This window comes from Microcaecilia unicolor, chromosome 4 (assembly GCF_901765095.1).
Source record: "Microcaecilia unicolor chromosome 4, aMicUni1.1, whole genome shotgun sequence".
Classification (NCBI taxonomy): domain Eukaryota; kingdom Metazoa; phylum Chordata; class Amphibia; order Gymnophiona; family Siphonopidae; genus Microcaecilia; species Microcaecilia unicolor.
In genome coordinates this window covers 51,752,687-52,206,906 of record NC_044034.1, presented here as the reverse complement: position 1 = coordinate 52,206,906, position 454,220 = coordinate 51,752,687, and the positions used below count along the sequence as shown (strand labels likewise).

Here is a 454,220-nt window from a genome sequence, read left to right as displayed (position 1 = left end):
TGCCCTTTCCACCTCTGCATATTCCCTTTGGCTGGGGATCCTGGTTCAGAGGCACTTGAAAACTTTTTTGTTTGGTGCTGCCCAAGCTCTGCCCCAACCATGTCCCTAATCTCAGCATCTCTACCCTATAGTCTCCCCATCCATGGCAATCAGCATCTCTATCCTTCCCTGTCAAATATCCATCTCGCCCCACAGTGTTCATAATTTCTCTCCTTCCCTACCTCTGAAATCCCCCTCCTCTCTCATGGTATGCAATACTTCAAAAAGGCAGTAAATAAATCCTAATAAATAAACAGATTTCTCTCCTTCCAGATCTCTCAATCTCTCCTCACCCTGTGTCCAGCATTTCTTTCCTTCTATACCTCTCAGCCCTCTTCTATGGTATCCAACATTTTTGTCCTTCCTTCTCCCCCCCCCCCCCCCCACCTCTTCAGTATCTCACTTCTCCCCTCCCCTACCTTGGTTCCAGCATTTTGCTCCTTCCATTCCTCCCCATTTTTTCAGCATTTCTTTCCTTCTTTCCCTCGCCTCACCTACTGCTTCTTCATCATTTTTCTCCCCCCCCCCCTCTATGCTATCCAGCACTTCTTGCCATCCTTCCCTTCCCCCTCCCCATAGGCGGTCTGTGGCTCAACTGTTTGGGGACAGTGTTGCCAGGTGGGAAATTTTTTTCCCACCCAATCCAGCGTAAAAACAGCCCAAAACCCGCCCAAACTCAAACCCCGCCCCTGACACCCCCACCCCCGCGTCATCACCCCGCCCCCGCCGTCATCAACCCCGCCCCCGTTGTCATCGGCCCCGCCTCCCCCATCACCGGCCCCGCCTCCCCCGTCATCGGCCCCGCCTCCCCCGTCATCGGCCCCGCCCAGAACGTCAGTAACCTTGCCCAAAACATCAGTAACCCCGCCCAAAACGTCACTAACCCCACCCCCCGCGGCCGAAAAAACCGCCGGAAAACCGCCCAAAATTTAAAAAAAAAAGCCCAAAAAACCGCAACCCGCCGCGGGCAAAAATTTCCCGCGGCGGGTCGCGGAAAACCGCCCAATTGGGCGGTAAAACCGCCCACCTGGCAACACTGTTTGGGGAGGCTAAAGGGGGCGGGGTTAGGGGTGGTGCCAGGGGTGGGGCTTACATCCATAACTGTCTGACAACACACAGAAAAAAAATAAGAAAAAATTAAAATAGTCACAATTAATACCTTATATTAAATATAGATATTAGATATGTATAATATGTCAAAGAAAAAAAGTGGTTGCTCAAAGCATATATTAACCAATGTATACTACTCAAAAATGTTATCAATTATTAAACACTGCTATTTCCAACCATGGAAAATCCCAAAATGAAATGGTCACATTAGTGAGTAACATCCAGCGACTAGACCACATCATAGGTGTCAATGATCTGCTCAGGGTTAATATCAACCACAAGATCACTTTCAATGTTCAGTAAACGTAAAACTGTCAGTCTTTCTTGACCCATTGTGGATCTCAGCCAGTTTCATACACATTTCATATGAAGGCAAAATACCGAACTGGAAAGTTACCTGAAGAAGTCAGACTCAGCATGTAGCAGTACTAGAAAAATTAAAACTTAAAATGCAAAATATCACAGATGCACATTTCCAAAAGCTGGCATATTCTGAATAAAATACTTTTTTCTACCTTTGTTGTCTGAGCATTTAGTTTTTCTATTCGCCTTGGTCCCAGTGTCTTCTTTCTATTTGATATTTTTTCTCTCACCATGTCCACCATCCTCCTGTGTCCTTATGCGTCCTGTCTACCATCTGTAGCCCTGTCCCTATCCTTCGGTGTTCCGATACAGCTCTTAAATTCAGCAGTTTACCCTCCATCCATATCCAGCATTTCTCCTCACTTCCCTCCATCCACGTCCAGCATTTCTCCTCTCTCCCTTCCCCTCTATCCATGTGCATCTCCTTCCTTTGTCTTTCCTTCCCTCCATCCCTGTCCGACATTTCTCCTCTCCTCCCTGCCCTCCACTCCATCCATGTCCAGATTTCTCCTCTCTTCCATCCCCTCCATCCATGTGCATCTCCTTCCTGTCTTCCCTCCCCTCCATCCATCCATGTCTAGCACCTTCCCGCTTTCTCTCCTACCCTTCCATCCAGTGTCATCCCTCTTTCTTTCTTTCTTTCTTTCTTTCTTTCTTTCTTTCTTTCTTTCTTTCTTTCTTTCTTTCTTTCTTTCTTTCTTTCTTTCTCTATCCTTCCACCCATTACCCTCTCCCAATCCTTCCGTCCATTGTCTCCCTCTCCTTCTGTCCATTGTCTCCCTCTATCTCCCCTTCCTTCTAGACAGTTCTCTCTCTCTCGACCCTTTTCCATCCAGCATGTCCTCTCTCTCCCCATCCTTCCAGTGGCTTTCCTCTTTCCCTCTCTACCTTTCCATCCAGCGTCTTCCCTCTTTCTGCCCCCTCCTTCCAGCTTTTTCCATCTTTCTCCCTCCTTTCATTCAGCATTTCTCCATCTGACAGTTAGGGTCTCCCCCAGTTTCTCCCCAGCAGCTTCTCTCTCTCTCTTCTTTTTGTTCTTATGCTAGCTGTGGAGAGAAGCGGCGGCAGTGGTTCAGTGCGGTGCTTGTTCCTGCCGCCGCTCAACAGAAGTGGCGGCAGCAGCAGAATTCAGCAGGACTCGAGTTGGGGCTACATTTGGATGAGGAGGCAGGCAGGGAAGGTCACAGCTGGGCTGAGGAGGCTTACGGCCTTATTTTCGAAAGTGATGGGCGCCCATATTTTGACCCAAATCGGGAGATGGGCGCCTTTCTCCGGTGGGCGCCCAAATCGGTATAATCGAAAGCTATTTTGGGCGCCTCCAACTGCAATCTGTCGTGGGAACGAACAAAGTTGACGGGAGCATGTCGGGGGCGTGGTGAAGGTGGGACTGGGGCGTGTTTATCGGCCGAGCAGAGATGGCCGCCCTCTGCCGATAATGGAAAAAAGAAAGGCGTTTTTTAGCGAGAAGTTGGGTCACTTTTTCTGGACCCTTTTTTCTCACGAACAAGTCCCCAAAAAGTGTCCCAACTGCCCAGATGACCACCGGAGGGAATCGGGGATGACCTCCCTTGACTCCCCCAGTGGTCACTAACCCCCTCCCACCAAAAAAAAAAGAACTTTAAAACTTTTTTTTGCCAGCCTGTATGCCAGCCTCAAATGTCATACCCAGCTCCAACACAGCAGTATGAAGGTCCCTGGAGCAGTTGTTAGTGCAGTGCACTTCACCCAGGTGGACCCAGGCCCATCCCCCCCTACCTGTTACACTTGTGGTGGTAAATGGGAGCCCTCCAAACCGCCCCCAAAACCCACTGTACCCACATCTAGGTGCCCCCCCTTCAGCAATAAGGGCTATGGTAATGGTGTAGAGTTGTGGGCAGTGGGTTTTGGGGGGGATTTGAGGGGCTCAGCACCCAAAGGAAGGAAGTTATGGACTTGGGAGGTATTTTACTTTTTATTTTAAATTGTTACAAGTGCCCTCTAGGGTGCCCGGTTGGTGTCCTGGCATGTGAGGGGGACCAGTGCACTACGAATCCTGGCCCCTCCCATGACCAAATGCCTTGGATTTGTTCATTTTTGAGCTGGGTGCATTCAGTTTCCATTATCGCTGAGAAACGAAACCGCCCAGCTCAAATCCGCACATATCCGATGCATTTACCCGGCACAAACCGTATTATCGAAAAAAAAGATGGGCGCCCATTTTTTTTTAAAATACGGTCTGTCCCGCCCCTTCACGTACCCGTTCTCGGACATAGACGCCCATGGAGATGGGCGTTCGCATTCTATTAAGCCCCTCTTAGTCTCCCCAAGCCTCTTATATGGAGCGCCTATGGGCATGCCTGCACATGAGATCTGCTCAGTGGACCCTGACTTCTCAGTAGTATCAAGCCACGGGGAATCTAGAGGATGTCATCCAAGTGTCCCCATAGATTGTACACTCTCTCCAATGGTGGACAATTCGGTCCAGTTTGACCTTGGGACTTCCATTCCAAATTCCCCGGCCTCAGAAAGTGCTAATGATGGCTGCATCTCTCCTGGAATGGAGAGCTCATGTAGATGGGCTTCACACTGAAGCAGCTTGGTCCCTCCATGAAACAAATCTTCAGATCAATCTCCTGGAGCTCCCAGCGATCTGAAACACTTTAAAGGCTTTCAGAGATCAGCTATGCCATCAAATTATTCTAATTCAAACAATCAGGTTGTGATGTATTACACCAACAAGCAGGGGGGCACCGGATCTCACCCTCTGTGTCAGGAAGCTGTTCAGATGTGGCATTGGGCTCACCAACACGGCATGTTTCTCCACGCCACTTATCTAGCGGGCGTAAACAACGACCTGGTCGACAGGCTGAGGATAATGCAACCACACAGGTGGTCTCTAAATATGGGCCTAGCCCACAATATGTTCCGAGTGTGGGGCACCCCCTAGGTGGATCTTTTTGCCACTCAGATCAACCACAAGATCCCTCAGTTCTGTTCCAGGCTTCGGGCCCAGGGCAGGCTAGCGTCAGATGGCTTCCTTCTCAATTGGAGGACAGGCCTTCTGTATGCATATCCTTCAATACCTCTAGTGGGAAAAACTGCGGAACCATGATTCTGATTGTGCCATACTGGCCGTGGCTGATATGGTTCCCTCTTCTTCTGGAACTGTCCTCCAAAGAACAGTGTAAATTGGAGTGTTTTCCGACCAGTGCCGTAGTGAGGGCTAATGGCACCCGGGGCGGGTCGCCGCTGCGCACACCCCCCCGGGTGCAGCACGGCGCGACCCCCCTCTCTGAGGCGCACCCCCCCGGACCGCATTCTTACCTGTGGGAGGACCGATCCGCCCCGAGTGCACGTCACTCGGAGCTGCGGCGGCCCCGCTGATTCTCTGCTCTCTCTGCCCCGGAACAGGAAGCAACCTGTTGCAGGGCAGAGAGAGAGCAGGAAACCAGCGGGCCGGCACCCCCCGAGCGCGTGCACCCGGGGCGGACCGCCCCTCCCGCCCCCCCTTCCTACGCCACTGTTTCCGACCAGAATGAGTGGTCACTTCTACATCCCAAACCTCCAATCTCTGGCTCTCTCAGCTTGGATGTTGAGAGCTTAGAATTTGCAACCTTGGGTCTTTCAGAGGGTGTCTCCTGAGTGTTGCTGGCTTCCAGGAAAGATTCCACTAAGAGGTGTTATTCTTTTAAATGGAAGAGGTTTGCCGTCTGGTCAGTGCCGTAGCGAGGGCTAATGGCACCCGGGGCGGGTCTTCGCTGCGCACCCCCCCCCCCCCCCGTGGGCAGCACGGCGCGACCCTCCCCCCTCTGCGGCTTACTCCCCCTCCGGAGCACTACACCCCCCCCCGGACCGCATTCTTACCTGCGGGAGGGCCGATCCACCCCGAGTGCACGTCACTCGGAGCTGCGTCGGCCCCACTGGTTCCCTGCTCTCTCTGCCCCGGAACAGAAAGTAACCTGTTCCGGGGCAGAGAGAGCAGGGAACCAGTGGGGCCGGCATCCCCCGAGCGCGTGCACCCGGGGCGGACCGCCCCTCCCACCCCCCCTTCCTACGCCACTGCGCCTGGTGTGACAGCAAGGCCATAGATCCCTTTCTTGTCCTACACAGACCCTGCTTGAATACTTTCTACATTTATCAGAGTCTGGTCTCAAGTCCAACTCCGTAAGGGTTCACCTTAGTGCAATTAGTGCTTATCATTAGTGTGTAGAAGGTAAGCCTATCTCTGGACAGCCTTTAGTTGTTCGATTCATGAGAGGTTTGCTTTTGTCAAAGCCCCCTGTCAAACCTCCACCAGTGTCATGGGATCTCAACGTCTCACTTAGCTGATGAAAGCTCCTTTTGAAGCCACTGAATTCCTGCCATCTGAAGTACTTGACCTGGAAGGTCGTTTTCTTGGTGGCTGTTACTTCAGCTCGTAGGATCAGTGAGCTTCAAGCCTTATTAGCAGATGCACCTTATACTAAGTTTCATCACAATAGAGTAGTCCTCCGCACGCACTTTAAGTTCCTGCTGAAGGTGGTCTCGGAGTTCCATCTGAACCAGTTGTCTTGCCAATGTTCTTTTCCCGACCTCATGCCCATTCTGGTGAAAGCAGCTTGCACACCTTGGACTGCAAGAGAGCGATGGCCTTTTACATGGAGCAGACAAAGCCCTTCAGACAGTCCATCCAGTTTTTTGTTTCTTTTGATCCCAACAGGATGGGGGTCGCCATCAGAAAATGCACCATATTCTATTGGTTGGTAGATTGCATTTCCTTTGCTTATGCCCAGGCTGGGCTGACATTGGAGGTTTTATATCACAGCTCATAATGTCAGAGACATGGTTGCGTCGGTAGCCCACTTGAAGTCAGCCTTCATTGAAGAGATTTGGAAGGCTGTGACGTGGTCTTCAGTCCACATATTCACATCTCACTACTGCGTTGAGCAGGACACCCGACAAGACAGTCAGTTTGGGCAGTCAGTGCTGCAGAATTTCTTTGGGATCTAGAATCCAACTCCACCCTCCTAGGCCTGTTTGATTCTGTTCCAGGCTGCACCCTCATCTAGTTTGTATATAGTTTCAGGTTAATCTGTGTTCAGTCCTCACCGTTACGAGGCCCAATTGACCACTGTTTGTTGTTTTGAATGAGCCTGGATGCTAGGGATTCTCCACTTGTGAGAATAAGCAAGCTTCTTGTCCTTGGAGAAAGTGAAGATACTTACCTGTAGCAGGTATTCTCCGAGGACAGCAGGCTTCTCATTCTCACAATCCTGCCCATCTCCTCTTGGAGCTGTCTGTTTGCATGGTTTTTTTTTTTGCTTTTGTATTAAACTAAAGCAGGCGAGTTTGAACGGCGGGCTGGAAGGCACTCGCGCATGCATGCTGGAATGCGGCTCACGCTCCTTAAAGCTCTATTTTTTTTCTATGGCAAATTTGCTGGACTGGGCAATGTGGGACGGCGTCTAACCACTTGTGAGAATAAGAAGCCTTCTGTCCTCGGAGAATACCTACTACAGGTAAGTATCTTCGCTGTTTTTGAAATTTACATCTGGTCTCCTTGTATTTTGCACAGTACAGAGGGAAATGTATCAAGATTTCTATTTCCATGATATTGTGCTGCTTGCAGAGTCCAACTTCATGGGGTTTCGGTTAAAATTTTGTCTACATATTTCTATTTTTCATTTGTGGTTATGTATTCTATACTCGGTGAGCGTCTGTCTGTATTCAGGTATCTGTTAGTATTGAATATCTGTATAGGGTTGATCCATACTAATCCAGTTTGTTTAGTTTTCTCAACAGGTGTTTTGATGTTCTATTGCCCACTCCAATTTTTATGGTACTAGCTTTTCATAGATAGGCCCTTGTTGTGTGACTCCTGAATGTTAATGCTATTATGGTATGGTAGATTTGCTTTATAGGTCCTGAGTGGCTTTTCTAAGGATTTGTATTACTTCACAATAATCCTAATACAGGATTTTGGATTTGGCTCATGTCATTCTTAATTGTAGCTCAGTGTGAGTCATATTCAGGTACAGTAGGCATTTTTCTGTCCCTGGAGGTCTTACAATCAAAGGGGGGATTTTACTAAGGTGTGCTCATGTTTTTAGCGAGCGCACGTTAAACATTAAAGATGCCCATAGGACTGCATTGGTATCTCTAATGTTTTGCGTGTGCCCAATTTTAGCGCGCACTAAAAACGTGAGCACGCCTTAGTAAAAGGGGGTCAAAGTTTGTACCTAAGGCAGTGAAGGGTTAAGTGACTTGTCCAAGATCTGAAGGAACAACAGATGGATTTGAACCCTGGCTTCTCTGGTTCTCAGACTGCTGCTTTAACTATTAGGTACAGCTAATATAATACATATTCCATACATGCTTGATAGCTCAACAATAAACTAAAGGGCAGTACATCTGAAACTTGGTGGTCATTTGGCAATTTATGATAAACAATGATAGGCAAATCATTTTATGGCTGCCATTAAAAACAGAATTTCTGTTACACTGCTTTTTTTGGCAAATAATTCCATGGAACATGTCCAGTGTGCATATTACCATCAGTAACAGAGGTACAGAAGGGGGAGAGGGCGAGACAGCTGATGCAGAGCGACATAGTAAATGAATCCTCCTCTGCTGTGTTCAAAAATGGGACACTTTTCTTTACTGCTGACACAGGTGTCACCAGGGGCGTAGCCAGACCTCGGCGGGAGGGGTGGTCCAGAGCCCAAGGTAGGGGGGCAAATTTTAGCCCACCTCCCCCAGCCGCCGACCCCCCTGCCACCACTGACCCTCCCCCACCATGTTCAACCCCCCCCCCGCTGCCGCAAGGTACCTTTGCTGGCAGGGGTCACCAACCCCCACCAGCCTTAGTCTTCTTCAGTGCCGGTCTCTGGCGCGTTCGCTCACTTCACTGATCTGTGCTGTGAGTCCTGCACGTTCCCACTTAAAGGAACATGCAGGATGTGCTGGACATCAGGACTCACAGCACAGATCAGCGAAGTGAGTGAACGTGCCGGAGACCGGCGCTGAAGAAGACTAAGGCTGGTGGGGGTTGGTGACCCCTGCCAGCAAAGGTACCTTGCGGCGGCGGGCAAAAGTGGCGGGGAAGGGTCGGCGGGAGGGGGTCAAAAGTGGAGGGGGCCTGGACTAAATCTGTGGGGGCCCATGCCCCCGTGGCTCCACCTAGCTACGCCCCTGGGTGTCACCACCCTAAGGATTTAAATTTAACCTGCCACACCACATCCCACCTGCCTTAGCTGCACCCCAGCTCCGCACCACTTTAGCCTCCTCAGAATCTGAGTCACTGACTACCTATGTCTGAGCAGATTTTAACAATCCCCTCTCTCCCCACCCTTCAACCTCACGCCAGTGCCTATTTTACAAAAGTCTGCTCCCCCTGATGTCAAAACCTGGCTATACCTCTGACTGGTAAGTTCCAGAATGGAATCAATGGGTTATGATTTATAGTTTATCTAATGTAGTCTAATCTATTTTGAACACTTTTATAACCTGCTTTATCTCTGAAAAGGTTCAAAGTGGCTTACAGAAGAATACGTTAACAATAGCAATAAAGATGTAAAGAAACAATAAAGAGTAGAAACAATCAACCTAAATATTTTTTAAACAAGCAGGTTTTCAAAAATCTTTAAAAGAAAGTTATGAAGGTTGTTGTTTCACTAACAATGGAAGGCTATTCCAAACCTGGACCGCTTGAAATAGGAAAGACCCCTCTAATATTTTCTTCACATGTACATTTTTAAAAGAAGGAAAGTTCAGTAAAAATATAAAAATGACCTTCATGAAAATAAGGCCGAATTGCTCTAAGCTGTTTGAGGGGACATGTCATAGGCAGAGAATGGTGTGGTTAGCATGCTGCAAATAACATACACTTAGGGGCCCTTTTACTAAGCCGCGTAAGCGTCTATGAGTGTCCAATGCAAGCCAAAATGGAGTTACCACATGGCTACCGCGTGGCTCTTGCAGTCATTTCATTTTTGGAGCACGTCTGATGCGCTCGTCCAAAAAATAATTTTTATTTTCGGATGCGCACCAAGTGGCATTTGACGTGTGTAGGTCATTACCACCCGTTTACCAAGTGAGACTTTACCGCTAGGTTCATTTTGCCGCACGCCTATTTTTGGCAAAAATAAAAAAGGCATTTTTTACAGGTGCACTGAAAAATGAATCTGTGTGCACCTAAAACATGTGTCTACACTACTGCAGGCCATTTTCAGCACGCCTTTGTAAAAGGGCCCCTAGCTGACTAATAAGCAATTAATGCTGGACCACATACTGCTTCCTACAGCAGCCAGTGGTTCAATATATGAGCCCTATAAAAATAGATTAGTATATAAAAGAAAGAAGCCAAGAAACAAGCAAATTTATATTTAAAAATTCTATGTAGAATTTAGATTGTGAGCTCAGTGGCTGTGAAACAGCTTGTATATCACTATACAGCTCAGATTTGCAAAAGGTGCATAATAAAATAAAAATCATAATAACTACTCATATTTTTTAACATTTTATCCACATAATCCATATGTTTATAAGGAAGACAATATTAAAAATATCTGACAATGTTATATTTTAGGCACTGTTGTTTAGCTTTTTAGTAATCTGATCATTTCTCCTAACATCTCATTTAAAACTGAAATATAAATTCTTAATCATTTTTTGGAAAAAATGAAGGTGTAAGAGTTTAACCCATGAATAATTTTAATTTGTGTAGCAAAATATTTTTTCTTTAGTCTTAAGATACAATAAGGTATAGTAAACTTAATATATATAAGAAAATACAAGATGAGGTATTTCAGTTCTTAGAAAACAACAATATATTACAGTAAAGTGCTTTATATAGAATTAATCTCCTGAATACAAACTAATTTCAAAACCTATAATATTCCTAATATTTATTTTGTCATTGATTACATACCCTGTAAAATGTGTGTGCACAAATACATGCACACACATGCAGACATACTCCCACACACACACCCACCACACACATGTACATATATTTTACATTTGTGTACAGAAATGACTTGGAATGGAAATCCAGTTTAGCATGGTTTTTAATAGTATTAGTATCTTCTTTGTAGTCGTGTTCGGCTGTCAGCTGACATGCTGCGATTCCAGTGCCCTCCTAATGTGTCTGCGGGCTGGGCTGATGTACTTTGGTGAATACTCTTCTAGACAATGATAAACAATAGTTTATTACAATTGTATCATTATATACTTTGTATGATAATCAAAATAAATCTTGAGCTTTCATATTAATTATAATTGCTTAGGAACGAAATATAAAACAGTGATCACTAGCACATGAAATGCTTATATATAAATATGTTAATGGTGGTTTACAGTAGTTCTTCTCTGGTTCTCAGCCAGCTGCTCTAACCATTAGACTAATTCTCCACATGGATATCAATGTGGCTATTTTATAACACGCACACTCCGGACCTCCATGAACCTTGTTTTACCCTGTTCATAGTTTGGACATTTCAGTGTGTAAAATAGATGTTGATGCTAGATATGGCCAGCACTTGGACATCCATTTCTCATGTATTTTAGAACAGGCAGTATGTTGGTAGATCCTTTTCTAAAATACACGAGAAATGGACGTCCATATGTGGTAAACTGACTGGACGTCCTTATTCTGTGTTAATTTAGGAGCTTAAAATTTATGCTTATATATCTAGACCTGCCATTTGCCTAGGTTGGTGAGCCTAATTTATGAGTCTACTGCTGAAAATCAGTGCTAAGCTCATAATTTATTTTCCTCACTATAAATTCATTCCTGTTGCCAGCCACTTTTTATGCTCCTAAATTTAATAGTGTAATTAATTTTTTAGTATAAATTTAGGCACTCAGCCCTAGTAAATTTTCAAAGACGATGCCAATTTAGGAGCATAATTTTCAAAGTTTGGAGCATAAATCTTTTAAATATCAGGCTCTAGCTCTCTAACCTCCTCTTACTTTGTTTTATATAAAAGAGATTTTTCCAGTTATGCTATGTATAAGAAAACATATTGCATACTTTTATATGACACCAGGCACTTGCCGGGGATCTTTAGAAAAAAAAGACATCCCCATAGCCAATACCTGTGTTTTAAGGACAAATAAAGACATAAAATTACTCACACAACATCTGGAAAACCTTGCAACTTCATATCACAAACTCTTTATACTGAAAATAAGTTTTCAAAACCAAATTTTTATCACTGCACCTCTCCTTTCCCTTCTCGACCCAGCAAAGCTCTCGCAATTCGCTAACTTCCCCCATGCCTTAAAATCACCTCCAGTCTTTGCCTGGGCAGGGCCAGGACTTTTTCTCTGAATTGTACTGCTCCTTCTGGTGTAACTTCCTGCTTTCTGAAGGGCAGAATGGTTCAGAGAGAAAGCCCAGGTGCAGGATGCAGGCAGCCAATGATGCCACTGGCTCTGACCGGGCAAACACTGGAGGTGATTTTAAGGTATGGAGAAGGGGGAGGGAGAGAGGCGGCAAGAATGAGATGGGAGGTGCACCCCCTGTTCAAAATTCCTGGCTTTGCCACTGGAGCCAAGATATCCAACTCTCCATCCACTTCCTTTGCCATCTCATTTTATAGAAATAGAATAACATTTCTCCTAGGACAAACAGGCTGAATCATTCTCACAAGTGGGTCGATGATCCGCGTTGGCCTGGGAATTGGCATAATGACCAGCAAAACTTTTTCTAGAGCCTTCTGGCGCACGTGCCGTGCCCCACTGCGCATGCGCGGAGTGCCTTCCTGCCCGCCGCACGGCCACACTCCTCAGTTGTTGTTTTTCCGTGTGAGTTTTTCTTTTCCATGGCCTTATTTTGTGCCTTTTCTGTGATTTTTCCATTGTTTTTCTTCTTTTATTTATTTATTTTACAAAATACCCCCTTTATTCTTTTAGTTTTTGGGCCCACGTTTAAGTTTTCTTTTCTTTTTGTCGCGGGCCACTTTTAGGCCTGCTCGGTCAGGTATCTCCATTTTTGCGCCTTTCTTTTTATTTTAGTCACAATCGAGTCTTTTAATTTAGCTGAAGCCTTCTTTCGTGTCATCGAAGACTCCCAGTGGCTTCAAACGTTGTACTCAGTGCAACCAAACCATCTCGGGTACAGATACACTGTCTTGGTGTATTCAGTGCCTTGGGCCCGCCCACAGCCTGGCAAATTGTGCCCTTTGTCTTTGTATGAAGAAAAGGACACACATTTCCCGAGAAGCTCAAAGAGAGAAACTTTTCGGAGCTCGGTCTGGTCCTTCGATGTCGGCATCAACATCGAGGTCAGCGGTGTCGACTTCGAGGGAGGCATCGACATTGGGAGGTAGGAATGGCTGCTGCGAGGCCCAGAGACACTGGAAGCAGTGAGGCATTGAGTGGGTCTCCACTTGTCTTGAGGCCTCCTGCTGTGTAGGTCCCCCGGAACCTACCTTTGTCAGACCCGACCCCGAGGTGACGGGAGGATTCGACATTGTCCTCGTCGGCACCGAGTTTAGGGGAATTGCATCTGGAGAAGGCCAAGAAGCACCAACACTCATCTCCTTCAATGCATGGTGCCAGGAGCTCCAGGGCGCCGAGGGATCTGGCCCCCGAGAAGCGTCGATGCCGGAAGGATTGCTCCCCCTCCATTCAATAAAAGCATACAACTGAAAAAACCATACATAGGAATTTTGTGAAGCAGTATATTTTCCTAGAGCTGTTAAATTGCAGCCAAACTCCTATGCTGTGTATTATCTATGTGGACATAAAAAATATATATTTATCTGTTCATAGACCCCTGATGCAGGCTGGTAGGGCTGAAACACGACTCGTGTCGGGTCGCCTTTTTTAACATTTTGAATAAGGAATTTGCTGAGAACACCATCTGAGAGAGGGTTTTTTCTCTAATTAGAAGAGGATCCCAGGTACTTTTCCTCCGATGAGTCCTATGGGATTCCTTCTGAGCCTTCCCCTCCGCTTGAGAGGAGATTGTCTCTGGAGAGCCTCTCCTTTACATCTTTTGTACAGGAAGTGGTGGAAGCCATTCCATTCCCTGAAGAAGTGGTGGATGAGCCCAGGGCTAAGATGCTCGAGGTCCTGGACTATATCTCTCCACCTAAGGAGGCAGTGATGGCTCCTCTACATGAGGTACGGCAGTCCTCATGCAGAACTGGTCGTCTCCTCTGTCCCTGTGGTCCCCAAGAAGATTGATACCCAATACTGGATCCATGGGGAACCTGGGTTGGTGAGGTCTCAGTTACCTCACAACTCCATGGTGGTGGATGCCGCTCTCAAGAGAGCCAAGAGTACTAGGGACTATGCTTTGGCTCCCCCAGGCACAGAAGCTAGAACCTCGGACTCTTTTGGGAGAAACATATGGCCGCTATGCTCATCACCCACATTCAATCTTACCAGCTCTTCATGAGCGTCTACTTGTGGAACTTGGTGAGGAAACTGTCTGACTTGGTCAATGCGCTCCCTCCAGAGCAGGTCAAGCCTTTTCGCCAGTTGGTCAAGCAGCAGGTGTGTTGCATGTTCTTGGCCAGGGGCACTTACGATGTGCAGACTCTCATGGCTGTGTGCTTCTGACCTGGACCATTCGGTCCAGCAGAGAATGGTGGATGTCTCTTGCTGGGGGAATAATCTTTTCAGATGGAAGGTTGATGAGCTCATTAACCAGATCAAGAAGCACACTGATTCTATGTCTTCTCTTTCCCACCAGGCATCTTCTGCAAACATCTCCTCATCCAGGAGGTATTTTGGTGGGTTATGGAGTGCTTCCTATTCCTATTCTAGGCATAGGTATGCTCCTGCGACTCGCCAGCCTGCTCAGGCTCAAACCCAGTGCACTCGTTCTCATCAACAGCGTGCGCCCAAGGCCCCTGCTGCTCCCCAGCAAAAGCAAGGGACGAGCTTTTTACTGGCTCCAGCAGAGTATAGCCGCAGTCAAAGTGCCCATGCCGGACTTACCGGTTGGGTGGAGGTTAAAATTTTTTCACCAAAGGCGACCTTTTATAATCTCCGACTGGTGGGTTCTTCAAATAGTCCAGTTAGGATACACCTTCAATTTGATATCCAAACCTCCAAATTGCCCACCAAGAGCTCATTCATTCAGCTCTCAGCACAAGCAGGTACTTGCAGAGGAACTCTCTGCCTTTCTAAAGGTCCATGTGGTCAAACCCGTTCAACCAGGGGAAGAACAGCAGGAATTCTATTCCAGGTACTTCCTTGTGCAGAAAAAAACAGGGGGGAAGTGTCCCATCCTAGACCTAAGGGTCCTGAACAAATTTCTAGTCCAAGAAAAGTTCGTGATGGTTTCCCTAGGCACCCTTCTTCCCATGATTCAGGAGAACGACTGGCTATGCTCTCTGGAATTGAAGGATGCATATACATACATCCCGATACTTCCAGTTAACAGGAAGTATCTTCGATTTTGGCTGGGAGCACACCACTTTCAGTACCGTGTGTTGCCTTTTAGCCTCGCGTCAGCTCCCAGGGTGTTTACTAAATGTCTAGCGGTAGTTACAGTATTGCTACACAGTCTGGGAGTTCATGATTTCCCTTATCTCGATGATTGGCTGGTGAAGAGCACCTCGGAGGACGGTGCTCGGGAGTCCATGCGTAAGACTATTCAGGTGCTGGAGCTACTAGGGTTCATAATAAACTACCTCAAGTCCCATCTCCATCCTATTCAACAATTGGAGTTCATAGGAGCCCTGCTCAATACACAGACTGTTTGAGCCTATCTTCTGGAGAAGCATGCAGACAAACTTCTGTCCCTCGCATCCAAGGTTTGGATGTTGCAGCAGGTCACAGCTCAGCAGATGTTGAGATTGCTGGACCACATGGCCTCCACAGTGTATGTTACACCCATGGTGCATCTTCACATGAGATCTGCTTAATGGACCCTGGTTTCTCAGTGGTATCAAGCCACGGGAAGTCTTGAGGATGTCATCTGAGTGTCCCCCGAGCTTGTACACTCTCTTCAGTGGTGGACAACTCGGTCCAATCTGACCTTGGGACTAACATTCCAAATTCCCCAGCCACAAAAAGTGCTGATGACGGATGCATCACTCCTGGGGTGGGAGGGCTCATGCAGATGGGCTTCTTATTCAAGAAGCCTGGTCCCTCCGGGAAATGGATCTTCAGATCAATCTCCTGGAGCTCTGAGCAATCTGGAATGCTCTAAAGGCTTTCAGAGATCAGCTGTCCAACCAAATTATTCTAATTCAAATAGAAAATCAGATTGTGATGTATTACACCAACAAGCAGGGGGACACCATATCTTGCCCTCTGTGTCAGGAAGCCGTCCAGATGTGGCTCTGGGCACATTGTCATGCCATGTTTCTACAAGTCACTTATCTGGCATGTGTAAACAACGGCCTGGCTGACAGACTGAGCAGAATAATGCAACCTCACAAGTAGTCTCTGAATGTGGTCATAGCCCGCAAGATCTTCCGAGAATGGGGTACCCCCTTGGTGGAACTGAACCACAAGGTCCCTCAGTTCTGTTCCAGGCTTCAGGCAGACAGGCTAGTATCGAATGCCTTCCTTCTAAATTGAGGAACAGGTCTTCTGTATGTGTATCCTCCTATACCACTAGTGGGAAAATCTTTGTTGAAACTCAAGCAAGATCAAGGAACCATGATTCTGATCATATCCTACTGGCCGCAACAGATTTGGTTCCCTCTTCTTCTGGAATTGTCCTCTGATGAACTGTGGAGATTAGAGTGTTTTCTGACCCTCATCACCCAGAACAAGGGGTTGCTTCCACATCCCATCCAATGTCTGGCTCTCATGGCCCGGATGTTGAGAGCCTAGAATTTGCCTCCTTGGGTCTTTCAGAGGGTGTCTCCCGGGTCTTGCTGGCTTCCAGGAAAGATTCCACTAAGAGGTGTTACTCTTTTAAATGGAAGAGGTTTGCCGTCTGGTGTGACAGCAAGGCCATAGATCCCCTTTCTTGACCTACACAGTGTGATAAAGTCACAACCAGGATAGTTGGATTAAGGCAGTTTCAGTCTGAACTACAAGTCCCAGAAGGCATTGCAGGCAAGGAGCCAGGGGGTGAGATGGAAAACCCGGACTGGACTCCTAGCTGCAATAAGGGAGGACATGGGTGTAAGCTAACAGAAGGTGTAGATTGGCTGCCACTAGGGGGGAAGAGAGATAGGAAACCCTGTGTGCAGGAGCTTCTCATTAGTCTAATGCTCAACTCAGCTGTTATGGGTGTGTAGAGAAGCTAATGAGTGGAGAATGATTGGTTGTGAAGGCAGAAGCCAGGGATTGATTAGGCAGGTGGAAAGGAGTCTCATTAGTTCAGTTCAGGAGAGAGAAGGAGAGAAGTATTTGCAGGCTGAAAATCCTTGGGCAGGGAGGTCCCTAAAGTACTGAAGCAGGCTGAGGTTCCTTGGGTGAGAGGAAGTCCCAAAAGTATTGAATTCACTGTGAAGCTGATGCAGGGGAAAACTCTTGGGTAGAAGGAGTCCCTAAAATATTGAACTCTCCTGAAGGTAAAGAGGATAGAAGGTAGAAAATGCTGCTTGGTGACTGAACTGTGATGATGAACTGAAAGAACTGTTTGTCTTAGGGGAATTGAATTACTGTTTATTGTGCACTGGATAAAGAGCCCAGACTGAAGCCTGTATTGAATCCTGGTATGTGCTATGCTGCTGTTGGAACTGTGTACTAAAAACCTGCATGGAATAAAAGTCCTTAAGATTGAAGTTACTGGTGGACATCTATTTATTCATTGTACCAGGAGCCTGTGGCTGGAGGAGATTGCTCTATCCTTGGCTGCACAAGAAAGGTACCTGGTTACAAATGGCACTTTCCCAGATGGGACCGAACATGGATCCATGCAAGCCAGAGAGTCTGGTCGTAGTGGCCTGAATGCTTAAATCCTGGATGCCTCAGGTAAGAGGTACCTAGGGGGGGGCCAAGGCTGGATAAAGAGAAGTGGGGAAGACCAGGAGTGGACCGGGCTGGCTTGAAAAGGGGGACCAGTGTAAAGATATCGTGCTTGGGTCTCTTTCCTTTTTTTTTTTTGGCTTTACAGGGTGAAGGTGGTGGTGTCCAGGAGGTTCCTGAAGCCCGTCAAGGGGGCCAACGCTGATGAAGGCGCATTACTTGCCTGCCCAGGTAAAGGGTACCTAGGGGGAGGCGAGGGAGGATCCTAACTGAGAAGGGCAGTTCCAGTAAACTGTAGAAAGGCTTGGTTGATGTGAACTCGGGTACGAGGTTAAGAAGTAGCGCAAATGTAGGACTGGGGAAACAGGCAGTCCGCACTTGGATTCTTCTCTTCTGTTGCAGGCTGCATCCCATCAGACGGTCAAGGAGGACACTGGAGCCATGGGAAGGCTGAGATGGGTCAGACCGGAAAGAAAAGTCCAGAGGCCCGAGGGGCCGGAGCCCAAGTCACCCGCAGAAGGAATGGACATGGCAGGGATGGACACCATGATCCAGGTTCTGGGACTTGGAGGAGGACTTTGTCTAAAGACTGGTGGGACTATGCTTAAGCCTGAAGGGGTGTCTAGGGAAGACGGAACCCCAAGGAGGAGAAAGAAGGTTGAGCCAGTGTGTTACCAATGTGGGGAAATAGGCCATGTTGGAGAGTGGTGTCTGGAAGTATTCAGTTCAGAGGATGAACTGGGAGACTGGGAGGATATAGGTAATCCTACAGTCAGTTGGGGGGGGGGGGGGGTTAAGTGACATGGTAGGCAAGAGGAAGCCCAAAGGCCATGGAAGTCCGGAGGTGACCCATTCCTTGGGGGCAAACTTCATGGTGAAGCCGGGAACCCAAGGGGAAAGAGGTGTCTGCAGGGAAGAGGGTCAGGAGGAACCTGCTGCAGGGAGAGCACCCAATGTCCCAGGGAGAGGGGAGGCCATAAACCTGGAAAGTGCCCAGAGGGAGGAGGGGTGCCTGGACAAGGAAGGAAAACCCCGGTTGCAGGATAGTGGTAGTCCTGACGAAAAGGGTAAACCCACTAGGAAAGTGAAAGGGGGGGGGGGGTGGTAGGCCCAGGTGAGGACTTCCCAGGTGACAGGATAAAAAGTAGTCCTGATGGTGTAGGGGAAGTCCAGGTACACTGTGAGCAGGGGGGTGAGACAGCTGAAGAAAGAGTAGGCTGCCCATGCTACGGTGAAAAACTGGCAGTACTTCTATGTGGTGGGGAGCCAGGGAGAGTTGCCCCAAGGGAGAAATACTGGGAAACCCAGGGAGTAGAAGGTAGTAAACCTATCGCCCTGGAAAGGGGCTTAAGGGAATTTCCCAAAGATAGCCGGGAGTTGGATAGGAAACTCCAAGAGGAAGCCCAAAAGGAGTATGAGAACCCGCTGTTGAAGTCCCTAAAAGAGAGCATCTGGCAGGCAGAATGGGAGTTACAGGCCCTAGGTAAACTGGAGAAACTCTATAGGCACCCTGAGCAACGTCTGAGGGAGGTCCTGGAACTTAATGAGGGATTGGTGGTAACTTTAGTGGGCAATATACAACAGCAAGAGGAGTCCCATAAGGTAATGGAGAATAGTCTAAGGGAGAATGAGCAGAGATGGGTCCTATTGGAGTCAGCTTGTAAGAAAGAAATGGCTGCTTCAGTGCATGCCTTGGAGGCCAAACTGGCCGAGTCCCTTAAGCAGAAGGAAGGCTGTGAGGCACTGCTAGCCATGGTTAGGGCTGAGCTGCGCACAGAAGGTAGGCTAAGGGAAGAAAAGGAAGCAGAAGTAGTCCATCTTACAGCTACCCTGGAAGGGACCCAAGCCAAAAATGAGACCCAATTAGCAAAGCTGCAGTCCACACATGAGCAGGAGATGAGGGTCCTCACAGTCCAGTTGCAACGAGATCAGGAGCAGAGGGTATCCCTAGTTAAAGTTGAGTTCCAGAATGCTCGCCAGGAGTGGCATAAAGAGCAAGAGGCCCTAAGGGAAAGTATAAGGGAACAGTAAGCCTTGATTCTACTCCAGGAGCAAAGGGAGAATAAGCTTGTCACCTCTGTAAGGGCAGAATTAGAAGAAGCCAAGCAGGAGGTGAAGCACAAGGAGATGGAGTTGGCCAGAAGGCAGGAAAGTGTTAAGGAGATGGGTAAACTACAGCAAACAGCTATAGGAGAGCTGAGGGGGATTTTAACCCAGGTAAAGGCTGGGCTGGGAGAATGTAAGTGCCAACAGGAAAGCCCGCTGAGGGAAGTGCAGCAGGGACATACTGAAGCGGTGGTTCAGTTAACTATGGCATTGCAGCAGACCCAAGCTGAGGCCAGGGGCCTGAGTGAGCTTAATAGGGAGAAGGTAATCCAGATAGAAGACCTGCACAAGGGATACACCCAAAGGGTAGAGGGGTTATTGGTGGAGATACAGGCAGCCCAGGAAAGGGTAGGATACCTGACTCAGAGGAACCTCGAGTTGGAAACTCAGATAAAGGAGTTGCAACAGGTTCAAGCTCAGGGGGCAGCTGAGTGGGCTGTTGAGAGGCTGCGGGCTGAGGAAACCACAGAGAGGGCAGAAAGAGGTAAGGAAGCCCTGGAGGAGAAGTGCAAGGTGTTGACCCTAGCGGTAGATGTCCTCTTCCAGGATGGGCAGAGAAGACTAAAAGAGCTTCAGGAAGCCCAGGCCTGCATTGTAGACCTCCAGAAAAAGCTGGAGGGAAAGAAGGACCCAGGAGGGGTTAAATTGAGTAAACTCCTATCCCTGAGTAATGATCAAGATAGGGAGAGTCAGAAGGGCACTGTTAAAACCCCAGGAAGAGGTAGTGTAAAGGTTAAGGAATTTGAGAAACCCCGGAAGGGCAAGCAGAAAAGGAAAGAGGCTGCCCAAGGAAGGGAAAGGCTCAGGCCCCAGAAGAAAGGGTTGATCCTTGGGCCCAGATACCACGCCTTAGAGTCAGGGGAGGAAAGAACCTCTAGGCAGGTGACCCCGGCTCAGAGAGGGGGCCAGGGGGATGCTAGAGCACCCGGAGGCTGGGGGAGTCCAGTACTAAGGGTGGTTATCCTATACCAAAAGGGAGGGATAGGATACACTTAAAAGTCCCAGGGAAAAGAAGACTTAGGACCCTATACACAACCCACAAATACCAATCAGTGCCAAGTAGGCGAAGTACATCCCAGGGTTGTAGCCATGAGAGGGGTAGGACTAGGAGTTCCCCTGAGGTGATAAGGGGATTAGGCCTGAGGAAAGTACGCCAGAAGCCCATAGTGGTAAAGGGGGTGTACCCATGGGTCAGGAAAGCGGGCGAAGATGTTAGACGCCGAGGCCTAAGGAGGCGTAAAAAGGACGAAGGGTTCTCTCTAGAATTGCGAAGGTCCCAACGGGACTCGCAATTTCTTAAGTGGGGGGGGGGGGGGGGTATGTGATAAAGTCACATCCAGGATAGTTGGATTAAGGCAGTTTCAGTCTGAACTACAAGTCCCAGAAGGCATTGCAGGCAAGGAGCCAGGGAGTGAGATGGAAAACCCGGACTGGACTCCTAGCTGCAATAAGGGAGGACATGGGTGTAAGCTAACAGGAGGTGTAGATTGGCTGCCACTAGGGGGAAAGAGAGATAGGAAACCCTGTGTGCAGGAGCTCCTCATTAGTCTAATGCTCAGCTGTTATGGGTGTGTAGAGAAGCTAATGAGTGGAGAATGATTGGTCGTGAAGGCAGAAGCCAGGGATTAATTAGGCAGGTGGGAAGTGTCTCATTAGTTCAGTTCAGGAGAGAGAAGGAGAAAAGTATTTGCAGTCTGAAAATCCTTGGGCAGGAAGTTCCCTCAAGTACTGAAGCAGGCTGAGGTTCCTTGGGTGAGAGGAAGTCCCAAAAGTATTGAATTCACTGTGAAGCTGATGCAGGGGAAAACCCTTGGGTAGAAGGAGTCCCTAAAATATTGAACTCTCCTGAAGGTAAAGAGGATAGAAGGTAGAAAATGTTGCTTGGTGACTGAACTGTGATGATGAACTGAAAGAACTGTTTGTCTTGGGGAATTGAATTACTGTTTATTGTGCACTGGATAAAGAGCCCAGACTGAAGCCTGTATTGAATCCTGGTATGTGCTATGCTGCTGTTGGAACTGTGTACTAAAAACCTGCATGGAATAAAAGTCCTTAAGATTGAAGTTACTGGTGGACATCTATTTATTCATTGTACCGGGAGCCTGTGGCTGGAGGAGATAGTTCTATCCTTGGCTGCACAAGAAAGGTACCTGGTTACAACAGACCCTACTTGAATACCTTCTACACTTGCCAGAGTCTGGTCTCAAGACCAACTCCATAAAGGTTCACTATACTGCAATTAGTGCTTATCATTAGCATGTAGAAGGTAAGCTATCTCTGGACAGCCTTTAGTTGTTCGCTTCACGAGAGGTTTGCTTTTGTGAAAGGCCCCTATCAAACCTCCACCAGTGCCATGGGATCTCAGCGTCATTCTCACCCAGCTGATGAAAGCTCCTTTTGAGCCACTGAATTCCTGCCATCTGAAGTACTTGACCTGGAAGGTCATTTTCTTGGTGGCTGTTACTTCAGCCCATACAGTCAGTGAGCGTCAAGCCTTAGTAGTGGATGCACCTTATACTAAGTTTCATCTCCACAGAGTAGTCCTCCACACGCACCCTAAGTTCCTGCCAAAGGTGGTGTCAGAGTTCCATCTGAACCAGTCGATTGTCTTGCCAACATTTTTTCCCCAACCTCATACCCACCCTGGCAAAAGCATCTTGCACACCTTGGACAGCAAGAGAGCAAGATGCACTTATTGACCTATAAGTGCATTCACTCTGCAGCTCCTCAGTACCTCTCCGCTCTCATCTCTCCCTACATTCCTCCCCGGGAACTCCATTCACTGGGTAAATCTCTCTTATCTGCACCCTTCTCCTCCACTACTAACTCCAGACTCTGTTCTTTTTATCTTGCTGCACCATATGCCTGGAATAGACTTCCTGAGCCAGTATGTTAAGTTCCATCTCTGGCCGTCTTCAAATCTAAGCTAAAAGCCCACCTTTTTGATGCTGCTTTTAACTCCTAACCCTTATCCACTTGTTCAGAACCCTTATTTTATCACCCTCACTTTAATATTCTCTTATCTCTTGTTTGTCTGTCCTAATAAGATTGTAAGCTCTGTCGAGCAGGGACTGTCTCTTCATGTTCAAATGTACAGTGCTGCGTATGTCTAGTAGCGCTATAGTAGTAGTAGTAGCATTGGCCTTTTACATGGAGCGGACAAATCCCTTTATACAGTCTGCTCAGTTGTTTGTTTCTTTTGACCCCAATAGGAGGGGAGCCACCATCGGTAAACGCATCATTTCCAACTGGCTAGCAGATTATGCCCAAGCTGGGCTGACTTTGGTGGTCATGGCTCATAATGTCAGAGCTCACTTAAAGTCTGCCTCCATCGAAAAGATTTGCAAGGCTGCGACGTGGTCTTCAGTCCACACATTCACACCTCACTACTGCCTTGAGCAGGATACCCGATGCAACAGTTGGTTTGGGCAGTCAGTGTTGCAGAATCTGTTTGGGGTTAAAATCCAACTCCATCCTCCTAAGCCCATTTTTATTCTGTTCCAGGCTGCACCTTCACCTAGTTGTGTTTTGTTTCAGGTTAATCTGCGTGTAGTCCTCACCGTTGCGAGGCCCAATTGACCACTGTTTGAGCCTGGATGCTAGGGATTCCCCAGTTGTGAGAATTGGAAGCATGCTTGTCCTCGGAGAAAGCGAAGATACTTACCTGCAACAGGTATTTTCTGAAGACAGCAGGCTTCACATTCTCACAATCCTATGAAGAGTTGTCTTCTTCATATTTTTTGTTTCATATTTATGCTGTTTTATTTAACTGAAGAGATGCGGTCGCGCGCAGGCTGGAAGGCACTCTGCACATGCGCACTGGGGTGCCCCTTGTGCCCCAGAACACTCTTGCAAACTTTTTTGTTGGCTATATTGCCGACCCGGGCGACACGGATTGTCTACCCAGTTGTGAGAATGTGAAACCTGCCGTCCTCGGAGAATACTTGCTACAGGTAAGTATCTTCGCTGTATCTGGGGAAGAAGATACAACAGCCTCAAGAAATATAAATCTTTGTCCAAAACAAACAAGTTGCAGTGATATTTCTGAATTACTTGTGCGTTTTGAACAAAGATTTATATTTCAGTGGGGTACTGTGGATCCGGGAGAATTAAATAAAGAGGTTGAATGTCATGAACTGCAATAAATGAAAGGGAAAGCTTGTCATTTTTTAGATACACACTCAAAGGGGTTGATTAAGTGATGTCATTCAGCATTGTAGAGGTAGTGCGGTTAATGGTTTAAATACACATGCACTGGCGTCGAATGGCAGTTAAGCTGGAGAGTGGTAATGTGACTTGGCACACCGACAAACAATGCTTTCCACTTCATTTTTGTTTTAACTATGAAGATTGATTGTTGAGATATAGTTGATAGGAATGTTCATACACATACAGTAATGGTGGTGAATATAATGTTTTCTGATGTAAGAATATGATGATATTTTGTAGAAGCTCCTGATGACTCTTCTAGCGAAACATGAGTCCATGTAGAGATTCTATACCAAAAACTTGGAATTTCAACCTGTGACTTTATTTGATACGAGTGTCAAGGAATAGTTGGTAGAGAACACCTTCAGCGATCATTAACTGGTGATTTGTTAAACTGGAAATTGGAAATTAAGATCTACTCCTGGAACATCCTAATGAGCATAAACAGTTTGATGAAGACTACAATTGGAAACATTTTATCCCAATTTGAAGTCTATTTTCAAAACTTCAAGAAAATATCAGTGACATATGTAAAGCATTTGGATTGATGCAATCATCAGTATAAAGCTAAGTATCTGCATTGTTTACTCTGTATTAAGGAGATAGGATAGTGTAAATGGACACTGATGTTTAAAAATAATGGACAATTATGCTTTCTATGCCACTTGAGAGGTTTTGTGAATAAGAAAAATATTTTGAATAAACTTTTTTGTAAACAGTGGAGGAAGAATTTCTTAATTAGACTGTATAATAAAACATTGTTGCACAAAACATGAAACAAATATATGAACTAATGAAAAGCGTACTGAACACACAAGTTTCGCTAATGTCAAATGAAAAACCACCAACAGCAGACAAGCTCACACAATATTTTGAAGAAAAATAATAAAATTAAGATCAAACCTAGCTGCAACACAAACAACACTCATAGATTTCCTATAAGAATGTGAAATCAGTGAGGACCACATCAAGGCAGACAGAATCTGGTCCTCCTTTAAGATATCAACAACCAGCTCAGTTAAAGCACTACTGACAAAATATGCACATGCCAACTGCCTACTAGATAGCTACCCAAACTACATGATGGAAATCCCACCAGATTGGTTCATCAAATGCTTAACTGAACATATAGAATACATGCTCTCAAAAGGCCATTTCCCTTCTGACAAGGGCAACATCATACTCACTCCAATCCCTTCAGATGCCACCAGAAGGATCAGTGAACTCACTAATTAAAGACCAGTGGCATCAATACTTCTGCTGACAAAAACAATGGAGGAACTAATAGCACAATTAATGGAATACCTAATGCACTACTCAGTCCTTCACAGCTCTCAATCAGGCTTCAGACCATGCTATAGCACTGAAACAGTCATAACCACCCTGATCACAAAATCCAAAAGAATAATAAGCCAAGGCCAGTCAATATTACTCCTACTACTACAATTCGATATGTCAAGTGCCTTTGACCTAGTAGATCACACAATACTAATGATCCTGCTCGACAACATAGAAATAACTGGAGCAGTAGCAGCCTGGTTCAGTGGTTCTCTAAGAACTAAATCCTACCTTGGCAAGATGTCCAATGAATTTTCAGACTCCTGGATCCCTGAATACAAGGTTCCCCGATATCACCAATATTATTCAATGTCCTGATGGCTCTATTTGGCAAGAAACTGGAAAAAATGGGTTTAAGCCCATTCATATACGCAGACAAATGTCACCATTTACATACCTTGCAACAACAGCATCACAGAGATACTGGATAAGGTCAAAAAAGGACTCGATCTCATGGAAAACTGAGTCACAACTGTCAAACTGAACTGAGACAAAACCAAACTCCTGGTTTTATCCAGCCAGTACAATCCCACTACTTACCAAAACCTCATAATAGATCAACAATCTTACACAATCAAAACACAAATAAAAATGCTAGGAATCATTCTTGACAAACATCTGACCCTTGAAGACCAAGTTGCTGCAATCACTTCAAAAAGCTTCAAAATACTATGGAAACTGAGAAGAATCAGAGACTATTTCCCCAGACAGTTATTCAACCTTATAGTGCAGATGCTGATTTTGTCCCAACTAGACTACTGTAACGCAGTATACGTAGGCTGCAAAGAAAACTTACTACGATCATTGTAGACCGTCCAAAACACAGCAGTGAGATTGATATTCAAAAAGTCAAAATATGATAGAACAACCCCACTACTCATAATGCTACATTGGCTCCCAATCAAGGCCAGACTATTTTTCAAAACCAGCACAATCATCTTCAAAATATTGTTTGGCATGTCACCGGACTACATGCTAGACATGCCCAAACTATCACCAAGAAATGCAAATCTAGGAACCAGAGGTTACCTACAACTTCATCTGCCCAGCTGCAAAAACCTACTATACAATTCCACCTACTACTACTACTACTATTTAGCATTTCTATAGCGCTACAAGGCGTTCGCAGCGCTGCACAAACATAGAAGAAAGACAGTCCCTTCTCAAAGAGCTTACAATCTAATAGACAAAAAATAAAGTAAGCAAATCAAATCAATTAATGTGTACAGGAAGGAGGAGAGGAGGGTAGGTGGAGGTGAGTGGTTACAAGTGGTTACGAGTCAAAAGCAATGTTAAAGAGGTGGGCTTTCAGTCTAGATTTAAAGGTGGCCAAGGATGGGGCAAGACGTAGGGGCTCAGGAAGTTTATTCCAGGCGCACCTACATGGCGGGATTTAGCTACCTAGGCTCAAAATGGTGGAACTCAATTCCCATAGTCATTAGAAGCATCATGTACTACCTCCAGTTCAGAAAAGTCTTAAAGATCTACCTTTTCTGAAAATTCTATGAGTAAAATATTCTGGAACAATACACAACACAACCTTTAACTGTAATGCATCTTTTCATTTAAGAAATGAACTAAGACATATCTTCTCAAGAGACCCAATGACTATTCCACATGCACTAATAGTTGTGTTGCCAACCACTGTAAAACACAGTATCATACAACCTTGTAAATGTAATTGAATCAATGTAATCTCTAACAACTGTTAAATGTAAGTCACACTGAACCAAAACTTGTTTTTGGATAATTGTAGGATACAAGCACAAATAAATAAAAAAATAAAATAAATATCTAGAGACAGAAACTTTTTTAAAAATTAAGTTTTTAGGGATTTGGGAAAGGATAAGTAACGATCATTGTATCTTATTACTTTAGGGGCCCTTTTACTAAGGTGCACTGAAAAATGGCCTGCGGTAGTGTAGATGTGTGTTGTGGGTGCACGCAGAATCATTTTTAGTGCACCTGTAAAAAAATGCCTTTTTAAAATTTTTGCCGAAAATGGACGTGTGGCAAAATGAAAATTGCTGCACATCCATTTTGGGTCTGAGACCTTACCGCCAGCCATTGACCTAGTGGTAAGGTCTCACATGGTAACCGGGCAGTAATGGTCTACATGCATAAAATGCCGATTACCACTCGCGCGCCAGAAAATACAAATATTTTCCGGTGCATGTATCGGATGCACGTCAGAAATGAAATTATCATAAGGGTCACACGGTAGCTGAGCAGTAACTCAAAATTGACGCACATTGGGTGTGTGTAGGCGCCTAAGTGGCTTAGTAAAAGGGCCCCTTAGGGAATGAAGTCCACCATTTTGTGCCCACATATGAAAACATACAGATTTTTATCTGATATTCGTCCTGTTAAGGAAGTGAAGGATGAGATAGTTTCTACTACCTAGGGATGCATTACAATCCGGGAAGTCTATCAAGTTTAGCATGTAGTCAGGCGCCATTCCATAAAGTATTTTGTATATGAAGGTACAGATTTTAAAAACAGACCTCGCTTTTATTGGAAGTCAATGTAGCCTGATCAATAATGGAGATGCTCTTTCAAATCTGGAAATTCTGAATATCAGTCGGGCCACTGTATTTTGTATTTTTGGGTCTGAAGCTCAATGACTCTGCAAGCTGAAGCAACTACAAACAAAAACACAATTTCCAGATCAAATAATTCAGATGACAGGAAACAAGCTGCTAAAAAGGGGCTTTCAACAGCTGGGCTCAATGAGGGCAATATAGAGATCCAATGACACAGGTGGAGGTTTGGCAGGGGGCTTTATTAATAACAAATCTCAAATGAAGCAAATGACTAGAGATTGTTCAGAGATGGGCTTACCTCACCTCCACTTAAATGAGTTAGCACCTCTTAGTGATGAGTTGTCTCTCAGCAAGGTGCAGGAGACTTCCTCCAGCAAATCTAAGGACCAAAAGTTTATTCTCTCAACATCCAAGCCATGAGAGCCAAGGGTTAGAGGTTGAGATGCAGAAGAGATCCCTCATTCTGCGTGATGAGGGTCGGAAAATATTCCAATCTTCACAGATCTTCTGAAGACAACTCCAGAAGAAGGGGAAACCAGATCTGCCTCAGCCACTAAGATCTGATTAGGTTCACAGTTCCCTGGTCTTGCTTGAGTTGTAAAGTCTTTTCTTTGAAAAGTATTGGAGGATTATGCATACCGAAGTCCGTTCCCCCATGGAGGAGAAAGACATCTGACACTAGTGTGCCATGTGATCAAAGCCTGGAACAGAAGTGGGGGACTTTTCTGTTGAGATGAGTTGCAAAAAGATCCACCAAGGGGGTGCCTCTCCCTTGGAAGATACTGTAGATGTGCCCATGTTGACAGACTACTTGTGCGGTTGCAAAACCCTGCTCAATCTGTCCGACAGGCAGTTGTCCTTTCCTGGTAGGTATGTGGCTCAACGGACCATTCCATGAAGGAGGGCCCACTGCCACATTCCCATTGCTTCCTGATACAAGGGGTAGGATCCCGTATCCCCAATGTCTAATACTCACCTCTCAACACAATACGAACAAATTCACCACCATTACCACACCAAACCTGTCCCTTCCAATATCGGACACCCTAAGAATCCTTGGAGTTACCATCGACCGACATTTAACACTTGAGAGCCACGCGAAAAACACAACCAAGAAGATGTTCCACTCAATGTGGAAATTAAAAAGAGTAAGACCTTTCTTCCTAAGGACCGTCTTCCGAAACCTGGTGCAATCAATGGTGCTCAGTCACCTAGACTATTGCAACGCACTCTATGCTGGCTGTAAAGAGCAAATAATCAAGAAACTTCAGACAGCCCAGAACACCGCAGCCAGACTCATATTCTGCAAAACAAAATATGAAAGCGCTAAGCCCCTACAAGAAAAACTACACTGGCTTCCACTTCAAGAACGCATCACGTTCAAGATATGCTCCCTAGTCCACAAAATCATCCACGGAGAAGCCCCAGCCTACACGTCAAACCTGATAGACCTACCACCCAGGAATGCTAAAAGACCATCCCGCACATTCCTTAATCTTCACTTCCCCAACTGCAAAGGTCTAAAATACAAACTAACGCATGCGTCAAACTTTTCCTACCTGAGCACACAGTTATGGAACGCACTACCGCGCAACTTAAAAACGATTTACGAACCAACTAACTTCCGTAAATTCTTGAAGACCCATCTCTTTAATAAGGCATACAACAAAGATCAACCAATGTAAATGTATGCATCCCCTCCACAGATATTCAGAACTATTTTATAATATTTGCTTGTTTAAAATTCTACTATGTTACCCAAGATCTTTTCTGTAACACTAAACGTCTATTTTCTAATCTATTTCCACTACTCATGATATATTGTAAGCCACATTGAGCCTGCAAAGAGGTGGGAAAATGTGGGATACAAATGCAATAAATAAATAAATATAGAACACTATTAAAAACTCTTATGGCATGTATCTTGCTGTTAAGAATACTCAACACAAAGAATAGCAAGCTCGTCTGATTTTACTTCAATATTATTTGTTTAATTTTTTAGAGTCAATTGTTTAGAGGAAGGAAAAGACCTCAGATGCTCGGCTTGTTGTCACTATTTTAACAACAAAGATGCCATGCGAGCGTCCTTACCGGTCTAAAAAACCTCCTCACTTTTTTCAAATTTTTTGATATAAATTAATCCTTTTCTTTTCATTCACTCAATTGCTTTGCTTCAAATTTAAATCTTTATTCTCTGATTAAAACTTTGAGAGTTGAAGGACACATCTGTTTCAAAGGAAATTCTTCTCTTGTTTTTTTTGGTTTGCGCCTCCATTTCACTATATGCTTCTTTGGGAGACAAACCATCAGCATTACATTCTAAGGGCCCTGTTTACTAAGGTGCATTAGCATTTTTAACGTACTTACAATTAACGTGCACGTCACCCATGTAGGTGCCTATAGTGATATTGTAGGTGTGTATACAGTTAATGTGCGTACATAGTTAACGCGCTTTAAAAACGCTAACGTATCTATAATGCGGCTTAGTAAACAGGGCCCTCAGTGTCCTGATTGAGTGCCTGCAAGTCCAATCCCATGGTATTAACTCTCAAGATTTCAATCAGAGAATAAAGATTTAAATTTGAAGCAAAGCAATTAAGTGAATGAAAAGAAAAAGATTAATTTTGTATCAAAGAATATGAAAAAAGTGAGGAGGTTTTTTTGACCGGTAAGGATGGTTGAATGGTACCTTTGTTGTTAAAATAGTGACAACAAGCCGAGCATATGAGGTCTTTTCCTTCCTCTAAACAATTGACTCTAAAAAATTAAACCAAAAAAATATTGAAGTAAAATCAGACAAACTTGCTATTCTTTAGATAGCACACTGCAGTCTGGTTGTCTGTTTGTATGAGAATAATTTGGTTCGGTAGTTGATCTCTGAAAGCCTTTAGATTATTCCAAATGGCCCTTAGCTTGAGGATGTTAATATTGAGATCTGTTTACTGAGCAGACCAAGTATCCTGGGTGCGAAGCCCATCCACATGAACTCCCCAGATTAGATTGGATTGCATCCATTGTTAGCACTTTCTGAGGAGATGGAATTTGGAATGGTAGTCCCACAGTCCAACTCATTCAAACTGTCTACCAGAGAAGGGCATGAGTCAACTCTGGAGAAATATGGATGACATCCGCTAGATTCCCAGCCGCCTGAGACCACTGGGAAGCTAGGGTCCACTGGGCTACTCTTAAATGGAGACATCCAAAAGGAATGACATGCACTGTTGAGGCCATGTGGCCCATTAATCTCAACATCTGCTGAGCTATGCTGCTTTGGACTTTGAGGGCAGAGACCTTATCAACACTTGCCTCACCTTTTGGAAGAAAAGCCAGAACTTCATTGTATCAAGCAGGGCTCTATGTACTCCAATCGCTGGACCAGGAGAAGGCAGCACTTGGGGTAGTTTATGATGAACCCTTGGAGCTCCAACATCCGAATAGTTAGGCACATTGACTGTCACCTCCTCCTATGATGTGCTTTTGACCAGCCAATTGTCTAGATCATGAAACACATATTTCCAGCCTGCGCAAATATGCTGCAACTGCTGCTAGACACATGGTGAATACCCTGGGAGCTAACATGAGGCCAAATGGCAGAACATGGTACTGGTAGTGCTGTTTCACTATCCAGAATCTGAGATACTTCCTGTGACTGGGAAGTATCAAAATGTGGATATAGGCATCCTTAAGTCCAGAGAGCATGTTCCTGAATCATGGGGAGAACGGTGCATAGGGAAATCATCCTGAAATTATCTTTGATAAGGAATTTGTTCAGGACCCCAAGGTCTAGAATGGGATGGATCCCCCCTGTTTTCTTTGGGACAAGGAATTACCTGTAATAGAATCCCTTTTCTTCTTCCCCTGGTGGAAAAGGCTCGACTGCATGGGCCTTTAGAAGGGTGGAGAGTTCCTCTGCAAGTAACTTTCCTGTGCTGAGAGCTGAATGAACATGGTCTCAGAGGACAATTTGGAGGTCTTTGATGCCAATGAAGAGCGTAATCAAGACGGACAATGTGAAGGGCCCACCAGTCAGAGGTTACGAGGGGCTACCTCTCTTGGGAAAAACTCAGCCTCCCTCACCCCCCCTCCCCCCCCCCCCCACCGGTAGGTTATCCAGAATGGCCACTGTTATGGCAGTTATGCTCTGCCGGAGCCAGTCAAAAACTCATCCTCTGTTTTGGCTGGGGAGCTTAGGCTGGGCCTTAGGCGCAGGTTGTTGACGAGAACAAATGCACTGGGTCTGAACCTGCTGAGGCTGGCGAGAAGAAGGAGCATACCTATTCCTCTGAGAGTAGTAGGGAGCTCTATTCATCTTGTTTGAAAACATTCTGGATGAGGAGGGTGCAGAAGGCGCTTGGTTGGAGACAGTATCAATGGTATCAGTATATTTCTTTATGAGGTCAGCAAGCTCCTCACCTTCTCTCCAAAAAGGTTATCCCCCCTCCCCAGAACATGGCACCCACCAATTTCTGCTGGACCACAGGGCCCAAGTCAGAGACTCACACCCATGAGAGTCTGTGCATCACTGTACTCTGGGCAGAGATCCTGGATGCCACTTCAAAAGTATCATAAGAGCCCCGACCAAAAACTTACATCATGCCTTTTGATGTTTGGCCAACTGGTGAAGAGATTCATGTTGCTTCTGTGGGAAAGCGTCTGCCAAATGCGATATTCTGCACACCACGGTCCGCAAGTAAAAGGCTTGTGTAGAGCTGGCAAGATTATATGCGGGAGATGAGCATAGAGGCCTGATACGTCTTCCACCCAAAAGAGTCCAGGGTTTGATCTTCTGTGCCTGGGGGTGCCGAAGTAAAGTCCCTAGAACCTCTGGCTCTTTTGAGTGCAGATTCCACCACCAGGGAATGGTGAAGCAACTGTGGCCTATCAAACAGAGGGGTACTCTGGATCTGATACATAGTCTCAATCTTTTTGGGAAGGACAAGTACTGACAGACAGGACTCTCAGTTCTTCACCTGAAATTGTTGCAGGATCTTGTGAAGCAGGACTGTCACAGCTTCTTTAGAAGGAGAGTCAAAATCTAGGACTTCAAACATCTCATCCCTGGGCTTGTCCTCCATCTCCAACCGAATTGGAATGGCCGCCACTATTTCCCTGACAAAAGAGGGGAAGGAAAGGCTCTCAGGTGGAGACTTCTTCATTTCCTCTGGAGGGGAGGGGTCAGATGGGATACCATAGGACTCCTCCTCTGAGGAGTACCTAGGGTCCTCATCAGACGTCCATAAGCGCTCCTCATTGTTGTCAGCAAAGAACTCCTCATGGGCAGGCTAAGACCGAGCCTTCCTTGAGATAGAGGAACCATGTCCGTGCCTGGAAAGGCATCAAGGTGTAGGCTCCACCCATGACTCTGGTGAAGCTTTCTCCAACGTGTAGGGGATGACAGCATGGGCAGCTGTGGATACTGGTACCTCATATGGCACCAGTATTGGAGAACTCACCATAGGCTGAAAGCCATGTGGAGTAGCAGAAAGAGGCATAGCTGGTGCAAGCACCCCAGATACTGATGCACTCTGTTGCAGTAGCCCCGCCAAGTACTCAAAAAGCATGGCCTGGATGCGCTCATTGAGTGACGACATTGGGAAAGGCTGGGGTGTCGGTTCAGAGGCAGCCTGCTGAACTGTCGGGGTTGATTCAGGCACCTGGTCCTGGCTGCATGGAGACTCTTGCATTGACATCTCTACAAAGGAGGGGGAGCAGTTCTCCCAGTGCAGACGCTTCTCAGGGACTGGATCCCTCGGTGCCCCATGCATTGAGGGGGATTGATGTTTGTGCTTCATGGCCTTTGCCTGATGCTGAGTATCGACACTCCTTGATGCCGAGGATGATGTTGAATCCCCACATGCCCTCAGTGTCGGGTCTGATACTGACTGGTCCTGGGGGCCCTGCACAGTGGCCACAGTTGAGGTATGTAGAGACCTACTTGATGCACGTCCACTCCCAGTCTTGTAGCCATGTGGACTGATGCACCCGATGCAAGCGCCAACGTCAACGTCAATGCTGATGTCGATGATGCGGACCTGGCTCCAAAAATGTTGTCTCTTTGAGCCTCTCTGGACAGCTGGGTTGTTTTCTGCATATTCAAACAGCACAGTTGGCAGGGGAATGTCCTGGCCCCAGACAATGAAGACACCAATAATGAGTATCTTTGCCAGAGACTGTCCTATTCCACTGGGCACAGTGGTTAAAGCCACTGGAAACCTTCGATTACATGGAAGGTAAAACAGCTGTGGCTAAATCAAATAACTCAATGGTGACTGAAAAAAGGGGCAAGCACCAGAAAAAAGAGAGAGACAAATGCCTTTCCGGAGCTGAGGCCTATGAGGACCTACCGAGCAAGCCAAAAATAAAAGAAAACTTAAAAGTGGGGAAAAACCTAACTAAAACAATAAAGGACAGAGAGGAAATTTTCTGAAGACAAATAAAAATTAGGGAAAAAACCCAGAAGGAAGACACAAAAAGTTCGAATAAAGCAACTCATGTATCATATGCGGATGAAGACAAGCTGCTGCTCCTGCACGCTCTCGGCAGGGGGGAAGGCATGTGCAGTGGGGACACTAACTCATGTTCTTAAAGACATATACACTTTAAAAGTTCTCCACACTGGAAGATGTAGATGACATCACCCACATGTGAGAATATGGCTTACTTGTCCTTGTTGTCACGGTTGTGGCCGTGCCCTTATGTTCAGATCTAATGTTTCTCGGTATCTAGCTCTGTGACCTCTCCAGTCTGCCTTTATCCCTATTGTTGTTCTTCCTGTAAGCCAAGCCTCGCTTTGGTCTCCCTGCTTCTGCTTCATTTCCTGTTGTTGTTCTTTCTGTTAGCCAAGCCTCGCTTTGGTCTCCCTGCTTCTGCTTCATTTCCTGCTTGTGACATCAGCAGCCTACTCCTTTATAAGGACCCAGGGAGCTTTCCTACGTTGCCCTTTGCAAGAGGTCTCTTAATCTTGTGTTACAGGTTTAGATCATATCCATACCTGGCTTTGTTCCTCCGTGTTTTGCTCCTGAAGGTCTGTGCTGTGTTTCAATGCTTTCGTTTCTGTGAGTTTGCTTTTGAACCTTGTTTTCTGAAAGCCTGGCTGTAGAGCCACACCCTGCCCTTGGTGTCTGTATCTGTGTGACTTCCCTTGGCTCCTGCTTTTAGTCTAGCCCTGCTTTTGACTCTTGCTATAGTTAAGCTCCGTGTTTAAGCCAATCTCTGTGTTTAGCCAAGCTCTGTTTCTGTTTTCCATGTTCTGTTTCCTGTGTGTGTAGTTCTTTTCTGTTAATTCTGAGAGTCTGTAGAAGCCAGCATTGTCCCTTATTATCTCACTGCTATGCAGGTGTGTCTGCTGCCTCTCAATCTGCCTTGCCTTTCCCTTCCAGCTGTGGATGTTGGTAAGCTCATTGCTTCTTTGTTTGTTTGCCTTTCCTTAGTCTGCTTAATCCTTTGCCTGCTAAGTTCTGTTCCTGTTGTGTGTTTGAACCAGGTTCTGCCCCTGCTATGTGTTTGAGCTAGTTTCTGTCCCTGCTCTCTGTCAAGCCATGTCCCTTTCAGTATCCTGTTCCTGTCAAGCCAAGTCCCTTTCAGACTTCTGTTCCAGTCAAGGCAAGCCAAGTCCATTCCAGAATCCTGTTCCAGTCAAGCCAAGCCAAGTCCATTCCAGAATCCTGTTCCAACCAAGTCCGTTCCTGAATCCTGTTTGAGAATCCTGAATCCTGTTCCAGCCAAGCCTATTTGAGAATCCAGAATCCTGTTCCAGCCAAGCCTGTTTGAGAATCCTGAATCCTGTTCGAGAATCCTGAATCCTGTTCCTGCCTTGTGTATTGTCTTGCTTCTGTTATTCTGTTGCCTAGCTCCTGCCCCATCTTGCCTGTCTAGTTGTGCTTTGTTTTGTCTCTTTCAGTCTAGTCCTGTCCGGATCCAGTTCTTGCCTTGTCCTTGTCTTGCCCTTTTCTGGACCCAGTTTTAATCTACTTCCGTGTTTTGCCTTGTCTTGCATTTCTGGGTCCCAGTCCCAGTTTAATCCAGTTCTGAGTCTTGCCTTGTCCTGTCTGGGTTCCAGTTCTGGCCCTTGCCTTCTTTTCCTTGCTTCGTCTGGATCTGGTTCTTATGTTGTCCATTGTGTTTAGTTACCTCTGTCCTGCCTTGTTGAGTCTGTTAGTTAATCCTAGTCCAGTCTGTTCTGATTCCTGCCTGTGCCAGCCCAGGTGATTTGTCTGCCAAAGCTCCAGCTTTGGTCCAAGGGCTCACTATTCCTGACAGTTGTGACACTTGTAGAAGTGAACTCTAGTTTTAAAAAACTTTTATTCAAAGATGGAGACTGAGAACAGACTGACTAGAGGGACTGCTCAGCCCACTTACAGGTTACTTAGAAGTCAGTGGTTTTGAGTCTCCATCTGCTGGTAGAGGTGCATAACCTATTCATCTGTGTCAGTCTGGAAGGATGCTATAGAATTAAGCTTAACCACAAAACAGAGTGCTGAAGTGCCTCTACATAACATGAAAAATCTTCTTAAGATATCCTGTTGTATGTAAAAGGAATGCAGAAAATTCACTGCATTAATCCAAGTTTATTTGTTATTTACTACCCCACTCTATGTAAGCCGTCAGAGCGGTTTACAGTCTAAGATAAGAGGAAAGAAGGACATAGGGGAGAGAGCAAAATAAAAAGTGCAATGGACAAGGACTAGACAAAATAAGGGTAGGATGATAGAAACGAGGATGAGATAGAACAAAAGGAATGCTCTGCTACGGCAGTCTATTCTGTCCAGGTATTTAAAAAGGAATCATTGGTAAGCATCATTGGTAAGTATCTGCAAATAAGTGAATTTTTAGTTCAGCCTTGAAAGCTGATAAAGTGGATTGAAGTCTTAACAATCAAGAAAGGGCATTCCAGAGCCTTGGTCACTGTATAGAAAAGATGGAATCTCAGATGCGTTAGTGAATTAGTATACAATAACTTGGGATAAAAAGCTGGTTTTGCTGGGTGGATCTCAATGTCCTCTTTGGGCAATATGGGATAAGAAGTCTGGAAAGGTACCGCAATTCATTATGAGAAAGAGTTTTGAATACAAGTAATATAATTTTGAAGATAATACAGTGAATTATAGGCAGCCAGTGAGCATCTTTAAGACGAGGTGTAATGTGATCAAATTTCCTGGTCTTGGTTATCAACCTGATTGCAGTATTTTGTATGATTTCAAGGCGGCGTAATCCAACTCTTTGTGAACCAGTGAGTTTTACTTTAATGGAAAATATGCAGAAGATAAAAATTCTTCATGTAATGGTTAATCATCTATTGAAGTAATTTTGTGCATTAAAAAGGGCTGTGAGAATATATGTACACTGGCCTTAAAGTGACAGTCTCAGTGACAGTCAGCTGTTACAGATGCCTGAATTGCTCCAGAAATCATCTCCAATATAGATAGGTGAAGTATTCATTTACATTTGCACCTGGTATTTTCAGCAGGCAGCAAAATGAGACAATGCATGTTTTTTCACCCTCCCACTTGCACATGCCTCTGGGAATGTCTTCTTACAACCTGACTAAAAGCATGTATGTTGAAAAAAGCTACACTAACCCAGACCAAGGAGGGCAGTTTTCAGAAAGGACAATTTGCCCAGTATGATTTACATGCAGAAGAAAAGGAGGCAATCGGAGAATTTTCAGGGAAGCCAGTTTATTCATGTACATGCCCATTTACCTGGGTAAACAGTTGTGAAAACTATATGCATAGGCAAAGGAAGTAATATAAGAATTCCAAAGAGATTTAATGAATGTTATGTGCCAATTAAAAAAAAAAAACCCCAAAAAACAAACAAACAAACCAAGATTGTTGTAGATCAGGTGCAAATGGTAATAATATAATTTGAAATCTGTGGCAGTTGGTGATTCAGAGCTGGAGACTAAGGGGTCCTTTTAGTTAGGTGCACTGATGGATTAGAATGTGTTAAGTGCCATACATTATCGTGCACTATATCTGTTAGCGCACATTGGTAAAATGGTGAATTTATCCATAAAACAAACAAGCAAACAGACAAAATACCTACTCAGTTTATGTGCAAGTGCATCCAGGGAATTCCCTGGAAAATGTAGCAAAAATATGGCGTAGCAACATCATTTGCAACTATAAATCAACATCTCTATGCTTTAAATGTGACAAATTTAGTTTTATTCATGATCACAGCTTTGAGAATTTAGAGGAGGGGCTTAAGAAATGCACACATTTGTCATGTGATGCTTTCTTAGTGAACAGACATGTATTTCTCAACTCTCATCTGTTCTGGGGCCAACATCTTAAATAATCCCAGTTTACAATGAATTGGTGAACCTAGCATTAAAAATACTTGCAGCCAAAATCTTGATGGTTTTCCATATGGAGCAGGAATGTGCTACAAAAGCCTCTATTCAGACTAGCAAGCTACTAGCAGTCTATGACAAATTTTGTTGTACAACAAAATGACACTAGCTTCATTCTCTTATTTGCCTTACTGTGTTCTGCTCATAATGAATCTCCGTTGCCAGAGTCAATAAAAAAAAAACTGATCTGCTAACTATATTTTGCTAAAATTAAATCTGCAAGTGCCACACTGAGCAGTCAATTATATAAGGAGACTACAAATTGTGCAAAACATGTGGCTGTAAAGCTTTTGATAGGCTCCAGAAAATTTATTATTTCCATATGATTCCTATGGGCTTCCTCTCATTTGCCACACCGGGAATCACTAACATGGTTTAGTAAAAGAGGCCCTTAATTTATATCATGTAGATTTCTGACTCAAGCTTTTAAAGTTGTCCAGGTCAATAATTAAAGCAAGTTATTCATTCACCGGCCACTGGTGAATATATAACTTGCTTATCCATGTAGTTACAAAAAATCAATGTGGATCATTTAAATCACTACACAGCTTGATAATAACCGTATCAGAAGTGGCAGAGCGAAGATAGGCTACAATTATGCATTTAGTGGTGATATTCAGCTACTAACTCCCAGATTCTGTATAGTGCGACATGAGTTGCACACGCAAATCGTCATATTCTGGATTTATGTGCACAACGTAATTAGCTTAATAAGTCAGACAGCACCAATAACTGAACTTAACAAGTAATTATTGACACTGATTGGCATTATTTAGAATTTATGCACACAAATGTCTAGGCGTATTCTATAAACTGATGTACGTAAACTCTAAGACGTGGTTCTGAAAAGGGGGCGTGGCCATGGGTGGGTTGTGGGTGTTCCTAGAATTTATGTGCTAATCTCCATAGTCTTTTCCACTTAGTTTTAAAAACTTTGTACCACAGCATTAACAGACAGAATCTAGCAGGCACTGCAGGATCTAGTTTAGTGTTCCCACCCATCCCTAGGACAACTCTTCATTTATAGTCAGTTATTGTAATTAGGGTAACAAGCAAGGAGTGCTCTTGTAGAGTTTTAAATACATTTCATTACCATCTAAGAAGGAAACACTAAATAAATCATACAATATACTATATAAACTAAAAGACACTTTTATATTAGGCTAATATCCTTAATACTGTAGCAAGTTTTACATTATTGAAAAACTCAAAAACACTAAGCTGGAGTCAGCAGTCCAGCAGCAAGAGGGGTGCTATCCTGTCTTTTGCATTGAGTGTCACATGTATGGTTATCTCCCAGTTGGTGAGATGTCATATGTGTGTGCCCAATGCAAAGAGCTCCTAGCTCTCAGAGAATGTGTCCGTTCTCTTGAGGCTACAGTAGCAGACTTGGTGGAGCTGAGGGAGACAGACAGGTACATAGAGGAGACCTACAGGGATGTTGCAGAGAAGTCCCACCTCCAGTCTGGTAGCCCCTGTGCTACCTTGGAGGAGGGAGTCTCCTAGAAAGAGAGCATCACCCTGGTGAAGTAAGAAGTACTCCTGTAGCCAGGATCTGCCCACCAGGGGGTGTACTATCCTCTCGCACTGAGGATATGTCTCCAAGTGCTGACCAGGAGGGAAAGGTTAGGACAGCTGTTGTAGTTGGTGATTTGATCATTAGGCATATAGATAGCTGGGTGGCTGGTGGATGTGAGGATCGCCTGGTGACTTGCCTGGCTGATGCGAAGGTGGGGGACCTCACACGTCACCTAGATAGGATTTTCGATAGTGCTGGGGAGGAGCCAGCTGTCTTTGTACATGTGGGTACCAATGACATAGGAAAATGTGGGAGAGAGGTTCTGGAAGCCAAATTTAAGCTCTTAGGTAGAAAGCTCAAATCCAGATGCTCTAGGGTAGCATTTTCTGAAATGTTACCCGTTCCATGCACAGGGCCCAAGAGACAGGCTCCATGGATGAGATGATGGTACAGGGAGGAGGATTTTAGGTTTATTAGGAACTGGGCAACATTCTTGGCAAGGGGGAGCCTATTCCGAAAGGATGGGCTCCACCTTAACCAGGGTGGGACCAGGCTGCTGGTGTCGGCATTTAAAAAGGAGATAGAGCAGCTTTAAAACTAGAAATGGGGGGGGGGGGGGAGGCCGACAATCGCTCAAAAGCGCATGGTTCGTGATAAGGTATCTTTCAAAGATATCACCAAAACAGGGAAGATAGGGTATCCTGATAGTGAGGTTGCAAAAGAGACCATAGCAGATCAGGTGTCCTTAAATAAACATAAAAATCAGACAAAAGGAAATAGATTTATCTTCAATCCCAAGAACAATTTGTCCTTGTTCTTGAAGAACAATTTAAAAAGCCACTGCTTATCCGGGAAAAGAGCCACGGTAGCTACCAAGGTTGCCGCCATGGCTAGTTCTGTCTCTGAGGTCTCCAGTAAGGCAGTAACACTTAAATCAGGTTGTTCTTCTTTTTGAGGTATAATATGCTTGAGCAAATGGCAGAATAGTGGATTCAGGAACTTCCAAAATTTCAATTAGGTATCTTTTTCCAATAGGGTTTCTAAACAATTTGCTCATCTGCATTCCGTTTTCGTTAGCTGCTGTCGTCTTCGGAAAAAGGCCTTTAATGCATGTCACAGTTTAAAACTTTTTTTTTTTGTTACATTTGTACCCCACGCTTTCCCACTCATGGCAGGCTCAATGCACCTTACATATTGTATACAAGTACTTATTTGTACTGGGGCAATGGAGGGTTAAGTGACTTGCCCAGAGTCACAAGGAGCTGCCTGTGCCTGAAGTGGGAATTGAACTCAGTTCCTTAGTTCCCCAGGACCAAAGTCCTCCACTCTAACCACTAGGCTACTCCTCTAGGGTAGCATTGTTTGTTAAAGGGTTGTAAAAGGGTCGTTAAAGTTTAGTGCATCTGGCCCTCATTGTCTTACAATTACCTGGTCAGAGGAAGGTGGGGAGGAGGTGGGGGTACTTGCTCCACACCTGGCCTGCTCAATACCATTGTAATTTACAGAAAAAAAAGACATTTCCACTTCTCATCATCTGTATATTAATTCTTAGATATTAGATATTTAGCAGTAGCACACCTCCACCAGCAAAATCAAGGACAGCTTTATGGAGCAGCTGGTACAGGAGTCAACAAGAGAAGGAAAAATTCTACACCTAGTCCTTATTGGAGCTCATGATCTGGTGCGGGAGGTAATGGTGTTGGGGCTGCTTGATAACAGTGATCATAATATGATCAGATTTGATATTAGCTTTGAAGTAAGTATACATAGGAAATGAAATACATTAGCGTTTAACTTTAAAAAAGGAGACTATGATAAAATGAGAAGAATGGTGAAAAAAAAACTTAGAAGAGCGACTGCGAGGGTCAAAAATTTACATCAGGTGTGGATACTGTTCAAAAACACCGTCCTGGAAGCCCTGGCCAAATATATTCTGCGTATTAAAAAAGGAGGACGGAAGACCAAATGACAGCCGGTGTGGTTAAAAAGTGAGGTGAAGGAAGTTATTAGAGCTAAAAGAAAATCCTTCAGAAAATGGAAGAAAGAACCGACTGAAAATAATAAGAAACGGCATAAGGAATGTCAAGTCAAATGCAAAGTGCTGATAAGGAAGGCTAAGAGGGACTTCGATAAAAAGAATGTGTTGGAGGCAAAAACACATAGTAAATTTTTTAGGTATATTAAAAGCAGGAAGCCGGCAAAAGAATCGGTTGGACCGCTAGATGACCGAGTAAAAGGGGCGATCAGGGAAGACAAAGCTGTAGCGGAGAGATTAAATGAATTCTTTGCTTCAGTCTTCACCGAGGAAGCTTTAGGTGGGATACTGGTGCCGGAAATGGTATTCGAAGCTGAAGAGTTGGAGAAACTTAATGAATTCTCTGTAAACCTGGAGGATGTAATGGGGTAGTTCTACAAACTGAAGAGTAGCAAATCTCCTGGACCGGATGGTATTCATCACAGAGTACTGATAAAACTGAAAAATGAGCTTGCGTAGCTATTGTTAGTAATATGTAATTTATCCTTAAAATCGAGTGTGGTACCGGAAGATTGGAGGGTGTCCAATGTAACGCTGAGTTTTAAAAAAGGTTCCAGAGAAGATCCGGGAAATTATAGACTGGTGAGTCTGACGTCGGTGCCGGGCAAAATGGTAGAGACTATTATTAAGAACAAAATTACTAAGCATATTCAAAAGCATGGATTAATGAGACAAAGTCAACATGGATTTAGTGAAGGGAAATCTTGCCTCACTAATCTACTACATTTCTTTGAAGGGGTGACCAAACATGTGGATAAAGGTGAGTCGGTTGATATTGTTTATCTGGATTTTCAGAAGGTGTTTGACAAAGTACCTCATGAAAGACTCCAGAGGAAATTGGAGAGTCATGGGATAAAGGTAGTGTTCTATTGTGGATTAAAACAAGTTAAAAGATAGAAATCAGAGAATAGGGTTAAATGGTCAGTATTCTCAATGGAGAAGGGTAGTTAGTGGGGTTCCCCAGGGGTTTGTGCTGGGACCGCTGCTCTCTGGAATTTGTTGCCACAGAATGGAGTGGAGGAGTAGCCTAGTGGTTAGTGCAGTGGACTTTGATCCTGGGGAACTGAGTTCAATTCCCACTGCAGCTCTTTGTGACTCTGGGCAAGTTACTTAACCCTCCATTGCCCCTGGTACAAAATAAGTACCTGAATATATGTAAACCGCTTTGAATGTAGTTGCAAAAACCTCTGAAAGGCAGTATATCAAGTTCCATTTCCTTTAACATATTTATAAATGACCTAGAGATGGGAGTAACTAGTGAGGTAATTAAATTTGCTGATGACACAAAGTTATTCAAAGTCATTAAATCGCAGGAGGATTGTGAAAAATTACAAGAGGACCTTATGAGACTGGGCGGCTAAATGGCAGATGGCGTTTAATGTGAGCATGTGCAAAGTGATGCATGTGGGAAAGAGGAACCCGAATTATAGCTATGTCATGCAAAGTTCCACGTTAGGAGTCACGGACCAAGAAAGATCTAGGTGTCGTCGTTGATGATACGTTGAAACCTTCTGCTCAGTGTGCTGCTGTGGCTAAGAAAGCAAATAGAATGTTAGGTATTATTAGGAAAGGAATGGAAAACAAAAATGAGGATGTTATAATGCCTTTGTATCGCTCCATGGTGCGACCACACCTCGAATATTGTGTTCAATTCTGGTCCCCGCATCTCAAAAAAGATATAGTGGAATTAGAAAAGGTGCAGAGAAGGGCAACGAAAATGATAAAGGGGATGGGATGACTTCCCTATGAGGAAAGGCTAAAGCGGCTAGGGCTCTTCAGCTTGGAGAAAAGGTGGCTGAGGGGAGATATGATAGAGGTCTATAAAATAATGAGTGGAGTTGAACGGGTAGATGTGAAGCATCTGTTTACACTTTCCAACAATACTAGGACTAGGGGGCATGCGATGAAGCTACAATGTAGTAAATTTAAAACAAAACGGAGAAACTTTGTCTTCACTCAACATGTAATTAAACTCTGGAATTCGTTGCCAGAGAATGTGGTAAAGGTGGCTAGCTTAGCGGAGTTTAAAAAAGGTTTGGACGGCTTCCTAAAGGAAAAGTCCATAGACCATTATTAAACGGACTTGGGGAAAATCCACTATTTCTGGGATAAGCAGTATAAAATGTTTTGTACTTTTTTGGGATCTTGCCAGGTATTTGTGACCTTGATTGGCCACTGTTGGAAACAGAATGCTGGGCTTGTTGGACCTTTGGTCGTTCCCAGTATGGCAATACTTATGTACTTATGTTATAGAATATGCCCGTTCTATGCATTATGTAGGCATCAGCATTTACACCAGGTTTTCATTTGCATAAATGGCCATAATTAAATATAGTCACAGAAAATGGGTGTGGGGCGTACTCTATAAACTATGCTTAGATTTAGGCATATTCTATAAACTGCGCCAGGTCATTTGACCCCAGGTGGATTACAATATCAGTATTAGAATCCTTACTCTCTTCTTGGATCACATTCAGTATTTGGATGGTACTTCTGATAGCAGAGGATCCTGGAAGGCATTTCACCAGGTTAGGACCCTTGAATTGTGTTCCCAAGTTAACGTGTCTTATAATGGAGTCTCCTAGCAGTAAGAATTTTCTGCTTTGAGCTGATCTGTCATTGTTTTAGGGATTTTGGTTGTGTTACATTCCTTGCCTCTGGGTTCACCTCAGTACTTCTTTTCTGAGCATCATGATGCTCCAATGCAGCAAAGGAATTATATAGGAGCAAAGGTTGGGAGGGTGAATGCCTCTGTGACACAAGTCGTAAAGTAGCTGAGCCTACTGTGACCCATCTCTGTTGCTTTCTTCTCTGCAGCAGTGCTGATGGTAAAATGGCTGGAAATTGGGTAATCCTAGATGTTTCCTTAATTGTCTATATTGAAATATAATTTCAGAAGTGCAGAAATACTAGAAAATATGGATTTAATGTTAATGAATATATGCACATACCTAGATTTTTTTTTTATTTATACAAAAGTTGGATTTCATTATGAGCTCAAGATACAGGAAAGAAAACATCTAATTTAGGGGCCCTTTTACTAAGCTGTGGTGAGCACTAGCATGTGCTTATTGCAGCTTAAAATGGCTCACCATGGGGTGGACTTAGGCATTCTGTGGTTAGTTCCAAATTGGCATGTACTAACTGCACGTTAAAAAATATTTTAAAATTTTTGTTGGAGGGGGTGTGTCTGGGGCGGAGAGGAGGTATTTCTGCGCTGATCAGTTAGTGCATCCACATTACTAACTGGTTAGCACAAGATTACAGCCCGGGCCCTATACTGCCTACAAAATTGGTGTCAGAAAGTGCTCACGTGGTAATTCTTTTTAATGGCTGCATGCTAATGGCAACATTAATGCATGGCTATTAATAGGAGAAATAGAGAACTGGCCATTTTCTGGCTGTAGTAAAAATGGCCTTAGCAATGGGAAGATCTGCAAAAGAGTGTGCTAGGGCCACTTTTTACTGCAGCTTAGTAAAAGTACCCCTTACTTTCTTAATAGTTCAGTATTTACCTGTAAAATGCCTGGCACAGATGGATTTTTGATAAAGCCTTCTTTGACATCTACAAATCAGTAGATAAATAAGCAAATATCAGCGTTAAACAGATCATGATTTATAAAACAACCAGTAAGCAAAATCTTATATAAAATTAGAAGATCTTTCTTTTACATTTTCTTTACACGTTCTGAAACACTGTGAGTTAGATTTACAGATTAGGAAAAAGCTGGAGTAAAACTTTATGTTTGTATATAAAAAATGTATGATTAATTCATAAAAGTTTTTGAAGAGGAAAAATCCCACAGAAAATCTTGTGCAAGTAAAAACTTGTGCATAAAACTTGATGTAATAATTTCCTAATTTTTAAGTGTAACTATTACAGCAGTTCTTTAAACTGCTAGTCAAATTAGATGTACTTCTATGAAAAACAACAAAGCCAGGTAGAAAACAATTAAAAACATGGTTTATGGGAAGTCACAATAAGGCCAGCAAGGACATATGAAATGATCAAACAAAACATTTCATAAAAGATAAAAATAAATGAATGTTTACAGAAAAATGTCTAGCTATTCAAAAAAAAAAAAATGCAAAACCCAGAAAATGAAAGAGACAGATAAAGAGACAAAGTGGTTAATCTCAATAGTCCCTTACTATTAGTCATTTACTAATGGTAAAAGAATGTTCTCAGTCACTAAATGACCATCGTTTGGTTCTTCCTGGACCCAGAGCTGCCCAGTTTGAAAGCACCAGGTACTGTGGAGGTCTTATACTAAGCCGCGGTAGCGTTTTTAGCGTGCGTTAATGATTAGCACATGCTAAACGCTAGAGATGCCGATATATTCAGTAAAGACAGTGACAACACCGGGACGGAGACGTAACCTTGAAACAGCCAAATGGCGAAACATGATGTCATGTCGGACAAGAGAGCCCCTTGACAAGAGAGTCATTTAAGTTAAGTGCTTTTGAAATACTAACCCACAGTAAATGTGTTTGCTTGAAAATGCAAAGCAATTGAATACCTAAGGGTTAAATTATTTTTTAAAAAAGTTATAAAACTAGAAACAGCAACAAAAAAGTAAATGAAAAAGATTTTCTTTAGAAGACCGGTGACGAGTGGAGAGTGATACGCAAAAATGTTAAATATACCATAGCTCTGTAAAACTGAGGTCTTCAGAAAATTAGAGCTGAGATCTATAACTGCCAATATCACAAACCTGCTAATAAAAACTACTCAAGCGTTGTGAGAAGGGATTTGTGTTAAATATATGAGCATTAGTGTGTTTATTGATATATTCGTATGGGTATCTCTAGCGCAGAGCCGTAGCGAGGGGAGCTGACACCCGGGGCGGGTCGCCACTGCACACACCCTCCTCCCGCTGGAGCGCACCCCCCCCCCCCCCCCCGGAGAACATACCTCCCCCCCGGAGCGCATACCTGCGGAGAGGGATGGGCGGGAGGGCCGATCCGCCCCGACTGCACGTTGCTGGGGTGTGTCGGCTCCACACTGGTTCACTGCTCTCTCTGTCCCGGAACAGGAAGTAACCTGTTCCGGGGGCAGAGAGGGCAGTGCACCAGCGCGGAGCTGACACCCCCCAGTGGCGTGCACCCGGGGCGGACCGCTCCCCCCGCCCCCCTTTCCTACGCCACTGCTCTAGCGTTTAGTGCATGCTAATCATTAGCGTGCGCTAAAAACTCTACTGTAGCTTAGTAATAGACTCACTGTGCCTTTTAGTTTACTGCCACATTCACTTGGAATAATCTTCTTATTGAGATCTATAATGATTTAAGGTTTAAAAGTTTCACAAAGGCAATAAAGACCTGGTTCTTTCACCAGGCTTTTGACGCTCACTGAGGGTTTTTGCTTAGTCTGAAGGCATTTTTCTCTATTTCACTGGCATTCCTCCCTACTTCCTATTTCTCTATATCCTTTTTCTTCCTCAATTATCCTATCCTTGTGTCTTTTTCTCTCTTCTTCTCCAGATGCGGATGTGTTGTGTGTATGGTGTAATTCTTTTTTTGAAACATTGTAGTTCCTTTGTCTTTTTTTAGCCTGTACACCGCCTTGCCCTGTGAGTCAGTTAAGGCAGTAAAGCAAGTTCAAAATAAACATAAACAGTGTTTTGCTATTTTTAAGTAGTAACTGTGATTGTAACCCCATAACACAGTGAATATGTATAAAAATTTATCTCATGAGTGCTCATTATAGAGATCCTGAAAACATGAATGGCAGGGTGACACCAGGACAGGATTGAGAACCACTGCTTTAGAGAATCAACATATTTAAAGATATGAACAAAATGAACACAGATTAAGCTTTAAAAAGACAATTTTCAAAGCCTATACCTAGGTAAATTGGCTTGACTGAAAGTTGCTGTCCTCATAGTGCTAAAGGTATGCAGGGGCTTTCACAGCAAGGGTGTGTTTAGATTGGTTATTTCAAAATATACACAAAAAAGGCAACTCTATAAAATAGGTGACTGCATTTATGCACCCTTTATGCGCATAAATGTACACAATGCTAGCACTTACATGTGTAATTGTATACTTACCTGCAAAAGGCCTAGTAGGGCACCTGAGCACTATTCTGTAACAGCACGTGTAAGAGCCACAGCGCATAAATGCAAGGAGGGCATATACATGGGCAAGGCTTCCACTTATGTGCATAATTTACAGAATGCTGTCAGTTATGAACTTCACTGCTGCATTTATGTGCCCGTAGGTATTTATTTATTTATTTTTTATTATGCTTTTAAGTTTTACAAAGATACAACAATCTTTGAAGGAAATACACCAAGTTTGTAAAGAACAAATCAGAATTTTTTTTTTAACAAAGAAATAGTTCTACTTGGTTATTTAGTCCACAATTAGAAGGTTCCTTGATTATACATTCCAAAGGAAGTTGGATTATAGATGTAATAGTTATAGGTAAACTATAGGTAGTCATCCCCTAAACATTTGGAACTTCACCGATAATTCTCTGAGAATTCAAAAAAACTGCGCAATTGGAGAGGTTCAAAATACATATTTCTTATCTTTGAGGAAAAGAATACATTTACATGGGAATCATAGTTGGAAACGGACATTCAATGCTAAAGCCTCTTGTCTCATTTCAAGGAATTTTTTTCTCCTTTCCTGAGTCCATTTGGAAATATCAGGAAAAATCAAAACTTTCCCTCCTAAAAAAATAGGCTGGGCTTTTTGGAAATATAATCTCAATAATGCTTCCTTGTCCTGTAGAAATACAAAAGAGACCAAAAGTGTAGCTCTAGTTTTTACTTCTTCCTCAGATTGCTCTAATAAAGTAGAGATATCTAAATTGTCCAATGAAACTTCCTGTTGAGGCTGATCTTCATGTTTCTCTTGATTTTTTTTTGCTGATTCAGGACAGTTGTCATATAATATATTTTTTGAACAGGTGGAAAAGAGTACATAAGTACAAAAGTAATGTCACACTGGGAAAAGACCAAGGGTCCATCGAGTCCAGCATCCTGTCCACGACAGCGACCCATCCAGGCCAAGGGCACCTGGCAAGCTTCCCAAACGTACAAACATTCTATACATGTTAGTCCCGGAATTGTGGATTTTTCCCAAGTCCATTTAGTAGCAGTTTATGGACTTGTCCTTTAGGAAATCGTCTAACCCCTTTTTAAACTCTGCCAAGCTAACCGCCTTCACCACGTTCTCCGGCAACAAATTCCAGAGTTTAATTACGCGTTGGGTGAAGAAAAAGTTTCTCCGATTTGTTTTAAATTTACTACACTGTAGTTTCATCGCATGCCCCCTAGTCCTAGTATTTTTGGAAAGCGTGAACAGACGCTTCACATCCACCTGTTCCACTCCACTCATTATTTTATATACCTCTATCATGTCTCCCCTCAGCCGTCTCTTCTCCAAGCTGAAAAGCCCTAGCCTCCTTAGTCTTTCTTCATAGGGAAGTCGTCTCATCCCCGCTATCATTTTAGTCGCCCTTCGCTGCACCTTTTCCAATTCCACTATATCTTTCTTGAGATGCGGCGACCAGAATTGAACACAATACTCAAGGTGTGGTCGCACCATGGAGCGATATAATGGCATTATAACATCCTCACACCTGTTTTCCATACCTTTCCTAATAATGCCCAACATTCTATTTGCTTTCCGAGCCGCAGCAGCACACTGAGCAGAAGGTTTCAGCGTATTATCGACGACGACACCCAGATCCCTTTCTTGGTCCGTAACTCCTAACGTGGAACCTTGCATGACGTAGCTATAATTTGGGTTCTTTTTTCCCACATGCATCACCTTGCATGTGCTCACATTAAACGTCATCTGCCATTTAGCCGCCCTGTCTCCCAGTCTCGTAAGGTCCTTCTATAATTGTTCACAATCCTGTCGCGAGTTAACGACTTTGAATAACTTTGTGTGTTCTGAATATTTAAAATTCTCTTTTAGGAATCTTTGGAACATGTCCCTTGTTGAAGTAAATCTTGAATAAGGAAAATTTAATATTTGTAGAATTAAGTTTCTCATTGCATTCTCTATATTTTCTATCTTACGATGTAATAACAGTCTATCTCCAGCAACCTGGGCTTGATTCTCTTGAAGTTTAAGCACTTCAGTTTCCAACGTATTTTGTTTAGTGGAAATAGTTTCAATTATATTCTTAGTCTCTCTTGTTTGCACAGAATTATTCAAGGAAACTGAGACAAAAGAAGAACAAACTTTGTGCAGGGTTTCGATGGCAGTCCAAATAGTTTCCAGCAATATTTCTTGTGATCTTATCAATGGTTGAATCGCTGATGCACATAAATCAATTTCATGTTGAGTATAAGTTGTGGAAACAGGCTCCCCCATTGCCTCCTTTGACGCCATAAGCGAAATATGCTGTATCCCCTCCACCGGCCGTTGGTGCATGCCTTCAGATGGTAAATCACTCAACAATGCCAGAGAAGAAGCTCGCCTCCCCTTCAAGATTTCGTCTGAATATACTCTCAATACTGCTGCTTGGACTGGTTGTGGAAGTGGAGGGGTAGCTGGTCCCACCGGACTAAGCGAAGATTCGATTCCTAATCCCCGGAAGCAGAGACACCTGCATTCGGGGTAGAGACCGTAAAGGCTGTAATGGAGGTTTGACGAACGAGTGGGGATTCAAGCTTCGGGAGGGGGAAGGGTCCATTCAGCTTCCCCTTCCTCTTCAGTATGCTAAATATTAAGTAGGTAATATTTGGGGGGGGTGTCAAGATGGCGCCGTGAGCGGAGGTGTTGGAAGCGAGCTCCTGCCTACTACTTGCTGAACTTTGAATTATTTACCTGCTTTTTTCAAATGCCGCACACCAAACGTAAGGGGACGACCCGTGGGACTTCCCTTCACCCCACGACGTCCACACCGGCAAGCGGAGGTTTGGAACGCTTCTTCCCCGCATTGTCCCGAAGAAGCGGAGCGGAGTCCTTAGCGGGAGGGACCGGTGAAGCGATCCCCCCGCAGGAAATAGAAGTTTCTCTCTCCCCGCCTTTCTCTACGACGTCTCCTTGCCCTGCAACTGCCTTGAGCGGGACGGGGTTTCTATCGGAACCCGGAAAGGGTTATTCCAAGGAGCCCAGAGGGGAGTCTAGCTCTGTAGGGATATCTGCAGCTGCAGGAGAGACGGAGGTGAGTCTGGGCAAGATCTGGCTGAAGTTATTGGAAATAGAAAAAACCCTGAGACAATCTTCGGATGAGGTAAAGACTCTGAATTTGAATGTACAGGAAGTGAAAAACTCCCTAGATGTGGCAAAACAAGATTTTTCTTCTAAGATTGAGGCCTTAGAGAGAGAGACAAAGCAAACTGATGATTTTAAAATGGCTATGGTAAAAGATAATATGGAAATCAGAAGAAAGCTGGAACAAGTAGAGAACTTTAATAGGAGATTAAATCTCCGAATATTGAATTTTCCTAGAATATTGGGAGAATCTCCAAAAGATATGTTCCAGAGATATCTAAAAGAAAATCTCAATTTTCCCCAAGAAGTATTTCCTCCTTTGAATAAGATCTATTACATACCAAGTACGATGAAAAAAGTTGGGACAGAGAACTCTATAGACTTACAAAACGTCACAGCCATTTTGGAGCAAACAATTGAAGAATCTCCTGAAAGGGGGACGTTGATAATTTCCTTTGTAATTTAACAGGATTTAAACGCAGTAATGCGTCTTTACTTCAAATCAACTAACCGTGTTTTTGCTGGCCAAAAGATCTGGCTTTATCCGGATGTGACTAAGTCTACACAAGAAAAACGTAAAAAGTTTCTCTCTATGAGGTCCAAAGTATTGGAATTGGGAGGTTCTTTCCTCCTGGCATATCCCTGTAAATGTGTCATCAGGTTAAATCAAATCAAATATATATATTATATGCCTGATCAGCTTCAGACTTTCCTAGACAATAAACAACGATAGAGTTGAGATATACATGGGACTAACGGAACCAAAATTTTTCATTTATATGTTATGATTGTATTATCTTCACTAATTCCTACCCCCCTCTATTGGGGTCTAAGGAAGCCGATATTTTGTCTTTATTAGGACAATTTGTTTAATTATTATTATTCCTGTATTAATTACTTTAAAGGCTGTATTACACTTTTGCAGTATGATAATTTCTGTAATAAGTATATAAAAATTAATAAAAATTATGAAATATAAGTAGGTAATATTTTTAAAGAATTATTAAATCCGTGGAAAAGCACTCCTTGCAGCCGACCTATATCGGTCGCCATCTTGGAACCTTCCAGTTTGCACCTTATTTATGTTTCTTGTATCCCACTGTTATCCAAAAACAAGTTTTGGTTCAAAGTGGCTTACAATTTACATTTCAGGTTAACTTACAAATAGCTTTTCATCATTATGACATGGATAGGACAGAGGTCATTAAGTATATATCTATAGAATGTTCGAAGGTAGTCCTGAAAGGTAAGAGTACATGTAGTTATCTGAAGAGGTTTGTTGAGGTAGACTTATAGAGGTAGGGTGTTGATGGAGGCAGTGCGATAGTTTATTTGATTATCTGACAAGTTTCAATGAGGTAGATTGGTAGAGGTGAGATGTCATTCGCTTATGTTGTTAGCTGTAGAATTTTTTGAAGAGGTAGGTTTTCATTTCTTTTCTGAACTGAAGATAGTGATGCTTCATATGGCTTTTGGTATTGAGTTCCACAATTTGGAACCCGGGTAGCTAAAACCTGCTGTGTAGATGGTTTTGTAGGCTATGTTTTTGTAGTTGGGTAGGAGAAGAAGTAGGTACCCTCTGGTTGCTGGGTTTGCATTTCTTGGTGATAGTTTAATCATGTCGATCATATATTCAGGAGCCATTCCAAACAGTATTTTGAAAATGATGCTACTCATTTTGAAGAGTACTCTTGCCTTGACTGGTAGCCAGTGTAATGTTTTAAGCAGTGGAGTTGCTCTTTCATATTTTGACTTCTTGAATATCAGTCTTGCTGCCGTATTTTGGATGATTTGTAGCGATTTTAGCACGCATTCCTTGTACCCTATGTATGCTGCATTGCTATAGTCTAGTTGTGATAGTATTGTCGATTGTACTATTATCCAGAATGATTGTCTTGGAAAGTAGTCTCTTATCCTTCTCAGTTTCCATAGTGTTTTGGAACATTTTGAAGTTACTGCTGGTATTTGATTATCCAGTGATAGATGTTTATTGAGGATAATTCCTAAGATTTTTAGTTGTGTTTCAATTTGGTATGTTTGTTGGTTTATTGGGAAATTTTGGTAAGATGTGGGGTTGTGCGGGCTGGATAGAACCAGGAATTTGTTTTTTTTTTTCCTCTGTTTAGTTTCAGTTTGAAAATTGTTGCCCAGTTTTCTATGAGATCCATGCCTTTTAAAAATTCTTTCCATTATTTCTGTGATACTTTTGTGGAATAGTAAGCAGATGGTGATGTCGTCTGCATATATAAATGGACTATGGCTGGTGTAACCGCTTGTGCATACAGTTAGGCATAGTGATACTGGGTTACACTATTTTTCTATAATCACACCTGGGTAGCCAGGTGCTTTAAAGAATAGGTTTCTACTGCACTCCCTGGGGGCGCATAAATGAAGACACCCAGATGTAGAATTGTCCACCCAATTTTGTCCCTAATCAGCTGTACACATAAACAGCAGTTCCAAAAAATGTGTGTGTTTATGTTCATAGTATGTGGCAGCTAATTTTCTAAATGTATGCATGTACAAAATTGTAAACAAACCCTGCATCTGGGCACACTATTGAAATTGTCTGCAAAGCATTGGCATAGCCAGAAGGCGATTTCTGGTTGGGCCCAGGAGTGAAATGGATGAACACATGCAATTCTTCCCTACCTTCCATTCCCTGCCTCAGCCTGCCCCACCTACTACCAAACATAATACCGTGGGGATCCTCACCAGCTAAATATTTTCTCTGCAGAATCTTGGGTATCTGAACCCTGGCTGCACATGCTTAGTTGTTGTGCATAAACTGAGAGTGTGCAAGAAATAACCTTGTGCGGGGGTTGGAGTTTGGCATTGGTGGCTGGAGGCATGGCTGCTAATTACCACAGTGTTCAGAAGAAGAATGTCTTCAGTTGGCAGAGCTTGGGTATCTCTGCCAGCTACAAAGCAGGGGTGTAGCTAGGTGAGGCCACGGGGGCATGGGCCCCCACAGATTAAGCCCTGGCCCCCTCTACTTTTGACCTCCCGCCGCTGACCCTCCCCTGCCACTTTCAATCTCTCCTCCCACCCCCGCCGCCTCCAGGTACCTTTGCTGGCGGGTGTCCCCAACCCCACCAGCCGGTCTTCTTCAGTGATGTTTCTGACTCCTGACGTCCTGCATGGGGCTACATACAGAACGTCAGGAGTGAGAAACAAATCATCAGAGAAGGCGCCGGAGTCAACCGGCGCTGAAAAAGACTTCGGCTGGCGGGGGTTGGGGACCCCCGCCAGCAAAGGTAGTGGTGGCGGCGGGGATCGGCGGTGGGAGGGTCAGCGGCTGGGGGAGGCAGGCTAAACTGTGCCCCTCCACCTCGGGCTCTGGACCCCCTCCCGCCGAGGTTTGGCTATGCCCTTGCTACAAAGATGATGTGCACTGCTGCTGGGTGGGCCTGAGTCCGAAGTAGGTGCTCCAATGTGTGCTTTCTCAAAAGAAAAGGGGAAGACTGTAGTTAAGTTTGTTTTACAATAATCTTTAGGTAGAAATAATTGCATGAGTTATGAAGTGAATTTCTATACAAGACATCAAGGGAGGAAATTATCAATGTGGGATACATTAAGATGTGTTATTTTATTGTTAACCCCACTCATTAGTAACTTGGTCTTATTGCTTAAATAGGACTTGTGCTAAAATAGCACCAGTTAGTGGTAAAATTTTCTTTTTCTTTGAACAGATATGGGGGGGGGGGGTACAGGGAGAAAGGATTATGTCTAATGAAGGCACAGTTGAACAAACAGTCTGTTCATTCAGTTTGAACTAAGAGAGTAAAAGAGAGTAAGAGACATCAAGGGAGGAAATTATCAATGTGGGATACATTAAGATGTGTTATTTTATTGTTAACCCCACTCATTAGTAACTTGGTCTTATTGCTTAAATAGGACTTGTGCTAAAATAGCACCAGTTAGTGGTAAAATTTTCTTTTTCTTTGAACAGATATGGGGGGGGGGAGGGTACAGGGAGAAAGGATTATGTCTAATGAAGGCACAGTTGAACAAACAGTCGGTTCATTCAGTTTGAACTAAGAGAGTAAAAAGTAACTAGACAAATATAAAGTTCACAGACAGGCACACATTGGTATCCCTACAGACCACATTTTATTTGTTTATAATTCAGAGAACTTGAACAGCTGTTGGTTTAAATTGTTATATGGCCAAAATTAGCTATCCAAAAAGCGGAGGGGGGAAGAATTTGGGGTATTTTGCGTGCAGTGCCACTTAGACATATAGGACTAGATTCAGTAAATGGTGGCCAAATTTGGGCAGTGAAAAAATGAGCACTATTCTATAAACAGTGCTCCGAGTTTGGTGCCATTTATAGCATAGCATAGCATGTAGTGCTGGGATCTGCACCCAACTTTTACACCTACTGAAACCTGGTGTAAATCCTCACACATAAATTAGGCATGGGTCCCCCAAATTCTATAATAGTGCACAGACCTTTAGTGAATGCCCCTGATCCCCCATGCCCCTCCCATGGTCACACAACCCTTTTCATTTATGCAATTTATAGAATAGTGCCTATCAAGATGCATGAGCAAATCCAAATTGTTGACAATGCCAATAATTGATTGTTAGCACCCAATAATTGGTGGTTTTTGACATATTACTTATTTAAATTGTGTGCGCAACTTGGGAGCATGCTCAGATTTGCATGTGCAATTTTAGGCGCCATTTATAGAAGCCTAGGGATAATTTAGTCATCTAAGTGGCAACATCTAGCCTCTAAACATCTAAATTAAACATTTAGGTGGTCCTAACAAATCACAGGTATAATTTGAAATGTTTTAATTTGGATATTCCAAGTTATATGTGTATATTCAAATTATATGTTGACTGTGCTGATGAATACTGATCTCTACATTTATAAAGCACCATAGGTTTATATAGTACTAGACTAGATGAGATAATTCAGCTCATGATTTACAAAGCCTCTAACTCAAGAAACCTTCCAATCAAGTTTTAAGCATAGAGAAATCATCGTGCCTTGCATAATTATTCAAATTTGTACATTTTTCACAGTCTGCTACGCAACATATCCTACACATGAAAGAACAATTTTCACACTCTAGATAAGACTAATCATACAGTCTTGATCACTTAAATCTTCAGAGCCCTTGCCTTCATACTTGATGGAAGCCCCCTCTACAGCAATAACAGACATGAGTCTTCTAGGATAAGTCTGTAACAATTTTGCACAGCAGTATTATTTTGCAGTTTTTGCCCATTAGCAGAATAGCTGAATCTCTTTCAAGCAGGCTGAGGATCATTTGTGAACTTGCCACAGATTTTCTATTATCTTCAAATTAACAGAGTACTTTGATTTTGTTGAATTGTTTCCTTTGTTTCTTTGTATTTTAATTTATCTCTTTCAATATATTACTGAAGAAGGATTCAGACCTTACTGAAAAAAGTGGAAGAAAAATCCAGAAAGTCAACATTTACTCCGATTTTTGCTGTTCTTGACTGGGGATCATTTGTGGTCTGCAGTCTTTGTCTTGCCACAGATTTTCTATTGGATTTGAGTCTGGGCTTTGAATGGACCACTCAGGGGTATTCACATTTCTTCCTGCTGAACCACTCAATTTGCTTTGTCTTTAGGATCATTATCCTGTTGAAAGATAAATCTTTGTAGTCCCAGGGCTGTGGCAGACTGGATCAAGTTTTCTTTTAGAATCTGCCAGTACTCTATCTGTATTGGGTACCAGTCGAAAAAAAGATTACACAATTTGTTCAGATATGGACCCCATTTTTGGACTCTCTGACTCCTTGATTGCTTAGTGGTCTATTAAATGTTAACAAACTGGCTGACAGTGCTAATTTCCATGTGGACTTTGTACTATGTTGTCTTAGGCTATTTTACTTATAACTGAATACTTTGGCTGTTAGTAGGGGGAGGGTTAGAGAATGGATGGGATGGGGTAATGTTTCTGGGGGACTTATTTGTTATATATCTTCATTGATGTATGCTTTTGCATTATGAACCTGAATAAAGATGATTTAAAAAAAAAATCTGCCAGTACTTTGCACAATTCCTCTTTCCTTTGATCCTACTACTACTACTACTTATCATTTCTATAGCACTACTAGATGTATGCAGCGCTGTACCCTTGAACATGAAGAGACAATCCCTGCTCGACAGAGCTTACAATCTAATTAGGACAGACAAACAGGACAAACAAGAGATAAGGGAATATTAAAGTGAGGATGATAAAATAAGGGTTCTGAACAAGTGAATAAGGGTTAGGAATTAAAAGCAGCATCAAAAAGGTGGGCTTTTAGCTTAGATTTGAAGACGGCCAGAGATGGAGCTTGACATACCGGCTCAGGAATTCTATTCCAGGCATATGGTGCAGCAAGATAAAAGGAACGGAGTCTGGAGTTAGCAGTGGAGGAGAAGGGTGCAGATAAGAGAGATTTACCCAGTGAATGGAGTTCCCGGGGAGGGATGTAGGGTGAGATGAGAGTGGAGAGGTACTGAGGAGCTGCAGAGTGAATGCACTTATAGGTCAATAAGAGGAGTTTGAACTGTATGCTGTCCATGCTGCCCTAAAGCATTCCCACAACATAATGCTTCTACCACCATACTTTACTGTAGAACAAGTGTTAATGGGTGATATGCCATATTTGTTTCATGCTACAAATATTTCTTAGTAAAGAAAATAAAAAAATTACACTTTGGTCTCATCAGACTATAAAACCTTCTCCCACATGCATATGGTGTCTCATGTGTTTTTATGTAAATGCTGTATGGCATATCATATTCAATAGTGGCTTCCTTGTTTACACTCTCTTATATAGGCTATCTTTGTGGAGTAATCCTGAAATTCTTAGTCAAAAATTTTCCCAATCTCAATTAGAGACCTCAGTAGTTCTTTTTAAGTAATCTTAGGCTTCACAATGATCTTCCCCAGTGGTTTCCTAAATATAAGGATAACCTGATAGACAGTGTTTTGGTTGCCAAACTGTTTCCATTTTGCAATGATGGACCCAACAATGCTTAAAAGGATATTCAAACACACTAAACATTTCTTATAGTCTTTCTCCAATTTGCACCTTCGAATAATTTTATTCCAGATTTCATACAGAAGACCATGTTTGCAATATTTTGACCTTTGCTTCAAATTAATTCGAAACAGCAGAAACAACCTGATTATTCACTAGGAGTGGTTCAGTTATTCTGATTGGACACAGATCTAACTTATTGTGGGCTTTGTTGAGGCATTTTTTAGAAAAAAAGCTAATTTGGGTTTGTTATGATAATTGGTGCGAAGACTTATATAATCAAGACTTTTTGGTACCTTGTTCGTAATTACTTTTTGAGTACTTCTATCTTAATTATGCCCATGAATAGGGAGCAACCATACCATGCTATAATTTTTTTAGGAAGGACAGATCTGGCAGAAAATGTGGAGAAGTAGCACTACATGTGAAAAACAACATAAAAGCAGCTGAAATTCAGAGCAATTGGGGAAAGGAGAAAGCAATATGGATCGTCTTGGAGACAAAAAATGAAACCTCTGCTCACACAGTTGTCATCTACAGACCTCGACACAAATGGAAAATCTGGACTAAGATCTAGTTATAGATATCCAAAGGATGGGAATGAAAGGTCAGATGCTGTTGTTGGGAGATTTCAACCTGCCACCTGGAGTGTTCCATCAGCAGAATCAGAAAGAAGTAGAGAGATAGTGGATGCCTTTCAAAGTGCTCTCCTCAAGCAAATGGTAATAGAATCCACCAGAGAAGGGGCATTCTCATACTCACAAATGGGAAAAATTGTGTCTAATGTCCATGTGAGTAGTAATCATTACACTGTATGGTTTGATATAGGAGCTAAGGGGAGTATAAATGCACAAAACTCAAAGTTCTGTATTTCAAACATGCTGACTTTAGTAAAATAAGGGAGTGCCTAAATAAAGAGCTAGTAGGATGTCAGGATATAAGATATGAAAAGTCAGTTGTCTAAACTGAAAGAAGCTATAAAAATGTCAATAGATTAGGGATGTTCATTTAACGCGTTTTAACACGATTAAAGAGTTAAATTTTATTTAACTCGCGCTAATAATTTTACCGCGATTAATTGCATCATGCTGCTCTCCTACCACTGCTCCCCTCCCTCAACAGTGCTCCTGCAGCTTTTTCTCTCCTACCCGCCACTGTACACCAGCAGCCTTTTGTCTCCTGCTATCCCACTCCATCCGCCGCCACCCTCCGAACCTTCCTTGTACACACAGCGGCATTAAGCACACACTGCTCCACTCTTCTTTGTAACCGGAGCCCTCCCTCTCTAGCATCCCACCTTCTCTGATGAAACTTCCTGTTTCCTGCTGTAGGAGTTGGGCACTAGAGAGGGAGGGTTCCGGTTACAGAGAGGAGCGGAGCAGCATGTGGTTAATACCGCCAAGTGTACAAGGCAAGTTTGTAGGGCTACATGTGGTGGGGGTAGGGGGTGGGGTGAGATGCCAGAGAGCACGCTGGCAGCAGAGAAAAGGCTGTCGATGGGTGGAGACAGGAGAGAACAAGCTTCAGGAGAGGGTGGGAGGGGGATAGTGGTAGGAGAGAAAAATATATGCAGGAGGGAGGGTCTGAGAGAGTCATGGGGTGGTAGGAAAGAAAAGAAGCTGTCGGTGTGAGGGGGGTTAGGAGAGAATGTGGGGCAGCTGGAGAGAAAACGGTGCAGGAGCTCCCGGCAGTGGGGAGGGGAAATGAGATTGTGCCAGTGGAGAGGAGAGGAAGGGAAGGAATGAGATGAGATGCTGCCTACAGAGAGGAAGGGAGGGGAAGAGAAGAGAGATGGTGCCCATAGAGAGCAAGGGAAAGAGAGGAGATAGTGTCCACAGGGTGGGAGGAGAGATCGGAGGAGAGGGGAGGACAGACAGAAGGAGAAAGGAGATGGTGCCCATGATGAAGCAGAAGGGGAAAGAAGCAAGACAGATATAAGAAGTAAGAAAAATGGTAGAAAGTTGAATGTGAAAGATGTTATAGGGGAAGAAGTGGAGGAGAGACAAGCAATAGAGAGGAGAGATGAGGCCCTGAAAATAGAGTTCAGAGCACAGATAAAGGAACAGAACCAGAGATAGGGAATAAGATGATTAGTAAAATAAAATCACCAGACAATAAAGGTAAGAGGAATGATTTTATTTTCAGTTTAGTAATTGAAGTACAATATGTCAGCTTTGAGAATTAACATCTGCAGTCTATATTTTGCATTATACAGTTGAAAATGTGAGGGGGGACACAATTAGAAATTTTAATCGTGATTAATCATGTGATTAAAAATTTTAAACAGTGAAGAGCCCTACAACAGATCTTTATGTAAGGAAAGCAAACAAAAGCAAGAGGAAAAGGAAACCTACATGGTTCACCAAACAAGTTTCTGAAGGAATAAAGGCAAAACAGGTGGGATTTATGAAGTATAGAAAAATGCAGAAAGAACACAGAAAAGAATACCACACAAAACTCAAAGTAATGAAGAGAGAAATACAGCTGGCAAAAGTGCAGGTGGAATAAAAATGGATAGAGACATAAAAAGAGGTGACAAGACTTTTTTCAGGTATATTGGGGAAAGAAGAAAGGATAGAAATAGAATTGTGAGACTGCTGATATGTGGAGAATAATGAGGAAAAGGCAGACATACTAAACAAATACTTCTGTTTTGTGTTCACCTATGTTGGCTGACAAGGCGTATATGAGAGTGGAGTAGATAATCACTCCATTCATGGAAGAAAGTGTTTATGAACAACTGGAAAAACTGAAAGTATACAAATCCATGGAGCCTGATAAGATACACCTAAATATATTGAAGAAGCACAAAGAGGTTATAGTGGGCCCTCTTGTATAGATCTTTGGAGACAGGGGAGGTTTCATAGGATTGGAGAAGAGCGATTGTGGTCTCTCTCCACAAAAACAGTGCCAGAGAAAAAGTGGGAAACTACAGGCCACTTCAGTGGTAGGAAAAACAATGGAGACACTACTGAAGGGAAGGAAAGTAAAATTCCTAGAATCCATTGACTTCCAAGGAAAATTGTGTCAAATGAATCTGATTGATTTCTTTGACCAGGTGACCAGACAACTGGATCAAAGACACACACTAGATGTGGTTTATTTGGACTTCAGCAAAGCCTTTACACGGTTCTGCGTTAGAGACTTGTGAACAAATTGAACAAGCTGAAGTTAGGACCCAAAGTGGTGAATGGATTAGTAGTGAATGAAATTCATTCGGAGGAAAGAAAGGTGAGTAGTGGAGTGTTCCAAAGATCGGTATTGGAGCTGATTCTATTCAGTATATTTGTGAGTGACATTGTTGAAGGGGACAGACAAAGATCTCAATGTGTATACTCTGGAAGAAAGGCGGGAGAGGGGAGACACAGACATTTAAATACCTACATGGTATAAATACACAGGAGGCAAGTCTCAGTTGAAAGAAAGCTCTGGAACGAGGGGAAATAGGATGAAGGTGAAAGGGGATAGACTCAGAAGTAACCTGAGGAAATACTTCTTCAAGGAAAGGGCAATGAATTCATGGAATAGCCTCCTGGTGGAAGTAGTGAAGATGAAAACAGTATCTGAATTCAAGAGAGTTGAGACAAGTACATAGGATCTCTAAGGGAGTGATAGGGAGAGTAAATGGTATGGATGGGCAGACTGGATAGTCGATATGGTCTTTATCTGCCCACATTTTTCTATGTTAGACAAGAAACTTTGTCTTTTTGTGGATGACACAAAGATTTGCAACAGAGTTGACACCCTGGAGGAAGTGGAACCATGAGATTTGATCTAAAATCATTAAAACATTGTTTCCCAGACCTGGTCCTGGAGGCACCCCAGCCAGTCAGGTTTTCAGGATATCCATAATGAAAGACATAAAACAATTGTTGTAAAACATATAATAAAGTACAATGAACATAATAATTCAATTAAAATGACATACAATGGCGTTTTTTAAAAAATGGGGACAGTGTATCAGACTGTAGAAAAAATGGCATCTTGCACTCGGAGATAAGTATGAACATGAGGAAACGTGATGGAAGATTTAAAAAAATGGAAATAACATATGGATACAGTAATGAGGGTGTGTGTATTTTGTAATGTAGCAATAAAAATGTACTGTGCGTACAAAGGACTAGATGCATCAACAGAGGAGGAATGGACTAGTGGTTAGGGTGGTGGACTCTGATCCTGAGGAACTAAGTTCAATTCCCACTTCAGGCACAGCTCCTTGTGACTCTGGGCAAGTCACTTAACCCTCCATTGCCCCAGGTAAAAATAAGTACCTGTATATGTAAGCCACATTGAGCCTGCCATGAGTGGGAAAGCACGGGGTACAAAAATAATAAAAAATAAAACGTAAAACAACCGAAAAAGTAAAAGTCATTACCATTTTAGAAAAAACGAATGATGCACTAAAAAAAAAAGATGCACATGTTCGGCACGGTATTCAAACGTCGGATGCATTAAAGTATCGTTAATCTGGTGTAATCTCCGCCAGCGGTATAGGAAACACATGCGCATAATCACCAAACCTATGACTTGCCCGAAGACGCTGCGCCGCTCACCCCCATTTCTCATCAATCAGCTGATATTGGAGAGTGCAGTTGAAAGCGTGCATCACAAAAATAGCCTTCCATTTTGGCCATTATTCACACCCAAATAATAAAAACGTCTTTTTTGGCCGTGCTTCACGGTCAGCTAAGAGATCTGGAAGTCTCTGAGCCAATCAAAGGAAGTTTTTATTATTTGGCCGAAATGGAAGGCTATTTTTGTGATGCAAGCTTTCAACTGCACTCTCCGATATCAGCTGATTGAAAACCCTGGCCAAAATGGAAGGCTATTTTTCTGATGGACAATTTCAACTGCACTCTCCGATATCAGCTGATTGAAAACCCGGCCAAAATGGAAGGCTATTTTTGTGATGCACGCTTTCAACTGCACTCTCCGATATCAGCTGATTGAAAACCCCAAATGGAAGGCTATTTTTCTGATGGACGCTTTCAACTGCACTCTCCAATATCAGCTGGTTGAAAAACGGGGAGGTGAGTGGCACGGCATCTTTGGGCAGTGTATATGACATACGTTTTTGACAATTTTTTGATCTAGCGCAGCCCCAACGAGAGGTACAACCTCTCGTTAAATTTTCCGGCGATTTCCACCGTTAAGGCAATCGGAAAAGGTTAGTGCATCTTATTACAATAGGGTTTCTGCACAATTTGCTCATCTGCATTCTGTTTTCGTTAGCTGCTACCGCCGCTGGAAAATGGCCTTTAGTGCATGCCACAGTTTAAAACTTGTTCGTTAAAGGGTCGTTAAAGACTCGTTTAGTTTAGTGCATCTGGCCCAAAGTTGGAAAAAAAATCCAACAAGCTAATAAGCGTCCATATGGAGATTCATTAATTAAAGAAGGAAAATAACTTTCAACAATACCGTACATGTCCAAAAGGTAAGTATAAGACAAAATGCAACCTTATCAATTAATCTCAGTTTATAATGAAGTGGTATATGTGGCGATATCGGACCTAACTTTATCAACTGTATGTATGAAGAATGTGTGAATGCTCAAACCTATTATCAACTGTGTGTGTGGGGAATGCGTGGATAAATCAGAACTAACTCTATGAACAGTGTGTGTCAGAGACAAATAGAGAAAAGACTGATCTCTGTAATATGTTGTCAAACAAAATGCCACTGAGAAATAAAGAGGTGTGGAACACTTTGCTAGAGGATGTGGTAAAAGCAGTTTCATATCTAGAAGGACTACATTTCAATTAAAATCTTTAATTGTGATTAATCGCACAAAGTTATTTTATTTATTCACCACTTCAGCTGCTTGTGACTCTGGGTAAGTCACTTAATCCTCCATTGGCCCAGGTACAAAATAAGTACCTGTACATAATATGTAAACCACTTTGATTGTAATCACAGAAAGGCGGTATATCAAATCCTATCCTCTTTCTATTCCCTTTCATTCCCTAAAGAACTGATAATCTCCCTCCCACCCCTATATGCAGCATACCTTTTTCTTCCTTCCCTGGGGTCCATTATCTCTTTCTCTCTTCCCTCCCTCCCCTCCCTCCCCATGAGCAGCAACACAAAATTGGTGGTGAGCAGCACCAAGCTCTTCTTGTGATCGCTGGAGCTCACTGCCTCAGCCATAACTTCCTTCAGAGACCCCTCCAGGTCTGCTCGTGGGTCTGCAGCTCACGCCCCTCCCTCATCCAGGGTTCAGCATTGCCCCTCCCCCCCCCCCCGCAGTCCTCTCCACTGGTCTACTTTAAATGTGGTCTTCTGTTGGTCCCCGGAAGTGGTAGCATTGCATGTATGATGTCTGTGGCCTGCTCTGAAGCTTTCCCTCTATTCCATTCTGCCTCCTGTTTCTGCCTGAGTAGGATGGGTCAGAGGGAAAGCTTTGGAGCAGGCCACAGACAATATACATGAGGAGGAGATAGGAGACACTGCAATGTGCTTAATTTTTTAAAATCGCGATTCAAGATTAATGCATTAATCGCAGAGTTAAATGAGATTAAAATGCAGCCCTAATATCTAGGTTTAAAAATTTTTTGGGATACGCTCCTGCAGTTAAAGTCCATACACATTTTATTGAGGTAGACCTTGAAAATGCCACTGCTTATCCCTGGGGTTCAGTAACATTGAAATATTGGTATTGTGGCAGGTCACTGTGACCTGGCTTGGCCACTGTTGGAAGCAGGATGCTGGTGAAGATGGACCTTGGTCTGATCAGTATGGCAATACTAATGTTATGGACACTGCTCTTTCTGTTGTTACTTCAGCTAGAAGATGTGAATGCCAAGCCTTGGTCACCTCTGAATTTTATCACAAGAAAGTATAGTCAACCTAGTTTATTATCAAAGGTAATGAGAAAACAGTGCTTCCTATGTTTTCCCATAAATCTCATAAGAATACATGAGAGAAGTCCCTTCATAATCTCAAAAGTGTTGATATTCCAGTAGCCAACAAACTAACAAACTGACTAGCATCTTGTATTCTATTATTCCTCTAACCCAGCATTTTTCAACTGGTATGCTGTGGCTGTTCTCTAGGTGTGCCGCGGGGATCCTGAGGTAGTCCCCTCCACCAAATCAACATGTATTCGGCTTCCCTCACATGCTGAGTATCTCTCTCCACACACATTTGGGGGCCAGTTTGAGAATGAGGGAGAGGTGCTGGACTGGGGCTGGGTGAATGAGAATATGAGGGAGACAGTGGCGTAGGAAGGGGGGACGGTGGGGCGGTCCGCCCCAGGTGCACGCCGCTGGGGGGTGTCGTCTCCATTGGTTCCTTGCTCCCTCTGCCCCGGAACAGGTTACTTCCTGTTCCGGGGCAGAGAGAGCAAGGAACCAATGAAGCCGACACAGCTCCCAGCAACGTGGACTCGGGGGCAGATCGGCCCTCCCGCCCGCCCCTCGCTTCCAAAGTAAGTAACAATGTGCTCCGGGGGGGGGGGGGGGGGGGGAAGGGTGCGTGCCAAGGGGGGTGCGCGCCGAGGGGGGGCGCCGTGCTGCACCTGGGGTAGGGGTGTGCAGCGGCAACCCGCCCCGGGTGTCATCCGCCCTCGCTACGGCACTGGAGGGAGAGGTGATGGACTGGGGCTGGGGGTTTGAGAATAAGGGAGAGGTAATGAACTGAGGCTAAGGGAGTGTGAGAATGAGGGAGAGCAGTGCTGCATCAGGGGGCAAGGAGGGAGAGCAGTGCTGCATTAGGGGTGTGAGAGAGAGGCGCTGTATCAGGGAGGCAAGGAGGGAGAGAGGTGCTACGTCGGGGAAGCAATGAGGGAGGTGCTGCATTGGGGGGCAAGGAGGGAGAGGTGTGCTGCATCGGGGGGGGGGGGGGCAAGAAGTGCTGCATCAAGATGTCAAGGAGGGAGAGAGGTGCTGGACAAGGAGGGCAGTTAGAGAACAGAGAGATCCAATGAAGTAGGTGAGGAAGAGAGGGGGCATAGAGAGGGAAAGAGGTGCTGAACTTGGTGGGGGGGGGGGGGGGGGGGGGAAGAGGTGTTAGGACCTGTGAGGAAAGAAGGAGGAGGGACAATATCACTGAGAAAAATGAGTGAAATGTTGCACATATAGGGAAGGGAAGAGGGGAGCCATGCTACACACAAAGGGAAGGGAAGAGGAGATTCATACTATACATAAAGGGAAGGGAAGAGGGGAGACATGGAAGGGACAAAGGGAGACATGCCATATATGAAGTGAAGAGAAGAGGGGAGACATGCCACACATGAAGGGAAGAGGGGACACAGACTGCACATGAAGGGAAGAGAGAGAGAGAAAACAAGATAGATTTGAGAGGGAGGCAGAGAAATTGAAGAAAGCTGCACATGAAAGGTCAGTACCAAACAGACATAGGGTAGGAGGTGTGAAAACAAATAGCAAATGGAAAGGAGACCCTGGAAACAGTTAAGAGTACACCAAGAGGGAAGCAGAACAAAAGAATGGAACAAGATGATTGAAATAATAAAATCACCAGACTACAAAGGTAGGAAAAATGATTTTATTTTCAGTTTAGTGATTGAATTATGTCAGCACTGAGAATTTACATCTGTTGGCTTTATTTTGCACTGTACAGGAGAACATGCATTTCTTTCTATTTCTCTGGTGTTGCCCATGCAGATTCCAATATCTCTGCTTTCAGTTTTTGTCTGCATGTTTTTTATGGTTCCCTATTTTGTATCAGGTGAGAGTGATGTTCTACATTTGCAACTGAGGTGAAGGATTCTGCTGGCATGTGGTGTCTGTTTAGGAATCTGTAACAGTCCATCTCTTTCCAGTTTCCCAGTACCAGGTATACTGGTGCTCTAATGTATTTCAGTAGCATAATTAAATGAAATAACTACTTCTGAAGGTTACACATATTGGTGTGGATGGAGGAGATTACTTGCGAGGATGGAATGGATCATAGCTGGGATGAGTGGATATGAGTAAGATTCCAGTGGTGTGCCTAGACAATTTTTTGTGCCTTGTGTGCTGGGAGATGAAAGAGGATGAAAATCACTTCTCTAACCAACGAAGTGAGTCCTCATCAAATCAGAATCACTGCAGCTATTGCCATGGCTCTCTTGCAATCTGATTTGCTGGTTATTATATGCAAAGCAGTGACTTGCTCCTTGACACTCTACAGCCACTGACAATGCATTCAGTACAGTTATACCAACCAATATGTCTTTGTAACATTAGCAACTCTTGAATCTTAATGACTGGACTGCTCCTAGAAAATAGACAAATTTATAAATAAATTAAGAAGCTCTGAGCTTCGGAGTTACCCACTTGTGCACCTGACTTGGTCCTCTTTCTCAACAGAAAAAAACAAGTATTTTCCATTAATTACAGACTTAATCAGGCATATGCTCCCTCCCACCTCCCCAAGTGTTGCTTTCGTTCTTAAGTTATGAAGCTGAGAGACTGAGAAGATTGCTGTGTATTGGAAGGAATGTGCATGCTCAGAATGTTACACTTAGTTCTGAGCTCCGAGGGAGCTGTTCCATTCTGATGGCATCAGATGATAGTATTTACTTGTGTGCATGACTTGCTTTTCAAACGAAAAATCAGAATATCCATGTATTTCACTGGTTCCATGTATATGTGATGCATTTATACTGTTATTTACACATGTATATTTTGATGTGTGTTTTCTATCTACACATTGTTTTGGGGCAGAGAAAGGTACATTTCATACCCTTTTATAAAATATCTGCCTGTATTTACATAGACAGACTTGGATGTCCATGTTGACACATTCAACTTATAAAAATGTATCCTCTAAATAATTTAGGAAACACTGACATTACAAGAGGACTCACAGAATGAAAGTTAAAATATCAAGAACAAATCAATAATTGGATTGCAAACCAAGAGAAGGATTCTAAATCTTAAACTTAACTAACTTATTAAGGAAGCTTATTTCAAAGAATCATGTTTCTTATCCCTTTAATGCAAGCAAAAGATGAGAGTTTCTTGAGAAGAGGGCTCATTTCCTTCTCTGGCTTCTTTAAACATATTGCTAGGGATCAGGTGCCACCCTTTTGTAAGTGAGGATTTTGCAAGTGAAGATTGTTCCTGCTCTCTAAAGATCTGCCTACTTGAATGATGAGTTGGAATACAGGGACGGGCTCTTGGGGACAGTACTTTGATTTTTTTTAAAATGAGAACATGACTTACAGGGGGATCCTCTTTTGCACGGTTCAGGGTTGCAAGGGTTTTTGCTGTTTGGGCCATTATTCCACCAGGGATTTCAGGGCTGCCCACAGAAAGGGCACTTGGATATGTGGCAAGGAGCCATTCACCCACTAGGAATTAAAAGGGTCTGTATACAAAGGGGTTTAACCAGGTAGGAAAGGGGCCAATATTCAGTGGCACTTAACCAGGTAGTTCTGCTGAATGTTGGCTTTAACCGGCCATTTCCTAACTGGGGTGGAGCGTAGGTGGAGCCATTACTTAGCTGATTAGCAGCAATATTCAGTCTGCTAACCAGTTAAGTATATGGATAAAGTTAGGACAGCAAAAAGGCTGTCCTAACTTTATTTGCTGTTAGCTGGGCACTGGTCTGAATATTGGTCTGTGCCCAGTTAACTTTCAGGTTGCTGCACTAACCTGGATATTCAATGTTGGAGGCCAGATATGCCCCAGCATTGAATATCTGGAGTTAATTCAGCCCATAGTTGTCAGCAGCTTACAAACTGCCTGGAGTAACTGCTTACCCTCATGGGCTGAATATCGGGCCCTTAGACTTTATTATCTGCTGTAGATGCTGCTGCGGAGGAGTTTTTCATGTCACACATGCCAGCCTCTTTAACAAGGTCTTGGAAATACTAGCTCCCATTTTATGGAACTGATGTTCCTGAGAAATAGGTTATCTACACCTTCAGAAGTATAGTTAATTTTCTGGGCCCAACATATTTATTTATTTTGGTACATTTATACAGTGCTTTTTTTGTAGAAAAAAAGGTGCCGGTACTCATTATGGGCGGGGTCACCACATATGGCTCCACCCCTATGATAGCCACACCCACATTAACCACTATACCAGCCATGGCGCATATAAACAGACATCATTGAAAATATTATAGTACTATAGGAGAAAAAAATAACGTGATTTTTTTCATTATAAATAATCTCTGTAAGCTCTTACAGCTCCAGTATACCCAGTGCAAAATAAGACAGCCAATGTAAATTCTCAAATTGGACATAATTACAAACACTAAAATGAAAATAAAATGATTTTTTTCTACCTTTGTTGTCTGGTGACTGTTTTTCTTTCCATATTGGTCCCATTCTGTGATTCTGCTTTCTTTTCTTTTCGCTTAACTCTTCTGTGCCATTTGTCATTTTTGTCTCCTTTTTCTTTGCTTTCTTCAATATTTTTCAGGCTCTCTCTCTGTCCAGATTTAATTCATTCTTACTATCCATTCTTTAATGTCCTTCATCTACCTGTGGCTTTTCATCTTTTCCTCACCCTTGTTCTCCCCATGCCCCTTCCTCTTATTCTTCAGCAGCTCTGCTTTCTCTCCCCATCCTTCCAGTGTCTCCTCTATTTCTTTCTGCATTCTTCCATCCAGCATCTTCCCTCTCTCTCTCCCCATCCTTCCATCTGTTTTCCCCCTCTCTCTCCCCATCCTTCCATCTGTTTTTCCCTCTCTCCCCAATCCTTCCATCTGTTTTTCCCTCTCTCTCCCCAATCCTTCCATCTGTTTTTCCCTCTCTCTCCCCAATCCTTCCATCTGTTTTCCCTCTCTCTCCCCATCCTTCCATCTGTTTTCCCCTCTCTCCCCAATCCTTCCCTCTGTTGTTTTCCCTTTCTCTCTCTCCCCAATCCTTCCCTGTTTTCCCTCTCTCTCTATCCCCATCCTTCCATCTGTTTTTTCCCTCTCTCTCCCCATCCTTCCATCTGTTTTTCCCTCTCTCTCCCCAATCCTTCCCTGTTGTTTTCCCTCTTTCTCTCTCTCCCCAATCCTTCCCTCTGTTGTTTTCCCTTTCTCTCTCTCCCCAATCCTTCACTCTGTTGTTTTCCCTCTCTCTCCCCAATCCTTCCCTCTGTTGTTTTCCCTCTTTCTCTCTTTCCCCAATCCTTCCCTCTGTTGGTTTCCCTCTCTCCCCAATCCTTCCCTCTGTTGGTTTCCCTCTTTCTCTCTCTCCCCCAATCCTTCCCTCTGTTGGTTTCCCTCTTTCTCTCTCTCCCCAATCCTTCCCTCTGTTGTTTTCCCTCTCGCTCTCTCTCCCCAATCCTTCCCTCTGTTGTTTTCCCTCTCTCTCTCCCCAATCCTTCCCTCTGTTGTTTTCTCTCTCCCAAATCCTTCCCTCTGTTGTTTTCCCTCTTTCCCCAATCCTTCCCTCTGTTGGTTTCCCTCTTTCTCTCTCTCCCCAATCCTTCCCTCTGTTGGTTTCCCTCTTTCCCCAATCCTTCCCTCTGTTGGATTCCCTCTCCCTGCCAAGTTTGGCGCGAAGACGCGATGCACGCGGCACCAGCCCCTATTTCTGGCCGCTGCTGCTTCTCCTGTTGTTGAGCAGCAGCGGCCGCTACACAAAGAAAAAGAAGAAGATTAAAAAAAAATTGAAACCTGGCTGAAACGCGGCACCCCGGCACTGTAGACAGCCATTAGGCATTGGCTGTTGCCCCGCAACCGCTCCTCCTCTTGCCTCTACGTCACTGCCCCTGGAGGAAGACCCCGGAGGAGCGCAGTGACATAGAGGCAAGAGGAGGAGCGGCTGCGGGGCAACAGCCAATGCCTAATGGCTGTCTACAGTGCCGGGGTGCCGCGTTTCAGCCAGGTTTCAATTTTTTTAAAAATCTTTTTCTTTGTGTAGCGGCCGCTGCTGCTCAACAGGAGAAGCAGCAGCGGCCGGAAATGGGGGCTGGCACTGCGTGCGGGACATGGACTCACGGGGCGGGGGGAGCAAAAAAAAAAGGTGCCGGTACGCCGTACCGTTGCGTACCGGCACAAAAAAAGCACTGCATTTATATCCCCCATTATCCCACAAGAGCAGGCTCAATGTGGCTTACAAAATTACAAAAGGATACAATTCTGGGAGGGTACAGATTCAAGGAATCAAAGGGAGGGGTAAGAACATGAGGATAAGACTAGGGTGCATCACGAGGCTGGTACAAGGGTACAAGACAAGAAAGGTACAGTCGGTGGTCAGGCGGATATGGTAAAAGGGCTAATGAAAGCTATGTTAACCCATTTATACACTACTGAATTACTTTGCATACCTTTGAATGCAACGTGGCTGATTAGATTATTATACATTGCACTTGATTTATTTGGAATTAAAAGCCATACTAATGCATTTTAATATGTATTGGTTGCAGTTAGGGTGCATGAATTGCCACAAACACGTACTGATACCACTTAGTAATCAGACCTTTAAACTGTCCAAATATTGGATGGTTAGATTAAGCTGATTTTCAGCTAAATCTGGTTGAATAGAATTTAAGTTAAAAATCTACAGCGCTAGAACTTGAATATTCTTCCTAATCTTAGCCAGCTAGAACTGAAAATCTGCATTAATGGCCAAGTCCTTTCAATCAGTGGCCTTTTCTCTCTCCACAAAATTCTGATGACACTGGGGCTGTCTTGCAGTCTCCTCTCCCATTCACTCAATTATTTCAGCCTCTAGGATTGCCTAATTTACCACAGCCCTCTCCACCACTTGGGTCCTCTTCCCATCCAAGATTTGCCTTAAACTACTACTACTACTTAACATTTCTAGAGCGCTACTAGGGTTACGCAGCGCTGTACAAATTAACAAAGAAGGACGGTCCCTGTTCAAAGGAGCTTACAATCTAAAGAATGAAATGTCAAGTTGGGGCAGTCTAGATTTCCTGAGTAGAGGTGTAGTGGTTAGGTGCCGAAGGCGACATTGAAGAGGACATTAAAGCACCCCATTGCCAAACTGGCAGAAGGACTCTCCTTAACTCCTGTTGGCTCAGTGTCCTGTGTTGTTCTGTTTCTAGTTGCCAGAGCTATGCAGGGTGCTGAGCCAGTAGGAGTTAAGAGCCTTTTTCCATCTCAGCAAGTAGGAGCTTTTATATGGGAGCTATGGGAGTGGATGAGAGTTGGGGTGGAGGACAGGTCTGGGGTACATTTTGAAGATCAAGTGAGGTTTCAGGCCCCCTGTCATTTGAGTTATCAAGTAGGCAGAAGGGATAGAGTACTATCCCTGCTGTCATTTATTTCATTGGTCAGGAGGGAGATGGAGGGGAGCTGTTGGCTTCACTGCCCTGTACTTCATCAGGTGAGATGGGGTGGAACTTTTGGTGCTGCTGTCATTTATTTTATTGGGTGGGAGAAATTATGAGCAGCTCTTGGCCCTCTTATTTTTTTCACTGAGCATGAGGAGAAAGGGAATGTCAGCCTTGCTGTCATTTATATCATCAGACCACATGGAGAGTGCTGTGGTCCCACTATCATTAATTTTATCTAGTGGTGGCTGGGATCAACCATGTGCTACTGATCAGTACTAATCCACTATTTCCCTGAAGAAGCCAGATGGGTAAAATGGGGGTCTTTGTTGGGAATATAAAGAATTGTTAATGATAAGATTCCCAGCCCTTTTAGAACCACTTGGATATCTTGAAGCTAAGTATTCTCCAAGGACAAGCAGGCATGATATTCTCACATGTGGGTGACTTCATCCACGGAGCCTGGTGTGGACACAGCCACAGTGCACTGCCACTTTGAGGCAGTGCACCCACCATGCATGCACAGGTGTCTTCCTGCCCAATGTTTGAGCGTGGGACCATCAGTCTAGCGTTTTCTGTAGAGCAGAGTACTTCGGTTTCTAATCTCTTAGCACGTCAAATTTTTCCTTTTGGTGCCTTCCCTTTTTCAGTATATTTTTTCTCATATTTCCTTTTTTCTTTATTAATTTTGTTCAATTTATTTATTTTTCAAATTATTTTTCATTTTTTGTCCTTTGAGGCCTCTGAGCCCTTCTTTTGGGTGGAAAGCATCGATCATTTTCAGGTACGGAACTACATGAACTCCCCGGGCCATTAAGCTTCTTGCTTTTTCATCAGCCGTTTTTCCCTCCATGTCAATGAGGATGCTGAGTGGCTTTAAGAAGTGTAGTCGATGCAATAGGACCATTTAAGGCACAGACCCCCCATAACTGGTGTGTTCAGTGCTTGAGTCCACAGTACCAGGGCATATAGTGTGGCTTCTGTATGCACATGCAAGTGATAACATAGCCGACAGAGTCCAAAGTGAAAAAACCTTTTGGTTCTGCATTGGCATCAGCATCTAGCATGGCAGGGGATTCGTCTCTCAATGCAGAACCTGCATTGGCATCAACATCGGGTGCACAGACACAACATCAAGAATGTCTGCGATCAGACTTGGTACCACAACCATGTAAGGATTCTATGTCCTCTTCATCGGTGCTATGTGCATCAAGAGACCTGCAGCATAAACAATCTAAGAAGCGTTGCTATTGTTTTCCCTCCAGGCACTCTGCCAACATCTCCCCTGCATCGACGTCCTTGATACACAGGAAATGCCCATGCTTCAGTGACTATTCTCCTTCTCTACAACTTATTTCTGAGACTTCGAGGTCCTCCATAGACCTTGCTAGACTTCACACACATCTAAAATAAGACTCTCTCCAGGCTTCAGCAACAACTCTGCAACAAAAAGACTTCTTTTCCAGCAAGGATCTCCTTCATCACTCCAACCAGCAGCCTTCATCAAAGAGAGTTACCATTATCCAACCTAATTTATAATTCAGACTTTTTAATCTTGAAAAGCACATTTCCCTTGTGAAAGATTCCTAAAAACTGCCTCTCTCTTGTAACATTATTACATTACCTGTATTGTAAATAAACTTTTTAAAGTTAAATATATGGTCTTTATGTTCTGAGCACATGTCCTTAAATCTTACAGTGTAGGTTAATGTAATTCAACAAATATAGTATTTAATTCCCCCTTTTCTTACATATTCTTATACTTATCATATTACCTTACATTTAATTGGTGGAGAATAGAATATAGAAGAATAGAATAATATATAATATTATATTAATATTATTACATTTTATGACCTCCAGTTCCACTCAGTCAGTTTCTAACATAGTCAATCTAGGGTATATATCAATGCCACTCAATTTATTTATAAGTCGTCTATGTGACAATATATCAAAGGCTTTCTTAAAATCTATGTATACAGCACTCAGTGGTCAAAATTTAAATGAAATGCCAATTATTTATAGATTTCAGTCATCTGACCATAACATCTCTTTGTATTTATTTATTTTGTATTTGTTTCTCTACCGGAAATGACGAACGCCTTACGGTACTATGTAAGCCATATTGAGCCTGCAAATAGGTGGGAAAATGTGGGATACAAATGTAACAAGTAAATAAAAAAAATTAATATTCAGTAATCTAGATTTCAATAGAATTTTAGTGATACTACATTGATCTTTAAAAGTATGTAAAGCTTGCAGCTCAGTTTCAACAAAGATTTTTCCAAAGCGCCTTTTTACTAAGCTGCGTTAAACGCTAACATGCACCTAATGCAAGATAAAATGTTTTCAGTGGAATGCATTCAAGTGTCCTGCGGTAAGTGCCAAATATGCATGCACTAACTGTGCACTAAAATATTTAAAATTTTGTTATAATGTATGTCTGGGGGCAGAGAGTGAGCATTCCTGCGCTAATCAGTTAGTGCAGCTACATTACTGCATGCTAACAAATTAGCACAGGTCCACAGGAATAGTGCATAAGCCCTTACTGCCTACAAAATGGGTGGTGCTAAGTGCACACATGCTAATTTTTTGTAATGGGCATGTGCTAATGGTAACATTAGTGAATGGCCATTAATTAAAAAAATTGAAAAGGCTATTTTTATGGCTGCAGTAAAAATGTAATTTAAAACTAAAGAACTGAGGTGTATAATTTTTCCAATATATATCATAAATTGTAAAAGCATCCTTCTAACAATACATATAATTTTTTAAACATAAATGAAATATTTTATGTGTGCTCAGAAATCAATTTGTGCAATAAATGTCATTCAAAGATGGGCAGCACAGTCAATGTGAGTATATCCATGGTATAATTTGTAATTGCAAAGTTTTAGTAAACTGGCAATATCAAAAAGCAAAAAAGCTTTTCCAAATTATCTTTTAATTGATGAATCCAAAAACTTCCACAGTCCAAGTTATACCATCAGAGGCAAAAAGGAATAATACAGTGCTTACACCACTGTCTTCTAACAATAAAAAAACTTGTATTGATCCAAACAGGGTCTAAGTTTCACCATGTGCGGCTTCATCAAGAATTTTTCATCAAGATCTGTAAAAGTTTAGGGTTATTTAAGAAGTGTTATAAATAAAGTTGATAATTTTAAAATATCTTTTTGTGCAGCATTATAAAGATCTTGACGAAGAATCCCTGATGAAGCCGGATGTGGTGAAACTGGGACCCCAGTTGGAGCGATACATGTTTGTTCATTTTTAGAAGATGGTGGTGTGAGCACTCTGTTATTCCTTTCTGGCTCTGATGGTATAACTTGAATTGTGGAAGAATTTGGATTCATCAATTAAAAGATAAGTGGGAAAAGCTTTTTTTCCTTTTTGATACTGCCAGTTTATTAAGATTTTGCAATTACAAATTATAATATGGATATACTCACAGTGACTGTGCTATGACAGAAATTGAGTGCTACCTGTCTTTGAATGACGTTTATGGCACAAATTGATTTCTGAGCACACATCAAAAATTTCATTTATGTTTAAAAAATAAAAAATTATCCCTCCTGTTTACTAAGCCGCATGGCAGTGCCGACATAGCTCATTCAAAGTGAATGGGCTGTATTGGCATTAGTGCATGGCAGCTGTTAGCACAGTTTAGTAAACAGGGGGTTATATGTATTGTTAGAATGGTACTTTTACAATTTATGATATATATTGGGAAAAATTACACACCTCAGTTCTTTAGTTTTAAATTAGTTTATTCAGTGTTCTGGAAATTTCTTTAAATTTTTTGAAGATTGCTCTAAGGCCCCCTTTGGTGTAGCTTAGCAAAAGGGCCCTCAAGTGTTTTATAACCACTTTCAAATATGGCCCACATTGAGGGGCATAATCGAACGTCGCCGGCCAACTAGATCGCTGGCGATCTATGTTGGCAGCGGCGCTACAACTGGCCAGAACCATATTATCGAAAAAAATGGCTGGCCATCTTTTTGTTCGATAATACGGTTTAGCCCAGCTAAATGCCTTGGATATCGCTGGGTTTGAGATGGCCGGTTTTGTTTTTCAGCGATAATGGAAAAAAATGCCGGCCATCTCCAACCCGATGACATCCAAGGCATTTGGTCGTGGGAGAAGCCAGCATTTATAGTGTACTGGTCCCCCTCACATGCCAGGACACCAACTGGGCACCCTAGGGGTCAGTGCGGTGGACTTCAGAAAAACCTCCCACATGCATAGCTCCCTTACTTTGGGTGCTGAGCCCCCCAACCCCCCCCCCTCCAAAACCCACTACCCACAAATGTACAACACTACCGTAGCTCTTAGGGGTGAAGGGGGCAACTACATGTGGGTACAGTGGGTTTTGGAGGGCTCCCATTACCAGCACAAGTGCTACAGGTGGGGGGGGGGGGATGGGCCTGGGCTCGCCTGCCTTAAGTGCACTGCGGTACCCACTAAAAGTGCTCCAGGGACCTCCATACACGAAGGCCTATAGGACTTGTTGCTGCTGTATAACCTTGGCACAGCAGTTCACACCTGAAGACTAATCTCTTTGAAAAAGTCCTTTATTTGAATAAGCACGTTTACTCACAGTTAACTGCAGATCAAATGTTGTGCCCCTCTGGCAAAGAGTCACCCTGGTACTGAGATTAGCAGTAGGTCAGAGCTCGTAGAATGGTGTACAATGCCCTCTTTCAGCCACATTCAAGGTAAGAACTAAGTTCTCTAACATGGGTAACATATGAAAGGGATCTAAACTACCTTACAAAAATGGCCACTACCTCATGGACTACCGGAAACACAACAGGGCACACTCTGACCCAGTTAGCAGGGGGAAAAGCACCATGGAAGTAGAGCCCACTACCTTACACCCACCACAATGCATTGCTGATGTGACTCTGCAGTGCACCTAACAGAAAAGGTGTCACACTCACCCGAGAGCCAAATCATAACCAGGGAAAGGCTGTCAGAGGATAGAATACATTCTGCTGTCATGGAGGTGGGTACTGCATTTGAGGCTGGCATACAGGCTGGCAAAAAAGGTTTTTATTTTTATTTTTTTAGTATGGGAGGGGGTTGGTGACCACTGGGGGAGTATGGGGAGGTCATCCCCCATTCCCTCCAGTGGTCATCTGGTGAGTTGGGGCACCTTTTTGAGGCTTGGTTGTGAAAATAAAAGGACCAAGTAAACCCGGTGAAATACTGCTTAACGCCGTTTTTTTTCCATTATCAGCGAAAGTCGGCTATCTGGTAGCCACGCCCATACCCGCCCATGTCCCGCCTTCGCTTTGCCGCCGGCACGCCCCTTTGAAGCGACGGTAAAGCGGCGATGCTGTAAAAAAAAGCAGCTTTCTATTATACCGATTTCGCTGCTTTTCTGAGATCGCTGGCCATCTCCCGATTTGTGTCGGGAAATGGCCGGCGATCACTTTTGATTATGAGCTGGATTGTTATCAGAAAAGCTAAACTCTGCTCTGATGCATTTGTAGCACTTGTGATTACATAGGTAAAACTGTGACTGATCTTAATCCCATCTTCTTTTGGTTATTCGGAAATTTTAAAATACTGATTTAAACTAGGGCTATAAATCAATAAAAATGTTTAATTGCATGATTAATCACAATCAAAAATTTTAATTGCACAATTAATCACACAGAGTGCCCCCTATCATTGCCTCCTGTACAACACGATATATAGAGAGCAGATGTAAATTCTCAAAATTGACAGATTTCTATTACTGAGACTAAACAAACTAACAAGCTTGAAACATAAATGTTGAAAATCATAGAAAATTGTTTCTAATATCTAGTCAAGCATTTTGCTGGAGGTGGGCCTGGCCTACTTGGCAAATACAGCGTATAACATGCTGTGGCATTTGGCCAAATGCATGTCTTTGGCAGTCACCTCCCAGCATCAGTTTTGGCTGAGGGTTTGAGCGGCAGATGCCGCCTCTAAGGCTCGTCTGGTCAAGTTGCCCTTTTGGGAGAAATTGCTGTTTGGTGAGGACCTTAGCATTTTGCATAGCCATTACAATTGGGTTTTTTTCCCTGAATATGTGTCATTGCAGTCTTTTTTCCTCTTGGTATAAGTTGTGAGTTTTTTTTCTCACCGATGATGGCCGATGATATGCTCTAACTGTGGGCTAAGGAGAAGTGATATGATAGCTGAGATCTTTTTTTCTACTCTCCATGGTCACCATCTCCTCCCATCTCCCTTCCCCTCCTCTCCATGGGAACCAACTCCTCCCATCTCCTTTCCCCTCCTCTACATGGTCACCTTCTCCTCCATCTCTCTTCCTTTCCTTTCCCCTCCTCTCTTCTCTATGGGCACCATTTCATCCCTTCCCATTCCCTCTCCTCCATGGGCACCATCTCACATATAAACCCTACTGGAGACAGGATGCTTGGTCCACGTCTCTTTCCCCCTCTCCACCCTGACTGATATATCGACCTATTTTTCTGTCTGCCATGCCCCCCCTCCACCGTGCTCCGGCATCTTTTTCTCTCCTATCCCCTCCTCCAGTACGCTCCAGCAGCATTTTTCCTTCTGCAGTAGAACTAGAGGACATGAATTGAAGTTGAAGGGGGGCAGACTCAGGAATAATGTCAGGAAGTATTTGTTTACAGAGAGGGTGGTGGATACATGGAATGCCCTCCTGCGGGATGTGGTGGACATGAAAACAATAATGGAATTAAAACATGTGTGGGATAAACACAAAGAAATTCTGTTTAGAAGGAATGGATCCACGGAATCTTAGCAGAGATTGGATGACAACACCAGTAATTGGGAAGCAAAACCAGTGCTGGGCAGACTTCTACGGTCTGTGCACTGATCGTGACTGAATAGATATGGATGGGCTGGAGTGTAAATTTTAAGGGGCTTTAACATTAGCTTCAGAACTTTTAGCACAAGAACAGTGCTGGGCAGACTTTTACGATCTGTGCCCTGAAAATGGCAAGAACAAATCAAACTCAGGTATGAATATAAAGTATCGTATACCATGTAAAATGAGTTTATATTGTTGGGCAGACTGAATGGACCATACTGGTCTTTATCTGCCGTCATTTACTATGTTACTATATGCCGCTCCTGCGTTCACTGGCATCTCATTTTCCCTTCCCATCTCACTTCAAAATTGCCTGTATAGAGGACAGCGCTAAGCATACTTTGTTTCTCTGTTGCTGAAGACCTCCCACTGTAGCATCCTGGCCACAGGAAACATGCAGCTTTGTCAGAGGAGGCAGGACGTCAGAGAGGGAGGGCTCCAGTTAGACAGAAGGGGCGCCAGGAGGAGCAGGAGGTGGAATGTGTTAAACTTTTAACACATTATTCATGTTAAAAAACATGCTAAGGACTAGATTCTATATATGGCACCTAACACAGCGCTCAAATTTAGGAGCAGCTTATAGAATAGCACTGGGAACCGTAACTACTTTTAGGCGCAGCCATTTACACCAAAGAAACTCTGGTGTAAATCCCCGTGCCTAAATTAAGTGCAGATCCCCTGAATTCTATAACAACATGCATAAGTAAAAGGAATGCCCCTGATTCGCCCATGACCCTCCTATAGGTGTGCCCCGGCTCCACATAAAAAATTTATGCATGGATCCTGTGCTAATTTTACATGCATAAATTTCAATTAAAGCCAATTAGCACCAATAACTGCTTGTTAAAATTCCAATTATTGGCACTAATTGGCTCGTTATTCAGTTCAATTGTGTGTGCAAATTGGGTGCATGCCAAAATTTGTGCGCTCAATTTAAAGCACCATTGTGCAGCCCTAATAAAGGTATGTGTGTGTGTGTATTCATCAACTCATCTATCTATATTTATTAAGTCTGCATTTTGATTAAATCTTTTAATTGCGATTAATCACACAATTAAAGGTATTCAATTTATTTATTTCCCACTGTAGCTCCTTCTGACTCTGGGCAAGTCACTTAGGGGTCCTTTTACTAAGCAATGGTTAGCACTAACACATGCATACCGTGCACTGAAAAGTAACTACCACAGGATGCGCTCAGGTGTCCCATGGTAGTTCTTGGATCACCACGCGCTAATCTCGCGCTGAAAAATACCAAATATTTTTAGTGAGGGGTTGAGTATGGAGGCAAAGAGTAGGCGTGCCCTATGCTAATTGGGTAGCGCAGGCCAGTTGTTACGCACTGCCTGATTAGCATAGGGTTAGCACGAGAGCACTTAGGGCCTACAAAATAGGTAGCAGTAAGGGCTCACGAGGTAATGGACACAAATTAATTGGGAAATTAGTGCATAACCATTAATGGCACAAACAAAATTGTGGCCATTTTACAGCCACACTAAAAGTGGGGCTACAGTGCATGGGAAACCCACATACTAACAACAACGTTGACCACTTTTTAGCACAGCTTAGTAAAAGGACCCTTTAACCCACTATTGCCCTGGGTACAAAATAAGTACCTGTACATAACGTCAACCACTTCGATTGTAACCACAGAAAGGCAGTATATCAAATCCCATCCCTCTTCCCTCCCCTAAAGGACTGAGAATCTCCCTCCTTCCCACCACCAGATCCAATATCTCTTCCTTTCTCAACTTTCACTCCCTCTACTGTTCCCCAGGTCCATTATCTCTCTTTCTTCCTGGGGTCCATTATCTCTCTCTCCCTCCTTCTCATTGTCCAGCACCTCTCCCACCCTCTCCTCCACCCCATGAGCAGTGACACAAACTTGGTAGTGAGCAGCACCAAGCTTTCCTTCTGGCTTCTGGCGCCCATTGCCTCAGTCATAGCATCCATCGGTGACTCCTTCAGTTCTGCTTGTGGGTCTGCAGCTCACATGTCTTCCCCCACCCAGGGTTCAGCATCTCCCTCCCTCTCAGTACCCCTGCTGTTCTAGCTTAAAGGTGGTCTTCTGCTGGTTTTGGGAGTGGCAGTGTTGCACATATGCTGCCTGTGGCCTACTCTAAAGATTTCTCTCTGGCTCATCCCACCTCCTCTGACATCATTTCATATTTCTGCCTGGGTGGGACAGGTCAAAGGGAAAGCTTCGAACTAGGCAGCAGGCAGCATATGTGCAATGCTGCATATAGCAAGGATCAACACAAGTAGACTGGCGCGGCGAGGTGGGTGATGTCGAATCGTGGATGGGGGGAAGATGTTGGATTGCACCAAGGACAAGGGTTGGGGATGGAAGGGAGCAGAAGAGATGTATAGAGGAGACAGTAAACACTGTAATGTGATTAAAAACACTAATCCCAATTAATGATTTAGGGAACCTTTTACAAAGCGGTGGTAAGCCCAATGCAGTATTACCGTACGCTAATCTGGAATTACCGCTGGCCCATCATGGGTGCTGGCAGTAGTTCTACCCCCAGTGTGTGCCGTTTCCTGTGCTAGGGAAAATAGGGAGGTAATTTCTAGCACGGCGCTAACTGGGCATCACCGCGCGCTACCCGGTTACCACCAGGTTAGCAAAGGAGCCCTTACTGCCACCTCAATGGGTGGCAGTAAGTACTCCCTCTCGTGTGGCCACACAGTAAGAGCAATCTTACCGCATGGCTGTGTCTATTTTCAGGCTTTTCTATCCGCTGTGGTAAAAAGGGCCAAAACGGGCCCCGCCGCTAGTACAGGACCCTTTTTACCGCAGCTTAATCGCAGAGTTAATTGCAATTAAAGTTCAGCCCTTTGAACAACAAATATTTTTCAGATAATTCCCTTATAATCATGGGTTATCTCATTTAGGAGCACTTGTACAAAGCTGTGCTAGTAAATGGGCTTACTGCACCCTCACGCAGATCTTTCCCACTCGCTAAGCCCATTTCTATCACGACTGTTAAAGAGGCAGTTTTCTATTATATCTTTTTCTGGCTGTGTGCATTATCACATGGCCATTTAAAAAAGTTACCACAAGAGTGCTTACTCCCTCATATTAAGAAGTGCTAAGGGATCTCGCATCATGGATGTGCAAATCAGTTAGCACAGTGTAATGTCAGTGTGCAAGCTGATTAGCACATTTATGCCCTTTTCTGCTCCTGACATGCCCCCTCCAAACAGAACACAAAGAAATAAATACCGACTACTTACTGCACGCAGATGGCAATACTAACGCAGAACGCTTTAGCGCATCCTGCATTAGGCATGCACTAGCACAAAATGCAGCTTAGTAAAAGGGCCATTATTTTTTCCTTATGGAGAAATAAATGTTCAAAGCTTATGAATGCAATCCCTGCTAATTACTCTTACTAGAGTAAATCTAAATAAATTAAGGTTCTGCTCTGCTGAGCATTGTCAAAAACCTATGCTAGTCCCATTCTTTGGTATTCAAAAAGAAATTGCAGATGAAGTGGGGCCTCACTGGAAAATATTTTAAAATTCTAGGAATATTGTTACAATAAAATGCATATTCCATCTTCAAAAAAAGACATATACAAGAAATAAAATACCTATGAAAATATAAAATAAGCCCTATGAATAAGATAAAGGGAAGTACAAAACCAAGATACAGTCACGTGACGACTGTAATAATAAAAGCAATAATTTTGCTTTATAAAACACCTTTCATCCAAATCACATCACAGTCCTATTTACAATTCAATACTTTAAAAATATACAAATAACTACCACTGGGTAGAAATTATAGCTACTAATTTTTAATGCTTAATTTATATGACAGCTTCCTCTAGAGAGAAAAAAAGAACAGAGTTATTATTATTACTACTACTCTTACCCAACCAGAATTGGGTAAGCAAACATAGGTTTAAGGTTCTTTACAGAAGTGCAGGACTCATTAATTAAGAAAAGTCTGTTGGTAGTTATTTGTACTTGGCACAGCACAGTACTGTACTATACTTACACTGCAACCTTTGATTGAGACGATCTAAGGACCGAAGAAGCTTCTGTTCTTCAAGCGACAGTGCACTGATGCCTAGGTGCTGGGCTTTGTTTAGCAGCATAGTTTGTCTATTTGGTTGCATGGATTCCATAGCAGCCAGGATTTCTCCTTCTGCAGCTGATGTTTCCACCATGTTTTCCGCTAGTAAAAACTGTGCAGTACTTTCTGAAACTTATATAGTCACTTATAGTATTAATTTCCTCAGATAAAAAACCAAGCACAAAAGCATTTCTCGCTAGTTTATGAATAGGTAATTATTGATTTAAGATATGAAGTCATATGTCTTATACCACACAATCACAATGGCTACTGGTACAAAATTATTTTGCTATTCAAATTACTGATCCAGCAGAAAACAATAGGCTGTACTGAATTTAAACAGGAATAAACTGACAGTAATTTCCTGCAACATGAAATTTTCTAGGATCCTTATTTAAAAATGAATATCTGATTGTGGCTGTAAATGCCCCACAGTATAACATATAACAGAAAAAAACCCAAATGTTTATTTTAAGGGTATGAATTGTATTTTACTGAGAAAACCTTTTCATCAGAATGGGAAACCTCACAAATCTATAATACAAGCTATACTTTGCTAGTTTATAGCAACCATTGTATTTGTAAAGAATGGTTAATTTGAAATATACCTTCTTCAGGATCAGTGGCACCATTCATAGTCTGTCCTGGTTCAACTGCACTTAGAAATGGATTTATCTGGACATTATATATTGAATTCTGTAAAAATATAAGTTTTGCATAAAGATCCTCACATGAACAAAATGTTTACTTAGAGAATATAAAACACATAGGAGCTTATTTACTAAACTGTGCTAAGAATTAACATGCGCTAACAGTGAAATTCCCATAATGCGGACTGGCACAGGGAGTGTGCCTTACATTTAACATGGAGGTAGTTACAATGTATTAATCCTTAATACAGTAGATAACATGGAGCAGTCAACACCACTTCAATGGGTGTAGCTAACTGTATCTCATTATCTGCAATGCAGTTAATTCATGGTTAAGTGTATTGTCTGTGTATTAACTGTATGGGAAAATGCTAGGAATGCATCCAAAGGTTAACACATAGGCTTTGCAGTTAGCATACAGTAATTGTCAAACCTTTATTGCCAGAAGGTAGATACAGTAGACTCAACATGGTCCCATGTTTCAGCAACAATATTCCTGCCTCAGGAGTCAAAATATCTGTGATTTTCACCAAACGGCTTTCCACAAAAAACATATAGCAGAAAAACTGCTACAGTAATAAGTCCGTATCACTGCACAAACAGCCAAATTTTCTACTTATGGAAAACAATGTTGCTTTCATGTAACATGAACACAGTCTCTCCTATCTGCCTGAGAGCTGCCTGAATGTTTAAGCTTTGGAACTAACTACGGACCTGAGATTGCTATGCACAGAAAGGCTGTGCATGTTCAGAACTTTAAACTAACCGTTCATTCCTTAGAATCTATGAATCCAGAAACTTGTGTGTTGTGATCATCTACCAGCAGGTGGAGATAGAGAGTGCTGTTGAAGTGTCTTATAGGATGGAATGCTCCTTGGTCAGTTAGTATTCTCTATCTCCAGCAGGTGGATGGATGGTCTCTCACAAGCTCTTGGTCTCATCTATTGGCAGCTCCTGTTCTGAGTATCTCAGTTCAGTAGAGTTTTGAGGTATGCGGCTGAGTGGTGCCGGCTTTAGGGGGTACACCTGGTTACACCAGGTCCCAACTCCACCCATCTCCCCTCTCCAGTCCTTCCTCCATTCTCCTTCCTCACTGAAAAAAAAAATTGGGGAAAAATTCTTTAAAGACCACAGCCTTGGCTGCAGGACAGACATTGGAGCCGACTCTGTGGGTGCTATGGGTGCTTGAGCACCCCCAATATTGAGAAAATTCCTTGTATGTGTCCAGGGAGGGGTTATTTCCATTGGGCTTAGCACCCACAATAATTTTGAAAAGTTGGCTCCTATGAGGACAGATACTGGTTTCCACCAGTATAAGGGCTTATGGGCCGATGATTAGAAGCAAACACAGGCGCTAGAGGCTATTAGCGCCATACTAGCGCCTGCATTTGCTATTACCCCATGATTGTAGCCCCTGAGCACGTGAAATAACATGTTTGCGGGCTCTGACCGCAACTAGCATGCAAATGCATGCTAAACTGGACTCTGACCCACAGAAGCAGGATGTGAGGGGGGTTAGGAGGGATGGAGATCCACTGGACCTCCAGCCCCCATGTTGCTGGCTTGGTGTGGGGGTTTGGTGGGGGCATTAGGCCACTAGGGACTTGTTGTTTGGGGTCTGGTGGTCCCACAGACCTCCAGCCCCTGTGTTTAACAAGTCTGGGCTTTTGACAGGCCGGACCTGTCAAACAAGTACGGGATGATTTAGGCACAATTCTCCCGCTCGTTACCCTACGATCAGAGGTAATAACGTGCAGATGCAGTAAAAAGTAGCCCGGCGCATGCCTAATACACATGCCTACATTGCCCCAGGCCACATTTTATAGCAGCTTAGTAAAAGGACCCCAATAATTCTTACTAAACATTGGTATCAAAAACATTCATATGGAGCACTCTACTTACCATATAAACTATTGCGCAAGATCATAACTGTAATCACATTATACACACACACACACACATGAAAAGTATAGCCCCCCCCCCCAGCACTCCAGACTACCTCACAATTCCTGGTGGTCTAGTAAGGGCAGCAGTGATTCCCAGTCCCTCTTGCCCATGTCAGCTCTATTCTCAAAATGGCTGTCGTGACCTCTTGCGGCAGTCTTGCGAGATTGCCACTGGAAGTCATGGAAGCCATTTTGAGGCAGGAACAACTGGGAATCACTTATGCCCTGACTACACCCCTAGACTACCAGGGATTGTAAGACAGACTCGAGGGGAGCATTACAAGTGGGCAGAGGGGAGAGGCATCTCCTGTTTAGGGAGGAGGGAAGGAGGATGAGAAACAAGACAAAGCATGAATTTTCCTCTTCCACTAAAAACACATGGTCAGTTTCGGCCAAAACCGAAACCAGGGCCGTAGTTTTTTTTGGGTTTTTTTTTGTCTGAAACCGAAACCAGGCAGAAAAAAGATTTGGAGCACGTTTTGACACTAACAGAAACAAAAAATCGGTCAGCCACTATTTAAACAACCTGTTAATTCTAAATCCCAACAAAATTAATATCTTTTGAGTCTCTATTTTCTGTTTCTTTTAAAAGCTTTGAAGCTCACAGTTTCCTGGCCAACCTTTATTTATAGTCTTGTTCACCTACCAGCAAAGGCAGCTTCTGCTATTGGCAGTGCTTCAGTGAAGGGAATGAAAGTAGGGAAAGAGAGAGGGCAAACAAGAGGAGGCAACAAGTAGGGAAAGAGGGGGGAAAGCAAGGAAAGAGGAGGGATTGAACAGTAAGAGTAGAGAGCAAAAGTTGAGAAGTGAAAGCAAGAATGTGAACAAGAGTAGGAGAAAGAAGAGAAAGGAAGATAAGGGGTGGGGAGAAGATTGCGGGTAGTCAATGTAGGTAAAGTTTCAAAGTAAAAGCACATGTGTGCTTTCTCTTTATTCAGGTAAAAAGCTCCTGCAGATTTTGTTCCAGTGGGGACTGGTTGGAAAATACCCTCAAAATGTTAAAAGGAAATTAACAAATTAGTTGAGTGAAGATAACACTGCACTGGGACAAAATCTCAAGGCACTTTCACCCATGGATTTTGAACCATTTTTCAAAGCAAAAGTTCAGGTGTACTTTTTCTTTGAAACTACACCTGCTTTTTCATAGAAAAAGTGCATAGTTGAAAAATATAAACTACAACCTTATTTACCTCATCTGATCTAAGCACTCTTCTGGGAGCACCTCCTTTCTTTGAGGGCAATTTTAAAAACCATTTCTTTGGAGCAAACAGTGGCTTTTAGAAAATTGCCCACTCCATAGGCAAGTAAAAGTATATGAATAGATTCAGGTTTACCCACAGTAAGGGGAGGCATTCTTAGCAGTGAGGTTTGGAAATGTATGTAGTTTCGAATTTTCAAAAATTGTGTATTTTTGTCAGAACAACTGCTCATGTAAATTAGCAGGTGCAACTGTGGGTACTGTCCGTTCTCTTGAGGCTAGAGTAGCAGACTTGGTGGAGCTTAGGGAGACAGAGAGGTACATAGAGGAGACCTACAGGGATGTTGTAGAGAAGTCCCACCTCCAGTCTAGTAGCCCTTGTGCTACCTTGGAGGAGGGAGGTCTCCTAGAAGGAGAGCATCACCCTGGTGAAGTAGGAAGTTCTCCTGTAGCCAGGACCTGCCCACCAGGGGATGTACTATCCTCTCGAACCGAGGATATGTCTCCAAGTGCTGCCCGGGAGGGAAAGGTTAGGACAGCTGTTGTAGTTGGTGATTCGATCATTAGGCATATAGATAGCTGGGTGGCTGGTGGACGTGAGGATCGCCTGGTGACTTGCCTGCCTGGTGCGAAGGTGGCGGACCTCATGCGTCACCTAGATAGGATTTTAGATAGTGCTGGGGAGGAGTCCGCTGTCTTGGTACATGTGGGTACCAATGACATAGGAAAATGTGGGAGAGAGGTTCTGGAAGCCAAATTTAGGCTCTTAGGTAGAAAGCTCAAATCCAGATCCTCTAGGGTAGCATTTTCTGAAATGCTACCTGTTCCACGTGCAGGGCCCAAAAGACAGGCAGAGCTCCAGAGTCTCAATGCGTGGATGAGATGATGGTGCAGGGAGGAGGGTTTTAGATTTGTTAGGAACTGGGCAACATTCTGGGGAAGGGGGGGCCTATTCCGAAAGGATGGGCTCCACCTTAACCAGGGTGGGACCAGGCTGCTGGCGTCGGCATTTAAAAAGGAGATAGAGCAGCTTTTAAACTAGAAATGGGGGGAAGGCAGACAGTCACTGAAAAGCGCATGGTTCGGGAAAAGGTATCTTGCAAAGATACCTCACAAACAGGGAAGATAGGGTTTCTGGATAGTGAGGTTGCACAACAGACCGTGGTAGACCAGGTGCCCTTAAATACAACTAAAGATCAGACAAAAGATGTCAAATCAATAGTGTCAGGTACTAAGCATCATGCAAATAAGAACAACAAACATACTCTGAAATGTCTATATGCAAATGCTAGGAGTCTAAGAAATAAGATGGGAGAGTTGGAATATATTGCACTAAACAAAAAATTGGATATAATAGGCATTACTGAGACCTGGTGGAAGGAGGATAACCAGTGGGACACTGTCATACCGGGGTACAAAGTATATCGTAGTGATAGGGTGGACCGGACTGGTGGAGGGGTTGCATTGTATATTAACGAGAGCCTTGACTCAGATAGATTACAAATTCAGCAGGACACAAATCACACCTTTGAATCATTGTGGGTTGAAATTCCATGTATAAAAGGGAAAAAAATGGTGATAGGAGTGTACTACCGTCCGCCTCGCCAGGATGAGCAGGTAGACACAGAAATGATAAAAGAAATCAGAGACGCAAACAAAATGGGCAATGTGATAATAATGGGTGACTTCAATTATCCAAATATAGACTGGGTAAATGTAACATCGGGACACGCTACAGAGATACAATTCCTTGATGAAATCAAGGACAGCTTTATGGAGCAACTGGTGCAGGAGCCGACGAGAGAAGGAAAAATTCTAGACTTGGTCCTTAGTGGAGCGCATGATCTGGTGAGGGATGTTATGGTACTGGGGCCGCTTGATAACAGTGACCATAATATGATCAGTTTTGATATCGACCTTGAAGTAACTGTACACAGAAAGTCAAAAGGAGACTATGATAAAATGAGAAGAACGGTAAAAAAAAAACTTAGGGGGGCAACTGAGAGAGTAAAAACTGTACAACAGGCGTGGACGCTGTTCAAAAATACCATCCTGGAGGCCCGGGCCATACATATTCCGCGAATTAGAAAAGAAAGGCGGAACTCCAAAAGACAGCCGGCCTGGTTGAAAAGTGAGGTGAAGGAAGCTATTAGGGCTAAAAGGAACACCTTCAGAAAGTGGAAGAAGGAACCGTCTGAAAATAACAAGAAGCAGCATAAGGAGTGTCAAAGCAAATGCAAGGCGCAGATAAAGAAGGCCAAGAGGGATTACGAAAAAAAGATAGCATTAGAGGCAAAAAAACATAGTAAAAATTTTTTTCGGTATATTAAAAGCAGGAAGCCGGCAAAAGAATCGGTTGGGGCCGCTGGATGACCGAGGGGTAAAAGGGGCGATCAAGGAAGACAAAGACGTAGCGGAGAGACTGAATGAATTCTTTGCTTCAGTCTTCACCGAGGAAGATTTGGGTGGGATACCGGTGTCGGAAATGGTATTTCAAGCGGACGAGTCGGAGAAACTTACTGACTTCACGGTAAACCTGGAGGACGTAATGGGGCAGTTCGGCAAACTGAAGAGTAGCAAATCTCCTGGACCGGATGGTATTCATCCTAGAGTACTGATAGAACTGAAAAATGAGCTTGCGGAGCTACTGCTAGTGATATGCAACTTATCCTTAAAATCGAGCGTGGTAGCGGAAGATTGGAGGGTGGCCAATGTAACGCCCATTTTTAAAAAAGGCTCCAGGGGAGATCCGGGAAATTATAGACCGGTGAGTCTGACGTCGGTGCCGGGGAAAATGGTAGAGGCTATTATTAAAAACAAAATTACAGAGCACATCCGAGGACATGGATTACTGAGACCGAGTCAGCACGGCTTTTGTGTGGGGAAATCTTGCCTGACCAATTTACTTCAATTCTTTGAAGGAGTAAACAAACATGTGGACAAAGGGGAGCCGGTTGATATTGTGTATCTGGATTTTCAAAAGGCGTTTGACAAGGTACCTCATGAAAGGCTACAGAGGAAATTGGAGGGTCTTGGGATAGGAGGAAATGTCCTATTGTGGATTAAAAACTGGTTGAAGGATAGGAAACAGAGAGTGGGGTTAAATGGGCAGTATTCACAATGGAGAAGGGTAGTTAGTGGGGTTCCTCAGGGGTCTGTGCTAGGACCGCTGCTTTTTAATATATTTATAAATGATTTAGAGATGGGAATAACTAGCGAGGTAATTAAATTTGCTGATGACACAAAGTTATTCAAAGTCGTTAACTCGCGACAGGATTGTGAAAAATTACAAGAGGACCTTATGAGACTGGGAGACTGGGCGGCTAAATGGCAGATGACGTTTAATGTGAGCAAGTGCAAGGTGATGCATGTGGGATAAAAGAACCCGAATTATAGCTACGTCATGCAAGGTTCCATGTTAGGAGTTACGGACCAAGAAAGGGATCTGGGTGTCGTCGTCGATAACACTCTGAAACCTTCTGCTCAGTGTGCTGCTGCGGCTAGGAAAGCGAATAGAATGTTGGGTATTATTAGGAAAGGTACGGAAAACAGGTGTGAGGATGTTATAATGCCGTTGTATCGCTCCATGGTGCACCTTGAGTATTGTGTTCAATTCTGGTCGCCGCATCTCAAGAAAGATATAGTAGAATTGGAAAAGGTGCAGCGAAGGGCGACTAAAATGATTGCGGGGATGGGACGACTTCCCTATGAAGAAAGACTAAGGAGGCTAGGGCTTTTCAGCTTGGAGAAGAGACGGCTGAGGGGAGACATGATAGAGGTATATAAAATAATGAGTGGAGTGGAACAGGTGGATGTGAAGCATCTGTTCACGCGTTCCAAAAATACTAGGACTAGGGGGCATGCGATTAAACTACAGTGTAGTAAATTTAAAACAAATCGGAGAAATGTTTTCTTCACCCAACGTGTAATTAAAATCTGGAATTCATTGCCGGAAAATGTGGTGAAGGCGGTTAGCTTAGCAGAGTTTAAAAAGGGGTTGGACGGTTTCCTAAAGGACAAGTCCATAAACCGCTACTAAACGGACTCGGAAAAATCCAAAATCCCAGGAATAACATGTATAGAATGTTTGTACGTTTGGGAAGCTTGCCAGGTGCCCTTGGCCTGGATTGGCCGCTGTCGTGGACAAGATGCTGGGCTCGATGGGCCCTTGGTCTTTTCCCAGTATGGCATTACTTATGTACTTATGTACTTTTCTGCAGGCAACTTTCAAAGTAAAGTAAATTTTCTGGGCACTCTAATATTACCCACTATACAGCTAATAATATGCACATAAATAACTCTGAAAATGTATTTCTGGATTCACTACATACCTTAATTCATTGTGAAGTCAAGTTCTTACATCCACAAAGTTCTAGATGTAATTTCAAATTTTAAGAATCTAATAATGATTTCTGTCATAAGTGCATACTGTAAAACAAAATTCTGAAAATAGGTTGCTTAGTTTTCATGATAGCTACCTGTGGATGTTGAGGAAGCCTTCGTGTTACAGAGCCTATTTGTCTTCTCTGCTCTAAAAGAGCTCTGTGTTTATTTTCACTGCTGTCCACAACTGGTTTTCTTCTTGTTATGGCAACAGTACCTTAAATAAGTACCAAAAAATCCTCCATTACATAAAGATAGAATAAGTAAGGCATCATCATTTGATTAAACAAAATAATTGAGCGACCTTTTGAATTACTACAATGTTCGTACCTTTTAGTTTCAAGGATGGGATTCTTAAAATATATGTAAGCTATCTCTGTATTTCTGTATATAATTTGTGCCACGGGCAAACTGGCCATTGGAACAATAGGGCAGTGCCTGAGGGTCCACACTCTCCCCTAGGTTTCATCTAATTTAATCACATTTGATAGGTGGTTAGGGGCCCATGGCCCTTAGTGTCCGGGGGCCGAGATCACTGTCGGTCTGCCCCTGATTTGTGCAATTTATGTTTTGTATGTTTTTGAGTGTAATGAAGAGAGGAACCATTAATGCTGTCTTTTTAGGTTATTCGATGCTTGATTCCAGTTCCTTAGATAAGGACTGTATCGGAATTCAAGAAAGCATGGGATAAACATAGATGATTTCTAAGTGAGAGGAAGGGACTGTAGATGCCAGTAGTTGATATTGATGGACAGATTAGACTGTATGGTCTTTATTTTCCATCATTTTCTGACTACTCAACATTCAACCTGTGGTGGTCAGCATTTATTACGTACAGCCACCATGGGCTTTTCATATTCAGATATTATTTACTGGGCCATATCCAATCATAGATGCTGAACATCAACATATAATGTGGCTGCCAATAATTATCCAGGTACCACTAATATTCAGATTGGTGCCTGGATAACTACCCAGATACTGTAAGGACAGCCTTTTTTCTGTTCCAACTTTATATACATAAAGCTGGTTAGTGGATTGAATATTGCTGTTAATGGTAACTGCCAGTTTCACCCAGACTCTACATCTGGACCACTCCTGCACTGCCTGGACAGTGCTGAGGTGGTCTGACTGATTTTCAATGGCAGTATCTGTGTAAGGGCTGCTGAAAATCCAGATATGACCCTGTGTGCTGGACTTATCTGGGTAGGAGCCACTCCAATCCAGATAAATCCCATTTAATATTGGGCCCTAAGTTTATATTTCATAAACATGTTAACATTTCCTGAAAATTGCAGTCTTATTTTTACCTTATTTGTAAATTATTGATGGGTGAGAACCTTGGGAAATACCTGCATAATTATGTTTCTGTCTTGAAGAATATATGTGTGTATTTATTTAAAAACATCTATAAACCATCCATCCTATGCATCTTCGTGATGTACAACGCAAACATATGTCTTAATCTCACAAAATGATAATATGCACATCTCAAGTGCAATGTAAGTTTGCATGGATTCATCATGTTTTTCACTCTGCATCTGTTCCGTGGTATTTTAAACAGGTAATTACTGTGTATCACCCGCTGAGGACTTTGTGTTCAGAAACTTCTATGTTACTGGTAAATGACAAAGTGAATATTGTGAAATATGCTGCAACATGAACTGTTGCATTTTCGATTGCAGGTCCCCAGATATGGAATAATTTGCCTGGATATTTAAGACTATGGAACCATTTAGAAAAAAATCTGAAAATACATTTGTTTGTTAAAGCATGGGGGTTGAAACCACTATGATGGACTACGCTCGAGCAGTTTTTTTCCCCTTGTTTTGTGGATTTTACCTGTGGATTTTATTATGCATGTTTTATGTAATCCTCCTAGTTGTAAGTGGAATAAAAATTTTAAATAAATAAATAAAATAATAAATTTGCAATCTCTAATAACATAGCCTGCAATCTTATCTTAACAACAATATATACTTTATTGTTTTTCATCCTGCTCCATAAGCCTGTGCAAAGAAGTATTTTTAACTGTTCCCTAAATCCCTGTATAGTAACAATTAACCCTAATAGAGGCAAATTCCATAGAACACACCAGCCAAAGAGATCTCTGTACTCTGTATTGCATTCAAGCTGCATTCTTTGAAAGTAGATCTCTCTAGAGCAGCAGCTATAGAAGACCTCTATGGGCAAGTAGAAATATAGGATCTAAACACTAAGTTCAAATATTGTGGTACTTCTCCCTTGTAAAGCCCTATAGAGTCAGACCAACACTTTGAATTTCACTTGCCAAGAAACAGGCAACCAGTGGCCATTTTGAAGAGCGATCCGGCAACGGAGGAGGGTCAGTGCCAGCAGGGGAGAGAAGAGAGTCACTGGACATGGGTGGCTGGAGGGGGGGCAGGGGGAGGGTCACTGGACATGGGTGGCTGGAGGGGGGGCAGGGGGAGAGGAGGGTCGCTGGACATGGGTGGCTAGAGGGGATTTCAATGCAGGGGGCCCAGCCGGGTGGCGGACGGAGGGGGGGAGCACCGGCAACCTCAGGAGGGTGGGTGGAGGGGGGAGCAGTGGTGGCGGCGACCTCGGGGGGGTGGAGGTGGGAATGGTGGTGACCCTGGGGAGGTGGAGGGGGGGAGCGGTGGCGACCTCAGGGGGGGTGGAGGAGTGATCGGCGGTGACCTTGGGGGGAGCGTGGCGGCGAGGGCGGCAGGGATGGGGCCTCGTGCTGCTATCGTGTGGTTGGTCAGTGCTGCGTGTGACGTCAGCCTGATCTACGAAGCCTAGCAGACCAACTCTGAAGAAAGCCACGGACACAGGCAGCAAGACGCATAGAACATTGGAGGTAATAATTATTATATAGGATATGTGAGAATCACCTTCAAAATATGTACCTTTATCTTTCAAATCCTAAATGGCACAGCTCCAAACTATATGGTACTATTAATAAACTTACCTCAAAGAAACTCTAAATATGAGGCAAGAAACTATCTCAGACTACACCTCCCAATTTGCAAAAAGTAATCTACAAAACTGTCCACTCGGAAGACTTCAATTATCTAGGAACCAAATGGTGGAACTCCTTACCACCCAAAATAAGAAATATACAGGAATATACTAGATTCCACAAAATCCTTAAATCATTCCTAAACAAACCCTCACAAAGAACAACCATATCTCAAACAACTAATTTTGCTGACCCCTTTACTGCATGGCTATATCAATAACACATCTGTGTGTGATTATGAATAGAAATAATTATCAATAATTACTATGGCACACTGATGAGCTATGCTCAACTATGTTGGTCATTATATTTGTAAATTTAATTTTTAATTTTATTTGGTATGATTGTTCATCTTATTGTATAAATGTTATTTTATGTATATCATCTAAGGCCATTGATTTTTTGATTGAGTCTCCTTTAATTCATCATTTTTTATATCTGTTTGTTATGTATATTTTTTATGGTGGTCATTTTATACAGTTATTTACACTTTGTTTTTTCAAATTGTATTGTATGTGTTTTATTAATAGACCCCTGAGGCAGGCGTTGTTAACGCCGAAACACGGCCCATGTCGGGTCTAATCTCAATAAAGGACTCCTCTTGTCTTAGTCTTGAAGGCCCAGTTGTGCTTTTGTTCTTTGTATGCTTGTTGCGTATACTGTATTACTCTCTCTAGTTGCTCCTTGCTAAATGTTAAACATCCATAGATATCCCACTATGTTTATGATACTGTATTGTAAAATTGGATTCTTACAACAAATTACTTTCTTATGCATTATTCTTTGTTATGTATCCTATATTGTTTATCGTAAGCCATATTGAACTCAAACTTGTTTGGGATAATGCGGGATATAAATGTCAGAAATAAATAAATGTATGTATGTAAGTATATATGTATTTATTTATTTATTTTTCTTGAATAATATTCTTTATGTAGAAATGCTTATATTTACTTTGCTGTATAAGTGATTGTTGCTTGGTTAATGATGTAAAATCTAATAAATATAAATTAAAATAAAAACCTGAATATTCAATGCCAGTCATCAAAAATGGCCCGGCATTGAATATCCAGGTTTAACTATGGTGGCGCATAGCAAAAGTGCTACCTGCCGCCGAATGAATATCGGGCCCACAGTCTCTATTTGCGTGTGTATATGCCCAATATGCAGAGATTTCAAGGAAGTGTAGTTTGGGAACTGACCAAAAATAGAATTGTACATCCTATTTTACAGTGGGAATACACGTCTATGTACCATAATTTCCCTATTAACTTTTGCGCTTGCCCCAAGGTTCATTTAAGTGTCAGCTACCAGTTTAGATTTGGGGTTTAAACAAAGAGACAGGGGCAAAAGTAATTCAAATCCCCCTCTCCCTGGCTCTTACTGGGGGCTTCCCTGGTGCCTACTGGGGAATGTGTTCAAAATAGCACCTCTGATCCCTCAGCAGTAGTCTCATGCTACTAAAACAAGGAGTTAAACTTTTTTTTTTGTTAGGAACATCTGTACAGGACCTTTCTGCAATTATAAATTTATCAAATGTGCAAGAAAAGGTGCAATCAACTTCCACAGAGGCTTAACACTGGAACCCCATCAAGTGAAAAAATGAAGATTATATAATCATCAAAGTAAATTCTATTTCTACATTGCAAAATAAAAAATAAAAATAAAGTCCCACTTAAGTATGGTTGAATTCACAGTTCCTGGGTCTGGCAGATCAACAGTAAATAACTTAAGATTCCTATCCCTGATATTCTCAGTCTTTGAATTTATATGTTTATCCTCACTTGCCTTCCTTGGTAATCCATCTACTGCAAACTCCACAGCCAATGAACCGATATGCTTGGGCATACCATCATTAGGAAACAAGGAGAAAATCTTCTGTTCAAAACTAGTCCTCCCAAACTGTTCTTTATTAAACAGCTGATTATCAGAATGTACTGCAGAAGGATTACCATTAAACACTCACACCAGATAAAACAGATGATTTGAATTATTTTCAGTATGCATCAAGTTCAAATTAAAGTATGTTCTCTTTCTCAAGATCACTTTCTGGTGCTAGAAAGTGTGATGCTTTTCACACTGCAACTTAGCCTCATCAGTCCTTGTTTTCTGCCATTTGTGCTATTAATAGTGCACTGCCATCAAATTAATCAAAGTACCTCATGAAATCACCTTTTCCCTTTTCCTCTCCGAACTGTGACCAACCCATTCCTCAAGCATCTTTATTTATTTATTGTATTTGTATCCCACTATTTCCCACCTCTTCGAAGGCTCAATGTGGCTTACAATACATCATGAGTGGTGGAAATATATTAGAAGATATACAATTAGTGTACCAAAGAATTTTGTACAACATGAAAATGATAAAAAACATGATAGTAGTATAGCAAGCAGAAATTGTACGACAGTTCAGTCTATGTGTGGAGGAGTTATGTATATTCACATTGGTTGATCTTTGTGGTAAGCCTTGTTAAAGAGATGGGTCTTCAGTAGTTTGCGGAATGGAATTTAGTAAACCCTGCCACTGAGTTAATCCCATTTCTAAATTAGACACTTCAAAATCAGAAATAAGAGGGATAATTGAATCTATTAATTCTTCTTCTACAGAACTTCTTTATGTTCTTGTTCTGAACAGAAGCCAAATCTTTTTGTAATTACAGTGAAAATAAAATTATGGTGAAACCAAGAGACTGGTAAACCTCTTAGATGTACTGCAATGGGCAGTATATCAAATTTAAATAAACTATAAAATATTAGGGCTTCTTTTACAAAGCCGTGCTACTGATTCCTGCGTGGTAAATCAGAGGAAGCCCGTTCAATTCCTATGGGCTTCCTCTCATTTGCTGTGCGGGAATCGCTAGCGTGGCTTTGTAAAAGAAGCCCTTAGTTATGAGATCACATTGAAAGTTTAGTGTCAAAAATCACTCCATGACTGCATACTTCGCTTGCAATTTTAAACTATTTTTCCTAAAACAACAGTAGAGGTGGTATCAGTCACACTATCTCAACTACACAAAATTATTTCAGTTTTGATAAAACTCAATGGCTAAGCATTTTCTGCCATTCAACTGGTGACAGTTTTAATGTACTATTTCACTATCTCCAAAGCATGATTAAAACCACATTCCACATGGAAATATAATTGTATATCATCTGCATAAATGCAGTAGTGGACCCCCAAATCCCTCAGGACTTCCCCCACAGGATGAATATAAATATTAAACAGCACTGAGAACAAGGCTAACACTTGCAGTGTAAAAGTACCCAAGGGAAAATATACAGGGAGCTTTAAAATGAAAATACTACTACTTATTATTTCTTTTATTTATTTATTTATTTATACATTTACATATTTGTTTTTGTTACATTTGTACCCCGCGCTTTCCCACTCATGGCAGGCTCAATGCGGCTTACATGGGGCAATGGAGGGTTAAGTGACTTGCCCAGAGTCACAAGGAGCTGCCTGTGCCTGAAGTGGGAATCGAACTCAGTTCCTCAGTTCCCCAGGACCATAAAATCAAACAAGAATAATACTTGTCAAGAAAATAACTATACTGTTCAAGAAACCAAATTACAAGAAATCAATTTATTAGGCAATTCCACACAGCAAGTTAACCAAAGTCCAATTTGATGGGATTCAAAATTTACATTTTGGAAATATTAAAGATAAATATCATAAGTAGAAAACCTCTCTAGATCGGGTGCTCATTTAAAGATACCCTTTCCTATACCTAGAGCTTAGTTCTAATCAGTGGCGTTCCTAGGGGCGCTGACACCCGGGGCGGATCGCCGATGCGCCCTGCCCCCTGGGTGCAGCGCCCCCTCCCGGAACAGCGCGACCCCCCCGGTGAAAGAACCCCCCCCCGGGTGCACACCGCTGGGGGGGGGGGGGGGGGGGGGTGCCGCGCGCCTGTCGGCTCTTCGTTTCCATGCTCCCTCTGCCCCGGAACAGGAAGTAACATGTTCCAGGGCAGAGGGAGCATGAAAACGAAGAGCCGACAGGCGCGCAGCACCCCCCCCCCAGTGGCGTGCACCTGGGGCGGACCGCCCCCACCGCCCCCCCTTGGTACACCACTGGTTCTAATTACTCCCTTGTCCTTTTGCAGCCAGGAAAGAGGAGAGCTGAGAGGGATCATAGAACATATACTTATTAGATTGATATTTAATCAGGCATTTACAGGGGTACTTTAAGAAGAAAGAAGCTCCTAACTGAATTAGCCCCGGACGCATAAGTAAAAATCTTTGCCTACGTCTTTGTGTTTCTTTGGTTACATCCGGAAAGAGATGTACCTTCAATCCAAGAAAACTTTTATGTTTGTTCTGAAAGAAAAGCCTCATCAGCCAGTTTTTATCTGGCGATAAGGCTACTGTGGCAATTAAAGTGGAGGAATTTACTAGTTCTGTGTCTGAGGCTTCTAATATCCTCGAGATATCTAATACAGGATTTTCCTGAGATACTTGACTTTTTGAGGCAAATAGTATATTTGTGTAAATGGTGGAACCATTTCTTCTGAAACACCTAGTATCTCTGTAACATACTTTCTAAGCATATCTCTCGGTAAAACCCCTATCTTCTTTGGAAAATTCAAAAAGCGGATATTATTATTTCTAGTTACATTTTCCAAAAATTCAGTCCATCTCCTTAGAGTAGTTAGGTCTTTTATCATAGTCTCTTGCTGTAACTTTACTGCTTTCAGTTCTTTCTCCATTTCTGTTTGTCGATTTACTATTGTCTCAGCCCTAGTTTCAGTATCTTGAACCTTTTGGTTCAGAATAGCAATGTCATGTGATATTTGTTTTATTTGTGGGCTTAGGGATTTCCCCAAGTCCACAATCAAAGTCCATAAAGCATCCAGTGTAATTTCTGTAGGTTTCTGAATTAAGGAAAATTGTACCTCTAATACTGCAGCGGGTAGTTGTGTTCTAAGTTCACTTCCAGTCTCCTTCTGAACCTGGCTGAAGGTCGATGTTTCGGTCCCTCGGGAGGCGCCTTGTTCTCCTAGGCCCACGTTCTCCACCTGTTGTCTCTCCTCCTTGGTCCGTTGGTCTGCTGCACTCTTTGGTGGCGTCCAACTGGAAACCGGTGTCGACGTGCTCGCTCCTGAGGGTTGCAGGGGAGGCGCTCTCACATCGGGACTGAGCGACAGCTCCAACCCAGAGATCTCCGTGGTGTTTCCAACTTCACCTGTTTGATCCAGCGGGTCCGGTCCCGGTGGCCTCGGCATCTCAATTCTGTGTAGGTAAGCAGTCATTGTGGATTGCGCTGGGGGGTTCTGCCGTGGAGGGGCAGCAGAGGAGGACACGCGGCCCCTTCTTTTCGGCATTATCTCCGAGAGCCTTACAGAGCGTCCGATCTAGACAGCGGCCATTTTGAATCCCACTACTTATCATTTCTATAGCGCTACTAGACATACACAGCGCTGTACATGAACATGAAGAGACAGTCCCTGCTCAAAAGAGCTTACAGTCTAATCAAGACAGACAGGACAAAAAAGGGATAAGGAAATTAAAAAGGTGGAAAAGATAAAACATACAAGGGTACTGTACAAGTGAATAGGGGTTAGGAGTTAAAAGCAGCATCAAAAAGGGGTTTTTAGCCTAGATTTGAAGATGGCCAGAGATGGAGCTTGATGTATTGGCTCAGGAAGTCTATTCCAGGCATATGGTGCAGCAAGATAAAAGGAATGGAGTCTGGAGTTGGCAGTGGAAGAGAAGGGAGGAGTGTAGGAACAGGTAAGAATGGAGAGATACTGAGGAGCTGTAGAGTGAATGCACTTGTAAGTCAATAAGAGGAGTTTGAACTATATGTGGAAACTTATAGGGAGCCAATGAAGTGACTTAAGGAGAGTGCTAATATGAGCGTAGTGACACTGGTGGAATATAAGTCATGCAGCAGAATTTTGAACAGATTGAAGGGGAGAAAGATGGCTTAGTGGGAGAACTACTGCTTTTGTGGGAAAGTGTGGGGTATAAATGTAATAAATAAATAAATAAACTGTGAGAAGCAAGTTGCAATAGTCTAAGCGTGAGGTGATAAGAGTGTGGCTAAAGGTTTTGGTAGTGTGTTCAGAAAGGAAAGGTCGAATTTTGGTGATATTATATAGAGAGAAACGACTGTTGGATATGTGCAGAGAAAGAGAGACAGGAGTCAAAGGTAACCCCAATGTTACGAGCTGATGAGACAGGAAGGAAGAGAGTATTAGCCACACAGATAGAGAATGGGGGAAGAGAAGAAGTGGGTTTAGGGGGAAAGACAAGAAGCTCGGTCTTGGTCATGTTTAGTTTCAGATGGCAGTGAAACATCCAGGCAGCAATGTCAGACAGGCAGGTTGATACTTGGACCTGGATTCCTGCTGAGATTTCTGAGATTTCTGGTGTGGAGAGGTAGATCTGGGAATCACCAGCATAAAGGTGATACTGAAAACCATGGGATGAGATCAGAGACCAAAGGAAGATGTACAGATGAAAAAGAGAAGTCCCAAGACAGAGCCCTGAGGTTCACCAACTGATAGTGGGATAAAAGTGGAGGAGGATCTGCCAGAGTATATACTAAAAGTGCAATGGGAGAGATAAGAAGAAAACCAGGAAAGAACAGAGCCCTGAAATCCAAGTGAGGGCAGCGTACAAGGAGTAGGCGGTAATCAACAATGTCAAAAGCAGCAGGTAGATCGAGAAGGATGAGGATAGAATACAGATCTTTGGATCTGGCCAAGAGGTCATTTGAGACTTTAGCAAGGGCTGTTTCAGTTGCATGAAGAGGGCGAAAGCCAGATTGAAGTGGATCAAGAATGACTTGAGGTGAAAGAAAGTCAACACAATGGCAGTGAACAGCACGTTCCAGTATCTTGGATAGGAAAAGAAAGAGGGATATAGGGCGATAGTTAGAAGGACAGGTTGGGGCCAATGAAGGTTTTTTGAGGAGTTGCAGTGGAAAGTGAAAGACTGAGGATATGACAGATAGAAGGGATGATAGTAGGAGAGATAGTGCTAAGTAGATGGGTAGGAATAGGATCAGCGGAACAGGTAGTCAGTTTGAAGGAGGAAAGAAAATGTGCAGTTTCCTCTTTAGTAATTTCAGAAAAGGAAGAAAAGGAGGCAAGGAGGCAAGGGATGAAAGGAGGTTGAGAGAACGGACTGAGCGAAGGAGAGGTGGAGATGACTTGGTTGAGAATTCAAGGTTAATCTTGAGAACCTTATCATGAAAGCACTCAGCCAGAGTCTGGGGAAAAGTGAAGGGGGAGTTGGAGGTGAAGGCACTTTGAGGAGAGAGTTCAGTGTGGCAAAGAGACGCCGAGGGTTTGAGCCAAGAGAGTTTATCAACTGGATACAGTAGTCCTGTTTGGCAAGTGAAAGAGCAGAATGGAAGGAGGTTAGCAAGAATTTGGAATGTATGAAGTCAGCATGGGCTGGAGTTTGGTACGCCTTATAGAACACAGAATTGGAGGAGTGAGAATATCCAGAGCAGAGGAGAGAATAGTATTATAGGAAGAGACAGCCTCATTGACAGACTTGGATAACATAGAGGTTGACAAGAGGTTTGAAACACTGGAGGTTAGAGTAGAAGAGTCAATAGCCTGAAGATTCCTAAATGTATTGGTGGAGATTGGATGAGACTGAAGGGAAGGGTGTTTAAGTGTGAAAGTTATCAGATGATGGTCAGAGAGGGGAAGAGCTGAGGTGCAGAAACTGGAGAGTGAGTAGTTGGACAAGAAGATAAGATCGAGACAGTAGCCATTCTGGTGAGTAGGGGTAATGGAGCACAGTTGAAGATTGAAAGAAGTTGTTAAAGTAAGAAATTGAGAGGAATAAGAGTCTGAGGGATCATTAGCATGAATGTTAAAATCTCCACGAATGAGGGAAGGAGATGAAGAGTCAAGAAAGAAGGAAAGCCAGGAGTCAAAGGAAGAAAGGGAGTGCCATCCAACTGGTGAAAGGAAGGGGGACAGGAGTGGGATGATCATCAGGCTTATTTTCGAAAGAGAAGGGTGCCCATCTTCTGACACAAATCGGGATATGGGCATCCTTCTCTCAGGGTCGCCCAAATCGGCATAATCGAAAACCGATTTTGGGCGCCCTCAACTGCTTTCCGTTGCGGGGACGACCAAAGTTCACGGGGGCGTGTCGGCAGCGTAGTGAAGGCGGGACTGGGACGTGCTTAAGAAATGGGCGTCCTCGGCCGATAATGGAAAAAAGAAGGGCATCTCTGACGAGCACTTGGGCGACTTTACTTGGTCCATTTTTTCTTGCGACCAAGCCCCAAAAGGTGCCCGTACTGACCAGATGGCCACCAGAGGGAATCGGGGATGACCTCCCCTTACTTCCCCAGTGGTCACCAACCCCCTCCCACCCTAAAAAAACAACTTACATTTTTTTTTTTTGCCAGCCTCTATGCCAGCCTCAAATGTCATACCCAGCTCCATGACAGCAGTATGCAGGTCCCTGGAGCAGTTCTAGTGGGTGCAGTGCACTTCAGGCAGGCAGACCCAGGCCCATCCCCCTACCTGTTACACTTGTGGTGGTAAATGTGAGCCCTTCAAAACCCACCAGAAACCCACTGTACCCACATGTAGGTGACCCCCTTCACCCCTTTGGGCTATGGTAGTGATGTACAGTTGTGGGGAGTGGGTTTTTTGGGGGGTTTGGGGGGCTCAGCACACAAGGTAAGGGAGCTATGCACCTGGGAGCAAATTCTGAAGTCCACTGCAGTGCCCCCTAGGGTGTCCAGTTGGTGTCCTGGCAAGTGAGGGGGACCAGTGCACTATGAATGCTGGCTCCTCCTACGACCAAATGGCTTGGATTTGGTCGTTTCTGAGATGGGCGTCCTCGGTTTCCATTATCGCCGAAAACTGGGGACGACCATCTCTAAGGACGACCATCTCTAAGGTCGACCTAAATGTTGAGATTTGGGTGTCCCCAACCATATTATCGAAACAAAAGATGGACTCCCATTTTGTTTCGATAATATGGGTTTCCCCGCCCCTTCACGGAGCCGTCCTGTGAGGACGGCCCCAGGAAATCTTGGGCGCCCCATTCGATTATGCTCCTCCATGGCTCAACTATGGAGGAGGGAGGGGGGAATTGACTTTTGGAGCAGTGAGATCAGGATACACAGCCATTGTGGCTACCTGCAGCATGACTTCTTCTCCTGGTTCCCTATGCTATATCCACTTGCCAGCAGGAAATACAACATGTGCAGTCCCTTCCAGGCCCAACCCTGGCCCTTTTAAAATATCAAGGCTAGCCTACGCACTAGACAAACTAGGCAACTACCTAGAATGCTAGAATTTTGAGGGAAGGCGGATTGGACTTGAAGAAGAACCCTAATGTGGGAGGAGAAGAAGACAGAGCTGATATCTTGAGAAATGAGATCTTGTTTCACTGTTGCAGGAAGGGGGACAGGAGTGGGATGATTATCGCTCAACTATGGGGGGGGGAGGGGGGAACTGACTTTTGGAGTAATGAGATCAGGAGACACAGCCATTGTGGCTACCTGCAGCATGACCTTTTCTCCTGGTTCCCTATGCTATTCCCACTTGCCAGCAGGAACAGATCTTATCTGCTGCTGTCTTTGGCTGTAGCTCTTCTGTTGGCTATGGCTTCCCTCTGAAGTTGGAAGATACAGGGTTGGTAGGTCTCATGAGACTATAGGGCCCTGCCTAGTTCTAACTTTACAGGGAGGTGGTAGCTGGCAGAGGAGGAGGAGGCATCAGTAGATTAAAATGTTATTCCCAGCAATTATTCTTACCAACCAGAGGTAATCTGGAAAAGGAAGAGGAGAAAGTGATCATGCTGGGAAAGCTGATGGGAGGGGGTGGGGGTACAAGGTTCACTTAGAGTACCAAATACTGCAGTAGGATGTGTGTGTGGGTGTTAAAACTGCCATTTAATGTAGGTAAACTGATATTGAATCTGTGTAAATGGCTTTGAAAATTGTTTCTATCATGGTTTTGAAGTTAACTACATAAATAAAGCTAGTGATTCTTACCACTAGGAGGAGAAGAGAGAAATCCATTCATTCTAGACACTGATCTAAGGCCGTTCAGCAAGCTTCCTCCATCAATAGTAACATGGGAAAGATTAGGTCGAGAAGATTGCAGGTTGATAGAACAGGGACTATTGCAATGCCCATCAAAATAATGGAAATCACCTGAAACATTGAGAACGAAGTTAAATTCTTTACAAAGTGTGAAACAAACAATTTTAAAATAAGATGATCTATTATGGTGTTTCCCTAAAGGCCTAATTCATCACAGTCTTTTTATGTAGGCACAAAATGAGAAAGCAATTTTAATGAATTGGCATGGACAGTTGTTCTGGGCATGATTCTCAGTATGACAATTTGTCATTATATATACTGCAGCATGGCCATGGTAGAATAGGCCAAAAATATTTTCTTGCAAAAAGAACTTCAATATAAATTACAATCTAAATGAAAAGAGAAAGCAGAAGTTATTGATATCACACAGGCAGGAACCTACAATTCAGTGTATTTGGACTAAGGGGCCCTTTTACATTGAGCCTGCAAAGAGGTGGGAAAATGTGGGATACAAATGCAATAAATAAATAAATAAATAAAATAAATAAATAAACTGCGATAAAACATAGCCTTAGCATGTCTTTACATGTACTAAGGCTATTAACAAAAATTAGCATGTGAGCCCTTACCACCACCCATTTTCAAGGCGGTAAGGGCTCACACGCTAATCCTGCACTAATCAGCATGTGATAATGTGGCTGTACTGATTTGTGCTGTCACACCTACTCTCTGCCCTCAGGATTTTGTTTTACCACAGGACAACTCAGGGCATCCCGTGATAAGTGCTTTTAAGCTACAGTAAGCTTTTTGTAAAGAACTTTACTGTTAATGAAACCTATGATTATTTCCCATATAAGGCTACTATCTTGGAAAATGCATTTTCAGATGGATTTAATTGGTTTGATCTCCCAAGGTCAAACTTTAACCATGCAGAATCACTGCATCAGGGCTTTCTAAATTTGCCCCACTGATCCCATAGGAGTTGGGTTTTACCAAATGTCTGCAATGAATAGGCATGAGATAATCTTACATATGCTGGGTCTCCAGTGTACGTAAATGGATATCTTGAAAGCCTGACTTGGTAGTGGCTCATGAGGATAGATTTGGGGAAGCCCTGATCTAAATATAGCTACTTGAATACTGAGAAGTCCTGGTGGCACTGTCAGAACAGAGAAATAGTTGACTGGCTAGAATTAATATTTAGTGGAAACTAATTTAGCTGGCTATCTCTAGGCACAGTTATAGCTATCTTAAATCTAGTCAGCTGGATAGTAAAGTTGCTTATTTATGATGGGGATTCCCTATAGACAGCAGGATAAAAAAGACACACAAATGTTGATATGGAACAGGACTGTCCTATTTTGATTTATTTTGATTCCCAAAGGCAACCGAGACAGTTATATAGTGTGGGAACTGAAAAGTCCTTGTAGAACTGCTTTTCTGAATGCATCATCTTGCCGAGAAATAATCTATACAGCAATGAGATGTAGAGGTGTGAAGGGATAATCATATTGTAGTTATTTATACATTTTTTAATACAAATTGATCAGAGAAAGGCAACCAAAGTTGCTATGGTTCTCTTTAGTTGTAATCCGGCTATAATATATTAATGGGATATACCATCTAATAACCAGTTTGATAAAATTCTTTGGTTCCTGCAGTTCCTAATCTGTTAGCATCAAAGATATGAATAATTGTATGGAATAATAGTGCAACTGTTTTCTTTTGATATGATAGCCAATACTCCTTTACAGTTTAGTAGTTCACCTTTATGTGCATAAACCCTTGGGAAGAAAGTAGGAGGCACTATGGACTGATCAACGTGAAATGTTACACCACTTTTGATAAAACGTATAGTAGGTTTGCAGGTATGAATAATAAGAGATAAATGCTTGAACCCTGTTTAATCTTTGGGTTTAAGTTAGTTCTACTATACAGAAAACTTTCCAAGGTAGTTGCTCTGCTGATGCAATAGGTTCAAAGAAAGGTTTCAATAGCTGAACTAGAACCAATTCCTATCTCATTTAGGTTTTCTGTGTTCTGTAACCCTCTTATGAACTTGGATATTAATAAATGCAGCAACACAGGGTTTACATCAATATAAGAATGGTACTTACTGCACTTATATGCATCTTTACTAAAGAGGTTTCTCTGAGGACAAGCAGGTTACATAATTTTCATATATGAGTGATGGCATCCACGAAGCCTGGAGTGGAAACACTGCCCAGCGTACTATTTCCTTAAGAATTTGAGGCGGCACTCCCACCACACATACTGAAGTGCCTTCCTGCACCTCTCACAAGTGTGGGACCAGCAGTCTTGTCTCATCCATGGTGAGGAAAGGACGTATTTCTTTGCAGTCTCTTCAGCGCGTTTGGTGCCTTCCCTTGAGGGTTATTTTCTGTTTTCTTCAGTATTTTCTCTTTTTTTCAAGTATCCTTCCTAGTATTTCTCCCTAGTGTGTTTTGGCCCACTTTAAAGTTTTCTTCATTTTTTCAGCTTCCAAGTCCTTCTTAGGCCTTAGCATTGGCCAGGTAGCATTGTCTTTTTCAGGTGAGCTGTGCCCCTTGTTTTCCTCACCATTGAGTCAATTGATTTTGCTTCGCCATATTCCCTTCCATGCCATCTAAAGTTCCCAGTGGCTTAAATGCTGGTCCCAGTGCAATTGGTCTATCACTGGGGCTGACACTCATTCCTTTGTACAGAAGCCAGAATGGTCCAATTACCACTCCACTCCTTGGTGGTTGGGTTTGCCCTTGAGAGGTCACAGAGTTCGATGTCTCATACCTCTGTTTTTTTGGACAAGGTGGTTCAAACCCTGAACTTCTTTGGAAGGCAGCTTTATCAGGACTTGATGCTTGTCAACCACATTCGGACCTAACAGCTCTACTATCTACTTGAGGATCAGACTGCGTTCTTGTCCTCAGACTGTCTCACCACAGATAAGACTGCTGAGTTTGCAAGCTGAACAAAGTTTGTAGATAATATCTGACCAGAAGCATCTTTGACGTTTTGAAATTACATCCAGAATCTCCACTCTGGTGTAAAAATGCTCACATTTTCCTGGCTGCGCATCTTGGATCTTGATGTTCCTTGCTGAGAAGACAATCTTTTGGGGAACAAGGAGGAAGAGATCAATGACCACATTAAGAATCACACAGACACCATAAAGTGTCTCTTTTGGCTGCCTCCATTTGCATCCTCCTCTTCTGGGAGGTCTTTGGGTGGGCCTAGAAGCAGTAGCAGTAGCTATTTCTCTCGTGAGTGTGGATTCACCCCTTCTTCCCATACTCCTCAGCAGGCCCAGTTCCAATGCTCCTGTCTGCATCAGCAGCATACCCATGTGGTCCAGTCTATTACCCAGTTATATCAGGAAGCAAACCTTTGACTGCTTCCTGGAAAGCATAACTGCCATAGAAGTTTCAGTCCTGGAAGATCTTCCAGAAGAGGGGAAGCTGAATTTGTTCTAGGAAAGGTGGGCCTTTGTAATCTGATTGGTGGGTTCTTCAGATAGTCCAGTTTGGTTACACTCTGAATTGGCAAAGCAGACCATCAGCTTGATCACCAAGACCTTCATACCTCAGCTCTCTACACAAAGAGGTATTTGCAGAGCAGCTCTCTGCCCTTCTCCAGGCTAATGTGGTAGAACACATTCCACCACAAGAAGGGACAGGATTCTATTCCAGGTACCACCTTGTGACAAGAAACATAGGGGAGGTTTTCTCCCATCCTGGGCCTCAGGGCCATGAACAAATATCTAGTCAAAGAGAACTCCAGTATGATTTCTCTGGGCACCCTTCTTCGTTTGATTCAGGTGACCGATTGGTTATGCTCTCAATGCACTCACAATCAGATTCTTCCGAGCTACAGGAAGTATCTCAGCAAGTGTCTCAGCTTTTGGGTGGGACAACATCACTACCAGTACCATGTTCCGATCATACCTAAACCTCCACTACCTAAGCAGCAAAGGTCTCAAATACAAATCCACCTATGCATCCAGCTTTTCCTACCTAAGCGCACAACTATGGAACGCATTGCTAAAAGCAGTAAAAACTACGCTCGATCACCTAAATTTTCGAAAAGCACTAAAGACAGACCTGTTCAGAAGAGCATATCCCACCGACCCAACATAAAAATACCTGGACACTTGCGACACAATGTAACCAAAGACTTTGATGCACATTACCTGCCTCTTCTTCACCCTCTCCCTCTCTAAATTCCCCCCAATTGTACCTACCATACATGTACCTCATTCTACCACAATATCACTTTGTATTCATTCATACCATGTATTTATTCAGACCATAATCGGCTAACGCCGTTAACGGTTATATGTAAGCCACATTGAGCCTGCAAAAAGGTGGGAAAATGTGGGATACAAATGTAACAAATAATAATAAATAATAATAATAAATAATAATTTAGCCTCGTGTCAGATCCCAGGGTGTTCATGAACTGTCTAGCAGTAGTTGTGGCTTTGTTACGCAGACTAGGAATCCATATGCTGCCCTACCTGGTTAAGAGTCAAGAGCACATCGAGGAAAGATGTTCAGGTGTTCATGCAGAGAATTATTTGAGCGCTGGAGCTCCTGGAGTTTCTCATCAACTACCCTGACTCCCATCTGTACATTGAAGCCCTGCTGGACACTGTGTATTCTCGGGCCTTTCTACTACTACTACTACTACTACTTAACATTTCTAGAGCACTACTAGGGTTACGCAGCGCTGTACAGTTTAACAAAGAAGGACAGTCCCTGCTCAAAGGAGCTTACAATCTAAAGGACGAAATGTCAAGTTGAGGCAGTCTAGATTTCCTGAATAGAGGTATAGTGGTTAGGTGCCGAAGGCGACATTGAAGAGGTGGGCTTTGAGTAAGGATTTGAAGATGGGCAGGGAGGGGGCCTGGCATATGGGCTCAGGGAGTTTATTCCAAGCATGGGGTGAGGCGAGACAGAAAGGGCGGAGCCTGGAGTTGGCGGTGGTGGAGAAGGGTACTGAAAGGAGGGATTTGTCATGAGAGCGGAGGTTACGGGTGGGAACGTAAGGGGAGATGAGGGTAGAGAGGTAAGGAGGGGCTGCAGATCGAGTGCATTTGTAGGTTAGTAGGAGAAGCTTGAACTGTATGTGGTACCTGATCGGAAGCCAGTGAAGTGACTTGAGGATAGGGGTGATATGAGTATATCGGTCCAGGCGAAAGATAAGATGTGCAGCAGAGTTCTGAACGGACTGAAGTGGGGATAGATGGCTAAGTGAGAGGCCAGTGAGGAGAAGGTTGCAGTAGTCAAGGCGAGAGGTAATGAGAGAGTGGATGAGAGTTCGGGTGGTGTGCTCAGAGAGGAAAGGGCGAATTTTGCTAATGTTATATAGGAAGAAGCGGCAGGTCTTTGCTATCTGCTGGATATGCGCAGAGAAGGAGAGGGAGGAGTCGAAGATGACTCCGAGGTTGCAGGCCGATGAGACGGGGACGACGAGGGTGTTATCAACAGAGATAGAGAGTGGAGGGAGAGAAGTGGGTTTGGGTGGGAAGACAAAAAGCTCTGTCTTGGCCATGTTCAGTTTCAGGTGGCGGTTGGACATCTAGGCAGCAATGTCGGATAAGCAGGCTGATACTTTAGCCTGGGTTTCCGCAGTGATGTCTGGTGTGGAGAGATAAAGCTGGGTGTCGTCAGCATAAAGATGATATTGGAAACCATGAGATGAGATCAGGGAGCCCAGGGAAGAGGTGTAGATTGAAAACAGAAGGGGTTCAAGGACAGATCCCTGAGGAACTCCAACAGAGAGCGGGATGGGGGTGGAGGAAGAACCATGAGAATGTACTCTGAAGGTGCGGTGAGAGAGAAAAGAGGAGAACCAGGAGAGGACAGAGCCCTGGAACCCAAATGAGGACAGTGTGGCAAGAAGTAAATTGTGATTGACAATGTCAAAAGCGGCGGATAGGTCGAGGAGGATGAGGATGGAGTAGTGACCTTTGGATTTGGCAAGGAACAGGTCATTGCAGACATTAGATAATGCCGTTTCTGTCGAGTGTAGGGGCGAAAGCCGGATTGAAGCGGATCGAGGATGGCATGAGAGGAGAGAAAATCGAGGCAACGGCTGTGAACGGCGCGTTCAAGTAACTTGGAGAGGAAGGGTAGGAGGGAAATGGGGCGGTAGTTGAAGGGACAAGTAGGGTCAAGTGATGGTATTTTGAGGAGTGGTATGACAACAGCATGCTTGAAGGTGTCAGGGACAGTTGAAGTGGAGACAGAGAGGTTGAGGATATGACAGATGGGGGTGGTGGTGACAGTAGGAGATATGGTGTTAAGTAAGTTGGTGGGGATGGGGTCTGAGGAACAGGTGGTGCATTTCGAGGAGGAAAGAAGATGGGAGGTTTCCTCTTCGGTGATGTCAGGAAAAGAGGAGAAGGAGACCTGGGTTGGTTGGTTGAGGGAGTGGGTTATAGGGTGAAGAGGAGGAGAAGGTTTGGTGGTGAATTCGAGGTTGATCTTCTGCACCTTGTCGCGGAAGTAGTCAGCCAGTGATTGAGGAGAGAGTGAAGGGGGGTGGGAGCAGAGGGCACTTTGAGGAGGGAGTTGAGGGTGGCGAAGAGACGACGAGGGTTAGAGCTGAGGTAATTAGTCAATTGGGTGTAATAGTCCTGTTTGGCAGATGCCCTCATCACCACTGTCACTTAAGTGCACAGCAGCTAGCAAGTCACAGCTCGGCAGATGTTGAAGTTGCTTGGCCACATGGCCTCTACAGTACATGTTATGTGCTTACTCTTGAGAGATGCCCAATGGACCCTAGCTTCCCATTCATAGCAAGTTGAGGAGAACCTAGTGGATGTCATCCAGATCTCCCCAGAGCTGACTCAATTGTTGCTCTAGAGCACAATCTGGATCACTTTGATCCTGGGATTACCATTCTAAATTACTCTGCACCATGCTAACCATGAATGCATCTACTTTGGCCTGGGGACCTAGGTAGATGGGCTTCACATCAAGGGGATGGTCTGCCCAAGAGACAGAGTACTAATTCAACCTCCTGGAGCTTTGGGCAATTTGAAAAGCTCTTATGGTTTTTAGAGATCAACTGTCCAACCAAATTATGCTTACTCTGACAATCAGGTAGCCATGCACCATGTGAACAAGCAGGGGAGTATGGGATCCTGCCCCCTATGTCAGGAAGCAGTCGGAATGTGAACCGGAGCCACCAGCCATGAAATGGAACTTCTGGCCATATACCTGACAGGGAAGGAGAACAGGGTGATACAACCCCACAAGTGGTCTCTCAATATGGGTGTTGCCAGTCAGATCTTCTGAGAGTGGGACTCTTTCTCAATGGATCTTTTTGACTACTCATCTCACTAACAAAGTACCTCAGTTTTGCTTCAGGCTCAGGTCATATAATAGGCTTGCATCAGCTACCTTTCTCCTGCATTGGGGAATGAGATTTCCGTATGCATTTCCTCCGATCCCTCTCATAGGGAAGGCCTTGTTGACAAAATAGTGACAGAATTAAAAATGTGTGGGACAGGGAGGATCCTTAACCAGAAAGAAGTTGGAAACAAAACAAATCTTAAATGTCTTCATGGCTGTTAGCGAATGATACATACCTGTAGCAGGTGTTCTCCGAGGACAGCAGGCTGATTGTTCTCACGACTGGGTTGACGTCCACGGCAGCCCCCACCAACCGGAACAAAAACTTTGCGGGTGGTCCCGCACGCAGGGCATGCCCACCGCGCATGTGCGGCCGTCTTCCCGCCCGTGCGTGACCGTTCCCGCTCAGTTGAATGACAAGCAAATTAATGAGTAAACGCAACTCCAAGGGGAGGAGGGAGGGTAGGTGAGAACAATCAGCCTGCTGTCCTCGGAGAACACCTGTTACAGGTATGTATCATTCGCTTTCTCCGAGGACAAGCAGGCTGCCTGTTCTCACGACTGGGGTATCCCTAGCTCTCAGGCTCACTCAAAACAAGAACCCAGGTCAATTGAACCTCGCAACGGCAAGGGTATAACAGAAATTGACCTACGAAGAACAACTAACTGAGAGTGCAGCCTGACCAGAATAAATTCGGGTCCTGGAGGGTGAAGTTGGATTTAAACCCCAAACAGATTCTGCAGCACCGACTGCCCGAACCGACTGTCGTGCCGGGTATCCTGCTGCAGGCAGTAATGAGATGTGAATGTGTGGACAGATGACCACGTCGCAGCTTTGCAAATCTCTTCAATAGTGGCTGACTTCAAGTGGGCCACCGACGCTGCCATGGCTCTGACACTATGAGCCGTGACATGACCCTCAAGAGTCAGCCCAGCCTGGGCGTAAGTGAAGGAAATGCAATCTGCTAGCCAATTGGAGATGGTGCATTTCCCGACAGCGACCCCTTTCCTATTGGGGTCGAAGGAAATAAACAATTGGGCGGACTGTCTGTGGGGCTGTGTCCGCTCCAGATAGAAGGCCAAAGCTCGCTTGCAGTCCAATGTGTGCAACTGACGTTCAGCAGGGCGGGTATGCGGTCTGGGAAAGAATGTTAGCAAGACAATTGACTGGTTAAGATGGAACTCCGACACCACCTTTGGCAGAAACTTAGGGTGAGTGCGGAGTACTAGCCTATTATGATGAAATTTTGTATATGGAGCATGAGCTACCAGGGCTTGAAGCTCACTGACTCTACGAGCTGAAGTAACTGCCACCAAGAAAATGACCTTCCAGGTCAAGTACTTCAGATGGCAGGAATTCAGTGGCTCAAAAGGAGGCTTCATCAGCTGGGTGAGGACTACGTTGAGATCCCATGACACTGCAGGAGGCTTGACAGGGGGCCTTGACAAGAGCAAGCCTCTCATAAATTGGACGACCAAAGGCTCTCCAGAGATGGCTTTACCTTCTACACGATGATGGTAAGCACTAATCACACTAAGGTGATTCCTTACTGAGTTGGTCTTGAGGCCAGACTCTGATAAGTGCAGAAGGTATTCAAGCAGGTTCTGTGTAGGACAAGAACGAGGTTCTAGGGCCTTGCTCTCACACCAAACGATAAACCTCCTCCACTTGAAAAAGTAACTCTTTTTAGTGGAATCCTTCCTAGTGGCAAGCAAGATGCGGGAAACACCCTCCGACAGACCCAACAAAGCAAAGTCTACGCCCTCAACATCCAGGCCGTGAGAGCCAGAGACTGAAGATTGGGGTGCAGAAGCACTTCGTCGTTCTGCGAAATGAGAGTCGGAAAACAATCCAATCTCCACGGTTCTTCGGAGGACAACTCCAGAAGTAGAGGGAACCAGATCTGACGGGGCCAAAAAGGCGCTATCAGAATCATGGTGCCGTGGTCTTGCATGAGCTTCAGTAAGGTATTCCCCACCAAAGGTATGGGAGGATAAGCATACAGGAGGCTGGTCCCCCAATGGAGGAGAAAGGCATCCGACGCTAGTCTGCCGTGTGCCTGTAGTCTGGAACAGAACAAAGGCAGCTTGTGGTTGGTCTGAGAGGCGAAAAGGTCCACCGAGGGAGTGCCCCACTCTCGGAAGATCTTGCGTACCACTCTGGAATGGAGCGACCACTCGTGCGGTTGCATGACTCTGCTCAGTCTGTCGGCCAGACAGTTGTTTACGCCTGCCAGGTATGTGGCTTGGAGAAGCATGCCGAACTGGCAGGTCCAGCGCCACATCCTGATGGCTTCCTGACACAGGGGGCGAGATCCGGTGCCCCCCTGCTTGTTGATGTAATACATTGCAACCTGATTGTCTGTCCGAATTTGGATAATTTGACAGGACATCCGATCTCTGAAGGCCTTTAGTGCGTTCCAGACCGCTTGGAGCTCTAGGAGGTTGATCTGAAGATCCTGTTCCTGGAGGGACCACAGTCCCTGGGTGTGAAGCCCATCGACATGAGCGCCCCACCCCAGGCAAGATGCGTCCGTCGTCAGCACTTTCGTGGGCTGCGGAATTTGGAATGGACGTCCCAGGGTCAAATTGGTTCGAATGGTCCACCAGTGCAGTGAATTGCGGCAACTGATGGAGAGGCGGACGACATCTTCTAAATTCCCGGTGGCTTGACACCACTGGGAAGCTAGGGTCCATTGAGCAAGTCTCATGTGAAGGCGAGCCATGGGAGTCACATGAACTGTGGAGGCCATGTGACCCAGGAGTCTCAACATGTGCCGAGCCGTGACCTGCTGAGACGCTCTGGTCTGGGAAGCAAGGGACAGAAGGTTCTGCGCCCTTGCTTCGGGAAGAAAGGCCTGAGCCGTCTGTGAATTCAGCAGAGCTCCTATGAATTCCAGAGATTGGACTGGCTGGAGATGGGACTTTGGGTAATTTATCACAAACCCCAGCAGCTCCAGAAGGTGGATAGTGCACTGCATGGACCGAAGGGCTCCTGCCTCTGAGGTGTTCTTGACCAGCCAATCGTCGAGGTACGGGAACTCGTGCACTCCCAGCTTGCGCAAGTACGCCGCCACCACCACGAGGCACTTTGTGAACACTCGAGGCGCAGAGGCGAGCCCAAAGGGCAGCACACAGTACTGAAAGTGCCGTGTTCCCAAACGGAATCTGAGATACTGTCTGTGAGCTGGCAGTATCGGGATGTGAGTGTATGCGTCCTTTAAATCCAGGGAACATAGCCAATCGTCTTTCTGAATCATTGGTAGAAGGGTGCCCAAGGAAAGCATCCTGAACTTCTTTTTGACCAGGTACAGTGGGGGAAATAAGTATTTGATCCCTTGCTGATTTTGTAAGTTTGCCCACTGACAAAGACATGAGCAGCCCATAATTGAAGGGTAGGTTATTGGTAACAGTGAGAGATAGCACATCACAAATTAAATCCGGAAAATCACATTGTGGAAAGTATATGAATTTATTTGCATTCTGCAGAGGGAAATAAGTATTTGATCCCCCACCAACCAGTAAGAGATCTGGCCCCTACAGACCAGGTAGATGCTCCAAATCAACTCGTTACCTGCATGACAGACAGCTGTCAGCAATGGTCACCTGTATGAAAGACACCTGTCCACAGACTCAGTGAATCAGTCAGACTCTAACCTCTACAAAATGGCCAAGAGCAAGGAGCTGTCTAAGGATGTCAGGGACAAGATCATACACCTGCACAAGGCTGGAATGGGCTACAAAACCATCAGTAAGACGCTGGGCGAGAAGGAGACAACTGTTGGTGCCATAGTAAGAAAATGGAAGAAGTACAAAATGACTGTCAATCGACAAAGATCTGGGGCTCCACGCAAAATCTCACCTCGTGGGGTATCCTTGATCATGAGGAAGGTTAGAAATCAGCCTACAACTACAAGGGGGGAACTTGTCAATGATCTCAAGGCAGCTGGGACCACTGTCACCACGAAAACCATTGGTAACACATTACGACATAACGGATTGCAATCCTGCAGTGCCCGCAAGGTCCCCCTGCTCCGGAAGGCACATGTGACGGCCCGTCTGAAGTTTGCCAGTGAACACCTGGATGATGCCGAGAGTGATTGGGAGAAGGTGCTGTGGTCAGATGAGACAAAAATTCAGCTCTTTGGCATGAACTCAACTCGCCGTGTTTGGAGGAAGAGAAATGCTGCCTATGACCCAAAGAACACCGTCCCCACTGTCAAGCATGGAGGTGGAAATGTTATGTTTTGGGGGTGTTTCTCTGCTAAGGGCACAGGACTACTTCACCGCATCAATGGGAGAATGGATGGGGCCATGTACCGTACAATTCTGAGTGACAACCTCCTTCCCTCCGCCAGGGCCTTAAAAATGGGTCGTGGCTGGGTCTTCCAGCACGACAATGACCCAAAACATACAGCCAAGGCAACAAAGGAGTGGCTCAGGAAGAAGCACATTAGGGTCATGGAGTGGCCTAGCCAGTCACCAGACCTTAATCCCATTGAAAACTTATGGAGGGAGCTGAAGCTGCGAGTTGCCAAGCGACAGCCCAGAACTCTTAATGATTTAGAGATGATCTGCAAAGAGGAGTGGACCAAAATTCCTCCTGACATGTGTGCAAACCTCATCATCAACTACAGAAGACGTCTGACCGCTGTGCTTGCCAACAAGGGTTTTGCCACCAAGTATTAGGTCTTGTTTGCCAGAGGGATTAAATACTTATTTCCCTCTGCAGAATGCAAATAAATTCATATACTTTCCACAATGTGATTTTCCAGATTTAATTTGTGATGTGCTATCTCTCACTGTTACCAATAACCTACCCTTCAATTATGGGCTGCTCATGTCTTTGTCAGTGGGCAAACTTACAAAATCAGCAAGGGATCAAATACTTATTTCCCCCACTGTATTTGTTCAGGCCTCTCAGGTCTAGGATGGGGCGCATCCCCCCTGTTTTCTTTTCCACAAGGAAGTACCTGGAATAGAATCCCTGCCCTTCCTGCCCGGGTGGCACGGGCTCGACCGCATTGGCGCTGAGAAGGGCGGAGAGTTCCTCTGCAAGTACCTGCTTGTGATGGGAGCTGAAGGATTGGGCTCCTGGAGGACAATTTGGTGGAGTGGAGGCCAAATTCAGGGCGTATCCGCACCGCACTATTTGGAGAACCCACTGGTTGGAGGTTATTAGAGGCCACCTTTGGTGAAAAACTTTCAACCTCCCCCCGACTGGCAGATCGTCCGGTACGGACATTTTGATGGCGGCTATGTTCCCATGGATACAGTCAAAAACCCGTCCCCGGTTTTTGCAGAGGAGGCGCAGGGGGCTGCTTAGGCGCACACTGTTGACGGGAACGAGCGTGCTGGGACTGTCCCTGTGCCTGATGAGGCCTTCGGGCTGGCTGGGTGTACCTATGCTTGTTGTAGGCGTAGGGCGCAGCCTGCCGGGCCTGGGAAAAACGTCCACCTGCAGAGGTGGATGCTGAAGGCGCCCGGTGGGAGAGCTTGTCGAGGGCGGTTTCCCGCTGATGTAGTTGGTCCACCAACTGCTCGACCTTCTAGCCGAAAATATTATCCCCCCGGCAAGGGACATCAGCCAGCCGCTGCTGGGTGCGGTTGTCCAGGTCAGAGGCACGCAGCCATAAGAGTCTGCGCATCACTATACCTTGGGCCGCAGCTTGAGATGTCACATCACAGGTGTCATAAATACCCCTGGACAGGAACTTTCTGCACGCCTTCAGCTGCCTGACCACCTCCTGAAAAGGCCTGGACTGCTCCGGGGGGAGCTTGTCGACCAGGTCCGCCAGTTGCTTCACATTATTCCGCATGTGTATGCTCATGTAGAGCTGGTAAGATTGGATGCGGGTCACGAGCATTGAAGATTGGTAGGCCTTCCTCCCAAACGAGTCCAGAGTGCGAGACTCCCGCCCCGGGGGCGCCGAAGCGGTATCCCTCGAACTCCATGCCCTCTTGAGAGCAGAGTCCACGACCACCGAGTTATGAGGCAATTGAGGCCGCATTAACTCTGGGTCTGAGTGGATCCTGTATTGGGACTCCGCTTTCTTGGGGATGGTGGGATTAGATAAAGGTCTCAACCAGTTCCGGAGCAGTGTCTCTTTGAGGACATTGTGCAACGGTACCGTGGAGGACTCTCTAGGTGGTGATGGATAGTCAAGGACCTCGAGCATCTCGGCCCTCGTCTCATCCACAGAGACCATGGGAAAGGGAATGCAGATAGACATATCCCTGACGAAGGAGGCAAAGGAGAGGCTCTCAGGTGGCGAGAGCTTCCTCTCCGGTGAAGGAGTGGGGTCGGAGGGAAGGCCCACAGACTCCTCTGAGGAGAAATATCTGGGGGGGGTCCTCCTCCTCCCCCCACGAGGCCTCTTCCTCGGTGTCGGACATGAGCTCCTGTAGCTCAGACCTCAACCGGGCCCGGCTTGACTTCGAGGCACCGAGTCCTCGGTGGCGTCGTCGAGCGATGGACTCCCGCGCCGGCGGGGATGAAGCTCCCTCCATCGATGTCGACGGGGACTCCACCTGCGTGGCAGTCGAGACCGGCGCCGCAAGCGGCGTCGGTGTCGAAGTCCTCGGCACCGGGCTACAGCACGTCAGTGCCTCCATCAATGGCGCTGGGGGCGCAAGCAACCCCGGCGCCGGCACAGTCTGGCGCATCAGCCCTTCCAGGATCCCCGGAAGGATGGCTCGGAGGCACTCGTCAAGGCTCGCTGTCAGGAAAGGCGAGGGGGCCGGTGGAGGTGCCGGTGCCGGAATCTGCTCGGGTCCAGGAGACGGCACCGAAGTGCTCGTGCCCTGACGTAGCGATACCTCTACCACCGAGGGGGAACGCTCCTCCCGGCGCTGCCGCTTCCTCGGCGTCGAGTCATCTCTGGAGCCGGAACTGGTAGCCACATGTGCTGTGGGCGACCGATGACGGTGCTTTTTAGCCTTCTTCCGGTGCCCGTCATCGGCGCTCGGCAGCACCGAAGAGGAGGAGGTAGATCCCCCTCGGCCTCGAGGGATCGGGTCCGACAGGGTTCGGTCCCAATGGCCCTGGGTAGAGGGAGTGACCGGGGCCGATTGCCCGCGCGGCCGCTCACCCCTGCCATCTCCGGAAGACCGGCGGGCCAACGGAACCTGTGCTCCTGGGGTGGGTGCCGTCGGTTCCGATTTCGTGGACATCGGTACCAGTACCGAAGATCCGGCCGTTGACATCGATGCCATCGAAGTCGACGTCGAGGGGCCGGCGCAAGTTCCAAATAGTCGGTCCCGAAGAACTTGCCTTGCCACCTGTGTCCGTTTCCATAAACCGAGACACAAGGTACACGTCTTGGTATCATGCTCCGGCCCGAGGCACTGGAGGCACCAAGCGTGTCGGTCTGCGAGATATGTCGGCCGCACCGACCACACTTCTTAAATCCACTCAGGACCTTCGAGGACATCGATGGAAAAATCGCGTCGGCGAAGTCAAAGTCGTCGATGGTGGCGGTAAAAAGCACACCCCAAAAATAAATCGACCGCCGCCCCCCGCTAAAAGTACAAGGGGAGTAAAAGAAAAGTTTTTCTTTCTTTTTTGAAAAGAAAACAGAACAAAAGAAAAACGAAGAAAACAAATGAAGAAAACTCGCGTCTAAGGCGCGTCCGGTTTCCGGGGCTGACAGAGAGACGAACACGGCTCTCTCCAGCGTGGAAAAGAAAAGACTGAGCGGGAACGGTCGCGCACGGGCGGGAAGACGGCCGCACATGCGCGGTGGGCGTGCCCTGCGTGTGGGACCGCCCGCGAAGTTTTTGTTCCGGTTGGTGGGGGCTGCTATGGACGTCAACCCAGTCGTGAGAACAAGCAGCCTGCTTGTCCTCGGAGAAGATGTGTTATGATGGGCAGGAGTGGTGCTTAGATGGGAACTCCATTAGTTGGGAAGTAAGGTCAGTGCCGGCCAGAATTCTATGTTCTGAAAATGGCAAAAGGAAACTGCCTTTTATTAACCTATTTCCTGATTTACATGCATCAGATGATGTTATATATAAAGTTTTGATTCCTTTTATGACACTTAACAGAAACAAAGGAACTACAAAATGGAACAAAATAGTATTCCACTCCATACTTTCATTTAAACCCTGTGGACCCACTGCTGCCAGCTGAAAATGGCAAAGACAGATCAGGATGGGCTGAAATGGGCTTTGATGGCAACTCCAGTAATTCAGAAGCAAAGGCCAGAGCCGGGCAGACTTCTACGATCTGTGTCCTGAAAATGGCAAAGACAGAATAGGATAAAATATGCTTATTTTATATCACATTTGTATCATATACTATGAGTGTGGTGCTGTGTATTTTAAGGGGGGAGCGGAAAACATCTTAAGATTAAAATTAGCAAGTAAAATGTTGTTGGTTAACAATGTGGTTGGATTCTTGGTTTAATCATGTATTGATAATGAATATAACTTTGCTGCAGGCATTATAATAAAACCATTCTTCAACTATTAGCATTGTATTGTGTACCAAGATTGTATCATATACTGTATAACTGCCTATATGAGGCAATCTTGAAGGAGTGTAACCTACTACATGGACTGGCGGGTTTGGCTTTGGTAGCCATGTTGGGAAGATTGGATGCACTGTGCAGGTCTTTATCTGCTGTCATTTACTATGTTCTTATTTGGCAATATAATGAATCATATATTTATTGATTTGAAATGCTTTCTTCTGGACCACATACAACCCATCTGAGAGAAGGTGATTGCCAACTGCAGCTTCAGCAGAGGGAAGACTATTGGATTTACACACAACCAGCAGGTCTGAATTTAGCCACAGGTTGGTTTTACTTTTTATGACTGACATCCATCCTATCCAGTCAAAATGGGTTTTTATCACTGACTGGTTAACAGGACTTAAAAACAAGCTGCCATTTTGTAGTGCTCACATGCTGAAAATTGAAGCCATATGCAGTAAGTTTTTAAAGCAATTTTTGTCAAGAAAGTTTGGAGCTGGTATAATAGTTGATCTTGTGTTATTTTGGTTTTAGATGGTCCCTGATGACCCTTGTGGTTGAACAAACATTAGCCATCATTGAGTGGACCTGTGGAATATAATAGTAGCTGTCTTTTGCATTAAAATTGTCAAAACTATAAAAAATTATATTAATAATAGTTCAATGGGAGATTTTTAATCCCAATAATTATGAAAGAGCACAGTTGAAAAAAAGTGCCATAGTAAATTCTGAGGCTTTTTTTTTTTTAATCTCAGAGCCATTGTTTCCTATGAGACGCTACCAAGCACTTTTTTTGGAGATTGAATGTATTAGTTTTTGATGGAAGTCCTGCATTCCTCTTTTTTATTGATAATATAATGAATAGGTCAAGTGGTGCCTCTGGAGTTTTAGCATCTACTGAAATTAAGACATATGGAAGTATGCATGTGGAGTCATATGAACTTTGGGTGTCTTAAAAGAGCATGCTGAGGAACTTGTTCTGCTTATGGGACTACTAACGATCTTTATAAGAATGTCTGGCCTCTAATTCAGGAAGTGGGTGATGGTATCAATATGGGTGACTTTCAAAACTCAGGAAAACCTGAACAGCTTTTTTGAGTTTGTGCTAGATTTCCTATGAAGCTGCTACCTCATGAAAAGGGGCTCCAATATACTGGAGTTGTTGCAGTGACTGCAAGTTTGATTTTGGATTATTTACAATGAAACTTAGAAGCTGTACCACTGTTTGAAAAAACTAATTGACCTCTTTGGGAGAAGAACCTTTCATCAAATAATCATCTAGATAATGATAGACGTGGAGGTGCATTTTCGAAAGGGATGCCCATGTTTTCATATGGACGTCCTCGCAAAACGTCCCAATCCAGGGGCGAGGAAACCCGTATTTTCAAAACAAGATGGACGTCCATCTTTCGTTTCGAAAATACTGCCAGGATCGTCCAAATCCTTAAATTTGGTCGTCCCTAGACTTGGTTGTTTCTGATTTTCAGTGATAATTGATACCAAGGACGTCCATCTCAGAAACGACCACATGCAAGCCATTTGGTCATAGGAGGACCCAGCATTTGTAGTGCATTGGTCACCCTGACCTTCCAGGACACCAACCGGGCATCCTAGGGGGCACTGCAGTGGACTTCATAAATTGTTCCCAGGTACATAGCTCGCTTACCTTGTGTGCTGAGCCCCCCAAAACCCACTACCCACAACTGTACACCACTACCATAGCCCTTACGGGTGAAGGGGGGCACCTAGATGTGGGTACAGTGGTTTTCTGGTGGGTTTTGGAGGGCTTCCTGTTTCCCCCACAAACGTAACAGGTGGGGGGGTATGAGCCTGGGTCCGCATGCCTGAAGTGTACTGCACCCATTAAAACTGCTCCAGGGACCTGCATACTGCTGTCATGGACCTGAGTATGACACCTGAAGCTGGCATAGAGGCTGGCAATCAATATTTTGAAAGATATTTTTTGAGGGTGGGAGGGGTATTATTGATCACTGGGGGAGTAAGGGGAGGTCATCCCCGATTCTCTCCGGTGGTCATCTGGTCATTTCGGGCACCTTTTTGTTCCTTGATCGTAAGAAAAACATGACCAGGTAAAGTTGTCCAAGTGTTCGTCACGGACGTCCTGGTTTCTTTCGATTATGGGTCAAGGACATACATAGTAACATACATAGTAGATGATGGCAGAAAAAGACCTGCACGGTCCATCCAGTCTGCCCAAAAAGATAACTCATATGTGCTACTTTTTGTGTATACCTTACCTTGATTTGTATCTGCCATTTTCAGGGCACAGACTGTAGAAGTCTTGCCCAGCACTAGCCCTGCCTCCCAACCACCAGCCCCGCCACCCAATCCAAGGACGTCCAAGTGTTAGGCACGCCTAAGTCCCGCCTTCGCTACTCCTCCGATATGCCCCCTTGAACTTTGGCCATCCCCGCAATGGAAAGCAGTTGGGGATGTCCAAAATCGGCTTTCGATTATACTGATTTGGACGACCCTGGGAGAAGGACGTCCATCTTCCAATTTATGTCGAAAGATGGGCGTCCTTCTCTTTCAAAAATGAGCCTGAAAGATTCCCTTTTTGTAAAGGTAAGCAGTGTTACTGCTGGGCATTTGGTGAAAAATCTTGAGGCTGCTATGTTTCCAAAAGGAAGGGTCAAGTATTAAGCATGAACTTCTTACACCATGAAGCGTAAAATTTCCTGTGTAGAGAGTAAATTGGTATGTGAGTACATGCATCTTTCATATTTAGGGAGCATAACTAGTCTTTCATATCTAGGAGAAGGTTGATTATCTAAAGATTTTCTTTAAACTATCCTCCCGAAAAAGGAATCTGTTGAGTTTTTCCAGGTCTGCTATTGGTCTCAAGTCTCCCAGTTTCTTCAGTATTAAATATATGAGAAGTCTTTGCTGGTTTTCAAATTTGGATCACATTCCATTGTCGTTTTTCATAAGAGAGATTGTAGTTCCCATTGTAGGACAGCACCATGCAGATTGCTAAATATGTAGGAATGGGGCACTCTAATGCAAATCTGAGAAAAATTTTAGGATTAATCGCCAGAACATGCTGAAAAACTTTAACTTTCCTCTCACTGGTAGGTATGGCAGAATGCCCACGAGACTGGTTATCCAGAATGACCCATATGTGGGTACAGTGGGTTTCTGGTGGGTTTTGGAGGGCTCACATTTACCACCACAAGTGTAACAGGTGGGTGGGGGGGTGGGGGGGTGGGCCTGGGTCCGCCTGCCTCAAGTGCACTGCACCCACTAAAACTGTTCCAGGAACCTGCATACTGGGTATGATATTTGAGGCTGGCATAGAGGCTGCCCAAAAATATTTAAAAACATTTTTTGAGGGTGGGAGGGGGTTAGTGACCACTGGGGGAGTAAGGGGAGGTCATCCCCAATTCCCTCCGATGGTTATCTGGCCATTTAGGGCACATTTTTGTGGCTTGGTCGTAAGAAAAAAAGGACCAGGTAAAGTCGTCCAAGTGTTCGTCAGGGATGCCCTTTTTCTTTCCATTATCGGTCGAGGACGCTCATGTGTTAGGCATGCCCCAGTCCCACCTTCGCTATGCCTCCGACACGCCCCCGTGAACTTTGGTCATCCCCGCGACGGAAAGCAGTTGAGGATGCCCAAAATCGGCTTTTGATTATGCTGATTTGGGCAACCCTGGGAGAAGGATGCCCATCTTCCGATTTGTGTCGAAAGATGGGCGTCCTTCTCTTTCGAAAATAAGCCTATGTATCTCATACAAGTATGTTCAGGCTGGGCTGACCTTCATGGCTGTGTCACTGCTTACATTGTAACAGCCAGTAGCCCATTTCTGCTCTGCCTATATTGAGGAAATTTGCAAGGCAGCAACATGGTCTTCTATCCTCACCTTCACTGCTCATTACTGTCTACAGCAGTATTCTAGGTGGGATAGCCGGTTTGGACAAGTAGTCTTGCAAAATCTTCTTACTACTTTAAAGTCAGCTCTGCCCTCCAACCCTTTTTTTCAGACAGGCTTGCATACTACATAGTTGCCAGGATCATTATTGTATTGTGAGCCTAGCAGCTAGTGAGTCCCACATGTGATAATATCATGCCTACTTGTACTCGGAGAAAGCTAAGTTGCTTACAAGTAGCAGGTATTCTCCAAGGACAGCAGACAAATATTCTCCCATCCCTCCTGCCTCCCCTTGGAGTTGTCTTCTTAGCTTTAATATTGTACTGTGGGCCCGCGCACAAGCGTTGGGCAGGAAGACACCAGCACAAGTGTGGTGGGGGCACCACCTCTAAAATTTAAAGTGACATTACAGTATGGCAGTGTCCGCACCGGGCTCCATGGATGACATCACCCACATGTGAGAATATATGCCTATTGTTCTTGGAGAACATCTGCTACAGGTAAGTAACTTAGCTATATTCTAGTTACACGCTAATCTAAAAACTGGCAATTAAATGCAATGGCGTGTACTTTGAAGTTAAGCACACACACGGGTGGAGTATGGATGGAGAGTGGGTGGGGCACACAATTAAGTGCATTTTTGGCAATATAGTTGCAAGTATTTGCACTAGCCTTATGGTTGGTTTTAAGTATTCTCATCTAAAATATGAACACACGTATTTGTCCTGCTAGGTAGTATTCTGTAAAGAAAAGTAGGTTCCTATTCCCCTGATATTCAGCTGGCTTTGGGCTGTGTGGTGACTGGCCAGTGCCGGTGCTCAGACTGTATACTCAATGTTTGCCTATATCCGGTGACTGGCATTCCAGTTTCACTTTTGACCATGGCAACTTAACTGGTTAAACCTATTAAGCGCTATCCGGTTAAGTGCTTAGCGGTTAAAGATAGGTCTGTTATTTATGTGGCCTATTTTAACTGCTAAACATAGCCAGTTTGGTGCTAAATTTCCATGCCTATCCAGCTATGACATGCGATATAGCCGGTTATCTCCCACTGAATGTCTGTGGTTAGGTGCTAAAATGCTATTTAACCGGCCAAGAGCTGTTCCTGGCTAGTTACGTAGTTTTGAATATAGATCAGCTACTTTCCTTTATAGAATAGACTCCAAATAGGCACCTTCTTGGTGCCTAAAAATAGGTGCACTGTTATAGAATTACTCCCCCAGTGTCCAAAATTCCTGCTGTAGTCTCAAAAGCTGTAAGAATACCATGGGAGTTTGCATAGTGTGGCTCAGAATTACTGAGACATATGGTGCTGGAAAAAATCTGAATAACTGTTCCAAATGAAGTGCCAGCAGCAGACCTGTACATAAAGTAAGGGAGATACATGAAGGGGAGAGATTCAGTTTGGAGGGAATGGGGTTGGGAACAGGATGGTAGAGATTGACCTATGGGAAAGATTGATTGGGGAGAGGAGCTCTGTAAAGAGCATGTACAGAAGGGGGAGAGGGAGTTGGGTTGAGAAGGCTAAAATGACAATCACTGACCTGGGTAGTTTTCTTTTGAAAATTATTCACAAGGTACACACATTGTGACAAGGCAAGCCCCAGAGATTCCCCAGTGAAGCAGTTGAGCCCAGAACTACGGGTCCCAGAAGTCCTTGCAAGAATGAGAGAAGAGAGTAATCCTAAAAATATGGAATGGATTCCCAGCCCCAGCAGGAAGAGCAATGGCTTGAGGCAGGGTGAGCCTGTTACTCCCTTCCCCACTAGAGGGAAAGGGAAGAATGAAGCTCAGTTTCCCTGGCTTCGCCATCAGTATATAATTCCCCCCAGCTGTGAGAAGGGGAGAGCAGATTTCCTGGAGGCTCTCAGTCACCAGGGGGGAGGAGAGACGCAGGGAGAGAGAGATTCCATGGAGTATGTGGAGGAAGGAAGTAGTCTGCCACTAGAGTTGCCCATGGGAGAGGAGCCAACTACCATGGAGTGGGAGAATTCAAAGGTTGCCCTGCCCAGCACTTGAAGGCAGTGGAGGAGGCCACACTGGGCGTGGTGCTGAGAGGTGGGGAGAAACTGCCAACCCTGCTCCTTACAGGGTTCCCTCTGTGCTGTGAAAAGGCAGGTGATTTGTGGTACTGGTTTGACATGCAAAGACTGTCCATGAAGATTTGTTCTGAACTGTTGTGCTATATTGGAAATCTGCTGAGCTCCAGGGCCGGTCCTAGGGTTTCTGGCGCCCTCCTGCAGCCTATTAGTCGATACCGCTACCCATCCAGTGGTGGGATCACTATAGCTCCGCCCCTACAGTAGTCACATCCCCTTTACCAGCCATGGCATCATTGAAAATATTACACCAGTATAGAAGAAAAATAAAGTGTTTTTTTTGTTTTCATTATAAATAATTTCTGTAAGCTGTTACAGCTACATTATACTCAAAATGACACAAACCAAATTAGCATACAGACCAGGAATTATGAGAACAGACAGTTTTACTAACTCTGAAAAACAATGTGTTAGCAAAATCTCAGAATCTAACAAACAGATCCCTATTCAGACACTTGCAACCTTGCAGTCACACATGCAAAACAGAGACAGCACCTCTTCAAATTCTTCAAAAATTAACCGGAAATCCAAAGAAGTTAGATTCTGCATGCAGCCCAATACAGAAAAACAGAAAGAAACACATTGCTATACACATTGCAAAATAAGATAGCAGATGTAAATTCTCAAAGTGGACATATTCCAAACACTAAAATGAAAATAAAATGATTTTTTTCTACCTTTGTTGTCTGGTGACTTTGTTTTTCTGATCATGCTGGCCCAGTATCTGATTCTGCTGCTATCTGTCCTCTTAACTCCATTTCCAGGGCTTCCTTTCCCTTTATTTCTTTACTTTCCTCTTTTCTTCTTCATTTCTTGCTCTATATCCATAAGTAAAAGCTGGGTCCTCTGCAGAATTGACTGTCCAGTGGATCCAGCTTCTGCCTATTTTCTCCATCCTTGTGCAGTTTTTCTCCTCTCATCCTTTCCCCTCATCTCATCTCTTTCCTCTCTCTTCCCTCCCCTCCATCCATGCCCAGCATTTCTTTTCTCTCCCTTCCCCTCCATCTCCTTCCTCTGTCTTCCATCCATGTCCAGAATTTCTTCTCTCCCCTCCATCCATGTGCATCTGTTTCCTGTCTTCCCTTCCTTTCCCTCCATCCATGTCCAACAATTCTCTCCCTGCCCTCCCCTCCATCCACCCATGTCCAGCAACCCTCCTCTCTCCACTGCCCTCCCCTCCATACATGTCCAGCAACTCTCTTCTCCCCTCCATCCACCTATGTCCAGCAACTCTCCTCTCCCCTGCCCTCCCCTCCATCCACTCATGTCCAGCAACTCCCCTGCCCTACATCCATCCATCATATCCAGCAATTCTCCCCTCTCCCCTGCTGCCCCCCTCCAGCAATCCATATCCAGCAATTCTCCTCTCTCCCCTGCCCTCCCCTCCATGTCCAGCAATTTCTCCTCTCTCCCTGGGTCCTGCCCTCCCATCCATGTCCATCGATGCTCCTCTCTCCCCTGCCCTCCCCTCCTTGTCTAGCAATTTCTCCTCTCTCCCTGGGCCCTGACCTCCCATCCATGTCTATCCATGTCCATCAATGCTCCTCTCTCCCCTGCCCCCCCTCCATCCATCCATATCCAGCAATTCTTCTCTCTCCACTGCCCTTCCCTCCATGTCCAGCAATTTCTCCTCTCTCCCTAGGCCTTGCCCTCCCATCCATGTCCATCGATCAATGCTCCTCTCTCCCCTGCCCTCCCACTCCCATGTCCACCTGCCCACCCTCTTCTCTGGTTTAAATCTTGTATTTAAATTTACCTCCATCGCAGCAGTTGCGCAGCGTCAGTGAAAGCAGTGCCCGACGTCTCTAGACTTCCCTTTGCTCATTCGTTCCCTCTCAGTGTCCCGCCCTTGCAAGGAAATGATGGCAGAAGAAGGTGGGACACTGAGAGGGAACAAACGAGCGAAGGGAAGGCTAGAGACGTCAGGCAGTGCTTTCACTGATGCTGCGCAGCTGCTGCGACGTCGGAGGTAAATATAAGTACAAGATTTAAATCCCCCAGGGTGGCGCGGGTACCGGTGAAGGAAACTGAGGACTGGGCTGCTGTCAGGGTCCAGGAGCTGAGGTAAGCGGCGGCAGTAAGCATGGCGCGGCAGCGCCCTCCAGAGGTCGGTGCCCCCCCTGTCATGCTTACCTTGCTTACCGGGTTGAGTCGGCCCTGCTGAACTCTTACTAAACCCTTCTGAAGGAGGGAGAAGGGAAAGCTAATGCCCAAATAGAAGATCTGAGGTCTTGAGGAGCTGAGCGTTTGCTGAGGGATTTTGGGGACCTGGACTGTACCTTTTTTCTTTTGAAGATTATCTTATGAGGACTGTACCTTTTTCTTTTGAAGACTATATTAAGAGGGCTGCACCTTTTGTTATGAAGAATTATGATTTTTGGTATGAAATTGCCTTGACAATAAAATACTTTGGCCCTGAGTCCCAGTATCAGCAGTATTCTGTCCTGGAACCCTGGGAGCCCCACAGGCTTGCCGGCTCCACCCAAGAGGAGGAAGCGGACCCCCTTTTACAACATTCAAATGTATGCATAGCTTGCAAATTGACAGGTTACTGAAAACTGCATCCTTAAAATAATTCATATATTTAATAGATGCCATGAGAGAACTGTGTGAAATATTTGTTACATTCCAGTAAGTAGAGGCCATTGAAAATAACCACTCATATAATAAAACTCCACTGGATATAGTGTTTCTGAAAGAAATTATTATAAACTAGTAAAAAAGGCCCGTTTCTGTTTTAAAGAAAACGGGTGCTAGCAAGGTTTTCCTCTGAGTGTGTATGTTTGAGAGAGAGTGTGTAAGAGTGACTGTGTGAGAGAGAGTGAATGTGCGAGTGTATGTGTGTGTGACAGAGAAAGAGTGAGACTGGGTGCGAGTGTGTGTGTGAGAATGAGAGTATGTGCCAGGGTCCCCCCTCCCTGTATCCACCCAGCGATGCTGTTCTCTCCCCTGCCCCCTCTCCCACCACCCAGCAAGTCTCCTCTGTCCCCTGCTCCCCCTCCAGCCACCCAGCGATTCCCCTCTCTCCCTTGCCCCCCCCTCCAGGCACCGAGCGATTCCCCTCTTTCTACGGCCCCCCCTTTTTTGGTACTGTCTATCTAGTTAAAACAGCTTTTGCAGCAGCTCCTAGGTTTGCTTGCATTGTTTTGAGTGTATGGCAATGATGGCTGCATGGGGGATTGGAAACAGAGATTAACCAACGGGCTTCCTTGCTCACAGTGGACTTGATTGGTTCACTTCCACTCCTGTCTCTTAAACGTCTGCCTGCACGGCTGGGGGCGGTGACCTGGGGGGGGGCGTGGCATTGCGGCGAGGGCTCCTCCACCTCTTAAGGCACTGTCTATGCGGCGGTTCGAAAATGAACACCTTCCCCGCTGAGGTAAAAAAAAAAAGGCTTAAGTGCACTGGCGGAGACCGCCCGACCGCCTGCTCTCCCTCCCTACTGCTAGCGCCGGTTTGACGATCCCATCAGGAGAGGAGAGGAGAGAGAGGGAAAGAGGGAGGGGGGGGGGGGTTGAGGGCGGTTATTATGCGCGGGTGTTTCGGGAGGTGGGCGTGCAGTCTGGAGCAATTCCTAGGCAGGGGGAGGAGTATGGAAACACGCGTGTTTCCCTACTCCTCCCCCTGCCTAGATCGCTGTTTGTTGCTGTGCGTCGGGCTGGGGGGTTTTGAGGGCGGTTAGTGTGTGCGGGTGTTTCGGGAGGTTTGCAGCCAGTCTGTAGCGATTCCTAGGCAGGGGGAGGAGTAGGGAAACACGCGTATTTCCCTACTCCTCCCCCTGCCTAGGTTGCTGTTTGTTGCTGTGCGTTGGGCTGGTGACCTCACCCAAGGTGCAGCCAAACAGTGGGATGATCTACAGCAGGAATCAGGCCACCTCTGACTCAGAAAGCCACGGTTCCAGGCAACTGTAGAACGTTGGAGGTGAGAATTATTATATAGGATCTCTCTTCACAAATATTTATCCAGAAGGAAAAGCCTCAGAGTGCTTTGCTCCTATGAAGTGCTCATCCAGAATTCTATCATTGACAAAAACCCTTCTGGTTATAATGAAAGTGCAAATATGACTTAAAAATTTCACTTTTTAATACTGTAATATGAAACAACTTTAAGAGCTCAAAACATAGTACAGTACAGTCTCGATTATCCAACGTAAATGGGACTGATCTGTTGTCAGACAAGTGAAAAGTCGGATAATACGGAAAGCAATCGTAACCCCCTTAAAAATGCACGAAAACATATTATATGCATAAAGATCAGGCATAGGGTATCTTTAATTTAAAACTATTGTTTATTGACACTAATCAGAAATGAAAAAATGAAAACCATTGTACCTTAGGCAATTTGAGCACAAATACATTACAGAGCAGTATACAGTATAGCAACTGTACAGAAAGCAATGTGAACAGAAATACAGAACTGAGCAAAGAAAACCATATTTATCTACTGCATATTCAGCCTCAGTAGAGTTGTCTTCTACACCAGACAATGCGAACCAAGCAAAGCTCACAGCTTTGTCTTCTCCAGAAATCAATACAGCAGAAATGAAACTGGAACCCCTACAGATCTAAGAATGAGAAAATAAAGAAAGTGCTGTAAATTTAAATGAACAAACAAGGTGTACATACAGTACTATACTGCATAAAACTCATTGTGCACAAGAGTCTTACCAAGGTTCACTTGCTCCAAAAGCACAGTCTCAGATCAAAAGCAGTTCCCTGGCAGGAATAGCAGGCTCTTGGCTCACAAAAATTGCTGCCATGCTATAAAAGCAAGGTGTCAGCTTAAATCTTCTTCAACGGTTTCCTCGCAGCAAAAGCAGGGTTCCAGGTCCAAAAATTGCTGCCATGCTGTACTGATGTAAAAGCAAGGTCTCTGCATAAAACTTCTGAAACAGCTCCCTTGCTGCAAAAGTGGGGTCCCAGTTCCAGAAATTGCTGTCATCCTATAAAAGCAAGGTTTCAGCTTAAAATATCTTGAACAGAAGAGAAGCTGTGCGCTTCTTAACAGCGATGAGGGGCACATGAAGGAGTATCAGCTGCAAAGCATAGTTCCCTTGAAGAAGCACGGTCTCAGATAAAACATGGCTTCCTTGCAGTGTGTGAAGCTAGAAAACAGGAAGAGAAGCCATGCACTTCTTAATGGCAATGTGATGATGTCACTGGGGGGCTTTGTCGGATATGCCAGTTGGTTGGATTAGCGAAGAACGGATAATCGAGACCGTACTGTACTTTGGTCCTCCTGACAATGACTAGCGTTTTGCAGTGCAATTACTGCTGCATCAGGGAACTACTCATACCATATCACAATTCTGCAAAATAAAAAAAATTATTTCTCAGCACAATCATCTCACACCTTCTCAGCACAATCATCTCACATCTTTGAAGGAGTAAACAAACATGTGGACAAAGGGGAGCCGGTTGATATTGTGTATCTGGATTTTCAAAAGGCGTTTGACAAGGTACCTCATGAAAGTCTACAGAGGAAATTGGAGGGTCATGGGATAGGAAGAAAAGTCCTATTGTGGATTAAAAACTGGTTGAAGGATAGGAAACAGAGAGTGGGGTTAAATGGGCAGTATTCACAATGGAGAAGGGTAGTTAGTGGGGTTCCTCAGGGGTCTGTGCTAGGACCGCTGCTTTTTAATATATTTATAAATGATTTAGAGATGGGAGTAACTAGCGAGGGAATTACATTTGCTGATGACACAAAGTTATTCAAAGTCGTTAAATCTCAACAGGATTGTGAAAAATGACAGAAGGACCTTACGAGACTGGAAGACTGGGCGGCTAAATGGCAGATAACGTTTAATGTGAGCAAGTGCAAGGTGATGCATGTGGGAAAAAAAAACCCGAATTATACCTACGTCATGCAAGGTTCCACGTTAGGAGTTACGGACCAAGAAAGGGATCTGGGTGTCGTCATCGATAATACACTGAAACCTTCTGCTCAGTGTGCTGCTGCGGCTCGGAAAGCGAATAAAATGTTGGGTATTATTAGGAAAGGTATGGAAAACAGGTGTGAGGATGTTATAATGCCGTTATAGCGCTCCATGGTGTGACCGCACCTTGAGTATTGTGTTCAATTCTGGTCGCCGCATCTCAAGAAAGATATAGTGGAACTGGAAAAGGTGCAGCGAAGGGCAACTAAAATGATAGCGGGGATGGGACGACTTCCCTATGAAGAAAGACTAAGGAGGCTAGGGCTTTTCAGCTTGGAGAAGAGATGGCTGAGGGGAGACATGATAGAGGTATATAAAATAATGAGTGGAGTGGAACAGGTGGATGTGAAGCGTCTGTTCACGCTTTCCAAAAATACTAGGACTAGGGGGCATGCGATGAAACTACAGTGTAGTAAATTTAAAACAAATCGGAGAAAAAGTTTCTTCACCCAATGCATAATTAAACTCTGGAATTCGTTGCCGGAGAACGTGGTGAAAGTGGTTAGCTTGGCAGAGTTTAAAAGGGGGTTAGACGGTTTGCTAAAGGACAAGTCCATAAACCGCTACTAAATGGACTTGGGAAAAATCCACAATTCCGGGAATAACATGTATAGAATGTTTGTACATTTGGGAAGCTTGCCAGGTGCCCTTGGCCTGGATTGGCCGCTGTCGTGGACAGGATGCTGGGCTCGATGGACCCTTGGTCTTTTCCCAGTGTGGCATTACTTATGTACTTATTTAAAAAATTCAGTCTTCAAACTTGTTCACTCCGTCAATTTCTTCAAACTGAATGCTCCGGTGAACACCCCAAAATGGTAGCCTTACAGGAACATTCAGTGTGAAGAAATCGACAGAGTATGTGTGAAGACTGAATGTTTTTTAAATGTAAAATAATTGTTGTGCTGAGAATATATTTTTTGTTTTGCAGAATTGTGCTATGGTCCGAGTAGTTCCCTGATGCAGTGCATTCTTTTTAAAAAAAAATTTTAATTGCTTATCCATAATTATAATACAAGGCAAGGAAACAATAGCAATATGTCTACAAAAGAAAAATGTTTCTAAGAACATAATCATGCTTATTTTCAAAAGAGAAGGACGCCCATCTTTCGACACAAACTAGAAGATGGGTATTCTCACAGGGTCGCCCAAATCGACATAATCAAAAGCCGATTTTGGGCATCCCCAACTGCTTTCCGTAGCGGGGACGACCAAAGTTCACGGGGGGCGTGTCAGAGGCGTAGCGAAGGTGGGACTTGGGTGTGCCTAACATATGGGCGTCCTCGACCCAGAATGGAAAAAAAGGGCGTCCCTGACGAGCATTGTGATGACTTTACATGGTTCAGTTTTTCTTACGATCAAGGCACAAAAAGGTGCCCAAACTGACCAGATGACCACCGGAGAGAATCGGTGATGACCTCCCCTTACTCCCCCAGTGGTCACTAACCCCCTCCCACCCTCAAATGTCAATACTCAGGTCCATCGCAGCAGTATGCAGGTCCCTGGAGCAGTTCTAGTGGGTGCAGTGCACTTGAGGCAGGCAGACCCAGGCCCATCCCCCTCTATCTGTTACACTTGTGGTGGTAAATGTGAGCCCTCCAAAACCCACCAGAAACCCACTGTACTCACATCTAGGTGCCCCCTTTCACCCGTAAGGGCTATGGTAGTGGTATAATGTGTGGGTTTGGGGGGGCTCAGCACACAAGGTAAGGGAGATATGTACCTGGGAGTTTTTTCTGAAGTTCACTGCAGTGCCTCCTAGGGTGCCCGGTTGGTGTCCTGGCATGTCAGGGGGACCAGTGCACTACGAATGCTGGCTCCTCCCATGACCAAAGGGCTTGCATTTGGTCGTTTCTGAGATAGGCGTCCTTAGTTTCCATTATCGCCGAAAATCAGAAACGACCAAGTCTAAGGACGACCATCTCTAGGGACGACCTAAATGTCAAGATTTGGGCATCCCCGACCGTATTATCAAAGATGGATGTCCATCTTGTTTTGTTAATACGGGTTTCCCCGCCCCTTTGCCGGGACATCCTGTGAGGACGTCCTCAGGAAAACTTGGGCGCCCCTTTCGATTATGCCCCTCAATATAGTCCACATCTAGAGAGCTAAAAGAAGATGACATTCAAGATAGAAATAATAATAAATGAATACAATCAACCAAAGCAAGACAGGCAATATAATAATCTCGGGCTTCTCCATCAAACTTAATCACATAATAATAATTCAGGAAATTTGCCCAGAAAGCACCAGTTAATCCACAAAAAATATTCTAAATGAGAAGATCTAAAAAACTGTATCTATTGTTCCATAGTTAATCAGGCATTTACAGGGGAATTTTAGGAAAAAAAAAGTCAACCCTACAGCCAATGCCTTAGGCTTCAGCTGCAGGAATTGCTTTCTGTAAACCTGAATCTGACTGGTCACATCTGGGAACATAAAGATTTGTAGACCACAGAAAGACACATTCTTCTTCGAGAAATAAAGTGGTTTTCTCAGTTTCAGAAGAGAATTTAACTAATAAAGTAGCTCTCTTTAGAAACCACCTCATCCATTCCATCCTCCTCACTTATCTGGCTTTTCTGAACATAATATATACAGTGTAGTCCACTTAAGTGCAAGGGTCTGGGACCAAAGAAATGCATGCAGTTAACCGGAGCGTGCACTTAACCGTTGTGACCCAAAGAAGCTTGACATCTGATAAACATATGTACAGTACTGTTTATTATTATACGTATAGTATACAGTTTCCGTTAACTTACTTTAGGCTTACTTGAAGTAACCAGTTATAGTCCTCTGTACACTATTGGGTCTGTGAGTTTCATAGAGTCACGTCTGCCAGATGGTAAAAACTGTCATAGCACTGACATCCAGTGGCCTCCAGATAGGCCCGCACAGTGTTGAGACTCTCCAGCACTCTTGCAAAAGTGACAGGAGGAGGTTGTTGAATTTCGACAGCATGTACCTTGCTGCTCATTTCATCATCTGTTTCATCATCAGCCGTTGTTGCCTGCGTGTAGGCACATATCTCGACATCAGTGCTGTCGTCAGATCGTAATCAACAGCTACATAGCGATGAAACTCCTCATCAGTAACACTGGCTGGGATGTCAATAACCTGTTCATCTGACGCATTTGCAACAGCTGAATCTGTTTCGTCCCTCTCCACATCCTTAACAAAGCTTGCCTGCTTGTAGCAGTTCACAATAGTTGCCTGTGTAACATGATTCCAGGCTTCTTTCTGCATATGTAGGGAATCCAACAGTGATAGATTACGAGCCAGTTCAACAGCACATTTATCCTTGCCAGTCTGGTCATCCATAACACTCACCAGACGACGTAGCATAAGAGCCCAATAATGTCTGAAATTGGCTATTATGCCCTGATCCATAGGTTGGATCAGAGAGGTATCATCCCTGTGTGCAGCACAATTATCACAAAGCAACAAAATCTGACGCTTTTGTACCCGCATTCTAGTGTCTAACTTCTTTAGCCACTGCTTCCAAATTTCCCCAGACATCCATGAATTTGCGTTAGCCTTGTATGACACAGGAAGTCACTTAACTTTCTTGAAGCAACGGGGCTGTTTGCTCTTTCCAATGACGAGGGGTTCCAACTTCTCACTCCCATCCATATTGCAGCAAAGGAGGATCGTCAGTCAGTCCTTCCACGTTTTACCTCCAGTAGTTTTGGCATGTTTGAATGCAAGTGTTCCATCAAGAATCGCTCGCCAGTAGAGACTGTTTTTGTCAGCATTGAAAATGTCACAAGGTGCAAACTCGTTCAAGATGGCAGGAAGAACTGAAACAACCCAATTTTCAGCACCAAAGTCATCAGTGTATTGTTTCTCACCATGCTGTTTCTTGAATTTTATGTTGTTCCTCTCCTTCCATCTTTCCAACCATCCAACAGTAGCTTTGAATTCAGTTAGTCCAAGACTTTCAGCTAGCTAGTTAGCTTTCTCCATAAGCAGTGGGCCATTGACAGGAAACTGTCTGCTCCTGACTCGAGAAAACCAACGAAGAAGAGCATCTTCTACCTCTTCAGCTTTTCCCGCCCGTTTACGTTTCCGGTGTGGATTTGTATTGTTTTGCCAGTCTTCCAGAAGCTGATCTTTCTGCTTCAGGACACATGAAATTTGACTGGGATTGACACCATATTCTTTAGCAATAGATGATTGACTTTGTTTGTTTTCTAATTTTTTAAGAACTTCTATTCGTTCAGCCAGTGTTAAAGTCTTACAGTTCCGCCGTGACGACCACAACGACTCCAGTGTACACTCTAACAACATTCTTTCGCTTATTCTGCCTGTGTCAGTTAAAGGGGTGGTAAATTTGAAATCTTGTTGGTTGTCATGCGCCAATCGGCTTCCATATTCCATGCGTGTGCTTATGCGGAGTCTTCCCTGCAGAGGAGCTGTCTTAAACCATGCATATAAGTGAATCTTGCACTTATCAGTAGTGCACTAAACCGAAGTTTGTCCTTATAGAAATTGATTGCGCCAAAAACGGGACCGAAGTATGGCATGCAGTTAAACAGAGCATGCGCTTGTCCGACGTGCACTTTTTTTTTTTAATACAACTCGACAGCGCCCTTGAAGGCAGGCGCCCCCCTGTGGCACTTACCCCACTTACCGTGTTGGCACGGCCCTGATCCTTTCCTTAATGTTTTTAGTCTCATGTGTTAATCCAGTGGTCTCTAATGTTTCTCATACCTTACACTAATACTATTTGCTTTTGTCTCACCTAGAATGTAAACCGCACTGCCCTGGAAAGGGGATATTAGCGGTATACAAGAATTGATTTGAATTGAATTGAATTATAATGGAGCCAGATAATGAGTCACTGGAACATTAAATATCCTCAGATTCTTAATTCACAACTTATTTTCCAAAGCTTCCAAATGTGAGTGGATTGAACAGCCATCCTTAACTGCTGAAACAGCTGAAGATTGAAAGTCACAACAGACTGTTCAGAATTATGTAATGCTGTTTCCAACTTCAAAAGACTCTGATCATACTCAAGCATCTTGGCTGAACTGTCTTGAGAAAATTTACATTCTGAGGAACAGTCCCCTGAACTGAATGTTCAATCCATTTTACAACTTGCCAGATATCTTGCAGTGAAACCACTTTATCAGATAATATACTACCTTCCTGAGATGATTCTAATGGAATTTGAACCACCATTAGCAAAGGAGCTAAAACTCCCTGCACTGCTGAGGGTCCAAGAGATTCTTCATTAGATACTGTAAATGATCCTCCCCTCCGCCTGAGGGTCCTCGGGATCTCCCCTTCACCCTTGCTGCCCAACCTCCTAGTTCACTGCAGTCCACAGGGCAGGGCTCAAAAAAATCAACTTCAAAGCAAACTTAACAAGTTCTTTATTTTACTTGGGATCCAACAGTCCAGCAGTGCAAAATGACACAATACTTGAATCAACAAAAAACCTCACAATTCCCCGTTGCTCCTCTCAGGGGTACAAACACAGCAAGAAAAAAAAAACAACTTTCAACTCCCAGGCTTCCAGCACCTAGCTGGGCTCCTTTCAGACAGTTTTATAGCCCTCGGTCTTCTTTCTCCCCCCCCCCCCTCTCCCTTGGGAGGGGCCAACAACACAGTTCTTGAGGCTTCAGCACACAGCTCAAACCCCTTCAGCTTCTTTTAGGCTTTTTAGCCACAGTTCACACTCCACCTTCTTCCTGCTGGGCTCAGCCCACTCCGAGAAAATCTCTCATCCCTCTTCAACCAGAACTCTTTAAACTCAAAGTTCATTCACAGCCTGAGCTCTGGAAAATGAAAAGGCCCCACCCATCTGGGTCACTCTCTCTAAGCACTGACCCATTCTCCCACATGACCTTTCCTCTTTCCTCTCTTAGCCCAGTTACCATACCATGAAGTTACCTGGTCCCTTATTTTGTTACCTAAGGAGTGAGCCCAGGCTGAGAGGTCCATAGGCTCTTCCTCGCTCTCCTCTCTTTCTCTCTGCCCAGCTTCTTGATACTCCTTGGGCTCCCCGTCCCACCCACTTTGCAGCTGTTCCTCTTTCCTTTGATTACCCTGCAGGGGCACCACCCTTTCCTTGTTAGAGTTCTCCCCCTGTTCCTGCTGGGGAAGGTAATCTCTGTACCAGGCTTTGTCCCGAGGTTGCTGGGAAATGTAGTCTCTTCCTCTCCTCCATTTTACAGGGGTCACGACCCTTTCTCTGCTCTCTCTCGGGGGATGCTGGGTAATGTAGTCCTTTTCCCTCCACCCTTTTCTAGGGGGCATTACTACTTCTCTCGCTCTCTGGGGATGGAATGGAGGCAAGGCTCTGTTCTGCCTATGTCTGCTCGTGAGCCGCCTCCCTTCTTCCTCTTCCACTTCCATCTTATCTACCCCCAGGTCCTCTCCTTCACAATACTAATAAAGCATGAGGTAAAGAGGAGGTGCCCATTACTCCTGGCATTACCAGAACAGAAATAGATTTCACATGTTGGTCCATCGTACCTCAAGCCACCGAAGATCCAGTACTCCCACCTTTACAGCTTTATGCTTCCTTCCCATAACAGGGAAGTTTGTCTCCTGATTCTCCAGGCTCTGAAGGGGCTCCAAAGGGGCGTGGGCTGTCCCTTTGGGCACGTGACAGCGGGCTGTGTACCACATCTCAGTCCTGATGATAAAGGACTTTAGGACCCAGCACTGACGTCACAAGAATGGGTCCAAAAGGGTGTCTGTACTGATATTTACTCAGGTCCTTCGAACAACAGCTCCTCGCTGCTCCAAGGAACCACGGTTTAGTCCCTATGCTAAAGGACTACAGGACCCAGCACTGACATCAGGAGAAAGGGGTCCATAAGGGTGACTGCACTGCTATTTCCTCAGGTCACTCAAACAACAGCTCCTCGCAGCTGCGTGCATTCTTCACACTGAAATTTCCTGTGAACACTCCAAAATGGCAGCCTCACAGGAGTACTCAGTGTGAAGAAATGCATGCAATATATGAATAATGCAGCTTATGATCAACCTTGTAAGCTGTGATATACCCGATGCTCCCAGGATGCTTCTTAAAGGGGCTGGTGTGCAAATTCCAGGGCTGCCTCCACTATCCCCAAACTTCCCAAGGTGGCCATACTGCCTCCCAAGTCCTCCTATGTGGCAATATTCACCCCCCCCCCCCACTCCATAGGCCTATCAAGCCTACCTTTAGAAAATCCCTGGAGTCTTGTTGAGTTAAGGCAGGAGTAAAAGATAACAGGAATCCAGGGTGAAGCACTAGATGGAAAACCTTTTCCACTGGAAATCATATATATACTAGGAAAAAATGCCCGTTTCTGAGCAGAATGAAATGGGCGCTAGCAAGGGGCCCCCTCCCTCCGTCCCTCGAAGCTACTTGCCTTGTTCGCTGTGGGCCGTTTCGGCCCTCAAGTGTCAATAGCTCCGCCCTCGACGTCATGACGTTTTGACGCATCATGACGTTTTGACGCGAGGGCGGTGCAGACACTCCAGGGCACACCGGATATCTCGGGCGCCTCAACTTCCGTGGAGGCTTCAGAACGTTGGGGTTGCCTTTTATATATATAGATGCCTAGTGGATGGTTTTCTTGCAGCTTTCAGAATGCTCTGGATTGGTGTTGGCAAACCCAGAGCAGAAAAGTTTGCTTCTGGTAATCAAAATACAGTCCACTGGAGACCCTTTGTTCCTCATGTGTTTACTATCTCATTATGTCCCGGCTTGATCCCTACGTTCATCCGCTCAATGCTTGTTGATTGTTCCTACCTATCAAGACATTGTTCATGCTAGAATCCAAACTGCCGTTTTTTTTCTCTTCAAGGACCAGAGCTCTAGAATTAGCTCCCACAGCACCTGAGGTCTCAAACTTCACTGAAACGGTTTAAGGCCGAACTAAAGACTCACCTCTTTTTAGAGGCTTTTCAATGTCCCTAATACCCTGTGGGTAGGCCCTGACACCATAAGGTTTTTGAGAGTGCTCCCCATCCCTAGTGTGTTTCCCTTCCCCCTCTTTACTATCATGGCAATGTAGATCTCCCTCCTTCCCTCTGCTTGACATTCAGTCCTTCTCTCTTTCCTCTTTTTTATTTTGTAAGCCGCTTAGTTGGCATTGCCAATAGACGGGATAGCAAGTGCTCAATAAACTTGAAATTTGGAAATCTTTGAAGACAACACATTATCTGGTACTCGGTATACCATGAGCATCCAGATTGGTTCTCCTCTTCAAGTTGGATTAAAAGATCCAACAACAATCAAACTGTGCAGTATATTCATCCCCCAGCTACATGAATCAGAATCAGCTGGGGGATGAATATACTGCACAGTTTGATTGTATCCCAAATCAAGATTGCTACCCCTCCACCCTGTCTTCCTGGTCTTGGTTGATGTTGGATGATGAAACCTGTTGGGCATAGTTCAGCCAGTGGTAAACCCCCACTTTCATCTAGCCAGGTTTCACTTATTCCTAGGATGTCAAGATTCTGTTCATGTATGTACAGCTTTGGAGCTGAACTGTGATGGGGGACATAAGCCCATTCACAAGTATCCATCAGCATAGTTTCTAATCGAGAAAAGTCAAGTCTATTACATGTCAATTTAACATATGCTAATTTATTGCATTGTATTGGGATACTGGATGTATGTATGATGTCACATCCGTCGCTCCCTCCGGCTGCTCCTCTGTGGGAAGCAAGAACCGGTGTCCATTGCGGCGAGGGCCGGCCTTCTTGAGGCTGCGGCGGAGAGCCGGGGCTCGCCGCAGCGATGGCCGCCCAGTCCGGGGCCGGCGATCGCGGCTTCCGGGCTCTTGATCGCCAGCTATGGGGTCCGTGCTTGCACCAGCGGGGAGGATGGCGCTGAGACGCGATGGCCGGCGTCTCCTCCACTTTCGGGCGCGGGAACCCGAAGCTCCGCCTCAGAGGAGTCAGATTGGGAGGCCGGTGCTGTAGTCCCGCCTGGGAGGCCGGACGGAACCAACCAGAGGGATTTCTTCAGTAGCCGGGTTCCGATTGGCCGGCCATGTCGGCTGGGGCTGGGCGGTTGAATGCTGACAGTATTTAAGGAGCGGGCCTGAAACAGGACATTGCTTCAGGTTCTGTTTCCCTAGGCCAGTCTTCGTGTGTTCTAGTTTTCAGTTCGTTTCCTTGCTCTCCTGGTTTTGACCTTTGGACTGTTTCTGGACAACTCTGCTAGCCGCCTGCCTTGACCTGTTGCCTGTTTCGGACGACGCTGTGAGCTGCCTGCCCTGACCTGTTGCCTGTTTTTGGATGACTCTGATTGCCGCCTGTCCGGACCTGTGGCCTGTTATTGGACTACTCTGTTTCCATCTGCCCTCTTTGCTCCTGGTTCCAGTACTGGGTCAGTTCGTCAACCCCGCGGTTCCGGAAGTCCCGTTGGCCGCCTGCAGCTGGGGGCTCAACCCTCGGTGAATGGCGGTCGCCGCGGGTGAAGACTTGGGGTTGCACGGCTGTCCTCTGAGGTCCTTCGGGGCCTTGCGGGACCTAAGGGCTCACCTTCTTTTCAGACAAGACATATGAATAGAGATTTCTCTTGTTAGTTTGGTGCATTAATGAGATTATAAAGGCATAGATGCGGGTAATTAATAGTATCATTTAGAAGACATAGGGCATTGGGTATGCCAGTGCAGTTATTCTGCACCATGCATAGTCATGGAGAATGTGATTAGTGCAATGATGGTTCTCCTTCAGTCAGTCTCATTTTAATGGTGATTGAACATGTGAACTGGGCACTTGTCAAAATCACTCTGAGTATTTGTGTCTAAGTAATGTCAGTGTTTTGTGTGAATGGTTTATTTGAGGCAATGTAATATTCTGTAGTTATAATTTATGATTCAGGAGTGGTACAGGTGTATGTTGAAGGTTTTCTATGTATAGCGATTGAAGATTAAATTTAATGCCAAGAAGTGCAGAGTGATGCACATGGATGCAGAAATCCAAAGGAGATACACCAGATAGGAGGAGACTGATTGATAAGCACAGCTCAGGAGAGGGACCTTGGGAGTAATTGTGTCTGAGGATCTCAAGGTGCAAAAACAATGTGATAAGGTGGTGACCTTGGCCAGAAGGATGCTAGTCGTTGGTAATGCCCCACTTGGAGTATTATGTTCAGTTTTGGAGGCTGTATCATGCTAAGGACATAAAAAGACTTGAAACTGTTAAAAGCGATGAAAATGTTATGAGGAGAGACTTGAGGACCTGAACATGTATATCCTGGAGGAAAAGAGAGACAGAGGTGATAAGATACAGACATTCAATCCTGCATAGAAGATGTGGAACCAAACAAGCTTAGTGGTGATTAGATGGTAACACAGTAATTGGTATGCAAAGCCAGTGTTGGGCAGACTTCTATGGTCTGTGCCCTGAAAATGGCAAGGACAAATCAAGATCATGTATACATATGTAGTACCACATCATACTGAGTTTATCTTGTTGGGCAGACCAGATGGACTGTACAGGTCTTTATCTGCTATCATCTACTATGTTACTCTGTTATGTCAACTTCTTGCAGCAATTTCAATACTAAAAAATGCAGAGTTAGGTATTTTGATGCAGAAGTCTAAGGAGGTGGTATAGAATAGGATGAGTTACTGATGTCCACATAACAGCTGTTCAGTGATTATATTGTAAGATTACGAAGCATTGAAACTGTGTGACAAAGTAGTGAACAAGGCCAGATAGATGTTAGAATACATACAGTAGGAAGAAACATAACTAACAGAAAAAAAGGTGATTCTTTGAGGATAACCAGGCATAATATTCTCACATGTGGATGACGTCACCCATGGAGTCTGGTGTGGACACTGCCAAGTGCACTGTCACTTTAAATCTTTGTGGCAGTGCCCCCACCATGTATGTGCAGGTGCATTCCCATCCAATGCTCAAGTGTGGGACCAGCAGTCTAGCATTTTCCATAGAGAAGAAAGGTTGAATTTTTGAACTCTTCTCATGTCAAACTTTTGAGTTTTTGGTGCCTTCCTTTTTTCAGGATATTTTTTCTTTATATTCTTCTATTTTCAGTATTATTTTGTTCAATCATTTTTCAATTATTTTCATTTTTTCAATTTTTGGCCATGTGGAGCCTCTCAGCCCTTCTCTTACCCAAGATGCATCGACGATTTTCCGGTACACGACTATTCGAGCTCCCTAGGCCACAGAGCCCACCCAAAATTGTGGCACTCTTGCTATGGCTGGCAGAGATCTTCAAACACAGACAGCTGAAGATTTCTTCCTCCTCAGCAGTGGCGTACCTAGGGTAGTTGACACCCGGGGCCGGTCATTTTTTAACACCCCCCCCCCCCCCCCAAATCCAGTACTAGGCATGCCGAGAATACAAAACACTCAGGACCTATAGAGGAATTCTACCATACCATAAGCAGTCATTTCTACGAGTCACACAAGGAAAAAGAAAGCATCTTAATCACTACAGTGAGCACTAGAACATCAATTCACCTATTGTAAAACGAAACCAGACAGAATAGTACAGATCGTAGATCCTGCACAGTCAATGCCAACTGAAAGCCATGTCTTTTTCACAAACACAGATACACCCTAATCCACTATAGGATAAGTAATCATAAACTTTCTATTTAGACAAAAATTAAACTGAACCCCCAATGCCAGACTCTGCATACAATGCAACACCACAGAAACTGTCCCCTAGTACTGTGCAAAATATAAAGACAGCAGATGTAAATTTGAAAAAAAACTAACAAGTACCAATCACCACTTTACAAATTAACAAATAGAAATAAAACAAATATAGAAAGTAAAATAATACCATTTTATTGGACTAATACATTTAGCTTTCAGAGGCCAAAACCTCCATCCTCGGGTCAGTACAGTATAGTGCTGTTACAGTATCCTATCCTGACCTGAGGAAGGGGGTTTTGTTCTCCGAAAGTTAGTCAAAATGTATTAAAATTAGTCCAATAAAAAGATTACCTTATTTACATGTTCTATTATAAACATTTAACACATCTACAATACTTTATCCTAAAGCAAAAAAAATAAAAAAATATATTTTATTTACAGTTTGTTGTCTCTGGTTTCTGCTTTCCTCATCTTCTTTTCACCGTCTTCCTTCCATCCAGCATCTGTCTTCACACTCTCTCTCTCTGCAATCCAGTGTCTGCCCTCTCTGCCGCCCCTTCCATCCACTGCCTGCCCTTTCTCTCTGCCCCTTCAATCCACCATTTGCCCTCCCTCTCCCATCCATCCAGGGTCTGCCCTCCCTCTCGCTCCCCCCTTCCATCTAGGATCTGTCCCCTCCTCTCTCTCCTGCCCCTTTTTTTCAGCCCCCAGTTCCAGCCCCCTTCTCCCCTCTGAACACCCCCACCCCAGTCCCCTTCTCCTGTCTGAGACCCCCCACCACAGTCCCCTTCTCCCCTCCCCTGTCTGAGACCCCCACCCCAGTCCCCTTCTCTCCTCTGAACACCCCCATCCCAGTCCCCTTCTTCCCTCCCCTTCCCTTCTCCCCTCTGAGATCCCCACCCAGTCCCCTTCTCCCCTCCCCCTCCCCTGTCTGAGATCCCCACCCCAGTCCCCTTCTCCCCTCCCCTTTTCCCCAGAGACCCCCACCCCAGTCCCCTTCTCCCCTCTGAACACCCCCACCCCAGTCCCCTTCTCCCCTCCCCTTCCCTCCCCTCTGAGATCCCCACCCCAGTCCCCTTCTCCCCTCCCCCTCCCCTGTCTGAGATCCCCACCCCATTCCCCTTCTCCCCTCCCCTTTTCCCCTCTGAGACCCCCACCCCAGTCCCCTTCTCCCCTCTGAACACCCCCACCCCAGTCCCCTTCTCCCCTCCCCTGTCTGAGATCCCCACCCCAGTCCCCTTCTCCCCTCCCCTTTTCCCCTCTGAGACCCCCACCCCAGTCCCCTTCTCCCCTCTGAGATCCCCACCCCAGTCCCCTTCTCCCCTCCCCTGTCTGAGATCCCCACCCCAGTCCCCTTCTCCCCTCCCCTTTTCCCCTCTGAGACCCCCACCCCAGTCCCCTTCTCCCCTCTGAACACCCCCACCCCAGTCCCCTTCTCCCCTCCCCTTCTCCCCTCTGAGATCCCCACCCCAGTCCCCTCCCCTCCCCCTCCCCTGTCTGAGATCCCCACCCCAGTCCCCTTCTCCCCTCCCCTTCTCCCCTCTGAACACCCCCACCCCAGTCCCCTTCTCCCCTCCCCTTCTCCCCTCTGAGATCCCCACCCCAGTCCCCTTCTCCCCTCTGAGATCCCCTGTCTGAGACCCCCACCCCAGTCCCCTTCTCCCCTCTGAACACCCCCACACGAGTCCCTTTCGCCCCTCTCCTTCCCCACCTCAGTCCCGTTAAAACCAGCGAAGCAGCGTCGCAGGCAAATTGATTGGAAGGCCCGAGTCGACGTCAAGACGAGGAGGAGAAGGAAGGAGATTTGATTTTTTTTTTACAAGCAGGGCACGAGGCACTGCCTGCGACGCTGCTTCGCCGGTTTTTTAAATGTGCAGCGCCGCGAGAACGGCCACGGGAGGCGGCGGGAGCGGAGCACCCCCCACCCACTGGCACCCGGGGCGGACCGCCCCCACCTTGGTACGCCACTGCTCCTCATGCAGCCGGTGCTCTTCCAAAAGGCAGCGGGCAGCAATTACCTCGAGCTGACACCAAGACCAGCCCCTCTGCACATGCTTAATTTTCATGCATGCACAGCCAACTGGCCGTGGCATCAGCTTGAGGAAAGTGCTGCTGGCTGCTGTTTGGAAGAGCGCTGACTGCCTGAGCAGGAGGAAATCCTCAGCTGGTGGGATTTGTAGATCCCTTCTGCTCACTTATTTAATATTTTGGGCTTGCAGGTGGAGGGAGGGATGAAGAGCAGAGCAAAGCAGAGCGGGGGGGGGGGGGGGCAGGGACAGGGGAAGCATGAATTCTGTGCCCACCCACCTTGGACTCAGGCCCACCCAAAATTGGCTGTTTGGCTACGCCCCTGATCTGCTCACATTCTAATCACTCCACAGCTATGTCACTCTCTATAGTGGTGAATGGTGTCTCAAAATCTTACCTGGGGTCTTCAATTCTAGCTCCTTCCACATCACAAGATCCTCACCACAGATGCCTCCATGACAGTTTGGGGAGCATACCTAGACAGCCAACTAAAGAGCGAAAAAACAAAAAATGATGGTCTGAAACTGAGTAGAATTGTCATCAGATAAAGGCAACAAACAGAAAAGGTCCATAAAAATATGTGATGCAGTTTTAATGTGAGTATGTATACTTTAGGGACCCCATTTTAGGTTTGTGCCACAATTTTGCTTTGACTATTTTAATGCAATTTTGTCCTGCTTTCTTTTAGTACTCCTAGTTTTAACAGGACCACATATTTTTATAGACCCTATCTGTTTGTTGTCCCATCCTGGTGTCAATTCTACTCAGTTTCAGATCATCATTTTTGTTTTTTTTTTTTTGCTCCTTAGTTGGCTGTTTTGTGCTATATCCTTTGGTGTAGCACCATTACAATTTGGACTGTAGCTTTCTCCACAGTTTGTCTTTTATTGTTCGTGTCTTGTGGCATACAAGTTGGTTTACAGTCACTATGGTTTTAGTTATATACACTTTCTTTATTTGTGCTTTATATGGTTTCCAAATACACATATACATTTTAACACACATTTTCTTATTTGGAAAAGATTACGCTCAAGACCAGCACCGCATTTCTTCCTATTGAATTCAATTTCTCTTTCTGCATTTCCCCACCTCTGCTATTACTCTCTAGCCTCTTTCACGACAATGTCGTTGACTGTTTGTTAGTATGCCTAAAGTTATGCGTAGTTTATAGAATACTTTCATGCACTGTTCTTGAGATTAAACTGAGTTGTGTGCGTAATTTGGCCATGCGGCCAAATTAATATGCACAACTTAAGGCGCCATATATAGAATTTCGGGAAATGTCTTTAGTGGTTTTTACATTTTTGACCAATAACAATGATAATGTGTTCATATACTTGTTGCTGCTTCACATGTTTTCTTTGTTTTGATTTCATCAAAATGTAATCTCATAGAATATATCTTTATATATATTTTTATATTTATATTTACAATCATTCCTTTTAAATTTTCCTGTGTATGTTTGATATTCACTCATAGATGATTTGTTATTTTATATTAGTTGCTTTGTTTGCTTCTATTTATCATGTTTTGAGTACTATGTACACTCCATTCTTTTTTTACAGAGGTTTACAACATTAAAAAAAAAAAAAATATATATATATATATTTCACTTATTTATGCACTTAAACAGATTTTATCTCTCTGTTTGCTTATAGGGCATGCAACCCCTGAGGCAGGCAGTTTCTTCCACTGAAGCACGGTACCGAGACAGACCCTTTGTATATGGTGCTTTTCTAATAAAGACTTGTTTTCTATTTTATTTGGTGGCTGGAGGTTATTTGGTCTACCCCTACTCTTGGTATGTTCTAAAGTTAATTACAATGCATGCTGTAGCGGTTGACTGTGAGTTTGCTATTTAAAACCTGTGCTGTAGTTTGGACCAAGGCAGGTTTAGGAAATGCTACTGTTTGTGGAATGCATTTTCAATTAAGAAATGTCATTATGTGCTGTGGCTTCTGTCAGGATTGCTGGACATACTTAGATTAATATGAAACCAGCTTCTGATAACTCCCCCCTCCCGCAGGAAGCCCTGAGGATGGCAAATGGTGCCCAGCTGCCTGCTAACCCTTTGTTTTTGCAAGTACCCCTAATTAACATACCTTTGTCCTCTCTGGGCATCTGGGAGCAGGGTTCTCTGAGAATAATGAAAGCCAGACAGAAAGGCTCCAAAACTAGGGACTTCAAAGATTAGAACCTGTTTAACTACCCTCCCCTCCCCCCAGCGAGCGACAGGGGGGCTGGAGGTCCAGCGGACCTCCAGCCCACCCCAACTCCCCCCTCCCAGCATTCTCTGAAGAATTGCATGGTGGTCGAGTGAAAAAAGAACCCCCTCCCGGCCCCCTACCTTTTATTTGGAGGAGGGAGGTAGCCTGCCTCCCTCCTCTTCCTTGGTTGATGACACACAAAATGGCGGCGCCCAGCCCCGCCCAGTGCATCCTGGGATCCGATGGGCGGGCTACAGACCATATAAGCGCCCATCGCATCCCAGGATGCACTGGGCAGGGCTGGGCACCGCCATTTTGTGCATCATCAACCAAGGAAGAGGAGGGAGGCAGGCTACCTCCCTCCTCCAACTAAAAGGTAGAGGGGCCGGGAGGGGGTTCTTTTTTCGCTCGACCACCATGGAATTCTTCAGAGAATGCTGGGAGGGGGGAGTTGGGGTGGGCTGGAGGTCCGCCGGACCTCCAGCCCCCCCCCCCGTCGCTCGCTGGGGGGGGAGGGGGTTGACAGTCGGCCACTGGACCACCATGGCTTTTTTCAGAGAACGCTGGGAGGGGGGAGTTGGGGTGGGCTGGAGGTCCGCCGGACTTCCAGCCTCCCCCCCTGTCGCTCGCTGGGGGGAGGGGAGGGGGTTAACTGGCGGCCACTGGACCACCAGGAAGTCATTTTTCTGGGGGTTTGGGGGGGATGGGATCGTCGGGGGGACCGGAGGTCCGCTGGACCTCCAGCCCCCGTTGCTCGGGGCAGGGGTAGTCAGGGCTTGGTGGTCCCATGGACCTCCAGCCCATGTGTTTGACAGGTTTGGGCTTTTGACAGCCCAGACCTGTCAAGTGCGGGAGGATTGTGCTGAGCGCATGCTCGACACAATTCGCCCGCATTTCTACCCCATGATCAGAGATAATTGCACTGCTTAAATTTGCATGCATTATCTCTGATCATCGGTGTGGTAAAGCCCAGTGCTGTTTCAGCGCTATTTTAGAGTGCTGTTTGGAATCGCGCGGGGCTTTTGATCATCTGCCCCTGAGAGAGAAAGAGAGAGAAAGCAGCCCCACACAGAGCCATGTGCTCTGACATATATATCTAACAGGAACAGAGAGGGATCAAATAACTTCTTTCTTTCCCAGTCTTTGTTATCAGCTCTTTCCTTTGCTCCCTTATATGGTCTGTAGCCCCGCCCAGCGCATCCCAGGATGCACTGGGTGGGGCTGGGCGCCGCCATTTTGTGCGTCATCAACCAAGGAAGAGGAGGGAGGCAAGCTACCTCCCTCCTCCAACTAAAAGGTAGGGGGGCCGGGAAGGCAGTGGTGTGCTGGAGCAGGCTCTCACAGGCTCTCGAGAGCCGTTTGTTAAGTTTTTAAGAATTTTGGGAGTCGGTTCTCCATGGCTACTTTAACAAATGGATCCCAAAATGTGGGCTTGGGCCCTTCCTGAATTCTCTTTTACTTTGCTGGTGAGAGAGAGCCCCCTGTTAACAATTTACCAGCATACCCCTGCGGGAAGGGGTTCTTTTTTCGTTCGACCACCATGGATTTCTTCAGAGAACGCTGGGAGAGGGGAGTTGAGGTGGGCTGGTTTTATGCGCTCGAGGGCTCTGATCATGCGGAGTTAGCAAACACCAGCGCTAGTACGGCGCTAACAGCCTCTAGCCCCAGCGTTTGCTTTTGATCATGAGGGTCTCAGAGCACACAGCTCTGCTTTCTTAGCTCTCTCTCGTTCTCTCTCAGAGCACATGGCTCTGCTTTCTTAGCTCTTTCTCTCTCAAAACACATGGCTCTGCTTTCTTCTCTTCTTCTTCTCTCTTTCTCTGCACACCCACCTCTTTAGCAGCTCTCCCTCTCTCTTTTCCCCTGAACACCCCTATCCTTACCTTTCTCTCCTTGATTCCCATCTACACACACCCACAGATACAGCATTGTAATATTTACCTCTACTAAGTGCTGTGAGCCTATATATGCAAATACAACATACTTTCTATCCCGTGTGGATTGTGCATTATTGAGAACCCACTGCCTCTACGGACTGGACCCAGGACCATACCTAGACAACGAATGCTGACAGCTTCCATAGTGGAAGAGACTGCACTTTAATTATGAAAGATGATAAAAAAGAAGCTCTTTTGAAGGATTTCCTTAATCTTGTAAATAAAGCTTGCAAATAGTATACTTATGTCCTGTCTCATCTTTAGAAAAGGGAATTAGTGCTGAGATTCTGACCAGAGAAACAAACCTAGAGGAGCCTTCTTACTACAGCTGTTCAGCATTTTGTTGCTGTATCATCCAAAGCAGTCATGTCTGAAGGTAAGTGTAGCTTCCCAGTTAGTGTTCTCAGTCTCCCTCTGCTGGTAGGAGTGCATAACCCAAGCGTCTTGACTGGTCTGGAGGGTTGCTGAGGAACACAGTTTTTAGTTCAAGTTTGTTTATTCTTCTCTTCTCTTTCCCTATCACAGCTCCATTCACTTAGGCAATATCCTAGGCAGTCTCAAAAAGAAAAAGAAACCACAGCAAAAGCAACCCCCCCCCCTATAAATCCCAGTCCAGAGTTCAGTCCTCCTGGTTTCGGTTTTTTAAAGTCTTTTCTTTTGAGTGGTTGCAGGATGGCAGTACACCTCCCTCTACACAGCTACATGACTCCTGTGACCACCCACCGCCCTCAAACCTCTGCAACCCTCCACCACAGTACAATCACAGACCATATCCAACTGCTCCTCCAAACCTGGCAATCCTGTACTCTCTCCCTCTCCTTCCTCCAAAAACTTCCTTAACTCTGGCTCCCTCACAGCCTGCCGATTAGTTCGCCCCACCCCCTCGCAGGTGGAAGGTATCTTGTATTGATTTCTGAACCACGGAAATTGAGTCCTCTCATCACTGCTCCCCCTTCTGGACATTGATCGCCATAGTGACTGCTCCCTCCACTCTTCCCTTCCACGTTCCCCATGTGCAGTCCCTGGCAGGTTTTTGAGTGCACCTTCCTGCTTCCCCTTCCTAATACCTTCTGGGATGTGTAGTTTGGCCCCACACCTTATCTTACCGGGCCTGGATTCTCCCACCTCATCACAACCTTTTTTGAGATGTGGTGACCAGAATTGCACACAGTACTTGAGATGCAATCACACCATGGAGCGATACAAAGGCATTATAACATCCTCATTTTTGTTTTCCAATCCTTTCCTAATAATCCTAATATTCTATTTGCTTTCTTCACCATCGCCGCCACACATTGAGCAGAGGGTTTCATCAACGATGACAACTAGATCCCTTTCCTGGTCAGTGACTCCTAATATGGATCCTTGTATCACATAACTATAGTTTGGGTTCCTCTTTCCCACATGCATCACTTTGCGCTTGATCACATTAAATATGCTCTGTAATTCTGTTCTTTATAATAGTCTCTACATTTTGCCCAGTTCCGTTGTCAGGCTCACCGGTCTCTAATTTCATGGATTAGTTCTGGAACTATTTTAAAAATCGGTGTTATATTGGCCACCTTTCAATCTTCTAGTACCATGCTTGATTTTAAAGATAAATTACATATTACTAACAATAGATCTGCAAGTTCATTTTTCAATTCTATCAGTAAGTACACTGGGACGAATACCATCCAGTCTAGGCGATTTGCTACTCTTCAGTTTGTCAAATTGCACCATTACATCTTTCAGGTTTATAGAGATTTGATTCAGTTTTTTTGACTCATCAGCTCTGAATACCATTTCTTGCACCGGTATCTCTTCCAAATCTTCCTCGGTGAAGACAGAAGCAAAGAATTCATTTAATCTCTGTGCTATGGCTTTGTCTTCCCTGAGTGCCCCCTTTACCCCTCAGTCATTTAGCAGTCCGATTCTCTTGTTGGCTTCTTGTTTTCAATATACCAAAAAAAGGTTTTTACGATATGTTTTTAGCTCCAATGCAATCTTTTTTCAAAGTCTCTCTTTGCCTTCTTTATCAGCGCTTTGCATTTGACCTGCCATTCCTTATGCTTGTTTCTTATTATTTTCAGTCAGATCCTTCTTCCATTTTCTGAAAGATTTTCTTTTAGCTCTAATAACTTCCTTCACCTCACTTTTTAAACCTGCTGGCTGTCGTTTGGCCTTCCTTCCTCCTTTTTTAATACATGGAATATATCTGGCCTGGGCTTCCAGGATGATATTTTGGAACAGCATTTACACCTGATGTAAATTTCTGACTTTCACAGCTGCTCCTTTAAGTCTTTTTTCAACATTCTGCTCATTTTCTCATAGTCTACTTTTTGAAAGGTAAATGCTAACATATTGGATTTCCTGTGTGTACTTACTCCAGAGCTTATATCAAATTTGATCATATTATGATCACTGTTATCAAGCAACTCCAGCACTATTATCTCCTGCACCAGATCATGCGCTCCACTAAGAACTAGGTTTAAAACTTTTCCTCCTCTTGTTGGCTCCTGTACCAGCTGCTCCATAAAGCAGCTCTTGATTTCATCAAGAAATTTTACCTCCCCAGCATGTCCTGATGTTACATTTACCCAATCAATATTGCGTTAATTGAAATCACCCATTATTATTGTGTTGCCCAGTTTGTTAGCCTCCTTAATTTCTGATAACATTTCTACATCTGTCTGTTCATCTTGGCCAGGTGAATGGTAATACACACCTATCACTATCCTTTTCCCCTTTACACCTGAATTTCAGTCCATAGGGACTCCAAGATGTGTTTTGTGTTCTGCAGAATTTTCAGTCTATTTGATTCAATGCCCTCTTTAACATACAGTGTTACTCCTCCACTAATTTGATCCAGCCTATCACTATGATATAATTTGCACCCTAGTATGATAGTATCCCATTGGATATCCTCCTTTCACCAGGTCTCAGAGATGCCTAATATATCTAATTTTTCATTTAGTGCAATATATTCTAACTCTCCCATCTTATTTCTTAGGCTTCTGGCATTTGCACATAGACATTTCAAACTATGTTTGCTGTTCCTATTTACATCTTGCTCAGCAGTTGACAGTGATAATCTGCAATTTTTTCTCTGCTTTTTATTTAAAAACACCTCACCTGGTCTACTATGATCTCTATTGCAACCTTGCTATCGTGATACATTTGGGGGCATAATCAAACAGGGACGACCATCTCTAAGGGTGCCCATCTCTAAGGACGTCCCGGCAAAGGGGCGGGGAAACCTGTATTATCAAAACAAGATGGGTGTCCATCTTTTGTTTCAATAATACGGTCGGGGATGCCCAAATCTCAACATTTAGGTCGACCTTAGAGATGGTCGACCTAAATGTTGAGATGGTCAACCTTAGAGATGGTCGTCCCCAGTTTTCGGCCATAATGGAAACCAAGGACGCCCATCTCAAAAATGACCAAATCCAAGCCCTTTGGTTGTGGGAGAAGCCAGAATTCATAGTGCACTGGTCCCCCTGACATGCCAGGGCACCAACCGGGCACCCTAGGGGGCACTGCAGTGGACTTCACAAATTGATCCCAGGTGCATAGCTCCCTTACCTTGGGTGCTCAGCCCCCCAAAACCCACTCCCTACAACTGTACACCACTACCATAGCCCTAAGGGGTGAAGGGGGGCACTTACATGTGGGTACAGTGGGTTTCGGGTGGGTTTTGGAGGGCTCACATTTACCACCACAACTGTAATAGGTAGGGGGGATGGGCCTGGGTCCGCCTGCCTGAAGTGTACTGGAACCAATAAAACTGCTCCAGGGACCTGCATACTGCTGTCATGGAGCTGGGTATGACATTTGAGGTTGGCATACAGGCTGGCAAAAAAAATTTTTGAAGTGGTTTTTTTAGGGTGGGAGGGGGTTGGTGACCACTGGGGGAGTAAGGGGAGGTTATCCCCGATTCCCTCCGGTGGTCATCTGGTCAGTTCGGGCAACTTTTCACGGCTTGGTCGCAAGAAAAAACGGACCAAGTAAAGTCGGTCAAGTGCTCATCAGGGACGCCCTTCTTTTTTTCATTATTGGCCGAGGACACCCATCTCCTAATCATGCCCCAGTCCCACCTTCTCCACGGTGCCGACACACCCCCGTGAACTTTGGTCGTCTCCACGACGGGAAGCAGTTGAGGATGCCCAAAATCGGCTTTCGATTATGCCGATTTGGGCAACCCTGAGAGAAGGACGCCCATCTCCCGATTTGTGTCGGAAGATGGGCGCCCTTCTCTTTCGAAAATAAGCCTGATTATCTTCCCTGTTTTGGTGATATCTTTGAAAGATACCTTATTCCAAATAATGCACTTTTGAACAAATTTCAGCCTTCCCAGTTTCTAGTTTAAAAGCTGCTCTATCTTCTTTTTAAATGCCGATGCCAGCAGCCTGGTCCCACCCTTGTTAAGGTGGGAGCCCATCATTCCGGAATAGACTCCCCTTTCCCCAGAATGTTGTGCAGTTCCTTACAAATCTAAAACTCTCCTCCATGCACCATCATCCTCATCCATGCATTGAGACTCTGGAGCTCTGCCTGTCTCTTGGGTCCTGCACATGGAATGGGGAGCACTTCAGAAAATGCTACCTTAGAGGTTCTGGATTTGAGCTTTCTACTGCAAAGCCTAAACGTGGCTTCCAGAACCTCCCTCCCATATTTTCCTATGTCATTGGTACCTACATGTACAAAGACTGCCAGCTCCTTCCTAGCACTATCTAAAATCCTATCTAGGTGAAACGTGAGGTCCACCACCTTTGCACCAGGCAAGTGACCAGGCGATCTTCACATCCACCAGCCACCCAGCTATCTACATGCCTAATAATCAAATCATCAACTACAGCAGCCATCCTAACCCTTCCCTTTGGGGCAGAATCCCCTGGAGACACATCCTCATTACTGTAGACATCCTCTATGTACCTCTCTGTCTCTCTCAGCTCCTCCAAGTCTACTACTTTAGCCTCAAGAGAATGGACAAATTCTCTGAGAGCTAGGAGCTATTTGCATCAAGTATACACATATAACCTCTCATCAACTGGGAGATAAATGTAAAATACTAGGGATATCAGATAAATAGTAAGAGCCTTAAGATTATATGGTAAGTTATGTAATGTATTTAGTGTGTTTGCTTCTCAGAAACTAATTAAATGTAATTAAAACTCTAATGAAAACTCTCCTCTTATTGTGCTAATTAGAATAAGTGACCATAAATGAAGAGTTGAGCTAGGTTGGGTGGGAGCTGGGGAGGGGAGGGTGGGAATGAGGACTGAACTAGGCCCTGCTATGCTGTGGCAGAAAATTCAACTTTTTAAAACTATGGAGAAAAGGGTATGGAGACTAGTTAATAAAATTTTAACTCTGCTTATCAATAACCTAGAATTCCTCTTTTAAACCCAATCTTTAAGTTACTAAGCACAGAGCAAAATAATGTCACTTATCCAGAGAAATTTCCTTTTCTCTCAGAACTTCACAGAAAGAAATTTAAGTGGGACCTTTCCTCTCTCTATAGCTTGCATTCTAAGGAGACTGCTTCAGACAAACCTGTTGAAACTAATCCAGTAATCTGATTGCCCTTAGTAACCTTTGCAAACATTCTACTTCCTCACACCTTAATTAACAACTAATTCATGTCAGTAGCAAATAAGAGGTTCTACAAACACACTATGCACTAGATTGTGATATTCACATCTGGGGCAGGGTTGCCAAGAGGGGAGGCGGGGGGGGGGGGGGAAGATTCCCTGGGCCTGGCCTCCAAGGGGGGGCCTAGTGCCGGGGTCTTCTTCTCCTGTATGTTGGGACCTGGGTGATTGCATTAATGTGACAGACACGCAGGAAGGTAAATGGTTGGGGGGCAGCAGCTGCTGCAGCCCTGCCCTGGGCCCAGTTCTCTCTCTTGGTGGCCCTGATCTGGGGGCAATTTTATAAAACATTTTTTATTTATTTATTTTATTGCATTTGTATCCCACGTTTTCCCACCTCTTTGCAGGCTCAATGTGGCTTATATTACATTATGTATACTGGAAATAGAAGAGAATCTACATTTTCACATGTGTATACCTTTATATGTATGTAGAAGTCCTCTTATAAAATTACCCCATGTGCAAAAGTATGCGCTATGACAAGAAAGTGTACTTGTACATGACCTGGGTGTAGGTGTGTTTGGACAGAATGTGTGTGAAGTCACAAAGTATGCACATATTTTATAAAATATATACCTACGTGTATATTTTATCTGCAAACATTTCAACCAGCTTCCAAGCAGGTTTAAATGTACATGGCTGAATTTTAGATGTGATTTCAGTGGGTTTTGTAGAGCAATTTTATAAAAATACATAGGTATCTATGTCATTTTTGGCCTCCCAACCTGGGTGACCTGCTATAAAATTATACTCCACATGGCAAGGATATCTAGAAAAAACCAACCCCAACAGAAGGTAACCACTCCACTAAAGAGCAAATGCCAAGCAAAGAAGAGTAGAGAAAAAAACCTCTCTCAGATGGTGTCCACTCAGACAGAGTGACTGCGTCCTTGCATTTTCTTGTTTTGAGAGATCCGTGTGCAGAGGTTTGGCTGTAATACGACTGTTCTAGGAATATATATTCTCACAAACTCATAGACTTCTGATGCAGGCCGGTAGGGCCGAAACATGACTTGTGTCGGGTCTCCCATTTTACTTATCTGAATAAAGACTTCAATGTGGGCACCATCTGAGAGAGGTTTTTTGCTCTACTATCCTTTGCTTGGCAAGGATATCTAGAACCCATTTCTTGGTACTCCCTCACCTGTCTTTTTGAGACTCGATCCTTTTGGGAAGAAACATTAACAGAATACTACTCTCTAATCTTGCATAACTTCTTAATAGATCTACATGACACAATACTTGCATTTACACTGCCCAGTTTCTCCACCAAGAGAAACAAATGGAGTTTAGTCACCTGATGGAGATCAGTGAAGAATGTGAGCACACAATCTGGTATACATAATTTCTAAAGCCTTTGAAGTGGAATTAAGAGGTTCTACCCTGGTCATTGATGCCTATAAATAAGGATGCACCTCTGTGCTCTCAGAGTTGTGTGTTGAAGAGCCATATCAATGCTTTGCTACTTTCATTTGATGCTGTCTCTTCAGCTCCACACTTGTGTGCTAAACTCTTTTGGCTCAAGGAAAAAGAATGAGTTTTCTCTTAATTCTTGGACCTGTTTTCTGTCTGAACAGTTAAAGAGGTTCAGGACCTAGCTCAAAATTAATGGTCAATGTGGATCTGTGGTCCTTATGTCAAGCCTCTGCAGATTCAGTAAGCTTGATATTTGTCCTCTGGCAGGGAGGCAAGAAGCCTGATCATCTAGGCCCACATTTTTCTGATATCTTTTGACAAATATCATAGCCAGTAATTCTATGACCCTGTCTCAAACATTAATTGTAGATGACAGTTAGGGATGGATATCTTTGTACTTGGGTCAGTATTTTGGAGCTGAGAGTCTACTTCTCCACTACTGTGAGGAGAACTCACAAAACAAAATCAATGAAAATTTTCTCTTCTCAAAGATGGACCAAAGATGCAAACGTTTAGTGGTCCTTTTTCTAAGGCGCACTAACAGCTTTAGTGCACGCTAAATGATAAGATGCCCATGGGAATATAATGGGTGTCATATCATTTAGCGCATGCTAATCGTTAGCGTGCGCTAAATCCGTTAGCGTGCCTTAGTAAAAGGACCCCTTAATTGGCCTGGCAGATGAAAAGCTGGGTTAATGGACTGACAAAATTTTTTTTACACACACAAAAAAATGGAAGCAACAAATAGGTTTTCAGTCTCTGCAGGGCCAATGAAACAAAAATGCATTCAATGGTCTTGCTGGAGAAAACCAAACTAAAGGATGCAATGGGACTGTAGCAGCAAAGGAACTATAATGTAAACATCATAAAAGGGTTTTGCCTTCTAGAGAGCTCTGGACAATTTGGTCCATTTGGCACCAAGATTGGTCACAGAACTCACTTGTCTGATTTGGTGAACCAGCTTGTCTTCAGACAATATTATATCAAATTTGACTGATTAATAGTGGGCTCTACTTCTCAGTGCCTTTACACATGGTGATCACATTCTATTTTTTCCTTAATAATTGGAGAATATAGAACCATACCAGCAGCATGATCCTTATGAGCCAAAGCATTACGCACTCCATTCCACAAAAGAGAAATTTCTTCGTCAGTTGGTGTTCTATCCAAACGTAATCCATTTTCTCCATATATAGGGCTCCTTTTGGTATAAGGTGTTGAGCTATCTTGTGGGGCAATTATTGGGGTACTGTTAATAGAAAAGACTGTCTTTTTCACAGCTTCATGTGAAGGTGCATTGTAAAAAGGTGGGGATAGCATTCCAGTGACCGAGACTGTACTATGTGCTCCATTCTGCAATGAAGGATTCTTTTCTACAGTATCTTTGTTTAAAATCTGATCTGTTAAAGTATCTTGTGTATCAACATGGCTGTTTGTACTATTGCTTTCAGGTTTTGGAGGAATCAATTGCTGATGAATGGTGTCTGTTACATTTGGAACAGTCTTGATGTCTAAAATAGGTTTTGGTGGAGGATGAGGTAAAATAAATTTACCCTGAGTTTTGACAGGATTGCCAGCTTCAGTTGCAGACTGTGGTCGGATCACTGTACCCTTTCTGTTCTTGTAAGCTAAAGTTGAATGGAGTTTGGCAGATCTTGGTCTCCTGATAAACTTTGTCTTACTTTTTGCTGGGCAATTTTTCTGTAGGGCAGAATCACCAATATATCCAGAAGAATTTGTTTCCTCCCCTTTAGATGTCATCCAAGCTTGTTTAGTAAAATGGTAACCTGTAGAAATAAAAGAATTTAAAGGGATGCCAGCAGTTTCAGATCCTCCTATGGTCACTGCTTTTGTAGCTAATAGGGCATATCCCTGATTTTCATTATAGGCAGAATTTGTGACTCGTGAGTTCATATTTCTGAGGTTAATGCAAGAAGCATTGCTTTTGGTTTGAAAATGAGGTGACTGTGACTCTATTACATTATTTGTGCTCTTTTTTGAACTTCTTTCTTCTATTACAATTTTTTCAACTTCATCTAGCCACCTTAGTTTCTTATTGGCCTTTGGCGTTTCTGGACGTTTTTCCTTTCCTTTTGCCAGTTCCACACTGTCTCTAATAGAAACTGCATTCCGAGTCCCAATTTTCATACCTCTGCTTATAATAAATGATCCAGAGTAGCCATTTGTATATTTAGAGTCTTTCTTCAAAATACCTTTCAGCAACTTTGTCCCCCCTCTCTCTGTATTTCTAATTTGCAATTGTACGTGCTGTGCAGACAAGTTAGGATTAGATTCTACATGAAAAGAAGATGGTAGCCCAACCACATTTTCCACTTTGTCTTTCCTGTCCATGTTATTGGTGTTGGAATGTTTCTGTATGACATGAAATAAAGTCGATCCCTGATTTATAACATCATTAAATTGATCAATTTTGAGAGAGTGACAATCATCATTTATCTCTGTCAAATTACTTAGATGATCAGAAGCTGGTACAACAGTTACCTCTCTTAGCTGTTTACTTTTTTGTACAGGACTATTTGATATTACGCTGTAGTGAGTACCAGTGGAATTACTGAACTGATTGGGCAAACATATGATAGAAGTTGCCATGGATTGGTTTGAAGTGGTTCTGAAGTTCTGCATGGCATCTGTGTTATCTTCTTTTAAGTAGATCTGAGCTGTTTCTCTTGGGGTAGGGTCAGGTGTGCTCCAGGCCCTGCTAGGCTTAAATGTAGGACTATAAGAGGCAAAAACACCTTCACTGTTAACTACTTCACAAGTAGATGTTGGAGATTTACATTCATGGTTTTTTGCTAAGTTTTTTTCTTCCCATTTGTCTTGAGATATACACTGTGTATTTACCCAAGGATACATATCAGAAACCTTAATATCTCTCCTTGATTGCTCAGCCAGGACAGGATACTGGTTGTTTAAAAGATCGTCAGTAGTTGGAGTTGGAATTTTGATTGTGAGTTGTGTTTTTTGAGAACCACCCACAGCATGTGCATTTTGATGGTCTAAATTTTCAAGCCAGTTATTTACATGTTGTGTTTTAGGAAACGTCAAATCAGCTAGGCTGGCCATATAAGAGAAAGCATTATTTGTTGGTTTTGGTTTGTCTGAATTGCAAGCTGTAGAGTTCTCTGATGTTCCCTGGGATACATTTTCACTGTGTGTTGTATCAGTTTGTATTTTCCCTTCATCTTCTAGACTGTCCAAACTTGACACACTTTCAGAAAGTGTTACCTGGTTGACTTCTTGGTGAAAATTCTGTAACAAAAGAGAAAGGTTTTTTTTTTATTTTTTTACTCCAAATCAGTATTTTACACTCATAACAAGAATGGCTACTAAGTTTTACCGTAACTGCTCCAAAGAAAGTTTTCTCTAAAGAAAAAAGAAAAGAACCCTAGTAGAAATGATACCCCAAATAACTTATGCAGTATAGAATATCTAAAAAGGAAAACAGGAACAGCAAAGGAGGCAATTATATAAAAACACACTGTTCATTTAATAGAAAAATACAAAAAGGCCCATTTTAAGTAGAACATCAGGATCAGAACTGAGACATCCCGGTTGGAACATATTCAATCCCTGCGGAATTTTACAATGGCTCTTGTGAAAGTAGATCATTTTGCAAAATATGTATAAGGATGTGCAGGAATGCATGTACAATTTGCAGGCAGGTGCAGCTATTTTACAAATATATATGTTGAAAAACATCTGTGGCATGAACTTGGCATTTCCACAAGAAGGCAGCAATTTTGCAGCTTCCAGATGTAGCTATCCCATATTACAAATTTAGGGCCCAGTTTACTAAGGCACATTAGTGGTTTTAGTGTGCGGTAAATGCTAGAGACACCCATAGGAATATATGGGTGGCATTTAGCATGTGCTAAAAACACTAGTGAGCCCTTAGTGCAGCTTAGCAAACAGGGCCCTTAGGGGTATTTTTGCTAAGGTGCACCAATGGATTTAAGTTATGTCCAATAAAAAAGGTATCATCTTATTTTCTTTTCCATGTTTTATTTTGTTTGATTTCTATTGATAACCTTAAGAGTGGACTAACACGGCTACCACACTCCTCTACTTAAGTGGGTGCCAAGAAATCCATTTTATGCCTATGAGCTTCTTAGCATTTAGCACGAGCTAAATCCATTACTGCACCTTAGTAAAAAGTCCCCTTAGATGTGTAAGTGCTACCAACTAAGTAGTGAGGCCACAATTTTTATATTTCTTTATTTTGGAAGTGGAAATAAACAATGGGGGATTAAAGAGAATAACTCCCTTAGGGGCCTTTTTACTAAGCGGCGGTAAGCACCAACGCATGCTTACTGCACGCTAAGGTGTTCCACAACAGTGAAAAATACCTGAAAAATAGGATGATCCTCCACACACTGCCAAGGACACTAAGGTCCTCCCAAGGACTTTCACTAACTACACCCTCTCCAAAAGACATTACACGATGTGATACCCGCAAGTGAGCCTTCTCCAGAGTAGCCCCCACACTCTGGAATGCACTCCCTGAAAGGCTGCACTTAACCCAAGACTATCTCTACTTCAGGAAGCAGATGAAAGCTTGGCTCTTCAACCAGGCCTTTAATGGAAGAAGTAACTAAAACTAGTTAGTCTCACTTACACACACAAGGAGTGACTTAGGCTGCTTATATTGCAGCAGGACATGTTTATCCACTCCTACCCTAGCTGAGATAATATTTAACCATTTCTCTGACCTCATGTGCAACTTTCTTTAAATCAATCACCTTACTTCCTAGCTCTTCCTACTTTCTTACCTATCTATATGTTACATCTTTGTTTTACCCTTCACTATCAATTACAATGTTCTATTACGTATTGTATTGACATTGTAAACAGTATACCATGCCATACTTTGTAGTTTCTGAATATTTTTACTGTTGTAATTGTCTATTGGATATAACAAAAGAGATAGAACGAAGTACAAACTAAAGTCCAAACAAAAAAAACAGCACCACGGGCCTTTAAAAATGGAACACAGTTCTTTAATGAATGAACCTTGACAAAAAGACCCGACACGGGCCGTGTTTCAGTGACTAGCACCTGCGTCAGGGGTCACAGTGATGACATGGAAAACTCGGGGAATAACTGGAGAATATTCCTCTACAATATATTATTCCTTACCCCACGTCTCATATAGTAAAAGCTACAAAGCAACAAGGCACTTTCACTTTCTGTATCCAAACAGAATACAGAAAGTGAAAGTGCCTTGTTGCTTTGTAGCTTTCACTATATGAGACGTGGGGTAAGGAATAATATATTGTAGAGGAATATTCTCCAGTTATTCCCCAAGTTTTCTACATCATCACTGTGACCCCTGACACAGGTGCTAGTCACCGAAACACGGCCCGTGTCGGGTCTTTTTGTCAAGGCTCATTCATTAAAGAACTGTGTTCCATGTTTAAAGGCCTGTGGTGCTGCTTTTTTGTTTGTAATTGTCTATTGCTCATGTTTGATCTATTCTTACTGTATTGTAGTGAATTCCTTCAAAAAAGTGATAAATAAATCCTAATAAATAAAATAGTAAATAAAAAAATAAATCCTACTATATAAATGAAGAGTGACCGACATGCCGCGCATGTGCGGCACGTCACAGATCTATCCCGAGTCCCGACGTTGTTAGAGGCAGCAACAGCTTCACGTAGAGGCAGGACCAGCGGATCAACGGCGGTCTGTAACAAATGCCCAACCCGCCTGCCCAGTCCGTCATTGCCACCCAGCGATTCTCCTCTCTCCCATGCCCCCCCCTCCAGGCACCTACCGAGTCGTCGCTCATTTGAAAGCCCTGCCCATCTGTAGCCTTCCCTTCCAGGTCGTTCCCTCAGAGTCCTGCCCTCGCGGAAAGAGGAAATGACGTCAGAAGGCGGGACTCAGAGGGAACGAACTCGAAGGGAAGGCTATAGACAGGCAGGGCTTTCAAAGGAGCGACAGAGAATCAGTGGGTGCCTGGAGGGGGGGCAGCGGACAGAGGAGAATCGCTGGGTGCCTGGAGGGGAGGCAGGGGAGCGAGGAGAATCGCTGGGTGGCTGGAGAGGGGGGGCAGGGGAGAGAGGAGACTCACGGGGTGGCTGGAGATGGGGGCAGGGGAGAGAGGAGAATCGCTGGGTGGCTACGGGGGGGCACACACTCTCTGTCTCTCTTTGAACTCACTCTCACACTCTCTCTTTCACACAGATGCACACACACACACTTTCTCTGTCTCTCTCACACAGTCACACATATACACACTCTGTCTCTCTCTCAACTCACTCACACTCTCTCTTGCACACAGACGCACACACACACACTTTCTATGTCTCTCTCTCATACACATATACACACTCTCACTCTGTCTCTCTCTCTCTCAACTCACTCTCACACACTCTCTCTTTCACACAGACGCACACACACACTTTCTCTGTCTCTCTCTCTTTCACACACGCACACACACACACACACACACACACACACACACATATACACACTCTTAATCTCTCTCTCTCTTAACTCACTCTCACACTCTCTCCCTTTCACAGATGCACACACACACACTTTCTCTGTCTCTCTCACACACTCACTCACACATGCACACACACACACACGTTCTCTGTCTCTCTCTCTCTCTCACACACTCACTCTCACACACAGGTTCTCTGTCTCTCTCTCACACACTCACTCACTCACTCGCACTCGCACACACACACACATACACACTCTCACTCTCTCTACATTTCAGAAATAAAATATACAGTGGTGGAAATAAGTATTTGATCCCTTGCTGATTTTGTAAGTTTGCCCACTGACAAAGACACGAGCAGCCCATAATTGAAGGGTAGGTTATTGGTAACAGTGAGAGATAGCACATCACAAATTAAATCCGGAAAATCACATTGTGGAAAGTATATGAATTTATTTGCATTCTGCAGAGGGAAATAAGTATTTAATCCCTCTGGCAAACAAGACCTAATACTTGGTGGCAAAACCCTTGTTGGCAAGCACAGCGGTCAGATGTCTTCTGTAGTTGATGATGAGGTTTGCACACATGTCAGGAGGAATTTTGGTCCACTCCTCTTTGCAGATCATCTCTAAATCATTAAGAGTTCTGGGCTGTCGCTTGGCAACTCGCAGCTTCAGCTCCCTCCATAAGTTTTCAATGGGATTAAGGTCTGGTGACTGGCTAGGCCACTCCATGACCCTAATGTGCTTCTTCCTGAGCCACTCCTTTGTTGCCTTGGCTGTATGTTTTGGGTCATTGTCGTGCTGGAAGACCCAGCCACGACCCATTTTTAAGGCCCTGGCGGAGGGAAGGAGGTTGTCACTCAGAACTGTACGGTACATGGCCCCATCCATTCTCCCATTGATGCGGTGAAGTAGTCCTGTGCCCTTAGCAGAGAAACACCCCCAAAACATAACATTTCCACCTCCATGCTTGACAGTGGGGACGGTGTTCTTTGGGTCATAGGCAGCATTTCTCTTCCTCCAAACACGGCGAGTTGAGTTCATGCCAAAGAGCTCAATTTTTGTCTCATCTGACCACAGCACCTTCTCCCAATCACTCTCGGCATCATCCAGGTGTTCACTGGCAAACTTCAGACGGGCCGTCACATGTGCCTTCCGGAGCAGGGGGACCTTGCGGGCACTGCAGGATTGCAATCCGTTATGTCGTAATGTGTTACCAATGGTTTTCGTGGTGACAGTGGTCCCAGCTGCCTTGAGATCATTGACAAGTTCCCCCCTTGTAGTTGTAGGCTGATTTCTAACCTTCCTCATGATCAAGGATACCCCACGAGGTGAGATTTTGCGTGGAGCCCCAGATCTTTGTCGATTGACAGTCATTTTGTACTTCTTCCATTTTCTTACTATGGCACCAACAGTTGTCTCCTTCTCGCCCAGCGTCTTACTGATGGTTTTGTAGCCCATTCCAGCCTTGTGCAGGTGTATGATCTTGTCCCTGACATCCTTAGACAGCTCCTTGCTCTTGGCCATTTTGTAGAGGTTAGAGTCTGACTGATTCACTGAGTCTGTGGACAGGTGTCTTTCATACAGGTGACCATTGCCGACAGCTGTCTGTCATGCAGGTAACGAGTTGATTTGGAGCATCTACCTGGTCTGTAGGGGCCAGATCTCTTACTGGTTGGTGGGGGATCAAATACTTATTTCCCTCTGCAGAATGCAAATAAATTCATATACTTTCCACAATGTGATTTTCCGGATTTAATTTGTGATGTGCTATCTCTCACTGTTACCAATAACCTACCCTTCAATTATGGGCTGCTCATGTCTTTGTCAGTGGGCAAACTTACAAAATCAGCAAGGGATCAAATACTTATTTCCACCACTGTATTGCCCATTTGGCTATTTCATTACATTACGCACAACAGAAATGTTGCCTGTTGTAACGGGCTTTACGGCTTGTAAATAAATAAATGACCATGCCATGCTAAAAAATATAAAATGTTTATAACATAGAAGGTATGTTTGGGGGCACAAAGTAGGTGTGCTCTGTGCTAATTGGTTAGTGCAGGCAAATCACTGCATGCTGCTGATTAGTGTGGGGCTAACGAGTGAGCCGTTACCACCTACAAAAGAGTTGGCAATAACAGTTCACATGGCAATGGCCATATGCTATTTGGGAAATTAGCACATGGCCATTAATGGAAGAAAAGAAATTGTGGTCATCCTACAGCCATGCTAAAGGTGGTCTCAGCACATGTGAAACCCACACGCTAAAAATAGTGCAGACCACTTTTTAACGCAGTTTTGTAAAAGGGCCCTTTAATCGCTTGTTTAAAGTCCTGGCTGAAATAAGCACATTTTAAAAATTTGTGCTTGCCTTTCAAATGATGTAAAACTCAACGGGGACATTTTTTTCCCATAAACATATATTTCCTTTGAAAATGAGGAATAAAAATGTAGACTTCTGTCTCACCCAATAAATACCATGCTCCATTGGTATGGATTTATATATGTAAATAATGGCTTTCTGAAATTGCTAATTACATGTGTATGCAATTTACATATGAAGATGCCTCAAAATAGCCCCCAAAGTGTGTAAGAAGTCATGATATCAGTAAGAAATCACAAGGCTATTTAATAGTAAAATTATTCTCCCATTGCCTTCAACACAAACACCAAATTTACCAAATGGTCAACAAATAATCCATAAATTCAGGCATCAATAGTTTTTGTGTAAAGAAAAAAAAATATTGGGATAGACATACTAAAGTGTAAAAATTATGAAAAGGTAATGCAGACAACTAACCAAAATTATCGAAAAAAAGGACAATATTAATACTGCAAGTAAATTTCAGAATGGTAAGGTACAATAGCTATTTATGACTTTTTTTAATCAGACCAGTTAGATTTTGATGCTATTTTCTGCAGCTGGGTTCTAGAATGTACTGGTGGTTGATTCCTCAATGATTGAGCTGGAGGAGACAGTGGAGTTCCTGTGTGACCACTGTGCTGTCTCTAGAGTTACATGACACAAATCTACCTACCATTCATCCACTGAAATGTATGTGCCTGCAATGAAAGAGAATGAAAGTTGGTGGTGCTGCTGCTGCTGCTTAAATCTCAGAATCAATGCAACTGCAGACACAATGTAAAACAGCTTATAAAGTGAAGCTATATGAAAACAGGGAGCCAGGTCACAGAAGCAGCAACACCATTTCTGCTCTTTCAAACCTGAAGAAGACAGAATAGAAGCAGCAGGACCCAGACTGCCAAAATACTTGGAGAGAACATCTTTTGGATTCAAAGAAATGCCATGGAACCAACCTGCTCCAATGACAGTGCCATCCCCTGACAATGGCAGATACAAATCAAGGTAAGGTATACACAAAAAGTTGCACACGTGAAATTATCTTGTTGGGCAGACTGGATGGACCGTGCAGGTCTTTTTCTGCTATCATCTACTATGTTACTATGTTATCCCGTTCTCTGATCAATCTTGAAACCTTTGCTCTATTCCCCTGGTTGGCAGGAGATGAGGAGAGGCACACAGAACACAAAGGGTTAAGCTTGTAGAGCCAGCAGAGAGAGAGAGAGTGCCATAAATCAACAAACAATCAGAGAGAACGCTTCCCCTCCCGAGAGGGAGCGGGCCCATCCAACAAACACACTGGCAGAGGCAGGAATACAATACACACAGTACACAAAGGGTTAAACTCACTGAGCCAGCAGGCCGGGACACTGGGAAGAGAAATCCTTAAAACAAACAAACAAAGGAGAACGCTCTCACTCAGCCCAGAGCCCTGGAGGCTGAGCAATGCCCAGCCCCCACTAAACAAACGAGCAGCTGACCCTGATTACAGAGCTACGCACACACACACAGCAGCAGCTAACCCAGAGGGAAGGAAAAGAATACAACACAGATCCCTGTCAGAACCTAGAGCATGTTCTGAGAGAAAACTATCAGGCTTTCCTGTTACCACCAAGTAAGTAACGCAAAAGCAGAGAAACTCTTCAGCTGCAGGCTAAAGTACTATCCCCTGACGTCAGCACAACCCCTGGCAGCCAATCAGAAGAGACGTCCCCCCTCCCCCTCAGCCAGACCGGCAGAATCATAACAGCTTCTCTGGGTCCCTAACACAAATGGATACATACCTGACATCAAAATCCCTATTGGAAAGTACAAACTTCCCCTCAAATCACAAGTCAGGAACCTTGGAATACAGTTAGAGTCAACATTTACTCTGATTCCCCAAATCCAAGCAATCTTCAAGAGCTGCTTCTACTATTTGTGACAGCTATGCTGCCTCTCTCCTTACATCGAGAAGGTAAATCTTATCCCAGTTGTGCATGCCATGATAACATAAAGACTGGATTACTGCAATGCACTATACAATGGTCTGACTACAAAGTGCTTGCACCAGCTTCAGTTGATTCAGAATGCAGCAGCAAGACTCATAGAAGGTTGCAAGCAATGTCTGATCTTCAAGGCCCTGAAAGGAAATGGCTCTAAGTACCTGAAGAATAGGATGAGATCCTCTGCACACCTTCAAGGACACTAAGATCCTCTCAAGGACTATCACTAACCACACCCTCTCCAAAAGACATTACATGATGTGATACCCGCAAGCGAGCCTCCTCCGGAGTAGCCCCCACACTCTGGAATGCACTCCCTGTGAGGCTCCGCTTAACACAAGACTATCTCTACTTCAGGAAGCAGGTGAAAGCTTGGCTCTTCAACCAGGCCTTTAATGGAAAAAGTAACTAACTTGTTAGTCTTACTTACACACACAAGGAGTGACACGGGCTGCACATACTGCAGCAGGACATGTTTATCCACTCCTACCCTAGCTGCGACAATATTAAACCATCTCTAACCTCATGTGCAACTTTCTTTAAATTAATCCTTCTTATTCTCTTACCTATCTATATGTTTCATCTTTGTTTTACCGTTCGCTATTAATTATAATGTTCTATTACGTATTGTGTTGACATTGTAAGTAGCATACTATCCAGTTTATTTTCGAAAGAGAAAGATGCCCATATTTCGACCCAAATTAGGAGATGGGCGTCTTTCTCCCGTGGGCGTCCAAATCGGTATAATCGAAAGCCGATTTTGGGCGTCTTCAACTGCAATCTGTTGCGGAAACGGCCAAAGTTGACGGGAGCGAGTCGGAGGCGTGGTGAAGGTGGGACTGGGGCGTGTTTATCGGCCGAGGAGAGATGGGCGTCCTCGGCCGATAATCGAAAAAAGAAAGGCGTTTTTAGCGCAAATTTGGGTCACTTTTTTTGGACCCTTTTTTTCACGAACAAGTCCCAAAAAAGTGCCCTAAATGACCAGATGGAATTGGGGATGACCACCCCCGACTCCCCCAGTGGTCACTAACCCCCTCCCACAAAAAAAAAACAACTTTAACAACTTTTTCTTTCCAACCTGTATGCCAGCCTCAAATGTCATACCCAGCTCCATCACAGCAGTATGCAGGTCCCTGGAGCAGTTGTTAGTGGGTGCAGTGGACTTCACCCAGGTGGACCCAGGCCCATCCCCCCCTACCTGTTACACTTGTGGTGGTAAATGGGAGCGCTCCAAACCGCCCCCAAAACCCACTGTACCCACATCTAGGTGCCCCCCTTTAGCCATAAGGGCTATGGTAATGGTGTAGAGTTGTGGGAAGTGGGTTTTGGGAGGGATTTGGGGGGGCTCAGCACCCAAAGGAAGGGAGCTATGGACTTCAGAGGTACTTAACTTTTTATTTTAAATTATTACAAGTGCCCTCTAGGGTGCCTGGTTGGTGTCTTGGCATGTGAGGGGGACCAGTGCACTACGAATCCTGGCCCCTCCCACGCACCAATGCCTTGGATTTGGTCGTCTTTGAGCTGGGCGCTTTCGGTTTCCATTATCGCTGAAAAACGAAACTGCCCAGCTCAAATCCGATGCATTTGGCTGGCAAAAAATGTATTATCAGAAAAAAGATGGACGCCCATTTTTTTCAAAAATACGGTTTGTCCCACCCCTTCACTTACCCGTTCTCGAAGATAGACGCCCATGGAGATGGGCGTTCGCGTTCGATTATGCCCCTCTAAGTCATACTTTTTATTCTTATTTGAATATTTTTACTGCTGTAATTGCCTATTGCTCATGTTTGATCTATTCTTACTGTACACTGCCTTGAGTAAATTCCTTCAAAAAGGTGGTAAATAAATCCTAATAAATAAATAAACTGTCTATAGGCCTCTTTGAAATATAGGTTCTGATTTTATACAATGATCGCCTCTCTTTTATAAGCTCCAGATATATGTACATCTGGCAGGGATTGGAGTTGTTTCAAAAAGCCATATGTTCTTGATAGACATATTAAAGGAACACCTTTTCTTATTCAAATTCTCTTCTTCCAATCTAGTGAGGTCATGCATAATCAATTTCAAAAAGGTAAGAATCACTGGGTGCATAGATCCGTGAGGACACCATTGTGATCTTGGAGACACAATCAAGACTTCCAAGCTCACATCTTGGAAAGAGAAATATTCCTTCAATTGTATCTTCCTTACAAATTTGTATACTGCTATCCATGCCTCAAAAGGATCATATCTGGAAGTTGAAACAAATCCTAAGCCAGGATTCAAAACTCATTCTTAAAATGATATTTACATATAAACATCAAGAATCTATATTAAAACAAAGACTGTGGAGGAGTGGCCTAGTGGTTAGGGTGGTGGACTTTGGTCCTGAGGAACTGAGTTCAATTACCACTTGAGGCACAGGCAGCTCCTTGTGACTCTGGGCAAGTCACTTAACCCTCCATTGCCCCATGTAAGCTACATTGAGCCTGCCATGAGTGGGAAAGCGCGGGGTACAAATGTAACAAAAATAAAAGAGGATATCCGAATACCAGTATTAAAAAGGCATACCTTTGGGCAACATTCGCTCAGAGAGACCTTCTATTGCAATATCAAAGGAGAGCTCAAGAAGATGCACTTACTTGTGCACTCCTTTACTCTATCTTTTCTTCATCTATTTCAAATATCATTTATCATCATTGGCTTGTGTTGAATTTATTATCTACACTTTTGAAGAAGACTTAGTTGCCCTAAGGAGAAGTGCTTCTATTGGGGAGCTCATGCCCAGTAAAAGAGCTGGTAAAAATCTTACTAGAGAAGTGGGTAAACATTGTAAGCGTGGTGCTTGCCAGTGGTGTAAATTCACTATTGAAAGATCATACTGGGAATATCCCTCTTCAGGAAGGCGTCTTTATACAAGAGCTGATACTGATTGTAATTCATCGTATTTAATATATGCCATTTTATGTCCAAGCCAAAAAGTAACTATTGGAAGAATGACTAGAACGATTAAGTTACGACTCACTGAGCATAAATCCCATATCAGAAATGAAAGTACAACAGCTCCACTAGTTGCCCATTGGCTTACACATCATCTTCTATTACAGATATTAAATGGCAGGATTATTGATGCCTTGGAACGGGGTGGGAAGGTGGAGATTTTGAAAGCCGCTTGAATTACAAAGAACAACATTGGATCTTTGAGCTTAAAAGAGTAACCTTGAATGGATTTAATGAGGAGCTGATGTGTGCTATGTACTATTTATTCATTGGTCACTGAAGTGCTTTTAAGTGACATCAGACACCACTGCCATGTTTGAATGCATAGAGTTGAGATTGAGATGCGCCACAAATACTGTGAGTTGCAGAGTTAGTGGATCGTGAGTTTAATATGGAAATTGTTTTATCTAACATCATCCTTTTATTTTAGTGATAAAGATTTCCTTGATGCAGTTATCACGATATATAGTGCTATGTTGGAGCTATAAGTGCCCAAACAGTTTTAAGTAAAGTTCTTACATAAATAATAGCATTATATATTTAGTACAAATTTATTCATTTCAAAAATCATTTTTGTAGTAGTAAAGCACAGCAATCTTAATAAAAACATATGACAGACTCACTGGTCTATAATTTCCCGGATCTCCTTTGGAACCTTTTTAAAAAATCGGCGTTACATTGGCCACCCTCCAATCTTCCGGTACCACGCTCGATTTTAAGGATAAATTACATATTACTAACAATAGCTCCGCAAGCTCATTTTTCAGTTCTATCAGTACTCTGGGATGAATACCATCCGGTCCAGATTTGTTACTCTTCAGTTTGTAGAACTGCCCCATTATATCCTCCAGGTTTACAGAGAATTCATTAAGTTTCTCTGACTCGTCAGCTTCGAATACCATTTCCAGCACCGGTATCCCACCCAAATCTTCCTTGGTGAAGACCGAAGCAAAGAATTAATTTAATCTCTCCGCTACGGCTTTGTCTTCCCTGATCGTCCCTTTTACTCCTCGGTCATCTAGCGGTCCAACCAATTCTTTTGCCAGCTTCCTGCTTTTAATATATCAAAAAAAATTTAACTATGTGTTTTTGCCTCCAACGCAATCTTTTTTTTCGAAATCCCTCTTAGCCTTCCATATAAGCGCTTTGCATTTGACTTGACATTCCTTATGCCATTTCTTATTATTTTTAGTTGGTTCCTTCTTCCATTTTCTGAATGATTTTCTTTTAGCTCTAATGGCTTACTTCACCTCACTTTTTAACCACGCCGGTTGTCGTTTGGTCTTCCGTCCTCCTTTTTTAATACGCGGAATATATTTGGCCTGGGCTTCCAGGATGGTGTTTTTGAACAGCATCCACGCCTGATGTAAATTTTTGACCCTCGCAGTCACTCCTCTAAGTGTTTTTTCACCATTCTTCTCATTTTATCATAGTCTCCTTTTTTTAAAAGTGTGACTACAAAAGCCTTGTGCTGACTTTGGCTATCTACTACCTAATATCTGATGGTCCACAAACATATTGTGTGTGAGAATTATATAGTGGATTGCTTGCCATTTTCAGAACACAGCCAGATCTGTCTCGCCATAATTGGGGCTCAGAATGTAGAAGTCTGGCCTTATTTCCCAATTACTGGAGTTGCTGTCTATGCACCACTAAGTTTGTTTCACTTCCATTATATTTCCATAAAGAATCTTTTGTGCTTATTCCTTGCATGTTTGAATTCTGTTACTGGTTTTGTCTCCACCATCTCCCGTGGTGGGCATTCCAGGCATCTATCATCCTCTCTTGAAAAAGTAATTCCTGACATTAGTCCTGAGTCAACCCCCCATGAAACCTCAATTCATGTCCTTTAGTTTTACTGCTTTTCTGTCTCTGGAAAAGGTTTGTTTGTATATGAATACTTTTCAAATATTTAAATGTCTGTATCATATCACCCGTATCCTTCCTTTCCTCTAGGATATACATATTCAATTTGTCAAGTCTCTTCTCATACATCTTGTGAGGCAAATCATATACCATTTTCATCACATTTCTCTGAACCGATTCAACTCTTTTTAAGCCCTTAGTGAGATAAGACCTCCAAAATTGAATACAATATTCCAAGTGGGGCAGTGAAAGCAGCAAGGCTCGGCTCGCCTCCAACCATCCTTTCCTCTTAATGTCCCGCTCTCGTGGAAACAGGACATTACGTCAGAGGAGGGCGGGACACAGAGGAAGCGAAGGCTGGAGGCGAGCCGAGCCTGGCTGCTTTCACTGCCGCCACTGCGACTTGAGGTAAAATAAACATTTTAAAGGCAGGACAGCAGGAAGGAAAGGACGGCTGTTGTGGGAAGCTGAGGACGGGCAGGTGAGGATCGTGAGGATCGAGAGCTAATTGAGACTCCCAGCAGTGGTAAGCATGGCTTGTGGCGCCCCCCTGCCATGCTTACCACGCTTACCGAGTTGCGCCAATCCTGAACAGAGGTACTAGTCTTCGTGTTCAAAATCATCTGCAGCAATGACAAGACGTTCCCTCCATGTGCAAAACGTGCATATATACCGTTGAATGTGGAGGAACATTCTTCAGAGTGCACAGCTATGCCAGAGAAGGGAATCAAATTTCTCTATGGAGGAGACAGAGCTACAAAGGTGAGTGTGTAGAATTGCCCCCCAGGATCACAGCACCACTCATATGAAAGCACCATACATAGGCAGGGTCACATGCACTGACGTCCTTTTGCTGCTCCAATACATGTTATTGATTTGTCATAAGAAAGGAAAAAAAATCATTGCTGAAATCACAATGTACAGACTATCTAATGACAACTAATTATGAGGCATAAAAAATAAACAGGTGACCAAAAATAAAAAAGGAGACTATCCACACCAAGGGTGCTGCCAAATTTATTTAATCTTCAAAAAGACAACACGAATCGTGTGTCGGCCACAAGGGCCTGCATCAGGAGTCTACAAACAATCAGAAAGCAATAAATACATAATTAAAAACTAAAACAAATACAACATACAATTAAGACAAATATAATATAAAAGTATAAAATGAAATGAAAAGAGACGTCTGGTGAACATTACGATAACCAATAAACCCAACATAATAGAATGAAACATAATATGCTTAATGGTATTATTACGCCAATAATGGAAAATGTCTAACAAAGGGTCTAATCAACTTAAGAATAAATAAGCATGTATACTTTTTGAACATAAGGAAGTGAACCTTGTGAGAAGATGACAGAATAAATAAATAAAACAAATACAAGAATTATAATACTGGAACTACCTTCAAAAAAGTGAACTAAGATGCTAATCTTTTACAAAAGAGTGAACTAAAACTTATATTTACCTGAAGAAAGGTCAGTGATCTGTGTGTCAGACACACTGTTTAATATCAAAAAGCCTATTAGAAAACACATATAAGAATGAGTGATGAGCGATGAAAATAAGTGAAATAAAGATAAAACAGTACTATGCTCAGATACTAAATGACATAAAGCAGTCCAATTGTGTACTCTTGAAGAAGCTACTGAAAAAGCTCACAGACATTGAAAAATCAGAGGGACCCTTTTACTAAGCCACGTAGGCGCCTATGCGTGCCCAACGCGCGTCAACTTTGAGTTATCGCTAGGCTACCGCATGGCCCTTGCGGTAATTTCATTTTTGATGTGCGTCCACTACGCGTGCCGGAAAATATTTTTATTTTCTGGTATGTGGGCAGTAATTGACATTTTACGCATGTAGACAATTACCGTCCGGTTACCGTGTGAGACCTTATCGCTAGGTCAATGGCTGGCGGTAAGGTCTCAGACCCAAAATGGATGTGTGGCAATTTTCATTTTGCTGCACGTCCAATTTTGGAAAAAATTTTAAAAAGGCATTTTTTATAGGTGCGCTGAAAATGATTCTGGCCGCGCCCAAAACATGTGTCTACACTACCGCAGGCCATTTTTCAGCACACCTTTGTGAAAAGGCCCCAGAGTGCTACTTTGACCCACATGTAGCACACGATATAATCATAACATCACACAAACCGTGCATAACATAACATAAAAAATGTCTTAATGTACATATGCCAAAAACTAACATCTGTCTCCCAAAGTGAAAGAGCTAAAGTCTTATTTAACAAGCAGTAGGCATATATCAATCCTGACAAAAAAAAATTCTGCTCATGTTATACAGCTTTCCTTGATAGTTTAAACCTATGAATTCTTTTATATATAGACCTCAGCATGGGACCTAAGCAATCTGTGAGTTCAAATGTCGCTTAGAACTGTGCCCAATGTCGTCACAGGCCCATACTAATTTAATGCTACATGGTTTTTGCATTTATTATCTACTTAACTTTAAAGCGAATGCTACATACCTGTAGAAGGTATTCTCCGAGGACAGCAGGCTGATTGTTCTCACTGATGGATGACGTCCACGGCAGCCCCTCCAATCGGAATCTTCACTAGCAAAAGCCTTTGCTAGCCCTCGCGCGCCGATGCGCACCGCGCATGCGCGGCCGTCTTCCCGCCCGAAACCGGCTCGTGCCGGCCAGTCTCATATGTAGCAAGACAAAGAGAAGGGAAGACACAACTCCAAAGGGGAGGCGGGCGGGTTTGTGAGAACAATCAGCCTGCTGTCCTCGGAGAATACCTTCTACAGGTATGTAGCATTCGCTTTCTCCGAGGACAAGCAGGCTGCTTGTTCTCACTGATGGGGTATCCCTAGCCCCCAGGCTCACTCAAAACAACAACCATGGTCAATTGGGCCTCGCAACGGCGAGGACATAACTGAGATTGACCTAAAAAATTTACCAACTAACTGAGAGTGCAGCCTGGAACAGAACAAACATGGGCCTAGGGGGGTGGAGTTGGATTCTAAACCCCGAACAGATTCTGAAGCACTGACTGCCCGAACCGACTGTCGCGTCGGGTATCCTGCTGCAGGCAGTAATGAGATGTGAATGTGTGGACAGATGACCACGTCGCAGCTTTGCAAATCTCTTCAATAGTGGCTGACTTCAAGTGGGCTACCGACGCTGCCATGGCTCTAACATTATGAGCCGTGACATGACCCTCAAGAGCCAGCCCAGCCTGGGCGTAAGTGAAGGAAATACAATCTGCTAGCCAATTGGATATGGTGCGTTTTCCCACAGCCACTCCCCTCCTGTTGGGATCAAAAGAAACAAACAATTGGGCGGACTGTCTGTTGGGCTGTGTCCGCTCCAGATAGAAGGCCAATGCTCTCTTGCAGTCCAATGTGTGCAGCTGACGTTCAGCAGGGCAGGAATGAGGATGGGGAAAGAATGTTGGCAAGACAATTGACTGGTTCAGATGGAACTCCGACACAACCTTTGGCAAGAACTTAGGGTGAGTGCGGAGGACTACTCTGTTATGATGAAATTTGGTGTAAGGGGCCTGGGCTACCAGGGCCTGAAGCTCACTGACTCTACGAGCTGAAGTAACTGCCACCAAGAAAATGACCTTCCAGGTCAAGTACTTCAGATGGCAGGAATTCAGTGGCTCAAAAGGAGGTTTCATCAGCTGGGTGAGAACGACATTGAGATCCCATGACACTGTAGGAGGCTTGACAGGGGGCTTTGACAAAAGCAAACCTCTCATGAAGCGAACAACTAAAGGCTGTCCTGAGATCGGCTTACCTTCCACACGGTAATGGTATGCACTGATTGCACTAAGGTGAACCCTTACAGAGTTGGTCTTGAGACCAGACTCAGACAAGTGCAGAAGGTATTCAAGCAGGGTCTGTGTAGGACAAGAGCGAGGATCTAGGGCCTTGCTGTCACACCAGACGGCAAACCTCCTCCACAGAAAGAAGTAACTCCTCTTAGTGGAATCTTTCCTGGAAGCAAGCAAGATGCGGAAGACACCCTCTGACAGACCCAAAGAGGGAAAGTCTACGCTCTCAACATCCAGGCCGTGAGAGCCAGGGACCGGAGGTTGGGATGCAGAAGCGCCCCTTCGTCCTGCGTGATGAGGGTCGGAAAACACTCCAATCTCCACGGTTCTTCGGAGGACAACTCCAGAAGAAGAGGGAACCAGATCTGACGCGGCCAAAAAGGAGCAATCAGAATCATGGTGCCTCGGTCTTGCTTGAGTTTCAACAAAGTCTTCCCCACCAGAGGTATGGGAGGATAAGCATACAGTAGACCCTCCCCCCAATCCAGGAGGAAGGCATCCGATGCCAGTCTGCCATGGGCCTGAAGCCTGGAACAGAACTGAGGGACTTTGTGGTTGGCTCGACATGCGAAGAGGTCTACCAAGGGGGTGCCCCACACCTGGAAGATCTGTCGCACTACACGGGAATTGAGCGACCACTCGTGAGGTTGCATAATCCTGCTCAACCTGTCGGCCAGACTGTTGTTTACGCCTGCCAGATATGTGGCTTGGAGCACCATGCCGTGACGGCGAGCCCAGAGCCACATGCTGACGGCTTCCTGACACAGGGGGCGAGATCCGGTGCCCCCCTGCTTGTTGACGTAGTACATGGCAACCTGGTTGTCTGTCTGAATTTGGATAATTTGGTGGGACAGCCGATCTCTCAAAGCCTTCAGAGCGTTCCAGATCGCTCGCAACTCCAGAAGATTGATCTGCAGATCGCGTTCCTGGAGGGACCAGCTTCCTTGGGTGTGAAGCCCATCGACATGAGCTCCCCATCCCAGGAGAGACGCATCCGTGGTCAGCACTTTTTGTGGCTGAGGAATTTGGAAAGGACGTCCCAGAGTCAAATTGGACCAAATCGTCCATCAATACAGGGATTTGAGAAAACTCGTGGACAGGTGGATCATGTCTTCTAGATCCCCAGCAGCCTGAAACCACTGGGAAGCTAGGGTCCATTGAGCAGATCTCATGTGAAGGCGGGCCATGGGAGTCACATGGACTGTGGAGGCCATGTGGCCCAGCAATCTCAACATCTGCCGAGCTGTGATCTGCTGTGATGCTCACACCCGTGAGACGAGGGACAACAAGTTGTTGGCTCTCGCCTCTGGGAGATAGGCGCGAGCCGTCCGAGAATCCAGCAGAGCTCCTATGAATTCAAGTTTCTACACTGGGAGAAGATGGGACTTTGGATAATTTATCACAAACCCCAGTAGCTCCAGGAGGCGAATAGTCATCTGCATGGACTGCAGGGCTCCTGCCTCGGATGTGTTCTTCACCAGCCAATCGTCGAGATATGGGAACACGTGCACCCCCAGCCTGCGAAGTGCCGCTGCTACTACAGCCAAGCACTTCGTGAACACCCTGGGCGCAGAGGCGAGCCCAAAGGGTAGCACACAGTACTGGAAGTGACGTGTGCCCAGCTGAAATCGCAGATACTGTCTGTGAGCTGGCAGTATCGGGATGTGAGTGTAGGCGTCCTTCAAGTCCAGAGAGCATAGCCAATCGTTTTCCTGAATCATGGGAAGAAGGGTGCCCAGGGAAAGCATCCTGAACTTTTCTTTGACCAGATGTTTGTTCAGGGCCCTTAGGTCTAGGATGGGACGCATCCCCCCTGTTTTCTTTTCCACAAGGAAGTACCTGGAATAGAATCCCAGCCCTTCTTGCCCGGATGGCACGGGCTCAACCGCATTGGCGCTGAGAAGGGCGGAGAGTTCCTCTGCAAGTACCTGCTTGTGCTGGAAGCTGTAAGACTGAGCTCCCGGTGGACAATTTGGAGGTTTTGAGGCCAAATTGAGGGTGTATCCTTGCCGGACTATTTGGAGAACCCACTGATCGGAGGTTATGAGAGGCCACCTTTGGTGAAAAGCTTTCAACCTCCCTCCGACTGGCAGGTCACCCGGCGCTGACACTTGGATGTCGGCTATGCTCTGCTGGAGCCAGTCAAAAGCTCGTCCCTTGCTTTTGCTGGGGAGCCGAGGGGCCTTGCTGAGGCGCAAGCTGCTGACGAGAGCGAGCGCGCTGGGGCTTAGCCTGGGCCGCAGGCTGTCGAGAAGGAGGATTGTACCTACGCTTGCCAGAAGAGTAGGGAACAGTCTTCCTTCCCCCAAAAAATCTTCTACCTGTAGAGGTAGAGGCTGAAGGCTGCCGGCGGGAGAACTTGTCGAATGCGGTGTCCCGCTGGTGGAGCTGCTCTACCACCTGCTCGACTTTTTCTCCAAAAATGTTATCCGCACAGCAAGGCGAGTCCGCAATCCGCTGCTGGATTCTATTCTCCAGGTCGGAGGCATGCAGCCATGAGAGTCTGCGCATCACCACACCTTGAGCAGCGGCCCTGGACGCAACATCAAAGGTGTCATACACCCCTCTGGCCAGGAATTTTCTGCATGCCTTCAGCTGCCTGACCACCTCCTGAAATGGCTTGGCTTGCTCAGGGGGGAGCGCATCCACCAAGCCCGCCAACTGCCGCACATTGTTCCGCATGTGTATGCTCATGTAGAGCTGGTAAGACTGAATTTTGGCTACGAGCATAGAAGAATGGTAGGCCTTCCTCCCAAAGGAGTCCAAGGTTCTAGAGTCCTTGCCCGGGGGTGCCGAAGCATGCTCCCTAGAACTCTTGGCCTTCTTTAGGGCCAAATCCACAACTCCAGAGTCGTGAGGCAACTGAGTGCGCATCAGCTCTGGGTCCCCATGGATCTGGTACTGGGACTCGATCTTCTTGGGAATGTGGGGGTTAGTTAAAGGTTTGGTCCAGTTCGCCAGCAATGTCTTTTTTAGGACATGATGCATGGGTACTGTGGACGCTTCCTTAGGTGGAGAAGGATAGTCCAGGAGCTCAAACATTTCAGCCCTGGGCTCGTCCTCCACAACCACCGGGAAGGGGATGGCCGTAGACATCTCCCGGACAAAGGAAGCGAAAGACAGACTCTCGGGAGGAGAAAGCTGTCTTTCAGGAGAGGGAGTGGGATCAGAAGGAAGACCCTCAGACTCCTCGTCAGAGAAATATCTGATGTCTCCTTCGTCTTCCCACGAGGCCTCACCCTCGGTGTCAGACACAAGTTCACGAACCTGTGTCTGCAACCGTGCCCGGCTCGACTCCGTGGAACCACGGGCACGGTGGGGGCGTCGAGAGGTAGACTCCCTCGCCCGCACCAGCGAAGCTCCCTCCGCCGACGTAGTCAGGGAGCCTTCCTGGGAGGCAACCGCAGTCGGTACCGCACGCAGCACAGACGCCGGAGACCTCACCCCGGGCGATGGACCAGCCGGCGCCACACTCGACGGTACCAGTGGCGCAAGCACCGCCGGTACCGGAGGGGTAGGGCGCAACAGCTCTCCCAGGATCTCTGGGAGAACGGCCCGGAGGCTCTCGTTCAGAGCGGCTGCAGAAAAAGGCATGGAGGTCGATGCAGGCTTCGATGTCAGATTCTGTTCCGGGCGTGGAGGCTGTTCCTGGCTGTCCAGAGTGGAGCGCATCGACACCTCTTGGACAGAGGGTGAGCGGTCCTCTCGGTGCCGATGCCTGCTGGGTGCCGAGTCCCTCGGCGACCCAGAGCTCTCGGTGCCGACACGGGAAGGGGACCGGTGACGATGCTTCTTCGATTTTTTGGAACGAAGCACGTCACCGGAGCTTCCTGGCACCGACGAGGAGGACGTAGAATCCAGCCGTCTCTTCCTCGGGGCCGAGGCCGAAGAAGGTCGGTCTCGGGGGGGCTGTACCGCAGGAGCCCTCAGGGTAGGGGGAGACCCACCCGAAGGCTCACCGCCACCAGCAGGGGAATGGACAGCCCTCACCTGCACTCCAGACAAAGCACCACCGTCCGACGACATCAGCAGACGAGGTCCCGGTACCACCGACGTCGATACAGTCATCCGATGTCTCAGCGCCGATGCAGAGGGTCGATGCCTCGATACACTCGATGCACTGGCAGCCGAGGATGAAGGTCTGGACGCTGAAGACGTCGATGCACTCGATACCCCCGGTGCCGATGCCGACGAAGAGCCCGAGAACAAAATGTTCCACTGGGCTAACCTCGCTACCTGAGTCCGCTTTTGCAAAAGGGAACACAGACTACAGGCCTGAGGGCGGTGCCCAGCCCCCAGACACTGAAGACACGACGCGTGCCTGTCAGTGAGCGAGATTACCCGGGCGCACTGGGTGCACTTCTTGAAGCCGCTGGAAGGCTTCGATGTCATGGGCGGAAAAATCACGCCGGCGAGATCAAAACTCGAAATGGCGAAAATTGGCACCACAAAAATAGGGAGAAGAAAATTTTGACCGAGGCCTAACGCCTACCCCGACGACGAAAGAAAACTTACCGGGGCGAAAATCTCGAAATACGGGAAAGGAAAAACGGAAAAAGGCCTTCCCGAAACACTTTCTCACTTTCTCAGAAGAAACGAGTCGAAAACGACGCGCGAGGTCAACTTTCCGGGGCACGAACGGCGAAACACGACCGTACCGAGCGCGGACAAAAGAAGACTGGCCGGCACGAGCCGGTTTCGGGCGGGAAGACGGCCGCGCATGCGCGGTGCGCATCGGCGCGCGAGGGCTAGCAAAGGCTTTTGCTAGTGAAGATTCCGATTGGAGGGGCTGCCGTGGACGTCACCCATCAGTGAGAACAAGCGGCCTGCTTGTCCTCGGAGAATCAATATTTAAACTTAAGATTTAGTAAAGCAATACTTAGCTTATGAGCAATAGTGTCAGCTATAGAGGGCTTTTAAGTCTGAAATGGAACATGTTTTGCCATCAAGCGGCTTTTTCAAGGATAACCCCCTAGAATAAAAGAAGATGTACCAACCAAATTTCAATATCTATTTCAAAAAGAAATTAATAATTAGCATTCGCTAAACCTCAAACATAGAGGAGCAAGCTCTGCTGCATCTAATCTCTTATGTGAATCTATCTTATGCTGACTGTTTAGTTCTAAAGCCAAGAAACATGTGCCATGTCGGATTGAAAAGCTCTTTATAGCCGACACTATTGCTCATAAGTTAAGTACTGCTCTACTAAACCTTAAGTTTAAATATTGATTAAAGTTAAAGTTAAATAGATAATAAATGCAAAAACCGTGCAGCATTAAATTAGTATGGACCTTTGACGATATTGGGCTTAGTTCTAAGCTACATTTGAACTCACGGATCACTTAGGTCCCATGCTGAAGTCTATATATAAAAGAATTCATAGGTTTAAACTATCAGGGAAAGCTGTATAACGTGAGCAGAACATTTTTTTTGTCAGGAAAAACTAACATCTGTGCATACTGAAAAAACACTGGTAGTGTGATATACCATAAAGAAACCTACCGGTAAAAACATATGGCAAAAAAGCAGCTACAAAAAACATTTGCAGGAAATCATAAGGTCTAGGAAATTGAAAGGATAATATTTACTAAGATAAATGACCCACAAAAATCAGAGGTATATATGGATGTCATCGGTAACTGCTTACCTCTTAAAAGCTGCAGGACAGCATGGACCTCTACAAAACAGAGGACGCCACACTCACAGAGTCAAACTGTTATAGATGAACCGATGTTACAATGATATCATTTAGGCATGAAAAAGTCAAACTCCCCTAATAATCATTAAAATCACAAAAGTCTTATAATAAACGCTAGAACTTAAAGGCCATACTAGTAAACATGAAAGAATAACAAACAAAGGGGTCCTTTTACAAAGGCGCGCTGAAAATGGCTTGCGGTAGTGTAGGCACGGGTTCTGGATGTGCGCCGATCCATTTCTTAGCGCGCCTGTAAAAAAGACCTCTTTTTTTGCCAAAAATTGCCGCGCGTCCATTTTGGGTCTGAGACCTTACTACCAGCCATAGACCTAGCAGTAAAGAATCTGGGTGGTAATGACCTACGTGTGTCAAATGCCACTTGGTGCGCATCTGTCACGCGCGCCAGAAAATAAAAAATATTTTTCAGACATGTGTAGCGGATGCACGCCAAAATTGAAATTACCACACGGGCCACACAGTAACAGGGCGGTAACTTCAATTCAGCACGCATTGGTGCCTATGCAGTTAGTAAATGGGGCCCAAAATTTATAACTGTAAGAGCAAAGAAGACATCATCTGAATATATTATCCATATTGTGATGCAAATAGTCATACAGAAAATGATGTGCTTAATGAGAAAACATCATCTAAATATGAAAATGCTCACAAAGAAATCCAAAAATAACTAGTGCCTCATCCATATTTAATCTCTGTAAAAAAAGAAAAATGTAACTGTGGTACTACCGAAATCACCACTACTAAAATATCAGTCAGCCCAAGGTACTATAAAGACTACTGTGTAAGATGTGCACATAGAAAAAAGAAGACTGCGTAGCATAGAGGGGGTCTTTTATAAAGTAGCAGTAAGCCCAATGCGGGCTTACTGCACGCTAAATCAGAAGTACTGCTGGCCCAACATGGCCACCGGCAACAATTCTGGCTAGACAGCGCGCCATTTCCGGCAATCTGGAAAATGCTTTTTCTCTAAGGTTACTGTGGGAGCCCTTACCGCCACCTTAATGAGTGGTGGTAAGTGCTCCCTGCTGCATGGCCACACAGTAAGGGTTATCTTACCGCATGGCTTTTTTTTTTAGCTTTTTATCCACCAAGGTATAAAGGGCCCTGTCGTGTAGGAATAATGGCTCCTGACGCTACCGCAGGGCCCTTTTTCCCGCAGCTTAGTAAAAGGAACCCATAGAGAAAAACAGAAACAAAAATAAGCTGCATGTGAGCTACCTGCTGAGAGCAACATCGAAGATTGGCAGAGAAACAAAGTAAAGAAGATGGAATCCATGTGAAGTCTACAAAGAAGTGATAAAGGATAAATATATTTGATTCACATTACCTTCCTCTTAGATATTCATATTCAATTCTTTTCAAAGGAAACATTTTGTTTACACATTTTTATAGCTTTTGTGAATAAACAATATTTTCTCAGGATCATTTATTTTACACTCTATGCACATCTTTCATTATTTTACACTGTAACATAATTTTTATGAATGCATGCTAGTGAATTGTCTATTCCATTTTCTTTATTCTTTATCACTTTTTTGTAGACTTCACATGGATTTCAACCTCTTTACTGTGTTTCTCTGCCACTTTGTGAAGTTGCTGTAGACTATTCTTCAGATAAGGATGCATGCTGTTGTACTGCAACAAGGTGTTTCTATCCGTTGGTTTAGTGTACACATTTGTATGAAATCTACTTTCCTCAAATTTGACCTCAACATTCAGAAACATAATACAGTTTCAATGGTATTGGTAATCAAATTTAATAGTCGCATGACATCTATTTAACTCTTCCACAAAACTCCGCAGTTCACTCTCAGTTCCAGTCCATATAACAAACATATCAATATATCTCAGACAATAAATGGCTGTTTGAAAAGTCTTCAGAGTATAAATACAATACAACTCCAATTATCCAATCATAAATCCAGATAATTGGACATTCCTTTTTGAAAAGATAGTATTCTTTGAGAGTTACAAGTTGAGCGTTATTTTTTATTTTTATTTATAAATGGGAAAAAATATCAAGATATTTGTGATGTTATAAAATGTTTTACTATATTACCAGGCATAATGTGATAACTATGATACAGAAATTATGACAAAAAATGGAAAAGATAAGAGGAACAGAAGCAATCTGGATAATTGGACACCTGGATAATCAGAGTTTGGACAATGGGCGTCCTACTGTACATCATTTTCCAAACTGGCAATAAATAAATTTGCAATAGGTTATGCAAATGAGGCACACATCAATAATCCTCACAACTGTAAATAGATCTTATTATCAAACAGGAAATGGCTAATTAACAAGGCAAAATCTAATAGTTGAACATGAAAAACTGTAGGAACTATATGTGGTCTAAGGCGTTCATTCAACACCTGTTCCACTATTATCAGACTCATTTTCGAAAGAAATGAACGTCCATCTTCCGACATAAATTGGCACTTGGACGTCCATCTCTCAGAGACATCCAAATCGATATAATCAAAACCCAATTTTGGACGTCTCTAACTGAAGTCCGTTGCAAGGACGTCCAAATTTCAAGGGGGCATATCGGAGGCGTGGTGAAGGCGGGACTTGGGCGTTCCTAAGACTTGGATGTCTTTGACTCATAATCGAAAAAAGCAGAGACGTCCATGACTACAACTTGGACGTTTTCACCCGGACCTGTTTTTATTACGAATAAGGCACAAAAAGGTTCCTGAAAATGACCAGATGACCTCCCCTTACTCCCCCAGTGGTCACTAACCCCCTCCCACCCTCAAAAAACATCTTTAAAAATACTGATTGCCAGCCTCAGATGTCATACTCAGGTCCATCACAGCAGTATGCAGGTCCCTGGAGCAGTTTTAGTGGGTGCAGTGAACTTCAGGCAGGCGGACCCAGGCCCCCCCTCCCCCTCCTGTTACGTTTGTGGAGAAAACAGCAAGCTCTCCAAAACCCACCAGAAACCCACTGTACCCACATCTAGGTGCCCCCTTCACCTGTATGGGCTATGGTAGTGGTGTACAGTTGTGGGTAGTGGGTTTTAGGGGGGATTTGGGGGGCTCAGCACACAAGGTAAGGGAGCTATGTTCCTGGGAGCAATTTATGTCCACTGCAGTGCCCCCTAGAGTGCCCGGTTGGTGTTCTGGCATGTCGGGGGGACCAGTGAACTAAAAATGCTGGCTCCTCCCTTGACCAAAGGGCTTGCATTTGGTCGTTTCTGAGATGGATGTCTTTGGTTTCGATTATCGCCGAAAATCAGAAACGACCAAGTCTAGGGACGACCAAATTTCAGGATTTGGGCATCACTGACATTATTATTGAAATGAAAGATGGACATCCATCTTGTTTCAAAAAACTGGGTTTCCCCGCCCTTGGATGGGGATGTTTTGCGAGGACGTCCACATCGAAACGAGGACGTCCCTTTCGATTATGCCCCTCCATGTGTGCTAATGGATTTAGCACATACTAACGATTAGTACACACTAAATGCTAAGCCCATTTTATTCCTATGAACTTCTTAGCATTTAGCGCATGCTAAATCTATTAGCGCACCTTATTGAAAGGACATCTTTGTGGTAAGCCTTTTCTTGTATACTAACTGCACATTAAGGTTTAGCACCCTTTAATGAATGGGATCCTTAGATATCTAAGCAGTGATATTTAACTGCAAAATACATTAAAATAAACAGCCAAGCAGGCTGCACAAATAGCAGGTATAACATGGAAAAATCTAATGTGGATGTTTCAATTTATGTCCATATTCAGTGATGCTCTTAAGATGTTTCAGGAGTGGCCTAGTGGTTAGGGTGGTGGACTTTGGTCCTGGGGAACTGAGGAACTGAGTTCAATTCCCACTTCAGGCACAGGCAGCTCCTTGTGACTCTGGGCAAGTCACTTAACCCTCCATTGCCCCATGTACACCGCATTGAGCCTGCCATGAGTGGGAAAGCGCAGGGTACAAATGTAACAAAAATAAATAAAAATTTGTGCAGCCTGCTTGGCTGTTTAGTTTATGTGTTTTGTAAAAGGAGCCCAAAATGCGTTAAAGCTTTTGTGCTAATTTCCCCATTTTAGGGGTCCTTTTACAAAGGTACGCTAGCGTTTTTAGCGCACACTAAAAATAAGCACGTACTAAATGTTAGAGTTGTCTATATATTTCTGTGGGCATTGCTAGCCTTTAGCACACGCTAATGATTAGCAAGCCCTAAAACCGCTAGTACACCTTTGTAAAAGTAATCCTCAATGTTCTAAGTATGTGTTAATTAATTTTATAAAATATTTTTTCTGAGGGGGTGTGGCATGGGTGGAGAGTGAGAGTCCCTGCATTAACCAGCTGGTGCATTATGATTAACATGCACTAACCGGTTAACTCAGAGTTAACACAGTAGCACTCAGTGCCTCCTAAATAGAGATGGTAAGTGCAGACGCATTAAGGGACTCTTTTACAAAGGTGGTAATTCTGTGTTTGTCACTTAGCATTTCCTGCACCAGAAAATGTTTTTCTATTTTCTAGCTTGGGGGGTGGGGAGTAGTTGTGCCAGGCGGTAATTGGCTATCGGCGTGCGTTGTCCGATTATCACCAGATTAGTGCATGAGCCCTTACCGCCTACTAAATAGGAGGTGGTAAGGGCTCAGGCAGGAAATCACCGTACACCAATATTTTTATTAGCACATGGTCATTTATGATTTCCATTTAAAATACAAATACCTACTGTGGCAAAAGTAGCCTTGGTGTGTGACAATTTTCATGTGCCCACACTACCGCAGGACACTTTTTACCACAGCTTTGTAAAAGGATCCCTAATTTTTACAGGTCTCACACACTAATGGGAGCATTAATGCAGGATCTGAAAAAAAAATTATAAAAATCCCTATAAACTGCCTTGATAAATCTGGGCTTAGCACACAGGAAATTCCAGCATTAGATGCTAAGCCCAGATTTTACCATAGCTATGTAGGAGGGCCCGTGAGGTAAATATCTAAGTGGCACTACCCTTGAAATGCCCATGCTTTTGGATGGATAATTTTGGCCATATAACAGTTTATGCATCCAAAATTGTCCCTTCAACATCTGTGAATTTTTATTTTTTAGTCAAACACTTGTGCACCCAGCACCATCACTGACCACATAAACGCTTTTGAATATTAAAAAAACCCAAACAAACCTCAAGCCATTCAAAATACTGCCATTAAACTAATATATCTTGCAAAGATTTTTGATCATGTCTCCTCACTGTTTCAAAAGTTTCACTGGCTTCCTGTTGATCAACGGTTAATAGTCGAACTACTTTCACTTACAGCTAAGCAGTGGCGTACCTAGGGTAGTTGACACCCGGGGCCGGTCATTTTTTAACACCCCCGCCCCCCCCCCCAAATCAAGTACTAGGCATACCGAGAATACAAAACACTCAGTACCTATAGAGCAATTCTACCATACCATAAGCAGTCATTTCTACGAGTCACACAAGGAAAAGGAAAGCATCTTAAACACTACAGTGAGCACTAGAACATCAATTCACCTATTGTAAAATGAAAACAGACAGATTAGTACAGATCGTCGATCCTGCACAGTCAATGCCAACCGAAAGCCATGTCTTTTTCACAAACACAGATACACCCTAATCCACTATAGAATAAGTAATCATAAACTTTCTATTTAGACAAAAATTAAACTGAACCCCCGATGCCAGACTCTGCATACAATGCAACACCACAGAAACAGAAAATGTCCTCTAGTACTGTGCAAAATATAAAGACAGCAGATGTAAATTTGAAAAAACTAACAAATACCAATCACCATTTTACAAATTAACAAATAGAAATAAAACAAATACAGAAAATAAAATAATACCATTTTACTGGACTAATACATTTAACTTCCAGAGGCCAAAATCTCCTTCCTCAGGTCAGTACAGTATAGTGCTGTTACAGTATCTTATCCTGACCTGAGGAAGGGGGTTTTGTTCTCTGAAAGTTAAGTCAAAATGTATTAAAATTAGTCCAATAAAAAGATTACCTTATTTACATGTTCTATTTATAAACAACACAGCTACAATACTATATCCTAAAGCAAAATAATAAAAATATATATTTACGGTTTGTTGTCTCTGGTTTCTGCTTTCCTCATCTTCTTTTCACTGTCTTCCTTCCATCCAGGATCTGTCTTTGCTCTCTCTCTGCCATCCAGTGTCTGCCCTCTCTAATGTCCCTTCAATCCACTGTCTGCCCCTTCCATCCACTGTCTGCCCTCTCTCTCCCTTCCATCCACCATTTGCCACAGTCTGCCCTCTTTCTCTCTCCCCCTTCCACCCACCATCTGACCTTTCTCTCTGCCCCTTCAATCCGTCTGCCCTCCCTCTCCCATCCATCCAGGGTCTGCCCTCCCTCATGCTCCCCACTTCCTTCCAGGGTCTGTTGTCCCCTCTCTCTCTGCCCCCCCTTTTCAGCCCCCAGTTCCACCTGCCCCTAGTTCCAGCCCCAGCCCACATCTCCCACCGGCCCCCCTTTTCAGCCCCACTATCCCACCAGTCCCCAGCCCTTTTCTCCCATCAGTCCTGAGCTTCAGCCCCCAGCCACTTCTCCCTGCCCCCTTTTCAGCCCCTAGTTTCAACCCCAGCCCTTTTCTCTCACCAGTCCTGAGCTTCAGCCCCAGTCAGTTCTCCCTGTCCCCTTTAAAGCCCACAGTTTCAGCCCCTGCCCCGTTTCAGCCCACAGTTCTAGCACTAGCCCCCTTATCTCAAATACCCTCCTTTTCAGCCCCCAGTTCCAGCCCCCTTTATCCACCACATGTTTTGCAACCCCCCTTTTCAGCCCCAGACCCATTCTCCCACCTGCCCCAGGCATGGACCCATTCTCCCTCCTGCCCCCTTGTCGGACCCCAGTTCCAGCTTCAGACCCCTTCTCCCCTCTGAGCACCCCTCTCAGCTCCCCCACCCCTCCCCAGTTCCCTTCTCCCCTCTGCGAACCCCTCTAAGCTCCCCCACCCCTCCCCAGTTCCCTTGTCCCCTCTGCGAACCCCTCTGAGCTCCCCCACCCCTCCCCAGTTCCCTTGTCCCCTCTGCGAACCCCTCTGAGCTCCCCCACCCCTCCCCAGTTCCCTTCTCCCTTCTGCGAACCCCTCTGAGTTCCCCCACCCCTCCCCAGTTCCCTTCTCCCTTCTGCGAACCCCTCTGAGCTCCCCCACCCCTCCCCAGTTCCCTTCTCCCTTCTGCGAACCCCTCTGAGTTCCCCCCACCCCTCCCCAATTCCCTTCTGCGAACCCCTCTGAGCTCCCCCACCCCTCCCCAGTTCCCTTCAACCCTCTGCGAACCCCTCTGACCTCCCCCACCCCTCCCCAGTTCCCTTCTGCGAACCCCTCTGAGTTCCCCCCACCCCTCCCCAATTCCCTTCTCCCTTCTGCGAACCCCTCTGAGCTCCCCCACCCCTCCCCAGTTCCCTTCAACCCTCTGCGAACCCCTCTGAGCTCCCCTCCCCCCTCCCCAATTCCCTTCTCCCCTCTGAGCTCCCCCACCTCCTTCTCCCATCTGAGCCCCCCCCCTCCGTGAAGAGCGACAGAGCCCTCTTCTCCTGCCACCATCCTGCGTTTTTTTTTTTTAATCCATGCAGTGACGCAGGCAGCGCCTTGTGTCTGCCCTGCTGTGTGCTGTCAAAAAAGAAAATCGCTTCGCCGGCGTCGGGCCTTCTCTCGCTATGTCCCGCCCTCGAGGAAATAGGAAGTTACCTCAAAAGTGGGCGGGACATAGCGTGAGAAGGCCCGACGCCGGCGAAGCGATTTTCTTTTTTGACAGCACACAGCAGGGCAGACACGAGGCGCTGCCTGCGTCGCTCGCTGAATGGATTTTAAAAAAAAAACGCAGGGTGGTAGCAGGAGACGACGGAGCACCCCCCACCCGCCGACACCCGGGGCGGACCGCCCCCCCCCTTGGTATGCCACTGCAGCTAAGGCCTTCAGTCTTGGCCTTCCCAACTACTTGGAGACTGACCATTCCCTACCCTCCCACTCATCTTCTCAATTCTATTGTCTGGTCCTCCCTAGTCCTAAATCTGCCCACCTTGAATTCACTGTACATCATGCTTTCTTTTTTACCATCCATTTCTTTTGGAATTCACTTCCTCTCTCTATCTGGGCTGAACTATCCTTCACAGCGGTGTACCGAGGGCGGGGCAGTCCGCCCCGGTTGCACGCTGCAGGGGGAGTGCAGCCGCGCAGCTGTTGGCTCCGCCAGTTCCCTGCTCCCTCTGATGTTACTTCTTTGTTCTGGGGCAGAGGGAGCAGGGAATAGGCGGAGCCGACAGCTACGTGGCAGCTCCTAGCACCCCAAGAGGTAAGACACAATGCACCCGGGGAGGGGGGGTGTGAGTCTTGAGATGATGCACCGGGGGGGGGGGGGGGGTGGAAGGAGACGATGCTGCATCGGGAGGTTCACAGTGGCGATCCACCCCGGGTGCCAGCTGACCAAGGAACACCACTAATCCTTCAAAAAAATGTTCAATCTGCTATAAAAATCTGGCTCTACCACCAAGCATTTAATATCCCGTGATTTACTGTAGGATATACTGCATCGTGCTCACTGTTTTCCTTTTTCTTTTCTTTTCTTCTTCTTTTTCCTTGTCCTCTTATTCTATTTCCCAAACAGTCACAAAGCTTTTTTTTCCTTGTTTTCCTCCATGCTCTGCCCTTGGTCCTCATCTGTAAAAGACGTGGGCCAACTATTCCATCAACAACAAAGAACAGCAAATAGGGACTTGCAATTACAAGGCCAATGTGAGCTAATAACAATAACATAAACATTCAGGCTGTTCAGGCAAATTCATACAACTTTGTTGAATGTGGATTAGCCTCTAGATAAATGGCGATGTGCACTAATTGCGGCCAGAGTTGTATCTGCTGCTCCATGCTGTTTATATCTTTCTGTGCCCTGTTTATAGTGTGAAGGCCATTTAATTTTGCTTTTGATTCCATGCTGCTGCTGCTGCTGTATAGGGATCTTTTCTCAATTCAGTCACTGTTTTCATATTATATCAACTCTCAGCTGTCTTTTCTGCCTGCTAAAGAGCCTTATCCTTTTTAACCTTTCTTTATAGGGGAGCCATTCCATTCCTTTTCTTATTTTGATCACCCTTCTTTCGATTATGGGTCGAGGACGTCCTAGTGTTAGGCACGCCCATGTCCTGCCTTCGCTACGCCTCCAATACGCCCCCTTGAATTTTGGCCGTCCCTGCGACGGAAAGCAGTTGGGGACGTCCAAAATTGGCTTTCGATTATACCGACTTGGACGACCCTGTGAGAAGGACGTTCATCTTCCGATTTAAGTCGAAAGATGGGCGTCCTTCTCTTTCGAAAATGAGCCCACAAGTAAAAGGAGCCCAAAATGCGTTAAAGCATTTGTGCTAATTTTCCCGTTTCAGGGGTCCTTTTACACTAGAGAGTGCTAAGCCCCAATGTGCAGTTAGAATACAAGTAAAGGACATAGCTTAATGCAGATTTTGCTACATGTTACCTGCAAACGTAGTGTGTTTGTTTTTTAGGTATTTTCTTTTTTGTCTTTTTGCCATGAGAATACAAGACCGGAAAAAAACAATGCAAGAGAACTTAGCACCTACTTTTCAGGAGACTACCAATAGAGGTCATTGGTCGCTTCCTACTTGCTTTGGGGAAAGAGGGAGGGGTGGGGTTCGGAGGTGGGCAGTCAACCTATGCTCACGTACGTGGGTCCCAACCGATATTCAGCTGTGCCCACGTAAGTGTCTTATGCAAGTCCCAGCTGAATATCAACCAGGATCGATATAAGCCCTAGCAGCTTCCTTATCTTGAATTAGCCCTGGATATTCAATGCTGGTGACTGCAGGTGGCCCAGCATTAGAACATAAGAACATAAGAGTAGCCATACTGGGTCAGACCAATGGTCCATCTAGCCCAGTATCCTGTTTTCCAAACAGTGGCCAATCCAGGTCACAAGTACTTGACAGAAACCCAAATCGTGGAAACACTCACATACTACAAATCCCAGGCCAAGCAGTTGCTTCCCATGTCTGTCTCAATAGCAGACTATGGACTTTTCCTCTAGGAACTGTCCAAACCTTTTTGAAATCCAGATACACACACTGTTACTACATCCTCCGGCAAAGAGTTCCTGAGCTTAACTATTCGTTGAGTGAAAAAATATTTCCTCCTATTTGTTTTAAAAGTATTTTCATGTAACTTTCTCAAGTGTCCCCTAGTCTTTGTACTTTTGAAATGAGTAAAAAAATCGATTTACTTCTACACCGCTCAGAATTTTGTAGACCTCAATCATATCTCCCCTCATCCAAGCTGAAGAGCCCTAACCTCTTTAGACTTTCCTCATTGAATGTCTAAGGTTAATTCTGCCCACGGTAGGCTGAATATTGTCAGAATATTTTCAGGTACATAAAAATGGTGAATCTTATTTTATCGGCCAATAGTAACACAAATGAAAATATACGCTTCACTATTTCTATAGTTTTAGAACTTTAAAACATCATACCTGCAGGTTGCTAAGGTGCTGTGTCTCTAGAAGACGTTGTGTTTCCTCCAATTTTTGCTGGAATGGAAGTTGATTATTATCTAAGTTTGCTCCATTTCTTTCCTGGATCACTTTGTCATAACTTCCTCGTGTGGGCAGCTGCTTTTGGAGAAAGGCATGATTTCCTATTGCTGTTGAGTATAAGGGGGAGTCTGCAGTTCTTAAAAAGATGAAAGGTTATCAGTATATTTATTTTCATGAACATTTCCCTGTTTATTATAGAGAAGACATTAAGAGTTAGATTTATTAATGTGCATTAGTCTGTTACAGTATGATAATTCCATTAATGTACACTATTAGTACATAGCTCTCATTCATAAAATGAGACCTATAATAAATAATGCACATATGTTAGCGTGCAGGAACACAGTAGCACCTTTTAGTAAATCTATTTGTTATGGGGCCCTTTTAATAAGCTGTGTAGGCACCTACGCATGTCCAACGTGTGTCAATTTGGAGTTTCTGCCTGGCTGCTGCGTGGCCCAGGTGGTAAGTTCATTTTTTACACGTGTCCACTACGCGTGCTGGAAAATAATTTTTATTTTCCTGCGCGTGGCAGAAATCAGGCAGTAATTGTCATTCTATGCACGTAGACGATTACTGCACAGTTACTGTGTGAGATCTTACCCCTAAGTCAATGGGTGGCGGTAAGGCTCAGACCCAAAATGGATACACGACAATTTTTGTTTTGCAGCACGTCCATTTTCGGCAAAAATAAAAAAGGGCCTTTTTTACAGGTAAACCGAAAAATGGATCTGCGCATGCCCAAAACACTCGCCTACACTAGCATAGCCCATTTTCAGTGCACCTTAGTTCAAGAACGCCTTATTTATTGGGAATTATTAACTACCTTTGGGGTCCTTTTGCTAAGCTGAGGTACCATTTTTAGCTCATGGTAAAAATCAGCTGGTGGTAAACACCGAGACACCCATAGGAATATAATGGGTGTCTTGGTGTTTACCGCTAGCTGATTTCTACCACAAGCTAAAAATGCTACTGTGGCTTAGTAAAAGAACCCCTTATGAAGACATTTGGCCCAAAGCAGTGTACAACAGATACAACTTGACATAAACAACTTACAATTGTGTTAAAAGTATTACAATAGTAAAGTGACCAAAAACAATTAATTAGAAACAACTGAAATAGGCAAACTAAATTCTAGAAGTAACAATGACGTGGAGGGGCATAATCGAACGCAAACGCCTATCTCCATGGGCGTTTATCTCCGAGAACGGGTCCGTGAAGGGGCGGGCCGAACCATATTTTCGAAAAAATGGACGTTTTTGAGCTGGGCGTATGTTTTTTTTTAGCGATAATGGAAACTAAAAACGCCCAGCTCAAAAACGTCCTAATCCGAGCCATTTGGTCGTGGGAGGGGCCAGGATTGGTAGTACACTGGCCCCCCTGATATGCCAGAACACCAACTGGGCACCCTAGAGGTCAGTGCAGTGACTTCAGACAACGCTCCCACATGCATAGCTCCCTTACCACGGGTGCTGAGCTCCCAACCCCCCTCTCCCAAAACCCACTACCCACAAATGTACAACACTACCATAGCTCTCAAAATATATGAATGACTTGAGCCAAATATCTTACCGAACAGCCTAATACTATCTATAGCCTGATATATAAGAAGGGACTGGGTTCTGGGCAGAGCAATGGTGAGATAAAAAAATTATTCACTTAGGGGAAAGTTATCAATGTGGGCTACTGTTAAAGTCACGTTATTTTACAAGCTGCGTTATTTTAGCTCAGGGTCTCATTGCATATAATCAGGTTATTTTACCACAAGTTGGGTTAACAGTAGCTTATATTGATAACCTCCCTCCTTAGTGGAAATATTCAGCTGCTAAATGGATAAAATATAAACTTATGAGTTAATATTAAACCTATGTGGTGAGCAGTTTAAAAAAAAATGCTGGTTACAGCATTTAATAAAAAATGTTTACTTAGAACCATCATCCATATAATGAGCAGCATGGAATATATATTGAGACCACCAACTGGCACTAACTATAAACACAGTAGAGATATTCAGCCACTATCCGCATAGCTATGCAGTTTACCTTAGGGCAGATTTTATGTTAAAATAAACTGCATAGTGGGCCTAAACTAAATGGATAGTGCTAACACTGTGGCCAAAATACCCACATGGTTAGCAGCACTGAATATACAGATTAAGCTTAACACTGCGGCTGGCCACTGTGATGGTTCAATATGTTTTCTGAGTGCCTACTTTTATTCATGTATAAGTGCAGACTTGAGTGCTTAAAACACTGTTCTACATAATTAATTTGCTTATTAAATTACAGTCACAAAAAAGAGGGAAAACAGCATACAAAAGCAACCAACCAACCAAACAAAGTAAACACTGGGCCTTCAGGATTGAGAAAAATGTAGTCCTTTATTTATGATGAAAACCAGACACCGGCCATGTTTCGGCGTACAAATGCCTGCATCAGGGGTCAAGGAACTCTTATAGGTCAGCTAATTAACTAGTTGACAAGGATGTAGAATAAACAATCAGGATATATTTCCGATCAGTGAGTGCACAGTTGTATACTGATTGACAGTGGAGCATATGAATTGATCTCTCTAAATGCAAATGAAGAATACTGTCTTACACCAACAAATTCAAATTGTCAACTAGTTAATTAGCTGACCTATAAGAGTTCCTTGACCCCTGATGCAGGAGTTTGTACGCCGAAACACGGCCCGTGTCGGGTTTTCATCATAAATAAAGGACTACATTTTTCTCAATCCTGAAGGCCCAGTGTTTACCTTATTAAATTACAACCAGAGGGTAATTTTTATAAGATACTTGAAAAATACCTATCTTACGTAAGGATACAACAAAGCTCATACTTTTACCAACATTTAGCAGAGAGGCATCCTGGGGTGGAGTTAGATCAGGGGTTGCTACGAGTGTAGTGTTGTATTTTCAAAACTACACGTACATTTCCATGGAAAAAGTACTTATACTTTTAAGGTACTTTTTTCTTAAGTGAATGTACTTTCACTTTGAAAACTGGTGCAAAGACCATGGGTAAAAAGTACTGTGCATCAATGTGGTGAGTTTGAAAATGTACTCTAACTGAATTACTGTCTTTTTAAAAGGGCAAGAATGATAACATCCACCGAGCTCACAGACCTATAGGTACAAAATATCTGTGGAACTGCATGCTCATTTTTAAAGAGAGACTCCTTGTGGAGCTTTCCTTTGAAAATGTGGCTGCCACACATTTACTTTGCACCTGTATGGAAGCAGCTGGAAAAGTATGAGCTAAAAATAATGTACAGCCACGTCAGTATATAATCTTCATCAATGATTTCCTTTCCCCAAATGATTATCCTCTTTCGTCCAGGGAAAAGTATGCACTTTGTGAATATAGCCATACTTTACTCCCACAGAGTGACGGTGGACAATTAACCTGTGATATTTATGCATTGAAATTACAATGTTTTGACTACTGCCCCTTTAATATAGTAATTAAGAAGCAGTGCTAAGCTTTCATAGAAGAGTCCCTATAATGTTTTACCTGGTGGATGAAGGCCTGCTGGTAGAATAGTAGAATGATGACAAAATTGATCCCTGGATTTGTTCAAGAGCATCTTCCAGTCGAGGAGTTGGTTTTCTGTAAACTACACAGGCTAAAGCAGATATTTATTTATGATTACAATTTGTCAGATGAATTTTGTGGTTAAAGCAAATATTTAATTATAAATCTGTAAGATGAATTCTGTGTAAAATACCCTTATTTGACGTCAGTAGTTCTCATTTCTGGCCCTTCTAGAGCCACCAACTCCTCTGATTTTCAGGGTAACCAAAACATGCAAATTAAGAATATAAGAAAGAAAAAGCCAAGCTATGTCATACCAAGGTCCATCAAACCCAGCGCTGTGTTTCTGTCAGTGGCCAGTCTGAGCCACAGGTACCCAAAAGTTCCCAAAAAACTAACTTTAAGGGATAATGGTTTTCTTAAGTATACCTGGTTAATAATTTTTATGGACTTTTCCTCCAGGAACTTGACCAAAATTACTTTGAACCCTGCTATGTCAGTTGCCTTAACCATATCCTTTGGTAAACAGATTACACAGTTTACTGTAATTGGGTACTATGTGAAAAAAACACATTATCCATTATCTTCCTGACATGTCCCAAAATTTCCCAGTACATTTAAACAGTGCACCCAGTGTAGCAAGACCATATCAAGAACTGATCCTCATAATTTGTGCTTGTCATGCTTGGGGCCCAATCATGATGTCATCTCTGTCACCAGATGTCTAAAAGAACCTAAAGAGCTGAGAACAGTGCAAAAGTATTTTTGGGTCCATGAAGCCCAGTCTATCAATGTCACATTGGGAGCTGCATTGGACACTGGGATATGTCAACATTGAGAAGGTCTCCATCTGCCTCTGCATTGAGCACTGACAGCGCCCATCAGATCCAGGCACCCTCGGATCTGACATCAAGGATTGCAGTGTGATGCATTGGGCAGAGGACAAGAAGCACTAATGACAAGGCATGGTGCCAGAAGTACCAGGGTGTTGGCATTGTTGACACCCAAGAAGCTCCAGTAACTTGAGGGCCACTCTCCCTCCAGGGCTTCGATGCTGGGGCATCAGCCTACTCTGAGTTAAGACCAGTCTTCTGATTTGGCCCTGATTCCTTCTGTGGACTTGACCACACTGACTGAGTCCTTACCCTTGCTAGTGCCTGTCACCAAGGAGTGGATACAAGAGGAGTTGGCAACTTCTCATCTGACACAAGGTCATGACGTCGAGAGCATCAGTGTTGGACCCAATGTTGGTGCTAGACTAATGCCTGAAAAGGGGAAAGGGAAAGAGGAAGCATTTCTGTGGTATAAAGTGGTTTACATATCATATACAGCTTCTTTTTTGGTTCCTACTGGGCACATAATCTAAGGGGTTTTTTTTTTAATACCTGGGGTACTGGAGGGTTAAATGACTTCTGCAGGGTCACAAGGAGCTGCTGTGCAAATTGAATCCAATTCTCCTAGTTCTCAGGCTACTGGACTAGTTGTTCAAGGCAAGTGAGAACTCAAATTGAGGATTATTTTTCTGAGTCTAAGCTGGACCACTCCTAAGCATCTGTGGAGCCAAAAGATCCCTCAGAGGTGGGATCTCTGGAACTTCTATCAGATCCCTATCCACCACATGCAAGGAGGAAGTCTCCCCCTGAGAAACTCTCCTTTGCCAGTTTTGCTGGGAAGATGACAGAGGTTATCCCACTTAAGTTGCAGGTTGAGGATGAACCCAGGGCAGAAATGTTGGATATCCTTAATTTTGTACTTCTGAATAACTATACACTTCTTTCTTATTTTGTGCCATTTTTCCACACAGTCCCGCAATATGCTTACAGTGTTGAGGGCCGGTATGGACTCAACCTCAGACATTTTGGGATATTAATCTAAGTGTCTGACATCATGATGTGATATAACTTTAGCAATGTATCGTATTCAATGCTCCTGTAACTTATGCTATATAGACAGAAAATCTTGCTCTGTAAAAATGTGACTGAAGAGCATAATTATCATATTAAAACAGGTAATGAAACATTGTTACATTGGCATCAAAAGCAACATACTTTAACAGGTATTCATTGGGGAGTATTAGGATGATTCCAGTAGGGTTGGAGGGAGGTGACTTAGAGCATTGTTTGAATTTTAAAGAACAACATTGGATATTTCTATTAAATATGGTATCACCTAAAGGATTGAATGAGGAACTGGAGTGGATGATATTGGTATAATGGAACTGGCTACCACTGGTTAGCTGATCTTTATATACACAGGAAGGAAAACACCATCGCCATATTGAAAGACTTTGAAACTACATTGCAAGTCACTAATCTTGGGGATCTAAGTGAGGTAAAGTACTTTATATAATTGTGCCTGAGACTTTTAAAATCTTCAAGAGTTGGATTGTCACTGATGTTTTTTTGCAGGAACCTAATCCCTGATAAATTGTGGCAAAAAATGATGTCATGTCAGGAAGCTGTCTGGCTTTATTAAGATAAGTGACCTGTTCTGATACACCTAATAAGATATGTTTTAAAATTTGACACTTTGAAATCATTGCACTTTAAGGATGGAGTTATAAAAGAAAAATGAAAATGGATCTATGAGGAATCTGGCAGCGACTAGGCAACACAAGAAATGTGGAATGCCTAGCACACCTTCTGATGATCCAAAGAAATATATAAAAATTGAGTGGTGGGAAGATACTTGATTGCCAACAACATCATGAATATTTATACATGCACAGGCAATCCCATGTGTGTAGTTTCGGAAAAAAAGTGGAGTTGCTATGTATCATATATTTTATAAAATAAACCATCAGAGCAGTTGTAAATTTATGTGAGAGAATCCATGCACTGCTAGGGCTAATTTTGAATGCTTATTTTACAAAGCCACATAAGTACCTATGTTGCCTTTATAAAATTGATGCATGCTTGAAAATTTTACATAGGCACCCTGTTATGAAATTACCCCCCACCCCATATGCTTGCAGGAATAAATGTCAACAATATATTTCTGATTCACTGATATGATTTAACCCTTCTTTGGGCTAACGAAAAATGAGATAAGGATAACGCTGTATAAATAGGGCACTATAATAGCATCAGTGAGGATTGGGCACAGAGAGGAGCATAATCGAAAGGGGTGCCCAAGTTTTCCTGAGGGCGTCCTCGCAGGATGTCCCGGCGAAGGGGCGGGGAAACCCATATTATCGAAACAAGATGGACATCCATCTTTTGTTTCGATAATACGGTCGGGGACGCCCAAATCTTGACATTTAGGTCGTGCCTAGAGATGGTCATCCTTAGACTTGGTCGTTTCTGATTTTCGGTGATAATGGAAATTAAGGACGCCCATCTCAGAAACGACCAAATGCAAGCCCTTTGGTCATGGGAGGAGCCAGCATTCGTAGTGCACTGGTCCCCCTGACATGCCAGGACACCAACCGGGCAACCTAGGGGTCACTGCAGTGGACTTCAGAAAAAGCTCCCAGGTACATAGCTCCCTTACTTTGCTTACTTATAAAACAATTTTTTAAATTGATGAATGCACATGTTAAACATTTCCATTTCAGTCAGTGTACATTTGATAATGAACAACTCAAACTTGTACTAGTACATCTTAATGTCTATCATCAAAGTTTTTTTTTTAAAGATAACTCCCTTACTTTGTGTGCTGAGCCCCCCCCCCCAAAACCCACTAACCACAACTGTACACCACTACCATAGCCCTTACGGGTGAAGGGGGCACCTAGATGTGGGTACAGTGGGTTTCTGGTGGGTTTTGGAGGGCTCATATTTACCACCACAAGTGTAACAGGTAGGGGGGGATGGGCCTGGGTCCGCCTGCTTGAAGTGCACTGCACCCACTAAAACTGCTCCAAGGACCTGCACACTGCTGCGATGGACCTGAGTATGACATTTGAGGCTGGCACAAAAGATTTTTAAACTTTTTTTGTGGGTGGGAGGGGGTTAGTGACCATTGGGGGAGTAAGGGGAGGTCATCCCCAATTCCCTCCGGTGGTCATCTGGTCATTTAGGGCACATTTTTGTGGCTTAGTTGTAAAATAAAAGGACCAAGTAAAGTCGGCCAAGTGTTCGTCAGGGATGCCCTTCTTTTTTCCATTATCGGCTGAGGATGCCCATGCGTTAACCACGCCCCAGTCCTGCCTTCTCTATGCTTCCGACACACCTCCATGAACTTTGGTCGTCCCCGCGACGGAAAGCAGTTGAGGACACCCAAAATCGGCTTTCGATTATGCCAATTTGGGCGACCCTGTGAGAAGGACGCCCATCTTCCGATTTGTGTAGCAAGATGGGCGCCGTTCTGTTTTGAAAATAAGCCTGAGAGCGTCCATAGATGCAGCCACACAAAGGATTAAAAGTAAAGCAAAAACTCTTTATTAAGGTATGCTGAAGACTGCATGGTAAATTGAAAATAAAGACTCTGAAAAGTCAATTACAATCTTTACAAGGGCCTGCCAAGCCCCAAAGTCACAGTGTGCACTTGACTTCAGTATTAAACAAACCCAGGCCTGGCTCTGGCCAGGACATAAAGGAACAAGATTTTCACAAGGTTCCAAGATAAAGCTTTCCTACTTCAGGTAGTCTTTTCTTGACTTACATATAGGCTGTAATAGTATTTGCTGGAGTTCTGATACTGTCTTCCCTGTGCCTCTCTGGCTTGTCTGTGTTCTGGAATTTTATCTTGCCTGCCTAAACCATACCTATCTTGCTCTGGCCTAGCTGAACCATGACATCCCAGCTGAGCTCTCAAGAACTCGGCTTCTTATGTGACCTTATGAGGGAGTATTGTTATAGGGAACTGGTAACTTCTACAGAGTCTATCACATACCTTCCACCTCATCTCAACCTTGCCCTGTTGAGCACTTGCATCTGATTCTCCCAGCCAGCCTAGTACCACACATCAATCTGGAAGAGCTAGAGACTCAGAAACCAGTGCATAATTCGACTATTGGATTCTTTATGACAGGTTAGCCACTTCAGGGGTTCAGGTCCATTATCAGGGTAAAGGGACAACCCAGCAAATAATACCGGAATATTTTCATTGCCCACTTCAAAAAAACCCAGATTATAAATCTGTCAAATATACAAAAAGTTTTCTAAAATATTCCCACTATTATGTGAGGCCAGAGAGTAAATACCACAATATAAACAGTGCGGAATTTACTCTTCATGCCCACTTGGCAGCCAGAGCCTCCTTAACAATTACAGTATAGTTCTTTTCATGAAGAAGCAATTTCTAACTGATGAAAACCATGGGGTGCTCTTCCCCATCAACTTCGTGAGCCAGGACTGAATAGAGGCCCACGTCAGACACATCTGTCTGCACAATGAATGGTCGATTGAAGTTGGGCTAATCAGGACTGTCTCAGAATAGAGGGAATATTTTAAGACTTGGAAAGCAATATCCAGATTAGAAGACCAGAGAACCTTATCTGAAGCTTTCTTCTGTAAAAGGTGGGTCAACGGCTCTGCCTTCTCAGCAAAACCTGCAATGAACCAGCAATAATAACCGACCAATCCAAGGAATATATAAGACTCCTGAGAAAATTAAAAAGCCACAGGATAGGAGGCAATGTTCTGTTGTGGATAGGGAACTATATAATAGATAGAAAGCAGAGGGTAGGATTAAATGGCCATTTCACTCAATGGAAGATGAAGAATAGTGCAGTGCTCGAGGGATCTACTACTACTACTACTTATCATTTCTATAGCGTTACTAGATGTACACAGCGCTGTACACTTGAACATGAAGAGACAGTCCATGCTCGATAGAGCTTACAATCTAATTAGGACAGACAAACAGGACAAACATGAGATAAGGGAATATTAAAGTGAGGATGATAAAATAAGGGTTCTGAACAAGTGAATAAGGGTTAGGAGTTAAAAGCAGCATCAAAAAGGTGGGCTTTTAGCTTAGATTTGAAGACGGCCAGAGATGGAGCTTGACGTACCGGCTCAGGAAGTCTATTCCAGGTATATAGTGCAGCAAGATAAAAGGAACGGAGTCTGGAGTTAGCAGTGGAGAAGAAGGGTGGAGATAAGAGAGATTTACCCAGTGAACGGAGTTCCCGGGGAGGAATGTAGGGAGAGATGAGAGTGGAGAAGTACTGAGGAGCTGCAGAGTGAATGCACTTATAGGTCAATAGGAGGAGTTTGAACTGTATGCGGAAACGGATAGGAAGCCAGTGAAGTGACTTGAGGAGAGGGCTAATATGAGCATAACGACCCCGGTGGAATATTAGTCATGCAGCAGAATTTTGAACAGATTGAAGAGGAGAAAGATGGCTAAGTGTGAGACCTGTGAGAAGCAAGTTACAATAATCTAAGCAAGAGGTGATAAGAGCGTGGATGAGGGTTCTGGTAGTGTGCTCAGAAAGGAAAGGGCGAATTTTGCTGATATTATAGAGAAAGAAATGACAGGTTTTAGCAGTCTGTTGAATATGTGCAGAGAAGGAGAGGGAGGAATCGAAGATGACCCCAAGGTTACGAGCTGATGAGACAGGAAGGATGAGAGTGTTATGCACACACATAGAGACTGGGGGAGGAGGAGAGGTTGGTTTAGGGGGAAAGATAACAAGCTCAGTCTTGGCCATGTTTAGTTTCAGATGGCGCTGAGACATCCAGGCAGCAATGTCAGACAGGCAGTCTGATACTTTGGCCTGGGTTTCAGCTGAGATTTCTGGTGTGGAGAGGTAGATCTGGGAGTCATCAGCGTAAAGGTGATACTGAAAACCATGGGATGAGATCAGAGTACCAAGGGAAGAAGTATAGATGGAGAAGAGAAGAGGTCCCAGGACAGATCCCTGAGGAACACCAACTGACAGTGGGATAGAAGTAGAAGAGGATCCACTAGAGTATACACTAAAGGTACGCTGGGAGAGATAAGAAGAAAACCAGGAAAGAACAGAGCCCTGAAATCCAAGTGAGGACAGCGTATCAAGGAGCAGGCTGTGATCAACAGTGTCAAAAGCAGCAGATAGACCGAGAAGGATGAGGATAGAATAGAGACCTTTGGATTTGGCTAGGAACAGATCATTGGAGACTTTAGCAAGCGTTGTTTCAGTTGAATGAAGGGGGCAAAAGCCAGATTGAAGTGGATCAAGAATAGCTTGAGATGAAAGAAAGTCACGGCAACGGCGGTGAAGAGCACGTTCAAGTATCTTGGATAGGAAAGGGAGGAGGGAGATGGGGCGATAGTTGGAAGGACAGGTAGGGTCCAATGACGGTTTTTTAAGGAGTGGTGTGACTACGGCATGTTTGAAGGCATCAGGAACAGTCGCAGTGGACAGTGAAAGATTGAGGATATGACAGATAAACGGGATGACAGTAGGAGAGATAGTGTTAAGTAGATGGGTGGGAAAAGGATCAGAGGAACAGGTAGTTAGTTTTGAGGAGGAAAGAAGATGTGTAGGTTCCTCTTCAGTGATCTGTACTAGGACTGGTGCTATAACATATTTATAAATGATTTTGGAATGATGAATGGGGTGATTATATCTGCAGATGACACAAAATTATTCAAAGTTGATAAAATGCTTGTAGACCTTAGAAAATTTTCAGGAAGACCTTAGGAAACTGGAAGACTGGGCATTCAAATGGCAAATGAAATTTAATGTGGATAAATGCATATTGCAAAGAATAATTCAAATCATAGTTATTTGCTGCTAGGTTCTACTTTAGTAGTCACCACCCAAGAAAAAGATCTAGGTTTCGTTGAAAATATGTTGAAATCTTCTGCTCAGTATGCAGCAGCACCCAAAAAAGCAAGCAGAATACTAGGAATTATTAGGAAAGGGAACAAGACAAGGAAAATTATGTCTCTGTATCACTCTATGGTGCGACCTCCTCTTAAGTTTTGTATGCAATTCTGGTCACCATGGGGCTCATTTTCAAAGCACTTAGACTTACAAAGTTCCATAGTTTGCTATGCAACTTTGTAAGTCTTAGTGCTTTGAAAATACACCGCCATATCTCAAAAAAGATATAGCAGAATTAGAAAAGTTTCGAAGAAATCCAAGCTTCTCCAATTCGAGGAATGCAAATTGGGGAACAAAATATTAGAATCATGTTATTTGCCGATGATGTTTTTCTTACGTTAGTCGACCCGCAAGCCACATTATCGGCTACCATAGCTATCTTAACAGTTTCCCATTGGTGTTTCCTCAGACTTGATGACTTCCCTGCAGGCAGAATTTCCATTCCAATGGGTCCAGCGCTCTATCAGATACTTGGAGGGGGGGAGCTCAATTTGACTCCTAATATAGCTGAGATATATCAAGTGAACTTTAAACCTAAGCTAAAAGAGCAGTTTTTATAACTGGACAGATGGGATGGCTTACAGCTATCTTGGGTGGGGAGGACAGCAGCAGTCACGATTACTCTATTGCCTAAACTGCTTTATTTATTTATGGCTTTGCCTATTAATATCCCAAAATTGTTTTTTAGATCCCTCACAAAAAAGGTTTTTGCTTTTACTTGGTATTGAGACCTCCTCAATTTACTCTCTGATGACCAAAAGATCCTCTGGACTGCAGGGTTCTATACTCAGGTCCGCTTCCCCTGCTTTCTTCAGTCTTTCCTGTATCTCCAAGATGTTTTCAACCAGGTTGTCCTAGACTGGGTTCTTCTTCCCAGGTTTCCTGACAATATCCAGGATACTCCTGGACCATCTTCTATAGACTACCTTGAATGGGGAAAGCCCTGTCGAGTTCTGGAGCACTTCCCAGATGTTAAACAGTACATAAGGAAGTAGGGTGACCCAATTCTTTCCATCTTCAGCAACAAACGTCTTCAACATTTGCTTGATGGTTTTGTTGAAGCGCTCAACCAGGTCATTGGTTTGGGGATGCTATACTGAGGTATGCAGCATCTTCACTTTTAACAAGAGACATACTGGTTTTATGGCATGTGACACAAAAGGTGTATTTCCTTGGGTATTCCCATTCATGAAAAGACTTCCCACAAGGCATTCGATACTGTGGTGTTTTTTTATATTACATAACACAATGGCTTCTGGATAGCAGGTCATGGTCCAGAATCACCAGAATAAACATATTGCCTCATGTGGTTCATTACAGTGGCCCTAATAAATCCACGGCCACTCTTTCAAATGGGGTCTCCATGAGCACTAGAGGGGCAGGTTGGACCTTTGCAGGACTATTCAACTGGCATGTCAGGTATGATTGACAGTACAGTTGAACTGTTTATACAAGCTTGACCAGTAAAACGGCTCTTGGGTTTTCCCTTCCCCTACTTGCCCCCCTAGTAAATGACTGTGGGCCAGCTCCAGTACTTGCCTATGAAAGGTTTGAGGCACTAATAACTGATCTATCCCTTCCTTTTCTAGGGTTCATTTCGCTACCCTATAGAGTGAATCTTTTTCATTATAAAGAATGGGAGACCTGCCTTAGAGGGGTCTAGGCTACCTACAGGTTTCCCAATTATTGCTTGAACCTGAGCTAGAGCCCATTTAAAGAGCTCGTGCTCCATTTGGGCTCTCTTGAAATTCCCAGGATCTTCTTCCCTACCTCACTCAGGTAAACTATCTAAGGGGTCTAGGGTATTTTTAATGGCTTCCTTTGCTTCGGAGCCCCTGTCTACTGCATGTTATAATCTTAGATTCTGGGTATAATATGACTTCTCTAACGAGCATTGCTGCTGGGGCTTATGCAGTTTAGGGTCATTAATATATAAATCTCTTTCATTTGGAAGATCTCTGGGAATGATTCTTCTCTCTGTTTTCGTAGTGTGGCGTTTAACTATGTTCACATAGCTCTGCAGTCTTGGATAGTCCTGACTCAAGACAACCAGGCAGAGAAGCCTCAGCCTTCCTGGTTTGTCTGTGTCTGGAGTTTTATCTTGCCTGATTAAACCATGCTCTCCCTGCTCTGGCCTAATTAAACCACACCCTCCCTGCTGAACGTTGGAGAGATAGACTCGGCATAGTTGAACGGATGTAAGCACACAAATGAAAGAAAGAAAACAGAAAATTGGATTGGTATGACAAGTCTTATTCCTGTGTTTTTCCTCCCGTTGCAGATCCCTTTGGCCTGTGATCCTGAAACAGAAGCAGAAATTCAGAACGCTGGCCACCGTTGATCATGATCGGGACCCAGGGAAACACACGGAGACCTACCAACTGAAGCTAAGTCTATTATCAAGCCTAGTTCTTTACTAAGATAGCAATAAGCAGTAGGCAATAAGCTACACGGAGGTTGTTGCCGATGATGAGGAAGTCCTGCTCCTTGAAGACAACTTTAAAAGTCTAGGAGCTTCTCGAGACTTTTCCTCCAGTAACAATCTGTGTGTTCATTGTATCTTAAGAGAACCCCTTACATTGATTGATCATTATCGCATAGCCATTAAAAACAAACAAATTACTGCATGACCATTTACTGCCACCCATTTTGTAGGTGGTAAGGGCTCATGTGTCAATCCTGTGCTAATCAGTCAGCATATGGTAATGTAAATGCATTAATTGATTACTGTAGACACGCACACTCTGTCCTCAAGACATCTCTGTCCCCCAGACTGGTCCAGATTTTTTAGCTCGCAGGTAGTGCACGCCAGTTTGGAACTTTCTGCAAGACACCCGAGTGCATCCCGTGGTAAGCCCTTTTTAGCTATGGTAAGCTCCTAAGCACAGATAAGCAGTCAGCAGCTTCTTCCTGAGCCGTCAATTCTGGTACTCTGCACATGCTCAGTTTTCGCCTACATGCAGAGTACCGGTATCAGGAACCTCTTCAGCTGGGGGGGCTTTGGGATCCCACCAGCTCAGTACTTGTAGTTTGGAGCTAGCTAAATGTTTTGAATTTGTTTTTGTAATGTCCATAGCACCTATACACTTTAGATTGATGTCCCTCTTTCATATTTGAATTTGGAAGACTTTAGAAGGACTCCTATGGCACTTACATGTGCCCTTATAGAAAAATACTTTTATTTATTTATTTTTATTTGTTACATTTGTACCCCACATTTTCCCACCTATTTGCAGGCTCAATGTGGCTTGCATAGTACCGTAATGGCGTTTGCCATGTCAGTTGATAACAAATACAAGGTTATATTGTTGAAGATTGTCTATTGTCCAGTACGATCATTGGTTATGCAGTGTTGCTGAGTGTGGGGGATTATGGTGGATGCTTATGTGGAAAAGTACTACTTTTTGGCATATATATATATATACACACACACACACACACACACACACAAAGGAGTACCTAGTTATAGGACTGCCCTTTATGAATTTAACACTAATTAATGCATGTTACTATGGTTAATGCATTTGAGTAAACAGAGCCCTAGATTTTCAGCTGAAAATTCAGCTATATCTAAAAAGCAAAAATATGACCTGCTAGATTTAGCGGGTCTTTTACTAAGCTGCAGTAGATTTTTAGCTTGCAGTAGAAATCAGCTGGTGGCAAATGCTGAGACGCCGCCCATAGGAATATAATGGGCTTCTCGGCATTTACTGCCAGCTGATTTCTATCATGAGCTAAAAATGCTACCTCAGCTTAGTCAAAAAAACCAACTGGCAATCCTTCCTTAACTTTCACCTTTTTGTTTATATAAAAAGTCCCCAGGACAGCCAGTCCTCTTCCTTTGCTCTATTCCAACTGTTAAAAAAAACAACAACCCTCTAGTGGTCAGTGGACTCTCTCTCCCAATTTATTAGAAGCAAAGCCTACAGGACAGTGGGTGTCATCCCATCTCAACCAACTCATTGAATGAAAAAGAAAATGCTCTTGGGCGGCCAGTCCTTTTCTTGTCATCCCTTTCCGACACTTTAAATAAAAAAAAAAAATGGTCATGCTTTGAAAAATACTCTAGGGGCAGTGGATCCTTCTCTTGCAATTCATTAAGAGCAAAGTACACAGGGCAGTGGGTCCCCTCACATTTCAACAAACTTACTAAAAAGAAAATGCCCCTGGTGCAATCAGTCATTTTCCTTCCCTTTTGACTGTTTAAATTAAAAAAAAAAAAAGGCTATGAAAAGACAGAATTTTTTCTCCTTATCTCTCTATCTTAGCACTCATAAAAAAAGTGCCTCCAGCAACTCTTTCTCCTCCCAATGTGAATGCTGACCAAAAATCTATAATGTTAGCTGGGGATCCCTCCTCCCTCTCTGTCCAAATAAAAGGGTGAGGGCTGGAATTGTAGGAAAACAACTGTCAGATCTCTGTCCACTGCTCCACTTTGAATTTTGGTTAGGAAGAAAGACTGATACTGCAGTGGGATGATGGCCCCCTCAGTTTTCTCTTTTGGCCAGGAGGGAGGGGGATCCCATGAGGACTTAGCAGACTCACTCATTCTATGGGTCTATTATCAATCCTATAGTGCAGTACCATTGCAAAGGAACCTTGACTCCTCTCTGTGCACATGACTGTAGGATAGATAAAATCAAGTTGCTTACCTGTAGTAGATGTTCTCCACAGACATCAGGAACAAACCCTCACAGATGAGTGACATTATCCAATGGAGACCATGCAGGAAAAAGGCCTTTCCAGCTAGAATTTTCTAAAAGCCTTTGAAAGGCCCTACTATGCACGTGTGCCAAGTTCCCACCCCACACTATTCATGGGAGCTCCTCAGTCTTTTGAAATGCTAGATTAGGAGACAGGTTCAAGGGGAGTTGGGTGGATTGTGAAGACTTGTATCTGTCTGTCTACAGAGAACATCTGCTACAGGTAAGTAATTTGCTTATGACAGAGGACAAGCAAGATAGCAAGTCATCACAGATATGATTACCTAGATACAGGTGATTTCAAGAGAAAAAAAAGGAGAAAATAGATATGAATAGTGCCACCATTAGGTAGGCAGTGTACAGATTTTGTTCTTTGGTGGAAAAGAGCATTTTCAACTTTACCTACAGTTAAAAAGAAATTTTGAAAGAAGCCTTGAAATGAAGAATATAGGCTCTAGGGGAATGGGGTGAATTCTAAACCTTCAAAAAGTGGCATAAATCTGCATTTGGACATATTTCTCACAAAAACGTCCAAACTGGTATTTTCAAAACCAATTTTTAGATGTTTTTCTTTGAAGTCCATCAGAAATGCATTCAAATCACTAGGGGGCATGTGAGGGGCATGTTAAGGGTGGGATCTGGGCATTCCTAATACTTGGATGCTTTTCTGTCATAATGGAACAAAACAAACATATCCAGGGCTATAAGTTGGATGTTTTGGTCTAGACCTATTTTATTAACGAATAAGCCACATAAAACGACTAGATGACTACTGGAGGGAATCGGGTATGATCTCCCCTTACTCCCCCAGTGGTCACTAACCCCCTCCCATCCCCCCAAAATGTGATTAAAAATATTACTTACCGGCCTCTATGCCAGCCTCAGATGTTATACTCAGGTTCATTAGAGCAAAATGCAGGTCCCTGGAGTAGTCTAGTGGTAGGTGCAGTGCAATGCAGACAGAGGGACTCAGGCACATATCTCCCACCTGTTACACATGGTGGAAACTGTGAGCCCTCCAAAACTCACCAGAAACCCACTGTACCCACATATAGGTGCCCCCTTCACCCATAAAGGCTATTGTAGTGGTATACAGTTGGGGGTAGTGGGTTTTGGGGGGCAATGGTAAGATGTGTACCTGGGAGCATTTATTTGAAGTCCACTGCAGTGCCCCCTAGGGTGCCTCATTGCTCTCTTGGGATGTTGGTCCTAAGAATGCTGGCTCCTCCTATATTCCAATGGCTTGATTTTGAACAAGAGAATGGAAAAAAATGTTCTCAATGCTTTCTCTGTCGAAGCACAGCCCTTGAAAAAGCCTTCAAGTGAAACGGATGGGGCCACCGTCGGGCAACAGATAAGTGCTCAACTTTACTTTATTCATGTAAAGCTGCTCTACAGCACTTCATGAGAATTAGTGAAGGTTTTTATGAACCAAATAAAATTCAAAGTTAGCACTGATATCTAATATAATAAAACGCACCCTCAACGTTCTGAGGACAACGTTCTGAAGCCATGAAGCCATCTGACGTCACTCCCAGGCTGAAGGGTTCGTGGATTCGTGGTGTGAAGCCTTCAAGCCAGCCAGCCGTCTCTGCCCCGCGCTCGCGTCAAACGTCATGACGTCGAGGGCGGGAAAAAAAAAAAAAACCAAATCCGGCAGCGAAGCGTCAGGGAAGGAGGCGGCGCTCCCGACGTCTAGCCTTCCCTTCGCTGTGTTCCGCCTTCTTCTGACGTCAAGGATGACGTCAAAAGAAGGCAGAACACAGCGAAGGGAAAGCTAGACGTCGGGAACGCCGCCTCCTTCCCTGACGCTTCGCTGCCGGAACCGCCACGAAGGTAAATTTAAAAAGAAGAAAAAAAACAAAAAGGGATGTTGGGGGGAGAGAAGAGGGTGGCCAGTAAAGAAGAACAATGGGAGCGGGAGAGCAGGGGAGAAACGACAGCATGGATGCGAAGGGGGGGGCATGGATGCGAAGGGGGGGGGGGGGGAAAGAGGGCGGCCCAGGCTGGGACATGGGAGAGAGAGGAGCATGGATGCGAAGGGGGGTCATGGAAGGGAGAGAGGGGACTTGCTGGAAAAGGGTGAATGGAGGCGGCAGGGGACAGAGGAGCATGGATGGGCATGGATTGGGAGGGCAGGGCTCAGGGAGAGAGGGGAATTGCTGGAAAGGGATGAATGGAGGCGGCAGGGGACAGAGGAGCATGGATGGGCATGGATTGGGAGGGCAGTACTCAGGGAGAGAGGGGAATTGCTGGATAGGGATGAATGGAGGGGACAGATGGGCATGGATGGGTATGGATTGCAGGGCAGGCCTCAGGGAGAGAGGGGAATTGCTGGATAGGGATGAATGGAGGGGCCAGGTGACAGAGGAGCATGGATGGGCATGGATTGGAAGGGCAGGACTCAGGGAGAGGGGAATTGCTGGATAAGGATGAATGGAGGGGACAGATGGGCATGGATGGATATGGATTGCAGGGCAGGGCTCAGGGAGAGAGGGGAATTGCTGGATAGGGATGAATGGAGGGGGCAGGTGACAGAGGAACATGGATGGGCATGGATTGGGAGGGCAGGGCTCAGGGAGAGAGGGGAATTGCTGGAAAGGGATGAATGGAGGGGGCAGGGGACAGAGGAGCATGGATGGGCATGGATTGGGAGGGCAGGGCTCATGGAGAGAGGGGAATTGCTGGATAGGGATGAATGGAGGGGACAGATGGGCATGGATGGATATGGATTGCAGGGCAGGCCTCAGGGAGCGAGGGGAATTGCTGGATAGGGATGAATGGAGGGGACAGATGACAGAGGAGCATGGATGGGCATGGATTGGGAGGGCAGGGCTCAGGGAGAGAGGGGAACTGCTGGAAAAGGATTAATGGAGGGGGCAGGGGACAGATGGGCATGGATTGGGAGGGCAGGGCTCACACTCTCTCTCTCATATACAATGTCTTTCTGACTCTCACTCTCACTCTCACACACTCTGTCTCACACTGTATCACATTCACTCTCTATGTGCCACACAGTCACTCACACACTCGCTTGGTCTCATACACTCACTCTCACAGAGAATCTGTCTCTCACACACACTCTCTCTCTCGCCCACACACACACACTCTCTCTCACACTGTGTCTCACATACACACTTGCACACACTCTCATTCTCACACACACACTCTCTCACAAACACACTCACACCCAGACTCACTCTCTCTCTCTCACACACTCACACTTTCACTCTGACTCTCAAACAGTCACTCTCAGATACACTCTCCCAAACATACACACTCCGAGGAAAACCTTGCTAGCGCCCGTTTCATTTGTGTCAGAAACGGGCCTTTTTTACTAGTTGTCAATAATTAAAAAAAATCTTTTGTAAAAAAGAGTAAAATTGCTAAAAAGATTTTTGGAAATAAATTAAAATAATTGTTCCAAGCAAGGTTTTTATGACCAGTGATGAACACCACGCCCCCAGTTAAAAGCTGCCGAAAACTGAAAGTAAGCGGTCGGGCGTTTTGAGGTCTTTTCCTTACTTTTTTAGAAATATTTTGTTAAAATCAAACATTATATTTCCATATAAGATTTATTGGATTCCTCTTTATCTGTTTGGTGACCTTATACCGTGGAGTCCTTTATGGTGATCCTCCTGCTATTGTAAAGTAATGAAGTCACCATGTGGATGCTTGAAGTTGGTATGGGGGAGGGTGGGTAAAGGATGGAGAGCAGGCTGCAAGAGATATACACCGTTGGCTTTGCATTGTAAGTTCATTGTTTGGCATGGTTTGGGTTTTTTTTCATTATTTTGTTAATATTAACAGTATACATATAAAATACATAATAAAAGAACTTAAAAAAATCAAACCACAAAACATGAAGAGAGGAGAGTGGGTACATCTTACTGGTCCTGAGGAAAAATGAAGACAAAGAATCTTCTATGTGATGGAACACAGCTGGAACCACATGCACGTGCAGAAGGGCCTCACAAAGCTTTCAGAACTTTTCTAGCTGGAAATGCCTTCTTCCCACATGGGCTGTTTTGGATGACATCATCTGTCCATGAGGACTTGCCATACTGCTTATTCTCAGAGAAATATGTTTTCTCATACGTGTAGGATTATTCAGCCTTATGGTCCAACTATTTAAAATCTGAGATTGCTTTAAAATTATATAGAAAATAATTTACTAACCTCTTCTGCGCTGAGAAGGGGGAAGATGAGCACGCTGGAACTTTTCTGTTGCCTCTTGCAGTCTTTGTCTCCTTTGTTGAAGTACTTGTTCCCTAAATCTTTGTTCTCTTTCTTCTTCTTCTTTACGTTTTTCTTCAATTGCTCTATTTTGAAGTAACACAAATTTTACAACACAGAATACATAAGACAGATAGCAATAAGAGCATGACATAACCCATGTACAAAGTATTGCCGTGCACTTCCTTGCACAAACATGCAACTCTTTATCTGTCAGCATTTAGTCTAATGGGGATTCAACCTTAGCTCTTAGGGAGTGTTGCCTCCTGCAGATACTAGTACATATGAAGTGCCATTGCTGTCTTTTTTATATTCTTATCTCCGAAGCCCACAGTCCAAACATTTCATGGAAGAAATAAGCTCAGGATTTGGCAAAAGAATGCTAAGATAAAAGGATGAGCCTTCAGATTTCCTTTCAAATGCAAAATACAGTTGTGAGAGGCCTTATATGTATTTTATGATCCTGTACAATTGCAAAGCTTTATTTAGGGGGATAAGAAACCAGGTATAGTGGCTTTCACTGTTAATGTGTGAGCTTTCGAGAATTGTTGTATAGGGCTTAGTCAGTAGGTTTTTTTTCTTTTTGATTCATATGGTGAACCGAAATATTCATTTTCTTTGAGGCTGTGGCCATATATATATTTTTTTCTTTGAAAATGTTTTCTAGAATTTGAAAAATTGCTATTCAAGAGCATTGTCTTAATATACATTATTAAAATTTATAAAATATTTAAATTGCAGAAAAAAAAAAAAGAATGAGCCTTGGAGAAGGATTTAACTTTAGTCCTCACACAGCTGGGAATTTAAACGGGCCAAATAAAAAACAAAAGATAGATGGAAACTCCGGCCTGTGATTTAAAACAACCTTTCTGATGTATTATTATTTGCTTCGGACTTCACTTTTCTCCTCTTTATGGGATCTATTTTCTTCTTAGATACAGTTATCTATTTTCTTCTGCAATTTTCAGTTCAAATCTTTAAATTTCCTTGAATAACAACTATCAGAGTCTATTTAGATCTGACAAAAAAAGGTATTTACTACAACATAAACAAAAATGTTTTGGAGTAAACAAGAGAGGAAGCCACTATAGGTAACCCATTACTGCTCTCGATCTACCAGGTAACCCATTACTGTTCTCGATCTACCACAGGATTGGTCTAAAAATGAATAACCACCCATACACATATACAGGTTTTGATGACCTCCTGAAAGATGTTTTTACTGCTGCCAAGGGTAGGAGTATGCTTGGTTGGATCTCACTTTTTCTATGGAGCCTCCATTATTTATTATGGGACACAATGAGGGGCATAATCGAATGGAAACGCCTATCTCCAAGGGCGTTTATCACCGAGAACGGGTCCGTGAAGGGGCAGGCTGAACCGTATTTTCGAAAAAATGGACGTTTTTGAGCTGGGCGTTTCTTTTTTTTAGCGATAATGGAAACTAAAAACGCCCAGCTCAAAAACGACCTAATCCGAGCCATTTGGTCATGGGAGGGGCCACGATTCGTAGTACACTGGCCCCCCTGATATGTCAGGACACCAACTGGGCACCCTAGGTCAGTGCGGTGGACTTCAGAAAAAGCTCCCACATGCATAGCTCCCTTACCACGAGTGCTGAGCTCCCAACCCCCCTCCCCCAAAACCCACTACCCACAAATGTACAACACTACCATAGCTCTTAGGGATGAAGGGGGCACCTACATGTGGGTACAGTGGGTTTTGGAGGCCTCCCATTTACCAGCACAAGTGTTACAGGTGGGGGGGGGGGGGATGGGCCTGGGGCCACCTGGCTGAAGTGCACTGCGGTACCCACTAAAAGTGCTCCAGGGACCTGCATACATGCAGGCCTCTAGGACTGGTTGCTGCTATATAATATTGGCACACCAGTTGACACCTGAAGACTAATCTCTCCGAAAACGTCCTTTATTGGAATAAACGCCTTTACTCACAGTTAACTGCAGATCAGAGGTTGTGCCCCACTGGCAACGAGTCTCCCTGGTACTGAGATGAGCAGTAGGTCAGAGCTGGCAGAATGGTGTACAATGCCCTCTTTCAGCCACATTCAAGGTAAGAACTAAGTTGTCTAATGTGGCTAACACAGGAAAGGGAACTAAAACTGGCTTACAAAAATGGCCATTACCGCATGGACTACAAGAGGAAACACAACAGGGCACACTCTGACGCAGTAGGCAGGGGGAAAAGCACCATGGGAGAAGAGCCTACCAACTACCAACATCGTGAGACTGTAACACAAGCTAATGAAATCACGGAGCCCAATACCCTACACTCACCACAATGCAATGCTGATGTGACCCTGTACTGCACCCGAGAGCCACATCTGACCCAGGGAAAGGCTGTGACAGGATCGAACACATTCTGCTGTCATGGAGGTGGGTATGGCATTTGAGGCTGGCAAAAAAGTTTTTAAAGTGGGGGTTTTTTGGTGGGAGGGGGTTAGTGACCACTGGGGGAGTCCGGGAAGGTCATCCCCGATTCCCTCTAGTGGTCATCTGGGCAGTTGGAGCACTTTTTTGGGACTTGTTCGTGAAAAAAAAGGGTCCAAAAAAAGTGACCCAAAATCACGGTAAAAACGCCTTTTTTTTTTTTGATTATCAGCTAAAGACGCCCATCTCTCCTCGGCTGATAACCACGCCCCAGTTCCGCCTCCACCACGCCTCCGACACGCCCCCGTCAACTTTATTCGTTTCCGCGATGGAGTGCAGTTGGAAACGCCCAAAATCGGCTTTCGATTATACCGATTTGGGCGCCTTTGCGAGACAAACGTCTATCTCCCGATTTAGGTCGCACTATAGGCGCTTTTCTCTTTCGAAAATAAGCTGGAATGTATTCAGGATGCTTGGGAGCATAAAGAGAGGCATGACCAGCAGGAAAAAGGAGGTGATAGTGCCGTGTATAAGTCTCTGGTGAGGCCTCATTTGGAGTACTGCGTGCAGTTCTGGAGACCACACCTAAGGAAAGATTTAAACAGGATGGAGTCGGTCCAGAGGGCGGCTACGAAATTAGTAAGCGGTCTTGAATGCAAAAATTATAGGGACAGGCTTATGAACCACAACATGTATACGCTGGAAGAGAGGAGGGAGAGAGGAGACATGATAGAAACATTTAAATATCTCAAGGGCATTTATGTACAGGAAGAGAGCCTTTTTCAAATGAAAGAACTCTGGAATGAGGGGGCATACGACAAAGTTAAGAGGGAATAGGCTTAGGAGCAACCTGAGGAAGTATTATTTCACAGAAAGGGTGGTGAAAGCGTGGAATGGCCTCCCGGTGGAGGTGGTGGAGTCGAGGACTGTTCCAGAGTTTAAAAAGGCATGGGATAAGCATGCGGGATCGCTTAGGAGCAGGAAGAATTAATGTTACAGAGGATGGGCAGACTGGATGGGGTCATATGGCCTTTATCTGCCGTCATATTTCTATGTTCTAGAATGATGTATCCAGTTCCCTAGTTTTTATACTTGCAGGTGATATCCAAGGACAATAGTTGTGAAGATGGAGATAACTCTCCCAGCCTTAGAGGTTCCTGAGGGGCAGGAGAAAAACTTGTTTCAAAACTCTACTTATGTGGATGGTTTTTGTGACTTTAGTGTTTGACTCTCAGTCTTTCTTTCACTCAGTAAAATGTGGAATATATGGAGAATTTATCTAAATCAAGAAATCGTCATTTTATACATTTCCCAAAGTCATCTGAAATATCTGCTGAGAATATGTTGAAGAAATATATGAAGGATATTTTGAAACTTAATCCAGACTCTCTTCCGTTTTTGGCTAAAGTTTTTTATGTGCCATTTAGATAAGATTTAGACGGGACTGATATTTCACTAGATAGTTTAGTCTTCTGGAAACATCTCAAGAATTATTTTATTTTAATTATTTTTAGAACATTTATATCCCAAAGATTCCCACCATGGCGTGCTTTACGTGGCTAACAACATTTATGAAAAGAACATCATACAAATTCAAGGTCAGAACAGAGAATAAGGAAAATATTGGGAAGGGAGCAAACAACAGGTGGTACAAACAAGGGCTGGTAGGAAGTTAAATAACAGAAGAGCATGATTTATCACATACATAAGTCTTAAGGGACTTCTTGAACAGATTGTGGTCGGTAGCCTCCTTTAATGTAGATGGTAGAGCATTCCAGTAACGAGGACTCACAAAGCAAAAGGAGGAGGAGAAGAGCAATTTGTATCTCAGATTCCTGCAGCTAGGATAATGGAGAGTGAGATAGGTATGAGAAGGCTTTTTGGAATTCCTGGAAGGGAGGTTAATCAGGTCGAACATATAAGCTGGAGCTTCCCCATAAATGATCTTGTGGGTTAGAGCACAGATTTTGAATTTGATACGCTCTTTTATCGGGAGCCAGTGAAGTTTCTCTCGAAGGGGTTTTGCTGCTTCAAACCTTGATTTACCAAATATTAATCTCGCTGCTGTATTTTGCGCCATCTGGAGTTTCTTTAAGATGTGTTCTGTGCAGCCGGTGTAAATCCCATTGCAGTAGTCGAAATGGCTCAATACTAGAGAGTGGATTAGAGTCCGGAAAAGGTCACACGGTAGGAATTGCTTGATGCATTTAAGTGACCGCATGGAGAGGAACATTCTTTTCGTAATAGATGCTACTTGAAGGTCGAGAGACAAGTGGGAATCCAGAATGACACCAAGCAACTTCAAGCTATCTGTAATAGGGAGGGAGTAGCCCAGCACAGCAATCGAACTCTGGGTAGATTTATTAAACTGGGAGGAGAGAATGAGGCATTGGGTTTTTTCCTTGTTAAGCTTGAACTTAAATGCGTTTGCCCAATTGACCATGATGGCAAAACTGTTCTGAATTGCGTCTGAGATTTCGGTTAAGGAAGATCTGAAGGGAATGTAGATAGTTACATCACCTGCATAGATGTAAGGGTTCAGGCCGTGGTTGGATAAGGCCGTTGCAAGTGGAGTCATCATAATGTTAAATAGGGTTGGTGATAGGGGGGAGCCCTGAGGAACTCCACATTGAGATCTCCAAGGTGGCGAAATAGAGGAATGGACTTTAACCTGGTAGGATCGAAATGAGAGAAATCCTCTAAACCATTCTAAAACATTATTTCCAACACCGAATTCAGCTAATAAAGTGAGAAGGAGGCTGTGGTTAACCATGTCAAAAGCGCTGGACATATCAAATTGTTTAAGTAAAGATGTTTTTCCCAATTGATACTTCCTTCTTGAAGTTGGATAGGAGTGTGACCAGTACCGTCTCCGTACTATGTTGAGACCAGAACCCGGATTGGGAGGTATGGAGAATAGAAAATTTATCCAAATACTCAGTGAGCTGCATATTGACCTTGCTTTCAATCGTCTTGACTAACAACGGGATTGTTGCAACAGGGCGGTAGTTAGATATAATGCTAGGTCTGGACTTCAGGTCCTTACTAATCTGAAACTATTACTTTGATTGCAATTTTTGATTTATCTACAGATCATGCTAAAATTTTGAAATTGTTTTATAGATTTAGGAAAAAGCCCTTTATGGATGTCCAAATATGAGTCTTAACAGATAAGAGGCGCATTCCAACTAAAGCTAAATGCAGAAGAAACACATTGTCTTATCCTGTCCTCACAATACAACACAAACAAACCCAATACCATAAACACCCCAGATTACACACTCCCGATCTCAGACAGCTTGAAAATACTGGGAGTCACAATTGACCGAAATCTCACACTCGAAGACCAAGCGAAAAATACAGCAAAGAAAATGTTCTACTCAATGTGGAAACTTAAAAGAATCAAACCTTTCTTCCCAAGGGAAGTATTCCGCAGCCTAGTACAATCAATGGTGCTAAGTCATCTAGACTACTGCAATGCCATTTATGCCGGATGCAAAGAACAAATCATCAAGAAGCTTCAAACCGCTCAAAACACAGCAGCCAGACTCATATTTGGGAAAACAAAATACGAAAGCGCTAAACCCCTAAGAGAAAAACTACACTGGCTCCCACTAAAAGAACGAATTGCGTTCAAAGTTTGCACCCTGGTCCACAAAATAGTCTATGGAGAAGCCCCGACCTAAATGATAGATCTTATAGACTTACCTATCAGGAACGCAAAAAGATCATCATGCACATTCCTCAATCTCCACTACCCTAACTGTAACGGGATAAAATACAAATCCACATATGCGACCAGCTTCTCATACATCTGCACGCAGCTATGGAACGCACTACCGAAGGCCATAAAAACAACGCAAGACCTAACCATCTTCCGAAGACTACTGAAAACAGATCTTTTCAAGAAGGCTTATCATAAACATCCATCTTAAATACTAAACAATAACACTATACACGATCTATACAAAACCGATCTTTTGCCACATGATTGTTTAACCCTTGTTATTAATGATCAAACACCACCACTTCAAACCGTATGTCGAATAGGATTTTTCTTAAGTGGAGGATCTAATGTCTGTCACAATCTAATTTATTACTCAGGAACCTCTTGCACTACCATAATGTATTCTTTACCACATATGTATGCACAGGGCATATATATAATAAATATATATATATATATATATATATACCATGATCTGTATCATATGTGCTATGTTCCATATATATTACAAATGCTACAAATAATAACAACAAATAATTTTCAAAGCACATAGACTTACAAAGTTACACGTTACTATGTAACTTTGTTAAGTCTATGTGCTTTGAAAATGAGCACCATAGTCAGGGCTACTCAAAGTAGAAGAGTTTTTATTGGTCAGACCTAGGGCCCAAGAAATAGGGGCCCAGTTTCTTTTGTCATTTCCATGTTGATGCAACCTTTGGTATAAAAATGTTAAATATGTCTTTTTTGAAACTTCTCAAATGATTGCATTTCTTACTGAAAAGACCGCTTCCCATGTATATGAAGAGTTGCAAGCCAGTAGATACTACCTGTATTTTTCCTTGTTTTCCTTTGTATGAGGGTTTAAAAAAAATTTAATCTCCATAACAAAACTTTGCCCTTCTTTTGTGGATTTTAGGCCAGATTCTATATATGGTGCCAGAGAAATCCATGCGGTAAAAAAAATACACCTAGGGATATTCTTTAAGGTACGCCTACATGTTACAGAATAGGCTTAAATTTCCATGTGGTATACAGAATACGGCAAGAACCTCCATGTGATCAAATTTGGTCGCATTCATTTAGGCCATGTTTTACATGGCATAAATCCCTACACCTAAATTAGGCAAGAATGGGTGAATTGTATAATAATGTGCATAGATTTTAGAAGTGCGTATGACTCGGCCATTCCATAGCCATGCCCCCTTTTCAACTGTGTGACTTGCAATTTACGTGCGCCATGTTACAGAATACATTTAGGGGCCCTTTTACTACGCTGTGTAGGTGCCCTTGCACGCCATCTCTTTGACAAAATATACCACAAAGATCAACACATGTGAAATTCCCCACATATATCCAGAAATGTCTAATCATGCCTTCTGCTTTATTATTATCATGTATTTCTTTACCATACAACCCAAAATCCTTCTGTAACACCAAATGTATATTCTTTTCTCATTTCCACTATCCATGAAATATTGTAAGCCACTTTGAGCCTGCAAATAGGTGGGAAAATGTGGGATACAAATGCAATAAATAAAAAAAAATAAAATTGGAGTTACCACCCGTTACCATATGGCCCTTGTGGTAATTTAAATTTTGGCGCATGCTATACAAATGTTAATAATAATAATAATAACGTCCAAAAAATATTTATTTTCTAACGTGTGGCAGCTACGCACATCAAGTGGCATTTGACGAGCATAGACCATTACCTCCTGGTTACCGCGTGAGACCTAACCTTTATTACCACATTCTCCGGAAAAGAGTTCCAAAGCTTAACTATCTGTTGAGTGAAAAAATATCTCCTCCTATTTGTTTTAAAAGTATTTCCATGTATCTTCATTGGGTGTCCCCTAGTCTTTGTACTTTTTGAAAGAGTAAAAAATCGATTCACTTCTACTCGTTCTACATTACTCAGGATTTTGTAGATCTCAATCATAACTCCCCTTAGCCATCTTTTTTCCAAACTGAAGAGTCCTAACCTCTTTAGCCTTCCTCATATAAGAAGAGTACCATCCCCTTTATCATTTTGGTCGCTTTTCTTTGAACCTTTTCTAATTTCGCTGTATCTTTTTTGAGACACGGAGACCAGAACTGAACGCAATACTCGAGGTGAGGTCACACCATGAAGCGATAGAGGCATTATAGTATTTTTGGTCTTATTTACCATCCTTTTCTCTTATTTACCTTCCCTTTCCTAGCATCCTGTTTGCTTTTTTGGCTGCTGTCGCACACTGGGCAGAAGATTTTAACGTATTATCTAAAACGACTCCTAGATCTTTTTCTTGGGTGTTGACCCTCCAAGGTGGATCCTAGCATCAGGTAACTATGATTCGGATTATTCTTCCCAATGTGTATCACTTTGCATTTGTACATCACTTTGCATTTATCGACATTAAATTTCATCTGCCATTTAGATGCCCAGTCTTCCAAATCCTAAAGTCTTCCTGCAATTTTTCACAATCTGCATGTGTTTTAACAACCTTGAATAGTTATGTGTCATCTGCATATTTAATCACTTCACTTGTTGTTCTGATTTTTAGATTGTTTATAAATATGTTAAATAGCACCGGTTCTAGTACAGATCCCTGTGGCACTCCACTATTCACCCTCCTCCATTGAGAGAAATGGCCATTTAACCCAACCCTCTGTTTTCTGTCCAATAATCATTTCCTAATCCACAACAGAGCATTACTTCCTATCCCATGACTCTTTAATTTTCTCAGGCGTCTCATGAGGAACATTGTGAAATGCTTTCTGAAAATCTAGATAAACTACATCAACCAGCTTACCTTTATCCACATATTTATTCACGTCTTCAAAGAAATGAAGCAAATTGGTGAGGCAAGACTTCCTTCCCTTGGCTGAAACCATGCTGAATCTTTTTATTTTTATGACCATGTTTATTTAAGTGTTCCGCAATTTTAATCATTATAGTTTCCACAACTATTACAAAGGTCTGCAGTCTGCGCTGTTGAGGACCCAGAATGGGATAGCTCATCCACAGGCTTGAGCAAGTGTCATGAAGATGATAGCATTTCAAGCCTGACTACTTCCAAGGAGCTACAGTATATGAAGGTAGCTCCTGTGTGTCTGGACCTTGCAGGCTGCTGCACAGAGAGGATGTAAGTCACTTATGGAAGGGAGCAGTGAGCCAAAGAGCAGAGTCACAGACCCTCTTCTCTCCTGTTGTCTTTCATCAGCAAGGAAGCCCTTAGTTCATCTCTATATCATTCTATCTGAATAAGGCAGTTCCTCTAAGGGACACAGCTGAGCAGAAGACATAATGGTCCACATAGGTGTCACTATGGGGTGGCAAGTGCCACCCCAAAATAATGGCTTGCCAACCCTCTGCCACTCCTCTTTCAAAACCTGGTGCCCATGTCCAGCATACCCCTCTCCCTGCATAGTCCGGTATCTCTATCTTTCTCTTCCTTCCTCTCGCAGCACTGCAGTCATCCAGTCTTCAGGTGGGGCACTGGCAGCATCAACATCATGAAAGCATGCTGATTTCAGCTGGTCCCGGAAGCTTTCCCTCTGCACTGCCTATGCAGAACAGGAAGTTTTAGCAGAAGGAAAGCTTCCAGGCCACCTGAAGGAAGCGTGCTTTCATGATGCTGATGCTGCAATCGTCCCACCTGAATACTGGAGGACTGCAGTTTCTGGAGGACTGCAGTGATGGGAAGGGAGAGACAGCCTGCCGGGGGGAGGGGGGTTAGAGGAATATACCAGGCATGGGCACTGGGGTGGCAAGGATGGACTGGAGGACTAGAAAGTGGATGAAAATAGGGAGGGGATTATAGGAGACTGAGGAAGAAGACAGGCTGAGGCGGGAGTGTTAGAGGGGGAGAGAGATGGGAAAAGTCAGTAGGTAGATGAGAAATGAAAAGGAGACTAGAAGATGAGAGAAAGGGAAAATGAGGGTACAATCAAATGGGCAGATATAAATGCAGAGAAAAGCCCCCTGTCCAATGCATTTCTATGGGACAAGCAGTTTCAACTTCTGCAGCATAGAACTTGATGCGCTTAAACATTACAGTTAGCTTAAACATTACAGTTAGGGAATTGCTTCTTTCAAACTTCCTCTCCCCGCATGTCTATTCTCCTGCCTACAGACATACACTTAGGACCATCCTCTCCCAACGGAACTGGAACAATTCTATGAGGATGGTCTGCTCTGCATGCTTACACCATCATGCTCCCCTTCAGTACTGCCACACCTCTATTCCTGATGGGCTGCCTCTTAGTCATTCAAATATATAGTTCATTGTTTTTTGTTCTAAATTCTATTTGAAGCCTACAAACTGAATCCTGAGTATTTCTTAATGTTGCCGAGTATATTGTCAACTAATACCTGTTGACAGGGGACAATGGAACCCAATGTTTAGACTGTAAAATCTATCCCTTTAAATCCACTGACAGTGCTACATTATCAGAAAAAATGTAGCAGACTCCCAAAGCAAATAGAAGGCGAGTTGGCATCAGACATATATATATATATATATATATATATATATATATATATATATATATATATATATATATATATACAGTGGGGGAAATAAGTATTTGATCCCTTGCTGATTTTGTAAGTTTGCCCACTGACAAAGACATGAGCAGCCCATAATTGAAGGGTAGGTTATTGGTAACAGTGAGAGATAGCACATCACAAATTAAATCCGGAAAATCACATTGTGGAAAGTATATGAATTTATTTGCATTCTGCAGAGGGAAATAAGTATTTGATCCCCCACCAACCAGTAAGAGATCTGGCCCCTACAGACCAGGTAGATGCTCCAAATCAACTCGTTACCTGCATGACAGACAGCTGTCGGCAATGGTCACCTGTATGAAAGACACCTGTCCACAGACTCAGTGAATCAGTCAGACTCTAACCTCTACAAAATGGCCAAGAGCAAGGAGCTGTCTAAGGATGTCAGGGACAAGATCATACACCTGCACAAGGCTGGAATGGGCTACAAAACCATCAGTAAGACGCTGGGCGAGAAGGAGACAACTGTTGGTGCCATAGTAAGAAAATGGAAGAAGTACAAAATGACTGTCAATCGACAAAGATCTGGGGCTCCACGCAAAATCTCACCTCGTGGGGTATCCTTGATCATGAGGAAGGTTAGAAATCAGCCTACAACTACAAGGGGGGAACTTGTCAATGATCTCAAGGCAGCTGGGACCACTGTCACCACGAAAACCATTGGTAACACATTACGACATAACGGATTGCAATCCTGCAGTGCCCGCAAGGTCCCCCTGCTCCGGAAGGCACATGTGACGGCCCGTCTGAAGTTTGCCAGTGAACACCTGGATGATGCCGAGAGTGATTGGGAGAAGGTGCTGTGGTCAGATGAGACAAAAATTGAGCTCTTTGGCATGAACTCAACTCGCCGTGTTTGGAGGAAGAGAAATGCTGCCTATGACCCAAAGAACACCGTCCCCACTGTCAAGCATGGAGGTGGAAATGTTATGTTTTGGGGGTGTTTCTCTGCTAAGGGCACAGGACTACTTCACCGCATCAATGGGAGAATGGATGGGGCCATGTACCGTACAATTCTGAGTGACAACCTCCTTCCCTCCGCCAGGGCCTTAAAAATGGGTCGTGGCTGGGTCTTCCAGCACGAGAATGACCCAAAACATACAGCCAAGGCAACAAAGGAGTGGCTCAGGAAGAAGCACATTAGGGTCATGGAGTGGCCTAGCCAGTCACCAGACCTTAATCCCATTGAAAACTTATGGAGGGAGCTGAAGCTGCGAGTTGCCAAGCGACAGCCCAGAACTCTTAATGATTTAGAGATGATCTGCAAAGAGGAGTGGACCAAAATTCCTCCTGACATGTGTGCAAACCTCATCATCAACTACAGAAGACGTCTGACCGCTGTGCTTGCCAACAAGGGTTTTGCCACCAAGTATTAGGTCTTGTTTGCCAGAGGGATCAAATACTTATTTCCCTCTGCAGAATGCAAATAAATTCATATACTTTCCATAATGTGATTTTCCGGATTTAATTTGTGATGTGCTATCTCTCACTGTTACCAATAACCTACCCTTCAATTATGGGCTGCTCATGTCTTTGTCAGTGGGCAAACTTACAAAATCAGCAAGGGATCAAATACTTATTTCCCCCACTGTATATATATATATATATTGTCATGCTCAGCCGCCAGATCCGCACCACTCTTTCTCAGTCTCTTCCTTTCTTTACCAAGCACGCCCTTCACTCCCGAGTCGACAGTCCGCAATCAGGGTCTCCGGACAACAGGCAAATCACCAGAAGTGCTTTATTATCTCCTGAGTACATTTACTCTGCTTTAAGGCTTCACAGGCCTTTCCCTCTCCTCAGTGTAGCTCCACTTTTAAACACAGTTCATTGGAGTCCTGCTTGCAATACAGTTCAGCTTGGGCCTGCTTTCCACACAGTTCACTTTGGCCCTGCTTTCAATATGGTTTTCTCCAGCACTGCTTCTAATCCAGTACTTAGTAGCACTGCTCTTTCCCACAGCTAATGAGCACTGCTCACAATTCAGTTGTTAGCAATGTTTTCCTCCTCAATTCAGTTTTAGCACTGCTTTCAAACACAGTTTAGTTTAGCATTGCCTTCAAACACAGTTCATCTTAGAAATGAAATTAAACAGTTCAATTCAATGGCAATATGGTCTAAGTCACTTTCTCACTCTTAGACCTAATGACCCACCTCCCTCATTTGTCAGCATAAAACCACCTGACATCCACCCACTGGGTCAATTCACCAAGGCTTCATTCACTCTCCCCAGTTCAGTTCACAACTCACTTTAAGAGCCCTCCACCAGCACTTCCATTTCCTCCTCATTCTCCCCTCCTTTCTCCTCCTCCAGTTCCATTCTCTCCTCCCCTTCCTCCCGGTCTAGGGGCTCCTCCCTTCCCCCATCTGATTCCATCTCCCAATCACACCCCGGCTCCTCCCTCCCTTGCATAGATTTTTCTCCCTTCACCTGATCTGTCTGCTGGTGCTGCCCTGCCTTCTGGGCTTTGTAGTTCCTTGGTTCTGAATCTCTCTGGTGCTGCACTGCCTTCTGGGGCTTGTAGTTTCTTTGCTCTTCACAATATATATATATACTAGTAAAAAAGGCCCGTTTCTGACACAAATGAAACGGGCGCTAGCAAGGTTTTCCTTGGAGTGTGTATGTTTGGGAGAGTGTATGTGAGAGTGACTGTTTGAGAGTCAGAGTGAAAGTGTGAGTGTGTGAGAGAGAGAGTGAGTCTGGGTGTGAGTGTGTTTGTGAGAGAGTGTGTGTGAGAATGAGAGTGTGTGCAAGTGTGTATGTGAGACACAGTGTGAGAGAGAGTGTGTGTGTGTGGGCAAGAGAGAGAGTGTGTGTGAGACACAGATTCTCTGTGAGAGTGAGTGTATGACACCAAGCGAGTGTGTGAGTGACTGTGTGGCACATAGAGAGTGAATGTGATACAGTGTGAGACAGAGTGTGTGAGAGTGAGAGTCAGAAAGACATTGTATATGAGAGAGAGAGTGTGAGCCGTGCCCTCCCAATCCATGGCCATCTGTCCCCTGCCCCCTCCATTCATCCTTTTCCAGCAATTCCCCTCTGTCCCTGAGCCCTGCCCTCCCAATCCATGGCCATCCATGTTTGTCTGTCACCTGCCCCCTCCATTCATCCCTATCCAGCATTTCCCCTCTCTGCCTGAGGCCTGCCCTGCAATCCATATCCATCCATGCCCATCTGTCCCCTCCATTCATCCCTATGCAGCAATTCCCCTCTCCCTGAGTCCTGCCCTTCCAATCCATGCTCCTCTGTCACCTGGCCCCTCCATTTTTCCCTATCCAGCATTTCCCCTCTCTGCCTGAGGCCTGCTCTGCAATCCATATCCATCCATGCCCATCTGTCCCCTCCATTCATCCCTATCCAGCAATTCCCCTCTCCCTGACTCCTGCCCTTCCAATCCATGCCCATCCATGCTCATCTGTCACCTGGGCCCTCCATTTTTCCCTATCTAGCATTTCCCCTCTCTGCCTGAGGCCTGCTCTGCAATCCATATCCATCCATGCCCATCTGTCCCCTCCATTCATCCCTATGCAGCAATTCCCCTCTCCCTGAGTCCTGCCCTTCCAATCCATGCCCATCCATGCTCCTCTGTCACCTGGCCCCTCCATTTTTCCCTATCCAGCATTTCTCCTCTCTGCCTGAGGCCTGCTCTGCAATCCATATCCATCCATGCCCATCTGTCCCCTCCATTCATCCCTATCCAGCAATTCCCCTCTCCCTGAGTCCTGCCCTTCCAATCCATGCCCATCCATGCTCCTCTGTCACCTGGCCCCTCCATTTTTCCCTATCCAGCATTTCCCCTCTCTGCCTGAGGCCTGCTCTGCAATCCATATCCAACCATGCCCATCTGTCCCCTCCATTCATCCCTATCCAGCAATTCCCCTCTCCCTGAGTCTTGCCCTTCCAATCCATGCTCATCTGTCACCTGGCCCCTCCATTTTTCCCTATCCAGCAATTTCCCTCTCTCCCTGAGTCCTGCCCTCCCAATCCATGCCCATCCATGCTCCTCTGTCCCCTGCCCCCTCCATTCATCCATTTCCAGTAATTCCCCTCTCTCCCTGTGCCCTGTCCTCCTAATCCATACCCATCCATGCTCCTCTGTCCCCTGCCGCCTCCATTCATCCTTTTCCAGCAAGTCCCCTCTCGCCCTTCCATGACCCCCCCCCCCCCTCGCATCCATGCTACTCTCTCTCCCATGTCCCAGCCTGGCCCGCCCTCTTCTCCCCCCCCCCCCCCCCCTTCGCATCCATGCATCCCTTTTTTTTTATTATTCTTTTTAACTTTACCTCCGTGGCGGTTCGTGCAGCGAAGCGTCAGGGAAGGAGGCGGCGCTCCCGACGTCTAGCTTTCCCTTCGCTGTGTTCCGCCTTATTTTGAAGGCGGAACACATAAGGCGGAACACAGCGAAGGGAAGGCTAGACGTCGGGAGCGCCGCCTCCTTCCCTGACATTTCGCTTCCCGATTTGTTTGTTTTTTTCGCGAGGGCGGGGCAGAGACGGCTGGCTGGCTTGAAGGCTTCACACCACGAATCCACGAACCCTACAGCTTCAGTGACGTCAGATGGCTTCAGGGCTTCACAGAACGTTGTCCTCATTAGAACGTTCACGGTGCGTTTTATTATATTAGATAAGAACAAGCTATAAGACCTCTTATAGCACTCAGCTATTTCAGGGCACAGCTTATGTGAAAGCATCAATCGTTTGTCAACATTTCCCTCTCTCTGTCAATACTCAACAAAAATAATAACATCCAAAAATATATGTAACAAAACAGCAACTAATTATTTTCAAGAGTATCCACTGCACTGTATGCTAGCAACCAAATAAAATACACCCGAAGCCTTCTTGAAGTAATGGCGTTTCGGTCAAACAAAGACCTGCATATGGGGTTAGTCACAAGCAGTCGCAAGGATTTCTAAAATCGCAGAACGGTGATAACTGGCAAAAAGCATTCTAACTTCAGCACGGATTCAGGTCTTTGACCGAAACGCCATTACATAGGAAGATCGGGTGGAGTTTGTGACAGGAAGTTTGTAATTGGGAATTGGGAAGCAAAGACAGTGGGGACGGCGAAACAACCTGAGAGTCATTAGCTTGCTAGAGTCAGTGGCTGAGCTAGACCTCTGACAGTTGAGACTTGGCTACCCAAATCTTTAGGCCTGGATCAGGAGCTCCCGGTGTTGCATGTGGAACACGCCCACCACATAGGGGGATGACGCGGAGAAACTGACAAACTTTGGCCAACTATCCTCTGCGTGGTGAATTATGCTGACAAGGATTACATATTGTAAAAGTACCAGCAGCAGAGAGTTGTGGAGTACGATTCATGTATTCTGCTATTTCAGGATTACTCTCAGCCAAGTTACAACATGATGGCAAGCCACAGCCCTGCACTGCAGTGCACTGCATGAGAGGGGGATACAGGCTGCCCTGCTTTATCCTACAAAGGTGCATTTTGTGTATCAAAACAAGCAATATACCATCAAAATCCCTCAGAAACTGAAAGTCTTTTTGGATAAACTCTACTGACTGGGGAAGAATGAGCAACGTCATGTCCATAACTTAGCTGAATTGAACTAAAAAATGCTTCCTATTGCTAAATGAATGCTATGCCTTGGTCAGTGTGAAGCAAGTCCTGGATTTTTGTACACTGTTTGAATTTTGTGACCCATGCGAAGGTGAACCAACAGCTTTATTCTGTGCAGTACATGTGCATTACTATCGTGCCGGGAAACGGATGTCCCCTCTCTTGAGACTACAGTGACTATAGATTGTCTTCAGTTTTTGTGAGGACGTTATGATGGATGGGCACACACGGAACTGTAGTAGCTGCTGTGTGTGTCATCCATTGGTGTGTAAACATCATGGGTCACAATCTGTTCTCTTTTCACTTACTCCAGGACACTGTATGTTAGTAACTGATAGTACTGAATGCTAGATGCCCGACTAGCTTTGGTTCTGTTTTTTATATTAGCTAATTGCAAATGTTTATTGTTCAGAATGTTCTCAACGTTTTCCACTGTTTACCTTAGGTTGGTATGTGAAGGAGGAGGGCTAGGAGCAGCTTACTGTTATATTGCATAGCGGGTGCAAATGAGTGGGGAGCTGAGAAGGGGGGGATGGGAAGTGGGGAAGGGAGGGCAAAGAAAGTCGGGTGTGGTATTTTTGTGCAGGAAGGCTAGGCAGAGTGGGTGGAGGAGGATGATGTGCAATGGTGTACCTAGCATATTTGACATCTGAGACCGATTATTTTTAACACCCCCCCCCCATATGAAAAAAATATTTTTAAGTAATAATCCACGAGTCACACAACAAAAGTGTACCTCAGAAAAGGCAACATCTTAAACATTGCAGTAAGCACTAGAACATCAATACACCCACTGTAAAACTAAACAAGCCAGATTAGTAAAGATGATCCTGCCAACAGAAAACCAGGTCTTTTTCACAAACGCAGAATACAGACATATCCTCATCCAGTATAGAATAAGTAACCACAAACTAAAAATAGAAATATGTAGACAAAAATTAAACTGAATCTCCAAGAAGCAAGATGCGTTGCAAACTGTACGAGAGACTTGCCGACCTGAACATGTATGCCTTGGAGGAAAGGAGAAACAGGGGTTACATGATACAGACTTTCAAATATTTGAAAGGTATTAATCCGCAAACAAACCTTTTCCGGAGACGGGAAGGTGGTAGAACTAGAGGATATGAATTGAGGTTGGAAGGGGGCAGACTCAGGAGTAATGTCAGGAAGTATTTTTTCACGGAAAGGGTGGTAGATACGTGGAACGCCCTCCCACGGGAGGTGGTGGAGATGAAAACGGTAATGGAATTTAAACATGCCTGGGATAAACACAAAGGAATCCTGTTTAGAAGGAATGGATCTATGGAATCTTAGTGGAGATTGGGTGGCGACACCAGTAATTGGAGAGTAAAACCAATACTGGGTGGACTTCTACGGTCTGCGCCCTGATCGTGGCTGAATAGATATAGATGGGGGGGGGGGGGCTTCGACGTTAGCTTCAGAACTTTTAGTACAGGAGCAGTGCTGGGCAGACTTTTATGGTCTGTGCCCTGAGAAAGGCAGGGACAAATCAAACTCGGGTATACATTTAAAGTAGCACATACCATATAAAATGAGTTTATCTTGTTGGGCAGACTGGATGGACCATTCAGGTCTTTATCTGCCGTCATTTACTATGTTACTATACAGTGCAACACCATAGAAACAGTGATGCGTGTCCCCTAGTACTATGCAAAACAAATATAAAGATAGCAGATGTAAATTTTTTTTTAAAACCTGTCAAATACCAATCACCACTTTACAAATTAACAAATAGAAATAAAACAAAAAATGGAAAATAAGATAATCATTTTATTGGACTAATAAATTTTTCAATTAACTTTCAGAGGCCAAAACCTCCTTCCTCAGGTCAGTACAGTATACTGCTGTTATGGAATCCTGTCCTAACATATATATATATATATATATATATATATATATATATATATATATATATGTGGTAATAAATAGAGAATGAAAATAAGGTGATCTTTTTATTGGACTAATTTTAATATATTTTTGACTAACTTTCAGAGACCAACCAGCTTATTTTCGAAAGAGAAGGGCGCCCATCTTTCAGGAGATGGGTGCCCTTCTCTCAGGGGCGCCAGAATCGGCATAAATCGAAAGCCAATTTTGGGTGTCCCCAACTGCTTTCAATCGCCGGGACGGCCGAAGTTCCCGGGGGCGTGTCGGAACGGTAGCGAAGGCGGGACAGGGGTGTACTGGGGCGTGGTTAAGAGATGGCCGGCTTCGGCCGATAATGGAAAAAAAAATGGGCGTCCCTGGTGAGAATTTGGTTTGCTTTTTTTGGTCCCTTTTTTTTTAGGTCCAAGTCACAAAAAAGTGCCCGAACTGCCCAGATGACCACCAGAGGGAATCGGGGATGACCTCCCCTGACCCCCCCAGTGGTCACTAACCCCCTCCCACCCTCAAAAAAACACTTTAAAAACTTTTTGCCAGCCTCTATGACAGCCTCAAATGTCATAATCAGGTCCATCGCAGCAGTATACAGGTCCCTGGAGCAGTTTTAGTGGGTGCAGTGGACTTTAGGCAGGCGGACCCAGGCCCATCCCCCCTACCTGTTACACTTGTGGTGGAAAATGGGATCCCTTAAAAACCCACCCGAAACCCACTGTACCCACATGTAGGTGCCCCCCCTTCACCCCTTAGGGCTATGGTAGTGGTGTATAGTTGTGGGTAGTAGGTTTTGGGGGTCTCAGCACCCAAGGTAAGGGAGCTATGCACTTGGGACCAATTTGCCAAGTCCACCGTAGTGCCCGGTTGGTGCCCTGGCATGCGAGGGGGACCAGTGCACTACGAATTCTGGCCCTTCCCATGACCAAATGCCTTGGATTGGTTCATTTTTGAGATGGGCGCCATCGGTTTCCATTATGGGGGAAAACCGAGGGCGCTCATCTCTAAATCCGGTGATCTCAGCATTTAGGTCGAGATTGTGCTGGCCCCAACCGTATTTTTTTTTTATTTTAATTTTTTTGTTACATTTGTACCCCGCGCTTTCCCACTCATGGCAGGCTCAATGCGGTGGGGCAATGGAGGGTTAAGTGACTTGCCCAGAGTCACAAGGAGCTGCCTGTGCCTGAAGTGGGAATCAAACTCAGTTCCTCGTTCCCCAGGATCAAAGTCCACCACCCTAACCACTAGGCCACTCCTCCGTGAAATTTTGAAATGAAAGATGGACGCCCATCTCGTTCGAAAATACGGTTGGCCCCGCCCCTTCGCCGCGCCGTCCTCGGAGATGGGCGCCCTTAGCGATGGGCATCCCGTTCGAAAATGTCCCTCCAAAACCCCAACAGCTACAATACTAGAAGCTGGTTTTTCTGCTTCAAGACACGTGAAATTTGACTGGGATTGACACCATATTCTTTAGCAATAGATGCTTGACTTTGTTTGTTTTCTAATTTTTTAAAGAACTTCTATTCATTCAACCACTACGACGTCGACGACCCCAGTGCACACTCTAACAACATTCTTTCACTTATTCTGCCTGTGGCAGCTAAAAGGGCAGTAAATTTGAAATCTCATTGGTTGTCATGCGCCAATCGGCTTCCATATTCTGTGCGTGGACCGAAGTACGGCATGCAGTTAAACAGAGCATGCGCTTATCTGACGTGCACTATATATATATAGTGAAAAAACTACAGACAGCTCAGAACACGGCAGCTAGGCTAATTTATGGTGCATCTAGATTTGAAAGTACAAGACCACTCCGAGAGAAACTGCACTGGCTTCCTGTCAAGGACCGTATCACTTTTAAACTCTGTACTCTGGTGCATAATATCATCTATGGTGAAGCCCCAGCATGTATGGACACCCTCATCAACTTGCCACCAAGGAACTCTCACAGATCCGCGCGATTGTACTTGAACCTTCATTATCCAGTATATATTGGACTTAAATACAAAAGCATCTATGCATCAAATTTCTCGTACACTAGCGTTCGTCTGTGGAATGATCTGCCTAAACTGGTGAAACTTACTCCTGATCACCCCACCTTCAAACAGCGCCTCAAGACCTTTCTATTTGGCAAAGCTTATGTGCTGCTCCTGCCTGGCACCTCTAACTTCTGAACTCTCTTTGTCCCGGTGTCATATTAATCACCACTGCTCTTTTTCTTTTTCTCTACCTCGCTTTTACCCTTTTACCATTTTACTTCTAAGACATTGATTGTTTGAACTCTGCCTTGTTGTGTGTTTTATGTAGATTGTTGTAAGCCACATTGGGCCTACCCCTGGGTGGGAAACTGTGGGATATAAATGCTGTAAGTAAATATATATATATATACAGTGGGGGAAATAAGTATTTGATCCCTTGCTGATTTTGTAAGTTTGCCCACTGACAAAGACATGAGCAGCCCATAATTGAAGGGTAGGTTATTGGTAACAGTGAGAGATAGCACATCACAAATTAAATCCGGAAAATCACATTGTGGAAAGTATATGAATTTATTTGCATTCTGCAGAGGGAAATAAGTATTTGATCCCCCACCAACCAGTAAGAGATCTGGCCCCTACAGACCAGGTAGATGCTCCAAATCAACTCGTTACCTGCATGACAGACAGCTGTCGGCAATGGTCACCTGTATGAAAGACACCTGTCCACAGACTCAGTGAATCAGTCAGACTCTAACCTCTACAAAATGGCCAAGAGCAAGGAGCTGTCTAAGGATGTCAGGGACAAGATCATACACCTGCACAAGGCTGGAATGGGCTACAAAACCATCAGTAAGACGCTGGGCGAGAAGGAGACAGCTGTTGGTGCCATAGTAAGAAAATGGAAGAAGTACAAAATGACTGTCAATCGACAAAGATCTGGGGCTCCACGCAAAATCTCACCTCGTGGGGTATCCTTGATCATGAGGAAGGTTAGAAATCAGCCTACAACTACAAGGGGGGAACTTGTCAATGATCTCAAGGCAGCTGGGACCACTGTCACCACGAAAACCATTGGTAACACATTACGACATAACGGATTGCAATCCTGCAGTGCCCGCAAGGTCCCCCTGCTCCGGAAGGCACATGTGACGGCCCGTCTGAAGTTTGCCAGTGAACACCTGGATGATGCCGAGAGTGATTGGGAGAAGGTGCTGTGGTCAGATGAGACAAAAATTGAGCTCTTTGGCATGAACTCAACTCGCCGTGTTTGGAGGAAGAGAAATGCTGCCTATGACCCAAAGAACACCGTCCCCACTGTCAAGCATGGAGGTGGAAATGTTATGTTTTGGGGGTGTTTCTCTGCTAAGGGCACAGGACTACTTCACCGCATCAATGGGAGAATGGATGGGGCCATGTACCGTACAATTCTGAGTGACAACCTCCTTCCCTCCGCCAGGGCCTTAAAAATGGGTCGTGGCTGGGTCTTCCAGCACGACAATGACCCAAAACATACAGCCAAGGCAACAAAGGAGTGGCTCAGGAAGAAGCACATTAGGGTCATGGAGTGGCCTAGCCAGTCACCAGACCTTAATCCCATTGAAAACTTATGGAGGGAGCTGAAGCTGCGAGTTGCCAAGCGACAGCCCAGAACTCTTAATGATTTAGAGATGATCTGCAAAGAGGAGTGGACCAAAATTCCTCCTGACATGTGTGCAAACCTCATCATCAACTACAGAAGACGTCTGACCGCTGTGCTTGCCAACAAGGGTTTTGCCACCAAGTATTAGGTCTTGTTTGCCAGAGGGATTAAATACTTATTTCCCTCTGCAGAATGCAAATAAATTCATATACTTTCCACAATGTGATTTTCCGGATTTAATTTGTGATGTGCTATCTCTCACTGTTACCAATAACCTACCCTTCAATTATGGGCTGCTCATGTCTTTGTCAGTGGGCAAACTTACAAAATCAGCAAGGGATCAAATACTTATTTCCCCCACTGTATATATATATATATATTTTTTTTTTTTTTAACCTTTGTTGTCTCTGGTTTCTGCTTTCCTCATCTTCTCTTCACTTTCTCTCTTCTATCCTGCGTCTGCCCTCTCCCCCTTTCCATATGGTGTCTGCCCGCTTTCTCTGCCCCTTCTATCCACTGCCTGCCCCTTCTTTCCCTTCCATCCAATCTGTGCCCTCCTCTCTCCTTTTTACATGATGCATTCCAGCATAATTCCCACCTGTCCATCTTTATGTCTACTCTCTCTGTTCCCAATCCCCATCACATCCATCTTCTGCTTTCCAGTATCTCCTGTATATTTGACTTTTTTTTCTCTTCATGTCCACCATCATTCCCTCTGGCTCTCTATCTATCCTGTCCATAACCTCCCCTCTGTGTCTCTGTTCCTACTCCCCCCATATTCCGCATCTGCCCTCTGTGTTCCCATCCCTCTGCCTCCTCAGTTCCCATGTTGCTAGGGTGGGAATGCAGGAGAGAGAGAGAGAGAGAGAGAGAGAGAGAGAGAGAGAGAGAAAGAAGGGGTAGCATCTCTACCTGTTCTCTCCCCTGCCCCATAGTACTGCATCTCATTCTCCCCCTCCCCAGATCCAGCTTTTTCCCTGTCTCCCCTCTCTCATGCACCCCACCTTTCCCTCTCCCCCCCTCTCTGTTCCCCAACTCTTCATCTTTGCTCTCGCTTTCCTCCTTCCCTTTTGGTCTGGCATCACTCGCTCTCCTCTCTCTACCCTTTTCCCCTTCCCCCTTCTCTTTCCCTTCATCTCTCCACCCCCCTTTCCTCTTCCCCTGTGATCTGGCATCGCTCTTCCTTCTCCATCCCCTTTCCCCTTCTGTCTGGCATCGCATCATCCTCTCTCCACCCACCTTTCTTCCAAGCTTCCAGGCCCGCCGGCAGTATCAGCAATGTAAGCACTACCTTTGGCCTGCCCCGGAAGCCTTCTCTGTACAGCTTCCTGCTTAGGTGAAACGCTGTACAGAGAAGGCTTCCGGGGATGGCCAAAGGCAATGCTTACATTGCTGGTGCTGCTGGAGGCCTGGAATTTTAAAGACCTGCAGCGAACGAGGGGGGTGAAGAAAGGAGGGAGAGCGATACCGCACCAGTCGGGGGGACGGGGACACCCATGGCAGCACTGCACCAGTCAGGGAAGAAGGGAACATCCATGGCAGCACCACACTAGTCGAGGGAGGAGGAAACATCCATGGCAGCACCGCACCAATTGGGGAGGGGAAGATATCCATGGCAGCACCCCCTTATGATCTGCACCCAGGGCGTGCCGCCCACACCGCCCCGCCCCGCCACTCATGATGTGTGTGTGCGCGCGTGTGTGTATGGTTGATATGGGTGGTTGGATAGTTGTGGGTGGTAAGAAGGGGCAATCCTTGTTTACTCAAATTGGAAATACTGACTGGTGGAATTTCATCATTTGTGGGGAGTGTGGTGGCAGGGCTGGGATACTGCAGCCTAGTTATGCGAATTTCTTGTCATACAGAGTTCCATGTATGCATCTTTATGAGTGAACTTTGACTTTACACATTAACGCCCCCGGATGTGCGCCCAATGAAATTGGCTACATTGCATGAGCTACACTGGTTACCCATGCAGGCAAGGATTGAATTTAAAATTTTAATTTTTTAAATTTTATATGGATTGAGTCCTGGGTATTCAGCTTGTATGACTACCATATATACTGACCATCTCATTTGCGGTCTTGGCTCCTCCTTCTCACACATTTTGCCTGTTGATTAGCACTAAAAATAGAAAGTTATTTGGAAGAGGTTCTGAACTCTGGAACAGTTTATCGTTTAAGAAATATTTCACATTATCCTCCCTGTTTACAAAGACACACTAGTGGCTGCCGCGCAGCAATGCTGACGGAGCCAATTCGAAATGAATGGGCTGTGTTGGAATTACTGCATCAAGCCGCTACCGAAGCTTTGTAAACAGGGTGGTATATGTGTTTTAGTAAAGCTATAAAAACATGGCTGTTTCAGAAATATTTGTAAGCTTAGTGTTAGGGAACTGTTAACTTGTCTTGAATTGTAATTACTGTCTTCCTGTAACCCGCTTGGAACTTGATGGTTAAGCAGGATATAAATGTTGATATTAAATTAGTGCCCATAATTGGGTGATAATTAGCACTAATCAGCACCAATTTGGATTTGGGCACATATCATACTATGTATTATTCCATAACAATGTGCACCCAAATCCCATAGTGTGCAACAACAAAAGGCGTGTGGCAATGTGAGGTGCATGGGCAGGTCAGAGGCATTCCTAGCATTTGTATGCAGTGTTATAGAATACCTGGGATGTGGACTCAAATTGGGCGCCGGGAACTACACCTGGTTTCAGCAGGCGTTCTTGCTCATATAGGGTTTATAATGTATTACCAAGGAAAATGGGAAGCAAATGAAATAGTGGGAGGATAGTGACTGCCCCAAATGTAAAAGACATACTGGAACCTGGATTCATTATTTTTAGAATGTGTAGCCTTGATGATATTTGGACGGAAGCTATTACGGTGACAGAGCAGGTGATAGGCCACTCTCATGATTGTACTTATACTTTGTTGATGCTGGGTATCTGGGATATAGGGGAAACAGGTTTGTTCCTGCTTATAGCAATCAAATAAATCTGTGTTAACTGCTTGTATACTTGTGTTCAAGGTTATATTGAAGGGGTGGATGGTGCATTCTGGAAGTGCTTCTATCTCTTCTTGCATGGCTGAGTCTTATGAGCAATATGGCAGTGTTTGGGATGTGGATTTCCAATCACTGGAATGGAAGAAGCAGAAGCAGACATGGTGAGGGATGAATGACAACCTTTACTGTAAAATGAGGGTAAAATGGTGCCCAACACGGCCATATTTCATCCTGCTGGGCTGCTTCAGGGGCAGTACAATCAGGGCCGGTCTTAGGGCGAGGCGACCGAGGCGGCCGCATAGGGCCCTGCGCTCAAGGGGGCCCCGCGCGGCGCGCCTGGGGTCGCCCTGCCCGCCGCTCCCCCCCGACGATCGATCGCTGTTCCGTAAAAAATTTGAGAAGCGCCGAGTATCAGGCAGCGCCTCGCGTCTGCCTTGCTAGTAAAAATCTCCTGCACGTCGTCGGGCCGGCCTTCCCGCATTAAGTCCCGCCCTCCTCTGAAGTAATAGGCTCTTCCCGCATTAAGTCCCGCCCTCCTCTGAGGTAATAGGCTCTTCCCGCATTAAGTCCCGCCCTCCTCTGAGGTAATAGGCTATTACCTCAGAGGAGGGTGGGACTTAATGCGGGAAGAGCCTATTACCTCAGAGGAGGGCGGGATTTAATGCGGGAAGGCCGGCCCGACGACGTGCAGGAGATTTTTACTAGCAGGGCAGACGTGAGGCGCTGCCTGCTACTCAATTCTCAATTTTTTTTTAAAGTTAGTGGGTGCAGCAGGAGTTGGTAGGTGGGTCGGGTCGGGTCGGGGGGGGACTCTGATGGGAGAAGGGTGTGGGATGGGGGTTCTCAGTTGGGGGAAGGGGGACTCAGATGGGAGAAGGGTGTGGATGGGGGTTCTCAGTTGGGGGGAGGGAGTAAGGGGGGCTCAGATGGGAGAAGGTTGCAGGGTGGGGGTTCTCAGATGGGGGGAGGGGTAAGGGGGACTCAGATGGGAGAAGGTTGCAGGGTGGGGGTTCTCAGATGGGGGGAGGGGGTAAGGGGGACTCAGATGGGAGAAGGGTGTGGGATGGGGGTTCTCAGATGGGAGAAGGGGGCTGGAACTGGGGTTTGAGAAGGGGCCATATGGGAAATGGGGGCCATGCATGGGACTGGTGGGAAAATAGGGCATGCGTGGGTCAGGTGGGAGAATGGTTCTGGGGCTGAAAAGGGGGGCTCTAATACAAGGCATGTGGATGAAGGGGGCTGGAACTGGGGGCTGAAAAGGAGGGTAGGTGGGATAAGGGGGCTAGTACTGGGACTGGAGGCTGAAAAGGGGCAGAGGCTGAAACTGTGGGTACTGGGGGCTGAAAAGGAGATAGGGAGAAGTGGCTGGGGCTGAAGCTTGGGACTGGTGAGAGAAAAGGGCTGGGGACTGGGGTTGAAACTGGGGGCTGAAAAGGGGACAGGGAGGAGTGGCTGGGGGCTGAAGCTCAGGACTGGTGGGAGAAAAGGGCTGGGGCTGAAACGGGGGACTGGTGGGATAGTGGGGCTGGAACTGGGGGCTGAAAAAAAGGGGCAGAGAGAGGGACAGATCCTGGATGGAAGGGGGAGCGAGAGGGAGGGCAGACCCGGATGGATGGGAGAGGGAGGGCAAATGGTGGATTGAAGGGGCAGAGAGAAAGGGCAGACAGTGGATGGAAGGGATAGAAAGGGCAGACAGTGAATGGAAGGGGCAGAGATAGAGGGCAGATGTGCACGAAAGGGGCAGGGAGAGAGGGCAGACATTGGATGGAGGGGACAGCAGAGAGGGCAGACACTGGATGGCAGAGAGAGAGCGAAGACAGATGCTGGATGGAAGGAAGACAGTGAAAAGAAGATGAGGAAAGCAGAAACCAGAGACGACAAACTGTAAATAAAATATATATTTTTATTTTTTTGCTTTAGGATATAGTATTGTAGCTGTGTTAATAAATGTTTATAATAGAACATGTAAATAAGGTAATCTTTTTACTGGACTAATTTTAATACATTTTGACAAACTTTCGGAGAACAAAGCCCCCTTCCTCAGGTCAGGATAGGATACTGTAACAGCTCTATACTGTATTGACCTGAGGACGGAGGTTTTGGCCTCTGAAAGCTAAATGTATTAGTCCAATAAAATGGTATTATTTTATTTTCTATATTTGTTTTATTTCTATTTGTTAATTTGTAAAGTGGTGATTGGTATTTGTTAGTTTTTTTTCAAATTTACATCTGTTGTCTTTATATTTTGCACAGTACTAGGGGACATTTTCTGTTTCTGTGGTGTTGTATTGTATGCAGAGTCTGGCATCTTGGGGGTTCAGTTTAATTTTTGTCTAAATAGAAAGTTTAAATATTACTACTTATTCTATAGTGGATTAGGGTATATCTGTGTTTGTGAAAAAGACATGGTTTTCAGTTGGCATTGACTGTGCAGGATCGACAAGCCCTGGAGCTGGGGGCCTTGGAGCTCAGAGGGAGGGGTGGCCGGCTCTGGAGCTAGGGTGGGGGCGGAGCTAGGGTGGGGCAGAATTAGGGTGGGGCGGGGCTAGGGTGGGGCCCCGTCAAATTGGTCTGCATAGGGCCCCGCACTTGCTAAGACCGGCCCTGAGTACAATACCTCAAGGAATAATCCTGTCACTTTCCTCAAGGTGGAAAACCTGGGGTAGGTTACTACCAACACACAGGAAAACAGAGCATTCATTACAGAGAGGATCTCTACTCGTTCACAACCTATGTATGTGGTGATTGCAGAGGTGTATGGGGGGGATGTAGGGGGGGGTGCTCTATGGGGCTTAAAATGCTGCACTGCATATGCTGCTCAATATTTGGTGGTTTCCTCTCTGGATAACAGTCCACAAGACAGGAAAGATTTGCATACTGATGTTTCTTTTCTCTTATTTTGTTTCTGTGTTAGTTGTCAGCTGAAGATATAATTGGACAGCATATTTCTTATCTCCTCATGTCTGTTCATTTGTGATTTGATGTCTTATAGGCTATATGTGCTGTTTATGATGTATATACTAGATCAATGTATGTGCAATGCTTAATAAATAAATAAATAAAAAGAATGAATATAAACTACTTTTATTTCATGGTGAGATCTGATGATGAATCACCTCATTTTTGTTCTGATAGCCAAGAACCTGTTGTTGGTAATATTAAATAAACAAAACAAATACATTAATAAACCTATATGGTTTCTCACGGTTAAGGTCTTCTCACTTACACCCAGAGGTCAAGATAAATAATACAACAACAGTAACCTGGAAACTCATTTGAAAGCTACATAACAAAATACTCAAATAGAAAATGACTTACTTTCTTCTTCGATTTGTCTCTGTGGAAAGTCTGTGTGCCCGAATCCGACATGCTTTTTGACTCTCTAGCAAAAGCTGACGCTCTTCAGCTAACTCTATTTCAAACTGAGTATTTACATTTCTGGTTACAATATATAGTTAAGGACAAAGGAAATCAAGCTCTTATATAAAGAATTTTAAAATGTTTTCTGTCTTGTAGGTCTACCATACCAACTATGCTTTTGTTAAACAAGTACAGTTTCATAAGATGAAGATGCATTTTAATATTTCTATCCCCAGCATTGGCCTTGAACTAGCAGCTCTTTGGGAGAAACAGATTTTTTTCTTGTTTATTTTTTTTTCTTTTAAACTTAGGCAGCTTGGGGGAGGGGGACAGAAGATAAATGGAAGAAGTGGGGTTGGGAGAGAGAAAAGGGTAGAGGAGAACATACTGCCCTCAATCAGCAAAAGGCCTCCTCCCACCACTGACTCTATCTCCCACGACTGAAGTCCATAGACTGCAAAGCCTAGGAAAGGGAAGGGGAGGAGGGTACAAGGTGGTGGAAATTACCACTTACTCCACCACACTGGCAAAGTCCCCAGGGGACCAATGGCAGCACAGCCACACTGAGCCAGAACCTGTAGCTTGATCAGAAAAAAAAAATCTGTGAACAGATCCCTGAGAGCTACATCCAACCAGGGATTCAACCTTGAGGCATCAGACTGCCGCATTCACTAAATCTTGCTGCACAAGTCCAACCTGCTGTCGCGTCTCTCGCGCTTGCCGCGCTCTCGGGGACCTTGGCATACTTTCAGGCTTCTTCCCCGGGAGCACGGGGTTTGTGAGTCCATAGGCCACTACCGTGGAGCGGCAGTGGCAAGGAAGATCACCTTCCAGGTAGAGAGGAAACAAGACTGGACCGGAACTCCGGACTGGAGTGCTACACCGGAACACTCGGAACTGGAACGCACCGGACGGGTGCGCACTGGAGTGGGGTCCGCTGGACTGGACACACTGGAGTGGCCCCACTGGACTGGAACATACAGGAGTGAAACCCGCTGGACTGGAACACAATGGAGCGGAACCCGCGGAACTGGAACACCCTGGACCTAGGCTTCACCTACACTTGACTGCCTTTCCCCGAGGGTTGAGCCCTCAAGTTCTGGCAGCCGGTAGGACTTACAGGAACAGCAGGAATGAAGATCCTGGAGTGCCCCCTGGCACCTAGGCGAAGGCAAGGCAGACAAGCAGGGACTGTCCGGGTTCTGGCAGTCGGCAGGATTCAACACAATGACTAGTAAACTGTACCCAGGCTAATAGGAACGCTATACCCAGGCAAACCAGTCATACACAGGAACATACACAGAGCAAACTCAGGAGACTTGGAAGGCTAATCACCAGCTAACAACTAAGCTGTGCCCAAGCTAACAAGTCATGCACTGGAAACAACACAGAACACTAGCAAAGCTTTACACAGGCTACAAGCCACACGGTGCCTAAGCTGGCTAGTCAAGTATTAGGAACAAACCCAGGGAACTAGCAAAGCTATACACAGGCTACAAGCCACACGGTGCCTAAGCTGGCTAGTCTATCACTAGGAACAAACACAGAGAACTAGCAGAGCTATGCACAGGCTACAAGCCAGACGGTGCCTAAGCTGGCTAATCTATCACTAGGAACAAACACAGAGAACTAGCAGAGCTATGCACAGGCTACAAGCCAGACGGTGCCTAAGCTGGCTAGTCTACACTAGGAACAATCACAGTCTTGGGATAGTGGCTAGCAAGGGCGGCTAGTCTAACACTAGGAACAAATACAGACTCGGGATAGTGGCTAGCAAGGGCGGCTAGTCTAACACTAGGAACAAACACAGAGAACTAGCAGAGCTATGCACAGGCTACAAGCCAGACGGTGCCTAAGCTGGCTAGTCTACACTAGGAACAATCACAGTCTTGGGATAGTGGCTAGCAAGGGCGGCTAGTCTAACACTAGGAACAAATACAGACTCGGGATAGTGGCTAGCAAGGGCGGCTAGTCTAACACTAGGAACAAACACAGAGAACTAGCAGAGCTATGCACAGGCTACAAGCCAGACGGTGCCTAAGCTAACTAGTCATGCACTGGAAACAAACACAGAGAACTAGCAGAGCTATGCACAGGCTACAAGCCAGACGGTGCCTAAGCTAACTAGTCTAAACAAACACAGAGCACTAGCAAAGCTATACACAGGCTACAAGCCAGACGGTGCCTAAGCTAGCTAGTCTACACAAACACAGAGCACTAGCAAAGCTATACACAGGCTACAAGCCAGACGGTGCCTAAGCTAGCTAGTCTAAACAAACATAGAAACTCACACTGAAACTGTGTACAGAGCACTCTATACACCAGGACCTTTAGATGAGATGCAAAGGCCAGGACTGTAGTCTCTAAGTGATTAATAAAGCCCTTCAACACCAGAGCCACAGCTGCAGCAATCACCTTGCAACCAAACAGAGGCTTGACACACAGAGCAGTCAGCCCATAGGAAGGAACAGCGGAAGCCATCTTGGATACTGGCAAAGAGGAGGAGGCGGCAGCCATCTTGGAAGAGGCAAAGCCCACACAGGTGAGGTTCAGTAGGGCAATCAGCACACAGAGCCAGAGAGAACCTAAGACAGACACAGACACAGAGACAAGCAGAAGCCAGCACAGACACTGACTCCCAGAAACAGGGTAAGTCTGAGGGTTGTCACGGCCACGGACGGGACACCTGCACCATCTGCTAGAGGAAGAGAAATACTAACAAGGTCCGAGGGCTGCACCACTCCTTATACAGTACTAGTGACTAGTGTTCTCTGCCTCTATCTGCTAGTTGGGGAGTGTAACCCACTTGTCTATCTACCAGGATGATAAGGAATTTTGATTTACCTCAAATTTTTTTTACTTGTAGTTCAAAGTGTTATAATCAGGTACAGTGGGTATTTTGCTGTCCCCAGAGGGCTTACAATATAAGGATCCTGTTTAATAAGCAGATTATAAATGTGTTAACATTTTTAAGGCATGTTAATCATGTACGCGCCTACAATATCCCTATGGGCGCCTACATGGTTAGTGCACCCGCTAAGTGTAGGCATGCTAAAAACGCTAACGCACCTTAGTAAACAGGGCCCTTAGTTTTTACCTGAAGCAATGGAAGGTTAAATGACTTGCCTAAAATCACAAAGCTCCTTCTCCATTCACAGAGCGTGCTGGATACCATGAGGCTCGTTTTCAAAGTGCATAGACTTACAAAGTTACATTTGATACTAGGAGGCTCATTTTCAAAGTACTGATGGTGCAGATGGTCAAAAGGAAACGCGGGCGCTAGAGGCCAGGTCCAGTCTGGCTGGGCTGGGCCGGGGTGGAGAGGGGCTCTTCTGTCAGGGGAATGTTTATTTATTTATTAGGATTTATTTACCGCCTTTTTGAAGGAATTCACTCAAGGCAGTGTTCAGTAAGAATAGATCAAACATGAGCAATAGGCAATTACAGCAATCAAAATATTCAACAAACAATACAAAGTATGGCATGGTATACTACTTGCAATGACAACACAATACGTAATAGAACATTATAATTGGTAGTGAAGGGTAAGGCAAAGATGTAACATATAGATGGGTAAGAAAGTAGGAAGAATTAGAAAGTAAGGTGACTAATTTGAAGAAAGTTGCACATGAGGTCAGAGAGATGGTTAAATATTATCTCAGCTAGGATAGGAGTGGATAAACATGTCCTGCTGCAGTATGTGAAGCCTGAGTCAATCCTTATGTGCGTGAGTGAGACTAACAAGTTAGTTACTTCTTCCATTAAAGGCCTAGTTGAAGAGCCAAGCTTTCACCTGCTTCCTGAAGTAGAGATAGTCTTGTGTTAAGCGGAGCCTCTCAGGCAATGCATTCCAGAGTGTGGGTGCTACTCCGGAGAAGGTTCGCTTGCGGGTATCACATCATGTAATGTCTTTTGGAGAGGGTGTAGTTAGTGAAAGTCCTTGGGAGGACCTTAGTGTTCTTGGCGGTGTGTGGAGGATCATCCTATTCTTCAGATACTCAGGGCCATTTCCTTTCAAGGCCTTGAAGATCAGACATAGAGTTTTAAATTTAGCCCTGTATTGTACTGGTAGCCAATGAAGCTTTTATAAAAATGGTGTGATCTGGTCACGTCGCTTGCAACCTTCTATGAGTCTTGCTGCTGCATTCTGAATCAACTGGAGCTGGCGCAGGCCCTTTGCAGTCAGACCATTGTATAGTGCATTGCAGTAATCCAGTCTTGATGTTACCATGGCAAGCACAACTGGGATAAGATTTGCCTCTCTCCTTACATCGAGAAGGTAGCGTAGCTGTCGCAAATAGTAGAAGCAGCTCTTGAAGGTTGCTTGGATTTGGGGAATCAGAGTAAGTGCTGAATCTAACTCTATTCCAAGGTTCCTTTTTTTTTTTTTTTGAGAGCCCGGACCTGTCAAACAACTTCTGCAGGAGGACTGAGCCTTGGGAGCATGCCCAGGTACATTCCTCCTGCAGAAGTACACTTATGATCAGAGCTAATAGCGCGCATGATTTTTCATGCTATTAGCTTTGATCGTAGAGGTGCTATTGCCCTGCGCTGTTCTAACACTAATTTTAGAGCGCTCTTTAGAATAGGGCTTTTGATCATCTTTTTCTAAGTACTTTGAAAATATGCCTCCATGTAACTTTGTAAGTCTATGTGCTTTGAAAACGAGCACCTAAGTGAACTAATATTCTGAGTTTATCGTTGGACAATTGGGTAATTAAGGTAAAATTAAATGATATACAGAAATTCCTTTGTTTAGAAAACAGAAATATTTAGACATATACATATTTACTGTGACCAAGGAGCACTAACTTTTGTTGAGTTTAGCATCCCCATTCATTTTGAAAAGTTAGCTCCTATGGTGATCATGGACACACAAAAATACATAGAAAAAGGGCGCAGATAGCTCTCAAAATGTACATACTATACAAACTAACTGATGAAGTCAAACAGGATTATACAAAACAATTTAAAAAATTCTTATAAAGACATTTTCAAACAAGTACAGCCACATCTTTAAAAGAACCAAAAAACCAAACCATCCTTTTGTGGGCTTTTTCTTTATGCTACCTAAGATCCCTAAACCTAGAAACCCTGGCAGACTATTCATATCTGATACTTGCACATTTGCACAAAGAAAATATCTGGTCCTACAGAGGGAATCCTTAAACCTCTAGTACATAAGACAAACAGCTTCATACAAGACACCCTCAACTTCCTGAACAAATTATTTTTAAAAATCAAGCAGCTACCACCTAACCCTCTGTTAGTCACAATGAATGCAGAAGCACTATACAGCAACATTTCACATGTAGATGGCATAGCTGCATGTGACAAATTCCTAAAAGCATCTACCCTGGAACAACAATATACACTAGAAAATTTCACAAAATTAATCAAATTCATCCTAACCTACAACTACTACTTCAACAATAACATCTACAAATCATGAGTACCAAGATGGCACCACAATATACCATTCTGTTCATGGCAAAACTGGAAGAGACGCTTTAAAATATATATGACTAAATCATTTAGAACTCCTTTTACCAAGCTGCAGCAATAGGAGGCCTGTGCTGGCATCGGCACATGTTTTAATGCACGCCGAGGCCCCCTTTTACCACAGTGGGTAAAAGGTAGGGCTTTCCTTTTTTGAGGAAATGGCTATGCGGCAAGTGAAGTAATTGCCATGCAACCATTTCAGGGGGGAGCCCTTACCGCCACCCACTGAGGTAACCCGGTAGTAACCGGGCAGCACATGGCACTGCTCGATTACCACTGGGTACCCACCGGCGGTACTACCTTTTTAGCGAGCACTAAGCCCGCGTTGGGCTTACCGCCACTTTGTAAAAAGGGCCTTGGTATTTTGATGATATTTTTATGATTTGGACTGAAGGAGAAGAGACTCTGAAACAATTTTATAATTCCTTTAATGTCTCCCATCCTTCAATCACATTCAAAATTGACTACTCCACAGAACAAGTTATCTTTCTAGACACCATAATTTCTATCAATAATGGCTATGTGCAAACCTGTATACAGGAAACCAACTGACAGATGCAGCTATCTCCACATTTCCAGCTTTCAGTCTTCACAGACAAAAAAAGTCCATTATACGTAGCCAAGCCACATGATACCATTGTATATGCTCTGATCCAAGAGATAGAAACAAACACCTCAAAATCCTGATCTCCAGGAAACTTGCCTCTTCATTTAACACACCCAGAGAAACTTACTGTAGTGCAAAGAAAAGAAAACCACAGAGTGAGTGCCCCTTGTAGTAACATATAATCTAGAGCTAGAAAAAGTGAGAAAAATCATAAAGATTTACAGCCACTACTCTTGAAGGATGAATTACTAAAAAAAGAGATATTCCTAGCTTCAATAACCACCAAATGTGAAGCAAAAATCAGTGAAAACCAAAGGTTCAACAGAAGCTATATAGCAAACTGCAAATTGTGCCAGAACATATCATAGGACCCTACAGTTACTCACATGAGAAAAACATTCAGCATAAAGGGATCCTACTTACGGTCTCCCTTAAATGTTGTATATATTTTAATGCAGAAAATGTGGTGTTATATTGGAGAAACAGGACAGATGCTGAACAGAAGAATCAACTCACACATGTAGGTACTACATCAGAGAGAAACCACAAACCAATTAAGGGTGACCACTATGGATGAATGTTTCTCAGAACCTGGGCACTGCATATATGACTTTATGGTCCGATTACTAAGAGGTAACTTCAAAGTTCTTATGTTCCTGGATGATTAACATACCAAGTTAAATCAAAAACAAACATTTCATCACCGTGGAATGCACATTGCAGAGTACCTCAAAGTTCCCCATTATCACCAATACTCTTCAATATAATGATGTCCCCTTTGGCCAAATTCTTATCCAGCCAAAGACTTAACTTGTTCATTTATGCAGACGATGTTACAATTTATATCCCCTTCAGACATGACCTTTCTGAAATCTCCAATGAAATCACGAGCTGTCTGAACATCATGGATTCTTGGGCTAACTCATTTGAACTAAAACTAAACACCGAAAAAACACATTGTCTTATCCTCTCATCCCCATACAATAATTTTATTTTTATTTTTTATTTATTGCATTTGAATCTCACATTTTCCCACCTATTTGCAGGCTCAATGTGGCTTACATAGTCTTGTTATGACATTAACATTACAGGATATTAGATATCATTAGTGATGTATTAAGATTAAGTGAGGGCAAAGAAATGTGAGGGTATAGAAGAGAGTAAGGTGGGTGAGTATAGAAGGTACATTGTCTTAACTGGTTGGGTTGGCGAAGTGTTCAGTGGATTATGGGTTTTCTTTGTAGGCCTTGTTGAAAAGATATGTCTTCAGAGATTTATAATTATAAACCCACAACCCTAAGCACTCCTGTTTATTCTCTTCCTATTTCTGATAACCTCAAAATCTTAGGTGTTATTATTAATAGCTATCTTACACTTGAAAGCCAACTTAACTCCATTATAAAGAAGATGTTTCATTCTATGTGGAAACTTAAACATATAAGACCTTACTTCCTGAGGGAAATTTTCCGTAACTTGATACAATCAATGGTTCTGAGCCACGCAGATTACTGCAATGGATTATATGCGGGATGTAAAGTACAGTTTATGAAGAAACTCCAGACAGCTCAAAACACAGCTGCCAGGCTGATATTCGATAAAACACGATTCAACAGCGCTAAACCTCTCCAATTAAAATTACACTGGCTCCCAATCAAGGATCACATTACCTTCAAAATCTGCTCATTGGTCCACAAGATTATCTATGGTGATGCCCCAGGATATATGATTAACTGGATCGTCCGACCAGAAACAGAACCAGAGCATCACATACCTATTTGAACCTCCACTATCCAAGCTGCATTGGACTCGGATACAAATCAACATATGCATCGAATTTTTCTTACTTAAGTACACAAATGTGGAATGCACTACCAAAGAGTGTGAAAACGATTCACAACCATCAAAACTTCTGCAGGCGATCATTAAAGACCTATCTGTTTTGCAAGGCCTATCCTACTGGCCCTACTTAAATGCCTCAACTCTGCAATGCATCAATACCTTACATCGCATTGGACATTATATATTCCTTTATTTCCTTGTCCCTTGTTGTACCTGTTTACTCTAACCTTACCTGACCCTTATTTTAAACTGTATTTGTTTAACATCTACCGGACTTGGCGATCGCCTTTACAATATAATGTAAGCCACATTGAGCTTGCTAATGGGTGGGAAAATGTGGGATGCAAATGTAACAAATAAATAAATAAATAAATTTGAATAATGAAGAGCAAAAGTAGAATATGAAACCAATACTACTTAATTTGCCCTCAACGTTATCCCAGGAAATTGTCATATAAATAATATATTAAAGAAAGGAAACCTCAACAGCCCGGGGCGATGTTCTTCCCCTTAAACAGCTCTTATCACAGTTTTCAACTATCCTCTGAAACAAACCACAATAGAAAACAACTCCAACTCAGAGAAAAAAACATTGTAGCCAAAAACAGAGGAATACACTAAGACAATATTCTACAAGGTTAACGTCATATCATAGTGCTAAAAAAATATACAGAATACTACATGTGCACAGAAAAAAGTTGCACTTAGCTTATTCACTTGGGTGGTCGCCGTAGCTCATAAGCTTCTGCAAAGGTATCCAGCCAGGTTAAACTCCAAAAGTAGATCTACTGTAGCACAATGTAACTCCCCGACAAGAGGCCCCCTTGTTTAGCATCTGACTCAGGAGGAATCCAACAGGAAAAGTTTTTCAGTTAAAATGATGAAATATTTTGACACTCTCCAGAGAGGACTTAACAAGGATGTAGGTTTCCTATCACATTACAAACCATAAAATTATACTGCTTTGCCACCTTCTGCTTACCCATCCATCTCCCTCTATTTCTTCTTGTCATTCCTTCACTCCCCCGCCCCTTCCCTTGAGACTAGAATGCTCATGTTTCACTATTTTGGACCCCACAGAGAGAATACACACAGACATGCATTGATATAAACACATGTGCACACAGAGGCAATGCAGACACAAACAGAAGCATGCACACATACAGATGCAAAAAAGAGAGTTCTATGAACCATGGTCTGCATGCTTTCTTCTACTTATTTTTCTAATGGATTTGGTCCCATGTTCTTTCTATCCACTTTCTTCTTGTGATTGTAGAGATAATCTTTTTATTTTGAGTAAATTGTTTTTTTTTATTTTTTGGCACTGTTGTCATGATAGCTCTGGGATTGTTTTGATTTAATTTACATTGGTTGAGAGACTGGTGCTGAAAAAGCACAGTGGAGATTTCAAGGTCCTTTATCATGACCTAGATGTAAGGTGTGTCTCTGTCTCCAGTTTGTACCTGTGTTTGGTTCCTCCATCTTTAACAGGGATGGGCTGTCATTTGCGACAAATTGTTGTGTACCAATAATTGTACACACTCTTCTTAAAGAGTGAACATTATGGCCAAAATTCTATATATGACCAAAAAATTGGCGCCAATAAAATTTTCTACTAAGAGCTATTCTATAAATGGTGCTCAGAGTTGAATGCCATTTATGGAATAGCATTTGGTGCCAGGATCCACTCCTAATTTTAGGCACGAGGATTTACACCAAGTAAAACCTGGTGCAAATTCTCACACCTAAATTACATGTGGATTTCCCTTATTCTATTAAATTGTGTGTAAATTCCAGGAATGTCCCTGATCTGCCTATGTCCTTCCTATGGCCACGTCCCCTTTTGCATCTGCGTGTAAAATTTACACATGCATCCCAATGCCTAAAAATGTGCATGCAAATTTTAATGCCCATTAGCACCAATAATTGATTAGCGCCCCATTATCTGTGGTAATTGGCTTGTTATTCAATTAAATTACGTGTGGAAATTGAGTGCGTATCCAAATTTTTACATGCAATTTTGAGTACCATATATAGAATTAGGCCATTTGTGAAAAGACGGCATGCTTTTTTCTAATAGTGTGTATATGACCAATGGTTCATACATCAGGAAAGATTACCTCTCTTTGCACATAGTGCACACTCTTTAAGAAGTGCGCACACGTGTTACAACATTCATTCCAGAAGAAAAAAAGAAACAAAAACAAATGACACAAATGTTTTGGCTGCCCATCCCTAGTCTTTAATGTAGTGTGTGATGGGGATTATCCTATGTTTGTTAACTCCCACTGCTATCACTGATGCTGTTATGAATGAAAGTGAAATATATGGCTAGTAATGCCACAAACATGGAAGGGGGGAGAGGAATACATTACTGTTGCTTCTACAGATGCTACTGCAGGCGGGCTCAGAGAGAAAGAGAAGGACACTGCCAAGGACGTAAGGAATCATTATGGGCGGGCAAGAGGGAAAGAGGAAGCCACTACCACTCTTTTTGTTCCTCTCCTTGGAGGAACGGGGATCCTAAAAGTACCAGCAGATACCAGACTGTTCCATCTCAGCCGGAGATCCGGGAAATTAAAGACTGGTGAGCCTGACGTCGGTGCTGGGCAAAATGGAAGTGACTAATATAAAGAACAAAATTACAGAGCATATTCAAAAGCATGGATTAATGAGACAAAGTTAACATGGATTTAGTGAAGGGAATTCTTGCCTCAACAATCTGTTACATTTTTTTGAAGGGTTGAACAAACATGTGGATAAATGTGAGCTAGTCAATATTGTGTATCTGGATTTTCAAAAGGCGTTTGACAAAGTACCTTATGAAAGACTCCAGAGGAAACTGGAGAGTCATGGTATAGGAGGTAGTATCCTATTGTGCACTAAAAACTAGTTAAAAGATAGAAAACAGACAGTAGGGTTATATGGTCCTTATTCTCAACGGAGAAGGGTAGATAGTGGAGTTCCTCAGGGGTCTGTGTTGGGACCAATGCTTTTTAACATATTTATAAATGCTCTAGAGATGGGAGTAACGAGTCAGGTAATTAAATTTGATGACAACACAAAGTTATTCAAAGTTGTTAAATTGCAAAAGGATCTTACAAGACTGGGAGACTGGGCATCTAAATGGCAGATGACGTTTAATGTGAGCAAGTACAAAGTGATGCATGTGGGAAAGAGGAACCCAAATTATAGCTATGTAATGCAAGGTTCCATATTAGGAGTCACAGACCAGGAAAGGAATCGTTGTTGATGATACGTTGAAAACCTCTGCTCAGTGTGCAGTGGCAGCTAAGAAAGCAAATAGAATGCTAGGTGTTATTAGGAAAGGAATGGAAAACAAAAATGAGGATGTTAGAATGCCTTTGTATCGCTCCATGGTGCAACCGCACCTCAAATATTGTGTTCAATTCTGGTCACCGCATTTAAAAAAAAATATACATGGGCATAATCAAACTCGAACGACCATCTCCATGGGCGCCTATCTCCGAGGACAGGTACGCGAAGGGGCGGGACAGACCGTATTTTTGAAAAAGATGGGTGTCCATCTTTTGTTTCGATAATAGAGTTGGTGCCGGGCAAATGCATCGGATTTGGGCGGATTTGAGCTGGGCGGTAGCGATATTTGTATGATATACAGTACAATTTAGTTTGGGTTGCCTTTTTTCCCCTATTCTTTCTTAATATCAGTCATTCTCTTGTCCCTGTGATGTGGACTTTACGTGGGTGAGGTGTGGAGGGGCATTTTCGAAAGGGACGTCCATGCTTTGATATGGACATCCTTGCAAAACATCCCGATCCATGGGCGGGGAAACCCGTATTTTCAAAACAAGATGGATGTCCATCTTTTGTTTCGAAAATACCGTCAGGGACATCCAAATCCTTAAATTTGGTCGTCCCTAGACTTAGTCATTTCTGATTTTCGGCGATAATGGAAATCAAGAATGTCCATCTCAGAAACGACCAAATGCAAGCCATTTGGTTGTGGGAGGAGCCAGCATTTGTAGTGCACTGGTTCCCCTGACATGCTAGGACACCAAACGGGCACCCTAGAAGGCACTGCAGTGGACTTCATAAATTCCTCCTACCCACAACTGTACACCATTACCATAGCCCTTACGGGTGAAGGGGGGCACCTAGATGTGGGTACAGTGGGTTTCTGGTGGGTTTTGGAGGGCTCGCTGTTTCCTCCATAAACGTAACAGGTAGGGGGGATGGGCCTGGGTCCACCTGCCTGAAGTGCACTGCAGTACCCACTAAAACTGCTCCAGGGACCTGCATATTGCTGTGATGGACCTGAGTATGACATCTGAGGCTGGCATAGAGGCTGGCAATCAATATTCTTAAAGATATTTTTTGAGGGTGGGAGGGGGTTAGTGACCACTGGGGGAGTAAGGGGAGGTCATCCCCGATTCTCTCTGGTGGTCATCTGGTCATTTCGGGCACCTTTTTGTGCCTTGGTCGTAAGAAATACATGACCAGGTAAAGTCGTCCATGTGTTCGTCAGGGACGTCCTTGTTTCTTTCGATTATGGGTGAAGCACGTCTAAATGTTAGGCACGCCCAAGTCCTGCCTTCGCCACGCCTCCGATACGCCCCCTTGAACTTTGGCCATCCCTGTGATGGAAAGCAGTTGGGGACGTTCAAAATCGGCTTTCGATTATGCCGATTTGGATGACCCTGGGAGAAGGATGTCCATCTTCCGATTTATATCGAAAGATGGGCGTCCTTCTCTTTCGAAAATGAGCCCAATAGTAGTTTTGCTGATTGTTATGAATGTTGCCTTTTTTGTAACTTGATTCCATATTTTCTTTGGCCTTGTCCTCAGTTGTGTTTGAAAATCTAAAAATAAAACTAATAAAGTGATGGAATACTGGTACTGTAAGGCTCAAATATAGCAAATGTGTAAACAAAAAGGAATGGGAAAGGAACTGAAGTAACTGTGGAACTCAGTGCAAATAGTAACACTAAGATAAGTGCATATTTCCAGAATAGTGCATAACTGGACTATTATCATTTCTGCGTGTGTGTTTCACATACACATGTAAATGAATAGAATACTGGCATTTGTGCACGTACTTACTGGCTACAGCCCATAGTGTTTTTGCACTGTTAATCATTTATAAGTCTATTCATCCAGTATGGTTCTCCTTATGTAAAACATTTGTGATACCAAACATTAAGGGCCCCTTTGACTAAACCGCACTAGCAATTCCCATTTGGCAAATGCGTAAGTACATAAGTGTTGCCATACTGGGAAAGACCAAAGGTCCATCAAGCCCAGCATCCTGTTTCCAACAGTGGCCAATCCAGGTCACAAGTACCTGGCAAGATCCCAAAAAAGAACAATACATTTTATGCTGCTTATCTTTTAGCAAGCTATCAAAACCTTTTTTAAACCCTGCTAAGCTAACTGCTTTTATCACATTCTCTGGCAATAAATTTCAGAGATTAATTACACGTTGTGTGAAGAAATATTTTCTCCGCTTCATTTTAAATTTACTACTTTGTAGTTTCATTGCGTGCCCCCTAGACCCAGTATTTGTGGAAAGAGTAAACAAGCGATTCATGTCTACCTGTTCCACTCCACTCATTATTTTATAGACCTCTATAATATCTCCCCTCAGCCGTCTTTTTTTTTTTCAAGCTGAAGAGCCCAAGCCATTTCAGCCTTTCCTCACAGGGGTCATCCCATCCCCGTTATCATTTTTGTTGCCCTTCTCTGTACCTTTTCTAATTCCACTATATATTTTTTTAGATGAGGCGACCAGAATTGAACACAGAATTCAAGGTGCAGTCACACCATGGAGTGATACAAAGGCATTATTACATCCTTGTTTTTTCCTTTTCTAATAACACCTAACATTCTATTTGCTTTCTTTGTTGCCGCAGCACACTGAGCAGAGGGTTTCAAAATATTGTCAACGATGACTCCTAGATCTCTTTCCTGGTCAGTGACTCCTAAAGTGGAACCTTGCATCACGTAGCTATAAATTGGGTTCCTCTTTCCCACTTGCATCATTTTGCACTTGTTCACATTAAACATCATCTGCCATTTGGATGCCCAGTCGCCCAGTCTCGTAAGGTTGTCTTGCAATTTTTCACAATCCTCTTGCGATTTAACAACTTTGAATAATTTTGTGTTGTCAGCAAATTTAATTACCTCACTAGTTATTTCCTTATCTAGATCATTTATAAATATGTAAAAAAGCAGCAGTCCCAACACAGACCCTGGGGAACCCCACTATCTACCCTTCTCCATTGAGAATACTGACCATTTAACCCTACTCTCTGTTTTCTATCCTTTAATCAGTTTTTAATCCACAATTGAACACTATCTCCTATCCCATGACTTTCCAATTTCCTCTGGAGTCTTTCATGAGGTACTTTGTAAAATGTCTTTTGAAAACTGAATGGGCTGCTTCACATTTGCCTCACTGAGAATCACTAGTGCAGTTTAGTAAAAGGGGCCATAAGGATGTTAGGAACATTTCAAATTGTCTAAGAGTATTTCAGTGGTCATACTAAATTCATGGAATTCATTACCTGTAGAAATTTGGAAAGTTCTGATCATGCTATTTTTCTACAAACAGTAAAGACATTTCTTTTTTCACTGGCATATAATCTGACTTTGTTATTCTTAGCTTTTTATTTATTAAACTAGTAAATCAGGCCCGTTTCTGACACAAATGAAACGGTAACTAGCAAGGTTTTTGTTGGTGTGTGTATGTTTGAGTGACTGTGTGTGTGAGAGAGAGAGAGAGAGTGAATGTGCGAGTGTGTGTGTGTGACACAGAGAGAGTGAGACTGCTGGGTGCGAACGTGTCTGCTCTGTCCCCTGCCCCCCTCCTGCCACCCAGCAATTTTTCTCTCTCCCCTGCTCCCCCTCCAGTCATCCAGCGATTATCCTTTTTCCTTGCCCCCCTCCCGCCACCCAGTGATTCCCCTCTCTCCCCTGCTCCCCCTCCAGACACCCAGCGATTCTCCTTTCTCCCCTGCCCCTAACGATACCAGCCAAATCTCTGGCCCTCTGCCAACCGGCCAACCTCCCGCTGCCATGCACAGCTCAGCGTGCAGGTACTCTGAACAATCGATCCATTCGCCGCTGTGCGTCCGCCTTCCCACCTCTGGTTGGTCAGCTTTTGTGTCTGCCCTTCCACCTCTGGTTGGTCAGCTTTTGTGTCCGCCCTCCCACCTCTGGTTGGTCAGCTTTTGCGTGTGACGTACCCAGAAGTACATGACATCAATTCATGAGATGGATGCATCCTTTCTGGGAGCACGAATGCTTCAGGCTTTACTGCCACGGAGTCAGCTTCAGAACGTTGGAGGTGCGTTTTATTATTTCTTAAATGATTTTAAGCTATGTAATATTTTTATGTTGTGTTGTAATTATTTTATGTTGTGTTCTAATGTTGTCTTTTTAGTGATATGAAAGGAAGACAGATTGAGCCAGTATGGGTCTATCTTCCATTGCTTTCAATGGAAATACAACTCGGACTGGCTCAATCTGTCCTCCTTTATTTGGATTACATATAAAATACAACAAAAATTAACCCACTGAGAACATTATGAATTCTGTGGGAAATGTATATCAAATAAATGGGGAAATGGCATTCTCTTGATTCCAAGGCCATTCTTCTATCATGAAACTATAACCTTCCTTACTTGAAATGCTAATCCTGTCTCGCACTTATTCTTCATTTTTCCTGATACCAGTGTTCTCAATCTTTTCAAGCTAAAGGCTCACCTATATTTTCCAAATGTTGTGCCATAGCACACTAAAAGTTGAGAAACACTGTCTTACACCATTTCTTTTCTTTCTCTGATACATTTTTGAAAGCTGATCTACTAAAGCTTTTATAATGAAAGAGAATGGAAGAAACCTCAATTAACTCAAAGCCATTATGAGGAACCTCAAAGCTAGGATAACACCAATGCTGTTCCTTCAAATAAGTCTTTATGGTTATCCTCATTTTTGGTTACTTCAAACAGTGGATCTAAAGGTATATTTTTACAATTCTTCTTACATACATGTTTGTTCTTTTAAGTCTCACCTACATAATTTAGTTGTTTAGCCACTAATTCAAATTAACCGTTATACATATCGCTAATACAAATCACAAATATTAATCCTTGATCTACATTACAGTCAGAGGATCGAGTTATAAGCAAGCCTCAGGTCACTGTGCTGTTCCATTGCCAATATCAAAAGATGGCTTTTGCCCATCTATTTTTACTGCTTATTGACAATATTACTGAACTTCCTGTACTAGTAATTTCTTTTAAAGCAGAATTCCTTCTATGCTTTTTCAAATTATTTGTAGATCTGTCCCCTACCTGTGGTAGAGTTTTAAGTGGCCAGCACCTTTTTGTTTCTGTTCCTTGTGTATCTATTGGTTAATATTTTGTTGTGCAATTTACATTAGTATATGTTGTACTTTTCAGTTCACTGTAAATTTAATGGTTTCGTCCACTACCTTGGTGTTGTCCTGAGCAACAACAGTTTTTTAATACTGCAAATAAATAAATAATTTTTTTCTGAAATATGAAATGTTATTCTAATGTTATACTTCTATACCTCACTGCCACACCAGCACCCCCAGACCACCCTTGGGAACTATAGGACTGATGAATGCCAGATCAGCTGCAAAGAAATCCTCAGTGATCCATGATGTCATACATGAACAGCATCTTGACATCCTACGAATAAGTGAAACCTGGCTACATGAAAGTCGGGGTTTACCACTGGCTGAACTGTGCCCAACAGGTTTCAACATCCAACATCAACCAAGACCAGGAAGACAGGGTGGAGGGGTAGCAGTCTTCATTCAGGATACAATCAAACTGCGCAGAATCTCCACCCCCCAGCTAAATGAATCAGAATCTCTTTTAATCCAGCTTGAAGAGGAGAAACCAATCTGGCTGCTCATGGTATACCGAGCGCCTCGTAACAACACACTGTCTGTGCAAGAACTCCTAGACCTGATTACTCAAGTGACCCTGAATTACCCTAGGCTGGTGATCATGGGAGATTTCAATCTACACATCAAAGCCCCAGACAGCACCACAGCTGCCTTTCTGGACATGATGACAGAACTAGGATTCACATAGGCGATCAATTCTCTAACCCATGAAAAGGGTCGCATACTAGATATTGTATTCTACAAAAGTATTGACATCCCAGAATTTTGGGATAACAGTATTGAAATAACACCCCTATTATGGTCAGCTCATTTTCAAAGTAAATTTCCCTAATTGGCCACCTGAAACAAATGGCACCTCCCTGAGTTTGGAAGGAGATCAGAGACAAAAAAAAAAGCTGACCTTTGAGAATTTCCTAGAAGCCTTGGATTATCCGCATGTGGATGAAAAGACAACTACAGTGTCAGAACAGGTTGACATGTGGAATACACACTTATTAGCCAAGACCTTAAAGAAAATGGCACCACTAAAAAAAGTCTTATGTCCCACTAACAAACAATCACCTTGGTTTTCTCCAGAACTTCGGATCCTTAAACGCGAAGGACAGAAACTGGAAAGGAAATGGCGTAAATCTCGACTGTTCTGAAAACAGGCTAAACTGTAGGAAGCACACAACAAAGTACCGCCAAGACTTAACAGCAATCAAAAACTATTTTTCTCAATGCATTGCACAGGCTGCCAATTCAACTAAGCAGTTGTTCAGTATAGTAAACAGCATACTGCAGCCCCCACAACAGAACCAGCCCGCCCAGTCTAAACTGAATTGCAATGATTTTGCTGCATACTTTGTCAACAAAATTAAGTATCCGCCAGGACTTACCAGCAATCCCACCCAGCCTCCAATCAGTTACCCAGGAGTGCACAAACTCGCCCCCTCTTGACAGAGACAGATGGGACACAACCCAATGACAGAGGAGAGCCTTGACAAAATCCTAAGAGACCTTCGACCAACTACCTGCTCCCTTGACTCCTGCCCATCAAAGACATTACGGCAGGCAAGTATGAGCCTCACAGAAGGCGCCACAAAAATTGTGAACTCCTCTCTTTCTAATGGGCAACTACCAACAGCATTAAACAGGGCAGCGGTTCACCCTTTGCTTAAGAAAAACACAATGTTGACCAGGACAAACTTGAAAGTTACCGGCCAGTATCCAACATCCCATTTCTAGGGAAACTTATAGAACAAACAGTCTGTATTCAACTCAATGATTGGCTAGAAGAGAGAAACTGGCTAGATCCATGTCAATCTGGATTCAGACTCAATTATGGAACAGAAACTGTCCTCCTATCCCTACTAGATGATCTTCACAGAAATTGAGACAGTGGATTTGCCTCGGTGTTAGTACTGCTAGATTTCTCAGCAGCTTTTGACATTGTGGATCATGATATCATGCTAGCACGACTGACAGAAACAGATACTTGCTTAGTTCAGATCCTATCTATCAGACAGGCAACAATCCATAATATTTTCAGCAACTCATTACTACCATGAGCACTGGCCTGTGGTGTACCACAAAGATTGATACTCAGGCATATTTTCAAAGCACTTTGGGAGGCTAAGTTCCATAGGTTTCTATGGAACTTTGGGAGGCTAAGTGCTTTGAAAATAAGCCTCACTGTCACCTATTCTGTTCAATATCTACCTCAAGCCACTAGCTGAGCTGATTCAGTCAATGGACACTCAGTTCTACATATACGTAGATGATGTGCAGCTACTTATCCCCATTGAAACTGACTTACCTACAGCCCTGAAAAAACTGATTACTCGTCTAACATCAATTCAAGAAAGAGCTAAATACAACAAACTTTGCCTGAACCCAAGTAAAACCGAGCTTCTCTGGGTCCCTAGAACAAGTGGATACATACCCGACATCAAAAACTCTTTTGGGAAGTACAAACTCTCCCTTAAATCATGTCAGGAACCTTGGAATACAATTTCATTCAACACTTACTCTGATTCCCCAAATCCAAGCAACCTTCAAGAGCTGCTTGACAGTTACACTGCCTCTCTTCTTACATCGAGAAAGTAAATCTTATCCCAGTTGTAAATGCCATGATAACATCAAGACCTTTTATTTACGCAGACGACGTAATAATATACATCCCCTATAAACATGATCCAACAGAAATCATCAATGACATCAAACTCAGCTTGAACATCATGAACTCATGGGCGAATGCATTCCAACTAAAACTTAACTCAGAAAAAACACAGTGTCTCATCCTCTCATCTCAATACAACATGAATAAACCCACCAACATAATCACCTCAGACTACACCCTCCCGATCTCAGACAGCCTGAAAATTCTCGGAGTCATAATCGATCGAAACCTCACGCTAGAGAGCCAAGTGAAAGCTACAACAAAGAAAATGTTCCATTCAATGTGGAAGCTCAAACGATTGAAACCTTTTTTTCCCAGAGAAATATTTCACAACTTGGTGCAATCCATGGTACTAAGTCACCTAGACTACTGCAACGGAATCTATGTGGGGTGCAAATAACAAATTATTTAAAAAACTTCAAACTGCTCAAAACACAGCAGCCAGGCTTATATTTGGAAAAATGAGATTCGAAAGCGCCAAACCCCTACGAGAAAAACTGCACTGGCTCCCAATCAAAGAACTATTGCGTTCAAAATCTGCACCCTGGTTCATAAAATCATCTACAGCGAAGCCCGGGGATACATGACAGACCTCATAGACCTACCAACCAGAAATACAACAAGATCAACATGAACATATCTACATCTCCACTACCCAAGCTGCAAAGGCCTCAAATACAAATCAACCTATGCATCCAGCTTCTCCTATATAAGCACACAACTATGGAACGCACTACCAAACATCGTGAAAGCAACAAATGACCACATAAACTTCCGGAAACTACTAAAAACTAATCTGTTCAAAAAGGTATACCCTAACAATCCAACTTAAATGTCCTAACTCTGCAACACAACGTAACCAAAGCTCATGCAGGACATAACTCAACTCTTCCTCCTTATGATTACCCAATGTATCTGTCACACATGAACTCTACTCTGCCACAATATCACTCTGTATTTGTTCATACCGATATTGGCAATTGCCTGTACGGTAACATGTAAGCCACATTGAGCCTGCAAATAGGTTGGAAAATGTGGGATACAAATGTAACAAATAAATAAATAAAATTACTGTAATGCACTCTACAATGGTCTGACTACAAAGGGCCTGCACCAGCTCCAATTGATTAAGAATACTGCAGCAAGACTAATAGAAGGTTGCAAGCGATGTGACTACATCACACCATTTTTACAAAAACTTCATTGGCTACCAGTACAATACAGCCAGGGCTAAATTTAAAACTCTACGTCTGATTTTCAAGGCCCTTAAAGGAAATGGCCCAGAGTGCCTGAAGAATAGGATGAGATCCTCTGCACACCTTCAAGGACACTAAGGTCCTCCCAAGGACTATCACTAACCACACCCTCTCCAAAAGACATTACATGATGTGATACCGCAAGCGAGCCTTCTCCGGAGTAGCCCCCACACTCTGAAATGCACTCCCTGTAAGGCTCCGCTTAACACAAGACTATCTCTACTTCAGGAAGCAGGTGAAAGCTTGGCTCTTCAAACAGGCCTTTAATGGAAGAAGTAACTAACTTGTTAGTCTCACTCACACACACACAAGAAATGACACGGGCTGCACATACTACAGAAGGATGTTTATCCATTCCTACCCTTGCCGAGATAATATTTAACCATCTCTCTGACCTCATGTGCACCTTTCTTTAAATTAGTCACCTTACTTTCTAACTCCTCTTACTCTCTTACCTATCTATAGGTTCCATCTTTGCTTATACCCTACATTGTCAATTAAAAATGTTCTATTATGTATTGTGTTGACATTGTAAGTAGTATACTATGCCATACGTTGTATTGTTATTTGAATATTTTTACTGCTAATTGTCTATTGCTCATGTTTGATTTATGCTTACTGTACAGTGCCTTGAATTCCTTCAAAAAGGAGGAAAATAAATCGTAATAAACAAATAAATAAATACTACTTTCAAACAGAAATGATATCAGAGGCAGTTCATAACAATGCACGATAAACAAAATACATTAATGACTGAATATGGCAATAAATAAAAAAAAGGGGGTCTGCAGTCTACAGTAGGTACACACTCACTCTCACAAATAAGAAAAAAATAAGAAACTACCAACTAGAATGAACAAGAGGGTGAATAATACCAGAGTTCAACCTCTCCCCTGACATGGGTTCCATCACAAAACTTTTGAGGAAGATAAAAAGGATATAAAACAAATCCTCATCTTACACGAGTCAACTGACAAGCAAATAACAATGAAAGTGTCACCCTAGTGATGACAACTATTTGAGAGATATGACAGTGGCTCTTAGGCACCGTTTTCCTCAAAGCTCATTTGATGAAATGAAAATGTAAACAAGTAAGCGTGCAACATAAAAAGAAAGAACAAGTTCAGCAACACATAAACCATTATTTAAAAAAAAAAAAAAAAAAAACCTGCACTTGTGCAGCAAGGATACGAGTAGGAACTGGATCGCCGATTTTGCATGTTGCTGCGAGGTGAGGAGAGTTGATGTGCAGGACGCCAGCCTCCCCAGTGCAATCTTTCACAGGCTAGCTCGTAGCGTCTGCAGTCTCGGGACAGTGTCTCCCCTGGCTAAGATCCCTCATCGGGACCAAATGATGCCCAAGAGGAGGCACGAGAGCACAGGCGGACACCTCAGGAAACGCTCAGCTGGGCGGCTCCGCCCATTGCTCCGCAAGCCCCTTGTATGCTCTGAATGCTTCCCCCCAACCTCCCCCTCTCACAGGTGACTGGGGCAGGTGCGCGAATCGGCACCAGGCTGCGCAGCTCCCACTCGCCCCGCCATCTTGACAACCAGAGACGCAGCTTCCTTAGCAACGGAAACTAGGGGCAACGGGAGTGGGCGGAACTGAGCAAATGCGGGGTGAGACCAAGAAGCCAGAGGTTAGATTGAGAGCTCGGGGGAGTGGCAAGTAGAAGGGGTGGGGCCTGAGAACAAAAAGCGGCCGTCGTAGACGAGAACGGGAACTGAAGAGCCGGAGGAATATGGGATAGAGCAAGGAGGCTGGGATAGAGGATGGGTGGTTGTCAGAGCAGGCGGGATAGGGCCAGAGAACGAAAGAGGTAGTTGTGGAAAAAATCGGAACTGAAAGAGTAAAGAGGCAGGCTAGCCTGTTGCCATCTATGGCCACAGGATGGATGGTGTCACGTCAGAGTAGGAGTGGAAAAATCGGAACTGAAAGAGTAAAGAGGCAGGCTAGCCTGTTGCCATCTATGGCCACAGGATGGATGGTGTCACGTCAGAGTAGGAGGGGTGGGGCCAGAGTATATGAAAGTACGGGAAGAGAATCTGATTCTGAACCGAACAAAGGAGGTTGGAGAAAACAGAAGTTCGGGCTGAAGCCAGTAGGCGGAGCTTGACACGTTTTAGTTCACCCAAAACAATAGCAAACGCTATTGAAAACAATACTCAAAGATTATTAGCAATAAGGGACTGCCTATGCGTGGTCCATCTGTAAAAAGTCAAAAGCTGTGCCAGTTGGATAAGCAGTGCCTTAAAAGATGGAGGGCAAAAGATTTTTTATTTAACTTTTTTGAAAGCTTCCCCTTATCTAGATATAAGTATCATGAAATAAAAATGGAGTATCACTAAAACAGCTGCAAAACTTATTTGTAGCTGGTAGAAACTGCACTTCTAAACTCTGTATTTTGTGCTCATTTGTCTACACTGTTCTATACAGGTGGCCAAATTTCAGTGAGGCTATCCTGTTTCCTGATGGGTTCATATTAACTGTTGTAATCTGCTTGGTGTTATAAAGATAGACTGAAATTAAATGGAAGTAAACATGGAATCACATAAGTACATAAGTACATAAGTACATAAGTAGTGCCATACTGGGAAAGACCAAAGGTCCATCTAGCCCAGCATCCTGTCACCGACAGTGGCCAATCCAGGTCAAGGGCACCTGGCACGCTCCCCAAACGTAAAAACATTCCAGACAAGTTATACCTAAAAATGCGGAATTTTTCCAAGTCCATTTAATAGCGGTCTATGGACTTGTCCTTTAGGAATCTATCTAACCCCTTTTTAAACTCCGTCAAGCTAACCGCCCGTACCACGTTCTCCGGCAATGAATTCCAGAGTCTAATTACACGTTGGGTGAAGAAAAATTTTCTCCGATTCGTTTTAAATTTACCACACTGTAGCTTCAACTCATGCCCTCTAGTCCTAGTATTTTTGGATAGCGTGAACAGTCGCTTCACATCCACCCGATCCATTCCACTCATTATTTTATACACTTCTATCATATCTCCCCTCAGCCGTCTCTTCTCATCTCTTTTGTATAACTTTTAATTTTAGATACACAAATGGATTATTCTGTTGTTTGAGCATGTTTCAGGGACAAGTGGTTTTATAAGTCAAAATAATAAAAATAAATATTTTGTTTCATACATATCTCTCATTTGTTGAAACATAACTAAATGGGCTATAAGCCCTAATGCAGTCCATTGGTTTTTTTGTATTTTGTTCTTGTGATGGCTTATACTGTGCCAAAACTGGAAATACACTGAAACAGCATAATAGAATTCAGTAACACCCAAAACTTATTTTTTTCTATTTTAATCATCTTTATTAAAAGCAAAACATGTTGGTTGATAAGCTTCATACAGAACAAGAAAAAACAGTGAACCATCCAATATGGCACAATATAAACTTTTACAGAAAACATACCCCAAGAACCCTTCCCCTCCCATACGCCCCTCCCTCCCTATAAGCCCACCTGATTGTTTCCACCCGCCAAAATAACAGATGTACAGATCAGTAGGACTCAAAGTAGTACAAAACAACACAGTTTATACCAAATTGTTTAACCACCCTTGGGTTTTGCCTTTGGGGTTAACAAACAATACCATGTGCATTTAAGGTCTATATAAATTAATTGAAAAAATCTATTTTTAAGGCATATGTCCTAAATATCAACAGAAAAGTGATGAAAACCCAAACCAGCTAGACGGTGGGAATAGGGAGAAGAATCGCTGTTCACCCTTTGTAAAGGAGGAAAAGGGGCCTCAGTTGATGTCGTAGCTGATATAGTGCAATGCAATCTTAACGATCAGTTACATACAGCTATTCTATAATTGATTACTCTCTGTTTTCTATCTTTTAACCAGTTTTTAATCCAGAATACGACACTACTTCCTATCCCATGCTGGAGTCTTTCATGAGGTACTATCAGGCTTATTTTCGAAAGTGATTGCCGGCCATTTTCCGACACAAATCGGGAGATAGCCGGCGATCTCTCAAAAGCGGCAAAATCGGTATAATCAAAAGCGGCTTTTTTGACAGCATCGCTGTTTTCCCATCGCCTCGCCAGCAAAAGTTCAAGGGGGCGTGTCAGCGACGTAGCGAAGGTGGGACATGGGTGGGCATGGGCGTGGCTACCAGATGGCCAGCTTTCGCGGATAATGGAAAAAAAAGCGGCGTTAAGCAGTATTTTGCTGGGTTTACTTGGTCCTTTTATTTTTATGACCAAGCCTCAAAAAGGTGCCCCAACTGACCAGATGACCACCGGAGGGAATGGGGGATGACCTCCCCATGGTCCCCCAGTGATCACCAACCCCCTCCCACACTAAAAAAATAAAAATAAAAACCTTTTTCTACCAGCTTGTATGCCAACCTCAAATGTCATACCCAGCTCCCTGACAGCAGTATGCAAGTCCCTGGAGCAGTTTTTAATGGGTGCAGTGCATGTCAGGCAGGCAGACCCAGATCCATCCCCTCCCTACCTGTTACACTTGTGGTGCTAAGTGTTGAGCCCTCCAAACCCCCCCCCAACACCCACTCTACCCACATGTAGGTGCCCCCCTTCACCCATAAGGGCTATGGTAATGGTGTAGAGTTGTGGGGAGTGGGTTTGGGGGGGATTTGGGTGGCTCAGCACCCAAAATAAGGGAGCTATGCACCTGGGAGCTATTTGTGTATTTTTTAAACATTTTTAGAAGTGCCCCCTAGGGTGCCCGGTTGGTGTCCTGGCATGTCAGGGGGACCAGTGCACTACAAATGCTGGCTCCTCCCATGACCAAATGCCTTGGATTTCGCCGGGTTTGAGATCGCCGACATTTTTTCCCATTATCGCTGAAAAACAAAACTGGCGATCTCAAACCCGGCGAAATCCAAGGCATTTGGCCAGGCTAAACCGTACTATCGAAAAAAAGATGGCCGGCCATCTTTTTCGATAATACGGTTTAGTCTGGCCAAATGCCTTGGATTTCGCCGGGTTTGAGATCGCCGGCGATCTATTTCGCCGGCGACGTTCAATTATGCCCCTCTTTGTCAAACGCAAGATATTCTCCGAGGTAATTGCCTGCCTCTGGAAACTGTTCTCTATTTTAACTATATAAGCAATTACATAGCTGAAGTAACACCCTCAGCGTCAGTCCTTAACAATTCTATGGTATCAACTGAGGCCCGTTTTCCTCCTTTACAAAGGGTGTACAGCGATTCTTCTTTATATTCCTTCGGTCTAGCTGGTTTGGGTTTCGATCACTTTTCTGTTGACCTTTAGTGTGAGCTACTAGCAAGTGATCGCTGCTTTTTAATATATTTATAAATGATCTAGAGTTGAAAGTAACTAGTGAGGTAATTAAATTTGCTGACAACACAAAGTAATTCAAAGTTGTTAAATCACAAAAGGATTGTGAAAAATTATAAGAGGACCTTACAAGAGTGGGAGACTGGGCATCTAAATGGCAGATGACGTTTAATGTGAGCAAGTGCAAAGTGATGCATGTGGTAAAGAGTAACCCAAATTATAGCTACATAATTCAAGGTTCCACATTAGGAGTCACAGACCAGGAAACGTTGATGATGCGTTGAAACCCTCTGCTCAGTGTTTAGCGGCGGCTAAGAAAGCAAATAGAATGTTAGGTATTATTAGGAAAGGAATGGAAATCAAAAATGAGGACATTATAATGCCTTTGTACCGCTCCATGGTGCGACTATACCTCAAATATTGTGTTCAATTCTGGTCACCACATTAAAAGATATAGTGGAATTAGAGGTACAGAGAAGGGAGACGAAAATGATAAAGGGGATAGGATGACTTCCCTGTGAGGAAAGGCTAAAGTGGCTAAGGCTCTTCAGCTTGGAGAAAAGACAGCTGAGGAGAGATATGATAGAGAGCTATAAAATAATGAGTGGAGTGGAACAGGTAGATGTGAATCGCTTGTTTACTCTTTCCAAAAATAATAGGAGTAGGAGGCATGTAATGAAGCTACAAAGTAGTAAATTTAACACAAATCAGAGAAAATGTTTCTTCACTCAATGTAGAATTCATTGCCAGAGAATGTAGTAAAAGCAGTTAGCTTAGCAGGGTTTAAGAAAGGCTTGGATGGCTTCCTAAAGGAAAAGTTCATAGACCATTATTAAAATGGACTTGGGGAAAATCCACTGCTTATTTCTAGGATAAGAAGCATAAAATGTATTGTACTTTTTTGGGATCTTGCCAAGTAGTTGTGACCTGGATTAGCCACTTTTGGAAACAGGATGCTGGGCTTGATGGACCTTCGGTCTGTCCCAGTATGACAATACTTAGGTACTTATGTACTTATTTTTCCTTAAGCAGCAATGAACTGCCTAGCTGATGGATTGTTGTTACTGCCCCCGAGACACCAAAATTTTCCAAAAAAATAACTCCAAATGAACTTGGCTTACGTTAAAGGCACACAAGAATTTCATTTGGTATTCAGGTTTACCAATCAGCAAGTCATAGAGCATCAGCAAACTGTCAATGCTGCTTTCCCTTAGCCATCATTATTCCCAGGATGCATCTATATACAATTTTGATATCTCTCTTATAAACAGTAGTAATAAACAATAGTAAGTGCATTTTTATAATATACCACTGCAGTCCACAAAACAAAAGGAGCAAGTTCCCACAAACCATCTTTCTCTTTTGATCTAGGCACAGGAAAAAAAAAGATTTTAAATGCTCACAGGTTTCAACCTAATTCATGTTTAATGTGGGATATAAATCAGTGGCGTAGCTAGACCTGATACTTTTTTTATGGGGGGGAACTTAACATGGATGGGGGCACTAGGCATTTAGGTGTGAGCAGTGCTTGATGTGCTTCTAAATAATGCCTTAGAGTGCAATTGATGATGGATTTTGAAGTAAACACTCTGGCTAACAGCTGTCCTGTAGCAACATTATACCCCATGCACACTTATGAAAACTTTGAAAACAATGACATTTTAAAATATTTATTTATTTGTTACATTTGTATCCCACATTTTCCCACCCATTTGCAGGCTCAATGTGGCTTACATAGTACTGTAAAGGCATTTGCCAAGTGCGGTAGAGAAACAAATACAACGTGATGTGGAGGGGCATAATCGAACTTGGCGCCCATCTTTACGGGCGCCCCGAAGAAGGGGCGGGGCATCCGGTATTATCGAAACAAGGTGGGCGTCCATCTTTCGTTTCGATAATACGGTTGGGGACCTTAGAGATGGGCGGCCTCGGTTTTCAACTATAATGCATCACAAAAACGACCAAATTCAAGGTTTTTGGTTGTGGGAGGAGCCAGCATTCGTATGGCACTGGTCCCCCTCACATGCCAGGACACCAACCGGGCACCCTAGGGGGCACTGCAGTGGACATCACAAATTACTCCCAGCTGCATAGTTCCCTTACCTTGTGTGCTGAGCCCCCCCAACCCCCCCCCCAAAACCCACTACCCACAACTCTACACCACTACCATAGCCCTTAGGGATGAAGAGGGGCACCTACATGTGGGTACAGTGGGTTTCGGGTGGGTTTTGGAGGGCCCACATTTACCACTACAAGTGTAACAGGTAGGGGGGGATGGGCCTGGGTCCGCCTGTCTGAAGTGCACTGCACCCACTAAAAACTGCTCCAGGGACCTGCATACTGCTGTCATGGAGCTGGGTATGACATTTGAGGCTGGCATAGAGGCTGGCAAAAAATGTTTTTTAAATTGTTTTTTTAGGGTGAGAGGGGGTTGGTGACCACTGGGTGAGTAAGGGGAGGTCATCCCCAATTCCCTCCGGTGTTCATCTGGTCGGTTTGGGCACTTTTTCGAGGCTTGGCTGTATAGGTGCCCGGTATAAGAGGCTTGGGGAGGCTATGCCTCCCCAGCCACAGCAGGATGGATCAGCTGTTTCTATAGAAATACTAAATAGTATTAGTAGTAGTTCTCCTGCGAGTCCTGCTGCTCTGGGGGGTTTAAATAGCAGCAGAAGCCATCTCTAGCCTTGTGTCTAACCAGTTGTAATTTGATTATTTTACTGCTGGGAGAGCAGAGTAGGGGGGTTGGCTGGAGGTGTCCTGGGTTGCCAGGGAGATATTTAACTAGGATCATGAATTCCTGCACATGAGCAGTTCACACCAAAGAGACTTGCACTGACCCCTGAAATTTTAAAAGTGCTAAAAATAAGTTTTAAAAGTATTTGCATTAAATCTAATTGCAGAATTTAGGTGCTAGGAAGTGGGATTGGTATGCTATGTACTCAAATTTGCTCAAGCCATATGCAAATTAGTCCGTTTTTGGAGGTTCTCATTTGCATATTTATGGGTAAAAATTGTTGGAAATGTTTACAGCCTTAATGTTAGGGCATGGCTCTGATCAAAAATGTGAACTTTGATCCAAAAACGAAGGGTTTAGCTAGTGTTTTTGACTAAAATTTTTCATTAGAGTGTCTGTATGTGAATCTGCATTCAAATAGAGCTCTCTGATTGGATGAGCAGCTCCTGTTAGAAAATCTGCCCGGGAACAGAGAGGAGAGGAGAGAATCAATGGGTGGGTATGGATGGCTAGAGGAGGGGCAGGGGAGCGAGGACAAGAAATGAAGAAGAAAGACAGAAAGTAAAGAAATAAATGGAAAGGAAGCCCTGGAAACGGAGTTAAGAGGACAGATAGCAGCAGAATCAGATACTGGGCCAGCATGATCAGAAAAACAAAGTCACCAGACAACAAAGGTAGAAAAAATCATTTTATTTTCATTATAGTGTTTGGAATATGTCCACTTTGAGAATCAGGTGCTCAACATTAAATGTTTATATTTATTTACTTATGTATGGCATTTTATCCCACATTAAACATGAATTAGGATGTTTTGTGGCTCTACATGAGTGGAGGAGTGGCCTAGTGGTTAGGGTGGTGGACTTTGGTCCTGGGGAACTGAGGAACTGAGTTCGATTCCCAGCACAGGCAGCTCCTTGTGAACTCTGGGCAAGTCACTTAACCCTCCATTGCCTGCCACATAGAGCCTGCCATAAGTGGGAAAGCACGGGGTACAAATGTAACAAAAAAAAATAAAAAATTGTGATATTATGATCCTTGTTTCATACTGTTGACAGTCTGCATTTTCCATATGGGTGGTATATTGGTGTATTAGGTTCTGCCCAGTGTAATATTTATGGTACAGTAAGGTTCTGAGTGTGTTTTTGCACAAAGTTGTGCATAGTGTTTTGAAGTTGAGCGATTGTGGTTAGTATATGCTTTGAGCAACCACTTTATTCTTTGACATAAGATACATATCTAATATCTAAATTTAATAAAAGGTATTAATTGTGACTTTTATTTTTATTTATTTTTTCTGTGTGTTATCAGACAGTTATGGATTTAAGCTGCACCCCTGGCCTCACCCCTAACCCCGCCCCCTTTAGCCTCCCTAAACAGTTCGGCCACCGACCGCCTATGCTTGGTTGTGAAACAAAAGGGACCAAGTAAAGTCGGCCAAATGCTCGTAAGGGACGCCCTTCTTTTTTCCATTATCGGCGGAGGACGGCCATCTCTTTACCACGCCCTCGCCCCGCCTTCGGTACACTGGCAACACGCCCCCTTGAACTTTGGCCGTCCCCACGACGGAAAGCAGTTGAGGGCGGCCAAAATTGGCTTTTGATTATGCTGATTTGGCCGGCCCTGAGAGAAAGATGCCCATCTCCTAATTTGTGTTGGAAGATGGGTGCCCTTCTCTTTCGAAAATGAGCTGGATAGTCACATTATCCCATAACTTAACCTTTGCCATTATAGTAGACTTGATTCTGGTCAGCACCTCAACACACATCACAGTATCCTGTAAAATAATTACTACAATGGTACATATCCTTCAACTTGCTTTATAACAAATATAAACACCTTATTAATCTAATTTAATAAAACAGGTAAATACCTCTGAAATAGCAGTTTAAATATATAGCCTAAGAAATCTAATATAAAAAATACTGACGTCTAACACTGCACACTGAACTATCAAGCTGTTAATCTAAACATATTTTTTTTGCATCCACAGAAACCCTCATAGCTCCTCTTCAAAGAATGGATGCAAAGCAGATAAAGGGCATTTCCCCAGGAATACACCATACAAAAAAAAAAGCTGATTTTGATGTAATGTCAGTAAAGCAACAGCACAACATGAAGACACATTCCACACAACACTGAAACTCAGACCAAAAAACAGCGAAGTTTGGCGGGAGAATCGTTTGGCAACGTTCACGCTAGATACTTTTCTATTAAACAAGTTTATGTTTAGAACTCTGCATGGCGCTGCAGACACAATGTACTGTTAGTGTGTGGATTTTATGTCTTTGCACCTGCATTTGATCAGATATCAATTGACTTCTGATGTAGGCCTTTGGCCGAAACACGGTCCGTCTTGAGTCATTTGCATGTTTAAATAAAGAATCTTCTGCCATCCATTGTCCACTTTGCTGTTTTTTTTGTCTGAGTAATCTCAGAAAAAATATAGACCATCTCCACTCCCAAGCATATTGTGAAGTACCTACAACACAAACAGGGGCATTTTCGAAAGAGAAGAGCGCCCAACTTCCGACACAAATTGGGAGATGGGCGTCCTTCTTGCAGGGTCGCCTAAATCGGCATAATTGAAAGCCGATTTTGGGCGTCCTCAACTGCAGTCCATCGCGGGGACGACCAAAGTTCACGGGGGCATGTCGGAAGCATAGCGAAGGCAGGACTGGGGTGTGCTGAAGAGATGGGCATCCTCTGCTGAATGGAAACAAGAAGGGCGTCCCTGACGAGCATTTGGTCGACTTTACTTGGTCCATTTTTTTTCATGACCAAGCCTCAAAAAGGTGCCCAAACTGACCAGATGACCACCGGAGGGAATCGGGGATGACCTCCCCTTACTCCCCCAGTGGTCGCCAACCCCCTCCCACTCTAAAAAAAACCTTTTAAAATATTTTTTGCCAGCCTCTATGCCAGTCTCAAATGTCATACCCAGCTCCATGACAGCAGTATGCAGGTCCCTGGAGCAGTGTTAGTGGGTACTGCAGTGCACTTCAGGCAGGCGGACCCACGCCCCCCCCCCCCCACCTGTTACACTTGTGCTGATAAATGTGAGCCCTTCAAAACCCACCCAAAACTCACTGTACCCACATATAGGTGCCCCCCTTCACCTCTTAGGGCTATGGTAGTGGTGTACAGTTGTGGGGAGTGGGTTTTGGGGGGCTCAGCACACAAGTTAAGGGAGCTATGCACCTGGGAGCTTTTTCTGAAGTCCACTGCAGTGCCCCCTAGGGTGCCCGGTTGGTGTCCTGGCATGTCAGGGGGACCACTACGACTGCTGGCTCCTCCCACGACCAAATGCCTTGGATTTGGTCGTTTTTGAGATGGGCGTCCTCAGTTTCCATTATCGCCAAAAACCGGAGATGACCATCTCTAAGGATGACCTAAGGGCGACCATCTCTAAGGTCGACCTAAATGTTGAGATTTGGACGTCCCCAACCGTATTATTGAAACAAAAGATGGACGCCCATCTTGTTTCGATAATAGCAGTTTCCCCACCCCTTCGCCGGGACGTTCCTAGAGATGGGCGCCCTTAGAAATGGTCGTCCCCATTCGATTATGCCCCTCCATGCCTACAAAAATCACTCAAGACCTATAGAGCTAATCTACTTTACCATAACATCACTAACTTACAGTAGTAATACAACAAGGACCCTACCTAGGAAAATGCAACACAGTAAATATTGGGAAACTGAAGAAACTGAATAATTACAGATGCTTAAATAGAAACCCCATGAAAACGGACTACCTGGTTTTGGTCACTGAACAAAAACAGACCCTTGCTAGGTACAGAATAAGTGAGCACAATGTCAAAATATGAATACATAGACAAAAATTAACCCTAAGAAGCCACACTTTGCAAATAATGCAACACTAGAAAAAGAGAAATGGATATGGCACTCTGCAAAATATAAAGAAAGCAGTGTGAATTAACTGTAAATTTGACATTTTCTGCTCACTGAATTAAGAATAAAGTTAAAATTCTTTCTACCTTTGTTGTCTGGTTGTTGTTTTTTTTTTCCTATTACGTTTGTCCCAGTCTCCAATTTCTGCTTTCCTCTGTCTTTTCTTAACTTTCATTACAAGATCTCCAATCCATCTGCTACCTTTTCTCTCCCTTCCTGTCTTTTCTCTGCGTTTATATTTGCTCATTTAAATTTTATCCTCGTTCTCCCTTTCTCTCACCTGTAATCACTAGTCTCCTTCTTTTCATGGCTCATTTATCTACTGGCTTTTCCCATTTCTTTCTCCAGCACTCACATTGGCCCCTCTATCTCTCTCCTTTCCTTTCCCCATCTTTCACTCACTGTCTAGTCTCCCTCTCAGCCCTCACCCACCCTTCATTGACTCTCTTCCCTTCGCCAGCCCACCTCTGTCTCTTTCCTTTTCTTGCCTCCAGTCCATTCTTCTGTTACCCTGTACCCCATCTCCTACTGCATCTCTTTCACCATGTGTTTAGCCACATTTATGCCATCCTGTGATATAGCTGAATTCTATTATTCTGCCTTGCTGTATTTTCAGATGTAAGCCACAATGAATCTGAGTTTGCTTGGGATAATGTGGGATATAAATGTAAAAAAACAAAAAGATCCTTTATCCTCCATCTTTAAGACACTGCCTATCCAGCTGGATAGTGATGGCACAAGAAAAGCAAGTTTGGTCTGTGAAGACTAACTTAAAATAACCTGTTCCTTGGCTGGGCTCTAGTTTTACAAATTGAAAATGTGACCATACCATGCCTCTGTGGTTATGTTCTACTAATAGGTTAAACAATTAACTGGCCTTCTTGAAAGGATATATACAACCTTTGTTTGCATGACTAGGAACAAAAACATATACTTATCTATTTAATATCACAATTCCTCATGTATAGCCACAAAACAACCTTTTAGGGTGGATAGTGTTCACAATGAGCTCCTTTTATTATCAACCAGATAGAGATAAATGTTTTCAGTTTTGACGCAGTATAAGTTATCACAAGAACAAAATAAAAGAAAGCCAATGGACTGCATTAGGGGCTCATAGCCCATTTATATTTAAACAAAAGGGATCTGCATGAAACAAAATATTTATTGTTATTTTGACTTATAAAACCACTTTTCGCCGAAACATGCTTCAAACAGAATAATCCATTTGTGTATCTAAAATGTAAATTTCTACAAAACAGATGAAGTGAAGATACGATTCCATGAGCCCCAGTGAAAGGAGCGTTTAATTTTGCTTCCATTTAGTTTCAATGTATTCCATCTTTACAACACCAGGCTTCCCAAGGCAGATTTCAACAACAGTTAAGATGAACCCATCAGGAAACAGGATTTTGACCATCTGTATTGTATAGACAGTGTAGAAAAATGAGCACAAAATACAAAGTTTATAACTGCTGTTTCTACCTGCTACAGTAAATTTCAAGCTGTTTTAGTGATATTCAAATTTTTTATTGCATCTTTTTATATCTACATATGGGAAGTTTTCAAATAAATTAAAAAGCTAAGTAAAAAAAAATATTTTGACCTACACTTTTTAAGGCACTGTAACAGATTTTGACCTTTTACAGCTGGAATACACATCAGGCTTATTTTTGAAAGTGATGTGCGCCCATATTTCAACCCAAATCGGGAGATGGGCGCCCATCTCAGTATAATCGAAAGCTGATTTTGGGCATCTTCACCTGCACTCTGTCGCGGGAACGAACAAAGTTGATGGGGCGTGTCGGAGGTGTGGTGAAGGCGGGACTGGGGCATGTTTATTGGCTGAGGAGAGATGGGCGCCCTCGGCCGATAATCGAAAAAAAGGCATTTTTACAGTGAATTTGGGTCACTTTTTTTGGACTTTTTTTTCCACGAACAAGTCCCAAAAAAGTGCCCTAAATGACCAGATGACCACTGGAGGGAATCGGGGATCACCACCCCTGACTCCCCCAGTGGTCACTAACCCCCTCCCACAAAAAAAGACAACTTTAACAACTTTTTTTTCCAGCCTGTATGCCAGCCTCAAATGCCATACCCAGCTTCATCACAGCAGTATGCAGGTCCCTGGAGGAGTTGTTATTGGGTGCAGTGGACTTCAGCCAGGTGGACCCAGGCCCATCCCCCCCTACCTGTTACACTTGTGGTGGTAAATGGGAGCGCTCCAAACCGCCCCCAAAACCCACTGTACCCACTTCTAGGTGCCCCCCTTCAGCCATAAGTGCTATGGTAATGGTGTAGAGTTGTGGGCAGTGGGTTTTGGGGGGGATTTGTGGGGCTCAGCACCCAAGGGAAGGGAGCTATGGACTTGGAAGGTATTAAACTTTTTTTTTTACTTGTTACAAGTGCCCCCTAGGGTGCCCGGTTGGTGTCTTGGCATGTGAGGGGGACCAGTGCACTATGAGTCCTGGCCCCTCCCATGACCAAATGCCTTGGATTTGTTCATTTTTGAGCTGGGTGTCTTCGGTTTCCATTATCGCTGAAAAACAAAACCGCCCAGCTCAAATTCGCACAAATCCGATGCATTTGCCCGGCACAAACCGTATTATCGAAAAAAAAGACGGACGCCCATTTTTTTTTGAAAATACGGTCTGTCCTGCCTCTTCACATACCCGTTCTCAGAGATAGATGCCCATAGAGATGGGCGTTCGCGTTCGATTATGCCCCTCAAGGCAATCTGTAATAATCTTTTGCTATTGTTTTGGGTGAGCGAAGATGGTGGCATATATTATTTTTGCAGGTACTTTTTCTGTCCCTGATAGGCTCAAAATCTAAGGGAAGGGGATATGCCAGCCCAGTTGGGGCATATTTTGTTGATCCATTGTTGAATGGCTCAAAAGTCAATCAAAATCTTTGTTCAAATTATAGACCAGTGGCTAACATTCCATTTCTAGCTAAAATGATAGAAGCAGTGGTGGGACTACAATTACAGGATTACCTTTCTCAGTTCCAAATACTGGATCCCAGACAATTGGGATTTCAACCTAATTAGAGAACTGAAACTGTCTTACTGACAAATTTGAGAAATAACTTAGATAATGGCATACCAACTCTGGTCATGCAATTAGATCTATTGGCTTTCTTTGATTTGGTCAAACATGATATCTTGATAGATAGATTATCTCAAATTGGAATTTCAGATACAGTCTTACAGTGGTTTTCTGGATTTTTGAAGCACCACACTTGGCAAGTACTGTGCAATAAATCTCTCTCGATGGTTTAGAGAATGGTTTGTGGAGTCTCACAGGGCTTACCCCTTTCTCCAGTTCTTTTAAATGAATATCTAAGTGAATTTCAATATGTGCTTAGTTCTTTTGAAGTATAACAAAGAGAGGGAACCAAGTACAAAAAGACCAAACAAAAAGAAAGAGCACAAAGGGCCTTTAAAAACGGGAAGGAACACAGTTTTTTTCATTAAAATAATCCTTTAATGGTGAACTTTGATTGGGGTACTTTCCACCCCTAGCGCGCAGTCATTTCCGACGCTACAAAAATGAATGTATTTTTGTAGTGCGGGAGTGTACCCGGCAGTAATCGGGCAGAGTCGCCTGCTGGTTACTGCCGGGTTAACACAGGAGCCTTTACCGCCACCTCAATGGGTGGCGGTAAGTGCTCCCTCCCAAAATAACCATGCGGCAACTGCTTTACTTGCCATGTGGCCATTTCCTGTAAGAAGGCAAGACTTCTCTTTTACCAGTTGTGGTAAAAGGGCGCACGTGTAAAACATGCGCCAATGCCAGCGCTGGCCACCTTTTGCCATAGCTTGGTAAAAGGGGCCCTAAAAAATGTAGGGATCCTTTTACAAAGCTGTGTTACTGATTAACAGTGCACTGAATGCGAAGAAGTCCATTGTATTGTATGCAAAGAAGTCCATGGACGTCTTTGCATTCAGCGCACTGCTAATTGGTAGTGCATCTTTGTAGTAGAAACCCTTAATTTCTTAATATAGGGTTAATTTGGGATAAATATTATTGCATAAAAGAAGCCACATATACAGTTCTGTCTTACAGAAATAGAAAGTATTTGATTAAATCCAGGCATTGCAAAGCTAATGTTTTGGCTAGAGTTTGTTGAACATGTTCCAATAAAACTAACTTGTTGATCTGTAGTGTGTAGGGCATTCAGTAGTAATCAGAAACTTATGGAAGTGTTTGCAATTTCTTCAAGTAAAAGATGGCCTGGCTTTGTGCTGCTTTATGGATATGTTTAGTTGCTGTTTTTCCTGGGTCTGATGCTTTGCTGATCAACAATATTACCCTTTCTTCTGCTATGGTAAGCTTTGAATCTTATTATTTTATTGGTCCACATACTGATCTAACTTCAGAACGCATGCAGGAGAATTTCAAAATGCAATCTGTCTTTTAGTTTGCTGATTATGCCGTATGGGCAGTGCACTTGTAGGCTAAAATTGCAATGATGCTTTTTTGGAAAATAGTAGACTTACCAATTTTTGTTGGATACTTAAATTTGTTTGTGTAAACAGACTTTTTAAAGATGTTTTTTTCATTTTGAAGAGCGTCAGTTCTTTAGATGATTTACTCCATGATGTCAATGGTTAGAATTCCTCCAACATGGATGCAGAGCTCAGTTTCAAAGGCCCAATTTTAATTCTGTCATACACTTCAGTGCACTAAGTATTATAGTTATATTTTAAAAAATATGCTGTTGAAATCCAAGAAAAATAGTTATTAAATATATATAGTATGATGATAAAAAAATCTCATGCAAGTTTTAGAAGTTTTATGTCATGGTCCAAAATTAAGATTTTGAGACATCATAGGCTGTTGGTTTAGATCTGAAGAGAACCTTATTTATGCTTGCAGTTTATCATTGTAACAAGAACATGTTTCAGCAAAGAAATTCAAAATGTACAGATAATCGGCTCTTTGTATAGAGCATGCATTATTTGCTAGCTGAGATACTGCCAGACCAAGAGAGTACATACAGGATGTTATATTCTGATGATAAACTCTTGCTGATTCTGCTACCGTTAATGAATTTAGGGACCCTTGTACAAAAGTGCGGCAAGTCCACCGTGAGCTTGCCATGCACCAATTCAGCATTATTGCTGGGCTCCTATAGGAGCCCGAAGGTAGTGCCTGCCCCCACCATTCGCCGTTTCTGGTACGCCATTTAAAAAAATGTTTATGGTCGGAGGCTTACTGGGCAGTGCTACCTGGTTAGTGCAGCAGCCTTTACTGCCTCCTAAATAGGTGGCGGTAAGGGCTGCCCCAGGAAATGGCCGTGCGGCAAGTGGTTAACTTACCGCATGGCCATTTCCATTAGAAAAAAAAGCCTTTTACCTTCTGCGGTAAAAGAGGGCCTCCAGTGCACACCAAACCTGTGCAGCGATGCCACCGCAGAGGTCCTTTTACTGTAGCTTGGTAAAAGGAACCCTTAATATAATAATATAGAATTATTGTTTGAATTTAAACTTTTATGCTATTGGAACAAAAATGTTGAAATCACAAAACCAATCTTTAGGGAAATGAAAGCATGAACATTTTGGAAACGTTTCATTAGCTGGAAAACATTTCTTCTATAAAAGAGTGATTTCATTTCTATGTAAATTCTAAAGCTTCTTTCCTACAGAGAAAAGCTTCAACAATTACATTAATTTAAATAAAAGAACTATCAATGTTTTATGTCTTCATTTTCCTTTTAGAGGAATATTTATTATGTCACAGCTTAATAGCCAAGTTTCTTTTATGAACCTTCATTGTATACACATAGCAGAAGAGCTAAAAGGAAAATAAAAGCTTCACATATGTTACAGGCTTTTTAAAAATTCTTTATTTATAATTTTTATATACAATTCCAAAGTGAACTTTGTCAAGAAATAAGCCATAATATTTCAAAGAAACAATATACTAAGGGAAATAATTTTCCCTAATCGACTTTTTCATTTTTGTGCTGTAGTCCACAAGGAGAAGGAGATTGATACACAATTCCTTATAAGAGGATAAGGATACTAAATAAAAGAAACAAAATTACATAAAAAAGGATAGCGTTTTAAAAAAATACGATTATATCTACTTTTAATATCCAATGGAATCTCTGTAATTATTTAGGGATTCTTGCATCAATAAATGTTCGAAGTTGAGATGGCTCAAAGAAATGATATGTCGTATTCTCTAACTGAATCACACATTTACAAGGGAACCTTAGTTGGAATTTGGCTCCCAGAGTCAAGGTCTCTTGTCTCATAGACAGGAATCTCTTCCTTCTTTCCTGTGTCACTCTAGATACATCCGGAAATATCTGGATCTTTTCTCCCATAAACAGGACTGGAGTTGATTGTCTTAAATAAAGTCTTATTACTGCCTCTTTGTCTTGGAGGAAAACAAATGAAACCAATAAGGTAGACCTAAAGTCTACTACTTCTTGTGAATTCTCAAGAAGAGCAGATACATCTAAACTTTCAGAGGAAACATTTAATGGCAATTGGGCTGACGATCTGATTTCTCGAGTAGGCAAATAGTAAAGCTTCTGTAGTGGAGGAAATGCATTTTCAGAGTAACGGAGAACTTCTTTTAAAAACTTCTGAAATATTTCTCTTGTTGGGGTATATTTTATAGAAGGAAAATTTAAAAGTCTCAAGTTCAATGATCTAGCCCCATTTTCCAAGTTCTCTAATTTACGGTGTACCACATCAGCATCCTGAAGCAATTTAGTCTCCAGTTCTTTTACTTGGGTTAATGATGTATCGAGCTTTTTGAGGTTAAATTCTTGGGAAACAATTTGAGATTGAAGAGAGTCTATCTTAGAAGTATTGGACCTTGTATTAGTGACAAAGGTAAGACATACCTTATGCAATGATTCCACTGCTGACCACAGAGAGTCTAATGTTACCTTTGCTGGTTTTTCTAAAGGCAGTAGGGCTGTCTCAGGAATAGGCTGCGCTTTCTCATCCAGCATCACAGCATAATTTCCCTCTGAGATGATCTCTCTAAGCCCAACTTCTTTAGAGGTAAGCGAGAGGTTTACATTTTCGGGAGAATCTCCCATTAGAGGCAGTGCCTTGGCTTGGGAGAGCTTCTCCTCAGCTCAACTCTCCGCCACTACTTCCGATGGTTTGGCGAGTTGTTCTCCTAGTGTGCTCTCTGTCTGTGAAACCTGTCGCGTTGGACTTCGAGGGCTAAGTGATAATTCACTTTCCCAGCCGGGACTCCTCTCTGCACCGGCCGCTGGAGCGCCCTGTGTTGTAATCAGCGTCGCAAATGCTGTGATTGGTACCTGTCGCAGAGTGGGGTCAGTACAGGCTGAGGAGAAACCTCCTCTAATTTTCCCCTTCCTCTTAGGCATATTTAAAGAAGAAATCCGTTAATAAGAAAAAGGAAAAAAGGAAACTCCCCAGAGCTCAGCAATATGTGACTGCTCTCGACGCCATCTTAGTTAGTCTCCTTGTTACAGGCATTAATTGCAGAGTTCATTTGAAAAGCTTGAGCAGCAGTTCTGAGTTTTTCAAAATTAAACTTTGCTTCTATCCTGACTCTATGATCTTTATTCCTGCTGTTTTTTTTTAAATTTATAGTTTGCATTATGGGGTGGTGCTGTGGGTGTGAGATGGCTGATGTTACATGATGCATGTTTTTTTTTTTGTTGCATTATTGGATAGCAAAACGATTTCCTTGTGCTGGAGAGAAAACGTTGTGAATTAGACTTGCTTTAAAAGTGACTAGCTCAAGACCAAACTTGTCTTTGAACCCATTTGTGATTTTGCTAAGTTGGGGAGTGGAAAGCTGGAATTTTTGGTTTGTGAAAAGGACTGGAGAATTGCTGCGTGGTCTGTTACCTTTGTTTGCCCCTGTCTGAACCTTTTGACCCTTGCATTTCCTGCCTTGCCTTGTCTTGCCTCCTCAAGTCATTGCCCATAACTGCCACCCACACCAGTCCCTTGCTCTGTATCTCACCCCTTCCCCCACCAAACCCCCCACATCTCCCATTCAAACCCCCCTAACTTCATGTCTTCTGTTTCTCATTGTTCCTCTGTTTGTCCACTCCCAGTTTGTCACTCTGTTTTGTGTTGGTGCTGTTTGTGAGAGGACTATTTGCTGATGCTGGGAGAGTGAGTGCTGGTGCTGACTGTCAGTGGATGAAGTAGGTGGAGGAGGGCACAGTGGTGTTACTAGTCTTTGTAGATTGCACCTGTGGTGCTGGGACACCTGCACGTCAATCATGGATGCTCTGAATGCTATTGTGGCTGACGCTTTGCTGGATGTGGCTGAGAGTTTGGAGGGGGAGACCCAGGAAGAGATACGCCAATGCTAGACTATTTAGGCCCAGGACCCGCTTCATGGACCTCACTGACCAACAATGCCTTACTAGGTACCTCTTTGATAGGGCTGCCATAAAGCACTTCTGTGACCAGCTACAATCCCTCCTCCAGGCCAGGACAAGCAGGAATAATCCAGTGCCAGTCCATCTTAAGGTCATTGCCTCCCTCACCTTTCTTGCCACTGGCACTTTTCAGTCAATGCTAGCAGTCAATGCAGGTCTCACCCAGCCCGCCATCTTCAACTGACTTGCCCTGTTACTTATCCCTTCCTCACCCACACTTCACACTATATTACCTTTCCCACTACCACCCAGACCCTCCAGAACAACATGGCTCAGTTCTATGCCATAGACTGTTTTCCCTCAGTCATTGGCATCATTGACTGAACATATATCACACTCAGACCCCCCCCCCTGGGCACACGAGGAGACCTATAAGGAAAGAAAATCATATCACTCCATATCCGGTAGGAGATTTTGGACATGTGTGCTCACTACCCGGAGTACACCCACAATGCATATATCCTACAGCATTCTGGAATCTACCACATGTTTGACCAGGAGGAGATCACCGGTGGCTGGCTCCTAGGTAAGCAGTACTGGGATTCCTAACCCCCATACACACTACTCCCCTTATGTCACCACCTTCCCTCCCTTAAGATGCCTCCAGAACCCATACTTATGCCACGCTCCATAAGATCCACATACAAATACACACTCATGTCTGTGAATCCTGCTTCTCCCATAGGTGACAGAGGCTACCCCTAGTGAACCTGGCTAATGACTCATTGTCCACCCCAAAATGAGGTAGAGGAGCAATGTAACAAGAGCCACAAGAACACCCAAACCATCACTGAGCGCCCCTTTGGCTAGCTGGACCATTCCGGAGGGGAGCTCTTCTACAGCCCAGAAAAGGTCACCAAGGTATTCATGGCCTACTGCTGTAAGGTGACTGCCATTCCAGTAGCACATGAGCCTGTCCCAAAACACATCAGGCAGCACAATGACAGAATGCTGTTCATAAACATGCAATCTGCTCTCAAATATAAAGGGACTTTCTCCTCTTATTAATCACTCATGCAATCACTGTTACTTCATACCAAGAAGAGTTGTAAAAATATATTATGCTACATTGAACAACTCGGACCTAGATGCATTAAACTCCCCGCAAAAAGCCCGTACCTTTTCGATCCTCATTGCAGCTTACCGATTCGAAAAAGTGGACCATGCATAAAGGAAATCGCACGCAAATAAGCTGCTCGCAAAAACAGCGAGCAGCTCAGTAGGGGGAGAGCTAGTCTGCTGAGCATGTGTAGAACAGCCAATCACCAAGCATGGCTGCTCTGCGCATGCTTCAGATGTCTTTCATACATGCATACAAGCTGCGTGTATGAAAGAGGTTTGTAGCCTATTTTTGTTTTCCATTCTCCCCCCCATGCTAGCAAAATGGCACTTTCTTTTCCACTGATGGGAGGGGGAATGGGGCTATACACACACAGAGGCTTTTTGCTTTTTGTTTAGTGTGACAGGGAGCAGGGACAGCGGTGGGAGATCCAGACTTGAGAAGACAAAAGGAGAGAATTTGTTTCCAGGCAGGACTGGCCGGTCTGCAGCTCTCACAGCTGTTGTTTCATCTGTCAGGCAGGACTGGCCGGTTCACAGCTCAGCTCTCCTCAGCCAGCCAGGCAATACCGACAGCTCCTGACCACCTGATAAAAGTTCATTGTTAGGGAATGCGGTCCTTTCTGTGCATCACAAGGAAAATGGCTGTGCATTGTTCTGAATACACATTTGAATGGTAAGTAGCTTATTTAAATAACTTAGCATGCAATTATCATTAGCTGCTACCGTGACAAGTAAGGAGCCCGCAGAGCCTCTTTGTGCATGTCTCGCTGAACTTTGTGTTTACTTAACTGGCTACAGCCAGTATAAAATGCACATTGTTGGCTCGTTAGTTTTTTTGTGCATCTGGGCCTCAATCTCTTTGTTTAAACCTTCAGGCTGTAAAGACTGAAACTCTAATATCCAGTGCTGTTCCTGTCAAACCAAGGATGCTTGTCTATCACCATGTCTGCGTTTTTCAATGCATATCATTCCAAATATGTCCATGTGGTTGACACTGCAGCACCAACAGAGCATTAGCACTCCCTGTAGTAATCCTATATTTGTGCTTTGTACACCTCATCTTCATAGATCTGGTTGTTCTTTCTAAGTAAATCTCACAGGAACAAGGAATGGCTTAAGCTACATATGGATCCTCAGAAGGTTAGCAGAGATTGGGTGGCAGCACCGGTGCTTGGGAGGCAGGGCTAGTGCTGGGCAGACTTCTACGGTCTGTGCCCTGAAAATGGCAGGGACTAATCACGGTCAGGTATACATATCAGCTTACCACCTAGGAACTCTTCCAGATCGTCTCACACGTACTTGAATCTTCACTACCCAACATGTTGTGGCATCAAGTATAAAACCACCTACGCATCCACCTTTCCCTATGTTAGCGTTCACTCGTGGAATGGTTTACCAAAATCTGTAAAATCTATTCAAGATCATTTGGCCTTCAGAAAATCTCTAAAGACCCTATTATTTGGAAAAGCTTACGCTAAAGACCCACCTATCATCTCTAACTTCTGAACTGCTGCAGTCGTAACGACATATTGAACTCTATTACTCTTTCTCCTTTTCCTCTCCTCACTAATCTCTATAACTTCAATGTATTTGATTGTTTGCTGAATTGATGTATGTTTTTGCAGACTGATGTAAGCCACATTGAGCCTGCCCATGGGTGGGAAAATGTGGGATATAAATGCTATAAATAAATAAATAAATAAATATAAAGTAGCACATATGAGTTTATCTTGTTGGGCAGACTGGATGGACCGTACAGGTCTTTCTCTGCTGTCATCTACTATGTTACCCTGTATGTTACTATATGTTGACTGACATGTGGCAGTATGATTTAAATAATATGTCTTCCTAGTTATAGGTACCAACATTTATAAATGATTTGAGGTGCCAAACACAATAGAAATTAATCTTCCTGGACATAATGAAGGAGCTTGCTCAAATATTGGGGGTGCTCAGCACCCACTGGCACTCACAGACCTGGCTCCTATGTTCCTAGTAATGGGATTACTCTAATGCTATGATTCTTTGCTTGAGCACAAATTCCACACAGACTGTGGTCTCCACCTTTGTCATGTACATGCCTCTCATCTTGAACGTCTCAATGTATAACTATGTCCCTAATGTTCTAGCACCATGTATAAGAAATGCATCAGATTTAAATATCTATATATATAAAAGGCAACCCCAATGTTCTGAAGCCTCCACGGAAGTTGAGGCGCCCGAGATATCCGGTGTGCCCTGGAGTGTCTGCACCGCCCTCGCGTCAAAATGTCATGACGTCGAGGGCGGAGCTATAACACTCGAGGCCCGAAACCGAAACGCCACAGGCACGGCCACGGAGGCTCAGCAAACAAAAAAACCCCCAAAACCCTACCCACACACAGCGACGCCAACACCGAACAAGGCAAGTAGCTCGGAGGGAGGGGGCCCCTTGCTAGCGCCCGTTTCATTGCCCTCAGAAACGGGCATTTATTCCTAGTATTATATAAAGAAAGCATATGCCAGTGGCTATATATGACCCCAGCCTGGTTAGAATATTGCTTTTTCATTGATGTTGTACTCATGTCTGAGAAAAAACCAGGCAAAAATGTCACAAAGAAAAAGAAGGTAAACCCACACTGCACACAAAATTGTAGGTGAGAAAAAAGAAGACGGAAACCTTATACACAATAAATGATTGTGTTGCCGCTGTCTAAAAAGTGTCAAATAACAAAAAAAACATCAATAAAAGTAAAACTCAATACATCATAACAATCAGACTAGATAAGGTACATTTATTGAAAAGCAAGAACTAAAAGAGATAAAACATGATACACAAAACATATGTATATTCGTATACTGAAAGCATCAACCTACATAATACGATGTAACACTATAACAGTGTTCATATACAGATCAAATGCCCAACATGTTTTGGCATGAGGCCTTTATCATAGGGTTTACATTAATTGCAAAAAGGTTGATGCACAAAAAGAAGCAGTCACTGGTTAAAAAGGTAAGGGGTAAGGGAATAACAACAAGAACAACAACAAAAATAAACCTAAAAACCCCAAAATGCTAAAAAGCTACTGCAAAAGACATGAACTTACCAATAAAAGGGATACACCCTATCCTAGATGTAAAGCACCTAAAACTGTCTCAAGTATTTCAATAGGTGCCACACACTGTGGAACAGTCACAAAATAGTTTTTACCACAGGGAATTGCACCTAAAACAGAGAAAAAACTGCTAGATAAATAAATTGTACAACCAAATATTATCTAATCCAACTTATAAGGCTGTCACCTGCCTATAGTTTCATGACTAAATATGGAAGTATGAAAAAAAATTGACCATCAAATTTAAAATCATTTTTGCACAATGCAATGCATGCAAACACCTATAAAAATGATACAGGCACCTCTGAGAATCTGGCTTTTTATTCAGTGTAGCCTGAACAACCCGCAAAGCTGCTTGGTGAGGGATTTTGTATAAAGTACTTCAAGGTGTGTAGCAATTAATATTATATCATCTGTAACACTAAATAGCCCCTGTACTCTCCTAATCAGATGTGTTGCTTCTTTTATATAATAGGACTTGCCCACTGGAAAATTTGGTTCACATTGGTAGGATTGGTTTTGTGATGGTGTTTGGTCTAATATTGCTTTTGTGTGAGGTTTTGTTATAAGTGGTTTATTATTTTAAAGACACGTGTCATTAACACCATTGCATAAAATGGTGCACCATATAAAGCAAAGAAGTCTTTTAGCTTTGCCCTTTGCAATTTCATCACATGTATTTTGCTGGTTTGTTTCATTCAATTGATTTCAGCTTTTTTGCTTAGTGCTTCTAACTTTTATAGACTTAGGGCCCTGTTTAATAAGGCGCACCCCATATATTCCTATGGGTGTCTCTAATGTTAGTACGTGCTAATTTTTAGCTTGCGCTGAAAACACTAGCGCGCCTACAGCGTGGTTTAGTAAACACAGCCCTTAAAGAAAGAATAAGCAACTTATAAACTGTAAGGACACCTGCAGCATAACTTGACTGTGATATTATGTATTTCTTACCCCCCCCCCCCCACTTGTTTATAAAGCAGGAAGCTGTAAGTGCCAAGGGTTTGTCGGCCAATGGAGAGTTAGAGGCGATTAGAAAAGAAACCTCCAGTGCAAAAATGAAAAACAAACCAACTGAAATCACACATAAAGTGGAAAAATGTTCTGTGCCTTGTACGGTACACACCCAAAAAATACGAGAAGAAAAACATTACATATGCAGTAAGTATCCTTTTTATATATTTAGGCTTTGTTGTATGAGTTTCTGTGAGTGATGGCTCCTGTGTTTTACTTACATTTCTATCAGCCCATTTAAAAAAAAAAAAATTGTTATTGTTTTGAAATCTTTTAAATAGTGGGAGCAGAAACAGCTAAATCTTGTATTGTGTGTTATTAAATTCCACAGGGATTGATACAAGCTACACTGATCATGACTATAGAAACATGATGGCGGATAAAGGCCAAATGGCCCATCTAGTCTGCCCATCCACAGCATCCACTATCTCCTCCTGTCCCTAAGAGACCCCATGTGCCTGTCCCACACTTTCTCGAATTCAGACATAGTCCTTGTCTCTACCACCTCTACCAACAGGCTGTTCTATGCATCTACCACCCTTTCCATAAAAAAAGTATTTCCTTAGATTATTCCTGAGCCTATAGCCTCTTAACTTCATTCTATGCCCTCTTATTCTGGAGTTTTCCGTTTGAAAAAGGCTCACCACCTATACATTAATGCCACAGAGATATTTAAATGTTTGGATCATGTCCCCTGTCTCCCATCTTTCTTCCAGAGTATACATTGAGGCGTCTGTCCCCATATACTTTATGACAGAGTTCACTGACCAGTTTTCTCTCGATATTTATTTATTTATTGGGATCTATTAACCACCTTTATGAAAAGATTCACCCAGGGCGGTGTACAGCAGGTATAGTTTACCATAAAACAATTTTGTTAACAGCATAACGCTAGTAAAATAACCAAGAATAAACATAAATACAATAAATGAGGTAAACTTAAACAGTAATTAAGACCTAATAGACCTACCATGAAACATTATCAAAAATATACACATTTGACAGCACTGAAATTCAAATATCAGAGATATAATACAATGTTAGTATAATACTAATGATATACCTAATAAACATGCATTAGAACATTCAACTAACATAGATATGATGCTAAAAATTTTCTACAATACGGCTTACCATATAGCTGTGGGACCTAGAGCAGATATATGATGGGAACAAGATGCGTGTTACAGAGTCAGTTGGGATAACTTGATGGTTAGCTAAACTCAAGGCAAGTTCTTTGAAAAGTTAAGCAAGAGATAAGGAACCGATCTAAGTTACAGTGTGCGTAGCAAGCTAGTCCAGGTGCAGAATGCATGTTTAGTTAGTCACCCTATGTATTAAAGGCTTGAGAGAAGAGTCAGGCTTTCACCTGAAGTAGAGGTAGTCTCCTGTTACACGTAACCCCTCTGGGAGTAAATTCCAGAGCATGACAGCTACTTCTCAGAAGGTTCGCTGGCGGGTATCACCTCGTACAATTTCTTTTGATGAAGGAACAGATAGTGATGATCGTTGAGGGGACCTTAGAAGTCTCAAAGGTGTGTAAAGAGCTAACTTATTCTTTAGGTACTCTGGGCCATTTTGTCTGAGGACCTTGAAAATCAAACAGAAATTTAAATCTAGCCCTGTAAGGTATTGGTAGCCAGTGTAGCTTTCGCAAGAAGAGTGTGATGTCGTCACATCACTTGCAACCTTCTATCAGTCGTGCTGCAGCATTCTGAATTATTCTGAATTAGTTGAAGCTAATACAAACTCTTTTTGGTTTGGCCAGTGTACAGGGCATTACAGTAGTCTAGTTTATTATGTTATCATGGCATGGACCACTGTGGTCAGAATCGTCCTCTCAATATATGGAGAGAGATTTCTTGCTGCCGTAGGTGATAAAGACTATTTTTGAAGGTTATTTGAATTTGTGGGATCAGAGTGAGTGATGAGTCTAGCAATATCCCAAGATTCCTGACCTGTGATTTTAGGGGGAGTTCATATTTCCCAAAAGGTATTTAAAGGTTGGGTATTTGTCCACTTGTATTTGGAATCCAAAAAATCTCTGCTTTATTTGGGTTCAGGCAAAGTTTGTTGTTGTTCGCCCATTCCTGAGTTGTGGTTAGGCAGATAGTCAGATTACTCAGAGCTGTGGGTAGATCTGGTTCAATAGGTATGAGTAGCTTATAGATCATTAGCATAGATGTAGAAGTTTATGTCCATTGACTGAAGCAGCTCAGCCAGAGGCTTGAGGTAGATATTAAATAAAATAGGAGACAGTATGGATCCCTGTGGCACCCCACAGTTCAGTGCCCAAGGTAATGATGTGCTGTTCCTGAACAGAACTGATTGTTGTCTATTTGAGATATGCATATGCACCCGAGCATCCTTCTGGCTTTGACCATTGCTTTTTTTTACCTGTTTGGCCACCTTGTGTGCTGAGCCCCCCAAAACCCACTACCCACAACTGTACACCACTACCATAGCCCTTACGGGTGAAGGTGGGCACCTAGATGTGGGCACAGTGGGTTTCTGGTGGCTTTTGGAGGGCTCGCTGTTTCCTCTATAAATGTAACAGGTAGGGGGAGTATGGGCCCGGGTCCGCCTGTCTGAAGTGCACTGCAGTACCCACTAAAATTGCTCCAGGGACCTGCATGCGCTGTCACGGACCTGAGTATGACATCTGAGGCTGGTACGACATATTTTGAAAGATGTTTTTTGAGGGTGGGAGAGGGTTAGTGACCACTGGGGGAGTAATGGGAGATCATCCCCGATTCTCTCCGGTGGCCATCTGGTCATTTCGGGCACCTTTTTGTGCCTTACTCGTAAGAAAAACAGGTCTGGGTGAAAATGTCCAAGTGTTCATCAGGGCCATCCTTGTTTTTTTCGATTATGGGTCAAAGACATCCAAGTGTTAGGCATACCCAAGTCCCGCCTTCGCTATGCTTCTGACATGCCTCCTTGAACTTTGGCTGTCCTTGCGACTGAGTGCAGTTGGAGATGTCTGCTGCGTATGACTGGTAGCGCTATAGAAATGATTTGTAGTAGTAGTAGTTTCGATTATACCGATTTGGACGTCCCTGGGAGAAGGCTGTCCATCTTCCGATTTATGTCGAAAGATGGACGCCCTTCTCTTTCGAAAATGAGCCCATTAGTCTTTCTTGTTGAGGTATGGAGGCAAGAGAGGAATGAGGGGGGTTGTGGAATGGGGGAGGGTTGGCATTTATGGTATGGCTCTTGTTTATGTTTTATAGACGAGTTGAGAGACCACAGTCTTGTGGTTGGGAATCACGAGGCAAAGTTATTTATTCAACAAAAAACAAAATGCTGATGAATACTTTCTAATGCACATTATAGTTGTATAATATTAAGTAGTGGATTTGGTCTGGTGACATTTGTATACTGCCTATTTGGTCAATAATCAAGATTATTATCATTAAAAAAAATTTGCCGAAAATGGACATGTGGCAAAATAAAAATTGGTGCGTGTCCATTTTGGGTCTGAGACTTTACCGCCACCTATTGACTTAGTGGTAAGGTCTTAAGTGGTAACTGTGCGGTAATCATCTACGTGCGTAGAATGACGATTAACGCTCAGTTTTTGCCATGTTCAGGAAATGAGTGGATGCACGTAAAAAAACAAAATTACCACTTGGGCTACACGGTAGCCAGGCAGTAACTTCAAATCGATGTGCGTAGGACGCACATATGCGCCTATGTGGTTTAGTAATAGGGCCCCTGGATTCAGGAAATGGTGCCAAAATTTGGGAGCTAAATAAAATCCACACTGAGTGCTGTTCTATAAATAGCACTCCGAGTTGGTCACTGTTTATAGAATAGCACTTAGAAACAATTTCCGCACCCAACTTTGGGTGCGAGGAGTTACACCAACTGAAACCTGGTGTAAATCCTGACATGTAAGTTAGGCGTGGAGCCCTTGTATTCAGTAATACTGTGTGCATATTTAGTGAATGCCTTTGATCTACCTATGCCCCACCCATGGCCATGCCCACTTCTGAGTTGCATGCAAAAAAATTTGCACATGGATCTTAATAAAACAGCACCTAGCAAGATACGCATGCAAATCCAAATTGCAGCCAATTAACTGCAATAATTGGTTGTTAGTGCCCAATTATTGCTAGTTAAGGGCTCATCACTCAAGTTTTGTGTGCAACTTGGACGGATGCCCAAATACGGGCATGCAATTTTGGGCACCATATATAGAATCCAGGGGTAACTGGATAACACAGAGTTAACACAGTTCCACCTAGCGCCTCCTAAATAGGAGGTGGAAGTGCTCTTGCAAAGTAATCTCTAACAACTGTTAAATGTAAGCCACATTGAACAGAAACTCATTTTTGGATAATTGTGGGATACAAGTATGAATAAATAAATAAACTCAATGTAGGTACTGCACATTAAAGGCAACATTAGCGCATGACCTGCAATAAAACACTTTAACCCCCTCTTAAGTGCTGTGTTAAATCTAGGCTTAGCACACAGGAAACTCCCATGCTAAAATGTATGAAGTCCAGATTTTACCAAAAGCACCCCTAAAAGAATAAAAGGATTATGTTATGCAATGAGCTAAAATGTCCACTAGATGTCACTGTTCCTTAATTATACAGGCACTATAATTTATTCTCTTCTCATAAGACCAACCAACCAACCAACCAACCAACCAACCAAAAAACAAACAAACAAAAACCGAACAATAACCCAGGGCTCTTTAACTTACAGTTCTTCAGTTACAGGTATTTTGTATTTTTCAGACAACTAAAATAAGGCTTACCCAAAGATGATGAAGTACTGAACATTTGATATCAAATCATTCTTCATAAAACTTTCAAAGAATCTAGTTCTCTCTATGAAGAATGTGGCTGCTGAATTGCTGTGCTATGTTTTGGATTTACTTGTGTTTCTACTGCTGCCAATAAGTGTCCTTTTAAATGAGACAGTTTTCAAAGCCATTTACTCAGCAATTTACCTTGGCAAATTGGCCACCTGAAAATTGCTCACAGAAAAAGCAAGAGCGAAATCTGTGGGTTCCATTTCCTGGCCAATTTTCAAAGGGCATAATTTCTCTTTGAAAATTAATTAGGAGGTATCTGCAGACTTTGCATGAAGGCTGGCTATTTGAAAAGTGTCACTTAGGGGCACCTTTACTAAGCAGTGCTAATAAGTGGTTTACGCTAGCCCCAACATGGGTCTTTCCCATATGCTAAGGCCACTTTTAGTGCTGCCGGCAAATGACCAATTTTGACATTTCTGCAATAATGGCTACATGCTAATTTACCCATTATTGTACTTATTGGGTTCTGTTCTATGAAGATTAGCGTATGGCCATTAGTGTGTGAGCACTTACTGACACCTATTTTCTAAGCAGTAAGGGCTCAAGCATTAATCCTGTGCTAATCAGTTAGTGCACAGTAACGGCCATATGGTAACCAATTAGCATAGCTGCACCCACTCTCCACCCTAAAACATGCCCCAGCAATAATATAGATAGATAGATAGATAGATAGATAGATATAGATGCATGTGCAAATAAATTGGATAGTTGTTAATTTGCATTTATTAAAATTTGCATGCACATCTGGATGCGCACTGTTCTATAAGATATGGCATGTAACTCCCATGCCGTGTATCTCAAAAGGGGGCGTGGCTATGTGTGTGTCATGGGAGTTCTGTAAAGCCGTGCATCGAATTACAGAATACTGCCTAACTGTGCTTAACTTGGGCGCCAGCATTTACACCAGGTTTCTGTAGGCATATGTCCGACATCCAGAAGTTAGGCATATAAGCATAGGCGTATAAGTAGGCATAGGCGTAGGCATATAAGCTCTTCTATAGAAGGCACGTGCCCTTTATAGAATAGCGCTTAGCACTGAAATTTCTCGGCACCTAAGTTTTGCCACCATTTATAGAGTTCCCCACAAAGCATGCACATATGTCACATATGTACATTTTCATTAACTCCTGAGCAGGTGTTAATAGATGTGAGTGCATTTCCTGTGATGGTGGAAAGCTTTGTGAGACTATTTAATAAAGACATGTGGAATGGCATTTTAGAAAGGATGTCCAACTCAGAATAGAGACATCCAAGTTGGAGCACTGCTGGTGGTACTTGTATTTCAAAACAAGATCTGCAAACAGTACAGCCTATCTAAATATAGGAGAAATGGAAGTCTGTACGCTGATCAAATCCAGCATGAATATTTGTTTTATAAACAGACAATGAGATTCAGGTCCTTGATAAAGGACTTTCTTTCATACCTACCCCTAAGTATAATGTCTTTAACACCAGGGCTGAATTATTCAAGTTTGTGAGGAAGTTGAAGATCACTGAATTTTTTGCGAGAAATAACAGTACTAACATAGATATATCTACCGTTAGGAATGATAATAGGTGGCAGCTACCTGGCAATACTTACCATTTGATACAGACTTTTGAAACAATGATATTGAAAGATGTTTCCAAGATTGAAAATTGTAGAAATGGAAAGATATACTTCAACATGTCAAGAGAGGAGAATGGGGCTTTACAGGCTTTATGGAATGATAGGAATATAATTATTAAATCAGCAGAAAAAGGGGGAACTGTGGTTGTGATGAACAAGGCTAACTACAATGCAGAGATCAGTAGACAACTTAAAGATAAATCTTTTTATAAACAACTAACACAAGACCCCACAAATTCACTTAATGCAGAAGTTAAGCACCTCATCTTTACAGGGAGAGAAGCCCAACTCATCACCCAAAAAGAAGTGGATTTTCTATTAGAGGAACCAGTTCTTCCAAGTATTTATGTATTACCTAAGATACATAAATCTTACCTCACCCCCTGGTAGACCTATAGTTTTGGTTAAAGGATCACATCTGGAACTATTGTCTATTTTTATAGATACGTTTTTACGTCCTTTCATGTGTGAAATTCATCATACGTTAAAGACTCAGCAGACATTATCAACACTTTGAACACCTTAACTTACAGCACTGATATGGTTTTAGTAACATTGGATGTGGAGAGTTTATACACTAACATTCCCCAGAGAGAAGCTCTCGATATAATTTGTGAGATTCTACTAAATAGAAATTTTTTAGTCAGGGTTCCTACCAGGGGCGTAGCTAATTGGGGCCACGGGAGCATGGGCCCTCACAGATTTAGCCCTGGTCCCCTCTACTTTCGACATAGGAACGGGCAGGACGTCAGGAGTCAGGACTCACAGAAACAGATCAGCGAATGTGCCGGAGACTGAAGAGGACTTCGGCTAGTGGGGGTTGGGGACCCCCACCAGCAAAGGTACCTGGTGGCGACAGAGGTGTGTGTGTGTGTGTGTGTGGGGGGGGGGGGGGGGTCGGTGGCGCCGGAGGGGCTAAAATGTGCCCCTCACCTCAGGCTCTGGACCCCCCTCCCGCCAAGGTCTGGCTACACCCCTGGTTCCTACTGAATTTATAGTACAGCTAGCTACGATAGCACTTACAAAAAATTATTTTCTGCTTGATGACAGATTCTACCAACAGATTAAAGGGGTGGCCATAAGTTCAACTATGGCCCCCTCTATTGCTAATTTGTATATGGTACATTTTGAGAAACATTTTTTAACTGCCCGTGAGTTTGAAGGCCATATATACCTTTGGAGAAGGTTTATTGATGATATTTTTCTTATATGGAAAGGACCTATCCCACAGTTGAAGAGATTCCACGAATGGCTGAATCAGTGTGATGATAATTTAAAGTTCCAACTTACTTATGACACAGTTAGCGTTTCATTTCTAGATATTAACATTCAAGTTAGGGATGGTACATTTCATACTGATATCTATCGCAAACTGACTGATGTCAATAAGTTTTTAAATTACAGAAGTTGCCATAGTTTATCCTTGAAAAATAATCTTCTGTATAGTCAGTTTTTACAGTTAAAAAGATTATGCACAGATTCCAGAACTTGTAAAATACGATCTGTTGAAATGAAACAGCGTTTTAAAAAGAAAGGATATCTTGTGAAATGTATTGATGAAGGATTCCAAAGGGCCTCCAGCCATGAGAGAACAGAAATATTGAAACCAGCAAACTAAAGTGATTAATAGAAATAAAATAGTATGCACACTTCCATTTACACACTTGGCAAAGGATATAGTTAAGATTTTAATGAGGCACTGGCATTTGATACAAGGTCTAGAATCATTCTCAGATAAAGAAACGTGATAGCCTATAAACGTGACAGAAATCTGAGAGATGTACTTGTACCCTCGGCTTTACCACGTGATTTACATGTAGGAGGTCGTTACCCATTGGACATTATCAATGTGGGAATTGCACAGTGTGTGGTGTGAATGTTAGGACTAAGATATCCACTATACCATCTGGTAAACAGGTAATTCTGAAACATTTCTGTAACTGTAAAATGGAATCTGTGTTCTATGCAGCCTTTGCATATATTGGCAAGACAAAAAGAAAATTAAGCTCTAGGATTATTGAGCACAAACGTGCTTTAAAGAGAGGGATAAAAGACAAACCAATGGTTGAACATGTGATGGTCAAAGGACACAAGTTCGAGGATTTTAAGTTTTGTGCTATTACAGTTTTGAGTAAAATTGCTCAATAGATGTTAAATTGTTGAGGTTAGAACAAAGATTTATTTTCAGATTAGGCACATTATCTCTAGAAGGTTTGAATATGGACACTGATTTATCAGTTTTTCTGTGGATTTGGCTTTTTGATTTAACTAATTCACGCCATAATTATATGGTATACATCGTTTGCTTGAGATTGCAATTCTAATGTGAACCACCAGAGGTCATCAGTTCTTTCCATTCTTTTCTTTTTATAATGGGATTGAAATGTATAAGCCTTAGTTGGAATATATTAAGGGCTTTTATCCTTTTTTTTAAAAATTATATGTTTGTTATAATTAATGTTAGTATTTTTTAAAATATTAAACTGGACTATCAGTATAAAGGTACATTGTGCTCATTGTATAATGCATACACTTTGTTAGACTGCAATTTCAATGCACACCACCAGAGGTCGTCAGTTCCCTGTCTCCTTTTTTTTTTTTTTAAATAAATTGGTATGCAGTTGCTTATGTGGAAGTTGGAACTCAGTGATGTTTTATAATATATATTTTTATTTTTAATTGAGCTTTCTAATCCATTTTTTTTTTTGCTAATGCCTCTTATTAGAATAACATATTACTTGTCTTCATTTAGGTTTTTGAATGTTGGTGCATACTCAGGGTGGTAGTGTTTAGCACAACACAATGGGTTTATTTTTCATTTTTTTTATCGTAGTATATATAATTTTTTTAGATGATCAGAAATTGGTTATTAGCAAACTGGTTATTGAGATATATTTATTCTCTTTCAATCCATCACCTTTGACCTTTCTTGAGGCACTATAATTGGTCATTAACATAGTGTATGAGATCAATGCTGTTTTAGCAATGACGTTGGAGGATTCACAAAACCATTGTGTGGATTCCCTTGGTAAGGTAGTAGTTTGTATAATTTATGTTTCTTTGCTGCCATCTTCTGGATTAAGTAGATTGTTGTTTATTAGTAAACTGGCTGTTGAGATATATACATTCATTCTCTGTTGATCTATTAGTTTTTACCTTTCTTGAGGTGCTTTAATTGGTGAGTAACATGGAGGGGTATAATTGAAAGGGGTGCCCAAGTGTTCCTGAGGACGTCCTCGCAGGATGTCCCGGTGAAGGGGCGGGGAAACCCGTATTATTGAAACAAGATGGGCATCCATCTTTCTTTTCGATAATACAGTCGTGGACGTCCAAATCACGAAATTTAGGTCGACCTTGTTGATGGCCGTCCCCGATTTTCGTCGATAATGGAAACCGAGGACACCCATCTCAGAAACGACGAAATCCAAGCCATTTGGTCGTGGGAGGAGCCAGCATTCGTAGTGTACTGGTCCCTCTCACATACCAGGACACCAACTGGGCACCCTAGGGGGCACTGCAGTGGACTTCAGAAATTGCTCCCAGATGCATAGCTCCCTTACCTTGGGTGCTGAGCCCCCCAACCCCTCCAAAACCCACTCCCCACAACTGTACACCACTGCCATAGCCCTTAGGGGTGAAGGCGGCACCTACATGTGGGTACAGTGGGTTTCTGGTGGGTTTTGAAGGGCTCACTGTTTCCTCCACAAGTGTAACACATTTACCACCACAAGTGTAACAGGTGGGGGGGGGGGGGGGGGGGGTTGGGCCTGGGTCTGCCTGCCTGCCTGAAGTGCACTGCACCCACTAAAACTGCTCCATTTGGTCGTGGGAGGAGTCAGCACTTGTACACCACTACTATAGCCCTTACGGGTGAAGAGGGGCAGCTATATATGGGTACAGTGGGTTTGTGGTGGGTTTTGGAGAGCTCGCTGTTTCCTCCACAAACGTAACAGGTAGGGGGGTATGGGCATGGGTCCACCTGTCTGAAGTGCACTGCAGTACCCACTAAAACTGCTCCTGGGACCTTCATGCGCTGTCATGGACCTAAGTATGACATCTGAGGCTGGCATAGAGGCTGGCACGAAATATTTTGAAAGATGTTTTTTGACGGTGGGAGGGGGTTAGTGACCACTGGGGGAGTAACGGGAGGTCATCCCCGATTCTCTCCAGTGGTCATCTGGTCATTTCGGGAACCTTTTTGTGCCTTAGTCTTAAGAAAAACAGGTCCAGGTGAAAACGTCCAAGTGTTCGTCAGGGATGTCCTTGTTTTATTTGATTATGGGTCAAGGACGTCCAAGTGTTAGGCACGCCCAAGTCCTGCCTTCGATACGCCTCTGACATGCCCCCTTGAACTTTGGCTGTCCTTGCAATGGAGTGCAGTTGGGGACGTCCTAAATCGGGTTTCGATTGTACCGATTTGGACGTCCCTGGGAGAAGGACATCCATCTTCCGATTTGTGCTGAAAGATGGACAGCGACGGTTGAGGGGAGATATGATTAAGGTCTACAAAATCCTGAGTGGTGTAGAACGAATAGAAGTAAATCGATTTTTTATTCGTTCCAAAAGTACAAAGACTAGGAGGAAATATTTGTTCACTCAACGAATAGTTAAGCTCTGGAACTCTTTGCCGGAGGATGTGGTAACAGCAGTTAGCGTATCTTGGTTTAAAAAAGGTTTGGAGAAATTCCTGTAGGAAAAGTCCATAGTCTGCTATTCAGACAGATGTGGGAAGCAACTGCTTCCCCTGAGATTTGTAGTATGGAGTGTTGCCACGATTTAGGTTTCTGCCAGGTACTTGTGACCTGGCTTAGCCACTGTTTTGAAAACAGGATACTGGGCTAGATGGACCATTGGTCTGAGCCAGTATGGCTACTCTTATGTTCTAACTATCCATATGATTTTGGAGGTACAGCATCCAAAATGGAATACAGTATTCTATGTAAACCTCTTTCTGTCTCAACAGGCCTTACGCTCATGGCACTGCCACTACCCATCAAGTTACTCCCAATTACATAGTAGTATAGTATTGGTTTCATAATGCATGTCATAAATCAATGGGCTTAACTTAACTTGCCAATTTATTTTTACAAATCTGATCTACTCAAAGTAACAAAGGAGGCCATTCTTCTCCTGCCATCCTGGAGTGTGTGTGTGTGTGATGGTTGGATTCGTGTTCAGTTAATGATATTCACAATGATAATTACATTTCTCTTTTCATATTGCATGTATCTATAATCTCATTTTGCATGGCTATGATTGGTTTAATAAAAATGATCTTCACTGTACTTTCTCTTGAAAGGAAATTTGCAAAGCTCGCTTATTACTTATGCCAGAAGCACAAAGAAAATGTTAAAAAATATGTTGGAAGACCAACAAAAATCCTTGGATTATCTTTCAAATCAGGTATTAATATTGACTGATATGCAATATATTCTTCTTACTTTGAGTCAATGAATTAGATATGTTATAATATGAAAGGATTACATACAAGACTCTATCAGAAACCACATCTGATGCTGCTGTATCTCTTAGATTTTAATGCTCTAAAATGCTCTTGTACCTTTGGGTGGTTATTTTAGATCCCCCTTTCAAAATTTATATGGGTAAAAACTGGCTTGGATTTCACATACATTTAGAAAACCCAATTTTAGAAAGCTAAGATTTACACATATAAATTGTGAATATTTTCATATGGTAATGGGGCATGGTTTGGGCATGTTTTGTTGAGGCTAAAAATACACGTGTTCCCCATTTCAGAAGAGAAGTGTACTTCTATGCTCACTGAGATCAATATTGGGATTTACAGCTGCCCCTTGGCATGGCTAGGTTTTAGGAAAGTGTTGATTTTGATAATGCTCGAGGCAGGGCTGTTGAGAGACTGAGCCGGGTCCGGGTCCGGGCCGCCAGCGGGTCTAGGGCTGAATCATCATCGCCGCTGCCACCCCCCAAAAATCATCATCGCTGCTACCGCCGCCGCTCCCCCAAAATCGTCATCGCCACTGCAGCCCCCTCCCTCCCGCCCACCCGAAGTACCTTGGCTGGCCCCGCCAACTGCAGGCAGTGCGGCTCCTTCCTCTGCCCAGCATTACCTGCCCCTGTGGCTGCTTTTCTAAGGTTGCACATGCTCGTTCTCAAAATTGAGCATGCGCGGCCTGAGGGCCCAGCAGCTGCTAGGCAGGCAATGCAAGGGGGGGCCCAGCGCTGGTGTTTTCTCTCTCCTGCTCCTGTCGGGAGGCGATCACCCGGGTTCTGTCAGGAGCAGGAGAGAGAGAGAGAGAGAGAGAGACCCCATGCGCTGGGCCCCCCCTGGAGGCCCGTGCCCGGGGAATTTTGCTCCCCCCGCCTCCCCCCTTTCGGTGGCTATGGCTCAAGGCTCTAGGAGAGATAACTTCCTTAGTTTGTTTTTTTTTTGCCCTTTCAAAATCGATTGTGCAGCATGATTGTAGGCTTGGCATCTAACAGAGAGAATCCGTATGCAGTTTTGTAAACCTGCACATCTACATTTGTTTGTTGGTCCTTACACATCTATGTTCTGAAATACTGACATACATGTATAAATACCGACACTTAGATGTCCCTTATTGATGTTTTAAATGTTCACAGTTGTAAAATAACTTTTCCCCAGTGGCGTTCCTAGGGGGGGCGGTGGGTGCAGTCCGCCCTGGGTGCACACTGCTGGGGGGGTGCCGCGTGCGCCTGTCCTTCGTTCGTTCTATGCTCCCTCTGCCCCGGAACAGGTTACTTCCTCTTCCGGGGCAGAGGGAGCATGGAATGAACGAAGGACAGGCACGTGTGGCACCCCCCAGTGGCGTGCACCCAGAGGGGCTCTTTCGCGGGGGGGGGGGGGGTCGCACTGCATCCAGGGGGGGGGGCGCTGCACCCGGGGGGGCGGGGAGCATCGGCGATCCGCCCCGGGTGTCAGCCCCCCTAGGAACGCCACTGCTTTTCCCACTGCATGCAGCCGGCACATATGCATGCACTCCTGCATGTACTTTAGAAAAACCTCAACGTTGGCAGATCCTTTTCTAAAATACTACTGAAATTTGACACGTCTTGACCTGGTCGTCTTAATTCCAATTTATGCATTCTGTCTAAATTCTGACTTTTAATTTACTAGGTGAGTGAATTAATGAGTCATGTTCTTATTCTAAATGCTGAAGTTATGAAAAAGCAAATGGATCCAATTCCTCATAGACCAATGCAGACTCATGGTAAGTACCTGCCTTATGTCCTCTCTTCATATTTCATAGGATGAGTTTTCCCTGGAAAAAGTATCAGAAAAGATGTATTAAAATATTCATTATACAAAGATTTTTAAGAGGTTTTCACTTTTGATCTCATTCATTTTCTTTTTCTTCCTATTTTCTTACATCCTCCAAAACTAATACAGGAGACACTGCTCTGGCCACTGAATGGCAGCCAGGCTCAACTTCCAAAACAGGGTAGATACTCTGAAAGGTATAGATAACAAGAGGAAAGATCTAGCAAAGCTTAACTTTAGCAGTTAAGATTTAATGCTAAAAAATACAAGGTCATGAATCTGGGCTGCAAAAACTCAAGGGATCAGTACAGTAGGGGGGATAAAGTACTTCTGTGCATGAAAGAAATATGAGACTCGGGGGTGATCTCATGTAGTGATTATAAAGTGGCCAAACAGGTACATAAGAGCATAAGAACATAAGAAGTGTTGCTATAGTGGGACAGACTGAAGGTCCATCAAGCCCAGCATCCTGTTTCAAACAGAGGCCAATCCAGGTCACAAGTACCTGGCAAGATCCCAAAACAGTAAAATAGATTTTATGTTCCTTATCCCAGAAATAGGCAGTGGAGTTTCCCCAAGTCCATCTTAATATTGGCTTTTGGACTTTTCTTTTAGGAAGCTATCCAAACCTTTTTTAAACCCTGCTAAACTAACTGCTTTTACCACATTCTCTGGCAAGAAATTCCAGAGTTTAGTTACACGTTGAGTGAAGAAATATTTTCTCCAATTTGTTTTAAATTTACTACTTAATAGCTTCATTGTGTGCCCCCTAGTCCTAGTACTTTTGGAAAGAGTGAACAACAATTCACGTCCACCCATTCCATTCCACACATTATTTTCAAATGATGTTGCCAGCAGCCTGGTTCCGCCTAGGTCAAGGTGGAGTCCATCATTTCAGAATAGGCTCCCCCTTCCCCAGAATGTTGCCCAGTTCCTAATAAATCTAAAACCCTCCTCCCTGCACCATCGCTTCACCCATGAATTGAGACTCCAGAGCTATACCTGTCTCTTGAGTCCTGCACGTGGAATGGGGAGCATTTCTGAAAATGCCACTCTGGAGGTTCTGGATTTCAGCTTTCTACCTAAGAGCCTAAATTTGTCTTCCAGAACTAACCTCCCATATTTTCCTATGTCATTGATACTCACATGAACCAAGATAGCAGCCTCCTCCTCAGAATTGTCTAAAATCTTATCTGGGTGCCGCATGAGTTCCGCCACCTTTGCACCAGGCAGGCAAGTGACCAAGCAAGCCTTACGTCTACCAGCCACCCAGCTATCTACATTCCAAATGATCGAATCTCCAACTGCAACTGCTATCCTAACCCTTCCCTCCTGGGCAGAAGCCCCTGGAGACACATTCTCAGTGTTAGAGGATGTTGCATCCTCTTGATGGTAAGTCCTGGCTACAGGATCACTTCCTGCCTTTCCACAGTGATGCTGTCCCTTCAGGAGACCTTTCTCCTCCGTGGCAACACAGAGGTTGCCAGACTGGAGGTGAGACTTCTCTACTATGTCCCTATAGGCCTCATCTATAAACCTCTCTATCTGTCTCAGCTCCTCCAGGTCTGCTATTCCAGGTTCCAGAGATCTAAACTGAGGCTTCTTTTTCCTATTTGCTGTGTTTTATATTGGTACTATAGTAACTGTAAAAAAGCCCCCTTAAATGCTAGCCTATGGAACTATAACACAGACTTTATATGTTAAGAAAACCTAGTCCTTAAAAGCCTTTACTAAGTGAGCAGAGTGACTAAAAAATAAGGTCCCCTGAAGTGAACTATTTAATTCTAAGCCTACCTTTCCCCAAGTTCACAAAACAATTTCCCAGCAAATTCTTACCGATGAAGATCTCTCCTTCTCTAGATCTGTTCTCACAGCACCTCTTCTGGTAGAAAAAGTGACAGCTAAAGCCAGAGGACTGCTTGGATCTGTAGGGAGTGGAATGGTTTGCAGGAAAAATGAGGTGATAGTGTCTCTACATAGGTCTCTGGTGAGACCTCATTTGGAGTACTGTACAAAACGTCAAGAGATATAAACATGATGGAGTTGATTCAGAGGGCGGCTATTGGAATGATCTGTGGTCTTCATCATAAAACAAACGAGGATCGACTTAAAGATCTAAGGGACCCTTTTATTAAGCTGCGCAAGCGCGAATATGCATCCAATACATGCCAATTTTGAACTACCGTCTAGCTACCGTACATCCGCTTCACAGCCTGGAAAATCTTCCGGCGCATGGCACTAACCGGGCAGTAATCAGCAATGTACGTGCACTGACGATTACCACCTGGTTAATGCATGAGACCTTACCGCTAAGTCAACGGGTGGCAGTAAGGTCTCAGGCCCAAAATGGACATGCGCCAATTTTCATTTACCACATGTCCATTTTCGCCCCCCCCCCAAAAAAAAGGCCTTTTTCGCAGATGTGCTACAAAATGGACCAGTGTGCATCCAATACATGCATCTACACTAGCGCAGGTCATTTTTTCGGCGCGCCTTAGTAAAAGGACCCCTAAATATGTATACTTTGGAAGAAAATCGGCAGAGGCAAGATATGATAGAGATATTGAAATACCTCCATGGTATAAATGCGCAGAAGGTGAGGCTCTTTTCATTGAAAGATAGCTCTTGAATAGGATGAGGGTGAAAGGTGATAGATTCAGGAGTAATCTAAAGAAATATTTCATTGCAGAAAGAGTTGTGGATACATAGAACAGCCTCCCAGAGGATGTGGTATAGATAAGAATGGTATCTGAATTCATGAAAACGTGTGACAAGCAGAAGATCTCTGAAGGAGAAGAAGGAATGGTAGAACTTAATAGATGGCATGGCTATGCAGACTGGATAGGCTATATGGTCTTTATCTGCCATCATTTTCTATGTTTTTATGTTATTAGCTCATGTTACAGGCAGGGTCAAATTGTAAGTAGAGATTCCAGAATATTCCTCTGTCTAAACATAGAGGGCACATTATGGTGTCCTGCTTATTTATCTCGTTTGCATGTCATATTCAAATAGTTAATAAAAGAAGATAGTTGGCCATGTCAAGCTGTCACATTTTCCAAAAGCAGGAACTAGGTTTGTGAGCCCTTGGGCCACTGCCGAGGAGTGGCAGTGGCAGGCAAAACCACCCCACACAGGGATAAGGCAGAACTCTGACAGGGCCAGCTAGACTTCACCTGCACTTGACCACCATTCCTCAGGAGTTGAGCCCCTGAGTGCAGGTGGCTGGCAGGACTTGCCGGACAGGGCAGGAACTGGAAACCAGCAGGATACACACAGGGTCTAGAATACACAGGGAGACTAGGCAGAATACTAGACTAGGACTCTCAGACAGACAAGAGACAGAACTGAAAGCTGCAAGCAGATACTGAAACAGGGAAAAAAACACTGATAGATAAGAGACAGAACGGAAAGCTGCCAGGCAGCCACTGAACAAGAAACACAGACAACCTAGAACTAGACAAAGACATACAAACAAGAAACAAGACTGGGAAACAAGCAATACAGTACAAGAAGCTACACAAAGACTAAACTAGAATCAGGCAAGAATTACAGACTATAACTGGACTAGGCAGAAGTGCACCAGCACCCCAACATACCAGGGCCTTAGGCAATGCAAAGGCAAAGCAGAGAGTTTCCTAATGGCTAATAAGCCCAGCAGCAGCTGAGATTCATTGTAGCAATCACCAGGCAGCTACGGGGGCTGTGTAGGCACAAACAAGAAAGACAAGTCTGACAGCCTGGAAGATTCGGACTGGACTGCGCTGAAGTCTGGAACGGGAAACAGCACACAGACAATCCAATGCAGCCACCAGGTCTGGCCACCAGAGGGCGAGATGACGAAGAGCCTGAAACCTAGGCACGACCATGACACAAGCCACTGAAATCATGGTCTAAAGTTAATCAGATATTTGTTTGACTTTAGGACAGCTATTTGGTCTTTCTTAGCTGGCTAGCTTTTGTCAGATAGCACTACATAGTATTATCCAGTTAAAAATTAAACTATGCCCCTAGGGTACTTCTTGCTGTTCTTTGAGATAACTGGCTAAAATCAACAAGTTTTCTAGTTGAAATTTAAGTGGTAACAGGGGCAGGAAATTCAAATTGGAAGATTTATCTGGTTAACTTTCTGAAGTTATCCAGGTAAATTCTTTGCATAGTCTTTATCCCTCGTAATTACAATTTATACCTTTGTTTGTTGAAAAATGTTAACATATGATAATTTTTTTTTATAGGATGTGATTGTACTGATATTATAGATACTGTAGGAACCTTTTCAGAAACACCAAGTGGCCGGTATATAATCCAGCCTGAAGGAACTGACTACTCATTTGAGGTACATTACTTTATATCTTTCATATGAAAATTCTGACCCTACTTTTTGCCCTATGTGATCTAGAATATCCCTAATAATATGCTGCATAAGTTTCTGTGTTAAAAGGGCAATTCTATAAGTGTGCACCCATAGTTATGTGCTTCGGGTGTGTAAAAATTCTGGATTTTCATACCAAAGTACAACCAGATGGAACTCTTTCCCCAAACAACTCCGTCAAACTGAAGACTATCTCATATTTTCTAAACTATTGAAAATTCACTTGATAAGATCAGCCTCTAACAATAGATATAACTAACCCTTTAACTAAACTCTATCCATATTCACATTCTATCCTATGTATTACAAACATATTATATGATCAGGATTTCATGTTATACTGTTATTAGTAATTTTGTATATATATATTTTTTGTTCTATGTAATCAGAACTCCTTGTCAGTTCTACTTTTGCTATATTGTGAGCCACATTGAACTTGAATCCTATTTGAGATAATGTGGGATATAAATGTCATAAATAAATAAAAATGTGCGACTACTGGCACTTTTGCGAGTAAGTGTATGCTTACACACATATGTACAAACAGAAAAGTGACTCAACACTGTTCTGTAAGAGTGTGCATAAGTAGTATAGGGGTGAATTCTATAAACTGTGTCTAAAAAATTGGTGCCAACACCCTCCCCCCCGAACTTAAGCACTATTCTATAAGCCATGCCAAACCTTAGGTGGGGTTTATAGAGTGTGTGTGTGTGTGTCATATGTAAATTTAGGTGTGTCCATTTGCGTGGTACAAAATATCTTTGTCTAAAATTTACATGCGGAACCACTTAGTCTATAATTGCGCATGTAACCCAAATCCATGCCCACGATCCCCCCCCCCCGAACCGCCCATGACCCTCCCATTTCTGCACCCCCTTTTTTGGGACACACATAAAATATAGGCATGGATCACGTGCCTAAATTTACACATGTACATCTTAATTGCTTGTTAAGAAAAACAATTATTGGCATTAATTGGCTCATTCAATTAAATTATGCATGCAAATTAGATGCGTACCTAAATTTGCATGCACAAGTTTTGGTGACTTTTATAGAGTTAGGGCAAGATTCTATATATGGTGCCTACAAAATTGGCGCAGAAATCAGTGCCAACTAAGTGTATTCATTAAGTGGCACCTAGATTTTGGCCCGGTACATAGAATATGCTTACTTGATATTTCAGTGCCTAAAACTACGTGTCTCCATTGACACCAAGGAAAACATGGCGTAAATCCCGGCGTGTGGATGTAGGCACACTGGGCCATATTCTAAAGCTACACTCATAAATTTTGGAATGCTCGCGAAACTTCCATTTCCCCGGCTATAACCATGCCCCGTTTTGCCTGCACTCATTAGAAGTTAGGCACACTGTATTACAGAATGTGCTTACTGAGTTGTGTGCATAAATTCTAATTATTGCCAATTAATTCTCATTATTACTTGTTAAGAGCTATTATCAACGCTGATTAGCTTGTCAAGCCAATTAAGTTGTGCGCGTTGTGTGGGCATTGTACAGTTGCAATTAATCACAATTAATATATACAAAGAACTTGCCTTGAGTTTAGCCACCCATCTATTTATCCCAGCTGACTCTTGTCTATATACCTGCGCTCGGCACCTTGGCTACATGGTAAGCTGTATTGTAGAAAAGCATTAGCATCATATCTATGTTATTTGTTCTAATGCCTGCTTATTAGATGTTTTTTTAGCATTATGCTGACATTGTATTATATCTCTGTTACTTGAAATTCAGTGCTCTTAAATGTGTATATTTTTTTTACTGATTCATGGTAGACCTATTATTAGATTTTAATATGCTGTCCTCAAGTCTACCTCATTTATTGTATCATTTATTTATTTAGGTTTTGCTCACACATTCTTCAGTAGTAGCTCAAGTTGAGTTACATTCAGGTACTCTGGATATTTCTCTGTCCCAGGAGGGCTCACAATCTAAATTTGTACCTGAGGCAATGGAGGGTTAAGTGACTTGCCCAAGATCACAAGGTGCAGCAGTGGGATTTGAACTGGCCATCTCTGGATTGCAAGACCAGTGCTCTAACCACTAGGCCTCTCCTCCACTCAGCAACATTCCATGTAGAATCACCAAGAATAGCAACGTTCAGTGTTCCACTGCACTAACCACTAGGCTACTCCTCCACTAGCAACATTCCATGTAGAAGCCTGCCCTTGCAGATCAGCAATGTGGCCCCCTAGGCTTCTGTTTCTGTGAGTCTGACGTCCTGCACATACGTGCAGGGCGTCAGACTCACAGAAACAGAAGCCTGCGCGGCCGCGTTGCTGATCTGCAAGGGCAGGCTTCTACATGGAATGTTGCAAGTGGAATAGCAACATTCCATGTAGAATCTCAAATAATTTATTTGGATTTTGCTCACACCTTTTTCTGTAGTAGCTCAAGGTGAGTTACATTCAGGTACTCTGGATATTTCTCTGTCCCAGGAGGGCTCACAATCTAAGTTTGTACCTGAGGCAATGGAGGGTTAAGTGACTTGCCCAAGATCACAAGGAGCAGCAGCAGCGGGATTTTATATTTGGCCATTTTTACTGTTGTTATGCAGTTAACAAAATTGTAAGTTTTATGCTAAACTGTACCTGCTGTACACCGCGTTGGATGAATCTCTTCATAAAGGCGGTTAATAAATCTCAATAAATAAATAAATAATCTATTTTTGGATGGTTAGGTATTGAATAAACCCACATTAAATAAAAATATGACACAAACACATTTAAGCCACTGGATTACAGTATATGATGTGATTTGGGATATATTTATAGAACATCCAATAATATTTATATTTACCAAATTCTACAGTTTATTACCCCTCTCTATTTCTCCCTCTCCACATCCAGTATTGTCCATCTTTCCCCCCTGCACATCACCACAGTGGAGTATCCATTCAAGGTGCATATGCACCTCCTGTCAGTCCCTTCCTTCTCCCTCCTACTGCATCTTTCCCTTCTCTTCCCAGCCCCGCAAAGTTCTCGCAGTTCCCTCCCTCCCCCCGCTTTCCCCCATGCCTTAAAATCACCTCCAGTCTTTGCCTGGGCAGCACCAGTGACAGCGACACTCATAGGCTGCCTGCAACCTCCACCGGGGTTTTCTCTCTGAACCATCCCACCCCTTCTGACACAACTTCCTATTTTCTGAAGAGTAGCATTGCCTAGGCAAAGACTGGAGATGATTTTAAGGTATGGGGGAGCAGCGACAGGGTGGTTGGGGGGGGGGGGGGGAAGCAGTAGGAGGTAGATGCAGCGTGAAATGCACCGCCTGTTAAAAATTTCTGGCTACACCACTGTACCACCACCATCATCCTGTATCATCTCACTTCTCTGTCTCTTTCTTTCCCCATCCAGTATCATTTCATCTCTTCTCTTCTCGTCACCACCACTATCCAGCATTGCCCCCATCTCTCCCCCAATTTCCACCACCATCATCCTTTATGGCCCTGTCTCTCCCCCCTACCCCAACCATCCAGTGTAGCATCATCTCTACTCCTCTCCCTCTACTACTATCCAGCATGGCCTCATCTCTACCTCTCTTCCCACCACCACCATCAGGCATGAAGCCATTTCTTCCCCAGTCCCACCATCATCCAAGCATGGCCACTTCTATCTCCCTTTCCTCCCTGCCCCTCCTTTTTTACTCATAAGGCTGGACTGCTGCATCTCCTGGTTTGCATGGCTGCAGAACAGCAACAACCACAGAAGGCAGGCAGATGTGGGTAAATTGCCTTGTACAAACTGTCACTGGCTCTGCTGGCCCCAGAAACAGGAAACGTAATGCAACTTCCTGTTTCTGGGACCGGCAGAGCCAGCGGAAGTGCATACAAGGCAATCTCCTTATGTCTGCCTGTCTTCTGCTGTTGCTGATGTCCATTGAGGTGGTGATAAGGGCTTCCACGCTAACCTGGTGGTAACCGGGTATTACTGAGGGGTTATTACCACGCAATCCATTTCCGGGTTTTTCTTTTTTCCCCTGGAAATGGCGAATGCTCGGGGTGGGACTACCCCTGGCGGCCACATTGGGCTGATGGTAGTCCTGGACTAGCGAGCGGTAAACCCGCGTTGGGCTTACTGCCATTCTGTAAAAGAGCCCCTAAATTTGGGAAAATAAGCAGTTTTTAAAAATCTGTATGTGTCGTTGAGCAGGTATAAAAGCCAACATGGAACTTTTTCACCATGCATATGTATCTCCTTTATGAAATGTGGAATACAAATCCCTGTGTAGAACAAGCCCACAAAATGCTGGTTTGGTATGAGTTTCTTTAGATGTGGCTGTACTTGTTTTGGAAATGTCTTGATAAGAATTTTTAATTGTTTTGCTTGGATTGCTCAATCAGTTTCCTATAGTATGTACTGTTTGAGAATTGTCTGTGCCCTTTATGTTGAATGGAAAGCTTTCTTGGTGAATCTGACCCCAGGTATAAAGACTCTGGGAATCTATCAGACTACAAACTTTATAAATATTTCTCTATTTCCATGAACATCTGCAACATGACCATGGATTCTTGAAAAGATTATAGTGTCAACATTGCATCATTATGTACAATGCCTGGGAACAGATTTCTATTATGAAGTAGATGATTTAAAAATTACATTTTAAAAATGGAACTGCCTTAAAAAAATCTGGCAATTTCTTTCTGCTCCTTTGGACTTACAGCTGAACTGCAGCCAGGTCTGGGATTTCAACTACAGCTACTTGGGGGTACTTCACCCTATTTTATATTGCACCATGCGCCAGGGCTCTACCTGGAACTCTGAAGTCTTGGACCCTAAAACCAACCACCAGGTTCTGCTGTTGCATACTGTCCAACATTTAAAACCATTTTACCAGCCAGGAAAGGCACTTAACTGGCTATCCAGCAATATTCAGTAGGAGATAGCTGATTATATCCCACTGAATATTACTGTTTATCGCTTAGCGAATATCAGCTATCCACTAGTATCACTGGCTAGTTTGGCGGCCAAATTAGGCCACCAAAATAGCAGGCCTATCTTTGGCCGGTTTCAACTTAAGCGGCCAGCTCTGAATATTGACTTGGCTGGTTAAGTTGAAACCAGTGAAAAATAAACCGGGTATTCAATTCCAGTCACTGTAAATGGCCCGGCATTGAATATCGGGGCTCAACACTGATCGTGGGAGGCAGCCTGGCTTACTCCTGCATTTGAATATCAGCCCCATAACGTCTGTTGCTCTCCTGCCTGCCAGGGACTGTGAATGCTGCCTCTGTGGTATTCCTAGCTCTGCTTTACCTGAGAGTCGAACCCAGCTTCTCTACATTGCAGTGTGCAGCACTCTTACTGTGCAATTGGGCCAGTCTATTAATCTATTTTTTTTAATGAAAGATTATTTCATAGATGATAGATTTAGCACATGTCAAAATGTTTAATCATTTTACACCTACATGGAAACAGTTGACATCCTTTCAAATTCAGTAATTTAAGTTGTGACAGTTTGCTGATCTATTGGGCACAGCTATCAGTAGGTGATTAATTCCCTACTCGCCACAACAATCGGATTTGTTATATGGGCTAAAAACGTTTCATGTAGTTTTTTTTTTCTTCCATCTGTCTTAACTACGTTGTGTAAACAAAATACATTTATGAGATTCCAGAAGCAAAAAACTGTCATCTTAGAAAGGCATATCCTATATAATAAAACTCACCCTCAACGTTCTGAGGACACTGACATCACTGTCAGTTCCTCCGGGCACTTCCGGTTCGAACGGTTCATGGTGGTAAAGCCACCGAAATCACTGTGTTAGGGCCCCGCCCTCGCGTCAAACATGATGACTTCGAGGGCAGAGCAATGGCGTCAGTGGCTTCACAACCAACGACTCAGCACATTGAAGATGGTGTTGGCGTGCGTTGACGAGGTCCGCAACAATGGCGGTCAGTGCCATCTCAACGCCAAAGGGGTGAGCAGAGAGGGGGGGTCAGGAGGAAAACCTTGCTAGCGCCCGTTTCATTTGCGCCTGAAACGGGCATGTTTTACTAGTGTATATATGTTTTGTCATTACTTTCTGCTCAGATAAGCTTACTGGCTGTCACTATTCCACTTTAGAACTCTCCAGTCAGAAGGGTCACAACACTAGCGGTGGCTGTCTTTCATGTTTCATCATGCTCCACCAGTCCTGAGGGACAGCAGACGTGAACATGAAACTGCTGTGCTACGGACAGATTCCTGAGGGAAAAGTCCATTGAATATTATTAATTTTTTTTTGTTGGGGGGGGGGGGGGGTTGCCGGGTTCTTGAAGCCTGGATTGGCCGCTGTCGGAGACAGGATGCTGGGCTTGATGGACCCTTGGTCTTTTCCCAGTATGGCGGTGCTTATGTGCTTATGGTTTATATCGTTGTGGTTTGATTCTTGGGAGCTAACCGGACTGGAATATCTTGAACTTGTCTGTGTGCATTCTTTTAATTCTACCCAGGTCTGTTCTTTCAATTACTGTAGTGGCTAGGAAGAAGAACCACAAGTTATAGGCTAGCCCGAAAGGCATGCTGTCCTCTTATCCCAGGGGACCAGAGGAATGCATTTTTCAAACAGTGTTCCCAAAGGCAAAAGATGTTCCCATGTAAGCCATTTATCATGACCATGTTGTCTAAATTCTTGTGCTCCCATGGAGTATCTGAAAGCACGTAGTTCAGTGACAGCTAGAAATACTGATGGTCCAGTGCAAGGGGTCAACAGACTCTGGGGAATGAGAAAATATGTTTTAATGGCACTTTTTCGCTGCTTTCCCTAAACTGATTTTCCAATCATATATCCTGTAGATACATTGATATAAATCATTGTATAACTGGGTTTTGACTGGGAAAACTAGATCTAAGTGTGTTCTAGGATAGTGGCACGAGTGTGCCTCACTTTCAGCTAGTTAGGATACCAGTAGCTATTTTGTAATTGCATGTGAGTCATGCACACTGAGAGTGAAAGCATGGGTTCACACATGTTACAGGAAAGCTGATGCTTTCCTCCACTGCCGGCTGAATTGACTAACAGAGACTGGATGGAAACATGTATATTTCGAATGGTTGCCACCTCTATATTTTATAGGGGCTGGCACTATGTGTAGGCACTGGAACTGTGGTAAAGTTAGATGGTAGGTGAGATATAAATTCAAATTAATAAATAATATACATTTTTGACTTTTTAAAAACAATATTTTAAATACTTTGATATTCAGCTTGCCAAGCAACACGTCAGTATTCTCATTAATCGGATAGTATTTGCTAAATTTTGTAATGTGGTTGGAAATTTTATTGTTAGTACAACATTTTTATTTATTTAATTTGTACCCTGCACGTTCCCACTCATGGCAGGCTCAATGAGGCTTACATGGGGCAATGGAGGGTTAAGTGATTTGGCCAGAGTCAAAAGGAGCTGCCTGTACCTGCAGTGGGAATTGAACCCAGTTCCCCAGGACCAAAGTCCACCACTCTAACCACTAGGCCACTTTATTTCTCTTTTTGTCGGTAATGCTTAGCACAAGGCTTTTTAAACCTGTTCTGCAAAACCCATATTTTTTAGGATATCTACAATAAATATGAATAGGATGCAATACGTTTGTAAGCATAAAGAAATCTAGCACATGCAAATTACTTTCATGAATATTCATCATGGAAATCCTGAAACTCTGATTCCCAGGACCAGTTTGGGAAACCCTGTTTTTAGCACAAAGCAGGAGCAAAAACAGGCTTTATGATGGGGAATTTTTGTAGGTCAAAGGTTCATATTGCTGTTTGTAGAAAATTGAATTTGTTATAAGTAATGCAGTCTGTCAGGCAAATCCTATGGTGGCTCCTTATGGCACTGGACAAGCTGTTTAACACTCCATTGTGTTGGGTTGGCTGGGGGTGGCGTTTGTCAACTTCAACCTGCTTAGGGCTTGCCATGGGAACTGGCACACTTGTGGTGGCTGCCATAATTTTTTTTATGAATGTGCACAGGGGACAGCGGGGTCCTTTTACTAAGGTGTGCTGAAATATGGCTTGCGGCAGTGTAGACGCGTATTTTGGGCACGCACAGAATCATTTTTTAGCTCACCTGTAAAAAATGCCTTTTTAAAATTTTTGCCGAAAATGGACGTGCAGAAAATTGAAAATTGTCGCGCGTCCATTTTGGATCTGAGACCTTACCCACTAGTCATTGACCTAGCGGTAAAGTGTCATGCGGTAAGCAGGTGGTAATGACCTACACGCGTCAAATGCCACTTGACGTGCGTAGCTGATGTGCACCAGAAAATAAAAAATGTTTTTTCAGACACGCTTAGTGGACACGTGCCAAAAATGAAATTATCGCAATGGCCATATGGTAGCCGGGTGATAACTTGGAATTGGCACGTGTAGGTGCTTACGCGACTTAGTAAAAGGGCGATAGCTTTGTTCCATCTTCTCCAAGACTAATTCAATTATGTATTAGGCATTCCTACAACTCTTGGGTCAAATATTGCACAAAACATAAAAGATACATACATTAATAAGGAATGTATCCGATTTTTGCAGATGTAATATTAGACCATGATTTATTGCCCTATGGATATGACTGGTTATCAAAAAGACGTTATTTGTGTTATAAGGACGAGGTAAAATATATGTGCTGGACTTGGTTGCTGGACAGGTCATTGTGAAAATAAATGACTGACATGTGTAGTGTTAGCATCAACAGGGACATTGTTACAATTTGAAGTGGAGGGGCCCGGGGTCCCCCATCCTCCACCCTGAACAAAGGAAGGAGTCAGTGGGGACTCAGTGATCCCCACTGCAGGTGCAGGAAGAGGCAGGAGGTGGTGGTGGTTCTGGGAATCCCTTGTCCAGAACTGGAAAAGAGACAAGTGATAGAAAAGACCAGGAACCTCTTGTACAGTTTCACATAGGTTACAGCTGATACTTAAACACTTGGTATTGCTATGGTATGGAACATAAAATATATTCTAACATCAGGAGGATAATTTTCAAATGCAGAAATATATTTTTACAAAATGGAGTGCCCTATACACAGTGCTTGTAAAGTTGTGCTGTCTCACCTAGACTACTGCAGCGGAATCTATGCAGGTTACCACGAATATCTTTTGAAAACGTTCCAGACCGCTCAAAACACAGCGGCGAGATTAATCCTGGGAAAACCTCGTTTTGAACATGCTCAGCCACTGCGTTTCATTCTCCACTGGTTGCCTGTGAAGGAGCGTATCTCTTTTAAAATCTGCTCATTAACTCATAAAATCATTTACGGGCAAGCTCCGGAATATATGCTTGGTCTTATTGACCTCCCTCGCAGAAACGCAGTAGCTACCTTGCGTTCGTATCTCAACCTGCACTTCCCAAATTGTAAAGGCGTCAGATACAAATCGATCTTCTCCTCATCTTTCCATTACTCTAGTGCTAAGAATTGGAATGTTTTGCCGAAATACTTAAAAATGCAAATGGATCACCAACTGTTCAAGAAGCTGCTGAAAACTTACCTATTTGGATTAACCTACTCCCCCCATAGCCTTACCGAATAATGATTCCACTTGCTTATTCCCTGGTTTTGATATGCCTTTCCATGCTTACTGTCTCTTAACATAACTCTTACTGTATTGTATTGTTATTTTAATTATTCCTATGTAAGCCACATTGTGCCTGCATGTGTGGGAAAATGTGGGGTAGAAATGTACTATAAATATATATAAATATAAAAGTTTACCCAGACTGTGCAGAGGTGTTTCTTTAGATGTGGGTTGGAGAGGAGTTTACAATTACCTGTGCACCTTCTAAATATATGCATAGTAAGAGCAATTCTGTAACTAGGCACCCATAATTATGTACTTGTTGCTCGTGTGAAGACTGAGAAAATTAGCACTTATACACGTAAGGGCCCTAAATGTTGTTCTATAAGGATGGATGTGCATAAGGGCCATGGCATGTAAATGCAAGGGGTGTACACATGGGCGGAGCATGGGCAGGACATGGGGAGTGTTCCAGTTACACAGGGCTAGATTCTATATACGATGCGGAAAAAAAAACCCAGCACTGAATAAAAGCGCTATTCTATAAACTGCGTTTACACCTAGGGGTCATGCATAAATGTAGGCACTGCCATTTGCACCAGCAAAAACATGGTGCAAATGGCCATGCCTAAATTTACACGCAGAGCCCCCTCATTCTATAATTACATGTGTAACTCAAAACCATGCCCATGACCCCTACTTCTGTGCCCCCTTTTTGGGCCACATGTACATTGTAGGATTGCAAGTTCTGATTACATCTAATTAGTGCCAATAATTGCTTGTTAAAAAGCCAATTATTGGCACTAACTGGCTTGCTACCTAATTAAATTGTCCGTGTAAATTTGGCACACACCCAAATTTGCATGCACAGTTTTTATAGAATTCAGGGGAGGGGAATTCTATAAATGGCACTCAAAATGGGCACCAAAAATTTAAAAAACTATAAAGGGCATATACTATTCATAGAATAGTGTACAACACTGATTCTCGCAACAAACTCTGGACACCAGACTTACACTTGGTATAAACGCTGGCACCCAAGTTAGGTGTTCTTACCCAGTATTCTATAAGTACGAGCGATGATGTTCAAACAGCAATTTTTTTTCTGTCCTAACTTTATCCAGATAATTATCCAGTTAAAGGTCAGAACATTACCATTAACCAGATAATTGCTGGCTTTGACCAATTGCCGGGGTGGTCAGTAATGATTTTTAGCAGCACAGTATTGCTGAAAATCTCTGGATATTCCCGGCCAGCAGCACTTTCATGGATAATTGCTGCTGCCCTCCAGGTAAGTGTGAATATGAACCCGTGCATTTTTAGTGATGCCTTGTTATAAGCTGCTATGAAATCTCTGTAAATACAAAAAAAAAATTTTCTACTGGTTTTTACAAAACAATACATTATGTAATGTGTCTGCTTAGGTATTCTGTGACATGGATTATAGAGGAGGTGGATGGACTGTGATTCAGAAAAGGATCGATGGCCTAATTGATTTCCAGCAAATGTGGTCTGATTATACAGATGGATTTGGTGACCTCTTGGGTACTGATGTTTATGTTTTCATAATATGGCTAGATCTATTTTATATCTTCTAAGTAGCATACAAAATTCTAAATTGCATTAAAGATTTTGCTCTTCACTAATACTCATTTCCTATGGGTAATTTTCTATGACCTATTTCCTTTGGGTTCCAGCTAAGTTGAAATCAAGACTGGGATCTAGTACCATCAACATTCTTTCATAATTACACAAGATGTTCCCCACCTATATGTACCCTCCCTCCCCAAATAAACACATTCCTGAGCCAGGGTTCTTTCTGAAACCCTGAAATTATGGCCCCTAAATCTAGCACCCAGATATTACCATTGCTCTCCCCCTGCCCCTTTCCCAGGGACTGTGAATACAGATTTTATAACAGCCTCAGCCTTAGCCAAACTGGAGAACCAAAGATCTGAGCCAGGAGTCAGACTCAGTATGGTCTTCATACCCTGCCACTAAGCCACCAGACAAGTCCACCTTGGGATCTATCCCCCTGATACAGTGAAGTACCTACTTTGGTTGGTTGCTACCTGGGAAGAGCACGCCCTCCTCCAGGTGCATTCCCCTCCCTCCTTTCTCCAAGCAAGGGTGTGCGCTGAGTAGTTGTGTGTTTGTTGGCTCTGCCGTTCCCCTGCCCTGGAACAGGAAGTTGATGTCAGGGGACTGGCAGAGCTGACAACTGCGCAACTGCTCAGTGCACCCCCTTGCTGCCTGCACCCGAGGTGGACCGCCCCCACCGCCCAGCCCTTGGTATGCCACTGCCTCGATATTCAGCCAGCGGTGCTGCTGGCATTCAACCTGGATATTCAGTACGTTTCTGGTGACTGGCATTGAATATCCGGGTTTTTCAACATTGGCTAGCACATTACTGGTTAAGTCAATATTCAGACTTAACAGGCCATGGTTTAGCGGGCAGAGATAGGCCTGCTTTTCATGTGGCCTTATTTGGCCACTAAGCCTGGAGGGTTAAGTTCCAGATATAATGACTTAACCGGCCATGTCCCCAATATCGCCGGCTTTATTTTTGGGCTAACCAGTCATTTTCAATGGTGATGACTGGTTAAATTCTGCTGAAAATGACCAATTATCTACTGAGACATGAGTTAATCGGTCAGCGGCCATTCCCAGCTGGTTAACTCACACTGAATATCAGGCCCTATGTATTAATTTGAATTTTCTATTCATCTTTGTGGTAATGTTTAAGATGGGGGTGTCCTGTTCCAGGCAACCTTAAGAATACTTGCTGTAGAAAAGCTGTACACCTATGATCAGCCTGCTGGACATCTTAAGGTCACCTGCCACACAGCATAAATCCTTGTCTATGTTTGATTCTGTTAGCAGTCATCTCATGCTGGTTCTTATAATTGCCTATTTTTGTACCTTTTCATATCCCCCTCCCCCCTTTAATACTAGCTTGAGCTCTTTTTATTTTCATATGAACCATCAGATAGAATTTACTGCTTTGCATAAAACTTACATACTACCACAGTAATTAAAAATTACTTTGGCTGCAAACGCATTATAGAAGAGTCTACTGTAATAGATACAATCCGAGAGTGCTAAGAATGAAGATTGAATCTATTTAAGCAGTGACCTGAACTTCCCTGATGCAGGCTGCTGAAATTACATAAATGCTACGGTTTGGTCATCCACATTATATAACATTTATGCCCAGTTGACTTACATGTTGTAGCAATTCAATTCCACTTGTCACAGAAAAGGGAAGTGTTATGAGTTATGCAACTCTATCACAGATATAGAATCACAAAGGAAAGGAGCAACTACAGTCTAATTGCTTTCAGCATTCACAGTAAGACAGTGATAGTATATGTGTGTGTGTGTGTGTGTGTGTGAGAGAGAGAGAGAGAGAGAGAGAGAGAGAGGATGATTGCACAGGTGCATGAGAAGGCCTTCAGAAGGCCTTTCTTATTACTGTCTGTGTACTTACTTTCAATTTTCATGTTATATCCACAGGAGAACACTGGCTAGGTTTGAAAAACATTTTTTATATTGTAAATCAAAAGAGCACCAACTTTATGCTTCATGTAGCTTTAGAGTCTGAAGATGGCAACTCTGCATACGCAGTATATGATAACTTTTGGCTTGAGGATGAAACTCAGCTTTTCAAAATGCATGTGGGACGTTACTCAGGAACTGCTGGTAAGACTCTCATTACCACTGATAAAGTCCTTCTCCGCTTCCACCCACAACAATGCCAGGTTCAAAATGGTGCTGATGACCCCTATTGGTAGTCTCATGGTACTACATCTAAGGGGACTTCCTTCCATATAAGAATGCCCTCCTAGCGGTAGTACCTCAAGACTACTGCTAGGTGGCATCGGCACCATTTTGAACACGGTGCAGTCCTGGGGCAAGAGTGCAGGGAGACTACCCTTACCCCAGACCACTTGATTTCCAGGCAGATCCTCTATAACATCACCAAAATTCGCCCTTTCCTTTCTGAGTATGCAACCAGAACCCTCATCCACACTCTTATCACCTCTCGCTTAGACTACTGCAACTTGCTTCTCACAGGTCTCCCACTGAGCCATCTCTCTCCTCTTCAATCTGTTCAAAATTCTGCTGCATGACTAATATTCCGCCAGGGTCGTTATGCTCATATTAGCCCTCTCCTCAAGTCACTTCATTGGCTCCCTATCCATTTCCGCATTCAGTTCAAACTCCTCTTACTGACTTACAAATGCATTCACTCTGCAGCTCCTCAGTACCTCTCCACTCTCATCTCTCCCTACACTCCTCCCCGGGAACTACTACTACTACTATTTAGCATTTCTATAGCGCTACAAGGCATACGCAGCACTGCACAAACATAGAAGAAAGACAGTCCCTGCTCAAAGAGCTTACAATCTAATAGACAAAAAATAAAGTAAGCAAATCAAATCAATTATTGTGTACAGGAACTCCGCTCACTGGGCAAATCTCTCTTATCTGCACCCTTCTCCTCCACCGCTAACTCCAGACTCCGTTCCTTCTATCTTGCTGCACCGTATGCCTGGAATAAACTTCCTGAGCCGGTACGCCAAGCCTCATCTCTGGCCATCTTCAAATCTAGGCTAAAAATCCACCTCTTCGATGCTGCTTTTAACTCCTAAACCTAAACCTTCAACTGTCCCCTATCCCTGATATGTCCTGTCTGTCCTAACCCTTATCCCTTACTTGTCCTGTCTGTCTGTCATAATTAGATTGTAAGCTCTATTGAGCAGGGACTGTCTCTCCATGTTCAAGTGTGAAGCACTGCGTATGTCTGGTAGCGCTATAGAAATGATAAGTAGTAGTAGTAGTAGGTAGGACTTGGAGGGAGGGGGGTTCAAGAGGGTGTAGGCTCTGTTGCAGGGTGGGACTTGTGCTGGTGGGGCAGTGTTTTTTGAGACTTGTGGAGGGAGGATTGGATGGGGGCTTTGTAACTTTGTGTGTGTGTGTGGGAGATCAGACTGGTGGAGAGATGTCGAGGCGGTGTACTGTCATGCAACAGTGGCTGCATTACCATATCGCTGATAGATTAGTTGTACTTAATGCCCTTGATGTGTGTACTAGCTGTCACCACCAGGCACTCCTCTGTTCTGCCACTGTTACGACGGTGAATTGCACCTTCCCATGTTAAGCAGCTACTGTTTTTTTTTAACGCACTGGTTGGTTTTAACGTGCAGTAGTATTTAACATGGGTCTGCACTGATTTCTACCATGCAATAAAGCTCACAGTAGCTGCTTAATGTAGCTGAATAAAAGGGCATAAGATGAGTATGTCTTTATTCATGAAAAATATTTTACTATCCAAGTAGACAAATTGTGTTCTCAAGTTCATTTGATTATTATTATTGTTGTTATTATTATTTATTTTAATCTTGATTTCTCACATTTTCCGGCAGTCATAAAACAGGTTACAACAATATAAGTGCATTAAAGTCATACGCATATGTTAAAAAATTGCATTGAAGTATAATTTTGTTTGATTGAGCTTATGTTCATTCTGAGTTTACATCAAATGGATGTGCAATAATGGTGTTTCTGCCCATTGATTTTGCCCAGGTGATGCATTTCGAGGATACCGAAAGGAAGATAACCAAAATGCGATGCTATTTAGCACTTCTGACAGCGATAACGATGGGCTCTCTGTGGAGAGCTGCAGCATGATGGACAATAAGACTGGCTGGTGGTTCAACCAGTGTGGCCTCGCCAATCTCAATGGGCCTCACCTGGTTACAAGAAAGGGAATTCAGTCTAAGATCCGCTGGGATACCTGGACAAAGAATGAAAAAATAGTCAAAATCAAAGCAGCCTCAATGAAAATCAGAAGAACCTATAATCCATATTTTAAATGAATTTGGATAGACACAATGTGCTGCATGGCAACTCTGTACTTTATGGTTATCTTGCTTGGTCAGTCTTAAATATCTCATACTTCTTTTTAGTTCATTGATTGTTTTCAGTTAGTTGGATTTTCACAGCTTACTGTGCTTGATAGAACATCGTAAAAATGATAAAAAATGCTTTAAAATCCAAGTGAGAGCCAGAGGGCATTTTGAGTGAAACGATACTTAGTGATTCTAGAAGACAATATATAATACACTACATTTCATGTCATGTGGCCATTGCTGTGCTGGAGGCTATATATAATAATTTGATGAATGACATAAACTGGCCAATATTCAGCATGAGTTAACTGACTGGGAACAGCCACTGACTAGTTAACTCATGTCTCTGTGGATAACTGGTAATTTTCAGCAGCATTAGACCGGTTTTCGCCACTGAAAATGTCCGGTTAGTATAGGAAATAAGCTGGCGATGTTGGGGGCATGACTGGTTAAGTCCCAATATTCGGAACTTAACCGGCCAGGCTTAGTGACCAAATAAGATCGCATAGCGAGCAGGCCTAGCTTTGCCCACAAGCCATGGCTGGTTAAGTCTGAATATCAACAACCAGTCATGTGCTAGCTGGCATTGAAAAACTCTTATATTCAATGCCAGTCACTGGAAATGGCTTAGCATTGAATATCCGGGCTGAACACTGGCTGCAGGCAGTCTACACGTTGCCCACTGCTGGCTGATTATCAGATGGCATATGTATATTGAAGATTTAGGGCTAGGTTTACTGAGCGGCGCTACGGGCGCGTTGGCATTTTTAACACGCGTAAATGGTTTATGCGTGTTAAACACTAATTCGCCCATAGAAATATATAGGCTCATTATCGTTTAACACACCTTAAATTTACAGGCGCGTTAAAAACACTAACACATCTTAGTAAACATATCCCTTAGTGTGGGCCCAAACATCTCCAGGTATTATTCCTCTTATACGGGCTGGTGAAGTCTATAGTGTACAAGTAGAAATGAATAAATTACATGATGGCACTGTGTATATCACCTACATTGTACTCTGTCTCTGGATAACGCATAAGTTTCACCTTAGTGTTTCAGTCAGGGCTTGAACAAGTGATTGAGGGGAGATTGAAGGGCAATTGAGCTTAGTCTTCTGGTAATTTCTATCAGCTATAAAATATAAAACTTTACCTATCAGGTCTTTGCTACTTCATTGGCTGCACTTAGAGCTAGAGTCTATATATGGTGACGGAAGAAGCGCTATTGTATAAGCCGTGCTTAAACTTAGGCACGGTTTATAGAATAGCACTTAAGTCCAGGTGGTTGCACATACATTTAGGTGCATCCATTTGCACCAATGAAAATGCGCTACAAATGCCACCACCTAAATTTAAGAGCGGAATCTCCTTATTTTATAATTGCACATGTGACTGAAAATCATACCCACAATCCACCCAGAACAACCCATAACTCTCACATTTCCATGCCCTCTTTTTCAGAATGTATGTAAAAATTAGGTACAGATCACATGCCTAAAATTACACATAAGCAACTTAATGGATTCCAATTAGTGTCAATAATTGCTTGGTAAAAAGCCAATTATTGGCAATAATTGGCTTGTTATTCAATTAAATTGCACACACAAATTGGGGTGTGCTCAAATTTGTGTGCACAATTTTTGCCGGCTGTTATAGAATAAGAGGGTTAATACACGTAGAGGGCATACAAATTGGAGCTGAGACTTCCAGGTCGGGAAGCCAAAGTAGTAAATTTAAAACGAATTGGAGAAAATTTCTTCACTCAACATGTAATTAAACTGTGGAATTCGTTGCCAGAGAATGTGGTAAAGGCGGTTAGCTCAGCAGAGTTTAAAAAAAGGTTTGGACACCAGGTATTTGTGACCTGGATTGGCCACTGTTGGAAACAGGACGCTATAACAGACCGCCTAAATTTAAGTGCCTGTTGTGTACTTAAATTTATAGAATATTGACATTTACACATGTAATTCTACATGTAGATATATAAATGGCAATTGGGTGCTGAGCTGCTATTCTATAATTATATTCTAAAATGGCCATCCGGAGGTACCTGGTTCAAATGCCACTGCTGCTCCTTGTGATCTTGGGCAAGTCACTTTACTCTCCAGGCCTCAGGTACAAAATTAGATTGTGAGCCCTCCTGGGATAGGGAAAGACACAGAACGGGTCCGTGAAGGGGCGGACGAACCGTATTTTCGAAAAAAATAGACGTCCATGTTTTATTCGACAATTTGTGAGCTGGGCGTTTTTGTTTTTCAGTGATAATGGAAAATGAAAGCGCCCAGCTCAAAAACGAATAAATCCAAGGCATTTGTTCGTGGGAGGGGCCAGGAGTCATAGTGCACTGATCCCCCTCACATGCCAGGACACCAACCGGGCACCCTAGGGGGCACTTTTACAAAAACAAAAAAAAAGGTAAAAGAGCTCCCAGGTGCATAGCACCCTTCCCTTGGGTGTTGAGCCCCCCAAATGCCCCTCAAACCCCCCGCCCACAAGTCTACACCATTACTATAGCCCTAAGGGGTGAAGGGGGGCACCTACATGTGGGTACAGTGGGTTTGGGGGGCGGTTTGGAGGGCTCCCATTTACCAGCACAAGTGTAACATGTGTGGGGGGGGGGGGGATGGGCCTGGGTCCACCTGCCTGAAGTCCACTGCACCCCCTAATAATTGCTCCAGTGACCTGCATACTGCTGCCAGGGAGGTGGGTATGACATTTGAGGGTGAAAATAAAAAGTTGTGAAACGGCATATTTTGTGGTGGGAGGGGGTTTGTGACCACTGGGGAGGTCATCCCCGATTCCCTCCAGTGGTCATCTGGTCATTTAGGGCACTTTTTGGGGCCTTATTCGTGGAAAAACAGGGTCCAGGAAAAGTGCCCTAAATTCTCACTAAAAACGCATATTTTTCTTCCATTATCGGCGAAAGGCGCCCATCTCTGATCGCCCGATAACCACGCCCCAGTTCCACCTTCACCACGCCTTCAACACACCCCCATCAACTTTGTCCGCATCCGCGACGGAGTGCAGTTGAAAAAGTCCAAATTCGGCTTTCGATTATACCGCTTTATTCGTTTTTGTGAGATAAACGTCTATCTCCCGATTTGGGTCGCAATATAGCCATTTTTCTTTTTCAATTATAAGCTGGACAGTGTACCTGAATGTAACTCATCTTGAGCTACTACTGAAAAAGGTGTGTGCAAAATCCAAATAAATAAATTATAGCCCTTAGTGCATAACTGTAAGGGGGCGTTCACAGGGGCAGAGGCAGAGTCAATACTGCAAGTTATGTAAGTAATTGCCACGTTAAAGGCTATCATGTATGCTGGTCATAGACCTCGTGTAAATGCTCATGCCTAAGTGGAGGCACCAATACTATAAGAACATAAGAATAGCCATACTGGGTCAGACCAATGGTCCATCTAGACCAATATCCTGCTTCCAACAGTGACCAATCCAGGTCACAAGTACCTGGCAGATACCCAATTAATAGCAACATTCCATACTACCAATCCCGGGACAAGCAGTAGACCTCAATCATATCCCCCGTCAGCCGTCTCTTTTCCTAACCTCTTTAGCCTTACCTCATATGGAAGCAGTTCCATTCCCTCTATCATTTTGGTCGTTCTTCTTTGAATCTTTTCTAATTCCACTTTGTCTTTTTTTGAGATACAGTGACCAGAACTGAATACAATAGTCAAAGTAGAGTCGCATCATGGAGCAATACGGAGGCATTATAATATTTCTGATCATATTTTACATCCCTCTGCTAATAATTACTAGCATCCTGTTTGATATTTTGGCTGTTGTCGCATACTGAGCAAACCATTTCAGCGTATTGTCTACAATGACACCTAAGTCTTTTTTGTTGAGTGCTGACTCCTAAAGTGGACCCTAGCATCAGGTAACTATGATTCAGATTATTCTTCTCAATGTGCATCACTTTGCATTTGTTGACTTTTACTAGTATTCTATAATGACACAGATGCCATTACAGAACTGGCACTAAGGGGCTAGCATTGGCTTGCCTAACTGGAGATGCCCACTTATAGAAGTCCCCCGTATATGCGGAAAAGGATACTTTTTAATCTATAGCAGGGATTCTCAACCTAGTCCTTGGGACACACCCAGCCAGTCAGGTTTTCATGATATCCAGAATGAATATGCATGAGATAAATTTGCATACAATGGAGGCAATGAATGCAAATTTATCTAATGCATATTCATTGTGGATATCAAGAAAACCAGTCTGGACTAGTGTGTCCCGAGAACTGGGTTGAGAACCCCTGATCTATATCAACATCCAAATACCTAAAAGATTCCACAAGTGTAAAACAATGCCATAATTTTTGGTGGCCTCATTTCCTGACACACCTCTTTACCTTACTTGAGCTATGTGAAATTACCTTCTTTACTGGGATTGTATGATATATTGAGCATTCTGGACAAAAATGCCATGGAAACAACACAATAGACCTGCACATAATCAAATTCTAGGAAGAACAGCAGCTTGATAAAATAGAGTGCTGCAGGCCACAACATTCTGCATATGTTGTAGAAAACCACAAAAACATATGAGAGGTGTAAGGAATCTGTTCATGTCTCCATTCAAAATAATTCCTGCGCATAAGTACTAGCTGATTGTGTCGAATTTGGAACATGTAGAATCATTTCACTACCTAACCAGTAGGTGGCAGTACAACTGTAGCTATTATTAAAGAGAAAATTATGTATAGAGAACAGAGGGGGGGGGGGGGGGGGGGGGGTTACACAGAAGATAAAAGGGAGTAAATGAGACAGTCATACAGTACAGAGCAAGCTTGTGAAAGTATAATGTTATTAGCTGAATACAATTTCACAGGTTTACCCGGTCAAGTATTTATTTTTGTTGCACAAGACAGTGACACATCAACAGAAGGCACAGGATTCACATTTTTGGTGCTTTCAGTTATAAAGATTTTTTTTTTTAAAGATAACCCAGAATAACAAAGTATCTTAGAAGCACAATGCATAGAAATAAAATTCAGTGTTATGCAATTTAGAAGACAAAATAACATATATAAAAAAAGCCCTACAGTATTTTATTCTCTAAAATTGATTTGATTGTCATGCAGGCAGGTGCACTCTCACTCTCTGCATAAGGGAAGGCCAGTGAAGAGCTTAGCAGCCATACTAATCCTGAAGCTCATGACGCCTTTCATCAAATCATCAAATGTTTGAGATTTTGTAGGACTTCCGATATATTAAAAATGGACAAATTTTATCGAGATGCTTCAAGGCATAAATACATAATAATGAGGTGGCTCTCTGGCTGCCTCTGGGTGTCCGCTTAGAATAAACAATGTTTCTTATCAATTTACATAAGTCAGCAGCTGAGGAAGACACCAAGGATGCAAACAAAAGTTAAGTGGAGAAAAAAAAAAAAGAGGTCAGTGTGCAAAACACCAGTCTTTTCACCAAGGTTAACAGCTAACCATCACAGGTCTGAAAAAGAACCCCACTTAAAATGTTTAGTATATAACAAGTCTTCCATTGGCATAGTACAAAACTTATGAAGAAGAGGGGAACACTTCATAGTTCAACATATATATCTAGAAATAATTATACTGTAATGTACTTAGCTGAATCATCACGTGGAGGGGCATAATTGAAAGGGGCGCCCACGTTTTCCTGAGGACGTCCTCGCAGGACATCCCGGCGAAGGGAGTGGGTAAAACCTTGTTTTGCTTAAGAAACCCGTTGCTGCTGCGTTTTTGAGCATCAGCTGATGCACTGCACGTCATGCCAGTGGGAGTTATGTTTCAGTTGGCACAACTAATAGTGTATTCTTCATGGTGACTCTACTGCTCCTCTTGAGTGTCAGGACCTGCCCTTTCTACTACCCACAGGTTCTCCGATGACTCTCTGACCAACTTTTTCTTCATTGTTCAGGTGGTACAGCCTGCCCCCCCCCCCTTTGGTTCACTGGTTCCTCAATGCAAATTAGGCTTCACCTGCACTCATTCAGATTATATGCTAAGAATAATATTAAAGTGACAGAACTGCAGGACACATGGGGTATGGAAGAAGTGCTGTGGGTTAAACTGGAAAGAGGGAAAGGGAAATGTATTTACATCAGAGTAATGTACAGGTCACCTTCACAGTCAGAAGAAATGTACAGAGACTTAATTGAAGACATCCACAAGATAGCTAGGAAAGGACAAGTACTACTAATAGGTGATTTTAATATGCCGGATGTTGATAGGGGCGTCCCTGCTGCAGGGGCGTCCAGAAGCAAAGGGATCTTGGATTCTCTACAGGAAAAATTGTTTCAGCAGTGGGTAACCGAACTGATGCGGGATGGAGCTATTCTGGACCTGGTGCTTACAAATGGAGAGAATGTTTCTGATGTCACGGAGGGAGACCATTTGGCATGTAGTGATCACTGAATGGTGTGGTTCACTATTAAGACAGAAGAGAGGGCTTATTCAAGATTGAAGGTCCTGGATTTCAAAAGAGCTAACTTTGCTGAGATGGGGGAATTTATTAAGAATTAGTAGGATGGGAACAGCTGAAGGAAATAGAACAGCAGCAGACAAGACTGAAAGGAGCTATTTTAAAGGCAACTAACCTTTATGTTAATAAATTACATAAAGGAAAGAGGAAAAGAAGGCCACTCTGGTTCTCGAACGTAGTAGCCGAAAAGGTAAGAGAAAGGAGGTTAGCCTTCATGCGTTATAAGATGACTCAGAAAGAACAGGACAGGCGAGAATACTTGGATAAGCTAAGAGAAGCTGGAAAAGCTGTCAGGAAAGCGAAGAGGAAAATAGAAGAAAAGATAGCTAATATGGTAAAGTTGGGTAATAAGTTTTTCAGATATGTAAGCGACAGGAAGAAGGGCCATAATAGCATTGTGAGGCTCAAAGCTGAGGGGGAGGAACTTGTGGAAGCTGAGAAGGATAAAGCTGAACTGCTTAACAATTATTTCTGTTCTGTGTTCACGGATGAAAGGCCAGGGATAGGACCGCAGAAAACAATTGCAAATGGAGATGGATGGATGGTAGACCAAGACCCATTCTCAGAGGACTGTGTTCATGAGGAGCTAGCTAAAATAAAAGTAGACAAAGTGATGGGACCTGATGGGATACATCAGAGGATGCTCAATGAACTCCTGGAAGTTCTGGTGGCTCCGCTGATGGACCTCTTCAGTGCTTCCTTAGAGTCCAGAGTGGTCCCGGAGGACTGGAGAAGGGCGGATGTGGTCCCTTTGCACAACAGTGGAAGTAAGGAGGAGGTTGTGAATTACAGACAAGTCGGTCTGACCTTGGTGCTGAGTAAACTAATGGAAACGCTTTTAAAGAGGAGGATTGTGAGGTTTCTCAAATTGAATGGAATGCAGGACCCAAGGCAGCATGGCTTCACTAGAGGCAGGTTGTGTCAGACAAATCTGATTGATTTCTTTGACTGGGTGACTAAACATTTGGATGTGGGAGGGGTACTAGATGTGGTGTACTTAGAATTCAACAAAGCTTTTGATACGGTTTCGCACAGACGCCTCATAAATAAACTGAGTACCCTTGGTATAGGACCTAGAGTAACTGACTGGGTTAAAAATTGGTTGAATGGAAGGAGACAGAGTGTAGTGGTAAATGGATGTTGCTCTGAAGATAGGGATGTTATCAGTAGAGTACTGTAGGGATCGGTCCTAGGGCCGGTTCTTTTTAACATCTTTGTGCGTGATATTGCGGGAGGGCTCTCTGGTAAGGTTTGTATCTTTGCAGGTGATACCAAACTCTGCAACAGGGTGGACACCCTAGAAGGTGTGGATGACATGAGGAAGGACCTAGCGAAGCTTGAGGAATGGTCCAATATTTGGCAATTAAGATTTAATGCTAAAAAAAATCCAGGGTCATGCACTTAGGTCACAAGAATCCAAAGGAATGGTACAATATAGGGGGTGAAGTGCTTCGGTGACAAAGGAAGAGAGGGACTTGGGAATTATTGTGTCTGATGAAATTGAAGTTTCCAAACAGGTAGAAAAAGTGAGGGTCATAGCCAGAAGGATGCTTGGGTGCATAAGGAGAGGGATGACCAGCAGGAACAAAGAGGTGATAGTGCTTTTGTAAAAGTCTCTGGTGAGGCCCCCATTTTGAGTACTGTGTGCAATTCTGGAGACCGTACCTAAGGAAGGATATAAACAGGATGGAGTCGGTCCAGAGGGTGGCTACAAATCTGGTAAGGGGTCTTGAACATAAAACATACAGTGACAGGCTTATGAACCCTATACACTAGAACAGAGGAGGGTCAGAGGAGATATGATAGAGACGTTTAAATATCTCAGGGGCATTAATGTACAAGAAGTGAGCATTTTTCAAATGAAAGAAAACTCTGGAATAAGGGTGCATACAATGAAGTTAAGAGGAAATAGGCTTAGGAGGAATCTAAGAAAGTATTTGTTCATGGGAAGGGTGGTGGAAGCGTGGAATGGCCTCCTGGTGGAAGTCATGGAGATAAGGACTGTGTCAGAATTTAAGAAAGCATGGAACAGGCATGTGGGGACCCTAAGGAAAAGGACGAGTTAGTGGTTACGGAAGATGGGCAGACTGGATGGGCCATTTGGCCTTTATCTGCCATCATGTTTTTATGTTTCTATATGTGTTTGGACAGATGGTTAAACAGACAGACAGACAAACACTTGCTGAAGTGAAGCACACTGAAAAAATGTGCACAAAGCAATTATGTCTTAGCATTTTTACATTGATACTTGTTATCAGTTTTCTCCATTCAGGTATTTTGTAGCTATGCATTTCAAGTACAATACCACCAAGATGTTACTAACAAACCTCAAGCTATGACTTGCAGGAAGAATGAGCAGTTGAATTCATTTGGTTTATGGTGACCTAGCTGCATACATGCATATTTTTAGAGAGCAAATGAAAAGTATTTAAAATGGAATGTTCAATACATGTTCTCACATCTTATTTGTCTTTTATGTCAGGCAGAGTACAATCTATTCTGGAGTACTTTGAAATTTTCTTTCTGAAAATGGTAGATTATTGAAGGGATATTAATAAATAAACATATGTTTAGGAACACCTTCTTGCCTTTGCACAATTCATTAAAACGTTTCATAAAAGACATTTCCTACTATCTACATGCCTAGTAGAATTGCCTGTTCTATGCAAGTGCGTGTGTATATGATTGTATGCATTTGTGTGTGTGCATAGGTTTGTGTGTGTGTGCATACGTTTGTGTGCATGTTACTACTACTACTACTTCTCATTTCTATAGCACTACTAGATGTAAGCAGTTATGTACACTGGACATAAAGAGACAGTCCCTGCTTGACAGAGCTTACAATCTAATTAGGACAGACAAACAGGACAAATAAGAGATAAGGGAATTACTAAGGTGGACATGATAAAACATGGGTATGAACAAGTGGGTAAGGGTTAGGAGTTAAAAGCAGCATCAAAATGTTGGGCTTTTAGTCTAGATTTGAAGATGGCCAGAGATGGAGCTTGACAAACCGGCTCAGGAAATCTATTCCAGGCATATGGTGCAGCAAGATAAAAGATATCTTTTTTCAGGTTAGATGTACATTTGTGCACTACCGGAGCGTATTCTGTGTGCCTGTTTTATAAAAATACATACATGCCTATGTTGCCATTATAAAATAGGTGCCAATGAAATGCTTAAGTCCACTATGACAGCATTTTCAAAGCCTATATTGATAGGGTTAGGCTGAAAGTACTTCTAAGTAGTCTGATACTATCTGTACAGTGAAGGGGCAAAGGGCAAGAGGAGCAAGAGAGGAGCTATGAAATTATCCATATAGTGGTGATATTCGTGGAGGGGCATAATCGAAAGGGGCGCACAAGTTTTCCTTGAAGACGTCCTCGCAGGACGTCCCAGCGAAGGGGCGGGGAAACCCGTAATATCGAAACAAGATGGACGTCCATCTTTCATTTCGATAATACGGTCGGGGATGCCCAAATCGCAAAATTTAGGTTGACCTTAGAGATGGTCGTCCCTGATTTTCGGTGATAATGAAAACCGAGGACACCCATCTCAGAAACGACCAAATCCAAGCCATTTGGTCATGGGAGGAGCCAGCATTCGTAGTGCACTGGTCCCCCTGACATGCCAGGACACCAACCGGGCACCCTAGGGGGCACTGCAGAAATTGCTCCCAGGTGCATAGCTCCCTTACCTCCTGGCACATGGAAATGCCTACTATACCTAAATGTATAAGACACCTGCAAACGTGATGGCTATTGTAGTGGTGTACCTTTAGATACAGTAGGTTTTTATCTGTTCCTGGAAGGTTCAAAATAACATATAAAGCAATTAAAATGGGATTTGCACTTGGGTCTTGTTGTTTAAAGTCTACTGCATTGTCTACTAGGCTGCCCCTCTGCTCTGCAGGGACATCTGTTTGACCATGTTTGTACAAATGATGCTAGACAGACATTTTTATGCCTGTTTTTTTCGGCATTAATATTTTGGACATTTCAGTTTGGAAAATGGTCGTTCATTTTGGACATTTTCAGCACACAAATGTCCCTCTCATGTATTTTTGAACAGGAAATCCCTTTTTAAAAAACATTTGCACTTCAAATAATACTTCAAGACAAAATATTGATAAGAAATACAACAGAGAAAATGTTCCATTCAATGTGGAAACTCAAGAGTAATACCTTTCTTCCCAAGAGAAATATTTCACAACCTGGTACAATCAATGGTACTAAGCCACCTAGATTACTGCAATGCAATCTATGCCGGATGCAAAGAACAAATCATTAAGAAACTCCAAACTGCTCAAAACACAGCAGCCAGACTCATATTTGGAAAAATGAAATACGATAGCGCCAAACCCCTAAGAGAAAAACTACACTGGCTCCCACTTAAAGAATGTATTGTGTTCAAAGTCTGCACCCTGGTTCATAAAATTATCCACGGCGAAGCCCCGATCTACATGACAGACCTCATAGACTTACCAACCAGGAACACAAAAAGGTCAGCACAAACATTCCTGAACCTCCACTACCCTAGCTGCAAAGGACTAAAATATAAATCAACTTATGCATCCAGCTTCTCTTACATAAGCTGGTATCAAGATTACATTTTTTCAGAGTCAGATGCACAATAGCTCATTGCCAGACAGCATGGATCTCACCTATCGTAAAGAAAGGTTATTATTGATCAGGAGCAAGGTGAGGGGAATTAAACCATGAGTACTTAATTTATTCCAAAAAGAGAGAACAGGCATGTGGTAGCATGAGCAGTATTAATCCTTTTAGTATAAACCAGAGTTTCAGGACCCCAAATGAGGTCATAAATCTCACAGTTGGGGTCATGACCATGATGGGCTCTCCATCAGGGCATCATTATTCTGTTCCAGGGGGAGAGGATCACACAGTTTTATTTGGCTGTGATCATGGGGTCATGGCCACAAAAAGATTGATAAGCACTAGTATAAACACAATTAACTGCTTTGGATTTGGTAAAGAGGAAATTCAAGTGAGGGAGGTAAAGAATGTTTTAAATGTTAAGTAACTTGGGGAGTTTATCATAGAAAATTACAAATTAGCTGTCAATGCACATTTATATATTTATAGTGTATTCACTGCATTTTTATATAAATTCTCAATTGTTTTTGCTATAATTTCTTGTTGCTAAATTTATCTGTACTGGGAAAATGTCCCTCAGAAGTTTTACTTAACTCTGCACAGCTGAAGGACCATTTCCTATTACTAATGGTCAATTTTCCCCTAGGGTGAAGCAAATTTTTGTATGCTATGAGTAAAAATGTTATGCTGTAACCAGCTTTCAATCCTAGGAACATACATTAGGATCAAAAGGAAAAAATTCACTGGAAAATGCTGACCTGATGGGATGCCTGTGGAGCTTTTATTTTTAAGGGGCCTCTCTACAATAAAGTGTGCGTTTCTTGACTTATAACATTGATGTGTCAATGTATTTATCAGTCCAAACATAACCTTCAGTTGTGTTATGCAGGGAATTCCAGGGGGCCCATTTTCTCTGTAACAAGAAATACACGATTACTACTACTTTTTGTAAAGTGCTACTTGACTTATGCAGCTGAAAGCAGCAGTCTCTCTAAGCTTAAACTAACAACATTGAACATACTTTATTTACAGATTTGGCATTTCTAATTTAAAGTACAAACACATTTATATGTTGGCCCCCCCCAGCTCAGCACAGTTCATAAGGTAATATCTAGTAGCATAGCCACAAGCATTTCCTCGTCACCCCTACACTCTTTAGTTAAAAATTAATACCTTGGCTGATGGGGATCCCGAAGACCAATCAGCTGAAGATGTTCTCTGTGGAGTCCCCCGGGTCATCTGAACAGTAGTGATGAAGGCAGCATGCTTCCAGCCACTGACCCTGGCACCCTCAGCTCATGCTCAGTTCATGTGCATGAAATAAGCAGACATGGAGAGGGTGGTGGTGGTGTCAGTGTCGGCGGCTGGAAACACATTGCCAACTTCCCTTCTGTTTAGATGGCTCTTGAGGCTCTGCAAAAGATGTCTTCAGCTGCTGAGGCTTGGCAATCCTTGCCAGCAATACCAATGAGGTATGCCACTGCTGGGTAGGCCTGAAACCAAAGTGGGTAAATTCTTGCCCATCCATGGCATAGTCATGGGTAATATTATGCTTGGTGATATATATGATACCTACTGTAACTGAATTATACTACATTTATAGCTTTCGGGCTTGCTAGGGGTAATATAAATATTGCTGTTTTCTGACTAGGCTGAGTATCCAAGAGCCAGTCACTACTTACTAAGAATGTAGACTGAACCCTTTCCTTAGTTCATCTGCTATCAATAATACAGCCAGAAAAGCATAGGCTATAATAATCATTAGCAAAAAAAAAAATCTGTTAACACCACACAACTTCTCCACTCCCATGCCTAGACCTCTTCTACTGTCAGGTTCTGCTTAGAGTCCCCTTTCAGCCTCAGGGTGAGTCTAAGACCCTCAGAATTTCCTCCTCCCCGAGGTTCTATACCATCCAGGGAATATCAAGATTCCTATCCTGGCCCCCTTTGATGGCTATCAAGGTCTCTGGGTCCTAGAGACAACCCAAAGTGTCTTGTTTGTCTACCTATGTAAATTAGATGCAAATGAGTGAACAGTTCAAGTTCTGGATGCTCTCTTTCTCTCTCTCTCTGCTCAAGAAACAGCCGAAACAACTCTGGGATGGGTTAATCCTCCCCTGTCATCTCTCACATAGCCTTCCCAGTCTGACTACAGTTGCACAACAGGGTTCCCAATGTTCACCTTAACCATGTTAGCGGGGACTATACCCAAGTTGTCATCCTCTCAGGGTCAAGGTTATTTCCTTTTCTCTTATAACAGGACATGCACCCATTATAGGTAGATATATATAAAAAAAAGAAATAACATGGTATACAATATTAGAATAGGTTGGGTATAAAAGCTATGTAGGTTCATTCCTAGTCTGTTTTACAAGCCAAGGTGCCTCGGTGGCTTTATAAATACTAGAGAAAACAGAAATCTCAGGTGGATTGAAACCATGGATATCTATGTTTGCTTAGGAGCAGGCATAAATGTTAGCAGTTAAAGTACACATGTACACATATGTTTTATAAACTATGGGAGTGATATTCAAAGCAATTTAAATGAGCAGGAGAGGCTCCTGCTCCTTGAATTGTACCTTGTAGGCTACCCATGGATATTCAGTAGCATTTAACAAAACAGTGATGTTGAATATTCCCAGAGAGAGCAGCTGTGCAGTCTGGGCAGTGACTGGGCATTCCGGGGGTGGAACTGGGGAAGAGCTGGGAGTTATGCGGGTGCTGGCAATATTGAGTTCTGGTGCTTGCATAGCTAATTAAGCATGTAGGGCAACATAAATAGCAGCCCTAATTCTGCCTGGTTAACTTCCTTCTCTCCCCTTCCGGGTTATGCTGGTATTCTGTAATGGAAACTGGGTGCCCAGATGCTGTTATAATGTAGGCTTTCCCCATGTATCCTTGGGGGCACCTAAATGGAGGGATTCTTAGAATTGTCCCAACACAGACAGCTGCAGGCAGGATTAGTCCCAGATATTCAGTGCTGCTACTGAATATCTGGGGCTAATTTAAGCAGTGCTGGCCACCGGAAATTATGTGGGTCCTAGTCAATATTCAATGTAGTACCATGAGGCTTCCGTGAGAGGTCACAGTAGCCATTTTCTTTAGACAACCACAAGGGGCAAGAGTGAGTGGGCTTTGCTCCTACCCCCCATCACCCCTACTGAACCACCAGGTAGCTTAGGTAGACCTGGGAAGCCTAGTCAAACCGGGGGTGGGGGAGATGTTATGGGGGGGGGGGGGGTCAGAAGATTATTAATATTATGGCCTGGGGGAGAGGGGGAAGGGAAGGAGGGGACTCTCAGGGTTCTCAAATGATGTTTCATAGTTGTGCGGGTCCTGGCTGATATTCAGTGCTAAGCAGGCCAAATTAGGACAGCTTTTGAGCTGTTCTAAATTCACCTGCTTAGCTATGTGGGTGCCGGCAGTGGCACTGAATACTGCCGGCACCTTCTTAACTGCCAGCAACTCCCCAATACCACTCCCTGTACTGACCCTGACCTGCCCATTTTTATATGGTCAATATTCAGTGGCACTATCCTGTAAAATGTTGTTGCATATATGTGTTGGGCTGCCAGAAGCGATTTAAGCAGACCAGAGTTGCTCCAGTCCACTTAAATCGCTTTGAATATTGGGCGACAGCTTTCTAAAGTTGTGTTTTACATGTGTATCCAAGATACACATGTATATGACAGTATGTGAATAAGTCTGAGCATTAAAAGCTTCTAAAACATGAGCCATAATAAGGACAAGTGTAACGCGATGTGTGTAGGTAAGTATGACCCAAACTATAGCTATATGATGCTAAGTTCCACATTTGGAGTCACCACCCTGGAAAAGGATTTAGGCATTATTTTGGATAATATGTTGAAATCTCAGCTTGTGGCAGCAGTCAAAAGAGCAACAAAATGTTAGGAATTATAGGATAGGAATAAATTAAAATGGAGAATTTCATAATGCCTCTGTATTGCTTCATAGTGTAACCTCACCAGAGTATTATGTTCAATTCTGATCACCAAATCTCAAAAAAGATAGATACTGTACAGAGAAGGGAGATAAAAATGATAAAGGGATAGAACAGTTCCCTTATGAAAGAAGGCTAAAAAGGTTAGGGCTTTTCAGTTTAAAGAAAAGATGGTTGGAGGGAAGATAAGTGGTTTCTAACTCAAAAACATCAACACAATGGAAACCTGAATGCGGAGTACCACAAGGATCACCACTCTCACCAACCCTTTTTAACTTAATGATGACACCTTTAGCCAAATCGCTGTCTAACCAAGGACTCAACCCGTACATCTATGCAGACGATGTCACGATATATACCCCGTTCAAACAAGACATAACCGAAATCACAAATGAAATCACACAAAGCTTTCAAACAATGAACTCATGGGCGGACGCATTCCAACTAAAGCTAAACGTAGAAAAAACACAATGTCTCATCCTGTCCTCACAATACAACACAAACAAATCCAATACCATAAACACCCCAGACTACACCCTTCCAGTCTCAGATAGCCTGAAAATTCTGGGAGTCACAATTGACCGAAATCTCACACTCGAAGACCATGCGAAAAATACAGCAAAGAAAATGTTTTACTCAATGTGGAAACTTAAAAGAATCAAATCTTTCTTCCCAAGGGAAGTATTCTGCAGCCTAGTACAATCAATGGTACTAATGTCATCTAGACTACTGCAACGCCATTTATGCCGGATGCAAAGAACAAATCATTAAGAAGCTTCAAACCGCTCAAAACACAGCAGCCAGACTCATATTTGGGAAAGTGAAATACGAACGCGCCAAACCCTTAAGAGAAAAACTACACTGGCTCCCATTAAAAGAACAAATTGCATTCAAAGTGTGCACCCTGGTCCACAAAATCATTTATGTAGAAGCCCTGACCTATATGTCAGACCCTGTAGACTTGCCTACTAGGAACGCAAAAAGATCATCATGCACATTCCTTAATCTCCACTACCCTAACTTTAAAGGACTAAAATATAAATCCACATACGCGACCAGTTTCTCATACATCTGCATGCAGCTATGGACGCACTACTGAAGACCTAATCATCTTCTGAAGACTACTGAAAACATAGTAACATAGTAGATGACGGCAGAAAAAGACCTGCACGGTCCATCCAGTCTGCCCAAGAAGATAAATTCATATGTGCTACTTTTTTATTTGTACTGTCCTCTTCAGTGCACAGACCGTATAAGTCTGGCCAGCCCTATCCCCGCCTCCCAACCACCAACCCCGCCTCCCAACCACCAGCTCTGCCACAGACCCTATAAGTCTGCCCAGCACTATTCCCGCCTCCCAACTACCAGTCCCGCCTCCCACCACCAGCTCTGGCACAGACCGTATAAGTCTGCCCAGCACTATCCCTGCTTCCCACCACCGGCTCTGGCACAGACCGTACAAGTCTGCCCAGCACTAGTCCTGCCTCCCAACCACCAGCCCCAGCACAGACCGTATAAGTCTGCCCAGCACTAGTCCCGCCTCCCAACCACCAGCCCCAGCACAGACCGTATAAGTCTGCCCAGCACTATCCCCACCGCCCAACCACCAGCCCCGGCACAGACCGTATAAGTCTGCCCAGCACTAGTCCCGCCTCCCAACCACCAGCCCCAGCATAGACAGTATAAGTCTGCCCAGCCCTAGCCCCGCCTCCCAACCACAGATCTTTTCAAGAAGGCATACCATAAACATCCATCCTAAACACTAAATAATAACACTATACACGATCTATACAAAACCGAAATCTTACCACACGACTGATCAACCTCTTTGCTATTAATGATCAAGCACTACCACCTTAAACCTTATGTAGAATAGGGCCTCTATAGTCGATGACCTAATGTATATTACAATCCAATTTATTACTCAAGAACCTTCATGCAATAGCAAAATGCATTCTGCTTTATCGTGTATGTTTGCACATTATATATATATATATATATATATATATATTGTGATAAGTATGAGGTGTCCTATCCAGGCTAGGCCACTAGAGGGCGCTAGTAGGAGAATAGGTGGAGGTCGCTAGGACCGGAGAGAGCTCTGGGAGGTCCACAGGTGTAGGAGGTTATGGGCTGGGTCTTGTGTAGCTAATTAACCACTTTATACCCCACCTGAGTTGTGAAAGGAAGAGAAGTGAGCTGGCAGCAGAAGAAGAGAGATCCCCCTGGAAGAGACTGGTTAACCCTATGGACTTGTGGTGGACTGTGTGTCCAATGGAGATCAGCAGGCTGAAAATCCTGGGGTAAGATGTCCCTAAAGCATTAGTGTTTGACAGTGTGTCCTCAGTACTTATAGGAACTGTGTGTTCAGTGAAAGGACTGTGTGCCCAAAGAAGAAAGGACTGTGTGTCCAGGACTGAGTGTCCAAAGAAGGAAGGACTGTGTGTCCAGGACTGTGTGTCCAAAGAAGAAAGGACTGTGTGTCCAAAGTACTGAGAGAAGCAGGCTGCAAAGCCTGGGGTTGAGAGTCCCCAAAGTATTGGTGTAGTACTGAGCCCATGTATCTGTGTGGGGAGGCTCAGTGTGAAGATCTATGAAAGCCTAAAGTATTAAGCTAGAAGAAGTGTGCCCAGGGGCTGGAATAAAGAGTTGCCTGAGAAATATGCAGTTGGTGAGACCTGTTTGATTTGCTTAGTGGGAACCAGGTCACCCTGAGCGAGAAGGGGTAGCACACTAATTTGCATCTGATCTGCATATTGAGAACCAGGTCACCCTGAGTGAGAAGGGGGATATCATTATATATATATATATATATATATATATATATATATATATATACACCATGATCTGTTCCATAAATGTTATGTTCCATGTATGTTACCATGTATGTACACCTTAACAAAATACCAATTGTAATTCTGTTACCCAGAAATGGCAAGCCACATTGAGCCTGCAAATGTAAGCCACATTGAGCCTGCAAATTGGTAGGAAAATGTGGGATACAAATGCTACAAATAAAAATAAAATAAATAAAATATGACAGAGATTAATAATTAATGAGTGGAGAGGAATGGATACATGTGACTTGGTTGTTTACTCTGTCAAAAAATACAAAGAGTAGAGGGCATGCCATCAGGGCTGCCAAGAGACAAAGCCGGGCTCAGGGCAGGACTGCCACCGCCGCTGCTTCCTCCCCCCCATTCGGGCCGCCACCTCCACCCGCCCCTTACCTTCCTGTGTCTGACTGCTCCTCCCTTGGTCTTTCTCTCTGGTCCTGTGTGCCAGGAGGACCCAGATGATTGCATTAACATGATAACCTGGGTCACTCAGGTTATCGCGTTAATTCAATCATCCGGGTCTTCCTGGCACACAGGACCAGAGAGACAGACCTGGAAGCAGGCAGGCAGGAAGAAGCTTACGGGCTGGGCCCTATCTTAGAGGCTAGGTACGGGAAATTTTGCCCCCCCCCCCTCACTCCCCTCTTGGCAGATCTGCATGCCATGAGGTTACTAAGTAGTACATTTAAAACAATTGAGAGAAAATAATTTTTCACTCAATGCATAATTAAGCTGTGAAACTGGTTGCTGGAAGATGGTAAAAGCAGTTACTGTACCTGAGCCTGAAAAACGTTCACACAAGTTTGTTGAGGAAAAGTCCATAATCCATTCTTAAAGTAGGCTTGGGGAAATTCACTGCTTATCCTTGGATAAGCAACATGGAATTTATCTCATTTTTGTGATCCTGCTGAATTGACCAATATTGGAAACCAGATACTGGACATGATAGATAGACCTTTAGACTGACGTGGTCTGGCAATTGTAATATTTGAGATATATATATATACTAGTAAAAAAGGCCCGTTTCTTAACGCAATGAAACGGGCGCAAGCAATGTAATGAGTTCATGCCATTAATGTTTCCACGGTTGTATTCTGAATATAATTGTTGTTTACATGTGTAAGATTTCTTTATATACAATATTTTTTGTGTAAACTGTGTTACAATGTGGTAAAAGTTTTCCTTGTTCAGGCCCTTCAATGAGTTTAACAATCACATCAGAAGAGCTCCTTACTTGTGAGAATGCAACATACAGTTGTCCATGTGAGAGACTGAGAATGACAGTGTGTTTTACGGACAGTGTAAGAGAGAGATACACAGAGTGATTGAGTGTGTGTGTGTGTGAGTGACAAAGTGATTAAATGTTTGTCTTCCCTTCCGTTCTGTGCACTTGCCTCCACTGATGTTCATACCTTCCTGTATAAGATTGTTTGTTAGAGATTCAATCCACTCCACTTCCCTCCTCCAAGTTCCGTTCTGTCTGATTGGTGAGGGCGGGGACAGTGAGAGCCAATGAAACGCTGAACTAAAGACTTAAGAAACCCTGCACTGCCATAGTGCCATGGAGTCAGCTTCAGAATGTTGGAGGTGCTTTTTATTATATAGGATTACCTGTTTTAAGACACTTATGAACCAAGCAGAAAGTCTTGAACAGGAGTTTATTCTCTACAGGCAACCAATCTAACTCCTCCAAGTTCCGTTCTGTCTGATTGGTTCTTCGTTCCTGTGACGTCACATTTGTTTGCTTGGCAACTATGCAGCATTCCGTTTCCTCGACATGAGGGCGGGGACAGTGAGAGCCAATGAAACGCTGAACTACAGACTTATGAACCCTACACTGCCACAGTGCCACAGAGTCAGCTTCAGAATGTTGGAGGTGCTTTTTATTATATATATATATATATATATATATATATATTTATTATATGTTAACAGGTCTAGTTCAATACGATTGAGGTCTACAAAACCCTGAGTGGTGTAGAACAAGTAGAAGTGAATCAATTTTTTGCTTATTCCAAAAGTACAAAGACTAGGGGACACTCAAGGAAGTTACATGGAAATACTTTTAAAACAAATAGGAGGAAATATTCTTTCACTCAACAAATAGTTAAACTCTGGAATTCTTTTGCCGGAGGATGTGGTAACAGCAGTTAGTGTACCTGGATTTAGAAAAGGATTGGACAAGTTCCTGGAGCAAAAGTCCATACTCTGCTATTGAGATAAACATGGAGAAGCTACTGCTGGCTCTGGGATTAGTAGCATGGAATGTTGCAACGATTTGGGTTTCTGTCAGATACTTGTGACCTGGCTTGGCCACTGTTGAAAACAGGATACTGGGCTAGTTGGACCATTGGTCTGACCCAGTATGGCCATTCTAATGGTCTTACGTTCTTCAATGCACATACATTTTCTCTCCAAAATATGATGCAAAGTAAAAAAGTACCCACAGACTTCGCAGCAATGCAGGTAGTGCAAAAATTGCGCTAATCAAATAATAGAGTTTGACAGAAAATATGACTTCTAGTTGCTTGGGAACAGTGCCAGAAACTGAATTAAGAAAGAACACTGGCAGCTTGGTAGTTTATTAGCTTTGTGTGATAAAATTGAGGAGATGGGGCAGTAGCAGTAATCTCTCTAATCCTGGTTGTGGGAATACAAAGAAAACTGCAGGCATGCGAAGCATGAAAGAAAACCCATCAGTGGATCTTTGCCAAAGAGCAGAACTTTGAAGAAGCTTTGGAGTGCTGTGAAGATGGGAAATTTGTTTCTAGTGTAAATGCTGAACCGTAAGAACTTCAAACAACGAAGGATCATTTATTCTTACATTACTGATAGGCTGCTGCCGTTGCAGAACAATCTTCTCTTCCTGCCCCCAACAACTAATTCTACATCTGCATGCATTCTTTTTGTGACTTGACAGTTAAATGAAAATCACTGAGAGCATTTATAGTTTTGAATTGTGATTTCCAAGCTATTTAAAGAATTATTTGACATTTAAGGTCATGCATTCTCAAACAGGAAGTCAAGGCATACTGTGGGAAATAACCCTATTCTGATTACAGATGCTCAGTGATACCAGGAAACCAAAGAAGATTGAGAATACATGAATACTGTATATATGCAGTCAGTTTTTTATTGTGTATTATATATAGTTAAGGATCGCATGTCATGGATTCACAACCAACCATAATTGCATATAATAACTGAAAAGACATTCCCAGTAACCTGGAATGAGTTTCAACTTTTTGTTTCCTGTTTTTTCCTTCAAAGCATTTCTGTTTTGCTTTGTGCAATTTTTCGCTCCCTTCTTGTACCCTTCTGATAGTTCTCACCTTCTCTTTCAGCCCTCTCCTATCCTTTGTATTTTAGGGTTCTGCAGGTAAAGTCCTTATCTGTACCAAAATAAGGGTCCCTTTTACTAAGCCGAGTAAGAGTTACCGCTCGACTACTGTGTGGCTCTTGCGGTAATTTCATTTTTGGCACGTGTCCGATACGTGCATCTGAAAAATATTTTTTGTTTTCAGGCATGTGTAATGGATGCGTGCCAAGTGGCATTTGACGTGAGTAGGTCATTACCGCCTGGATTCTTTACCGCTAGGTTAATGGCTGGCGGTAAAGTCTTAGACCCAAAATGGAGCGTGGCAATTTTGATTTTGCCGCATGACCGTTTTCAGCAAAAAAAAGAAGGCATTTTTTGTAGGCGCGCTGAAAAATAATACCGTGCTCGCCCAAAACATGCGTCTACACTACCACAGGCCATTTTCAGCACACCTTAGTAAAAGGCCCCTTAAGTCACAGTGCATGCATAGGCTCTGAACGTATGCCAGACATGCATGCCACCACTATCCTCTGACTTGTATAATTTGAGAAATTGAGCTATAATATGACCATCTCTGGGAAAGTTTGAGTAAAGTTGTGGATCCAAAATGTTGAGAATGACTGATTTTCAAGTCATGGGTTCAAATCAAAATCGAGGGGTCCTTTTACGAAGGTGCGCTGAAAAATGGCTTGCAGTAATGTAGTCGTGGGTTTTGGGCATGCACGGATCCATTTTTCAGCACGCCTGTAAAACAGGCCTTTTTAAAATTTTTGCCAAAAATGGTCATGCGGCAAAATCAAAATTGACACATGTCCAGTTTGGGTCTGCGACCTTAGCGCCAGCCATTGACCTAGCGGTAAAGTCTCATGCTATAACCGGGCAGTAATGACCTACATGTGTCAAATTCCGCTTGGCATGCATCCGATATGCATGTACAAAAATAAAAATGATTTTTCAGCTGCGTGTATTGGACGCACACCAAAAATGAAATTACCACAAGAGCCACACGGTAACAGGGCAGTAACTCCATTTTGGTGTGCGTTGGGCATACATAGACACTTACATGGTTTAGTAAAAAGGCCCCTGAGTTAATGAATTCTGCACTTACGGGCTCTTTTACTAAGCTGCGTTAAAAAGTGGCCGGTGCTGTTAGCGTGTGGGATTCCCACATGCTGCGGCCACTTTTAGTGCAGCGGGAAAATGGCTGCATTTATATCTTTTTTCTGCAGTGCCAACGCACTAATTTACTAATTAGCACATGGCCATTACCGTGGGAGCCCTTACCAACACCTATTTTGTAGGTGCAAAAGGCTCCCATGTTAACCCCTTGCTAATTGGTCAGCCACAGCAATGTGCCCACGCTACTCGATTAGCACAGGGCATGCCTACTCTTTGCTCATTGACACACCTCCTGCACTAAAAAAATAAAAGCTATTTTTTAGCATGGCATTTGTGCTTGTTGAATGGCACACTACCACTGGACATCTCAGCGCGTCCCGCGGCAGTGCTTTCTGGTGCACGGTAGACATGCCCTAGTGCTTCCCATGGCTAAGTAAAAGAGCCCTTTAATTTGTTATCAAATCTATGATTTCCTAATCTCCTGTGTAATAAAAATGAACTCAAAGTGTTTTTATTAAGTACTTTTGGAGAAGCTCCTTCTTCTGACTTTGATCATGTTTACCCAGAGACAGTCACATAAGAGCAGAGACCTTCCAGATTCCTATTGGCCACATTGATGGATCCCTAGCTCATCCTCTGTGAGGCCTTAGAGTTAGGTGAGAGTTAGGCTGGAATCATCATGGTCATGCTGAATTCTAGGAGTGGAGGAACAGCCTAATGGTTAGTGCAGTGGGCCTTGATCCTGGTGACCTAGGTTTAATTCCCACCAGGTCAGACTGATGGTCCAATTCCCACTGTAGCTCCTTGTGACCTTGGGCAAGTCACTTAATCCTCCATTGCCCCAGGTACAAAAACTTAGATTGTGAGCCCTCTGGTGACAGAGAAAGTACCTTCATATAACTTGTACAGCACTGCGTATGTCTAGTAGTGCTATAGAAATAAGTTCATAAGTACATAAGTAATGCCATACTGGGAAAAGACCAAGGGTCCATCGAGTCCAGCGTCCTGTCCACGACAGCGGCCAATCCAGGCCAAGGGCACCTGGCAAGCTTCCCAAACGTACAAACATTCTATACATGTTATTCCTGGAATTGTGGATTTTTCCCAAGTCCATTTAGTAGTGGTTTATGGACTTGTCCTTTAGGAAACCGTCCAACCCCTTTTTAAACTCTGCTAAGCTAACCGCCTTCACCACTTTCTCCGGCAACGAATTCCAGAGTTTAATTACGCGTTGGGTGAAGAAAACATTTCTCCGATTTGTTTTAAATTTACTACTCTGTAGCTTCATCGCATGCCCCCTAGTCCTAGTATTTTTGGAAAGCGTGAACAGACGCTTCACATCCACCTGTTCCACTCCACTCATTATTTTATATACCTCTATCATGTCTCCCCTCAGCCGTCTCTTCTCCAAGCTGAATAGCCCTAGCCTCCTTAATCTTTCTTCATACGGAAGTCGTCCCATCCCCGCTATCATTTTAGTCGCCCTTCTCTGCACCTTTTCCAATTCTACTATATCTGTATCTATATCTATATTCTACTATATCTCTATATAAATGAGTAGTAGTAGTATATAAGGGTCCTTTTACTCAAGGGTGTTAAGTCCTAATGCATGCTTAGCATGGGAAAAACAGGCTACCGGAAAACATGTTAAAGTGTTTCGCAGAATTTTGGCTGTTTGTTCGTGTCAACTGGTGCATTAGCTATTTTTTTTCAAACATTATTTGGAGGTGGTGTACCATGGGCAGAGAATGGGCATGGACGTGTTAACCAGCTAACATCTTGGGTATCTTAGTTGACAGTTTAGTGTCTATGGAAGCCCAAATCTCAAGAAATAATATTTTGTGATGAGGAAACTTTGCTGCATCTGAAATTACTTTGAGAAAGATCAATACAAACTCCTGGTACAAGCACTCTTACTCTTGCAATTGGATTACTGTAGCCTTGATTACTTAGACAGTATTAAGGGGTCCCTTTACTAAGCTGTGATAAAAAGTGGCCTGTGGTAGTGTAGGCACGGGTTTTGGGTGCACGTAGAATTATTTTTCAGCGCGCCTGTAAAAAAGGCCTCTTTTTTTCTCCCCGAAAATGGACATGCGGCAAAATCAAAATTGCCGCACCAGCCATAGACCTAGCGGTAAAGAATTTGGGTGGTAATGACCTACATGTATCAGATGCCACTTGGCGTGCATCAATTACACACGCCAGAAAAATAAAAAATAGTTTTCAGACGTGCATAGTGGTCCCGCGCCAAAAATGAAATTACCACAAGAGCCACATGGTAGTCGGGTGGTAAGTTCATTTTGGCATGCATTGGGCGCACGTAGACGCTCACACGGCTTAGTAAAAGGGGCCTTTACGGTCAACTGAAATGACTACAGACCATACAGAACACAGCAGTACACCTGGTTTTTGGTTTAACTAAATACAACAGAATTTCTTTATTTTATGTTAAACTTCATAGGTTGCCCATTGAGGCTAGAGTTCTTTTTAAATTGACCTGTTTTTTTTATATATATGTAAGATGCTACATTGACTGGCGCCAAAGAATTTATACTCCCATTTCCAATTTGCTGTCTCCTTAAGAGACTCTTTTCCTTTTCTTCACCAAGAGGAAGGAAATCTACAAATGTTTGAAATATCACTGTTATTTCAAGTCACCCATCACTGGAAAGAGTTTGCTGAGACATTTCGGTTATTTCATTCTTATCTGCCATTTAGGAAGAATATTAAAACTCTGACCTTTCAGAAATTTGTACTGTGAAAAGATTTTTAACCATAATTTTAATTGTCATTTTTTTAAAAACTGTGCTCCCAGAGGATTGTTCTGGCTCTTGATGTTACTTTGGCGGTTTTCATTGTCCGTCGGCGCTTTACAGGAGTTCTGCTACATACTTTGGCTGTCTCGGTGGCGTTTTACAGAAGTCTCTTTGATATATATAATTTTCCCCAGTGAGGAATTGAAACTCCTACTTGTGTATTTTGATACTAGACCTAGACCCCTGAGGCAGGTGTTATTGGCGCAGAAACACAGCCCGTGTCGGGTCTGATTTCAATAAAGGACTCCTGTTGTCTCAGTCTTGAAGGCCCAGTTGTGCTTTTGTTCTCTTTAAAAAAGGTTTGGACATGTTAATGGAAGAAAAGTCCATAGTCTACTTTTGAGATAGTCATGGGATCGGTAGCATAGAATCTTGGTACTATTTGGGATTCTGCTAGGTACTTTTGACTAGGATTGGCCACTGTTGGAAGCAGGATACTGGGCTAGATGGACAATTGGTCTGACCCATTATGGCTATTCTTATGTAAAAAGAAATAAGTAATAGAGATTGGCTTAAGGAAAAACTGCAGTACTGTGGGCTTTCTACCCACTTTTTACCTGCCGCTACCCCAGGACCACTTTTCCCACAGCTTGGTAAAAGGACTTCTAAGTATGGGGGGGGGGGGGGGGTAGGAAGAAGGGGGCATGGGATCCTAATGATCAGCTTAGGAAGACAGGAGAGGAATAGAGAAGGGGATTTCAGAGGAACACGGAGAAAAGACCTCAGGGAGGAAAGTAAGAAGGATAGGGGATCAATGAATATAGCAAGAGGAAGGAGGAAATCAAGGAGCATTAATAGGAAGGATCATAAGGGAAGGGAGGCAAAGGAAAAAGAAAGGGGGTGGTTCTTGGTTTGAGAACAGCAAGATCCTTGATCATTAGGAGAGAGAAAAAGGGTGCACTCTTTCTAACGAGAGTGCATACTCTTTTCCCAATAGTGTGTGCATGCGTGGTGGTTTTGTGAGTTATGTGAGCTCCTTAGGAAGAGCATGTCCTCTTTCCCCATTTGTCCTGGAGCAAAAAAAAAAAAAATCCCAGAAAAAAATGAACATTCCCATATGTGACACAAGAAATGACAGAAAAATTTCCAGCTGTCCATCCTTACTATCCACTATCACAACATCCCTTCCAAACCGTGTACTCTTCCTCAGCCACATTCTACCCTTCTCCTTTCCTGTGATTTTCCCTCACATATCTCTTTTACCATATTCCCTCGCTCTTCCCTCCTCTGCAGCTACTTTAGCCCAGGGGTGTAGCTATGGGGGGCCACGGGGGCCTGGGCAGGAACGCGGGTGCACCGTAGACGGCGCTGAAGGAAGGCTTCAGCTGGTGGGAGTTGGGGACCCCCACCAGCAAAGGTATTTGCGAGGCAAGGGGGGGTGCGAGGTGGCGAAGGGGTGTGTGTGAGAAGGCGCGAGGCAGTGGTGGCGGCGGGGGGGGGGGGGGGGGGGGGGGCATAACGAGGCGTGGTGGTGGTGGTGGGGCGGCACTCAAAATGTGCCCCCAACCTCGGGCTCTGGCCTCCTCCCACTGTAAGGTCTGGCTACGCCCCTGCTTCAGCCCTGAACTCAGTCCTGTCTCTGATGCTATCACATACCTAGACTGTTAGGTGTTCAAAAGAGGACAGCAAAAGTAAAATGCCCTTTGTCCCATCCTACTCCTCTGCAGCCCAGTGCCAAGTTTCAGGAAAGAGAGGAGGCGGACACAGCATGAGGCATTGCACTGCTACTGTTCTCCAAGCTGGCAGAAAATATCAAGAAATGTGGCGAAAGACAGAAAAGTGCCTGCCACTGCTAGTACTGCAGCTACAATCCAGCCCAGTTTCTTGTGGTGATTCATGGAGACTGGTCGATTCCACAGCAAGAGCTGAATACTGGCAATAAGTTTTTGGCTGAAAATTCATCATAATTTATGAGCTTAAAAGTTATCCACCTCATTCTATAAGTCAATAGCACACATATGTACCAGAATACTACTGTAGCACTTGTATGTGATTGGTGTCAATAATGGAAAGTTATGTACGTAAGTGCTAGATGCTATTCTGTAAGCGCACAACGGCAAAGGGGGTGTACATGCAGGCAGAGCATGGGCATGCTGCCAAGTGATGCACACAACTAATAGAATACTGTCAGTTGCATGTGTTGCACGGACGGTGCACTTAGGCACTCCAGTGTACACTAGCCATTGCCATCACATAAGTTGACGCACCTAACGTTCAGTGCATCAAAGTAGCTTTGCACTAGTATTTCTGTAACAGCTTACAGGAGGTGCGGCCAGAAGCCCTACATCTGAGCACCAATTTATAGAACTGCCTACGGATGCTTATGGATTTAGGCCCGCCATTCTTTTGTCTACATTTATGAGCCTAGAATTGAATCACAGTGCTGAGCTCCTAACTTTTTTCCACACCTTAAATCTGCCCCTGCTGCTACTTACTTTTTATGCTCCCAAATTTAGGAGTTTAGTGAAAGTTTGAGTATAAAAGCAGGTGCTCAACTTTAGTAAAATTTCAGAGGTCAATTTGAGAGCATAAATCCATTGAATATCAGGCTCTGTATGTTTAGTTTAAGACTTATAGAAATAAAGAGAGAGTAGTTACTGTACCCACTGAAAGAGAATGTTAAATTTGTCTAGTGTATAAAGAGTCTGCTTTCTTCAGAAACTTATCTTACTCTGATAATAACTTTGCTACATTTTAGAAAGACAGTATATCAAACCTTAATCCTTACAACCACCACTCACTATCTAGAAGCAGCCAGCTGGAATAAGACTTTATTAAGTAAAGCCTCAAAGAAATTGCACTGTTAAAATGTATTATAGCCAGAACACTATGCCATGAATTTCCATCTTGAAATGCATCAATTTTGAAACTGTATATACATGGAATGACAGGACCAGTATTACGGTGGGGTTGAATGGATCCTTTTTTTCTGCATTCCTGTAACATAGATCTCTCGCTAGACCTAGATCTAGAATACACCATGCCTATTTTCTCCCTCCCCTCCCCCATCTACCATGGTGGTTTGGTAAGGTAAGGGCTGAAAAATTCAGCTCTTGCTGTGGAATTGACCAGTCTCCATGAATCACTACAAGAAATTGGGCTGGATTGTAGCTGCAGTACTAGCAGTGACAGCACTTCTCTGTCCATCGCCACAATTCTTGATATTTTCTGCCAGCTTGGAGAACAGCAGCAGTGCAATGCCTCATACTGTGTCCACCTCCTGTCTTTCCTGAAACTTGGCACTGGGCTGCAGAGGAGTAGGATGGGACAAAGGGCATTTTACTTTTGCTGTCCTCTTTTGAACACCTAACAGTCTAGGTATGTGATGGCATCAGAGACAGAATTGAAGGCCAGATGCACTAAAGTCATCGTTAGAGCCGTTCCCTACCGAATTCCATAGCGAATCGGTAGGGAACGGCTATGCATCAAGGAAAGGGAATGCAAATGAGCTACTCGTTGTAGCTCATTTGCATTCTCTATTCCATCATAAAACTGTCGGCCAATCGGCCGGTCGAGCATGCGCAGAGCAGCAAAGCGTTATGCTGTCTGCTCTGCACATGCCAAATACGCCTCAAGTGCCAAGTGCTCGTCAGGAGCGTCCTTTATGGACATTCTTCACTGTAGTGTATAATAAAAAATAAATCACAGGCTCCGATGCTGCAGGCATCCGCTGCACCTACCATGGTACAAATAGAAGCAATTCTGGAGACTGTCATTAGGATTTCCATCTGCCCAGTGCCATCTTCCACCCAATCACAGCGAAGGAAGCATTGAACCGAGCTGAGCTAAACGCTTTTCCCCCTCCTGTGAGGTAACCCTGGCTCCGATGCTGCAGGCTCTCAGCTGAGAGACCCGGAAGTCTTTGAGCCAATCACAGCGTGTTTAACTGAGTTAAACGCGTTGTGATTGGCTCAGAGACTTCCGGGTCTCTCAGCTGAGAGCCTGCAGCATCGGAGCCAGGGTTACCTCGCAGGAGGGGGAAAAGATGGACATTTGACTGTGGTAGCAGCAATGAACGGCCGAGCACTCACCACGGGTTTGCTGTGCTTCTCACCTGGATATCTCAGTCTCAGCTGAGAGCCTGCAGCATCGGAGCCAGGGTTACCTCGCAGGAGGGGGAAAAGATGGACATTTGACCGTGGTAGCAGCAATGAATGGACAAGCACTCACTACAGGTTTGCTGTGCTTCTCACCTGGATATCTCTTACTCTTCCAGGTCTCTCAGCTGAGAGCCTGCAGCATCGGAGCCAGTGATTTTTTTAAAATAATACATTACAGTGACGAACATCCTTTTTTGCCCCCTCCAAGCCCGCGCAGCCCCAATGAGAGGTAAAGATCTCTCGTTAGATTTCCCAGCGTTTTCCAGCGTTAAGGCAATCGGAAAAGCTTAGTGCATCTCATTACAATAGGGTTTCTACACAATTTGCTCATCTGCATTCCGTTTGCGTTAGCTGCTACCCTCTTCGGAAAAAAGTATTTAGTGCATGCCAGGGTTTACTACTTGCTCGTTAATGGCTCATTATTGGCTTGTTATTAGCTCGAAGAGTTTAGTGCATCTGGCCCTGAGTTCAGGGCTGAGGTAGCTGCAAAGGAGGGAAGAGCAAAAGTGTCTGAGGGAAAATGGTAACAGATGTGTGAGGGGAGGTCAGAGGAAAGGAGAAAGGTAGAATGTGGCTAAGCAAGAGTACAGGGTTTGGAAGGGATGTTGTGATAGTGAATATTAAGGATGGACAGCTGGATATTTTTCTTATTATGTCATTTCTTGTGTCCCTTGCCTGTAATGTCTTGTCTGTCTGTTTTACCTAGATTGTAAGCTCTTTGAGCAGGGACTGTCTCTCTATGTCAAATGTTCAGTGCTGCGTGCGTCTGGTAACACTATATAAATGCTATTAGTAGTAGTAGTAGCTAAGTTAACAAATTCACTTTAAACCGATGTCACACAAATATTGAAAAAAAAAGAAGTGTTGAGCGCCTTTCTGAAAGTGGTGTAAGACGTTAATACTTCTAATGTCTTTAGGCAAGTTATTCCATAATTCTAGACCTTTGCCAATTATAGTTCTATTCCTGGTAGACATCTTACAACGAGTCAACATAGAAGGTGCTTTTAATCTAATCTCCTGAGCCGAACGTAAGAGCCTTGAAGCAGAATAAAGTGATACCTCATTAGAAAAATAGTCTGAAGCTAAACCATATAGAACCTTAAAAACAAATAGCAGTAACTTAAAATGTATCCTCACACTAAATGGCAGTCAGTGTAATTTAATCAAAAGTGGCACTGCATGGTCAGATAATCTACCTCCTAAAATCAGTTTAGCGTCTGCATTCTGTATATGCTGTAAATGACGGAGTGCAGAACTAGGTCAATCCAAGAAGCCTATCCTGCTTATTTTTGAAGGAGAAGGGCCGCCATCTTCCGACACAAATCGGTAGATGGGCGCCCTTCTTCTAAGGGCGGCCAAATCGGTATAATCGAAAGCCGATTTTGGCCAGCCGCAACTGCTTTCCATTGCGGGGACAGCCAAAGTTCAAGGGGGCATGTCGGCAGTGTACCGAAGGCGGGACGGGAGTGTGGTTAAGAGATGGCTGTCCTCGGCCGATAATGGAAAAAAGAAGGGCAGCCCTGACGAGCATTTGGCCGACTTTACTTGGTCCCTTTTTGTTCATGACCAAGCTTTGAAAAGGTGCCCAAACTGATCAGATGACCACCGGAGGGAATCGAGGAGCACCTCCCCTTACTCCCCCAGTAGTCACCAACCACCTCCCTCCCCCCAAAACATTTACAAACATTTTTTTGCCAGCCTCTATGCCAGCCTCAAATGTCATACCCAGCTCCATCACAGCACTATGCAGGTCCATGGAGCAGGTTTTAGTGGGTACTGCAGTGCACTTCAGGCAGGTGGACCCAGGCCCACCCCCCCCACCTGTTACACTTGTGGTGGTATATGGGAGCCCTCCAAAACCCACCCGAAACCCACTGTATCCACAATGTAGGTGCCCCCCTTTACCCTTTAAGGGCTATGGTAGTGTTGTACAGTTGTGGGTAGTGGGTTTTGGGGGGCTCAGCACCCAAGGTAAGGGAGCTATGCACCTGGAAGCAATTTCTGAAGTTTACTGCAGTGCCCCCTAGGGTGCCCGGTTGGTGTCCTGGCATGTGAGGGGGACCAGTGCACTACAAATGCTGGCTCCTCCCATGACCAAGTGGCTTGGATTTGGCCGGTTTTGAGATGGCTTTCTGTTTCCATTATCGGCGAAAACCGAGGCCAGCCATCTCTAAGTCTGGCAATCTCAACATTTAGGTCAACCATCTCTAAGGGTGACCTAAATGTTGAGACTTGGCTGGCCCCGACCGTATTATCGAAACGAAAGATGGCCACCCATCTTGTTTGATAATACGGTTGGCTCCGCCCCTTCCCAGGGCCGTCCCTTATAGATGGGCGCCCCCGTTTGATTATGCCCCTCTATATTACAATAGTCTAGTCGACTAGCTATTATAGCCAGTAATACTGTTCTTAAATGTGATTGCTCCAAGAAAGGCTTAATTCTACACAAGTGCTTAAGTCTGAAAAAAGGTTTACGGGCGATCTCATTTATGTGCACTTCCTTGCTAATCTAATGTCACTCCTAGAATTTTAATACTAGGGGTCCTTTTACTAAGATGCGCTGAAAAATGGACTGCGGTAGTGTAGGCATGTGTTTTGGATGCGCGCAGATCTATTTTTCAGCATGCCTGCAAAAATTGCCTTTTTTTATTTTTGCCATAAATGGACGTGCGGCAAAATCAAAATTGGCGTGCATCCATTTTGGGTCTGAGACCTTACCGCCAGCCATTGACCTAGCGGTAAAGTCTCATGTGGTAACTGGGTGGTAATGACCTACATGCGTCAAATGCCACTTGGCACGCATTCGATATGCGCGTCTGAAAATTATCTTTTGGATGCATGTATTGGACACCTGCCAAAAATGAAATTACCGCAACAGCCACGTGGAAGCCGGGCGGTAACTCCATTTTGGCATGTGTTGGGTGCGTGTAGACGCTTACGCGGCTTAGTAAAAGGGCCCCTTAGTTTGCAGCGAGATCTCAGTATCCTGCAATTTTACTAATAAACTAGGTATTACTACATCTTTACCTCCCACCCTCAAAATGTTGGTTTTGCTGGGATAGATCACCAAAAGTAAAAAAAGGGGGCCAGGCTGGTGGCTGATAATAGGGTTGCAGGCTGCCAGTTCTGGGTAAGGCCCTCCATCCCCCAGCTAGGCAGACCCCTGAGGCAGCACCCACAGCCAGAGAGGAAGAACTCACAGTCATTAAATAGAAGGTAATACCTAACTGCTGAATTTAGGACCCCCAGATTGCCCAGTGCCTCTGGCAGAGGATTGCCATTGCTATGACTGATTGGGTTGTTAGTTCAGATGGGGCATAAAGATAAGGAGAAAATCCCTGGGTAGTTAAAAATGAAAACCCATGCTTCTGACTGAGATGGAAGCCCAAAGTGACAAGAGGAAAATTGCTGTTTTCACCTCTCCAACAAAGAAACTGAACAGGATACATTTTGGCTAATGGTTGTATAAAACACCAGTAGGGAACAATAGGGGCATCAGGAAGTGACATCAATAGCTTAACAGAGAACAATTTAGCTTCTGATACAGCACTGAAATGGTGCTTTGTAAGGATAATTTTATAAAGAGGGTGTCAACATTTAGGCACCAAGAATATGTGAAAATGACCAGAATATAGGCATAAATGTGCATAAATATTAATATTCCAGCTACACGATGGTCTGTAAAATGGTACCTAAATGTGATGGTGCATGCATGGGTGGAGCCTGGGCAGAGCATGGGTGGGGTGCGCAATTATATATTTAAATTATAGAGTACTTTAATTTATATGGATTTTTTTACCAATCTATGCGTGAGCATTTATACCACCTCTGTGGCTAGTTTATAGTTTATTAAAACTTGATAAGCTGCGGTTCCAACAGGATTGATTGCAGCGGTGTACAATTAAAATAAAATGAAAGCACAAAAGAAAAGAATGCCTTAAATCAACAGGACAACACCAAACACACCAAGAAAAAGAGTTGCTGAGATGCCGGAAACTATGCACACAGAGCACCAAGCTCAGGACTTAACAATGACGGGGTCGTGGCTAAAGGCCAAGCGATAAAAATGAGTTTTTAGAAGGGTCTTAAATTTGACAAAAGAGGCTTCCCCTCTAATATTGGAAGGCAGACCATTCCAGAGATGTGGAGCCATAAAAAAGAAGGCAGAAGACTGGGTAGATTCATAATGAGCCATTCAAGGTGAAGGAAGGACAAGACAATTTGAATCAAGAGATCTAAGGGCACAATTGGGAGTATAAGGAATGGTTACGAATGATAAATAGGAAGGGAAACCTGAATGAAAAGCTCAATGAATCAAGCAGAGAATGTTGAACTGAGGACGATATAGAACTGGAAGTCAGTGAAGAGATGCAAGAAGCGGTGTAACATGATTGAACTTGCTCTAAAACCATAGGCGCCTGGTATAAGAGGCTTGGACAGGCTAAGCCTCCCCTGCTGTGCTCTGAGGGGTTTAAATTGTTGATTTACCTCCATCCTCACAGCAGGAGCTGCAGTGAAAGCCCTCTAGCCTTGTCCTGTTGTAGAAATTGGTTTATGGTTTGTTTACCTTACTGCTGGGAGAGCGGGGGAGGGGGGTTGGCTGGAGGTGTCCTGGGTTGCCAGGGAGATATTTAATGAGGATGACTTCCTGACCTGCACTGAGAACAGATAGCAGCAGATACTGGACCAGCATGATCAGAAAAAGTCACCAAACAAAGGTAGAAAAGATCTTTTTATTTTCATTATAGTGTTTGGAATATGTCCACTTTGAGAATCAGGTGCTCAACATTAAAAGTTTATATTTATTTACTTATTTATGGCATTTTATCCCACATTAAACATGAATTAGGGTGTTTTGTGGCTCTACATGAGAATTGTGATGATATGATCCCTTGTTTCATATTGTTGACGGTCTGCATTTTCCGTATGGGTGGTATATTGGTGTGTTAGGTTCTGCCCAGTGTAATATTTATGGTACAGTAAGGTTCTGAGTGTGTTTTTGCACAAAGTTGTGCATAGTGTCTTGCAGTTGAGCGATAGTGCTTAGAATATGCTTTGAGCAACCACTTCATTCTTTGACATATGATACATATCTAATATCTAAATTTAATAAAAGGTATTAATTGTGACTTTTATTTTTATTTATTTATTTTTTCTGTGTGTTTTCAGACAATTATGGATTTAAGCTCCACCCCTGGCCCCACCCCTAACCCCGCCCCTTTAGCCTCCCCAAACAGTTGGGCCACCGACCGCCTATGTCTAAAATGTAAAAGAGCTGCAGAATTCTGAAGAGTTTGGAGATGACGGAAAAGAGAACCAGAAATACTGGAGCAGGCCACGTTACAATAGTCTAACTGCAAAACAAGAAAAGCATGTATAAGAGATGGGGTATCTATATATCTGAAAAATGGATCAAAGTTTGCGTAAAGTCAGAAATCCTTGTTTCATGACTTGAGCAACCTGGGGTTCAAATGACAATTTAGAATCAAGTTGAATGCCCAAGTAGCAAAAAGTAGAAACTGGTGTAATGGGCCTATCAAAGAGAATTGGGGTGGACACAGGACCGTGCCTAAAATATAGATGTGTTTTTGATCTTTTACGTTAGTATTCTATAATGGAAAGTTGGTGCCTTCTTTTCTTTATAGAACAGGCTCCAAATAGGCACCCTCTAAGCCCCAAATTTTATACATGGTAACTAAAGTTGTGAGTGCAAATGAGCACACCTAGCTGATTTGCATGCTCAAAATAATTGCTTAACAAGCCAATCAGCTTCAATAATTGGCCAATGACAAGCAATTATTGGCACTGACACTGATTAGAATTTATGAGCGCAAATTTCTAAGCGTACTCTGTAAAGTGGTGCGTGTAAATTCTAACGGTCAGATCACAAAAGGGGATGTGGCCGTGGGAGGGTCATGGGTGGGTCATGGGCATTCCTGAACATTATGCGCACTGTTATGGAATACACCCGAGCCCCGCCTAAGTTAGGTGCAGGCATTTACACCAGGTTTTCATTGGTGTAAATGGTCACGCCTAAATCTTAGTCACGGAGACAGGCGCTATGCCTAGCCTATAAACCGCTCCTAACTTTAGGCGAAGTTTATAGAATAGCACTAAGCTATCTGTATGATCTTGTACAGCTTTTGCATAGTAATTCGATTAGCAATAGGAAATCTCGTGACCACATGTTATTACATTTTCCAGCAGTGCATTTAATAAGGTTTAAGAAGTTGTTTAATTCTTCTCTCCATTATCTTGTTGCTTTATAGGATTCTCTACCTTTAGCTCTTGAATTTTTGGATTAATTAGGAGTATCTGTGATGTATTTTTATAATTTTGATTATTATATTTTTTCATGATAGTATGTAATTCTTGAGGTATGTCTCAATTTTCTCTATTGATTTGTGATCTGCAATGAACTATGTATTGGTATTTGCGGACAATAAGTCCTGTATAACATAACATAACAATAACATATTGTACCCATAATTTGGTCCTAAGTGCCTAAATGTAGATGCCCCTTTATAGAACCACCTTTTGTATATTTTCTTATGAACATATTCTTTACTAAATTACATTGTGTTCCATACAAGCATCATACAAGTTTACAGATAACAATGACAGGTACGTGGTTACAAAAATACATTGAAAGAAAGTTATTTCTAAATAGCAAAGCACAGGAAATTCCCTACTAATTTGATGTTCTGCAGCGATCAGTACAATCTATATCACAGTGTTCTTTCTGCACTATAAATTTAACAGAATGTCACTATTCCATTTCCTCACTGAATTTCTGATTTGTATATATATTTTTTAGAGCTACCACTTATTACCTTTAACCCATTAGCCCATTCCCAGCCAATGGGATTTTGAGGTCAATTGCATGTGTAACATGAGTTTTGTCTAGCTTCTCAGATGTTAATACCACAGGGTTCACTCACTGATGCAACAATGACATTTATTTTTGGTTAGTTAACTTGGGGAGCAAGACTCAGCATGGCAACCTGACATCTCAACACTAACTAACTAAGGGCCCCTTTTTATGAAGCTGTGGCAAAAGGGGACCTGTGTTGGCATCAGCGTGTGTCATAAACATCCATTTACACCAATGAAAACATGGCGTAAACCCCAGTACATAGATTTAGGTGCACTGGGCCTTATTCTATAACTAGGCGCCTAAATTTTGGAATGCCCACAAAACACCCATTTCCCCACCTATAACCACACCTCTTTTTGCCTGCATACGTTCGAAGGTCAGCACACATCATTACAGAATACGCTTAGTGAGTTGTGTGCTTAAATTCTAATCAGTGTCAATTAATTGCTCATTATTGTTTGTAAAGTGCTGTTATAATCGCTGATTAGCTTCTTAAGCTTGTTAAATTACAAACATTGATACAGAATCCGTGCCGATTTCGGTGCAGGTCTCTAGGCACGCTATATAGAATTCAGGGGTATCCGGCTATATCAGCAACATAGCCAGTTTGGCGCAGATATTCAGTGCCAAACTGGCTATGCTGAGTGGTCAAAATAGGCCACTTAAACAGCAGGCCTATCTTTGACTACTAAAATGTTAACCAGTTAGCGCTGAATATCGGCATAGCCGGTTAACTTTTTAATGGCCAAAATAAACCTGGATATTCAATGCCAGTTGCCAGAAATGGCCTGGCATTCAATATCCGGGTTTAATGCTGGCAGCGGACAGCAAACGCGCTGCCTGCCGTAGGCTGACTATCGGGCCCTATGTATCTTTCCTTGTACTTTGTCAAAAGATGAATGTATTGATATTCTATAATTCTATTACTGGGAGTCTGATAGGACCTTATTGTATACAGGAATGTAGGCACCTACTTTTTTTTATTTATATAGAATATCAATGTAACCTGCAAAAATATATGCTATAAGTTAGGCACAAGCGCTTCTGCCAGCCACACAGAGCTGGCATAGATGTGTGCTTAAGATCTAGTGATATGCACATTTGAGTTCAGCCCATACTCTACCAAACTCTGCCTATGTGTATGCCTACCTCTAAGATACGTTCTGCCTGATATTCAGAATGCGGGGGATAGCCAGGCTGTCTCCTGCGATGTAAGCTAAACCCGGAAATTCAATGGTGGGCTGTTTCCGGTGACCAACATTGAATGTCCAGTTTAACTTTGGCCGGTCTGACTTTAACCGACCAAGCTGATATTCAGCACTGTTGGCCGGTTATTGGCTAAAATTATTCTACTTATTGTAGCGGCCAAATATGGCTGCCAAACATGACCACTCTGCCTTTGAAAATCAGTGGATAGCCGGCTATATCGCACGATATAACTGGCTTTCTTTAAGTCACTAACCAGCGATATTCAGTGCCGGATAGCCAGCTATCTGGCACTGAATATCGCCGGATAGCCATCTAACTGCCATTTTAGTGGCCATGTTTTAAAAAAAACATCAGGCAGGTTGTACCTAAGATATGCATGTATTTATAGAGTAGTGCATATGTGGAATTTTGGCATTTATGCCTGTATGTGCACACAAATGCATGTGTATGCCAGTCTTCTAATGATTTACATGCATAATGAGTGCCTTACTGTTAATGCGCACTTTATAGATGGCAATTTTATAACACGGGACCTAGGTTAATAGGTTGGGAAAGCATCTATTTTTAGTCTATTATATAATGACACCAATGTGTCTTTAAAAAATGCTAGGACAAATCCTACAGAAATCGCACCTAGATTGTGATTGCTAACATTTCTGCGTACTCAGCAGCAGACCTAAATTTTAATGTGTAGTAAAGTATGCACATGCATGTGTATTTTATAAAATACACACAAAAATGAAAACTCCACCCATGTTCTGTCCAAAATCCTCTCTTTAGGAATCCTAATGTACAAATAGGCTCCTACTCACACAGCACATACTTTCAGGCATAACCTAATTTTATAAGAAGTATTTTACACTGTGAAAATTGCTTTACAATTACCCCCTATAGACCTTATTTTATAAAGGTGTGGTCCTGAATTTACATTCCTAAATTTATGCTCCTAAATTATGAGCATACTGTAAGTGCCAAAATAGATTATGCTCATAAATTAGGAGCATAAATTTTAGGAGTGTAAATTTAGGATCATAACCTTTATAGAATAAGGTCCTTTATACTGTACCTATGCAGCAAGATATTCCCATATCTTGTGATAGTCACACTCAAGAAAAGTTATTATAGCACAGTATCCAGGACAGGAGGAAAATACTCTTGCAATGCTTTCCCCGTTCAATGAATTTTAAATTAAATGCCATGGTTCTCAAACACATCTATAGTGATAAAATGGCTCCAGGCCATGGTGGACAGGGTGAATCAGTCCTGATTTGGCCTCCATTGTATCTCTGACTCCAATAGGATCATATCATAGAATCATGGCTAATGATCAAACAGCTACTTTGTCATGTTTGTAATTTAAAATAATTGTAAAATCTGGTATGGGATTCGGTGACATGGTCTATACCTCAGTATCTGAACTCCGAGTCACGTAAGTGACACAGGCTCATACACCAGACCTCATAATAAATCGAAATCCAGCAGAAAAGTAAAACTATAACATTGTGACAATTTGACATTTCAACAATACAAGAGTTTTAATTCTGTACATGACTCAGTGGCATTGTCCAGATGTCAGTATCTGGCCCCTTGGTCACTGATGAAAAGCTAGGATCCAGATTACCTACCTTGCTCCAAATGCAAGTTCAGCAGGAAATAAAATTTTATCAACACTTATCACAATCAAAAACAAACAAGAGATGTTTTTATTTGTTTAGAAATAACTTGGAAAATTCTTTACCCCAAATAACTTAAGTAATCAGAAGAGATAACCACTGATGACATGAAAGATACATGCAAAGCTCTTAGTCACTCCTTGAAAAAAAAAACTTTTCCTAAAATAGTGTTTTAGTCCAAGACCTCTACTTAGTGATTCAAGTTTCTATTAATTAATCTACAGAAATACCAGATTTAGGTATGGAGGAGGAGTAGCCTAATGATTAGAGCAGTGGGCTGAGAGCTAGCAGAGTCCAATTTCTTTGTGAACTTGAGTAAGTCATTTAACCCTCCATTGCCTAGGTATAAACTTAGGGGCCCTTTTACAAAGGGGCATGCGGCGTGCGCCTAAATGAGACTACCGCCAGGCTACCGCGCCGCCTGGCAGTAATTTTAGATTTGGCCTGTGGCAGTAATGCCTGGATGCTTTATTTATTTATTTATTTATTTCCTCCCAAGCACATCGTTTCCGGTGGTAATTGGCAGTTGGCGCATGATGACCGGTCACCATGTGTGTAGTACATGAGCCCATACAACTAGATCAACGGGTGGTATTAAGGGCTCAGGCTAGATGTGCGCCGGAACAATGCCAACTAATTTCTGCCTCATGCCTCCAACCTATCAAAATGGCTACCTAGAACCGCTAGGCTACAGCTAGGGGTCAAGCTTCTGTATACAGGCAGGTTCAATGCATATAAAAAATAATTAGCTGAAATATATTAATTGATAGTTTGACTCCTACTAACAATAACAAGCTTACCAATAGAGGCCAGCAGCACCATTTTGAAAATGGAATTTTACTCATGTATAGAAAGCCTGATATCTAGTGGCAATAAATTGTGATATTACTGCTAGATGTCTTGGTAGCCATTTTGACGGGACCCCTGGCAGGTCCAGGGATGAGGCAGAGGGAGGAGGCAAAGGGGCGTGCTGAGGGAGTTTGTGCAAGGGGCTTAGGCCTAAGGGGGGGGGGGGTCAGGTACCACTAGGGGGGGAACCTTCTAGCCAGACAAGGAATGTATGCTGTGAGGGTTGGTTACTGGTGAGGTCTGTGTGATGCCAAGGGGTTGCTTTGTGAGGGGGGGGGGGGAGGAGGTTGAACTTGAGTGCTATGGAAGGTGTTCCTTGGGGGGGGTAGGGGTTGGATGCAACAAATAGTTGCTTAGGGGTGTGTCTAAGGGGCTTTAAAGCTCACTTTGTAGGGCCCATAGATGATGATATTTATAGCTCCCTGACAGCAGGCACTTAAACGTGCCTGGGGGCAGGTGCACATATTGACATCTATGTTTCTCAATATAGACATGGACTCCTTATATGAAATAACGAGTCCACATCTGTATTGTAGGCCCAGCCAGACCACTTCCAATCTCTGTCCTATCCATGCTTCTCTTGCCATCTAGACGTACTCAGCTTCCTCTTGCGTGAAAGGCACCTGTTCTGAAATGGTATTCAAACACCTGGGCCTCTCCAGGTATTTAAAGCTGCCATTAACACATAGGGAAACACCTAAAATAAGGGCCTTAATGCACGATGATGAACCTTTCAGTGTGGCAACTGTATGGTAACATGCTGGGCACCCCTCCAACAGTTACTGCACAGATTGGGCACAACCCCAACAGTTAGTACACAGGCTGGGCACTCCCGCAACAGTTAGTACACAGGCTGGGCACAACCCCAATAGATAGTACGCAGGCTGGGCAAACTCCCAACAGTTAGTACGTAGGCAGGGCACACCCCCTGCAGCTAGTACAGAGGTTGGGCACACACCCAACAATTACTGCATAGGTTGGGCACACACCCAATAGTTAGTGTGCAAGCTGGGCACACCCCCAACAGTGCACAGGCTGGGAACATCCCCAATCGTTAGTGTGCAGATTAGGTAATGCCCTACAATTAGTCGCAGGCTGAGCACAGCCCCAACAGTTAGTGCGCATGCTGGGCACACCCTTCCCCAACAGTTAGTGTGCAGCATGGGCACAACCCCATTAGTGGGCAGGCTGGGCACACCCCCAACAGTCGGTGTGTAGGCTGGGCACATCCCAACATTTAGGACACAGGCTGGGCACATCCGTAATAGTTAGTGTGCAGCATGGGCACACCCTCAGTAGTTAGTTCTAAGGCTGCGTACACCCTGAATATTTAGTGCACAGGCTGGGCACACACCCAATAGTTAGTGGGCAAGCTGGGCACACCTCAACAGTTAATATGCAGGCTGGGCACACCCCTATCAGTTAATGCACAGGCTTGGCACATTACATTTTGCATTTAATGCATGGGAAATGCAATACTTTACCTCACTTTAGCAAATAGACCCCTATGGGACCTTAGTGTGAGGTGGGTGACTACAAAACCAGTAAGATCTGTGACAAAACAACAGACTACATGTGCGAAATGTTCCTTTTCTGTTGACATTTTCGATGTTTCACTGACTTCAGCAAAGTTCCTTCCAATTTCTGACATTACTTTAAATTGCTATCTACCTTATCCTGCTTTCTAAGTAAGCCATTGCTGCTAAATTTATATTACAGTGAAATAGTTTAGAACAAAGATAAAGATAAGAGCATGTGTCTGTAAGCACGATTCCTATATCATATAAACATTAGTGAAGACGAAATATGTTGGGTGTATTGCAATTGGATTAACAGGAAACTTATGCTTTTTGTTTCTGGCACAAGTTTTATCTTGAGTCAGTTTATGTTCTACGATGAGTTGTTTGCTTTTGGATTTTGACTTGAAACAAATACAAATTCTGAATCACCATGAAGGCTAGACTTTTGCTATACAAACCTGAAGCTGTACGTGCCATTGAAAATGTATGAATATGAGCCAGAACCATCTAAGGAAAAAAACGATGTCTTACAACTGGAATATTGTATAAGATTTCTGAAATAATGTGCATACACTTATGATCTCTCATCCCCCATAATTCCACATTACTCATACATTTACTCACAGAAATATGTACACCATGTGCCTTTGTGTCTTAACACTGCCCTTAAGCTTCCCATTGTCTCCTCCCAATGTCTCAATGTTGATGTCCCATTGTGATATTCCTAATGATAATTCGATTATCTCGCATAACTTGTACAATATAACCCATAACCAAGTTGTAACAAATGTATTTTCATTATTCATATCTTATTGTAAGCCACACTGAGCCCGCAAAGAGGTGGGAAAATGTGGGATACAAATGCAAACAATAAATAAATAAATAAATGTGCCATGCTTACCATGTGCACACGTTTTGAACACCCGCAGAAAGTTCTGTGTAAGAGGTTCCAACCCAAATGCAGCCTGCAGCTTTTAAACAGTGGTGCCTCTTACTTAATGAGGGTAAGGGGACCAAAAACTTTCTTCATATGACTAGATTATCCAATCATTCTTATCTCAGAATGAGTATAAAAATAAATTAAGAACACATTTTGGAGGATGTAATTAAAACGCATTGAGTAGACCTCAGATTTTTTCCCACTGGTAAGTACACATCTCCTTCTGTATTAATGTTCTAAATGGTTAAAAGACAAATTGAAGATAACAGCTAGGGGTATTTCAAAGTAGCCTAATGGCTAGAGCAGCAGGCTGAAAAGCAGGGAAACCAGGGTTAAAATTCTACTGATACCTCTTGTGACTTTGGGCAAGTCGTTTTATCTTCTGTTTTCTAAAGTACAAAATTAGGGGCCTATTTATTAAGGTATACTATGGCTATAGTACACATTAATTGTATTTAACATGCATCATTTCTTCATAATGTATAAAAACTATATTAAAAATTAATTATGCTGCGTTGCCTTATTTGGCAATTTGTCTCTAGTGGTAATTAGTTATAACAAAAGACTACTGTAATAAGTGTTCAGATTTAGACAGTCATGGGTTCACTTTCCAGAGACAGTATGAGTAATAAAATAATGCACAGAAATGAGTGTTTGTATGGTAAAGAATGGTTTATCTAGAAGCACTTGGTCATTATTATTACAGCGCAGCTGCTACAGGGTATAAGATTCAGGAAACAAATGTGTCTGATGGAAGGTGTCTGGGTGTCTGTATGTGTGTTTGTCTGTGTATTTGTACTACTACTACTACTTAACATTTCTAAAGCATTACTAGGGTTACGCAGCGCTGTACAGTTTAACAAGAAAGGACAGTCCCTGCTCAAAGGAGCTTACAATCTAAAGGACGAAATGTCAAGTTGGGGCAGTCTAGATTTCTTGAATAGAATGGTTAGGTGCCGAATGCGACATTGAAGAGGTGTGCTTTGAGCAAGGATTTGAAGATGGGCAGGGAGGGGGCTTGGTGTATGGACTCGGGGAGTTTATTCCAAGCATAAGGTGAGGTGAGGCAGAAAGGGCGGAGCCTGGAGTTGGAGGTGGAGGAGAAGGGTACTGAGAGGAGGGATTTGTCCTGTGAGTGGAGGTTTCGGGTAGGAACGTAAGGGGAAATGAGGGTAGAGAGGTAACGAGGGGCTGCAGATCGAGTGCATTTGTAGGTTAGTAGGAGAAGCTTGAACTGTATGCGGTACCTGATTGGAAGCCAGTGAAGTGACTTGAGGAGAGGGGTGGTATGAGCATATATGTCAGAAAGACTGTCTGGGTGCAGCAGTGTTTTATACATGAAAGAATTGCAAGTCTTTTCAGCATCTATTTCATTCCCAGCATGAGGTCTGTGTGGAATATTTTGGTTTGAAGTCACCTTTTTGCAAGAAGATGTGATTTCCTTTTGAAGACCCAGGTTTTAGGAGTCTGCCTGTCTGTATGGTCTTTGTTATTTAGAACAATGCTCCTGTAGCATGTAAATAAGCCACAAGTTTGGCGACATCGAGTTTTGACATCATCTTAAAGGTGACACCAAGGGTCAGAACTGGCAACCAGTTGTAGAATTGCAATTCTGAAAAGGGGCATCTTCGTTTAGGTGCCTAAACAGTACCTATTTGCAGCCTATTCTATAAAGGAAATTAGGTACCTACTTTCCTTTATCGACTACTAACATAACTGGAGATATAAGCTCATGCCTAGATTTGAGGCAGTGGAGTAAAAATTTATAGCATTGTAATAGAGGGCAGTGGAGCCCTGACCTATGTGATAGGGAGAGCCCTCCAGCAAGATGTCTCCAGCCTTTTACTCTACACAGAAGAAATACAGCAGTGTTCCACTAATCCAGTCAAGACATTTAAGCTATTTCTTTTTACAGACAGGACTCAGAAGTGTCACACAGACCTCTGACCTGCTGTTTTTGCCTAGGGTGTGAGTCTGGAAATTGGAGATCCATCACATTACCTTTGGGATGACACTAGAAGGAGAAGGAGAGGAGAGTACATGTGTCTCATCTGTGCTGTACTGCCAGACATCTTTTAGCTACTGTCCTGCCCCCATGTTCATGGAGGCAGTTTTGCTTGTTTATATAAACTGGTAAAAACTTGGTAATTTTACAAATAGCATGAAGGGGGAATATGCAACAAGGTACGGCAAGTCAGTTTATATATATAACTGTAAACTGACTTGCCGTACCTTGTTGCATATTTCCCCTTCATGCTATTTGTAAAATTACCAAGTTTTTACCAGTTTAAAGTATTCACAGCATCTATTCTCTCAGCTTGGTGCTGAGACCTCCCAGTTCCCCTTGTGCACAGGGTGAGCTGGTAGAGAACAGACGCCCAGTTTAGTAAGACGGAGACTCTTGTCCAGCACATCTAACTGTAAGTCATTTTCTTTGTTTGAATTTGCATTAAAGAAGATTTTGGTTCAAGAGTTCTGACTCTTTACAGTGATGTTCTATACTCTGGATAACTGCCTGCTAATTCCTGAGTAGACGGAGCCTATCAGGAGATACAGCAGAAGAGCTACTAACCAAAATGACTGCAGTGTTTGTCAGAGTACAAATAACCAGCAGGGAGAAGAAAACTTTTACAGTTCTTGAACCAAAACCCCAATGCTTATTTGAATACCTTTCTGGCCTCCCAATTCCTCAAGATGGAAAGAGCTAGCGCTGCATAGCTCAACAACTGTAAGTATATCAATTCCTTGTTAATACTTAATGATGATGATGACCTCTGCTGCTGTATAGCTGGAGTATAAATATATTCTGTGGGAGAACTCCACAGTTCTCAAGATAAATGGAAGGAAGTGTCTGTGTGGAAAGTTTTGGCTGCCCTGCATTTAAACTGTCTCTGCCATAACTGTCCCTGATTGTTTGACATCTACCGGTTTTTGAAGTATATTATTATTGTGGTTCAGAGCACATCCATTATGTGGTCTGCAATTATTTGATATCTGAGTGACTGTGAATGTGTGGAGCATTGCCTTATTCGGCCCCCTGGGGAATACCCAGTCCTTGCCTATGCCCCTAAAAAATAAAATATTGTGTTCCCTGCCAGCTCTCATGAGCCAGAGCACAGCCTAGGTGACCGCATAGAGTGACCCATGGTGGCCAGGGCTTACATAATTGGAGCATAAAATAAGGCTTTTAAACCCACAATACACTCTTTTTTGGGGACAGGGACACTTTTAATTTGGAAGAGAGGCAAGTTTTGGAACTGTTTGAAAAATGTTAAAAGCAGAAAAACAGAACCATGTACCTGGACTGTGCTTTGTTCTGGCATTGAAGAAATCCACCATAAAGATATAGGAGACTACCTTGATACAGCAGTTATCGCAAAACATGGCACCATGTCGGTCTAATCGGGTCTCTGTTAAATATACTGAAATGAATGAGTAACTGAGTTACAAAAAAGCTAAGTAAACGCTAAATAATTTATATATACGAAAAAAGTTATAAAAAGATTGTCTTTGAAAAAAACTGAAAAAATGGATCAATGAGGATTATGTCACTACCCCCAAGATGCGCGGATCTGAGGATTCTATAGAGGGTATTATACTGGACTATTAAGGATGTGAATGTACAAACTTATATTTGAAATTGAGTATATCGTGAACATATATGTTTTAGCTCCCTTCAATTAATAAGAAGTTGTGTGATGATTACATTGTTCTGGCATTGAGCAGGTGGACAGGTTAGCCAGAGTGCCCGTGCTTCAGAGTGGATAGAGAGTACTGTGACAAGCAAAACCTCAGCATTTTTGTTTCATTTTGAACTGTATTACTTCTGCTTAAAATTAATTACAACATGGGAGCACAACCAAATATATTTGTGTTTTCTCACTAGTGGGCCTGCATGGGAATGTGCGCACCACCCTCGCGGAGTTCATAGCAAAGTACAATGACATGTGCTATGTGGGAGGAGTTTGTACCCCTACCTGATAACATGAGACACACAGGTGGGTATACAGACCATGCCTGAGAGGATCGGAGCCGTGCTGTAGAGACCCAAGCCATCCAGCAAAGGGAGTGTTGTAACCTGAGAGTGAACGAACAGGCCAGACAACTGCCGAAATTAGCTTACCTCAGTTATCTATTCAGTAGAGTCATCAGCCAACTCAGAGATGGCTCACAAATGAAAAGTAAAAGTGGTCCTATCCTTCAAAGGAGTGGACAGTATGCAGCATCAAAATAGACCACATGCTGGCAAACAATCCAGAGGTTTCAGGGTATAACCTCAATGAACCTAAACTGGGTACTCCATCGATGGCAATGATGGCTGACAGCATTGACTTAATGACTGTGCCCATACCTCTACTTCCGGGATTCTTGGATCGAGTCTGGGAGAGGTGGAGAAACAAAGCTGCTCAAGATCAGTCAACCTGATCGCTAATTGCAAAATCTAATATGGGACCTGTGGAAGTTGTGGTTCCTGTATTTGCCTGTACAGATTATGTGTGTGGTAGAAGCACAACAGGATGCTTGGGTCCTAAGAATATTCCCTATGGGCCCAATGACCCATTGGTTAGAGGTGGTATCCATCATCAATTCATGGACTTGTAAATAGGCTGATCTATAAGAATTTAATTATTACATTTGTACCCCGCACTTTCCCATTCATGGCAGGCTCAATGCAGCTTACATGGGGCAATGGAGGGTTAAGTGACTTGCCCAGAGTCACAAGGAGCTGCCTGTGCCGGGAATTGAACTCAGTTCCTCAGTTCCCCAGGACCAAAGTCCACCACCCTAACCACTAGGCCACTCCTCCACAGAATGCATTTTGTGGTGATAATTGATCAATATAACAGGCCCAAATATTACAGTGTTACCAGACATTTACTGGGAGGGGCTCTAGTGAATAAACCAGACCACAGATGGTATACTTGAGATACATATTCAGCCCCTAAGGTCTGAATGTGTTTTTCGTGTTCCTTTACCTAAATGATTACGTGAAGAGGCTTGTAACTAGTTATCCCACAGAGGGGTTTGTTTCTTAAATGAAAAGAATAAATAATGTTTCTGTGAACCTTCTACATGGGCCTCTGGATCAAAGATTGTCATAGGCTACAGATAGTACAAAATACGTCAAAATCATTAACTGTCTCAAAAAAATATGATCATGTGACACCTTATCTTAAAAATGCTCACCGGCTACCAATTTCACACCGAATAAGATATTACTGCTAGTATTGAAGACTCACACCCTAGAAGATCCTGCCTATCTTTCATGTTATATTGTTCCTTATTTCCCCTCAAGGGCTCTCAGATCAGTGCATCAAAACCATCTCAACATACCAAGCTACAGGGAAATCATTCATGAGCACAGTAGACACTCCATATTCTTGGTACAGGGTCTTGAACTTTGGAACTCCCTACCACAACACTTGTGACAGCATTCATCTCTAACCCAGTTTAAGGTTGTCCTCAATACTTTCTTGTTTCAAGATGCTTAATCCTAAACCATATTGCTCTTCTTGCTTCAAAATGCTTGTGCTTAAACTGTACTCTTTTTTACTTCACTCACTGGTGACTGGGCAGAGCTGGTTGTGGAGCTTTGGAATACAAGAGTGCTAACCTTTTGTGTTGTCTCCCATTTTCCATCCTATCAAAAATTGTAGTTCCACCCTCTTCCCTATCGTGTGTTCATGGGCGTAGTTTGGGGGGGAGCGAGGAGGGCAGTGCCCCCCCCCCCCCAAACAGCTTGCCACCTCCTGCATTGCTGATCCATGATTCCTTCTGTGGCTTTCCATCTCCTCTACTTGCTGATCTGTGATTCCTCTACCTCCTGCCTTCCTCCCTCCCTCCGGCGCTGCAGTCTTCAATCTGTCTGGGCTCCCGTCAGCGTTAGCGATGTTTACACGCTGCATTCACACTGCCCCAGAAGCCTTCTCTCTGCAGTGTCCCTTGTCCCACCCATGCGGGAATAGGAAGTTGAAGAGAATGCTTCCAGGGCAGTGCTTCCTGTTCAGTCAAACTATGCCCATGCATGTGTTGTCGAGTTCTGATTACCTTGTCTCCCCCCAGCTTTTAGACTGTAAGCCGCACAGATGGGATATACTGTTGGGCAGCATAGAAAATTTTAATAAAACTTTAAACCTGGTTGAAGTTGACTAAAAATGCATAATGGTGCATGATTATAACCATTTTTTTGTATTCAGTTGCTGTTGTGCATACTACGCAGATGGCACTGTAGAGGCACCGATCAGAATATTTAGGTGTAAGTGGTATTATAATGACTGTGTATTATATTAAAAAAATAAAACATTGCTGTCTAAGCTGGAGAATGTCGAAGGAGCAGGGAGCCAATGAGTGACATCAGAGCAGACAGGCATTTGAGCTGGAGAAGGGGATTGAATGTGTGTTTCACATGCCAAAAGCGTGTGACTTGGCATTTCTGAATAAGCCATGTGATCCCAGATATGGATGAAAACAAGATAGCAGATCTTTGCTCCCCTCCTGTTTCTCACTCACTTTGTACTTCCCTCATTTATTCAAAGCATAAAGGCAGAAGCAACAGCAACGGTAGCAACAATGGCTGCAGTCAACACAGGGCCCTGTGTGTGTCACAGTGCACTCACAGACCCCATTATCAGTCTGACAGGAAATCCATAAGGGGGCAGAGCCTGTAAACACTGCTGAATGCCATTACTAAGCGTAGGTCAAAATGGATGTCCAGAGGAAGGGAAGCAGTCCTGTTTTTGAGACCCCATGAACTGATGGTGTGATTCCATTTGGGGACCTGCCCAGAGCTTGGGAACCACTGCTCTAGGTTTATGTGTGTCCAAGAATATTCTAAGTAGTAATGGTGATTAAATTTGCAGATGACACAAAACTATTAAAAGTTGTCAAAACACATACGGATTGTGAAAATTGCAGGGAGACTTTAGGAAACTGGAAGACTGGGTATCCAAATGGCAAATGAAATTTAATATGGAGAAATGCAAAGCGATACACATTGGGAAGAATAATTCAAATCATTGTTACCTGATGCTAGGATTCAGCACTCAAGAAAAGGATCTAGGAGTCATGGTAGACAATACGCTGAAATCTTCTGCCCGGTGTGCGGCAGCAGCCAAAAAAGCAAACAGGATGATAGGAATTATTATGAAAGGGTTGCCAAATAAGGCCAAGAATATTATAATGCCATGCCTCTGTATCACTCCATAGTACAACCTCACCTTGAGTATTGCATTGAATTCTGGTCACCGTATCTCAAAAAAAGATATAGCGGAATCAGAAAAGGTTCAAAGAAGAGTGATCAAAATGACAAATGGGTGGGAACTCCTCCTGAATGAGGAAAGGCTAAAGAGGTTAGGGCTCTTCAGCTTGGAAATGAGATGGCTGAGGAGGGATATGATTAGGGTCTACAAAATCCTGAGTTGGTATTGAACGGGTAAAAGTGAATCAATTTTTCACTCTCAAAAAGTACAAAGATCAGGGGACACTCAATGAAATTACATGGAAATACTTTTTAAAGAAATAGGAGGAAATATTTTTTTATTCAAAGAATAGTTAAGCTCTGGAACTTGTTGCCGGAGGATGTGGTAATGGCGGTTAGAGTATCTGGGTTTTAAAAAGATTTGGACAAGTTCCTGGAGGAAATGTCCATAGTCTGTTCTTGAGATGGACATGGGGGAAGTCACTGCTTGCCCTGGGATTAGTAGCATAGAATGTTGCTACTAATTGGGTTTCTGTCATGTACTTGTGACCTGGATTGGCCACTGTTGGAAGCAGGATACTGGGCTAGATGGACCACTGGTCTAATCCAGTATGGCTATTCTTATGTTCTTATTTTGATACTTAAACATTTACAAGGAAATAGTAGCAAATGGAAGTGCCACTTGAAAAGTCATCTTGGTGCATAGCTATAAAACTCTTCCTCTGCTCTTGAGAATAGACATGCCATTTCACAAGCATTCAGGCTAGGCCTGAACTCACGCAGTGGCTCTCTCCAGCTGTAATTATCTTCTCTTCTTTCCTTTCCACTTTCTTGGCAGCACTGGCAGTGTCAGCGATAGCAGGCTGCTTCAACAAAACTGGGGGCATTTCTTCAGCTGTGTCCTGCCCTCGAGGAACAGGAAGTTGCTTCAGAAAGGGCTGGATGTGGCTGAAGAAAGGCCCCCAGGATTGGTTGAAGCAACCTGCTATTGCTGACATTGCTGGCAACCATGGAAAGGAAAGAAGAAGAAGGAAAGACAGGAACAGAATTGCAGGATGATGGGTTGGGGGGGGGGGGAGGCCAAAGAGAGAGAGAGAGAGAGAGAGAGAGAGAGAGATGCTACATTTGGGGGGGTGTGGACAAAGATGGAGAGAGGTGTTAAATTGGAGGGGTGTTGAAGAAGGGAGAGAGGTGCTACATCTGGGGGCGAAGATGGGAGGTGCTGCATTGGGGGCAAGGCGGGAGAGAGGTGTTACATTCATGGGCAAGGAGAGAGAGAAGTGCTGAATCAGGGGGCAAGGAGAGAGAAAGGTGCTGGACAGGAGGTCAGGTAGGGAAGAGAGTAATCCAATGAGGGGAGTGAGGAAGAAAGAGGGCATGGAGAGGAAAAAAGGTGCTGGACTTTAGTGGTGGAGGGGGAGGACAAGGAAAGGGAGAGGTGCCAGGACCTATGGGGAAAGAAGTAAGAGGGAGAGGGGCAGTGGCGTAGCAAGGGCGGGGCGGTGGGGGCGGTCCGCGGGTGGGAGGTGCTCCGTCGCGTCTCTCTCCTGCCACCACCTGGCTTTTTTTTTTTAAAATCCGTGCAGCCACGCAGGCAGCGCTTCGCGTCTGCCCTGCGTGTGCTGTGAAAGAAGTAAATCGTCAGCGCTGGCTTCGGGGCTTCCCTCGATGTCCCGCCCTCGAGGAAATAGGAAGTTACCTCACAAGAGGGCGGGACATTGAGGGAAGGCCCGAAGCCAGCGCTGGTGATTTACTTCTTTCACAGCAGCACACACAGGGCAGACGCGAAGTGCTGCCTGCGTGGCTGCACGGATTTAAAAAAAAAAAAAGGCAGGCGGTGGCAGGAGAAGAGGGCTCTGTGGCTTCAATGGAGGGGGGACGGGACTAGGTCAGGAGGGAGCTCAGAGGGGAGAAGGGGATTGGAGAGGGGGTGGGGAGTTCAGAGGGGAGAATGGGGATTGGAGAGGGTGGGGGTGCTCAGATGGGAGAAGGGGATTGGAGAGGGTGGGGGTGCTCAGAGGGGAGAATGGGGATTGGAGAGGGGGTGGGGGAGTTCAGAGGGGAGAATGGGGATTGGAGAGGGTGGGGGTGCTCAGATGGGAGAAGGGGATTGGAGAGGGTGGGGGTGCTCAGAGGGGAGAATGGGGATTGGAGAGGGGGTGGGGGAGTTCAGAGGGGAGAATGGGGATTGGAGAGGGGGTGGGGGAGTTCAGAGGGGAGAATGGGGATTGGAGAGGGTGGGGGTGCTCAGAGGGGAGAATGGGGATTGGAGAGGGGGTGGGGGAGTTCAGAGGGGAGAATGGGGATTGGAGAGGGTGGGGGTGCTCAGAGGGGAGAATGGGGATTGGAGAGGGGGTGGGGGAGTTCAGAGGAGGGGTGCTCAGATGGGAGAAGGGTATTGGAGAGGGTGGGGGTGCTCAGAGGGGAGAATGGGGATTGGAGAGGGGGTGGGGGAGTTCAGAGGAGGGGTGCTCAGAGGGGAGAAGGGGATTGGAGAGGGTGGGGTGCTCAGAGGGGAGAATAGGGACTGGGGAGGGGTGGGGTGCTCAGAGGGGATTGGGGAGGGTGGGGGAGCTCAGAAGGGTACTCAGAGGTGAGAAGGGGATTGGGGAGGGGTGGGGGAGTTCAGAGGAGGGATGCTCAGAGGTGAGAAGGGGATTGGGGAGGGTGGGGGTGCTCAGAGGGGAGAATGGGGATTGGGGAGGGGTGGGGGTGCTCAGAGGGGATAAGGGGACTGGGGAGGGAAGTGCTCATGGGAGAAGGGGTCTGGAACTTGGGGCTGAAAAGGGGCAGGGGCTGATACTGTGGGGACTGGGGGCTTTAAAGGGGACAGGGAGAAGTGGCTGGGGCTGAAGCTCGGGACTGGTGAGAGAAAAGGGCTGGGGTTGAAACTAGGGGCTGAAAAGGGGACAGGGAGAAGTGGCTGGGGGCTGAAGCCCAGGACTGATGGGAGAAAAGGGCTGGGGACTGGTGGGATAGTGAGGCTGAAAAGGGTGGCAGGTGGGAGATGTGGGCTGGAACTGGAACTAGGTGCAGGTGGAAAGAGGGGGCAGAGAGAGAGGGGACAGACCCTGGATGGAAGGGGGGGGGGAGCGTGAGTGAGGGCAGATCCTGGATGGATGGGAGAGGGAGGGCAGACGGATTGAAGGGGCAGAGAGAAAGGGCAGATGGTGGGTGGAAGGGGGAGAGAGAAAGAGGGCAGATGGTGAATGGAAGGGGCAGAGAGAGAAGGCAGACACTGGATGGAAGGGACATTAGAGAGGGCAGACACTGGATTTCAGAGAAAGAGCAAAGACAGATGCTGGATGGAAGGAAAACAGTGACAAGAAGATGAGGAAAGCAGAAACCAGAGACAACAAACTGTAAATAAAATATATTTTTTTATTTTTTTGCTTTAGGGTATAGTATTGTATCTGTGTTTATGTGTTAATAAATGTTTATAAATAGAACATATAAATAAGGTAATCATTTTATTGGACTAATTTTTAATACATTTTGACTTAACTTTTAGAGAACAAAACCCCCTTCCTCAGGTCAGGATAGGATACTATAACAGCACTATACTGTATTGACCTGAGGAAAGAGGTTTTGGCCTCTGAAAGCTAAATGTATTAGTCCAATAAAATGGTATTTTATTTTCTATATTTGTTTTATTTCTATTTGTTAATTTGTAAAGTGATCGGATTTGTTAGTTTTTTCAAATTTTATATTTTGCACAGTACTAGGGGACATTTTCTGTTTCTGTGGTGTTGCATTGTATGCAGAGTCTGGCATCGGGGGTTCAGTTTAATTTTTGTCTAAATAGAAAGTTTATGATTACTTATTCTATAGTGGATTAGGGTGTATCTGTGTTTGTGAAAAAGACATGGCTTTCGGTTGGCATTGACTGTGCAGGATGGACGATCTGTACTAATCTGTCTGTTTTCGTTTTACAATAGGTGAATTGATGTTCTAGTGCTCACTATAGCGTTTAAGATGCTTGTGTGACTTGTAGAAATGACTGCTTATGGTATGGTAGAATTGCGCTATAGGTCCTGAGTGTTTTGTATTCTCGGTATGCCTAGTACTGGATTGGGGGGGGGGGGGTGTTAAAAAATGACCGGCCCCGGGTGTCAATTACCCAAGCTACGCCACTGGAGAGGGGCTGATCCTGCAAAGGGGAGACAGAACAGGAGCAAGGGAACAGAGAGAGGAACACTTGCTGGACTGCTGGGGGGGGGGGGGGGGAGGGCAGAGGGAGGGAAGAAAGATGGAGAGATGTTGGCCGGGAGAGGGAGACAGGAGGGAAGGAAAAGAGAGAGAGAGATGCTGGCATTGGGGGTGTGGGGGGATACGATGCAGGACAGTTATGTTGGACAGGACAAGAATAGGGACACAGAAATGGGAGATGCTCAACATGGCGGGTAGACAGGGGTGATGCTGGGTCAGATAGGCTTGCAGAGAGAAGATGGATGGTAGACATGGATCGATAAGAAGTGTCAAATGAACAAGGAGACTCTGGCAAGACAGCTAAGAGAAGAAAGAGGAAAGCTGAAACCAGAGACTAGGACCATCACAAAAAGAAAAAGAAAATGACCAGATAACAAAAGTAGAAAAATTTTTTTATTGATTGATTGGAATATGCCAGGTTTTTTTTTATTTGTACCCCGAGCTTTCCCACTCATGGCAGGCTCAATGTGGCTTAAGTACTTATTTGTACCTGGGGCAATGGAGGGTTAAGTAACTTGCCCAGAGTTACAAGGAACTGCCTGTGCCTGCAGTGGGAATTGAACCCAGTTCCCCAGGACCAAAGTCCTCCACACTAACCACTAGACCACTCCTCCAAACTAGTTGTAGATATGGCTGGGGCCCTTGAGAAAATCCTCACTCATTGGCCTTCAATCTCTAGCACTGCGGTGTAAATCTCCAGCTTTGGGATGGACCACCTTTGGTGTCTCTGTGAGAAGCATAGCAGAGGTCAAGAAATGATGGAATATCAATGCATACTTTAAACCTTCAAATCCTTAAATTTTCCCATTGTCCTTTCTTCAGGAAGTGTTTAAGACGTACCTTTGTAAGGTTCTTGAGATACAAGAGTGAGCACTTATTAAAGTGTGTGTTTGCAGGGCCAGCCTTAGACAAGGACAACAAGGGCAGCCACATAGGGCCCCATGTTTCTAGGGACCCCGCCCTGGAATGTCTCCCTGTCTCCAATCTCCCCAACCTTAAAATAGCATTTCTCCATTGAGGGCTTGAGGCAGTGGCAGCGATTTGAATAGGTCGTCTGCCATTGAACCCGGAGTCTGCTCTCTGTTGTGTCCGCCCTTGTGGAAGCATGAAGTTATGTCAGAAGGGGACGGGACGCAGCAGAGAGCAGGCTCCAGGCACAGCAGCTGATGGCTTATGCCAGGGTTGGGCAACCACTGTCCTCGAGGGTCACAGCCCAGTTGGGTTTTCATGATTTGCACAGGGAATATGCATGAGATGGAAGCAGTACATGCAAATCAATCTCATGCATATTCATTGAAATCTTGAAAACCCAAATGCGTTGTGGCCTTCAAGGACTGTGGTTGCCTACCCCTAGCCTATGCAAATCTCTGCTGCTGCCCTGAGCCATGTACAGATAAACACTGCTTTACGGTTGGGGAGGAGGGGGATTTGGAGATGGGGACATACCGGACTGCAAGCTTCCATACGGGTCCACACAGGGCCCTGCAATTGGTAAGGGTGGCCTTGTGTGTGTGTGGTAGGGGTGTTTTGCTTGTCTGCTGTAAGGCCTGTGTGTGTGTGTGTGTGTGTGAGAGAGAGAGAGAGAGAGAGCGCTCCTACTAGGAATGATGACGTGAATTGTTTGAGTCATCTAGAGAGAATATTCTGGGAATACAACTTGAGATTCAAAGGGCCAGAACTGAACACATGACAAAGGTATCTGCAAAGGAATAGTACATGCCCAAAGAGTGCAAGCTTATTAATGCTATCTTTTAAAATCTATTTTTAAGATATTTGGCTGAAATCCTTGGAGAATAGATGTGTGAGTATGTTGCAGTATCTAGAATATATTTTTCATGTGAAAGAGGAGACATTTATATCAGAAGTTAAAAAGCCTTATATACCTAGACTGTGAGAATAAAAGTATTGATTTCTGTAAAATCTGGATGGCCACTTCTTTGTGCTTTTCCTTATCTTCAGGGAGGTCATAATGAGGAAGTGAGAGTGTGTAAATGAGGCCGATAATGCTGTCAAAAATCAGCTACACATTTTTTAATGAAATATATAGCATCCTTCTAACTCAGATGCTGATGATCAAAAGTAAACATGGGTGCTAGAGGCTATTAGTGCTGTACAAGCGTCAGCATTTACCAGTGCAGAATGATCAGATGGGGTCTAGAGTCGCAAACAATAAGCATGCCAGGCCTTAGCATCAAATGTAGTCAAACTCATTTAAATGAGGTCATTTTGTATTCCTCCCTAATGATCAGAAAACAGCGCCTGAAACAAAGGTTCCTTATAGCTTAAAAAAAAAAAAAAAACACCATGTCCGAGCAGGTATTATGGTGTTGGAAAAGAGGATTTCCCCATGATTCTCATGTTTCTCTCATGATTCTTTCTGCAAAATCTACCAGTTTTCATTACTTTTGGAAGCAGTAGGAAGCCCTTGCAAGTCCTTGAGCGCTGGTTGTGAGAAACAGCAGACCCGAACGTGAAGCACACATTGGCATTCTTATCCTGCGTCTAAATTTAAAGCGGCTATGTTTAATAAAAAAACAAAAACAAAGCACACTTTGGCATCTGTTACTTGCATCTAAATTTAAGCATCAAGAAAAAAAAATTAAAAACGCTTATATTTAAGCTGCAGAAAACAGACGCCAATGTGTTCTTCACGTTCAGGTTTTACCAGGTGCACAGAAGCTGAGCTTACCGCTGAACTCTTGCGCGTATGCACCAAGCACAATCCTCCTGCCGAACTACCTAATGCTCAAAGCTATGAGCACACCTGTATTTGCATCTCATTAGCATTAGGGCATTGTTCTTCTGCGCTGTTCCGGCAGTATTTTAATGTCATTATTCAGAATAGCGCTGGATTTTTGATCATCATCCCTTCGATGTTTGAAACAGAAAGCAAATAGCCCTGTGTGTGTGACTTTTCATGCATCAAAGAATCTGGCGAAATACAACATTAAATTATTAGAAGAAAGGTCACAGTAGAAAGATTAGTAGATGGACCTTCAACACAAATTTGAGAAGATCCGTTTTTACACAAAAGACATCTGGCACTGGCAGATATATGGTCAAACGTGCTGTTTTAAAAGTGGAATTGACAAATTCCTGTTAGCAAATAGGACATTGGTATTGAGTTATGAACAATAGACTCAATGAGTTATAAATGTCCTATCTAAAACTGACTACTCTATATAAACTGTTTGCTCTGTTTAGACTATAGCAAATTAAAAATGAGAAAGAAGATACTCTTGAGTGCTCTGTCTCCTCTCAAAAATGCTAGATGCATTTGAACCCCCACCCTGATTTTTGGTGTAACGGAGGAGGAGGGAATACATTGCTAGTTGAAATGGACTGCACAGATAAAAAGGACTTACAGACCTCTGCAATAGAATGTGAACCATCAGTGCTGATGATCAGACACTTGTGAATCCTGTAGAGGTGTAAATGGAAGCTCTCAGGCTAGGGATCTGTATAAAGTGGAAATTACTTCTTCCTTTGATCATTCCTGACTTTTTCCTGCTGCAGTAACACCACACAATCCAATAACAAAACCCTAAGAGGCTCATGCAGAAAGCCTCAAGGTAGAGTTGGCTCAGTGTGCTGCTCTATCGCAAAATTAGCAATCCAAAAATACTGCAGCATACTATAAGCAATGAGCATGCGAATCACAGCAGTAATCCATAGCTCATTGCTAAATGTTACCCTTCCTGTTAGTGCCTGAGTAGTGATTGGCTCGGCTCAGGCAATGACAGAAAGGGTGACAAAAACAAAAACAAAACACAAGCCAATTGGAAGTTGCATGGGCCCTTTAAACTGATGTTTCAACAAAACCGCCTTCCCGCCCCAAAAAATATCCCTGGTGTCTAACAAAATCTTCACCCCCCCTGACATTACATTAGGTTTTGTAGTAGTTTCTGAGGGGAAGGGAGGAGAATTCACCCTTTAATACCCTTTCTCCTTGGGTACAGGCATCAGAGCGCCAGAGATATATATATATATATATATATAAAGGAGAGGGACGATAGAGCTGGCCCTGGTGGGAGCATCTGTCAGGTGAGCCCCCTCCCCCCCCCACTGAATCCAGGGAACACTCCAGAGGGGGTGTTAACATAAATGTGTGCACAAAGGGGTGGTAAGCCATTTTTTGGGTGTGGCACTTGCCACCCCATGCCACCTTGAAACAAATCCTGTGGTTGCAAGTACAGTGGTAGAAGAGGTGAAAGAGCATTAGCCCCCCTCCCTTGAAGGACTGGTGACTCAGTGACAGAGCCTCTCAGGAGACCATTCTCTTTTCCATGCAGCTTTTGATGGGTTGGGCTGAGGGTTTCAGCTGCTGGCTCCATGATCCCTGCCCTGTGTTTGTGAATTTAGTCTGTCTTAATAATACCATTTTACTTCCGTACTATTATTTGTCCATTCCTTCAGTTTATTGTCCTGTCTCTCAGAGGGTCCATGCAAGTTATCTGACACAAGGTGCTAAAGGGGTAATTCTATTAAATGGGTTTTAACATTTACACGGCGATTACCATATGTGTGCATAAGTGTCCACATACATACGTAGTACCAAAATTCAGCTTAAGTGCTATTCTGTAAATATGTGCATATCTCAGCACATATTTTACAGGTAGGTACATATAGAGACAGTCTGGGTGGAGGATGGGTGGGACTCACACTTACACTTGTATCTATGTTACATGTGTATCTCTTGCATTTAGGTGTGTATTTTACTTGTTATGCTACTATTCACTAAAGAAAAGTAGGCACTTACTGTCCTGTACAGAATACGGAACACATAAGCTCCCTGTTATAGAATTAATATTGAAAGAGCTGTCCTGAGTGGTTGTGGTGGTGGTGTGGGGCTCTTGCTGGGTCAATCCCAGAGCCAAAATGTCCTCAAAAGATGATTGGAGATGTTACATATTGCTAAACCTTTTCAGAATAAATGCATCAGAGACGCCAAAATAGAATTAAATATAAATCATCTTGCTGGCAAAAGGTGGACATGGAAAGATGAAACAGATACATCTTCAAACCAGATTTAAAGATCTTGGTAAATATTTTGACATTTCTATGATTTACGGGTAGGTGTTGCAGGGTTAAGGCCAACATAGACCTGAAAGTCCTATTAGTTAATTGCATGGCTGGAAGACAAAAGGAAGTAGGACTGATACATTTAGAAGAGTACTTTGTTGGGAAACTCTTCAGTAAAGTTGTGGATAACTTCAATTAAAGTTTCAGTTGCAAATCTGACCTAAGGCTCCTATGATCTGATTGTGAACATTTGAGCCAATTCTGGCTCTGTAAGCTGGGTGCACCCATGTATATCACGCGGAAAAGAAGGAACTAATTAAAAAAAAAAAGGTTTTGTATTCCCCGCGCATACTCAGTTCTTTGAGCCGACATGAGCATGCACAGGAGTGTGGGTGTGGATGACCGAGGCACGCCAACAATGCTGGGCTGGAGGAAAAGCAAAGCCAGTCGACATGAAGGAGTGAACTGGGTATATAAGTTTATGCGATGAACAAGATAATGTTTGAGACAGTATGAAATACTGATTCCATAAACCTCTATCTTGTAATAAGAACTGTTTTATGCTGAACATTTGGAATGTTTTTTTTTCTTTGCTATAGATTTGCTCAATGCCTGCTTATAAGGTATATTGCCAAAGTACCTATGGGGTCTTTACTAAAGTATTTTTTAAAAATCATTTTGAGAGTTGTGTTTTTTTTCTATATAAAGAATGCCTCTTCAGCAGCGACCTTTAAATGTAATGACTTGTATAACCCACACCCTTGTGTAACCCACAGTGAGTATTCAAGGAAAGTAAAAACTTGTATAACCCATGGGTTATATTCACGAAAATACAGTAATAGCACCTTGCGATTCCTAGGCTCACACATTCTGTGCTTGGGTTCCGAGATCGGAAGCATACAGAAGGAGCAACACACAACTCATCTCATCTTGCTGGAGGTAAAAGGTGATAAAAAAGAGTGGAATAGAAACTCAAGGCTAGATTAGTAACTGAGGACTAGATTTATTAAAAGGGGCATTACTGCATGCTAACACATTAACATATGTTATTTACTGCAGTTTTCTTTTCATGTAATGGAATCTATTTACTAATGATGCTTGTGCTTCTTATTTGGCAGTTTGACCCCTGCAGTAGTACTACAAGATTACTACTAGGGATCAGAGCTGCCATTTTGTACCCAGGTGCAGATGGGGCAGGAGCATCTGGGGATCTCTTCTGTACCCCCTACTAGCTACCTGGTACCTGTCAGGATTGCTGGACATACTTAGATTAATATTAAACCAGCTTCTGACTTCTGATAACCCCCCCCTCAGGAATCACTAAGGATAGCAAATGGACCAAATGTTGCCCAGCTGGCTGATATCCCTGTTGTTTCTCAATTACTCCTGATTAGCATACCTATGTCCTCTCTGGGCATCTGGAAGCAGAGCCCTCGGTGAAAACAAAAGAAAGTCAGATAGGCTCCAGAACTAGGGGCTTCAAAGAGGAGAACCTGTGAAAATGGTCACTTTACTGACTTCAGAAAGCAAACTGGAGTTGGTAAAGGAAAGAGCTGAAATCAAAGGCTGGGAAGAAAATAAGTTTTTTGATCTCTTTCTGTTCCTGAGGTATAAAGCAGAAGCACACGGCTCTGCTCAGGTCACTTCTCTCTCTGGCTTTCTCTCTGCACACACCCATCTCTAGCCCTTTCTTCCCCAGCTCTACCCCAAAGCCTTCCCTCCCAGAGCACATGGCTCTGTTTTCTTAGGCTCTTTCCTTCTTTCTCCACCCACACACACACACACACACACACATCTCCAGCCCTACCTCAAGGCTTCCCTCTTTTGCTGCACCCCCCCCCCCCATTCTTACCTGTCTCTCCTTGATTCCCCTCTAAGCCCACATACAGATACAGCATTGGAATATTTACCTATACTAAGTGCTGTGATAATATATATATATATATATATATATATATATATATATACTTTCTATATATATCCAAACACGTGTGGATTGTGTATTCTTTGGGAACCCACTGCCTCTGTGAACTGGACCCGACTGCCCCTACGAACCCACTGCCTCTGTGAACTGGACCAGGGACCATCCCTAGACAACGATTGCTGACAGTACCCAGGTAAGAGCTGTGAAGTTGTAAAGGTAGGATGGCTTTGGTAAGGATACAGAGGTAGGAGTGGGGTGGGGTGGGGGGACTAGGGAGAGACTATGAAACATACAATGGAAATGATAGCAAAGACCACATGGCTTATCCATTCTGCACATCCACACCAACTAATAAATTCTACAATCCTTTCCTCTCCCTCAGAGTTCCTCCATGCTTTCTTGATTCTGGATGTTGCCTGGGGTGTTGAAGAGGTTGTGGAACTTTGTTATGGATTTTTATGGAGGTGTTGGGGAGGTGGGGGGGGGGGGCTTGATTCTGAATGTCAGGATGATATCTAGAAACTCTCTTTTGGATGTTTGCCCCCATGGTAAGTGCACCATTAAATACTGCAGATGCACTTAAGGCCTCCTGAAGGAATGTGATATTTGTGTTTTTGGCGATGTATGTACCATGTGTTAAAAGTATGTTCTATGCGGTAACATCATGGGAAGATGTTGGCCATTCCCAGAAAGGTTACTGCACAGGCTTTGCAGTAACCATGCAATAATGCTTGCACTTTGAGTGCAATAACTGCAAAACTTTAGTAAACAGGCTGCTAAGTTTTGCTTGATGCCATAAAAAGCCAAGGTAGCGTTTCTGTGCATAAAGATACATAGGTGTAACTATTGATAGGTAGAAAAATCAGCTTTAAAGAATAGAGAAACAAGTCAGCTTCAGATTAAAGTTGTTTTGCCGGGGAAAAGGAAAGTTAGGGAAACATCTATGACATTTTCATACTTGCTAGGTCCTACCCCTGATCATTCTCTTGCTACCACTTCTGCATAAACTCAGTTATTTGTACAGAGTCAGGTACACAAACAAATAGCCAGAGCCCCACTTTCACATATACAGGCACCTTTGTAAGTTTAAAAAAATATTTAGCATCCTATATTGTCTTATCGAATCAGTGGACAGCATTCGGCTGCTGTGAGCGCCTGTTTATTCCATCTGCAGAGGAATCCATCTAAAATCTATATACAGTGATCCTGGGTTTACATGATAGTTCTGCACCTTTTTACTGCAGTAATTGCTGTACACCGTCTTAGATGAATTTCATAACGTGCACATAAAAAAAAAATCCTCCTGATTCCTCTCTTCTTGTCTCTTCTCCCTCTGCTAATCTCACTACCTTCTCTTTTAGTCCCAGTTTCGCTGTTCTTATCTTTAAAACCAATATCCACACTGATTTCAGTAACAAGAACATCAAGGAAACTGTTTTCTGGTTTGCATAACTGATTGTTACCCATATGTGATTTAAAAAGAAATCAGGCAAAACACTGTGGGATGGTTGTTTCTTTCCCTCATGATCCTACCTTTGATGCCTGCTTTATCCTAGATGTTTATACTTATTACTCCTTTTGTGCCTTTGTTTTCCAGTCCACTCTTAAGTCTTCCATGTCTCATCTAAGGCTCCTGAACCACAGGTGGCAAACCACAGATTTTGCACCACTAAATGCATAGGCAGTGGAATGAGTTGGCCCACTGGAGCCATGACCTGACCGATATTTTGTCCAACACATCAGCAACTGGAGAACTTGAGGGCGGGGCAGGAGATTGGTTTGTTTGGCCATTCCAGCTAAAATGATGCTCCTCTGCCCAGGGGCGTAGCCAGACAACAGATTTTGGGTGGGCCTAAGCAAGAATTGGGTGGGCACCAAGTGTTCCCCCCCCCCCCAAAAACCCAAAAACAAATCTCAGCTGGTGGGAAAATGTTTCTTTCCACCTTGGCAGCAGGAATGCACTGAAAACTGAGCATGCGCAGGTGTCGTGGAGAGTAGCGTTTTCGTTACCACCAGCTGGCAGAGCTTGGTATTCCCACCAGTTACCACTAAACATGTGCTACTGTTGGGTGGGCCTGAGCCATAAATGGGTGGGCCCTGGCCCACCCAAGCCCACCTGTGGCTACGCCACTGTCTGCCCCTGACTGAACATCACCTTTTGAAGGGGAGAAAAGCTGTGCAATTGGAAAAAAATAGGTGATACAAAGAGCACAAAACTAACCCATTTGGAGAAATTGTCACCGAAAAGTAGCAACACGCAGGTTTATTTACTGTACTGTAATATTTCCACAGTCATATTTTACAGTCAGATTATTGAGGAATGACAAAACCTACTCATTGAACATGCAGATGCAGGAAGCATTTAGTTTAAGCAATAAATAAACTGGAGAAAAACAATTATAAAAATAGGCATAATTTACATCAACTATCAACCCCTAACAAAAGAGCAATCCCACACACAGTTTAGGAACGAGCATCACAGCGTAGCTGAGTGCTTCCCAGATTTCTGTGATTCCTGAACAGCAACTGAAACATTCCCATAAATGGCTGTTGCTTCTTCTTAAAACCATTTGAGAAATAACAGTGAATATTTTGATAAGTCAGGCTGTCTCTGTTTTATAAGGCAAGATCATGAGCACTTTATATCTAAACAAAAGTAAGATATGTCATACCTTGGAAATGTTTAAAAAAAAAAACATTCTTGAGAGATAATAGTTGAGAAGATTGTAAGTGATTTGCAGCCAGCTGAAACATTTTGAATGAGAATGCTGGTGAATTGTTTAGTGGTGCTCACTGTACCAAAATAGTTTCAATGCATGCTATAGCAGACACCCTTTGCATCAAAGTACTCTAATAACAAGTGGAAATGATAGACTGGTATCACCAATGCCTAAAAGTCATCCAGCTAGCATTTTACTATGCTGGAGATTTCATGTACTCTACCTCTGTCCTTGTCACATTTATTTAGACTTTGCTCACACCTTTTTCAGTAGTAGCTCAAGGTGAGTTACATTCAGGTACTCTGGATATTTCTCTGTCGCAGGAGGGCTCACAATCTAAGTTTGGACCTGAGGCAATGGAGGGCTAAGTGACCTGCCCAAGATCACAAGGAGCAGCAGCAGGAGGATTTGAACCGGCCACCTCTGGATTGCAAGACTGGTGCGCTAACCAGTAGGCCACTTCTCCACTCCACATGTCAGTGATGGGGTGTGTACAGCAGAATTGACATGTCTAACAGAATCCGCCAGGCGGAATCTGTTTTGTCCCCTAGAACTGGGAGGAGGCCACTGATTCGTTTCACATAGGCTACCTAAACTGGGATTTGCTGAAGGACTGTAATGCTGTCACCATTCACCTGAAGCATCTAGTTCCCACATTGAGATATAGATAGGGTTACCATATGGCTCCAGAAAAAGGAGGACGGATTGAGCCAGCCAGGTTTTACTTCCATTGCTTTCAATGGAAGTAATTGAGCCAGCTGGGTTTTACTTCCATTTCTTTGCAATGGAAGTAAAACCCGGCTGGCTCAATCCGTCCTCCTTTTTCTGGAGCCATATGGTAACCCTAGTATAGAGCAGCAGTTCCCAAACCTGGTCCTGGAGGCACCCAGCCAGTCAGGGTTTCAAGATACCCACAATGAATATTCATGAGAGAGATTTGCATAGACTGCCTCCATTGCATGCATAGTCTCTTCATTGTGAGTATCCTGAAAACCTGACTGGCTGGGGTACCTCCAAGACCAGGTTTGGAAACCACTGATATGATTGCCATTATCATTCCTGTAGTCTTTGTGAGTAACTTCACAGTCTCACCAGCCCATTTGTATTTTACTTTGTGCAGTTAGGGCGAAGGGTCGGGCGATGTGTATAACAGATAGCTGTTGAATGGAAACATGGTTGGTCAGATTTATATGACCAATTAGCATCTGTGTGGGTAGTGTGTGTCCCTTGTAACAGGCATAGGTTGGCTCCCTGGTATACCAATGATCTTAGGTTGAGGAAGCAGGAACCCAGGTGTTTGGAGAGAAGGTGATAGAAATCCAAGTCTGAGGATCAGTGTAGGATTTGGAAGGAAATGATTACTGTGTACAGAGGGAAGTTGCAAAAGGCTAAGAGAATTTATTATGAGAAACAAATCCAGAGTTCATTATCTAAGACTGAAGCATCTTTTCAGGTGGTGCATTCTTGACTAAAGGGAGGAAGAACTATGTTTCTGTTGACCTCTTGTGTGGTGATTTTGCAGATTTTTTAAATGGAAAAGATCTTGTGTTTGTCGAAGGAGGTTGGGGTGGGGTGGGGTGGGGTGGAGTTTTGAGTATGGAAGGGTATACATATGAGTTAGATGTCTTCAATAAACTTTGTCTCAGATGGACACTAGCCAGCAGAACAGAGCTGTCCCAACTGCTGTATGAGTGGTACAGCTGTATAGGGTGCAAAAGAGACAAGGTGCAAAAATCACACTCTGTATGTTATCTCCTGTGTGGTAGCCGTTTGTAGTGGGAGGAACAGTGGTGCTAGGGAACATGTCTCACAGGGCACAATTCTAGCTGAGGATACTCCTAAAGAAGAGGCAAGCTAATTGGGTAGAATTTAGCATAATATTCTCTATGGATTTGTGAAAGGTTCTACAGGTTGACCACACATAAGTTCCCCATGTAAGCACAACCATGAAGTAGGGCAGGGATCAAACTGTGTTGTTGAGATTGTGTGAGACATTGGAGATATCTGGTTCCATCAAGTTTAAATAGGTCAATTGTTATGTCAAGTCTAAAGGGGAAATTTGTGGACCTCACAAAACCCAAGGGTTATCAACTAGTCTTTAACTTACCCGATTGGGGTATGCTTATTGAAAGGGCCATGGATCATCAGTTAGCAGACTTGGTGGATTGCCATCAGATACTGGAGAACTAGACTGGCTTTCAGCATTTTCACAGAACTGAGATTCTGTTATTGGCTCTGGAGGATGATGGCTATGCTATTGTCACACTATTGGTTTAATTTATATATCCTTCCATTATACATGGTTATGAGGGTGGCCGAATTAAGTTTCTTATATATGCAGATGACATTCAGATATTAATTCTAGTGTTACAAGAGGCAGAATCTGTCAGAGAATTGTTGCCAGAGAGGATGACAGTGTTATGTGCTGGGTTTCATCTTCTGCATTTAATGCTGAACGTATAGAAAGCTGAGCTGTTATGTTTGTCTGTCAGACTGGGGAGATTATTGCCTTTATTGAAGACTGGTAGTGGCTTAGTCCTTCAGAGAGTATGTTGGAGCTTGGGATATTAGGAGTGTACAGGCCAAAAATGTTTGTCTTGTTTAGTTTCCATGTCATTTACAGGAGTTTTTTGTTTTTGTTTTTTTACTATTTTTTTGTTTCAGGGGCAATGTTGTCAAGTACTTACGATCGACTGTATTTAAATCATGTAACGACTTTATCATAACAATACTCTGTAAGCCACATTGAGCCTGCAAAAAGGTGGGAAAATGTGGGGTACAAATGCAATAAATAATAATAATAATAGTGCACACTATTGCTAATTAGTAATCTTTGTTGCTCACGTGTGCAAAATTGTACACATTTATAAATAGTATGCATTATTGACGAGCAATTGGCAGATATTGAGCAATAATGCACAATTACATTTACATTAGGCACTTATAACCCGCATGATCCCAAAAGAGTTCCCTGCGGTTTACAATAAATCATAAGCAAGCATTCCCTGCGAGCTACAATAATAAAATTCTATATCATTACTTATTAAACAATTGATAAAGATAAGTTTTAAGAGCTTTCTTGAACCATTTAGAATGGCCTATAATTCTAATGCTCAAAGGTAAAGAATTCCACACTTTGCAGACTGAAAAGAAAATAGTCCATCAAAAACCAGATCTATAAATAACACCTTTAGGACTAGGATACTGTAATAAAAAAGCTGGCCTATCTAGAAGACCACCATGACGTTGTGAAAGAGTTATTAACCTAGTAGATAGGCAGGTGCTAAACTATTCATAATAGAAAAAGTAATAGTACACAGTTTAAATACAACTCGTGCCCTCAAGGGCAACCAATGCAGTTTTTGCAGAAGTGGGGCAGTTGATTCAGACCTAGAAGCCCTACAAAATTGACAACACAGGAAAAATATGAATGCAATTGACATTTGAAATGTTATTTCAAACACCCCTATTGAATATGCAGTTGAGGTTACAGGATAACGTTGCTAGTGGAACGGAGTGGAGGAGTAGCCTAATGGTTAGTGCAGCTGCCTGAAAACCTGGGGAACTAAGTTCACTTCTGACTTTAGCTCCTTGTCACTCTGACAAAGTCACTTAACCCTCTTTTGCCCCAGGTACAAAATAAGTACCTGTATATAATATGTAAACCACATTGATTGTAACCATAGAAAGATAGTATATAAAATCCCATCCCTTACAGTGGTGAAACGTTCATGTTTGACTTCACGAATGTTTTGACAGTTGAAGCCCTATTTGTCAGAATTGGATATGGTGTTAGTGGTGTAGACATTGGTTTTGCCACATTTTAACTACTGCAGTGTGCTTTGATTAGGGTTGCAGCTTGCAGTTAGTCCAAAACACTGGTGACACTTGTTCAGAGATTAAGATTTGATCAGATCACCTCGTGATCCAGCTTCACTGGCTCTCAGTGAGGTTTAGAGTGCAAATCTAGAAAATCAAAATAAGGGTAGGGAAGAAGCGGGAGGTGCCGGTAGAGCTCAGATCACTCCTTACCTTAATATTTCTTCATTTCCACCTCAGGAAGTCTTGGTGATACACAATTTCATGTAGAGGATTTGAATTGAACAAATGCTACTTTGATGGAACATTTATTCATGGGATTGTAGATACACTTATTTGATTTTTTGGATTTGCTCTCTGGCATCACAGTGGACACCACCCTTCTTGTGTAGCTGCATTAGAAGAGAACCATCTGTGACAAGTTTTATTAAATATTTATGGTTTGGGACATTTTTTGACTGTCGCTGCTAATGGTCTATACATTTAGGTGTTGGGCATAATGATTACAATTAGTGAATGCTGGAAATTATGGTATTCATTGCCACTTATTTCTGAGCAAACAAAAAAAACAGCACCACGGGCCTTTAAAAATGGAACACAGTTCTTTAATGAATGAGCCTTGACAAAAAGACCCGACACGGGCCGTGTTTCGGTGACTAGCACCTGCGTCAGGGGTCTACATAGAATACAAAACATAGTCACCGAAACACGGCCCGTGTCGGGTCTTTTTGTCAAGGCTCATTCATTAAAGAACTGTGTTCCATTTTTAAAGGCCCGTGGTGCTGTTTTTTTTGTTTGGACTTTAGTTTGTACTTCGTTCCCTCTCTTTTGTTATACCCACTTATTTCTGAGCACCATTAACCGATTCACATTTGTATATTGATTTTTAACATTTTTATATTGGTTTTGATTTATTAAACTTTACAGATAAAGGATTTCCTGTTTTGTTTTTTGCTGTACACAGCATAGACCATTTAAAAATAAATAAATAAAACAAATAAATATGTACATTTTTTTCCAAAAAGACAATAAAGGAAAAAAAAGTCTTAGTACAAGATGATCTTAATTTTTTTTAATTAAGTAGATGTGAATGTGAACATGGATTGCCTTGTGACTGTTAATTTGTACTTGATGATATTTAGCACAGAAGAGCTTAACAGAAAATGAAAAATGTGTCGATCTTTTCATGACTTGAACTACTTGACAGAGGCAAATTTAAAAAGTGTTTCCAACAAGTTTCATTTTGTTTTGCAGAGGCAAAATATGGCACTTGTTAACACTTTTATAGCTAAAGCACATTCCATTCTTTTTACTTTACTATCATATAATAGTTTCAAATCATATTTATCGATAATTAGGAAATGTGTGAGTTGTTCCAAAACAGGAACCTGCTCTACCTTAAGTTGGATTTCCACTTTTTAATTCAACACATGAACCTTGATAAAAATGACCTATAGGCTTTATCTTCACATATACAGCCCCATTTTAGATAGAACGTAGAAATCGGAATTGAGACATTTGGTCAGAGAGTGTCAAATTCCAGTAGTATTTTAGAAATAGACCTGCCAATGCAGAGCCTTTTCTAACTGCATGCAATGTACCTGTAATGTGTGTTTGGGAGCAGCCATTTTACAATTGGCAAAGTCTTTAAAAGATCAACAATATCAAATAGGCAACATACATGTGCCAGTGACAGCACTTACATGTGTAAATTGGTATTTAGGAACTTAGGCATACAAGTTCCGACATATGAACCTGCATGTGTGCCATTTAGGAAACCTACACATCTAAATGCGCCTAATTAAATGTAGAGACCTCAACCATTCAGTTCAATTGATTTTTGGGGGGAAAGCACTGGGGGGGGGGGGGGATTAAGGGGGCAATTTTCCCAAATCTCTCTTGTAGAGTACTGTCATAAAAGAACAGCAGTAAATCTCAATGTTGATTACTGTAATCATAGATGCGTATTCCCCTTCTGAAATGGGAAATACATGTATATTTTTTAATTGCACCCAAAACTATACCCCCATTGCCGGATACATGTACTGCAGATTTCCTGGCTTTATAAAATTGGGTTTTCAATGTTTATTCAATATACATATATAAATCATGAATAGGGTTTCTAAAAAAAGAGGACCTTAATCTAATAAAATGACAAGACTGTCTAGAGTTCCTGGTTAGGTTGTAGGATGTGAATTTGTTTTCAAACAAATGGTAAAACATGAGGAATAAGGGCTTCTAAAATGTTCAATGCTCTTCATCATAAAACATATAAGAACAGATTTAGGGGCCCTTTTACTAAAGGACGTTAAGCCCTTAACACACAGTTAAGGTATAGAAGCAGGCATGACTGCCTTAAGGGTTTCCACGTGTTAAACCACACATTATGGTCGAGAAAAACAGAGGCAATCTAAGATGCACAAAGCAAAGAGAAAACAAACAAGCACATAGAGCCTTCTAAATTGGGTACACCAAGGAATGTTTATTTACATGAGACCCGACATGGGCTGTGTTTCGGCAGATGCCTGCGTTAGGGGTTGTGAATACTGCAGTAAAAGGAACCACAGTCCTTTTTCTCAGTATAAAATAAAATTGCAATATAGCACTGAAGGCAGCAGACAAATCCAAGCACACTGAGTGAGAAGGAGGTATGCTTGCATGGTAGACTTGCATTGAGTGAAAAAGAGATTCCTACTGCTGCGTGCTTACCAAGAGGATAAATCTAAACCTAGCAGACTGGGTGGGCCATTTTTATCTCTATCTGCTGCACTTTGCTATGTTACTTTGAATCCCAAGCTATAGACTTGGTAGCTGAAAGCAGAGCTATCCCTTTTAGGATAAACGTGGAGCTGAAGTAGTCAGTCCTTTATGCATATTCACATTACAGCTGTCTGTCCTGTATTTAGTTTCAATTTATTTTGATGCAGTTTGCAGAAACTCTTTCCTATGCATTCATCAGAGTCTAGGCCAAGATGGACCAGTGGTTGTATATCATCTGCACATGAGCAGTCAGTAGATGCAAAAGCTGATCGAAATTATAAATGTTCTTAGCTTTTCGTCTTCCTACTCAAAATTCATAAAGCTTTTATTTTCTAACCTGTTCAAGTTCATCCAACACTTATAAAACTTCTCTGTGCATAAATAGGCTGTATGGCACTGTATTATAATGTATGCAAATTGGGACTAAAGAGCAGGTAATCATAAATAATTTCCAGAGATGGGTAGTAACCAAGGGGCCCTTTTACTAAGGCACATAGAGGGGCATAAACGAACAGCGCCGGCCATCTATATGGCCGGCGTCGCAAAGGGCGGTCCCGAACTGTATTATCAAAAAAGATGGCCGGCCATCTTTCGTTTTGATAATACGGTTGGGGCCAGCCAAATGTCAGAGATGGCCGGGTTTGAGATGGCCAGCATCGGTTTTCGCCGATAATAGAAACCGATGCCGGCCATCTCAAACCCGGCCATATCCAAGGCCCAGCATTTGTAGTGCACTGGTCCCCCTGACATGGCAGGACACCAACCGGGCACCCTAGGTGCATAGCTCCCTTACATTGTGTGCTGAGCCCCCCCAAATCCCCCCAAAACCCACTACCCACAACTCTACACCATTACCATAGCCCTTATGGGTGAAGGGGAGCACCTACATGTGGGTACAGTGGGATTTGGGGGAGGGGGGGTTGGAGCGCTCCCATTTACCACCACAAGTGTAACAGGTAGGGGGGGATGGGCCTGGGTCCACCTGCACCCACAAAAATCTGCTCCAGGGACCTGCATACTGCTGTCATGGAGCTGGGTATGACATTTCAGGCTAGCATAGAGGCTGGCAAAAAAGGGTTTTTTTGGGGTGGGAGGGGGTTGGTGACCACTGGAGGAGTAAGGGGAGGTCATCCCCGATTCCCTCCGGTAGTCATCTGGTCAATTGGGGCACTTTTTTGAGACTTGGTCCTAAAAATAAATGGACCATGTGAAGCCGGCAAAATGCTCCTCAGAGCCGGTCTTCTTTTTTCCATTATCACTGAAGCCGGCCATGTCTTAACAATGGCCCCATCCCACCTCCGTCCTGCCTTCCATACCCTGCAGAAACGCCCACTTTAACTTTGGCCGGCTCTGCGACGGAAAGCAGTTGGAGCCGGCCAAAATCGGCTTTCGATTATACCGATTTGGCGGGGTTCAGGCGATTTGTATCGGAAGATGGCCACCGATCTCCTTCGAAAATAAGCAGCATAGGCACCTATGCACATACAACATGCGTCAAATTGCTACTCCAGCTACTGCATGCCCCGGGCAGTAATTCTAATTTTGATGCGTGTCCAAAATGTGCAGCAGAAAATAATTTCTATTTTCTACTGCGTAGCACTAACCGGGCGGCAATCTGCAGTGTACATGCGCTGACAATTACCGCCCAAATTTGGGCATGAGACCTTACTGCTAAGTCAATGGGTGGCGGTAAGGTCTCAGGCCAAAAATGGACATGAGCTAATTTTTATTTTATTGTATGTCAATTTTTGGCCCAAAAAAGGCCTTTTTTGTAGACGCGCTGAAAAATAGACCTGCGTGCATTCAATACACGCGCCTACATCAACACAGGCCATTTTTTGGCATGCCTTAGTAAAAGGGCCCCCAAGTTCTTGTACTTTGTTACAGTGTTTAAGTACAATTAGCAGTATTTTTACTTGTAACAAGTTATAATTTTTTTGCCATACTTTTTACTTGTAAATCATTACAAGTAAGCTGTACTTTTGACTTAGTAACGAAGTACAATTTTAGAAAGTATTTTAAAATTTTTTTTAATTGAAAATTTTCAAACTTTACATTAAAAAAAAAAAGAAAATGCATGAAACAAATAGGAAATTGAAAATATTTCCTTGCTATCACAATTTAGCAATCAAGTCCACGTTAAGGAGAGCTACTTAAGAAATCACGCATATAATAAAAAAAAAAATAACAAGCAGAGGAACAAATCAAAGTTCTGGTGCTGAGGTCGGAAAAAGATGCATGGGGTCTAAAAAGATATAGGAATTATTCCCAGATGTGACAAGACATTTGCAGGGAAATTCCAAGAAAAAGGTTCCCTCTACAACTAAAACCTTTTGCTTCAGCTGCAGGAAGGCCTTCTGCCTCAAATGTGTAGACCAAGCCACATCTGGGAAAATATGAACATTGTCCACAAAAGGAAACATTCTTCTTAGGAAAATAAGATTTTAAAATTTGCATCTTTTGTTCCACTGAAGCTATTGTGACAAAGGAGCAAAAGGGGCATAGCGGAGAAACTGAATGAATTCTTTGCTTCTGTCTTTATGGCAGTAGATATAAGAGATCTGCCTGTTTCAGAAATGGTTTTCAAGGGCGATGATGCGGAGGAACTGAAAGAAATCTCAGTGAACCTGGAAGATGTACTGACAAATTGACAAATTATAGAGTAGTAAATCACCTGGACCAGATGGCATATATCCAAGGGTACTCAAACATGAAATTGCTGATCTGTTGTTAGTAATATGTAACCTGTCATTAAAATCATCTGTAGCTCCTGAAGATTGGAGGGTGGCCAATGTGACGCTGATTTTTAAAAAGGGTTCTAGGGGTGATCCGGGAAATTACAGATCAATAAGCCTGACGTCAGTGCCAGGCAAAGTAGTGGAAACTATTATAAAGAATAAAATTACAGAACAGATAGACAAACATGGTTTAATGGGACAAAGTCAGCATGGGTTCAGCCAAGGGAGGTCTTGCCTCACCTATTTGCTTCATTTTTTTAAAGGCGTGAATAAACATGTGGATAAAGATGAGCCGGTTGATGCAGTTTATCTAGATTTTCAGAAAGCTTTAGATAAAGTTCCTCATGAGAGATTCCTGAGAAAATTAAAGAGTCATTGGATAGAAGGCAAGGTTCTGGTGTGGATTAGGAATTGGTTATTGGGCAGAAAACAGAGGGTAGGGTTAAATGGTTATTTTTCTCAAAGGAGGAGGGTGAACAGTGGAGTGCCACAGGGATCTGAACTGGGACCAGTGCTATTTAACATATTTATAAATAATATGGAAATTGGAAAGATGAGTGAGGTGATTACATTTGCAGATGATACAAAACTATTCAAGGTTGTTAAAACACGTGCGGACTGTGAAATATTGCAGGAAGACCTTAGGGAATTGGAAGACTGGGCATCCAAATAGCAGATGAAATTTAATATGGACAAATACAAGGTGATGCACATTGAAAAGAACAATACGAATGATAGTTACCTGATGCTACGGTCCACCTTGGGGGTCAGCACTGAAGAAAAAGATCTAGGTGTCGTTGTAGATAATACACTGAAATCTTCTGCTCAGTGTGCGGCAGGTATCAAAAAAACAAACAGGATGCTGCTAGGAATAGTTGTCTGATAAAATCTTTTCATTGTTGATATCTTTTATGCAATGCTGAGTTCAAACAAAGTCCCTGAGAAAAGTAAAGCTCAATTTTCAAGACTTCCTGGAAAAAAAATGAATCTTTCCCACAAGCTGCAATCCAGGAGGTTTCTATCAGAGGAAGTCTGATTATATTTATAATAAAAGGTCATCGACGTCTGCAAGTCAGAAGCCTGAGGATTGGCCTAGTGTGCAGTTTGGAATTAATCTGACCCAAGCAGCTGTGTGTCATGCCAGTGGGAAAATAATAGATTACTGGATAAATCTACTAAGGTCTGTTTACTAAACTGTAGTAAAACAGTACAGTCCTGCACTGTTTTACCACATGAAAATTCACATGAGATTTAGGCCTGTATCTCTCTTCCAGCAGCTTTAGAACTTTCTTATGCCCACTAAGAAATACTTTATTGATTTGGTGCATATAGAATGTGACACAAGGTTTTTCTGTTGAGGAATGACAGGAAAAAATATCTCTGAATTACCTTATTAAGGCTTGTAACTGCCATCTATATTGCTGTGTTAGACTTTTCTTCTAGCATATGTCCCTCAAGTCGTCCATCCAAGGACATTGTGGGCCTCTCTTATTTCTCCTGTATGGTTAATAAGTTGTCTTAGGTGATCCCTGGCATTAGCATATTAAAGTGATGCTCTTACTTATGTTGTGGTGGACAAGGCCATCTTAACTCATAGTTGATAGCATGCAGCCACTATTGAACTTGTTAGGGCCTCTTCCATTTCACCAATAACTTGTTGGTACTAGTGGGATTTAATAGAAGAACTTGACTCCTGGCACCTATTCTCATGCTCTGACTTCCTTGTTATATTGCAACTTTTGGATGATTTGGAAGGGCATAATTGAAAGGGGCATCCAAGTTTTCCTGAGGACGTTCTCACAGGATGTCCCAGTGAAGGGGTGGGGAAACCCGTATTATCAAAACAAGATGGGCGTCCATCTTTCGTTTTTGATAATACAGTCGGGGATGCCCAAATCTTGACATTTAGGTCATCCCTAGAGATGGTCGTCCTTAGACTTGGTCATTTCTGATTTTTGGCGATAATGGAAACTAAGGACGCCCATCTCAGAAATGACCAAATGCTAGCCCTTTGGTCGTGGGAGGAGCCAGCATTCGTAGTGCACTGGTCCCCCTGACATGCCAGGACACCAACCGGGCACCCTAGGGGGCACTGCAGTGGACTTCAGAAAAAGCTCCCAGGTACATAGCTCCCTTATCTTGTGTGTTGAGCCCACCCCAAAAAAACCCCAAACCCACTTCTGTCATGGAGCTGGGTATGATATTTGAGGCTGGCATAGAGGTTGGCAAAAAATATTTTTAAAAATTTTTTTAGGGTGGGAGGGGGTTAGTGACCACTGGGGGAGTAAGGGGAGGTCATCCCCGATTCCCTCCAATGGTCATCTGGTCAGTTCGGGCACCTTTTTGTGGATTGGTTGTAAGAATAAAAGGGCCAGGTAAAGTCATCCAAGTGTTTGTCAGGGACGCCCTTTTTTTCTATTATGGGTCGAGGACAGCCATGTGTTGGGCACGCCCAAGTACCGCCTTCGCTATGCCTCTGACATGCCCCCGGGAACTTTGGTCATCCCCGTGACTGAAAGCAGTTGGGGACGCCCAAAATTTGCTTTCGATTATACCGATTTGGGCGACCCTGTGAGGACGCCCATCTTGTGATTTGTGTTGAAAGATGGGCGTCTTCTCTTTCGAAAATAAGCCTGATGGTCTTTCTTTAATTTTCTTTGGATTAGTTCAGCTTTCTGGTCTAGTCTTCTGTATAAAACATTGTTTAGGACAGTGGTTCTTAAACCAGTACTTGGTACACACCTAGCCTATCTGAAATTTAAAATATCCACAATGTATATGGATGAGATAGATTTTCTCATATTCCAATCATTATAGGCAAATCTATTTCATTCATATTCAGCATGGACATCCTAAAAGCCAGATTGGTTGGGTTTCCCCAGGGCATAGGTTGAGAACCACTGGTAAGGGCAGTGCCATTTCTGGGGGAAAAAGTAGAGGTGATGTATGGGGGAAAAAGAAAACCCCCGGAAATGGCTTGCACAGTGGTAACCCGGCGGTAATTGGGCATTGTCGCACACTGCCCGGTTACTGCCGGGTTAACACAGGAGCCCTTATCACCACCTCAATGGGTGGTGGGCTCTCTGTCGCATGGCCATGCGGTAAGAGTTCTCTTACTGCATTGCCATGTGTGTCTGGGGTCTTTTTACCTGCTGCAGTAAAAATGGCCCTGATGCACGACAGGGCCACTGAGAGGGGGGGACAGGGGGGACAAAAGTCCCTGGCCCGGGCCTCCGGAGGGGGCCCGGCGACACCGCAGTTCAACCCGCCCTCCCTCCGTCGCTCCCAGCACTAACCTTAAATGCCTCCTTTCACCGCGAGGGCGGAGCACGGAAGGAAGGAGAGGTCTGCCCTGCTGCTGCTTGCTGCAAACGTGCTGAATGGAGGCGTTTATGGTTAGTGCAGGGCCCGGCCCGGTAGCGGGTGGAGGGGGGTGTTGGCGACCTCGGGTGGAGGGGCCCGGTGGCGACGACGACGAGCTTGGGTGGTGGTGGGGGGGGGGGGGCGGCCCGGCGGCGGCCTTGTCTCGGGCCCGGCTCTCGCTCTCGGCGGCCCTGATGCATGGGAAAAATGGCCCCTGCCGCCAGCGCAGGGCTCTTTTTCCCATAGCTTGGTAAAAGAGCCTCTAAATATGCTTCCTCAGTGGATAACTGTTCATATAAATAAATACTATAGGGTCAACCCTCTGTCCCTAATCACAACTCCTTAGATTGTACTTCTAGGATAAGATAACACCACCTTTAGCTCACTTCCATCAGTTTTCCTTTGGCATCTTTTTTTTCTCTTTCCAGTGCTTTACTCTTTTTTGAGTATTCACCTCTGAGACAAATGCTATTTGGGTCCAGAAAGGGAAATATTCATCTGAGAGGAATCTCTTCATAATCCTATACCTCATGGCCTTAGCCCTTATCAGGATATAACTTCCCTTTGCCTGTAGCAATTCCTTAAAACACTCTGTATCATGGACCACTACCACAGAAAAACAAAAATCATTGATTTACCAGCTTTGCCTGTCATCCTGAATTTCTAGTGTACCCAAGCAGAAGGGAAAGCATAGATATTCTCATCCATGCTATAGGTTGAAATGTCTTCCAGAACAGACTAATTTACTGAAGAGTATTGTAAACTAGCACTGCCAGGGATGGGTGGACAAAGGACAAAGACCACAGTTAAACAGAAACACTTATATAGAAATTGAAAAAAAAAAGGTACCATCTGGAAAGCTAAATATATTAGTGCCCCTATTAGGGGAAATAAAGTTCTGGATCTAGATGCAGTCATATACGTATAAGGCTGACTTGGATTTATGTAGGTAATTAGTATTACTAATCTGTGTTAAGGACATTATGCATTATATTTGCCTCTCAATGTGTGTTCAACAGCAATAGTGTGTATTATATCACCAAAAAGCACATTAGTTTAGGTTACTATGGGCTATCTAATAATGAGATGCAATGCATGTAAAACACCTCATTATTATATCAATCAAATAACGCGGTTTGCAGTGAACTTCACAAGCTGAGTTTTTCTAGCCCAGGGACACAGAACCTGATAGTTTCAGGTGCCATCTTAAAGGGGCCAGCATGGAAAAAATAGAAGTGATTCCCCCCTCTCTGCCACAACATACCCTCCTCCTGGAGACCCCCCTCACCCTCCTGTAGGTTCTCCAGGCAACATTTCGCAACCTGATACAATCAATGGTACTAAGCCATGCTGACTACTGCAATGGAATTTATGTAGGATGCAAAGAGCAACTCATAAAGAAACTACAGACCGCTCACAACACAGCAGCCAGGCTTATATTTGGAAAATCGCGATTCGAAAGCGCCAATCCCCTTTGAGAAAAACTGCATTGGCTCCCAATCAAAGAACGTATTGCTTTCAAAATCTGCACCCTGGTCCACAAAATTATCTATGGCGAAGCCCCGGGATATATGACTGACCTCATAGACCTGCCAACCAGAAACACAATCGGATCATCACGAACATACTTAAATCTTCACTACCCTAGCTGCAAAGTACTCAAGAACAAATCAATTTATGGATCCAGCTTCTCCTATATAAGCACGCAACTGTGGAATGCACTCTCGAAAGCCATGAAAACAAAGTATGACCACCTTAACTTCCGGATATCACTAAAGACCAACCTGTTCGAAAAGGCATACCCCACTGACCCAACTTAAGTGCCTGAACCCTGCAACACAACAAAACCAAAGCTCGTAATGAACACTATATAACTCTTCTTCTCTACGATTCCCTAATGAGTCTGTAACACATGAATCTCATTCGACCATAACATTACTTTGTATTTGTTTCATCACCGGTGGTGGCTAACACCTCATGGTGCTATGTAAGCCACATTGAGTCTGCAAATAGGTGGGAAAATGTGGGGTACAAATGTAATAAATAAATAAGTCAGCACTGGTGGTCTAGGGTAGTCTGGGCAGGAGAGATGCCCAGTTGCTCCTGCCCATGCTAGCACAGGGTTCAAAATGGCTGTGATCTTGTGGTTCTACAACTAGGAGTCAGCCATATTTTTTGAAGATATTTTTTATTGGAAATTAGGGAAATATAATGTGCAAATTACATTACAACGTACTATTCAGTAAAGATATAAATGTAACAAGAGTCTCAATATTGATAGTGAAAAAAAGAATGTAAAATCATGAAATACAGCAGGTTGCAAATCTAAATATTTTGGCTAGTCAAGCTGCATATCAAAGTAAAAAAAGTACAAAACATATCAAAGCTATACAGTAGAAAAAACTTGGAGACTATCATGGAGATATGGTACACAGTCACAGACTCGGACTACAATTTGCTCGCCATTTCTCTCCCTATGCATCCTAGAATTCTTCTTGCTTTTGATGTCACCTTATCTGTTTTACCGCCTTATGATCATCAGATGCTATCTTTCCAGATTCGGTTTGTGTTTTGTGCACAGAACTTCACCCCTGCCTACCAGACTCTAGACTGTTCCTCAAGCTTGTCTAGATCTCTCATCATGTTGTCCACACCTTCCAAACAGTGTTTTATATACAGATATAGCCTTTTAAAAAGTTGCCCGGGGTATAGACACATACCTTCAGATTCTATACATGGTGCCCAAAATTGGGTGCTGATACAAGATGTGCACCCAATTAAACTGATAAACGAATCAATTAGTGCCAATAATTGGGTTCTAATTGGCACCAATTTGGATTTGTGTGTACATCTTGCTACACATTATTTTATAATAAAGTGTTTGCCCAAATCACATAAGTATGCAACCCAAAAGGAGGCATGACCGTGGGAGGTGATTAGGCAGGTGAGAGATGTTCCTAAAATTTGCACATGACACCACTTGAGTTTCTCCGTGGGACTCCTTGAGTTCTCCACGCCTGTGGATTCTCTTTTGGTTCTCTTCTCGGAACCCTAAAATTTGCACTCAATGTTATAGAATATCAAGGATGTGCGTCCAAATTGAGCACTGGGAATTATACCTAGCTTCAGAAGGTATACGTCCTGGCACCCAAATTGGCACTCAATGCTATTCTATAATGGGCGCTCATCTTTGGGCGTCCATTATAGAATAGCATTGAGTACTGATGTTTTTTGGTGCCACTGTTTGAGCGCCATTTACTGAATCTAGCCCTTAGTGACTTATATCCATAAAAGTCATTTGTATAAGTGCCAGCAATTTTAATTAAAAAAAGGATGTATGCCTTCAGCAACACCACTGACCACATATATCATTTTGGGTATCAGGTCAAGTGGGGCCAACCACAGAAAGTAAGACATAACAAGAATCCATCTGAGGAAGCAGATTATGAGTGAGATAAGATGGCCATGTGCAAGAACAAACAGATTCAGGTTTTAAAAACAACCTCAAAAAGCTGTCTGGCCAATATTCAGTGCACATTTACCGGCTGGGAATGGCCGCCAACCGGTTAACTCACGTCTTGGTGGATAATCAGTCGTTTTCAGCAGCATTTCACTGGTTATTGCCACTGAAAATGCCCAGTTGGCACCAAAAATAAGGCTGGCGATGTTGGGGGCAATCCAGGGGCATGACTAGTTAAGCCAATCTTAAAAGGCAAATACGACCGCATAAATAGCAGTCCTATCATTGCCCATTAAACAATGGCCAGTTAAATCTGAATATTGACTTAACCAGTCATACACTAGCTGGCAATGTAAGGACTAGGTATTCCATGCCAGTCGCTGGAAACGGCCCAACATTGAATATCAGGGTTGAAAACCATTGGTGGGTGGTCAAACTGCTGCCCTCTGCCAGCTGAATATCGGGGGGGGGGGGGGGGTAATGTCTTTAGGCTGGGTTTGAAGCTGGCAAGAAAGGGGGCATAGCGCATATTCTGAGAAGCTATTCCAGGTACATGACACAGCAAATTGGAAGATATATTTGTATGTCTTCAGTAAATGTAATTTATGCGTTCCATCACAGATCCATAATGCCTTATGTACTCAAACAAATAAATGATGAAAATGAGAAACTTATGGTTTGAGATACTGGATAGCTCCGTTGATTAGTATAGGAATTTAGACCCTTGCATCACTAACATCTCCAGTTTGATAATGAGTGAATAAAACATTGCCATCTGACAGCTGCTCAGTATCCTATATGAAATGAGTTGATGAACTTGGTCCAATTCTGATTTGGCATATAGTACACCATTAAGACAATTGGTATTAATTGCAAAGCTTAACACTCTAGCTGGCATTGTGTTGAAGCTGATGTGGATTGAATGGGCAGTGAGACTGAACTTTTCATAACTTAATAGGATCTTTCCAGGTACACTGATGAAGTTTACCCTGTTATGTCTTTTATCACTGTCATATCCTATTTGTATTCTTTTAATGTACCATAGATTGCTTAATTTGTAGACAAAAAGGAAGTGGAACTGTGGAGCTGGGGTGAGGGGAGGTGGCAGTGGGCCAGTGGCAGGAGCAATGGAAGTGGGACTGAATTAGAAAGTAGGGCGACTGTTCCACCTGTGCTCCAGGCTCAACTCCACCCCTCTGCTTCCCTACAGGCTTGCCTGTAAGGGACGGGATAGAGCAGAACACCTAATACACTCTTCTAGACTGTAGGAAATAAAAACATCTATTTTTGGGAAAAAAGGCAAACAAGCAGGGGCAGATTAGGGCCCACAGCAGTAGGGGGCTCACTCTCTCCTAGCTTCCATCTAATTTAATAATTTTGGGCCCATGACCCTTAGTGCCCAGGGGCACAGATCATTGTCAGTCCACCTCATTAAACAGGGGCAAATCATTTTAAATAGCAATGAACAATTATACTCTCTTTGAAAGCTGTTGTCAATCAGGGATTCATTACCTCAACTTTGTACTCCAAAACCTCTGTTTGTCAAATTTTCAAACAGCCGAGAACTTGTAGAGTATCTTTTAGTTAATCAATAACCAATCATATATAACGATCTCTACTGCAACAACTATAATGTGGTGCCCCTTTTAGTTTATAGGAGGAAAAGCCTCAAACACAGATAGACACTCCTTTGTTGAGTCCAACCTAAGGGAGCACTATCTAATCATCACTGGCTAAAAAACCTCCTCTAATTGTCTGTGTAACCCTCAGAGAACTCAATTTCATATACTGATGATACGAGGGTTACTTATCTTTTCTGCCGTTTTATACTGTTCAGTCTTTCAGTCTTCTTAACCCCGTCCACGGTCCAACTTCGGCCCAAGTTTTGCCTCCTGCATCAGGGTCCGTGGGATTTTCTCGACTGATGTGTCTGCAAAAAAGCACCATTACACCACTAATTCTACTTGTAAACCTCTCCCCGCAGTCAAAACTCCTCTCACATCGGATACTTCGTACTCTGTCCTGTACTCATCTATAATATGGTGGTGGTATTTAAACTGTGTTGACGTCAGACGCGCTTGACATGGCTCCTCCCATTCCTACAGGGTATAGCCTATCATGTCCAAAGCGGTCCATGACGTGGAAATCATCTTCACAGCGGAGGCTGTAAACAGACTAAGTGTCAAAAAATGTTTGTTCTAAATTAGAAGAATTGATTCCACTCTATCCTTGTGTTCAATCCATTAGGTTGTAGAATATTTAGGCGATAAATCCACCTCTGTTGCTGTTGTAGAAGGACAAGCTGTTTGTCACCACCCTAGATGCTCCATTCAAGTTGTTGTAATATAATACATTTTAGAGATGCAAGAAAATTTATATTGGACAAACATTGCGTAAATTCTCTAGTAGACAAAGAGGCTCATTTTCAAAGCACTTAGCCTCCCAAAGTTCCATAGAAACCTATGGAACTTAGCCTCCCAAAGTGCTTTGAAAATATGCCTCAGAGCATAAAAGTAACATTTATACTAAGAAAACCTCAGCACCTTTAGCAGCACATTGTGTCCAGTTGAACCACTTATTTGCATCTCTAAAATGTATTATATTACAACAACTTGAACTTTCTCTTAGGGGTTTAGCTCTTTTGTATTTCGTTTTTCCAAATATGAGTCTGGCTGCAGTGTTTTGGGCAGTTTGGAGTTTCTTAGTGATTTGTTCTTTGCATCCAGCGTAAATGGCATTACAGTAATCCAAGTGGCTTAACACTATTGATTGTACTAGGTTGCGGAATATTTCCCTTGGGAAGAAAGGTTTAACTCTTTTGAGTTTCCACATTGCATGAAACATTTTAATAATGGTCTATGGACTTTTCCTTTAGGAAGCCATCCAAACCTTTTTAAACCCTGCGAAGCTAACTGCAGCTTCGGTAAAATGAGGGGCTCTTTGTTAGGTATTTCATTCAGTACCGGTTGGACTGCATGCATGCATTGAATACTTCACAGTTAAGTTTGTATTTTTTGCTTTTTGCATATCATGTGTTTTTTGTGTTTCAGACCACTTCTCCTGGTACTGTTGGTTTTTCCATACACATCGGCTTGCAGTGATTTTTTTTGTTTGACATACTGTGACCATTCACATTCTTAAGGTGGAGTTTTTTTAAATGCCTTTTGGCTTTTTTTCTCCACCTTTGCATTATATTTGAGTTTGTGTATAGGTCACATGTATGCCAGCAAGTTGAACAGGGTATTTTGACTTTTCTTTGTATGGTAATTTGTCTTGCTTCCTCTGTGGATTGTGTATTTTTGACATTAAAGGCCAAACCATCTCTTACCAAATTCGAACTGAATGATAACTTATAGATATGTACTTAACAGAAAGAAATGACTTCATCAAGAGATTAGTATCATAAACCTCTAATCATTATACATTAGTACAAACATGAGTATTTTAAATTATTTGCAAGTGTTTTCCATAGGGCATCCAAATCTTTATAAATCTATGCACTTGATGTAATTTGTAAGCAGTTATCTCTTCCATACTTTGAATATGGTCAAGTCTGTTAAAAAATAATGAATCTTATTTACAGGATAATTGCTTTTCCATCTAAAGGCCATTTCCAGCCTGGCAGCAAATAGCCAATAAAGAGCTAGTTTAGATTGCACATATTCTCAGTTGCTTGACAAAATGTAGGATCTAATGGGAGAGGAGATCCTATACACTCCTGAAACATATCAGATATTAATTTCCAAAAACAGTGTATAATCAAACAAGTCCACCACATATGCAAAGAAGACCCCAACTCTCTGCACCCTCTCCAACAGACAGGGGATAAAGCAGGGAACATGCGATGTAAATGCTGGGGCGTTTCATACATTCTAAAAAGTATTTTATAATTCTATTCCTTCAAAACAGAACAAAAAATTTAGTTATTGTATGAAAAATCTGTTCTTGTTGCATGTTGTTCCCATGCTTGTACATATGAAAAATCACGAAAAACATTCGTTAAGTAAGTGATTTAGATTGGAAATAGCACTCTTTGTGCCTTTCTGTGATTTAAAAAGTAGTTAAAAATCAGTTTTCAATTCAAATCAGGTCTTATTTACTGCTAAAATCCCCTTTCCAGGGTTCAGTGCAGTTTACATTGGATAGTTTACTGAGGGGTCCTTTTACTAGGCTGCGGGAAAAAAGACCCTATGGTAGTGGCAGGGGCTGTTTTCTCCATGTGTCAGGGCCCTTTTTACTGCAGTGGGTAAAATGTCCCCCCTCCAAAAAATGGCCATGTGGTTATATAACCCTTACTGCATAGCTATGTGGGGAGCATTTACCGCCACCCATTGAGGTGGTGGTAAGGGCTCCTGTAGTAAACTGGCGGTAACTGGGCAGCACGTGGTGATGCCTGATACCGCTAGGTTAATGCCGCGCTACAGAAATAAAAGTATTTCTGGATTATCGGAAATGGCGTGTGCTCCAGCCAGAACTACCGCTGGCAACCATGTTGGACTGGCAGCTGCTTTGGGCCAGCAGTAGTTCCGGATTAGCACGTTGGATTTACCGCCGCTTTGTAAAAGACCCCCATCCTATATAATAATTCTCACCTCCAACATTCTGAGGCTGCCTGGAACCGTGGATCATGTTGTAGTAGATAATAGTGATGTCACACATCCCACACCAGATTGGCCAGTAGAAGGGAGAGGGGCGGAGCCACGATACAGGGAGCAGCGAATCAGCACAACACGGGGAATGCACAGCAGCAGGAACAGAAGCCTCTCTCACACAGTCACTCTCACATATACTCTCTCAAACATACACACTCAGAGGAAAACCTTGCTAGCGCCCGTTTCCTTTCAAACAAAAACGGGCCTTTTTTACTAGTAATTAATAAACCATGAGGTACAATAACTGAATATGTGATTAGGAAATGAAAGGAGATAGGAAAAATGGATTTGTGCGCAATGGGTGTGTACCATACAATGATGATTAATCACATTGCAGTCTTTGGGAATAGGAAGGTTTTTAACTTCCTCCTAAAGCTAAGGTAGCTGTCATTGGACCTTACATCAATGGGAAAGGAGTTCCATAGATAGGTTCCTGATACAGGGAATAGCTAGCTAAAAGTCCTCTGAAATCTAATACCCTTGCAGGACCGAGATGCCAGGAACAATTGGTCTTGTAGTCTGTTGAATTGAGCTAGGCATAGTAATGCTATATCGGTCAACAGAGAGGAAGTAAAGCCATATAGAATTTGGATTTTCTCAGGTCATTTATCATTGGGCCCTTAAGGACAGACACCCAAATTCAATAAGTGGGACTCAAAATTGCGTCTGCAAATTTGGGCATGTGCCCAATTTGTACGCGCATTTTAATTGAGTAATGAGCCAATTACACCAATAATTGGGTGCTATCAATCAATTATTGGCATAAATTGACAATTTAGATTTATGTGCACACCTTGATAGGTGCTGTTCTATAATGTTGCGCATGTAAATTTTTCAGCGTGCAACTGAAAAGGAGGCATGGCCCTGAGAGGGGCATGGGCAGGTTGGGGCATTCACGATATGCACAGTGAGGGATCTGCGCCTAATTTAGGTGTGAAAATTTACACCAGGTATCAGTTGGTGTACATTTTTGAGCGTGGAACTTGGTGCTGCTACATGCTATTCTATAAATGACACCCAACGCAGATCGCCGTTTATAAAATAGCATTCAGCACACATTTTTTGGGTGCCTAAATTTGGGTGCCATTTACTGAATCTAGTACAAAATGTCTAATTTGTACATATGGGAAAAAAATCAGTGGCTTGCAGTCCAAATAGGTCTTGTAGTTCACTGGGTAAATCTCTCTTATCTGCACCCTTCTCCTTCACTGCTAACTGCAGACTTCGTTCCTTTTATCTTGCTGTACCATATGCCTGGAATAGACTTCCTGACCTGGTATGTCAAGCTCCATCTCTGGCCGTCTTCAAATATAAGCTAAAAGCCCACCTTTTTGATGCTGCTTTTAACTCCTAACCCTTATTCACTTGTTCAGAACCCTTATTTTATCATCCTCACTTTAATATTCCCTTATCTCTTGTTTGTCCTGTTTGTCTGTCCTAATTAGATTGTAAGCTCTGTCGAGCAGGTACTGTCTCTTCATGTTCAAGTGTACAGCGCTGCGTACGTCTAGTAGCGCTTTAGCTTCCCAGAGCTATGTAATATTTGTCCCACGTCAGTTAAGCCTTTTATTGTCCACTGTTGAAAAACATTGTTGTTTAAACTTGGAACAAACTGTGAATTATATTCAATGGAAAGGAATTGGAATATTTTTTTTAACCATTCAACAGAATTGGGCTTATTCTACATCAGTTCTTTAAAACTGTATCCTAATAAGGATTTATATGCTTAATAGTATAACAGTCAGTAGCTATCAGCCAGGGTCAAGTAGATATTGGTATCTTACCTACAAGTTCTATTTCTATCAATATCCAGTGTTTTTTAATTTGATTACATTAGCTCATTGTATTACAGCTCAGAGTTGTGTTGCCATATAATAAGTATACAAGCAAGGTACTTCCAGGCTCATCTGTCTTCAGACCATATAATACAGACTTTGCCATTCTAGGGGTCTTTTATTTAAAAAAAAAAAAAAAAAAAACCATATATGAGTCTGAAGTTTGGTCAATAGTTCTAGAGGTATATCTATAGGTAACATCATAAAGAATGTTAATTTTAAAGGTAGGTAATCTGCCTAACCAAGGTAGCCAATAGCCCTGCCATCTGTCTAAATCTTTGTAAACTGTTTTAAAAATAGGGAGATATTTCAAATGAAACATCTTAGAGTCATCCCTACCTAGATGCACTCCTAAGTATTTAATCCATTCAGTAGCCCAGTTAAAAGGGAAGACAATCTTAAGACAAAATGCACAGTTTTCTTCTAAGTTGACATTCAGAACTTCAGATCTGTTCATGTTCATTTTATAACCGGAAATGTAACCATAGCTTTTTATTGTACAAGAATTGGTAGGGTGAGTCATGGGTACCCTATTGAAAAAAATAACATGATTTGCAAAAAGTGTTATTTTATATTGACGAGGGCCAACCTTTATCCCTTGAATATTAGGGTGGAAGCAAACTCTAGATGATAATGGCTCAATTGTAAGGACAAAAAGGAGTGGAGAGAAAGGAAAACCTTGTCGTGTCTCTCTCTCCAACTGAATGGAATCTGAATAACGTCCGTTAATCTTAATCCTTGCCTGTAAATTCTTATATAATGCCTTTACTCATGTTACAAAATGAGTCCCTAAACCAGCTCTTTGAAGAATTAAAAGGCTATTCGACTCTGTCGAAGGCCTTCTCTGCATCAACAGACAACAAAATTGCTGGCTGACCATTGTTTTTTTTGCTTTTCAGATTAACTGCCTCTTTTGCCAAACTGTGCTAGCGATTCCCACTTGGCACGCTGACGAAGCTTTGTCAGCATTGCCGCGCTGGGAATCACTAGTGTGGTTTGGTTAAAGAGGCCCTAAATCTTACAGATATTATCTGAAGTCTGCCAGCCTGGTATAAATCCAGATTGATTCATATGGATCAATTTATGACTAACTTTCTGAAATTTTGTTGCTAAAAGTTTTGCCAGCAGTTTAGCACACTGATTGATTAATGAGATACAGTGGGGGAAATAAGTATTTGATCCCTTGCTGATTTTGTAAGTTTGCCCACTGACAAAGACATGAGCAGCCCATAATTGAAGGGTAGGTTATTGGTAACAGTGAGAGATAGCACATCACAAATTAAATCCGGAAAATCACATTGTGGAAAGTATATGAATTTATTTGCATTCTGCAGAGGGAAATAAGTATTTAATCCCTCTGGCAAACAAGACCTAATACTTGGTGGCAAAACCCTTGTTGGCAAGCACAGCGGTCAGACGTCTTCTGTAGTTGATGATGAGGTTTGCACACATGTCAGGAGGAATTTTGGTCCACTCCTCTTTGCAGATCATCTCTAAATCATTAAGAGTTCTGGGCTGTCGCTTGGCAACTCGCAGCTTCAGCTCCCTCCATAAGTTTTCAATGGGATTAAGGTCTGGTGACTGGCTAGGCCACTCCATGACCCTAATGTGCTTCTTCCTGAGCCACTCCTTTGTTGCCTTGGCTGTATGTTTTGGGTCATTGTCGTGCTGGAAGACCCAGCCACGACCCATTTTTAAGGCCCTGGCGGAGGGAAGGAGGTTGTCACTCAGAATTGTACGGTACATGGCCCCATCCATTCTCCCATTGATGCGGTGAAGTAGTCCTGTGCCCTTAGCAGAGAAACACCCCCAAAACATAACATTTCCACCTCCATGCTTGACAGTGGGGACGGTGTTCTTTGGGTCATAGGCAGCATTTCTCTTCCTCCAAACACGGCGAGTTGAGTTCATGCCAAAGAGCTCAATTTTTGTCTCATCTGACCACAGCACCTTCTCCCAATCACTCTCGGCATCATCCAGGTGTTCACTGGCAAACTTCAGACGGGCCGTCACAAGTGCCTTCCGGAGCAGGGGGACCTTGCGGGCACTGCAGGATTGCAATCCGTTATGTCGTAATGTGTTACCAATGGTTTTCGTGGTGACAGTGGTCCCAGCTGCCTTGAGATCATTGACAAGTTCCCCCCTTGTAGTTGTAGGCTGATTTCTAACCTTCCTCATGATCAAGGATACCCCACGAGGTGAGATTTTGCGTGGAGCCCCAGATCTTTGTCGATTGACAGTCATTTTGTACTTCTTCCATTTTCTTACTATGGCACCAACAGTTGTCTCCTTCTCGCCCAGCGTCTTACTGATGGTTTTGTAGCCCATTCCAGCCTTGTGCAGGTGTATGATCTTGTCCCTGACATCCTTAGACAGCTCCTTGCTCTTGGCCATTTTGTAGAGGTTAGAGTCTGACTGATTCACTGAGTCTGTGGACAGGTGTCTTTCATACAGGTGACCATTGCCGACAGCTGTCTGTCATGCAGGTAACGAGTTGATTTGGAGCATCTACCTGGTCTGTAGGGGCCAGATCTCTTACTGGTTGGTGGGGGATCAAATACTTATTTCCCTCTGCAGAATGCAAATAAATTCATATACTTTCCACAATGTGATTTTCCGGATTAAATTTGTGATGTGCTATCTCTCACTGTTACCAATAACCTACCCTTCAATTATGGGCTGCTCATGTCTTTGTCAGTGGGCAAACTTACAAAATCAGCAAGGGATCAAATACTTATTTCCCCCACTGTAGATGATATGAACCGCATAGTGATGGATCTTTATCTGGTTTTAAGATAACTGAAATACCTGCTATGCCCATAGAATGGGAAGCATACCCCCTTGTACAACTGAATTAAACAATCATGCCAAAAAAATCAGAAAAATATTAGCAAATTTCTCATACAGTATAGCAGATAGGCCATCTAAACCTGTATTATATGAAAAGGATTTGATGGCTATTAAAATCTTTTCCTTAGTAATGTCTTTATCCAGAAAGCTATGATCTTCTTCAGATAGTTGGGGTAGTGAGGTATCCATTAAGTAATTCTCAATCTCATTCAATGCCTTCAACTCACTTTGATATAAATTTAAACAATATTTTTGAAATTCTTGTGTGATATTTTTAGTATCTGGTATCAGTGTCCCATCTGGTTTCTTAAATTTTATTATGGATTGTCGGATGTGCTGAATTCTTAATTGGTGTGCTAAACGTTTACTAGCTTTATTACAATGCTCATAATATTTTTGTTTCAATAATTTCAACTAGAATGCAATAGCTGAATGAAGCAGGAATTTTGGGCATCACTATGTGGGTGCAAGGGAATAGGTGCTGCCCTTTGGGCACCTACACACATTGGTACCGGACTTATGGGCACCCACATGGAAGGTGTTGAAAAGTCATCTGGGGGTTGTCCGGGCTGCCAAAGGCATGGTGCTGCAGGCGGGGCAGTCCTCAGAGCATAAGGGAACTGCCCCAGGAGGTGCCTGTGAGAGAGAATGGAACAGGCAGCATCCTCCCACACAGGTAATGCCTAGGGCAGCTATGATCTCACTTACAGCAGTGGTCTTCGAAGCATAAGGGAGATCACAGCTGCCCCGGGCAATGCCTGTGAGGGAGGACACTGCCTGTTCCATCTTCTCTCACAGGCACCTCCTAGGGCATCTATACTGTCTTTGAGAACTGCCCTGCCTGCAGTACTGTGCATCTGCTGGCCTGGATGGTCCCTGGCTCAGATGCTGGCGAGTGTGGAGAAGTGTGTGTGTGGGGGGGTTCTCTTAGAAGCTGCCCATACAGGTGCCCAAAATTTGGGCACCAATACAGCAACACCCAAAAGTCAGGGGCACAAAAAATGGCAGTGCCCAAACTGCAGCGCTCAAACACCTGCGCCCGAAAAGTCATGTTCCCTTGGCTGAATTGTTTAAATCCATTAGTTATTTACAGGCTAAATTTAATTGACATAAATACTCCTTGTTGATATGGTATTGACTCATTCTTTCCTACTCAGCTATTTTTCCCCAAAGTTCCTGTTCCCTTTTTAATTTTGTGTATTTTCTTTGAGAAGCTATTGATACAAACTTACTCTGTAGCACGGCTTTCAACATGTCCCACAGAGTGCTCACAGGGACACCACAATCTCCATTTAATTAACAACAAATTTCAATCTCCTTTTCAATTTCTTTGCAGATCAGTGGGTCCTCTAATAGGGATTTATTTAGCCTCCAAAACTACAGAGCAGGTTCTGAAACCCCCTTACTAAACCATAACCAAATGGGAGCACGGTCTGAGCATGAAATTGTATCTATTCTCGCTTCACTAATTTCTTGAATCATATCTTTCCCAACTAAGAAACAATTCAGCCTGCTACATGAATTATGAACAGAAGAGCAGTAGATACATCTACAGGTGCTACTGTTTAGTCTTTTCCGTATGTTTTCCACCTGTAAATATTCTATCATCTGTTTGATTTTTTTCTATGGCGTTTAAAGGGGCCCTTTTAGTAAGCCACTTAGGCGCCTACGCGCGCCCAATGCGTGCCAAATTGGACTTACCACCCGGTTACCACGTGGCCCTCGTGGTAATTTCAATTTTGGTGTGCGTCCGCTATGCGTGTCTGAAAATTATTTTTTATTTTCTGGTACGTGGTAGTTACACGTGTCAAGTGGCATTTGATGGGCGTAGACCATTACCGCCCAGTTACCATGTGAGACCTTAACGCTAGGTCAATGGCTTGCGGTAAGGTCTCAGACCCAAAATGGACGCGCGGCAATTTTCATTTTGCCTCACGTCCGTTTTCGACAAAAATTTTAAAAAGGCATTTTTTGTAGGTGCGCTAAAAAATAATTCTGCACGCGCCCAAAACACGCGTCTACACTACCGCAGGAATTTTTCAGCGTACCTTAGTAAAAGGACCCCTTAGAGAGAATAGTTACACCTCTAGAATTATCTAATGCAGGAGTTACAGTTGTATTGAAGTCTCCAGCAAGTATAAGATGGTCATTTACAAATTCTAATCATTTTTGTTGAATTGATGGATAATATTCAGTTTGTTGAATATAAGGAGCATAAATACACACAAACAGCAAAATTCTCTAAATGGCGCTTAAATTATATGTGCAAATTTGGATGCACACCTAATTTACACACGCAAATTAATTGAGGTCCTTTTACCCACTGCGTTCTTGTCCTACTCTCAGATGTGTTTCTTGTATACCATGATGTCAGCTCCAAAACTTTTTCCTTCCCTTTGTATCAGGCAGTTAGCTTAGCAGGGTTAAAAAAGGTTTGGACGGCTTCCTAAAGGAAAAGTCCATAGACCATTATTAAAATGGACTTGGGGAAAATTCACTGCTTATTTCTGGGAGAAGCAGCATAAAATGTATTGAGCTTTTTTGGGATTTTGCCAGGTATTTGCGACCTGGATTGGCCACTGTTGGAAACAGGATGCTGGGCTTGATGGAAATTAGGTCTGTCCCAGTGTGGCAATTATTATGTTCTTATATTCTTAGACTATGCTTCCCTCCATTTCAAAGTCCTAGAGCATGAACAGATACTAATCCCAGATTCCAATGCCATTTAACAAAAGAATTGTAGTTAAAGCATTGTAGGCAAACTAATTTTGAGGGTATCGGGGAGAGTCATTAAAAAAACACCCCATCTCAACTCCAAATCCTAATCCCTCCCTTACCGACCCTCTCCTTTGACTAAAGTCATTACAATAGTACACTTAACTAACTTGTTACTACTACTACTTATCATTTCTATAGCACTACTAGACGTATGCAGTGCTGTACACTGGAACATGAAGAAACAGAACTGCTTGACAGAGCTTACAATCTAATTAGGACAGACAAACAGGACAAATAAGAGATAAGGGAATATTAAAGTGAGGATGATAAAATAAGGGTTCTGAACAAGTGAATAAGGGTTAGGAGTTAAAAGCAGCATCAAAAAGGTGGGCTTTTAGCTTAGATTTGAAGACGGCCAGAGATGGAGCTTGACGTACCAGTTCAGGAAGTCTATTCCAGGCCTATGGTGCAGCAAGATAAAAGGAATGGAGTCTGGAGTTAGCGGTGGAGGAGAAGGGTGCAGATAAGAGAGATTTACCCAGTCAACAGAGTTCCCGGGGAGGAATGTAGGGAGAGATGAGAGTGGAGAGGTACTGAGGAGCTGCAGAGTGAATGCATTTATAAGTCAATAAGAGGAGTTTGAACTGTATGCGGAAACAGATAGGGAGCCAGTGAAGTGACTTGAGGAGAGGGCTAATATGAGCATAGCGATATTGGCGGAATATTAGTCGTGCAGTAGAATTTTGAACAGATTGAAGAGGAGAGAGATGGCTAAGTGGGAGACCTGTGAGAAGCAAATTGCAATAGTCTAAGCGAGAGGTGATAAGAGTGTGGATGAGGGTTCTGGTAGTGTGCTCAGAAAGGAAAGGGCAAATTTTGGTGATATTATAGAGAAAGAAACGACAGGTTTTAGCAGTCTGCTGATTATGTGCAGAGAAGGAGAGGGAGGAGTCGAAGATGACCCCAGGGTTACGAGCTGATTAGACAGGAAGGATGAGAGTGTTATCCACAGAAATCGAGAATGGGGGAAGAGGAGAGGTTGGTTTAGGTGGAAAGATAAGAAGCTCAGTCTTGGTCATGTTTAGTTTCAGATGGCGGTGAGACATCCAGGCAGGCTGATACTTTGGCCTGGATTCCTGCTGAGAGTTTTGGTGTGGAGACCAGAGTACCAAGGGAAGAAGTATAGATGGAGAAAAGAAGAGGTCCCAGGACAGATCCCTGAGGTACACCAACTGACAGTGGGATAGAAGTAGAGGAGGATCCACCAGTGTATGCACTAAAATTATGCTGGGAGAGATAAGAAGAAAACCAGGAAAGAACAGAGCCCTGAAATCCAAGTGCGGACAGCGTATCAAGGAGTAGGCTGTGATCAACAGTGTCAAAAGCAGCAGATAGATAGAGAAGGATGAGGATAGAATAGAGCCCTTTGGATCTGGCCAGGAACAGGTCATTGGAGAGATTTTAGCAAGTGCTGTTTCAGTTGAATGAAGGGGGCAAAAGTCAGATTGAAGTGAATCAAGAATAGCTTGAGATGAAAGAAAGTCAAGGCAACAACAGTGAACAGCACGTTCAAGTATCTTGGATAGGAAAGGGAGGAGGGAGATGGGGCGATAGTTGGAAGTACAGGTAGGGTCCAATGAAGGTTTTTTAAGGAGTGGTGTGACTATGGCATGTTTGAAGGCATCAGGAACAATTGCAGTGGAAAGTGAAAGATTGAGGATATGACAGATAAAAGGGATGACATAGGAGAGATAGTGTTAAGTAGATGGGTGGGAATAGGATCAGAGGAACAGGTAGTTAGTTTCGAGGAGGAAAGAAGATGTGTAGTTTCCTCTTCAGTGATTTCAGAAAAGGAAGAAAAGGAGGCAGGGGTAGGAGGGTTGAAAGAATGGACTAAGGGAAGGAGAGGTGGAGGTGACCTGGTTGAGAATTCAAGTTTAATCTTGTGAACCTTATCATGAAAGTACTCAGACAGAGTTTGGGGAGAAAGTGAAGGGGAGTTGGAGGTGAAGGCACTTTGAGGAGAGAGTTCAGTGTGGCAAAGAGACGTTGAGGGTTTGAGCAAAGAGAATTTGTCAACTGGATGTAATAGTCCTGTTTGGCAATTAAAAGAGCAGACTGGAAAGAGGTCAGCAAGAATTTGAAATGTATGAAGTCAGCATGGGCACGGGATTTCAGCCAAAGGCGTTTGGCAGAGCGGGCACAGGAACGTAGGTAGTGGATTCTAGAGGTCAGCCAAGGCTGGGGTTTGGTACGTTTTACAGAACGGGGAATGGGAGGAGTGAGAGTATCCAGAGCAGAGGAGATAATAGTATTATAGGAAGAGACAGCCTCATTGACAGTCTTGGATAACATAGTGGTAGAGAAGAGATTTGAAACACTGGAGGACAGAGCAGAAGGGTCAATAGCCTGAAGATTCCTAAACGTGTTGGTTAAGATTGAACGGGACTGGGGAGGATGGTGTTTAAGTATGAAAGTTATCAGATGATGGTCAGAGAGGGGAAGAGTTGAGGCACAGAAACTGGAGAGTGATCAAGACAGTGGCCATTCTGGTGAGTAGGGGCAGTGAAGCACAGTTGAAGATTAAAAGAGGATGTTAAAGTAAGAAACTGCGAAGCATAAGAGTCAGAGGGATCATTAGCATGAATGTTAAAATCCCCAAGAATGAGGGAAGGAGATGAAGGTTCAAGAAAGAAGAAAAGCGAAGCATCAAAGTCAGTGAGAAAGGAAGAAAGGGACTTATCAGGGGGTCGATGAATGACTGCTACTCGGAGAGACAGAGGAGCGAATAGACGGATGGAGTGGGCTTCAAAGGAAGAGACTGAGGTGGAAGAAGAGGTTGAAATCTACAAGAGGATGAAAGTAGTAGCCCAACACCACCTCCGTGGCCAACCGAGCGAGGAGTATGGGAAAAAAGATTACCTCCATGGCATAGGGCCACGACTGAAGCAGAGTCTTCAGGGTAAAGCCAAGTTTCAGTTAGGACAAGCAGATGGAGAGTACGAGAGATAAAGAGGTCATGGATGTAGGAAAGTTTGTTACAGACAGAGCGGGCATTCCACAGAGCACAAGAGAAAGGCAGAGAAGAAGGGGGGAGGAGAGGAACAGAAATTAGATTGGAGATATCACGGTGTGACCTGCACAAATATGATGAGAGCTGATGTGGAGGACCAGGATTGGGATTAATGTCCCCAGCGGAGAGCAGGAGAAGGAGCAAGAGAGTACGGAGAAGAGTAGGAGAGGTATGACGACAGCGACGAAGGCAAGATGTACTCAGATAGAAAGGAGAGCGATGAGTGGAAGGAAGGAAATGTTGAAGGTTGAGAGCTGAGAAGAAGGAAGAGGAAAAAAGAGATGGTGAGATGATGAATACAGAGGGTGGACAATGTGTTCCTGCAGTGTGCAGTGGTTTCAGATGGAGAAACAGATTAGGAAGGGACAGTACCAAGAAGAGAAAGTGTACTGGAGCCATAAGTAATAATTGGGAGAAAAATAAATGTAAAGAAAAAAAATGCCCCATGCGCCGGTACCTAGAGTGGAGGCCGCTTTCTCCCTGTTCTGAGTGCTGGAAACTCCTCTCCCAATGTACAAAGGAGCAGAAGACTTGAAGCAGGTGAAGAGCTCAGAACTTGTTCAAATCTTTCAGCAATAAAGAAGAGTACAGGGACCTACCCCACCAACCTCCCACTCCCGGGAGCTAACAACCAGAAAATCATAGGTAGTAATTGTTTTCCAAAATTCTTCAAAATTAACAAATAATGTTGAAATATAATGAAATATAACCATGTGTTCTGTCTCTTGAGAGAAAGAAAAAGGGGGGGGGGGGGGAGATGAAAGCAGGTAAGGGAAGAAGAAAAAGGGGCAAGTCATATTAAGTCAACTGTGATATCCAGAGTAGAGAGTTGCACGGGAACGGGGTTCGCGGGAATCCCGCGGAACCCGCGGGATTCCCGCGGGGACGGAGGCAGTTCCTGCGGGGATGGAAGCAGCTCTGCGGTGTTCCCGTGGGGACGGAGGCAGTTCCTGTGGGGTTCCCGCGGGGATGGAAGCAGTTCTGCGGTCTTCTCGTAGAAGTGTAAGCTGCACCTGCACCAGCCTCTCATCTACCGAATACCAATTTCTTTGAGTGCTGTCTTCTCCTGCTCTTCTTCTTCTTTGCTTTAACAGCACAAATGTGGAAAGTCTTCCATTAAGGAGGTGGTAGAGTCACAAATGATGACTGAATTCAAAAAGGCGTGGGATGAACACAGAGGATCTCTAATTAGAAAATGGACGTTATATAAAACCTAACCTTAAATGGCTGCATATGTGTGGATGTGTCAAGTGACGCTTAGATGGCGACTCTGGCTGTGTTGAACTAGGGCTGATACCTGGCAGACTTGTATGGTCTGTGTCTCATACATGGCAATCTGGTTTAGGATGGGCTGGAAAGGGCTTAGACATCAACTTCAGTGGCTGGAACATGAGGACAGTGCTGGACAGACTTTTACGGTCTGTGTCCCACAAATGAGAAGACGGATAGACTGGAGTGGGCTTCAACGGCAACCCCAGTAGTTGGAACATAAGGATAGGGCCAGATAGACTTCTGTGGTCTTTGTTCTAGAAACACGAAAGAAAGACCATAATCAAGTATATAATATCACACTCATTGATTTAATGATGAATTGATCATGAGTGTGACTATTGGGCAGAGTGGATGGACCGTTCAGGTCTATTTGCTGTCACTTACTATGTTACTATTAATCCTCTTTGCTACCAGGCTGGTGCACAGACCTCAGCTCTGACACAGGCACGAGAATCAGATGTCACCTGACCTACTGGCGCGTGCATGTGGCGACCTCTCAGCACACAGTGCAAGTGAATTGGAGACAAGTCTTACATGTGCGCACCAGAGTTTTCCAACTTCCAACTTCCATTCCTTCCTTGCCTACAGTGCTGTGGCTCAAATCCAGAGAGAGACTGAGGGAGCTAACTGGAATTTTCTTTTATGTACCATTAAAATTCTTACGGGGACGGGTGGGGATGGGTTAAATTCTTGCGGGGACGGGTGGGGACGGGTTGAGATGGGTTAAATTTTTGCGGGGATGGGTGGGGATGGGTAAGATTCCAGCGGGGACGGGTGGGGACGGGTAAGATTCCAGCAGGGACGGGCGGGGATGGATAAGATTTCTGTCCCCGTGCAACTCTCTAATCCAGAGTTCAGGCCTTCATAATTTGGGAAATCATATTTCCACTTAAACAGGAAATTCAGTTCAGCATCATGTTTGTAGATTTCAAACATCAATGGAGAGCAAATGTGAAATGATTACAGATTTTTCTTGCTCCATATATCCATATATGCCTGGATCCTCATAATTCAGGGCAATTGCTTTATGGGGCCCTTTTACAATGCCATGGTAGAGCTACTGTGGCTTTGGTGTGAGCCAATCCGGCACTACCGCTGGCCCACCACAGGAGCCGGTGGTAGAGCTGCCCCCACCGTACACCATTTCTGGTGTGACCTGAACTATTTTTTGTTTGTATTGTCGGGCTCCGCCAGGAAATGGCCGCTAGACAAGTTTGTACTTATCACACAGCCATTTCTTTTTTTTTTTTTTTTTAAAACTTGCTTCGGAAAAAGGGGCCTCCACACGTGGCAAATCCATACGCTGATGCCACCACAGGGCCTCTTTTACTGCAACTATGTTTATTACAAGCTGCAGAAAAGAAGGCTTAACTTATCTGAATTTCCAGCATCAATGGGAAACAAAAATAGCCTTGATCCATGAAATATTATGCCTTAGGAAAACAGAAAGGGAAAAAAGGGAAGGGGGGGGGGGGGGGGGAGAACCCAACCCAAACTGAATCTAAGGAAGGAGCGCTATAGAAATGCTAAGTAGTAGTAGTAGTAGAGACAGAGCACACAGTCAATCATACATCTAAAATCTTATAAAAGCATTATGATAGATGATGCTTCCAAAAGTTGTTTCACTGCTACTGACAAATTATACAAGGACAAATTTTAGCTCATCAAAATATAAGATGAGAAGCCTTCTAGCCCATATAGGGGATTTTGATTGACTAATCAAGGCGTTGAAGTCTAGAATTCTTAGCAGTAGCATGTTGCTATCTCAAAAATGTAGAAAAGACTGATTATTCGTGATTAGAGAGATCTACTGAACAAAACCCAGCATCCTTCATATTTTAACAGCTTCTGAGAGATTTCTAGCAATATGCTGATTGTTATTTGTAGAAAAAAAGTAAGCCAAAGGGATGTAACCAGCGATATCTAATTCCTTTTTCCTGAAGCACTCGAGTTACCAGTTTGAATGCGAGTCTTCTTAAAGTTTGGGGTGAAATGTCAGCATAACATACAATTTTATGTGAATTCCAACAAACTGCTGCATCAGTCTTGATTTAGCCAATATCTATTCTTTGATGGTAAAATTGTGTACACATATTATATCTCAAAGCACCTCAGAATTGTGTGTTGATAGGGCTCTGTGTGCACAATCATGTTTTATTACAGGAGGATCTGTTCCAGAATTGTCTTTCGAAAGTAATGCCTGGCATACACAAGTTGCCACATCCTTACAATCTTTATAAATATCTAGCTCTGGAAGGCCTCTAAGGCGTATGATAATATTTTCAGTTTTATTCTCTAAATCTTCAATTTTATTGCAAAATTGAGCAGTAAGAGTTTTGAAAATTTTGAATGTTATTGTGCATGGCCGTAAGCAAATACCCCTATTCTATGTTGACATTCTCGACTACATCAACCCAGCTGCTCAAATTATTAAGCTCAGTTTTTAGGGAATTAATTGAGCTGAGAACTTCAGCCCTCATTGCTAAAATGTCAGCCTTCATATCCACAAAGCAACTTCTAATGTCTTCTTTGAGGGCAGTTTTAATTGCTGGATCCCCTTTGTCTTCCTTCTGTGATTGGAATTTGCTCATTTGTTTGGTCTGATCTTCTCCCTCATTCTGCTCCATATCCACAGTGCCAGTTTTCCCACTAGAAACTCCAAATTCTTTCAAGTCAGTAGGCTTACATTTAGAAGTCATAATGCATACAGACTTGTAGATGTGTTGGAAGGTTCCAGGAGCAGGGGTGCCGAGATCACATCACAAGCCAGTAGGATGACATCTTTTCCTGTCCCCTGCGATGCCCCCAGATCTTGTCTTTGGGCTGGTGCACTATTAACTGGTGGTTGGTCTATGGACTCCATCAGGTCTTGAATGACAATTGTGCTTTCATAGGCCTTCCGCCTTGTCCTGAGAGTGCTCTAGGAATGTGCTCCCAAGAGCAGTCCTGCTGCTGAGCCCCTCTCTTAACCAGTGGGCCAGTCTTCTTCTTTAGGAGAAACTTCCCTGCCAGGTCCACAGTTCTTAGCAATTTTGTGAGATTAGCTCTCTCTGATTTAAGCCCGCTGGAGCCTGTGGCTTGAAGGTCAAGTTTTCCTCTATGGAGGGAACCCTTCTCTCCCAGCCAAAACACCAAGAAAGTGAGCTTCCTATACAGAATCTCTATTTTAATTTTCTCTGATGTATCAGAACCCCAGGCAGATCCTGATCTTTTCCCTTGCTTTATTCACTAACTTTAGTAGATCAACATGTGCACACTTTGGGGATGATTATCATTAGTGAGCTCAGCAATTTACATATCCAGCTTTCACCTAGCTCACTGAAGTATCAATCTTCAAATGGTTAATTTTCACAGGGCTGACTGTGAGCAGCACTGAGCATGTCAGTTATAATGCTCCCTTTCTCTCAGTGGCGTAGTGGCGGCGGCTGCCACCCGGGGCGGATCGCCGCTGCACCCCCTCCCCCGGGTGCAGAACAACACGGCACCCCCCCCCCGGCGCAGCGCCACCCCATTGACACAGTCCCCACCTGTCTACGAGCTCTGTCCATCTGCAGATGAAGATGGCACCCCCCCCACCGGAGTGGACCTCCCCGGCATAGCGCCAACCCCCCCGACACGGTCCCCACCTGCCTACGAGCTCCATCCATCTGCAGCGCTGCTGTAAAGAAGAAATCGCTTTGTCGGCCCTTCCCTCACTCACTGTGTCCCGCCCTTGAGGAAATAGGAAGTTACGTCTGCACTACCCAAGCTGTAAAAGACTTAAATACAGATCTACCTATGCATCCAGCTTTTCCTACAGAAGTACACAACTGTGGAACGTGCTACCAAAAGCTTTGAAAATGACGTACAACCACCTTTACTTCCGGAAAACACTAAAAACCACCCTGTTTAAAAAGGCATATCCTACCGATCCAACTTAAATGCCTGATTTCGGCTACATAAGAAAACTAAAGCATGTAATGAACGTAACACAACTCTTCCGCTCTACGATTCCTATTGTGGCTTCTACTACATGAGCTCCTATCTTACCACAAATCACATTGTATTTGTTTACACCGCAGTCAGCAAACGCCTCTCCGGTGCTATGTAAGCCACATTGAGCCTGCAAATAGGTGGGGAAATGTGGGATACAAATGTAACAAATAAATAAATAAATAAATAAGCCACACGGGTCTCCTTAATACCAGGCCCGCTGTTAAGATTGTGAACCCTCTAGGGATAGAGAAATTACCTGCATATAATAAATGTAAACTGCTTTGATTAAACTGACTGAAGACGAGAGGAGTTTTGTTTGCCAGGATTGGCTCTTCTGAGTTATAATTCCATTTGTTTATGGCTGGAAATCAGGTTATTTTTGAACCAACAGTTAGGATTTTAGGAGTGATATTTGATCAAAAGCTATCTATCCATACTCAAATCTTCAATGTTGTTCAACGGAGTTTATATAAGTTGTGTATGATCTATTCTGTTTGGAATATTTTTTCTGCTTTTGCTTTGCGTGTCTTAATATAATCTTTTTTATTACTGTGCTCAGATTATTATAATACGCTTTATAGTGGTATATGCAAAATGGAGCGTAGACGGTTGCAGATAGTTCAAAATGTGGCCATTAGATTGTTGACTACATCTGGGAGGTATAAGCATGCTATCTCGCTTCTGAAAAGAGAGCATTGGTTCCCTATTTTACATTGAATTTGTTTCAAAATCCTTTGTTTGATTTATAAGACTTATTATACAGGGATTCCATCTCATTTATCTGGTTTATTGACCCCATAGGTCCCTTAGAACTAGTTCTCAACATCAATTAATAGTCCCGTCTTTTGGGGATTTTAATCTTAAAACAGTGAAGATTAGGATGTTTACTGTGGCTAGTCCATTTCTCTGGAATGCGCTACCGTTGTATTTGCGACTGGAAGAGTCTTTTGGTATATACAAGAGACAACTTAAGGCTTTTTTTGTTTCAGGCTGCTTTCGGGGTATAGTTGCGTTCCCCCCCCCCCCCCCCGGCGTTAGATTGTTCAGCACTGGATATAATTATATAATTACATTATGTTTTTATGTGTGATTAGGTAGTTATCTTTTTCTCCTCTTTCCTGTTATTACTATGGGGTTCTATTTCCTATATTTATATTGAGTTGTAAACTGCTCAGAAGATTAGTCCAATGGGCGGTATATCAAATTTTTAATAAACTTAAAACTTGAAACAGAAAGGTGGTATAAATCCATGACCCTATAGCTTTTAGCTTTTATCTTTTTTCTGTATTTTTACTTTTGTCTGTCATATTAGATTGTTAGTTTCAAAAAGCAGATACTTTCTGCAATGTGTGTATAAGTATTGCATAATCCTAATAGAGTTATACAAATAATAATCATCACTATTATCATTAATGTTATAGAGTCAAACTTGCGTGCTTCCATTGTGGGTCTGAGACCTTACCACCACCCAGTCACTTAGCGGTAAGGTCTCACGCATTAACCGGGTGGTAATTGTCAATGCACGTACAAAGCCGATTACTGTCCAGTTATCGTCACATGCCAGAAAATAAAATATATTTTCCAGCATGTGTAAAATATGAAATTACCACCCGGGCCATGCGGTAGTTCTGAATCGGTGCACGTTTGGTACATGTAGGTGCCTACACGGCTTAGTAAAAGGGCCCCTTGGCTGGTTAAATAGCGCTTAACCAGTTAGCCATGAAACTTCAGTGAGAGATAGCTGGTTATCTTCCACTGACTATTCCCGGTCAGTGCTTAGAGGATGTGTATTATGAACCATTGACAGTACTTTGGTTCAGGGCTCAAATCCTCCTTTAAAATAACAGGCCCTAGGTTAGTGTGACACTGGCTTAACCTTCAGTACAGTACCAGTGCACATGATCTGTTGAGACACCTTGGTACAAGCCAGAATGAGGAATTGGCATAGGTGGAAAGATAGATCAACATGGTGGTTACAGATGTTCTGCAGTTGCAGAGCCAGATAACGCCAGAGGAAGGTGACTTTGTATTTTTAGAAGAACCAGCATTATTATTAGCATTTCTAGGTAAGGATTATTATTAGCCTTTCTGAGTACTAACCAACTTATTATAATATATCCAATAAGTGCTAACCACAATATTATCATAGCCAATAAGTGTGATTATTGTTGTATTTCCTATGAATAATTCGTTGGCATAATGAAGGTATAAAAATGATTGTATTTCCTACTTCTGGGGAGATCTAGGTAGCAAATACTTTTGTATAGCAACTGCTCTCCCCAAACCAATTACCAATTGTACCTGCATTTGGTAAGTTACTAATAGAAGAATTTGATTGCTTTCTCAACTACTTCATGTAGCCTTGGGTGATTTATTTCCACTAATTATGGGTGGCTGGCCCATTGGTATTTGGGGAGAGGGATAAATTCACCCAAAAATTCAAGGATAACTGCCTATATCACGCAATATAGCTGGCTATTCGCTAATGTTCAGCGCATCGCTGGCTAAATGGGCTGCTGAAATAGCAGGCCTATTGGCCAGCACTGAATATTGACATGGCGGGTTAAGTTGAAAGAGGCCACAAATAAACCGAATATTTAATGCCGGTCACTGGAAACGGCCCAGCATTGAAAATCCGGGCTCAGCAGCAACCGCGGGAGGCAGCCCAGTTAACTCCCGTGGTCTGAAAATCGGCCCCAAGATGTTTTTTTCAACAACTGCAGTATTTATCACCGCACTTATCAACATGGTAAGATACTTGTATGCTCAATATTAAAAGCAGTAGCTAGTTAGGAAAAACTGATGTTGACGACAAACTGTGATCCATTGCTGTACCTTTAACTTTTAATAGCAGTCAGCTAAAAGGAACCAAGGCACAGATAAATTTTAAGATGACATATCACAATTCCACAGCTATTGATTGGGAAAGATCTAATCATAGAAGAACCATAACAGCCAAAAGGAGGAGAAGTAACCATACAAGGTTCAGTTTAATTTATTTACTTCTATTGAAATTAATAACAGATAACTGCACCGCTCTGAAAAATATTTTTAAAGAGAAATGTCAGACTCCTCATACTGAAATAGAAAAATTACATCTTTTCTTTCGTGCTGTCTAGTCTGCTTGACATTATATGGCACTCTGCCCAGGGCACCATTCAAAGGCTTTCTTTTCATTTGCAAGCTGGTCATCAATAATGTGGAGGGGCATAATCGAACATCGCCGGCGATCTATTTTGGCGGCGGCGCAACAGCTGGCCAGAACCTTATTATCGAAAAAGATGGCCGGCCATCTTTTTTTCCGATAATACGGTTTAACCCGGCCAAATGCCAGAGTTTGCCGGGTTTGAGATCGCCGGTTTTGTTTTTCAGCGATAATGGAAAAAAATGCCGGCCATCTCAAACCCGGCGAAATCCAAGGCATTTGGTCATGGGAGGAGCCAGCATTTGTAGTGCACTGGTCCCCCTGACATGTCAGGACACCAACCGGGCACCCTAGGGGGCATTTCTAAAAATGTTTTAAAAACTCAAAAAAAGCTCCCAGGTGCTGAGCCCCCCAAATCCCCCCCAAACCCACTCCCCACAACTCTACACCATTACCATAGCCCTTTTGGGTGAAGGGTGGGGGCACCTACATGTGGGTAGAGTGGGTTTTTTTTTTTGGGGGGGGGGGTTGGAGGGCTTAACATTTACCACCACAAGTGTAACAGGTGGGGGGGGGGTGGACCTGGGTCTGCCTGCCTTAAGTGCACTGCACCCATTAAAAACTGTTCCAGGGACTTGCATACTGCTGTCACGGAGCTGGGTATGACATTTGAGGCTGGCATACAGCCTGGTAAAAAAAGGTTTTTATTTGTATTTTTTTAGTGTGGGAGGGGTTTGATGACCACTGGGGGACTACGGGGAGGTCATCCCCCATTCCCTCCGGTGGTCATCTGGTCAATTGGGGCACCTTTTTGAGGCTTGGTTGTGAAAATAAAAGGACCAAGTAAACCCAACAAAATACTACTTAACGCCACTTTTTTTTTCCATTATCCGCGAAAGCCGGCCATCTGGTAGCCACGCCCATGCCCGCCCATGTCACGCCTTCACTACGCCACTGACACGCCCCCTTGAACTTTCGCCAGCTCAGCAACGGGAAAACGGCAATGCTGTCAAAAAAGCCGCTTTCGATTATACCAATTTTGCCGCTTTTGAGAGATCGCTGGCCATCTCCCGATTTATGTCGGGAAATGGCCAGTGATCACTTTCGAAAATAAGCCTGATAGTAACATAGTAAATGACGGCAGATAAAGACCTGTATGGCCCATCCAGTCTGCCCAACAAGATAAACTCATTTTACATGGTATGTGATACCTTATATGTATACTGGAGTTTGATTTGTCCTTGCATTTCTCAGGGCACAGACCGTAGAGGTCTGCCCAGTACTGTTCTTGTACTAAGTTCCGAAGCTAACATCGAAGCCCCTTAAAATTTACACTCCAGTCCATCCCTATCTATTCAGTCACAATCAGGGCGTAGACCGTAGAAGTCTGCCCAGCTCCCGTTTTGTTTCCAATTACCAGCGTCGCCACCCAAACTCGACTAAGATTCCATGGAACCATTCCTTCTAAACAGGATTCCTTTGTGTTTATCCCACGCATGTTTGAATTCCATTATCGTTTTCATCTCCACCACCTCCCGCGGGAGGGCATTCCACATATCCACCACTCTCTCCGTGAAAAAATAAAGAAATGGATTTATAATTGTACATATCAAGTTATTTATTTTTGTTACATTTTTTACCCTGTGCTTTCCCACTCATGGCAGGCTCAATGTGGCTTACATGGGGCAATGGAGGGTTAAGTGACTTGCCCAGAGTCACAAGGAGCTGCCTGTGTCTGAAGTGGGAATTGAACTCAGTTCCTCAGGACCAAAGTCCACCACCCTATCCACTAGGCCACTCCTCCACTCCATGTGAAATAATGGATGGAAAATGAAGTTCTGATATTTATGATTTTATCATGCACTAGAAGATGCCCACAACTTTCCATTTCATGGAGCCAATTTATTTTTTGCTCTCTGCTGCTAAAGTGAGCCAGGTGAACTGGGTTTCTGCTGTTTATTTATTTATTTATTTATCTGGCTTTAGCTCTCACCTATTTCAGTTGTAGGTAAAAAGTTACACTCATGAACTCTAGGTCTTTCCCTGTCCCTGGAAGGCTTACAAATCTAAGCGATCCTTTTACTAATGTGCACTGAAAAATGTCCTGCGGTAGTGTAGATGCATGTTTTGGTTGCGTGCAGAACCATTTTTCAGCGCACCTGTAAAAAATGCCTTTTTTGGGGGCCGAAAATGGACGTGCAGCAAAATAAAAATTGGCGCATACATTTTGGGTCTGAGACCTTAACACCAGCCATTGACTTATTAGTAGTAAGGTCTAATGCATTATTCGAGCGGTAATGATCAATGCACATTCAAATGCCGATTACCGCCCGCGAGCCAGAAAATAAAAAATATTTTCTGATGCATGTAGGGGACATGAATAAAAAATGAAATTACTGCCTGGGCTCCGTGGTAACTCAGAATTGACGCACGTTGAGCGTGTGTAAGCGCTTATGCGGCTTAGTAAAAGGGCCCCTAAAAGAGCAATTCCATAACTGAGCGTACACAGTGCCGAGATAACTGGGACTTACGTATGTATGCGCACTGCACTCTATTCTATAACGATGTGTTGTAGCACCCAACTGCATGGGAGATATACATGAGGGCGGAGAATGGGAGAAGAATGGGTGTGTCTCCAACTTACACACGTAACTTGTAGAATACTATCTTGCTGATATTCAGCCCATGGGAGGCAGGCCAGCTAAGTGCTGTGATCGGAGCTTAACCACAGTTATTCAATGCTGGGCTGTTTCCAGTGACTGGCATTAAATATCTGTTTTTTTTTGGCCAGCCTAAACTTAACCAGCCAAGTTAATATTCAGCGCTGGCTGTCAGGGCCACTAAGAGACTGAGCTGAGCCCGGGGCAGGGCTGCCGTCCCCCTCTCCCCAGGATCGCCGCCTCTGCTGCCTTCCCAGGATGACTGCCCCACGCCGCAACTGCAAATACCTTGGCTGACGGGGATCCCGAGGCCCTGCCAGGAGAAGAGGTCTTCCTCCAGCACTGCTCTTTACTCTGCCGCACGGCCTGCCCCTGTGGCTGTTTTTTCTCTCAAGTCACGCATGCTTGGTTCAAAACTGAGCTTGCGCGCCCTAAGAGGAAAAGCAGCTGCTTGGCAGGCAATGCGGTAGAGTGAAGAGCAACGCTGGAGGAAGACCTCTTCTGTTGGGGGGCCTGCAGGGGACCCCCACCAGCCAAACCAGAGGCCTTGGCCTGAAGTCCTTCTGTGTCTGCTCCTCCCTAGCCTCCAAAGGGGGCCTGGCACTGGAGTTTTCTCTCTCCTGCTCCTGTCAGGATGCGATCACCCAGGTCCCGTCAGGAGAGAGAGAGAGAGAGGAGAGAGAGAGAGAGAGAGACCCCAGCATCGGGCCCCCCTTAGAGGCATGGGCCCGGGGAATTTTGCCTCCCTTTGCCCCCCCCCTCTCAGCGGCCCTGCTGGCGGTTAAGTTTATAGTGGCCAAAGATAGGCCTGCTATTTAGGCGGTCCAGTTTGGCCAGTAAACATAGCCAGCGAAGCGCTGAATATTCACGGCTAGCCAGTTATATTGTGCGATATAGCCAGTTAGCCGCTATGCATTAAGCACTAATATTCAGCGGAGATAACCAGATATCTTGCACTGAATATTAGTACTTAGCCATCTAAGTGCTATTTAACCGGCTAGGAGTTGCTGCTGGATGGTTAAATAACACTGAATATCGGCCAGTATAAGAATTGGACTAGATTCTATTTGTGGCGCCTGAAAAATTGGTGCTGAAAATATTTCCATCTAGATGTACTCTGTAAATTGTGCCTAGATTTAGGTGCGGTTTATAGAATACGCCTAGTGGCCATGCCTGCTCTTAACTCTAGGTGCATCCATTTATGTCAAGTAAAACTTGGTGTAAATAACGGCACCTAAGTTAGGCATGGAGCAGATGTATTCTATAAAATACATCTTGGTCCATAATATTATATATGGTGATGCTCCAGGATATATGTCTAACCTTATAGACCTGCCAAGTAGGAACTCAATCAGATCATCACGTTCTTATTTAAATCTCCGCCACCCTAGTTGCAAAGGTCTCAAGTATAAATCAATTCATGGATCCAGCTTCTCATTTATAGGCACAAGACTCTGGAATGTACTCCCCAAAACACTGAGGACTACGTACGACCACCTCAACATCCGGAAATTACTAAAGACTTACCTGTTCGGAAGAGCATGACCCAACTTAATTACTTAAATCCAACAACACAAAGAAATCCAAACTTGTATTGAACTTTATATTCGTGTAACCCATAAGGGGTTAAAGTTTAAAAACTTACCGGGAAGTTGGGGGGCATTTTGAGGCGCTCCGGTTGCAGCACGTTTTGTTTTGTTAGGATGAGCTGGCATAGGCAGCGTCAGCTGTTCGGGGTAGCGCTGCTAAATGAAGGAGAAGGAGCAGCGTTCGCGTCGGAGCCTGGGTTTTCCGTGGTGGCGGCTGACGCGAGCTTTTACTTCAGCCGCGCTTGCTGCAGCGGCGCAAGTTTTTTTGAAGGGTGAAGGGGAGCTGCCCTGAAGAGAGAGGGTCTGAGGTCAGTGCTGCGGGTTTTGGCGGCATGTTGGACGAGGCCGCATCAGGGGGAAGGAGAAGAAGAGAGGAAGCCCAGGAAAAGCTTGGGGAAAGATCGGGGTTTTGATTGGCCCCGCGTCATCGTCTGACGTTGGCGTCTGACGTCAGATGCACGTTTTCAATGCAGGGCCAGGGATTTCCTTCACTTAAAGGGAACCGGCTCTCTTTTAAGTTACAGAGCCGGTTCCGAAGATAAAAAAAGTACCGACGTGGGGTCAGGGGATCTGGGAAAGTGCTCCGGTGCACTTTCCCAGCATTTTTGTTTTTAATTAAAGCGGCCAGCGACGATGTTAGTGCTGCACGCTCTAGGAAGAGGAGGAGAGGAGCCGGGTGCAGAGGGAGGCACGCGTGGACGCTGGCTCGTGACAACGTGGGGCAGAACGCTCGTGTCAGCTAAAAAGAAGAATTTGCAGGTTACAGGAGGCTTAAGGTACCAATGTTTAGATTGATTTATAAACTTGCTTAAATGTATATGTCTAAAAAGCGTTCAATATTATTTGAAAATGCTGTATTTTTGTTGTGGGGACTTTTGGAATGTGGGAGCTCATGGCTAGCTCGAGCTCCGTAGGGAATGTAAGCAAAATTCTAAACTGCCTCCAGAGTCAGTTGGGAGGTAGGTTTGTTAGCTGAACAGACCTGTGCTGTTGGTCTGTGAGCAGCTGTGGAAAAAAACATATGGTTTCAAACCGTGATTTAAAGAATTTGTAGTGGGCTGTCTGAGTATGGTTTGAGTGTGACTGAAGCCTTCCGCGAGTTTAAAGGCTGATAGTTTGGTGTCTGATAACTGGTAGATGAGAAGAGGGTTTTGAAATCATTCTAGCTGTATAAAGCAGACAACAACTTCAATATTTTAATGGCCTGTCAACCTAGTTTGCTAGCCTGTCACCTTTAGTGCATGTAATAATACTGCTGACTGAGACAGGTAGTCCTATGAAACCTGGCAAGTTTGTGAGGAAGAATAAAGTAAGAAGTTGGCAGTTCGAAATACATAATAAACAAGAAAACTGTACACTGAGTTTTAAAAAACAGTGTAAGGTAAAATAAATGGGAGCTGTTTTAATCCTACAGCCCTGTACTGAAATTAAAGAATAAGTCTTCCAATATTGAAGTCTAAATTAAAAGTAAGTGGCTGGGAAGGGATTAGAGCAGGGAACAAAAATTATCCATTTTTTTCTGGGGTAGCTAGACTAGGGAAGTACCAAAATCTTCTTCTAAAAAAATTCATGTAATTGCACTAGCTAGATTTTAGGTTTGTTGAGTTTTACAGTTCAGTGTAGTAGGTTTTCCAGTCTCGAGGACAGGCTCCCTGACTGCTGACTCCTAAGAGCATTCTACTCTTCCGCCTCTAATGGTACCCACCGTACAAGAAAGGTGAAGAAAAGAAGAAAACAACAAGAAAGCAGGAACTGTATCCTTAAAAGTGTCTACTCAAAGGGAAATAAACTGCTAAGTGATCTAGTCCTAAGCCTACAACAAAGAATTCAACTATAAAGTGTTAGACTATTGATACTTACCATACAAGGAATCCGGGTCATGACCTAGACAAAATAAAACAAGAGAACAAAGAATCAGTTCTTACAAATTTTAAGGAAGATAAAGACAATAATAGCTAAACCATATGTTATTAAGTTCAGCTTGTTACTGTTATTTTAGAATAGTGATACTTATCTGATGGAATTCGGTGGGGGGGAATGATATGTACTTGTGTTTTCCTGAAAATAAAAGAATAGTTCTTGTTATATAATTTTAATGGAGAATAAAACTTAAAAATTCATGAAACACTAACTTTGCTCAGCTGAGTTCTTTAGTTTACTTCCCCTCTGGTTTTAGGAATCAAGAGGCGTGGTTAGTTTTAATAATTACTCCCCACCCTTACAAAGTAATTGTAGGGTGAACAATTGAGAACAAAGGGGGAGGGTACATTCATTATATAACTTCCCTCTTTATGATCCCTTGATGTGTCTGTCTATATCTATTTCATTATAAATAACTTCAATCTATATTTGTTTCTTCACCGTAGGTGGCTATCTCCACACGGCACTATGTAAGCCACATTGAGCCTGCAAATAGGTGGGAAAATGTGGGTTACAAATGAAACAAATAAATAAATAAAATAAAATAACCCTTTGCATAGATTTTTGGAATGCCCACGGCCTGCCCATTCCATGCCAATAGTCATGCCCCTTTTTGGCAGCACACATTAGAATTTATGTGCACCACTTTACAGAATACGCCTAGCAAGTTGTGCGTGTAAATTCTAATTAATTCCAATTAGTGTCAATAATTGCTTGTTAAGTGGCAATTATCAGCATTGATTGGCTTGATGAGTAATTAAATTGCACGCACAAATCCAGAATAAGACCGGATTTGCGCATGCAATTTCAGACGTGGTATATAGAATCCTGGGGATATTGTATGGCGCACTTAGGCATGCCCATCTATATGTAAACCCCCTGGTGGCAGAGCAAGGTATTACAATGATGGTACCAAATATGTCACAGTGTTTCCCCCAAATGACTCAACACCAACCAGGGAGTTTAACAATAAAAATACAATATTTTTTTTTATTATTTGAATTATATTTAAATGTTAATGAAATTTTACCAACTTGCAAATTTAACATATGTATTTCAATTACAGGTTTGCAACACAAATCAGTTTAGAAACATTGGGAGCATTTTCTGATAAGTATAAACATTAGGTACATAAATCATTTAAGCACATTCAATTTTGCAACACACTAGACTCTTTAAAGTTTCTTTTCTGCTGTCTTTCAGATTTCCGGAGACCTCCAAGGATCTCAACATGTAAGTTTTCCTCTACTCTTTTTTTCTTCTTCTTTTAGTTATCTCTCACTTATTGTTCAACTTTCCTTTACTGTTTTCTCTTATGTGCACTTTTTTAAATAGTTTCAGTCACTTAGCTGCTCTCTTTGTTTTCTCTCTCTGGCTCTCTTGAACGGTGGGCGCCTTTTCTTTCAGGTGATGATCTCCAGCATCAACTTTCTTCCAGTCTTTCCCTAGTAACATGTTCTCACCAATACAGCTCCCTCCCAACTGCCAGCCTGAGCTGTTTGTCACTCTCCTGAGAGTTCCATCAGCATGCGGAACACTCAGCGCATGCACACGGACTACTCAGATTCACTGCACTGCTCACTGTCTCCATACCAGATCCAGGTAACATTTAACCCATAGGGTTGCTATTGACCTGGCATAAGTGGTTGTGCCTAAATGTAGGTGTGCCAGTATGGGTTTACACTTGTATTCTGTAACAGGAATCATCATGCCCTGATTGGGGCGCCCAAAATAGGGCACCTTGTGATAGAATTGCCGTCTAAAGGGCCCTTTTACTAAGGCGTGTACGCACCTATATGCGTCCAATAGGCATCAATCTGGAACTACCACCCGGCTACCGTGTGCCTCAGGTGGTAATTCCATTTTTTACGCACATCTGATACGCGCGTCCGAAAATATTTTTTATTTCCTACCACATAGTGCTAACCAGGTGGTAATTTGTAGTGTACACACATGATTCCCGCCCAGTTAATGCATGAGACCTTACCGCTAAGTCAATGGTTAGCGGTAAGGTCTCAGGCCCAAAATGGACACATGCCAATTTTTATTTTGCCACACGTCCATTTTCGGCCAAAAAGAAGCGCCTTTTTTGCAGGTGTGCTGAAAAATGGACCTGTGCGCATCCAATACACGTGTCTACAACAGCGCAGGCCATTTTTCGGCACACCTTAGTAAAAGGACCCCTAAATTATTGCCTGAGGCAATGGAGAGTTAATTTGCTTGTTCCTTCTCTCTTTCCTCAGTGCTACAGAGCAGTATCAGCACAAAAGGATTCAGCATGGAGAACAGGGTCGACCCTATGAGCAACCATGTTTTTCACACATGGCCCCATTTTACAGCCCACAACACAGAAACAAAACCAAAGGAGGGAGCAGACCAATGTTCTGTCCTGTTCCCATTTTACAGCCCCTACTGTTTTATGTAAATGAGGCCCTGCTATAAGTCTCTGCATATGTCCCCACATTCCTTCACATTCCCCTCAGACTTGAGAAACATGTATACCTGAGATGTTACCTTCTAGAGAAGAAGTGTTGGAGGGAATGATAGAGATGTGAGGATGAGAATTGTGTACTCGCCCTGCCTTGTGCTACTGCTACTACTCTCCTCACAATGACCTTGGGGGAGAGAAACTTAAAAAACTTAACAGGGTCAGTTAAAGAACCTGGAAGTGGCATGAGACAAATCTGGGAAGAGAGGATCTAAAGGGCATGAGAGGGATAGGATTGGGGGGGGGGGGGGTGGGAGCTGAGAGGAGAGAGGTAGAAGGGGAGAGGGGAGGAATCTGAAAGAAAGAGGAAAAGAAGAATCTGGAAGTACAGAAGGAACAAAGGCGAGGAGCTAGAACCTGAGCAGGGAAAGTGGGAGGAGTCAGGCAAGAAAGCTGTGGCATAGGAGAAAAAAGGGACATGAGCCTAGGATACGATGTGTTTTGTTGTTTGCCACCTGTATACGACTAATACTTTAGCTAATAAAACTACTAGTGAAGTGAATTAATAATTATTCTTTGTAGGCTCGCTGAAAAGACATTCAGAGCAATTCTGTATCTGGGCGGACACAGTTACGTGCATCTTGCACTTTTAAGTGGCGCCTTAATTGGAACCTAGAACCCACCTCTTTACCACTGCATTTGACTCCTAACTCACTTACCCTGTCTTTTATCCTCACCTTTTCATTCCCTTACCCTTAATTGTTCTGTCTGTCTACCTGTCTTATCTAGATTGTAAGCTCTTTGAGCAGGGACTGTCTTTTGTGTATGGTGTACAGCGCTGCGTATGCCTTGTAGCGCTATAGAAATGATAAGTAGTAGTAGTAGATATGCACATGCATTACGCACTATTCTAAGGAATGCATAAGTGCAATAACTGCAAGGGTGTGTGCATATGGATTCAGCATCAGTTACACATGTTGCATGGCATACTTAGGCATGCCAGCTTATGCCAACCATTGACCTGGCATCACACAGTTATCTCTACAGTTCAGTGCACCAAATTAGTTTTATGCTAGTATTCTATAACTGCTTAGGTGCACCCAAATGCCATTATTGAATTGGTGCTCATTGCATAAAACATAAAAGTATTAACTGGGAAATTCCATAAACGGCATTTAAAGTTAGGCACTAATTCCGTGCTAAATTTCAGTGTGGAAATGCATTCCAATGGATGCAAGGAGCTGAAATGGCAGATCAATGCGGAAATACACTTACACACCCAGTTATAGGATAGCACTTAAATATATCCGTGAACAACTGCAAAGGTGTGTTCCCATGGGAGAGGCAGGTCAGGGGTGCTCTGAAAAATTGTGCACAGTATTATAGAATACTGCAGATGCACACTCAACTTGTGCACCATGATTTACACCTGTTACAGCTGGTGTAAAGAGAAAAGGAAAGAGGATCCACACACCTTCCACAAAATAAATCAAGGACAACCAGAAAAAGGTGGAAGAGGGAATGTTCCAAATGACCAAGGAAAACAACTGAGTAAGAGCGCTCAAAAGTTTATTGCCAAATGTAAACTGACCTAAAGAAAAGTCCCAACACGGGCCGTGTTTCAGCTAAAAGAACCCTTCCTCAGGGGTCGTAAAAGTGTGAATCAATCAGCTTCATAGAATCATAAGACATGTAGAACAATTGAGTCCTTGAAGTGATGATACCACTTCAGTGAAGAATCGCACATCTCTGACAGCTTACCACGCCAGTTGATGCGAGATTCTTCACTGCAACTGAAAAGGGGGCATGGCCATGGGAGGGGCCTCACAAGCATAGACCTTTACCTTCTTTTCTGTCTAATTCTGGCCAAATCTGAGAACACCCAAAATTAGATACTGAAAAACCCTGCCCTTCCTCAATTTCTGCCCTGGGCCCTAGCATGTCTAAAACCCGCTCTGATCTGTGGTGTTGCTAGGTGGAATCAGGGCACAGCATGGGCAGCAACACCTACCTCTTTGTATAGCAGAAATGATTAGGGCTGCTATGATAGGAGCTGTGAAACCAGAAAAGCAGTGCGGGGGATGCTCTGAGTAAAGAAATGTGTGCTTTGCCGGCTCAGAGAGAACAATGCCTGATGAACAGGACAGCTGTTATTGCCTGGTAGAAAAAAAGATTTCATAGACAGGAAAGGATTTGATAATATGATAGCACATAGAGTCTCATTAACTTACATATGTTAATGAGGTAACATGTAGTAATACACATTAATGTTTGTTATTGCGAATTAATGCATGTTAAATAATGGAAGTTCCTTTTCCCTCGCAGCACCTTATGCCTGGAATAGACTTCCTGAGCCTATACGTCTCGCTCCATCTTTACCTGTCTTCAAATCTATGCTGAAACCCCACCTTTTCACCACTGCTTTTGGCTCCTAGCCTCTACTCAATTGCCCTCCCCTTGTTCCTTCTCACCCAGTACTTCCCTCACCCTTAATTGTCTTGTTTGTCTGTATTTTTAGATTGTAAGCTCTATGGAGCAGGGACTGTCTTTCTGTGTCAGGTGTTCAGCGCTGCGTGCATCTGGTAGCGTTATACAAATGCTAATAATAATCTAACTATATAAATGATAAGTGACCGACTCACCCGCAAATGCGCAGTAGAGCCCAAACGTTGAGAGAGAAAAAGTCCAAGCCCCACCTCCACCAGCTCCAGAACCAGAAAGGAGGAGTAGTCAGAGGCGGGGTGAGAGGCGGAGAGTACAGAACAGGCCGAACGTAATGGAGGTCGCCGAGATCACCGAAGCACCAACCTCCACCCCCCCTCCCCGACGTTGCTGCCGCCGCTCCTGCCCCCCTCCTTGCCGGGCCCCCTGCACTGACATGACAGCGCCTCTCACCTCCGTGTGAAAGCGCTGCAGGCAGCAGAAGATCGATCTTCTGCTGTCTGCAGTGCTTTCACACGGTGGTGAAAGGTGCTGTCATGTCAGTGCAGGGGGAGGGAGCGGCGGTGAGGAGAGGACATGGGGGAGGGCAGGGGGGAGAGCAGGGTTGGTGGACGGGGGAGGCCAAGGGAAACAGGACAGTTGCTGGACATGGGGGGAGGGCAGGGGAGACAGCAGGGCTGGTGGGCAGGGGGTGGGTGGGAGGCCAGGGGAGACTGCAGGGTTGCTGGACATGGATCAATGGAGGGGAGGGCAGAGGACAGAGGAGGGTTGCTGGACATGGATGGATGGAGGTGAGAATTATTAAATTTAGAACAAAAAACTCGCCCGTTTTAACGGGCTTAGCGGCTAGTAATAATAATATTCGAAGTGAGGTTTATTACTTATGCACTTAACTCAAATTAATGTGCATTAAAGTATATTAACACACATGAACTAATTAATGCTTATTAGGAAATGGAGCCCACACTGGCTTCCTCTGTAAGCAGTTCATTTTTTATACTTGCTAAGTCACTATAGGTGGTTTTTCTGAGTTCTAACAAAGCATTTTTTATATGTGTTTTGATGTTGGTCTTTTCTCCAGTATATCCTATGTAGCCAGGTCACGAGAGTATTTAAAAGGATAATTAGATGTGGTCAGATGAGTTTTGAAGCAAAAACAGAAAAAAGCCTCTATGTCCGTACAACAATTTTACAGAGGCGCTGCAAGGGACAGGAGCAAGGGGGCTGTGCTCCTGCCCCCAATGACCTCACTGGACCACCAAGGATGTAGGTAAGCCTAGGGGCTTACCTTCACAGTTGGGGGGGGGGGTGTCTTGATGTGGGCTGGGGGAGGGGGAGGGAAAGAGGGGACACTGACAGGGGCAGGAGGGGGCTGAGGGGCTTTTTCTTAAAAAGAAAAAGAAAAGTTATGAGGGTGCCGTCCTGATATTCAGATCCTGCACCCACATAGCTAAGCGGCTTCATTTAGGACAGCTCAAGAGCACGGAATATTGCCGGAACCCGAATAACCTGGGGTTCCCCCTCCCCCAGCACTGCCCCTGACCTGCCTACTTTTTGTTTGGGCGGTCTTAGGGGATATTCAGTGGCATTGTCTGAGAGGAGTGGCCTAGTGGTTAGAGCACCAGTCATGTAATCCAGAGGTGGCCAACTCAAATCCCACTGCTGCTCCTTGTGATCTTGGGCAAGGCACTTAACCCTCCATTGCCTCAGGTACAAACTTAGATTGTGAGCCCTCCTGGGACAGAGAAATATCCAGAGTACCTGAATGTAACTCACCTTGAGCTACTACTGAAAAAGGTGTGAGCAAAATATAAATAAATAAATAAGTGCTGCTGATTATCCCTATTTAGGCAGCAGGAAGCTATTTAAGTGAAAAGAAGAGGCTCCTGTCTGCTTAAATCATTTTGAATATCGACCTCTCTGTGTCCCAGAAATACCAAAGAAAGATCAGGATCAAGAATTTTATATCACATTCGTTGTTGGTTTAATCATGAATTGATAATGACTGTGACTGTTAGGCAGACAGGAAGAGCAAACTAATGATTAGTGTAATGGGCTAAGAACCTGGGGAACCGGGTTCAACTCTCCCTACAGCTCCTTGTGACTCTGGGCAAGTTACTTAACCCTCTGTTGCCCTAGGTACAAAAATAAAAAGTACCTGTATATAAAATGTTAACCACTTTGATTGTAACCACAGTACAGTATAACAAATCCCATCCACTTTCCCCTTTATGTGCCATCATCTACTATGTTAATATGTAAATACCAGAGCAATTTTTAAAAATTGCGGGCAGGTTGGTCGGGATGGGGCCACTAGATTTCCAGGGCTTTGTTTTATATTGGGGTGGGGGACAGATCAGTTCATTTTTGGGAGGAGGGAGGGAGGGGGGCCGCAAACTCTCGTGGTAGCACACTGTACTTCTGTAGTACCATGAGACTGCCGAGAGAGGTGGTGGCAGCCATTTTCTACGGCAGCCGCAAACGGCAGAGCAAGTGGGCTTTGCTCCTGCCCCCATTAACCTCATGTGGACCACCAGGAGTATCAGGAAGGGGCCTACCTAGATTGCAGGGGGTTGGGGGCATGTTCAGGGAAGGGGTTCTGAATAGTGGTGGGCTGGGGGAGAGGGATTTTTCAGGGGCTGGGAGGGGGATCAGGGGACTTTTTAAAGGAAAAAATAGTTATGTGGGACCTGGCAGATGTGCAGTGCTGGGACTTGCATATCTACCCGGCTGTTAGGACAGCTTTTGAGCTGTCCTAACTTGGCTAGGTTAGCTACACAGGTCCCGGCACTGACCCAGTGCCACCCCTTGTACTGCCCCCTGACCTGCCCACTTTTAACATGGTTGGTCAGAGACAGTATTCAGCGGTACTGACCAGTTAAGTGTCACTTAATATTGGTGGTTGAGCGACTCACAGTGATTTAATCGGGCTGGAGCCTCTCCTGCCCGCTTAAATCACTCTAAATACTGGCCAGATTACTACTTTGGTTGTATATTTACTTTCATATCACCTTCTAAAATGTACACAATTAGAAGATAATTCTTTGTTGGGGCGCCTTCTTTTTTTTTTTTTTTTAGCTGGAATGAATATACCTATTTGAAGCAATTCTATAAGAATGTAAGAATGGCTATACTGGGTCAGACCAATGGTCCATCTAGCCCAGTATCCTGTTTCCAACAGTGACCAATCCAGGTCACAAGTACCTGGTAGAAACCCAAATAGTAGCAACATTCCGAAACCCCAAAGAGTAACAAGATTCCATGCAGAACGCGAAACAGTAGCAACATTCCATGCTACCAATCTCAGGGCAAGAAGTGGCTTCCTCCATGTCCATCTCAAAAACAGACTATGGACTTTTCCTCCAGGAACTTGTCTAAACCTTTTTTAAACCCAGATATGCTAACCTCTGTTACCATATCCTCCAGCAGCAAAAATGTTGAGGGCAGGAGTTCCTTTTTTTCCAGGCACCATTAAGAAATGAATGGATAGAAAGGGGATAGGATTTAATATACCACTTTTCTGTGATTACAATCAAAGTGATTTACATATTATATATAGGCATTTATTTTGTACCTGGAGCAATGGAGGGTTAAGTGACTTGGCCAGAGTCATAAGGAGCTGCAGTGAGAATTGTTTTATTTATGTTTCCACCATAAATGGATGTTTACCGTAACTTTCTTTGATCCCACAATGACTAGCTGAGATATAAATTTGTTAAAAATTGGCTGTTTTAGTATGTGATAAAATAGTGCACTAACACATATGCTCATATTTGTTTTGCTTGATCACTGTGCTGCACATCATGCTTTGCTACTGAACTTTATTTAGCATGTTGTATATGTCCCGGCGAAATTCAGCACTACAGATGTTTTACTTTTTGTTGGTTGTGGAGCTTCTATTGTTCCACCAATACAGTTTGTATTATGATTTAATGGAAATGGTGTACATCACTTTTTTTTTTATTTTAAGTGTTTTATATGCTTATGTTGTGGTTTATTTAATTTGATATGCATATCATGGTACATTTTTTTAGTTTTTATATATGTTTTATGTTTTTATTATTATTTATATTGACAATTGTTACTAATATATATTTGTTATTATTTACTATTTTTTAGCCCCTGGCATAGCCCTTGTGTGAATGAAATACGGCCTATGTTGAGCATTTTAGGTTTATGTATCACTAATAAAGATTTGTTTTGACCATTCATCTGATCTGCTTGTTTCTGTTACCACTTAAGATCTGATTCTAGCCATAATCATTATTTTATTATTGATGGCACCTGTTGTTTTTTTTTTTAAACAGCAACAACCTCCATGGTAAACACTGCAAAGTAGAAGATTGACTAGGTGGTCATTTTGCTATGATGTACGTTTTTTGTTTCACACCCACAATAGCAAATACTTTGAAGTTACACTTTTTAAATTACCCAGTTATGCTTTTCTGGATATTTTCAAGCAACATTCTTTAAAGTATTTGTATGAAAAATAAATCTAATTCTTTTCTTTTATTAATATGTTTATTCTTTTGTTAATACAAGCTTGGCTCTTCAACCAGGCCTTTAATGGAAGAAGTAGCTAACTTGTTAGTCTCACTCACACACACAAGGAGAGACTCGGGCTGCACATACTGCAGCAGGACATGTTTATCCACTCCTACCCTAACTGAGATACATACCTGATACACACCTACCTCATTAGACCACAATATAATCTTGTATTTGTTATCAACCGACTTGGCGAACGCCATTACGGTACCATGTAAGTCACATTGAGCCTGCAAATAGGTGGGAAAATGTGGGGTACAAATGTAACAAATAAATAAATAAATATTTAACCATCTCTCTGGCCTTGTACGCAACTTTCTTTAAATCAGTCACCTTACTTTCTAACTCTTCTTACTTTCTTACCTATCTATATGTTCCATCTTTGCTTTACCCTTCACTATCAATTAAAATGTTTTATTACGTATTGTGTTGACATTGTAAGTAGTATACCATGCCATATTTTGTATTGTTATTTGAATATTTTTACTGCTGTAATTGCCTATTGCTCATGTTTGTTCTATTCCACTGTATACCGCCTTGAATGAAATCCTTCAAAAAAGGCAGTAAATAAATCCAAATAAATAAATACAGATGTTTGTATAGGCTTTATAGTGATTATTTTGTTACATACTTTATATAAACAATTAAACATCTCTTTTTTTATTTAGCTAGCATTCATCTTTTTTTCTTATTAATTGTGGATCCTTTTCTATTTGTGACATCAAACTTCATATAAGATGTAAGAAATAAAAATCGTTAATGAACTTCTAAGAATGGTGTTTTTTTGTAAGAATAATAAATTCTCTCCCCGTACTTGACAAGTGCCTTGTCTTCTAGACAAATGGAAATCCTGACATGTTATTTTTCAGATACTGCACTTACAGTATAATGTGACTGATACAGTTTGATGTGGCATATACCAACTTGATGCCTTGATGGAAAAATGAGATCTAATTTAACAAGACATCTTTTACACAAACTGAAATCAAGGCAACAGGTTTTACATAATATTTTTCTTGGTAGAATAGACCTCTGCTGCAGAAAAGATTTTAAGGCTATGCACATTTAAAAACTTAAGGGTTGATATTCAAAGCGATTTAACCACACAGATGAGGCTTCGGTCTGGTTAAATTGCCTGTTTAAGGCTATTTGGGGATATTCAGTGACACTTAATCAGATAGGGTCACTAAATATCCCCTCTAACTGCTTAAACTGAAACCGGCTATGCTGTGGGTGGTCTGGGGGTGGAGCTGGCACTGATGCGGTTAAGTGCGGTCTGACAGGGTCTACAGGATACTGCCCCTCTCCCTTAAGGAAAGTCCCTTCGATAGCTTGGGACACCTTAAAAGCAGTCCCTCCAATAACCAGGATGACCTTAAGAGCACAAGACCTGCCCTGGGAGGAGGGGTTGAGTCCATACCAGGGTGTATAAGAAAAAGGGCCAGGCTAAGAATAAGGAGGCCCAGGAAGATGTGAGTCCCAATATTCTGACGTGGAAAGACTGTTCCATAATCGAGACGGTTGAGGTAAGTCTTCTGATTGTTATAGGAAAACTTTATAAGCTTGTGTTAAGGTCTGGTGGCAGCAAGACCCAGACTTTGACAGAAGCTGGAATTGAGCAGCTGTGTTTGGGGCGTGGCCACTCTGGTAGCCGAAAATTGTGCCTGGCCTACTGCCAGAGGCCACTAAGACTGAAATTTATTGAACTGCGGGAGCTTTCCCTACTTTGCCTCTCGGGTCCTGTACGAGAACCAGGCCCAAGGCTTTCTTTAAATAAAATACTGATTTTGTATTTATACCTTTGTGTCCGGTGGCGTTATTTCACTGGCCCACTCCCAACTTCCGCTTGGGGTCTTACATGCCGATATTCAGCACTTAACCCAGTGGCTCCTAAACCTGGTCCTGAAGGCACCCCAGCCAGTCAGGTTTTCAGGATACCCACAATGAATATTCATGAGAGAGATTTGCATGCACTACCTCCTCTGCGTGCAGATCTCTCTCATGAATATTCATTGTGGGCATCCTGAAGAGTTGACTGGCCGGGGCACCTCCAGGACCAGGTTTGAGAACCATTGAGTTTACCAGATAAGGGACCGCATAGAACACAGTCCTATCTTTGTCTAGTTTCACATATCTGGTTAAGGACTGAATATTGTCCTTAACTGGATAAGTGCTGGCAGTGTCCACACATACCTAAATATTCAATGCTGGTGCCCGGACGTGACCCAGTGTTGAATATTTAGGCGCAAAGCCAGCAGCAGCTAAAAAAATTTGGTCACCACTGCTGGCTGAGGGACCCTTTTACAAAGGCGCCCAGGCGCCTATGTACGTCCGAGGCATGTCAAATTGGAACTACCGACCGGCTACCGCGTGCCCTGGGCGGTAATTCCATTTTTGACGTGCGTCCAAAATGTGTGGCGCTTAGCCGGCGGTAATAGTCAGTTTACACGTGCTGACGATTACCGCCTGGTTAGTGTGTGTGAGACTGTACCGCTAAGTCAATGGGTGGCGGTAGAGTCTCAGGCTGAAAATGGACGCATGCTCGTTTTAATTTTGCCACACGTTCATTTTCAGCCACAAAAAAATGCCTTTTTTCCAGGTACGCTGAAAAATGGACCTGCGCGCATTCAAAACACACGCCTACACCAGCACAGGCCACTTTTAGGTGCGCCTTAGTAAAAGGGTCCCTGAATATTTAACTCTTGATTACTATAATATTCTGATGTAATTGTGGTAACCAGCAGCAAAATATAAATTATTTTACTGTTGTATAATTGATACACTATTAAATGTAATAGTGGGTGGAGATTTTGTTGCTGCAGGTATGAAAAAAGAAACAGCAGAAACAGTAGTGTCATTTGGCACTTCTATTTCTGAACAGATGCTTCAACAAGCAACGTATTGTTCCTCCTAATGTTTGTCATAAAGAAACGAGTATAAGGCATCTATTTATCTAATACCCTGGATTCATGAATGTGTAAATACAATACAGGGGATGTGCACGGTGTTTCTCATTGTAAGCATATCCACTATCTAAGATGAAATAGAATTTGGAAGGGTCACAAAAGGACAGACGAGACTTTGTTTTTCTTGTTTCTGCAAGATGTTTATTCTACTCTTCCGAGTCGGCAAGGGGTAGCCAACCCTTTGCCAGATCTTTGGGGTTGCGGTAGCATTGCTAGCTTTTTGATGATGTAATCCCAGGGCTGCAAGAGACAGAGCCAGGCCTGGGGCAGGGCTGCCGCAGCCGCTGCTAGCCCTCCACTCGGGCCATAGCCGCTACCACTCTCGCTCCCTATTTGGGCCACCCCCCACTTGGCTGCCACCCCACCCCTTATCTTCCTGTGACTGCTCCTTCCTCGGTCCGTCACTCTCCTGCTCCTGTGTACTGGGACCCAGGTTATCACATTAACGCAATCATCCAGGTCCCAACACACAGTAGCAGGAGAGTGATGGACTGAGGGAGCAGAACCTTCTTCCTGCCTCTAGAAGCCTTGCCGGCACTGGGGCCCCCTTGGATGCCGGGCTCAGGGAATCTTCCCCTCCCCCCCTGTCTGAGGCCCCCTGTAATTCCCTAGTAAATTGAGGGGGAGGGAGAATAGCATGACTGGGAGGGTCATAGTTGGGGTGGAGTTGGAAGGTGATAAAAGTGATGGGATTAGTGATCACATGGTCTTTAGTTGACTTCACCCCCGCCAGGACCAGTGAGGAGAGGGGGTACCAAGGTCAAGCCCAATAACCTAAGGTTGACTAAATAGGAAGTTTTTGCCAATAAAAGCATTTACTGTGAGGAGTGCTCCCGGTGGGGAAAAAGGGGTAACCCAGCATGGGGGTGGAACAGGAAGAGCTTGTTCAGTGCCAGAGGCAGCAGCTCGTGGAACTGCCCCTCTGGAGGGAAAGAACAGACAGGGAGCTCTGGTCCTGTGGGCTGGTGGTGCTGTAAATATGTAAATACCTTAGGATTTATGAAGAGACTTTTAATTTAATTTCTGATCTGATGAAGAAGGGTTACCTTTGAAAGCTAACCAAAAAATGTATTGTTAGTCCAATAAAAAAGGTATCATCTTCTTTTCTTTTCTTTTATGTCTATTGATTACCTTTAAAAGTAGACTAACACAGCTACCACATCTCTCTACTCAATTTAGTAATTGGAATTGTTACATCAAAAGTTGTGGATTGGCACAAAAACCTCTTTCAGCAAATTGAACTGTTTGATACAAAGTGATCTATTTATTGTGGAGGAGTAGCCTAGAGGTTAGAACACCTGGTCAGGTTCAAATCCCACTGCTGCTCCTTGTAATCTTGGGCAAGTCACTTAACCCCCCATTACCTCAGGTGTAAAATTAGATTGTGAGCCCTCCAGGGACAGGGAAGTACCCAGTGTACCTGAATGTAACTCACTTTGAGCTACTACTGAAAAAGGTGTGAACAAAAACCAAATAAAAAAAATTAGAGAAACATATAAAGTTTTGATATCTGCCTATTGTGGCACTCCAGTAAAGTTGAGATTTGCGTTTTTGTTATAAACCAGGAGTGGAGAGTTTTTTTTGGAGTGAGAGTGAAGTTATTTGACTCCCAGACTGATAAAGAAAAATCATAATAAAGTTTTGCTTAAAATCCTACGGCCTACCGGGATGAAGCCCGGCCCCAGCCTGTGCCCAGCTCAGTGACGCGTCTTTTTGTTTGTGGCCCCAGAAGTAGTTTGTGCCTGGAACTGGTTGGTGGAATGAGGGTTACAATGATATTGTGGCTGCAAGTGAAACCCAAAGGACCAGTAGTGCCATGTGAAGTTTGTTCATCCTAATCCCATTTGAGTATGATTACACAATAGTGTCTTTGACCATAAGAACATAAGCATAGTCATTACTGGGTCAGACCAGTGGTCCATCTAGCCCAGTATCCTGCTTCCAACAGTGGCCAATTCAGGTCACAAGTACCTGGCAGAAAGACCAATTAGTAGCAACAGTCAACGCTACCAATCACAGGGCAAGCAGTGGAATCCCCCATGTCTATCTCTATAACAGACTATGGACTTTTCCTCCAGGAACTTGTTGAAACCTTGTTTAAACCCAAACACTGTTACCACATCCTCTGGCAATGAGTTCCAGAAAACTATTTTTTTTTAGTGAAAAAAATATTTCCTCCTATTTGTTTTAAAAGTATTTCCATGTAATTTCATTGAGTGTCCCTTGATCTTTGCTCTGATCCAAGGAGAAGTAGAGTTCTCAAATGTCTTCAGTAGGAAACAATGTATAGGACGACATTTACTATGTAATGGGCCCATCACTTTTAAGGTCTATTGCTTGCTTTGGCTACAGTTCAACAAGAAGGATCTGATTGTTGCAGGACCCCAAACTGTTCATCTGTATTTATCAAAACAGGAAAATGTTAGAGCCTGCTTCTAACTGTGAGGTGTGTTTGGAGTGATATAATGGAAGGTGGGCTGTATGCCCATTATTCCCAGTGGGAGTTCTCATCTCTGGTTCTTCTGCACTGGGTGGGCTGAAGGCATTTTCAGTAGCAGCAGCTGGCCACCTTGGAGTAATACTGGGGGACCTGCCTCCTATTATGGCTGTCCAAGTCTTATAGAATGAGCTGTTTCCCTGGCCAGCTTGGCCTAACCAATGGAAAACATTTAGGAGGAATACAAACCTAGAGAATTACAAACCTAGAGGAGTATACAGGTGTAAACAGGTAGAGAAAGAAGCAGAAACCAAAAGGGATTCAGCCAAAGTCCACTACAATGGAGAAAGCACTTTTGCAAGGACTGTTAATATCAGAAGAAGCAGTCCTTGCAAAGATTCTCCATGTTGTAGTGGATTTGGTTTTTCTAGACCACTGATTTCCAAACTGCATTCTTGGGAACCCCAGGGTTCCTCAAACTCTCTCTTCACGGGTTCCTCAAGAAATTAGATTATAGAATCCGTTTGTATGAACAGATATGTTTACATAAATTAAGGGTTCCTCAGTGTACAAAAAAATATTTTAGGGGTCCTGCCCTAGTAAAACATTTGGGAATCAGTGATCTAGATGCTTCCTGAACTGTGGTTCAACACTGGTTAATGTGGCACAGCACACCAGGCCATTCTTACTTATCTAGTCACTCCTGATGCAGGCGGAAAAACTAGAACTTGTCAAGCTGTATCTACAGTATTAGTTGTTGTCATTGTACCTTTTGAATGTTGTGAACAATTTCTTCTTTTTATGTGGATAAAAGTTTTTAAAGCATCAGGCTAGTTTGGATTATCTATTGCTTTTGGTTTTTAGTTACAACATTTTTAAATATGTAATGGTTGTGTTGTATAATGTATATGGTCTTGTTATTAATTTGTACAATTCCTGGAAATGTTCCATTTTCTTCTTTTTTTGTGAGCCACACTGAACTTCGATGGTATGTGTGGGATATAAATGTCATGCAATGTAATGGATTTCATTATTTGCAGTAATTCTGCCTCTTTGTTGATACCACTCTGGGGAAACAAGCCATACTTATTGCATCCAGCGTATGGGATGCTGATTACAAACAAACATTACTGGCTTGTTTTTCAGTTGGCATGGTGACCATATTCATTTAAGCACTGGCTTTTAAATGAATATTTATATTCAGTACCGTGATCCTTACAGGTAGGATCAGTGAATAAACAGCTAGTATGATCACCGTGTCTGCACTACTCATTTAGTGTAGAATTGCTCTTTGGCAGGCCTAAACTAAACATGTAAGTAATCCAGACAGCAACTGAATATTGCTGTTATTCAGATAATGTTTAGCCCACTCTCACTTTGCCCCAAATCCAGACAGTATCGAGCTGTTTAGTCAGATTTTCAGCCTGATACGATCCACATATAGTTTGAAAATAGGCATATATAGGAAAGTTAGACATTCACTGGTTACCAGTGAACATATAACTTCTTTTAATATTATCCTGATTGTTTTTAGGGATGTGCATTTGTTTTTGGAAGAACGGTAAAACACAATTAATAGGATTCATGAATGTGTAAATACAATACAGGGGATGTGCGCGGTGTTTCTCATTGTAAGCATATTCACTATCTAAGATGAAATAGATTTTGGAAGGGTCACAAAAGGGCAGACAAGACTTTGTTTTTCTCGTTTCTGCAAGATGTTTATTCTACTCTTCCGAGTCGGCAAGGGGTATCCAGCCTTTGCCAGATCTTTGGGGTTGCAGTAGCATTGCTAGCTTTTTGATGATGTAATCCCAGGGCTGCAAGAGACAGAGTTTGTTTATTCTAGCCCCTGACGCAGTCCTTTGTTGGGCGAAACACGGCCTGTGTCGGGCATTTGTCTTGTATACGGTATCTTGAATAAAATAATTTTTGATGTTATATTGATCTGCTGGCTCATTCTCCACGTTGGATTTTGCAGATTGTTTGCCTTGTTGTTTTTTAGGAAAATATTTCTTCATGCAGCGTGAAATTAAACTCTGGAATTCGCTGCCAGAGAATGTGGTAAAAGCAATTAACTTAGGGGTTCTTTTACAAAGGTGCGCTGAAAAATAGCTTGCAGTAGTGTAGGTGTGGATTTTGGGCATGCACCGATCCATTTCTTAGCGTGCCTGTAAAAAAGCACTTTTTTTTTTTGCTGAAAATGGACCTGCGGCAAGATCAAAATTGCTGCGCATTCATTTTGGGTCTGCGACCTTACCGCCAGCCATTGACCTAGCGGTAAAGAATCCAGGTGGTAATGACCTACGTGCATCAGATGCCACTTGGTGTGCATCCATTACGCGCGCCTGAAAATAAAAAATATTTTTCAGACACGCAGCAAAAATTAAATTACCGCAAGAGCCACGTGGTAGTCGCGCGGTAACTTCATTTTGGTATGCATTGGGCGCGCGTAGACGCTTACGAGGCTTAGTATAAGGGTCCCTTAGCAAGGTTAAAAAAGTTTGGATAATTTCCTAAAAGAAAAGTCTATAAGTCATTATTAAGATGGCCTTGGGAAAATTCACTGTTTATAGCTAGGATAAGCAGCATAAAACCTGTTTTACTGTTCTGGGATCTTGCTAGGTATTTGTGACCTGGATTGACCACTGTTGGAAACAGGATACTGGGCTTGATGGACCTGTGGTCTGTCCCAGTATGGCAACACTTATGTTCTTATGTAAAGATGTATGATGTGTGATTATACAGTGTGGGATGACTCAAGAGACCAGGACAACAGCGCTTTTCTGCTTTAAAGAGAATACACAATTTCAGCATTCTCACCAAAGGTCTTTTTTAAGACTCCCGAGGCAGGCCTGTGGTCGAAACACAGATCTGTGTCGAGTCTTTAATAAATTATTTTAGACACCAGACTGTCAAAAATAAATTTGTGATGCAACTTGGGTGCACATCCCCTAACATTCTGTAACACTGCACGTAATTCCTTCCCATGCTCCTCCCATGGCCCCCCTGGAGAAAACCTGCTCCTTTGGAGAAGATTGTGCATGTGCTGAGTGAAAGAGAAGAGAGAACTAGGAGAAAGAAAAATATTTTGCCCTTGGGGCTGCTTCTTGGACTCCTTACAATAAAATATGCCAACATTTAGCACTACTCCTGGGTTGGAGTAAATGTCTGCAGCTTCTTTCTAGCTACATTTTCTGCTAGTTTACTCCTAGTATTTATTAAGGACACGTGGAAGGTGACTGTATAACAGGGTGCTCTCTATAGACATGGGTTGTGGCAGCTATTTGGTGCCTATTCTATAAGGAAAAGTAGGTACCTACTATTATTTATCAAATACTAGCAGAAATGGCCAAAAACAGTAAATGCCTTTGCCTAGATGTGATGTCAGACACTGGCTTGCATCTGATTGGGCCTGGATTTCCGGTCCCAACTCAGCTGTTTCTGGGACTGGAAGTTTGGGCCCAATCAGCTGCAAGCTGTGTCTGACATCACTTGTAGAGGGGGAGCAGCAGAAGTATGGAAAATACGTTAAAAAAAACTTAATAAATTTGTACTAAGTAAAAACGTATAGCTTAATTGTGACTCATTTCAAGTAAAAAGTATGGCAAAAAATGTAACTTGTTACAAGTAAAAGTACTGCTAATTGTACTTAAGTACAGTAACAAGTACTTCGTTACTACCCATCGCTGGTATCATTTCTGTATACTGACTTCAGATGTGCAATGATTGAAAAAGTGGTTGCCCCTTCAACATGTGTATGATAGCACTGTGGGTACATCTGATATTTTCTGATCACATTTTACTTTTAATGGATTTATTTTGTTTTGTTATATATGAATAAAGCATTTTTTTTTTGGGGGGGGGGGGATTGTGTGCTGAATCACTTGTTGGACTATTTAATTAATCTGATTCAGATTTAGTTACTGTATTCCTGTTGTTTTGGTGAATTAGAGGACAATACTCAAGGAACGGGGAGAATTGACAGACCTCTGCTGGTGGGTGTGGTAGCTCTTCTTCCCATCTTCCCTCGAACACACACTTTTTCCTTTGCCATAAACCAATTTTCCAGAGCAAAAGCTGACATGGGAGCCATCGAATTACACATCTGAGAGGACCTAGGTATGTGCCTGGCTTTCCTATACCTTGATCCTGCCCTTAGTGCGTAAATGATAGAATTCTATAATTTACATGAAAATTGCCCACATTTCACCCAAACACCACCCAAGCATATCTCCACTGGTAAAGTATTCTATTTAATTGTATTCCTGCCACCTACAACTAGGCAGCTCTTTATGAAAATTACCCACATAGGCCCTTATGAGTCTTTATAAAATGGGCTAAGAGAGGTGTCTACATGGCCTTCACACATAGGCAAAACTTTATAACATTACCTCTCACATGCATGCCATACTTATGCATCAGTTTGACAATAGAATGCCCAGGATACCAGATGGGATGTTTTAGATACCCTGCCTGCTGGTTTCTTTCTGACAGTGCTGAAAACACAGAATGATTTACCTTGGCAGGAGCTACAAGAGAAAATTCTCACTTCTTCTGTGAATTATGCAGAGGCTATGGGAGTAATTACAAAGCAGTCACTGCAACAACAAAAGATATCAGGGGAGGGAGAGTTTGCCTCACTCTAGAAGAGGATGTCTTACCTCTGTGAGCTTTGATAACTCTTTGACAATATTACTTGAGAGATGGTTGCTGACCAAGCCAACCTCAGCAAAGGTATCCCTGTCAAAAGTAAGAAACCGGAAAGAGCAGAAACAAGAAAGTCAAAATATTAAATGCAAAGGAACACTTCACTTGTCTATACATTATCTAATACTTTAGTGCAAGATCTAGGGACTTCTGCAATATGCTATTGCAAAAGTGTTGGAAGCTTGGCATGCATTTGGTCACAGGTACAATCGCCTGCTTATTCAAAGCGCATCTGTAAAAATGGGGTGTCGAGTTCCAAAAAATGTGGGTTCCACTACTGCTTTCGGAAAACTACTAGACTACTTCTGCAGCAGAAGAGGAAAGAATATGCTAAGAGCAAGGTGCGGTGGATATCAGGGAAAGGAAAGAGAAAAAAGAGGTGATAGTGCCATTGTTTAAGTCTCTGGTGAGGCCCCATTTGGAGTACTGCATGCAGTTCTGGAGACCCCACCTAAGAAAAGATATAAACAGGATAGAGTTAGTCCAGAGGGCGACTACAAAATTAGTAAACGGTCTTGAGCGCAAAAATTATAGGGCCAGGCTTATGAAACTCAACACGTATACGGGAGAGAGGAGACATGATGGAGACGTTTAAATATCTCAAGGGCATTTATGTACAGGAAGAGAGCCTTTTTCAACTGATGGAGAGCTCTGGAATGAGGGGGCATACGATGAAGTTAAGAGGGAATAGGCTTAGGTGTAATCTAAGGAAGTACTATTTCACAGAAAGGGTGGTGGAGGCGTGGAATGGCCTCCTGATGGAGGTTGTGGAGTAGAGGACTATGTCGGAATTTCAAAAGGCATGGGATAAGCATGTGGGATTGCTTAGGAAAAGGAAGAGTTAGGGGTTACAGAGGATGGGCAGACCTGAAGGGTCATATGGCCTTTATCTGCCGTCATGTTTCTATGTTTCTAAAGTGGAATAGTTAAAAGTGAAAAAAACAAAACAAAACCCCACAACCACTGCCTTGGTGAGATAGCACATATTAGGTAACAGCTGAGTGCCTGTGACTTTCTCCCTCCCTGCAACTGAGGAGTTTTAGTATGACAAATACAGTAATCTACTCAGCCTTATTAGTAAATATTTGCCTTGATATTTACAGCTGCTCTTCTATTTTCTAGTCTCTCGGCCTTCATAATTTCCAACTTTCTCTTGTTTGTTGTTGCTTACAACATGCTAAAAGATACAATCATACCTCATGTTGGATGGAAAGCTCTGCAAGTCACAGCTAGTCATACTTTTTCTCCAAAATGCAATGTTTATCTTAACTACCTCGGCTGTTCACCAGCTGACAATCAAATGTACTTATGCTTGTCATTTGTAAAATTAGGGACCTATATATATTGTTGTCACTTTTTTACTAGTACTCAGAGCGACGATATCTGCCACAAAGCCTAATATGTACATCAAAATGTGCCCAATACGTATCACAGAGTTTTTGTTCCAAGGTACTAAACTTAAAGCCCAATTTTGTGTAGGTGGGCCCTAGGTGTAAAGGGACATCCAAATCGGGAGGATCATTTTTTTTCACTCTATTTTACAGAAGGCTTATTGAATAGAAAATATATGTGCAGTTGTCAGTGCACACAGCAGAAATAGGTATTTTACAACAAAACACAGCATCAGATGGGGCCTTGTACACACAGGCAGTGAAATGAGGTGGACCACAAAACAAAAAGCACCAAGGGCCTCCAAAAATGGGGATTGAAGTCTTCAATCATATGTTGAAGAAACAATACTTGAATGGACCCGACACGGTCCATGTTTTGGTGCACAGCGCCTGCCTCAGGAGTCTTCAACATATGATTAAAGACTTCAATCCCCATTTTTGGAGGCCCTTGGTGCTTTTTGTTTGTGCTTTGCTCCCTCTCTCTGTTACACCAGTGAAATGAGGTGGGCCACATGGTGCCACCAATATTTTGCCCAACACAGCGTCAGCGAATGGGAAGCTTGGGGGCGGGGCTAAAGATGGGCTCATCCAACAAAAAAATATTCCACTGCCTCTGCTTCAGAGATGCCAAGTGACCCAATTCCAGGCTGGAGATTTCAGGACAGTTCTGGATTTCTGAACACCCCGTTCTGGTGCATTATGGAACTTGCAGCACTGATTTCAATGGGGAGGATCAACCACAACAAATCCCATACTGCTTTAGGATGCGAGTTCAAAAACAGGACTGGCCAAAAAGTCTCCAGGTTGGCATCTCTGCTGCTTGTTCATATAAGTCTTGGTACTTATATATGAAAGGAACAGATTTGCAACCTATTTGTTTAAGTGTGGAATTTTGCAAAACTGGATGTGCAAGGGGATCCAATTAAAAAGCTAAGCTCCACAATTAGATTTTTTGTTTTTGCTGTCTGAGGTGGTGTGAACGCCAGAGAGAGAGGGAATCATAAATTCTGTTGATTCACATCTCCAACCCGAGGCCTGACCATGCAGGACTTCTAAAATTACTTCATCAATATTTAAGCAAAGAGCACAAGGCTTTTCACACCAAATGCTGCAAGGAAAAGTGGAGGAGCAGTCTAATGGTTAGAGCAGTGAGTGGAGAACCAGCAAAGCCCAGTTCAAATCACACTGCAGCTGTTTGTGACCTTGGGCAAGTCACTTAACCCTTCGTTGTCTCAATTACAAACTTAGGGGTCTTTTTACAAAAGCCTAGTGCGCACTAAGAGGGTCTTTTACTAAGGCGCGCTCGCGTTTTTTGGCACAAGCTAAAATTGTGGTCATGCTAAACGTTATTTATTATTTATTTATTTTGGTACATTTATACCCCGCATTATCCCACAAGAGCGGGCTCGATGTGGCTTACAAAATTACAAAAGGATACAATTCTGGGAGGGTACAGATTCAAGGAATCAAAGGGAGGGGTAAGAACACGAAGATAAGACTAGGGTGCATCACGAGGCTGGTACAAGGGTACAAGACGAGGTAGGTATAGCCGGTGGTCAGGAGGGTACAGTCGATGCATTCCTATGGGCATCTCTAACATTTAGCGCGCCCACAATTTTAGCCCGTGCTAAAAACTTGAGCGTGCCTCAGTAAAAGAAGCACGTGTTAAGTTTCAGTAAAAGGGCCCCTTAGATTTTAAGCCCTCCAGGGACAGGGAAATACTTATTGTGCCTACAATTGAAAAAGATAAGAGCCAAATCCAAATAAGTAACTATTTCAGTATAATGTATTCCCTTCTTGAGGTTGCTGGAAAATAAATCCTGGGTAAAAGATGTACAATTTCAAACTGTGCAGGCCAACAAATTCCAAACTTTTTGCTCTATTTTTTTGCCTATTCCTTAATTTCATTGAGAAGGAAGAAGCTTTTTTTAAGATAAGTGTAGCAAAGCCAAAGTACCTTTTGTATATGTGAGTCAAACAAATTTATGACCAATCCAAAAACTTCTGTAAAGCCTTGCCAGAATGTAGGAAAAAACATGGCCTGACATTGTATTTTATTGAAGCACCACAAAAAGTAAATTTGGAGACAGAGCCATTTCTTGGCATGCAAATAATGCTACACATTTTTATGCCATTTCTCTAGTTTAGTACACGAACGCTTAATTCTCCCCAATCCGTTTTTCAAAACTGTAATTACATTGGACATAGGAAGGGTAATTTTTGAAGCCATTTTTACTCATATTTAGGAACTGGTAACATAGGTGAATGCCTAGGGGGGCAATTTGTGAATGCACCAAACACCTGGGCTGAACCAGACCCTGATTCTGCTAGCTTAAGAGCCATGCTGTATGATCTCTGGGGATGAAGCATCCCCTCTTCACTATTCTCTGGTCCCGCCTGTGGGCATCAAAATCTAAGTTTGGCCCTAGGTGAAACAGTACTTTATCAGTGCAAGTGGGTTTTTCAAAACTGCCCGCTCTACATGTGCTAAAATATGTTTATAAGTCTACTAGGCTTGTACTTCTACCTGCAGTAGGGTGATATTCTTGGGGGCGGAGTTCTTTTTTTTTTTTTTTCGGACAATGCTCAATACAAACAAGAAAGATGTACATTTGACCAAGTCAGAACAAAGCAATACAATGAGCCATATATTGCCCGGTACAACAACCCACATAATAGAAAAATGAACACGCTTTCCAAAAATACTAGGACTAGGGGGCATGCGATGAAACTACAGTGTAGTAAATTTAAAACAAATCGGAGAAATTTTTCTTCACCCAACGCATAATTAAACTCTGGAATTTGTTTCCAGAGAACGTGGTGAAGGCGGTTAGCTTGGCAGAGTTTAAAAAGGGGTTAGACGGTTTCCTAAAGGGCAAGTCCATAAACCACTACTAAATGGACTTGGGAAAAATCCACAATTCCAGGAATAAAATGTATAGAATGTTTGTACATTTGGGAAGCTTGCCAGGTGCCCTTAGCCTGGATTGGCTGCTGTCATGGACAGGATGTTGGGCTCGATGGACCCTTGGTCTTTTCCCAGTGTGGCATTACTTATGCACTTATGTAGAAATAAACATAGGGCTAGAGGCCCCTCTGATTGACCATTGAAACAGGGCGGAGTTCTGGCTGGGCTATGCATCAACTTAGCAGGCATGATTTTCCACCCAGGTGTAAATGTGTGCAGGTACTTTCATGCAGGCAAATTTCAAAGTTTGTACTTTTGGCTTTGAAAATGAATGCAGAATCCTGGAATTTGCAGCAATATGAGCAATCTTAAAATTACCTCCTTAATAAGAAACATATTCTGTTCAGTTTGCACTACAGAAACGAATGTCACTGCGGAAACATTTGAAGGCAGGTTGGCTATGAGGTTGCCGATGTCTGGCCTTGCCAATCACTGCCTCACCATTTGCTGTCCTACAAGTAGAAAACAATGGGGTGGGGGTATAAAGTCTTGTCAGCAGGAGGCACTTACACAGCATTGATTACTGGTGGGCTGCATAGAGTTTTCTCGATGAGGCATGGCTGCTATCAAGCAATGAAAGGGGAGACTGGCCAGTAGATAACATTGGGTGGCAACACTTAGTTCACAACCAACCATTGACCATGGGAGATATCCTTGTTTGGAGAGGGGTAAATCCAAAATTTTCAAGTTCAGGGTACAAGTGAACTGCTGGGCTGTTCAATGGAAGGGTCAAGTGAAATGGATACCTGAAGTGCAATGCAAGGTTCCTGTTGGATGGATTGGATGAGTGTTTTGCTTTTCATATCATTGGCATGGTGGTTTTTGTGCTATTCTATTGATCTGAAAATGTGTCGGAAGCCCTGTGGCAGCACTGACCAGGAGTATGTGCACCAAACTGGGCTTGGAATAATGATCCCATTTGGACAGGTAGAGTACGATGTCCAGTGCAGGGTGAGCCTGGCTCAACGGACCATTCCAATGGGTCTATATTGCACACACATAATAGTGGCTGCCTTATAGCAGATGCATTTAGAACTGGTGGTTCAGCAGGAGTTAATCATCACAAGCACAGAAAGAGGAGAAGGAATTCTTTGAAGAAAAGGTTCCAA

At 43.4% G+C, this 454,220-nt stretch overlaps 2 protein-coding genes across 10 annotated transcripts; one reads left to right on the top strand and one right to left on the bottom strand.

Annotated features, from left to right (window-relative positions):
- Nucleotides 1–10,337: 10,337 nt before the first annotated feature.
- CEP126 (centrosomal protein 126) lies at nt 10,338–262,403 on the bottom strand. Of its 6 annotated transcripts, XM_030200229.1 has the most exons (12): nt 262,182–262,403; nt 240,661–240,780; nt 212,501–212,643; nt 195,836–195,947; nt 192,258–192,456; nt 157,658–159,842; nt 103,941–104,102; nt 91,047–91,168; nt 83,383–83,470; nt 82,697–82,906; nt 44,984–45,033; nt 10,338–10,655 (listed from the first exon to the last, which is right to left on the bottom strand). In XM_030200229.1, exons 1-12 carry the CDS (start codon nt 262,208–262,210, stop codon nt 10,548–10,550), a joined length of 3,528 nt encoding a protein of 1,175 aa, XP_030056089.1. In that variant the 5' UTR covers nt 262,211–262,403; the 3' UTR covers nt 10,338–10,547. The 6 variants fall into 6 exon arrangements, with proteins under 6 accessions (XP_030056089.1, XP_030056094.1, XP_030056093.1 ...); XM_030200234.1 differs by lacking the exon at nt 82,697–82,906; XM_030200233.1 differs by lacking the exon at nt 103,941–104,102.
- A 14,730-nt stretch (nt 262,404–277,133) lies between these two features.
- ANGPTL5 (angiopoietin like 5) lies at nt 277,134–320,819 on the top strand. 4 transcript variants are annotated; one of them, XM_030199357.1, is made up of 8 exons: nt 277,134–277,257; nt 286,463–286,643; nt 298,236–298,339; nt 300,054–300,147; nt 304,433–304,533; nt 315,498–315,618; nt 317,665–317,775; nt 319,663–320,819. In XM_030199357.1, the coding sequence occupies exons 1-8, from the start codon at nt 277,159–277,161 to the stop codon at nt 319,953–319,955; spliced, it is 1,104 nt and encodes a 367-aa protein (XP_030055217.1). In that variant the 5' UTR covers nt 277,134–277,158; the 3' UTR covers nt 319,956–320,819. The 4 variants fall into 4 exon arrangements, with proteins under 4 accessions (XP_030055217.1, XP_030055216.1, XP_030055218.1 ...); XM_030199356.1 differs by having other exon boundaries at nt 317,590–317,775; XM_030199358.1 differs by lacking the exon at nt 317,665–317,775.
- The last annotated feature ends 133,401 nt before the right edge of the window (nt 320,820–454,220 follow it).

Bases quoted from the DNA above. Each gene is read 5' to 3' on its own strand.
- CEP126 (XM_030200229.1), bottom strand. From the start codon at position 262,210: ATGCAAAATCGGCGATCCAGTTCCTACTC. The intron at 240,781-262,181 runs GTATCCTTGCTG...TATTGTAACCAG, and splicing joins CGGCGATCCAGTTCCTACTC to AAATGTAAATACTCAGTTTG. The intron at 45,034-82,696 runs GTAAGTATAGTA...ACTGATTTGTAG, and splicing joins TCTCAATCAAAGGTTGCAGT to ATGTCAAAGAAGGCTTTATC.
- ANGPTL5 (XM_030199356.1), top strand. From the start codon at position 277,159: ATGGCCTGGCTTTGTGCTGCTTTATGGATATGTTTAGTTGCTGTTTTT. The intron at 300,148-304,432 runs GTAAGTACCTGC...TTTTTTTTATAG, and splicing joins TAGACCAATGCAGACTCATG to GATGTGATTGTACTGATATT. The intron at 315,619-317,589 runs GTACTGATGTTT...TTATATCCACAG, and splicing joins TGGATTTGGTGACCTCTTGG to GAGAACACTGGCTAGGTTTG.